Raw genomic sequence first — 405,138 nt, forward strand, 5'->3', positions numbered from 1 at the left:
AACCAGGCCGTGATTTGTTCCCGGACAGCAGCCATTACGACGTAACTGGATAGTTAGTGTGAGTTGTCGGTTTGTTGCCAGTCATTGTTTTAACGGAGAACGCATCTACGCGCAGGTATGCTGGGAGTTGGAGTCTAAACATTTTACATATTGATAGTCATCATATAAGGTGTATGAAGGTCTTGCTTACTGTGTTATCAAATGCTCACTGTCTGAACGAAGTTTCGGCCCATTTGTAACAATTAAACTACATTTTTTCTTGGTCACAGCAGTAACTCACCATTGCCATAGTTTTACCGCCGTGCAACTGGTTCCAATATTCCCACGGCATCGCTCCGTTTACCTGAAGCTGCTCCACTGCCGTGAGACTCCTAGCTAGCAGACCCGCTATCGTCTGTCCAAACGTACCCTCAGGCATCGCCTGGGGCTATTTCCGACCGGTCAGTCGGGCGCACCGTCAGGGTGCCGCCGAAAATGGGTCAGTGGCGGCGGGGACAGCTCTAGGTAGTTTCGGCGGTGCAGCTGTGTGACCGCGGCCGGCGGTCATTTCACGGTCGTTTGTATTCAGCTTCCAGCGGGCAGCGGTCGCTGGAAACTCCTGTAGGTGGGCCGCGCCTGTCTGCGCCGGGCACGGGGAGGGTCTGCTGGAACTGCAGAGCTGCATCAGGAGGCAGATGGGTCACCAGTTGATATTCTGAACTGAAGGCCGCGAGGTCAGCTTCTGGCCAATGAACGAGGTTTTGTTTCTATCTGACCTTAACCCACGGGTCTGAGTCGAGCTCTGAGGTGGCGACTGTTGCGTCAAAGTTGACGGGGCAGCGAACAGAGCATGCATTAGGAATTCAGGTCTGGGCAACGCAACAGTAGCTCTGGGTCATTACGTGAACGTGCGGGGAATCGGTGGAGAACGGCTGACAATAGACTATACAATTAGCTGAGCTTGCAATAGAGGTCCTAAGGTGGCATCGTAACCCAGTTCTGGGTAGCCGAGGTTGAGAGGAGATATGAAGGGCGTGGAACTGATTAAACTCGAATGCACATATTGCACAACTACTGTTGTGAGCACCACCGTTGTTTTTTGCATTGAATCAAAATGATCCAAATGGTAGCATTTAAACTGTTCTGATCACAAAGGCTGTTGGTATTAACTCACAGAATTGAATACCAAGATAGACTGCAGCAGCTAATAGGCATTGTATTGAGTTCGGAATCTCTTCGCAGCCAATTTAACTCGATAGTTTCAGACGCAAACGGCTGTGTTTGTTCAAGGTCAAGCGAATCGCGAACAGGCACTTTAGCCTGTCTAGCAGCGCACGAACAGCGAACATAATTGAGCGTAATGAGCCAAATCGACACCGAAGGCATGCAAATTGGCAAGGGCTAAGATGACTTTTCGATTGGTCGCCCCCAGCGATGCAGGCATCACATGCGTAGAGAGGGTCTATTTCGGTGGTTTTGCAGCCGAATTCCGCATACCGCGCAATGTTAGCTCGGTCTGTCATAAAACAGAACCTCATGCGATCCCACGTCAGCCCACATTCTTCTGCTGCCGCTCAGGGTTCTGTCGCAGCCAGCGGGGCCTACCCACATGCCACCGCCGCCGGATCCGTGCGTGCCTGCTGGTGTTAGCCTCCTGTTCCCGGCTGCAGTCTCCCGGAGACTGCAGTGCACCAATGCAGAGTAGCACCACCGGCGGAATCGGCCCGCGCCCCGCAGCGACCAGCCGCCACGGCATCCTCCCATCCCACCGGTCTGCCATGATCATTAAATGGCTTTGCGCTCATTAGCCTTCGTTGTAATGGAATTTGTGCTCTTTTTCAGCATGGTACTTACCCATCACGCTATGAGATTCACTAGAAGAGCGAGCAACGATTCCTATAATGATAACATTAGGGCACGGTACAGTGACTTACATCCACCACATCACAAGCATTCCAAGAACAATTTATTGTTGTAGCAATAATGCATATTCTTATAACGACATCTTGTGTTTTACGACTGAACTAAAAAATTAACAAAATAATTTCACAATTCTATCCTTTAATAGTTTATGTTTGCTTCAGCCACATGCACTGCTAGGCAAGCACCATCCGCACATCGGACATGGGTTGTAACATAATGCTGGCTTTTTTGTTCAAGGCACTCGCCTGTTTTTGCAAAATACAATGAAAATACATGATGGACGACTTAACTTCAGGATCCATTATAATTCACCCCGACAATCGAATGTGCTTTCATTTCTAAGCAAACCTGACGCTACCGGATGTATGCACCGCCCATGTTATCAACCTATAATCGTTTGCTTCTCTGTAGTCCGGGGAAAATCCTCCACCCCTGCCGCCTATCACCCTTTCAATCTCTCCGAACCAGTGCCGTGACCTCACGTGCCTTCCTCGCGGCTTACGGCTTCCAGTAGCGAATGCCTGTGTCCATCACCCTTCCATCGACCCCGCGGGGCATGAGGGTTGGGGTGCGCCGTACTGCTCACCGGCTCCGCCCTCTCGCTCTCTCTCTCTCTCTCTCTCTCTCTCTCTCTCTCTCTCTCTCTCTCTCTCTCTCTCTCTCTCTCTCTCTCTCTCTATCTCTCTCTCTCTCTCTCTCTCTCTCTCTCTCTCTCTCTCTCTCTCTCTCTCTCTCTCTCTCTCTCTCTCTCTCTCTCTCTCTCTCTCTCTCTCTCTCTCTCTCTCTCTCTCTCTCTCTCTCGGTCTTCCTCATCCACCTCTCACACACTCTCTCTAGTTCTCTCTATCGCTCTCTTTCTCTCTCTCTATTTCTCTCTCTCTCTCTCTCTCGCTCTCTCTCTCTCTCTCTCTCTCTCTCTCTCTCTCTCTCTCTCTCTCTCTCTCTCTCTCTCTCTCTCTCTCTACCTTTCACAGCCGCTGTGAACGGTTTTTATCCCAGCTGGCTGAAGTCTCTACCCTGCAGGCTCCCATTGCTATTCAGCCTTCCGACACGTCAAACTGACTCTACTGTGTGAAAACTGGAGGCACTATGCGGCATAAAAATTAGCAGCAGCACCGCCACGATCAACAACATCAGCAGCGGCGGCAGCGGTAGCAGTGGCATCACTGGTGACGGCGGCGGTAAGCGGGTCAATATCTGGATTTGAGACCGATCATACTTGCAAATTATGAACCTCGGCAGGCTCGGTCGAGGTCCGGCTGCGTTTTTTCAAATAACGAGGTGCGGGGAAAGGTATCGTCCAAACTAAGTTAATTCTTAGTTCTCAGCATCGCATTCAGCTGTTTTGAACATCAGTCCATGTCACTAAAGGTGATAAGTCAACGATACAACGAAGGGCTGATCATCTGACCAACGAAGAACGATCGCAGTCCATGAGACTGCGATCGTTCAAATGACGTCATCGGACTTCTGCAACGGTCGCTAGGCGATTAAAGTGCACTTACAGATGTGTCCAGCAGCAGCTTGTATCTTTAGATAGCTACCGTCAGATCCATGCAAAATGTCTCTGTGACATTGACGGATGAGACGGACTTGATTGCAGTGGACGAAAACAATGATAAATGAGCATGGACTGAAGTTGAGCTGCATCAATGTGCTTACACACTGTTTTTATTATAGTGAATGGATAGAGAGATGTCATGGTAAAGCTATTGAAGTAATATATGTCATTAAAAAACATTCGAACAATTATTTTTTAGACGCATTAAAACTAGATAAATTGGTGCGACAAAACAGCAGCAACAGAACAACAAATAAAGTACAGGCTCCACGGCACACTTTTTCGGTTTTTCGTTTCGTTTTTTCGCTTTTTCGGCTTCTGTAGACGATCAGCTTCACTTGATAACATTGGTGTAGCTCCACGGCAGCGAAACCGAAAAAACGAAATCAGCAACTCGAAAAAGCGACGCGAAAAATCGAAAAAAAAACGACTCTAAAAAGCGAAAAAAGCGACTCTAAAAAGCGGAAAAAGCGAAAAAAAACGAAGCGACTCGTCCAACCCAAAAGTTTGGATCGACAATCAGCTTTTCCAAGTAATCTTGAGCTTTTCGGCTTCAGCACGTGACGATGTGGTAATACTGATGCATGTTTCCGACGATTCACATTTCGGTAGGTACTCCTAATAGAAAGGAAGGAATGTAATCGCTCAAGTATTTCGATGTAGGCATGCACATATTATCCACGTGAAAGGATTGAATAGCGGTTAAGCATGCGAGATATATGCACGTATTTATTTCATCTTTTGTAAAACCTGTTCATCATGCATCTAGCCGCGCCCTGCTAGGGGAGCGGTGTTAGAACACCACCTGCAGTTTTTCGCTAATATCTCGAAAAAGGGGATGTTTCGCGCCACTGTTTTTGGCACACCTTATCAAGCACTTTTTTTTACACATGTTTGATGTTATGAAAATTTCAGGACCAAGGTCCAAGGTGGCTAGAGTCTAGGGAATCTAGATCCGGGCTCTAAGAGGCGCCGAATCAAACACCATCAGCGAACCACGCAAGTTCATTTGCCTGTTGATCCAGGGATCACTGTCACGAATATACACGGCCTCCAGACTCAGAGCCTGCAGCTTCTTCCTGTTCGAACATCGTGCTAAGACAGATGTGTTTTCCACCATCATGTCTCGCGCGAGCTCCATGCTGTGCCTAGCGCTGCATGTGTCGCAAAGGTGCACCGTCCTGGAGATGCATTGTGATCCACGGCTCATCGTTGTTACGGTGTGTCCAATGTAGGCACACCGTTCCTACGCCTATGCAAGTAAGTACACATGACACAATGAACCGGAATATGGCACCCGTGACCCCTTGGTATGCCCTGAGGTCATATCAGGTCGCGAAAGGTATGCACAGTTTTCGGTAATAAATTTCGATAGAGGCATGCTACTATAGAGCGATGAAAACACATTCGATGTGTTCCACTGGACGATACAAATCGACTGATATGCATCACGAACTTTCCGGCCAGGTCATGACCTAGACCAGTCCAGTTAGCTTAACCCTCGCCCGTATAGGGGGGGGGGGTCGAACGGACCCCCCCATGGTTTTTCGCGAATAACTCGCGTAAAAAGCGGCCGATCGCGACGAAACTTTCAGTACCCTCGCGTTCATCAATTTCACACCTACCCTGAAAATTTCATGACCCTGACCCAAATGACCTACTGACCTACTTTTCGACCTACTTTTCGAGACCATGTTTGGCTGGAATCGCGATTCGGCGTATGTCGGCTCGCATTAGCCGCGCGTTTGCAGTCTTTTCGTGGTTTCAAGCGTTCAAACATGTGATATGATGTTGCCCCGATGCATTAGGGTGGGTGTCAAGGTCACCTGAAGGTCAGGTCAGGTCATTGACCTTTGATTACCTCGGTTCACTTTTTCGAGTTTTACATGTTTCTATGCCAGTTTTTGGAGCTGAATTCGAATTTAGCAACCATATGAACATTTACGAAGTAGTTTTGGTGCCTTCGTAACATGTTACGAAGCTGTCAGAGGCGGTTGCCACCTACTACGAATACCCTTACTGGTTGACCTGACCTGACCTGACCCGACCTGGCCTAAATACATGAAGACATCATCTGTGATCAAAACTAACATGATATTCGTGATCAGCACCCCGAAAAAACCCATAGCAGCCACACTTTACGACGTTCTAACAAGTCCCGATTTTCCCGCCTTTGGGGTCATTGACCTGACCTGCAAGGTCAACCAATGACCTAGGACCTTAAAATTGGGTATCATCGGCTTCCTCTCGTCACAGGCAACACGCTCGTTTTTCCGCGAAGCTCTAGCTCGATCAGGGGCGAAACGGCAAGGGGGGTCCAACGGACCCCCCCCCCCCCTTATACGTTCGCGGCTGGAAAAACACCAATACGGGCGAGGGTTAAGGTTCATTCGATGCGTCTCGACCAGAGAAACACGTTTCTGATGAAGGAAAGCTCGTGCAAGTTTAGAGTCAAAAGTTATGGCGGAAAAAAAACTTTTTGCAGAATTGTATATTTTGGACGTTTATGCCCCTGCAGGATAAACGGTGGACCTTACGTCAAATCTGAGGACATGCTAGCGAAAGAACGTTAACAGAACGTTTGATTGCGCCTCTCCACGGCGCTATAGCTCCATCCATTCCTGAGCTATGGACCGATTTGTCGAATATTGTCGAAGTTTGACCTATACCTAGATATTGGCGACATTTTACCTTCGATTACCTTTGGTGACCTGCCCTTTGGCCTACACCTGACCTAAAAACGGCCGATGAGCAGTTTGTTCCTTATTTTTTAGCTCTTTCAAGTGTCACCTACGGCGTGTCGCTACGTGGCTCAGGAGCAAAGTTAGAAGGGATGTCCCCCTACCAGCAGGGCGTGGAAATCCAGGAGTCCCAGCGGGGCGCCGGTTAGTAGCTGAGCTGCTGGAAATTTAGTCAAGCCAGTTTCCTACTACAAAACAGACGAGATCTAGTTTAAGTAATTTCCATCTGTTAAAACAGACAACAAAACAGACCCCTAAAGCCCCAAGCAAAACTGCGACCAAAGCATTGCACTGGTTGCAAACAAAATAAAAAGAGCTGGCGGTTGCACAGCGCGTTCCAACTAAACAAAAATCAACGAAACTCGAAAAACTGAAGTCATGAAGCGATAAATCGAAAAAAGCGAAAAACCGACGCGAAAAAGCGATAAATCGAGCCGAAAAAGCGAAAAACCGAAAAATCAAAAACCGAAAAAGTGTCCCGTGTAGCTTGACCTTAACACATGAGGCGCATGATGCTTAATAGCAGAGTCTGCCGACAAAAGTGCATGCTATTCATCATGCACTTTCATGCAAGTACGCATTCCAATATTCGAAAGTACTTTACATGAAAAACATCTGCCGTCATACAAGACAGAAGATTTTCCGTGCTGTTGTCAGAAACGGCGGGCTCAAGTCCAGTCGCTGTGTTGTTCCGTCTTTTTCTGACGAGTCCACAATGGAGAAGCTCCATCCACCGAGGTCAACAATGAGCTATTGTAGATAGTAAATGCGCCGATCTGACGCAACATAGCTCGAACAAAAGTGTGGTCCGAGAACTGTCATGACGAAAGAAAGAAGCCACCAAGTGTAAATTTGTTGTCAAAGGTGACTCGGGCAAAAGTAACGCGAGATGAAACAAGCATACAAAGGTAATTCTTATGAAATATATAGACCCACCATTCAATAACAGTATATGTTCGCAGTGGCTTGATAACAATGCTGAAGATAGACTCACTGAAGTTACGAGTTCAGCCATTTCCATTTACGTTCGCGCCCTTGCATGCACCTCGCAGTGCAGATCAATTAATGCTGCTTGAAATTTCGTAACAACAGCTCCAGTAATTTCACGGCTCATCAAATCATCCGTACTAGGGGTCTGGGTCACCCCATGTCTGCACGATTTAGCGATAAATGTCGATTAAAAGATGCCTGTTTGCGACTGAAAAGCGATTAAAAGCAATAAAGTCAAATTGAATCGGAAGTCGAACTGCTGCCTCACTTCGGATTCAAACTGCATGAGGTAGAGTTGCATGTCGGTCCGACATTATTAACTCCTTAAAACGTGTTTTTTTACATTTTTCTTTATTGTACCTGAAAAACTGAAATATATAAAGGAGCCCAGGGGATGAAACCTGCCTGTGTCGCTCCCTGAAGATCTAACGTAACATTGCTGACAGGGATTCGGCTGTGATCAGCAGGGTTCGACAAGAGAAGCGGCAGGACCTGAAATTTGACGCCACTGCATGCAGTGAGGGGTGGCAAGCTCCTGCACTGTGAAAGACTCAGACGTCGGCAGAAAGGGGTACTATCTATGGAAGGCACTAGCTGTGAGGAACGCCGTCTGTGAGGAACGCTAGCTGTGAAAGGCCTCGGCTGTGAGGGACGCTGGTGCCGACTGTGAGAGACGACGGCTGTGAGGGACGCTAGCTGTGAGGGACAGTAGAGCTGTGAGGGACACAGGCGCCGGCTGTGAAGGGCGCCCACTGTGATAGGTTCCGGCTGTGAATGGCGCCGGCTGTGAGGGGCGCTGACTGTGAGGGGCGCAGGCGCCGACTGTGAGGGGCGCTAGCTGTGAGGGATGCAGGCGCCGACTGTGAGAGGCGCTGGCGGTGACTGATGGCGCCCGTTACGGTATACGGACGGCCATGTAGTCGGCTGTACCGCGCCCACACAGCCGCCAGCCGACGCGTGAGATGCGTGGTGACGAGCCATAAACCGTGCCAGTCGGATTGTTTACCGAGCGCCGTGCAACGCCTGCGCTCGGCCCGTCAATGGCTACGACCTGCGGCTGTTTATAGTCAGCCGCCTGTGCAGCGTCGTTTATTGCAGTTGGAACTTCAGCGGCCGGCAGACACGGCGTCGACAGAGACAGCACAGAGCACGGCCATTCCAAAATTAACTGCTCGAGAATTACGGCACGTGCTGTATGTCTTGCAACGCTGCACTGTTGCAGTCTTGGCGTCATCAATATTCAGCTCGGCGGTATTCTTTAGAAACATTGCAAAACATCGCAACAACATCCATCAGTCGCTCGGGCACGCTTCTTCTGTTTGCCAATCAACTCCATCAGAGATTTATCTCGGACGGGCGCGCACTAAGCCGCTGCGTGCGCTACGCACGGTAATCCGTCTGTTAGCCGCGGCACCGGTCAGTCAACTTTTCGACTTATGTCGGTGCCAGGCCTGAGGACGGAGGAGAGGCGACGGAAGCCTCCTCAACCATCGCCTGTCGGCTCGGGACGGCGTTCCGTCCTCCCCGGGCCTTCCAAGCGACAAGAGACGGTCTTTTTGCGGTGAGCGTTCCTAATTGAACGGCCGTGCCCGGCGCGGCGAGGAGACAAAAACGACTGGCTTCTGTGAAATCACGCTGCGCCCGTCCTGCGGCCGGGTGGCAAAAACGCTTACCCTTCCGACCGTCAGGTCCGCGGACCGCGAACGACTCTGTAGAGGTCCCCGGGTCGCAGAGGGTCATACCGCAGAGTTTGTTTCTAAAATGGTGGTGGAACTGGCAAAAAATATGACATGGTGAGCAGGGCTGCGGAGTCGATGGATTTTCGGCGACTCCGACTCCGACTCCGGCTTTCAAAAACCAGCTCCGACTCCGACTCCGACTCCAGGCAGAATTGTCGACTCCGACCGACTCCAACTCCCGACTCCGACTCCGCAGACCTAGCAGGGCTGCGGAGTCGACAGATTTTCGGTGACTCCGACTCCGACTCCAGCTCGGGTTTCTAAAATCGACTCCGACTCCGACTCCGACTCCGGTCACAACTGTCGACTCCGACCGACTCCGACTCCGACTCCGACTCCGACTCCGCAGCCCTGATGGTGAGTAACGTCCATTCAGGCTGTTGTAGTAACAACTGGTCGCACTAGTGGCTTTCTTTGGTTTGCCTTCTTTTTGTTGTAGTGATCAAGAAAAGCGCGTTGCATCCTGCCTTGCCAACTGTATGCAGCAGTCACAAGCTCTGGAAAAAAATGTCCACATTCTAGCATTTTCAAATCTCGATCCGTGCGTATAAGCTTTACTGCAAGTTGCGATTTAACTCAAATGTGAAATATTCCAGAGTACGTACAAACTTCAATTCGTCGTGGTTGACGGATAAGGAAGGTCGCACTATCGCCAAGGTTATATCGTGATTTACAAACTGTTTTCCTGTCTTGTTATTCACGTCAACTGCAGCCGAGAGTCATCCAATTCAAAAACACTTCCTGCATCGACAGAATCGTGACGGCCTGAGCTGTACCTGCAAGGTCACGTCATTAACTGGCGAGAAACATCACACTGCGTGGCAGTTGGTAATTAAAACACAGAAAATGAATGGCGCATCGGCATCCAGCCCGCTGCACTGGGCCTTCACCGCCTTTCTCCAAACGTGGCATATGAACCGGGTCACAATCAGGAGACCCGGGCAAAGGAAAACTGCACGACTTCTCTCGGCGCTGTGACGTAAGACTGTCATGATCTCCACGGTTCCAATTAACAATATCACCGACCGTTTTCACCTATCACAGCCTCTAAACACGGCAATTCATTTGCATTATGGACTCTGCTAACTGCCCTTTGCCCTGGCTCGTACACCCAATGTATTTTCTACATGTTCGGTTAGCCACGTCAACGGCTCGCGTGACCAAAAGGTGACCGGCCTTTCGTCGGGGAGATTCGGGGGTGGATAAGGTTCGATTAGGGGAGGTTCGGGGAGGGGAGGACAGCGGACACCACGTTCGCCGTCCTGTTCGGCCCGCCCCCTTCATTATACCCCCACGGAGGCTGTCTGCGGACATGACCGGCCGACTGGGGAGGGTGAAGGGGAGGGGGGGGGGCAGTAGAAAAACCGGGGTGCGCGGGCCGGCGGCGGTGCCCGGGGCGGCCGGAGGTGCCGTCCGAACAGCGGTCGTAATGCCGCCTGATTGCCGGGTGGCGGGGATGGCGGAGGGCCGAGGAGGGCCGAGGAGGGCTGAGGAGAGGTGAGGGGCGCAGTAGGACCGGCCGGCAGATCGCAGAGAGCTCTCCACGGAGCGAGGAGTGGCCGATCATAAGAGAGCCGGCTCAGACCGGAGCTCGATCGGACGTCACGCGATCTTCGATCGTTACCGAGGTTATTGACTTGCACTTGAGCTGAACTGCCTCGGCAGGCAGCGTGGTAACTCGTCCCAGTGTAGTTTCACAATAACAAATGCCCATTGTTCTGAGAAGTGCATTGTTCTGGCACGGAATATTGAAACAAATGCGTTATCCGAATCCGCTTTGGTGTTTCTACGATGCTAAAGTCAACCGCAATTTACCCTTGGCTTCTTAATGATTCGTCTCGACAAACGAAAATCATAACCAGCACTACGTCTTCGGAAACAAACCAAACTCCGTCGGTACCCAAAAACGTCCATCCAATATGGTCCGTGCTGTTCAAGCCACAAAAACCGGTTTACCTCCCTGGGACCAGCTTTATCACAGGCGTGACGGCTTATATCCGCGCTATCTTCTTGTTGGATCCGTCTGAAAGCAGCAAATGCATTATGCAGGGACAAAGCCTCTCTGCCAGGCAGACAACACATTGTGCGGTAAAGGCACGGCAAAGCCAGCTGGACATTGAACAGTAGCTTTGAAGGCCACCGGTGGATAGCACAGCCTGCCGGTTATGGAGACGAGCGCCATCTTAAGTGGCGCAGCATCGAATAACTTATTGCAAATGTAGACATTTTGAGCCGTGTCGAAATGGGGCTAGGGGTATACGGTATAGTCATTGGTCAGGGCACCCTATGTAAAAGCTTCAAATACAGTGAAGCAAACATTTTCTTCCAACACAATGCTACGACCCAACACTCTCAGCTAGAAGCCATCATCATCAGCAGTGCCTCAGCCCTCACGACCCACCCAACAACACGTGCCGAATTAACCCCCGACGCGCCCCCAGAGCCGCGCCCATAACGGCGTCCGCGGCGTGGCAGCGACTGCGGCGTGGTGCTGCGCGGTGCGGCGCGGAGTGGCGCGCGCTGCAGTCGCGGCGCATACAAATGACGCGCACCGGGCGCCGACAGCGGCTGCATATCAATAGCCGCTCGTTTAAGGTCATCCGACGGTGAGCCAAAACTGGTTTTACGCCGTTACCACAGCACTGCAGACCGGCCGGCGTGGTCACGTGGTCGGGCAGCAAGCCTGACTACACAGTCACGTGATCGGCCTGCCGGGCTAGTTTAACGATCACGTGGTCCGGCTGCTGGTTTGGATGTACGGTCACGTGATGCCGGCGTTATTTACGGTCGAGCCTGAAGGACTGGAGGCTGAGGTGCACCGAGGCGGCTTTACTCCGTCCATTGCAGCAGGAGGCCCCTGAATCGTCTTGGCACTGACACCAGATAGGGTGCTGTTGGCTGCTGCATTTGGCAGCGCTTTGGTCGCAGGTGATTGACAGTTTAATTGAAAAAGTTGCTGTTACAGGCAGGTAGATTTTCTCAGAGTCGTGCATGACGAGGCTCATCTGCCTCGAGCCGATGATGTCTTTGACCACAACATGACATGCCTTCCTTACTGCATAAGCCTTATCGCAGTACATACAGTTACATTATGACGAACATAATTTTGAATAGTGAAGCAGCCGAGAAAAATAACTAGCAGGCAGGAAAGGGTGCTGTTGGCAGCTTACTGCATATGGTGATATTTTTAGCCAAAATCTCTTGAGTAAGTTGTCATACGAAAGGTAGCTCTTATGGTGAAAAACCAGTCTTCGGATGACTCTTTTCATAAAGACCAACGCATCAAACAAACGCCTCAAACGGTTCATATTTGCTCGTAAACAAATGTCACATAGTTCAGAGACCACCCTCATACCATGCAATTGCGAATTCCGCGTGTGGTCGTATGTTGCGCAATGAACATGGCGCAACTACAAATTAGTGGCCGTAACCTTAATCGGGTCACGTCAGTTTCCATTCGTCTGGCGCGGCATAAAACGGCGTCGGTGTCCTCCTCCCAGTCATCAGAGTCTAAAGTGTCCGCCCCGGCACCACGCAGTCGGCCCGGCCCTCTTTTATACGGGCCGTATATCAAACGGGAACAAATCGCGTCATGGAGCATTGGGCGTCGCTGGTCGTGATTACGTTGTAATGGGTAATGGTGTGGTGCACGAAAGATTTCATTCACAATCTGGATCCCAACACATTTGTCCCTTTGGGTTTGTCAACGAAGTAAGTTTCCTGTTTAGAGAATATTTACTGAAAATGGCTTATTTTTAATCGTACAGCGTTGTCAGCTACAGATGCATTCATGCTGCGCTGCTCAAAACAACAAAGAATTGAAACGCACTTTTATTGAACCCCCATGCCATCGCACCGTTTAGCATGGTACGTAGCCATTGCCGATAGCACTTCCCATCGTTCAGGCATGGCTGACTCTACTAATGAGCACTGCATTTACAGTACAAAATCAAATATCTGACAAAGAAGACAATCCACAGTTTAACCCTCGCCGGCCGAGGGGGGGGGGGCGGGTGCCGCCCCCCCCCCCCGCCCATAGGGTTTTTTTTTTCGCGATAGCTCCGAACACGCTAGCGATAGAGAGCTGAAACTTAACATACCTGACCTTTGATTCAAGCCGGATCTTTTAACACCAACTGCATTTTTTGGGTCAGGTCAGGTCACTGACCTATGACGTCATGAGTGAACCTCTGCACGGTCTTCAGATGTCGCAACTTCGCAACGCCCTCACTGCCAGAGGGTCACAGGGAAATGAAACTTGCAGGATTTAGTATCCACTATGAGTCTCACAATTTGTATGTCTCGGATTTTTCCTAAAGGTCATATGAGGTCAGGTCATTTTCGTGACCTCACCATTATAAGTCAATGGGGAAAAATGAAAACTGCTATTCTGGCGCCGGGAACGATCTCCAACTATCTCAAGCACACAGAATCGTGATTTGATGCACTCCTTGCAAGGTTAGATGCGTCACTTTTGCAATGTTGACCTTGCGTGACGTCATATATGACGTCATCAAGGTCATATTAGTTTTTCGTCAGTAACTCCCGATCAAATTGAGCTAGCGAGTCGGAAAAGCCACCAATGGACTCAGGAAGACCTGCCGAATCGAATGATATGCGACATGACCTCTTTCGACCAACTTCGTGACCTGGGGGCGCTGACCGGACCGTGACCTGAGGTCAACACCCTAAGTTGACCTGACCCAAACAAAAAGTATATCATACGACGCGCCTGAGCGAGGCGATGGCGAACACACTGCTGCCAAAATCGCGGCTCTGCGGCCGTGTTTTTTTGCGAAGTTATTCACCAAACATTGAACCGTACCTTGGGGCACTTGATCTGACCTCAGAGGTCACCGGTTGACCTAGGACCTTAAGATCGGATACCAATCTCTGCGTCTCGTAACAGCGCACACGCTCGTCCTGAAAACAGGCTGGGCACCACGCCCTTATGTAAAAATAATATGCAAAAGACTTTTTAACTCAGTTACGAACGCCTCACCCCGCTGATCCCATTGAGTCATTTCACTTGAGCTTGGTGGGAAGTGTGCTTTTTAGGCTGTGTGGCAATCAACAATCAGTCTCTATTGTTTCCATAAGTGTTTTGCTGTGTTCACCAGATCTTATCTACCGATGGTATCAGTTCCGTTAATGACGGACAAACGTCATACTTCCTTTCTTCGGGAAAGGATGAGACAAACAACTCATGCAAAGTCTCATCCACTCGACAGATTTTCAACTAAAGTGGCCCACCTTTCGACGTGACCCGAGGAAAAACACGGTGAAATAATGGCCAGTGCGGCTAGCAGTGATGGACGCAGGGGCGATGGGCAGGGTGGAAAGATCCGTGACTCAGCTCCAAAGGCGCAGTCCATGAGCCAGCACCGATAGCCGCAGCCACATTGACCCATCATCTGCACCGCTTGCACAACGGCTATGGCGCGTGCGTTGAAAATCGGAGAAAAACCGCTGTAAATCTAATTGAAAGATCGCACCCCTCTGGAGTGAAAGCGCCGCCATGCAGTGAGCGCACGTGGACGAACAAATAGCCGACGCGCCTGTTGTTGAAAGAGGTTGCGAGGGTCAGACCGGTCAGACAATCATGGACAAAGCGCCCTGGTCAAAAGTCTGCGCGGGCCCCATCCTATGAACGATGGCACTAGTTCAAATGTATGGCAGCAATCATTCTTTTACGATGGGTGATTTATTCAGAATTGGAAGGCTCGACGACTGCAAATGGTTATTTATTGGAATTATTCATTTCGTGCACAATAACAAAACAAACGTTTTGTAACACTGGAAGATGGTATTTGTTCATTCTTTCGGTAGGAATGCAGGATCATTTTTATATGTCACTGCCAAAAGCATGGATTAGCTATAAGCGATATGGCCCTTTTTGTCACAATAAAGGAAAATGGGTGGATTCACTATGTAGAATGTGTGGCGTGAATGTTAAACCTTCTGACCATTTCTGTAACGGCCATGTAAGTAGCGCCATCCTCAATCGATTGCAGGAATATCGCCCGGTCCGAATAAAATCATTCACTCTCCACAGCGGAACTCCACCTTTCGACCACGGGCAATATGGTGAAACACTGCCCCGGAGGAGCCCCGCGATCAAAGCCGACTGGTCGTGATTAGTTCTGACGTCATTAATAAAACAATACCACGGACAGACACCAGCTTGTGTTCAGAGATGTGTGTTTGAACAGAGCTTGCGCAATGGCGAAGTGCCATATAGACTAATATAGAGGGTGTAACAGTGGCGGATCCAGGGGGGGGGGGGCAAAATGGGCATTTGCCCCCCCCCCAAACGGCATGCTTTTAACATTACGCCTATGGACGATGCATGGAAAGAATCGATAAATTTATATGGTTTGCCCCCCCCCCCAAAAAAAAAACTCTGAGCTGGATCCGCCTCTGGGGTGTAATTTCTAGACAGAGTGTGGGAGGTTAAAACCATACCTTTCCATCCACCCACGTAACAATTAGCGCTAATTGTGCGTAACGTAGTTCCATGATTCTGGTGTGCCTGAGCCTCGAATGCTAATGAACCTGTCCGCAGTCCAACGGCGTTTACTCGTATGAATCGCAAAGTGGCTGAGGCTAGGTCGAGGTCGACACAGCTATGATTGCATTGGACGCTGATGTAATTAGCTTCTCTGTTTGGAAACTGAATATGAGCTAAACCACTGCCTGTGTTAATCAAGGGTCATCTTCTGTGTTACCCAATGGCTATCTTGCGCTCAGGTTAACTTGTTTACATTTGAGGACATACATAGACGGTATATAAAACTTTGAGAGAAAGGATGCCATTTCCCACCCGGTTTTTTAATGATTTAAGTTCACTTGTAGGAACATACGAGTATGTATGAAAATGTCAGCATGTAAAATATTACGCAAGAATATCCGCACTTTTTCTTAGTTATTGCATGCTGAAGAAGTTTGTCTTCAGGGTGAGCCTTTGCCACGTTTCTGCAATAGCATATGTATGTATACATACATCAGACCACTGTGTCAGTCGAGCATCTGTTCATAAGAATCCAGACCCAAATCAAATTCGGCTGAACTTACTTCTCCATAGTCCAACGACTTATTCATTTTCTTAGGAACAAATTGAAAATTGGAGCTAAACGGACAGTTAAGAACGAGTAATTCCACTAAAAAGCTGTTTCTGTGGACCATGCTAGCCGAGGCGGAAGAAGCCATCGTTATGAACTCCTCCACACCGTTATTAGCTACACGTCGCCCGAGCCAAACCCCGGCTGTGACGTGTGGCGTTCTGTACAAAAACCACCCCGTGCTGCAGTTTTTCAGGCCCCGCCCCCTTGCTCGGGTAGACAGCAGCAATCAGTTGACAGATCACGGGCCAAGAACCGGTGCCATCAGCCGAGGCGGCTCTGCTGACCTGCTGACCCCCGGTCAGAAGAAATGACACGTCGCAGAGCAGGGGGCGCGACCCGCGGTGTGCTGGTGTGGGCCGGTGACAGAGTGCAGGAGAGTCGGACTAGCAGCAGTGCTCATGAGTCATCATTGGAGTGTGAACGGTAAGGAACTGGAAAGGATTTGGGCGAGCTTCCAAGTGCATTTAGGTATACCTATGCGTTTCTCCTCGAATTTTTGCACAGTAGTTATGGAATTCATTAAGTGTCATACAATTAGATTCGCTCGGTTTTGAAAAAGAAAACTATCATATCAAATCCCTCCAACACAACCTTAGAAAAAGCACCATATACTCTCCCATGTAGAAATTTCAGCCATGATAACACCCTGCACTCGGACCAGAGAGCCTGGGAGTGGGTGCGCGGTGCGCCGAACGTGGGTGAGAAATAGCGTGATTGTCGAGTGCATAGCACGTCGTCCGTTAGAGCTGACAGTGACACGCGTTGGGTCATAGCTCAACCAGGGGAAGGTCGCAGCCTTCCCGCCGCGCCGGTATACTGTGGGGCAGCCAGTCATCCCCGAGGTCAGAACGGTCTGAGTTTAGATTTGGGTTACCGGATAGGAAAGGGTTGCTTAGCTATGATAAATTGCGGCTTGTTTTGTCAGTGTGTCGTACAAATCGAAACAACTCTAAGAAAATTACCACACTGATAAGCGGCGAAACGTGTTGTTTTTACCAAGAAAACACCCACGGTATACCCCATTTTGAGGTTTACCAGTGTATGCATACCAATCGTGCCTCTGAGCGTATCGCTTATTAGTCTGATTACTAACACAGGTAGACACCTGTAAGGCACGCTCCCTTCTTTGAGCCGCCGACCCCGGTGAGGCCCCACCACTACCACCTAAACCCTTCGCCTAATTATAATCGGGCGATAGCCTGTAATTATCTGACAGCTGCTGAAATTGGAGGGCGTGGTTCGGCGAACTGCGAGTGGGCACCAGACTCCACTCCTCAGAGCAGGCTTCGCCTTTGTAGCGAAACCACTTGCTTCATACGCGTCGAACAAAAAATGTTCCGTCTTCATGTAAAACACCACCGCACACTGGCCTTGGAGCGCTGAACACAATGGGAGGCTTGAAATCGTTAATGACGCTGCCGGCTCTTTGAGAGACAGCTCTGGCTTTTTAGCTTTCACCGAAGCCACTGACGCTTGAAGCACGGCCTGACTACTGTGGTACTTGCGGTCGAATATATCTGCCCCAGTCGGCCGCTTCTCGCTATAATTTGGATCGTTTCATCCGACGTGGTGACTTTCTTGTCGACAGCTCATGAGATTCTCCCAGAAGACAGACATCACTTTGCCTTGTCTTATGAAACTCGACGGAGCTTTGCTTTTCTTGACATGAATGCCGTGACGTCCCGTGAATGTCTTGTGACAATTTTCAAACCCTTTCCAACGTGACACCTTCGCGTGCGCTACATCGCAGGGGCGTCCCACAGCCTCCCAGAAGACAACAGCAATTAGTCACTGCGCTCGGGCCACGCCTGAAAAAGCAGCACGCGCTTGTTGTTTTTATCTGCTGCAGTGGCCGTCTCGCGGAGGCCGCCCAACGGATCTGGACACGGCAGTACCACTCTGGAAGCGGGGTTCTTTTCTCGGGGCGCGCGGTGCCGACACCCCGGCTCGGCCCGACCGGCCTCCAAGCGGACCGGCTATCTGGGCCCGATCGCCACCACACCCGCAGAAGGCGTATTGTGGCCCGTTTTTCGTCGTCGGCGAGCCCCACCCTCAGCCACTCACCGCTGTCAGCAGCTCTGTGTATGAGTGAGCGGGTGGTGAGAGGTCGGGCACGCGCTGCTTACACCGGGGCTGTGAGTGGAGCTGCAAGCGCAGAATGATATGAATGCGAGCCGTGGTTTTACACAGAAAAACGCAGGCAAATCGTGCGGAAAGTGCACTGCTCGCTTGTGCTTTTATTTGTGCATGGCAACCACAATACCTTGAGAAAATATCGCTTGAGAAAAATATCAGTTTTTTCTTTCCTTCAAGCTCGTATAACAAATTTTTGGCGCCTCTGGCAATGAGAACTGTCTCAGCAGCTATGCTGCAGTCTCAGTCATCACTCTTTCGCCCCACCTCCGTCTCCGCCCCCGCACAAAACAGGCGTATGGTCTGAATTCCGTCCACGACCGCAGAGAAACCCCGACCCTGGTAAACAGACCGTGCCGCCAGTCCTGTTCCCGTGGCCGGTGGTATAATGGTCCACCCGATCGCCATTCTCCCACAGTGGTCAGACGTTGCGGTCATGTTGCCACACTTCCCATTACCGCACCAGATAGAGTCTATTCGTGATACGGTATGAATTTCACTATCGAGTACGGACGTATGTAAGTTTGACTAGCTTATGAACACCGTTTCATAGTCTTTCCCATTTCCCAATACCGAGAAAGTATTGCGACCATAGTTATGTCATCAAAACACGGTTCTTTTTTGTCGCGAAGTTATACTAGGATCGGTGTGAATCCGACATGAGCTCCATTGCGTAATTTCCTGTCGGAAGTGGTTGAGGTCATGTAAGCTTTTTTCATGGGTTGTGTCATAGTGGCTCCCACCGCAAGCCACTTCGGACATAAGAATCGATCACGCTATGGGTGAAGGCGACATTCGCATTCTATCACTAGAAACCACACGCAGAATCCGACGGAGATCGACGGACACCCTTCGACCGTGGGTGGTCCGATCCGGTCCCGTGTGGTCCCGTGTGGTCCTCACCGGAGCCAGGTGGTCTCGGTCGGTCCCAGGTGGTCTTCGGTGGCGGTCCGGAGGTGTTCTGGTGAGTCAGCCACGTGCCGTCACAGGCGGGGCGTTTGATGTCGACCCAACCTACCTCGGACGTGCCCATGGTTAAAGTATACCGGTCAATGTCGGGAAGAGGGAGGTTGGGGGCATAAAAGTAACAGGAAGAGTCGAAGATAGTTGGCTGAGTAAGATAAGAGAAGGCGAAGGTCTGTCAGTGTAGTATATCCTCGAAAAATCGATATTCATTTGGAGAGAATGTTGTGTCGTTCTTTCTTCGCATAGAATGACCATGCAGAACATCTACATGCCACTTTATTTAGCCACCATCATGCAATGACTGCCACTCAGTTGTATGTAGGGATCACAAAGTGAAACCGCTACCAGAGTGGCGTGACCCGATCCAACCCCAGCTCAGAGGTCAAGGTCAGATCTCACATGCCTCTTCCGTGACGTGCATCTTGCACAATGCGTTCACCCGGGTAAACAACAGCACCCCACACAGGCCTCGATAGACAGGCATCTGAGCCGTAGTCGAGACGACGACGCCAGATGAAGCTACGAGCACCAGTCACGGACGGGATCCAATAATTGTTTCGTCACGAACTGTTTTAGGAGGTTGTTGGTATCAAGGCGGAACATCTATAGGCCGCAGACCAATCACCGATTTCTCAGACAGTTTCTATCAAGGTTTATCGATCGCAGAATAAGAACTGTTTTACTGCGAATGACCGCAGTCATGTATCATAAAACGTTTAACGACAGAACAGCACGCCGTCTATTCAGCCCTTTCGGAAAACAAAGCCGCTCCGACGGCAGGACAGCTCTATCGTCTGTTTGTCGGCGTTCGTCCACCCTTCCCCGGCGGATGATCCCTCCGGCTCCGACAGTCTCTCTTCTCATCCGCGCGGATCATAAAACACGCCAGCCTTTCAGCCTCTGCGGCGCCGACCCAGCACCCCTTTGTGGCCGTGCTGGCGGCGACGGCATTAGCGCTTCGTCGGCACAGTGATACTCGGTGGGGTCGTGTGCGTTTGCGGACGGCGACCCGGCGCTTTTATGTCGGGGTCGTAAATCGCAGCTCTAATGCCCGGTGACCATTAGAGTCGACGGTGAGCGGGTTATCGAGACCGGCTGAGGGAATCAGTGTCGCGGGGAGAATGGAGAGCGACGGCCCGCGGCTGCGGAGCGGATCAGAGGGGATTGACACCCGCTTTTTGCCGATGTTTTTAGCGGCCACCGGCGCTGGCGCAAAGTACACAGCTCCAGCGCGGTGTCACGCTTTCCTAACGTCTCGAGCCGAGCCACCACTCGGAATAGCCGCGCCGTGAGTGGAGAACTAAGTCCACCTGACTTGAAACAGCCGCAATGACACACACATCGTGCACTCGTGAGTGCTGGCGGCACAAGATCAACACCATCTCGACAGAAGGGTCCGTCTTGGAGCGTGCGCTGAGCTGGCTGGCACCTGAGTCGCTGTCGAGTCCGCCCCGCGGCTGTGTCCGTCGTCGTCTGGCCACCGTCTCAGCGCTGCATCGTGACGCCAGCTTTGCCCGTAATCCACGGATGACTGAGCTCACTGTCAGAGCATCCAGCCAGCAAAGAGCGAGCTGAAAGGGACGGGAGTTCCGTTGAGCCGGATGGCAGGTAGGATAGATGTTCAGAACGAGTCACGATATCACGGTAAACGGACAGGTACGCGGAAGCGGAGACTGAGAGGGTGACGGAGCGAGGTGAGACGAGCACAGAAGAGAAACGACACGGAGACAGACCCAAACTGGCATAATAACTTGACGAACAAGCAACAGTACGCAACAACAGCACGCAGCAACGCTTCTTGTCGGGGTCGCTTCGATCCGTGCCCGATGACCTCTGTCGATGACCTAGCCCCTCGTTACAAGGTCGGCTGTCTCTCAGAGGCCCCCGGCCGCCGTGTAACAAGATGGGTGGTCTAGCCCGTCGTGTCACCCTCGTTCGACGCGTGAGAGTTAATGGGTCGGCCCGGGTCACATCGAAACAGGCCGTGTCAGCCGGAGGTCAGACGGAGCGGGGTGCGTCACGGACCTGTTCTTTTTTTCAGCGGAGGAGGTGGCTTGGAGACCGCGTTACTCATCAATTGGATCAGTCAGAAAGATGAATCACATAATGTTCCTTCCTGTCGTTAGTGAGGCATGATTTTAATTCTGTGGTTTCTTAGATTACAGGAATGACTTTGTCTATACAGCAGCTTCAAGCAACGGAAAACAATAGTAGCTAAATCATGTAAATTTGATTCCTTCATCAGCCGTTGCACATTACGGACCTGTTAAAAAGAGACAAATTAACAAAACTCACTCGTCAGATTCAGAAATGATCTCGAGAGAAAAAGAGTCCCAGATGTGTCACAGAAGGGGAGCTTTACATCAGTTTCACCCCAACCCCTCGAAATCCGATTCCAGTCCTAAAAAGTGACGCGCGAAATGTGATACGCATGGGATTCGACTAACGTGGGAACTAGGAAGACTAAATGAATGGGACATTCCCATGGATTTAAATCGGGAAGCGACCTTCATTATTGCGTCATTAGTGAAGTTTTTGTGCACTGGCTTAATTAGGCATAGCGGACGTACTGTTTTCCTCGGATGATTAGCGCAATCCTGACCAGCCAGCAATATGAAAATGCTCGTAGGCCGTATTCGGCTCATGAGCTTCCTATCCAAGTAAAATATCATCGCCTGCTCCCCGCTGCTGCAGTGTCAACCTTACCACCCTCCGCGCCATACCAATGACATCGTCCACTGGGTGTTCCGTCCAGAGTCTGACGTCACTGGCGCCACACAGCCCCGATGAAGCTGTCACAGAGCGCCGCGTTTGTCGCACGGGCGTCATGTCTGTCGCCAACGCGCCAGGGGCGTCTTGGCGGCGTCACGTATGACGCAATGGATGGAGGCGCTAAGCGAGCGACTGGCCGTGAAGCGACCGACTGTCGTTAGACTGAACGTTGTGTCACGGGTATGGTGACATATTGGAGCACCTATATACCGCTCCGCTGTCCGTAGACGCGGTGACGTCATGCTACAAATTGTGTCACAAATGCTGTGCCGCGTGCGCTGTGCGTGCTGTGCGCGAGGGCCGAGGTCTGCTGGTAGAACCCGGATAATACTGAAAGGAAGAGAACAATACAAAACAATGATCTAGTCAGTGGGACAAGAGACAGTTGGTTGAATCTGAGAAATAATCTATGTAGTTTATCTCCATATCTGACTAAAGTTCGTCGACAATTTAGAGTTCCGCACCTATTTATTTGTCCAAAGCCGACGACAGGCGTCCTTCAACTGCACTTAATTCTACTCCACCTGCGCATTCCATCCCACCATTCCTGACATAGCCGGGGTGGCGGGTCGGCCGAGCACGAGGCGCGTCGGTTCTCCAAATAGACCCGTCTCGGCGCAACCACCGACAGTTGGCATCTGAACACCGCCTCTCGGTGATGGTATCGGTGGACAAGTGCTCGACTCTGACCGGTACGGCGGCTACGGCACCGACAGCAAAGACGGGACACGCAGCGAAAGTGATTGGCCTGAGAGGCAGCGAGGACTGTCCAGTCCACTGTACATACTGTCTAGTAAGAGACATTCCTATGCGGTAAAAGAACGTTGCTGTAAAATTCGGTACATAAGGATCATTGTCCACTTGGGAATATAGCAGTCACTGGGCAGTTACCATGGCAATGATGCGACCGGACCTGAAACTGTCCAGATGAGTGACGCAACGACAGTACGTCATTAACTCGAAACTCGCCCTGCGTTTGGAAACGCTCATTATCCATTCAGAGTGATGAGATGATGAGTGTCAGAGATAGGTAAAGAAGCGGGGAGCAGATTCAAAAATGTCGACAGTCTTTGGACAGCATTTCACTCGGTCTTGTCCTCAAACATCCCTTTCTACATAATTGATCGTTCATTTTCTTTTGTTTTGGTAATTCGTTTCGAGCCTGTAAAATTTAGTTTCGATGGTAAAGAATGCCAAGTGAGGAACTACATGTTTCTCCATAGTTTACACGTTTCTCCAAACCTTTTTCTATAAGTTAGCTCAAATACATGAATCTACAGCATTATTTGCGTCGCTACGTATATTCTGAGTGGCATTCATATCCATGCCACTTGCCGCAGTATCTCTACGATGCGTGTCTCGCGCCTCGTTATCTTGCTGTTTAATCAATCCGAGTAGGTAAGCCCGATGTCCTCTGACACCAACAGCTATCCTACCACTTGCAGTGCAGGCTGCGTAGTCTGCGTAGCTCCGGTGTCGTATTAAGCTCGTGCAGTGCTGTTGCCAGCACCTTCAGGCTACCACATCCATGTCTAATAGACGGCTGCCGCTTCCCAGGGTCACAGGTCAGAATTACCATCCAGCACCCTATCAAACACTGCAGGCTGCACTGCACACTGGCACTGCTACTTTAGAAGTGCATTGACACTGCACTTACCATTTTACTTTGTAGGTAAGTGACGCGGATAGTATGTGTTGGATGGCTAGTAGGCGGTATGCATGGTCATTAAGATGAGACGCGACACCGAAGTGCACCGTCCCATTTGTGCATGCACCGCCTATGACGGTTCCTAATTGCGTTTGGCTGTTAGCCGTCTCTGGAATCGCTGCATCAGCCGAGCGACTGAGGTAAGTGTCTCCTGCACTTACGTGCTTCTAAGCCAAAGTCTCAGATTGTTTAATGTCTTGCATACCCCTGCCGGTTGGACAACCTTGAACGGAGACAAAAGTCGGCAGCCTTTCCGGCGGAGAACTGCAATGAGCCTGTCTATAACCTGTCTTCCTTCCTCCCATCCTTCCTTCCCCTTCCTCCCCTCTCTCTCTCTCTCTCTCTCTCTCTCTCGCTCCCTCAATCTCTCCCTCCCTCCCTCTCTCTTTCTCTCTTTCTCTTTCTTTCTTTCTCTCTCTCTCTCTATCTCTCTCTCTCTCTCCCTCCCTCCCTCCCTCTCTCTTTCTCTTTATCTCTCTCTCCCTCTCTCTCCCTCTCCCTCTCTCCCTCCCTCTCCGCCCGGGGACAGTCGTATAACCCAGCAGTCCGTCAGCCTCCGTCTCACCCCGCGGGCCACCATTGACCGCTGCGTATGCAGATCGTCCTGCTACGACCGGGTGCCGTCCCCCTCCCCCCCCCCCCTGCACGGCCCGACCGGTTCGATGGACGGACGGACCCGTACCGAGGTCACTCCGATCCGCCGGCACTCATGGCCACTCGTGAGTACCCGCCGCGCGCCCGTACGTGCCCGGGCGGCTCAACGGTGTCTAATGGCTCGGCGCGGCGGGCACGGTCTGCCGGCGGAGCGTCTACTGGCGGAGAAGCGTCCATCGCCGGCGGAGCGCCCATCGCCGGCGGACGATGCCTGTTTTATCGGCCAGCTGCGCTGTAAGAATGCCTCCTCTGGTGATCGGTCGGTGGCGAGATGCGGCCAGAAGAGGCCGGAGGCGATGGAATGGGTAGCGTGACCGGTAAATCGCTGGCGGCGCATACACCGTTAGGGCGCCGCGCAACCAGCATCACCTCACAATTGACACATATTACTAGAGTTGTTCCGCAAAAAGAATTCATTTTCATGACTAGTCGAAAGTCGCAGGGATTAAGTCGCCAGCGTCAACTGGCTATATAAGCGTAGCCGGTAGCATGTAGGCACCAGCCAGCATCAACTTGCTCGATGTGCACTGAGTATAGCCTCAGCGGGGCATGGCGTGAGGCTGTGCCAGTAGACACAACCAGGAGCAGCAGGCGATCTTGTGGTCCCCACATGGCGCCGCCGGCTGTTCGATGTTGCTGTGTGATGATTCAAGCGGAAGCGGGGTTTGCACGGACCACAGAATGCAACCTTGCGTGGTAGAGGTTTGATAAGGTGATGGTGTGACTGGTCTGTCGAAAATATGGGTAATAACAGTCTGAATCGAAGAATCCGTGAGAGTTTTCTATTTCAGCGTTCTTCGGTTTTCCTTTCCGACACTTTCTCCATGCGGTTCGCAGTATTGAAGTCTCATGATTATGGCTTCTTTGTTCAGTGTTGTGCTTCACAAGTAGCAGTAACTTCCGTTTTCCGTTTCCGATATTGTTTGTTATACCCTTGTCGGTAAACAAAACATGTGATTCTCTTTAATGTTTCGAGCTTCTGCTTCTGCTCAGACTTTTAAGTGCTGCTCATTTTCCAGCGTCCTATGGGTCATTCCAAACAAATAACGCGCATTTGGTTTCCTTTCCCGTGGCCAGTGAACTATCACTTATATATTAAAACGTGGACACATTTTGAGAAATATCGAAGCTTCAAGAGGCCAGTTGTATCATGAAACATCAGTCATGTGAAATATCTGTCATGAGAGGGATCTTTTCTGGTTCCTTTTCTGTTCCTTGCCGTCATCTGCATCCCCTTCGATGCATAATTCACAAACTCACCACGTGCCAATGCACGTCCTCATATGTCCACCCCTCACCCTTCCTCCAGCGTAACGAACCATCGTTACCTACTGCCATCACAATCTTCCGCTGAACTAAGCGCGTACTTACAAACCATACCCGTGTTCTCGCCATGCAAGACATAACCCTGATGCGACGTCGACCGATAATGGATGACCGGATGTCCTCATCAGATAGGTATATCTGTCCACATGTCCATATCAGATGTGGCGTGCAGCCTATGTCCGGCTGGCGAGGTTCGTGTGCCCAAATATGAACACGCCGTGACTGGACGTAGCCAGCATGGAAGGGTCCGACGCCGCCGGCGACTGACATTCAGGAACTAGACGGATGGTCCGTAAGCTATAGTTTGTTGGTAGTCATATCGTGCCATGGTTGGTATTTTTGTTGGGTTTGCCGCGAATTAAGCATAATTCCTTAAAGGGACTATCCCACCTTTAACATGGGGTTTGAGTTGAGATAGCCAAGTTTGCGGCGAGGTTCAGAAACCACTATCTATCTAGGTTGCAACCCCCGCGGCCTCTTGGTGTTGAAGAAATTCGTTCCCTTCATTTGAAAATGGGCCTTGTACAAGGCCCTATCTTCAACATGGAGCGACCGTTAGTGCGACGTCACCTCGTTTAGTCATTCTGATTTAAATGGGTTTGTTCGTTTAAAAATCGCTTAAAACTTGGTCTGAACTTTGTTGTGGTGCCTACAGAGTAAAAAGAATCAGATTTATGACAGTAATGTGGCCTGGGGAAGGAGGTAATTTTGGGCTGTGACGTCACATATTTGAAAGTTTGTGTTTGGAATATGGGAAGCCTAAGATGTTTAATGAAAAATAAATGCCAGAACCGTGTTCCTGGTCATCCAATCTATAAAGTCGGGCACAATTTAACTGGTTTTAACAACATTTTAGAAGGTGGGATAGTCCCTTTAATCCTTATATGTAAAGTTAAACGAAACCCCGAATGCCACCTTGGTTGATGATTAGAGACGAGCCTGATATTTAATCCATTCGTTCAGCAGTGTTCGAAACTGAATAGCACGCAGCAAGTGATGGCACGTCAGATCGAAGATATGGATTGCCACAGAGGTCTGTTTGTCTGTCAATGCATGCATTCTGGTATGTAGAAACGCATACCTACGTATTACGTATACCTTCTGCAGTCCTGAGCTTCCATTATAAATTGATGATTCCGCCTACGGGTAATAAATTGGATAAAGGATAACAAAACAACAGCCACATCTTAAAGTTATGACAGCATGTGGCAAATGTAGTCGACATTTGCACAAATTGCTTTGACACTTTTTACATTTTTACCTAAGTGAGTGGGACAACGTGAAGGATCGCCTTTACCATTGGGCGGCGGATGGTTTGCAGTAACCACGCCCGTTGAGTGTTTGACATTTTACGCACACGCAGTAAATCATTCACACAATGCCGCACATCAATTTACAGAATACGTGCCTGTCTTGCCAGAACACCGGTTCAAAATTCATCTTTATTCATGTGAAGCTCCCCGATATAAATTTAACGGCTCTTGAACGGAAGTGGCAGGGCCCCGAACGGTGGATAAGAGGAGCAGGATTGATGTTCGGCCCGCCAGAACCAGCCATCAACGCCTGTTCTGCTGAGTAATCGTACTGACGGCTGATTGGTTAATTGTCGGGCTCGCGCAAAAACCGACTGGCCTCCGCGTTGCTATCAAGTTAATTGGACACAATAATAGCGAGTCGGGTGGGAGCAGTTATATGATAAGCGCTCGGCGAGGTGTACTATAATTCTTGTTTATGCAATGAAAAGTGGCGAGCAATAGCACGCTCTAAGCGCCCAGCTTAATCAGATTTGACCGCATATTAGCTGTTTAGGGAAAATGCCTACTTAGCAGGACTTCAGGAAGTAATGGCGTTTGTCTAGATTGTGTGTCCAATTGAAGTTAGCATTAGACTCTATGATATAAGGCCGTCTGACATCAACTTAAGCAGTGTTTCTCGGAATGCGTTCAAATTGACTGGTGTGAAGGTCAGACGTCAATCGCTGCTGGCGGATACACTGGTGTATTTTCTATTAGTCAAATGGCTGTGTAATTTCAAAGTCATGACCTGCCTACGAAAATGAAATACCATTTAATTCACACTGGTATGCTTTGAGTACCGTTTGGTTTCCTGTGTTTATAACAAATATATTCACTAATCTTTTTAACACGGTCACATTAGCAGAGCGAATCGCATGAAAACGACAATTTGATGACTGAACCGATCTCAATAGCACCTTTGTCCACCTTCGAAAACGCTCCTTTTCTCTTTGCCTCTCCGGCGCGTTCTTTAGGGGGTCATTTGTCAGAGGTCTGTCACACACAATCCCGATATTGGCAGGGTGCACGTCATCGAATGAAATGGGCCGCGACCAGGCCATTTTTCCGACCTTGGAGCCCGCCGGGCCACAAATTCTGCCACTCACCCGGACTGGGATTCCTGCCACTCGTTACCCGCACCGCTTGGTTGACCAGACAGGCCGCTTCAGTCACTGATGACATGATTTTGACCGACGAAACTGACTGAAGCGTTCCGGGCGGTGCACACCTAGGCTAATATGTCTCGAGGGATCAGGGACGGAGAGAATCCCCTCTTTCCGGCCTCCCCTCCTGTCCGGATCACTCTTCAAAGCCGTGTGACGGCCACTTGTTCCCACGGGCTGGCATATTTTACGCCGCCGTGGGTTTTTGACAAACAGCTTTACCGAGCTGGTGGCTGTCCCCTGACCTCATTCGATAAATGAGGGCGATATGGAATACACACTGGCTTCCTTCTCACCGCAACCCGCTCGAAAGGCTACTCGGGCAACCCGCTCGGGTAATTAGTCTGGGATGTAGGTATTCACATGAAAACATGAAAGTATATTTTCTTCTATCTGCATTGCGTTGACATCTCTTACATACACGCATCCTGCATTTCACATGCTGCGCCTAAACTAAACAATTAGACCATGTTCAGGGACAACCGTAGCAGCATGAGCAATAATAGCATGAATATCAATAAATTCCCTGAATATTCACTCATTAATCTCACAGAGTTTCACATAGCTTGTTTTCAAATCATCCCACGTCATATACCCCACACGTTTTCGCGCGTGCAACGCACACTGCAACGTGGCCAATTTTCGGCGACGACTGTCGCCGGCGACAAGTTAGCGTCTTCGCGTGCCACCAATCTCGGCTCGCTGTCAACTCCTGAAGCCGTAGCCAGCTGCAGCCGTCGTCGAGTTATTCACGATCGGATACAGCAGCCGTCAGCGACCGGGCGACGCCAACAAAGCAGGGGATTATTGCTACCAGACAGAGTTTTCTTTTACTGGCGATAGACGGCCGAGTCGTCAGTGAGAAACGCATCCATTGTTGGAAATGGCGTGCACGAGGCACAAATGAGGGGGCTGTACAAAGGCGAAACTGAAAGTTGTGACAAATCCCTTGAGTTGAATTGACGTTGTGAATGAAAGAGGAGAGTTAAATAGCTTTTTATGCGTGAGTTAATCTCTTGTGAAAATGTAGGGATAAAAACATAAGAGCTATACCTGTAAGGAATTTCACAAGAACCCGGCTGAATAAAACGAGAACGAATTAATCCAATTCAATGCCAGCTCATCGATTAACATCAGTAGGCAAATACATCCTAGTTAGAGCCAAACTGAAAGCAGGAGCAAGCCAGTGTGTATTCCATATCGCCCTCATTTATCGAATGAGGTCAGGGGACAGCCAAAACCCTTCAATGCTGTTCTTGCGATTATCAGTTATGGAATCAGTGGTAGAAACTGATCCTGGATCAGCTTCGAAATACCCACAGCGACTACACCCTTCTTCTCGTTTTACTATTGGATGGCAGTAACGATGTTAGTTACAGAATCAGTGCGATACTTCCTTGCTGTCTTTTTTTTTAGACAGACATAGTCTTTACGATGTCACGCAGATCTTGCTATTTTTTTTTACAAGCTGAGTATTTCGCCGTTCAAGTCGTGAAATGACCCTTGTTCTGGTAAACCCATACCACCACGCCCAAACAGATCCCCATGTATGGACGGGCATCTTAACCTACACCGCCTACCAATATGGGCGGCTTCTCGTGATCCCTGCCTACAAGGTCTCCCGTCTAGGCAAGAAAGGTGCGCTATAGCGTGGTCGTCTCTCCTGTGATCCCCACTCACAAGCTCTCCCCGTGTGGGTGGCTCTCCCGCTCTCGCTCCAGTCTCCGGTGTGTGGGCGGAAAGTCCCTCTCCGTCTGTCACAAACCAGACCGGACCGCTCTCGGCATGTCCGTTCCTCAGACGACCGAGAGACAGTCTGACACTCCGGACATGGCGGTAAGCCCTCCGGACAGCGACCGAACACGGCCCGGAATTTCCGGGGCCGGTCTGAGGGGACACACACGGTGGTGTTCTGACTTCCCTTCCCTTCCATTCCCTCCCTTCCGTTCGTTCCCTCCTACCTTCCCCTCTGTATCCTCCGCGGTCTGAGTCAGCCGACAACACGCCAATTCAGCACGTCGCCTGCTCTGTTTGCCCCTGCTGAAAGTGTTGACCGAGCGTCGGGCAGCGCTCGCTCCGCCCGCTGACAGGTAAGGTCTAATTGGTTGTTCGGGATCCCAGAAGAGCAGGCCCTTCCGGTGCGCACTGTGACACACAGGGGCGAGACAGCGACAAAGGTGACGCACGAACCGGTCATCCCGTGACGCGGCGCCTTATGGTCTGTGTGTCATCTCAACTCTCCGAAGGCAGATAAAGAGACGACAGGGCTGATGTGGCAGTTAGAAATTGATTGCGTGGGACGAGTCATTTCTAAAGAGCTGTAAATGTCACATCGGCCTTTTAGCTTTAGTGACTTGGATGGAAACTCTCTTGGCAGTAAAGCCACACGAATGGAATGACTGTAGACCACGTCCGTCCCAGCCAGCGTCCTAGCTGTGGTGCAATCCTCCGTGAGGCAACTCTCCGCGTGATGAGATGCGGAGTACCGTCGCGCGCCAGCACGGGGTCTCTGCCGCTCATATTTAGCAGTGCCTAACGATCCCCGCTCTGTCAAAACCCTCCATACGGGGAATGGAGAAACGACCCTAATGGCAGCTTCATATGCAGTAAAATTGATTAGCGCCTGCTATCTTCTGTGTCGTGTACTGGCGTCACCCGGGGAGGTAATTTGCGCACCTCCGTCTTGGCTGACGCCCCGTGAGGCGTGTCACGTCACGTGACCTCATCTGGCGTCACGCAGAGGCGCGTCACATCGTCAGTGCGTCACGCCTCTGCGCGTTACAGCGCTCTAAAGTGAAATCAAACTGCTAATCCGAACCCCGGCGGAGGTCAAAAGACGCGTCGTTTAGCACGTTTGTAAATTCCTGCGCGGCGAATAAAAGTCACGGGCGTGCTACCAACCACCGCGCGAGGCTTTTCCCTCTATAGTGGGGGGGGGGGGGCGTCCATGGAGGGGGAGGCACAGGCCAGTGTGCTACCACGCCATCAATCAGTAGCGACCTTATCCAGCTGCGACCACTTTTACTTCGATATCGTAGCGACGAATAAGGCACGTCGATAATTGAACGCCAGGTCGGCTTTCCTTTTCAAAACGGGCCATTTGGTGGAGTAAGACCGTCGTCCGCAAAACACGGGAGCGTCAGACGTTTTTACGACGGCAAAAGGCGTGCGTCACCATTTGTCAGCGCACGGGCTCAAATGGTAGTATTTGTCGAATCGGTCACCTCTTGGTATCTTAATCTGAGACGTTTAGACGTCCTAATGCCCGCGGTTATACTGGCAATGATTTATACGAGGACATCAGGATACATCTCCCTGCCAATGGCTGTCAATTGTATATCCTTGGATGTCGTGTACGCCAGAGCAAACGACATTAGCCACTGATTGAGCACATCGTCTGACGCATCGCGAGGTCGACCAGCGCCTGGGGCAGTTGGGGCACACGGACTGGACACTGCAGAGTATCCGATCGTCTCGTCACATACCCAACGGCGTTAGAAGGCCAGGTGCAGACCCGCAGAGCGAGCACCACTGTCCCTGGTTGTCGGAATGCTAGAAACGGGACAAACGGAAGGGTGCGGACTGCGGGGGCGAGAGGCCTACCAGGCACACAGACAACGGCTGCCCCCTTCCCCCAGAGGGTAGAGCGAAGGGGGCAGATGGGGTGTCAGGCAGCTGTCGGCAGGTGGGGCCGGGAACGGTTTGCTACGGGTATGGGTAGGGGAAAGGTGCTGACGGCTCCATTGTGCGGGACCCCACTGCCAACCAAACGTCACGTGTGCCCAGCAGGACGCGGGAAACGGAGTCGCAGGGGGGACAGAAAGAGCAGCGGAGACTGGGGAGAGCAGAATGTGGAGGCTGCAAATGTTCTCCCCAATCTGCAGCGCAAAAGAGGATGAGAGGAAAAGCAACGGAGATGAGTTCGGGGACAGTGGCGGATCCAGGGGGGGGGGCAAAATGGGCATTTGCCCCCCCCCCCAACGGCATAATTTTAACATTACGCCTATGGACGAGGCATGGAAAGAATCGATAAATTGTTATGGTTTGTCCCCCCCCCCCAAAAAAAAAACTCTGAGCTGGATCCGCCTCTGTTCGGGGAAATCAATGACTAGCCGAGGAACTAAGAAGAGTGTACGATATGAGATGATGGAAGGATGAGGAAAGTCAGACGCAAGTCTGAAAATGTACAAAGGGCGATGAATAACCAAAAAGAGGGAAGGATGAAAAGGGAGAAATGAACAGGAGTCATTCTCTAGAGACCAAAATATGAAAACAAGAGCGAAATCAAAGCTATTGACGAAGCAAAGGAACGGGACAAGGGTAAAAGGGCGAGTGCAGCTTAACAAAGGCAATGAGTCACTGAGGGCCCCATTTACGGCGCAAAGGGTGGTGATAACCGTACTCGTATACTAAAGTTGAGCGCTGCAGGATGTCGCCGACGCTTTAGAAGGTGCAAAGTGCAGCAGAGGGCGTGCACCATTCGGTGGTCCAAGCTGTAAATGTTCACTGCCAAGTTATTGCACGATGGCAGACGAAACCTAAACCACAATCGCTGTGTTTGCATGCGACAGACCCCTGCTGACCAGAATGTAAAACGGCGAGCTGATGGCTGCTGCATTTCGTGAGCATGTATAGCAGTATAAATTACCGGGTGGCCCAGAAAAAACGTTCCCAACTTTAAGTAAGTATTTCTCAGAAAGTGATAAAGATACAATATTAAAACTTCGAATAGTCGATGCGGCACACATTTTCAGTCAATGGTGTGATTTTCATGGTGTTCGGTAAATTACTTTTTAAACGGTTTGTGTTTCAAGCATGCCATGTAAAATTTACTTTTTTGCTCCGATGTTTACTAAATAATGTGAGTGAACGGGTCACTTTCACCCCGCGGCACCGCGGCCTAGAGCCATGACTTCTACTGGCAGCTAGTCTCATTGATGGTTCGAGTCTCAGGATGACACATTCCCTCAGGCAACCACGATGGCTCTGTGCCAGCGGCATCGGAGGAAGTTTCCAGTTTTCTAACCATCTTATGGCTAAAATGCTCTCCTGGCTGACATTCCTGGGGAAAGGTAGCCTTTCAAACAGTTTTTGTCATCTGCTGGCAATGTTGTTTTTCATAAGCTATTCTGCGGTGTTCTGGCACAGGAACCAGTCTGCTTTAGTTTGTTGTCCTTATCCGGTCGATTTACTGTTTGATCTACTGAAAGGAGGGTAATCAGCAGTAGGTAATCCATGCACCGTGCCACTCCTGCTTGAAACATGATTTGGTGTTCAATGGCATCCATTTTAAATATTTGGCACATAAGTGAGCCAAAAATATTTAAAATAAGAACATACGTGTTGGTTTCATTCACGTGCTCTATTTTTTATTCTTTTTTTATAACATGGGACGTCTAACCCAATCATCACTATCGTTTGACATTGGCAAAAAAAGCTAAAACGTCTTGCTTAATTCAACTCAAGATTGCCAGCTTGAAAATGATAGTATAGTGTTATAATTTGGCATGCCAATGCGCAAAGAAATGACGCAAACTTGATGAAAATTTTGGCTTGTTATTTTTACTCGAATTTGATATATAGGCCTCCAAAGTTCGGAACGTTTTTTCTGGGCCACCCGGTATATATCATCTCACAAGTATGTCATTTTGTTTTTATGCTATTTCATTGCTAAAAACATTTAATGTTTTTAAACGTAAATAGGCATCATACACTCCATAAGAAAGATAAGATAAGACATATCTCAGCTTCAAAAACTGCAACAAAATAACGTTGCAAATACGGCTTTAATTCCACTTGATCAGACGCTAAGGTCATGACTGAACAAAGAGTAATACGCCTCGCCACCAAGTCAAGTTTGTGGATTCACAAGGCTCTGAGTAAAAATGCCGGCACGAGCCCCGGCGCTGTGACGCTGATACAATTCCTAAGTGGGCCTCCACCTCACGAGCCGCGCTCCGACACACGAGGGCACTGGGCTGGTTTTTCCTGCTTCACTGGAGTAAAAATATCACCGATAACGTGCAGAAATCCCACTGTCAACCACGGTCCACGGCGCCTTTCTGCCGGTTTCTGCCGGCCACACCGCCATCGAAATTCTAGCTTTTACGATCACCGAGAAAGTTGTGAAGTCGGCTACTCAGCCTAGTTTATTCAAACGACAACAAATCACCAATCCGAAGCGGAGAGAGACTGCCACAAAATTGGCTGTCGATCGGCAGGGCGATGTCAGCGATTGGTGGGCGGCATGAACATCACCCGAACACCAGCGCGCGTCGGTTCTGGTCGGCCACGACGAGAGAAAGTGAAATCCCGGTCCATCACGTGCGTCTGATTTAAATTGGCTCCGAGTCTGCGCAGCGCCGGCGATTGTGATCGCCGGTCGCCGCGGCACGCCACTCCTCACGGCCTCGAGTCAGGCGAGGTGGCGTCTCGGGGCCGGTGGAATCACATGGTGAACTGCGTGACGACCGACAAACAGGCGTCACAACGAGTTCAGGCTCGGTCAGAGGCGACATAACGCGTCAGGACGTCCGACCGATGACCATCGGCGGGTCATGGGTCAGATGAGGTCATCGCGGGTCACAGGGGTCGGGCGGGGTTCAACGGGGAAAGGGCGCGTCATGCAGAGACATTTGGAGACTTGCGCTGGCCGGGCTGTCTCCATCTGAAGTCGTGACGAGGTGCTTGCCGACTTCTGGCGCTGATGAGTCCAGCCGGGACAGCTGACGAACAAAAAGAATTAGAATAACTAGACTGCACGCTTGTCTTCATCTCATCTTACCAGTCCATATCTCCCATTGGGTGGCGATGAGTCGTCATGTCTTGTGGCTCATTTCACTTCATTGTCTCGTCTCTTGGCCTATTCATCCTCGCTTGGTGAATCGTTATGTCTTGTGAAATAACGCCCCCCGCGTTTGCACCTCACCATGTTTTACTTCAAATATACTGGTGCTCCTCGAATGTCCTGGAGTTCGGAAAAGCCTTCATAGCGCAGCTCCTAAATCGCTACCATGAATACGAAAACGCATTAACCTATCCATCGCGCCAGCGTTGGCTTATCACTTGCCCACCGGACTCAGCGGTCCTCCCGGAGCCTCACAGGTATCCGGCGACCCCCGGACCCTCCCAATCACGGAGCCATCCCGCGGTGTGAGAAAGAAGCCGCCGGGGTGAACTCCAGAAGCTCCCTGGGCGTGCCGTCCCTAATCGAGCATCTGGGGGAGGGGAAGGATGTGATTTTTCTTCCACAAAGAAGTCCTGCGACGGTTCACACCATCGGGGTTGAGAAACAATGCCGCGCGAGCCGTCAGACAATGCCCTGTCCGGTCCGGTGAGATACGCGAGCTCGAGGGCGCTTGGGGCGGCGTCCGGGCTGCGGGTTGATTGCCCTCGGAGTAGCGTGGAGGTAACGCTGCTAATGAAATGAGTGGCCACGCTCGCGCTCGCGCCGCCGCGCAGCATACAGCACCGCAAAGTAATCTTGCAGCACCGCGTGCTCTGTACGCCTGAAAAGGGCCCGTCAAGGGCACGATAGGCCCGGGGGTCGGAGGAGCGGCCTGTGATGGCCGGAGGCTGGATGGTGTTCCGCGGGCAGCCGCAGGTGTGTCGAATTGCGGACTGAGCAGCGAGAGCGCCGCGAGAGGTAGACTGCATGAAACGCTCATCAGATGGGTATCGCACCGATTTGCATGAGGGACCTAATGGATGAAGGTAATATCATTTCAGCTCTGCCGCCATTCGGCATGGTGCAAGGCTGGAGTGGTAGTAAGTGAAGGCTGTCGTAACTCCATTCCTTCATATGCTGAAAGCCCCGATAAAGATAACTTCAAAAACGTATTATCAAACGTTAGAAAAAGGGTTAAAACATAATGGTCAAGATGTGGTGATAAACACACCTTTCCAACAGCATAGCGTTGTATTTTGTGTCATCAGATACACGAACTAAAAGTGAAAAATGATCTAGTACATGACATAAGCCTTTTAACTGTCGTATAATCAAACATCTCCATTAGCTTTGTGTCAATGTTCCGAGTCTAGCTGGCGTCTCGGCGTCCCTCGGCTGACTTCCGTCGCTGTTCGACTCGGTGAGAACGGGACCAGAGCTCTGCTGAGAGCGTTCGACCGCAGTGTCGGCCGCCGGCCGCCTCCCTTCCGACCGGGCCCGCGCCGCTCCCACGCTCCCGATACAAAAACGGCGCGCCTGCGACAAAAACCGCGCCGCGCGCTCGCCGCCAGCTCTGTCCGACTCTCTGGAGACGACACTGGCGCAGATGTCTCCATCTCGGCGCGGCGGGCGACGACCCGACTCCTCCCCTCCCATGGTCGTCGGCGTCGGTCGTCGTGTACCATGGTTTGCATGTCTTCGACTCGCCCTTGATAGACCGCAGCTCACCGGCTGTGTCCACTAGCCACTTGAAGTGACAAGACAACTGAAACGTCAAACCTGAAACGTCAAACTTCAAACTGCAAAATTCTCGCAGTCCAACTTTGATAGACACATCACACAGCCCCTCTGAGCTGCACAAGTTCAGCTGCTGCGATGACAGTTCACTAGAGAATAGAGATTAGACTTAGTCAGCCTAAAGTGTTCAGAATCCATTCGACACCCAACAAATTTCATCTGAGGCTTCAGCAATCTTCCTGGGACATGGCGAGACGACACAACTAAGAAAGGGTTCCCAAAACAGCGCTTCACTATGCTATAACACCGGACAGTATCTTAAAAACTAACCCATCAATAACCTTCAGCTATCATATATCAAGAGCTGCAATAGTTGCATGCTACTTGTAGCAGAAAGCAGCATCATAAAATTATATGTCTGGGAAGTATTTTCCTATAAGCATTGATTTTCGAAGGCTGGAGACACGATATGACACACCCTAAACAAAACATAGCCACTCAGGGTGACATCACCGAATTTTGATTCAATGAGGTGAATTTATTGAGATGCCTACAATGCACCTGTGCTAATAATGCCCATAAAATGCGAATTATTCCCAATTCGGTGGCCATTCGCGCACGCAAGTCAGAAGCCACATGCGTCAAATGTCGGCCATTAAATGTAATGATCCCCATGTATGACACCCATCACACCAGCCATATCTGTCAAGTACGCACCCTTAAAAAGCTTCAGTGCATGTCACTACGCATACATCCAGCCCATCGTAACCTAAGAGAACACGCGCCTCGCGCATTTTTACCACTAAAAACCGGCTCGTGCACTTTCGGCGGGCGCGTCTTCATCGCGCAGTGCCGGTGCCTGTCGCAGTATACAACCGGCTTCGGCCTGGACCAACTGGTCACGTGAGGCGCCTTTTTACGGCGCGTTTTTCCCAGTAAGGCTATCGGTAATCCACCAACCTGTAGCGCATATCCTGCTCCGAGGAAAAATGATGCCGATGAAGGCGGCCCGGCATGAGGACGCGCCGGCTTTGAGCATGCAGTCGCGACCGGAGCGGCATGCACACGACGCGAGCTGGTTTGTTTCGGACGAAATGGTTTGCATGCGGTCGCCGCGGAATGCAGCTCGGTCGTAGGCGTGGGATTTTTGTGCCTCACGTGTCAGTTCGGCTGATGATATTTTTGTGAGTTTCGTAGGATTGATGGTCGCGGGAGTTTTCCAGTATTAGGTAATTGTAATTGGTTCTCATTTTAATGGTGTGAACTAGGTCAAACTCTATGATCCGGTAAGGAAGTATCTTCTTTCAACGGCGTTCCCGACTACCATCGTCGTTTTCGTTTAGAAAACTCATCAGTTTTTGTTTTTTTCGGAGCTCTTGCAATGGACATTAGTTCACTATACCAACAAATTGTGCAACAAGTGCAATCACATGATCTTAATAAGTCACAGGTCAAAAGTTGCGGTTCCCTCAGCCTTACATAAAGCTTAAAAATAAATATTTTCCATTAGGTACTTAACAAGAAAAGGCAGAAGAAATGTCACATTTCTGAAATTAATTAGAAATGTTGAGGTTAGCTCTAACCAAGCCCAAGCCCTGCAGGCAAAACGGCTTAGACAAGACTCCGTCGTCTGATCCAGCCAGCCCAGCCCAAACCAAACGCCAAATCAGCACATGTTTCGCCGACGAATGGGAGCTGTATGCCACGCTCACTCACGCTGTCCACGAGGTTCCGCGTGGTTCCGCGTGGTTCCGGGGTAGTGGCGGCTGCCAGCCGTCCCCAGGCTCTAAAAGAGACAAGCAATGTTGTGTAAATTTTCGGGCACAGGCGCACATTCCAGCGATGTGCAGCCATGTGCCAGAAAATTATTATCTCTTCTCTCTCAAAGATAGAGGAGAGAAAAAGAAAAAGAAATGCAAGAGTTAAAAAAAAAAAAAAAAAAAGAGAAAAAAAAAGACAGAGAGAGAGAGAAAAAAAAAGAAAAAAAAGAGGAAAAAAAAGTGGATACATGTATATATGTACGTGCAAATGTGAAAAAAGTGTTCTTATATTTGAATGTACGCATCAATCTTTTTCATCCAATGCACAAAGGAAGCAGCAACAGCGCGCCGGCGGGCCGGCCCGGGGGGCGGGGGCAGCAATAACCGCCGCTCGGGGATGCTGCCGGCCTCCCGGGCTGGCCCCGGACATCATCCAGGAGGAGGCGAGCCGGCCTGGGGGCGGGGGCAGCACGGACTTCAACTCGGGGGCTGCTGCCCGCCCCCGGGCTGGCTCAGAAACAAGCAAAGGATAAGCCGGGGGCCGGTCTGGGGGGCCGGGCGGCGCGGACTTCAACTCCGAGAGCGCTGCCCGCCCCCCCCCCCCGGACCGGCTTCTAACAACATCTCGAGGGGCAACGGGCCGGTCTGGGGGCCGGGCGGCGCGAGCTTCAACTCCGAGAGCGCTGCCCGTCCGCCGGACCGGCTTCTGACAGCGCTCGGAGGTCCGGGGGGGCAGGGCGTTGCTGACTTCAACTCCGAGAGCGCTGCCTGTCCCCCTGGGCCTACCTCTAACATCTGAAGAAGCAACGGGCCGATCTGGGGGGCGGGCCGGCGCAAACTTCAAACTTCAACTCCGAGAGCGCTGCCCGTCCCCCGGACCGGCATCTGCCATCACATCTGGGAGAGCAACGGGGCGGTCTGGGGGGGGGGGGGGCGGTCTGGCGCGAACTTCAACTCCGAGAGCGCCGCCCGTCCCCCGGGCCGCCCCCAAGAAAAGAAAGAAGGAAAAAAAAAAGAAGCTCAAAAAAAAAAGGAGCTCAAAAAAAAAAAGGCAAAAAAAAATGATGAAATAATTGCCCTTAAAAAAAAAATGAGTGTTTGTATATTCGTGTGTATTAACGTGTACATTTCAAAAGAGGCAAAAAAAAAAATGAAAAAAAATGAAATAAAAGCCCACAAAAAAAAAACAAAAAAAAACAAATAAAAGCCAAAAAAAAAAATATATAAAAAAACCGAAAAAAAAAATGTTCGTTTGTCACAACCGCAGATCACCCGCCGAAAAAAAAAGACATGAAGATGAAAGCGAAGATGAAGAACAAGCTGATCCACAGTTCTGGTGCGCTACGCCTAGCACGCCATGGCGGTGCCAAGCGCACCCAAGAACACAAGGAGACCCGCGACGCTCTCAGGGCGTAAATGGAGAACGCCACCCGCAACGACGCCAGCCACACCGAGCACAACCCACAAAACTCAAGCTCGGCCGACATCGCTTGTTAGCGGCAGGCCAGGTACCACAATAAAGCAAGCTCTATCACAGAGACGTCCGAGAGGCGCCGATCCGTCTCCGCCCCGGCCTGACCTGGACACGTGACAAGACAGCGTGCCGAGGAGGCGACTCACGTGTCAACGGCCACAACAGCAGTGGGAGGCGAAATGGGTCACATGACACCACGCCGAGAACGACCGGTCGCTAAAATGGGTCGCGTGTCTTGACTGGGAGTTAGTTCTTCATTTCTCTGTCGTCAGTTTGCCGAAGTTCTAGGCCCCACATGCCGGATCTGATTGCACAGAAGGCATTCCGTTCTCGTTGCAAAACGGATCATCACGTGCTCCGACAAGCCTCATGACTCATTGCCTGCCAGACAGGGAGCATCACGATCAATGAGGCGTGTCAAATGGCCAGGTACGGAACGAATCTCTACTGACGTGCACACTGAGCACTGCACAGAGCTGCCAGGCACAGTGTCTCTGGCCCAGTCACGCCACAAATCACACAGCAGATCTACTCTGGACACTACAAATCACCCAGCGGTGCCTCTCCGAACACCTCGGGTGTCTCGGAGACTTATTCCTGCAGCGGGATGACACGACACTTTGAGGAGGAGGCAGGCGACCCAGTCCACGTACGCGACGGGCGCGGCCGGCACACATTTCGTCCAGGCGCGGCAGGTGGGTGAGAAGACTCGAGCGGGCCGCCTGCCGACGTCGACAGGAGACCGACGCCCCTCCGACGGCGAGCGGGACGAGACGGGACGGGGTTCATCTTGGTCGGGTAGGACGTCAAGGGAGCTGAAGGGACGCTGAGGCTGAAGGAAGGGTGGTAAAGGAAGTGGGATCGACGCTGATGGCATGAGAGATAGTTCGCTGTTTGATAATGCTTGTCGGTATTTCGTACAAAGGCATGTACAATTCGCAGAAGCTGATCAGAAAATGATCAACTGATTCTAAGTGTTCACTGTGCTGAGTGAACTAGTCAGAAAGCCCAGGAGTCGCGATAATACAAACTAGGTCATTCACATGCAATTCACGTTTATCTAGCTCACCAACACTACACGGCATGAGTTTTAGCACGAATTCATGTGAGAATGTGCATGTCTGACAAGTTCCCCTAATAACTCTTCAGACACGGCTCCCCGCATAACAATATGGCCCAAATTAGGGCCCACCATTCATGTCAGGCAGTTGCCGAGTTAGCGCCGACTTTTTACGTCGACTTTCTCCCTCGCGGAGGTGGGATTGCAAGAAAACAAAGACCACCTTCCTCCCAGCCAGGTTCTCATCCGCACTCGGTGTCTTCCTCTTCCCTCTAACTTTCGCCCGTGTCAGCTCGTCCGGTGCATTAGTACTCCAAACGCAAAACGCCGTCGTTTCTCATTAAAATCGACTTCTGATGCTTGTTGAACATCGACCGAAGGCGTTGAGAAACAGAACATTCTGTGTTGGCCCACACGCAACGGCGCCTGGTGACATCATCAATCGTTCAGTCCACAGAAACGGAATATTTTCCGCTGATTACGGACCTAATTGGTCACCGCATGACGACATTGGCCGGCTGAAGAACATTAGTCAGAGGATATTAGCCTTGCTCATCATGCGATTGCCCAACAAACGCGGTCCAGAGACTCCTAATGACAATAGGGCCGTTTTACCTGACAAACGCCTCAACCGAACCGGGACCACCGGGCAGCTTTCGCCATTTGCATGCGTAGGCAGTGAGCAATATACCAGTGACTAATAACGTCAAGTTCGTAAAACTGTTTCTGTATAGTTTATAAGGTATGTACTTACCTGTGTAATATGTCTTAGGCTTGACTTTGTGTTAGTCGTTATGTACAAAACTAGTTCACACCATGGCATCGGCGGATGCTCCCCTCTCCTAACAACAACACCTGCCACCAACCGTTCATGGGTTCAGCGTCGTTTGACCCTCCCCTCCCTCTCCGCCACCGGCCGCCACCGCGCCGGTCGGAAGGGACTGGGGGCGAGGGGAGGGGGTTCGTCGGCGGCGACGACGGAGGGCGTTTGTCGCGTCGGAGGCGACAGCGGCCGCCGCGGGATGCGTTCCAGACCCGTTAATGAGCCGACGCCTGTCCAGCGCTAAGATGGATGAGACGCGGCTGGGCCGACCGACTGAGCCCCGACGAGCTCGCCCCCGTGGCGACGGAGCGACCGACACGCGGGGGCGACGGAGACCAAGAGAGAAACGGCGAGATGACGGAACGACGAAGACGTCGACGGTTGGGAGACTGGCGCCTGGGGGGGAATAAGGCGTCAGGAGGGGACAGTCGCGCCGTCGGATCGTCGACCCAGACGACGAGGGGACGCCGCGACGGCCACGACGCGGTGACGCGTCACAGGGGCTGCCAGACGGGGTGGGGAGCGGCAGTGGGACCGGCACCGGGGAATGCGAGGTAAAACAGAGCGATACACCCGGCGTGATGATGAATGAGGGTGTGACGGTAGGGGAGAGGGGTGGAGGACTGCGCTCTCTGGCGCCTCGTCCTCGCTCCCTCCGTCGGGACACACGAGGAGAGACAGGCTGGCGACACAAAGTTGGCGGAATGGCGAGGTTATCTCGGAGAGTGCTGGGCAAGATTGAGGCCAATGGATTTCTTGACGCACAGAAAATGAACTAACGATAAAAGTTTATCATAAGCAGGCAGAATGGAACGGGAAGTATGCATCCAATCATGGAAGGTGAGCAGATGACAGATGATGACACGAGGGCATCATGGGTAATAACCTCGAGCAGTGGAATGCTCTTCTAGAATCTCGTCACAGAGATGAGAGAGGTGCCGAAAATGACAGCTTTGGCACGTATCAACGGCGCACGGTTATTTCCGAGACCAAGTAAGACAAAGTAAATCATGCAGGTACATACTAGATGATTCATATACGAGTAGATATACATATGAGACACGTGCGCGATTCGTCCGTTACGCTTTCCCCTACCACCTAACCGCTCGTATCACGTCCCGTGTCTTCCGGGTACCAATCAAGGCATTTATATCAATTTCTTCCACAGGTGCACCTAACTGATGTCTCCAAATGTGTTTCACTTTTTCTCCAAGACGCGGCACATGGTGCCATTTTTACCCACTTAGAAAGCTCCGCGTAGCTGCGTCCATTTGTTCGGTGCCATGCCATCCGTGATTTGGGCGGCTTTTGTAAATTAAACTGACACCTCGGCAGTCCCGGCTGGCTGTGGTCGGCCGTCCTCCAACACATGTCGAGCTCGCCGCCGCTGTTGTGTTCATTTGTGCTGCGTGCGTCCAAAAGCGGCCGGCACGCCGCGGTCATTTTTTCTCGCTGAGATGGTGGTGACCAGCTGTGATGCGATATGTCCGCGGCTATCCCACTGCGCCAGATATGAGCCCGGTGCGCCATTTGTGGAGCAGATGGATGAACGAAACGTGCGATAAGAAATATGTGAGTCATTCGGTCACTTCGATAATTATTCGAATTACGCAATGATGCGTTGATCGATTGGCCAACGACACATTTGAAATATGATAGTGACGACATAAAATGGTGCTCACGTACCATTAACATCATTAGTGATGATATTTTGGATCCCATATTTAGTGATTATATTCTAAGAAGAAAAGTAGCAACGATTTTTTCGAATAAAGATAAGAACATATGCAGCCGTTAACAACACGAACAATTATGGTGTCACCATAACAAATAAACCGTTCCGCCGTGTCTAACAAACACTGAGCAGTCTGTCGGACGGCAGCCTGAACACGATCTGCAGACTGTTGTCTGCGGTGGCGGCAGCTGGTGTCTGTCTCAGACAGCTGTCTCAGCAGGCAATCCCCGTGCCTTCCGACTGTCCAGATGGTCAGGGCGCTGCACCTCACTTGAACGGAGCCGCCCCTTCTGCAGCCGGCGAGAGGCGAGACGGAATAATAATGGCACGACTGAAACGGAGACGGGCAATGCCCAGATAAGTCGAAAAGAAAGGAGACGAGCAAGTGGCCAGGAAAGTCCAGTATTGTTTGAAATAAGTGGATCCGAAATAAGAAAAAGAGTGGACGCGAAATAAATGGATCGTTAAAACTAAACCTGAAATGCATCTGCTATGATTCTCTGAAAAGGTCACACATTATCAAAAGGTTAAATGCTTTCCATTCAATGTTACGTCTATACGAGCAATACCCAATTGAATGTCCAGCTCTTTACAGCACCAATATTGGCTCGCTTCTTTTCAGGCAACTAATGGTGTGACAACAGCTCCCCTACCGCAAACACCAGACGGCAGGAAGTCTGTCGGTCGGTGCACATTTGTTAACCAGTTTCCCGGTGTCCAGCCGCCTTCCCCAGTGTTCCGCCGTCCGGTCGCTGTTTTTCTCAGCGTGTAGAGTGGGCGTCGCCCGGTTTTCTTTCCCTCTGTGTGGTCTAGCGCCCCATATATCCTCCGCTGAGCAGCCCAACAGCCGTCGCAGATCAGATGTATTGGGCGCACGGTTTGGGGACGTCGACACCACTGGACACCTGAGCGGAGCAGAAAAACTGACCGCAGCCAATGGCCACGTCCAGGCGGGCACGAGCTGCCTGCCGAGGGAGAGGGAGGGGCAGGGCGGCGCCCACCGGGCCGCTTACCCCGAAATATACGGCCGGTCACGTCTCACGCGTATGGTCGCTGCGGGGAACCCAACACCGCCCCGTGGCAGGAGGTCCGGGGGACGGGAGTGCTGGACCGATACAGGGAGGGGGGACGTGGGTCAGGGTCGGCCACACCTTTCCGAGCTGGCTGCTGGGGAGATAAACAATGTCCCAGTCAGCCCCGCACGCATATCGTGCTTACGTCTACAAGACAAGCACCCAGCTAGAACTTGGTGAATAATATTTGGATGTCTATCCTTGACGTCGTTGATCTTACTCCCCTCCTCGAATGACAACAACGCGATTGCTGATTGCATATTTTTTCAGCATGCTACTCTAAGACTTGTGCTACAATGTTGATGTGTGGATTCCCCACATGGTCAGAGGAAAAATGGACTTGTGGGCTCAACCACTGGTTCTTCTACATGATTTCAGGTGGTTCGCGTGTCTTCACGTCCGATGCTCAGAGTTATTTATTGGCAGACCGAGCTGCCGATATTTGGCAGCAACAAGCAACAAGCGAGCTTCTGCTCAGCTTTGCGGTTCATGGGATAAAAACAAACGTTGCAAAAGTCGCAAAGATAATCTCCCATGACCACAGACTACAGCCAGATTTCATTCCCTGCTACAAATGTTGATAAACAAACTTCAAAGCCGTCTTATCTTTTCGGTAATAAGAATTGAACATTCAAAATTGATCTTTGGGAGGAATTGCGCTGAACCATTCTGTTGCCCACTCCTATCAGTGAAAAAGAGTGACTACATTTTCCGTATTTGCTTTACCAAAAGAATCTATCCGTGTTACCGCGTAATCGAATGCAGCCAATTCCTCCACCCTTAGCCACCTACATATTTACCATCCCATGACACGGAGTTTCGATCTAACCCTTCCACACCCGGCACCGCTCCTGCCCTTTCATCCTCACCTCCCAGCAGCCCTCCCTGGGTGCGCCCCTGTCTGTTGGAACAATGGGCGCATGCCACAGCCGCCGGTGTTACAGGCGGGTATAGGCGCCTCAGCTCCTTCCACCAGGGATAGCCCTTCGTGCCCGGCGTGACTCGAGCAGCCGCGGCACGTGGAGTCAGCACGCTGGGTGTCTGACTGCGGCTGCCAGTGACGTGGGTCCCAGGAAAAGGTGTGGACAGGAGGAGGAGGAGAGGCGAGAGAGAGAGGGAGAGAGAGAGAGAGAGAGAGAGAGAGAGAGAGAGAGAGAGAGAGAGAGAGAGAGAAAGAGAGAGAGAAAGAGAAAGAGAAAGAGAAAGAGAAAGAGAAAGAGAGAGAGACAGCTAAGAAGAGAAGAGAGGAGGATAGAAGAAAAGATTATAAAGGAGGAGAAGAGTAGAGAGACAGACAGACAGACAGACAGACAGACAGACAGACAGACAGACAGACAGACAGGCAGGCAGACAGACAGACAGAGAGACAGACCGTCAGAAAGAGAAATGGAGGAGAGGAATGAGAATGAAGGAAAATAAGAGCGAGGGAGAGGAACGTCAGAACGGAAAATAGTCCAGCACCAAGCGGACACGGCTGCTCTCGAATAAATCGGTAGGAAAAACAAACGGCTAAATTGCCGGCCTGGCCGGGTGATATGAACGAGTAATTACTGGGCATTAACTTGGGGCGGTATTTTGTCTGCCGCCCAGCCAGCCTGTATTGTTCTTGGAGAGCGTCCGAGCTGTTTTTCTGGGCAGACGCGGAAGAGCTTGGAGTCGTTAATATCAGAGGCCGTATTGCCTCTTTCCGCCGCCCCCGCTGGGTACAAATAGATTTCCGTGTGAGACGGCCGTCTGCAGGCGAGTTGTGCGGCTGTGATGGACATGTTTTTTGAGGCGTGAATCACAGTCAAATCTGGCTGGACAGCGGCGATGTGTTTACCTCGGTGCTCGCTCGAATCGTAGCCCGCGAGGAAACGCGCGTCTGTTTTCCGCAGAGGGTGAGACTGACGCGACTCTTCAGTCAGTTGAACTCTCACCAAGCTACCTCGGCTCCGTAGAACTACCATCGCCGCCCGTCCACCGGAAATTCTGCGCGCCGTCCGTTCGCACGCGAAGGAGCCGCCCTCCCGACATCATCTCCGGAGTCGGCTCACAAGGAGGTCACGAGTTGGCGCAGTGTCCGGGCTCACGCGGCGCCCGTGGGCATTCTTGTCGACTGCGCTGCGTCTGTGTGTACCGGGCCTCGGGCGGCGCGTCGAGGATTGGTGTCGCTCACCCCGCCCTCCGCCCGGCGCCGCTCGGCCCTCCGAGCCAGCCGAGCCGGTCGGACAGCGTCCCTCGGCTCACCGGCGTCCCTCCGTCCCAGGCGCCGGTCTCCAGGTACACAGGTCCAGCCATCGTACCTGCCAGCGGCCCGGGTAGACTCGCCAAACACACCACCGCACCTCAGCGTACCCGAGCGCCGCCGCCAGACGGCGCCTAGCGAGCGGACCAAGGCGCCCGCGGGGTCGGCGGCGGCGGCGGCGGCGGCGGCGGCGGCGGCGCCGGCTCGCGCCAGTCGTGCTGCGAGGAACCTGCCGAGCGGGGTGGTGTTGTGCCGTTGCTGACGTTACTGAACCGTACTGTACGCCGTCGGAGAGGCCAGTCGAGCGGTGCTCCGACGCGGTGCTAACTGAGATTGGTGCGCTTGGTGAGGAGCTGCGGTTTTATTTCTGAGGAAGTGGTAAACTATGCTGGCGCAGTGACGCGGAGAACGAGCGAACTTCACTTCAGCGACATGTATTGGATTTGTGGATTGCTCTTAGCAGGTGAGTTGGACTTTGCCGGTCCGAAATTAATGAAATTTGTTGTTCTTCTTGTTCTTGCTCTTTTTCACTTCACATTCTGGTACATACTCGTTGTCCAAACGTCGGCCTTAAATCCACACCTAGCTCATCCCGGACGACCCTTTCCATCATCCATCTCGGCCAGTCACCTATACTTTCATCTCGCGCCTCGACTGCTCGCTGATTTTCTCCTTCTATACCCTTGCAAAAACTCGAATCGCCTTCTGATTAACCCCGACTCCCCCTGCATTGTTGCACGCCGCATGCGCGTGTGCGCGTCCCAGGTGGTGACCAGGGGTGCTGACTGGTGCGCGGTGGGGTGCCACCCGATCGGGGTGTAATTAACTCACTGAGGCGCCTCCCAGCAGGCCTGTGCACCCCTGGATTGTACCCTGCACCCGTCTGCACCCGTGTGCACCCGTGCAGATTCAGCGGTCAGGGCCCGGTCACCGTCCGACAGGCAACACGAGCCGTATTTGGTAGCGTCCGCGCCACCTGCATGAACCGTGTGCTGAGCCATGCGCCGCCGTGAGCTGAATCGAAAATGTAATCGCCCTTATATGTAAGCCCGGCAGCCCTACGGTGCAAAGTCGGCATTGAATGCATCATGGGCGCTTTGTTGGCTATTCAGACGCAATTACCTTTGTTTAGGAGCTGTGTGATTACGGTGGATAGTTAATAAGGAATATCTAAAACATTCCAGAGCAAATTACAGGATATTCAGAATCGCTGGTTTATGCGACGTCCTCGCAGTTTTAACCCATTCTGGTCTATAATATTTGGTTCATTATACAAAATAACGATAAAATTGTGTATCTCGACAATAATGGCTTGTTTATTAGGAAAGACGCATGGGAAAGGAACAGACGAAGTGTCAGTTTTTATGCAGAGTTTTCCCTGGGAGGTCGACTGACGAAATAGTTTCCCTAACGATTGGGAGCTGTCGACGCCTTTCCGGCCCCGTTTTCAGTGGCTCCGTTTCAAGTATTAATGACCGCGGCTAACGATCACGGTTTACATGAGCTAGGAAAAAGGAATTCTGAACGGCCTGGCCAGGCTAGCCCGCCGGGCGGCGAGCCGCGCAGCCCGCTCCAGATTCGGCCACTTTCCTCTCCGTTTTCGTCCACGTCGATAGCAGAAGTTGGCGCTGACCTCGGCTGGTTTTGGGCGCGTGACGCCAGCCTGAGCGTAGAAAATAGAGCCGGCATCGACACCTTTCTGGAAGCCGAGTCATCGCGGCGGCTGTCTGCCCGTCACCGTCCGATGCACGTCGCTGCCGCGCCGGGCACAGGTCAAAGCGCAGGACAATGCACAGGACACGGGAAAGCGGCAGCGGGGGCGTTCACAGGACCGAGAATGAGTCGCGGGATCGGGAGCGAGTACAGTGGACGCGACACGGAACAGTGCGCCGACGCATGACACATTTCTGTCAAGAATAGATGCGCTGACGTGTAACGTTTCGCTCCGAGCACAGCCATTTCGAGCCCAATTGACACCCCTGTCGCCTGTTTGCCATAATTTCTCAACCGCTTTCTGACCACGAACAAACATAAAGCTGTCCGTGTCTGCAGCATAAAATGTCGAAATGAGGGACGACCGTCACGTTATCTGCATGAGCACGTACGACGTCAAAGCCTGAGGCGCGCTCGGCGGCAGCACGTGAGGGAAGGGCAGGACGGTGTCCCAGATTCGCGGACGATCAGCACTCGGCTGTCCCTGGGTCCAGCTAGCCTGAGGCAAGGGTGGCCAAAACGGGTACGAAGCGCCGCCGGCGTGGGCAAAGGACCCAGTTTCGGCACCCGCGTCCCTCGGTTTTCGCCGTCTGGACGCACCCAGACCGTCCTTATCCGACGATTTACGACGTCTGGCGCCGCTTTTCGAGACAATTTACGTGCGGACGGCGGCAGTAATCTGGTAAAACACGGCCAAAACTCGACTGTGCGCGACCATTGTTCGCTTCTCACCTCACCGAGCGTCGACTACGAGCTGCCAATGGGCCGCTAACCCCACCGACTTTTGTCACGGGCTCGGCGCGCCGGCGAGCGGCGCAGGGGCGCCTTCTCGGCGGGTATTGAGGCCGAGCCGGCAGGCGCGGGGCGCGGGGAGTCGCTTTCAGGCGCTGTTCTCACCTGTCCGCAGGGTCCGCCCCTGCGACCGCGTCCAGTCATCCATCATCGCATCGCATGCAAACACGACCCGGGCCCGGGGCGGTCGGGCTGGGGCGGGTACACAGAGCTGAGGGACTGACCCGGTACAGGGCGAACAGCAGGAGACGCCAGGTGACACGGGCGACCGTGGGGACGACGGGCGAAAACAGAGAAATGGCTGGAATAGGTCATATACAACAGACCCCAACGACGGCTGGATATAACAAGTCTATTGATAACACATACCCTGACTGAGCCCAGCGCAGTTGCGCAGAATTGAAAGGGTTCAATCCGGCCCGCACTTCTATCGTGACCGACAATTATCAGCGACAAAAGGCTGTTTAAAGCGTTTGAAATGCACGCCGCTCTGGGCCCAGTCCCGTTGTGAGTTCAAGTCCGGTGATTGTCCGGCGAAAACAATGGACGGCCGATTGTGTTCCCGACGAATACATGGCTCGTGCCTCTCTCGACATGAGCATTCATCAAAAGGAATGCGCACGCTCTTAGATGGCCATAATTGAATTAGTCTGACAAAGAACGACTAAAATTGCTATGGGTGGTTGAATGAAGCAGCGTGATGTAAATCTTAAATCATGGCTGAATCTAGCTGGAAGGTGAAAGTCACTACAAATTCATATTTCATTCTGAGTAAAATTGCTTATCAATACGGTACGGCAAAAGATACTACCAACAGGTAACTAGCCAGTGCTTCACACTTGCATTTATTTGATGCATTTGTAACTGTCACATGTTACGATGGTGCCACACGATTATACGCTATTTCGCAACAATCGAGTAGAATCTAGATGCAAGATTATAGCCTCGTTTATTTTGAAGTTCAAAACATCCTATCCAGTTCTATTGTTGTTCGTAATCACCATGTTATCAAAATGGCGGCACCGGTGTGAAAAGGATATTGTAAGGACATGTAAAACTGAAATAACAGAAGAAAAGACTCGAAACTGGAGCGTATCATAACACGAGATCGAAGTCAGCTACAGAAATAGTGCTGCAATAATAGTCTGCAAAGTGTGCAGTGCTCGGGGCCTACTATAGGCGCACCATACTTACGCTCAACAGCTCTAATTCCCTCACCCTCCACCTTTCTCCCGACATCGACAAACGCCCCACAGCCGGAGATCCGCCTCGTTCCGCGTCTCTTCCGAATCGTCTCGGCAGTGGCCACGATCGGGATCCCAGGAGGGGCCGGTTAGCGTGGTTCCTCTCCCACGCCGCCACCCCAACTCCCGGAGGAAGGCGCCCGCCCGCGTGACCGCACTTCCGCCGCAGTGATGACCAACGGTCGCTAACAATGATCATCACCCCAACGGCTGCCGTCTTGCAAGGCGGCGGCCGTTGGATGTGTTTTTGAGAAGGAAGTTGGCCTTTTAATTCTATTTTGTAAGTAAGCTAATCTGAATTGGTAAGAGTCTACCCACGTGAAGCGAGACGCTGCTTTCATTGGTACCTACATAAGAAACATAATGGACACTAAAACGTTAAAACGTACCCATTGTGCTTTAACACATGAAACTAGGGACTGACAAAAACAGCAACCACTCTTGAACCCTTCCCGGTAATTCTCATTCTCCCAAAGCACTGTAAAATTTCCCTCAGAAAGTTGGTCATTTTCTGCTCCACGCTTCCAAGGAATCACGCACGTCCAGTGCCAACCAGCGAGGCGCAACTTCGCGCGTGAGAACTGCACAAGTATCGCCCAGTGGGCACAGCCCGTGAAGGCCACTTGGCTGGTACGGCTCGCCTCGAATCCTGCTGGACATAAAGACGACTTTGAAGTGCCTGTTTCAGAATATGGTCAAAGAAGGAGTTCCAAGTCTCTAGCCAGGGTCGTAGGGATCATCCAGACCGAGACGGATCGAGTTTCTGCAGAGTGCCGAGATAGCCCGGGCGGCGCACGAGCTATCCGCACGGTGCTGTCATGACCGCAGCAGGAGGCCGGGCAGGGGTGCTGCGTATGGAAAGAGGCGCGATTTAACTGATTTGCATAATGATTTAAACATGATGACGTGCAAGACGGCCGCCTGGATCAGAGTACGTCTCGGCGCTGGTGCAATATTGCAAGGGTAGCGGACTGGAGGGGATCTTACCATGTTCCTCCGTGTGTCAAGGCGAGCAGAGATGGCGAACCCCGTTCATCATCATGTGTAGAATACGCTTGTCACATCCGACCCGATGTGCGACGTGGTCTTATTCGATCCCATATGCTGATTTCATGCACCGGTATTGTACCTCTATTTCTAAACACGGTCGTTCTTACGCCAGGGTATGACTCACTGACACGAAGGAAACCACCACTCCGATGACCCGTACCCGTTTCGGCGAGGCTCGCGCGCCCGATCCGGTTACGCCTCGTCCACGGTCCTTCATTCACGCCGTGCCGGTCCCATTGCGTCGTCACTGTCTGCCCGGCGGGGTGCGAGACAGCCTATTCGTCCCCGCACCATATCGGTCACCTGGTGCAGCGTTTGGTCACGACCGGCCCCGCCCAATGAACAATGAGGGCGGTCCGTGCGGCCGACAGTTGTCTCACGACGCCTGACCGTCCTACAACTGCTGGTGATCTACTCTGATAGCCGCTGACTGGACACGGCAAGGGTGGGCATGGTACCTGTGAGTCATGTGACAATGTCCCGTAGCTTTGCCGGTCCCGTAGCTCAGTTGGTAAGAGCGTTGGACTCCGCGTGGTGAGAGCACGCGTTCCCGGTTACAACAGTCCGGGTTCGAAGCGCGACGGGCGCTTGACATTTATGGGCCCCCTGACAGGTATGGTTGCGGTTGGTGGCAGGCCGTAGCCAGGCGAAGTCAGTGAGGGGACCGGCCGTGCGCGGCTATATGCGCACGTTAAACTTTGGACTCTAAATTCTGCCATAGAACTGGAATTGCGCGATCGGAGGGTAGAGGGCAGGGTCACCGCAACAAGCTTCGCTTAGCGGTGGCTCTGTCCTTGTGAATCCTTCCTAGCAAAAGGTTCGGACTAAATTTATTAAAAAAAAAATGTCACTTGACGAGCCCACCTTTCTGCCTTATGTTCCTTGTTCATCTTTTTGAGCACGCGTCACTGCATGAAATTTGCACAATTCTCGGCAGAGATTCGATAATCCACATTAAATAATATTTCAAAGCTTCTCGATCCAAACATTTTTACGACAGGTGTACATCAATGGGCTACAAAAGCACCCAAAGGCATTTCTGAGTCCTGTTGCTGTCCCACTGTGGACCGGACGTCTGTTTCCCGGTCTGGTCCGTCCTGGTGCGCACCTGAGCGCAGCGGCGCGCTGTCGGCCCATTATTTCCGGCGCCATTAATTGTGTTTGTGGGTCCGTCCAGACAGCGCCCGGTTCCCACGCCGTCGGCAGCCTCTGTTTCGGGTAGCACTCGGCCGAGAAAACAGCAGATGTTATTGCTGTGGGCGGCTGCCGAGCCGGTGTCGGGTTCCCGGCCGGTGTGACGCGCGCTCCCTGACGGGGCCTGGCCGGAGTTTGCTGACACACGGTGAGGCAAAACACCGGCGAAAAACGGAGTGACGGGGCGAGTAAAAACAGAGGGTGAGTAGGTAGGAGGGAGGACCGTCCGAGGGAGAAGCAACGAAGGAGATGGATGGACAAAGATGAAGACCATCACAACCATTCGTAGGTTGCTAGTCCGTCCTAGTCAGACATGCAGGTGACGGACTGGCCCATGGAGATACAACAGTCACCATTCACCAGTGAAACTGGCAGGGCGGGGGCGTCCCAGTCGAGGTCGCTACACCAACACACCTGTTGCTCTCGCTGGCGCACCGTGCGCAGCCTGAGAGTGAGCGTGTTGTGCCGCTCCCAGCGCGTGGTCGGCCAGTCACGCACAGGGCGGATCGGCCCTCGGCGCCCGCCGCGTGTCGCTCGCCGGCGCTCTGGGAAAGGACGCCAGCCAATTGTCTCTGTCAGGTTCCCATGTCGGCGGCGGTGACGGACGGGACGGACGGGACGGACGGCGGGATCTGGACAGCCCGGCGCGGCTCTGGGTGACGAAGGACTGCCAGGGGACCGCTCTGGACATGTCGAGGTCAGCCATCACTCCGCTCGCTCCCAACCCCTAATGGGCGCCGGCAATCTCCGGAGACCTGACTCATTACCGGCACGGCCAATCACGGCTGAGTCAGGTGAGCTCTCTGAGCGGAGTGAGTCAGATGGCCGGCTCGTCCGCCGCGCGCGACGCACCTGCCGCAGTGCCGCCCGCAGAGCGGCCGGCGCGGCGTTCCCACGTTGGTCAGGAAGCGACCAATTTAAACTGGCCCGCGTGGCGGCGGCGGATGGCGGGGTGAGGCGGCGGAGCACCGGTGGCCTCGGCGGCCCGAGTGCCCCCGCCGACCCGCGGGCCTCCGAGCAGCTCGCTCCCACAGGAGACGCTCCCAGGCGTGTGCCCGCGGCGCTCCGCACAGCCAATTGGCAGAGGTTAGTGGTAGTTGGCGACTTGTCGGGTCGAGGGTACTGACCGCACCGCCTCGGGCATAATCCACGAGCGTGACTGAGCATAGCGGAGCCGACTGGCAGCGACAGTGGTGCAGGTGCAGTTGAGCCGACAGTGATGACCTGCGGCGTCCAGTTTTTGCGGCGGAATTCGCATAGTTGTCATGCAACTAGTGACCTGGAAAATAGCTGAAAGTATGGATTGCATCAGGCATTTTCAACAAAACAAGTTCCACTCTTACGTGGTATTTGTAAAGGCACGTCCAAAGGATTTAAAGTTTCCCTGATAGCATCACAAAAATGCTCACCAAGCTTACTTCATAACTGCCGCCCGTTTCTTCCATATCGCTGTGACAGCTGGCTAGCGTGCCTCTGCCATTGACCCTCCCTGTCCCTCTCCCCTTCTGCCGTCCCCCAAAAGAAGTCATACATTTTCCAGCGGGGCTTTGTTGACGAGTTCGCCAGTCCCCCGTCCGGAGGGTAACGGGGGTTAATGAAGCTGTCCACCGCGGCTACAAAAATAGCCCGACAAATGATTTACATCTGGCGGTCCTGCCGTTCACGTAAACAGATCACCTCTGCGCGCCCCAGGGAGCGGAGGGTCGCGGGGGACCCATTCCCGCCCGCCCCGGGACCGTCGAGTGGCGCCCGGAGGTCGTCGGCCGCCGTCGGAGATTCGTCGACTCCGACGACAAACACAGCACGCGCTCTGCGTGACACTGACGTACGCATTTCGCTCCCGTCGAGTGGCGTGCGAAGAGTGCACGGGCATCTCGCGTTTGTTTACCCTGGCGCCGACAGTGGCGGCTGCGGTTCTATTCTCGGCGCGGGTGGTCCCATTTCAACGGTCGAGCGGAAACGCAGGCCTGGAGCTGTTAGAATGAGAGACGGAGGCGATCGTTTCTAGCAGGGCTGGACGAACGGAGCTCGGGAGCCACTCAAGACGGCTACGCGGTGCTCCGGCGGCAAAAGTTAGGCTCACCAGTCACCAGTAGGGGAGATATGCCCGAAATCAGCAACGTCTTAAACACTGTCCCCATTCGCTTCAGCTCTGCGCTCTCTATGCGCTCAGCCGTTCACAAAGTGGCAGAACTCTGGCCTGTTTCTGGCCCCGTCCAACTAAATGCAGCATCAGCTCAGGTACCGAGCTGAGCATTGCAATGTACATGGTGTTGCTGCCGCTGCAAAAATATACACTTGCCAGCAACCACACTCTTGTTTCATTCATGTCGATTTTTTCGACTGAAAGCATGTAGCTACCAGATAATAAATACATGAAATGATAATTTCATCGCTCCATTGTTTGCAAATGAGACTTCTCGTGCACGTGCGCTCTGGTCGCCACGGTCACGTCCCGGTTGTGTTCTGCAAAGGCAGCCTCCACCTGGCGAACAATGAGAGAGCTGACGCCAGCAAACACTAGCCGGACAGGACATGGCCATTCTCGGCGCGGTCGTACCGGCGCCGAATCAGTCGTGCCGAGATCGTGTTCCGCCGTACTGGGCGTAGTAAACCGGCACTGGAACCATACTTGCCTTGTTTTCGGCCGTGCTCTAGCGATAGCGGCGTGCTCAAGCACCGTCTGGCCGGCCGCAGTGCCCTCCTCCGTCCCTCCCCCTCCCCCCCTCAGCCCCGTCCCACCCCGCCTCGCCCACCATCTAAATGCTAATGCCGCGCCTGTTGCCGGTCGCTGGCTATGTTGACGGCACGTCTGTGGACCGCGGGGAGCCCGGGGGTGAGGTGGCTCATTACCCGCTGCAGCAGCGGACAGAAGGTGCCCAGCCCGGTGAAAAGGGCAGAAGGATCGAGAAAAGACGGCGCTCTGGGAAAGATGCTGGCGAAAGACAGTCAGGGATATGTAGATTCCTAGCTTTGTTCCATTGCCCAGCTTGTCTTGGCGTTCGGCGTCATTCGTGTTAGGCCCGTGTTATCTGAGCGTCCACGCCTACACGTGGCCACGGCCTATGTAAGAGATTGCAAAGAGGTCATCAAGTTTAGACATTTCAGCTGGTTATGGGCACCTACACCAGGTCATCTGAGCTGTTGTTATGGTCAGAAAGCGGGAATAAACCGCCACAGCCAGGCGGCATCGAATTCGAGCCCGACTCCGGCGATTGGTTGTATACGAGATGACTGACCTCCGTCTGTGATTGAACGGTCACGCTCGCTGGCCCCTCCGGCCTTGGGAGCAATAGTCTGATGAGCGGCACAACCAGTCGGCACGGACCGCCTGTAATCGATTCAAGCCGAGAGCCTTATACGGGAGTACAAGGCCTGCAAGATGATCAGGCTTCACTGCTTGTAACGCTAAGAGGTTGTATTTGATTTTTGAGCTGTGATTGTTTGGCCAGATGGTGCATTAGGATTAATTTCTTCCATCCATTTGCCGCCAATCTTGCCGGGTAGACGATAGAGCCGGATAATCACTGACGGCTGACCTCGATGGGCAACAAGAAACCATCGCCTTTCCCCGAACGTTTTTCTATCTCCCTTCGATTTTTCAGCATTACGATTGAGTAGAAAACAAGGCAATCCCGGCGGCTAATCCGGGGTCTAAGAAGCCGCGCGCGGTCGGTGCCCACCTGGCCGATCGGGGCCCGGACTTCGACCTCAGCAGACCTGCCGGCCGACGGTCGGTCGGTCGGCGGCCGCGCCGCGGTCCTTTGAAGCCGCGCGCATCTGTCGTCGCCGGAAGTCGCTCAGCGCCGATCCCCGGTCCGGGGACCGTGTATCGGGATTAGCGGGGCCGCCGGTCCTCTCAATCCGTGCCGGCGGCGCGCTCTCACGCACCGTAATGCCATTACCGGCTCCATTTCAGCCGAATGAGTCGACTGCAGTAAATGAGAGCGGACGGTGCGCTCCCACCGGTTTATTGTGCCGGCATTGTGTCAGCCGCCGGCGCGTTTGTAGACGTGGTGAGAATGCACGACCGTTCGCTCTCAATGAGATAGTCCGATTAGGGTCTTTTCGATTGTTGTCGAACAGGAGTTAGCTGTAAATCGGATCTCAGAAAACTGTTAATGCCGTGTCTCTCCCATTGTATACAGTTATTTTTCCAGCTTATATCCTTCAGCTTATTCACTATCAACGATATCAAAGCAGCTAAGAAAATACATAACGGTGCTGATAGGCAACATGAAGATAACATTGCTAACACTTCTGAGTGCTCGGGCAATTTGCAGTACTGGGAACACAGATCTTATAATAGTGTTTCGCTGAGGCAAACATAGGGCAAATAAGTCTTCCGCCTTAGAAAACCATATTCCGTTGTATTTTGGTGCCTGTTTGTCTAAGCGCGAACAGCTACATGGTCGGAGTGAGTGCTGCCAAGTCCTTGCCTTCGTGCCAACACACAGAGAAGCTCCATAAATGTCTCAAAGTCTCACATGGCACACGAGCGGGACCACCCTATCTCCTCCTCCACCGAGCCGATCGTCATCGTTGTACGACGTTTTTATCCGTCGGAATGAGGTCGCGTCTGCACTAAGATCGCTAGCAGCCGGCGACTCATCCGCTTCCAAGTAGATTCGGAGCACCGATAGGCTTCATTATCCCGTCATTAGCTGATGGACCCGCTCTCTGAGCTCGACGAGACGATCAGACGCCAGCGGCCGACCCGGGACGAGACGAGCTCGAGGCGTTCGGCGTAGCGGGAACGGTGGCTGAAAGGCGAGCATACTGTCAGAAACTGGAGCAGACAGTTTGAAATTCTGAACGGCGCGTGTCATTAGCGAGCGCGGTTGTTTAGCTAAGCGGCAGAGAAAACGGCTGATGTATGCACTGATGGTCGGAAGCCGCAGAAAGCTACGGGCCAAGCGGAGACGGAGAATACAAAAGAGCGGAAAAGAGAGTGGGATGCCGGTGTTGGGATCGTTACTTATCTCTGGACGGAGAAGAAAGGAACGATATTTGAGAGGACACGGCGGTAGGTGGGCCATCCCTGACGGACAGTGGCTTGCACGACAGGCTGACTTTGTCCAGGGTGACACGCTGGCGTTGTCCAGTGTGACAGCCTGACGTTGTCCCGTGTGACGGGCCGACACTGCTCATTGTGACAGCTGCGCTGTGTTTGCCTCCCAGCGCCAAATTCGGCGCATCCGATGGCATCGACCAGCCCGTGTCGGCGGGCGCGCGGGCGGTGCGGGCTCCGCGCCGGCCAGCGCCATCCCACACAGAAGGCCAGCCGTGTGTTTTTGTGTCTGTCTGCTCGGCCCACCGACCGGCGCGGTGGTCGTAAATTCAGCGGCTCAACAACACCCGGCACCGGCCAGAGCCTCGTAACGGTGCTGTGCGAGCCTCAGCCGCCGCCCGGCTGCTCTCTCTCTCTCCCTCTCCCTCTTCGGACTCTCGCTCTTCATCCTGGCCGAGGGTGGCGACGACTGGGACGAGTCTCAAAACCACAGCTGTCGACAGACTCGCTGAGCAGAACTGGACAGTGGCATAGCGGTGTGTTTCCCGATCCGCCCGTCACTTCAGGCCTTCAGGGCCATCCGAGTTGAATCCGCTCCCGCCACCGACGCCGTTACCTTGACGGCAGTGAGCAGGCGGCTGTTTACAAGCCTCCGATCTGGCGGCCATCTTGGCTGCGCGGCCCTCCGCGCCCGTTCTGCAAACAGGTCGGAAGTGCGGCGGAATCCGCCTCCACCGCCGCCTCCAGCGCCGCCCCAGCCGCCGCGCGGCCAAAGCGGGTCACGTCGCCGCCGAGACCTGTAGCGCGCATGCGCGAGGTCAAGGCACTCGGACGACTCTCGGCAGCGGCGGGGCGGGTTTGGTGATCAGGCCCAGGACACACGCAGTAGGAACCAGTTGTAGGGATGACCCACGTGGCATGCCTGCAGGAGCAGCGACTCCTATGACTTTTTGATACGAGGCATGCAGCACACTTTTCTAGTCGTGTTTTGAACAATGTCATTGCTGCAAACGACAGAATGACGGGTGCTCAAGACCGCGGTATGTTGATTTTTATCCAACAGATTCAACGTAATTGGCGAGCAGATGTTTTTATGATTGCATGAGTAGCATCGCAAAAAGTTGCAATTAGTAGGCGCTGGATTGGGGAGGACGATCAAGCTATTATGTGCACGAATCAGCTACACGATGATGTGGTGCGATCGGTCGGCGTTTTCCAAAGCCTCTCCGCCTCTGCTATAATCCGCTAAAACAAGGAGCGTCGTCACGATGTGCCATGAGCACCGGACCGATCCCTGTTGCCGCTCGTGCTGTCCCTTCAGCCGCAAAGCCATCACGGATGACGCGCGTCGCCGCTGTACCGACCGCTTGCAAACCCACACTTTTTCCTCGAAAGCCGCAAAAGCCGGGCGAGAATGCCGTAATTCGGACCACATCCAGTTTTCCTGGCACGCTTTCCTCGGCTCGTCGTGGCTGGACGGGCTCGTCGCGCGGTGTCGGCGTGCCGTCCAACGAGTAGCCGACCCGGCTCGTGAGTCGGTCGCCGGAGAGCTCCTCCGCCAAACCAGCCATACAGGTGGCGGTGTGACCGACATTCGAGACCGCCACCAACCGCTCCAGCCGGTCGGAAGGAGAGATCTGCCAGGTCGCCACTTCCTCGACCGAGCGCTGCTCGAGCCGACCCGTTACCCGCACCACTCGTCTCACCCGGCGTCATCGAGTGTCGCCCGGACGTCATCCCGATCGCACCATGCCATCGACGCGTCATGGAAGTCAATCTCTGCGGCCGGCGACCGCCGGCGTCGGCGACGCTTTGTGTCTCTGGGCACCCTTTGTGGCGATCCGCTAGTCTCCCATCGTTACACGACGGGCGTCGGCACGGCAGCCACGCCGCCGCGTCACTCCCAATGAGGTCAGGTGACTTGCACTCTGCCCGCTCGGCAATTAGCACGGCGGACGCCACCGGCGCGGGAAAGCTGCTCTGTGACCACGATGCCGGCGCGGCGGGACGTTTTCGGAGGTGTGAAGGCGTTCCCGGCGCACTGGCAGTCGTGCTTGAATCGTATAAGCCGAACTGGGCTTGGATTAGCGGTGATTTCGATCACTACCCGGGCGGCGAATATAGTGGCCCGTCCTGAAAGCTCGACTGGAGACTCAGCAGCAATGGTTTAGGTACAGAAACGACGGAATAGGGACCGGGCGGGAGCGGCGGACGTGGGACCAGAGAGCAAACAATCGGCGCCGCCCGGCCGGTCGGGTCGGAGGATGTTTGCGTCCAAAGCGGTGCCAATCAGGCACCCTCGACAGCCGGTCGGCGGGGCGCGCGGCGCAAAGGTCCCTCCAACGACACCCGAGCAGCGACTCACAGTGACGGAGCTCACCTGTCGTTTCGTCTTCTCCCCTCCCGCCGTCCTTATTGGATGGAGCGGTAATTGAGGGTTTGGGTGAGACCCTAGACCATGCTATGTTCTCATGTGTGGTGTTCTCACCAGTGAAAATACACACCGGAGCATCAAAGAGGGAGGGAGAAACGGCGGCATTTCATGCCAACTCACTTAGACGCTTGCGTGCGCGAACGCAGCTTTCACTCCAGGCTTGGTATGGGCGTCGGTTAGTCTCCTCCCCTCTCATCTCGCCAGAGGTGTGATAACACTGTGCTGTCCGCCCCTTCCGGCGGCTCACAGCAGCGACTCACATTAGCTCACAGTAGCTCACGACTCACCGTGGCTCATGATTTGCCCATCTGTCCCCAAAGCCAGCCGCCAAGCTCATTCACGTTGAACCATCGATGCTATTTAACGCACGCTAATGGCTAGACGCGGTCAGTTCATTGACACCGGCGGAGCGGCGACCGGTTCGCTAACGAACCGGCCGGTCGATTCTCCTCGGTCGGCCCGTTTGGCAGCCGCCTCCAGCCGCCGCCACCGCGCTGAACCGGACGGAGTGACCCCTGACCCGGACGGAGTGACCTCTAACCCTGCGGCGACCCTCTGACCGCCGACGCCACCATCTGGCGGTTGGCGGAAATGACACGTCCGTTGGCTGATACGTGACCCCGGCACCGTCCCACCGTTGGACGACGAAGGCGGGGGGGGGGGAGGGAGGGGAGGGCGGAAGTTCACCCGTTCCCCACACCTGGCCGCGGTATCAAACTTCTGCAGCGGTGACGTGAGGTTCTGTTGTCGCTCGTGCGGACATCCGCTGGCGTAGAGTCCACAGTGTCCGCTCAGGTGTCCGCCGGGAGTCCACTCTGTGTCCGCCGGGTGTCCATCGTATCACGTTTCGCTGCCGGAAGGACTGGCCGTCCGAGGGACCCAAATGGCGGTCACTGGGGACCCATCCCGGTCGCTGCGTGCTCCTCCGACGCCCACAAACACCGATATATGGACCGGAGCTATTGTGCGGTTAATTAAAAATAACACCACTCTCCGTAGGCGGGCGTGACACGGAAGCCGGACTCGCTGAGGTGGCCCAGATACACGGGAATCCGCTCGCCGAGCGGCCAGCCCACGGGTCCTCCTGCACTCCTGTGTTACCAGCCCTGACTGTGTCTCGATCTGGTTCCGTATCGAGTGTGCCTTGATGGTGTCTCATTCATGTTTAATATCGTAAACAAACTGACGTCCGCTTTCTATTGCAGGTATGTGGATTCGGGGAGATTCGGGTCACCAAGAAAGACACGCCCAGCTGAAGGATGAGTACTCTGTCGTAAATCGAGTGTAGTAAATGTTTACAGCCAGGCAAGGTTCCTTGTTCTGTTTCCGAATGTCGTAGCTACGAAGCCTCATCTCCATAAGTGCTATCGATTCTCGGCAGCCCTGACAGTTCGTTTGCCTACGAGAGTCTACATGTGTGCCATCAGACTCTCGGTCCGTTACGCTATTAAACCCGGCTATTTTATGGGCATCTATGATGGGCCTCCAGCGTGTGTGTGCTCGGCTCGGCTCGGCTGACCCACAAGAGACCAGCGCTCGGGCCACGTGCCGCGGCTGCCCCGCGCAGCGGTGGAGACTGCAGCGCGCAGTTGGCCGCTATCACCGGAGACTGCAGAGCGGCAGCGGCCACTAACACCGGACACGTCCGCGGCGGCCGGCCGCGCGTGACCCATTACCGCGCTGTGAAACGGCGCCGCCGACACGGACCGACGCGTGTGTCATCGCGCGCGATTGCATGCGCTTTCTCGGTTAATGAGCATCGAGTGCCGTCAGTTGCGGCGTTTCGCCGAGCCATTGAGACGGAATCGATCGCAGAGAACCGCATACCATCACGTGGTGGACGATTCAGCATGAAGAGGTCTCTGGCATTAACTGAAAGAAGCGCAGAGTTCTAAAGAGTCTAACGTATTTTAATCCAGTTTCATTGGGCTATGCCCTGGTATTGAATCCTAAGAACACAATTCCTCGCACGCTCCGGCACAGCGCAAGATGTAGCGCAGAGAAAAGCTAACAATAGATTTTGAATAAGTTTGAAAATAACGGCCATCTTTCATATGCAAAAATCCACAATCACTGTTTGCGTGTCTCCGCGACAGCCGTTGCCAAACTCGGGTCTGGCCATCTTGTTTCGATCGATCATCACACGGCGTCTCCGGCCGTCGATCCGTCAGGCGGGCGCGCCCGTCGGCAGTGCCGGCGGTGGCGGCAGACGGCACCGTTCACTGCCGACCCGCCCTGCGCCTCCGCACCCCTCCCCACGCCACCGCACGTGGAGGATCGCGCTGGCCGGCCGGCCGGTCACTGACCTGGCCGGCCGTGCAGCAGCAGCGGCGGCGGCGGCCCTCCGACCGGCCGAGCGGGCCGGGCCGCCGCGGACCGACGGCGGACGGCGGCAGCGAGCTGCAGCATTCCGCTGGCCCGTCGGCCCACTAGAGACCAGAGATGGGCCGCCGGCGGATTCCGCCGCGCCACTTAGACCAACCTGGCGCGCTGCAGCGCCGGCCGATGGTACCCAATGCCGTGTCCAGTGCCAGTTGGAGCCTCATTTCAGAGCTGGAATGCTGCCCGCTGGTCGACGAGCGTTCCGAGCGAACGACGCCTGATACGGCCGCGAAACAATATCGTGTGCATCTCAAGTGGCGAGCAACGGTGCTTGGCAGACGAGGGTTAAATTGTTGAAAGAAACTAGCGCCCCGCTCCGCGGGAGCGCCCGACGATGAACTGTCACGTGCCTGTCAGATGCTGTCACACTGCCGCGCAGCTGTCACGTGGCTGTCAGGCGGTTGTCGTATGCCTCGGCACGTGCAATGTTTTTGATTGTTTGTCTGGCGGTGAGCGTTTGTTCGGAGTCAAGCTGCGGAGCGAAAAACAACGTGATACGTGACAGAGGGAGCTAAGGCGGCTTTTTCGGGCCGGCTATGATCGGCTACTTTTTATCATCGCCTGTTTTCGTCCGTCCGGCGAATGGTACTCAATCCGATGACGTTGCCGAGCCATCTATTTCTACGTTCAAAAAGTAGCCCTAGTCCACCATGCCAACTACTAAATCGTAACATCAGGTCCCTCAGCCATTTTTATACACTGCTAACGGCGTCGCTAACATACCCTGGATATCGATCGTACATATCGATGAAACATACATCGATGTAGGAGTCGCCTCCGACCACAGACCGAGCTCTGTCCTTCGTCGGTCAGCGGGTGACCGTTTCTCGGCGTCGTGCTGGTCCCATGATATATTCATGAAAAATACCCGGCAAACAATAATGTATGGGGGCCGAGTCGGCTGACAACCCTGAAGAATGTCGGGGACGCCCCCCGCCGAGCGGCTAAATACCGGCACGACGCCTGCGGGTGGCGAGCGCACTCCGTGAAAGGGGAGCCGCACCTCGCGCGCCAAACGGCAGGACGATAAGCCGCCGACAAACGACGGCCTTTGATACCGGAGACCGGAGCGCATCTTATCTCGCGCGCCGATTCACTACGAGATGCGGCAAACAGTGCGCGCGCTTCTGGCGCGAGAGAGCGCGCGCACTCGTAATCGGACCCATCTCGCGCGCTTTCTCGCCGTCTCCGCGCACCCGCGCACCTCTGGACGCGAGTCTTTGTGACGTGCCCTGCAGGAGGCGGCACGGGATGCTCACCCTCCAGCGGGCGCCAATGGAGGCCAATTTGGCGGGGAGGCTCCGGCACTGCGGTCCGCTCTCTCATCTCGGCCAGCAGGGACTCGCCGAGCGAACTGTGGGTTTTGCGGGCGTGGATCCCGGGAAAAGAGGCTTTCAGCGGCGCAGCGCAGCGACTTGGTACACAGGATCTCAGTCCCGTCCGTCCAGGAATGCCCTGTGTGCGCGAGGAGCGGAGCCGAACATCCGGCTACATTACACATTCCGACTTTTTGTCACGTCTGTCGACCGGGTCGCGTCGGTCTGCCATGTTTCGGGGCGTCGCCGGCCGGTATCTTATGAATGTTTCCCGGCTACTCCCCGTCTGTCGGGCCGCGTCGTCTGTCGCGCCGGCGGACGGCGTCGGACGACGCTGGTTTACGAGCGCCAGCAGGGGGTCGCCGGTCCGCTCCGCCGGGCGACTCCGCTTCAAGGCCAACCGGAGTCGCCGGACTGACGGATGACGTCGCCAGCTTTCCACCAATCAGGGACGCTGACGGTTCCCGCGGAGAGCGGGAGCGTCGGTCGTTGGACACACAATAACCGACACCGGGCAATGACCGTGCCTTAGTTTGATCTTCAGCCAAAGAATACCAACTCGACGCCAAATTGGCGTTTGTTTTACCTATCGAGATGTTGTTTCTCACCTCGAAAAATCGACAGTCATCCCAGTCTTGGATACCTCTCTATTAGTCTTCCAACCTTTTCTTTAATCCTCGTGACTTCAGATGCTGCATTGCAGTTTTGGCCGAGCCGCGGTTACCACCCGCTCGACAGACCACAGTCGCGCGGCGGCCGTCCACCGCCACCAGGGCCCGCCAGGCGGGCTCAGCTCGCCGCTGCAGCCGGCGCCGATTAGAACAACAGGTTTTCCAAGGCCTGCCCACTCGCCGGCCGCCACATATACGGGCCGGGCCTGGCTGGAGCGAGCCGCGCGGCGGCCGGCACCGCGGGCGCCGACCGGGACCGGTTTAAAGGTCAGCCCGGTCACCACAAGGGGAGTGTCGCGATGAGCTGTGACGCAGCGCCAGACGACCGTCCCTGGCGGCGGGCGGCAAACTCGAGCTATATGGGGAAGACTGAGACCGGTAAAGGAGAGAGGACACGACTCACGCGGGCTATATGGAGGAGACTGAGACCAATACGGGAGATTATGGAGACGCTGAACTTGGAAGACAAGGGGTTGATGGCCGTGGTAGGCAGTTTTTGTGTGGTTTTCGTTTCGTTAGCTACAACCAGATGAGGTGGAACAGCCAGGTGGTGAGGCTCTTGCGGCTATCTGCGCCCTATGGAACTACCCAAAATGACACTTTTCGTTTCCAGCTAACCAGACACACGTCAAATTGCAGCTGCTGAATAACATGCTTGCAAGGCAGTAACCGCAAACACATGATTGCAACGTGATTCATTAGAACACAAAAAGGCGTGACACTTGAGGTCGTCCAATTATTCAATTCACACATTCCTGTAGTTTATCTCACTATCACACGTGCTGCAGCTCCTGCTTGTACCGAGGAAAGTGGAACCCTGCCGAGAGAAAAACCACCGCTCGGCGTCCGCACATACTGCACAGCTTTACCTACCGACCCGCACGAGTCTCGCTGATTCATTTCCCGTTATCCTCTCTCTGGGCGGGTCCCCCATCTCCCCTCTCTCTTTCTCCTGCACAGACGAGCACCGGACGTCGGAATCTCCGCCCCAGTTGCAGAACGCCTAGCGGTATCCGCCTCGGCACAGGTCGAGCCGCCCTTGCACCGCTCTTGCGCGAATCGCTCACCTGGCGAGTTTCTCCTCCCCGTCAGCGATTCCCCGAAGCCCGACCACCGGGTCCGGCGGGCACTTCCAGTATCTCACAGGGGTACTGTGTGACGTCACGACCGCTTAGTCACGCCGCGCCGGTCGTGAGCGGACCGATGACGTCACGCACAGATCGTGAGTGGTCTTGTGACGTCATATGACCCTGACGGTTCTCGTGGGTGGATGAGTGACGAAGCCAGTGACAGGCGCCGCCCGCGACCAATGCTCGCCGTGAGGTGAGGGACTGTGGTTAGACGAGCACTCCATGAGGGACTGTGTTTAGATGAGCGCCCGGTCAGCACGGTTCGACCCGACAGACCAGCCGGCCTCAGCGACCGTTACCGTAATTACGGATGATGTATGTGTGCGAGTTGCCTGTGCTATGCTGAACACGGGTTTTTCAGACCCCAGGCGTGACCCCGCGGCGTCCACCGGCCGTTGGCGTCTGTCGTGAGTCACCATCCTTCTCTGACGCCAAGACGCACTGTCCCGCGACGGTGGCAAGGACGTGAGACAGCGGCGCCGCCATTTTCGTCTCATCCACCGACTTCCTGCCTTTGTCACCCAGGGTGGAAGCACTTGGTTGGCACTATCTACCGGCGGTTTTGTAACGCCAGACGCGCTATCAACGTCACAAACCAACGCTCTTGGGTCTTCTCTGCTGAACATAGAACAAATTTAATTGTTCCGCCAGGACATTAAGCTGTCATTTGTGTCGGTTACGCTTGGATGAGGCATATGATTTGCTGAATAGGACTACCGGTAAGGTAAAAGACAAAGCTTAAAGTGACGGGACGGAGCCCCCGAGACAAAAATACATCCGCTCGCCAACAGACGATACTGGTAATCCCTGCATTGTTCGTCGGAGAAATTCGTTCGGGACGGTAATCAAACCTCAGTCGAAAGTTGCCGTGAATGGCACGCCCGCTCCGGCTCTCACGAGCGCGGCGAAACGCTCCGGCCGCCGTCGACCTGTCACGTGACCGCAGCGCGGCGGTCACGCGATCGGGCCATTCTGTCCGGCCGATCGGGGCGCCCCCGGCCCCACCAATCTCCAATCAGTGATGGTGGACAGCGGCCCACAGCGCCGCCAGCGGCCACAGACAGACGGACCGGCCCGGCGGACAAACTCCTCGGACATACCGCGGCGTGTCCGCGGCAATCAGGACACCTCTGTGACCGCACGGACACCGCCGCCGCCGCCGGGGCCGGCACCGGTGTCACCTGAGGTCCTGAGAAACGCTACTCGACCCGTCGGGGTCAGGTGACGAACGAGGCGGCAGAAGCGGCATTCGTCATTATGTCATAATTAACATTTGATTGGTTTGGGCCGTTCTGCCGGTCACACCTGTGGGCGGAAAACAAGGCAGGGGTCAGACAAGGGTCACAAATGACCCGGCCGGCCGCAAATGGCACGCCTCGGCTGAGTCTCCAACGACTACGTCATCAAAGCCCCGCTACCAGGCTCAACCATTACGGCATATCGGGTTTTAGCGGCGACTTGACGGCAAAAAGTGGAGAGAAAGCATATCTGCAGCCATCTGCCTAATGCCAGATTACGGCCAGGCGAGTGGCGTTTCTGGGATTAGCACGGGCGGCCGCATACCTAATGCGCCACGTCACGTCGCTGAGCCGTGATGACGTCACGGCCGGTTATGGCGTCACACTCGGCTGACGTAGCGGGGCCGTATGATTCCTTCTGTCCGCCACGCGTCTCGTTCTGATCCGGTGGAACCGACCGGTCGGGCTATCGGCGAACCCGGTCCAGTCACGGGCTCACTTAGATTCGCGGCGAATTAGCTGAATGAGCCGTGAATAAGCCGGCCGCACGGCTGCGATTTGTGAGTCATTCTGTAAGCCGGTGTCGGCCAACGCGGCCAGCGCTGCCCGCGCGGATACAATGCCGGCACCTGAACTTTCTCCGCATCTCGGCGGCGCTGTTGTGTGACCGAGTTCGGCGCGCAGGAGGATGCCGGCCGGAAAGGGGCCGTCCCAATCACCTTTCCACGTGTCACGGTGGCAGCCAAGTGACGCTCCGTCTGCGCCACATTCGTCACAAAGCCGTCACGGCGGCCTTCGAGCTGGAACCAGGAGTTTGGCTATGGTCTGTGTTTGGGCTTGTGAGTGATTAGGGTCGATAAGAATGGCGAAGGCTTCCGATGCGCTCACTTAGAGACAGGCCGACGCTCGTTCCGTTAGCATTTTTGTGGTCGCTGGATTGTAGGAGTCTCACCAGCGTTTTAGAGCTGTGAAATTGGAGCCATGTTACCACATGAATATGAAAAAGCTGTAATAAACACGACCAGTTTGACTCAGCCACTCCCAGTTGACCTGACGTGACCTGTGTGTGTTCGGCAGGGGCAGCTCTGGCGCTGGGTCAGCCGGGCGATGACCGGAACGTGGACGTGATGATTGGTCAGGACGCGGTGCTGCAGTGCCGCTTCGACCCGACGCTGGCCCGCAGAGAGAACGTCTCCTTCGTCTGGAGCCACAAGAACATCCAGGAGTGGGACACGGTCGCCATCCAGGGATCCATCTTCCGCGAGAGATACAGGTCAGTTGAGAGAGAGAGAGAGAGAGAGAGAGAGAGAGAGAGAGAGAGAGAGAGAGAGAGAGAGAGAGAGAGAGAGAGAGAGGGGGGGGGGAGAGAGAGAGAGGGTGGGGGTCAGCACGGGGACGACAGGAAAGAGATTACGTGACAACTCATCAACGCAATATTTAAAAAATAAATAGCCACAGAGGACTGAGGCACACACGCGACAGTTACATAGGAATCACATGCGTGTGGAATGCGTGGAAACTGCGATAGTTTCAACAAGTAATGTCATACGAGAAACGATTATTTCCGATGTTTTACCTGCTGCGATGAAGTCGTTCATTCTGACCTTTTGGACAGCTGCGTCGCTACGTCAGCGACCCGATGAAGATCCTCATAACGGCACCCGACACTGGTAGGCCGACAAGAGTACGTGATCGATCGGCCTGAATGATAATGCGCGCGATAAAGTATGCGTTATTGTCGATTCGGCCCCGATTCGGTCTGTACAACGAACTCTGTTCGGTCGCCTCCGGCTCGATTAGCTCCCAGCGTCCGTCCATCTTTCTGTTGTGGCGGCCGCGTCTTGATTGCCTGTGTCGCACAAACATCGCCAAATATATACGCCGAACAGCACTCCGAATGCAGGCGAGGTCGAGTCGATGGCCGTGCCCGCTGTCAGAGACGGTGGTCTGTCCGCAGGGGTCGACGCGACTCGCATTACATTTCTATTTATCACCTGTCGCGTCCTCGAGGCCGTCTCTCGGTGGTGTTGGGCGCGAGGTCCGTAGTGATGAGCGTGGCGTCTGCTATCGCCGTGCATGGCGGTCAGACTCACACTGAGACCGGTTTGAACGAGACGGCCGGACAGCGCGTGGCGCTGCCTGGTACCGTCCCTGGTACGGATGGCCAGCCACGTCCGCCCTCCGATTCGCCATGTAATCCCTGGCTGGGTCGGATCTGTGGCGCCGTGATGGCGCCAGGTATAGGCAGCTGGAGAGTTGATTATTAGTTCTATGGTCGGAGTAGTTCGATGAGGAGTTAACTTTCGTCAGGCCTTATGGTTGCAGACACACAACTCGCCCATCAGCACTGATTAACCCTTCTCCCGATTACAAAAGTTTATTGGAATAGATAATAACACTAGTCTGCTGATGTCTTTGATTTCATGTATCATATTTCATAACTTCATGCCTCGGTTAACGACACCCTGGCGCCACACCGCGCTAAAAAAGCGGTGCATTGGTGACGTGAGGTGGATCAGTAGAGAGCCGCTCTGCCGTGCACGTGCCGCGTGGTACGCACGTGTGGGCACGTGCCCACGAGTTTCGGTCCTCGGCGGTCCCTTTGATCGCCGAGCACACGGCGCGGCCGGCGGTCCAGAGATACCTTGGTGTGCGGCGCCGAAGTCACCATTAGCCCAAAACCACAGCAGAGTGCTGACTGCTGAAGTCACTAGATTCACTGAGATAATGAAAGGGTCGAAAGTTCAACAGTTGAGATAGACACGACAGTTATAACGTTTAGCTGCAGCTTTGTTTTTTGTTTGTACGAATTGTAATGCACTCTGTTACGCATAACGAATTAACCAAAACAATTTACCCGGCTGCCGGTTACTTCGATTTATGTGGATTGATGAGGTTATTTTTCTGTTGTTTCCTCCATCAACAGCTTTTTAATCGAGCTGTAATGATTCGTAAACAAATTTGCCGGTGTTAATGAACCTCATAGTGCGGATATCTGCGATAGATCTGGGTCGCGGAACCCATGGTGCGGCTATGAAGGCCGCGGCGATCGGATAGTAAACTCTTCACACTCGCGTAGGATATTAGACCCCTGCCTGCGACCAGCGGGAGACTGGATCTAAATGACCGCCAAACTATCTCGTAAGATGACTGAGGTAACCAAACCACCTCAGCCGCGCTCTCCAGTTACTCAGCACCGCATAAATTTTAGCAGCGCAGCAACGTGGAGTGTGGACTGTTGTTTGTGGATGCTAGTCATGTTCCACAAAACCGAGCCGCCCACCGTTGAGTCCACATTTTTGGAGGAAGGGACGGGAGTGGCGGCGTCAGGGTCGGAGGCGCAGAGAAGAGTCGCTCCGCATTCCATTCCAGGGATGTTTGGACAGCTCAGAACGGCTCAGGATGGACGAATGCGGATCCTCGAGGGCCAGAGCTACTCCATCACTTTCCGTGCGCGAGCGGGAGAACAAACAACAATACGATTGAAATTCCCTCCCGATACCGCTTCGGTTCCAACGAGCTCCGCAGCAAAGCCCCATCTGTTGTTCTCCGACTCTGCAGCTCCTACAAAACACGTCGCTAATATTATTCCGGCGCACGGCGGGGCGGCCGACCGCGTCGCTCGGCGGAGGAACAGGCGGGCGTGCGTGATCGGGGGCTGACGCACCTCACACACACATTCCCATCGCTCACTTCGTCCGAGTGGGCCCCCGACGTCCCCGTCCAGCGCAGTCGGGCCCGCAGCGCCTCTGTTTGCGCCGGGACCGCCACCGCTCTTTGTCTCGGCGGCGCGGGAGGGGACGGTGCCGGCTCCTTATCCCAGTGGGGGACGGAGGGGAGGACGGGCCAGGGGAGGACGGAGGGCAGTCTTACCTGGCCCCCGGCCGGCCAGGCACCCCTCCTGAGCGGGCCAAATTACGGCCGCCGGCCGCCGGACCCGTATCTGATTAGCAACCACCGGTCCGCCGACCTGCGGCAAAAAGGTGCGCCCCATGTAAACTGACCGGCCGAAATTTAATGGGACGGATTCGATTCCGATACTCAGGCGTGCTTTGTGGGGGCTCAGGGGAAGTATATGCTGCTTTTTCTACAAGTAGTAAGGAGGAGATTTACTGCCATACGTGTTTAAAATACGCATGCGGGCTGAAAGCGCCACAACACTGGCGTGCAGTTTTCTTCGTGTCGGATCCATTATTCAAACTTAATCTCCACCTGTGCCAGTACCACGCTGACTGAAGAAAGCCGGCGTGCTGCGCGCAGGTGGTGCCGACTGGTGGCGGCGTCTGGAGTCAAAGAACAGTTAGTTGGCCTGGTGGCTCGCCTCGATAGCATCTCACACACACCTCAGAGACGTGGCTAGCCAGGACCGGTGCCGGCGAGCTGACCTCGCAGCGCTCGCGCGACCGCCGGTCCAGGCAGCCGGGATCGTCTGGTCCGCCGGTCTCGTCTGGTTTCCGGGACAGGACGAGCCTGGTCCGTCGGGTCTGTTCTTTGTATGCTAGTAGGATTTATTCCACACACTGGGATTTTCATTGTAAAAGGAGCCAATGTAGGCCCTTGGATACTACCAATTAAACCCTCCAAGGCCTACGAGAACAGAAGGCATCTGTCGAGTCCAGTAATTCCGCCTGCTATAAAACCACCTTGAGCAGTCGCCACGCGTTGGCGTCAGCGATCCGACAGCCCGTGCTATAGGCCTTCGACGACGGCAGACACATGCAGGGAAGCGTGGCGACCTCGGTACACGTCCATCGTATTCCGCGACAAGGCCGCACACGCCAGTGGTTCCGCGCATTCGGCGAGACAACGCCCGATGTCATTTTCTCTCGTAATGAGCAAACGGAATTTGAATACCTCACAGCTGTCACTGTGGCGTAGTGGGCTATTTCGCGGACTGACAGACGGCGTAATGAAGGCCGCTGGGTCGGCGCGCTGCGCAGAACTGCATTCCTGTGCCCGATGGTCGGGGAAATTATGCAGTTCGCCGGAGCCTGATGCCATCTCCGCGCTGCCAGTGACGAGTACCGTGAAACGCCGTTGGGAGAATGGTCTCCAGGAAGGCCACGGAACCAGGTGAACAGAGAAAACTGGTATCGATTTACAGTGCTAGGCCCGGGTGCTTGCTCTGGACACTACACGGACCTACATATACCAGTAAATGAGCCTGCGGACCTGTATTGTCTTCCGAAACCCAGCGGATTCTGGGTGACGAAAAAAGCTTCAAGTCAGTCAGTAAATACCATGACGTCATTCGAAGAACCAGGAACGTCATTCTTTTCAAGGAAATAAATATATCATGGTGGCTTGCATAGTTCGTGGTCACCAAGAACGAATCGTTAACCACGACCATCTCCCAGATGCCCGACAACGGGACGACTTTTCGTTGCCTTGGCCATTGAGCTCGGCTGCCTCCCGGCGTACCCGATGCCCTCGCGATCTATCTGCTCCATCCTCTCTGGTCCGTTCCAAGTCGATGGTTCGATAGGTAGACGGTCCTATCAGATGGGATCTCGTAGTCACCAGGACACGGGATTCGCATTAGTCCGGCGCCAGTCCCCGGTGAACCGCTTCGTCTTCTGTCCCATGGAGATGGCGTCTCACCGGCGGAGAGTTGTTTATGTCAGCGGAGAGTCGGATACGAGGATTAACTGACGCCGATTAAAACTGATTTTAGTTGGCGACATTGACAGACGTAGTTTGTAAAATTATGTAAGCGCCACAAACCAACGCACATCCTAAAAAAATGAGAGTGATGTAAAAGTGCTTTCGTCAGCGCATTGTCTGAATTCGATATATCGACCGTGTTGGTGGAATCACGTCTGTTTCCCAAATGCGGGTATTAGTCACCTGGTAGTCACCTGCGAGGTTTAGTATGCGGGTATATACATGGGGACACTTCCGTTACGTGTCACTCGGATTGGTGGATGACACGCAATTTGTAGAAACGCTTAGGAATAGCGATGATAATCAGCTCGGTGTTATAAAGGCACAGTGACCGTTAGAAACAACTATAATTTAAAAAATAAGCTAAAACATATATCAAACGAGATTTAATCAGCACACACGCCACGCCTTCACTAGACAGCTATACAAGCGTCTGTGTACTCCTTGATTTCGTCTTATGTTGCTTGCCCTGACTGCGTTTCGTTTCCCTTTTCAGTGTCGACTACCTACCCAACGAGGGCACCTACGACCTGCGCATCCGCGGAGCCACCTACGCCACCGATAACGGTCAGTTTGACTGCAAGGTGCGCCGCGCCGGCTCCGGTAACGACCTGCACACGGAGCACGTGTCTCTGACGGTGCTGCTGCCGCCCGAGCCGCCCACCATCGCCACCTCCGGCGAACCTCTGGAGGAGGGCACACCGGCGGAGCTGGAGTGCAGCTCGGTGGGCGGCAGCCCGTCCCCGGAGATCCGCTGGTACCGCCGCGGCTCCAGCAGCCCGCTGCCAGCCGACCTGCAGCCCGCCGAGGACCGCTCGCAGCCGACCGTGTCTCGTCTGACCCTGCAGCCACACCGCAAGGATGACCAGCAGTGGCTCGAGTGTGTCGTCTGGAACCGCGCCATGGCGGAGGGCGAGCGGCTCACCACCGAGACCCAGCTCGACGTTAATTGTGAGTGGACAGAGAGTTAGGCTGATAGAAAGCCGTGGTTGGATGCAGATGTGGGAAAAGGTATACGGGGAGGTGGCAGAAACCATGACTGCAACTCCGCACGTATACCTACGTAGTGGGATTTGTGCAGTCGTCAATCTGGGCATAAGTGTGCGCTACGTCTTTTCACTGACGATATAGTTTAGGATGGGAGGTTTATGGGCGGAGGTGTTCAAGGATTCCTACCAGAATGGGCATGCTTTCATAAAAGGACGGCTTACCTCAACACACTCGCATAGCATATCACATATTCAATCAAACCGATGGCTTTCAAAACGCCCACACAGTGCGTGAGACTGTGCTACATCCCCACCGATTTGCGTGAGTTCATTCCCAAGCCGAATCTCATCCAATCGTACTATCACGCTGCCACGAAACCTGCCGCCGCCCCATCGGCACACCAGCCTGATCGCGTGACTGCCAGCGGTCCGGTCTGTTCCTATCTTCCCATCAGGCGACGTGGGGGCGCCGGCGGGCCCCGTCCTACCGGCCGGAAAGACCCGTCGGCCCACCCGTCCCAGCGTCACCTAATCCAAGGATGATCTGGCCAAACAGTGCCACCGCCATGACGTTTTTGCTGTTCCGAATCGCGGCGGCTTACAGTGACGGCTGAGAGGTCACGCCCCTAGACACTGCTGTGGTGGACACCTGTCTCGCCGAACGCACACATTCGTTGTCGCTGTCCACTCGCGGAACACCGTCACGAGCGACCCTACCCCCTGCAGTTTGCACTGACCGGTGCACAGTAACGGCACTGCTGCACGCGTAGATAACCGAGTGCGGCGACCGACCGGGCGACGGTCATCTCTCCTCGCGGAGGTGGCCGTCACTCGACCCACCAGCGGGCCCCAGGTAATCCCGCCGGGTGACGTGGCACCAGGCGGTGCCTTCCTGTAACACAAGATGTCGCGATTTAAACGTCGGTCAGTGGCAATCCACTCCAGGAATGGCTGACTGCGAGTCCGTTCTACGAAAGGCTCATTTGCACACCGCACAAAGCTAGCACGACAGCGAACGCAGTGCTGCCCGTCCTGTGACGTCGACACTGCCCTGGTGACGTCACGGCGGACCTGTTTGTGGGTCAGCTTCGTCAGCCCCCGGCGCAGCCCGCAGGTCTCCTCCTCCGTCAGCCGTTAATTAATGAGCGTGACACGGTCGAACCGGCCGAGCCGCCACAAAGCCAACGTCCTGAAAGAGACCGGCACTTTGCGTTTTTGCCCGACCGGCTGCACAAAAGGCGGCTTTCGTCGCTGAAATAGATGCCCGTCGCCGTTCTGAGGCGATTGTTACGCACCATTTGTCAAAGCAGGTAACGTGTATACCGCTCGCGTTCGCATCGGTCTTTCAAGGTTAAAATCGGAACAAAAACAGCTTAACTTCATGCATTCATCCAGCATTCCACCAAGAAACACAGATTCAGTTCACACATACAAAAAAGGCACACTTGAACACCATTCATGTGTGATTAACTAGATGAATCAGCACCATACGAACCCTCCACCACTACACAGATGACGTCACAGTCAAGCTACAAAGGGTTGAACCCTTCGGAATATGTCTTCCGGTAAAGTTCTGTCGTCCCTAGCAGATAACTAACTGGCCGACCCCTTTGAAAGACATCCCTGCTAACTTTCTATCCCTTTCGACAGACTTCCCGCGCATCTCCGTCGGCTCCGACAATCCCCTGCAAGTGGAGAGCGGACACTCCATCGACCTCCAGTGCTCCGTGGACGCCAAACCAGCGGTCAGGAGCGTCCGGTGGATCCGCAACAACGCCGTCGTCGGCAACGACTACGTCCTGCCAATCAGCGAGGTCACCGTGGCTGACGCCGGCTCCTACACGTGCAGCGCAGAGAACGACGTCGGAGAGAAGAAGCAGGAGCTGCAGCTGGACGTCCTGTATGCTCCCTATGTGAGTTCGCTGCCATCCTTGCTTGTGCGGGCCAAGCGTCAGATGTGGGGAGTTGAGGCCGGTCGACATATAAAATAGTGACACCATCATTGTTTCTTGAAAACATGCCAACAGATCACAGAATCATGAAACAGTTAAACTTCTTTCACATTTTCAAGTTCATTCAGCTCTTTCGGTAAAGACTCCTAAACTGAAATGAATAAGTCATCTCTTGCAACCTTCGCCATGCTGACTGAGATTGTGTCCACCAGGTGACCGTTGAGGAGGAGCGTGAGGTGCCCGACGGCGGCAGCGTGCAGGTGGGCTGCGAGATCGACGCCAACCCGCCGGCCGACGACATCTTCTGGCTGCGAGAGGACGACCCTTCGTTCCGCCAGGACGGCTACACGCTGCGCCTCAGCCGCGTCTCTGCCGAAGACAACGGTCGCTATATGTGCGTCGCCATCAACCGCATCCAGAGCGCTGACATGCCCGAGCCCGAAGAACGCGTCGGTAACGCCACCACCAGCATCCTGATCCGGCACGCGCCCGGCCAGGCGATCATCGAGCCTGAAGATCCGATCGGCGTGGAGGGCCGCAGTTTGACGCTGACGTGCGACGCAGATCCGCCTGGCCACCCGACGCCCCGCTACCGCTGGTGGCGCGAGGACGAGCCCGAGATCCCCCTGAGCAGCGGCGCAGAGCTGATCATCGATACCGTGGAGATGCGCGACCAGGGCCGCTACGTGTGCCAGCCGGAGAACGAGCTGGGTCGCGGACTGAACGCCGTGGTCGAGGTGCGCGTGCTGCGTGCGCCCGAGTTCAACACGCGCCTGCAGGCGGAGGCCACTCAGCAACTGGACACGATTGAGTTCTCTGCTGAATGCAGCGCGCAGGGCATGCCCAAGCCGACCGTCACCTGGCTGAAGGACGGTGAGGAGATCAGCACGTCCAACGGCCTGTACGACGTCGGCATTGAGGAGACGGAGATGAACGACCGCGCCTTCACGGTCACCAGCACGCTCAACTTCCGCGGCGGGGCTCGTCTTGGCGATCGTCTGACGGCTGCCGACCGTGGCAACTACACGTGCCGCTTCGAGAACGAGGCCGACACCGCCGAGACCACCATGCTGCTCAGGATCAGACGTGAGTGCACATAGCGGGGTTTGGTAGATTGTATGGTTGGCCATAGTTAGTCACTATAAACGCTAATGATTCCCTTCCCTTTATGCTCTAAGTGGCTGGTCCAGACCACATTCTCTTCAGTTCTTAGTGATTGGTCCGGACCACATCTCCTTCAGTTATTACCCTTTCTATGTCGTTTTGGGGTTGCTAATGGCAAAAGAGCTTACCGATGTTGTAACCAGCTTATACTGTTGATAAAAGCCCGTAACATAACACTGTCCTTAGCAAAATCAACCATTCGTTCATACCAAGACAACAGAATCAACATAGTCTCAGCTGCTCTTCTAACACCTTCACCATTTGTCCACAGACGCTCCGATCGTGTACCACCAGTACAACAAGGTGGCGTTCGACATGGGCGAGTCGGCTTCAATCGCCTGTCAGATGCAGGCGTACCCCGCTCCCGTGTTCCACTGGTCTCGCGCCGGCGTACCCTTGGACGGCAGTCCGAGCGGCGACTACGAGACCAACGCTACCGAGCTGGGTAACGACGTCCACCAGTCGGTTCTGCGTCTGTCTGCCGTGCGACCCTCCGACTACGGCGAATACGTCTGCCAAGCTCGCAACGAGGAGGGTGAGCACAGCACTGCGCTTCACCTGCAGCCCAAGGGCCGTCCAGAGCCGCCTACTGACGTGCACGTGGCTGAGCTGGGCACCTCGTGGGTGCTGCTCGACTGGACGCCCGGCTTTGACGGCGGCTTCCGCCGGACGATTCACCATGTTGCGTTGGTGGACGAGCGCGACAACGACAAGGACTTTGACTGTCAGGAGGAGCGGCCGTGCAACGTCACTTCTCTGCAGCACCGTACCACATACAGACTGAGGGTGAGTATCCTGGGTGGCGGGGACAGTGAGTGCTAGAGAAGCCCTGGGGAGATGTCAATACGCACATGGGAGGATGTCCATGGTGGTAGGGTAGTCGTGGATATAGAAAGTGCGGTGCGATTAACGTAAGACTTTCTGTTAGCATTAAATTTCGAGTGTTTGGACTAACTTGGACATTGCACAGCTTATCAAAACAAAACGCATGATTGAAAGCGAGCCTTTATAACGTTGTTCAATCGACTAAGATTATCCATCTTAAGCTCGCTCATCTGCGTAGGGAATCGCCAATCGCGCGGTGACTAGCATCGCGCTGATCCCGTCACAGAATGAAACACCCGTCACGCACGACCAGCGCTGACTGGCGAACCGACGAAGCGCGGAGAGCGCAGTTAGCCGAGCCTGACTGCCGACCGGACCGGTCCCCAACGGTCGCCCGTGACACCGTCATGCTAACTTGTCATCGAATTCAATTGGTTCGCCCTGCCGGTTTGGCAGGCACGTTTTCGCGTATCTTCTGATCGATGGTTTCTCAACCGTAGGAGCCTGTAAAATCAACACGTTTCACTAAACACCCCTCGCCCTTTGCAGGTGATGGCCAACAACGACGCTGGAAGTTCTGAGTACTCCGAGCAGATGCAGTTCAGCACTCAGCTCGACATCAGCCAGCTGCCGGCACCGGAACACGTCCAGTTCGAACAGGAGGCGCGTCAGGTCGACTTCCACGTCCTTCCCTCCGACATCGAGGTGGTCGGAGCTCTGGAAGTCAGGTCAGTTGGACACTCTTGACGGCGAGAGCTTGGCTGGTCATGCGTTGAATCCAGAATTATGATTTATCAGATTGAGAAAGGGCACGATGATAGTTATCTCGAGCTCTTCGATTGCCTTCAATGACGTTGAATGTTCTGAATAATTACAGTCACATATGCAGGCCCAACACATTCACGTCAGTTTATGCAGCTTTTCCTCGATAAAATACGGTGCCGAAAGTCTAACTCCTTCACACCAGGTCAACAACATCCCAAGCAATCCGGCACACACCATCGCCGAAAACCCATGACATACCTTTTTCCGCGCCCCTAACGTGAATCATGTTCTCGACAGGACGGAGGACGGCGACTGGCGCGATGCCGATCAGGTGGTAGAGATCGACAACAACCGTGGCCTGGCCGAGCTCGATGAGCGACTTGGCGACGTGTCCGACGTCCGTGTGCGACTCTGTCCCAAGGGCAACACGACCATCTGCGGAGCACCCGTCCAGGCCGAGCATGGTGAGAGCGGAGGGAAGGAAAGGAGAGCAGGAGGCAGGAAAAAAGAAGTGGGGAAGATCAAGATATGGAAGTGAAACCTAGGAGGAAATATGAAAAGAGAGGAAAGCGACTTAACGAATAACGAAGCTAGGAAACATTTTGTTATTACGATAGAAGGTTAGCGAACAGTATCGGTTAGCCTTAAGGTCTACGCTGTTTCCTTCTTGATGCCCTCAATGTGTACTATCATTTTCTGTCAGCACCAATCCGCCTTCTAACGCGTCATCCCCTGTCGCTGTGCCCGCAGTGTCTCCCGGCTCAATCAGCGCCTCGGCCTCTGCCGGCATCAGCATCACCAGCATCATCATCGCCGTGGTGGTGGTGGTCGTGCTGCTGGTCGTCCTCGGACTCGCCGTCGTCTGCTGCTGCCGCCGCGACAAGAAGACCAAGAAGACCGCCAAGACCTTCAACGATGACGCATAGTGAGTTTAAGGGTCCAGGTGGATGTGTCTGGAGATTGATGCATGATATAAGGCTGATTGCTTAGTGGCGACTAGCTGTTAAATCTTGAGCTACTCAGTACTCAGCAAGTACTTTGAATGAAATTCATTTTGTGAGCTCTTCGAGCACGATTGCCTGGTTAGTTCGGTATTGCTGAGCCCTTGGCTTTCCCGTCACATGAGGTGATCCATCAAACCAATTTATTTAAAGCTCAGTAAAGGTCACGTCCATAGCCTCCGGAGGCGAACACTATTCGTATTTCACAATGTTGCTGTTCGATGAGACTGACATGCCCGTTTTCTCCCCCAGCAACCGTCAGAAGCTGCCGGCCTACTACCCCCCGGGTAGCGGCCCGGACAACAAGCCCGGCATGGAAACCACCGACATGGGCCGCATTGGCCAGGACCCAGCCAAGGTCATCTATGGCGCACGACCCGGCTACGACCCCGGCGCCCCGGCTGGCGGAGAGCACGGCCCGCCGGCGACCGGTCACCCGGCCAGCGGTGCCGTCAACATGGCCTACATGGAGAACAGCTACTCCAACTCCAACAACGGCGGATCAGTCAACTCGCAGGACTCGCTCTGGCAGGTCAAGGCCGGCGCCGGAGACAACCGGTCCTATGGAAACCCCGATAACCGATCATACGGCAACCCAGACAACCGCTCTTATGGAAACCCGGACAACAGGTCATACGGCAACCCGGACAACCGTTCGTACGGCAACCCCGACAACAGGTCATACGGCCAGCCGGACGGACGGCCGTACACGTACGACCCGAACACGTACGACCCGGCGCAGGCCAACTACCTCCCCGATCAGCCCCTGGGAGGGTACGGCGACTACAGCCAGTACCCGGCACAGGGCGCCTACCCGACGGACGCCACCTACCCGCCGCAGGACGAGTACGGACGCCCGTACGAGGCCGATCCGTACGGAGCCGTCGGCGGCCGCGGCCGGCCCCACCACGCAGGTGAGCTTACGGGAGGTGTGGTGGCTGTCATTAGACTGAATTATTGGGAGTTGCTGCGGTGGTTTCACTTCTTTGCAGCACTCGTCTTCTGTTGTCTTTTTTGGCTTGCCGAGCTCTCGCAATCACATCTTGGTTCTGACAACATTTTAGACTGCATCTAAGATTCAACATGCACCACAAAATCACAATCAAATAACCGGCTCATATCGATAGATGGTTGATTGCCTTTTTTCAAAGCCACCTATTTAGCTATTGTTTTGCACCTGAATAAATATGTTCCCGATAGTGGCTCCCTCTGCACCGAGTGTGAAGCTCCGTGCCTGACCCTGGCCGTGTCTCTCCGTGTTCGCAGACGGGGGCTACAGGGACGTGTCCGGTCTGCCGGATCCCTACGCCGACCAGGAGCCAGACAACAAGCCGCAAATCTCCTTCGACGAGTCCCTCGAGAGCGGCTACTCCACACCCAACTCGCGCAACCGGCGGGTGATACGGGAAATTATAGTGTGAGCGCCGCTCGCTAGGTGTCGCCAGAGAGCTCGCCGCCGTCGCGGGGCGGAGCGCCGGGCTGGCGGGCAGGGGCGCGCGTACCCACAGCTGTCGCTCATGTGACGTCTGAGCCCAGAGCGAGACGTCACCAGCCTGATCAGCGGCCCGATGCTCCGATTCGCAGTGAGGTCGGGCCGGGGCTGCAGCCCCGGTCCTCCAGCGCACTGTGATACCCCGTCCCCCATGAAAACGTCCCCCGGCCCAGCGCACAGTGGGCCAGTCATTGTGATAGTAGTTGACTGCTCAAAGCTAGCGCCCGACTCCGTTCCGGAGCCGTGGCACATTGTTGAGACGCCCGGGCAAAGTATGAGCCGTTTATAGAGTCTGTGTGGTGTGAATGGTACGTCCGGATGGAGCGAGATGAGAGAATCGCGACGACTGAATGAAAATTTGAGCGTGGGTGAGAAAAATGACCAGTGAGTGTACGCCGTACGGGCATATGAATGATTTGATTGTTAGTGTGATTGAATATTGTTAGTTAGATAGAGTGACTGAGTGTGAATAACAAATTGTTTTATGGACGTGTTTCTAGCGGAGTGTATCATATAGTACCAAATTGGCCCGGTGGGAAGAGGGCGTTTAAACATCGACTGTCTTATGGCTAATGTGTTGTACAACAACAGACAAATTGTTTGTTAGTTATGTTGCTGACCTGACCTGTGTTTGCGTTTCGTACACCCCCATCTGAGGTGTATCTGAGAGCGGCCTGTCTCCTGTGTTCCATCCATGAATCTCGTGCCTCTGATCGTCGCGCGGTGCCCCCCGTTCTGTACATAGAGCCACGTGCTCGGCGCACGTGCCGCCACGTGCCGGTGGGATCAGCTGAGTGGCGGTGTCCCATGTGCCAACCGCGGCCATCCGAATGCCTGTGATCTCAGACATTGCGCCCCTTCACACTAACGCTACGTAACAGGGCCTGCGCAGGCCGCCGCGCCGCCCCCGGCCCCCGCAGGGGTCAGGTGGGCGGGGTGGCACCGGCGCCGGCAGCGGCACTCGGCGCTACTGCCAGTCCCCCCCCCCCCCTCCGCCCGACGCCGCCGCCCGAACAAAGTGTGTGTGGTGACGACAAGATAGAGGATCAGCTGCAAACGGCCGCTCAGCTGCATTGTGAATAAATGGTATTTTAAGAAACTGTTGGTCTTTTCTCTGTTGGGGTCTCAGGAAGTCGAAGAGAGAACTTAATCTGAAACACATGGATGAGCCGAGCTGACATTTGAAAGGACGCTGATAGAAAAACGAGCTGATACATTTCGAGGTCTTGTCTTTTATCAACCGTTTTACACCACTACATACAATGACTACTCGTAAATTTATACACGAGCAAGACTACTCAGAATGCTGAGTGGCGTTCATTTTTATGCCTTACATATGCAGACACACATGATATCAACGGCATATTGCATGTCCCAGAGGCTTGACATTTGCCAAACACAATTCCGTACATGTAAGGCCACAATGTTATATGAATGTTGAGAATCTGGGAAGTATCCCAGTCCCATGGGCCCGGCATCAGGGTTTGCTTACGTCAAAGATAATGTAAAAGTCCCGTTCTGTGCTCCAACCCACGTGAATCACGCAATCATCAGCACATATTTGCTGACGTTGATAACACATTCGCGGTTACGGATATCTGCCGCAGTGTGACGGAGTCATGGTCAAGTCCGGAGCTCGGGCCACATAGGTGGACTATCGGAGTTAGCTGCAGGCACTGATAGCATGATAACGGCCCGAGGTCCATGATAACGGCCCGAGGTCCCACCATGCCGGGTTTGGCGGCCACAAACTGGCTGGCTGTACACATGTGGACGCTTCTGGATCTCTGGTGACGGGATGGCCCAGTCGGCTACCAATTTCGTGAACTTGGCCCGCTTCCTGAGAGACGAAGATAACTGACAGCAGGTGATCGAAGATCGAAGTGATTGAGCCGTGTATACGAGAGAATCAACTTGTGGAGACATGCTGTGTCGGTGTGCTGAGTGAGATACGGATTCTCCGAAATCAAACTGCGGCTATCCTGCTGCTGGATCTGTACGCGCACGGTCAACTGTGAGAACCCTCAGCGGCTAAGAAGAATCTAATAGCGGCTGTGGCCGAGGCCTTCCACCACTTCAAGTCTACAAGCTTCTTCCGTCGCACCTCATCATGGCGCTCCAGTGCAGTGAATGCGTTAGGCTGGCGTTTATGGTTCTGACCGTGATGACGACGACCTCCGGCCTTGTGCTGCTGGCTGTGGGGATCACAGCCCTCGCCAAGGACGACTGGCAGCTGATAAAGCTGCTCGACACCGCACTCTGCCCGGCCGTAGGAGGCGTGCTGACCGCTGTCGGAGGCCTGGTGACCCTCCTCGGGGTCCTGGCTGCCTGCGCCGTGAAGTTCGAGGACCGTCGCCTGCTCACCGTCTTCTTCTGGGTGACGCTGAGTCTTCTGGTGGTCTCCGGCATTGCACTGGTGGTGGGTTTCGGGGTCGGCGCGCAGACCGCCCTGCAGGACGTCCAAAGGCAGCTGTTCGCCTCCACCAAGAGGTACAACAGTGACTTTGAGACGCGCCGTCTGTGGGACGAACTACAGAAAGAGTCGCAGTGCTGCGGCGTCGAGAGCGGGTTCGACTGGTCACCCGTGATGGGCATAAACCAGGTGCCCAGCTCGTGCTGTCTCAGCCTGCCGGGCACGGGTCAGTGCACGGCCACGAAGGGCGCGTACAACGCCGGCTGTGAGCGGAAGGTATCGGAAGCGGCCGCGGCGTTCAGTGCCGTCACGGGCGCCACAAGTGCCGCAGTGGCCGTACTCCTGCTGGTCGCCATGGTAACGTCATACGCGCTTATCAAAGACTCGGAAGGTGGAAGTCAGTATTCGGTGCTCGGCTGTTCAGGATGATCAGCTTGAGATGAAAAGGAGTGACAGTGTGCCTTGTAAATTGATTGACTGTTGTGCTTTCATTTGCGTTTATGTAAGGTAAATAATCGATGCCAAGACGGCTGTTTGCTGCTTTATATACCTACCTACCTACTGAAGTACCCATGCCTATGTCAAATAAAGGCCTATGTGGACACTGGACATATTTACGCAGGCATGGCGGTTACCACCTGCTGATTAGGCACCACTTATGTTTTATTGACTGCTCTTTCCGATGTTTAGCAACACTTCCATATGAATTTCACAGCTCAATCTAATTTACCTAACACATCTGGTACAGTGCTGCCATCTGAAAACAAGCGACTTCACCCATGCGCAGCCACCTACTGGTAAGCAAAGGCGCGTTGGCGTATAGAGGAGCATTCAGTCTCTGTCCACCGCGCTGCGCGCATCCCTCGACTGTTCGGCGCCCTTCTGGCCTCTCAGCGCCAATGGACCACATAGCGTTTTCAATCACTCGGCGCCCTTCTGGGAGAATGGCGCCCCTTTTCATGGTCTCACGGCGCCCTCGTAACCGTCTGGCGCCTTTATGTCCCAACCAACTTAGCACTTCTGACTGTTCGGCGCCCTTCTGGCCTCTCCGCGGCACTGGACCATATAACGTTTTCAATCACACGGCGCCCTTATAGGAGAATGGCGCCCTTTTCATGGTCCTATGGCGCCTTCATAATCGTCTGGCGCCCCTACGTCCCCACCAACTTAGCAATACTGACTGTGCGGCGCCCCTCTGAAGTCTGAACTCTCTGCGCCCCTGGATCATAATCACAAGATTTTTAATCACCTGGCGCCCTTCTGGGAGAATGGCGCCCTCGTCATGGTCTCACGGCGCCCTCGTAACCTTCTGGCGTCCCTTCCTTACGTCCCCAACAACCCAGCACAACTGACTAATCGGTGTTAACTGGATGACGCCCCTTTTTACGCCCTTCCGGTGACTTTACACTTTTAACCGCGTATTTGCTTTGTCAGACATGTCACTTGAAGCGCCCTTCGGCCAGCAAAGTTATCAACTTCGGTGTAAATTTAGGCTCCGACATAAAGAAGATGCATTGCTCCCCACAGCGGCCTGGCGCCCCTATACAGCTGGGCACCCCCTATCATTTTAGGAAAATTACACCCCTGCCGGCCGGAGGGAGTGATTCGTGTCACCCCTTAGTGTTTTTCGTGATTGCTCGGAACACAGCTGATGTTTCATACAATTGTTCCTTGATTACAGCCGAACATTTGGCATTAACCTCAATTCTAGGTCAGGTCAGGTCAGGCAACTGACCATTGACGTCACGTGAAAATAAAAGTCGCATTGAGATGAAACTTAACGGAAGAAGGCTTACGGGTCCTTGCAACCTTACTACTTACATACATAGCTAGCTAAAATTTTTCATAAGCGTCATCCGAAATCAGGCTGGTTCTGCGACCTCCACATATAAAGTGAATTGAATAGTAGGTACTGAAACGACTTGTTTACCGATATCATAAGCTGATACTAACTAAAAAAGCTTAAAAAAACTGAAGGTTGTTGCCAATAATACCCCCCACACACACACACACACACAAACGCACACCCGGGCCAATTTCCCATAGCGACATGACTGTCATTGCAACACCCACAAGAGTGCCCACCCCGGCCCCAGCGGGCGGTCGACAGTCGGCATGCTGCTACAGTGCTACAGTCGGTGAGCAGACTGGCGGCCAGGCAGCGGTCGATTTGATAAACACAACCACCCGGCTGTGACGAAGAGTGACCTTCAGTCCACGGCAGACATTCAGGAAGTGACGGGTATTCAGCCAGCGGCAGACACTGCCAACAGTAGGCATTTAGCGAACAGACAGAAGACGCGACCATTAACAGAGCAATGATTCAAAAAAAAAAGTTGGTGAGAATATGATAAAAGATGGGCGCCATTAAATTGTAAATGCATGATGTATATTTTTATATGTATGTGTTGCACATTTCCCTAGACAAGCCTTCTTCTAAAATTCCTTTCACTGCGTCCGTCTTGAAGTGAGATAAGCTTGCTTTTACCAACTGACAAGTGATATTCGAGCACATAAATTTCCTGCTTTATAAACAGTTGCGCGCTCCCGCTGATATATAAAACTCATTTAACACATGTTGAAGAGTTAAGATAGTTATAGTGACAGCTGGCTTGTACGACTCCTCACAAAGAAAAGCGATTGCTTTCACAGCCTTATTTTTACATCAAGACACCTTATTGTTTCATAACTTAGACTCAATATCCTTAATAAGTTAAAACATTGCTAGCCTTTACAATTTTGAATGGGAGCTTCAAGCATTATGTGACCGTCGACATGATGCTCACCAAATATCATTCAGGAGGATGCTAGCTCTAACCAGCAACTGGCGGTGGGGGAGACTATGGCGGAAAGGCTCAAACAGGCTTGAAAATGAATTATCGGTCTGCTGGTGCCCGATTGACCTCAATAGCTGACCCAGGACTAAGTCCCCGTTGAATATCCCCGGATAAAGAGACAGTGACCCCGGTAAGCAGATCCGAATTAACTGAAGCTGCTGAAGCTGCATTAATGACCCCAGGGGCAATGTCAGTGTCCGGTAGGTGACCCCCGCTGCCGTGTCACAGCGCGCGGTAAGTGACCCGTGCTGCGGTGTCAGTGACCCCGGGCGGTGCCGCTGATCCCACCAGAGGACGTCACGTTACGGCAGCGTCACGCTCCGTGATGCTGCCGGCCACCGTGACTGGTGATCTCTGCAAGCATCGCCTCTGCTGCCCACGTCCGAAAGGCTCTTACACCACGCCATATATTAGAATAGTCGACCCTATCAACACAAGCACACCCGGCCGTTTCGATGCACGACTTGGCAGCGTCGTATTCGCCTCGGCTAAGACCGTGTCCGAGCGTGACTGCCGCACCCCGTCGGCCCGCCAGCGATGCACCGTCCAGTGCAAAACTCCCGATCAAGCCGCTCTTCGGCGGCGACTTGCCCGCTTTCGAACAGGGAGTAGATCATGTGGCATGGTATGGTATGGATTATGATATTATGGCGTAGGAAAATTAGCGTAGAATCAGGTGTAATCGAGGAACACATTTATTTTGCAAAACGTAACTTTCGTTCAAAATGAGTAAGGAAAATAAACTTAAAAAGTAATGCCAGGGTGACAAAAAAATAAGAAAGCTCATAGTTTCCTTATCAGAAGTGTTGCCATTCTTTAACGTTTCAAAACGAAGATATGATTGTAACGCTGTGCATTTTCGTCCGTAGTTTGACACATAACTCTGATACCTTACCTCAAAAAATATATTAACCCGCGCCGTGCTGGTGGCCTGAACTTTCCGCCGAGTGCTGGGGGGGGGGGGGGCGTTTTCACGCCCCCCCGTCTAACTCGGCTCCTGGGCCACGTAGCGACACGCGGTAAGCGGCAATCGAAAGAGCGTCAAAAATAAGGACGAAAACACTTCGGTCATTTTTTGGGTCAGGTCAAAGGTCAGGTCACCAGAGGTCACCAAAGGTAAAATGTTGACTATTTCAACATTTTGGAAACTGCCAACGGCTATCTCGGGAACCGATAGAGCTACAGCGCCGCGGAAAAGCGCATTCGATAGCCCTTTTACAGACCTTTCTGAGTAATGTTCTCAGATTTGACCTCAGGTCAACGGTTTAGCCTCCAGAGGGCAAAAACTCCAAAAATAGCCGTTTTTACGAAAAACGTTTTTTCGTCAATAACTTTTGACTCATAAGCGCCATGACATTACTTTTGCCAGCATCGTGTTCCTCTCGTCGAGACGCGTCGAATGAACTATTTGTTGACCTTGAAAGGTCATTTTGAAAATTTGACCTCAGGTCAAGGTCATGACCTGACCGAAAAGGGTCATGTTGCATATCAGTCGATCCGTATCGTCGAGCTGAACACATCTGACGTGTTTTCACCGCTCTAGCACGTCTCTATCAAAAGTTATAGCCAAAAAACTGCTGGCGACCGTTCATGACCTGAGATGACCTCAGGGGCACACAGAGGGGTCACAGGTGCATTTTTCCTATTCAGTGTGTCATGTTTACCTATGAACCGATGTTTGAGAGCGTTTTGAACGATATTCGTCCAAAAGAGGCGCATTTCAATTTTCTCCCATTGACTTATAATGGAGAGGTCGCAAAATTGACCTGACCTTAGGTCACAGATATCAAAAATCCGAGATATACATTTTATACATACTGTTACTCATATCAATCGCTGAAAGTTTCAAAGTGATCGTTCAGTCGGTGTAGCTATAGCGAGCCTTTGAACTTTTTCTGAGGTAAGGTCACTTGACGTGACCTGGTGACCTGACCTTGAACGGCCTAGGTCTGAAATTTTCACAACATGTGCGGAAATGATGTAGGAACACGTGTACCAAAAACGGCGGCGCTGCGCGCCGCCGTTTTTGAGATATTCGCGAAAAACCTGAGGGGGGGGCGTAAAAACGCCCCCCCCCCCAGCACGGCGCGGGTTAAATGTACATGTAAATGCTCGTACAATCAAATGAATCACATTTTTCCTAGGGGACTGCGTGCAAGTGCAGCAAATATACGCTTAGCAACACTGAGCAGTGAGCTGTAGTCCAAAGCGAGCGAGTTTTTCCCAGTCCGCTGCATGACCGCCCCTCCACCCTACAGGAGGAGATGATGCTGTAACCAGGATCTTGAAACCAACGGCAGTACATTTGATGTGCATACGACAGGGTTGACGCACCTGCACCACTGTGCAAGAAGACTCTGTACCTCATGAAACATCACAAGGTAGACGCGCTTGGGTGACACGTTCAGTCGGTCATATTGTCAACCGACATTCAACAGGGACCACATGAGGAAGGTACCGTTGCTAACAGACGAGGTGCCGGATGCATCCCTAGTCATACCCGCACACCAGAAGGTCGCTCTCTCTCTCTCTCTCTCTCTCTCTCTCTCTCTCTCTCTCTCTCTCTCTCTCTCTCTCTCTCTCTCTCTCTCTCGCCCCTCTTTCTCTCTCCCCTCTTTTCTCGTCTCATCTGTGCAACTGCAGAATTTAAGACATTTCCGTTGCTAGCACCACTGTTATGTCACCGAGAGAACTACAAAACGGGAAGCGGTTCGTCTCACATTGATGATTGGATGCCGATCCAGACACTCGTGCAGTGAACTGATAGAAACCTTTTTGGCCTTCTGAATGTTGAATTGTATTCCTGTCTCTCACGAACTTCACTTGCTTATGGGCAACAACAAATACTCGACAGCACGGCCCTCAAGCTCCCCCGTCAGTCGTCACCGAGTCAGCCTCCGCTTAGAAGTCACCCTCTTCCGACTCCCCGGACTCTTTTGCCTCGACGTCCGGGTGCTCGTAGGTGCCCATGAAGAGCATGGTGTGTGTCGGCTTGTAGTATATGACGTACATGAAGGGCCTGTCGCAGATGAACTGTTCCACCCGCGAAGGGTGGCCGGACCGGTTGTCCAGAAGCGCCGTGGCCGCTGCAGCCTCGGTGCCCTCCTCACTGATCTCCACGAAGGCCTTGTGCAGCGCGTTGCCCAGCGCCATGTTTCCGGACTTGGAGAAGCCGCTCAGGTCGGCGGTGGACCCATTGAAGAGCCGCTCGAAGCCGAGGTCACTGAGCACGCTGCTCAGTTCGTAGTCCTCCTCGACGCGGAACTTTGGGATGTGGATGTTCACTTCACCAGGGCTGATGAACTCGAAGGCGCCGCGCAGGATCTTCGGAGTCAGCCTGGAGATAGTGACATCCAGTGAACTGTCTGCAAACGGCAGCAGGATATACATACTGATCTGGTGGCCCAGGTACGGCAGTTCCAGCACCTGTGCCTGCAGCGGCTCCGAAGGACCGCAGTTGAACGTGCCTTCCTGCTGCATCATGCTCACCATGGAGACGTCCTCTTTGGAGGAGTGGAACGGCGCCAGCTGGGTTTCGTTCGGACGGAACTGCGACACCCAGGTGCCCTTGAAGTAGGCAGCGTTCACCAGGACCATCCGCGAGTTAGAATCCACGTACCCGGGTGGCACCAGCTCCTTGATGCAGTTGGCCGTCTGCTCCTCCACCCAGGCGTTGATGGTTTGCCGCGCCTCCTCGCTGGCCTTCCGGAAGTCAACCATCTCGATCTCGTTGTGGAAGAGCTCCTTCATGCACAGCTTCACCTTCTGCCGGCGGTCGAAGAAGAGCCGGTTTGCCACACGAAGCTCGTTTTTACCGGCGTCGTCAATCTTGTCGGACAGCTCCACATTCTGCCAGAACAGTATGAAGCGGAAGGCGCGCATGACGTCCACCTTGTTCAGGCCGGAGAGACCCATCGCCTGCGCCATCTCAGAGTGGGTGTCGCCTTCCGCGCCGAAGAACGCCAGCGTCAGCGCACTCCAGATCGAGTACGGAGAAAAGAAGAGGTTGCGACCCTGGCACTCCGGGTGCAGCTTTTGAAACAGCCGCACTGCGAAGTCGTGGGAACTACTGATGTAGACAACTTGGTTGTTAGTGACGTTGATGGCGGTGTCATCTCTGGTCATGCACTGCGCCTGACCTCCGGCCACAGCGGCCAACAACAGCAGTCCACAGAGCAGGATCTGCATCTTCGAAACAAGCGCAAGTATGCACCAGACGTCGCAGCTCACAGTTTTACACACCCAGAAGCAGAAATCGTCTACGAACACTGGCCGGCACTGCTGGCTGGCGCGCGGCGCAGAGGTCACTGGCGCGCGAGACTGGCGCCGGGCCGGCCGCACTGTTTATACCGCGGGGGCCGTCAGCAGAACGGCGTGACGTCACACACACATTTATACACACGGAGCAGCGGATAATGACGTCACTGGCCTCCCCGGGCTGTGGGTGGGTGCAGTGTGGCATTGTCCAAGCTAATTTACGGCTGCCGATACGATTTCCCTCGGCTGCTATGACCTATATGCTCCTATTTTAGTCGCCGTTTAGCAGACAGATGCGATGCAGATGATAATTAATGTCAGACTTAGTGCCACATAAGCCAGCGAAATCGTTCCGGAAGCTGGCACCTAACGAGGAGAGATTCAATACCGTATTAGCCTGTTTCGGTGAAACTGTATTACTTTCAGCCCAAATCTTCAATCAGAATATGTAGAATTGCATTATCATCAACGTCATCATCGCAATGTTTGGCGAACTACATTAATGATGTTTTCGTTTAGCAGGCGCGTACAAATATTATTCAAAAATAGTTTTATTCAGCTCATTCGCAGAACTCACAACTGAGTCACCTCTCTCCTACGCTGGAATGGGCCAAACCACCGTCAAATAACCGATCAGTCACCTTTTCCTGGCAATTGCCCGTCACAGCCGTCGGTCTGCCCGGCTCTAGGCAGCTGGAGGCCGCGGGGTTTCCACCCAGGACCGACACCGCCCGTGTTTATATACGGCTGGTAGTTGGCGCGATGCATGCCGGCGGCACTGCGGCTCGCCAATGTTTACAGCGACGCACCGGGTCGGTGCCGTCTCCGATCCTTATACCGCTGCCCGAGGAGACTAAATTGAATAACGGAGCCCACGCAACGGAAAAATGATGACGAGGTGCTTAGCTCAACACGGCATAAAAAGATACATTCAAGTTCTCTCACCAAATTTTCCATTCGGTGAAATCGCGCATCCAATACAGGTTGCTGAACATTTATAAGCACCCCTTTCCAAAAATGACACGGGTAACGGCGTATTGTTGAAGGGGGATGGTGAGTGGATCGCAAAAATTAATAGCAAAATACCGGACCTCTAGTTTGCGCCTTTGCCCTGACCTCAGAGGTCACCGGTTGTACTGAGACCTTAAAGTCGGGCTACAGTCGCTGCTTCTTGTAACAGTGCACAGCTTTTTCGAAAAGCTATAGGGCAACTAGGAGCGAAACGGCGAATGGAGTCGCATTCCCACCCTGTTCGGCCGAGGCGTATGTAAAAAAAAGATAGGTCCAACAACGATTAAAAAAACTTATATGAAATATTATCAGTTTTTTATTGCTCAACACATTCACTTGAGTTACTACCACTGCTCCTTTGAATCGCCCCTATAAGCTATACAGTTACGCACTCTTTCTTGCTGGCCAGTGCCAGACCTAACCTGATAGCTGATCACGTCAGCTGATTGTCAATGTAGTCCTGCTCCGTCATGCAGCCCTTGTCGAAGTCCTCCAGCAAACAATAGCAGCCCGGGTACAGCGTGTCATTTGACTGCGACGCCGACATCAGGCTCGTCATTTTGGCTTTCCGCTGCGACAAGAAGTGTCCGAAGTAGGCAAGAAGGAAGAGAACGAACAGCACAGGATAGCCAACCAGGTAGACCTGCTCGAAGCCAGCCGTCCTAGCCAGCCACTCGACGCGTTTTTCGGCGACACGCACGCGCAGCTGCTGCTCGGTGAGCTCTGCGCCGCTCAGTTCGGGCGTGACGTCCGACGCGTCCGCGAACTCGTCCCCCTCCTCGTCCTCGTCCTCCAGATAGAGCTGGACGCTCGGCTCGGGCGTGTTCTTGGGTCGGACGAAGTCGAGCAGCGTCTCGAGCTTGCGGCCCGGATTGGTCAGCAGCACCACGAGCCGGATGTCGAGGATCACCAGCAGCACGGAGCTGAAGCAGAAGGCCACGGTGACGAACATCCACAGGTTCAGCGCTGTCACATAGCTGACCTTTGGAACGCGCTTGGCCTCAGTCTTGGAGACAGATAAGTACATGGAGATGATTGTCAGCAAATTGGTGCAGTTGAGCAGCAGGCGGGTCCGAAGCATTGTCGGTGGAACCAGAACGCTGAGCCAGGCGATCAAAATGAAAAACACGCTTGGCAAGAATACTTGAATGATGACATACTTGAAGTTCCGTTGCATTATGATCATAATTGTTTTTTGAGGATGCTTTCCAAATTCAGAGCGCCGTAGCTTCACTGCTGTGCTTTCACAAATTCTGAGCTGGAACAGATGATGAAAGCGGAGAAATTGTTGTCGGTTTTGCGGTTTGATTCCTAACTTTCCGAACCATTCTAGATTCAGCACATCGTCAGTGAGACCCATAGTGCCAACGTGCAAATTGCACACTTGGATATCCATGGGATATGACCCATACTCAAATGGACATCCCACGCGCATAACAATGTATGTGGAATAGAACGGCTGACGCGGCGAGAACACTGCATGATAGACAGTGGGCTTGATAATTCCATTTTTGGAAACAGATCGAACATTTTCTATGACAATGTCCGGTCTCCAAAGTTCACGAAATACATGTGTTGGCAGTCTAGTAAGATGCGATTTAGGTCCCGGCATTCCGTACAGACGAGGCTCTTCCCATGACACACGATAAAACAGCGATACTTCGATCTCGCCCATCACTTCGTTGATTTCCAACATGTTGATGAATTCTAGGGACAGATACACAGATACCCTGCCATCGGGGTCATCATCTTTTGCCATTGGTGGGAACTCCCTGTGGTACGTTGTTCTGTTTAGTATATCTGTAACTAATGTACCGCACTCACTTCCAGTGAAAAGCATGATCCAAATTAGCAGTACTTGCATCGTAACAAGAGCTGAACAATGCATTAGAATCCAGACTTCAGCGTTGAATTCGGTTATAGCTTGAAATAGATAGGAAAAGCTGGTTTCTTGAATGGAACCAGGATGATACTTGTTAAAAGCACCTGTAGAATATCAAAGTGCTATATAAGTAAAATTGCACCTGTAGCCTTTTTTGAGACATGAAATCATATAGCTAAGTATGGTGTCTTCAATAAAAATATAGCTTATAAGTACATATTGAGTGACTTTTTACGATCACATGCTTCACAAGAATCACATCATAAAAAGTGATAGCTTTTGCCGTCAACCTAAGAACAATTGTTACTGGAATTGTGCTACAAAGTGCTCCTAGCGTATTTTTCCAACTTCTTTGAGTACCTGGCTTTGAATCCTTGCTTTGAATAAGCATTAGCTTGTCAATGAGATATCACAATTTTACATTGGTGTGTCACGTTCAAGTACCGCATAAAGATCTTCTGTGTAAAGGGATTTCTATGCCATGAACGTTATTTCCACGAATATGAATATTACCTTTTTCGCAGACCACCGTAAAACCCGCGAAAAAGGGCGTATGCGCCATTACGAGACGCAACTTCTGGTACCCGATAGGTATCCAGTCAGCTCGTGACCTCTGAGGTCAAGTCAAGTGCCCAAGGTACTAAATCATCAAATTTAGGTAAGGGTTGTTTGGCTTTTGTTAAATAACTTCACCGGACATGATCGAAGAGACGCGATTTTGGTACCATCATGTTGATAAATGGTCATGTTTAGGTGCGTCGAATGACATACTTTTTGCTTGGTGAGGTCAACTCACAGTGTTGACCTCAGGTCAAGATCAGGTCAAATAAAGCAATTCACAACAGCCGTTTTCACGACGGGAATAGCGGTAACCTAATAGATGCCTGTTTGGTCCTTTGATGCCTCAGGAATTTTAGTAGCTTCCTTTGATGCCTCAGGAATTTTAGGAGTTCTTTGTGGTAGGTTTTCTACCTTCCGAGTAAGTGGCCCGTTACTTTGCTGTTTTTCTACTAAATATTACGATAATTTATTTTATCTAAGGGTTTACCGCTCACGTGAACCTAAAGCGTAAGCACGTTTATGAAATTACCAATCTATATAATGCTAGTAGGTACAATGATAAGGAAATTCACTGAGCTGCCAGCTGCGGGTGACCGAGCTCTCCCAATTCCACGTTGGCTTGGCTTTGGAGCCGCAGCAGACGGCGGAAGTCAATGTCACTGCTAAGGCTGCGGCGGATTTGTTGCGCCCGGTCACCACCAGGGCGTGCGCAGCGTCGGGCTTTTTCGATTTAAGAATTTTATCGATATTGTGAGTACCCAAACCGGTTATTACGAGCCACAGACGCCAATTTGGCTATCTCAACTCAAAATTAATGTCAAGGTGGGATGGTTACTTAAACACATTTCTGAGATTGACACCAAATGGGCCATTGAGGCAGCGGGCCACCAACTGCACCCATCGATACAGTGAGTCCATCCGGACCGCCAACTATGATAGGCCAACTGAAAAAGTAAGTCGTCAAGTAATTTCGTGATTCTGCCACTGAATGAAGGTATGAGCTAGAGTTCTTGAAAAAATATCAATATCTATTGATTAGAGGAGCCGCCCGGAGTCCCATGCCACTTTTGGTATCTAAGAATCTTAACTACGTGTTACCGCAGTTAAGATTCTTCGTTATGTTTCGCTTTAATCCACCTTAAGAAGAAAGCTGCGTAGGTGGATAATTGTCACTTCAGTTGGCATTTCCTCTTCAAACCTATCAAGGACGTCGGCGGGTACTTGCGCGCTTCCCAAGGCCATCTATAGAAAGTACAGTCACTTCCCCCCCCCCCGCCGACCAATCAGAGACAGGTCCTGAGTGACGTCACCCCTGATGCTCGCAAGGGGTACCCCATTCCTTTGCAACGTAAAAATGACTAACTTCATTTGAATATTATTGATGGCACTCTACGCATACCGCTCAGCCGTTGATGTCAATGGAAAGCCCAACTAATTTTCCAGCGACAAAAAAAGCAGCAATATGCTAAGAAATGGCCGTTTTTGAAGATATAGACGATTAAAAAACCCTCTGCAGCAGCAAGAAAGCAACGTAAAAACGCATCGATCTTAATTTTTACTATGGATAAATCATTTTTCGGGAAGTTTTTAGATATGGTATAGATTTAAGTACCAACTTTATTACAATATTTTCATTACTTGAAACTTTATTTCAAAATAATATTTTCAAAAAATGGCAGATGTTGGCAAGTAGCTTTGGAGCGATTGTGGCGCACCGCGCCATTAATTGTCCTGGGACCCTCTTATGATGTCATCAAAAGTGGAGTGACATGAGCCTGGCGCTTCCTTTCAGCGTGTCAGTAAACAGCATTTGCCTTTGACTCTGCTGTTCAGAAGCCCTGCTCGCTGGGCATATTTGTCAGTCGATGTTTGAGCACTTAGCACCTGTCATTTCCCTCAACGACCATAGAGCATCTTGTCGGGCCCACTAAGGGGCTTCACGCTTGGCAAGTAGAGGCTTTTGCTAGATTACGAATACTGTGTACGCTGCCATGGATGAGTTCTTTATACGATCGATACGAAAAAGTTTGCATTCCCTTCGTGTCATAAGGCTGTTGCCGCTCAAGGTCTTTACCAATACACTCAGCGCCTCCAACGTGTTCATTTCTATTACATCAGGCCATTCCGCGAGGACGCAAAGCCTTGCAACTTTCTGATATACCATCGACCCTTGCTCAGCCTTGCTGCCCCATGCCTGAACTCTGGTGAAGCGTCTGCCTTCTCCGTGAACCGTCATGTCTTCAAAGGTAGGCGTCGCCGATTATAATCTGCCAGAGGCATGGACCGCAGACCCACTGTCGGAGGTTGATGGTGAGGCCAGAACATCTGTCGACAGAACGGCAGGGGTGTCTCGGAGCTCACCGGTGTCGGTCCGGTGCTTCCTGTGCCTTCTGCGCGTCTGCGCCCTGACCGGCGGCACCAGCGGTTGGCGCGATCTGCTTCACGTCTCATTTGCCGTAATTCTGGGCACAGCTATCGCCGCCATTGTAGTTCTGGTGAATTTTAAGGCAGGCATGAGAGAGCTCAGTCAAGAAAAGAGCCCTGTCGAAGCGCTTGCCATCAGTGCCTTCTTCGGCCTCATGTTTCTGCTGATGTGGATTAACCTGATGCTTTGCTACGTGCTCAGTCGCCGCCGCGTCGGAAGTCTTCTCTGTAGAATCGGACGCACACTGGATGAGATGTCTGACATGCCAGGCTACGAGGAGAGTGTTCAGCTGCTGCACCGCGAGGTTGCCTGGCTGATGGTGACCACTATAGTGATGACAGTTGTGACGGTTGTCGTCGCATCCTACATGACATACACATTCGACTGCACCACGACGATGAGATGCTTCGTACTGCAGACATATGCCGTCGCATTTGATGTTTTCCACGTCAGCTTCGTTCTAAATATCCTAAAGTTTGCGTACATTGGCCTTCAGGTCAACTGCGGGTTTCGGATCATCAACACATCTCTTGAAGACTTCCTGAACAAAGAGTCACTTCTGCAAGAACACAAGGTGCTTGACGGGCTGATGAGGATCCAAGATGATTTGGCGCAGCTCTTCACTGGCACCACCAAGGTCATGTCCTACGAGATCATTTCCGTCATGACCTGTGGCGCCGTGGCCAGCGTGTCCATGTGGCTCATCCTCATCATCAAGATCTCGACCAACGACCTCAGCAACATATGGCCTATGCTGATTCTCTACACATTTGGCGGCTTCATCGCAATCGTCGTTCCCAGTGAGCTGATTCATCACTTGCTGACTACGCTGGCTCGGAGCCGGGACCTGCTTCTGGTGGGCGCCCGCCGGAGTCCGCAGCTCGGCTACCAGCTCAGTGTGTTCCGGGAGACGGTCGGCCGCGACCTGGACACCTTGGGCGACCTGGGCCTGTTCCGGCTGCGCCGATCCACCATCCTGTCCGCCACGGCCACCATCGTCACCTACATCATCGTCATGGTGCAGTTCCGCTACTCCTAAGCGGTGGCGGTGTGTGACAATGACAGCCCAGCGCAACACCGATAAATCCGAACACATTCTAAGAGTTCTTTACAACAGATTAAACATGAAAATCTACAGAAGTGATGAAAAATTATGGTCTACCATCAAGCCTCAAGGTTATATTTGGGAATATCATGAAGTCACCACGCATGCATGCTTGCATAACTAGACAGCTTCTTGCTTTCATCAGAATCCGTGAATAGAAAAAGGCCCAGATGCCACTTATGGAATAGCCAAATGGAAGAATCAACCGGCAACGTCATCAGTTAACGTCCACGGGTAGCTGGCTGACAAACAACTGCTAAGGGAAGTAGCAGTAGAACAGTAACCGTAACTACGGGGTGGAACAGTAACCAAAAACCATGGTTATCTCACTGCTTACGAGTTAGAGCCATATCATCAACTACTACGATTTCATTGGCTTCTGGGACGACTGTTCTGTAACATGTGCACTACAATAACTGACTAGTGACTACCTACCAGCATCCACTGAGAAAAGCCACTCAGTTCTTGGGACTGAGCTCCACCAGTGGGTGACATCCGATAGGCGATATACAGTGTATATCGCCGACACCGTTTTGTGTGCTGTCTGTGTTGTGTTGTGTATAACAGTAGAAGACTCATATTAATGCGGTCCCTTCCCCTAATCGGCCAATAGACTCAGTTTAGTAGCTACTTAATAATTAACATTTCTATATTTTAGATGTGAGAACGTCTTTATCAATATTCAGCAACGCCATTTCTGTTGTTTAGTGTCCATTCAGTTGAAAAAAAGATTGGTAGGAAGAAGTAGTTTGTAAATGTTACATGTTTCGCGTTATTCAGTAATTCAGTTGCGGTTTTCGCGGGAAGTGTAATTGGTAATTTATTGCGACTTCTGACTTGGGCTACAGAGTACCTAACGTTAAGTTGGCAACGGAATGGAAAAGGTGGTGTCAGCGTTGGCCGTTGAACAATCAACAAATACACGATTAACGGCCACGTCCACCTGAGTTTTGCTAATGAAACGCATATTTGATCGAATCCATCTAATCTAAAAAAAGTTCTTCCAAACAAGAACGACCCCGGCCTGGATGCACTTGAACTGACCTCATACGTCACCAGTTAGCCCGGGACCTTAACAGCGGGTGTCCATTGCCACGTCTCGCAACGGCGCAAACGCTCGTTTTTTTTCCACGAACCTCCAGCGGGGCGAAACGGCGAGGGACCCCGCCGGGGCATATGTAGAAAACCAAAAGGTCCGGCGAGAATTAAGCTTGGCCACGGCCTACGCAACAATGTCTGCTAGGCACAGGCTCGGGCTTCATCGTCGTGGCACAAGTCGTCAGTCGTGGCGGAGGCAGCTGGTGGACGGCGAATGGTTCCCCACTCCCCAGCCTCCCCACACCTAATTTTCTCTGGTGGCGACATCTGTACGGTTTGGCGAGATGGGCTCCGCGCCACCTACAGCAATGTACCGTAAGTGAGGAGTGATTTCATAAACGCCACACGGTATAGCCTCTTGAGTCCCGCCAATTCGCCCATGAATGGAGAGCAACGAAACTTTTTTGGCTGAGAGCTTTGGTGCCAATAATGACCAGATTGGTGACATTTCAGCCGTGAAGGTCATCGCGCATGCGCAGTGACATGTATACTGGGATATACAAAAATACTCAAAGCCTATAAAATCTGACTGAAATGCAACCCATGAAAACTTCCATACAAACACCAAAGTGTATTTTTTCGTTTGTTTAGGGCGTAAAATGGCTAATAGTATTGACACGTTTAATTATCAACACCACTCGCCCTTAACTTCAGCTTCTTCTGCCCCTTGCCCACTGCTCTTAGGTCTTTAGTTGCCATTTCCTTTGAAGATATAGAACTTGTAGCACCTGCTGCGAATCGATAAACAGTAGAGGAAGACCTTGCAGCATTATCTGAAGCGACATCTCTAAAAAAAATCGCCGTATGGTGTGTTTTAGAGAGGTGCTTGCCTATGCCATTGTGCTTAGGGGTCGGATTCTAATTCATCGGGCGATTTATCAAACTTTGAGTGAGGATCTACGGTCATTGAGGTCGCCAACGATTCGAAGAATGTCAACGCTCAACCACAGAGCCATTTGAAGGCATAATGTTGTTTGTGAGCCCCAAAAATGGCTTTAACTAACCCAGCAACCATGTATACTACAGTATACATAACTAGTCCTAGGCACAGTCCGTTGTATACTGACGTTTACATTTCTCCGTCGTGCAGGATCCCGTTGGTCACTCGGGTGTACATTTATTTTTTCATAGGTCAATTCCTCCGAATAATTGTAGTGCTACTTCTTAAGCACGTCTCAAAATTTTCGGGCCAAGGACATTTGTATACCTTAGTATACATGAACTTTAAAACCCTCGCATGTGTGCGGCGTTTGCCAGCTTCTAATGTGTAGGGGGGGGGGGTCGGTTGGACCCCCCCCCCCTTGCCGTTTGGCCCCTGATCGAGCTAGAGCTTCGCGGAAAAAACGAGCGTGTTGCCCGTGACGAGAGGAAGCCGATGATACCCAATTTTAAGGTCCTAGGTCATTGGTTGACCTTCCAGGTCACCAGTGTCAGAAAAGTGGTTTGGGGATCTAAGTTCGCGGAACAAAATGTTTAGCTGCTCACGGAACAAAAATCATAAAGTAAGGCACTGTAGGGCCATGCGTATTGTTCTAGGTATGCTTTAAGTATACAAGATATTTGCCAGAGTCTCAGTCAGAAACAGCAGCTTCTACACATAAAATAAAGGTTCAAGGAACACAGCAGGTTGTGGCCTTACAGCCCAAGTGTTAGACTATTTATAATTAGTTAGCAAATCTGGACATGCAGGTAATGGATGATCACTGATGCTCAAAATTATTCATAATGGAAAATATACAAATTATTCTTAAAATTGTGAATGCAGTGAGAAAAATGAATGGGGTATAAAAATATACACAACATCCAGAATATGCTTTTCAAATGACACATTTTCACATGAAACAAAAACTGCTAAGTATATTGAAATACTATTTGAAATACCTTTAAGCAACATCAAAACATAGTCAAGTGGACTGGTACCTACCTACCTAGATAGTATCAGTATAAATGACCTATCCCTATACCTATCTAATGCAAGTTTGACAAATTTGACGCAAACCAGCTTGAAGCAAATAACCAACAAATAACGAATCACAAAGACACAAAAACATGCCAGCACTTAAAAAAGGTCTTGTGCAAGACAATCCCCAAAAACCATGCCACAAATGATTATAATCAATAATAGATAATTGCCCACGCGCTTGCCCAAACTGAAACGGACGCCGCGCACCTCGAGCCTTGAGAAATGGCGCGGAGGATGGATGACTCGGCGAGGGAAATTAGAGGAAAGGGATTTCCTCTTTACTGGTTTTCAATTTGATAAAAATGATTCAAATTGATGAAAACTTCAAAATAGCATATCATATTTAAAACGAATTTAAAATAAATGAATATTTGACCTCAACCTGGCTGCTTTATTTCAATTAACATACTTATAAGCAAAGGGATTTTATGCCCTAGACAAACATTACTTCATGTAAAAGTGATATCAGCATATGTCGGTATTATACCTGCAATCGGCGTTAACTGGGCAATAATTTTATGCTATGAAAAGCGCCGTCTCTCAACGATTCTAACGGTACCCAATTTTTTATAAACAAAAGTCGAGATTGCTTAAACGTTCCAAATTAAGTGAGTTGTTCCGTGACGAAACATGGTCACGGCGTTTCAATAAAACTATATGAAAACGTCCATAAAAATATAAAAATTTGACATAGAAACAATCAGAATTGAACAATCTATGATGCCATACCTAATTTGAACCGATTGCAAGCCTACTTCAACCTTTATTCTACCCCTACTTTTGTTCCGTGTCACGGAACAAGAATATGGTGAACTGAGAAATGCACTGCCATTGAAATGCCGTTATGAGGATATGGCAGCCTCACTGACCGATCGAAAGCGAGCGTTTTTGGGAAATTCGACAAATAATGCGCATCACGGTCAAAAGTAATGTTTATTTTTTTTTATATCAGTGTTTCCTGCATAAAAATCGTTTTCTGCCCAATAGTGGACGAGAAAGCAGGAAATCGGTAGTTACTGATTTGATGAAAGAATACGCAAAAGGAATGGCAGTGTATCCATAAACGTGGTGTGGATTGTGCATAGTGCAAAGACATTGTGGTGAGGCTGAGACTGAGGACTTGCCATTCAAGTCGTAGGTATTGGTATGGGTGGTTGTTCGTGATAATATTGATTTATCGTAAGAAGCATCTAACCTCATTCCGTGCACGTGACATGCAGGTGATCATGGTTGAATTGGATGGTAGATGGTAGGTATCATCCTGTCACGGGCTGATTCTCTTTCGTGAACATCTGATTCTCATTCGTAGACAAACCAGGTGAGAAATGTGATGGAAACATTTATTTATTTCACAAACACACTCAATAGCATACATTCAAGGCACGTATACTGGATTCATTCCTTCACGCTTGTTTTAAAACTTGCTGGATTGTTTGACATGGTTTGTCAATACTTCTATCCCATCTTGTAAGCACTTCAACTTTGGAAAGTAATGAATGATTGGCATTTTAACTGATCCAATTATGATGATTGCATGGTGAAATTGTGGAGCAACTGCTTCTTATCTGTTTCAATAGTACTTGCAGGATGCTTGCTTGCTGCTTTGGAGATCTGAAAACAGAACAAAGCACAATGTCAAATTTTCAATTAACATGTTTCTTTAGTAAGTTTCCCTTTCAGTCCTGTGATGCCCAGTTGCAGTTGATATTTAGTCAGTGACGGAACAAAAAAATTGATTATTAGCAGTGAAAAATCTCACAGAACAAATCTTCCAAGTTCAAAAAAATTGAGAAACCGGCCACTTTTCTGACACTGGGTCAATGACCCAAAGTCGGGAAAATCGGGACCTGTTAGCAAGTCGTAAAGTGTGGCTGCTAAAGGGGTTTTTCGGGGTGCTGATCACGAATATCGTGTTAGTTTTGATCACAGATGATGTCTTGAAGCATTTAGACCAGGTCGGGTCAGGTCAGGTCAGGTCAACCAGTAGGCGTCGTGACGGGTATTCGTAGTACGTGTCAACCGCCTCTGACAGCTTCGTAACATGTTACGAAGTCACCAAAACTGCTTCGTAAATGTTCAAATGGTTGCTAAATTCGAATTCAGCTCCAAAAACTAGCCTAGAAACATGTAAAACTCGAAAAAGTGACCCGAGGTCACCTGAGGTCACCAAAGGTCAATGACGTGACCTGACCTTCAGGTGACCTTGACACACACGGGAGTAACATCAAATCACATGTTTGAACGTTTGAAACCACGAAAAGCTTGCAAACACGCGGCTAGTGCGAGCCGACATGTACGCGAAATCGCGATTCCGGCCAAACATGGTCTCGGAAAAGAGGTCACAGGTCAAAGGTCATTTGGGTCAGGGTCATGAAATTTTCAGGGTAGGTGTAAAATTGATCAATGCGAGGGTACTGAAAGTTTCGTCGCGATTGGCCGCTTTTTACGCGAGTTATTCGCGAAAAACCATGGGGGGGTCCATCCGACCCCCCCCCCCCCTACACATGCGAGGGTTAATTCTTTCTGGAAAAGTTCCAAACACACAATTTTGTTTACAAAACCTGCAAGCAATGATCAACAACGAATGGTTATGTTAGCAAAACAACAGTTTTCGATGAGTCATACTCTTAAAAAGAAATAACAGGAAAATAATGAGGAGACGTACCTCTATGCTGCGACCGCCGAGATACCGGGAAGATAGAAGCGCTGAGGCGTCAACAAATTCAACTTGAAGATATAAATTCAGCCACCAGGTGGCGGACCATGGCATGAAGAATGCAACGCATGGCCATGAAATAGCCTAGCCATTAGTGAATTCCGTAGAGATCGACTTAAGACGATGTATACCCCAGTATACAAAAAGAACCAAGAGGATAGGGGAGACCCCCATTAATGGGAAGACTCCCATTAATAGGGCCCCCCGGAGGTATGGGCCATCGCAGTTTTGAAGAAGTGTTGCGTATTTTTACACATTTGACCGCGTAAACTGGTAGCAGCCATTCCGTTATACAACCCACGTGATTTCTGAAATCTTCCTCAGTCTTCTTTGGCAATGAGCGGTGATAAAGCGTTTTTGCCCTCTTCGAGTAAAATACGGTACATACAAAAAAAAATCCTGATGAATTTGAACCAGGCTCGTTTAATGATGCTACGCACATTTTGGCGTCCTAACCGGGAGGTTCGGGTCACCGAGATTGGGCACTTGGCCCAATCTCACCAAGTTATGTAAACTTAATTTCGGGGTACTACATTTGTAGTTATGAAGTGGGGTAGTTTGGTATTTTACCCCAGATTTAGTTTACCGCACTTGGTGAAACTGGGCCCTGGAGACGCCTCTGCGCAAGCTAGAAACTCAAAAATTTGACACAACGTGCCCAATGAATGGCAAGGAAAAGTCACCTAGAGTGGTTTTCCGTCGAGAGCAGAAAAAACTACAGGTCGAGGCCGATTCGGCCCCCGACGCCACCAGTAATAGGGTTAATGTGAGAGGGACAGCAATTTCAACTAACATTTCCCTCTCATTTAGACGACAGCCTCCCCTCCCGAGTCCCAATCTCCGTGAGGTTAGCGCTGAGCGACGACATATGCAAGCTGACAGTGTGAAGACAACAAACAAGTGCAGAGATATTGTTCTGTCAGATCACGCAGCGGGTCTTCGGCGATAGAGTGGAAAATTCAAACTTCCACCCATGCAGTTATTTCACAATGAAAATTGGTTTAAAATTATGTTCAAGCGTCTAACAGGAAGACCCCGGTTAACCCGCGACCGCCTTGGAGGGGGGAGGGGGGGGGTTGGATCCGACCCCCTCCGTTTTTTCTTGAATAACTCATTAACCGCTTACGCTATCAACTTGAAACTTGGCATACCTTCTCCCCCATCAATTTGACGTCTCCTGTGTAATTGTTAAGAAAATTTTGCCAACAAGTTTTGAGATATATCAATTTTAGTGATGTAACTACATGGCGTTTTCAGTCAAAAAGTGGTAAATGTTTTAAAAAAAAAAATCGCAAAAAATCAAGGTTTAAAGCAAATTGCAAATTAGGGACATGAATAGACGCAACTCAACGAGTTGAGTTCTTTAAAATGGTTGTCTCGGAGTTTCCATTAATTGCGTTTTTCACCCCTAAAAATTCAAAAAACTATATTTTTGGAAAACAGCTAATAAAATCCAAAATTTTGAGAATTTCCAAAAACCGGAATATATGTTATATGTTATAGAGCTCTATCAGAACATTAGATGTCCCAAATTTCAACTTTCTATCTTGATTTTTGACCCCCAAATTGTAAAAAAATAGCTCCAACTTGCATAGGGCATGGTGACGTCATAAGCATTTTCGTGAATTAGAGCCACCTCCGAACATCGCATGTGAAAACAAATGGCACCACTTGATTTCTGGGACAAAGCTCGTCTAGAAAAAATGCATTTTTTATGTCAAAAATAAAAAGTTGAAAAATGACTTTTTTCTTAGCCCTCGTTTAGTTATGTATGGTATAAACAATTTTTTATGCTTTCAATGCACAACTATCACCAGCACAGTGACTTGGGGTCACATATAACCATTACCATCGGATTCGGCGTGAAAAATAAGCCATAAAACATGTGTCGCACGCCCATGTAGCAGAAAGTGAAAACCGTGACCTTTCGTGACCTGACCTGACCTTAACTCGTATTTAGTATGACCCCTATACGCACATGATACCTTCACTAGGTCTTTGAGGTCATTTTTGGTGAGTTTTGAGCAGCAGCTATCGATTCCGCTATCCGTAAGCCTAATCATGCAAAACCCCAGAATTTGACATTTGACCTGACCTTGACCCGAAAGTTGACCTAAATCTTAAATTCTTAGGAGTGCTTTGGGAAGGTCTCGTAGAGACCTTTCGAACGCCGCCTAGCGGGGCTCGATAAGACCACTGGTTCTTGAGAAAACAGGGGGTCGGATCCGACCCCCCACCCCCCTTAGGCTGTCGTGGGTACGGAACAGTGTTCGCCATGGGCCGGGCCAGCCCAATGGGCCATGGGCTGGGCTGGGCTACGGGCTGGGCTGGGCCCTCAAATATGAAGGATCGATGGGCTGTGGATGGGCTGGGCCAAGAACTCTTAAGTGGAGTCAGGGGTTCGCAAATGAGACAAAAACGATAACTACGTAGCTTATTACTGTGCAAGACTCAAAAACGAGTTAATAAGGCACGCATGCAATGTGCATTGTGCATGCAGCTCGCAAAATATTGTTTCTTTGCTACCTTTTGGTACCAGTTGGGTGTCAATAATTTTTAACCCATTCATTTTTGACGGGCTGGGCCGGGCTGGGCTTTCACGCTTTTACCATGAATGGGCTCGAGCTGGGTCGGGCTGTGAACACATGGGCCTGGGCTGGGCTGGACTGGGATTTTGCGGCCCGTGGCGAACACTGGTACGGAAATAGCCCGGGCGGTGCCGGGTTAAACTGATGGCGGGATCGAAACATAATCTCTTTATTTTTTCGTTACTCTTTTCCACCATCGCCAGTGCAGGTAAAGTTCAGAGCACTCGTCACTTCCACAAGGTTTGGCTTCAACTTGTGACAGTCCGGAAAACACTCCAGTTTTCTGAGTTCTGACGGTGCACCTCTATGCTGCTAGGGTAGCCCGAAGATTTGTCACATGCATCCTGCAGTGCCCAGTCACCCGTGGAGGTCTTTGCCCCTCCCCATCCCTCACTCAATACCTGTGCATTCTCCTAAAACATAGCCCGTATGCAGCGAACCGCTTCCGTCCATATAGTTATGATCTTTCGAACATGTTCGAAAATAACAAAATTTAATACGTTAGTCAAGAAACCCTAGCACTTTGCTTTAATTGAAGCTCCTGTAAATCTGAACGTTTACATTTGCAACATTTCATATAGTCCTAGGGTTATGAACGGGAGTTCAATCCGAAATTCATCACCTAAAACGGTCACTGCATGTGTTTCCAAAATATAAAATGGAGAGAACAAAGTAGAACCTTCTTCAAACTGGCTCCAGCCCCACCGCAATGGCATCGTTAGCATCATACATGCATGCAACAAGGATGTGCGATGCATATTATGCATGCACGAGATCACCAGTCAACACATACATACATCAACCGGTCAGCGGGCCAGATGAACCGAGACGGGTAAGGCTGTGACCTCCCTCCATGCCACAGTGTCCCCGTTAGCTGGCACGACGTCGAGATTCCTGCGCTGAGCGAGGTGACTGGTTTGGGATGTTCGAGAAAGAAACAGAGAGAGAGAGAGAGAGAGGGAGAGAGAGAGAGAGAGAGAGAGAGAGGGGGGGGAGGGAGAGGGAGAGGGGGAGAGAGAGAGGGAGAGAGAGAGAGAGAGAGAGAGAGAGAGAGAGAGAGAGAGAGAGAGAGAGAGAGAGAGAGAGAGAGAGAGAGAGAGAGAGAGAAAGAGAGGGAGGGAGGGAGGGAGAGAGATGGAAAGGGAGGAAGGGAGAGAGGTGAAGAGAGCGAGAAAAAATAGAGCGAGAGAGGAGAGAGGGGTAGAGAAAAAAATGACCTAAGCAGCTTACAGTGTCAGTACAGGAACAGGTGACACTGCGCGGAGGCAGGCGGGTGCCAGCCGGAGAAATGTGTGACCCAGGGAGTGACTCGCCTAAATCGCCGCTGTGTGAGGGCGGGAGGAGATAGATGTCGCGTACGATGGTTATTTAATGCCTTCCGGTCTCTGTGGGGGATTGAGGAGCTCAGCAGTGAGGCCCGTCTGGCCCAGACGCAGACTTCGCAGGTGGTATACGATAATGTTCGGGCATATGCATGTGGTAATACACATAAATATACCGAGGGATCCTGAGGGTGACATGCGCGCTGATGATCAGATCATGGTAAGAGGATGATGTCGTACATACTCGTATGTATCGCAAACGCCGTTGAACAATGCTCTAAAATGTTCAAAGAGATGATCAGTTTTGTTATGAACGTTGTAAGCCGTCACGCACTGCCATGTTATGTTATGTGACGTGTGTCACGTTACAGACATATATTAACACTCATGATCTCACAGACAAATGTCGCAAATAAAACCATTGGTCAGAGAAGGTGCAAACAGATGGAATAACCCGAGCCGGTCGTTCTATCGCCACAACTGCTTCAAAACGGCTCGCCACCTACCGCGGCACGCATATCACGCTACGGCCACCGACCCTGCCCGGTGGGGTTCAGCCCGAAAACTGTCCGTAACAGCTGCTGCAGGTCGAAGAGGTAGTTGAGCCTCATCCATCATAGTTCTGGTGGCGAAATTACCGTCTCTTGGCCAAGCTGACCGTATAGTACCCGTAAGGGGGACGAGATGACCGCTTACGGGTCATGCTGTCGCACCTCGCACCTCAGGTGAATTCACTCGGTATTGGACAATACATACATGCCACATACATGTATGTACAGGGTGACACAAAAAACAGTCATCACCAAATTTCGAATAACTTCGGAAGTTTTATTCAGATCATCACCAAACTTCAGCCACTTAAGGTCACACCTATGTAGCATACATCCACCAAGTTTCAAGTCTTCACTACGAATACTTTTAGTACAGTGTGTGTTTTACTGACGCTCCACAATGTGCTCCAGGTGAGCGCCACGGCGCTGCAGGGCGTAGGCACACTTGCATCCGGCGGGCAAAGTTGTCGATAACCCGATGGCTGTGCACTTTACAGAGTGCAATGGCCTCTGGAGACAGTGCTCAGGGGGTGTGCTACCCCTGAAACGTTATTCTTATCGGGTTATCGGCAACTTTGTCCGCCGGATGCAGGTGTGCCTCTGCCTACGCCCTGCAGCGCCGGGGCGCTCACCTGGAGCACATTGTGGAGCGTCCGTAAAACACACACTGTACTAAAAGTATTCGTAGTGAAGACTTGAAACTTGGTGGATGTCTGCTACATAGGTGTGACCTAAAGTGGCCGAAGCTTGGTGATGATCTGAATAAAACTTCCGAAGTTATTCGAATTTTGGTGATGACCGCTTTTTTGTGTCACCCTGTACATGCCAATTTTCGAGTGTCTCGTCCTTATCAAAGACTCATCAATAATTGAAGGCAAAACTTAACATACAGGATTTTTAGTAAAATTTTAGCAGCCTGCATTTTCCCACATCTTGGTGTATTTTGACGTTCTAAGTCAACCATGCCCATTTCTCTACCACAGGTTCTTCACAAAGCCCATCCCGGCAGCCTTCCGTTGGATCGTGTATCGCTCTGATGTACAGGGTGACACAAAAAAAACGGTCATCACCAAATTTCGAATAACTTCTGAAGTTTTATTCAGATCATCACCAAACTTCGGCCACTTAAGGTCACACCTATGTAGCATACATCCACCAAGTTTCAAGTCTTCACTACGAATACTTTTAGTACAGTGTGTGTTTTACTGACGCTCCACAATGTGCTCCAGGTGAGCGCCACGGCGCTGCAGGGCGTAGGCACACTTGCATCCGGCGGGCAAAGTTGTCGATAACCCGATGGCTGTGCACTTTACAGAGTGCAATGGCCTCTGGAGACAGTGCTCAGGGGGTGTGCTACCCCTGAAACGTTATTCTTATCGGGTTATCGGCAACTTTGCCCGCCGGATGCAGGTGTGCCTACGCCCTGCAGCGCCGGGGCGCTCACCTGGAGCACATTGTGGAGCGTCCGTAAAACACACACTGTACTAAAAGTATTCGCAGTGAAGACTTGAAACTTGGTGGATGTCTGCTACGTAGGTGTGACCTAAAGTGGCCGAAGTTTGGTGATGATCTGAATAAAACTTCCGAAGTTATTCGAATTTTGGTGATGACCGCTTTTTTTGTGTCACCCTGTATGTGCCCCTCGGCGACCCGACCACGCACCCTCAGGGCACCTATTTCTCGCTCTGACACCGGCAGGACCACTTTCAATTACCCGGTGCGTGGCTCGATCGGCGGAGACTTTTACCGAGCCGATGGACATGCCGCTTATCTGCGGGATGGCACGCCAGGAGCAGCCCATCCGTTCTTTCCGTGTGACGTTTGGTGGCACGGCCCGAAAATGGTGCGACATGTCTCGCGGTGCAGCGATGCCTGAGGCCGTTGGAGGCAGTTTCGGCACAAAGGCGGATTTAGTGTGTGTGTCGGGGGGGGGGGGGGACACGACCGGTCGTTGGCCGGTGCTAGTTGGATTGAAGCTGAGTGATGGGGAGTCACGACACAGCATCGAAAACGACCAGTAAACCTGAAAGTTGAGTCGTTTTGTAACGGTTCCAGCAACGACTCAAGAGATAGGATGCAACTGCATCCGTCAGATATGCCTCAATAGATGCCAAGGCGTCTGTCTCACCATCGGACCATAGTCCAGACAAACGATGCCCTCGCTGAGCCGAGCCAATAGGTACTGAACCCACATGGTCTGCCGTTGAAAGGCCGGTGTATCGCCCTCACCTGAGTCCCTCCCCGTGCCGCCCGAGCAGAACCCCTCTCCAAAGATGCCCTCGGGGCCCATTGGCACCGCCTGCAGCGGAACGGAACCGAGGTAATGGTGACACGATCGAGCGAAATATGGACAGCGCCAAGGTATATGAGGGTGGGAAGAGAGACGAGAGAAAAACAGAGAGAGAGAGAGAGAGAGAGAGAGGGGGGAGAGAGAAGGGATAGGGAGGAGGGAGGAGGTAGGGAGAGGGAGAGAGAGGGAGAGAGAGGGAGAGAAAGAGAGAGAGAGAGGGAGAGAGAGAGGGAGAGAGAGAGAGAGAGAGAGAGAGAGAGAGAGAGAGAGAGAGAGAGAGAGAGAGAGAGAGAGAGAGAGAGAGAGAGAGAGAGAGAGAGAGAGAGAGAGAGAGAGAGAGATTTGGAACAATAATCGAGGACTGGTAGAGGCATTAACTGAACAAAATTGAAGCCCGTTGGAGAATAGTTTATTCAATTGCCTGCCATTACGGGCATCTGTGAGACACACAGGATAGAAAATATCGAGGGAAAGAGTAAACGATGGCGGTTAACAGAGTTAAGCTTGTGCGGATGGAACGTGTAGAGAATTCAACTGAGATGGTGGGCCAATGGTATAAATTGTACAAAATGCTTGTCTGCCCAGTGAATAGACATTGGCCTATATTCAAGCCTACACATTGATGATTATTTGTGTCTGTAAATTGGTGCATATCGTCAACTGCTACCGTAAACGACTGTTGACCGCGACCTACCGCGATAACCCGCGCTGGTGCAGTGGGATATATCGCCGATCGAGCCAGCCTCCATTGTGCCGCGGGGGTCGAGGTGGGGGACACTTTGTCTCCCCAGGACGTGGCGATGGCCCGAGGGGTAAAAACAAGTCAATAAAAATGTAAATTTGTGCCCAGAGAAAATAACCTGTCAGCGGCATCCTACCGGCCGGTGGCCGCGCCTGCGGCTGGTACCGGATCATACGGACCATTGACTCCCTTGGGTAGGAACCTAAAGGGAATTGTTGGATTTAGTAGAAAGGGGTTTCTCCACAGCATGTTTGTTTTGTACGGTAAAAACTGCACAGAAATATTTAGCAACACCAGTCAGTCATTGCCCTAACGAGTTTTGGTTCCATTAACCAGTATAACGCCTTTGGGGGCGACTAACGGAGCGAGCGAGGGGGTGAGTCTTGCACGTGCGAAATTGCGAGGGGGTACCTCCAACTGACTTGTGCACGGCACCCTACTAACTGGTCTCTAGCGATGTGCCAAATTTGGGCACAATCGGCCCAGCCGTTCTCGAGATCTGGGAGCGGCACCCTGCACGTGCGCACGTGCTAAATGGGTCCCAACTGACTCGTGCACGGCACCCTACTAACCGGTCCCTAACCGTGTACCAAATTTGAGCGCAATCGGTCCAGCCGTTCCCGAGATCTGGAAATGACCCCTGCACGTGCGCACGTGCAGCAGCACCCCAACTCTGGCACATGTATATGCAGTGCCTAGTGGGTGCCTACCTACATGCCAACTTTCAGCGCAATCGGCCAAGTAGTTACCGAGATATTGCAACAATTACAAAACTGACACCTCTTCGTTTTGCACGTGGCACGTGCATAAGGGGTCACCCACATGCATCGGGAATAGTCCAATACTTGGTAGAAGGAATGAAGCTACCCTACAAAAATTACCGCGTGTAAATCGGTCAAGTGGTTGCTGAGATATAAGCCTCGCAAAAGCGTGACCACGGCCGGCCGGCCGGCCGGCCGCTCATACTCAGAAATTTCCGTTAATCTAAGGAAAGACTACGCTCGCTTCGCTCGCTCCGTAATAAACAATTTTAATTGTCATTTCCTTAGGTAGGTATTTATCTGAACACAAATTATGCTATTTGACGCTTTGATTACAAGTTGTTTTACATTGACCTCAACCTTTCCTATCCTACCTCCTTATCCCTTTCTTTGCTGCCTTAAGGACCCGAAACTAATTAACCTCCCCCTCCACCTTCGCCGCACGCACTCCATTATAAAATGTCACCTGAGCTTCCACTAATCCGGGATCCCGCACTGGAGATCCCCAGTCCCTCTAACGGCCTTCCGCACTCACTCTAAAACCACCATTCCTTCAGCATCTCAGGCGAGCCCTTCCTAAAATCCACCGTCTTCGCTGCTGTTGCCGCACCGGCGACAAATCCAGCGCAGCTGCCGTCAGAGGCGATAGTGGCGCATTCTGTGCCCGGTGTTATCGACTGAGCGCGGCATGGAGTGGCGCGGCGCGGCGACGGGCGGCGCCGAGCCAGCGTCGATACTTTATGGGCTTCATATAATTGCTGCTGCCGCGCTGGGAGCCGGGATAAAACGTCTCCCTGCCCGGTGTGAACCGTGCATAACGGAAAACGGACGGCGTTATAGGATACCAGAGCCAACGGGGCTTAGTGGAAACCCCACGGGTGGCATGGAGGCGGACTAAAGGAGCCAGCCACAGCAATAAATGAAATCCCAGATGGTAAAGCTCAGTTTCAATTGATTCATACCGAGGCTGGCAACCGACCATTCTGTGCCTTTGTGTGCCGGAACAAAGAGAAGGGATATTAATTTCCTGAAATGTAACTGAGGAGAAATTCGTCCGGTGATCGTCCGCCTAATGAGGGTTTAAAAGCCGGCCCGGCACGTGGCCAATGCTCACCTCTGCCACTGATAAAACCACTACGGGCGTCTTCTCTCTTCCTCATTCCTGCAGCATGGCCATATCATCATGCTCCAGCCCGACATCAGGCTGATACGCCTCTGTTCTACCTTTTTTGCCGCCACCATTTACCGTTCCGGACGCTCCAGAGCTGCCATCATCTTCACCGGCAGCATCGCTCGTCCGAGAAACCACCCCGCCCAACGCCCAATGCATCCACCATAAATACCCCACCAGTCATCCTCAGGACCGCGGCTACCTCTGTACCACCTCCATCCCGCCGCCTGAGAATGTTTACCCTCATTACCGCCGGATCGGAGGCTCAATTAGGCGGCCGCCGTGCACAGCCGCTGCGTTTTGTTTATCTCCCGACGCTGTAATCTGGAAAACAATGGTTTTTAACATTCCTGTGAGTGTGTCGATGCTGCGTCGCGGGCGGGCGGGCGGTGCGGGCGGTGGTCGGGCGGTGAATGGCGGTGGTTGGTGCTGCGGCGGAACTAATCCCACGGACGGAGCCATGACCGGAGCGTGGACCACCCAGACCGAGGGTCTTTGATGCGGCGACCGAGACGGGCCGGAGCCCGGTGAACGGCCAGTGGGGTCAGCGGAGACGGCGAGGGAAAGGATGGAGAGATGATGGGAGGGAGAGAGGGAGAAAGAAAGGGGAAGGTCAAGCTTTGGCTAGATGGCGAGGGAGGGAAAGGAGGCATGCTTCCGAAGCCAAAAATAGCTACACACATAAATGTAATGGATCTAGCGGATACCAATCGATATAGCCAACACCAATTGACCTCCGGCACTCTGCAGAGCACTTGATTCCTGCTAGCACCAGCGCGGTAGCGTTCATTCTTCCACAATGGTGACTGCTTTTGGCCGTAGTTCTGTGAGGAGAACTGAGCCAATTTGTCTCGGCACCGGCCTGTAACGCGCTCAGGCCGGCGCCTGGTCGGGCCAGATCGGCCGGAAGCTGCCCCCCAAGTGTCCATTTAGCCTGTTCATTCGGCTACCGAGTCTGAACAGAGGGAGGCGATACGTCAGATGGAGGCCATTAGCAGTTCTCGCAGCGGGCCCGGCGGGACCCCAGGGACTGCAGAGTGCATGGAGACGCCAGAGTGCTCCATACGCCGCGGGACCGATGGCCTTGGAAAACGTCTCCATAAATTGCATTAGGTCCCGAGGCACATTGAGCAGTGACGGAGTGGGGACTGGTAGGTCATGTCTTTCTATTATTTTCTAAAAGTGTCATGCGTAGATCTTGGCCTTTTTATATGCAAAGGAAAACAGGAAAATTAATCTAAGTGTGTTAAAAATTGTAGCAAAATCAGATTTTGTTTTTAGTAACTTTGTCACAAAGGGACCAGTAAGGTGCAGTTTGTACTGTACAGAGAACCAGCATGACTATGCAGATACTGCAAACGTGACAATAAAAATAACTTAGGACTAGACTGTTGTATGCCTCACGTGGAACGCTACAAATGTATGGGCGCCGACGCTCTAAATGACATCAAGGGTCTCACAATCAGACCATAGCGCGCAAGAGGCACATCTTCCCCTCACCGTGAAACTGTTTCACTGTTGTACAATGCCTCTGTGCCGTCACTCCGTGAAGCCTCGGACGTCGAGTGTGAAGGTCGAAACCTCGTCCAGTGCTTAGTTCATCACCACAAGAAGGCACCGTCACGTCCTTCAGGAGACTCCCACGCTCGAATATATGCATGATAAGTGTTCGAACATCGGCAGTCATAAAACCATGGTACGGACGCCCGCAGCGATGGTCTGATGATGTATCAGTCAGGGCACTAAAGAGTCGTATCAGTATTCAAAGTCGAAGCCAACCACCAAAATACTCAGCTTGCCCTTCACTGTAGCGGCGACCTTCGCCGCAAATGACGGAATCTCGTGACTGCGCCACCGGAATCTCGTGACTGCTCCCTGATCACTCGACGTCTCCTGAGGTCTGAAGACAATGGCACGGCCGTTCCGGTCCTGTCCAGTTCGGGTGCATTCTTTTGCCAGTCTTCATGGCAACGCACGGAACAACCCGAGCTTTGGGCACTTCTTGGGTCATCCCTAGAATTACCTCACAAGTGGTAATCGAGCATTTTAAGACGTGGTAGACCCGAAAGGCGTCCTTCAGTCACAACAGCGTGAAGGAGTGGTAATCATGTCTGTGGCCAATCGTGTGTGGAGGTGGAAAAAGGAAATAAATACGTTTAAAAATCTTTAGTGAAATCATACGCACTCAATCATCACTCCATTGAAAGAAACTGGTGGGCTTGTACGTCAATGTCTTTAACGTGATTGATTTGTAAATACAAATTAATGACTGCTACCAAAATCAACTAAAAAAAAGTCAACCGTCCAGTTCTTTCCATTAATATGTCCACAAAACCTATCCCCAGCGGTCAGCAGGTCACTCACCAATACCGGTACGGCGCCGCTGGAGTTCGCTCGATGGTGGCGAGGTCGAGGGCGCGGTCACTGCCGAGTCGCACACCGGTTATTGGGTCGTGCCCTCTGGACGCGCGGAACGGAGTTGAATGAAGAGGCACCGTTACACACGGCGCAGCGTGAAATGGGCTGCCCCGGACTGAGTTCCCACGTCACTCATTCATTTATGAGAAAGGTTAACGAAGGCAAGTCAAAATGGCACAAAAATGGCGAAAGCTCTATGGAATCTTGAGAAGTACGATCATTAGCATTGAAGTCTGATTGCCATTTTCATTTCACCACAACCCATTTTAACCCGCGCCCCGTTGGGGTCTGCTGAGCAACGCGCCCCGTTGGGCGGGGGGCATTTGGCCCACCCCCCTCTAAGATCTCGAGAACAACGCAAGACCTCGGTCAAACCGATGACGTCACAGGTCAGGTCAAAGGTCGATTTTTCACCGTTTACAGGCACTTCCAGAAATGTGTTGTAAAATCGAGTAAAATACATGCCATTGAAAATCCTCGATGGGGTATTGTTCAGCAAACACATATTTTGCCATTTGAGGTCACTGATACCAGATCAGGTCACATAGGTCAGGTCACTGAGGGTCACAATATGAAAATATCATGTGATACATGTTTTATGGTCCATTTTACATGACAAATTTGATTAGGTGGGCCAGGCAGCCTTTGGGCCAGTTATGGTTATTTTCTGGTGAAGTTCAGGTCAAGGTCAGGTCAAATTAGGACACATTTTAACTAACTTGATATTTTTGCATGAAATGGGTATCGATTTAATGAAGCTCGTCACGCACGGGGAGTCCAATGGTGATCTTTGTTTTGCGCTACGTGGTCTAGAATCTAGACTCATTTTTTGCAATCTAGACTCTAGATTGCAAAAAAATGAGTTTACAAATTTGACGTCATCAATCCTGAACAGTTTTTTTCGCTATAATTTGGCCAAAAAAAGAGATATCGATCTAAAATTTAGCATGTAGATAGAAGAACGCAGGTACTATCATATATATTCCGGTTTTTCCGAAATTCGAACAACTTTTGGGATTTTTTTTTTCCTTTTTTTCGAAAACAAATCATTTTTTATTTTGGGGTGTCAAAATCACAAAATTTTGAAAATCTGTGATAGCAGTTTTGTAGCGCCGTCTATCTACACGACACGACCACATACTCTACACGATTACCTATAGAACTTTGAAATTGCTTGTTAACTGAAGCTTTTGTGAGCGTTTTAAAATTTCATGTACGAACATGACCTCAGTTTGACCTCAATAACTCCTGACCTAAGGTGACCTCAGACTTGAAATTTTGTGTGAAGGTGTCCAATTGATGCCCGGGAAGATAACGAAAATTTGGCGGCGCGCAGCTATTTAGGAAAAACCACAGGAGGGCCATATTGCACCCCCCCCCCCCGGCCCCAGCGGGGCGAGTGTAAACGAACACATGACACACAGAATAACAAAAATAACAAGCGATAAATAGACAATAAATAGACCTTAACTGATATAAAACGTGTCGAAAGCGTTTCACTCTTTCAAGCTGTCACCTAATCCTAGTAGGTATATAGCACATTTGTGTTCTAAAGTATGAAAAAGGAGAGTGGGAATAAGCCAACATTGTCCAACCACTGCACATGATTCTAAACTAAAACGGCCGGACAATGATTTACTTTAAGCATCCTTAAACGTTAAAATCTAGACACACATACAAAATAATTTCCTGAAGCAAAGATCTCACTCATAATTTCGCAGATGCTTTATCAAAAAGGTCACGTTATCAAGGATATTGTGTTCGTTGAGCTTCATGTAAGTTCAGTGGTCTTGTCCACAGCCAGTTCTTTGCAATCCACTGTCACCCTCTGCCTTCCATCTCATCCCCAACAATGAACAAACATTGAGCAAACGCTCACAGCACCGTGCCCCCACTGCACCGTGTCACCTCTGTACCTCAGCTCACACACCTCACATTCCGGTCCGCCCAGTCCGACGGCCTCGCCCCACCCCTCCCCATGCGGGCGGTGCGGGCCGGCGACGGGCGGCGGCCGCCGCAGTATGTAAGTACCCTGGCCGCCGCCGCCAGTGCCAGTCCGACCGGGCGTGCGGGAGGACGTGTCTGTGTGTGTGGTGCTGTCTGTGGTTCGGAGCGGTGCCGGCGGCTGGCTGCGCTGGCCAGCACGCCGCGACTTCACTCCGTCATGATCGCGCCCCAGACAGAGGTAAGGAGCCTCTCCAGGGGCCAAAATCCTTCCCCTTAAACCCTCACCACTGGGGGTGATCTTGTCGGCGATGGGTTATTAGCCGACGAGGAGCGGCTTAATTGGCCACGCGGGACTCTCGGTTGGCAAACACGGTACAGGGGTGCGGTAGGGGTACTGCAGGGTTACGTCGTCGGGCCTATCGTGTTGATTCACGTCGCCACAGCCGGTTCGGAGTCCATGTTGGGGCTTTGCCGACGTAGCGCGGCGGACCGCGGGACAGACTTTGGAACCGTACAGCAAGGGACAGGCGTGGGTCAAGAAGGTTGGATGGGTCCGGAGGGTCACGACGGCGGGTCGCGTTGACTAGAAGGCGGGGAAAAGAGGAGGGTTAACGGGTCAGGAGACGGGGAGGTTGATTGGGTCAGAAGGCGGCATCCTCGTGAGCGCGATGTGGTGTCCGATCAAGTTTATGCGTTTGTTGACTAGGACTTAATTGGAGGGTGTGATGCTTTTATGTCTTCATCCAGCCGATGGCATGTCGATAGGCAATAGATGCAGGCGATTGGTGAACACCAATTGGAGGGCAATGCGTTTGAGCTCACGGCGCAGGTATTGCGATCAGGCTAATGTCTCACCTGAAGAGTTATTGGTTTGTTTACCTCTTACCGAAAACAATAGCATAGCGTATCGCGAGGAAAGGTCAAAAGTGTGTCGACATGGTGCTATGTCTATGGACCGAGTCCCGTATCAAGAGTGCATGCTACGAAAATGCATTCGCCCAGCTGTGTCGTGCTCACTGACATCCCCTAACTGAGTCAGCTACTCCGCGTCTAAGACCAGTGAAAGACGTAGCAGTCTGTGATGGCATAACAGCTGGAGATCATCGTTCGCAGTAACGGCTGCTACACTGCTACAGCGACGCTTTGCTAGCGCCCGCCGCGTTTTTCGCCGTTGCCAGGCGCCGACCAGTCCATTTGGGCTCTCCGTCGCCGCCGACGGTCTGCCCCGTCGCCGCCGACGGCCTGCGGTGACTCATCCGACCCCCTCCTCCGTCCCTCCCCCAGAGCCGACAACGCGCCACCGAGCTCCCGATCGGATGCGGCTCGCTCCGCCTCACTTCCGCCGCGCTGTTCCGCTGACGGTTCCGCCCCGTTCCGCTGACGATTCCGCCACGTTTCGCCGGGCGGAGGTTTCTAAGGCGGCGTGTCTTGGGTTGGACTCTCAGAACTGGCACCATGTGCGGTAATAATGTGTCGGTGCTGGGGCGCGTCGGCTTCAAACCGGGCTAAGAACCTCAGCGGGTGCCCGGCAGGGGACAGAGAACGTCACAGCAGGGCGGCAGCGGGGCTGAGAGCCGCGCTAATACCGTCTTCAAACACTCGGGACGACAACTTCGGAGAGACTATAATGAGGGAACGTGACGTCGAATGGGAAAGAAAGCTGAAGATAACGCAGGGCAAAAGAAACGTTGGGTTCTTTTTTGTGAGCCCTGCTCCGTCCGTTAGCAAACCATTGCCGGATGCGCACCATGCATATGAAACTTTACTGCATCTATTGCGAAATTTCCATCGGCCTTCAAACATCATCTGTCCAACTCAGCCTCTCTGACAACCTCCAAACGGCTTTAGAAGCCCGTCAGTTTCCCAGCTGTCCTCAAACCTTCACAAAGCCCGCAGTTCGCCTGTCAGTCCCAGCTGGGTCGTCTGGCTTCCTGGCTTTCCGGGGCAACGGCTTCATCCAGTTCGCCGTCATTAGCCTATCGACTGACGGGCGGTGCTGCGACATCCGCAGTGGGGTCTGTACCGCACCACCACAGAGGGGAGGCGCCAGTGAGGGTAGCGGGACGTCAGCGAGCCGCTCGGTACACCTGGATGGAGGCACCGGTCGATACCGCCGCCATGTGGTAATAAACAGGGGGTGCGGTGACTGGGGACGGGGAGTCCTTCGTATGTCCGCCATCGTAACGGCTGTCGCCCCATGCTGCTGGCTTCGTCCTGGGTGTATCAAGTTCGACTGACAATGGCATACGATAGACGGTGGCCAGCGTCGCGTCGCTATACAGCGATCTCCTGGTGTCAGGAGTGGCTGACAGACACCCACCATCGACTGGTAGCGAGGATGAAATCTGACCGTCACCTCTCCGGTGTCTCCTGACTGTCGCTGCAGCGTCACCTCTGTCCAACGAACCGGTCAGCGGCTTGGCGGTTCAACGGGTTCAGCTGCACCGATCAGGAAGTGTTTGAATGTTGCAGGTTCAGATGCAGGTCAAGGGGACGGATACCCAAGTCGAACATTTTTGTCGAAAGTCAGCAGGAGACAGTGCAGTGTTAGATGAAAACATTGCAATCAGATACTCGTATAGAGTCACCAGAGTGGCGGCCACGTCAGACCAATTTTGACGTGGCTAGATCTGCTGATGTACTACGTTGCTGATTATCCACGCTACAATGCTGGATGAGTGGAATCGTATGGCGACTTAGAAATGAGTCATTGGATTAAAGTCGCCCCATGTAGTCAGACGATCCTCGGCATTGCACAATGCCGCCTGCACATGGATTAGTAGTGTATGTGGTGTGTCGGTGCAGAGGACTTTCCGGGTCAGCACAGCTCGTGCGCTGATCCGTGCTTAGGATTACTTAACCGCTTTCCCACCGGACAAGGAGAAACAGACTTAGGTACACTCGTACATAACATCATGTAAATCATCGTACCAACATGCCTAACGTCCTATTTTCACTCTGCGCCGAGCACCATGGGAGGGACATCACCGCTTCGAACACATTCCAATTTAATTCATTATTATTTCGTTCATCATCAGCTATCGCTAATTCATGAACTTTCTATATGTAAGTTGAAATGGAAACGCACGTTTCGCATTCTTTCTCCTTTCACATCTCATCGCAAGCCACCTCTCCCTGACGTCCTAGTCAGGTACTGAGCCTTCCACTGGAGCCGTCAGAGCGAGCAGCGGGCTGGGTGGGTGGTCAGACCATCACGAAGGACCACCTGGGATCCTGCTGTCGTCCTGCGGGGCCAAAAATGGAGGCGAGTTTGATCCAATAGATAGTCTCCGTTCGGTCAGTAACGCGTGCCTCGTCAAACAGCAGCCAATAATCCGGCTATGCTATCCGTGTGAGTCACGCTGGTCGATGTTGAATACCGTCCATTAAAGCAGGCCTTTTAGAGCAGAGCATTCCCGAAACGGAAACACATCAAGACCAATCACAAAGTTCTGCGAATAGCTCAGAAGCTATCAAGACACCTTTGGGTGTATTATGCACTATCTGTTACCACGAGGCGCTAGGGCTTCTTCTAACACATACAACCAAACAAAAGCTGCAATACATCCCTAATAAGGCTCCCTTATTATCATAAGACGATGAGCTGTGCACAGGCCGCATAACTATGCACAGTTTTGTGAACAGTGTGTCGATAAGAAACACATCACCTTCAACCGAGGCGTGTATGAAGTGGCACACAGACAATCCCTGAGCTCACTCTCTCCCGTGCCGATCACTGCCGCGCCGATGGGAGGGCACGGCCGGGCGGGCCGCCTCGAGGGAAATAAGTCCGCCAACCCGGCACCAGCGGACGGCGCACTTTCCCGTCGGACTACGACGCCCCGTGGTGTCATCGGTGCCGCCTCTGACAGCGTGGAGCGACCGACGCCGGCCGGCGATCGTTCCTACACCCCTCGAACGGGCGGCCATCGGGCTGGTGCGAGTCTGAAAGGGTACAAATGAGGCGGTCAGCACCTGAAGGGCACGAAATTGACGCCATAACTCAGTACGTACTTGATGGGAATACCAAGAGCGGTATTGAGCCGCTTCTTGCTCCCAACAGATCATGGTAACAAATCATGGAGCTTCACATGGCACACGATCAATCTTCGACACCCTGAGGAGCAATGTTCCTGCTGTGCCGAAGAAACAAACAAACACGGTAAGCGTCCAGCTCTCGGTAATTCCTCAGAATATGGAATCAGGAGCTCGACTCGGTCGCCGCGGGTCGATGCATGAGCCGGGTCTCCCGACGGGAGCTCCATCACTTGCCGACGGCCTCGGGCAGAGCGCTAATGCGCCTCCCGCGGACGCCTTTCAGACGGTATCGCCGCCGACGTGCAGCCGCCCCGGTTCTGTCGGCTTCTGAACAGCCGCCACGGCCCAACAAGGAGCGGCCTTCGCGGTGTCTGCGGCCGCGGCGGCGGGCGCGGTGGCTAGGAGATTCCCACGGGCACGCGGCGGATTCAGTCCAGTCCGCTCCCGTTCCAGCTGGCTTCCGGCAGCCGCAAGGTACTTTGGTGCGCTCTGCCCAGAGGCCAGCGGGAATCTCTGCAATCCCCGCGAGTGTAGCCTGCGCACCACGGGCGCGGTCAATTTGGCCGAGTCCATCTTTTCCGTTGGCGAGGCGCTCCTTTGTTCTCGTCGGGAAGGCACATGTCTGGGATTTCCGAGCCCGATCCAGGCTTCGGACACAGGAGGGGAAGCCACGCCGGTGGAGCAGAATGAGTGGTCCAGGGCTTCTAAAAAAGCAGCAGGACCTTTGAAGTAAATTGGTAGGATCCACTTTGGAAAAACGGACACTGAAATGAATTATGGTATAAGCCAACGACTTTCACTGATCCTGAAATCCCATATCATCTTCTTCCTAGATCCATACTCGCTATATCATTCTGCATCATCGTCCTAAGCCCCGGAACCACGGAGCGGCACAGCGGGAGACTCGACTGGAATGTCTGCCATGTGAGCGGCTGGGGGCCCAGCGGGCTGAGTTGTGATTGTGACTCAGACCGTTCCTCGTCGGCCACCTGGTGTGTCGGATCAGAGCGCTATTCAAACGGACAGTCGAAGGACGCGCCGCTGGGACTGTGGGTCTCCCTCTACCCTCCCCGCCGCCGAGAGGATCTGTGCTGACCTGGGCCGCCACGTCACACCGCTGGCACGCGCTGACACAGCTCAGCGTCTCCTGGTGGAGGACAATGCAGCCGACGTGCCACCGAAAGACAAACGCGTGATATGACCCCTGCAATGTCTTTCATACTATCGCTTCACGGCATGATAGTTGATTAATTGCAGATGCAGTCCATCGCCTAACTGCTGATCGTGGTTAACAATCAAAACGCAATATTGCATGCAATAATCAGCCGTTCTGGGACAGTGTTCCGTCTGAGGGTCGCCCCTTGCACCCGAGTGGTGCTGGCGGTCTGTTTCTGGGTCAGCGGACCGCCGCTGTCTGTCCCCTCGGCATGCCAGCTGTCAGCCGGTTGTCGGGGAGCTGTTTTGGTCCCGGGCGAGCTGCCCAAGCCCTCAGCTGGTGTCGTAGCCGCGCCCGCGAGCTGTCAGCTCGGCAGCTGTCAGAAGTTGTGTGTAAACAGACACGATGAAGTGGCCAGCTGCGGTGAGATAAGCTAGACGGGATGGAACAGTGGGGATTAGTTTTGTGTTAATCCCTGGGGGTGGTCGCAATGTTAGCATTGCAGTCCAATGGCGGCGGCAGAATGCCTAATGTAATGCGATGCTGTTTGCTGTTGTAAGCTCCTCGTGCTAACTGCTAAACAAAGTCCGCCGAGCCGCGGCTGGGCTTGGTAGTGGACTTGGCAGTGTGACCACGTTCCTCCGTTGCATTTTTATCGCAGGACACGACCGTCGGACATGCCTGTCGCCTTAAATATATCCACTGCACCTTCAAGGGCGGCATTACAATTTGGCGAGTGCTACATGTTTTATGCCGAATGTGCATACAATAGATGGTATTGCCTACAGAAACATCAGACAGCTCTTGCTTATCACCGGATACATTTTAAGGCGGTCGTCGCGGAGCCATGAGCTCTGTCGCAGCGCCATGCATCTGAATAGAGGATATTATCCCAAGTCCTGTCAAGAGCCATACTTTGTCCCCGAATTTCCTCGATCTCATTCCAAGTGCAGTCGTTATGCAGACGAGGTAGGGCGGTTCTGCTAAATGTCGAGCTGGGTGAGCTAGGAGCGCACCAGGCCGCTGGTTTACGACTGAATGGTCGCGAATAGCTCCGCTGTCATCCAGAGCTACCCTGCGCCATGCGGCATTCGCCCACGCGCGGTGAACTGTTTCCCAAACTGCCCGCGCGTTTGGTCGGCAACAATCTCCGAAATTGTCCATGGCCGTTCGGAATTCCCCTTATACCGCCGTAAACTTTGTGCCGGTTCACTTGGGATTCCGCGCGTGGCAACTAATTTTGTTAAAATCACCAAATGATTTCAGGAATCCCCATCTGGCGGTCGCCGCCGTGCCGGGGCCATGTCGCATATTACGCCACTGACGCTTCGCGCGGCGGCAGTGCCACTCTACGTCACAATTATAACAGCTCGGGGAATCGTGCGCAATTTCCGCTGGGAGGACTCGCGCCATTATGGGAGCGTGCGCAACTTCGGTTTCAATTTGATAGAGTTAATGAAACCTCCCAAAGTGGTATATGGCACAGTCCGACGAATTATTTTCAATGAGAGGGTACTTCTGTGGGCGACACACGTTTTTCGCATTAGCGGTAAACTAACAAAATACGAACCTTGATACGAACGGTCTCTAAAATAAAGTTCAAGGCGAAAAACCGAACGGAAAAAAGCTTAGACCATGATTTGGTATGATAATCTCTACAATACTCAATACTCATGGTCTTAACTCTCACTATTATCCCTCAAAAAACGGCCGATTAAATGCTGAACAACTCCCTACTGCGCCATGGCCTTCCTATGTGTAAATATTGGTCCGTCTCGCGGTGCAGCCAAGGTCAGCTATGCACCAGACCCGCCGCTGCACCCCGTCCGACGGGCAGGTGCCCCTGTTCCCAGCTCCGCAGCGCCGGAAGTTACCGACACATCCCGTCCCTGAGCAGCGGGGGCGAGGGAGCGGTCTCAATGATCCCGGGGGTCGGAATGCTGCCACTGCCGTCAAGGCGAGGCCGCTCACGACTTGTGGCACACCCAGTGTGTCGGATGGGGTCGGTTCGTCCCAGGATATGACGCTTTGTCGGTCGTATTTTAGATGCGATGTGGTAAATATGCAGCGAGGTGAAAATGAATTTCAAGCATAAATCGTCAGTAGTTCTCAGGTAAAGTGGAAAGATGCTAGCCGCGTCGTTCTCAATTTTGATGTAGGGCTATGGATAGAAGAGGGTCGTTATAAAGTCGTTATTACAACTGCCGCGGGCTATGTTTCACCATCCAATAGCCGGCATGAGTCCTCGACGTTTTCTCTCGACGCTAACTTTTACATACGATGGTGGTCCCATGAAAATGGCTCTACTTATTCTTGAATTGCAGATGCATCTAACTTTTGTGAAATAATGTCGCTATATATCACATGATGCACTCAGTGAGCAGAAGTAAAAGTATTTTTGCATGATACCCTCAAAGATGATATGAATAAAAGCGGATGCATTATTTTCAAGATAATCATGACTGCGTTTGCCATGCAACTGCACTGCACCAATTCCTTCCTCGGTATCTATTTATCAATTCAGTTTCATTCTATGTCAGCTCGTTGAACGCCAAGACAACAGGCACATTTCAGCCCCGGCGGCCCAAACATCAGACACAGTCGTTGCCGTCGACATGTGACCTTTGACCTTCTCTGAAGCAATGGTCACTGGGGTCACTGGGGACATTGAGAGTCTCTTCCCGAGTCGCGAAAACACGGCTTGGAAACGTAGAAGACCCTGAGTCCAGCGAGTGACCGTCCTGGCCTGGCACAACGGCACGTGAAATGGCTGCCTCGCCGTCACGGACTGGTGATCAAGCAAAGAGGACGTTGGAGAGCAGCGAGCGAGAGGGAAAGGAGGACATGCGATGAGATGGAGAGCGTCCTTTTCTGGGCCAGCGAACGGTGGAGTCTGATCATTAGTGCCGGTTCATCTAAAAGACAGTTGTAGGCATGTGTCTCAGACAAAAAAGTGCAGAATCTCACAGGAATTATTTGCATTGTCAGAGCAGGAGGCCGATGTTGCTGACAGGTGTGCATTGCAAACCATTCCAGATTTCAGTCTATAGCCTGTTTTCAGTGCTGCCCGTCATCTGACGCACCAACAAATAAACCAGCATACTGATCAGCAAACCAAAAGAGAGATCGCTCAGCATACAGACACATTGACAAGAGACAGACCGATCCTTAGACTGGCGGCCAAGGCACTCAGACAGATAAGACAACTGGGCGCACTGATTAATCCGTCTTTGCAGAGTTGTGAGCTCTGGGTGCCACCGATGTGCAGAGTTTGTCTCACGGCTGACCTCGAATCTCAGAACGCTCGATGACTCATTGCTGCTATTGTTTTGCGCCAGTGTGTCTGAAACCGTTGCTCGCTGCAGTGCGCTGATATTCTTTGAAGTTGCCGATAGTAGCCATGAGGATAAGCGAGTACTGAAGTACCAGGTCATAAAGTCGTTTCATTAATCGTTTCATTTTTCGCCTCCTTCGATCTTTTACACAAAATGTATTGCCCTAATCTCCGGGGCCATTAGTGAACCATTAACACCCCGTTACACCCCTTTCTTTAGTCCCTTTGACCCTTGTTCTCTGATCAAAGGACATCCGCTGTTGGACGACGGACAATGATGCCCATCTTTCGAAAAACGACCCGAACTTCCCCGGCCATCCCAACTTCTGGATTTGTCTCGTCTGCAGGGTTTCCGGCGCTGTCGGCGTTGACGGCCCTTGGTCCGGCAGTTGGCAGGGTGGGTGCCAACAGCCGCGACGGGCGCCTTTTTTGTTGACGCAACTCGACCAGGAAGGGCGTGGGTGCTCTCCGTCAGCCGCCCGCTCGCAGCCAGTGGCGACAGCCATTGAGATGCAGGAATTTCTGGAGAGATGCGCTTTGTGTCGGGCCGTTATTGTGGTTGCGGATTCCACACATTCTCAGAGGCACAGCCCGGTCTTCAATGAGGGTTTTGTGTCCCGGCTGGTCGTTTTCCATGTCAATGCTGGTGGTGAGGCCGGGAGCCTTGCTCAGTCAGCATCCCTGAGGAACAACGACAAAAAGTGCCGGCCTGGTGAGCGATGTCGTAGTTTTACGATACGGTGTCGTTTCGGATGATTTATATCGCGAGGTTTCACCCCCAATCTAATGGAACCCACGCGAAAACCAATAACGATTTAAGGTTGATGGCTTTTATAGATGGATAGGACTTTCTTAATAACGCAGTAATTCTCCCAGGTCGATATTATCATTTCACTCCTAGCTCTCTTTCCACTTAAATGATGAGGGTGGTTCGGCCATAATTTTGCAACTATCTCTGCGGTGATATACTGCAATAGAGGCATTTCTTCTGACAGCAACCAGCCAATTGTAGAGATTTATCGCAACTCTGGAGCTGGTCGGGGACCAAGATTGAAAGTCGTCGTTTAGGCATCGTTAAAATAACCTAAAGCGTCGGTTTGCAACGAATAATCGGTGTGCCTGCATTGCACTAAATCGTAAGCTTAATTATTCGGAATTTGGAGCGTTCATTTGATAATACATTTTCAAACTAGCACAAAACTAGCCCCACATCATCTCGCAACCCTTATTCATTTTTAGTTTCCCGTTTTAACTTTATTATTCCCGTTCTATCGGCAGTCTTCATCACGTTCCATTTTCCGGTCCCGGCTGTTCCGGATCTTTTTATCAGAGGCTCTGGCGCTCCCCTTCTCCGCGGAATTTATACAGATACTCGCTCGCTCCCTTCTCTCATTATCAAAACGCCACCGCCAACGCAACCGTCTCCGCCACCATCTTCACCGCCCCCACCAGAATATCACCAGAACCAGTTGAACCACCAGAATCAGTACCTACCTACTAGCATACCTACTAGCTATCACCACCAGTACCGGTACCACCAGCATTACCACCAGCATTACCACCACCACCACCACCACCACCACCATCAGTCGAACCACAACCGCCACCTCCGCCACAGCCTTCCTTCGTCACCACCTCCGTCCGGAAACCCCGGCGCCCAATCCTGCTCCGAGCAGTCCCATTCAGGCGAACAGCCTTCAGGGCCGGCCGCCTACGCCGGCCGATTTGTGCGCCGACGACATCCGTCGGGTCCCGCCGTCCTATAGACGGCTTTCATCCGTCCCTCGGTCCAACGTCGTCGACTATTGTTGCTGGGCAGGTCCAGAATTGATGTTGTCCCGGTCCACACCCCTGACGCAGCTCGATGCCGACTTCTGAACTACCCCAGCGGGGCACTGCGACCCTGTTCGGGGTCGGGTCGGGTCGTTACGATCCCGAGAGTCACCCTCTAACAAACGACAGCCACGAGCGTAGTTAGCCCGCGCCTGACTCTGACAGCAGTGCCGTCTTTTCGAGTCGGCCGCCCCTCCACATTCTTTCTGTGCCTGACAGACGCGCTCTCAGATGTAAGGCCCACCGCTGCTAAACGAGTCTCGTCCCCAGCTCAGAATGCTGAATACAGGTGTCTCTCTTTGCAGGAAGCTGTGAGCGAATTGACGGACTTACCAACAATGAAACATCGTTGCTAGTCTCTATGGATTCTGCGAAAATATGTTCCGTCGGTATTGGCGGCATTGACAATCGTCATGTCGCCGGTAATGACGACTGTAACGCTGTTGTCGGTACCGACACAACGCGTAGCTTTATGGAGCCATCGGTATCGATGTGGCGTTCTGTCACGCTGTCCCCGGTCAATACAACACGGGTCTCGACCAACCACAGGTCACAATATACAGGGTGGAAAGTAATTACGCGAACATACTTTTTCGTCTTCTAGTAATGAAAAAAACGGCGGTGACATAAACAATATATGTTTTACTTTATCCTTATCTAGTTGCGATGCATTGACATAGGCGTTCCGGCATGATTTACATCAGCATGTGAAGATCTGTTGGCCAAAGCTCAGTCCACACCTTATAGAGCTGTCCAGTGAGGTAATCGGTATTGGTGGCTCCTTGCAGCTTTTAGACGGTCTCCTGAGGAGTCATCTGGAGATTTTTAGTCGAATTGAGGCCCAGGCGTTTTCCAGATCAGCTTTTGTATGTCCCGAAGAAAAACAGGTTCTCACAGCACCGCACCAGTATTGCGTTTTGTTGGCCATGAAAGTAAGGATTTCACCAATCACGAAGAGCAGTTTCTTTGCGTCGGGCACAAAAGAGCGCTCAATCATTTTGCCCCTTTCGTTGCACGGTGGATTAGACAGAGACACTCGTCTTGGAGGATGTTCCACCGGTTGTATACTTTATTTTTAGTGATCTTTTTTAGCGCTACACGCAATTCTGACACCACCCGGGGGCTCGTGACCCACTGATGTGTTCCTTTGCCGGATGTTTGAAGGTTGGGACGGACGGGACATAGGACGCAACAGCAGCCCTCAGAGCAGTTGTTCTGCAGGTTTGACGGATGAAACAGTTTCACAGATGTCTCACCCAACCACAAATCCAGCTGCCTGTCCTCCTCTGTCCATCTTTGATTGTCTTTGAAAAGCTTCAATTAACAATTCTGCTGTTAATTTGTGAATTTTGGTCATCCCAAGGGTTTGTACGACTTAATTTTCGAATTTTTGCGTATTAATGTGCGAATCGTGATATCCTAGATCGGGTACCCGGCCAGAGTAAGCTATTTTGCCAGTTTTCAGGTCGACTGGCGTCGTTTTGACGCCGACATGGTGACCACCCATCCGGCGACAGAATTCGCCGAGGGGTTGCTGCCGCGGACGGCTTTGCTTTTTAAGTCCTCTCAAGTGTTATTATGTTTTAAAAAAACGTATAATTGTGCAATGCTGGTGCTGAGACCGCTACGAATCCCTTCTCCGCCATTCCAGCGAAAATAATCACAAACGCTTTCCCTGGCAGCTCCAAATTGAGCTCTTTGCCCATTTCGGTCTTGTGCAGCGTATGGTGTCTGCACCATTTTAAGTCGAGAGGTTGTTTAAGACCTTCCAGGTCATTGTTAAAAGTTAGGTCACTTTTGGTAGATGAGGCGACAACAAACACGACCAATTATGTTCCATGACAGCCCGTACTCATAAAAATGCTCCACTGACGGTCAAAATTGTAAGAAAATACATGTTCGCGTAATTACTTTCCACCCTGTACGCTGCAGTGTTGTGCGAGGGTGGCTTACGGCTTGCTCAACGAGGCTCACGAATAGAATTGCCTGGCGTCACGCTCAACTGTTTTATCGAACGCTCACAGTCAGCGATTACAGCTGAGTCGCGGTCCATTTACTGAGATCGATTAGTTAAATGGAACCATTTCGTGCGCGATTAATTTCATAGCTACGGCGTACTTCACAAACATATAGCTGCACAACACATGGCTTCGGTCAGCACTATCGCTCGATACATCCACCCCACGGTACATTGGCGACGGCGGCGACACACTGCAGCTCGGTTGAGACCCCCGGCCCCCACTCCCACCCTCGCGCGGGTCGCCGTCGGTCGCCAATTTCTCCGCGGTCCTGCCGTGGCCGGCATCAATTGCTCAGCGCCACCACCGCGGTCGGCTCATTCCGCGCCTAATTCGCCGCGGGATGACGTGCGCGGCGCGGCAGTGACGGCAAACAACGTCATCGGTCACCGCCGGATGACGCCCAGTGACGCCGGCGGCGGCGACCGTCACCAGCCGTCACCGGACTGGGTGATTGCCGCGGGGAGTGGCGACAACAAGGAACGCCAGTGACCGGACGATGCTGATGGATGGGTGGGTCAGAATACAGATTGCAGTAAATAAGCCACTAATCCAGTGCTGAAATGGATCGCCATCGTTTTTGTCCGAGCTCTGCTTCCGTGCTGGGCCTGGAACACTTTGTCATATTGCTGATTTTGTATGGCTACTGGCCAGGTCTTCCCTTTCTTTGTTGCAAAGACGTTGGTTCTTGGCCGTAAGCATTACTCTATTTCTGGTCCGCGTTAGGGTTTCCGACGGCGGAGGCACTCTCCACCATTTTCCGGTCCCAGCGCCGACACACGTTTTCAATCTCCGGGCTACTCGCCTCTTCCGCCTACCACCGTTCATTTTCCATCCGGGATGGGTCAGTTTCGGGCCCATCCCGGCTCCATCAGCCGGGGACGGGGTGCGTGTCGGTTCCGGCCAGTGTCGCCGCCGCGTCTCCTGTGGTCCTCCACTATCGGGTTTACGAGTCGCTATCGGCCCTCCCGTCTCCGTAGCGCTACCAACGCTGTCTGAAGTGGATGGCAGAGGGTCGCGTAAGGCAGTGGGCAGAGGAGGCGGGGCGGAAGACGGCTAGGCTCTCGGCAGAGGACCAGCGGAGGAGCTCAGTTCCGATCGTCGACCCTCGTCTCCGCCGACCGCTATCTGGTACCCATCAACGCTGGCGGCGAGCCCCAGACGCGCTACCGCCACTGTCGCGCCACAACCGCCGCAGCCACGTCACTGACTCGCTTCTGGGAACCAACTCCGCAGTCTCGGGAGTCCCTGGGAGGGGCTGCTATCGTCTGAGGGCCGCTCTGACTCCCAACAGAGCCCACCGAGCAGGGAAGATATGCGAAAAGTTACGCCAATTATCCGAAGTTTCTAATTTTGTATGCGTTCGTCTCTTGGTTTAATTCGTTTTTCTTTATGATTGTGCAGTTCTTCGGGGAAACTGAATATCAAAATGAAGATCAAGGCACTAGTTCTGACAGATAGTTGGATCATACGTTATGGCTGCAATAATTATTCTTTCTTGGTTTGCTGGTGGGAATGAACCTACACATTAGTCAGGCGAATCCCTTTCACTGTTTATCTATCAGAAACTGTCTTATGTCCCAGTATAGTATTTAGCGGTTGCACTAATGCCACATTGAAATAGGAGACAGAAAGCAGTAACGATGAGCTGACGAGTCTCCAGACCGGTTCTTTGGCCGGTGCCGCCCCCAGCTGTGCCCCTTCTCTGCCTTGTAACTGAGTCCTGCTACATTCCCCTTCCTATGTAGGAATCCAGCGGGTAATTGGTCGATTTGTCCGCTCGGCCGTCCGCCCCAGCCGGTCACCAGATCCCCATGTGGTCGGTGACCGGACCTGTCCGTCCCTACCCGTCCTCAGAGGGGAACGGACAGGCGATTAGCGGCTGTATCGCTTCATTTGTGTGAGCAGCTGTGGTCGGCAGCGCGGGGACGCGTGCACCGAGCTTCGACGGTGCGACTATCGCCGCTGCTCACTGGGAATGTTTGCACACCCGGCGCTGGCTCTGCCGTCAACTGCCGCCGCGTCGGCTGTTGGGAGCAAACAGGCGCGCGTTGCGTAACGTTTGCGGCATGACGGACAGCTGCGTGACGGCGGCGCCGCTGAGAGCAACTCACGTGTCATCGACTGCTCAAATGTCTGGCCTGCCGTCAGTACGGCGGAGAGGTGTACAACTAAAGGCGGCGCCGATCGGACCGGTCCCAGCAGGTGCGGGCCGGCGGCTCTGCACCGTTCATCGAGCCGCGGTAATGTCATTTGTGCCCGGTCTCCCTGGGACTGCTCGCGCACAGGCCCCGCTCGGTGGAGGCGGCACGCCGCGCCCTCCCTTCCCGTGGGTGGCTGACGGCGACGGCGACTGCATAACATCAACGGATAATGAAATCAGCCCAACTCAAATCCGCCTTTGGCCTCGTCATTGGGCGAGGTTCGCTGATGCATTGTCGTGCTCTCTGATAAATGCGCCGGCGGCGACGGCAGAAAGTCCTTGTTGGTTTAAACTCCTGGGTGCCGGAAGCACACCCATTCCTGGGCACATCGACCTCACGCCTGGCGTTTGGAAAGCGGCACAGCTGAGAGCTGGTGAAGCGTGCGCTCTCAGAGTGTAAATGAATGTGCGTGTGTCATCCCGACTTCACCCGGGCGCGCGGTTTAACTCCCGCTGCGAACCGACCCGCCCCGGCAGTCCCCAGAGACGGCGCATAAACAGTGTCCCGACTGCATAATCCTGCACCATTCGGGTAAATAGTCGCGCGCAGCTGCCGCCTGCCGCCGCCACCGCAGATAAGTCGGCCGTTAACAGATAAACCCGCTGTAATGACGCGACTCATCCCGCTGACACGGCAGCCGCAGGCGTCACCGCGCCATTCCACCTCATCGCACATATGACTGTTACAAATGTCGTGGGAGCTTTGCCAGGAAAGCCCGCAGACGAGGCGCTTAGCACCGGGCGTATTTCGAAACATTTGCTGCCTCCCTGAGCCTCTTCGATGAGTTCCAAATCCTGATGTCTTGCCGGCTAAACTATCAGCTCGTAATGTCCCAGATCCAAGTTGTCGTTCGGTAATGCTCTGAGGATTCCCGGTGCTCACACAAACTGTCCGAGGACGCAGTCGGGCTCCAGAACAAATTGACGCTTTACCGCCGCTTCAGGAACGCACACGGACGGAAAACTACCTACCTCTGGCGAGAGATTTATCGGTGGGCGGTGAACGTCGCTGCTAAATCAGCTGGGTGACAGCGTGTGGCGGGCCAGTTCAACTGCCGATTCGGTCAGTGCCAACCGGCCCGGCAACCGAACCGAAAACGGGCGCCGGTAGAGCGGCAATTCGAATGTGAACCGGAGCTGGGGATGATTACAGTTAAAGGCTGAAGATGGGTTTGGAAGGAGATACATGTAGAAAATTGATAAGAGTTTATGCAATTAGACTAAAGTCAAACTAGGGCACTAAGAGATGATGTTCACGGAAAATTCAATACATTGCAGTTCCATTGCACATCCTATGACATTGGTAACTACCGAATCATGTCACCGATGACCCCACAGTAACACAATTCTTTATAAAAAAAAATAGTCCACGTCAGTTGTCATCATGATGTTGATCAACAAGTCATCCGTTCGCATCAACTCAACGCACCTCATTCAGGAAGTGCTCTCGCAGAGCCACATCAGCGACTCGGCTCACCTGGCGCGTCCCGCAGGTGTCCCGGCGGTGTCGCCGGGTGAAGTTTACGCCTCGGGCCTGTCCCGCAGCCCGTCTCCCGCCCCGTCCGTCGGAGTGATTTGTTGTGCAGTAGCGAGTGACGAATCTGGGTCGCGCTATCCGACCTGAACGCAGCCGACGGCTTGCTGGCAGCGCGCTCCGAGCTCCTACCATCTGCACCAGATGATGGGTCAACGCGCACAGGCCCGGTCAACGCTCATCGGCCCATCTGCTCGTCTGATGACCGCTCAGATCAGTGAGAGAGCAGAGAAAGTCAGTATGTTCTGTACCATCTCACTCCCAATCAGCAGCAAATCGGTTTCTCGCGTGCCTCCGGAGACGGCGCGCTTGGGTCCGCGGCTCTGCGGAGGCCCATCTCTCTCTGTTCCTCTCCCAGCGCAGGGTCCGTTCATCCCAGACGTCGCGGCGAGAAAGGAATTCCGTGTGGCGCTTGTTTGTGCCGAGTATTTCTCCGCCGTTTGTCTCCTGGCAGCCGTAAAAAGTGTCCGGACCTGACCGGTTGGACGGGCTGGGCTCGGTGATCTCCACGTGCCGCCCGGCGCCGCGAGCCGCCACCAGCGCCCGCGGATAACCACCCACCGTCTACCGCCCACCGCCCGGCGACCACCGCTTACCACCCACCATCCACCACCACCACCCACCTCCCATCGCCCGGCGACCACCACCCACCGCCCGCAGCTCTCCGCCACCCGTCGTTCGTTCCACCGGCAGCGGCGGCAGAGTCAGACGGTCCGGCGGTATTTATTTGTTTGTCGCAGACCCCTGAGTTATTGCCCTCGTTGCCAGTCGCGCTGCCGCATGCTGCGGTTGCAGAAGCGTGCTGCTGTTTGTTCGCCTGTCGAATGGGTGCAGCGAGCTACCAGCACTGTCGGAAATCGCTTCCCAGTTGGTGGCTGGTCTGGCGCTTGTCGCTCGTTGAATCAATAGCTGCTACTGGATAATTAGCGAACAAAACGATACAGCTACATGAATAGACGAGCGACAAGTGGTCTTGTCGAAAGGGCTTAATAAGGGGAGGGGAGAGCCGGAGCGAGACACCGCTAATGAGTCGACCGTGGAATTTGGAGCACACTCATAAACAGTGTCACCCGTCAACCCCTGGGTCCGGGAAGGGAGGCGACTGGTCCAATGTTGTGGAGGCGCCGGTCGAACGCGGACATATCGATCCCCAAGGACCTCATTTGGGCCCAGATCTGTCCCTCGATACCAACAACGCGGCGACTGTGTTTGGGAATACTACATACCACCCCCGTTCGTCGTTTGGAGGCAGTTGGTGATCCATTGAACAATATCCGCTGCAGCTTTGGAGGAATGACTGCATGAACACAGTGTAGACTCTTTTATCGTTACCGGTGCGCTGCCAGAGTCCAGTTTTGCCGATTATGCAGCACTGGCTTCGAGTTATGCATCCGGTCGATTCATTTATGCACTTGACCCGGGATATTCAAAATATGACTGTCAAACCTGACAGCTGGTTTGCAGGGGGTGGGGAGCGAGGTCATATTTCACTTAAAGGGACTGTCCCACCTTAACATTAGAATTGAGTTGAGATAGCCATCTTGATGGGCGTTCTTTGAAAATCAGAGTCGTGAAAACCGTTTCTCCAGCAATTACTTCATCGCAAATAAATTTGTGTTTGATTTTGACATCTGTGCAAATAAGTGCCACAATGTATTGGTATTGGCACTTAAAACCTGTGACGTTTCCGCCTTTTCCGAAGTTTTTGTATCTGTCGACTTGTTTTTTATTGAAACCTTGAAAAATAACAACGCCTCTTGGAACAGCGCCCGGCGCCACGAGGTGGAGAATTAAATTGATGTGCCAAACTAATTCTTATAGTCTTCTAATTCTAGCAGTATTTTTATTTTTGTATTTAAATATTTAAGAGGCCGTCCTATATGTGACTGAAGAATGCAAGAGCCATGAACTTATCAATGGCAGGTGTCAAGTTCAAGTGTGCAACTCACTGAAATTAATCATAGTATCAAAATCATAAATGATTTGCTCACTGCTGTTTCAACTCCATAATCAAGACATGCTCTGAGGAGTCCACAATCTATTGATGGTGACAAATAAGGAAGAGACAATGAATGTTCACCTTTTTATTTCTGAACATCCAAGACGACTAACCTTGAGCCGTTAAACATTGATAATACCCTGTTTGCTGAAGTGTGGGTGGCCTGAGGTCGACCATGTCTAGTAAAGAACTGTTGTTTGTGTAAACACCATGCAGAGGTATTTTGAAATAAATTTTAGTGATGTAATGCATCATTCTTTGAACTGAGTTGCTGATGGCGGATGAAAGCGGAAGTGCTGCACGTTGAATCAGAAATGCTCTGTTGCGCTTTTAAGCTTATGTTAGATTTTATAGATGGCTTAGTTTTCCTGCAGATTTCATCTTAAAGCTGTCAATAGTGTTTTACCTTTGTTTCCTGGGAGCAGATCCAGCTACTAACATGAGCATCAAGCATGGGACCAGGACTGGGCCTTTGTACCACAGTCGCTGCGCTGCTTGTCAAAACCTAGGTAATGTGCTTTGTTAGGCCATGCTGTGCATTTTTTTAAACCTTTAGAGTACTTTGTGATCATTGACACACATATTGATTATTGAACCTGACAAACAGCAGCAAAATCACACCCCATCCTTACCTCTGTGCAGTGTCACCCAACAGACAACAGGGCTTCAAAACAGGCAGGTTCCGCATTCAAGTCGCTTCTTGCAACTATGTGACTAATGTTAGGACAATAGACGTGCTGCACAGGGAAGGTGTGTTCTTTGTAGCTCTTGAAAAATGAAGTCATGCCTAAAATTCAGTTTAGAATATTACAATTACAAATAACTTGGATAAAAGTTGCAAAACATGAACTCTGACTGGTCAGTTGAAATATCTTGAGTCAGTGAACCACGCCTGGGCTGGAGGTGGTCAGTTCCCTGACTTGCGCAACCTCGGGCACCTCGGGCAGGAACTGTGGGACTTGTACATGGACAAATTGAATAGACGCTAGCCTAGATTATGTCGTGGCTGCAGTCCAAGACGTGTTCACCAGTTGCCGTTGCTGCCGCTGCCTGCTGCTGCCCTGCGTGCCAGCTGGCAGCTCACTGCTGGACTGTTTGCGCGCCAGGCATCCTACTGGACGAGTGGGGTAGGTCGCAGATCTTTGAGAGTGAAATGTTTGGTCTAAATATAGCTTGAAACTCTTACAAATAATTTAATTAAAAGGCAAAATTTCAGAGGACTCCATTGGTGTCTCAGTGGTGACAATCAGAACTTGATCAGAACTGTTATCATGCTGAATGCTGAAACTGAGGATAGGGCTGAGCTGGTAGGCTAGAATCTAATATGCAGGCTTACAAGGTCCCCAGTTAATCCACAAATTTGTCAGACTTGCCTGTAGATAAATTCATGCAGATGAAATGTTTCTGGCAGATAGCCCTAAGGCAAAATGCTATTCAAACTTGATCCGCAGCTCGTTGCGTTCCACATGAGCCACTACATCAGAGTCACACAACTCTGCCAAATGTCCTGAAAGGCCACGATTTTTCCAATAAGTAGGTATATTTATTATTTTTCACAGACACAACAAAAATACAAATGCAGGTCACTACAATTCATTCTGCTTCAATTACAATTGCTGGAATGTGTTTTGCAGACTTATTATATTGAATCTTGAACAGACTATATTATCTTACTTTGCTCATGGGCCCAGGCCAGTACTGCAGAGTATGGCTCGCAGGTCGCCAAGGAGCACTGGCCTAAGTTCAAAATTTACACAAACCCTGCAAACTGAGCCAGAAAATTCACACCAAAGGGGGCTGAGAGAACACTTCGCACCCCGCTACACTAAATCTGCACCACACCAAACCAAATCCACTCCGCACCACACTTAAATCCGCACCAGACGAAGGAGTCTGCACTGACAACATCTGGACAAAATTGCCATACTTTGCAGTCTGGCTCATGGCTATATCCATTGTGATTCTTAGGTCTGATTATTGAAGTTGAGCTCACTTCCATCATCCATGTGCCCAAGACATTGTGGGCAGCATCAATAATCAAACATCACCTCACATGACCTCATTCCTAGTCCGGCTCGATGTGAGCACTGAATAGACCTAGTCTACTACAGCTCACTACAACTTCAACTTCAACAACTTCAACATCAATATCTTGCTTTTGCTTATTAGGAAGCATTCTATAATCTTTTAAAAATGATAAATAAGGCCTTGTTGATATTCTTTGCAGTTTGCGACCTTCTTCTTGACAAAGTTCAAGCTTCAATTTTCCAATTTTCATTTCAATCCTTTCCATGAACATTGAACATGTTTGTGTTACTTTGCATGTTACAATTTCCTGAGTTTTGATTTCATGCGCAATGTTTGTACTATTCGCGGCAGAAGCGTAACAAAACTTTGTGCCACCGATTTGGCAGCTAGGAAAAAAACTTTGCCCGATAAAAAAACAATCATATGACGTAATCGATCCAAAAGCTTTAAATTGGAATTTTTAAACAATTAGCCAACTATGGGCCGAATGTTTGCCAATTTCGTGTACAGGGGCCCCTAATCTATGTCTTGCAACACAAAAACAGTATATCAAAACAATTTTTTGAAGGTGGGACAGTCCCTTTAAGGTGAACAGCTTACGACCCAGCTGGAAAAACTGTGGATATCTGACAGGACAAAAGTGCAAAAAATCGCAGTATGTCATCGTTTCAAGCAGTCCTTTCAATCAGTTACATCAATGGAATCCATCGAGTAGTTCGATCCTTGAGGTGTTCCAGATACTGATGGATTTATAAAAGCGATTCGATCCATTTAAATCGGTTAAAATTCGATCTATTACGTCCAATCGATTCGTTCGATCTCTTCGCTCAAATCCGTCCATACGTCGCCTCTGGTCACGCAGCTGGGAGCCAAATTAGCCTTGGAGCTATGTTTACCTCCATCGGTCACGAAATCGCCTGGCCTCGGAAACTCTACATTCCAGCTGTCACGAAATCACCTCGGCTCGGGTGCTCGCCCGTTCGTTGTCACGGCATTGGTTCGGCTATACCTACTGCTAAGGTTACGCTATAGCCAGCAAGCTGGATCGGTACTCACCTTTCCGAAACACCCACATAACTGTGAACTGAGACATGAACTTCTTTCCACTATCGCTGTTACTGTCTCCTGTGGGGCTTTCGTTTAGCTCACGCTGACATCCCGCCCGGATTCCATCCGTCAGATCAGCCTTGCGTCGAGGTAAGGCGACCCATTCCCACACCCCGCCGAGCGCTGATACGTCGGCCGTCCCTGCGGTGAGCGGCCCCAGCCCGAGACATCAGCTCGGTCTGTAACTGAATGCCCCGTTGGTAACCAAAGCTGCCACGACTGAATGCCGCGCGTAAGTGCCGATCGTATCGGCCGGTTTCTAATCCCACCACACGGCCTCCTACTGGCTCCCCGCCGAGGGCCTGGCGGTGAGCGGAACGAGAGGTCCCCTCCCCGATCTCCCCTCCGCACATAGGGAGTGTCCCCCTTAGATGAATTTGAATGATTGTTGTTTCCAACAAATAATGAACTCTTTGACTAGTTGAGGTGAGCCTATTGGTCAAATCCAGAATCTGTCAAATGTCAAACCTGTGGAACCGCAAACAGCACAGTAGACAGGAAGGGTATGACGGGCGGGCGGATGTTTCACCGGACAGCCGTCAGTCAGCCGATGGGCACGGAAGTCCCCACCGCACTGCGTGACGAACGGGAAGCAAACGCGACCAAACACGGCGCGGCACGCCCGATGCGCCTAACGTGACGCTGTGACGCCGCACAGGGCGTGACGTGACGCAGCGCGACGTAACGGGAGCGCGAGGCAGTGGTGCGGTGATGGTGTGGAGGGGTCGGGACGGTGTGTTGTTCTTTGCGGCAGAGTGTGGCGACACTGACCGTGACGAAGCTGGTGAGAGGGCGATGACGGAATAACGTTGACGAAGTGTGTGTGTGCTTTGAGGCAGGGTGGTTTGGCATGTGGTTTGACGCGGTGCACAATAGAGGACACGTTTAACTCCGTTGCGCAGTGACGCTTCCGCTGTCTTTATCTCCACATGTGGTCTGTTGTCATTGTTCCGCGGTCATATATCACGGTTGTCCAAATTTTCTCACTGGCCCGGACACAGCACTGGAGGTGATTTAAGCCCAGGCGAGTGGCCAAAAACGGCAAGAGCCTGGACTGATGAATGAGGTCCAAATTCTGACAAAGTCGTTCCATTTGTTTTCATTTTCTGACAGTCAACAAGGGGTGTAGGTATTGAAAACACAGCGACCGTTCATTGTTCGCTGGACTGGCGAACAAAACCAGACAATGCCGTCTCATTCCTTTCGTTTTCGACCGGCTCTCGATTGTGATTTTTGCCTCTCTCCAGCTGTTCACTTCAGTTCCGCGATCACTTCCACATCCACAAGTGCCCCCGGGCGTGACCTGCTCCTTTGATGAAGACACGCCAGCCGTCGGCACCTTCTGCTTCGTATCAATAGCGCCACTTTTTGCGCCTCTCGCACACGGCGCCAATTCTGGCGCGCGTGCGGCCGCGGCAGCGCGCAGGCCAGCAACAGAAATAGATCTCCGATCGCCTCACCAGCGCATTGTCCGGATCGCTCGCCTTCCGCCGCTGCCATCACCGTCATCAGCTGCAGCGTCGGCACGTTGCAGGCCCGACACTCGGTAGTATGAATATCGACCGGCGCGAGAGTGCAACCGAAAGATACATGGGATAGCCCGCTCATCCACTTTCCATTCTCCGTTACGGAAAAGTTGCAGGAGGAAATCGAGAGTGAGTGAAGCCGAGCGGACGCCTCACCGCCACGCATGATCAACGGATCGGTGGAGGAGGACAGTTTTCATTTCCTGCGCGGGCGCGCCCCTCCGCAGGCCTCCCCGCTTGGTCCGGTATGGATCTATCGCGTGCTTGGCGGCTCTGACTTCCTTGTTCGGTAGGAGGGAGGCCGTAGAAGAGATCACGCTAGACTGTAGGGGAAGCCAAACCTGAGCCGGACGGGTGTTGGAATCCGTGGTTACATTGCCATTTGGCCAAAGCACCCAAGAGGTCACTGAGTTGAAGCTCAGTGCACTAGAGTTTGATACCTGGACCTGATAACAGTATACCTGCTTTGTGTTTCGTGTGCACCAGTCTGTTGTCTTTCTCCTTGTCCCTCCTTGGCATCTCCGCTCCCCTCTTCTAGCGCTCCCTCCCCGACATCTGGTCTTTATCTATTCTTCCCCGCATATCTCCCTCCGGCACTTCGTCATCTCCACCCGTCATCCTTCTCCGTATCTCCCCTCTTCCCCAATCTATTTCTCATTTGCCTGATTTACGCTATTTACATACGCATCACGATCTGCCCACCATAGGAGCTAATCTCGCAAGGACCTTATGATTGTGTCATTTGTGTTCATGGGCGTATCGCGCGGGGACGATACTCGCTATCGTGACATCCTCCGGCCACCGGTTGCCGGAAGACGGGGCTTGATGATGGTCCTCCGTTTCCCGTTCTCAAATGCCCTCATGCCGAATCGCTACGATCTCAGCGGTCCGCTAATTTGAATCGCCTGGACCGGTTTGAATTCCCGTGATGTTATCACGAGGCTATTCAGATTCGTTAGAGCTGGCTACGTCTCAAGATCGCTACTGGAGATTCTCACTGACAAATGGCGCCGTTCAGGATGTGCTATCAGAAAATGAGGTCTTCTGCTTCATTTCAATAGACTCTTAGTGCATAAATATATAACTAATGTACAATCAGAGGGTGGTGTCTGAATGCCTAACAAATCCTGCTTAAAATCCAATGGCACGGCCAGCACGCAGGGCTACAAGTTTTCATAGTGAGCGTCACGCTTGCATTCCGCTGCGAGATTCACACTCATGCAACTCGCTCCCGCAACTCGTTCGCGCTCACTTTCATCCAAACAGGAGGGCCAAACAGGAGGGTGGGTGAGCGAATGGAACGGAACACAGCGACTGCGTGCTAGTATCGGACAATTTCAGCCCGGCACGCGGTGGCGTGCGTTCGGGCCGTGTTTTGAACACTGTTCGTGTCCCCACTACTGCTGATTGTTCCGCTACTGTTTCGATCAGTCCTGGATCGCTGCTGACCGGGTTGTATTGTATGTTGTGCCGTTGCAGCTCCTGAACTCGCTGGCGCGCGATCTGGATCATATGCTGAACGATCTGTGCCATGACCCCGAGACAGGCCGCGCCAGCAACAACAAGAACAACAACAATCCGACCAGGTGAGTTCCTGGACGACGGTCATCTCCCATTAGCTTATATCTTTCAGGCAGGTTATTGAGGCTATAACATTTAGTTACGCAATATTTACCATTTGCATTTTATGTTTATCTTAGGCCATCTGACCAATAGGTAGACCTAAGCCATTCAAAATATGTTCACAGCGTACCAACGGAGTAAACCAAACATAGTTGACAGGGCCGAGTTCTATCTAATTTCTCAATATTTTAAACCTGAGTCCGTTTGTCCAGCTCTACCGGGCATCCGCCGGACACCACAGTGGCCCATGCATCACCCAAACGGCCGTGGCCGGCGGTATCGGTCAGGAGATCGCCGCTGACCGTGCCAAGCTCGCCCTGTCGAATCCGATCGGCGGCGCTCCCCGTTCCAGCTGCCAAGCCCCACAGTGCAGTGAGAGGGACGGACGCTTTGTGGGTCTGTCTGCCCCACTGGCATGGCTGTGAGCGTGTCACAAAGCGACCACCGAGTGTCACAAAGCCTTCACACTGACAACGAGGGAGTGTGCTCGCTGATACCGCCGTAAGCACATTGCCTTGTCAGCAGCGGCGCTAGGCAGACGCCGTTTGCAAAAGTTGTTGCGAAGTTGCTGAGCTTTAAACTGACGTATCAACCATTCCGACAGGTCCAGGAAGCTCCTATGACGAATAGCAGACCCGCAGCGGCCACTCAAAAACACTCAAACTTGTCGGATGCTCTTAGCAAAGCTGTACGGTAGAAAGGTTGCGACGGCTGCGATATATCGTGCTGTTTTCCACCCTCTTGGAAAACAAACAGATGGCAGAGGCATCCGCCGAGACGGAATCAAAGAATTCAATAGCCTTGCCGGCGTGCCGACGGCGGCACTTTCCGCCAACTCGTAACCGGTCGGGCTGGCCGGCCGACGGGCCACTTCGGAGGATGGCGGCACAAAACGCGACCGTAAACCCCGCCGGCTGCCTTCAGACGCTTCCTAAAGCCGAAGAAATAAACTCCACAGGCGGACTAAGCGCCGGCCACGCCGGAACCATGCTGGCCAATGTCGGAATGATTGCGCTTTACGGCCGGCCGTCCGCCGCTCCATTGCCGACAGTTGGTCGGAAGGCCGCGCCGGCTCCCCGGGCAATCAGCGCTGGAGTGATCAGTCAGTTGACCAGAGTCTTTCGCCGGCTTTCTGGGATATCAGTGCAGTACTGATCAGTCAGCCTGTCGACCAGAACCTTTTGTCGGCTTTCTTAGATTTCAGTGATGCACTGACTCGTCAGTGGCCACACAGTGAGGTCAGATCAGAGACACCGATTGGTGGCCTCGCTCGGCTTTAGACGCCCTCAGAGGCCATCCCAATCAGCTCAGGCGAGGAGTTAAATTTGTCCTCAGGCCTCTTTGTGTGTTCAGCTGAAACTTTGGCGCAGTGAATTTGACTCAGATGAATTGGACACGGCACTTCCTGGATTAAAGTGTAATTTGGCGAAGTCCCGGTTCACTGGAGTAAAGATTAACAATGACATTTTATCTCTGTAACTGTTGGACGTGATCGATCTTATGTACCGATATCGTGCGAAAGCGAACTACACTTGATTTAATGCACCGTAACTATTGTGTCTTAAACTGTCGAAGTGCTTACGATAACGTCAACGTAGAGGCAAAGGAACACTTTGTTGCCGAGACATGCTAGATTAAAAAAAAAATCAACAAATAGAGAACCGGCTCTCAATCCAGTCTCCATACTTATAAGAAATATACATGAGCCAAATACAAAAAAGAGAAATTTATCAAACAAACATGCCAGTCTCCAAAAAGCGAACTGTTAAACCGTCTATTTATCCGTTGTCCAATGACCATATTGAGACGTTGAGCCGTTCACAGTCTGTAGACTGTAAGTCATCTGTATATCGTCCAGCCTTTCACGTCCATAGGCCACCTCCCAACCGTCCAAATTCATTGGTCGTCCCGTCATCCGTCCATTTTCATCCATCGCCCACCGGCTCATGTGTATTTCTATTATGTTCGCTAAACGTTTATATTTACGACGTGGTTGTCGCGACCCAGGAAATGGGCATTGAATGGATATGTGTATCTATCTGCATCTGTAAATGTATCGACTATCCTCCACCGTCCAACCATCCACGATCCCGTGTCGTTCTGTCCACCGTCCAGCCGTCGAGACACGCTGACACACCGGAGGGCGGCAGCCTCCTGAATGCCGCTTCCGGTGGCCGCCGCCGGCCCGCCGGACCCGGGCCGGATCCGGTGGACAATTTACAGCGCCCGTAACGGCCGACTTTCAATGAGAGACCCGCTGGCCGCCCCGTCCCCACCCCGGCGCGAGCCGTCACGTTCCCTGCCGCTCTGAAAGCGACCAGTTCCGCCACCGCCCCCGCCCTTAACAGCCGACTGTTTTCTCCTTTCCGGCGTTGCCAGTCGTAAAGAAGGCTACAATTCGGCCGACTGTCACCGTCGCGCCGATATTAGACGCTGGACGGTCCAGTAGGATTTTTTCCGACGTGGCTCTTTTTCAGTGTGTATGGGAAGGCGAGAGGGCAGGGCAGGCGCAGACTGGATGCGCGACCAATGCCGGTAGTGACGTCATAACTCAATCTTATTTCGCCGCAGGGGTTGTGGCTCGGATGTCTGCAGAAAATTAGATCATTTCATCCCCTTTGTGCTTGTGTTGGGGCGGCGTGGCGACCGTTGCCCAGCAACGGTTTGTATATCGCAGGATCCGCATCAAATAGATGAGAGGTCGGTATTGAGGTTAGGCTGTGAGTATGTCGTCCATTCGTCTCATGATAAGCTACATAAATAGTTACAGCGGTATCTCGATAGAAATCTCCTGATATCGGTTTTCTCGTCGTCCACATTTACATCACCAGGATGGTCTTTATACTGAATGGTGTTTCACATCATTCCTAGCTTCACAAAGAATGCACGCAACCAAGTCATTTAGCGCTGATTGCAAGCATGTGTACATCCACAAACATAGCTTGCGGCTTATTTGTACTTCGTTCGCCACTTAACATTGGACGCATTTTTACTACGTGGTTCTTTTCAACTGACTGCATAAGGAATGCTCTCATCATCGCACGAAATATAGCCACATCACTTACACTCTCATCTCACTTCCAACCCATAGCATTCAAACGAAGCCGACAATGTAACCGAGTCATTTCGCGGCTGCGATCGCAGACATTTGTACAGTCGTGTACAGGTTGATGGTCCCCTACTCTTTATCCACCGGGTTCCTATGGCTCAGCATTGGCAGCAGCCGCCTGGTACCGGTAGGCTGTGCCGCATGACCCGAGAGTGAAGCGGCACAGTCTACCCACGCCGTTTGACATCGGCTCGGGTCGCCGGGTGGAGCGCTTTGTAGACCAACTGTCGTGTCAGACCAGCGCGGGGGAGGGGCTCGTCTCGGTGGTTGGCGTGGGCTGGCGAGTGGTGTGGGGCGTGTTGGTGGACCATGGGGGCTGGGCGGGTGTGTGTGGTCACTTGCTGCATTGCACATTTTGCGTCGCTTAACAATTGCATTCCTGTTTTTGCTAAGCACAATGCACGGAAGACCCAGCGAATATAATTTTCTTGTGCATTGTGCAAAACGTGATTTGGCACGGTATCGAGGCAACCATAGGTATTGTGCCACATATATGCATTTTAGGCAATACGCTTATGAAAATGGTAGATTGATCGGATTGATCCTGGATGTCAATTCGTATGCTAAATGTCGACATGTATTAAATGAACGAATGAATGAATCAATTAATCAATCGACAATCGACATGTAAATATAAAACCGTATAAATGGCTCGCAACCACTAAAATCAAACCAGATCCTAACTGGGAAAAGTAGCCGGAGCCCCGATGAGGCTCGAACCGGGACTCCACGTTGAAAGTTTTACCAATGCTCATCATCATTCCACCAAGCTAGAGCGACCGGCACCCGAAACCACAAAAACATTCATTGACTTTGCTGCCGACCTCCCGGCCCCGCCGCCCGTCAGGCCAGACTTTGCCCCGGCCGTGGCCACCATCCGGTGTAGCTCAGCGTAGGAGTGCTAGACTGTCAAACAGACCGGTTGTGAGAGGCCCGGTTCAAGACGCTTCGCGTGCTAGATGTTTATTTCTGTGTCCGAGGCTATGCGATTAGTCCACTTTTCAGAAAGATTATTTGGTGACAGGTCTGTTTTCTTTCTTTGCTGCAATTCATGAGAAGACCGTATGGACCCTTCCCTGTCCTTCCGCACCCCACTTGGGAGATGGGTGTTTGAACCCCCCTGGGTTTTGTGAATATCTCTAAAGCGAATTTTTGGAGGGTGGATTACGATCGGTTCTATGCGACAAGTGACCACACACACCCAGCCCGAGGGCGGTGTTTCACGGGCTGCTGCTACCACGCTGCTATCAAATTGCGCGAGCTGACGTCACACTTGTGGTAGTGTTGGAGCAATGGGCCTGTTGATGTCTCCATGGAAACCTAATTTGACAAGTCGTAAAATCAGCGTGCTGCTATCACCGGTGAAACAGGGCCCAGGTCCGCTCACTCCCTCCCCACATCACCCCCGCCCCACACCACACTCCAGCCCGCCTCATCCACCGAGCCGAGCCATGACGAGCCTCAGCGCCCCGGGGCGCGACCTGTCAGCGAACCGGCGGGGACGCGGGCCGGTTAGACAGGTTAGACAGGCCTGACCCTTACCCCCCCCCCTCCCCCCAGCCGGTGTAACGCAGCGTCCGGTCAAATCGCTCTACCAGGCGACCCGAGCCGGTGTCATACAGTGTGGGCAGGCTGTGCCGCTTCACTCTCGGGTCATGCGGCACAGCCTACCGGTACCAGGCGGCTGCTGCACCAATGCTGAGCCATAGGAACCCGGTGGATAAAGAGTAGGGGACCATCAACCTGTACACGACTGTACCACCACTAACACACATCAGTGCCTCTTTGTACCGCTCGGCGGCAGGGGGCATTGATAAATCACACATCGTCTCCGTTCAAATGCACAGCCGTGGTCGGCCGGTGAGATATAGGAACGCTGGCTTCATTTTGCCACCATTAGTCACAAACGCCGGCCGCCGCCGTCCAGCCTGCGGCGAGCGGAATGCATACCAAGACGCGCTGGGTCTGATCGTCCATAGCGCCCTCACAGCCCAGCTGTCGGGTGAACGGGCGGCCCGGAGTCGCGCTGCAACTAACGCCTGTAAGCCGTCGTGGTATGCCCGGCACCGCATCAATAATGCATGAGAATGGAAACGGGGGATGTTAAGTCGGAATTGCTCATTAAGGCAGAATGATCATGCCGTAACGGGTGGCCCTCGGCTTTGCCGCCCGACTTAAACACCTGCTGGTGAGCATATGTGTGAGACGGTATCGCGGGTAGCATCGGCATCGGCTGCCATCGGGTGGTCTCATAGCCCGTATAGATCAGCTGAAAAATGCAGGGACATACCGGGATGGGGAATAGCGGCGCAACGGCCGGGTCCACAGTGTGCGTGCGTGATATGATAGTGTGCTGTGAAGCAATATTTGAATCGATTTTTGTTGAGGAATAATGTCCACACTGTGCATTAGGGTTCCTACTTAACTTACTGCTGAAAATTCCGGTTTGAATACAACGTTCAATTGGTTGCATCATTAATAATTGGAAACGAAACCTATAATGCTAATTTGATGTAGCCAATGCAGATTGTTTCAAGCTTGCATGCTACAATAATTAAATAGTTTGGGGCCCGATTGAGTTGTATGACTTGGATCTCTGTAAAACAAAACAATGTCAGAATAAAGTATGAATGGTGCGGTGACCTATCTACCAGGCACACATCCCCAAGACTTCCGGTCAGCTAGCAATTACCATATTCATAGATATATCTACATATCTGGAGCGTTTCACCGGGGAACAGTGCGCCATTGATAACTATCACGGCCATTACTACGGCCTGGAACGTGGCAGAGGTCAGTGGCCCCGTTTAACATTTATCAGATGCACAGGGTGGACCCACGGCGCCGAAACAAACGACTTCACTTTTTAACTTATCACTTATGAGTAGTTGAGGCTCCTAAAGCGTGGCTTACTGTGAACGGAATATGATGTGGGCTACATACGATTTCAAGCCGGTAACGAATGTCAATTCTATCGTTTCGTAGACAGGTCCGCATGGTAGCAGCTTGGGAACTGCCATACCATAATGCTCTTTAGAAAAAGAGCACCGTGGCGGTACCTCGGAAAGAGGAGCTTTGCGATGGGTCTCCGTACAACAGGAGTATCTTGAGGTTATCCTTCCCCATCTTCAAGCCAGTATCACCATCGTTCCCAAACTCATGAACAGTGAGCAGTGAGCATTGAGCACCTGTGCCCCCCCCTCCCACTTCTTCTACCCCGGCGGACGGCTGCGGAAGCACGGTGCGGCCGCCCATTTGGCACTGCCGCCAGTCTGGCACGCGCCGCGCGCCGTGTAGCACGCCGGCGCGCCGCTTCTGTCTTCTCGCCAGCTGACAGCCGGACGACGCTTATCCAATTACAGCGCGCAGTAAGCGACTCCGCCGCGCCACAAACACGGCAACCGCGCCGTAAACGCCGCTGTCGCACTCTTACGGTGGAAAGTCGTCGATCAGTCAGAGAGGGTCACACCTGTGTCGGAACGGTTATGGGCATTTCCCAATGCGCAATAAGTACTGGGAGGTTAGAAAACAGTGCCATCGGGGGCTGATCCTAACGGTGTCGACTAAAGGTTGAAGCCGATGCACACTGAATGTTTCCTCCATGCATTCCATGCACTCCCATATTACGGTCAGCTTGCATTATTTTGCAATATTCCTGAACACGTGAGCAATTTTCAAGTTCCTGTTTCCTGGAGAGCCGTCAGCCATTCTAGTCTGCATTGTCCCCAAAATACTGACTCGAAGTCGTGTGGTATTACCATCTTCACCTTTCTGAATCACGTGACCTCTTGGCATACCTAGCCCCAGTCACGTGATCTCAATGGAGCTTCCAGTGCGGATGCTGTGCGGGGAGACGACGCCGGGGGCACCGGTGAGGTAAACACAACAGGGCTCTGTTTGCTTTGAGAAGGAGCGGCGCCACGTGGCTGCACGAGAGGGGGCGGGGCGGAGGAGAAGAGGAGGTGGGGAGGGGTGGGGAGGGGTCGGGGAGGGGCGGGGCATGTCAATGGCCCGGGGCGGTGCTCGGCAGAGGGCGAACGCAGATTGCCGAACAACGAGAGCCTGTCAGGGGCGGCGAGACAAAAACGGGCAGAGAAAGAGGGGAGATACTCCCAGGGGAGAGAGGGTGAGAGGGAATGATGACGTGCTGCGGATAATGGGAGTATAGGTATGACTGATGATCGGAGCCGGAAGGTTCCGGGCTGGCCAGAGTCGGAGTGTGAAGGTATAAACAAAGGCAAAAAGGGATACAGTTTCGCTTTGCAGAGGAAAGTATGCGGGTTATTTATTGAAACATGGTAGCGTGATGCTCAACAAATATCTAAGGTAAATATCACAAATATCACCTTTCCAAATAACTTAAATGTTGCAAGATTCTAAAAAAAAACTAATCAAGTTTGAAAATAAGGAACAGTTTAACTTGGTATCAAAAACTTTGAACGCATACAACTTGTCCATTGCGTGGTTTTCAATCTACTTTGGCCATTTGCCAAGGTCTCGGCACCGACGAATACGTGAGTAGAGGTAAAAAGGCACGCTTCCTACATCTGATCTCCTAAAGTAGCCAATGGATAGTACGATAGCTTTTAACGACTTACATGGCTCATATCGATAAAATTTGTCTCATTATTCCCCAAACCATTTATGGCACATATAATCTTATCTTGGTTATGTGATTCCTTATAAATAAAACAAATACCTGTAATACTGGTCACCTGAGGCTTCCATGGAACGAACAACGGGTGCCTAATGCCTAATGGAGTGCCCATTTTGGGTTCAAATCCAATCTGGTTTTATGTCCGGATCGGGCGTAGGTTTCAGGTTAAACATGGCGATATTTAGCAGTCGGGATGTTATCTGGTTTAGCGTATTGTTATTTAGTTGCGTCATGGTTTCATCAGTTGTTTAATTTACTCGCTCTGGAACGCCCCATGGGTGCATCACGGTTCTGGGTTGCATCAAACCGCGTCAATGGTAATGTTGGCATCTGGCGGTGCATTGTTTCACGTTTGCATGGTTATATCGATATGATGCGCACTGCACAGTGCATACAACACATGCTTGAATGGGTCCTTATTTGTCCATGATTTCCGGCAAAAAAAAAACAGCACATATGTATAGATAGTATGGTAGATTACAAATTTTGTCTCGCCAAGTTAATGAAGAAATAGGCGGTTTCTTCACGAAGCACACAACGCTGAGTGTTACGCTCCGTCAGCATTGCGTAAGACGTACTGCGGCACAGCATACCCGCAGGCGTTTGTCACTGGTGGCATCTGTTGGCAGAAACGTGAGGCTGGGGTGGCCGCAAATTAGGAGGCTCGCTAGAAAACAAGAGCGTTAAACTATTATCACTGAAGTAAAGCAAGAGTAAAGGGAAACCATCAGCTTCCAATTTCCTTCTTATGAGTTTTATATTTATTTCGCGTATGCTAGGTATATCAGATCAATGTCGCCCAGATGAACTTTCATTGTCTGGAGATCGGTAATAGTTAGGACTTAGGACCGATATTTCCGTATAAAGCTATGCATAACAGCTCTGCACATGCCTACTCAATGATCATAGTCCATCGTATCGAAACTCCTTATGGGAGTCCTTAAGTGGGATCCCACTTAACTCCTTATGGCCATCCCATCGGGACGAAAGTGGGACCGTTTGATTCGTCTCCGGCGAGGTAAACTTTTGGTGCTGGCCTCGGTTCGCTCGGTGCTTCGTGGCACATGCTATTCCGCTTCAAAGTTTCGGTGACACGAAATTTTTTGTCAAGGGTACAGGTCAACCCGAGGTACCTTATCCTCTTTCACATGCCATCCCACTGAATTCCCTACCGCATTCCACGTTCCACGGCTCCACCGTTCCACCATGTGCCAGTCAGCGGTCTCTGCTGATCTGCCGATCTCTAAGATCGACATCTCTAACAGACCGACCCCCCCCCCCCTGTGAGGGGAGTACGACCCGCTAATGACCGGGTGCCAGGCGGCAGCGGCGGCACAACGGTCTCCCGCCGCGCTGCTACCGGGAAGCCCGAGCACAGCTTCCGAGTGCCTCCGTCGTCCCATCTGTACCGCCACATTCCCGACGCATCCCGCGGTCCCTCTGCGAGAACTCCAGAGGCGGTGTCAGGGGAGGGAGGCAGGGGTGAGGACGGGGAGACAGCCACGACCGATGACGACATAGGGCGTGGGAGTTTGAGAATACTTCCGTGATGTGTAATCGCGGTTGCGCAGATTTCTCACGCCGTTGCATGCATGTGCAGCTTGTCAGTTTCTCTTCGCTCGTTAATGTCAGCTTGCATCCGCCACTGTTGGGTGGAATGCGAGCGGTCCAGGTGGACAACAGGCTGAATCAGCGACGGTGTACGTCGAACCGACATCATCGCTCTTCCGAGTCGGCGCGTTACAATTCCTCGAATTGCCGGGAGCCGCACTGAGCGGTTACTTCCCGTGCCAGTCATGATACCGGCCAGCACCACGGGGCGCCGGGACTTCAGGTCCGGCTGGGAAGGATACAACTCGTGGAACGACGCTGGGAAACTGCGGATACTCCGCAATGCGCCGACGCGTGACCAAGGCCGGGCCGTGAGGGCAAAAACCACGCCCGAGTGGGGTAGCAGCCGCTGCGGCCGGAACAACACCCCGGGGTTTCGGGCGGTCACTTCAAAGGCCGGCTGATTGGAGGCGGGCCCACTCCCTACCAGCGCTGGTCATCACAACCGGGCGCATTCCACTCGAGCTGAGTCGGCACGCAGCGATGGCCCCTAAATCTCGCGCCGTCGCAATCTCGCCCCAGGACGCTGTGAGGTGACCACGAAGCGATACTTCCTCCCAGGAAACGAGTGCTTAGTCGGCGCAGTGTCGCTAAACAAGCGACACTTGCGGCGCGCTCGCGGCGTTTACGAGCGCCGCCCTGATCGGGTGATCAGCTGGGCGTTGTGACGTCACGCTCAGGTGACGTCACGGCTCGAGTGCCGCCCTGAAGTGCTCGTGGCTGCAGTTACTCAGTGGTAGCCGGAGTGACGCGGTGGTTGGTAGCGCTGTGGCGTGGTTAGTGTGGTCAGTGGTGCATGGAACACGAAGTGTTGTTCGAGCCACATCGGAGTGCTGCTGCGGTAAAGCAACGTTCAAGGGTTCAAGGTTCAACGTTCAGCATATTCACTGCACTGGGACAGTGTTGATAGACTGGTGACGTCCTTTGCGACATGAGCGTCTGTGAAAACAAATTGTAAATTAAAACAGCATCCCTGAAGACCCCGTGCAGCTGACATTCTCCTCTGACGACGTCACGGGTGAGTTCACCTACCACGGCCGAGTTGACCTTTCTCACGGCTTCCCAGAATTCCTCACGGACGGCACATCAGTATTCCTGAGCGCCCGCCCGACGCCGTCTGTATGCCCCGGCCGCCCACTCACGCACATTTGTCGCTCACACGCACCCTGTTTGCACGCACAGTGCGTGTGTTTGTTTAGGCCACATGCCGCAGCTGACTGCGTTTTGTGGGTCAGCCGCAACATATTTCTGGTGGTGTTTTTCTGTGCGTAAATTGTGACATGTTTGGTTTGCATGCATCCAAAAGTTTCACTCTTTATACGTTCGCTCTCAGCTAAGCCGTTCTGGTGAGCATTTGTACGGTTTGATCCGGGAATCTCGGGGCAACGTCCACAAGCGGTCGACAGTAAGCGTTGACAAACGATTGACTGTTTGCTGGCGATAAGCGGTCCGCTCCCAACAGCCCCCAAGTCCATATTTGGGGGCGACTTGTGTGCGTACGACCAACGTACTAGCCGCGGGGTATGTACCGCCGGCTCGACGCGGTCGATGAACGCTCATTTAGACCGGTTCCGCCGATACGGAGTGCTCGGGGACATCTTATCTCTGGCCATTACTACCGGTCCTGATAGGCGAGCGGAACTCTCCCTCTCCGCTCCCCTGGCAACCGCTGCCTTCCGTCGCCTAGCCAAGAGTCGCCAATCTCCTCCCTTCCCTCCGCCATATCCACCCAAGCTCTTATTGAAATCGGGCCCAATTTCGGCGATTAATGCTGGCTGGCCGGCGGCCACAGTAGGTGAATGTCCGCTCGAATCGACGGCCATCTCATTTCGAAATTCCTGCCGTCTATCGGGCGTCGATATCGCTTTTCTTGCGGCCCGGCGCGGGCAACCCCGCCCACAGGCTGTCTGTGTTTCGTAGGTAAGGGCGGGTCGGGACGGGGAGGAGCGGGAGGCGACGGGGAAGGGCGACCCGAGCGGCTGGGCCGGAACGGAATGTGCCGGTCACGGCGGGTTGGGAAAGGGCAGCCGGGACGGGGTCCGCTGAGGTTCACCGTCCAGTTTGCACTACCGTGCTAAGTGGACTGCAATTTGCATACAGTGCTTTGTTTGCACTGTTACGCCAGACACGAATCAGTGCTGCATTTGACTTACAAAAGCATAAACACCGGTGGCCTTTATTGCATTGCAGACCACATTGGATTGTGTTATCAAATCATTGAACGCGGCGCCCACCAATAAAAGTCAGGTGTTCTGATAACGAACGTCACATCAGGCTTACCTCAATGACCTCCAGTGGCAGGTCCCTTGCAAATAGAAGCACAGTCGCGTCTAACAAATTGAATAATGGATGGCTGCCCCACGTCTGGCAGGCGTCTGGTGCACTTGCTATCTTTGTTGCTCAATATTGATCAACCTTTGTCCCAGGCAGTCGCTGTGTTTGCCACAGCGGGCCTGGTGCATATTCTGTAGTGCTGTTTTTTCTATGGAGTGACTGGTGACTTGAAGCGCCCGCCTCCTGCATTATACCAACGCCTTGCAGCAGACGGGTGCTCGCATTTGTGGGCGCTACATAAGCATTAAGCAAAAGCAGTAGCACAGATAACAGTAGTACTACTGTTATCTGTGGCAGTAGATATGTTTGACGGCGATCAGAGCATTTATAATCGACTCTATCAGCCCCTTCAGCGAACTGCTTTCGACTAACCCGCTCTTTTAGTGCGGTGCTGCTTGCGAAAGGTGTCACAGCAGAACCTAGTTAAAGCATGAGCGATTTACATCCCCATCTTTCGATGATGTCACGATACGGAAATTCGATGTGCCGCATGTATCAAGGAGAAGAGGTGCAATGTTGGAGTAGATTTTGCATCTCGCGTAAATCATCATGTGACCGCCCATACCCCATATGTCATACATTTGACGGTTGTGTTCCTTATCCAGGTTGTGGTAAGAGCAGCATTCGCTGAAGCCCTGGTCGTCAGTAGAAGCACGATAACGGCGGTAATCCACTGGAGAGATTGCAAAGTGACTGAAAAGTGCACCCTCGGAAACATGCTGATGTGGCCAGCAGCTTCCACAAATACCGCAGGAGTCACCATGGCTACTATTGAAGGATTCTACATCACTATGATAACGTGCTTCTCGTTCACTATCCAGTGCCAACTATATCTGTGATGGCTACCATCGTGCGACAGGCAGGTCATTGTCTCACCTGACGATGTCTTCCTGTTCCCCGAACACAAAGACAGGTACATACGGGCGGCTTACGGCAGTCTCCGCCCCCGTCTCTGGTTTCGGCGCCATTAGTTATCACGGACCCCGCTAATGATATGACGTCACTAATGATATGACACTGGTAGCATGGCGACGGTGTCGAGGGAGGGTCGAATGTCCTCAGATGTGCAGGCAAAATGAAAAATGAATAAAATGTGGGAAGATGACAACGCATTAATTAATGGTTTAGTCAAATAAACAAAACCCAGCTTTAGTTCGGGTAGATGTCTGATAATGTTTCGCTAACCGAAAAATGGTGATAATTCTCTATGTCGTGCTATAAATTATGTTCCACTGTGGGATTCAAGCTCCCCGTCCTTTATGCTACATATTTCCTTGGGATAAACATCTTTTCGTGGGAGTGGCGTTAAAAATGGTGGTGATTTTAGCTATTTGCTGATTCATGAGAACGCATATTCAGGTTTGCCCCGAAACGTCATTTATTTGCCACTTAACGTATAAATTAGTGGCGAAATAAATGAAAAGTGTCCATCAAAAGTGAAAGCCACCTTACTTTATATAGGTATAGGGAGCTAGAACTTGGCACAAGTATCAGTTCTCTCGAGTCGATTTTTAGTCACTCGAGCCTGTGCCTCATCACTCGTCACCTCCCGGCCACCATCGTGCCTTCGGTCAGTTCGCCGCCTGACCCTGACCCGGGCGGTCACGCGCGGGGTCGCTCCGCGGTGTGCTGGTCGGCCCACCTGACCTCTGCCCGGCGGGCGGCTGTGGTGTGCCCCAAAACAGTCACTCCGTCGTGACACCAGTGAGATTGCTTGCGAAAGCCGTTCGCGTGCATCAGTGGCTGGGACATAGTGCATCGACTGCAAGCCATGTCTAGTCGCCAGAAGCCCGGTGCGCCTGCCGATGGGAAGGGACAGCGGGGGCATTCCACGTCAAATCAAACACTGAAATCCGTCATCCCCTTCGATTTTTCTGAAAATTTGTAAGCAGACTGGGCATGGTTCAAAACTGAGTTACGTATAATATTTTCGAAATTTGATAACGTATCGCTGAGATATAGGTCATCGAATATAGCGAAAAATGCCACACATCCATTTTTTAAATGGCTATAACTCTGGTTCCTTTCCTGGTATCAAAATGATACTAACAGGGTCTTATAGGCGATTGATAAGGCTTTGATTTTTAATTATAAAATTAAATTGAAGTGACCTTGAAATGCATTTGACCTTCAATTAAAACAGAAAAATCTAAATAGCAAAAAACACGTCACCTTCGATTTGGGTAATTTTTACGTATTATGTCCGTCACAATGTTCCTAACCATCTGTGAAATAATTGGAGTGGGCCATTCATAACTTTCGCGGCAAACGCCGTTTTCATGCATCAACATCACGCAACCGCGCGTGACCTTGAAAGACAGAGTCAAGACATGCTTGCTTGAGTACGCTTTATGAAATGAATGATTGCTGATTAGTGATATCCCAAACTCTGCGAGAATGGAAATGCATAGTCATCGTAGTCAAGCATTCACGTTCCATAGTAAAAGTGTCTCAGGCAAACGGTATTTTGCGGTGAATTTTGAGCCGTGTGGAAATGCATCATGAAGTAAATTCAACGCAAACATTATCACGCAACGATATCTTCACGTCTTTTGATCTTCACTATACGAAAGAAGATACATTTTTTAGTATGTATGGGGAATTTCTAGTTAATCCAATAATAAATAGGTATGGCAGTTAGAGGCCTGCTAAGAGTAACATGTCGCCGGCTGAGGCGGGCTCGGCCGATGCGGGAAACGCAGCAATCACAATTTTGTGTTTACACGTTCATATTTCAATTGTTTACCAACCGATTTCCAAAATTCTTTCACCATAAGATTGCCTGTACATTTTTTAGTCTTCTCACAAAATTTGACGCGAATCGAACGTAATCAGCGGTAGGGAGCGCGATGTAAAGACGGAATCGTTCCGTTCCGTCCCGGCACAGTCTACAATTCAGGCGGCGCGTAGCGGTCGGCGCCGGCTGCCGAGTCGCCGCGTCGCTGCGGCGACAGGATGTTCACTTTACACCGCTATTACTAGAACAGTTGTGAACCGATTTTCTTATTGCTTGCACGATGAGATGTCCAATTCAATTCTTGACAGGTAGCCATAATTAATTTCGCATTAATCTTATGAGATATTGGCGAAAAACAGGAGGGGTGGGCGAAATTCGCTCTTCCCCCTCCACTGCGCGTGCTAACATACGTTTGCATATGTGCAATTTTCTTCAAAACTTATGAATGGCCCACTCTAATTTTTTCACAGGTTGTTAAGAATATGGTAGGCAATAAAATATATGAAAATGAGCCAAATCGAAGGTGACGTGTTTTTTGCTATTTCAATAAATGTGCTTAAGAACAGAGTTAAGCAAATTTCAAGGTCATATATTTAAGTAGGTGCAATTCTAAACAAATGCTTAAGAAATTACCTAAACAGTAAGGTTTATTTCATTCAAATCAAACAAGTACAACCAAAGTTATGGTCGTTCAAAAATACAAAGATGCAACATTTTGTAAAAATTTGATGCCCTATATTTAGAAGACCTGTGGTCAGAATGTGCAAAAAAACATCAATGTAATGTCCGGGGCCACACAGGAACTCGCTCACAAATTTATAATGAAATCGCTGATGGTAAGGTGCAAAACAGCCGATTTTTGTTCGATTTGACGTGGAATGCCCCAGCGGCCACGCAGCCGGTTACCGCCCCACGCCTCTGGCGGTCGGCCGGCCGCCGGCCCGGCTCGGAGCTCGCCGGCCGACCCGACGCCCACTGGGCCCGGCGGCGCCCCCAATCGCAGTGGCGCACTCAGCGGCAGCCGTGGGCAGGTGGACGTCCGGTCCATGGTCAACCGCCTAAATCGTCAGCGGAGCCCAGCCAAACGACAACGAGCGGTCAGTGCCGGTACCAGCTCGGACACATCCGCAGATGATGGAGACTGCAGTACCGACCAGCAGCTGGGTCCAATTCAGCAGTTCTTGCAGCGCGCGCTAGACAAACAGACGGCAGAGCTGACCGAGCGCTTCGAGAACACTGTGGCCGGTCTCAGGGAGGAGATCACCGGGCTCTGTCAGCGAGTCGTCGAGCTGGAGAGCCACGTCAACGACCAGGGCAACGTCATTCAGCAGTTGCACGAAGCCGTCGACTCCCGGGACAGCAGGATCCACTTTATGGAGGATGAACTGGAAGAGCTTCGACGCGAGGGGAACACTCCGTATTTAGTGCTGGACGGCCCTGGCCTCCCTGGCCTACCCCCGGAGCTAGAGGAGGAGCCCTGGAAGGAGGATGTCGCGGCTACCACCAGAGCCGTACTACAGCAGCACGTGCCATCGGTGACAGTTCATGAGGAGGACATCGTGCAATGCTACCGGACGGCGCGAGGCAAGAAAATCGTGTGCCGGTTCGCTAGATGGGGACCCGGTAGCACCCGAGACGCTATCTACGACGCTCGCACTCATCTGCAGAGAGACGGGAATGGAGCCCGACGACAGCCACAAGATCAGATCTACATCAACGAGATGCTGACCACGGGAGCACACAATGCGTTCATGAAGCTGCGTGCCGCGCGTAAGAGAGGTGAAATAAGCAGTGTGCATACCAGGCATGGCCTCATTTACGTGCGCATGATCCCACATGGTCAAAAAATATGCGTGCGGAACCGCATTCAATGCGAACGAGTGCTGCGCGGCGAGTATTGAATAGTGAGTACCGCCGACCGGCGCCGGGAGTGCTGGCGCCGCCCGTGCGCCGGCCTCCCTGCCCGTGGGGTTGGCCGAGGTCACACAGTGCTGAGTCGACGGCCGAGCGGCCGGGGCGGGTGTGCTGGGGGGTGACGTCACGCCGGGATTGCTGGGACGGGACGGTGAGACTCCGGACAGCGCAGTCTGAGGAGGTGAGCATGGGTGGGGAGGGGATCGACGGCTGCCTTTTAGAGGAAGGTCAATATGCGGTGTGTCATTTGGACTTCCCTTATGGCTGGGATGTGTTTGATAGTCCATATAGCTGGTCGCTTTCGTTTATCTCTAGATGCCAGAGTTAAACATTGTTACATTTAACACCAGAGGGTTGAGGTCAATGTCAAAAAGAAGGTCTCTGTTTAGGTTTTTCCATCGGCACTATCCGAATCATATAATAGTGCTACAAGAGTCACACAGCAGTGTGCATGATTACACTTACTGGCAAGCAGAATGGGGTAGCCCCATATATTTGTCGCACGGGCCCAGTACCCACGATGGCGGTGTGGCGGTGTTATTACCCAGATCCCTAACCTTTGATGTCACCGTGTTGCACAACGATAATGATGGCCGGCTTCTCGTCCTTGGTTTTAATCACGAGATTCTTAAATTTGCGCTGCTCGCAGTATATGCACCCACACAGGGACATAGTCAGCAGCAACTCACTTTTTTAAGTAAGATGAAACAAAGGTTAGACGTCATTTACGAGGAAGGTTACACAGAAATTTGTATGGCTGGGGATTTCAATGTCCAGCTTTCTCCCCTAGACATACAAGTAGGTCGATTTAGAAATAAAAGACCGGCGCAAACACTTAGAAGCATGTTAGAGGACTGCAGTCTGGTCGATGTTTGGCGGGAGCGGCATGCAAATACTCGACGGTATACATGGCGAAGATACAATCCGGTGCAAGGATCCCGTATAGACTATATCTTTGTATCTCAGAGCATGTCGGCTAATAGTGTAATTAGAAGGGCTGAGATCAAACCGTGTATTTACAGTGATCACAGTCTTGTTAATCTAGAAATGAGCGTGCACACGAATGATAGAGGTAGGGGCCTGTTCCGCTTCGATAACCGCCTGTTAGAAGACCTACAGTTCGTTCACGAGGCGAGGCAGGAGATTATGAAGGCTAATGGCGGCCAGGGACTCTATGAGGGAATTGTTGATCTGGGATTAAAAATAGAAATGTTACTAAGTGAGATCAGGGTGCGTAGTATGAAAATTAGTAAACATAAGGCTCAAGAAAGACGAAAAGAATATAATGCACTCATTGGCGACTTGGATAAGCTTCAACAAGAGATAGCGGAAAACCCATCAGCTGAGCGAGTAGATAGGTGCAGAGCGTTACAAGAAACCTTGGACCGAGCGGAAGAAGAAAAAGGTAAGATTGCCATGATACGATCGGGGGCTAGGTGGTTAGAAGAAGGGGAGAGGCCAACAAAATACTTTTTGAGGCTATGCGAACGTAGAAACAAAGAGAAAAGTATACATGTTTTGCAGCGAACTGACGGGGAAATTATCACAGGAAATAGAGAAATTCTTAATTATTGCAAGGATTATTTCGAAGGCTTGTATGCCACTCAAGCTTTGGCTGACGGGCCGCCCGATGTGGCCCGTTTTCTGATACCCGCAGATTTTCCCAGACTGAGCCAGGCAGATAGAAGAAAATGTGATGGCGACATAAGTAAACAGGAATGTGAAATAGCATTAAAAGGGATGATGAATAATAAAGCCCCGTCCGTCTCCGGATTCTCTAAGGAATTTTTCCTACACTTTTGGCAAGAAATGGGTGATCTCGTTGTTTTATACATCAACCAGGCTAGGGAAGAGGGTACTTTTTTCATCACCCAGCGTAGGGGAGTAATAACTCTAATCCCAAAGAAAGGCGACCCCAAGCTTATCCAGAATAAACGACCAATTTGTTTACTCGATATCATCTACAAGATAGTGGCGAAGGTTCTAGCAAATCGCACGATGTCGGTCATTCGCGACATCGTGTCGCCGGATCAGACAGGGTCAATACGCGGTAGGTATATTGGGACGAACCTCCGAACCATCGCTGATGTGATTCATTACACTAACGCGGACAAGCTAGAAGGAATAATTATGGCCCTCGATTTCCGCAATGCTTTCAATAGTGTTGAGCACGCGTTTCTGTATGAAGTTTTAAAACTGTTTAACTTCGGCGAAAATTTCATTCAATGGGTTAAACTTTTGCACAACAGAAACGAGTTAGCCGTCATCAACAACGGGTTCACCTCACCATGGTTCTCAGCAGGTAGGGGACTACAGCAGGGATGTCCAATGAGTGGGCTACTCTTCGCACTCGTGCTAGAAACTCTAGCCATTAAGATCCGTAGCGCGAACGAGGTCCGAGGTATTAATGTATCGGGCGAGATTTTCAAGTCAACTCAATACTGCGACGATATGACCTTATTTGTACAGGACCACGTATCTGCCGTTAAAGCCATTGCCTTGGTTCGGGAATTCGGCAATTTGTCTGGGCTAGAATTAAACATGAGGAAGTGTGAGTTTATGTGGGTTGGCTCAAAGAAAGACTGCGAGCAAACAATCTGTGGATGCTCACCAGTTAAAAAAACGAAAATTCTCGGTGTATGGTTTAGCGCTACCCAGAATTGTGCACCTATCAATTTTGAAGCCATCGACTCACGGGTTAAAGGCACGCTCCAAGACTGGTCACAAAGAGCACTCACCCTAAAAGGGAAAATAACGGTTGCAAAAGCCCTAGTAGTTTCTCAACTCGTGTATCACATGGTTGTCACAAGAATGGAAGAAAAGCATTTGGCCATGATACAGAGCCACATCATGAACTTTCTGTGGCGAGGACGGCCGCCCAAGGTGGCCAAATCGACGATCATCATGCCCGTCGAAAAGGGGGGATTAAATGCACCGGACCTGTTATTAACCAATAAGGCGTGCAGAATATCTTGGCTTGGTAGGATGGCAAGGCATAAGGGAGCAACGTTTGTGAAAGCATTGCAAAATAGGCTAGGGTTTAGGCTCGGCAATGTTTTAAACACAGACTTTGAAGAACGCTGGCTAATTAACAGACAGGTCCCGGATTTTTATAAAGAAATGCTACTCTGGTTTCGGAGCATACACCCAGCGAAAACTCCTGAATGCGGTAAAGCAGTTAGGCAACAGCTGTTATGGCAAAATAAGGCACTCAAAGTCAATAATAAGACTTTATTCAACAAGCAACTAGTTAGAGCGGGAATTTGTCTAATAGAAGACATCGTGGACGAGATGGGCGTCATCATAAGCTGGGAATCGTTTTTACTTCGACACGGCATCCGCATCAACCCAATAACATATATGGGATGGTGTCGAGCCATCCCGGCTAGTTGGAAACGATTAATGCGCGGCAGCTGCCAACTGTCACCCGAAGATCGAGACTCAATGCCGTCACTCTCGCTACGCGGTAAAGACATTCCGCTAAGCCTATTAAAAACTCGTGCCTTTTACGAAATCATGCGCGCAGAACGGTTACCGACAGCACAAACCAGATGGGCAGCTGAAGGTACAGATTTTGGCATGGACTGGGGAAAGGTATACGCATTGCCGTTCCAAGCTACAGCGTCGACCAGGCTGCAGAGTTTGCAATATAGAATAACGCACCGTTACTTTCCAACTAGAAGATTTTTGTTTATTCGTGGTGTAACCGAGGATCCATTTTGTGATCATTGCGGTGAAGTCGAAACATTGTCCCACCTATTCTACACCTGCTCGGCAGTCCAACCATTTTGGAGCGCTTTATTGGAAGTAGTTAACCGTAAAGTAGGGAACGAAATTTTCACCGAGAGAGACATCCTGTTCGGTGGAACGAGATTCAGGGCAGTCGTGAATTTAATATTGCTTGTCGCGAAACAGTTCATAGTATACTGCCGCCATGGAGAATGTGCACCCAATCTACGGGCGTTCCGGCCATCATTAATTAAGTCTTTTCATATGGAGAAGGTTATTGCCATTAAAATTGGAAAACTGGATGAATTCAGAGAAAGGTGGGCGCCGTTTCTACAAGACGATGCCTTATGTTTGTAGTGTGTTACTGTCCGTGATTCGTGTGCGCTGAATTCCGTGCCTGTAATAATCGTGTATAAAAGAATAGAATAAAATAAAGGAAAAAAAAATCGTGCCTTCGGTCCTGGCATGGAGACATTCCATAGCGCTAACGAACCGCCTACGGAGAACACAGCGCTGGAAGCAGCTGTTCCACCTCGCTGCTGTCCAACTGCCGATTTAGCTTCTCATGACGTCAGATTTCTCCGAACTGGGGGGAGTCTCCTCCAAACGGCAGGAGCAGCGACTGTAGATAATTGTCGTCGCAATGCAGGCGTAGGCGGCTAATTGTTCAGAGAATGTGAACAGGCGGCAGGGCGGGGGTCGAGGACGAGTGGGAAGAGAAGGGCAACGATGAATCACATGACGGTGGTAAATACACGTTGGCGCGCGAGAGACTCCCATGGTGTCTCTCAGACTCCTGACCTGCGGCAGGCACCAGATCCGACCTTCAGGTCGTTGAGGTCGTCGAGGTCACCGAGGTCAGCTGCGCAGGCGACACCCGGAAACGCAGCTCGACACTAGCGCCCACCGGTTGTTGTTCCAGCGTAGGCGAACGAGGACGGGTGATGTTTGAAATTCCGGGCCTTCCCACACAAAGCTCTTTCACGCGGCGAGACAGGGCTCCGCGCATTAACTCCCAGACCTTTGATATACGGAAATCATGCCATCTTCTAAGTCATCATGTCTGCTAACTTTGACTCTGACGACACCTTGAAGTGTACCGCCTCGACAGCTCGTATCCCCGGCCAGTCTGATGCTATTTAAAGGCTGGCTGTAATGAGCTGTTTCGGAGGACGGCGTCTGCTCGCGGCTGTAGTGACTGGTGCCTCGCGTCTTCGTGTGTGGTGAGAGGTGGTTACGGTCAGATTACGAGAGAGAGGCACGCGATGTTGGGAGACAACTCAATTGACCGACAAGAGAGGTTAGTCACCTGCGTGTGGTGCAGAACCGAGCCGCCAACAGCTTCTGTGAGTTACGATCGGTGACAACACGTAATCTACCTCGTCGCCATCTCTTTGATCTCTCAGACGACGACATTTTTACAGTGACGTTCGAAATGTAAACGCATTGAAATTCCAGTCCATGACTTGGGTTTATTACTCGACAGTCACTTGGTGCACCCGGAGGTTGATTCATCAGCAGAGTGGTTTAATTAAACTTTATCTTTGTGAGGCCGACTCAATAGCAATTTGGCTCAACTCTGACTTGTTGACTATGACTAAAACATTCCCCGGTGAATCATCGCATCTTCATGACCGCAAGGCTGTCATCGGCTACTGTCCCTTCGTTCTGCGGGACTCTCGACATTTATGGCACCCCTGCCTGCATGCAGGGTACCCTCACAGCTTCCGGAGATGACTCAGACTACTCTGGTGCATGAGTGCTTCGGCGTCCACACATTGCGACTTCGTGCGAATGATATGCGATCTCGGGTTCAAATAAACTCGCTGAAGTGTGCGTCATCGTTCCCATAACTCTCCTTTGCTCATTTATCACGGCGGCAGGCTGTCATCACGTCTGCTCTTGCTCTTATCTGTCCCATCCTCACCCACTCCGCAATGCGAGTGTTGCCAGCACCATGACGTTGATAGGTAACGCTTACCCTCAAAGTGCGTGGAGACGCACACACGCACGACCAGCTGAGCAGCGGTGTTTCCTCTGCCTGACCTTCTCGCACGCACGCGGACACTGCTGGGGGCGCCAGTTCCCACGGCCGACAGATGGGTGACGGTCGGCCGCGGACCTTTTATGACACGTCATCAGTGCCGGTCGCCCACCGGGGTGTTTGGATTCGCAGGGACTTCCGCAGACTGTAGAAGGTTCCCATCGAATGTGAGGCTGTTCTCACCGACGTGGTCTCAGCATTCTCACCGCCATTGTCTCACTTCAGTGCGAGTCGCTGGGTGTGAGAGGTGAGAGGCCTCCCACCGCGACGCATCCCGGCTCGCACTCACATTCCGCCCGCCCCCGGGTCTTCGACTCACACCAAGGCTCACACTGATGAGCCGGGAGACCGCGGACTGGTCCATTGTCCTCCCAGTCCGTGCGGGGCCATTGTGGTCGTACCCATCACCGCCCTTGTCCATTGACACTGTTCCAGCTCAGGTACTTGGTATGGTTTAGCTCGTTTTGCGCGCGACTGAACTTATTTTCCGTGGACTTTTTTGACATTCACCTCTTATACATATTCCATCTCTCCAAGAAATCATCATTTACATTGCAAAATAGACTCATGTGTTACTTTTTGTATGGTATTTGCTTTGTGAGAGTGGAGGCTCTTAGCCATCGTGGCGTCTTCACGCAACAACCCTCTGCATGACTGTAAGCCCTCTTCACTAATATTCTCCCCCTTCTCTCACGTTTCCCATTCTCACCCATCCAATCTGTGAGCTCTCATCATTTGGCCTCATAACGCCTAATGAATGCTACCATCTCTTCTGCACCAACGCGCAGCGCCGGCTGGTGACACGTGACGACCTCTCGCCCTTTCTCTTCCCGTTACAGCCCTCTCTCTCTCTCTCTCTCTCTCTCTCTCTCTCTCTCTCTCTCTCTCTCTCTCTCTCTCTCTCTCTCTCTCTCTCTCTCTCTCTCTCTCTCTCTCTCCGCGCCCGCTTTGCCTCGCTGCTAACCTCTGTCAGTGAAAGGATGTCCGATCGACGAGCTGGTCCCGACACCGCCCCGGCGCTCGCCTCAGGGCAAAAACACCGACAGTCGCGGTCAGGCCGCCCAGATCACGTGACGTTCGTGCGGTGCTGTACCGAATCACGCGGGCGGGTCACGTGACACACACTGTGACCGCCGTGTGTCACGTGACATGGATACGCTGTCATGGTGATAGTCTGTGGGCGGCTAGAGCGACATCGATCGCCACAGCTGCGTGGGTCGTGTTTTAGTGTGTCTGCTGTTCCACCTACGCCGCCCTTCGCGGGAACCACCTCTTCACCGCCCGCGCCGCCACTGCGCCGCCGCCCACAACCAAATCGCTGTGCTGTGGTAGAGTCACGTGACATCTGCCTCAGAGCACGTGACTGACCCAGGTGACACAATTGGCTGCGACACAAACAGTAGCTGACGGTGCCGACGCCGAGCCAAGCAGACTCAGAGCTACAGCTTGACCTGCAATGGGTTGTCATGGGGCGTCGGTTGGTCGTTCATAGGTTGACCTGTTGAATGTTGATAGAGTAGAGAGACCAACAACTGATTTTGAAAAGACGGGTGTGGAGAATTCAGACTAACCGAATGACTTGACTGCTTGGGTAGTGAGCTTGACGAAGGTCACAGCCACAGGTCGAATAACATGGGGCTTTTCGGATAAAAACAGCGCGAATTTAAAAAGGGAGTTTCATCACTTTCATACGATATAGATCCCTGCCTGGTATAATGAGACACTGATTAAAAACACTCCAACCATGCTACCCTGCTATTATATGCAAATCGCAATAAAAACTCTGGGAAAGAATCTTTCCGAAATACTGATAAAAGGATAGGCGCAAAGGCGCGTTCTGGCGTTGGTACGATGGAGCCTCGGTGGATCTGCGCGGTGTGGGACCGGGTGGGCGGGTCGTCACGGGCGCGGGCGTGAGTCCGTGGGCGCGGCCGAGTCACGCTTCACTCTCCCTGTAGCGGACCCGACCGAGCGCCGGTCAGTGTCTGTTCGAAACGCCAAGGCCGCCACTGGCCTCGGGTAGACTCAACCTCCAACGTTGAGTCTACCCACGGCGCAGCAGCCATCGATGGCAGACCAACTCACGAGTGACACTCGAGCCTGAGCGTCAACAGCGCATAACAGGCATCTGGGCAAATATTTACCGCGTCTCCAATCGCAGCCGAAGCACGCCCGAATCAATACCGGGCGACGCCGGCTCTTGTGAAGTTCAGGGTCGGTAGAGGGCAGGCGCTTGACCGATTTAAAAGGCTTCTTTGTTAGGAGGAGTTGAAGTCAAATAAAATTAATGATAAGTGATAGAAACCACATTGATTCGACAACCCTTGATCAATCATGGAGCGAAAAGATTATAATTTATATGTATCATGCCCCCACCTTCACCTTAGGGACATTTTCTTGCGTCGTCTATATCCTCCCACCACCTTTTGGCCTCATCTAGTCTCATCCCTCACCCCTGCGGTACCTCCTCCGCTCAGGGTCAGACCAATTCCCCTGCGTATCGACCACGCATCGTACCGGGGTGGTCCGTCCGACCTGGTACGGTCCACAGTCCAGTCACAACTGACCTGCAGGAGGTAGTCGTGGGTGACGTAGATACCAGCCGGCGCTGGAGCATTCCTACCTGTTGCTGGTAGTAGGATTGGTGAGGCGAAGCCGCTTTCAGCCTTGGAGCGCTACCCAAGGTCGGCCCGCTCTTGGTAACTGGTTCGTGCGGAAATTAAATCGTGCTGGTATTCCAGCGATCTTATCACATCATAACCAACCTCAACGAGATTTGATTATCTACCAAGAACGTGACAGTTTCCCAGTATCGTCGCCTTTCAAGTTCAACCGATGTCCTCTTCACACATTTTCATATGACCTGGAAGTTGGAACCTGGCTTCAGTCACTCTACTCCCCTTAACCTCCGCACGAGCAGACCGTCCCGGTAAGCGGCGTGCGGAGAACAATCCGACATCGATCTGTCTCCATAGGAACGGTTTGTGTACGCGTGCCGTGGTCTGGTCGTCCTAGACCGGATCTGGCGAGCCCGCACTGCCACAGTGTGTCGCGGAGAACGGGAGCGGGAGCAGTGAACAGTGTCTCCAGGTCAGGTGTGGCGCAGTGGTAGTGATTGGTGATGGTGTGGTGAACTGTTCGGAAGGATTTGTTGGTAAGCTCAGCGCGCCGATTGCCTGAATAGCTGAGGCCATAGACAGGCGTATTACCTGTATGTTGTCTTATCGTGGGAAAATCAATTGAAGCATATTCCTCGGGAGCTGTTATGTGAATATGAAACAGCAGTTTCAGTGAAACGTGGCCTTATTTCGTTTTTTTTTTGTCGGAGTTGAGTGTTCGACATCAACTCCGATCGACCTGTTTCTTCTGCTCGGAACCCGACCGCATGCAGTGTTTGCCCTCTCTAACCCAAAGCTAGTCAATGACCACTCTCACCCTGGAACATCGTCGGTCCTTCACCACCTCTGACCGGACCTCTCCCTCTCCGCAGGATGACCTCTCAAACGGAACAGCTGGCCTGCTCGCCAGAGATGACCGCCGCTCAGAAGAAACTCCTCCAACTGAACAACAACCGGAACCAGGTCAGTCCCAAGTACCGTCCGGCGTGCTCATACCGTGCGACATTACCCACACGCGCCGCGGCCGCTCGCCGCACCGCCCGCGACATTCCCCACGCACAATAGCGGTATTCTGCCGGTCGGGGCGCGTCCAATGGGCGCATTTAGTGGCCGTGTTTCCTCTGGGGCGGTGTCCATTGTCGAGGGAATACTCGGCGAGCCGCGGGGAGCCGGGGAGGTAATGTGCATCCCCGGCGCGTTACGCACACCGAGCGGTCGTCACACACCAAGGAGAGTGCCCGGGGCGTCGAGGGTGGTGCCCGGGGCGCGCCGAGGGCGTCTAGGCCGTACAGAAAGTCGCGACGCCCGCTGCTGCCAGCCACAATGCGCTAATGTGGTGGGATGAACGGTGAATTGCCCCATGTTCTGTAACGTCAACACTAATGGAATATTTACTTCAACTAAAGAGTATAATTTTCATTTACTTATTTTGTATTCATCTACGTATAACTTGATAAGATACAATTTAGTAGTGACTGATTAGCCTACATAGTAAACGACGAATTGTAAAATATTCATATCGCTTTGAATATAAACTGTTGAGAACATCCCACCCATTTCGTTTACTTATTTTGGCACAGGCCATAAGGCCACAAAGCAAACAAACCATCAGTCACTTTCAATCTGAGTAGATGTTTAAATTCCTGCTTGTCACAACAAATAAACATATATCCATAACATTATCACTTCTCCACATTTGTCACATATTTCCTCGATTTCAATATAAGCTGCATCCATTTTGGCCAAATGTCATGTGCTGGGGCCGCAAAAGACTGTTGAATTTAGACTCCTGACGCAGTGAGCGGACCCGACTGAAATGTATAGCCTTGAACTTTTGCCGCTCCCGTCATTTGTACAAAATCTGTCCTGGCCACCGCGCCTGCCTGTGGTGGGTCTTTGATCTCGACAACCTGACGCGCCCTTGATTTAAAACACCTGTTTATGACACGGCCACCCCCACTGACACCAACGGGCTGGCATCATGCGAGTGACTTTAGAACGATACGAGCGTAAGTCACGTCTTGTGCCTGGCAACATATGCGCAACACGATCGGGCGTGATAACCTCGGATTTAAAAGTGGTCAAAACACCCTGTTACATTCATAGCTCGAAGTTTTTTTATAGCTCGAATAGAGCATCCGCCTTTGAGATTCGATTTATTCGTCTGTTGCGTTACGCATTAGGCAGCAGGTGACCTGATTTTCCGAGCCAGGCCCCAGCCTCACGGCGTGTTTGAACATTACATGTAGCGAGGGCGGGCGACTTGTTTTCCCATCCTGCTCTCACGGGATATCCGCTCCGGCCAGACCGGGTTCTGGGTCAAGGCACACGGGCCTGTGCAAACTCTCTCAGAGCTAGCCGCACTTCACATGGCGGGTTTGCCATCTCTTCAAGACGTCATCCTGAGGCTCAGATTCATGCATTTAATGACGCTCATGTTCTCTTCACCTTTCTCTACTGAGACAAAAAGACAAAGGCGACCCTTGTCCAACCCTTGCCCACCTTTATTTCCGTCATGTAATCAAACAGTCGACAATATCACGACATCAGTGTCGGTCGGCTACTTCATGACGTCACCTAAAACACATGTGTCGGCAAGGCATTCGAAATGTTTGTCGCTGGTGCCGCTAATAACGGTAAATTCCTTTGTTTGATCACCTTTCCGGGTGTGTCCAACTGTTTGCTCCACGATTTCCTTGTTTACGTCACGTCATTTACATTCTTGCATTCAGCACGACACCATTTGTCCATCCAATTACCTCAGATAGGTACAAGAGCACGGAGTAATGCAAATGACCTATGGAAAAGGATGTGCCGTCGAAATGTTGAAGAAAAAAAAACGTTTAATACAAAATCCATTTGTAATGCACCTTCACTTGCTTCAATATCTTCGGTAAATGTCAAACAAACTCGCTACACGAAATCATACAGTATACACCATTCCTCGAAAGAACCCTCTCGCCGACCGTGGTTAACTTTTGAAGGACCTGCCAAGAGCCAACTTACAACTCGTCTGCCGTCTGGCGCGATGAGCGATCAATGATTCACTGGCCCAAGGCGGCCGCTGTGACCTTCCCCGTCGCGTCGCCGCCTCCCCATGGGTCACCCCGGTGCCGCCCACCTTGCCACTCGTGCGTTGGTGGGCTCCTGTCGTCTAGAGCTCTATCACGCCAACCCCAGACGAGCCACCTTTCCAAATGTCGCACCTGCCCAACCGGTTTGAGACAGTGCATCATCCGCGGTGGACTGCGGATTTCTCGAGTGAGTCGTCCAGCCCGGTTGGACGGGCTTTGTTGATTGATGCGAGGGGGCGCGGGAGAGGGTGGTTTGCAGGCGTGGATTTGAAAGGCTGGACGGGAGGTAATGTTATTGCATGACTTTAATGGAGTTTGTTGCGGAAGTCAGCGTAGGTCAGCTTTAGAGAACTTCGGCAGTTTGTGGAATGGGCTGTTTGAAATGGGCGTGCTCCGTCTTGTGGGACCCAAATCTCATAGTCATCAGTCTCCCTGTGCCATGCGCTGATTGCAGAGATTTCAACAACTTTGTCTTGTGGCCTCTCCACATTAGTTAGCAGTGTCCTGATGTGCATTTGGTCTGAAGTTCTGAACAGTGAACACATTAGCAGCTCTGTTGCCCAGGGTTGCGCAGAAAGCATACATCTGATCTCTCCTTCTCCAGTGCCACCCTGTGACATGACCTTTGACCTCTGACCCCACAGGAGGACAGTGCCATGTCGTCGTCGTGCAGTGAGCTGGAGCCCTGTCCGCCGGCTGAGATGAGCATCACGGAGCGGCTAATCCACTCTCAGCCCGTGTGGTTCCTGCCCGGCATCCACCGGGCAGGTGCCGAGCATCTGCTGCAGGGAAAACCGCCCGGGGTACGTACTGAACAGACTAGCGTGGCTGCAGGGTGAATTACTGCATCTTTTGTGGAAGAAAGTTCCCGTGGTCAGTGGTGTGTGTCTCGCGGATGGTTAAGTGTCTGTGTGTGCTGATAGCATATTTCTTTGGCCAACAGCATGAGGGCACAAAGCATACATGCAGCGACCACGGCAACACTACAACATCCCTAGAACAGACAATCGTGAGGACCACTTTTGGTTATCATAGTGCAGCCCACTTTCTATATTTAGATTGTTTTCTGAGGAATTTTCGCGTGCCTCATAAATCAATCATCTCGCTTGCAAGAATGTTACTGCTTCCGTCGCAGTACTGATAAGAAAGGCCAAAGATGCTTCATTACTGTAATGGGCAGCAGCTGGTGCACACGTGCCGCTTTTTCGTCCCATCCGCTCTCCGATATCGGTCTCAACAACTCTCAATCACTCGCCGTGAGGCCTCTGAATGTTGTGCACGTGCAACGTCGTTTGCATGCAACTGCTTTTACCGATGACCAGTCGACAAATGATGGTTGTTTTTGCGAGCTGGAATGGCAACAGCCACCCATCAACGTTATAACGCCGTCATGCTAAAGAGGTCCCGCCCAAAGCATCAAATCAAGGCCCTCCCATTTCCAATCCAAGTACCCCTTCTCCCCTCTCCCTCTGCTCTGTCGGTGTTTCAATCTCCATCCTTCTAACTCTGCAATTCTCTCTTCAGTACATTTGCAACTTCTCTCTTTTTCATTCCAGTTCATTTCCCTTTTACACTATCTCTTTTCCCTTCTCTGCTTCCCTTCCCTCCTACTTTCTGAGACCGAGTTTCTAACCTTCTTCAGCTCTAATTCTTCCCTTCTTCAGATGCTGTATCCATGCATAACTCGACGACGTATGTGAGCAATGCCAGCCACGTATCTGCGATATAAAAATATCGCCTGCAGTGTCGATTCTCTCTTATCCCTCATCGCTCTTTCCATGCCTCTCCCTCTCTCCCACTCTCACGCGTCACCTCATTCTAACAGACCCGGCCGCGAATAAATCCTCTAATTAGCGCTCACCGCCACCTCATTATCACCGACAGCCCGGTGCGGCGAAGAGTCCGACCCCCTCATCCCGAACCAAATGATCCCCCGGCCCCCTCCGTGGTCGTTTTTGTCTCGTCTCTGGCCCAGATCATCGCCCGAGGCCGCTTACGACACAGACGGTTTCGTTTCGTGGTCGGACAGTTTGTCAACAGGCAGACGTTCTTATGGTTCTTCTCGATAAAATCGGAGGAGGGTATAGCGTTTGACGACGGCTGCGGAGGTCACATGTCTAGCACAAAAAGGGACATCGTATGCATCGCATTCATGGGGAGTGCTTGGCATAATGAATGCAAAGAATACGTAATACGCCGTCAATATATATTTAGCCATCCAGTTCCCTTCCTACTAGGCAATAGCTTAGTATTGCGTTAATCACAAATGCACATTATCCTAACGACGCACTGCCATGGATAAGGGACGATCGTTAGTTCCTTGAACATTTACTCTACAAATTACAATTTCTCAATCCTTTGTTATGCACTCCGATGTGCGGACAAGTAACAACGCAAAAATAGTCGCATTAGCGCCACTTACATGGAGCCCAGTGTGTAATCCTCATAGCACAGCCAGCCACTCTCGCACTATCAGTCACCGCATGATGCAAGAGGATAAGCTCAGTCTATCGTCTGTATGGCGTTGTCACAAGATAACACACCGTTCCTCGACTATGTGACGTCACATTGCACATATGACGTCACACTTTTCAGCTGAGATGACGTAGCGCGATATCATCGTCTTCCCATTTAGGCGCTGACCGGGAGCCACCGCGCCGTCAAGTGCCTATCGTGCCTGCATCGGCTCTGCACCGCGGTGCTTCAACCGTGGTTCCGCTCAGGGTACTGAGTCACCGGGCTACCGTCCCTTCCTGTCCAGTCACCTGGGCCCTGATCGTGCCGCTCTTCAAGGAAGACTGAGCCCCTCCGGTGTGCAGGGCCGCGGTAGAGACAGCCGCGGACGGTGCACAAAACCGCCCGTCATGCTACGCCCCCTTGCTGTCCTGTTGTCCGACATATCAGCCGGTTCCGGACAGACTCGATGACAGTCACGCAGGATTTCCTCCTAATCAGACGCAGCGAAGAGGGGTTGGTCGTTAGATTGCGATGATGGGTGACGCCTATGCAGTAAAATTGGTGATTTAACTTCGACTGACCTTCGATTGAGCTTCGATTGAGCCTTCCAGTAATTATTTGCCACGCTTGCAGCCGTGTCCACTGTCCAGTGTTCACTCCATATAACATAAAAGTTAGACTGATTTAGATTGGGTGATATTAGAAACGAGTGCAGCTTCTGGCTATTTAATTGTCACGCCCATGAGTAGTTTTTAACACAACTGTGACGACATAGTAAGTGAGCTGATTAAGCCTAATGACATGATGCGGTCTCGGTAAAACAGACTGGGCTTATCTGGACTGGCGCCTGAGTATGTACGTGTTACGACGCATGTTTTCCGGGAATATGGATGATACGGTCAGCAATGACCCAGGAATAATAGCGTTTTGCTGTCACAGGATATAGTAAATTAAGGTTAATCAGCTGGGGATTTCTGGCAAGCACAAAGCGATAAGGGTTGATTTGGCAGCGTAAAAGTGAACACTTGTGACTTATATCAATTATCACTAGGACAATCTCCTTTTCACGTATTTCAAACAAAAGCAGCCATTAACTAGCCCAGCCTACATAAATCCTCTAAACATTTGCTTCATTGCAGTGTTTAATACGCAAAGCGTTCCTAGAAGGAAGAGCATGAGTTCGGACCTGTCGGCATCCACCGCCCTCTCATACCGGGCTCTCAATTTCGATCCAGTTTCCTCGTCGTGTCGTGACCGAGCACCGTGAGAGCTCGTGACTGCCTTTACCGCTCCGCCACGTCCCTGCACGTCCAAGTCCGACGTCACGTTCGGTCACGTCCCACCCGCCTAGCATGCCTGCTGACGGAAGTGGCCGCCACAAGGCGGACGTTTTTCTGACCGGCCGAGTCTGCCGCGCGGTTTTGTGCCGGCCGATCCACCGCCAATGGACTTCCCTTGCCGACTTCCCATGCGACGGCTGTGATACGTTGAAAGTCGGTCTTGGGAGGCGGCAAACTTGGCGTCAAATGGCGTGAATTGTCAGCGCGTGGGACTGCGTGGGACGCGACATGACAGCTCTAAAACCCGCCCCGGGCTGTTTCTCACGGTATTTAGGGAATCTGGCCATTAGTGGTGTGATCTAAACGCGATCGGATCCCAAATAGTCGACTTGTATTACGCCTATTATATCGCACATACCAATACTAATAGCATCAGCATATTCGTGTAGGCAATTGGAAGGTGGCTGCACTTGGGTTCTATATTTGCTCGATAGGGACTGACTTCTGTAGGCGTATATGGTATCGGTTCTTATATACGCATGTTAACACTTGAAATGTGTCGCCTGTGTCTGACAATGAAGGAGTTTTCTAAATAAGGTAACAGGAAAGTCTCCTACACTTTGAAGTTTGAACTATTGATATCAATTATTAGAATGACGTAACTTATCAGGCTTGCCCTAACCGTTTGCTTCCCTGAACGGACTCGACGTCAAAGCGATAAGATACCTGCGAGTCTAGCAGGCAAAAATCAGACGATACATTTGAATCTATTTTCTACCAACGCATTTCAAGCTAATCCAAGCGGAAAGCCATTCTACATATTGACTACCTACTACATGATTAATGATCATATCAATGATTATGCATCTAACCGACGTTTAACGCGTTATTAGAATATGTGCTTGTCGTCGTCCACACTCAAAGCCTATGTGACTTGGTGATACATCCCTAAATTGCCCAGCCTACTGATGCTCTTCCATCTCCTTCCAGACGTTCATTGTCCGCGAGTCGAGTAACACAGCCTCGATGGCGCTGTCGGTGCGCCTGCCGGCTGGCAAGGGGCCGCACGTGGAGCACTTCCTCATCGAGAAACAGGACGGCAAGCTGAGCCTCGAGTCGTCCGACAACCGCTTCAGTGACATCTGCAGCCTGGTGGCCTGCTACAGCTCCCGATGGTAGGTCCATGGGGAAGGGATAGTGGGAGACCAGGGTGGAAGGTCGAAGAAAAATGGCAGAGGGGGAGAAAAGGAGTTGGAGAAGGGGGTGATGAACAAGGTGACAATAGCAAGTGGGTAGAGAATAGCGAGGGGACATAATCAGAAGCGCTGGGGTGCGAACCGAGATGTTTTTCAGACACCTGAGTGGTTCGAGGGGAGTCTGAAGGGTGCTTGGGGCGGTTTGGGGAGCGGGATTCAACCACTTAGCAGCGAAGGGAACGGGGGAAGAAGGGCCTTCTTTCCAGATCCCTGCATGGCTGACGACGCTGAAGAGTCTGACGGCGTCAAATCAATTGCGATTGTTTGGTGAAGGGCGCATCTGAGGGTGGGGAATGAGACTGGGGTGTCAGGTCCAGCCGCTGCGGTTTGCCGATGGGTGACAGACCACTGAGCTCTGGGAAGGAGTGGGCGCTGACAAACGACAGCGTCTATACAGGGTGGCGCCGATAAATGAAGACAATATGTGCTCCACACAAAACATCAATTTTTTTGGCAAAAGTCAGTACTTTGGATGAAAGTTTGGAACTGGGGTGACTGATGGCGACCTGTCGAGCACACTTCACTCGATGAATCCCCCTCCGCGTCGATGACGGCCTCGATGCGCGGCCTGAACCGGGCGTTGGCCTTGGTCAGCATGGTCTTGTCCATCTTGACCATCATCTGCTTGATGGCTGACTTCAGAGAGTCAATATTGTTAAGTGGGTGTTTGTTAGTGTCCCTCTCGACTACGCCCCAGACGTTTTAGTCGAGCGGGTTCAGGTCCGGGGATTTTGGCGGCCAGAACTCGGGCGTGATGTGGCTGTGCAGGTTGGCGCTCATCCACTCCTGCGTCACCCTGGCCTTGTGGGCGGTTACAGAGTCTTGTTGGAACACATAGGGCCTTCCTCAGCCACTCGGTCGATCCAGGGCTTCACGACGTCACCGTCATCGACGGTGACGTCGACGTCGGGTCATCGTCGACGATGTTCTCGACTTTGGCAATGAAATCGTCGTCTCTGACGGCATCAGATCGTCGGGGATGTTTCTTCCGCTTTGCCACAGACGGGACGTCGCCCACAGACTCATCCAAGCTCCGCTTGACTTTATAATCATGGCTTCTGTCGACCTTGAGGAAGTTGGCGACCTCGGATGCCTAGCTGCCGGCGTGAAGCGCCACAATGACCGCGTGCCTTTTCATTTCTTCCGTTATTATCTTTAGCTGCAACGTTCCCTTTTGCTATGGACAACAATTTACATAAAGCATGGAACATGAATGCAAAAAAAATTATTGCTCTTCACAAAACAGTTTCCTCGTAACACAGGTTTGACATTTGTGGTTATTTACCGGCGCCACCCTGTACAAACCGCCCGCTGATGACGGGACGGGGGCGGCTTCGGACGCCAACTGGGGAAATTTAATTAGCCGGCGTAATGACTCGGAAGCCAGAGGAGAGAGGACGGACAAATTAATGATGGCTGCGAGATACCGCCTATCTCCCGCACCGCGGGGTTTGATTAACAAACCCACCCCCAGCGAGGGTTATAAAGTACTGCGAAATGCATTAGCGTATTTGATAAACGGTTGGATTTATGACAATTCCTGAATTAAATTTAGCCAGAATGGATACGAGACGGACTACGTATGGTAGAGAAGAGTAAACAAATATCATTTAAGATGCCCATTGTATTGACTTTTGATGCATGGCAAGTTCACTGTGTTGCTACGGCGATTGCAGCGCTGACTAGAATTTGAGCAGCACGCCGTGTCACTGTGCTGAAATATGACTCGCTGAGACACCAGCGCGCCCTGATACTCTGACTGGCATGAGGGGTCCCGGCTATTTTATTCGTCCCGATAACATTATCTTCCGGCTGTAAATCTTACCCGGGCTTGTCTCCGTGGCCCAGCGCCGTTTTCCGTCAAGCTGATGCATGCCTACTGTCTTTAGGTCTTCTGGCGTCAATCGCGTGGATAAACGTTATACCAGTTACCGCAATATGTAGATTGTATGTAGACGTCACATGATCCCTTTGGCGACATGAGTTGTGCCTTAGACGTGTCGCCGGGATGTCGTCAACTATTTGTGTGGAAATCCAGACTAGCGTCAGATACAATGCGAAACACACAAAGCAGAGCTCAGTGGCGACGGCGGAGACGCGTAGGGTGCGCGATCGGCATACTAATCTGGCATCTCGACGGTCGTCCGTGTTCCGTTTGAAATGGGACGAGCCGGCCAGGCGGGCCAGAGGGACTGAGTGGATTGAAGTGAGGGTGCCGCGAGCAGCGGTGTGTGGGGTGCTCGCTCTTTTACAGCGGCCTCTCCGGCACGAACAAAGAAATCAGGATTATCGCACGTACCAAGGTGCAAAGTTTAGTATCCCGGAGAGCGGAGACGGGAAAAGTTTGGTTTGGTAATCGTTGGAAATGGATCCGTTGCGCTCGTAGATGCCGGGGCATGTCGAAAATAAGCCGAGATGGGGGGAGATGATGCCACCCCATCCATCGATAAAAGATCCGTCTGTGTCAGGTTGTTTACCAACACGGGCTTCAACTTACGCCTCTCTAAAGCATCGCGCCCATTACACCGGTCTAACGCGCTGCACCGTACCGTCGAGACGAGACAGGCCCAAATGGCGTCATCACTTGTCTTCACCACGCGTCAGACACTCCTATTACATGTCGCACCTCGTGTCGACGCCTAAACAGCGCGTACAAATGTGTAACGTTTTTCACACCACATCCTTTGGTCCCACCACGACATTGATACAACGTTTTTCAGTCCGAAAAAGCTGCCGACATGGGCTGCACAAAAGACCTGATGTCTCGTGCCGGCACCGGTCGTCTGTCTCGCCGCAGAGCGATGGGCGATGCTCTGAGAGCGGCACTCGGTGCTCTCTGGGTCCCGTCGCACCGCGCGGGTGACGGATGGGGTGCTGAGTCGACCCCGTCGGCCCGCGGCGGCGCCCCGCCGGTGACGAAATGCCTCCAAAATCGAATCGCGCCTCCATCGCGACGGGAAGAGATGATTCAGCGAAACATGGCGGCGGCTGCCAGAGGGCGCCGAAACAATCATAGGATCGCCGCTCTTTGTGAGCGTCTGTTTTCGTTACCGTGACGATGTTGGTTTTGGCGGGGAGACGTGTGACAGTTGGAACGCACGGAGCACGCCCTAGCGCCCGGATCGAGTCTCGGGGACACACACATTTTACATAGAAGGTGCCTTCTTTGTTTGAAAGTACGAGGACTAGGCTGCCTGCCTTCGTATTGCTGATTCATCTACATCTTCTCTTGCTGAATTGTATTTTCTAGATAAACAATTGGTATTGCCGGTAGCAATACTTACCGAAGCTTTAAACGCTTATTTCGTCGAGATCAACGTGCTCAAATTGCGTGAGGCGTGTTACCTTGTCAGACCTGAGCAAACAAAAAAAAACTGAATGCCTCCCTATGGTTCAATGACTGCTCTCGGTCGGCATCCAACAACAGCGCCGATCGAAGTTCGGCGGCCCACCCCTGGTCCCGTGGCGGCATTTCATCCTCATCATTGCCCGGAGATGAGAGCCCCGTGGGAACCCAGAGGTGGCGAAATTGTCGGCACATCACACAGTAAACGCATTAGAGGCCGGGGCAACAGCCACTTACTGCGGCTAACTAAGCCAATCATGGCGCGAGACTGCAGGAGACGTCTAAAGAAGAGCACCACGAGATTATCCATCCGGAAAGTTGGCAGTAGTAAGTTTCGAACGACTGCTCCGGACGCAATTATCCCTTGTTAAAAGAGTATATTCGCTCGCTTCTGCCTTTTTACCATGGCTCCACCCACTCTCCAGCGAATATTTTCATGCTGATCCCCTCTGGACTTTTCTTCGGAGGTCAACGTTTTCTGGTTTGTCCTGAACTGTTTGTTGGAGGCCGTGTAACTAAGGCGTCGAAAGGGGCGATTCGAGTGCCAAATGAACCGGTTCTGGTGCGACTCTCGCACTGAAACGACCTCTGTCGCAGGATATGAAGTGAAAACAGTCGCTGTATTGTTTTGTTTTGGTGGAGAGGTCCCTTGAATTACATGTTGTCGCACTTGCCTGGTCGACTGCAACTATTCCACAGCACCAGTGCAGTTTGAACTCAATTTTTTAGCAATTCATGCTCGGGCTGAGGCAAAGCCTAAGCTTTTGAAGACACTCTAAGTCTCGCTATTTTTTGTGTTCAAAACAACGGCGCCGCCCATTTTTCTCTCTTTTTGTCTCCTCAGCCGTCATTTTGCCACGTTCCCACCACATGCTGTCTCCCTCTGGTGTGGCGTGTGTCGATAACCTGCTTATGAGGTATTCATTGACATAACAACCCTGAGAGACCCGAGTCGCTCAGAGGCGCTACATGCAACAGATCGCATCACGTATGACATTTCCCGGACGATCCCGCGGGTCCCTGCCGGCCGACGCACACTCGTCGCTCTGCAGACGCTCGGCAGAGTCCCTCAGGGTACAGGAACTGACGTTGCCCGGAGGACCTCATTACCGCCACGGCTCGTGTCCGTGACATGTGCGTCGTCTTTGAGCGGATGTTTTGGTTTCCGGCGTCACGGGCACGCGGTGCGTGCGTGAAATGCGCTGCCGCTGGCACGTGCGGAGCCGTTTCCTGTCCTGATGACGAAAAGGTCGCGGAGTTCACCAAGCGCTCTTTTCAATGAAAGACCGCATTAACCCTAGAACGCCTAGGGGGGGGGGGGTTGTATCAACCCCCCCCCCTGAGGTTTTTTCGAAGTGCACGCTAAACGGCTTGTCGTAGCGGGCTGAAATTTTCAATACCCTCTGGGGCAACCTTTGCGCATCTTTTGCCGAAAAAAAATTGATCGGGTCATGTCAGGTCACGGAGTTATGACGTCATAAGAGGTACAGCCTCCGGCCGGATTTTCACAAACTGAGTGCCAACGCCCGAGGTTTCCTGCCGGTGGTACGGACATCGGTTGATGGATCGTGATGAAACTTCCCATGCATGTTGGGGCAAGTATTGGCTATCATATGGTATAAGAAATTTGACCGGGTCAGGTCAGGTCACGGAGCTATGACGTCACAAGAGGAACAGCGTCCGGTACTATTTTTGAAAAGCGCCCGAACCACTATTTTGCTAATTCTTGTCACCTCAATGGGAATATGCAGCAATATTAGCTTCTATAGGGAGCAAATGGACCTCCCAAATCAAAAAATACAATCATATTTCAAAAATTTAAATTTTGATTTTTCGAATTTCTGCCGCCGACTGTGACCTTGCCGACTTCCGGCGCTCCCAACGCGCCATTTTTAGAGCTAGGGAAACGAAATACATACCAAACGATAGAGAATTGATCAAGGAACACGATAGTGAAGGTTTTAAGTCGATATCTCCCACCGTTTTGCCGTAATCGCCGCCGAAAGTTGAAAAAAGTCTATTTTTCCGAAAATTTGACCTTTGACCGGTCAAAAGTAGGTCAAATGTTGACCTAGGACCAAAAAATATACCACCAATCGCGAGATCTCGTTGAGAGCAATCCTTTGGTTTTTTCCGCTAAGCTCTACGACCTTCCGTTTCGAAACGCCAGGGGGGGGGGTCGTAACAACCCCCCCCCCCCTGGTCGTTCGTGTTATGAGAAATGGCCTGGTCGTGCGAGGGTTAAATTTGCGCCGAAGATTCTGTGTTGATCCCATATAGCCGATCCACTCATTCAGGGGTAACGTCGAGTTTCTTGGTGACATGCTGAGTTCTGCAGACCTCTCAGTGTAAGAATGTCAGTTCCACGACAGTATTGGTGCCGTGTTGTGACCAGACTGAAGAATGGGGAGAGGAATGGGAAGGAAGTGGCGACTGTTGTGGTAGTCCGACTGCACGGATCGATCGAACAGACAGGACAATAGCCGTTCGGACAGTCGCACGGCAGGACAAGTGCCGACCGAGACGGTAAACATGCCACCTCCTGTGACTGGAGCAGCTGACGGAGACGGTGCATTCGTGAGACGCATTCGGGCCGTGAATACAGAGGAATGCTCTTGCAAACACCCAACGTTCTATGGTGCTTGTGGAGAGCATTCGGATGCAGAACGTCGACCAATCACGAAGATACTCGCCTCCTAAACAAACGCGCTTTTTCAAATTAAAGTCACCATTCCGACATCATCGGTTACCAGTCACATGGTGTCTTCGCTGTCCTCTGCCTCTGTCATCCACGTGAGAGCCCCTGTCGTCGCAGCCAATGGCTCTTCTTCTGCCATCACGGTAATAACCGCGACTACGATACGGTAGACAGGAAGGCAGCCGTGCGCAGCGCCGGTCGCGCGAGGCGGCGCCGCTTCCTGACAGAGGGACAGGGGCTAGCGCTGGCGCTGTTCCATTGAAGTCGCACTGCGTCCGGCGGTTCGCACAGCTCGTGTGACGGCTGGTATGTTTCCGCATGTGACAGTTTTATGTCCGCTGACTGTGAGAGATATCTATGTATATCTTTTGACGGTCTGAGGCGTCGTGACAGCCTCATGACAGGTCGTTTGGTGACACTGACAGCTTCATGACACACCGCTGGGTAGCACAGTGGTCTGGAAATATACTAGGTGGGGAGCAGGTCATCGGTGAGCAACGGTGGCTTTGGATATCAAAATGTTGTCTGTTGGCACTGGAATAAGTCAGAATTACGAGCAGTCAGAAACCAGCAGTCATGCAAAGTTTACCATGATTTACCCACAGCTTATCACGACAACCCACTCAGTAATAAAAACTCAATACTCTACGGATATTTCTCCAAAATTCCATTAATCATCACTTCAGATCACTGTCTACCAAATCTTCAATCGTCCATTCTTTCTTTATCGGGACCATTTTCGTCCGACCTCAGCGCATGGCCGGCCGCGCTCAGTGCCATTGTTGGGACCGCTACCATAATGAGAGGCGCACAAAAACGTCGGCCGTTACCACTGGCAGCGGCTGCGGAGGCGGCGGAGGCGGGGCGCTCTCTTGCCACACTCGCCCCGTCCGACAATGACCCGACATCGGACCTTCCTTCACGGTCTGACGGCGTGAGTGGCCCCGGCGGGTCAGCCACCAAAAACCGCGACCGGGTCACCAAAACTGCCGGCCGGGTCACCAAATTTCCTCGCCAGGTCACCAAAAGCCCAGACGGGTCAGCACCGTGCGCCGGTGTGGCCGTCGGTGCTCATTAGGTGGAACGTTAGCTGACCCCAGCCGCTCCCCGGCCCACTTCCGCCGCGCGTGGTACTGAGATAATACACGGTAAGGCACTCGGAGGGCGTGGCAAGGCGAGCCGCGCGTGAGGCTGGGTTCATTCCTGAAAGTAAGCACCGGGAGAATTTCCAGGTGCGGGACTGAGGAGGGAAGATGGCATGCAGGACGTGACGATGACGATGGTCTCCCAGTGTATAGCTTCCTTTACCATGTCCCAGACATCGTTAGCGACAGTACAGGACGACACGGCCTCTTGCCGCTCCATCGACAGCTGCTATCACCGTATGCCATTGCAATTGCAGGAGGCGCGTCTATCTGAAGGATCCGTGTCTCGCACATCTGCCGTTACAGTGCAGCTGCCGGTAATTGTGCGGGTCAGAGCCAGGAGACCTGAACTTGTAACACCTGGCCCTCTTCAACACAGGACAGCGTATTTCTTTGTCCGAAAGAATATTCAACCGTGCAGAGCTGAGAGCTCTCAGAAGCACTAAAACTTTTAGCAGGAACTGCATGCATGGTTATGTTGTTACGAAAGCCAGCATGTTAATTTACTAGAGGTTATATGCACATAGCGCGTGATTCGAATGCAACAGAGAGACAGAGAGACAGAGAGACAACGACCGCGTGCGAGGAGCACGGTGGAGTGGAGCACGTTAAGTGCACGTGCGACACGTGCGGCAGGATCTTTGACCACCGTCCACCTTGGCATGCTCCCGTGGCCGTATGCACCATATGTCCGTTACATGGTCCACGACTGATGGCATCTCTATACGCTCCGGCCAGCCTCGCAGCGTGCAGGTATGCCCAAGGTATACGCGTGCCTTGTCTGCAGCAGAGCGCAATACGGTCTCGGTGATACGGGCTGCGGGCTGCGGGTGTTCACTGTATATGCCGCCAGCGATGAGTGAGGAGCAGTTGGCACTTATTCGAGAAGAAACGCCGGTAAGCAGGGCGTTCCAAAGCTGTTCATTGTTGGAAACATATGTGCTGAAATTCGGGTAATATTCTTTGGTATATAAAGCTGTCGTTAACGAGAATTAAAACAAAGAAGTTGAAGCCAAAGTCAGCACGGTTACTCTCGTCTATTTTCACTTACAGGGCGCCGAATGTTGCCCCTTTCCTTAGCGCCATTATGCATGACAGATGGCCATCCCGAAATTGAAGCACGATATCTTGAAGCGCCTCTCTTGGGCCTGGACCTCCCATGGCCGTGTCCGCGGCCGGCTGCCACTGAAACACGGCAAACTTTACTCACCACGGGACTCAGGCTGCCAAGTCACTGGGCAAGAGGCCTAATTATCTGACCACAAAACTTACCGGCTCGGGCACCTCTTTTGGGACAGTTCGCTAAATTAGATACTGTCTCTGTTTCAAGTTGCAGGCAGCAGCAGAAAGGTGTATTAATTAAACAGTCTCACGACCTGTGGCTGCGAAGGCACGGGGTTGGACGGGCGAAGGCACGGGGTTGGACGGAGAATCGGGGCAGCGGGGTGGTGGAGTGCTGACTAGCAAATGGACAGGAAATGACTTGGTATGTTGTGACCCGGGACTGGAATCAGATTCCGCCGTAAGGGCACTGTCACTGAGACCACGTATCACTCCAACTCAGCCGTTTTCGATCGGCATGGAGTAGCAGATGGACGGCGAACAGGTCCGGATGAATGACTGGATAAGATCTGAAAGACCGACACTCTTCGAAGAGACTAAGAGGTTCCAAGTGAAACGGTGTAATTAAATAAAAGGCTTGATGATGCGACACATTCCACCGCTTGTAGTCATCTTCTCTATGACGTGATGCTAGTTACCTATACTTGTCCCTCGGTATCCAATCATTTTATTTGAGTCGCCATCGACTGAGCGTCTCTTACTGAGCAGGGAGGGACAACGTTCAACGGCACCAAAAAAGGAACTACCGTGTTATCGCCATTTCACGCCCAGTGTGAGCCCCGTGATCAAGTGATCATTTCGGGACGTTAATCCGCACCCTTCAGACTAGTTGCCATAAAATTTGTTGTCGCACGCTTTTGGTAGGCATCCCTTTATTCAGCTTCAGCCGTCGCGGTGGGCGGGGCGCCGACGGTCCTAGCCCGTCACCACTGAGGTCGGTCGGAGGTCACTGGACGCGCCCCGGGGCGGTCACGTGACGCAGACATGTTGACAGTCAGCTGTTTGTCGTGATGACGTGGCATTACACATCAGCACGCCAGCAGTGTCTGTTTGTCGCCGTTATGTGGTCTACTACCATTACTCAAACCAGGGGCGGTCGCAGACTTGGAGTTTGGGGGGGGCCAACTTGTCAAAGGGGCCCCTGCGCTGACCCGGGGGGCCCGGTGCTAGCTTAACCCGGCCGGGCCCGGGGGGTAATCCCAACCACCGCAGCCCGGGGGGGCGTTTTTCGCCCCCCCCCCTGTCTAACTCCGTAAATAAGGGAGCTACGGAAACAAAAGCGATACCAAACGAAAGGTCCTTACGAGACGATTCTAAAGCACCTAAAATTTTTGACCTCAGGTCAATTTTCAAGGTCAGAGGTCAAGGTCAAAGGCAAAAACCGGCACATGTGTAGTGATCTCAAAATAAGCCTTCTAGAGGACGGCAGGCTGCATCAAACCGGCAAAATTGGGTGTCAAACGAAAGAAGAGAATCTGAGGATTCCGAAACTGTGCTCAAAATCAAAGGTCAAGGTCAAGGTCATGCTCAAAATTGACCTCAAACTTGGCACTTTTTCGCACATCTTGCGTGCTAACTTCCAAGATGTTTTGAAATGTTTTGAGGCTTATCAGTTCCCTATTTGTGGTTCATCTTACGATACAGGGCTGCTCAAAGGTCAAGGTCACAGAAGAGTATCCCTGCTAGAGGCTATTTCACTAATTCAAGTTAGTAATAATAAATAAGACAATTTTGCCATCCGGAAGCTCTAAATGAAGGCTTAGAGGAAAATAGATGCCAGATTCGTGATCAGCGGATACAAATCCATCATAAACGACCTTTCATGTGTCAAGGTCAACCAGAGGTCATTCGAGGTCACATGAGGTCAACATAAAATTTGACCTTTTCCGAACAAAATATATATCATTCGACGCGGCTTGACAAGGCGAATGCGATGGTACCACTGCCGTAGCTCTAGGACCATTTTTGTCGAAGTTATTTGCGAAAAACTAAAACCACATTTCGGGGTCGTTGACCTGACCTCTGACCTCAGGTCACCAAAACTATTTTTCTATTTTTCTCTAGGTCAAACGCTACACAACCGTGCTCGTAATTTGTCTTTATCTCTAAAACTCTATTTTTAGCAGCTATTTGAAGTTTGCGTCTGTGACGCCGAAGTTTGCCGTGCAGGGGTCTAGAAAAATGGACCTTCTGACGTCATCAAGGGGGCTAGGTCCAAATTTTTTACTTCAGAAGATGTCAAATTGATGGGAGAAAAGGTACTGAAAGTTTCGCTTTCCTATCCCTAAGCGTTCGGGAGCTATCGCAAATATTCGCCAGGGGGGGGCGAAAAACGCCCCCCCCCCGGGCCCGCGAGGGTTAAAGGGGCCCACGGACGTAGTGCACGGGTGCAGAAATCCAGGCCATGGCCGGTGAAGCGGGGGGGGGGGTAGTGAGCGACACCCGAGAGGAGGCTCATTGCGAAATGCGAGCTTTGAGGGTGTACCATGTCGAAAAGGTACCGATAAGTACATTTTGAAACATTGATATTGTCAATAATTCACGCAACTGTGAATGGACTACCGCAAAAGTAAAGGCGGCGCGGCTAACTTTGCCATTTTCTAAGATCATCGTGCTAAAACTTTTGACAGTGGGTCATCGGTATCTGTTCACTGTTCAATCACATGTGTTCCGTTTCATCTTTTTTTGTTTTTACTTGAACACAAATGTAAGTTTTGAAGGCCATTACAGTAGCCAATACTTCGGAAGATGGATAGTGGGCCAAATATCCTAAATTTGTCGTGCTGCATGGAAAGTAGTGTTGCTGAGAAAAGGGGTTTTGTTCCAGATTACTGTGGATGCAGAATACATTGTCTGCACCCACTGCAGAATTATTGTTGGTGCAACTGCGCCCACTGCACCCATGGTTCCTACACTTATGGACCCATCGATAGCGCTTCGGTGATACCTATCGCCTAGAGGCTGCAATGGGGCCCTTAGAGTACGGTGTCAGACCCCCCAGAGGCCGGCGTTGGACCCAAGGGTCAGCGAAGGGCCTCAAATGCCCCAGGTAGGGCCCCAGAGGCTGATGTGGGCCTTCAGAGGCAAGTGCGTGACGCCCAAAGGTAAGGCTTGAGCCCCCCCCCCCCAGAGAACATAATAGGGCCATCAAAGGCCGGTGTGGGACCTTTAGAGGCTGGTTTGGGCCCATAGGGGCCAGTTTAGGGCCATCAGAGACCAGTACAGGGCCTGCAAAGGGCAGTTTGAGACCATCAGAGACCGAATTGGGCACTCAAAGGCTAACGTGGGTCCTTACAGGCCAGCATGGAGCCCTCAGAGGTTACCGTGGGGCTCTAAAAGACCGACATGGGCCGGCGTTGGACCCCAGAGGCCAGTAGAGGGCCGTCAAAGGCCAAGATGGGCCCTCAGAGACCGATGCGGGCCCTTAGAGGCCGGCATCGGGTCTTCAGAATCCAGTGTGGGGGGCCCTCAGAGGCTAATGTGAGCCCTTACAGGCCAGCATGGGGCCCTCAAAGGTCAGAATAGGACCCTAAAAGACCGGCATGGGCCGGTGTTGGACCCCAGAGGCCAGCGGAGGGTCCTCAAAGGCCAAGATGGGCCCTCAGACGCCGATGCGGGCCCTGAGCGGCCGGCATCGGGTCTTCAGAAGCCCGTGCGGGCCCTCAGAGACTAAGGTGGGTCCTTACAGGCCAGCACGGGCCCTCAGAGGTCAGCGTGGGGCCCTAAAAGACTGGCATTGGCCGGTGTTGGACCCCAGAGGCCAGCAGAGGGCCCTCAAAAGCCAAGATGGGCCCTCAGAGGATGATGCGGGCCCTTAGATGCCGGCATCGGGCCTTCAGAATACAGTGCGGGGCCCACAAAGGCTAATGTGTGTCCTTACAGACCAGCATGGGGCCCTCAGAGGTCAGTGTGGGGCCCTAAAAGACCGGCATGGGCCGGCGTTGAACCCCAGAGGCCAGCGGAGGGCCCTCAAAGGCCAAGCCATGGGCCCTCAGACGCTGATGCGGGCCCTGAGCGGCCGGCATTGGGTCTTCAGAATCCAGTGCGGGGCCCTCAGAGGCTAATGTGGGTCCTTACAGGCCAGCCAGCATGGGGCCCTCAGAGGTCAGTGTGGGGCCCTAAAAGGCCGGCATGGGCCGGCGTTGGACACCAGAGACCAGCGGAGGGCCCTCAAAGGCCAATATGGGCCCCCAGAGGCCGATGCGGGCTCTTAGAGGCCGGCATCGGGTCTTCAGAATCCAGTGCGGGGCCCTCAGAGACACTTAAAGTCTAGTCTTGGGACTCGAGAGACAGAAATGAGGCCACCAGAGGCCGGTGTGAGGCTCTCAGACGCCGGTTGGGCCCTTGAGGCCGGTTTAGGGGCCCTCAAAGGCCAGTGGAGGGCCCTCAGAGGTCAATGTGGGTCCTCAGCGGTCAATGTGGACGCTTGACCGCCACTGAAGGGCCCTCAGAGGTCAGTGTAGGACCCTCAAAGACTGGTATGGGAGCTGTTAATAGCTGGCGTGGGTTTCTCGAGCCTCGTGACAATCGAATACGGGCCAGGGCCCCATACGGTACGGCCATGGGGGCCCATCGGTTGTTTGGGGGGGCCAAATGATATGATGGCCCCCCCCCTGATTTGGCTTTGGGGGGGCCATGGCCCTGATGGCCCCCCCCCCCCTGCGACCGCCACTGACTCAAACCGGGTGATGCGGCATATGCACGTGATTCCGTGCAATGTGATGCTCCACACAGTGCCCGCCACCTCTAGAGAGATGCTCTGGTCACGCTCTATTATGCGAGCATACTGATGGACAATGCGACACGAATGAAATAGGTACTTCCCCATTCTGGGCTTGCCCGGTATTCGCGCGCAAAAAAACACAACGAATAAATACCCAACTTTCAACATTCAGTCGTGAAAAATATACCTACCTATCGACTTGGTCGTCAGTCAGTCAGTCTCATTTTTAAATATGTCAAGTCAGCCTGTCAGCCTGCCGGCCTCTCACGGTCACCTTCATACAGTGTCAGAGTGTCGCTCTGTTCCCAATTTATCAGTCGGTCACGGTCACTAACCGTCGCACGGTCTTCTCGCTGAGAAAGCTGGAACATAGAGGGTGGAGTGCAAGAGACAACTCTCCTCTGTGCCATTGAAAGACAGTCGATCTCCTACCATCACCGTCATAAACTGTCGTTCCCGTCCACCACCGACGAATCTGACGCGCTCTGTGCCACTGCGCCGGGCGTGGCGCGGAGCGACAGAAGTGGCGCAGGGCGCGGTGCGCCGCTGCACGCCTCTGCTGCGCCGATAAACTGCGGTGCGCTCCACCCAGAGTCCAAGGAACTGGGCCTGAGCCGTCCCATCTGCCGTCGTCGGGGCTCTGACTCACGTCTGCCCCGAGCGGCGGTCCGTCTGGCTAGCCGCCGGTGCGCCCACTAATCCTCTCCGCCCTCATACCGCGATCTCTGATCGGCCGCACCTCTCAGCGAGCTACCGGCACGTGCTCAGAGCTCAGCCCGACCTTGCTGCACGTCCCCTCCCTCCCCAGCATACCGTGCACCGGAGCCATCCCGCCTGCAGCCCGCCACATGACGGGCTATCTCAGTCGCCGCTCGTCTCACGAAAGGACTCTTTGGCTTGGCTCGCTCAGCTCGACCTGGCTTGATCGGTCCGACTTGGCTCGACGGCACCTCACCACTGTATGTGCGGTGCAGGGAAGGGGGCGGCGGCGGCGGCGGTGGCGGGCGGGCGGACCGGTCAGGACGCGGGCGGGGGCGGGGGCGAGGGCGGGCTCTCGTGAGTAACCGGCGCGGTCTCTGACGCCCATCTCTGGCCCTGTTCCAGTGACGAGCTGCCCGTACAGCTGCGGCTCCCCGACAGTCTCCAGAAGGCCGAGAGTCGCCACCAGCTCCTGTCGCGCGCACTCCTCGGACAAGGTGAGATCCTACTGGTGTGGGCGGGTCGGGGACGGGTGTGTGGGAGCATCCTCTGCTGTAGTGTGGTAAATGGTGATACGAGAATGGTAGACCAGTGAGTTTAGTGAGTGAGCTACCCTTATGATGTAGGTAACTGCAGTTGTGCGAACAAAGAAAGGGTGCAGCCGCAGGGAGTTCATGTGTGTGACAACCATTTGGCACCGTGTCATCCATTGCGCAATGCGGGAGAATGTGTACTGTCTGCCACCGTAGGCGGCCAGATGGACGATAAAACAGTCCGTTCCCGCAACGCCAGGTTATACAGAATCGTCTCCCACCTTTGTGACGTCACTTGCAATGACATCACTCGATGTGACGCTTCCAACCGTGACGTAACGCAGCCTCCTGTGACGGTGCTTTGTGCCAAAAACGACGCTACTGACGCATCTTCATTGTAACGGGTGACAGACGTCAGGGACTAACAAATTCACCACCATCACTCCCGTGAAATACTGTCATGATGACGTCACCTCCCCGTAGCGTCACAGTGCGGCAGATGCCGCGGAGGGCTCCCTCCCTTGCCGTCCGTGCACCAACTGACAGGTGTTGGCAGCACCACTGCCTCAGGCGATCATTCTCAGCAGAACGAGCGGGTACCACCTGCTCGGGACGCTCTGGGACGGACCGCGCGCTACCTGGGTGGTCCGCGGTCAAACCCGTCCGAATTGGTGCTTGGTATTCTGACTGCTTAGCCAAAATGGAAGTGAAAAAATGTGAGATAGAAAAGGAGAAAAGGAGTTAGGGTGAAATAAGACTTGTTAGGTATTAAGTTGTGGAAGTTTGCGTGACATTCAAAATGTTGTTCGTCGTTCGAGGTTGTTTCTCTAAGGCTGCGTTGTTCAAGAGGGCATATTGGGCATTGGTCAACCTCTTCAAACTATGCGCCAGGGCCTGGCCACGGGGCCTCCCTGATCCAACAGCTGAAGTGTTGTCACGCGACTTAACGCAGTGTGCCGAGTGCTTTCATATGAAAAGACTCCACGACAAGTGGTTAATCAGGCAGTAAGCGGTTTAACATAAGTGGTTCGGCCTCGCTAGGCTAATTCTGAGAAGTTTTGTGGAGTGCCTAAGTGGGAGTAGAGTAGAGTTCAGCGAACGGGCGAAGCGTGGAGGGCGGGTGCTTTAGATAAATAATGCGATATTCTAATACCAGGGTCTATAAAAGTGATTGGGCTTTCCGTATCGCCGTTCACCGATATTATGCGCCGTGCAATGATTTGTGCATAACTCCCTCCCTCTCTCGACAGAATTCTGGCAGTCACGTCTCGCCAACTGCTCACAAGGTGGCAGCACTGGAGCCAGCGGCAGCACCCAGTCCTCCACTGCGAGCAGCAGTCTGAACAAGGTCGGCGGCAGCCAGTCCAGTCTGGGCAGTCTGTGCAGTCCGCCGGGCGCGCCTCCTCCACCCCACACCGAGACTCTCACCAGTCAGTCGAGCCTGGGCAGCTCCAGCGGTCCTCCGCCCTCCGACTCGCCGCTGACCACGTTCGGACGGCGGCTGTCGTCAGGCCGCCCCGGCGAGGGCCGCGCCAGTCCGGCCACGCCCGCGCCGCTGGGCGCCATCACGGAGCGTCCGGCGGAGGGCGCGCGCCGGCCGGCGGTGCATCCGCGGCCCGCGCCGCCCACCAGTCTGCAGCTGCAGCCGGCGGCGGCGCGGCTTCACTCACCAGCACTGGTGGGACGCGTGGCCAGTCCGGTGGGAGGAGAGCCAGCCGGCCGGGCGGTGCCGCCGCGGCCGCCGCCACGCTGGTGTAAGCCGTCGCTCACGCCCCCAGCTGCGCTGAACGGGTTCTGTGCCGGGGCAATCACAAACGGAAACGGTTTCGGCGCAGTTAGGAGCGAGGTGAGCGCGCTCCGGGGCAGCGCAGCTTCCGGCAGACAGGTGCGTAGCGCGTCCAACACACCAGTGCGAGAGCTGGCACCGACGCCAGGCAGCGCGCCGTGGCGCCAGACCGCGTCTCCCGCCACCACGCCGGCCTCGTGCGATGACGATGTGCTGCTTCCGGGCGGCGCGCCGCGCGCCAGCCGCCGGCGTGGCCGTAAGAAACGCTCCACGCACTACCAGGAGGCGGACATCCTGGAGCTACCCGTCGGAATCTGTCGCAGCTCGGTGGCCGACAAAATCTCTGACTATGAGGACATCTGGGCGTCGCCGCCGCGAGAGATCCCTGAGAGCACGTTCAAACCTCGCACGGCAGCTCGCTCGATGAACGATCTCAGTGAGGCGGCGAGGGAGCCGGCCGTGGTGCCGCCGGTGTCTGGCGACCGCACCGGTCTCCGACTGGAGCTGACCCCTGCACGTACCGCCTGCCCGGAGCTGCGCTCGCCCCGCTCCAGCGGTGCCAACAGCAGTCCGTTCTACGCGATACCAGCGGACGCGGTGCGGCCTGCTTCTGCCATCTGCAGTGAGACGGTCAGCTCACCGGCCGACGGGGTTGTGCAGCGGCGAGCGCCGTTCGACCGGACGGCAGCGCACCGCCACTCGGAGCCCAACATCCGCTGGGAGCCGCCCGGTCGGTCCCGACGGCCCGGCGCCGCGCGACTCGAGACCATCGACTCCAGTGACGAGCTGCCGCCTCTCTCCAGTAGCGTGGACAACCTGGCGTCGGCGCCGCGCCGTCTGCGTGCCGGATCTCGCTCACACAGCTCGCACGGCCTGGGTGAGGCGGCACGGCGTGTCAAGGCCGTCCCGCCACCTCGGGTTCAGTCGCCGCGTCGGCCCCGGCAGCGGCGCGCCGCGCGCGGCTGGCGGCTCGACGCTGAATGGGCATTCGTCGGCGCTGATAACGAGGGTTTCGAGGCAGACACGGAAGCCGAAGCCGACGAGGGTGCTGTCCAGCTGCGCAGGCCGCCGGTCGAGCCTCGCGACGCGTCGCACCGTCTCTCCGAGTCGACTGAGTCAGAGGCAGCAGGTCCGCCGACTCTCTCTAAGGAGGAGGAGAGCCGCATCGTGCAGGCCTACATCCGGCAGAGCCTGCCGCAGATAGCGGGACCTATCCTTCCCTCCAGCCTCCCCGTGCCGGAAGCGTCCATCTCAGCATCCGACTACGACAACGTCCGTCCTCTGAGCTCCCCGCCGCCTCCGGCACCCGCTCCGCCTCCCCCCGGAATCGGAGTGAGTCCTCCACTGACCGACATCACAGAGACCTCCAAATGGGAGTCCATCATGCGCCTGATGCAGGACCAGCTGCGGCTGCGCACGGGGCAGTTCGAGCCGGAGACGGCCGAGGAACGGCCCTTCACCGACTCGGAGTCGTTCGTGCACGTGCAGCAGGAGGCGCCGCCTGCGGAGGATGACACGGCCACCTCCGATGCGACGGTGGCTCGACCGGAGGCACAGCGGCTCGCCCGGCCACGCGCGCCGCAGGAGTCCCTCTACTGTGAGTAAAAGTGATATGAAGTTTGAGGTACTGTTGATGGATCTATAAGGACCTAGCATGTCATCAGTTACTAGTGAGCTTTAGTAGGTAATTGAAATTCAACGAAATTCCACAAGCTTTTTAACTAAATAAATTGTTTTTAATCTACCTTCATTCTCTTAGAAAAGGCACTATCTATTTGTTCACAGAAATAACGACTAATTAAATTAAAGGGCTTCATATGGACACTGAATATCACACGCATGCTTGTTAGCTTCAGACCAGAAACATCGTGTCCTGCATCCCCTTCCGTGACCGCTTTTCCGAACTTTTCTCATTAGCTCGGTCTGCTCAGGCTGGATAATGAACCAAGAAGTTTTATCAAAAATGTGGGCTTTCAGAGTCATTAGTGCTGAGTAGTCTCCTGGGCGACTCGGCGAGCCGTAATTAATTTAAAGTCGTTTGTGGCTACGGCGCCCGTACATGCATATTAAGCAGACCACTTTCGAGCTCGCTATAAAGTTGATTTAGGGAAGAGGAAGTCCTTTGAACGCTCATAACCATCTAAGCAACACTTTCATAGAATACTAAATTACGTTTACGCATTACGAAAACTTGACATATGGCCCAACACCTATAATCCGGATAAACTGCCCTCCTCCTCTGGCAGCGCTATTCCGAAAGACCTCTCAGCCCTTTTCATCCCGACTGACCTCTCAGCCTCTCGGCCACTCTCCATCTGACCTCTCCTCCCCTCCGACAGCGCCGTCATGTCTGACCTGCCCCTCCCCATCCCCCAGCTGACTCCTACCCTCCTTCTGACCTGCTCACTCCTTCCCGCACAGCGCCACCAAGTGTGACCTCCCTCCGTCTGAACCTCCCACCCTCTCCGCGGCAGCGTCCGTCTGATCTCACCCCCGGCTGAACTCGCGTCCCCCTTCTTACAGCGCTGCCCCGTCTGACCTGTCCCTCTCAGCAGCTGACCTTCGTGCCTCCCCCACTGACTTCCCGTCCCTTCGCACAGCGCCGCCCCGTCTGACCTCGATCGGGCTGACCTCCTGTCCCCTCCCACAGCGCCGCCCCGTCTGACCTGACCTCGTGTTCCGACAGCGCCGCCCCGTCTGACCTCGCTGACCTCCCGTTCCCCTCTTACAGCGCCGCCCCGTCTGACCTCACTCCGGCTACACCGGAGGAGCCAGCAGTCGGGCGCGGCCATCCGCGAGTACGTCCTTCAGCTGGCCACCTCCGAGACATCCAACACGTTCGCGCTCAACGTGCAGAAATTCCTTCAGGTGAGGAAATGGAAAGGAAGCCAGAAGTTTAGGTATCAACTATTTAAATTCCAACTGTTCTCATATGTCAAATGTTTATATTCCTGTAAACGTCGTCATCAAATGAGTTTGCACATGTGATGATTCATCAGTATTCGATAACTAATTTCCTCACTTGGCGAGCTTAATTTTGAGCTAACCGTCTACTCATTCTCTCAGTTCAGAAATGCATATCTTCTATTCATTGCTTACGAAGCATCCACACGGAGGAGCTCAAACAATTGTCTGACCTTCATACGTCCATCCGTCACAGTGCACCCGAGAAGCGTCCGAGACCGAGCCTCATGTGGTGATGAGGAACACTCGCCAGTTCGTCAACGGCATGAAGAACTACCTGGTCAAACACGGCGAGGGCAACTTCCACCAGATCGTTGACAGCGAGCGGGACAAGGTGAGGCCGGGACAGTGGCAATGCGATGATTGCCCAGTTGAGGCCCATTTAGATTATATCGTATTTGGCCTGTCCTGTGGCGGGCCCCGAGTGTGAATTAGCGCAACGCTACACGCTGGATATCCCAGAAATTGTAATGCCGGTGTGCTGTTGTTGGCTCGGATCGGATATTCGGCGCACCTAAACTTTCGCCGTTTCGATCTACTTCACAATCGTGTCTTCCATTTCAGCTGGCGTCTACTGCCTTCCTGAACCTGGACGTCATCCTGGAGGGGGTGTTGGAGGAGCTGCTGGTCCGGCCTCTGTACGACCACTTCAAGCACCTGACGGCCGAGGCCGGGCGGCGCAGTGGCGCCATCCAGCGGCTGACTGAGAACCTCGAGTTGACGCGCGGCCGCCCGGCGGCGTCACTGGGCGCCAAGCCGGAGCGGCCGCCGCCGACAGGAGCGGCCCTGGAGGCGATACGGGCCACCATGGAGAGACTGCAGGAGGCGGTCAGCCCGCTGGACAAGCTGGAGAACCTGCTGGCCGTGGTGTCGGATGTGTTCGCCGCCGCTGGCGCCAAGGACGAGTCGCTGCCAGCGGACGAGCTGCTCCCACTGCTCATCTACACAATGGCCCAGTGTAACTGCGCCAGCATAGAGGTAGGCAAATGGGTGGTCCTGTAGCTCCACTTGGGTAGATCGAGGTGGGCGAGTAGTACGGCAGTTAAGCCAATTATCAGTAAGAGCAGTATTTAAGTGGTTGGGTAGGTATTACTGTCCAGCCCATAGCCCCGCCCGGCCCATTGCCCGTTAGACTGGCCTGGGTAATGACGAAAACTGTCCCGCAACTATTGCAGTCTGAGTCATCCGTCGACGGGATAATTGTTATGGTAGAGTTTTGGGAGAAAAAGTCTCCCCCTCACACATACGTGTCCAAAACTTACACGAGAGAAAAATATGCGGTTCTCGGAAAATTCGACCGTTCCTTCCCCTCCCCCCTCCCCTATTGTACCCGAGTGTCCGATGTTGACTATGGTATTCGTAAGTCGTAACTGGTCTGGGCACCACATTTAACATAAATGGCGCTATGTTAACCGTCCACACCACAGTGGACGGCGCCCGTGCCTAGATTCTGGCCGCCTCCCATTTAGGCATTGGTTAAGATTTTAAATTTTCAATTACGTCAGACGGATAAGCGCATGCTTAGAAGAAAAACTGAAATGGGTACGTCACCGATGCTTTCCACCGAGCTGGAGCTTCTTCGTGATTCCGAGTTCCGACATCCACACAGCGGCAGATGTGTGAAAAGGCCTCCGGTATGATCCTGGTGTGGCCTGGGCACATCTCGGTGCCATGCCGCCCCCTCGTCAGTCGTCGCCGATATAAAGCACTTTTGTCTTTCACTTTTTCATCGACAAATCCGAATAACGAAAGGTCAACTATATGTACACAGCACTACTCTCATCATGATCACGATTCAAAACACATTTCACATACCACCAGTCACAGATCATGTCCGCACTGATCAGCACGCCCAACACGCTCGTTACTCGATACACAACTGACCGCGCGGCCCACGCATTTCTGCTTGCCGGGCGTAAAAGTCGAGCGTTTTGATTGGTGGAATTGGAGACTGTGTCGTATTGCGTCTCGGACGGTGCGACCGGCGCGGCGGCTGCCGGGCGGGGAGGTGGAGGGGGGGGGGGGGGGGGTTAGAGGGGAGGGGGCTGTTGAGGAAGGAGGTGGCGATGAGCGGGTCAGATGACATGCATCTGTCGGTAGCTATCTTAACACACAAGATAACCGTAACGGTAACTATGCAATTGACAAATGGATAATGGATGGAGCTATACACAACGCATGTTCGCGTTGTCTTGAACTGCCCATCAAGCGAAACGTGAATAAATTGAGACGTTCTTATCCACGAATAATCCAAGAGAACCCTGAATACCAGCCAAGGCTGCTGGTAAGCAGTGAGCACCCACTAAATTAATGCCGTCTGAAATATCACAACTATGACACGGTTTTGTTGTTTTCCCGGCAGTTTGAGGCCGACTACATGTGGGGTCTGCTGCACCCGATGCTGCTAAACGGTGAGGCCGGCTACTACCTGACCATGCTGTCCTCGGCCGTGCACGTGCTGAAGAACCTGCCGCACTACCTGGACGATCGGTCCCGCGAGTCCACCCGCAGCCTGTCACACGTGAGTGATGCAGCGGTTGTTGGAATCAAGTGTATGGTAGGTGCAACGGTCTTTGCCGGGCGTGGACTCGGGGATTTCGGGGGTGGACCAAGGAGGACATGGTGACCAGGTGATGCCTGCTTTTCGGGCTCAGCTCTGGCAGTGAGTCTACGAGTTGAGGTTGACCTGACATGTGACCTGACCCGAAATGTGACCTGACCTGATGTGTGACTATTTTCCCGCCAGTGTTCCGGCTAAGTCTCTGTCAGTGAATCCGTGACATGACCTGTGATCTCTCGGCTCTCTCCCGCAGTGTTCCGGCTCAGTGTGTGACAGTGACCGTGCGACCTGACCCGTGACCCCTCTACCAGTTCCCGGGCTCAATCTCTGGCAGTGGAACTTGTGACAAGCTCCCCGGCAGCGATCGGGCTTAGTCTCTGACAGTGACCCTGTGACCTGACCTCTGACCCCTCCCCCTCAGTGTTCCGGTTCAGTCTCTGGCAGTGACCCTCCCCTCCCCCTCAGTGTTCGGGGGCTCAGTCCCCGGCTCAGCCCCGTGAGTCCGTGACCTGACCTGTCACCCCTCTCTCCCCCAGTGTTCCGGTTCAGTCTCTGGCAGTGAGCCCGTTGACGGTCTGTTGCGAGTGGTCATTCCGGACGAGCAGCAGGGTACCATCATCAGCCGCACGCTGCCGGCACGACCCACCACCTCTGCTAGGGAGGTGTGCAGGATGCTGGGGAACAAACTACGCATTACCAGCCCCACCGACTACGGCCTCTTCAAACTCATCGACGGCTGTGGTGAGTCGCGAACAAGACAGGGTCGGAAGGGGGTCTTCTGAGGGTTGGATGGAGGGGAAGAAATATCTGTTGGATGGCAGATGAGATGGAGGGATCCATTCCATCTATCGAGGAATGTCGAAAGTCGCGTGTCGACCGCCCAGATACACGCGTATTGCGTCTGTGCGATTCGGGGTCGGTAACTTGCTTTCGTTTGTATGTGTATTTATTACATATATAATATAATACATAATACGTTTGTATTATATATTATATTATTTATGTGCATTATTAAGAAAGAAGTACTTCAACAAACATGTATAAGCAGCATGAGTTTTCAGATCACAGGTGTGTCCCAAAGAGATCGATACCGTTTTCCGGGAGCTGACAGATATCTCTTCCCATTTTCCACAGAAACACTGCTGGGGGACCTCGACTGTCCTCAGCATATCAAACAAGAGCTGACCGCTCGAGGCACGCACTGTATGCTCGCCTACAAACGACTCGAGGCCAAGATCGCCTGGCCCACCGCCCAGCTCTGAGCGCGTGACGTCATCGGACCAAACGTAGCTGTATGTGATGTCACAGAAACGAGGAATAACGCGACGTGAGTCCGTTGATAATGCCGGTCGTGCAGCTGAAAATTGGTGAAAAAAGATAACGGATGTGAGGTGACATATCCTTTGCTGATTTTGAAAGTGACGTCACGATATCGTTCTACACATGGCGTTACAGTATCTCTTCTGACCCAGACCAGACATAATGAATAATGATGTCATGTCAGCTCAGCTCACAGTGTGACCCACGAGTGACGTCACAATGTACGCAATAGGTGCTCACTGCCCGTGCTGCCAACTGGATTGAAACAACGTCACAGGAATTCAGTCTGCTGGTGTGGTGTGCTCGATGTGACGTCACATGTCTCAGCGTGAGCGATTGGCACTTCGCGGCAACTCTTTTTGTACTCAGTTTTACACGGGGCTAATGCTGGAGCCTTGCGTTGCGTCTGTGTAGATGTGATGTGTGAACGTTTATGCTGGGTGTGTTTCGGTGTAGTGTGCTGGTGCATCCGTCTGCGGCCGCGGTGCACAATGCCACCGTACGCCCCTATGACGTCACCAGAAGAGGCTGATGGTGCTGCCAAACTCAGCGATGTGCAATGAATGTGACTGGACTGCGAGGGCGCGAGCGTTTGGTTACATTTGGAATAATCTAGTCAACTAGCTCCCATGGATCGCTTTTCTACTTTGTTAACTGCAATACATCTCTGTCGAAAAAGGCTGCGTTATTGCATCACGAAAGCTCGTTGGAGCAATGTTGGACATAACGCTAAACCGGAGCATAAATAACCTACGCATGAGTACAGGCTGGACTAGGCTATGTGGAGTTATTCTGAGAAGTTCACGATGAAAGAAAACGCACCAGTTTATTGTCCCATACTGCATTCCATTCATCGCATATACCTTCACACCCTGGCACACATTCTAACCACCACACTACATGAGACAACATCCACACATATCCAGAAAGCAAGCTTTTCTGGCTGCGCCGTGTTTCGCTGCATCAGCGAAACACGAGACAAAGGAAGCACAAGGGGATGAAGCTTCGGCGCCCTTGTTGGTGACGACTGACGTTAATCGTGGAGGATATCCGATACAAACTAAAAGGAATACAGCGAAATTCAGACACACCTAAATCAAAGACTGCAGAATTTCGACCAGCATTGATAATTTCAACAGACACATAACCGAGACATGAAGCAATGCAAAGTTGAAGCACGGTTAAAATAGTACTAAACGTCAGATTGTTTATATCTAATGCTAGCAACTTGGGTTCACCAAAACAAGCATCGCAGGTAAAAGCAAGCATAACACAAAAAGTGATATGCAAGCCCTCACCAAATTGTTTTGGTAACCTAACATACTGCATTCAAGAAACAACCTTTGATACGTGTTTTCCTGGCATTTCACTGTCACGAAACAAACAAAGCTAAAACAAAGCCACTTGGCGCGACAAAATGGATTGCAAGTGTTTCCGTGCATCTCAACATCTCGATCGCAAAGCCAAAGTTCAGCAGCGACGTGCGCGAACGAGCAAATCTCACGCCAGCCACACAGCACAGATATCAGCGAAAATCTGGGCTAAGCACAGAACACCCAAATCAGACAGCGGACAAAGATGAAATCATTGAAATGAAATGGCTTCTTCCTAAACAAAGCGTAAAATATGTCACGACGAGATCTGCTTCGGACCACTTTGCGTCATGGACGTGGCGATGTCTTTGTCTTGCGAAGCACATCTATCTCCAGTTCCACAAGCCGCTACAACAAGCAGTATTTTGATGTCACGCGTTGCGTTCAGAGGGCTCTCGCGTAAAGCCAACACTATCAGCGCACAGCAGTCCGCCATTCGACCACGCTGAAACTGTTTGCCAGCGCTTCTCTCCCGCCTTTCTCAATGGGCTGTGGTGGGACGCGCATCGGTGGTGAATTCTTTTGACACACTCACGCCGGCCTAGACCGCCGAGTCCTTCGGGTCTGCGGCCTCCGAGCCAGTCACGGCCACGTCAGGAGGAGGCTCGCTGGAACAGAAATGGCAGTTTGTAAGCTTCATATCAGACTAGATAAAACGGTCGTAGTAAATCGCGAAGTGGTTAAGTGCGGATAGGATACCGTTTCATTAACGATAAGGGGTTACTTCCAGGTACTTTTTCGTTTTCTTTTTCATAACTACATTGCACAATTGATTGGATACCGTTCCATTAACGATAAGGGGTTAGTTCCAGGTCCTTTTTCGTGTTCTTTCTTATAACTACATTGTAGCTATACGAAAAATTTACATCAGATTGATACCTCGCAATGTGTATATTCAATATTCCGTTACAAAAGCAAAGACAGCTGAGAATTGAGCACTCAGGTATTCGGTACATTCAAATTATCAACATGGTCCACTAACCTGGTTGTTTCTGAGGTAGCATTGGTCCCATTCCCTGCGCTCTGGTCCTGAAGTGGCTGCTTCTCACTGAAACATGCATGACAAGATAATGAGTGTTGGTACACGACATTCAAAGGATTTCCAATGAAGGAAAGCAAACAGACCGTCGAAGATACGCTCAAGGCATATCTGCGGTTTCAATTTTAGCGCATGAAACCATGTAGCACGATAGCCATCGAAATCCCCGATATCCTCTTAAATAAAACGATAGCTCCGGTAAAAAAAAAAAAACATCCTAGCGAATTCACCCGCAGACATAAATCAGTTACTGAATAGCGCACACGTTTCAAGGGCTAGGCACACATGTTAAGTCGAACGCCTTCCATCCTGTTTGGTCCCACCATCCCTACCCACCCCTTCCCGCAGCATCCCTCGACCCTCACCTGGCAGCATCCGCATGTTCCAGTGTCTGGGAGCGCTGTGCTCCCTTTGCTTTTCCGCAGAGGGAGTGCAGCATGCCCCGGCTGCTGACGGCCCAGCAGGTCAGGTCGACCAGCAGCAGCAGCACCAGCAGCACGCCGACCACCACCCCGACCACAGCAGCCGAGGCCAGGGCCGGCGGGTCGTCCTCGGAGCCGCCGCCCGCCTCCACGATATTCTCCGGTTTGCTCAGCTCGGGGTCCGAGTCTGACATCGCGGGGAAATGGGTCAGCGGAGGGGGGGGGGGGGGCATGGGGTACACTGACCATTAGGGAAGAAGTGCAGGACAGCTACAAACCATTGCATATGCAGTTCTAACAAGGGGCACAAGCATGACAAACGAGACAGAGAACTATAGCAGCCAGATAAAGTGAATAACTACGCAACCACTTGGACATTCATAGACGAAACTAATGTAAAAGACGACCAGAGCAAAATCATAGAAAAGGCAAGCGATTCAAACTAATAGAAAATACGAATAGAGTCAATGCGTGAAAATACCTAACGCCTCGACCACATCGAGGTAACGTACATAATCTTATGTAAACGAGTACATTTATCTACCCGTAACAAGGTTACTATACTTATTCACGGGTAAACCAACAGCAATGACTTCCCGCTTCATAACATCCAACTGGGAAGACCTAAATCCTAATCCACTGTTGGACTGCGGGTCCTTATTTCATTTATTGCATGCCGTGCGCTGTGATATTCCCTCATTTCCCAACATAGGCCCCGCTTCTCACTGCATCCCAATCCCAGCGAGGCAGCGAGCGCGCTAAACTACGACAGAGAGCAAAGTACCAAGAGACGAGCAACAGACCCAGAGCCCCGCCACAGCGCACGACTCATTAGTGGTTAGTCTACTCCGGGGCCGACCGGTATTTACCTTCGCTGAAGGAGAGAGTATTAGACTAGCTGCTGCGCTGCCGTGCGCCGGCCACCGCCGACGGTCAGTCGAGAGAGAGAGAGACTACTTGTAGCTACGGTCGGGACCGCTCGGTCCCGCGACATACGTGTATTGTTCGGCACATAGGCGGACATCACAAAACGGCGTACGGACGCACGACGCTGGCCGCATCGGCCGAACACAGGCGCTCACACAGACGGAGGCGGAACGAGCACAGAGGCGGGGACAGGCGGGGGCGAAAGGCGTAAAGAGGCGGAGACAGGCTGAGGCGAAAGGCGGAGAGAGACAGAGATAGACGGAGGCGAAAGGCGACGAGACACAGAACAGCAAGGGGAAATCCGCGTAGACTGGGTTGGGTCTATTGTGGGTTTAGATTGGGTCTATCTGAGGGTTGAGTCCATCTGTCCGGTATAAGAGAAAAGTTGAAGGGAGGGAGATGGGGGAGGGAGAAAAAAAAGAAGACAGAAAAAGAGTTGTGGGTTTAGTCTTATGGGTGATAAACGAGCACACAGACGGTACCAGCAGATAAAGCTATCCATAAAAAGTTATCCACTATCCAATAAGAAACTCTTACAGAGGAGAGAACCGACGGACAAACAGGCAGACACACACCGGACCACAAAACACAGGAGCGGAGGAGCCGGAGTGGCCTGGACGCACAGGTAAATACACCACATCACACGGCAGCTGGCAGGGACAGCGGGTGGTCCGGTTAACCGCCACACCCAGTGTTAATTAATACTCCGTGGCGGTGTTACGACCTCAGAACCCAGAAACCGAGGTACCGCCGCCGGCAGCGAGCGAGCAGAGGTCAGAGAGGCCGCCCCGGACAGCTGCTGCGGAGAGGTCGGTCAGCGGGCACACCGGCCTGTTAGTGGGACCCGCCGCTGCACCGGAGAGGTCACCCGAGGTCACCCGAGGTCAACCGCCGCCCGCCACACACAACTCACACCCGGCAGCGTATAATAATCATCACACCGAACTCAGTCCGTTCCGGCGCGGCGCGAGCGCGCCCGCCCTCCACCCCGAGATCCTGCCGTGTTCCACCGGACCGGGCGGCCCCCACGGGAGGCCGGCCCCTAATTCGGTTTGGCATGGAATGTGGCTATCGGGCGCGGTCTCGGCCCTGACTGGCGGCTGCTTTCAGCCGCTCTACCGAGCCATCACGTGCCGCCCGACCCTGCCACGTGCACCCACACGTGCTGGGACACGAGCCCGCACCGAGCCCGCGGCGCGAGCCTGCATGCCCCGTCATTGAAGCCCCGCCCGGCATGCGCGCCTACTGGTCTCCACTGCACCAACACAGGCACACTGCGCAGCGCGCTCAGCCCGCGACACTAGCGCCGCCCCGCGGCCGGCCGACTAATCACGGCCTCCGGGCGGCCGCCGCGGTCGGCGCTAGCAGCAGCAGCATCAGCCAGGTACCGAGGGTGGGCGCGGCGGTCGCTCCGGCGTTAGGTGGGGCTCCCTCGCTGCCGCTCGCCTGCGCATCTGTAGGGCGGCGAGAGCGGACCGTCACGAACGGCTGTCACGGGAAGAAGGTGAAATCCGAGCTGGCTCGATGACTGGGATGAAGCTACGGAACTAGGAAAACGAGGACTACGTCTGGAACCACTGGAGTCTGGAAGAGCAGGAATTGGCGGCTGACTAAACTAAAACCAGAGTAAAACGAGGAACAAGTTGTCGAAAAGAAGGCAGTGGCAGGATCATGGTTTCAGCCAAAAGAACGCAAGGAGCAAGCGCACTTGGATCAAAATGCAACGCAACGGACAAACAAAAGCATAGCGAGCGCCGTGAGGTCAAAACAAGGCAGGACGATTCATTGAGATCAACTCAGGAGAATGGACCAGGAAGGATGTGATCTCGTCCTCATGGAAGGCTGTTCTAGCTACTGATAAATAACGGTAGAAGGATATTCATGGGAGGCCGAGATCGACAGCGATCGATTCCAGATGACAAGGCCCGATGAAACCAAACCGAAATAAGGTCTGCTTGGTAGAAGGAAGTGAAAGAAAGTCATTACAAACATACTAGGGAAGGATTCGGATACGCTTCTCGGAACACGATAAGGAGAGCGAGGGTGCAGATTTTTCGAAGCGAACCTTCGTGGACTGATGTAGTACTTGGAACGGACTTCGAGTGGACGAAATGGGCAAACCCACGGAAAGTGGCGGCATCGGCTCATGCGACAAGGTGGACAGGTGGACGATGTGGGCGAGGTGGAAGTCATATGTGTGGAAAAAGATGAACAGACGAACAGACGATCACAAATGCACGCATATCAGCAAAGCTTAAATCACCCCAAACAGGCTCAGACAAACAAAAGCCCCGATCAGGTGAAGTGGTCTTGCCTGCACAATGCCTCCCACCTCAGAGTGTTCGGCATGACGCGCAGTGAGGTGTCACCTGAGTCCAAGGTCCAGTGCCTCAAGTCTGGTCTCACGAATCGGGTGATACCAGTGACCAAACCTCGGGGCCAATTAGTCGCAGCTACATGCTGATGCCGAATGCTTGCATGCCAAGCGGGCGCTGTGCCTATGAGACTCAGACGACAAGACTCAGGCTTGGTACCCCATGACTAGACTCAGGGACGTCTTCTCCCTGACTTAGCTGACTAGCACGCGGCTATGTGGCGCCCTACTCTCTCCCCCACCCGCAGAACCCTTCCTCAGTGACCCGCCCCCTACCGACCCCATCCTTACCAGGCCGACGACCCCAAACAAAAGCTGACCTTGCCCGGGCGCCGTTCGCACGATGATGCTGGCCGGCGCGCCCAGTCCTATCTTGTTGTGCGCTCGCAGCTCGACACGGTAGTGCGTTCCGGCGCTGAGCTTCTCCATCGTGTAGGCGTTGTTACCCGGGAAGTCGACGTAGGCCTTGTGCTCGGAGGAGACGGATCGCCACTGGCCAGTCTTTGTGCTCATCACCTGACGGTGTAAAGGGGCGCTCAGTCAAAACGATGCGGGATAGCAGAAGTTCTAACTATGATACAGAATTACAAGCGTGTACGCATGCGAATGGCCGCAATGATCACTGTCGTTCACGTGATTTTAACCATGCCTTAACACACACATTGACACACAATTTTTGACGTAACACACAATGTTGCGACTTAATAGAACATTCACCGAAGCATTGGTCCAGTATCTTACATGACCATCAGCAACGAAGCGTCATGATTTTGACAATAAACCGAAGATTGTCTAAATAAATCCAGATACTAGACTTTGAACCCATCACCATCGATCCCAACAGCCTCCACGTAACCATACCTCATAGTAGGTGACCTCGAAGTTGTTGATTTTCTCTCCGTTGTTGGCGCCCGCCTGCCACTGGACGGAGAACGAGTGCGGCGAGCTCGAGTTGACCACGGGCACCTCTCGCGGAGACAGACCGTCGCCCTCGGCAGGGGTGAGAGTGGAGTCCGGCACTGGTGGGAGAGGAGGGGTGGTGAGTCAGAGGGGTGAGAATCGAGGGAGGGAGGAATGGGAGGAAAGAGACACCGATAAATAAAATAAGCTGTAAGGTGAAAACAACTATGGCTCGTTGCTGTGATCACGGTGACTATAAATAACAATCGGTTGTGATAACACTGCGGTTCGTACATATTAATGAATAATGAATATGACATACGTTATGGTGAATTAAACGTTGAGACAAATGGGAAAGGTAGCACAATACTATATATCAGCTATCACAGCTCATTATCTGCATTCTTCATCATAATCATCCGCCGGCTCTAGGACTAAGCACATTCTCCCAGCGCCCCAACATTGTCACAACATCTCCCCCTCTCGGACCCTGTTCCGTCTCCCTCTTGCTTATCACTTGACACTTACACAGGATACGCGGCGCCTCGGGTACGTCAATCTTTGGCATCACCATCGGCTGCTCTGCCGACCACTCGCTCAAGCCGACATCATTCTTTGTGGCGAACCTGGCGAAACAGGTAGGCATGGTGGTCAGAGAATGGTAAAACAGGGACGAGCAACGAGACGAAAAGGAGACAGCCGTCAATGAGGCGACTTGGAGCTGAGGATAAATGTACTAGGATTAGGAACTAAGTTAAAAAGACAGCTGGCAAAACATGATTTAGAATGTTTTGCAGCGCTCCTAGCTCGTTTTATTTGATTCATGGTGTTTTTCACCTTCTAAGTCGTGTTTGTTTCTGGATAAATGCTGACCCGGCACTTTGCCGATAATCCTAATAAGCCGACACACCTATGTAGAAGCATTCATACATATATTACACCTAGAACTTAGGAGTATTCATATGTTAGGATTTTCGGTGCAGTAAACGGTGCAGTTCATTCTAGCTCCTAGCCTGAGGCTTACCAACTACCGGACTGGTGTAAATACACGTCACAATCGAAAACAGCTCTAAAACAGACTAAAACGGAGTGCAGGCTTTTCGTGTTCAGCCGATAAGCAAACGTTCGCGCATAAATCACATAGTATGCGGAACGCCGCTGCTGAGTTTATTCAGCGACTTACTGCCAATGGAACAGAGTGCAAACACAGGGGTGCTAAGCTCGTGTGCCGTTTTCGTGTCGTTAAAATAACAGAACCATGTAATTTGGCTCGCTAAACCAGCTGCAAACCAGTAGTGGAGTGATGGATGTTGTGAGGAAAGTAAAACAACGCAATGGCATGAAACAACCGATCATTTGCTTTCCTTGGAATAAAATCAACAGCACGCGAGCATAAATGGGACAAGCAGAGAATTTGATCCACGTGCACCCATCACAACAATTAGAAGCAGAAATGCAGTAAGAATGGGAGAAAAATAAATCAATTTAATACTGAAGGCAGCTCGAAAGCAATACCCACATAATTTCAACTTGTCATGCCTACCAAAACACATTCAACGCCTTTGTCTTCTTGAAGTTTGAACGCCACTAATCCCTTCGATGTGCCGTTCTTTCCACTTCCCAACACACTCCTCCGCTGTTTCTTCCATCCCATTCCATCCCATCCCATCCCATCCCATCCCATCCCTTCCTCCTCCCATTCTTCCCTCTTCGCTCGCTCTCTCACCTGAACACATATGCTCGCTCCGGTCTGAGTCCCGACACCACATAAGTAGTGCCCACCGGCCATTGTAGCTCCTCCTTAGCATCCCACGAGTCGCCCTGCTGCTTATACTGCACCGCATACGAGATAAGCGGTAGGCCTCCGTCGTTCGCCGGCCCATTCATGTCGAATGTCACGGTGGTGGCGGTGACTTCATGGAATCGTACGTCGGTCAAAGGACTGGGCACGGTGGCCTCGAACAGCTCGATGTCCAGCATGTTGTCGCCGAGCAGGTTGGACGCCTTGCACGTGAACGTGCCGAAGTAGGTGGTGTCCACCGGGATCACCTGTAGGAGAAAATTGTGTTGGTACATTACCAACACAATTTCATACACAAGTAAAAACAACAACGGGAAAATGAGGCAAGAATTATACAAAATACACAATCGCAAATGCTACATTTCACGTTGCATATCATCTGCACGGCTAGGCTCACCAGTAGTTATCTCCATAACCTTGTCTCGATTCTACCGTCTCACCTTAACCGTCCCCAAAAAAGTTAAAAACACCTTTCTCGCTTATCGTCCTCCCTTCCTTTCCTAGCTCTCCTCCCCCTCCCACTCTTCCGTCTCCCCACCACCGACCTGTAGCACAGACGTCGGTCCGTTGCCGATCTGCTGAATGTTCTTATCCAGATCGCCGTCAGGTCCCAGGCGACGCCGCTTGAACTCCCAAGTAATTGTGGCGTTCGGGATCGACTCGGCCACGCATGTCAGGTTCACAGGGTTGTTGTGCCACGAGAATATCTCGTGCATGGGCGACTTGTCAAAGTCTGGTTTGAACTGGGTTGTTATGTGGCCGTTCTTCAGCAGTTCGCCACCCTTGTTGATGGCGATGCACTCGTACAAGCCGTCATCGGCACGTTTCAGGTCAGTGATGGTGAGAGTGCCGATCTGAGGGAGGGAAGGGGAGGTCACATGAGGTCAGGGAGGTCAAATGAAGTCAGGGAAGGTGAAATGAGGGCGTTGGGACTAGAGAAGACTCGTCTTAGCAATGCACTGTGATACTTATTAATCTCCCCAGCATAAACATGCACTTTTCTGTTGGATGCCGCCTGAGCACACTACTTCAACTTCACCCCACTTTGAATGTGAAGTTTCACTGATTTTCAGCACGACCCCACCAAACCCTTACCAAACAGACTCTCGCCCTAACCTGACCCTGTATTGACTCTTCCTTTACCTACACCAACCCCGCCTCGAAGCCGTCCCTTACCCCCCAACTGACCCCAGCATCAGCCCGTGTTTGCTCCAACTTGACATCACCAGCCTTCATTTGAACCATCAAACTCTTCCTGAACCCAACTTGACCCTGCATTGACCCTGCCTCACCCTAACCAACTCCACCCTGACCTCAGTTTAACCCCTGACTTCATCCTGACCCCCTGTCTCACCCCTACTGACCCTATAGCCGTCCTCCACCCGTTGGCTCAGCTGTATACGATCATCATCTGGCGCAGTGCCCTCCTCGAATCGATCATCACGGCCCAGCTTCCTGAATTTGACCTCGGGCAGCGGCGAACCGGCCACCTTACACTCGAGCCGAGCTGTCTCTCCCTCGTTCACTGTGATGTTCTCGTATCTGTGAGAAAGACGGGGCAGGTTAGATAGAGGGAAAGAGTTGGGGAGGGGGAGGAGCGGGGAGAGAAAGAGTCTGAGAGTGAGAGAGAGAGAGAGAGAGAGAGAGGAGAGAGAGAGAGAGAGAGAGAGAGAGAGAGAGAGAGAGAGAGAGAGAGAGAGAGAGAGAGAGAGAGAGAGAGTGAGGGAGGGAGGGCGAGGGAGAGTTGTAGACACAGGAGAGGTTAGGAGGCAGAGGTGTAAACTGTAGATAACTAGATGCGAATATGTGGATACTGGATAGTAAGAAATATCAAGTGACGCGGTGGAGAGAGTATAATGGATACGGGCTTCAAATACTTTATTCCTACGATTTGAGTGAGTTTTGGTTTACGAATAATGCTTCTTTTAATAATAATGCAGCTTATTATTATTGTAGAAACTTAAAATTATTAAATTGTAGAAACAATTTAATACACTGAAAACAAGTTGAAAGAACGTTATGCAAAAGCATCTTAAAATATTCCACACTTAGGTTTTTTGGGTATTACGGTAAACTGGCTTAGAGGCGAAGCAGAACGTCTGGTTCATGAAGAACACACACAGTGTTTCACATAGACCGAAGACACGTGCTGCTTCTTCGCGTGCAATCTTAGTGGCCCCAGGGGGGCTTCAACTCGACCAACACCGGTTCTTCTTCGTTCTCCCTAGTCACGTGATATTACGTCACACCAAGCGCGCGAAAGATAAACCCTTTGAAGGTTTTGCACGAACTAGCATCGGGTTTAAGAAGAAGGGGTTGTAGTTTAATCAGTGTAATGGCTTTCATCAAGACCACGCCCGCGGTACCACGTTCTAGCGTCCACCGGAAGCGATCGCCATTTTTCGATCGCGTTGGATCACGCTTTGTGCAGTGACGAGCGGCTGGTGCAAGATTGGGTGAATGGCAAGTAATCAAATATTGAAGAACTGAAATAAGGTTAATTTTTTGCTTGTCAAGTGTTGTGTATTATTTATATTACTTGTGATTGACCATAATAAGCAATATCACAACGCTCTTCAAATGCATGGATGAATGCATTGGATGAAGACAATTCATATGCAAGACCAATCAATGCAGTAAGTATTTACATGTTGTATAAATGCCCCATAGCTTAAATTATGCATGTGGTATTTAGACAAATCTCCCAAATGAAGATAAACCAGGAATAGAATCAGCTTGCCATTTTGGGGTCAATTGATTTAGGTATAAATTTGGCTGAGTTTAATAAACATATGTTCGTGCTGATTAGTGCAATATTTTATCTATACTACACTTTATATGTCAAGTGCATTATTTTATTTTTGGAGTAGGCTCATGGTCTCTGAAGTCAATCTAAGTTTCTTTACTCCCTGCCTGTTGAATAACGCATCCGCCCGACTCTTCATTCTATAGGGGACGAGGCCATCTCCGCTCTGATTGAGGCCCTGGAGTCTGAGGGGAGCGTCCTGGCGCGCGCCGCGCGGGGACGTCGACATCGTCGAAAACGCTGGCTTGAGGCTGGTGGTGGAAGGAGAAACTGTATATGTGATTTGGGAGAATGCGATATCGCCACCCGGCTGCTGACATGGGCGATAGCGCAAACATACAGTGTTTGTGAAAACATCCACTTGCTAAAGCTAAAAATGTGTTCATATTTGGCTCCTGGAGTTCTTTGGCTTGGATGTGTAAGGCAAGTGACGCGGCCGAATGGAAAGCGTTCCTGCAGGCTGATTGCGGGCTGATCGCAGACTGAATGCGGGCTGGTTGCGGGCTGATCGCATGGGCTGGTTGCGGGCTGGTTGTTCCTGACTGGAGACTTGCAGGCTGATTGCTCAGAGTAAAGAGGAAGGTAATACATTTTAAGGTGTATCAAGTACTGTGTTTGCGCAGCAGATGTGACGGCGCAGGTCGATAGCCATGCATGGGAGGTTCAATAGACGAATGAACGGGGATTTTGCGGTATTGCAATAAGTTATGTTGTTCATTCACATTTTAATCGAAGTGCCGCAGAACCCGACTGCCAGAACAACGATGAATTCTGCTCACATGTTCAGCCAAGCATTTTGCATTCAACAGCGAACTCGCTCATACGATGTACTACGAACGTCTCCTTGGCTCGGTGTTTCATCTGTGCGAATTATTACCCCTTTTCCCCGACCACTACCGGAATACTACGACCCCCATTATCCTGAGCCCATCCGTCTGGCGAACGCTACCTCCTATGGCGAGCGAGCTACTTCACTGGCCATTTAGGAGACCGACATCGGCCGGCAGGACATCAAAACTTGAGGCCGAGCTGCTCGGTCGAGCGGAGTTCAAACTCGACTTCGCTCTGAGATGGCAGCTAAATGAGGAGCCCGGCCGATTGTCTGAGAGGGACTTTTCCGTAGGAGCCATGGGACCCAGTAGAACACCATAGACGGAGGTCAGGCAGGGTGAATCCGAGAGGCTTCACTGGTCATTGGTTCTATGGATTCATCAAAAATGCTTCAAAGTAGTTTAAAAAAAAAACTCATTTTAGATCATTAGCAACAGGAATAAAATTACTTTCTAACACGAACCAGACAACCGCGCACGAAGGTATATGACTTTTGAGGAACAACTTACGTGCATACTGGCTTACAGACACTTGAATTTATTCGAGCACATTTCGTGACTGCGCCTCCTAGTCCTAATACAGTCTTCGACGGTCGACCGACTATAGAAATCTGACCGACACAATGAATGGCATATGGAGCGTGTCAGCACACTGAACCGAAATCTTACTGAGCAGATTGGATGGTCACGCAGTACCAATAGAGCCGAAGACAATGTCTCGAAGGATACAGCTAGGTCGTATCCATGCCGTTTTCCCAGTATTACATGCATTGGCACGGATTCTGGAGCTTTTGCAATGCGCTGGCGCAGCCTCTTGCGTGAGACTACATGCTGAAAGTCAGGCGTGTCTTTTGTATGCAGAGAATCTGGTGATAATGACGACTGAATTGAGCGACACGAATCGGTTTGTATTCTTCGGTCCTAGGCCAATGAGGTGACAAACTAATCCAGTTTGTGAGATAGCCACTGACTCAGTTACAGCAATAGCCATATTATGACCCCACTATCAAACGCTGAAACATAGTAAAACCCCTTCCTAATTCCGCTAAATACCACTGCCAGCTACCCATGAGCTTATCACTTTCGATAGCCGATGTGCCAATTTAATTTCAAATTAATCTGAGCCTATCGTGGTTCGCCAGCATGGTTCAATGATGAGCCTGGCCAAACCACTGACAGGTCGGGGCTGAACGGCAGTCGGCCTGGGTGACAGACTGATGGAAGGACTGTCATGCGTGACTGGTTGAAAAATGAGCTCAGGGCTGACATTTTAGAGAGTTAAGCGTTGTGAGGAAAATCATCATGATGATTATATAATCTGAATAAAATGACAAAATAGCAAAAATCCGGGGGTTGAAATAGCAAAATCCATTAGGGGTTGACAAAGATCTGTGATCGAATATACCCGAATTTTTGCTATTTAGTAATTTTATTCAGATTATATGGAGGATTCGGTCCATTAAATATGTCCAGGGCTGACAGTCAGTGCCTCGCTCAGGATCAGCATACGCCATACACGCTGAGGATAGGATGGTAGAACGGTCCTATACAAGAACGTCAAAATGCGTAAAGCTCATCGGACATCATTCATTAGGTCTCTTAGCCTGGTCAGGCTCGGGTCTCTCTCTCTCTCTCTCTCTCTCTCTCTCTCTCTCTCTCTCTCTCTCTCTCTCTCTCTCTCTCTCTCTCTCTCTCTCTCTCTCTCTCTCTTCTCTCTCTCTCTTCTCTCTCTCTCTCTCTCTCTCTCTCTCTCTCTCTCTCTCTCTCTCTCTCTCTCTCTCTCTCTGTCTCTGTCTCTGTCTCTGTCTCTGTCTCTGTCTCTGTCTCTCTCTCTCTCTCTCTCTCTCTCCTCTCTCTCTCTCTCTCTCTCTCTCTCTCTCTCTCTCTCTCTCTCTCTCTCTCTCTCTCTCTCTCTCTCTCTCTCTCTCTCTCTCTCTCTCTCTCTCTCTCTCTCTCTCTCTCTCTCCTTCATCAGGGTTTGATCCACCGTTCGTCAAGGGCACATAAGTACCGAATCATAACACGACCATTACATAACGAGAGGGACAGACCTGTCACGTCAGAGACAAATCAGTCCAATACCCAGACGCCAATATGACGTACCAACTCCGGTCAATCCCCGTGGTTTGGCGCCAGTGGGATGGGCTATATCAAACAGCAAACAAGCTCAATTGACAGCACGATCCTACGTGACATCACCATGTATGTTTAGCTAATCCATGAGGGGAGTTACATCTCTCCCTCAAATGTACACCAATGCTTATATTCCTGGGACTGACGGAAATAAAGTCAATGTACTATGTATACGAGCCCCATTCCTAAGTAAGACCGCCAAGTAAGAATTTCCAAGTCAATCCAATTGACCAATCAACAACAGCCAATCAAAGTCCTAAGTAAGAACCAGATCAATCCAATTGACCTGAAAACCACCAGCTATATGTAATCGGTATGAATTATTGAATACTAAACTTCTACAACACTTCTACGACACTTCTACCGCACTTCTACACCCACTTCTCTCCCCTTCTCACCTGATAATTTCCGGTTTGACGATAATAACCACATTGACAGTAGTCTCCACCTTTCCCAGCGCATTCTCCGCCATACAGCGGTACTCTCCGCCCATATCCCTCCTGGCAGGGTCGAAGTTGAGCGTGCCATCCTTAGGGTCCACGCTCAGACCGTCAACATTATCGGCCTCGGCGTTCTCGGGGTTAACCCAGGTAAGTGTGGGCAGGGGTTTGCCGGCTGTTCGGCACGGGATGCTACCCTGTTCCTTCTCGGTGACCTCAAATGTAGCGCCCTCGGCCGGCTCCAGAATCTGGGGTAGAGAGTGTACCTGGAGGGAGAGAGGGGGTCAGATATGGGTCAGAGAGGGGGTCAGATATGGGTCAGAGAGGGGGTCAGAGATGGGTTAGAGGGTGAGAGGAGAGCTCAAGAGAGGGATTGCCAGAAAACGGAGGACACATCGATCATGAGAGCCATGTCAATCGAGGGAGGCATCAAGTAACAACAATAGGGAGACACTTATGTGACGACAGTTGTAATCACTGCACCACATATAAATCGGGTTGAAGACATATGTAGAATTGACGATGTAGCATCGTTAACGAAAAATGGAGTAAAATGGTCTATGCGCAGAAGGGCGCAGGATAATCATATGACAAAGTCACGACCTACAGACCCAGATGGGAGAAATACAGGGAAAATGTAGGCATATAAAACACTAATAGGCGGGCAGCGTTGAGTTTCAAATATCTAATTGTGTTCAACACATCCGGATATCATATTCATTTGATGACGCACGATCTGTGAGCGTAAGATAACGCCAACAAATTACAAATTAAAGCATTTACTATCAACATCAGGTGTGCCAAAAGTCACATAAATTAGCTCCATCCGTCATACTATCTGCGTCTCACTTGTCGCTCGTGAACCAATTAAATGCTATCCAGCCGCAGATGTAAAAGGTGGTCAGACGGTCCCATCCACGCACCAATCCATAATATCGTGTCGGTATGACGGATCAAAGCCCAAATTGGAAGATCAAATGCGGCGACAAGCCTTCGGTGGGCGTCAGCCACTAGTTCGAAGCACGGTTGCCTCTGAAGTCTGACGGCTCCCAGGCTGCTCCTGTCGTCAATGTTACGCCCGACTGCCGAACTGACATGTTCATGAGATAGAGGCATGATCAAAGACTGATAGTGATGTGGAAGGTTTCAGAAGTGTAAGCGATTGAGTGTTCAAAGGTTGTGCAGGATTAAGCATTTGAATCAAAAGGTGTGGTAAGAGTAACAAAAATGGCACGCAGGCTCCTGAGCTTTCACAACTGCTTAAAAACTTCACACAAAAGATATGACGACAAAAAATAAAAGTTTAAGTTAAAAGCCTACTCACTTTTCATAACCCTTACAACATGAGTGCTGAAAACGGCCGATAAAACAATATTGCCTTCCAGTATTCTGCATTACGCATGCCTTTCATCTCTAAACCACACTCGCGTCTAGTTCCATCACTGCCAGGCGTCACATGTTCCAGCCATCCCGATGTCACCTACACGGCTTGGCGACCAGTCTCCCGTAACCGACTTCTGGGCCTCGTTTCATAAAGCTCTGCCGTAACTTACACCTTTCCGTAATTCACACCCTTTCAAACTACGGAGCGCAAATAAATCCGTTTCACAAAGCCACAACTGGAATTGTTTACACCTCCGTAACTAAGCACATTTGCGTAGTTACCGTAATTTATCAAGCGTCCTACAAATTACAATTTCATGTCAACACTTATTTTTTACGAGAATTTATAAAACAATTATGTTGAATTTAAATCTTAAAAATTATTTATGAAAAAAACAAAATTGATATCGATGACCATCCTTTATTAAAACAATATATTAAAAACAGCAGAAAGCCAGCTAAGCAGAAGTGCCTAACTACGAAAGTGGCGCGGCGCGGCGAATAAACAAAATTCCGATAGTGGCCACAAAAAGCGACTGGTACAGAAGATTTGCAGTTTCTTTTTCTCATTTTGGCTGTTCTTTCTTCCTCACCGGGCTCAACATTATAAAATATATTAAAAATTAGCTTCGAATCTTCACATTAATTCAAAATCACGCAACATTTTTGTGCGTAGTTTACACCACTGATATCAAGAGCTTGATAAAATATTTAGCGTTAATTACGTCGTTTTATGAAACCCAAATGGCATCAATTGGTCCGGAATCGAGCATTTGCCGTAAATGAAGCTCCGTACTTTCGATGGCGTGAATTACTCCGGTCTCCGGCTTTATGAAACCGAATTGGCATCAAATACGCCAAATCTGGCATAATTGACGGAACGCCGTAAGTAATTCCTTTTATGAAACGAGGCCCAGCTGTCTGTTTTCCGCAGCTGTCGGATGCGACTCTGAGTGGTCATTTGTCACAGAAACAGACCCAGTAAGTGGTCGGACGGCTGTCGCCCAAACGCGTGTTTAAAGTTGTCGCCACAACACTCTGCGGAGCGGGACATTTGGCAGCCGGGACAGATGGTCGCGAGGGTATAGCAATGACGCCATTTGGAGCACCACTGTTGCTCCAACAGTGGTGCTCCAGTACCGGTACCGGTGTAGGTACCGGACAGCATGGAGTAACGTTGCAAATCCCGGTAGGTAGGTAGATAAGTAAGTAGGTAGGTAACATCTAGCCAAGATTTAGATGCTGCCATAGCCAGCCATGGTTTAGGAATCTATGGAGGGCAATGGATTGACAAGAGTCCGGAGTAGGTACGCACCTCGACCTGAATGCGCCTTTCAGCCAGTTCGCCCTCGTCGGGCACCTTAGCACGGCAGATGTAAGTGCCGTCGTCCTCAGAAGATATGTCCTGGATCACCAGGCCGTCCTGCTCAACCACGAACCTGTGTGAAGGTCAGGTCAGGTTAGAGGTCAGCTCAGGGTAGGGGTATGGTCAGGTCAGAGGTCGGATCGAGACAGATATGAAATAACTAGCGGTCAGCAAATATGTCGGTTCATAGTCCAAAACATTTGAGTTAAAAGAACTAGGGCCAAGGCAATGGCTAACGCTCTTCCAATCAGAAATCAATCCATGAACCGGTGCCCGGAGGCCAGCCTCGACCACATCTGCCGATTACATACACCTCCCATATCGACCCCAATTTGGACATCGTCCACCGCGTCCACTCACCGTCCACCCGACGAGATGGTCTTGTCGTCTTTGATCCACTCCACAACGGCCACCGGGTTGGCACGCACCACGCACTTGATCTTGGCCGTGGTGCCCTGCTGCGGGTTCTGCTGCTCGGGCGCGTCCTCAAATCGAATGCTCACTGTGGAGAGACGACAAGTGAGTTAGAATGACGGTCAGCTGAGCTGTGAAGTGGAGGAGACGGGTTCGATTCCCCTTCTCCGTTTCGAATAAAGGCAGCTTATTGTGTGCAAAAGCAAAACATGGGAAAGGAAATACTGAAAAATTAGCGATGGAAAAAGGATGACATACAGGGTGGGGCAGACAGATTTACCTGTTTGTTTTCAGTCCATAACTCAAAAAGTTATGAACGGATTTTGATAAAATTTTGCATGCAGCTTCCCAACTGACTCATGTATCAACATTAAGATCGTTTTTGCATTTCGTAATATTTGTTGGTGAGCTATGGCGAAGATGACTAAGAGAGCCCAAATTGCGTCGCTAAAGTAGGTTGGCCATAGCTCCTGAAGCGTTGCCAAACAGCTCGGTGTTGCCGTAAAAACTGTTTGCAGTGTAATTAAATGACTTAAAGGTAGTGTGCCACCTTTGAAAGATTTCCCATTTTATTTTTCCTAGGATAAGAAGCTTCTGTTTTTACCTAATATCGCAAAAAAAAAATCATAAATGAGCCTGGAATAGTGCTTTTTTCGCCTAAAAGTTTTTCGGTTTTTAGATATGTATAACAACTGTAGTGGGCTCACCTGCAAACAGGCGTCGGGCAACAATCGCGAATGCGGCGCACTTGTGACAATAAGCAAAGGTCATTATAGTGTTACGACCATACGACGTACGGGAATGAGTTATCAGCTGTCTAATCGTAGGCAACACAATGTCGAGCCTTAAACTGTAAGCCCGTATTGTATTGTTTCTTTTATTTGGCTGTCGAACATTATTTATGGTTTGAATTATGATTTTATGTAAAATAATTGATATGAAAAAGCCGTCTTATAAGTTATGACCCCATTTCACCACACGCAAGTGGCAGAAATGACAATGATCAGCTGACGCATTTTTCTTGGCCGAAGTCAGAGCGCGCGGCCCGACGCACCACGCGTATTTGGAAATTCCGACCACGACGAGCATCAGAAGCCACCTAACAGGCGTGTTCGAAACCGCAGGAGATGATGATGAACGGGTTTATCGAAACTTGATTGGATGAGCATATCGGTAATAGCGATTTCAGTGTGTGCATTTATTGTTCATAGTGGTGTGAAATGTGGTTGGGGTACGACCGACAACCCGTCGGGGCGAATTTCGCACTGGGGTACTCAAAATTTGAAGAATTTAAGACGTTTCCATGAGTTTTGAAGGTATGGATAAGTTCTAAAAATCCGGTTCTCCTTATCTGGGCCATTAACTCCATACGGTCCAAGAAAGCTGGCACACTACCTTTAAAAAGACAGGGCTGGTGTCGAAGAAGTCCATGCCAGGCAGAATAAGAGATATCTGCTTTAAAAAGCTGGTTGATATCGTGCACAAGAAGGTGTTTCAAGTTCTAGGCGAAGCATGCGCAAACTGCCAAGAGAACTCGATGTTTCGCCCAGAACCGCCAGAAGAATCATAAATGACGGCTTGGGCTTCATGTCATACACGGTGAAACATCTGCACCTAATTTCGGCGGCTTCCAGGGAAAAGCGGCTACACAGGACCCAAAAGACATTGGAGGAGATCAGGAGCGCCGGTAACAAGGCATTCTTCTGGTCCAATGACAACATGTTCATGCTTGAGCCCCAGAGACACTCCCAAAACGTCAGAATTTTGGCAGATGGTTCATCCAGCATTGATCCTGCTATTCGCACCATTTTTCGTCGCCAGAAGCCTGCTGGTGTCATGTCTTGGCTGCCGTCGCATCCGACGGCTCAAAAGGATCCTTGGTCTTCATCAAGGAGGCTGTAAAAGTTAATTTACATGTTTAAGTCCATCTGCTGGAGGAACATGTTTTGCATTGGGTCACTCAGTCGTTCCGAGACGGTTGCGTCTTCGTCCAGGACGGTGCGCCGCCGCAAACGGCCAACATCGCTCAACCGTGGTGGAAGACCCACATGCCTGGGTTCTGGGACAAAGACATTCGGCCATTATCAAGTCCAGACCTGAACCCGATGGACTTCGCAACCTGGACCATCTTGGAGAGGAGGGTGTGTGCAGCAGCACACAGCAGAATCGCCGCCCTGAAGCTGGCCCTTGAGACGGCACCGTCGAATCTTGGCGGGAACACCGTGCGGCGCTCGTGCCCCTCCGCAGAGGAACGTTTCGAGGCAGTGGTGAAGGTCAAAGGTGACTATATTGAGTCATAATGCCGTCGCTGAGAAGTGTATATGTTACTGCATATATGTGCCAGAAATCAATTTGATATCTTTGTTCAGGGCCGAAATATTTAAGAAAATCAAGAGGTAAATCTTTCTGCCCCACCCTGTACTTAGTCAAATGCATAATCCAGCGATGTTTTTTTTTTCTAAAATAGACAACATAAAACCTCTGCAGCCGAGACCACAGCGAGCGCGGGCGGGATCATCTGACCAGGATAAAGGTAAAAAAGGCTGGATAAAGACATCCAGCTCGCAGTACCACCCGTCCGCTTCTCATCCGGCGCGGGATCACGTACACCGCTCTATATCCCGCTCGGGATCACCCACTCAGCGCCATACGCAGCTGCTCGGTGCAACCGCTCTCTGATCTGGATGCCGTTCCAGGGAACCCGGCGCCATTGTGCTGCTCATTATCTGCAGGGCGTGCGGCGCCTGAGGGTCCGACGGACAATGCGCGCCCGCCCGGCAGACGCCACCCGGGCGCTCGTCGTTAGCGACGAGGCGCGCGTCGTTTGCGACGGGGTGGTGCCGACGGCGGCGACGAGCCGTGCCGCCTCACCCAGACAGACGGAGGATAAGGCACGGTCGGTCGCCGCCGCCGCGGCGGCGGATTAAGGTGACCTCTGGCGGGTCTCGGTAATTAGACTCAGTGTTAATATCGAGTGGAATTTCGGCTTAATTGTGATTTGAGGAAATTCGAAAATAGGAGCTACTACTGAAAGCTGAGATCACATTTTTTTTTCATAGTAAAATATTGTTATGAATAGCAGATCTTGCATGACCTTTCGTCTATTCGTTACACCATTAGGTGCACATAAGTGCACTTGTGTTCAACCGATTTGCTATATAAACGACATTTTGACGGCGATCGGCCCCATGAAACTAATTGGTAGTGCCAACGCGTCACCCGTCAGTTCAAGACCGAGTCTGACACAATCAGGAGTGGATAGCATGAGCCACGCGCCTAAATCAGAAGCCCGGCTGCTGGGCTGCCGGGATGGGAAGGACCCTATTTCTAATAGCCTCCGTATTTCAAATAGTCGGCTAGCGTGACACACTTGCGCGTGCGTGCCGCCCCCGATCGATTCAAATTAACTAGCCCATATTTCAAACATAGATCGCCCCAGATTTCCGAAAAGAGGCTAGGATACAGGACCAGAGGCATCTCGCATGGAAGCGCCAAACACTGGGGCATGTAAATTGTGCAAAAAGACACGGAACTAACATATAATTGTCGGATAGCGTCTTTGCGCCAGACAGCACTTGGTAAACATCCATCACTGACTTATACAAAACGTGGACAAACAAACTCCACAAAACGTCTGTTCCATCCGTTAAAAGACACACGCAAGCTTTTAGTCCCCACGCACGACACGCGTGAGCAGGCTATGACTTTAAAGGAAGAACGCGAAAGCAGTTTCGTGACGAAACTGCTTGCAGCGTGCCACCCTTCGAGTCAGCCCAGCCACCGAATGCAGTGACAGAGAAAATTGGTAGAGTGGGTCTTTTGCAGTGACTGCAACCATGCAAGATAACAATGAAGCAATTCAGTATGTCTATTTTACAGAAATACATATGTGGATTGTGGGTAGGCAGCTGTTTCAATTACCCTGGACTGGACGGACACTATATCCATCAGCCTGCCTTTACGGCAAAATCTAAGGGCAAAGTTGGTCTCGAATCTGTCCACCAACCCACGCCATTGACCGTTGACACGAATGACGTCATCATTCCCTCTCGTGATTCTGCCGCTGACGTCACCGGCGTCAACTTCGACGCGATTCAGCACCGGCAGCGAGCACTCCTCTGTTGACGAGCCCCACCCACTCAACCCACGTCCGGCTGTCTCGCGGTCTCACCCACGCAGCCCTGACTGGAAAACTGCCTGCCCTGCACTCACAGGAACCCTGACAAGAAAACTGCCTGCCCTGCACACACAGGATCTTTTCCCAATGAGGCGGTGACAGCCCGGCGCTGTATGAGGGCGGCAGCGGGGGCGGGGGCGGGCTGCGCGTGCAGGAATCCACTCTCGTGTCTGACACGGTCAGCCGGCGTCACCCGAGCAAGACGAACGACTGACACCGGAGCTGGTGGCTGAGGCCGGCCGTGCCGGGACGCCGGGCACACAGAGCGACAAGAAACGGTAGCACGGAGCTCCTCAGAGCTCGGAGCTCATACAACCCCACTGGAGGCACTGCGGGCAAGCTGAATTTGTATCGTGGAAGATCGCAGACGAAATGCAACAACGGAGAAAACAGAGAACGGTTTCATTGACTGACCGTCGCGTCGCAAAGGCCCAAGCACAGAACGGATTAGTCTCCTTCTTCATTCTACTTTTTTTGGATTGTGTCGATCAGGCAAATCATACAATAAAATCAAACTTTAACACTCCTGAAAATAGTTGCAGACCAACATGCCAGATGTATCTCGTCATATGAAGCAGTGTTCCCTCTTCCCTCTCAACTCCGCCTGCCACCCATTCTGTTGCTGGCAAACAAACACCAATGAGAGCCGCCGCTGCTCTTATAGATCGCTGACCTCCCTGTAGTGTATCGAGTACCTAGTGCATCGGGTGTCCGAGGCTCGGCATCGGGCCCCCGGTAATACGAGTGTGAGGCGGCCGCACCCTGCTCGGCTCCAGTCAGAGCCAGCAGTCGAGAGGCTCCGCCCGGCCGCACAGCACGACAGTGCCTTAGTGTTTTGCACCGCGAGTTTGTGAGAATACATCGGAATCCGGAGACGGCGGTGAACACTACAGCTGGCGACGAGGATGAGATCCTGAATACTACCGACGATGAACGTCGAGGGGGTGTCGCCGCCAACTCCGTTCCTGGCGAGACCAGGAAAACCAGCACTGCCCTGGAGTGACTGGATTTTCAGTTTCCACAACTACCTGACTGCCCTGGGAGGTGAGGCCTACAGCACGGAGAGGAAGACGGCTCTCCTTCTGCACTGTGTCGGCGCCGAGGCGCAACGGGTGTACCGTACCCTACCGGTCCAGCCGAGGAGAGAAGACGAAGACGAGTTCCATGCGGCTGAGCGGCAGCTCGCCGAGTTTTATGAACCTCAGGTCAACGTGATCGCGGAGCGGTTCTTCTTCCGGCAGCGACGGCAAGAGTCGCACGAGCCGACGGCCGACTACGTGGCGGCGCTGCGCCGCCTGGCAGTAAACTGCTCGTTTGGACAAATGACAGACGCAATGATACGTGACCAAGTCGTGGAAGCAACAGTGCATCCGATTCTCCGCGAGCGTTTTCTGCAGGATAAGGGCCTGACCCTGGACCGCGTTCTGGAGATCGCCGAGGCATTCGAGCGATCCCGACGCGAGGCGACCGCCATGGCCGGGCCGGCGCGGCCCGCCGCCGACGGAGCGCAGTCACTGCATCAGATATCTGACGCTCGTCAGCGCCGCGGGCGCCGGCCCTGGCGACCCGCCCGGCGGCAAGACGACCGCCGCCCCGCCCCTGCCCAGTTGCAAGCCGACCGTCGCCCCGGACCTGCCCAGCTGCAACCGGACACGTGCCCCAGCTGCGGTCGGCGCCAGCACAATGAGCGCGGTCGGTGTCCCGCTACCGGTGCCAGGTGCAGGCAGTGTGGGCGGACGGGTCACTTTGCCGTGGTCTGCTGGTCTGGTGAACGGAACGACGACAGAAGGTGTCACGAGCTGACTGTTCTCTGCTGCGCCGTACCAAATACTGATAAGATGATGTGCGAAGTACAGATGGAGGTACCAGGTATCACGCAGACCGTGAATCTGCAAGTTGACACGGGTGCCACGGTGTCCGCTTTAGGACTCGGCATCGCCAGACGTCTCTTCAAAGGCAGTCGTCTCAATAGAACGTCTGCTCGTCTGTTCGGTTTTGGTCGACACCAGCTTCAAGTGCTTGGCACGCTGCCAGCGCTGGTGACCTACCGTGGACGGCGAGCCAACACAGAGTTCTTCATCATAGATTCCGACGGTGAAGAAGCCGTCATGGGACTGGACCTGCTGAAGCAGTTGGACGTAAACCTGCACCCCGCGAGTGGGGCAATCGATCCGCTGGCGGTCACTGGGAGCGCAGAAGTCCCGGAACCGCCACCGTCTCAGCCCGACCCTGGCGAGATATGCTCACTGACAATGGTCCGTGGCCACCCCGAAGAAGCGGACCTGCATGAAGACAGCTCCGCTGAAGAAAAGGTGATCGCTCTTCTGACAGATGAAGAGAGCGTGCTGACCGAGCAAGACGTCCGCACCGCGTCAGCTGCTGATCCTGAGCTGCAGCAGCTGCGTCATCAGATCAAGCGCGGCTGGCCGAGCAGCGCCAAGGCCTGCCCGGTTGAAGTCCAGCCGTACTTCAAGATGAGACACGAGTTGTGGGTGCGCAACGACGACGTCATCCTGAGAGGAGCCCAACAAGTTGTTGTGCCCGTTCAGCTCCGCCGCAGATACCTGGAGCTGGCGCACAGCGCGCACGACGGAATCGTCCGCATGAAACAGGCGCTGCGGAATCTGGCGTGGTGGCCCGGCATCAACCGTGAGGTGGAGGAGCTGTGCCGAAGTTGCGAGCGCTGCCAGCACAGCGACGCAGTCCTCTCCCAGCGCGCACGCCCTGCGCCCATGCAGCCAGTCGACCTGCCGGACCGCGCCTGGTCGAAACTGGGAATGGATATCGTTGGTCTAATCAACGGAGCACCAGCGACTGCCCGTTACGCCATCACTCTGATTGACTACAGAAGCAAATGGGCGGAAGTCTGCCTGACGTCATCGACTGAGACTGAAGACGTCATCAAGTTCTTGTCAACTGTGTGGGCCAAAGAGGGCTATCCCGACGAGATCGTGACGGACAATGGGCCCCAGTTCACGAGCAGGGAGTTCACTGCGTATCTGGCCGCCCGAGGGGTGAAGCACACCAAATCGTCCGTCTACTGGCCTAGAGGCAACTCCGCCGTAGAGCGCTTCAACAAAACGTTCAAGTCGTGGATCACAGACTGTCCACCAGCAGCGTTCATTGACGAGGTACGCAAGAGCCTGGCGGTGTATCGAGCCACCCCACACACGACAACTGGGAAGTCACCGTCAGAGCTCCTGCATGGACGACAGATGAGGCTGAACCTGCCTGTCATTCAGCCGTCAACACCAGGAGCCGACAGTGTGGCGTCTCGAGTTCGACGCCGACAGCAGTCCAACAAGAGGTCCTACGACCGCCGCCGTGGCGTGACGACGCCGCGCATCACTGAGGGCGACTACGTCTGCGTGAGACGGCAGGGACACCGCTCGAAGACGTCCTGTCGGTTCACGTCTCCGGTGCGAGTCACTGGGCGCGTCGGTCCCGCAACGTACCGTCTGGCTGACGGCCGGACCTGGAACGCCGCCCATCTGGCCCGTCTCCCATACGCGCCGGCGTCTCCCTCCGCATCTCCCCCCGCTGGGCCCGGCGAGACCACGTCGACCGCCACGACTTCCGAGGCCGACGCCGCTGGCCCGCTGACCGCGCTCGCCGCTGCTTCTCGCCCGTCGACCGAGACAGCTTGCGAGCCGTCGCCGGACGCCGCCGATGTGAGCGTGCAGCGTCCCAGGCGAAGCGACCGTGTCTGTAGACGACCGGACTACTACGTGTCGCAGTGATGCTGTTCCTTTTTTTGCGAGAGGGGGGAATGTGTAGTGTATCGAGTACCTAGTGCATCGGGTGTCCGAGGCTCGGCATCGGGCCCCCGGTAATACGAGTGTGAGGCGGCCGCACCCTGCTCGGCTCCAGTCAGAGCCAGCAGTCGAGAGGCTCCGCCCGGCCGCACAGCACGACAGTGCCTTAGTGTTTTGCACCGCGAGTTTGTGAGAATACATCGGAATCCGGAGACGGCGGTGAACACTACACTCCCGACGCCCTCTGCTGACCTCTGACCCCGACCCGGGCGGTCTCGACGGCCACTGGGTCAACATGGGCTGGCCGTCTCCAAAGACTGGAGACGGACGGCCAGCAAATAGAACGACCACGGGCGGGGGCGGGCAGACGACCGCGACCCGGTGTAACGACGGAGGCCAGAAGACAGACGCGCCTCAGAGCACACAGTGCGGCACATGACATAAAAAGAGCTGCGGCGGAAGCGGGATAAGGGTGGATATTGCCTTATCATGTTTAGGCAATATCCACCCTAAACATCTGCCAGTTTAGACATGGCAGATGCCATGTCTTAACTGATACTGAGACTGATCTAAGTAATAAACACGATAGGGTGAGCAAGGGCGGGCTGCCATTGTTCAGTATGAAATGGCTTCTCTGCTTGAAGGAGTCAGCCCATGAAAACATCACTTTGACCCACCCTACAGAAGCCTAGCGGGTGCCGGATGCCACATATCCTGGTTGCGCTAGCTCAGCAGAAACGCTCAGTGCGCATAATAGAGGTGTCAGTCTGATAAATTATGTCATCAGAATAAAAACCGGACCAGCAGGAGCCGCTGGTGACGTAAACACACACGAAAACAGAACACCCGACACCGCAGAGATCGCTGTCAAGCCGTCCACTTTCTCTTAGTTTTTGTTCATGTCGACAGGCAGCTGGTCCACAGCCGACCCGGAGGTGTGTGGCAAGTGTGTCTTTCGTACAATCCTAGCAAGACGAGTGTCGTACAAATAAAAGACGGCAATATCGGTTTTAACCCTCGCCCATGTAGGGGGGGGTTTGGTGCAACCCCCCCCCCCTGAGGCTTTTCGGAAATAGTGCAAAAACGGCGGCGCGCAGCGCCGCCAAATTTGGGTACCTTATGGGGCAAACCTTGAGCATCTTTTGATTAAAAAAAATTGACCGGGTCATGTCAGGTCACGGAGTTATGACGTCACAAAGGGAACAGCCTCCGGCCGGATTTTCACAAACTGAGTGCCAACGCCCGAGGTTTCCTGCCGGTGGTACGGTCATCGGTTGATGGATCGTGATGAAACTTCCCATGCATATTGGGGCAAGTATTGGCTATCATATGGTATAAGAAACTTGACCGGGTCAGGTCAGGTCACGGAGCTATGACGTCACAAGAGGAACAGCGTCCGGTACTATTTTTGAAAAGCGCCCGAACCACTATTTTGCTAATTCTTGTCACCTCAATGGGAATATGCAGCAATATTAGCTTCTATAGGGAGCAAATGGACCTCCGAAATCCAAAAATACAATCAGATTTCAAAAATTTAAATTTTGATTTTTCGAATTTCTGCCGCCGACTGTGACCTTGCCGACGTCCGGCGCTCCCAACGCGCCATTTTTAGAGCTAGGGAAACGAAATACATACCAAACGATAGAGAATTGATCAAGGAACACGATAGTGAAGGTTTCAAGTCGATATCTCCCACCGTTTTGCCGCAATCGCCGCGGAAATTTGAAAAAAGTCTATTTTCCGAAAATTTGACCTTTGACCGGTCAAAAGTAGGTCAAATGTTGACCTAGGACCAAAAAATATACCACCAATCGCGAGATCTCGGCGAGAGCAATCCGTTGGTCTTTTCCGCTAAGCTCTACGACGCTCCGTTTTCAAACGCCAAGGGGGGGTTGCACCAACCCCCCCCCCCCTGCATGGGCGAAGGTGGCAGATCGCCGTTTACGGGCGAGGGTTAATATGAACCTTGATTAACCAGACCAGCCAAGCTACGGCCGAGGTTTTATGATTGAAGTCACGTATTGAAAGCCAGTGTAAGCTGAGTGGTGCAATTTACATCTGAAAAGATTGCAATTGAATGGCAAATAAATTGCCATCTTCCGAAATAACAATGCATGTAAAGGAGTTTTACCGACAAACCAACCATGTGAACAAACCAATTCAACCGATCAAAGTCAATTCATGTGAGAAGTTGGTGAAGCAGGGCTCGTTCATCACTTGCATGCTGCCATTGCCAACCGCGTAACAACATCGAGCCCTTCCCACACCCGATCCTTCCAGTCCCCATGCCTGCCTTTCACCTCCCCTCCTTCACCGTCACGGTTTACAAATCTGCCCCACCCCACCCCACCGCTGTGCCACCATGCATATGCACGGCCGACCAGTGGCGGATCCAGGGGGGGGGGGAATGGGCATTTGCCCCCCCCCCCCAAACAGCATATTTTTAACATTACGCCTATGGACGATGCATGGAAAGAATCGATAAATTGTTATGGTTTGCCCCCCCCCCCAAAAAAAAAACTCTGAGCTGGATCCGCCTCTGCGGCCGACACCCCTGTGGCGTTGGTGGCGGCGGCGGTCAGTGTATAAAACCGTGGCGGCAGTGCATTGGTGGCCCTCACCGCACCCACTCCCAACGACCGGAAGTGGCGAGGGAGCCGCGGTGGCGGCGGTGGTAACGGCAGTGGCAACATACGAGCCGCAGACACGCACGACCACGATGGGATCCATGATCCCACGGTTTAGTCGAGCTTAACCTGTGGGCTGAAGGGCTGATGACACTTGATAATTAATTAGTGAAGCGACACAGATATCCGTGATTTCACTATTGACACTTCAGTATGTATTTATCTTACATCTCAGGCGCCAATTTACTGCCGATTGATCTTTACTCAATACTCAATCTTCCCTCTATGCATAATCAGGCTATGCATAACACATACACTGATCGAGCCGCTCGTTAGCTGACCCCTCGGGGCACCTCCACTCGCCCACCACCCCATCCTGATCTGGGACTCCGCCCCGAGGCGTCTGCTGACCTCAGCCCCCCCCCCCCCCACACCCCCAGCCCCTCTCCTCCCCCTCGGCGCCGTCGTGTCGCCAGGGAACGAGGCTGTGGTCCTGTGACGTCACTAAGGGTACCACTGACGTCACAGTGTCATCAGCTGATCGTCCGATCAATGCTGCTCTCTCAGCTGGGTGACCTCTGCAGGAGAGGACGCCGTGTGGGCGCACTGTAGGTACTGATGACGCGGTCATAATGCGAAAATACCTGTGTAAATGGTGGTATTTGGTAAGTATTTGGCATTAGTTGGTCAAAGCCGCTGAGAGCATTCATGCGAAATACTTAATCGAATGGGAAGAAGTCTGGGAGCTCACGTTTCGGACTAAGGTGTAACCAGTGAAGAAACCATCTTGTTTAACAGCTATTGCGGCAGAATACATAAATTCACAACCTAGCGTCGTCACCTTGCAGCATATTTACAATCCTTCATTCTTTGCACGTATCGGTAGTCGACGCCCTTCCGATCGACCGTGGACCGATTCAGTCAGCACAGATTGGCACCGCCCGGGGCTGAATGGCGCCGTTATTCTGGGAAGTGGATTAGGGCAAATTGCCGATATCTCAGCCCCGGGCGCGAGACGCCCTAAGCGCGGTGGATTCAGTTCAGACAATGCTGCTCATTTCCGCCCGAGCCGCTACTGAATGGAGTCAACCAATGAGTCCGAAACGGTTTCCGTGTTCTATGGTGACTATATTCGGCAGCGGGCCAGAGCAGAGAACGAGATTCATGTCGGAGGAAGGAATATTTCTTCGTCTGAACTGAGATTGACGGTGTAAAACATAGAAACCGATGAAAAATGTAGACGCACGAGCTGAGCTTAGACGAACATTCGATAAACTTTAAAGCACAAAATACCACAGTATTTACGGAACACCTTTCTAGCGTAACGAGATCAGACTTGGAGCGGAGCTGGGACAGCCAGGTTAGTGCCGCAACGGTCTGGGGCGTGGTGGGAACGGACGTCATGTGGAACTGGGATGCGGCCTGCTCAGTGCTCGGTCTGGTGTTGCCGGGAGTGGGTCGCCGGGACTGCGCTGGCGACGTGGTGCACCAATTAATAGCGGCGCTGGGACAGCCTGGTCGCTGTCTCCATGGGGACCAGCAGTGCGTGGGCGTGAGCTGGAAAAGCTCTAGGTCGCTGTGGGCCAGCAGTGAGATGGGCCAGAGCTGGAAAAGCTCTGTCTGTGTCGCTGTGGACCAGCGGTGAGATGGGTCAGGGCTGGAAAAGCTCTGTCTGTGTCGCTGCGCCAGCATTGACAGGCCACCCACCGACAGCCGACAGACACATCCGTCCCGCCATCCGGTCATATCCTGGCCGACATCTGGCTGCCAGCCGCCTGGCGATGGTCTGCCAATGGTCTACCAATGGTCTGTCGATGGTCCGTCAATGGTCCGAGCCATGGGGGAGCCTCCCAATCACCCCCAGGCTGCCATCAGTCCATATCCGCCGCAGAGCTCACAGAATCCAATGGGCCATATCGGTGCATGGGGTAAGCCGAACGTCTCACCCATGCAGGTAACTACGTTGGAGGCGAAGACTTTGAATGATAATTGTGATCATATTCGTCAGGTCTCATCAGTTTCCCATGAAAACTACATTCGAATGTCTGTGTATTACCATGTTACCCCTACTTGCTACCGTAGAAATACAGCTGCAAGTTTCAAAAATCATCGACGATCGCGCACACATCCAACGTCATAGCTCTACGTGGAGAGCAAAACAACATCTCCTCCAGGCATCAAGTCGCTTCAACCAGCGTCAGGCGTTCTCAGATTTCGTGCTGCGCCCCAGATCCGTCGCCTGATTGGCGGCTCGATCGTCAGCGCTCGCACACGGCCGCCACCTCTGAACACACACCAGTGGCGGTAATGACGCCCGCGCGGCAATCACGGCGTCCGAATCGAACCGGATTGGATCGGGTGTCGACACGGCGGGCGCCAGACACTGATGATCGCAGTCGTGTGTAATATGGGCTGGGTGGGCGTCTCACGAGGGAGATACGGGAGACAACGGAATGGAAGGCAGAAGGGAGCAATGGAAGCGGAATAGGGAGATTTATGTTCGCGGACAGGGCGCTGAGTGTCATCAGAGCTGTTGGTGGCGATGATCTTTTCACTGTGCAAAATCTGCACGTTGGGGTCGCACTATGAATGCGATTAGCAAAATTGAGCAGAATCTCGATTTGACTATTGATTGATAAAACGAACGCTTGATGTGGGCTTCGCACTTAGTTTATTGGCGAAGTTGTCAATGGCTAGAAAAGTGTCCGCTGCCCAATACATCCTGACAGATTCAGAGCACGCTGACCGAGCCAACTTTGTCCAAACTCCCTGCGGCAATTCAATGCAGCCAAGAAGTGCTGGCGACTACAGCATGGCAGTTCCGCCTGACAGTCCGTCCTCTGAGACCAACTAACATTCTACGTCCCGCGAGACCAGCCACTGATCCCGAGATCTGCCAGCATTCTCCGTCCCCCGAGACCAGTCACTGATCTCCGTTCCCGAGACCTGTCAGCGTTCTCAGGCCGTGGGCAGCCTACAGCAACAGTCAGACGAGCTGTTGTTTCAGGTCCGGGCCCTCGGGCGGCGGAGATCTCAATTATGCACACATTACGAGCGGCAAATGCTCCGACCCACCGACCGACCCGGCTGCAGTTCCGGCAGAAAGTCCCCTCCCCTGTCCTGTCTGGCAGAGGGAGGTTGGTGTTCACTGCGTCCCTAGAGACGGTCGATATGACATCCCGCCAGGTCAGCAACAGATAAACTGGCGGCTTACTGCAGGCTAGTTCAGAGTTTAGTGTGACATCTCGCAATAACAACGCTTATTGGTGGCAGAGGGAAAAGCTGAAATGATAAAGGTTTGTCGAATTCGACTTGCTGACGACACAAAAAAAAAAGAGGAGCATGTACCGTAAATTTGGTAAGGAACTGGCTGGGACCTTCTAAAACAGAGATAATCGCAGAACAATTTTGAATAAAGAACTCTCCAGAAGCTCTCTCCAGGGCTCAATCTTATAAACACCGTGGAATGGATATGGCAGCACTGGCTTAAGTTCAGCTGCAGAAAACGGCTATTAAATGCAAAATGGTTTTTACGCATTTCAGTCCATCGAATGTTGACAGTCCAAAGAATCATTTTGTCGATTCGGATAACCGTTTGTCGGCACTGGTATCACTGTCAATGTTACCAAATGCCGTGAATAGAATAGTACGGCATTTTTTAAGAGGGCCCTGATGTTCACACAGCACCGTTCCCTTGATGTTCTGGATTCATGGCATATCAAACATCACACAAAATTAAAGCGTATCAACTCAACTGAATTATGAATAAGGTAAAAACTTATTCAACAGTTAAGTTGGGTATAATTATACCCATTATGAAAAGGTCATTTATAATTGAATCAGAATTCATTCTCGAAAATGGCAAACGTATAATCTAAGTTTCCTTGTCACATTATTATAGCCACAGAGCCCGATGAAAACGTAATTATCACCACGTCGTCCTCCGGCTGGCCTTGAATTATCATAATCCTCATCTACTTAATGAATTTAAAATGAGATAAACCTCATTTCCCGAAAACACAGCGAGAGAAACGACCTCCTCTGACTGACACAGTAGGTATTGTAACGCTAACGTCACTTCATGCTTCATAATGTTGACCAGTAAACCCGTCACTTCTTCCAGCCGAGTTTGGACGAAACGTCTAACACACACGCTGGTTATATTGACAGCCAGGTGCTCAGCTCACACCCGGCAATTGACGACGGCCTTGACGGAGATCTGCACTCAAACACCTGCTTCAGGGACGATACATCACGCGCCACAGAGTGCAGATGAAGTCACACGATCACGAGCATAAGGATAACAGACCGTGACTGAGGCAACGTGCATTTGTGATTCGTGATGGGTGCTGTTGACGTATGTTTTTCATCGGCACCCAAGAGACCTTGCCTTGAGTTGTCCGAAGAAGACTACAAATCTTTGGTCTGGGCTCAATATCATAAGCAACAAGTAGGCAGTAAACGTGTGGGGTTAATTTAATGTTCACAATGAAATACTGCCTACTAAATAAGAACTTGTTTAAGGGCTTAGGGGCCGATCAAACGATTGCAAATACAGTAGCAACTGAAATAAGATGGTCGGCATCAACCGCGGTTTATATTCAAGTCACAATGTGTTCAATATACTGTTTTTTAACGGGGAATATTTGTTTCTGGTCCCTAAAAAGCTGTTTCTGGCACCTAATTGCTGATCAGCCCCAAAATGCTTACTCGACCCTAATATCTGAATCTGGCACCTAATTGCTTCCACACAGCCTTAAGTTGCCAGATCATCTAGTTGAACTCCGTATTTGCTGTTTGCTGATTCAGCACCAAAACCAAAACATCCAGCACCTATTTTATTCCACGTTTGCCTACCTAATTCGCGTAATCTTCCTGATTTTATGTATCCTAACAAACATGAACGTTGCATTCGGTGATGTCAAGTGCCATTTTCGCCAGTGGAGAAAATGATTAATGCCATTTCTAGCCAAAAGAGAATCACTAGCCAGCTATGGTGCAGCATAGCAAGACGCTCCCTATGTAGAGATTAGCCCGCTATGTAGAGATTATTGCACCCTCAGCCATTTTAACGTGAAAAGTTTGGATCCGTCACTTCCAGCCAGGCTCTCAGGTCATAAACTGGAGTAAAGCAAAATGTCAACTCTGAACAGACATGCCACGCAACCGGCCCTCTTTTCAATAGCTTTCTGCAATCATCGTCTGACTCCATCTCGATCAAACGCAGCATCCGGTTTCTACAGGGGCGTTTGACTGACCGGCCACACAATAACCAAAAACAAAATCAAAGCTTCATGCACACATAAGTAAGAAACGGATGAAAAAGGCACAACCACGGCACAACTCTCCGCGGCAAACAACGGACAATGTCCCACGCAAGATCTCGCGTTTCTTCAGCGGCCTTGAACGGAATGAAAACATTACATTTCTTTTTTGGAGCTATTTGATGACGTCAAAAAATGCAATACCCGTTTTAATGGTGAAAATCGAGACAATTACTCACAAAAATGTTTCCCTTTAAGCATTACAAATAAATACTTTTAAATATTAAAATGACATTGTTTTTTTCGAACAATTCAATATTATTTGCTTACTTAAACGTCATATACAATGCTGAGATCACTACGGGGCTGTCTTAGAGTGTAGCTGCACTGGCAACCTTTAGGCTAGACTCCAGGGGTCATTATACCAGAACAACATGATTCTACCAGCCAGTAGTTCATTTTTCTACTAGATTGGTGCTACGCTCAGCATTTAGGTGCCAGATTCAGAGAAAAGAGTAAGGCGCACCGATGAATAGGTGCCAGAAACAGCTAATTAAGGTCATTTTCCATGATTGGTGCTGGTATCCACCAAATAGGTGCTAAGGACCAATTTTGGGGCGAGTCAGCTTTTAGGTGCCAGAAATAGCTTTTCTGGGACGCAATTAAATGGCGTCCTTTTTTAACCTGTCGCTGTCATCTTGTCGCGTACCCTCAGCTAGATCATAACACCCGTTACGCTAATCTATTATTTTCTAGGAACAAGCATGCATCACAGCAGTCGACCGTTCCACAAAATAAAACCGACAGACGAAAACAAATCAATACAATACAGGCTCTGTAATAATAACCAAGGGTGCAGGCAATGTCGGTTATTACGGCCTATTGGCATGATAAATGTGACACAATGTACCGAGTATTAAACGTTCCGTCAAGGACCACCTTACTGTTATTAATGAGTCCTACTTATAGATTTAGTCTCGCACTGGAGTCGTAGAGGGAGGGTGGTGTGCCGTTACATGCACCCTTGTTCACTACCGACAGGTAGCCGTGTGTTATTACGCATGCAGAAGTGGTATATGATAAAATTGTAACGCTATTCGGATTGATTTAGGCTGCACTTACGACGAAAACGGTGGTGATAACTCTAGAAGTTACTGAGCTGGGTGCCCCGAGTGCTCGCGTGTCGAGACCGATTCACCCGATTCACCCGATTTACATGTGCATTGTGCACCTCGACTATTCGGGAAAACAGTAGCGAGGGAGGAGCACCACCACGGCATTGTCCGCCGTTCCCCTGGACAACTTCCCGATCGCTCACTGCGCCCGTGGAATCGAAACACTCAGCCTCATGCAGTGTGCCAGGCGGCACGAAAGGCCCTGCGGCACAGCCTACCTTCAGGCGCATCGCCAGTGACATCTAGCGGTGGAAGTGTAAGCATCCGTAGTTCCCCGCCAAACGACCCAGCCAGTAGCCGGGTAATTGACAATTGTATATACCTACCGTACTAAATTTACAGCTGAAAGGTATGCCGGTGTCACAAACATCTTGAACTTCAAAAGTAACCGCACCGGTATAATATTTTTATTATTCCAGAATTATGATGCCTTTTCTTAGTTCGGCGCATCAGAAGACATGATGTGTGCTGAGAGCCGGTTGCATTATTCATAATTGCTCTTCAGGTCTGTGCGTTTTCACTGGACAAATATGAGGACCTCAAACCTGAATGAAAACCCGCAATATATAAAACCTATATAACGATACAATAATATATATATGCCTTCCGATGGTAGTTATGGTTCTTATGGTTTTGCCGATATTTTTCCTACGACATGTTCCTACCTCTTATTCGACATTGAAAACCAAGCTGTTCCATGAATACCTAATGCATAATCAAACTTGCAAGGCACTTACGATATCATAATTCATATTATTATTTATCTGATTTTGACCCTAGCCTCCCTCATTTGGCAGTCCTCCTAGATGGCGCAAGCATCCACCGCATCGGTGGCTAACGGTTCGCAGCCTCCGGGCGCTCTCTATAATTGGCTGGCTTATCACAGCACTTTATGACGTCATAGGATCATTTGGCCAGAGCTGGTGAAGTGCCTCAAGGGCCGGGTCGGGCATTGGATTAGAATTACGTGAGCAATACCTGCCACACTAACAGTGAAAGCTCGGGCGATTCGGCCGCCGCTGCGTTCAGTGAACGTGCCTTTCGATGTGAAATTAATAAATAAATAAATGCAGGAGCACATTGCAGTAGCCATCAAATTTCCCAATCATAAAGAGGTACTTGGCGGTGAGCATCGAAAATAGCCGGACAAAAAAAAAACTAATAATAACAACCAATGAGCGATCTAACATAATTTTAAAAACATTCCAATGACTCGATTTTCTCAGAGACATTGTAAGGATGAAACAACATGATCATACGTGCGGCCAATGAGGAGATTGAATTATGCTAAGCATCTTGATTAATGACCTTACCCTCGTAGTTTGAAAAAAAAAGTTAGATCAAAACACTTGTTTATTAATAATTTCGAGCACAGCTCTTCATCAGAATACAAAGCTAAAAAATGAATCATATTAAAAAAATTAATATGATCCTCGCACAAGCACTGAGAAACTTAAAGAATATGCTAAGCATCGTTGCAAAAACTTACTCGGGACCATGCTTGCAGCATTTTAGGATATCAAGAACCAAAACCAGAGCCAAAGCAGTAAAGGACAAACGTTTTGTACCACTAAGTACATACAAGTCTCATCCCTGCTCGACGTTATCCTCTTCAAAGCGATACCACATCACTGCTTTCCATTCTAAGAGAAAATTAATCGTCCATAAGCTAACCAAATTCTGACAGAGGCAGCCGCAGGAATCCAAAGACCTAGCACGGTAATAGAGCCTTAGGAAGCGTATAATGAACCATCACAACTCGACCGTTAGGACCTCGGCATTCCATCGCTCATCGAAATATTACTTATTAGCTGACAGCTGTTACGGGTCACCACACCCGCTGTATGACAAGCGTGCCAAATGGAATTGCCACGAGAAACGCCGGCATCCATTGGATAGCAGAGTCAAAGTTTCTAACATTTAGCAATGCCCCACACGTAGCGAATTTCCACAAGCCCGTATTCGGTAGGAACAGCATTCTCATTCAGGTGGTGGTCTGAAATCCATACGTAGCGGCCATGTTCCTGACAGTTACAAGATCAATTGCGCGCACTACGCATGCATATTTGCCTAGCACATGGTGTTCATCCAGAGCTCGGCATGTCGACAGCCTCACTGAGATGTCGACTGCTGAGGTCGACAGCTCCAAATGCCGAGCCCCCACGGTGAGTTCATCTCACGCCTGTCATGTTTCTGTCGGTCTGTCAGCGACTCTGTCACGCACAGCTCCCACGCAGTGATTGTCTTGTCTGTCATCCGCACCCATATCGCACGCATGATCTCACTCATCGGAATATCCACTAGTGCTCGAGCGCAACAGCTAGTGGAACAACCACCAGGCCACCCAATGCGTGTGTCAGCGTTCGTCTATTTACGACCGCGACATCGTAACCCTTCCAGCCAGCAGACAGCTGTTTAGAATTGCGCGTCGTTTCGCAACGGAAAATGTAGCGTAGCGACAGGACGAAGCTATAATTCATTGGAAGAGAAACGGACGGTCGATGCGAGCCCGTCCAGAGGAAATGAACAACTCCGACCCCACAGACCATTCGTCGACTCCGGTGACCACTGAGTAGACTTAGAGCGGCAGTCTGAGTAGACTTAGAGCGGCAGCAAAGGGTCGACCATGGCGAAAAAGATAGGAGCAATATGGAGAAAGAGGGAGGAAAGACAATAAAGTGGATAGCGAGATGGATGTAAAGAGAGAAGGGGAGAAATGGAGAGATTCTGAAGAAGAAGGAGAGGGACGAAGACGGAGAAGGCGAGAGCGAGAGCGAAAATGATAGAGCGAAAGTGAAAGACGAGAGAGAGAGAGAGAGAGAGAGAGAGAGAGAGAGAGAGAGAGAGAGAGAGAGAGAGAGAGAGAGAGAGAGAGAGAGAGAGAGAGAGAGAGAGAGAGAGAGAGAGAGAGAACCGGCGCAGTGTCCGTTACTGCTGTGGTAAATATGCAGATGGCGTTGGTTCCCAGCTCAATGAGCGACCCTGGCGGACGCGCCGTCATGCTGTCCAAGGCTCGTAACCCGCGCCCCTTGGTCGTAACCTGGCAGCTGCAGGCTGCGGCTTTGATACATGTGTGCTGCGGCGTGACGGTCTCTGTATAGGGAACCGGTCAGGGCAGCCAGGGGTTAGACAAGCGACTGTAACGTCACCACAACCTTAGCCGGAGCTCAACTAACTACTGCGAATTTCTCACCTTCTCTTCTCGTCCCAGTCAAAACGTTGTCTTCTTCGTCCGAGCCTCCTTCATGCCATCTCCTTGGCTGAACCCACCAAAGCTCCTGCTTTTCCCCTGAAGTCCCAGCAACCACCTTCCTCTATCATCGGTCTTCGCTCAAACTACTGTTCTGCAGTGTTGACTTTTCAAGGCATCATGCTTTTCATCGCTTTTGTCACACATTCAGCCAGCCCCCACCAGCCATTTTAGTCTAGCATCGCCGCGGTCAGCGTCGCACCCACCCTATCTTCCTATCAACTGCACTCCCCTGCGACTGCCGTCAACAAATGATTCAGGCGGACCACAGCCAAAGTGCAGACGGGATTTATAACTCGTTTGCACGATGGCGGCAGCGCAGCACTGACTCGTTATACACAGCAACTGCTGGCGCAGGCATCGGAAAACTGGTGCTCAGTTCCCCCTAAACACGGCTGTAGAATCCGGGCTGCGGTTGCCCGGCTCTCGGGCTAGCCACAACAATGATGAGCTGGGACAAAACCTTGTTCAATGGGAGATTAGGACAAACGGCGGCAGAAACCGAAATCGAAAGTAACCAGTTCGTTATCTGTGTGAAATCTCCTGCTGGTTTCATTATCTGCAGCAGCAAATAACTATCACGTCCGCCGAGCAGTCCACATGGCGGTCACGAGCTTCCCAGCGAAGTAGATAAACGTTGGAAGCGTGACGACCGATTACTGAAACTGCAAATTTATGGTTTAGCAAACAGTGCACCGGGCTGACGGTTATTGACCCGTTTCTTCCCACACCAATCGAAGCTTTTGCTCCCTGATTTCCTCGTACTATTAATTTGACGCTTGAAGCGTGAGGGTCAAGACTGGCTAAACGGTCACGTGGTTCTCGTTTTATCGCCGTGGCCATCTTGCCGCACATATCACGTGACCTTCGTCTTTCACTGCCGCTCATGAGAGCACAGTGAAATTAACAGAACAACTATTGGTCAAGAATGACGGATCATTGCATTTCTTCAATGCCGTCAAAAGAAATGCAATGATCCATGCATTGCAGAGTAAAATGCTAAGACGGCCACTTTAGGATTTGCATGTGGCCAGACTCGCCACCATCGCAAGGTCATGACCGAAGAAGGCCAAAGGTGCGATAAAAGAGGCGAGAAGCGATAAACCACGATGTCTGGTGTACCAAGCCCGACCAGCCTATGCTCCCAGACGAATGGGGTTCACAAACCACAACCGACACGGCTCACAGCCTGCCAAGTTCACCGTCACAGTTGCCACTGTATGGAATCCCAATGAGCACCACAAACCCAGCTAAGTGTGAGCCCAAACCGAGTACTGAGCAAGTAACCACACCATTTTGGCAAAACCGGATATATGCTACCGCCTTTAGACGGCATCAAATAGCGCCGAACACTACGGAACAGCCATGGCTAACACCAAGAGGCAGCGTCCGTGACAAGGACAGCATGTTAGCAAGACAGACATGATCAATGGCCAGTGCGAGATGCATAGGCGGCGGAACGGGGGGGGGGGGGGGCACCGGGGCACCGTGCCCCCTTGATTTTGCGATTCTAGCATTAGCCCTATGGGCGTTTTATGGAAAGAATGGGACCAAAAGTCGGCAGTGCCCCCCCCCCTTAATTGAAGGTTTTCCGCCGCTACTGGCGAGATGCCAGTGGATTTTTTATTTGTGCTGAGGAGGCATACCATCGATGTTTATGGGTGGGGTGCTCGTCCCCATATTGTATGGTAAAAGGGTGGCCGTCATCGTGGGTATGTAAGCTGCATTTGGTTGCACTGCACAAATGTCAGCGCATGCTTTCTGAATTCTTTACAGTTCAAAACAGGTGGATTTGCAAAAGTTTTACAACAAAGTGTCTCAAACAACACCACAGTATGGCCCCACCTCTGAAACACGTTTAGCCACATCTCTTCGATCAGGTATCGGTACTCACTGTAGACGACGAGCTCGAAGGCCTTAGTGACCTCCTGGTTGGTGGCGTAGCGCGCCTTGCACGTGTAAATGCCCGAGTCCTGCTCCTGTATCGGCGATATGAACAGCTCGCGGCCGTTGCTTGGCACAAACTGGCCCGTGTATATTCTGTCGGAGCGCCACACACACAGGTCAGTGCAGGTTACAGAGGTCAGCCGACACAGGTTAGTGCAGGTCACAGAGGTCAGCCGACAAAGGTCAATGCGGGTCACACAGGTCAACCATCGCAGGCTAATTCAGTCACTTGGAACATGTCACCAGGTCACAGTTCAACTGGTGCAGGTCACCATGTCACTGAGGACAGCAATGATGAATAGCCCGATGTAGAAGGACTTAAACGAAGCACGTTGAATGACGCAGGTCACGGGGTCAGAGAGGTCTATTGACATACGTTCATAAGGTCAGAGGTCAAAGGACCGTTCAATAGATTGAACCAGGTCAAACATCCACTGAATGCAGGATACAAATGGAAAAAAGTGCATGTTGATGAACTTATTCGAAAGAGAAGGCTGCCCAATTTAAATCAAGATGGCATTTAGCACTAAATACTTATGTTTACAAATTGAATACTTTCTAGATAGAGCAGCTACTTTTTTATTATTGAACATATCTGCTAGCTGCGAATATAGAACCATGGAAGCGGATACGGCAACATAACTAATCCGAAACATAAAATAAAGCAAAAATGCAGCAGATGAGGAGGCCAGAAGAGCTGCAGCTGAATTATTAATATTGTTTCATAATTTATGACGCCAACTAGTTACATATATTTTTGAATAAAGTATAGGACCTAGATAGCAAAGGCTATGAAAATTATTCAGTGATTCCTAAATTGTCAATCGGACAACAAACCATATCAGATAAAGCTTATGCACTGGCAAAGTACATACATGAAATTATTAAAGAAACAACCTACGACGACAAATTGTACAAACAACATCAACTACGTCTCTGTAGAATTGCATCAAACGAATTTCGATATACACCGAACCAAAATGTCTGAGCTCTACAAACGACCCTCAGGATGCATTCCCAGGACTCGATGCCGGCTAACATCACATCAAAATGCATCAAATCAAAGCAATCTAATTGGCAATCAGCGAAAGCCAGTCCGATTCATATTGGACCAACGCAAACATTGGTACTGGACGAGTGCATGCTGTCACAATCCATCATTCTGTGCGCGATGAATCACTGAGGTCAACGGGCGCTCGGCTGAACGTCGGGCCTTACGCTACAGATGGGATGCATTGGTCGGGCATTACAGATGGGATGCATTGATATGTAGGTCAGTAACGGGAGCCAGATGGCCCTACAGCTAAGTACAGCAGCACCTATTCAAGTTCACGTATTGGTCTTTTTTATATCGCCGTAAATAATTATCACAGCAAAAACAACACCACAATATCCACATGTGTCGCATCCATCCATTGTAATACAAGGCAGATCACAGAACATGACGCAGAATATCCACAAAACGAGAACCGGACAATAACCAGCAAAGATAAGCCATCACCTCCCACCATTTGACAAACCATCACCACTCTACATACGACAAACAAACACAAACATAAACACAAATATGTACAACACGGAGAGGCCTGCACGGAGACGCCCGACACCTGCGGCCCCGCCGCCGCCGCCGCTGGAGTCACGACCCCGCGACCCCGCGGTCAGGCAGACAGCTGACCCCTGCAACCATCAGCGTGGCTCCGCCCTCGCACCAGGCAGCGGAGCAGAGTGGTAAGCCGGACACAGGCGACCTGTGCCCGACCAAGCTGAGTGCGGCCCAGAGGCGCTGCAGCTGCTGTGAATTCTCGTGGAATGATGACGTTTTCGATGATACCTACTGGCTACTACCTTACATGAAAATTGGAATATTTTGCGAAATTTATCAAATAATCTTCCCGTAACATGTTCCCATAAATGTCAAAGAAGATTTTTAACATATATTATATAATGTCTTTACAAAAAATCACCTAAAAGTCAAGCAATGGGGACAAACAAGCGTAGGCCAGAAAAAAGGTTAGCGTAGTGGTTGTCTGGCCCTCATCGGTGTCAACTGTCAACTCTACATATTTCCACACCACCTCCTCTGGTGTGATGGTGACTGGCCGCGTCGTATATGTATACAGTGGCGTCACTTGTGCCGCACAAACCAGCCAACATCGTATGTCAGACGACGACGCCTGCGTGAAACCAAACATGACGACAAAAAAGAGCAATTAAACTTCGCAAAACGTACATCTGTTCAGATTGTCTATTTGTAAATCCAAAGCTACGAGACATCATTGCTCCTTTTTTCATTTGATTATACATAAACGGAATAAAACAATACACAAAATCATGAAATGCCTCAGACTTGCCACCCACGAACAGCTGATTTATGAATCGAAGGCGAGCTGGTGGCCCAAGTAATCGGCATGGTTCTGCTGCATGGATATGTGTTCAATTACACAAAGTGTAACGTTTCAATAGCATTGTGTCTAACAGAAAACTGCATGTTGCCTATCACATGTATGTAAAAGACGTAAATGTTTTATAGCTTCATTCTAGATAGAAGTGCGTGTAAGTACCTTCAGATATGTGTTCAAATTAAGTGCTGGTTTTCACTGAACTTGAAATGAAGCGATACAAAATCGACATAGAGCAAACTTGGTTTAGATAAAAAAGAGAATATTTAGCCACTGTAGATGCCGAGTCGTTGTTCTCTTATGCGGGCCCAGTAGTCGGCATGTAATTCGGTGCATAATTCAAATACGTCTTTTATCTTAAACAAAGTAACGAAGGGACGCATTAGCAAAGAGCACGCAAATGACCGGTGGTACCTTGAAAAGTTCATAAGCCCTTGCACATAATTGAAATAATAAGCGAAACCATCTACCTTAGCGGCGTAATATAAAGATACGACATTGTCAGAGAACATTATCATCGATGCATCAGATCACTATCTACACCACTTACATAATCTACTTAGAGTGCATGCTCAACAGCAAGTCTGCTTACAAACCGGCCTTGTCCCAGGCCTTGCCGGTTATTTTGGCTGTGGTCAACTGCAGTCAAAATAAACGCCTGAGGCCAGGAAGGAAAGCTTCTTGACGGAAGCAGGCCCCTGACCTTAGGCCACCAGTAACCAATGTTGTTCAAAAGGTCAGAGGCAGCCACCTGGCGTCGACCCTGGGTCGACCACGATATCTCCGACACTATTCACACTTCGGTCCGGAGCAAGCTTTTCTGCAGCGACGAGCAGGCTAAACAAGATACCAGACGACCATACACATCACTGAGGCATATAGCCAGTCCTGGAGCAAAGCCAGCAACGCAAGCCGCCAAGCTGGGACAGAGGTGATCCAGCTGCTGACGTGTGAAGAAAGAAAGGCTACGATTGTATCCTTCTTTTCTTTGCAATGGTTGCAGTTTTCAAATGGTGGCAAGGATTTCACAGACTGGCGAATATTGAATTTAAATCACAATTCCTGGATAAAATAAATGAAATGAAAATTCGTTTTCAAGTAAAAATAAGCAAGAACAGACATTTATATGTGGGGTTCTAAGACAGCTGATGCCTGAAATCTTTCGATCATGGTACAAAAAGTTTCTCTTTGGATAGCGAAGTCAGCAGTTGGTTCACCTCATTCCTTGATTCATGCCATCGAGCGCTGCACACACAGCGGCGAGCTACACACGTACAGAGGCGGTAGCGGTGTGACAAAATTACCTGGGCGTCGGCTGGTCGGTACTGCACGGGGACACGACAGGAGGAGAAAGAAAAAAGAGGGCAGACGTCAGTTATTGTTGGCGAAGTCTGAGCGGCGCGGGGCAGACCGCCAGTGCCACGCACAGGATAGCAACTCATGGCTTAGCGAGGCTGAGAGCAACTTAGGGAAAATTAGCAAAACGCGCAGCCGCATGGCGGACAGCGGTGCGGACACAATTCTTTGTGGCCAACCAGGGCGCTAGTGTCTGAATTCAAACAGGTAACGAAAACAAAGAATAAAAAAGTGAGGCCAGTGGCGTAGCGAGAAAAGTGAAAGGCAGTTACGAGATAGACTATTACCTTTCCCGCGACTCGGCCGGCACTTCAATGTTCTCCGGGTTGAGCCAGATGATGTCATCGATGAGATCCTCGAAGCCGGCTGCGGCCCGACATGTGAAGAATCCCTGCTTGCCGAGGTCGCGACGAATCTTGGCCTGCGATGGCAGGATTTCCAGTTTGACTTGCTCCTCCTGGGCAAGTGCAGCTGAAATGAGAGGAGAAAAGGTCAGGTAACAGCGAGAAACTCTGAGCAAGCTACGAGAGGGATATACTGGGCAAGCTTATAAGAGTAACACCCAGTCACTTTTACGAATAGCAGGCTCGTAAACACGCGATTTCAACATTCCACGGTTTCAACTCAACCGCCACCAGCAAGATGGATATCATAAGCGTGATTAAAGCCGACACTAAAAATGCACCCACCAGGGAGTGACACCTCACACTTTCCGTCGACGGTCTAATTAACCGCCTTCTGTCACCAGGGCGGCGCCCCTCACTGTCGTTAACACCGCCAACATCGGTGTACGTACATCCTGTGGGGTACGCTATACCACCCCGCTGCCGACAGGACAGCATCCCCTCCGACACCCGGGGTGTCACCACCCCTGTCGACAGGGACCGCTGCGTCACCACCCCTGTCGGAGGCGATGAGCGAAGCCGTCATCGACATGTCGGGAGGCCGATGATAGCGGCGGCATCGCGCTGGGGAGCACGAACATGGCCGCGTCATGTCCAGGGAATCTGAACGGACCGCAGGGCGACGAGAACGAGGTTCAGTTCAGTTCAGTTCAGTATATTTTGGTGACTAAGAACAAGAAACATCGGGAGATAATAATCGCGGATCGGCGCCGGAGGTCTGGGAGTGCCGAGTGCCACACCACTTGGCAGGTCAAGTCACTACTTGGGCAGCGACGCGAAGCCCGGTGGCGACACATTTGCCATTCCATTTATCATGGCATTTGCCAGAGTCATGTGGCTTCCGCATACAAATAGTTGGTCAGGTTTGTCAAAACTTAGCCCTTGCCAAAATAATGCATATTTTTTAGCACTCCAAACTTAACATTCGACCAAATTGTGTATTTGGTGAACTGGAGTAATGCAGCGATAACTTCAACATTCAACAAGGACGGATTCAGGCAGACAAATGAGGGGACAAGACATCAACATTTATTTTATAGGTGACCCTCAGTAGCACAAACAGTAAACACCGCATGCCTTGGATGCATCGTCGTCCAAACAACTTGGGAGAACACCGAAGAACATCTGCATTCCACCAAGATGGGTCCATCGGTAGACATTCTACGTAAAGGTTAACTCGTTCACCTGATACCGCTCTCAATTCTCGAACGTCCGTGGGCCATTGGCAGACCGCTACCGGACGGCCTGACCCCTCTTATCGACAGTTACTGGCGCCATTGATGACATTGGTAGCCGTTAATGGTACTGCCAGCACGCTAATGGTCGTCAGTCACATAAACCGGTGATCAGGGCTGATCCCAGCCGGGAGAGCCAAGGGGATGTCATCAACCAGGAAGGGTGCTAGGGAGATAAGCATACACCTGCCGACCTTTCGCTGTGTCTGAAATTGGGTTTAAGAGATCGATTCTCTCCAGGTAAGGGGAACTCGGAAATGGAACAGCGCACGTCATGTTGGTACCTACACTGTAAAAAATATTGACGAGCTATGTGTCAAAACAAGGGTCTTGAAACAGTCACCAGGTTGCCAATGCTTCCGGTATCTACCACTTGACTACATAGTTACCGCTTAGTTAGCTTATAGGCTGAGAACTATCCAGATCGTTATGATCCGGTATTGTAATGATACCCTAGCCCTAGGTGTACCTTTGTTTTGAAGTGCTGAATTAACTATCAAGGTTGTTTGACGTTTGTTTTCGCCTCAATCCGAAACGAGGAAGACCCTCATCAAATTATTAGGTGAAAGCCAGCTTCAGGATGATCAAAATACTAGGGGTAGTTTTGTCATAGTAATCTGTAAAGGGTGAGGAACAAGCCGTAGCAATGCACTCGTCACTAAACCAGCCTGAGATTATTCGCCAGGTAGCTGCTGCGTTTCCCTACTTGCTGAATCATGTTTGCAACTTTCCATTTCCAGACACTTTTTACGGCAAATAAATTGTTGGGTTATTTGGAAGGTGAATGACAATTTTATTTCTATAAGTCAATACATTTGTATTTCCGATTGCCCTAAAACTTTTTTTTAATCGTTTGCGGTAGGTTTTTGTTGTTCGCAAGAAAGTTGCGCACCTGTGAATCCTTCACTTAATGCGTTCCCGGCTTCCCGGTGCCAGTTGCGCTGTGCCGTGCCGCGTTCGGTCGGGGTGCGCGAGTCTGTGAAGTGCGAGTGTTTATCACTGGGCAAACCTGTATCGTTTCCATTTGTGCAGTGTCTAGTTATGAAGAATTGCTTGCCGATATATGACCTGCAGTGATCGACGTTCTGATTCAATAACTTGCCATAAGCCATTATTCTCAACCAAGTCGCGCAGAGACGTTTGCAAAGTTGTCGAGGGGGGGGGGACAAGAGCGATTTTAAATGAATTGCTCTCCATGCAGTGCAATAGGAATTAGGTTTAATTTTTCGAAAGTTGTGGAGCCGCCCCCGGTGTCCGGCCTGGCCAACTCTCTCAAGAACCGACAGCTAACGGAACACTGAAGTTTCACTACGACGATTTCCGCCAAAGTTATGAAGAAAAGGCAAGTGCAAGAAGTACAAAACTTCTCTTGGTAATCAAAACTTAGGTTTGGCAAATTCTAAACCCTAAGTCACTACAACTGTGGATATAAATAAGCTGGTTATTGACGGCCAAGCTCTGGCCAATCTGAGGTTCAGACCTATCATCAAGTTCATGAGGCAGCTGCGGTTGGGCGGCTCACGGGCTCCACTGCATATAGGCTCAGACAGGTACTCTACAAAATGTCTTCTGTGTTCTTAGGTTCAGATCTATCGATAGGTATGTGCATGCTTCTGATTCGATTGATAACTGTAAACGGGCGCTGGAAGTGAAAGGTTCGCTTGATATACGAAAGGTGCATTGCAAGAAAGCACATTATTTCAGAAATACACTTTCATTTTATTTTGAGCGTTTTTGGAATGGGCCGGATGAATTCTTCATCAAACTGGTAAGGGATTTCGTTTGAAGACCACCGATATTTAATAATATGATGGTCTTCAAACGAATTCGCTGGCAAATTCGATGACTGGATTGGGCGGCGTAGGATCTGCTGGTCATCTGACTATGGGTTGATTAGGGCCTAGTTGGGCCCCTAGTTTTGACCTAGTTTGAGCTTCATTCGTTAAGTAGGAACAAGACGATGCTTCTTTTGAACATCGTCACTAAACAAGCCGCCCTCGTTTTGACATTGTTTTTCGTTATTATTGTTACTAGGTACTTTGTTATCATACACAGCATTAACGAGGACCTGCTTCCAAAACAAGGCAGAAACGCTCCAGCTATTTTTGGGACGTGGTAAAAACTAACCGACACCTGGTAACTGTCATCTGACGAACACAAAACAAGCCAGGGGCTCGCAGCGTGTGTCAAAAGTAGGATGCAAAACTAGTCTGTACCCCCGACATTTAGCGTTGAGAATCATTTGACGAGGGGCTAGTCAATATTTTTTACAGTGTACTGCATTTTTAATCGGGCGGCCCAAACGCGATAGCGGAGGCGGAGCTCAGTTCGTCAGAGCCATCGCGGGCCTTGTTTGTATTTCATGTCACTTCGAAATTAACACAACATTAATTAATGGTGTTTTGTTGTTATCCGAAATCCATTAGCAGAGAGCTCGCATGTCCATTAACCATGAGTATGACATTAATTCCAAAATGACAAGAACATTGTATCATGCAAAGTACTATCCAGCTTCAAAAATGAGAAAAACTGCAATGGTTATGTCGAGATTTTTGCGAAAGTACAGCATGCTACGTACAGCATGCGCCATTTTATCTACAGCCTTCTGTCAACTACCAAACAATCACCACACCATAACGAGAAGCTACTACCTTCTCAGCTACTTCGTCAGCTACCATACAATCACCATACCCAGCTGAAAGACGATGCCAAGTAGGGGACTCATTTCTGCAGGAATGATGTAGCTTGGATGCTTCCCTAAGCTTCGCGGATCAGCAGACTTTGCACAGAAACTCAAGAACGACGTTACGCCCAGCTGCTTTAGCAGTGTTTATCCCGCATGACGTCAGGTCGCGAATGAAGACATTGCCGAAGTTTTCTAAATAATGACGATGTACAGCATTTCAAAGTTCCTCGACTTGGTAGACTTTCTATGACCGCAGAAGTTCCGAGGCGTTCCCGGCTGATCACAGGCGAGGCTGAGCCAACTGAATGCAAAGCTGCCCTCTTCGTTGACTTGTCGCCCCGAGGGTCGTGAGGCCGTCTCTATTCCACCGAAACTGCCTTCGTTCTTCACCCCAGTCACGTGGGGATTTCGGCACTTCACTGGTGAGTGACAATCATTCAAAGGTCGCCAAAACCGTACAACGTATAACGCGTCACACAGTATCTGATCTGGCACTGCTACTTCGATGTCACACGGCTCTCCGGTCAACAGCACGACTTATCCCCGATCAAGCATACGCACCAGTTCGGGATTAGAAACACTTCAAGCACATGTCTACTGTCAACCGGAATCCACTGCCTGGGCTGAGCTGCTCAAGACCACTGGAGGTCACCACGTGGTCCTCGAGTCAATCGACACTGGATCGATTAACCACTCTCTGTCGAACCAGCAGACGAACGAAAACGCGAACGAATTCACGAAAGAAATCACAAACGTCTTCTCCCCTCAGACAGCCACGTCCCAGCGGCTCAGATCAATCAAATCCGCTTCAGATTTCGCTCGACGCCGTCGACTCGCCCGCAATCCCATCGACGACGCAATGCACTCTCGGTGACGAGCGGCGGGCTCACGCACGCCCTGGGGACCGGTCGTGCCATCGACGGTCGACGCGAGACTGTGGCCGCGGGTGCGGCGTATCGCTGGCGACGCCGAGACGCCTCATTAGTCTTCTGGCCTGACCTCGACATAACCCAATCAGAGGGCAATTTCGGCCGCCACCCGGGCGCCATATGGCACGCAGCTCGGTCAGAGTAACAATCACACCACAACGACTCCGCTCTCTTTCCTCCTTTGGCGAGAAGCAGTGACCCTCTTTCTTTCTCTTTCCCTGCCTCTATAAGAAGCCGTGACTCGCCCTCCTCTCTTCTTCGGAGAGATACTTGCTTCCTTCAGCGAGAAAATGTATGTGGACATGGTCAGAACCACTAACATTGAGAGGGTATGTGAGCGAGAGATGAGAAAAACGGAAGGACGTGGCCATGGCCGAGAAGACAATTACAGGAATAGAAATAATGCAATAAAGGAGAAGGAGAAAGAGAAAGAGGGGAAGGAAAGAGGGAGAGTGAGTGTCAGCAAGGTCAAGGGTCAGAAATGTCAGAATGGAGAGAGAGGAACTGTCCTAGTTCGAGGATCGTTTGACGCAGAAAGTCTTACAGATCCTTGGGCCACTTTGAAAACATTATGCATGCCAAAGACATAAAAGGGCCATGAAAATACAATAGTTTCTTGAGCAACTTTGTTTATGCTCCGATAAATCGAAAAGGTTTACTGGTCAATGGCCCCATTTGTATCATAAAAAGCTAAAAATAGCACAGCAGATACGTCTCTCTATCGAAACAAACCTCTCTGCAGCCATTGTGATGAAATATTATATCAGTAGGTACTGTTGCAGAGCAGTCGTTGATGATAACGGCTTTTTTTGTGCTGTTTTAGAGTCATATCACTTGTCATATCACTTGCCGGGCCTCAGTCGCTGTTGGCATGCACGGTATAGGTACCTACTGACTGGCGACAACTATCAACCAGCGGCACACAGGGACCCAAATAAGCTAGGGGATGGCATGGGAAAGTTTCCAGTCGGCGCTCAGTGCACGTTCGATAGAAACGGCCGGATGGTCAGGTCGTTGAAAGCGCCAGACATAATTATAGGCAAACATCCGTTATGATATGGCGCACGTAATGGCTTATTGCATTTCTTCATGCACGCAAGTCATCGTGCAATCATGACGCATCGACTAAACGAGGCTAAATGGCATTTACCCTACAGTGGACATGGACCACTTGCTGTTCATATAGTAGAAAATCACCTACTATAGGTTCAGGTCCGCTGACAACATGCGAACACCGACGTCTCTTTTGCTTTCTCTGGGCGTTCGATACAATTCGGACTTATCCCATTTAACGTTCCTAAATGTCATTTCGCCTACGTCACTAAGTGTGATGCAGATGAGACAGCCATCACAAAGCGTTTCATCCGGCATCCTTTTGTTACACCGCCCGGTGAATTTCGAGCATGTAGCATGTCACCCCCACAAACAACCTTTGGTCGACACCGTGCCGGCGATCAACTGACGCCAATGACGCATTTATGACGTCATTTATGACGAAAGGGGTGACCCCGCGCGGCCCTGGTGCGGCCGCACCAGGCGGCGCCGCGGGGTCATATCAATCCGATCGGTCGGTGGTTCTTCCGGCGACAACAGCCGCCATCCGGCCGGCGCGGCATTGTGGGGTCGTCATCGGACCGGGCGCCGACGTTCCGACCGGTACGGACGCGTGAGTCATTAGCACAGCCACAGCTACCGACACTAGCTCAGCCACAGTCCTAGCTACAGCCACAGCCACTGTAACCGGCACCAGCGCTTCAGTTACCAGTGCAGTCACATTCTCAGCCAGTCACAGCCACCTGACATCATCACCGGCACAGTCACAAGTCACACAACATCAATGTTCTTTGCAGACCGAACCGTCCGTCAAAACCACCACCACCCACACAATACAGTCAACCTTGAGATCAAGGAACCACTGGGATGCTGGAATAGTTGCATAATGCATGAGGTTTCCTCGCCGTGCATCAAAGTGGGTAGTTTTATATTCATGGTGTGAACAAAAGCAGCGTCTCTCAAAGGAGCATCTCGATAATTACAGCATCAGCTAGAGAGGCGCCGCATCAGTGCTTGAGAAAAGATCCTTCAGTTAATAACTAATGAAATAACTGGCATGGCAACAAATTAATCTAAAGAGCACATATGGCGGGAAGGATATTCGGGCGAAATAGCATTACGGACATCGCATTTATTGCAAGAGCGAGGCAGCCCTAAGCGCAGGGAGAGGCCGGGGGGGGGGGATTGCTGGAATGGGTCAGATCGGAGGCGCCTGCAGTGGTCGACACAGGACCGCTGCTGCCGCGTCCGACCGTTCCCGACCAATTCCGTGGTCGGGGGCAAATGGAACGCGAATCCCCAACAATCCCGTGGATACGGAACGCTTATTGGAAATCAGCATCACATCACTGTGAACGTTAGTCTGGGAAACATTTGAGCAGCTTTGTGGGGAGACGGAAGCGTACAAGAATCGTTTCCTGGTTCACATTTCATCTTCGTGCTCGCATTCCATTACACTGGGTGGTCTGAGAGTACAGAAAACTGTGATCGGTTTGAGTCTATGAGCGAGCGAGCATTTCTAGCCAATGTCCTATGAGCACAGTCGATCCCCATTGTGTGAGGGCTTGTTCGTTCCGCAAAAGTTTCATTCGTTCTTTGCATGAAGCCTTCTTCACTATGGTATGCCTCCAACATCAAACCATTTCAGCTACGCTCAATACCGTACTCCCCATGCACAGTAAAGACTGAACCCGTTTTCCACCACAGGCTGTGCCACCTCCACGCATGATCCCACCCACCCACACTACGCCGTGCTCTCTCCCCGAGCTGTGCTCTGGCTACGTCCCAGGCGGTGCTCTCCCCACAATAATCTCACTACGCCCCAGGCCGTGCTCTCCCCACAATAATCTCACTACGCCCCAGGCCGTGCTTCCCCACAATAATCTCACTACGCCCCGGGCCGTGCTCTCCCCACAATGATCTCACTACGCCCCGAGCCGTGCTCTGGCTACGTCCCGGGTCGTGCTGATCGGTGACGGCGGATCGTGACCGGGTACGTGACCGGCCTTCGGACCAGCTCTGTCAGTCCCATAGTGCTGAACTGGTAGCGGTGTCCCGCCAGAGCGGAACACGGGGCGATATATTGCACCAGAGCGGAGTTTTGGATGCAGAGGGACGCATGGAGTGTTATTGTTTTAGGTATCTGCACAAAGTGGGCGTGTTGGTCTTAGTTATTTGAAGTCCAGTGGCCCCGAAATTCGGATGGGATGGTCCGATTTAGAAGGCGAAAAATGATGGTTATTCTCTACTTTTCGCAACCCTTCCAATCGCACAAGCTCACTTCCAATTTTGAATTACACCAAGGACTTTGGAATGCGTAAGACGACAAACCAACCCCTGGACTCTCTTGTTGTCAGTCGTGGTCCCCTGTATCGCCATTGACCATCCAGTATCTTGATGTTGGACCTATTCAGATAAACCTATGGGATGGTGGCGCGTTCGTGTCAAACGGGGTCAGCTGGGTCTATCAGGAGCGGCGGCTACGCTCTGGTTCCGGTACCACCTCGCCCTTCCCTCCGTCACAATGGGGAGTGACACGACAGAAAGCCAGCTGGGGCAGATTGTCCGCCTCGATAGCCACTAATTGGCAGAGGTCCACAGAGCCTGCCGTCCGCGGCCCCGACCCCGTGAGATACAAACAGAATATGGACATACAAACATCCTCTCTGCACTCGGCATACCGTTCGTATACAGTGTTCAACTAGAAACAGGCTGGGATACGCATTATCGTCAATCGAGCATGTGCCGTGCTTGCCACAAATCATATTGATTTGCTTTTCATCGCCAAGACACTTCATACCAGTGCACGTGGCTTTATCCAATGGACCATGGGCATTCAGTGGGAAGACGGTATGAATGAACACGTCGTATTCCGTAGAGTCGAAAACAAGCGCTGACAGAAGCGCGATAACCATTTATCATCCTTTCATACGGTTGCATTTCCTCCGTGTTGGTTCACTATCAAATAGATCGACAAGTCATTTCTGTGGACCATCTGCCACTGTGACGCGTCCCTAAACGTCCATCAATCGCTAATCATCACCATTCAGCACGAGCGTTTATCATTAATTACCCGGTCACACGTGCGCTGTCCCCTTTCCCTGCTGACGAGGATCGCTACTTCCTCTTTCCACCATCACTTCCCCATTGTTTTTCGAGCGACAGCGCTAACGAAACGTCAACGCGCATAGAAAGCACCACTGACGAGGTTGTCACGAGCCACCCGGCCGAAAAGCGAGCGTTGGCGCCACGTAAAAAGCGCGCCAAACGGCGTCGCCTAAAAAGCGACCGCATCGCCGGAGGCGCAGCGACAAAGTGGGCAGCCTTTCGGCGTCCGTTTATTCGATCAGTCTTGGTCGCTGTTTTTGTCGACCGAACCCAGGTGGAAGCCGATAAAAAGGGTAGGGCGGCGGTCAGTGGACCAGGCGGAGAGCCGACCCACGTGTTCTGTGGTGAACGAGGAGACGAGACCACGTGGGCGGCGGACCGGAGGGACCGGGCGACAATGACTGACACGCGGGTGGTCTATCGTTGGTGTCAGAGGCAAACAGGATGGGGAGAGGTATTGATGTATAGAAACGCCCTGCGTTGGATGCCTTGTTTTGTCAGGTAATGTGAGTGCGGAGGGGTGAGTCACGCACATAATAAAGGAATTCCAGCACCAGATCAATACTGTGTGACTGTGCGTCGAGCCGACGCATCGACAGGCACAATTAGCAAAGAACGGCTGAGCGCAAAAACACTACCGCAGCAATACCACAGTCAACCATTCTAGACCGAAAGGGATGTCCCGAAGGACCCCAAAGGTGGCACAAGACATGGAGATCACAGCACAGCAGGATTCCTGGAATATATAGCTCTTCCACACGAGGCCTTGGGTTCGGCTACGCCATCAGTCGGCGTTGGTCCTGAGCAAACAGCGTCGCGCCCCAGTGCCGGCGATACTGGGAACCGGCTGGAAACTGAGCCTCTCCACGTTGCACGCCGAAAAGCACTCAGAGCAGTCCGGTCTGGAAGACAGCGGGGTCGGGAGGAGAGTCCTCACATGGAGACTCATGGTCCACTGATGCTCGGAGCGGGGGACTCGGGACTTGCACCATGGCAGACCGACCCTGTCCGACCGTCAGCGGTCGTGTAGCGTCCTCTGCAACCGCCTGCAAGGGGAAGGTGGGAGGTAGGGGAGAGGAGGGGGTACTCCCACGGGGCCGATCCGGGCAGCAGGTACCGTGGGAATTGGCCGGCCGGCCCGAGGTCGCTCGTTTATACATCTGACCAAACGACCGCTGCAAATCGGACCCGTTCGGAGGGCAGTGGAACTGCGCTGGTCGACAGCGTGGCAGCCACGCTGGGTAATGGGATAACGGGCAGTTGGCAGTTGCATGGTGAACTACAGAGAATCCAGCTTCAATTCAGTTGTTCGTAGAGGTGAACATACAGCAGTTAAAAATTGTGCATTGTGGTCGTCTGTTAGCAGCATAGTATATGATTACTGTTTCTTACAAAACTAGGGCACGACCCGATCGAACGCGTCATCCTTCAACGATGTTATATTAAATATGGGCAAGAACAGCATTGGCCATTGGGTATCTGGAAGGTTGCAAAACAGATAGCAAAGCTCTAGTGAGCACAAGGCTATTAAAATCGCATTCTGCGCACAAATGCTCTCCAGGTTGTTGTCAAAGAAAAAAGCAATGTCTGCAAACGCATCAAAGGGGCGGCATCATTGCAACCGCATTCCTCCTAACATTTAAGGACGACACTGATGCGAACAATGTGGCAGTTATTAGCGTGCAGGTGGTTTCGCATTCACGCGCGTACGTTGAAATAGAACAAATGTTTCAGACCATTGTTTGCGCGGGAGAATCGCAGAAAATTGCGCGCGATTCGGCGTCGAGTGCACGCTGACCTCAGTATCCATCCATCAATATCCAGCCGGAAGTAGCAGATTGCCAGCCGTTTTCATGGGGGAAACACTCCAAAGCTTCCCAACGCCAAACACTGACGTCACCGACTAATGGAGTCAATGATAACAGAAAGAAGATTACCATAGCCTGAATTAAGTGCATTAGAATAGCACACAACTGACACTAATCTAAAGAAAAATAACCACCACTGCTACCTATACCGAACTAGCGTCAAGCAGTGAGGACTGGTAGATAATGCTTGCAAGTACGTACTTAGCAAAGGAGGTATAGAGTAAAGGTGTAAAGAGGAGTTAGCTCAACGCCCAACAACCCTATGGCTATCAGTTTAGGCTCCTTCAAAATTAACTATAAAAAACTCTTGCGCCACAAGTGACTTAGCTAAGACACGAAGAGACCAGCCGTGAAACAATGTTGGATAAGGCGGCTGAACACCACCTGACCGCAACACAGTAATCTAATCAAAAGAGAGAGGCCAAAATGACCGGTTTCCCAGAGCATAATAGCCCCTAGTGATTGACATTTCATCAAACTAGCGGGAATGACTTTCAAAAATGAATATTGGCTCTCCCATGGTCGACATGATTTGAACCAAGCCGGAAGAGCCATTCCGTTAAAAATTGTGTTAGCCTAAAAATGCAAGTTCAGATAGTGGATAGTTGATTTCAGACTATATGGAATGACTAAGGAAAGTGTTCTTGTATCAACGACCCAAAGAACTTATGTAAGTTAAGCAGTAAAACAGTTGCGGTTGGCATCGTCAAAAAGGGACAATCGGCTCTGGTGAAATTCTGTTGAACAGGCCCGTCATCAGATAACTCAGATCAGGGCCTAAGCCACTGAGCCCATAAATCCCCAAGCAGCCAAGGTCGCTATGAATCGCACGTCAACACCGCACACCCAATCGTCTGCCAACATCAAGGCCCAATCCATCGACACCCATCTCCCTGTCAAATACTAGTTTATCATACGCAAAATATCCACTCTTCTACGTTTCATCGGGGGGGGGGGGGTATATAGACCTGTACTGTAGCGGAAACAGTTGGAGGAAACGGGCTGACCATTGGTCAGCACAGCTGAAAGGCGTCTCACGACGGCAGCCGGGCCTCTCACGAGGGCAGCTCGACTTCCTGCCAGATCGTATCGATCGTTCGGCAGCCGAGGTTATCGCCAGTCGCTATCTGCTGGCGCTGGGAACGAACTGTCTACAATGTAGGCGTTCGACAATGCCGACCACAGCCCGCACAAAACTCCGTCAGCGGGAAAAACTTCAACAGGGCCGCATTCTGCTAACGTGATTGAAACTCCCTGCACACAGGTTTGCTGTACAAGTTATCAGCAGAGTCCAGCAAAGAACTCAGACAGACAAGTTAGAGTCACGAGGGTTGAATACAGAACGTTCAATATTGATATGTGCTGTCCCCGAGTAATTGCTTCAAAAGGGTTTGGCTCACAATGGTGTGTCGTCACACTGATCTATAAAGCTAACTTATGGAAACTGGAGTATCTTTGACGCTTGACAAGTCAGTCAGTAATTTAAAACTAATTCCCTCTAATTTCATGAAACTGAGAGCATTTATCGACGCCTACAAAGCCCCAAGATACCGTTCTTCTTGCCGCGGCCCGCTGGTTTCACGACACCGTCGCTTCACGTCTGACTGCGTTCAGACTTCAGCAAATCACCGTCCATCGGACTCGCCCATACATCACGCCTGAGACTGGTGCCCATTCACAGCGCTCCATTCATGGGAATGTTGGCTGTTCGTCCGACGGTTAGCCACCGCATATTCAGCCGGCTCTGGCGGTCAGCCTTCCCTCTGCCATCAGCCTCTGCCTTTAAGTGTGAGGTTTCCGATAATCTGTAACATCTTCCGCTGTTAGAGTGTTCCATATTGGGCCCAGGCCTGTGGCGTGAACAGCTTCCTCTGGCTCTGACAGATAGCTACTGCCGCGCTCTACAAGACCGGGTATCGCCACTGATTGTAGCAATGTGGCCTATGCCACTTCTGGCTGTGACCTACAGCATGTTCACTGTACCTACTAGTGTCCTCTCTGGTTCTTATGTCTAGCCTACGACGTGAGCAGCTGCATCTAGCTGTAAGATATAAGCATGCACCACATCTGGCTTTGATCTGTAGCACGACAGCTATTGATCACGGTCGTTAGCCATGCCAGCGAGCCAGTATTTCTGTCTCGTCAGCCAGACAACCATCGACCGACTCGCCATTGCCCCTAGGAGTTGCCGACACACATATCCAGCGCCGACAAAAAAGCTCACTCATACAGGCGGCGCTATAAAAAACTCGGCCGCTGGCTGGCATCGATCCGACGCTGGTACGACACAGTGACGGCAGCATTAGTTGGCCAGCAGCGGCCGCGGCACGTCTCCTGTAACAGGTCACGCCCTGCGACAGAATGAGCTGCGCCAGCGTCAAGGCTGCTCAGTCCTCGGCGCTCGTTACCAACCCTAATTCCGCTTGGACAGCAGGCATTGATCGACAAGATGATATGGGTACTTTCAGCTCTGTGCGAGGAAATGCTCTTATGAATGCACTTGTGAGCGCTGGTGTTAGTTGTCAGAGAAATGTTTGGAAAAACAAAAACACCCAGGACTCAGAAAGAAGACAATTTATCACCGAGTTAGTAGTTACAAAATGCATTCGTTAGGTGAAAATTATCAGGTTCACATATTTCATTGACCAAGAACGCATCTGCCAACGGTAGAAAAATATGGAAAAATTTCAGCCGAGCAGGACAGCTTCAACCAAATTGTGAATGCGTATTGTGTAACAAGCAAGCCAAGACCTGACTTGCTGCGAAGTACATACAAGACATTGGATGTGCCGTCTGCGCAAAAGATGCCAGTGAATCTAATCATCCAGCTCACCGAGCTATATGATGAATTGATGAGGCATCAGTTTGGAGGCAATATTTGACAGAAATAGCGGTGGGGATGATGTTTACATAATTTGGCTCACTAGCCCATGTTTACAAATAAAAAATCACTCCATGATTTCATGTAAAATGTTTCGAAAAACTGGGTGGGGTTTCACATAAATTGATACAATGAGTTCGACACCAAGCTCCCATCAAATAGATACGAAAACTCTAGCTGCCCGAACTAGCATCAGCGCCAATTTCTCGTGAGGTCGGCGGGGTCGCCGCTCTGACGGGGTCAGAGGTCAGACGCCGGAGGTCAGAGGTCGGCAGCACGGCGTTCATGGCCGGGCAATTAGAGACGCCCCGCAGCGAGCAGAGCGGGAGGCGACCAACTTTGGAACGGCCGCGCCGACACATCGAATAACTCGCTCAGACACGGCTAGAACAGAACCAGCTTCACAAAGCCCAACCGGGGCGCCGTCCTGTTTTTCGAGGGTTCGAAGAGGCACCGCCTTTGGCTGGTAAGTGGCACTGGCCGACACATTACCAAAGCACAAGGACGTACCCCAGCATTCTTGACGCTCGTTTTTCGCAATGCCACGCGACGCGTCAGATGAGTATCGGGCGTTGTTTGTGACGGTGCCGGCTTCTACTGCAGCTCTGCACAGACCGGCCACTTGTTTGCGCCGCTGCGCCGGTCACGCGTGCTGCGTACTTAGTGCCCAAGTGCACGCTGAGCGGATAGATCGGCGAGAAAAAAGCGTCGACATCCACCTGTCTGCCTCTCGGAGCTACTCAGGACAGATGGCTAAGCCTGGACAAGCCTGAAGCGCACACCGCACCTTTCATCGCAGCAAAGCGCACAAATATATCATCAACGCAAGTGGGCCCAATGCCTAGTTTACATAAAGCTCCAAAATTGGAAATCCAGAAACTGCATATCCATCACATGACCCCGCCCCCTGGTTGACATCCCAACGCAGAACCCTCTCAGTACAGAACCCATTGTCTGTCTCTGTCCCTGCAGCATTCCTGCCACTCCCTCCGCAGCTGGCTAGTGTGATATCCCTGCTGTCCTCAGGCTCCAAGTCTGTTCCGGTGTCAGCATCCCTCCATATTCGGGGGTCTCAGTTCCGAGCGATCCATTGCGGGCGGTGAAGCGGTCGACAGGCCAACACGGTCGGGAGCTGAGTCTGAATGGCCGCCTCCGCCCCCGCCCCCGCCCGGAGTAGAGTGAGTGGTCGTCATCTACACGGCGGCAGTGACGACACGACGGCACGACTAGCGCGGCGGTCCAACAAAGGGCGACGTACTCTGGCTGGAACAGTTGAGAGATAGGCAAGGAGATTTGACGTGGAGTGACTAGACTCCTTCCCTTAAGATTCTCATTGCGGAATACTTGTGGCTGTCGCTCGATTATCAACGTAAAACGTGCCGCTCACGTAGGCATGCGTTCGTTGTTCAGTCACATGCTTCCAGTCAGTGCTGCCGCGGTTGCCTCCACTGTTTCAACGCGCTTATCACTTTTTCAACATCAGCCTGAGGAACAAATACCTAACTACAACATCTTCAATAGACATAAATGACAAATAGGAATATAAACATAGAATAGTTATACAAAATCAATATATTCTGCTCATATATGGCCATGAACATGGCCCATTGCAAATGAAACAAATAACCATATTTTATCCGAATTACAACACCAACTCACAAATTACTCAGAGCAGTCCTGTCAGACACATCATCCACATTGCCCAATTCAGCATAAATGTTTGAATGATCACGATTCCGTTGGGAATGATGGGATCCCGCGGCAGTAGCAATGAACCGGAACAATTTCCATCCAGTTCTGAGAAGGTTGTTCATCACGGACACTTTGATGTGCCTGGTATCCTAGTCGTCTCATACGCCGACAGCTATGTAAACCCGGCGAAACGCCGTCGAAGGAGCTCTAACGTACGACACGGAAAGTCCTTTGCCTCCCGAATTGACGTGATGAAGGCGCGCTGTTCGGATCAGCAATCATGCTGCCTGGTGGTTATCTTTAGAGCGTGAGGATGAATTATTCATGTTAACCGAACGCCAGGACTCGCTGGCTTAAATCTAGTTCAATGCCTTTAATATTTTTCTATATTTAAAACGTTTGGTTTAGAACTATAAGTCCCAGAACGTTTCAAGACGCGGTCTTTACGTGCGTCTTGAGACGTTCTCCAACAACCATCATGCAATTTGTTACGATAGGCAGAAACTATCCTCCAGAAGCTGCTCATGTCACACACAGCCCGACAACAGCACATCTGTGTGCCGCCCGAGGCGGTTGTGTCAGCGCCGCCGGCGTCGTCGGGGCGACCTAACGGCGCCGGAGGGCACATGTGCCGCTAAAACCCCGCACCGACGGCGCCACAGCCGGGTGGTCCGGCGCTGACTCATCCTCTGCAGCTGCGTGACACTCGGTACTGGGTACTACCCTCCCGGAGAGGGATGGGTAGTGGGTACTACCCCCAGGAGGGTACCGGCTGGGGATGGGCGGGGGTATAAGTTGGGAGGGGTCGAGCACCCTCGAGGTGCCCCCGGCGCGCTGACGGGACCAACTCACGCGACGGGGTACGACCCGCACTAATGCGCTAATTACTTAGCGACTGGATGGTCAGTTGAGCTGACCACACGAACCGTCACCACGATTTTACCTAACTCAGTGCAGCCACCATGTGGCAGGCCTGATGGGCTCGCCACTTTTCAGGTGTGTAATTTTGGTGCGAATGAAAAATGAACCTTGTCGAGAGCCGTTTGCGTCGGTGCCCAAATCAAGCAAATTAAAGATGATATACGGTACGAAATATGGTCCTATCAAGGAAATATAACGCACATTGAAGTAGACTATCATCAATTTTGTTAACAACTTCGATATGACATAATGACATGTCACTGACCTGAGCAACAACAGAGCCAGCGCCTAGGTCGTAAAACAGCTCTTTATGGGGCCATCACCATCAGCCTCTATAGCCAACCCAATTATTCCCTTGCCATGCACTTATTAATAAACATGAGCCATAACCAGCTTCTAATATAAAAAAAAGGTAGACAAGAAGTCCCACAAGTGATAAACTTGAAAAGACCTCCGGGCTCCAATATCATATTTTTCCTTTGGTCTCAAGGAGCAGGCCTATGAATATCCGAAGCCAAATACCACTGGTGGCGGAGGATTCCCCTGCCGTGCTCACAGTTTACATACCACCCAGGGCAGTCCATGCGTCACAAGGCTTCAACACCCAGCCATGCAGGAAGTGACTCCGGCCAATAGCGCGGCACAAACGCCGCACCGCGTCACGGATGACGCACGGACGCAACCAGTGCCGCACGCCCTGCCGCCTATGCTGCGGAAATCGGTCTGTGGTATGAGTAGGATTGCAGAATGAGGAATGCAGGAACGATAAGTGAGCAGCGAGCATTCGAAGGAAGCAAGGTGACGATGATTTGACTTCAATCAATGTTTGATTTGTTGGTAGGTGGGTGTCATGAATCACTCCATCGTCATCACTTCTGAGTTGGCATAAATGCTCTTTAATTATTTCAGTCGTCATATTTGTAGGTGGGAAGAGAGCTTCACGCTCCTTTCACAATGTATGTTGCATATTACAACTACAAGGATTACCCTCGACCTTCACGGATGCAGTAAAAAAGGAATGCAGCGTGCAATGCGGGTATCAGATGACCGCGAAAAATAGAGGGTCTGTTTCCGAACAACCACAAAAAAAGCCGTTTCGTAGTGCTTCTCTTGCCAAGCGTACCAAAGCCACAACATTTCCCGTGTTTTTGTAGCATCCACCAGCCCAGGCACGTCCAGCGCTGCACCCTACCACCGTCCGGTCAAGGTCTCGAGGTCACGGAGCTCCTCCAGCCGCGCCTGGACTCCGTTATGCACCCATCAAAACGTCCTGTGTCGCCACACAAGCCGTCAGACCCTCCGGCACAAACACAGGACACATTCGGATGTTTTGGTGCCGTCCCGCTGTCTCCGAGAGAGACAGGACCGTGTCTGGCAATGAGTGGTGGCTGCATTTGATGTGCGGGACGCTGGGGATGTCGCGAGGGTCATAGGGGTCACGAGGGTCACAGGGATCACAAGGCTCGGTTATAGGGGATGTTCCTTCCTGCTTCAGATGGCCTTGTGCAACCGCAACAACAAAATATTTATGTAGTAAAAATATGCTGGGAAATACAGATAAGCTACCACAAAGTTTCAGAGATATTAGTAAAACTTGTCAACAAGCCTCGATCACTTTGTCAGATCACCCTTCAGGCCATTAGCGTATGTTTCGACGAACATCATCTACCGACACCAAAGAAAAGGAAGTATACCTACATAGTTCCCACATCTTTCGCACCTCCCTCCCATCTACATACACCACTGACCACACACCCCGAGACGCTCCATGATGAGGTCCGTCGTCATAGGTCATGGCCTCAGTCCATCACCACGACCCCCGACGTCTGCGCAGCTGGCGGTGCCTCCAGATGAGATCAGCGGCTGTTGTCGCGCCGCAGCACGTTACCTCACGGTCTGTCCGTCACGGTTACCGTCGGCCACTCACGGAGTTATTACTGACGGGGACGGCCGAGGGAACGGCGAGATGGAGATAGAGGTCGTATTCCGGAGGACTGAATGTGGAGTGATACAGGGAAGAGGGATGGGAAGAGAGAGTGAAGAAAAAAGGGAAAGTGAATGAAAAACAAAGGTGGAAAGATATCTAAAGCAAGCATACCGTAAGCTGTATTCGCTAAAAAAATATTGTGCTTGTCAGTATCGGTAAAAAATGAAGATAATATGCCACAGTGATGTGCATTGACTGCTTTGACAAGGCATAGGTACACGATCTTTAAAAAAAAAACTATACCAAGTGCAATTTATAAACTGAGCAACAGCAAAATTAGTCAAACCATAGACCTCTACATAAACAGAAACATACAGCACGCCCAACACACGTGCAGGTCAAATCTAATTCAAGGTTAGACCCGTTTATCATTGCAGTAGCGATACATGAAGTGCAATGTAAATGTCACTGCAGGCTTACGGCGGATAACAGAAGCTTTACAATGGGCCACGTAAAATTGTTACGCAATGCTATGATCCAAGGCGTCGTATAAGAGGATCAAAACACGATCAGCACACTGCGCCACTCGCTGCAGTGCAGCGACCTCATGCCGTATCAAGCCACCAAGTGTCATCACAAACTCACGGCATTCCTCATTCCATGATCGAGTCCCTGCAGCGTCCTGAGCCCATAGGACCTTCTAGTCTCCTGGCCGACTCAATTTAACTTTGGCCCGGACCTGACGCCCCAGGATGAAGCACCGATGAGCCTCCTGGTAAACTCTGTTAGCTCATCGACGGGATGGTTTTGATACACCACTGTTTATAACGGCGAATCCGTTCGTGTGATGTTTATCGCCGAGTACTGCGAGGGCCACCGCGGAGAAACGGAAGATTTGAATACAGTTTGGTTTCAGATGACTTGGCCGTTAGTTGAATATCTAGCCAAGTGCAATTCAGGAAAACTAAAACAACTGTAGCCCGGTCAAGTCTGCACCGTAGCTGTTGTCATGCCACCCGACGCCACGCACTTTGTATGTGGATCGCTCTTAAATGTAAATACAATACAATACAATACATGTGCACTGTGCGCTGTGTAGGCTATGGAGACGGGGTCGGTGCTTTCAGATTCAAGGATGATTATCACCGACTCCTAAGGCTAAAAGAGAACCATCATCCGCGTTCCTTCAAAGACTTCCTTAGTCCATACATGAATCCAGGGACGGCGCCACGGATTTTGCCTTGCGGGGGCAGGTTTTCAGAAAAAGGGCCCAAACAAGATGGGGGCCCAAACTTTCCGAAATATCGTCAATACCGTCAATACTATGCAAGCCTTTATTTGTACCTTGACCTACCATTCCCACCACCGTTGCCTTCTACACAATAACTTTTGTGTTAAAAGACACACTCTTAACCCTCGCCCGTATTGGTGTTTTTCTAGCCACGAACGTATGGGCGGGAGTCCGTTGCCCCTCTTGCCGTTTCGCCCCTGATCAAGCTAGACCTTCGCAGAAAAAAACGAGCGTGCTGCCCGTGACGAAAGGAAGCCGATGATACCCAATTTTAAGGTCCTTGGTCATCGGGTAACCTTCCAGGTCAGGCCAATGACCCAAAAGTCGGGAAAATCGGGACATGTTAGAACTTCGTAAAGGATGGCTGCTATGGTTTTTTTCGAGGTTATGATCACGAATATCATGTAAGTGATGAACCTAGACGATATCTTCATGCATTTAGGCCAGGTCGGGTCAGGTCAAGTCAGGTCAACCAGTAAGGGGTTTGCCGCGTATTCGTAGTAGGTGGCAACCGCCTCTGACAGCTTCGTAACATGTTACGAAAGCACCAAAATTACTTCGTAAATGTTCAAATGGCTGCTAAATTTGAATTCAGCTCCAAAAACTAGCCTATAAACATGTAAAACTCGAACAAAGTGAACCGAGGTCATCAAAGGTCAATGAGCTGACCTGACCTTCCGGTGACCTTGTCACCCACCCTAATTCATGGAAGCAGCATCATATCCCATGTTTGAACGCTTGAAACCACGAAAAGACTGCAAACGCGCGGCTCATGCGAGCCGACATACGCTGAATCGCGATTCCGGCCAAACATGGTCTAAAAAAGTAGGTCACAGGTCAAAGTTCATTAGGGTCAGGGTCATTAAATCTTTAGGATAGGTGTAAAATTGATCAACGCGAAGGTATTGAAAGTTCCGTCTCGATCAGCCGCTCTTTACGCGAGTTATTCGCGAAAAACCGAGGGGGTCCGTTCGACAACAGGCAAGACATTGTTCGTGTGGTAACATGAATAGGTAACTGTATTTAGGACCTTGTAGGTAACCTTTTTTGTTGGAAGCTGTTTACTATCCTGACCAACGAATTCCACGTAAACAACCTGAATCAGCCTGAGCAGCCAAAATTCTGAACAAAAGCGTGTTTTCAATACTCGAGTTTATCATGCCCCGCCTCCCGGCTGGAAAGTGACTCGGACGGACAGAGTGGCTCAAACAGGAGCTCGGCTCGACAGGGCCGGCCCAAAAACACCGTTACACACATGACACAGGAGCGGCGCCTGGGGTAATGCGATTAGGTTGACCTTAAGGCCCTCGCATGAGTGGTATGGGCCCTCTCAAGTATGGTACGGTTGACCCCGAAGGTTGACCGGCGGCCAGGGTTTAGTGCGGCGTACTCGCGGGCGATTTCGATATCATAGGGACCCTATGAGGCCTAGTTTCTATGTTCCCCCGAGACTGGATATGGGCCCTCTGAGGTCTTGAATGGGCATTCAGAGACCTGTTACGCCCCATTAGGCCTAGTATGGACATTCTGAAGCCTGGCATAGGCACTTTGTGGCCTGGTCCCCATTAAGTCTATTATGAACCTTCTAAGGCCTAGTAGAGGCCTCAGAGACCTGGCTTGGCCCCTTGAGACCTGATATGGTCCTTCTGAAGCCTAGTTGGGGCCCCTGAGGTCTGGTATGGGCCTTCTGAATTTCGGTAGATCCTCAGTTTGGCATGGCCATTGGAGCCCGGTAAAGGCCCTTTTTTGACTGGTAGGGACCCTCAGAGGCTTGATATGGGTCTTTTTATACTACTAGGGGGCTCCTGAGGCCTGCTATGTACCCTCTCAGACATTCTAAGGACCTTACCAGACCTTTTAATGGCCCTCTCAGTACTGCTGCACTCTGCAGGCCCTCGCATGAGTGGTATGGACCCTCTCAGGTATGGTGCGGGCCCTCCCATGTTATTGCAACAGTCCTCTCAGTACTGCTGGGGGCCCTTCCATGATTGTCATTGACTGACATAACCCTCAGTAATATGTCAAGGTACGGGCCCTCACATTACTTGCGATGGCCCCTCAGTACTGTTATGGGCCCTCTCTGTACTGATATGGGCCCTGTCACGGCTGGTATGGGCCCTCTCAGGCATTTTACAGGCTCTCGCACTCCTTCCAAGGGCCATCTGAGCACCGCTGCGGGCCCTGTCATGACTGGTATGGGCCCTCCCCTTCTCAGACATAATATGGTACTTACTTCCCAGACCTTGCCTGGGCCCTTTCAATATTGAATGGGCCCTCTCAGACGTGGCATGGGCCCTCTTTGGCCCGGGCCCTTTCTACAGCCTGGGAAGATAGGACAGGGCCACAATCACCCAAGATACAAAATAAATGATTTTCTTTCACTTTTTTGTGCTTAATTGGGCCCTTTTCCAAAAACATGGGCCAAAGCCCGTAAGTTTTATCTTGGCGGCGGCACCTTGAGAAGGCCCCTTTTGGCTTAATTCCCCACTCCTGAAGTCATTTCTACAGCTCTGCCCAGAAGTCTTCTTTCTGCACAGTCAGAGAGTATTCCGCCCATACCTGACCTGCTGGCTGAAAGAGGGCCCCAGTGTTCAGAGTTGGGGGGGCGGCTGCCCCCTCTGCCCCCCCCTGTGGCGCCGTCCCTGCATGAATCATATCAGATCCACGGGTCTAAATGAGTCCCAGTCGCTCTGGCCCGCCCCTCATCACTTCTAACAAATGATTGTGGGCCCAGAGCACATCCCTGAGGCACACCACACAATTGATGCTACAGACAAGAAAGGGTGGTGTCGGACCCACTTCACAACCCAGGGAGCGTCGCTCGGGTACAAGACCGTATGGACTACCTACCATGGCGTTGGGAAGGTGTGACCGATTTACCACCCGGGGTCACGATGTCACGATGTCACGGGTCACGACGAACTACAAAGAACCGTTATTCCGAGCCACCCACTAGAAATGGCCCTCCTGAACAATGCCACGTCCAATTCAGCTGAAGGATGGCCAAGCGATAAATTAGTCTCAGACCGACACACAATAAACCGAAGCGTCCTACGGGGCAGTAAACCGCCACCAATGAATGGGAAAACGTGGTCTCGAAGTTTATTTTCATTTGGTGCCCACTGCCCAGTTAGACAAAGTTTGTTGGATTACATGTTTCGGAATTTGAAAGCTTAAACTTCGTTGTCACCAGCACTTCCCAAACCCAGCCGCCTAATCGAATTTATCGTCCTGAAGCAGACTTCCAGAGTTTGAAAATGTTAAAGCGTTCCTTTGAATTTCTTTTGGATCTCAGCACAAGTTCCACTGTGGATGTGTGTGGGCTCCCGCCTTAAACTCTTTTTTTGTAAACAAAAATTAAGTTTCTTCGGTATGTCTAGGAGCACTCTCCATTCTCCAATATTCTCCAAAAGTTTATCCAATGGTCTGTGAAACCATTGCTTAGTTTAGAAAATGACAGCATCCTTCACGAACATTATGAGCGCGGAGGAAACACTTCTATATAGTAAATGAGAGAGGCACTGGCTAAATATGGGCTTACCATGACCGGGCACAATTATTTATGCATAATTATACCGAAAATCAATACTGTTTTTACAGGAAGCTATATGATAAACAACATGAAGTAGCTGACGAGTAAACATCATTTTATACGAAGAGCTAATTTACACCTTTTTACCTAAGCCTAGTGACCGATATCTGAATAAAATAAAAAGTCACAAATTTAAAAACAACGCCGAGGACAGCCTCCAGACAGCAGCACACTCAGTTGGCATGCAGCCTTCGACACGAAAAAGCGACCTGACCCAGCCAGAAGTCGTGTTGTGCCAGCTGGGCTCACCAGACCACCGACATGTCACAAATATTGTGCAAACGGCGGCTCAAAACAAGTGCGAGAGGCTCTGCGCTGGATCACAGTACCGACCGAATGTCAGAAGGGTGTTCATTCGGCCAGGGAGAGAGCGAGAAAGAGAGAGAGAGAGATAGAGAGAGAGAAAAAAAGAGACAGAAAGAAAAAGAAGAGAGAGAGAGAGAGAGAGAGAGAGAGAGAGAGAGAGAGAGAGAGAGAGAGAGAGAGAGAGAGAGAGAGAGAGAGAGAGAGAGAGAGAGAGTAACAGACAAACAGACAAGCAGAGAGATACGGCCTGACGGAGTGATGCCCGTCGGTCGGGTCAACAGGAACTTTTCATACATCTGTTCGTCCATCACCCAATAGCATCACAGACGCAGACATCTGAGCAAACGCCGCTCGTGTGGCGTCATGGTGTTAGTTTGGGGTCAGACGTTAGCGACAGCGATAAAAAAGAGACAGAACCAGATAAAGGGTGCCGACCAAGGCGTACCGACGCTAGGCCAATGTTATGTCAGTGGCTGGCACGAGCCAGACTTCGGGAACATAAATAGCGAAAAAAAAGTGAGATCACATTTCCGTCTATATTATATAATACATACCCGTCTAGTATGAATCTTACATTGAAAACAAATAATAGCACAAGAGCAAATACAACTGATTGCTGAATATATGAAGCTTCTGCGGAGCATCTCGGGAAAAATATTGCATGAGTGAAGAGCATCTTAAAAGAAGCAATGTTAATATATTTGTCGTCTCATAGACCAATACACGTACATATGTGTACAGGTCTGTGCTATGATCATCTCATTATTCACGACCCCCTAGCGCGGCAGCACTGTCGTTATAATGAGGCCATTTCGGAGCTTCATTATTCATAAATTCTGCAGCGGCTTGTCTGCCGTGATGCTTGTGTTTCGTCATAATAAACAAACTGGCATGACTGTGCATACAAACATGCCGTTCTACTAACTAGCCTAACCGAAAAACATTATCATTTTGTTCGATAAGTTGAGGGTTGAAGGGAAGCAAAAGAAATGACAATTCAGGTAATAGATGTTTTTCGTTTTCATGGCTCATTTTTACTTTCAATTTGGGATATATAAAGCGATGCATATTGGTTCACAAGGAGCGTTCAAGCGATATTACACTCCTATTGGCTTCTCCCGCAACAACAAAAAAAAAACGACAAAGTTCAAGCATGTCCGACTTCAGGATCCCACACGGACCGAGCACAGTGGAAGACGAGGGAGGGGTATTGCGGCAGCGCGCAGACGGCCATCGCGACCGGAGCAGACGGAGCCAGCGATCTGGATACCCCGACCGTTTCCCGCACGAACGGCGCTGGACGAGGACCACATCATTAGCTGACCATAACCTCTCCAACTGAATGGAATGCAGCCTGCGGTCAAAGGAAACCATCAGCGGCGGCTCGGTCAGTGAAGTCTTGAAGTTCGGCCACCGCCCACGGGTACAAAAAGGAAAGGCGCAGAGCGATTCACGATCCCCAAGCGAATCCCGAACGAACCCCGCAAGGACAACGCCACACACTGGGTGCCTGCACTAGCTGCACATAACTAACACCCTCCTCAGGTCGATCGACGGACCGCCCCCGAACTGGCGTCACGCAGGCAGCACCGGGTCCGCCCTATATTCGCAGCAGACGCACATACTAACCGCCCGCACCTCGGCTGGGCCCGACGCGCGAGCGGCGCCTGCCGGGAAGGGCAGGCGAGGCACGGAGGGGGTGCACCTAATCGTGCCGGCGCCAACCCCGGACTTGTCTGGGTGGTGAGCTACCAGCCCAAGACGCTTCGGCGAACGAACATCACTCTGCAAAACATCTCCAAGATATATCCAGGCGGTGTATCGTGGTCGCTCTCATCAAACAACCACACGGGGTGGGCGTGGGGACGTGCTTCAGCAGGGGTCACTGGTCGGGAAATGTTAGCTGCATGGCCAGTGCCACGCCCCAGGACTCCAGGCGACACTCGTGAGCCGGTCGGCGCCGGGCGGTCGCGACAGCACGCGTCCGGCGTGACAAACGCTTCGGTCACGCCTCGGCTGCCTGGTGTCACAGCGAGTTGGAGGGCGGAGTCGCGTGTCGACGGGAGCGGGGAGGAGAGGGTAGGGTGGCTCCTGTAGTGACCCCACTCCGGTGCTGTCTGTGACAGCGTACAGGGTTCATCGCTTCCGTGAACTGAAGTCACGGAAAGTGACGAATTAGGCGGTGTCACGCTGGTGGTCACGTACATACGTAGATAGGTAGGTACGTGATGCGATGGTGACATAAAAGGACGGTTTATGGACGGAGGTGGACATGGACACACCGCGCCGGTCTCTCATACTACGAGCCAAGGGTTGGGAAGGTCAAACAGGTCACGATGGGGAGGTGATGGTGATGATATAACGTTTACGTCGATGAATTATCATGTCAAAGACGCCAAATGCTGCGAGTGAGCGGCCATTGTCATTTTGATGGGTGGCAGAGAATGCAGAAAACTTAGCCGAGAATGACGAATAGTTTTGAAACTTACATTTCGAAACAAACACTGACGAAACTTTACGGAACAAAACCTCGGTGGATGCTCTAAGTTCATAATAATTGCATCATCGAAGTCCTCAGTAAAATCTTCCTTTACCACATCCTAGTTTGCAGCACGCAGCAAGTGGACGCCATCCAATCCGAACTTCACACTGAATTCAGAGCCACCCCGCACTGTTTACCGAATTCGGGCCACCACCCGGCTGCGAATCTGACAATAGCAAGGCGCGTGGATTTGGTTCACAAATCACCGCTCTGGAGCGTGGAGACCAGTCTGATTTTGTCTGCATTTCGCGTACGGCCGTGCAGCGGCACGCTCTATCGACGGACGGACGCCTATGCCAATACAGAAACGAGGAAGACGCGTTGCGTTACCGAATAAACCAAACCCGGTGAGCAGACAAGTCATTTCGCGCCCTCGCCTTGGAGATAGCGTCCTGGTGAAATTTTAGTATCCAAGTAAATCAGAAAAGCTACAGACCAATGCTTGGAAGGTCGATACCCAACCCAACGGCCACCGAGCACCATAGGTGTCAATCAGAAAGTTAAACATTCTCAGCTCTAATCTGATGACATGTTAAACAAAGATTTCATAGTACTGACAGGTCTGAAATTATGCCTAGATATTAATTCAGCATCAGGAGGGTGCGGCAAAACGGAACAGTAAACGGATCTCAAGAATGACATCGATTTCTTTAAACTGAAACAGCAATAAGACGTTGGAATAAGGATGAAATGTAGCCTTACTTACAAATCACAGAAAAACGGAACAAAAGGCACATTTTTTCATAACGAATAACGACAAGCAATACTTAGTAGATACATCCTACGACAAAAAAAAAATTAATCAACTTGTCAATCATTTCCTGTCGAGCAGCACAACCAAAAAAAAATCTGATAATACAGCCAGGGAGCGCCACGTCTGCTCCCCTTCCCTTACACCCCTGGACAAACAACAGAAGCCAAACGGATTTATGCCCGACAACCGGATAACGGGCCGCAGGGTGCCAATAACTGGGACCCCACCACAGCGGACTCCCCTCTCTGATTTGATTATGCAGCAGAATATACAACACGGACGGGTGAGAAAACGCCGCGGGCCACAGAAGGCAGGAGCCAGGCCCCTCCCTGTCCAACGGCCAGCCACGAAGGCCACAGACGACCACAACCACCGCCAGTCGCAGTCAAAGTCAGCTGTAAGCACCGCCAGTCATTCACAGTCAGCTTCAGCTACTTGACGAATGGACAATGAAAAAAGGCAAGAAAAATGGAATGTCGGCAGCAAAAGCTACCTGTAAAATATTAGCGAAACCAATACCCACAGGCTTTTGCAGACCATTCTGGTATTTTCTGGTATTCAGCAGCATGATCACTGAGTTCGGCCTTCAGGATGTCGTTAGTACGCTTCACGCACCAAGTGTAATGCGACCCCAATGAAGCATGACGCACAAGCGCAGATCGCAAACCTTGAAAGGTCGACAGGTATCATCAGTTTTCCCGAACGCGCCCTGCGGCAAATCAGCATCGCCCGTCACCGGGGCAACGCCCGGACGCGCCGTCTCGCTCGCCGGAATCATTAGCAAACGATCGCCTGGTCACCTCGCCGAGCGCACGCACCTCGCGAGCGCACGCACCTTGAGTTTGGTTCATTAGTCTGAGAGCGTCACTAGCGCGCTCGAATCGCTTCCAGTGCAGGAGTATCCGCCCACTTGACTTCCAGTTCCTGCTTTTCTCCTTCTTTGAACTCTAAACGCCACCCTCCCACTGCGCTCTACCGCCAGCCTCATGTATGTATCTCCCTCCTGCATCTGGCCCACTATCTCTACATCACCTGGCCTGTATCTCCTCACTATCTCCACATCACTATTTACAGAGGCCTCCGTAGACGCCCGCCGGCACATTCCTCCTAGAGTCAGCAGCCGAGGCCGCTGCTTTACAGCTCCTGGATCGCCGCAGGACAAAGGTGCGGTCCAGTCAGACGTCTCGTCGTTCCTTCGCCATCGTCCCGTCGCTACTGTTTCATCACCGCTTCGCCAGCCTTTCACCAACGCTTCGCCGCCATGAACTTCGCGGTGGAGCACGTTATGTCGGCAGCGCGGCAGATGCTACATGGAGGAGGGACGGCATTGCATGTGTGCCATAGACCGGCCAGCGCTCTAGCGTCGCGGGTCAACTCATAGGTCGCGAGTCGGGATGTTCAGAGGGTCGTTACGGGTCAACGGGTCGCCGTTGGCTACGTGCAGCTCGAGGAGCTATTCGCATCCGACACGACGGCGTGGGGCTGATAAAAGGAGGCGGGCGGGAGGGCTGCGCGCCGCACCGGCACACCTGAGTGTAGCACTGTAGCGTCCTTCCCCTGCAGCTGTACCGATGACGAGGCAGTTCGCGGCTCGCAGCGGACGGACCGGCGTGAACAGTCGAAATATTCGAAAAAGGTCGCCTAGCAACATGGCAGACGGTACAGTCGGTCGAACGGGTCGGGTCTGGGACTGACGGGTCGGATTGAGTGGAGTGGTCTGAGCGGATGTCACGAACTCTCCCGCCAGCGTCCGATTGGCGGCGTGCAGGACGACCATCAAGTCGTCAGTCAGCCGGTCACCCTGATCGACAGCTTCACCAAATCAACACACGAAAAAGCCAAAGCCACCGTCGAAATATGTTTCCGGCTTCTCGTGGCTAGCCAGGAGTCGCGCGCGTAGCTTTAACATGAAAGCCACTTGTGGATTGCCGGTCCTTTCAGCTCCAGCCATCTAGCCTCGGGCACGGCTGCGGCTGACACTCGCTCGGGGTCGCGGCGGGAGGTGCCGGTTCGCCCCCACCCGCCGCCCTGTCGCCGGGGTCGCTATTGATCCCACACTAGTCTGGATCACAGCCAGCGGCGCCGCCGGGGCAATCGAGGCGGCGTTATTACCCTGCCCGCCAGCACTTGATCGCATTCAGCGGCGCATTCACGTGGAGGCGATCCGCGCCACGCCTGATCAATCCGCGACGAGTGCTCGGAACAGGGAGACGAGTGTAACCGGAGAGAGGGCGAGAGCAGGGAGAGAGGGGAAGGTAGGCAGGGAGAGAGGATGTGAGGGGACAGGACCACCCCTCCGATCACGCAGCGGTTAATCATGCGCTATCAACCGCATACAGATTACACACAGCCGCCCACCCCCGCTGGCTTAGAGCGGCAGCTGATCCATCAAACAGAACAGCTATATCAGAGCGAGCCCCGGTATCAGCTGAGGGGGCACATACGACCACTCGCACCGCCCAGCAGCTGTGACCGAGCGTAAAATGGTAGAACGGCCCGCCGGGGCTTATCACGAGCGCGACAAAGCCGCCAGACGGGTACAGCGATACGGTAAACAGCACGCCACGGTGCACGTCAGACGGTATCGCGGGAGAAGCAGCTGCACGGGTCGTTACGCGACGCTCCTCAGGTGGCCACTTCTCCCCGGGTTGGCGTGGCGAGAGGGGCTAGGTCAACCTGATAGGTAGGATCGGCAGGAATGGCTGGGTCAGCGGGCAGGTCAGGTCGGTTAGAGAAGCCAGGTGTAAGTCAAGTATTCCAGTGAGTTTCGCCAGGTGAGTGTCCCGTGTCCGCACAGAGCAGCCAATGCGAGTGTCCACCGTCCGGCGGTGTCCCGTGGGGTGGCAGGTGAGGGGACGGGTGTCCATCCAGCTGCCCCAACGTTCCACAGCACCCCTTACAACCCGCCCGACCGTCCATCTGCCACCTTGTTTGTCCGACCGTTGCAGCGGACAAAGGACGGCAAATAGTGTGGCTTTTGTGTTGACGGAGAACGGGACGCCACAGCCGGCAAAAAAAAGAGGAACAACGGCAAAAATGGGACCCAATAATGAAAATGGCTATCGTTTGACGCCTATTCAATTAGACAACACGACACTAATCATAGTGCCTTTTCCGGGCTCCATTGATTAACTTCAGGGTAGGATTACAAAAAAAGGTACGGATGATGAACACGTTCGCCGTTTTTTTCGTTTTTTTTTTTTCAATACACATTACATTTGAACGAAAACGTGCACTAAACATACATCTGACTTTCATTGCATCAGCACTTAAAACTCCCACGATGCACTTTTACCCGGTTCCAGTGACCTCGACACCCAGGCCACGACCCATCACACTCCGAGGCGGCGCCAACAACACATCACACCCCTGAGATCCCGTCGGAGGCCAGATCACGTCCCGCGGCAGTGGACGGGTCAGGTCACGCCCTGAGGCAATGTCTGTGCTGCGCGCCTGTCTGCCGGGACAGGAAATCGACCGGCGACCTTCCGCGAGCTGCCGCAGCCCGTATCCCGGCCCGGGGGGATGCGGGCGGACGCCACGCCTGGTGACCCCATTCAGCCTCGGGGCATCGCGGTGGTAACAAATGAGGACAGAGGTGAGGATGGTACGGAGAAATTATATTCAATTTAGAGAGAGAGAGAGAGAGAGAGAGAGAGAGAGAGAGAGAGAGAGAGAGAGAGAGAGAGAGAGAGAGAGAGAGAGAGAGAGAGAGAGAGAGAGAGAGAGGGAGGGAGGGAGGGAGCGGAGAACCAAGCACAGCATAGTGGACAGCGCCTACCCGAATCATGGAATTATAACTTAATTTTTGGACGCCTGACTGGAAGTCCACAGTTCTAGCATAGCACTACATTTCAGGAGTTACCAACTACCAAGTCGTAGCGTGGCAATAACTAGCACAAAACTACATCAAGGAGACCGAAAAAAAAGACCGCATGGAGGATTTCAGCACTGAAACAAAATGAAATAAGCTTATAAATATTCTCACATTCAATGTAATGATTTCCGCAGACAAACTTTGTCACATGGAACAGAATCCGTTTGATGAATGATGTGGACAGAAACCGAACATAAACATTAAACAGTCCTCAGCTGGACAGCTGATTCCTAGAAACAATCAAATCAGGACGTTTGCAGCAAACGTATTTACAGTTCGATTGAGTTTGGCAAACTATTGGTCTGAAATCTTGGAACGGCAGTAGGCGACGCTTCTAACAACGGAGGAATTCGAGACAAGTGGGATAGATGCGGCGCAAAGATTCAAGCAGGAAAGTCATCAGAACGGCTTTTAATAGCACTAGCTCAATAGCAGACAGTTGTCAAGAAAATTGTGCATATAAAGATTTGCCCAACACTATCACAACGTCCGCAGGAGCCCGGCAAAAGGCCTTCAGAATTCAGATTCTTCGAGAACCTTATACCGGGCCTGCAAACTGCAGAGTGGGAAGATCGCAGTATTTAAAAAAAAAAAAACTCGTTTCATTTGTAATAACGTTAGATTTGCAATAACAAGCCTAAGGAATTTGTATATGGGTCCCATATTTCATTCTGCCTGAATCAGTTTGAGAACCAAGAGTTTATGTCGCTCTCGTTAAAGCTTGCTGACGAAGTTCACGATCGCTGCTCAGACCCTAGCAATGGCCTCAGGCATGGTTTCATATCATAACCACCGGACACATATTGGATTGATAGCAGAGTTTATACCGGACCTATATCAGCCCTCCCGGACAGAAGTCATCTCAACTCCTGCGTCATGACTGTGCCATGAATTCCAGAGCTGAATGTTGAGCCGAAACAGCAGCCGAAAAATGGAGCTTACGGATGTTAGCAAATACAATTCTTATACAGAGTGGAAGTTTTTTTTTTTGTAAATGTGCGCGCGAAGATTTAGCAAGGTAAGATATATCTAGCATAATTCGAAAGCAGGGTTGTGCTTGACTCATGAGTCGAGTCAAAAATTTGACTCAACTCTGACTCAAATGAGTCAGATTTGAGTCGAGTCGGATAGACATTGAGTTGAGTCAAACATTTAGGAACATGAGTCAGCTGACTCAACTTTCCAGAAACAAGCTTTTCATTCCCCCACCCCCGCTTCCCTGACCCTGTTGCCGGACTTTTTCACCCCCCTCCCCCGCTCAACAGCTTTTTTTATCTGAGTCAATTTTGAGTCAACTCACTTGACTCAACAAAAAATTTGAGTCAAGTTTGAGTCGACTCATATTTTCATTGAGCCGCTTGAGTCATGAGTCGAGTCAAGGGAAAAAATCATCTCCTTGTTTGAGTCAGAGTTGAGTCAGGGCTTTCTGAGGTTGAATGATGAGTCGAGTCGGCAAATTTTTTTGAGTCGAGCACAACCCTGTTCGAAAGCTTATTTCGAATTATTTGTGTAAAAGCAAGCTATTTCTTGTCGTGTCCATTGTCCACGTCCAGCCTAAAACCCCACAGCTAAGTCATGGAAATTTAGGCTCTGACTAAAAATAATAAGCATCAAAAATATAAGCAAATTGCCATGCAGCCTCTCGCTGGGTCCTCTACCGAACAACTCCTTTAATTCCAGTCGCAAGCAATGACTGCCATCTTGTCTCATGAACGTCAAAATGGCGCCTGCACGGCGCTCGTCAAGGATGCCATATCGCCAATGGATATGAGCCGGTCGGCCGGCCGAACGGGGCTGGATGCCACACGGAGGGCACTGAAGAGGGAGCGGCGGATTAGACCGAAGGTCGCTCGGTCGTGGCATGCCCAGGGCGGGGTCGGACTGCTGGCTCGATGGTCTCTCCCATCGCTAACACGGGGAGTGGAGCGAGGCAGCGAGATGGCGGGAGGAAGGAATGGAATGAGCATGAGATGTAGGATGAGATGGGATTGGAAGCTCCAGCTAACTACCGGTCTGACCGCGTTGTCTGGTCGGATGCAAGTTGATTTGATCGTAACAGGGAAATGAAGGGCGGCAATGGCGTTTGTTCCATGCCTGTTCACACGGTGTTCAGTTAACGATAGACTTACTCCAAACTACATACAACGGTTTTGCAGCTATTCTCCTGTCTGTCAACTGTTACAGATGACTTAAATAATGTTGCATCAGTATGAATACATGGGTCCTGGGATATTTGAATAACACGCACATGGGACCATCGATGGTGTGGGTGAACGCCGCTGAGTAGCGGCGTTCAGCTTCATCAATCTATTAGATAACCCCACTCACTTCGCTCAGCATTGCGACGTCTCACCTAACCAGCGCTGTTTCATCTCACCCCTTATAGCACCGCATTGGATGTCATCTCTCAACCCGTCGCCCCTGATCCATCCACAGGAAGCCATGGTCAGATCACTCTCCACACACAAAAACCATGCCCGCAGACGCCAACCCATCGCCGGCGCCATCCGCCGGCCAGACTCACAAAAAAACTGACAGATGACGGGCAGTCATCAGACGCGATTCGCCACCGGAATCCGGGCACAGAGGAACTCAGATGACCTCACAGGACCTGAATGACGCAATCGAGCGTCCTTCGGTGCCGTTCCATGACAACAGCAGAGCAGAGGGAGCAGAGAGCAGAGCAGAGAGAGCAGAGCAGAAATCCAACGGGGTCCGCCGGTAGCGTCCACCTAGATTGCCTCAGGCAGCAGGATCAGGACAAATCTACCGGAGCCTCGGCTTGGACGGACCATTTCCCATGCTACAAAATGACCCGTCGTCAGAACTTCTGTGGAGAGGTTCGTCAGCACGACTGAGCTGTCGCAAGAAGTGTGATTTACAGAAGAACCAAGGATGGCGCCTTCTTGGTAATTCGATCCTTTGCATGGTAGGCCTGCGGTAATATGAGCTTGTTTCCACTTTAGGAGAAACAAATATTAAGTAGTTAACAAAGGTCATTTTCCCCACTTCATGATAAAATCATGAGATAATATCGTAGAAGCGTATGATAAATAATAGAATTGAGTCCTTTTGGATAATATGCAATGTGTCGCCGTGGGCTATTTCTATGCATAAAACCTTGTAGGCATAACAGACACCTAACTTAGAAGACTCTTCTCGACTGCTAACAAACACTCGATGCCTCTGGTTACGCCCTTTGCAGCTCAAACATGCTTACAGACAACTGCACAAGTGCATACTCGGTTTCATTTGCATTCCCGTTTCCTGTTCAGATAGCGGTATAACGGGAGCTGTCACACAACTTTTCCGAGACGTTCCCGCACGGTCCAAACCCTGCACATGCTCGGGTCAACGGCCACCACGCCCTCGGCACGACAGCTTCGCCAAAACATGGCGCATGGACCTGAGTGTCCCAAAATTGTATTCTGGCTTGGCCGTCAGAGGGGAAAATCCCTTGAAAAAAGGGTATGGAATGGGAAATCGTGAGTGGAAAAAGGATCAATACCATAGCTTCATATGCGCGGTACAATGTAGGATGTATAACGACCATCCACGCAGGTTTTTTCTTCCTCAGTAAAATTGGGAGTGGAAAATCGCTCTTTGAGACACTGGGACCTGATAAAGTTAGATTTCGGTAGCAAAATCAGCAACGGCATGAAATATTACACCCAACTCTTCGCAGCATGTCGCCTGCTGTTTTGCAGTTCCAGCCTGTCGCCTGCTGATTTTGCAGCGGAAAATTCTAGCATTCGATTTAGAATGCATAAAATCTATCAAAAGGGGTTTTATAAGCTCAGTGTTCAAAACAAGATCACTAAAAAGTCATGACTCTGGGGCAGCTGGTTCAATGGAGAACTGCATTCCAGAGCAGCAGGCTCGTTCTTCACTGCTCCAGCCCGCTCGCTCCAGGCAGCCAGGCCAGTGCCCTCCTGTCTCTTATCGCCTGTTGACACCGCCTATCGTCTAGCCAGCCGCGTCCAGTGCACACAGCTGTCCAGATTAGATAAACCCCAACCGCTAATGAATCCCCACTGCACTTTGGGGGTCGTGGAACCCCCAAGTGGCGCTCAAAGTACACTTCGGCTGAAGGTTCGAGTGCTACCGATCCAGCAATATATGGGCGAGCGAGTCACCGAAATGCGATTTGGGTATAAATGCATAAGTGCCAGGTATGCAAGACAGAACGCGAGGTCCCTCAGCGTAGAATATGCAAACGTATCCAAAAGAGTAAAATAGGAGCCTAACGCGTCTTTAAACGCTGGCCTCGAGAAAATCGCATCCCTTACAGCAACCCACGTGGCCTATCACCGTGACCCCCACGTGCGCATGGTCTACTGGCGATCAGCTCGGGTCGGTGCCGGTGGCTCATTGTGCGTCTAACGGGCCATACTTCCGTCCTCCCCTGTACACTGGTACGACGGAGCCGGGGTGTGGGAACACGGTCCCACAGTCGGGCGACCCGAGCGGCCTCGGCTTGGGATACGGTCCAATGGGCACGGTAGCGCCCGACGAACTACCGACAGGGGATGATGAGAACGTGGAAAGCGTGGTAATAGCTGGTTATCACCAAGCCGAATGAAAATTTGGATAAAATGGTTGGATTAAAATTGTAAAGATGAGGCACGGACCACGGGTCTCCAAAGTAAGTGGACACATGCCTTTCGGTTGTCCGTTCTAAGTTCGCAAAATGGCGTTCATTAATGTCGCATTAGTGGCTCATATAAGTCGCATTAGCGGTCAACAATCGCAGTTACCTCAGCATGCCTGAGGTCAATCAGAGAGTCGGAGCTAGACGAGAGCTGTACTTACTAGTCGCGCCTGCTGGGCTCACCGCAGGCACCTCTGGGAATGGACATACCTGGAAGCAGAGAACATCGAGATCAGACACATTCCAACAGGGTGGCAAAGGGTCCAGCTGTAGTCTAACGGAGCAGGAGGAGAATATAATACGCACATGTCGGCTGAGGATTTGATCATTGAGCTAGGGAGATAATCTCAGCATAGAGAGGTCGGGCGGGGGATGAATGTTGAACACAACAATTGAGAACATTTGTCAGAAATATGTAGTTAGTGAAATGTTTATAAATTGTTCTGGAGCTGCTGCCCAGTGAGCATCACGAGGATGCTCCAACGGTTCGCTCAGGAAATCTTGAAAATGTGCAACCACTTGTTCAATATCAGTCATCTCTGAAATCTTATGGTTTCCGTAATCCGTTCATCCGCAAGAATTACATCATCTTATCTGGAAGGGCACGATCGTTGTCTTCTAAACGAAGAACATGATAATCCAGCCTGGGTATGATTTATTGTCCCACTTACCCGCCCCCGCAAAAAGTAATTTTGCGGAACATCTTACCCACTAATTCACAGTGATGGATTAGAATGAAATCAGAGTTCGTTATTAGGAACGTTTGTATCGGTTAAGCCGTGGTCTTCTCGCGGTTGTAAGTTGGATTGAAATAGATAAAGTAATTCGCAATTAATCGCAAACTCGCATTAACGTATAATAGCTTCCCATAGAATAGCCGTACGCCGTCTTGTATCCAGTCAAGGTTAAAAGACAGTTTTGCTTTCAGGTTAATCTACTCCGGTAGCATCGTACCATTACACTGTCCTATGTTTAACTCCAGAAACATATCAATAAAAATCGTGCGTTTAATTCATTATCTTATACACAATTTTCAACTTAACGTCACATTATTTGAAGTATAAGTTTATGACATCAATTTCAGCAATTTACAGTTTTGAGTTGACACACAGTTTGGGCATGACAACCGGATCGATCCCGAGCCACCGTCATCCAAAGAGCCGGGGCTCTGAGCATTGTTAAAGAGCTCCGGCTATCAGAAACTCAGACCCCAGTCTACGGAGTGGGACGGCTAGGGGCGGTGCTCTTCAAACGTCCGAGGCAGGAAACGGAACTGACTAGCAGTTCCGGAGCGGTCGGAACAAACAGAACCCCGATACCACTGTGACCGGGTGGACCGATACCATGGGTCTGTTCCAGTCGCACTTCCTAACCCCTGAACTCCTCCAAGATTGCTTCCCTGTTCCAGTGGCAGCTCTAGCCCCTACAAAGCCAAGGAGGGCCTTGCTCCAACCTCCTCTATCTTGCTCTTGGAGAAGTTTAGAGGTGTTAGGAAGTGCGACTGGAACAGACCCATAGTGACGCTCCGTCGACCCGACCATCCCAGGGCTCGTAAACGGAGGTGTGCGTCGTCCCTTCCACTGGGGAGGGGGACGGAGGGGACAAAAACACCTGGCCGGACGACCACGTGTTGTGACGAAATGAGCCCCCCCCCCCCACACACACACACACACCTCAGTTCAAGTGACGCCAGTCGACACCTGGGTTAACGGCGCCAACAATGATACCAGTATCGTACAAAGAGATTGGGCTTAGGAAAGGTTGGTCAATGTCATGACGGCGTCACCACGTGTCTGATAGACGGAATACGTCATGCGTGCTGCGTATGAGATTGTCAATTTCTGCTAAATTCGAGCACTGTCAGAAGCAAAGGACTCGCTTGGCCACAAACGTCACTCGCAACAATTGTCCGTCACCTAGTCCACTGTGGACCGAGAGATACTCTCTCAGTATCGGTCACCCTGGAGCGGGTGCACGCGTCCTCCCCTCGCCGGACCATCGTGGGACACTGGCTGAACCACGTGGTCGGTTGGCATTATCGGTCAGACATCGCTGCGGTTCTACACAGAGGAATAACGTCGACCATGCTCCGCTTTAGAATCGGTTAATGCATGGAAAGACATTGACAAATTTGACAGTTGAAAAACTATTTCCCTTTCACACCGGCTCGGACCACCAGTAGATATTGATATGTTACGTCTACGTCGAACTGTTTACTACGATTGCTACGTCAGGTGGCATAACAAAAGTTCATCTTTCGACGATTATGGATTATCAAGCATCAGCGGTTGTCAAACAATTATCAGGATCATAATAAACACAATGACAGCTAAACCAGCAAAAATGAAGCGGCATGAGTCCCACAGTTCGCTATCTTCGACCAATCGCAAAGCACTCAAGAAAAAAGTTAGCGTGGTACGGTACACCGCAGGAACAAACACAGCTCTCCGTACTACCAACATCTTCCAATGCCGACCACCGGTACCTAGCCAAAACGTTGATACCTCTGTCCATCGGCACGTGACCATTTCCCCTCCTGTTCCTCTCCCCCGCCTGCAGCGGCATGACCAACAGCGTCCCTCAGCCCACGTCGGACGGCCTCCGTGATAACGGTGTTCATCCATCATCGAATCTCGCGGCCCCGGCGACGGCGCGGTGGGACGTCAGGCGGTTCGGCTGCAGCTGACTGGACTGCGAAGCTCTGCAGAAAGCCTCAGATGTGCCGTGGCGCGCAAAGATGGGTGTTTAGAAGCTACCATAGAAGCTACAAAAGACCCGTGGAGGTGAGCACGACGGATGACTTCGGCTGCCTAGCGCTCGAAGGAAGTACCTAAGAACGGCAAGTCTAGCGATCAAACCTTCGATATAATCTTGGATATAACGTCCGAAGATAAGCCAGGGATTAGAAGAAGACGATTTTCTTATAAGACTGTGTTTTGAGGTCTGAGATAAGCTGATGGATTTACTCATCGATCGGCTGACCGAAGTATGCGTCATCCGTTCTCCTCACAAGGAAGTGTCGACCGCTGTCCCCTCTCAATAATGAGTCAGTGTCTCCCAACAAGCCGCCTTATGACTCACCCACATCAGTGAAGACCATCCCATAGACATGTCAAGACAGAGTGGACATCTGACTCACAGGGTCGCCACGGGAGAGGACCCATGTCAGACGTCAGTGGCTAACGGGTCGCTGTATCGACCCGACCAACCCCCAGGCACTGGCAGAGGTCGTGAGTCAGCTGACCCATCCCGATCAGTCAGCAGCCCCCGCTCGCATCAGTGGGCGCCGACCGTCCGGTCAAGCCCCGAGGCTATCAGAGCTAATGGACGACGATGGGCACCGTCGTCGTGCCGATCAAGATATTCATGGATGCAAGCTTCTATGGCTGTTGGCGAGGTTCTAAGAAACATGGATATTGAAAATTGAGCACATACCGGGTGGCCCAGAAAAAACGTTCCGAACTTTGGAGGCCTATATATCAAATTCGAGTACAAATAACGAGCCAAAATTTCCATCAAGTTTGCGTCATTTCTTTGCTCATTGGTATGCCAAATTATAACACTATACCATCATTTTTCAGCTGGGAATCTTGAGTTGAATTAAGCAAGACGTTTTTGCTTTTTTTGCCGACGTCAAACGATAGTGATGATAGGGTTAGACGTCCCATGTTATAAAAAAAAAATAGAGCACGTGAATGAAACCAACACGTATGTTCTTATTCTAAATTTTTTTTTGTCACACTTATGTGCCAAATATTCAAATACTGAGCCAAAATGGTGTTCATGGATGCCATTCGTTTCAACACCAAATCATGTTTCGAGCAGGAGTGGCACGGTGCATGGATTACTGCTGATTACCCTTCTTTCAGTAGATCAAACAGTAAATCGACCGGATAAGGAAAACAAACTAAAGCAGCCTGGTCCCTGTGCTAGAAAGACCACAGAATAGCTTATGAAAAACAACATTGCCAGCAGATGACAAAAAAAAAACTGGTTGAAAAGCTACCTTTTCCCAGGAATGTCAGCCAGGAAAGCATTTGAGCCACAAGATTGTTAGAAAACTGGGAACTTCTTCCGATGCCTCTGGCACAGAGCCATCGTGGTTGCCTGAGGGAATGTGTCATCCTGAGACCCGAACCATCAATGAGACTAGCTGCCAGTAGAAGTCATGGCTCTAGGCCGCGGTGCCGCGGGGTGAAAGTGACCCGTTCACTCACATTTTTTAGTAAGCATCGGAGCAAAAAAGTAATTTTTACATGGCATGCTTGAAACACGAACTGTTTAAAAAGTAATTTACCGAACACCATGAAAATCGCACCATTTACTGAAAATGCGTGCCGCATTGACTATTCGAAGCTTCAATGTTGTATCTTAATTGCTTTCTGAGAAATATTGATTTAAAGTTGGGAACGTTTTTTCTGGGCCACCCGGTATAATGATGCAAATGGCTGAATAGCGTGTCATGCATTATGAGAGTGGCGTTCACCTTTCGTCTCACGTAAATATTTTCCTTTATTAAATAAGCAAGTATTGTTTTCGCGATGTTGAAAGCAGCCACTGCAGCACCGATGCATAAGGGGTGGGTGCGGTTGCTACATTTAATATTCCACATTACTGCTTTGAGGCACATTCAGCAACTCCCAAACTTTTCGCCGGACGATGCTGTTCACAATTCTCAACTTTTATGACGACCTCCTCCGCACTTGTTTCGAGCGTCCAGAACCAAAGTTGGTTAAACGAGCCGGCCGTTGCAGCTACAACGTGCAATGTTTTCCTGTTAGTTTCTCACTCAAATAAGGTCTTAGATCAGACCGTCTCACCGCACCCTGTCGGTTCGTGTTCTCCATGCAGATTTGCAGTCTTCCACATCCCTGACGAAATGGTTATACCATGTGGAGGAGAGGTCGTAAACAAAACACCTCCGGCAACGGCCCAGCCGCCATAGGCCATGTTTATGAGCCGTTTGCACGGGCAACCTGAATTCTGATTGATAATCGGTCGTTTTAGAGTTCTCCCTATGCCCTAATTCGGGCTGCGCTGCCGGCTGAACACTTGCTACATAAATATCGACAAGTGTGCAGGTAAGGCAGTAGTTGCGATGGCACGTCCACAGCAGCAGTAGAGCATTGTCTGGCGGTGAACAGCCGAGTCGGCAATGCCTCCTATATCGACTCTCACACCAATTAAGGCTGTAATCTGGGAGCGGTATGACGTGCTACAGGGTCGGTGACGAATTTATGATCCTGCAGGAACCCTTAGTCGACATGGCCTTCAGCTTAAGCTGCAGAACTAAGGTGCGCCTCGGTCACGGTTGAGTCAGAGTTTCTCTCGACAAAGCTGACCGTCTCGTCTGACCAAACCACGAACTCATGCTCTTGAAAACACAATTGGTTGGCGGTTGAACGAACTAATACCCCATCATAAGCCGCACCGCAACGGGTTACACCAACAACCATAAAGCGCGGGGAGCATGGCCTGACGACCTCCCACGTTCCGCTCCAACGCCGAGAGGGGAAGGGACGCAGCAGCCTTTGTTCCGGCGTCCCGTCTCCGCTGGGGCGCCTCCTGACGCCCCTGCTGGCCGGCCGACCCTGTTCCGGTCCGGGGCCCGTCTGATTGCCCCCAATGAGCGACGCGACGCCGCACCCGCTCCGAGAGATGAGAGCGCGTCCGTCAGCCCCTCAGTGTGTGTAAACAGGCCTCGAGAGGCGGGAGTTGGGTGACGGCCTATTCTGCCGTTTGTTCACCCACTCCTCCGGCCGACAGGAGTGCGCACCAGGATGCAACATCACGTCCCTAAGGGCCTGGAGATTACAGCGCGAATTGTGGGATTCGGTCAGTGGAAAGATGTGCGTCTTTGATAATTCTAATTGCAACATCAAAAGTTAACCAGCACCATCTGATATCATGAATGCACGACATCAACATGCCTATATCAATGGTCGCTCCTTCAACACAATGAATGTTAAACCTCGCCCGTAAACGGCGATCTGCCACCTTCGCCCATGCAGGGTGGGGGGGGGGGGGTTGGTGCGACCCCCCCCCTTGGCGTTTGAAAACGGAGCGTCGTAGAGCTTAGCGGAAAAGACCAACGGATTGCTCTCGCCGAGATCTCGCGATTGGTGGTATATTTTTTGGTCCTAGGTCAACATTTGACCTACTTTTGACCGGTCAAAGGTCAAATTTTCGGAAAAATAGACTTTTTCAAATTTTCCGCGGCGATTGCGGCAAAACGTTGGGAGATATCGACTTGAAACCTTCACTATCGTGTTCCTTGATCAATTCTCTATCGTTTGGTATGTATTTCGTTTCCCTAGCTCTAAAAATGGCGCGTTGGGAGCGCCGGAAGTCGGCAAGGTCACAGTCGGCGGCAGAAATTCGAAAAATCAAAATTTAAATTTTTGAAATCTGATTGTATTCTTGGATTTGGGATGTCCATTTGCTCCCTATAGAAGCTAATATTGCTGCATATTCCCATTGAGGTGACAAGAATTAGCAAAATAGTGGTTCGGGCGCTTTTCAAAAATAGTACCGGACGCTGTTCCTCTTGTGACGTCATAGCTCCGTGACCTGACCTGACCCGGTCAAGTTTCTTATACCATATAATAGCCAATACTTGCCCCAACATGCATGGGAAGTTTCATCACGATCCATCAACCGATGTCCGTACCACCGGCAGGAAACCTCGGGCGTTGGCACTCAGTTTGTGAAAATCCGGCCGGAGGCTGTTCCCTTTGTGACGTCATAACTCCGTGACCTGACATGACCCGGTCAAAATGTTTTTATCAAAAGATGCGCAAGGTTTGCCCCATAAGGTACCCAAAATTTGGCGGCGCTGCGCGCTGCCGTTTTTGCACTATTTCCGAAAAACCTCAGGGGGGGGGGTTGCACCACCCCCCCCCCCCTACATGGGCGAGGGTTAAAAGGCATTATAGACGTACTATGCCGATATTCAACCGTGGACCTCTGTGTACAAGTATGTACAGCGAGGTCTATCATTTTAGCATGTTGGTTAATGGGAAAACTCAAGCGTGTCTGCAATGTCATCCTCATCATCCCCCTTTATATAACGAGCTCCTATCTACGCGATGCCCACATGCGTGTCACCGTACCCCCACACGATGGTGCGAATGCCACCAATGCATGCTGATGAGCGGAGAACGAGACGACAAATCGGCCATCTGTCCTCCCCCTGGGGTCGTTAGCCGCCACTCGGAAAACATTAGTCTCCATGATCTCGCGGAGTCCGACCGTCGGTACTTCCCTGAGAACGGACGAACTCCAAAGTTCACGAGGGACTGGGAATGGTCTACAAGCGCGTGAATTCGACGAAACCCACGCATTAACTCAAATTGTGGCTGATAACCAATATCCCTTGAAGCCATGTTGTAGCGGAATGCACAATGCGCCGGCGTTTTGGGTCATATGTACATCGTCATACAGATCATACAGATCGTCCCAGTGCGACCGCCGTATGTCAAAGCTCGAAACGAAGCTTCGCGTAGGCTGTGAAATGGCGAGTCCCATCCACGAAAGTGGTTTCGTCCCATTGATCGTGTCATGGAAAAGTTCCTCGACGATCTACCCTAAAGTTCAGACCAACTGCTGAAGTGAATGCACTTTCCAGTTTCCCGACCTATAAGGTTCAATATACCCGACTCAGTACCTGGGTCGATGCATGCGACATTGTTTCCAAAATTGGAACTTTTTTGCGGCACATAAAAGCAAGAAAGAAGCAATATCTCTCGTAGTTTTACAGCCTAAAATGTTTGATTTTCGTTCGTTATTCACTTTTAAACTTTTCAATCAATCATTTTATCTCAAAGCACATATTTTATTTCGTTCACTTATGCTCCTATCTTGTCATGACCTTCCCTATCCTTATACCCTTGCCTCTTCTGGCGTCCTATCCTTGTCCGTCCCTGGGTTCATCCTCGCCTGGCCTGGGGTCAGGTCGTGGAGAAAGCAGGTTGATGGCCGCAGGTTACGAGCACGTTCCGGCCGCCCAGGGTCACGCTGTGCCAGGATAGCGTCTCGTTATGGATGGACCTCGGCCTATCTGCCTTTCCATGCGAAGGCACTGCCCGGAACGAGAAACAATTAGCCGTGGAACAGGGGCGCCGAACGAGGCTGCACACAACAAAACCCCGCATCGGCCCAGCGCGTGGCAGCAGCATGGCGCCAGGCGCGTGCTGACCTTTCGGGAGGCGAAACTGTGACGAACAATGCTATGGAGAACAAAAAGACATAATCAAAGCTGCAACACGAAGCTAAAGGGATAAGAGCCCGAAATTCACGTCAAGCTGGGTACCAAATTCGCAGAAGGACGCAGCTGGGGAGTGGGGAGGCATGAAATAATTGTTCAAGCCAAACGGAGGAAGCTGGAGGTTTGAATTGGGAAAAATCCTGTCATATGCTTAAAATGCAAGGAATACTGGAACATATGTTCAAATAGCAGCCCGAATCGCGCAAGGCATAAAAATGCTGTGAGTCATGTGTTTCGGAGCTCCTACCATTTAATCTTTCTTTTCATATCGCGATCTGAGGAGGTAGGTACTCCATCGCCTCACGACCTATCGGCCGATCACAACCGTACCAATTGTCTTCAGATAGCCGACGATCCATCAACTTAATGTGCACAGATCACAGACATACTGGGCGAACCGTGACCAAGGGAAGACAAGGGGCGGTTGAAGATACTGCATCACCAATCACCATAGCTGTAGGTGGGAGGGGAGGGGAGCTTGTGTATGTGTAGGTCAGCCATGCTACAGCGACGGACCAGCAAGAGGAAGCAGGGTGACCTGGCAGCGGCTGGTAAGAAATAAGAATACCTCGCACCAGAACAATGCTCAGGAGGCAGCAGCCAGCAATGAACCTCACTCATGCAGGTCAGTTGTCACTGGTCATTGTGCAAGTTGAACCGAAATCCGAGCCACACCAGATCAGATTTGCAGTAGCCTCTGACGGTCTGACGGTCTGACGGTCTGGGTCTGGGTCTGACGGTCAGCCCCGCACAGACATCGAGACGGACCGGCGACTGGCATCTCCTCTCCCCGGGCACCGCCACCACAGGAGGCGCGAGATGAGACTCGAGATGCCCGCCGCGTGGCTGTCGGCCGCCCGCCGAGAGCCGAGGTGATATTTCAAGACTGGAGGGTCTAATTCGAAACGCGAGACCAACAAAAGAGCCCATAGATAAGCTTGGGTAGGATACGCTTAGCTAGACGCCCTGAGACTTTGCTGGGCATGGGTGTGCACTTGCAGAGATGCATCCTCCCGAATTTTGCGCGCACAGGTCCCTGCATTCCCGTCAGCACCGTAAGCTGCAGGGGAGTGCACGCCCGAATGAAAGACACTTGAGAGCCCACTTTGAGGAACAATGCCGGTACATGATCGTGCAATCTGATGCTGCCCCGCCCCCGTCTCTAACCTCGCGCCGCCGCAACTGATGTTGGACCAGACACCCAGCCGTTCCTCGCCTCAGTGTGGATATGCGATGTCTGGTATCAAAACAGCCAACAATTACAGAAGCCGAACAAATACCTTAGACCAGAATCTGATTTCCGAGTCAAATGTCAGGCCTCAGCGTAAACATTCGTGACATTTATCAACAGGGAATGAGACTTGAGATATTTAGACGCCCCTAATTTCGCCCGGAAATTGCCAGCTATTTACAACATGGGACCAAGCGCGGACGAATTTCGGTGCAATCTCGGAAACTTTCGTTTCCAGTCAATTCTCCACAGCTGTTCCCTGGCCACCGGCAGACACCCACTTCTCCCGACGCCCACGACTTCTGCCGGCAGAGATAAACGAGGAAAATGGAACTGAGCTGAAAATCCTGCAGTCGTGTCCGCGAGTTAGGCGGACACTAACGGGTTGCGGCACGGAGAAGGAAATTTCACATTAGACAGCATGCACCAGCTTGCTATGATAAAGCAACAGATCACAATCACAGAAAAACTCAAAATATGAAAATGGCGAAATTTCATCTGATAATGTAAACAGCTGATCACGCTTGCTGCTAGCGATAAGTCAAGGCCACCTCTCTTTACAAACATGACCGCCAGAAAAACCTGTTTACCACCTTGCCACTGACCGAATGTCGGACCCACCGTGAGGAAACTGGCCTAAAGCGGTCGCGTGCAATAAACAGCCTTTCCTCAACCCTCCGGCGACCGGTACAGCACAGACAACGGCTTACAAGCCAGTATCTACTTAATGGAGCATTAGCAGAGCTAAGCGACACCTGATGTTGAGGAATGGCATGGGTCTACTTTTGCTGAACAAACCTCCAGAAGTGTGCAAACTTGAGCTTGACACTTAGCTGCATGCAGGGCGTTAACAATCACGAAACGCCCAAATGGTTCTTAGCGTGAGTGCAGATTTTGCAGCATGATTGACCGGATCTCAAATGTACTACGAATTACAAAGTTGGTAAGTACGTCACGATCGTCTGAATATATCTACAAAGTGATACAATCTATATTATAAATTATAATTATGTATAATTTATATTTGCAGCTTTGCTTATCGTACTTTCCGCGAGGTTCAAGGTGTGCCAAACTCAGAAATCTGATAAATTCTGTCCATTGGACAGCACTGGGAAGCTATTTATTTACCTAACTACTTCATGCTTCATACAGGCAGAATCCACACTTGTCCAACCAACAGCCTGAACCCGTCAGGTTTATGTTGGTAAGCATTAGTCCGCAGCCGTGATCTCCGCGAGCCGCAGCTCCGGTCACGGCTGTTCTCAGAACAGCACCCTTTATGACGTCATATGCCGGTACATGTGGCAGTAAAACGTGCAGCAGCCGACTGAAAACGGCTCGGCACGGCGGCCGGTACCGGTCGTGATTTCGGCATGACTCGATCCTTTGTGCAGACTGAGCATTTCCGCCATTGTGGAAGGAATGCAGGGAGACCGGAGAACGACATCACCCACATGACGAATATGATGTGATGTCCAGATAAATGTTTGATAGCATGATTGATGACTCAGCTGAGTCATGTTATCGGAGATATGTCGATCTTTAGATCATTTTCAATTTTGATTACGTCATAGAATCAAAGCAACCAAAGATAGAAGGTACCACCTTGGCCATGGAGGCTATCTGGAGAATACGTCTAAAGCTGACTGCCGATCGAAAAAAGACACCAAACCACGCCTACAAATGCATGGCGTAAGGCAACTTATCCATTAGATATCCCTTGCCCGGTCCGTCCAATAAACGGGCAAGCAGCCCCTTCGCTTACACAAGGGTTTGAAGGCCGAGCCGAGAGGAGAGAGTGAGTCGATCCAGCCAGTAACTGATCGGGCTGCCGACGGGAATTGATTCAAGTCATGGACGAAAGTTGGGCAACGCTAACCAAACGACAACTCTATCAGCCATAAATCTTTTAGACCGCTGATCTGAACTCGTCGATACCATTCCTGAAATAAGAGCAATTTGGACTACAAGAGGCCGGAGCCACAAAGCCTCGGATAAGATCAAATGACAATGTACTTACAGCTGACCTGAGACTTGCACATAAATAAGCGCTAAAAGGTCAACCAATAAAATAAACAAGGAACATTAAAATGAAAACATGGCACATGAGCAAATCAAAAACAAAAGGAGCATTCATTGCAGGACTGAACGACTGATGTTATGCTCATACTCGTACGTAATTACTAGCGTTACGGCTTTGAGCTGAAGGAGTGCAATGAAAAACGTTTAGTTCAGAAGAAGTACATATGATCTCGTTCGTTAGCACAACCCGTTCTCCTGCCTCCCAATCACAACGAGTTCCTCCGGCACAGTAGCTCAATCAATTGAGCAGCGTCCTCCCGGCGGCGACCACCCAGTTTAGATCACACGGCGGTCCGGCGCCCGCGTATAGAAACACAACACCACCACGGGCTCACTGTTTGTGTTCGGTCCATTCATTAGCGGGGCCAACATGTTGACTCAGCGGATCGTCGACAGACGATCGGCTCCCGCTCCTCGGCCGCCCGGCTGGACCGCCGAGGGATTGATAGAATTGGGGACTCGAGGGACGGAGACACACCCGTAACGGGACACAGCGCCAGTGCTGTGCTGTCGTGATGGGAGTCGCCGGGGACGAACACGATATTCGAATCCGCCCTTTTCCCGAATAACGGGCATGATTTGCAAAGTGAGAATCGGGTTACAACAGTGGTATATCATGCAGAAGAAGGCAGAGAATCCAGTGGTATCAATATGATTTCGAAAGCTCTAACCGGCCTAACCGACCAGCATTCGTTAATTGTTTCATTTTGATTGGAATAATTTGATCACCATCACCAGACATTGAAACCGAACGGTCGCAAATTATCTCCAAACTTCAACGCTAACACATACATACGCCAAGAAGATAGGATGCTGGCACGTCTCTACAGATGCACAGACCTTTCAAACAAAGCTGGCAGCAGGCGGCTATTGCATCAGCAACGCCTTCCTTTTTCTCGACCAGGGTATCAGAAACAGACGGCAGAAACGCCGCCCGCTAGTGCATCTTCTCGTTCCGTCTCTACACATTAGCGCGGATGAGTTCCAGAGAGGCGGCGGAGGGCCTCAGCGGCTCGCTCTGCACGAGCAGCGAGCCGTTTTAATTTGTCTGCGCCCACCCAGCCCCCCCCCACTCCCAGCCCTACCCCTCTTGCATCGAACCGAGGAAACGTCAAGGCGCGGAGATGTAATTGAAATAAGACAGAGGCGCGGAGAAAAGGAGAAAATAAAAGAGCAAACAGGCTGAGTGAGAAAACAACAGCAATGTAAATAAACATTTCTATTTATCAGAGGCACACTTATTTTTCGATGTGATATCAGCTGCCAATAAGATGGCACATAAGTCTGACTGGAATTATTTAATGCACCAGTGAAATATGAGGAAGCAATTTGAGCCACAAGAACATACATCAAAACCTACTCAGCAGTCGATCAGTTATGGACACATTAGTCAAAACGTCAGGAAATCCAGCATAAATCATTGCAAATGGAGAACAAGACAGGCCTTATTTATGTGATCCTTTGGACGGCTAGTTCAGAGAATCACGCCTCGACACTGGCCACTACTTTCCACACCATGACGCTCCGTGGAAACCAAGCAGCAAGTGTCCTCAGCGACACGATAACTCCGTAACGGAGGGAGGCTCCAGTGCATGAGCTATCGCGCGTTAGGAGCGGGACGACTGGCCCCCAATACAGTGAGGAGGGATGAAGGGTGGGTTCGAGGGAGGCGAGCGATCCTAGACTGGGGGAAGGTGTGGCCTGCCAATGCAGCCCATGTGCGGTGGCATGGGTGTATGAAGGCGGTAGCCCCGCACAGTAAAAGCAGGGTTCCCGACCACTAAGCAGGGTTCCCGGCTCGTAGCACAGTTGGTCGGGACAACTGGCTCGCAGAACGACCCATCCATTGTCTCGCCGAGCGGAGTCGCCAATTGTGGCGGGGACATCCCATGGATGGAGCGGCCCAGACCGGTCTTGTTGCATGACAACTAGTGGTCCGTATGGGTTCGGAGTTCCGAAAGGTCACTTTCGGTTTATGGCTCACCGCCATTAGGAGTTCGCGGGTGTGGTTATTGCCATTCCATTGTGTTCCATTGTGTCTCATCAAATATGCAGATTCCTTCGTAATAAACCACTAATTTTACGGCTTACAGCTACGAAACATGCAACAGAGACTAAAACAATGTAATACATATGTAACGCAGTGGATATATCATGGAATGGAATTAACATTGAGCATGGCCTTTAAATAGCCACAGTTGAACGAACCTTTGCCTCTACAAATCACAATGGTCGTCTTGAGTTTCTGCCTGACCTTCGCCTTCCCTAAATAAGAAAAAAAAAAACTTCAAAAATTCCTTCATCGTATTCACCCTCGCCTCGGCACCGGACACGACGCGCATTCCTCTCTGATCCCGCCTTCGCTCAGACACCCGACGCTCAGACGCTCTTTGCCTTCGCTCAGCCTCTCTGGGAGTCCCTGTGAGATCCGCCGCCGCGCCGCGTGCGTCCGACAGCCGTCGACCCGACCCGGGGCTGTGGATCGGCCGCCGTGCCGCCGGGTCAGAGCGGACCGACAGCGGCCGTCTGCCGCCGGCCCTCCCAGCAGGAGTCGGTAATTGCCTGGGGTCGCCCCTCCCCCTCCCTCCCTCCGCCCGCTCACAGGGCAGGTATGCGGCGGACGGGCAAGGTCACGAAACCAACGTATGACCCCAGGCGGCGGAGGGAAGCCTCGCAACGGACAGTGGTCTGGTAACACTGGGGAGGGGGAAGGGGCAGAAATGGGCGGGGGCACGGGGCGCTTAGTAAAAATGTGTGGTCACATGAAGGCCATATATGGGCTACATTCGCCATAATGTCAAAACATTGGACAGACAAGCAGCTACAAGTAAGACTTCAGATTCGCCAAATTAGAATATGAAAAAGGCAAAAGCATCGGCTGATATTATCCGCAGATAATATAATTTCGTTCGGTACTAAGATGGGTGGTCGATAAAACTAGAAAATGCAAACACCTCAAGAAAATCCTTAATTGTTCGTAAAAGCGAGCACCCTTCCAGTCCACCAGACAGTTCTCAGGGTACCTACGCCGATATCCCCCCCCCCCCCCAGAACAAGGGGGCGGAGCGGAGGGGGACGGTCCCCTACGACAAATCCACCGACGTCGGCCTGCAATAGAGCGGTAAATGGCGCGAAACGGCGCCGTCTGGCGCGGGATGCCGGCTGGCCATTCGCGATAAACGGGGTCCGGCGCCAAGCCCGTGGTCCTCACGTTATTTGTTCCCGCTGATTGCAGAGAATTGCCGACAGAATTCTCAACGTACAAGCTGATGTTATTTTTGTAGGAAAATTGGTACAGTTAAAAAAGTTTGCGGACAAGGATTAGCGAAAAGCTAACCATGTAAAATTACATTGCAAACTATTGCAAAACAAAATCGCAATTGCAAACCTTTCCAGCTATATCGTCCAGTGCATTCAACGGACAACGCCATGAGGCCCAAACCATCCAAAGCCACCATTCACGTGCTGCCGAAAGCTGGTAGTGGCGGCGCGTTGGCCTGTTCCCTTCCTTTCCTTTTAGAAGGGACATAGGCAATGCTCAGAAGTTCGCCCAGGACAGATCGCCTCAGTACGTTTCTATCTCTGAGTTGACTGTCGGGGACCTCTGGGTTTTGCTGTACCACCTTGGGATGACCTGAGGCAAAAGAAGCGAGCAACAGCAAACACACAGGGGAGAGTTCTGGTGCCGGAATAAAAGGAAGAAAGGGAGAGGGAGAGGAAGAAAAGAGGAAGAGAAAGATCAGAAAGTGAAAGAAAGAGAAGGGAAAAAGAGAATGATAGATAAAGAAAGACAAAGCGAAAGATATGACTAAGAAAGAGAAAGAGAACGAAAAATCTAAAGAGGATATAGAAAGAAAAAAGGGAATGTTAAGAAATAGGTTAAGGGTCTGGGTATAGGAGGCAGGAGCGGGCCATCCATGCAACAGGAGCGGGAAAAAGAGAAAATGTAGGAATAAGGATTCTTCCTTATTATTCACTCCACGTGAATAGAGCAAGATGTAGTGATGAATAAACGTGGAAAGAAATGCCCCACATGGATATTCTTACGTTCTAGATATCGTGCGTGGCAAGCTAGAACGTGTGAATCGTGTGAATGAAGCCACGGCCGATGCCGATCCCATCCCACAAGCAAGACACGCCCAACGAGTCGCCTACATACGATCGGGCTGTTTGAAGACCAAGGCGGACGATATTGAGGACTCACGAGATGAGGAGGCACCGCATCGATTTGGATTCTCCATCGGTGCGGGATTTACTGCCTTGCTGCGGGAGCCTCGGTGAAATCCCGGCGAGGGCGCGGTCCCCATTCTAATGAAGTGGGCATTTTGTAGCGTTGACACTGGCTGCTGTTTTGACGGGCTCGGTCGAAGCCACAACACCGTCAACTTTCGGAGCAGACGCCGTGATAAGACAGGCGCAGACGGAGAGCGAGTTTGGTTTGAAAGGATTTGGATTCGATCAGACGGGGACAGTCCATGCTACTTAGGCATTTGGTGACGGTCTGTCCATGCTACTTAGGCATTTGGTCTGAGAGCCGAGAGGGGGCAATTATAATCAAGCGAGCACTTTAAGTTCACCTATTAAAATCAAATAAAAATGTGACACGGATTAAATGAGGATCGGAATTGCCTTATCCGCCGCAGGCCTCTTGAGGGTATAATTAGTACGGAAATGATGTAACGATCGGCTCGGAATTTTTAAAAAATTAGCCATGAATACCACCGAATCGTCAACAGAAAAGAGAAAAAGTGTACCTACCTACCTACAGAATAACCACAACATGAACAGTGAGTGATAATTATTGGTAAAAGCCCTGGATATCGTTTCAAAAAGCAATGCCAAACTCTGTATCGTTAAAAATAAATGTACCTAACGGACAAAATAGGTCAGGATGAGCACTGAGTAGTAGCACAGCACAGTGGACGGGCGACAAAATGGTACCAAATTCAGATTCATAATTGAATCTTTCCTACGGGGACCGTCCAATTTCACTTATCGGGCACTCGTAAGGCATTGATGCAATACCATGGACTCGAACCACGTGAAAGGATCTATCCTGCAGTGACCATATCTGATCAATCATCTTTTTGGAGTCCGCGACATGGTATGACGGATCCCGATGTTGAGGAAATGCATATACCTAATGAAATAGATACCAGGCGGCCCATTTGAAACGACACCCGTGGCAGTTCAGAACAAGATTGGTTTAAGCGAATCGACCGCGAAAACATGTTTACTCCGAAACCGCTTCAACTTTCAAGCACACAATAAACGTGTCACCGCGACCTTGATGAATGACGCATCGCATCCATATCCCATAACCATGCAGTGAAGTTTCAGTTGGAAATAAGCACTACCGATGAAATACGTTGAAGCTCATTTCTTATCCCAAGACCCATGACCTATCACCTAAGCCCCCCTATCATCACTAATCACTATCGCTGGCCAGTCGGTGAGTAGGCAATCACGTGCTAGTGCATGCACCCGACACAGCCCGCTGTAGATAGACACTTAGCGTCACTCACCTGTGGCTATCGCAGCGATAAAACACAACACCCCGCGCGATCGCATGGTGTCCTCGGAGTGCTGTCTTCAGCTACCAACAGGTTAGCATCAATACGGTGGTAACTTCCAGTCTCGTTCCTATGTATCACAGCCGTTCACAGCGTCACTCACCGCCCCGTCCACTTTCAGCACCGCGCGACGCACACACTGCACGAGCCCCACCGTAGCGCCGAGCGGCGACCGGTACCTGGAGAGGCGCCTCCGGGCATTCGGCCGCTCACCAATAGCTTGCGACATCTAGCGGGAAGACAGCAAAGCTGTAGTATCAAGGCATTCGGGATGAAGAGGGCGCGTTAGGGACAGGTGCCCAGGTGCGCTCATTTTTTATGAACTGCTATGGCTATTTTTCTCGCATCGAAAACAGTCATAAGTATATTTGAGAAAACCGATAATCCTTGTCAGAAATCCGCGCATAAGGCAGCGGATTAGCAGAGAGGAGGCGGTAAACTCAAAGACGAAACGCTGCTGGCCAGGACCTAACTTGAGGTTATGAATTAGGTCAATCGGGTCATTCCACGGCGGTCAACTAAGGGGTCAAGTAACTGGAGAGGGTTTTTATAGCGCTTCCCTGAATATGTTCTCTGACCAGCGACAGTTCGTTTTTTCAACTTTCAGGGGTTGTGGAAAATGTAACAATTGGTTCTGAGTTCCAAAGGAAAATGCAGCAAATGCCCTCTGTATCGCTATCTTTCGTTATACCACAGATTTATCGGTATTAACTGCCTCGGACATAGCCATCGATCATCATCCTCCAACCCAACTCCAATCCTTGCTCCAACCCTTCAACATATTGATGATTGCGCCAGGTTGCGCCAAAATTGCGCCAGCTTCCGACGTTACTTATTGTGTTTATAGTCGTAGCATTTTATGTTCTTTAATTTGATGACGTCATAGGACCAAACATTTCGTCTGACTTGCTCCAATGAATTTTAGGCGTACGGCTACCTGACGAATGAATTTGATTGAATTCAAATGACGATATAGAACTTATTTTGCATAACTTTTAAAAATAACCTTTTTTATTTCATGCTTGATTTTTTAGGCGGAGTGGCAAATGTTTACAAATTTTGTTTACTGTGTATTATTCAAGGTTCTGAGCCGCGTTCTTCGGTTGTTTCGTGGTTTATTTACTAGTTATCTAATTACTGACATAGCAGACTGCGAACATAGGAGGTACGTGAAAGATAGGCAGCTTTTTGTCTAAAGTAAAAAAAAATCAAATCAGAGTACTGAGTAGCTAGTCCATAGATATGTCAAGTTGCTCATGTTATTCATTTTTAGTTTTGTATTTACGTGTAATTTGATAAAGCCTAATGCAATTTCATGTTTTTTGGGGAATTCAGAAGATTTACAGGTATTGGCAATACTGCTATGCTTATGTATTTTGCCTTATAAGATGAATTGCCGATGTGAAAGAAGTAGGTACCTTTAATCTTTTTAGTTTGCTAAAAATGTGTTTTTTGTTTCAATTAACTGTTTTTAAGGATAACTGATTTCCTCTGAGATAAGCGAGAAATGAATAGTAATTCTTAAACTCACTCTTGCATAAGTTGGTTAATGTCAATTTTCACCATATTTCTGTCAGGTGCTGCAATTCGCAATGCCATCACCAGCACTTAGTGACCATGAGGTTAGCAGCACGAGCTCTCCGGGTGTGACTGCGGCAGCTGCAGACTCAGTAACTGATGGTGGCGGTGATGCTCTGCCGCACAGTACGAGTGCAGATAGCCAGGTCAGCACCATCCAGGGTTGCAGTGGGTTGGGTCCAGTTCGTAATTTGATCTGGTTTGGTCATGATCACTTTGGAGCCAGGACGTGGACACTATGCTTAAACCATGACAGAGGAAATAGAATTATGCCTACACCCTTGGTCAGCCATTTTGAAGCTTCAATAAAATTTGTTTATTGTTTATTTGTATTATGTATATTGTGTAATGTAGGTGGAAATAAATCATTGTTCATCAAGATGCTTCATTTGCATGATATTTTAGTGGGTTCTGTTTTCCCTACTCAAAAGGCCATCAGTGTTTGTGATTGTCTCGAGTGGCCTTTCTTTTCTGTATCTCGATAGCATCTTACCTCGCTTATCTTTCTAACAGCTGTCTGACCAATTCCCACTGCAGGAGGACGGCTCTGCGGACGAGGGGGACGCGGACGACTGCATCTACCCGGCGGCCGGCTATGAGTACCTGGACCACCCCGCCGACGTGCAGATCCACGCCTGGGGCACTTCGCTGACGGAGGCCTACGAGCAGGCGGCGCTGGCCATGTTCGGCTACATGACAGACCTCGACACTGTGGAGGCGTGTGACACGCAGGAGGTCACCGCCCAGGGTCACGACCTCGAGTCGCTGCTCTTCCACTTCTTGGACGAGTTCCTGTTCATGTTCTCGGCGGAGCCGTTCTTCGTCGCCAGCCACGTGGAAATTGTCGAGTTTGACCGGGTGCAGTTCCGGATACGTGCCCGGGGCTACGGAGAGTCGTTTGACCTTGACAAACACCCTCAGGGCACCGAGGTCAAGGCAATCACGTACTCGAACCTGCAGGTCCATGATCATGAAGACCAACACGAGGTGTTTGTCATTGTGGACATTTAGTGTTGGTTGTAGTGGGGTGGGAGGGTGGGATGGATTGCGAGGATGTGCGGTTTGCAAATGGCAGTTGGTGCGATGTGGATCGGATGGTTTTCGTACAGAGTATGTGGTAAGGTGTGCCTGAGACATGTCTCCATTGTCGTTTGCCTTTTGAGTGAAATGAGTTGTTGACACTTTGACCGAGGCTCCTTGTTTTGTCGTGGCCATGACATGGTGTATCCGCTTTGCTTTGCTTTGCCTGGAGATGGTTGCGAGTCCTGTCACTTGATGTCTGATATTAGTTTCGCTTGTATTATTAGGGCGGTTGGTACTTTGTTCAGGACAACTATATGAACAGTTAATTTTTCATCTTGGAAGAGCTGTTCCCAAATTATTGTAAGCTAGGTTGATTTCTCTGCTAACAAACTTTACCTGGAAGTTGTGCTATATATTTAACTGAAGTGGAGAAGCACTTGAAACGTGAGCCCTAAAATTGAACATCGACTTGTGAATCATGAGTTACGACTTATTTATGTTTATATGTGATTAAATGCCTATCCACAAATGGATGTGGAGTTCAAATACACGTTGACATTTTATCGTTCCTTAGCTTTCTTCATTTCGTCTTTGTCCTTCATGAGCAGTGAAGGCAGTGATCTGGTATTTGATCGGTCACCATCCATCGGTCCCATAACTTATCGGGACCCGCCAACGATCCAACGCTTCTCAGTTCGATAGAGGGATGGAGGGTTTTGGTGTCCCTGCACAAGCACATTTCTGAACGCGACCTGAGATCGTTCTCAGGTCGCGAGAACACGGAAGTTTTCTCCGTGTCGGCTGTTGCGAGGCGTCCGAGCGGCGAGTTGGTGACGGCGAGTTCGAGACCTATAGAGTGTGCATACACTGCTCGCTTTCAACTGTATCAATGTACCTTATCAAAGCCACCATGATACCAGGGGCCATGATACAGTGGATCCGGTTAGACCCTGGTGGCCCGTGTCATGTCAACGTCTACCTGCGAACGTTTAGCTTTGGCTATGTTCTGGTTTAAAATCATGTCATTGAAACGGGGGCTACACTCCAATGGATATGGGCCATAGGGTCGTAGTGTGTCAAGAAGTCATCTTTTCTTTGTCATGGTCGGGTCTGAAACCGACCATTCAGCCATTCGAATTAAGTAGTATAGATTTAAGGTTATTTGGCGTGTTCGCCACTGTACTGGGAGCAAGGTAGGTATATAAAAAACCTACTGGGGTCTCTCGGTCTCGCCAGCTCTCGAGTCTAGTGCATTTATCATTGGTCGAATGATCGGATATTTCCATGCTGCTTTCAATAATAATTGCACTAGCTCTCGAATCTATTTAGTGCATTTATCATTGGTCGAATGATCGGATATATCCATGCTGTTTTCAATAATCCGTTAGATTTATTATTATTTGATCAATATTATTCATAAACTAAATAACATGTTCAGTTGCAGATCTGTTTATTTTATCTTTAACCACTTCTTATGCTAATCAGGCAAAAAATGAAGCCTGCATTTACGCTCAGATTCTAACAATTTTTATTTACCTACCTCTTCCTGATATCCTTGTGCGTCATTAATGTAATTAGCACGCCACAAACACAACGAAGAGGATTTCATAAGTTCAATGTTCTTTTTAGCTTGCTACTAGCACTGTTCACCGTGATCTAACACACTGATTGGTTTGTTTTTCCGCCTCTTGCGAGTGCATGCTAACTTTTAGCCTAGTACCGAACACACCGCAAAAGAATCTGTAAGAAAGAAGCGGGCGTGTGTTGAAAGTGGTTGAAAGTTGGTTGAAAGCGTTACAAGACGTGGGGCTTGGCGTGGGGTACCTAATATTGTTTATGTGTGGAGTGTTTCACAATTTTGTTTTGGTCATTTATTGTTCCTGAGCATTTGGCTTGGGTTTTCATTTTTATTACTATATTTTGAGTCCCGCGTGCAAGTTGAAGTCAGTACTGGGTATTGGTAAATGGTAAGTCTGGCGTCCCACGACCCATGAAAAAATTCCACAAGAAGTATTCTAGTGGAACCACAAGAATGCAGCTATGGGGACGCCAGACTTATTAATACCCAGTACTGTATAGGTACATCAGTAGATTTGCTGCCTCATTCCAATTTATTACGTAGTTACCTACCCAATTATTTCAGGAGGTGGAATTTGGAAAGTTCCTTAAAAGGTTCTTTGAATTCGGAATTTTTATTTTGCTTCCTGGACCCTGGTTCCCCTAGCCGGTAGCCCTGACCCAGTCTGCAAACTATGGCAATTTCGACGAGATCTCATTGGTGCGGGCTTGTTCGGCTGTTGCGGATTCAGTGCTGTGCGGATTTTGGCTGGGTGCAGTGTCAATTTAGCGTAGTGCAGTGCGGAATTGGCTTAGCGACGGACATGACAGACCAGATGAGATAGATTAGGAAAATTGAAGAAAAAGCGGTAAATATTTACTTTAGGTCCGCAATATTATTTTAACAAGAAAAAATGCACATTCTTACACTATTTGATGTCCTGAATTCAGATATGATGCTTAAATGCATCAAAAATGTAAAATAGGATACTTAAACCCCAGCACATTACACCGCACTGCTGCACAATACACACTGAAGAAAGCACGCTTCCGCGACAAAAACGAAACATACAACGCTGCCCTATAAAAGAAAAAATGATGCAGATATTCATTAGTTTTCGACTTTATGAAAATGACGTCATAATACCAAAGCACAAGAAAAACGGTGAATAAAAAAGAGAAAATATTTAGCAAAGGTAATAGAGCATGAGAAAATGATCAGAACATAACCAAACCTTACCTAACCTGACCTACTGATGTTTGCCTACTGGGGGAAAAGGAAAAAGTGACTTGCATGAATAGATTGCAAGCAATGGTAAGTCAAATATTTTTAGGTTAAGTGGTTATGCATCAGGCTTCAGGCCTTCGGCCTGAAGCCAGATACACAACCACTTAACCTAAAAATATTTGACTTACCATTGCCTGTAATCTCTCCTAAGGCATTGCCTTCGGCACTGCACCGCTCCGCCTCGATTATTTTGACGTCACTTTCCTTACAATTTATTATCATCCGTAATTTCGCTCAACCTTGATTGGACCATTTGTAGCGGGTGCGCCGCGCAGACACGTGGAGTTCCGGTCGGAGGTGGGGCCGTTGGTGGTGATACTGGTGATACTAGTGTACTGGTGCTTTTAAATTGGTTTCTAGAAAGAATAAGTATCAGAAATGAAATCAGGAGGTCTTAGAGTATCGTGTGAATGACTTTTATTTACCCCTCTGTTTTGCGGACCTAAAGTAAATAAATACCGAAAAAGCTTTGTTAGAGCTTTGACATGTAATTCAGTGTGCAGTGCTGGTGGTCCCATCAATCAAGTGGGTCGCCCGCAAGTTCGCAGTCTTCCCACTGTTACAGCACGAAACGCACCGCTCGGCTCTGTGAGGCGCCGGCGGTAGAGTGAGAGATGAGCAGGGCAATGGGATTATGGGAGGGATTCGATATGTGCACGGCCGATAGCGGGGCTACATCACTGCTACACCGCTTCTTGCGAACGATTTATCGGATATGTTTGACACAGCTAATAAGTTGCATCAAAAGAATCTGACGTTGTTGCCATTCCGCAGCATTCGTAAACGAGATGCGCTTGGCTCATGTGAGAATTTGGCATTGTCCCTCGGTGGTTAGGCGAAATGCACATGGCTGATGGCACTGTCAGCCCTTGAGGACCACCACTTTGCCGCGGCTAAGTGGTCAAATCCGCCGTGAATGACTTGCCGATCAGATTTATTGTAGGATACAACTGTCGACCCAACGAAAGACACCGAAATGCATGCATGAGATGAGATGATTCCACATTTAGCTGTTCATCTTGATCTGTTGATAGTTTCCCTACGCTTAATTTGTGATTCATGTTATCTATGGTGGTGTTCACAATAAATTTAATCGGGGGAAATTACCAGTTATTTTCGATGCAATCTGTGTAATAACTGCCACTGGAGAAATAAAGGTTGAACCCTAACCAGTAATCATCCTGGCATAGGAAAGCAGCAATGCCTCACCTAATGCCTAATATTACTTCTAGTACTGTGCCAAAAAAGTCCACTGTGCCTGTACTCATAGATCTAATGAACAGGATGTGATCCCCACGTAGATATGTTCGGAGCTCTTTTGAAATGCACTGTGTTTTTAATTTTTGTGATGCTTTTCACTTCTTCATGTGGTGCCACCATTGCACAGCTCATGTACGGCCTTTTTACCAGTCGTTGACTGTCATCCGTGGTCAAATAAACCTTTATGTATGTATGTAATATTACTTCTAATATTTCAAAATGTCAGCTTACCGTTAGAATAGAGAACTTACAGTTAGAGACGTACAGTTACTTACAGTTAGAGAACTATCAAAAATTCAAAAGACTCAGTTTCATAGGCTTCCAGTTGAAAATGTCATAAGGCATGTAATGGTGGTTTTTTCATTTCATTTAGTTTACACACAAATAAGCTTATTTGCCCTAGCTCAGGAATAGTATCGAATATCGATTGCATTTTTTTTCATTTTTAACATGTTCCATGACTTTATCATGCACCACAGTCTACATAAAGACACGATGCTGGTAAAGATAAGTTCATGCAAGCTCTAAGTCAAAAGTTATTGCGGAAAAACTGTTTTAGCAAAAAACGTTTATTTTGGCTGTTTTTGCCCCCTGCAGGCTAAAGCGTGTTGAAGGAGCTATTGAATACGCTTTTCCACGGCGCTGTAGCCCTATCCGTTGCTAAGCTGTGCGCCATGTTTCATGTTTAGCTAAGGTAAACATGATGTTCCTTTCATTTGAAGATGCGTGTGTCTGTCATGTGTATTTTGTCATGTGTATTTTAACCCTCGATCGTATAGGAGAGGGTCAAACGGACCCCCACCCCTTCGGTTTTTTCGCGAATAACGGGTAAAAATCGGCCGATCGCGACGAAACTTTCAATACCCTCGCTTTGATCAATTTTACACCTAACCCTTAAAATTTCATGACCCTGACCCAAGAAACCTTTCACCTGTGACCTACTTTTCGAGAGCATGTTTGGCCGGAATCGCGATTCGGCGTATGTCGGCTCGCATTAGCCGCGCGTTTGCAGTCTTTTGGTGGTTTTAAGCGTTGAAACATGTAATATGATGTTGCTGCGATGCAATAGGGACAGGGTGGTTGTCAAGGTCACCTGAAGGTCAGGTCAGGTCGTTGACCTGTGATGACCTCGGCTCACTTTTTCGAGTTTTACATGTTTTAGGTCGGTTTTCGAGCTGAATTCGAATTTAGCAGCCATTTGAATATTAACGAAGTAGTTTTAGTGCCTTCGTAACATGCTACGAAGCTGTTGGAAGTGGTTGACACCTACTACGAATACCCGGCAGGACCCCTACTGGTTGACCTGACCTGACCCGACCTGGCCAAAATGCATATAGGCATCTTTGATCAAAACTAACATGATATTCGTGATCGGCACCCCGAAAACACTCATAGCAGCCACACTTTACGTCGTTCTAACAAGTCCCGATTTTCCAGACTTTTCGGTTATTGACCTGACCTGGAAGGGCAACCAATGACCTAGAACCTTAAAATTGTGTATCATCGGTTTCCTCTTGTCACGGGCAATCCTCTCATTTTTTTCCGCGAAGCTCTAGCTCGATCAGGGGTGAAACGGCACGTTATACGTTCGCAGCTGGCAAAACATCAATATCGAATAGCAATGTGGGATTTTTTTTCAGTCAATACTTTCAGTTAATATGTTGGAAAAGATGCCTGACAATCAGCATACATTCACAGGGACCTTCTGAGTGGCTTGTCCTTGGGTTAATATCTGCTGGGATCCAGGCAGCGCTCAGTGTCAGAGCGCCGCACCTGTCAGCCGACCGCCGCTGTGCCCTGGTGGCGCCATGTGGCCGCCGGTGTACGCACACCACCACTCGTCGCGGTGCCGGCCGCCCACCAAGCCACTGGCGCCGCTCCAGTGGACCTATGAAATGCGCCGCGAGATGCAGGAAATCCTGCCGGGACTCTACCTCGGACCGTACAGCTCTGCCAGCCGGAATCAGGTGAGGTTCTGCGGTGCATCCTTGTGCTACCGGGGCTGATCGTTAGTGTGGGTGCAAATTTTACCTTATATTTAGTTGTTCATGACAAAAAAACGACCTCAGTTTTCAACTGATTTTTTTTTTTATAAGTTTATTTGTTGTGAACAGTGGCGCCTCAAATTGTTTGCTCACAGCAACTCTCTCAACACTTAAATGGTTTCCTTGTGCCTATATCATCTGATTTGCGTATCGTCACATGCATATCATTGTACATATGATATATCATAAATAACATGAATTCATGATTTAATGATGAAACATGATTCATGTTATCTATGGATATATCATATGATATACATGTATCATATGATCATACACCTATTCTCTTGAACGCCCAGATGCTCTCGACTCGACGTAATTTCACTAAATTTAGCCCAGCCCGACAACTGCGCACCGTTACCACGCTCAGTGCGGCCCAAACACCGCTGACAGCTCTCTTGCATCCACAGTTGGAGCGTCTCCAGCAGACGGGCATCACACACATCGTCTGTGTCAGACGGAGCGTGGAGGCGCACCTGATTCGGCCCAACTTTCCCAACCAGTTCCAGTGAGTGGGTGTGGGAGGCGGGAGTGGGGAGGGAGGCGGGTGCTGCGTATCAATGGGATATTGGGATGTAATGGGATATTGGGATATTGTGGTCTCAACCAGGTGTGTGACAATGTTTGAAGCAGGTAGGTACAGTAGGTCTACAAAATAAGTCCTCTCCGTATGCGGGCAGGTGGCGCCCGAGTAGCGCTCAGGCGCTAACTGCTCACTGTGACCCGCATACGACGGGGACTTATTTTGTAGACCTACTGTACTCTAGGCTGATTGGGTGGAGCGAGAAAATGAATGAAAAACGCATTCCGCCCCTCTTACATGGAACGGAGCCTTATGATGCTCTTCTGGCCAAATGCCTGTGTTGGTGTGTGCTGATATTTCATAGGTCCAGTTAATGCTCCCTCTTGGTCAGCTATCTTCAGTTTCGAGTGAAACCAATGGCTCGGGAGCTCCACATTTTCCTTCCCATCTATAGCCAGGTTTATATAGCTGAATAAGACTAGCGTCATTAACCACATCCCTCTCCATTCAGGTACCTGGAGGTGGAGCTGGCCGAGTCGCCCGAACTGTGGGTCCTCTCGCACGTTCCGCGCGTCACCGCCTTCCTTGACGACGCACTGTGCTCCGGCGGACGGGTGCTGGTGCACGGCAACCTGGGCGTCTCGCTCTCCGCTGCACTCATTGTGGCTTACGTGATGCGCCGTCTCTCGCTCAATCTCTCGTGAGTAGGGAGGTGTGGTGGGGGAGGTGGGTCAGGGCGAAAGGGATTGTCGCAGCTATGCTGGGCTGGTGTACGCTCGTTTCCTTCTCCATGGGGGTAATGCTATAAAACGGGCAGTGCGATATTAAAAGATTTATACGCTACACTGTAAAGATTGAAGGTCGGTTATCAATGTCGATGTATGTACCTTGTGTATGTATGCATTATCATTACATTTTTTATATTACCTTAATTGCGCACTTATGATTTAGGTGATACGGCCGAGACAAAATAGCTCACTCGTTTTTCCAACCTGGGGCACATCCTCTTTCTAATTATTGGAGTGTTATTATTATCTGCTTTTTTGGTGCTTGATTCGCGCTGATAGCGTGACTTTCCTTATTGTAATATGTATCATCCACTTTCACCTCCTCTTCGTCCACCTGCGGCGCTTCTGACATTCTGTCTGACCTCCTCTCCCCCCTCCGCCGGCAGGTCCCCTGACCTCTCCCCTTCCGTCCGGCAGACAGACCCTCTGACCTCCCTCTCCACCGACAGGCCCCCTGACCTCCCCCTCCGCCGTCCGCCGACAGGTCCCCTGACCTCCCCCTCCGTCCACCGACAGACCCCCTGACCTCCCGCTCCACCGGCAGACCTCTGACCTCCCCTTCCACCGACAGGTCCCCTGACCTCCCCATGTCCACCGGCAGCGCTGCCAGCGGGGTGGTGACGGCACGCCGCGACTGCGTCCGGCTCAGTCCCGACTTAGTGCGTCAACTGCACGAGTACGAGCCCATCTGCCGGGCTGAGAAGGCCTTCCTGGCCGGCCACGGCAGCAGCGGACGATGCCGCGCCAAACGCACCTGCGACCAGCTGGACGACGAGCCTGAGCCCATGGACATGACGTCCGCGTGAGCTAAGTGGCGCGTGAGCTACGTGCGCGTGAGCTACGGGAGTGTGAGCTGTTACCGCGCTCGTGCGTTGTGGCTGGCGTTGGCGCGGCGTGGCACGCACACAACGCGATTGGTAGGCTGTAGAGTTGCTGCTCGCGCTTCGGCCGAAGCCGGGGTTACCTTTTTGTACAGGTAGGTTTTCATAGGGTCTGTGGAAGGGTTTTCACATGATGTGGGGAGGGATTTTGTAGGTTTCGGAGCTGGGGTGGCGAGCTAGGTTTCGCAGAGGCTCTGACTCTTTGGGACGGATAATGTCGATGTCGGCATGCAGCGTCTGGCCCCGGCGTGCTGCAGGGCAGCAGGGGACGTTCGCTGAGGGTACGGCAGACTGTGTCGGTGCGGTGGAGCTTCCTGAGGGGACGGGCGTGGCGTAGGGCGTTCTTGGGTGTTTCTACACGCTACGGCAGCAGGACTGCCGACTGCTACGCTTGCCGAAGACTGGATCGCGATGGCGCGAATGCCACCTACATCTCGCTCCCCGTCCGGCAGCGGTGGACTGTCGGTGCTGGCCCAGGGGGCGCCAACCGGAGCCGCCACTGTGCTTCCGCTGCTAACAGCCCGAACTGTAGGCAGAAGTAACGCATTCATCACGCAGTGGTGTCCGCTGAGCTGACTTTGAGTGCACACAGACGTGGACACCTGTGCTCCACCAGTAGCAGAGCCGCTTTCACTGCCGAAATGCCGTCCAGACGGTGTGGGACGCTGTCCGGACGTCCCTGCAAGTCCGTAGTGGGGGGATTCTAGGGGTCCTGACCCCGGGGGCTTGGGTTAGGACTCATGCGAGTCTGGGACCCCAGCGCGGTCAGCGGGTTTAGCGAAAGCCGTCACCCTTTAGCCCTAGAAGTTTGAAAGGGAATGGTGGCTGGGTGGCTGCTCCGTTTGGTGCAGAGCACACCGATTAGTTTGCTTTCATGGTGTAGAATGCCGCCTCGGCTGTTTGCGACTGCATTACCATACCTTCTCACCATTGTTTTCACATTTTGTACCTTGTTCGATAGTTTTCCCCATTTCTCGACGTTTTGTCATATTCTTTGCGTAGTGTGTTGCGTTGTTTTACATCCCTTGCGTTACACGTAAAAGCCCATTTGGCTTAGTTTAGCTGTTAATTTTCACCGTTTATCGTTTTGTACGCCACACTTCCACAAGAGCATCTTTAGATCTGATTTGTGGTTTGAGTTGACCACGTTGTATCTCGATAAGTTTTGCGACTGTACGCTGTCTCTAGCTCAGATATCATGCACATTTTCATGTTTCGCTCACCATTATCCGTAGCTGTTGATTCGCACCGTTGATCGGTTTTGCACCATCCAAAGTACCCACATTACGTAGTTACCCCACGGCAGGTATTGGCTGTACAACTCTTGTGGTCGGTCCGGGACTTTGTGTGCGTCTTGTCTCCCGATGAGACGGGTTATTTATTTGCGTGGTGCGTCTCTCAGGTCGGGAGTTAGGGTGAGTGGTCTGCCGCTTTTGTCAAAACGAGTGGGAGTGTTTGAGCTATGGAGGGTACGTCCTGGATGGGTGTGTCTGTAAAGAGCTCTTGTACATTTGGTGAGTGTGTGGGCTAGCCAGTTTCAGCGTGACGACTTTCAGAGTTTGTATTTTTCTACTCGTGCGTTGCGTAATACACACAATGACGACCCGTTTTATTGGCGTCTCGTCTGAAGCGTACTCTTGTGAAGTTCACTGTGAAGTACACATATGCCATTCTCGATAGATGCAATCGTCAACACCCGTGATCGGCGATGGCTATACACATACTGCATCCCACTGGGTTCCTAGTTATTCCATTCCCACACTCCCATTTTTAATGCCCCAATTGCTCAGCTTCGGGGTGACATTGCGGGAAGTGATGGACGTTGCTCGAAAGTGCGGTGGGCGCCGATGACCACTGTAGTCCGGGCGCCCAAAAACCCCAATTCATCATCATCGAAAGTGCGACAAAATTAGCCAAAGAATTTTGTCGTACTTTCGTTGGTTGTGACTTGTGTTGGATGCGATAAAAAGTTAGTAACGTCGCGAAAACGTTACGGTCGTTACGAAGGGACGACGCTTGCCTTTTGGTGCGGCTCGCCGATTTAACGTCAGTTTTTTTCCCGTTTCTGTGATGTTTTTTTTCCTTGCAGCTGCTCCCTCTGCATCGTTTGTCCTCCCCTATCGACCTCGTCAGAAGGGGAAGGGAGATTGAACCCCATCCGGGCCCGACATTATTGCAATCGGCGTTGATTTCGCTTGATTTCAATTCCGGACGCGTCTTCCTGGTGATAAAGGTACGCTACTGGAGCTCAGGACGCTGCTTTTCTGGGAGGGGTGGCGATGAACGTCGTAAACCGAATGCCTGGGCGAGAAATGGAAATTCTGAGAGCGACCCTCACTGGTTCGAAGTCTGGTCGTCTTCTTGATGTGGGGGAGGGGGGGAGTGATACGCTCAGTGATGCCGTTTAGAGGAGAGCTGAGAAGGTTCGGTTGGAGTTCGGGTGGGCGAGCACGGGATAGCACCGACTGACAGCGCGTTTAAAGAGGCAATATTTTAATTTACTGGTAGTGCTGTGATGTATCCAATATGATTGGTGAGGAGATGCTAGATAAAAAACTGCCAAGCGCAAAATTAGGTAGTTTGCACTTGTCTTGTGGGTGCATTGTGTAAACTTGTGATGAAAACAAAGCGATGTTTTTTAGTTATTTTATATTGCACAGCACATCGATAGAAATGCTTCGGTGGCGGTCTGTGCCTTCCTCGAGCACAGTCCATACCTGATACAGAACACACATCGCTTCAGACCCGACGTAACCATTACATTTATCAGTCGCCCAATCGAGCAGTAATCTTGGCCCAGCGGCCAACCCACACTCTGTTTACAACTCACTTCAATCATTCCAATGCTACACCCCCCGTTACTATCATAGGAGATCCCACAATCGTACACTGATATGCCTTTCACGATCTGTCTCGACTGCTAAACCTACGTACTTCCCTGGCTGGCGATAATGTTCAGTTTTCAGTTCACTCATTACCGCCAAACGGTCAGCTGATCTCAGATTGTCAGAAACGTTTGACGTTCGACGAAGCTCGCTAGCACAAGCATTACAGCATTGGCCGTCAATGAGTTTGCATACATTTACAACATCAACATGTATACATCTACGGGCTGTGCTGATCCGTACACCCGTTGTCGGGGGAATGGAGCGATTCGCCGGAGCCGACATCTATTGGCGACCTTGATAACTTGCAGTTTTCTGTGTCGTCCGGAGCACAGATGAAGGTTTGTGTCGTCTCGGACGGGTTGTTCTTGGCATCAGAGTTGCTTGATATCGGCGGCTTGCTGATTGAAAGTTTATGCTGCAACACCAAATAAGTCTTACGTTACCAACCATTTGGTGATAGCCCTATATACGGCCTTGGGTGATAGCCTAGGTAGATGATACCTAAGCATACGTGTTTTGCGATACCTATTTAAGGCAATATTCGGCTTACTTCGTGGAAGGTAAAGGCAAGGCAAATAGGAAGCCGGATTGTTTTACATCTACATTTACCGAGGATGATCTTTCAACTCAGTTATTAACTTATTACTTTCTGCCATGACCGTAACCTAACACCTGCAAGTGACTTATCTCATTATGACGTCACCTGTGATGACGTCACGTCACTGCTGACGTCACTCTCGGCGTTGTGTCGCGGTGCGTCGTTCAGCTCTGTCTCGGCGTACAGTGACGAGCCGCTGTCGCTCGCGCTGCCGGCATCATCACTCGAGGCGCGACGCGACAGGCAAACGCCGAGCGTCGCGAGCGTGGCGCCATCTTTTGCGCCGGCCGGGAACGAGTGAGCGACGCGGTCGGCAGCAGGTGGCGCCAGTGGGTGCGGTGGCTGGAACTGGGCGCTTCGTACCGGCGCGCTGCGAGTCATCAGGTCAGGCAGGATGGTGAAATCGCTGCTGGAGCTGTCATAACTCGAGTCTGGAACACAGAAGTTAGCGCTTACGTGGCAACCATTTACGTACAAAATTAATGCTAACGCAAACTTCTAGCGTGACGATGGCAGACGAAAATGTAACGTTATGCATAGACTTCGCAGTGTTGCTACATTCCTCCAGCTTTTAAGAACCTTGCTCACCGTTCCGTGCTTCTATCCTCAGGAAACTGAAATCCTTCTCCCCAACGCCACAACCCCCTCCGGGCTGGACAGGCAACTTTATCTCATGCGGGCTGCTCCCTTGGAGCGGCACCGCTGCTCCCGAGGGAGCGCACCCCGTAGCCGGGTGCAGAGAGTGCTTGGGGGGCTGGTCGGCCTGTCCATTTGGACGGGCTCAGCCCCGGCGACTCTCTAGGGTGCCTGCCCAGACCAATGTCTCCCCCTAATTCCTATCATCCTCCCGGCTCTGAAATGGTCTTGTCAGACCGAAAGGGCCTAACCCAACAAAACAAAAAACAAAAACAAAAAGAACCTTGCTAAGCATTTCGTGATAGCCCAGAGTTTTGTTACCTACCCGGGGGTAGCGGCGGGGGTCGATAGTCACACTCGTAACAGCAGCACTCCTGATACGTGCCGCCGCTCAGCTGCGGCGAGTGTGGCACGCGACCGCGGCGATCGTGTCGCAGTCGCAGCGAGGGACGGCTGGCGCGGGATGACATCGAAGGGCCGCTGGTACCGTCCGACGAGAGTGACCGACCGGCCTGAGAATCGGCGCAGGACGCGTCATTCAGATGGGGCATAGACATTTATATGTTGTATTTATGTTCACATTGCAACTAGTTATTTATCGGTCCTTTCAATGCCTGAATGTGAAACTTTTGCACAAACGCTTACAACATGGAGTTGCCCGTCCTTCGTCTACCTACTGGTATTCTATTCATTTAGACCTCGTTCATAACGTGCATAACTATATCAATGTTTCTGCAATGCTAGTTATATCGTATCGTCCAGGGGCGGATCCAGAAAATCTCCAAGGGAGGGGCCATTAGAAACCAGGAGGCCCCCCCCCCCATAATCCCACCTGTTGGAGGCCCCATCTTCCCACTTGTTGGGCCCCCCCCAAAAAAAAACTGCGTCTATTGAGCTTATCTAGCTGTTCAGGCAACATCTCAACATCTGTGCAGGCTTGGAGGCCCTCTGTGCAGGCTAGGAGGCCCTGTAAAAGTGGTCATCTCTGTGAGTATAAGAGACCTCCAAGTTATGAAAAGCTTTACCAATCTTCTAACAAAGAAGTCTTCTCAGCTAGTCTTCTAAGAAATAACTAAGTGGGTAGGTTAAAAAAAAAACTCATCGGATTTCGGCCACTTTATTTTCAGGAGGCCCCCTTTTCAGCTTTTTAACTTTTTAACTTTTTATTTTATGTAGGAAGTATCATTAGAATATATGACCTTCTCCTCGGAAAATGACCAAATGAATGAAAATGATTATTTATTGATGAATTGATGATGTTTCGGTCACAGACCTTCGTCTAAATCGAATTCGTTAAATCGTACAAGGCAAAAGTAGCGAGTGAAATGCGCAACAATTGTCGACTGCCTGTAAAAAGTGAAAAATTCAAAATTTGTTTGTCTCGTGGTCGTCATGCAGGGCTAACATCACATTTCGAGGTTCGCATCGCTTTCGATCGTAAAAACGTATCAATATCAAATCGTACAACAATATCGAACAACAAAACATCAACAAAACATCTGATCATACACCCTAAAGATATCATGCACTTAAAAAGCAAAAATATAGCTACGCTCTAAAAGGTACACATGAGCAGAAGTTCGGTACAAACAGATTGGCAAAAGCATATTCATCTAAATACATGCTTGCTGGCAAGAGGGCGAAGCGCCGGCAAGACGGTGCAGCGCCTAGACCAGTGGTCGGCAGGCCCTCCGGGGTCGTGCCCCCTTTTCGGGCGCCAGGCAGGGCCATTACCCCCACCCTACCAGACACCATTGCATACACAACCGAGCTCACTGAAATGTCATACCTTTCCGTGACTCTTTGGGTATTTCGGGTATTATTATGTAAAAACGTCGGATCACGACACAATTTTACCCTCGAGCCGATCATTTTTTTATCTGCCATAAAACATGTCATACATTGACAGAAATAACTGTTGACTTGTTAGGCAGTTGTTTCTTGAGATCATGGAAGGTCATAAAATTTCAATTCTAGAAGGTACAGCGGGTACTGATCTACTACACAATTGTCATTGACCCTTTGAAAGTCTTAAGTCACCCAATGGCCAAGGAAGTTAACCGTCACCCGTATTGGTGTTTTGCCAGCCGCTAATTTATGGGGGGAGAAATTCGTTGGACCCCTATTTGTCGTTCGGCCCCTGATCAAGCATGAGCTTCGCGGAAAAAACGAGCGTGTTGCCCCTGACGAGAGGAAGCTGATGATACGCGATTTAAAGGTCCTAGGTCATTGATTGACCTTCCAGGTTGGCTCAATGACCCAAAAAGTCGGAGAATCGAGACCTGTCAGAACTTCGTAAAGTGAGGATGTTGTGGAGTTTGTCGGGGTACTGATCACGAATTTTATCTAAGTTTTGATCACAGATGTCTTCGTGCATTTAGGCCAGTTCGGGTCAGGTCAGGTCAACCAATAGGCGTCCTGTCGGGTATTCATAGTAGGCATCAACAACCACTGACAGCTTCGTAACATGTTACGAAGGCACCAAAATTACATGGTATATGTTCAAATGGTTGCGAAATTCTAGCTACAATGTATGAAATTGATAAACCTGTACTGAAAATATCATCGCGATCGGCCGCTTTTTGCGCGAGTTATTCGCGAAAACCCGAGGAAAAGGGGGTCCCCTATAAGTGCGAAGGTTAAAATTGGGTCGCAGCGTTTTCCTATCGTCACGGGTAGCACGTTCATTTTTCTACCGCAAAGCTCCAGTTCATATTTCAGAGGCCGAGAGGCTGGGGTCCGACCGGCCCCTCCCCGTTTACGTTAGCTGTTATGAAAACGCCAATAGAGGGGCGACGGTTAGCGTTCGATCTTTGAACCCTGAGACCAAACAGGCGTGATGTCTGTCCCATCAAGGGAGACATTAATTCTAAGATAAGGCTTTCTCAGAGGCCCCCATTACCCCCCGCCGAGGGGCTCCATTACCCCCAAAGGGGGCATGCCCCACCATTTGCCGACCCCTGGCCTAGACCCACAGCGGGCCTCGTGATGGATAGGTCAGGCGGCTGGCGGGGGGGGGGGGGGGGCGCGGCCGTCGCCGAGCAAAAGGTGTGCGTCATATATAGGTACACTGTACAACGTACATACATATAATGAGGTACACATACATGCACATACATGGTGAAATATCAAAAAACCAGTAAAATATATATAACATACACATCAAATCTAAAAATACAAAAATACAAAAATACAAAAAAGTCACACTACTCGCATGATAGGCCATGACGATCCCTGAATATTCAATGTCGGTGTCTCGCTCCTAATGAGTATGCTTTCAGCAATTTTCCTGTCTGGATGATCCTGGGCTCTGTAAGGCATGGACTCCCCCACGTAAGTGGCATCTTTTCCCTCGCTTTTGCATATGCTACATTGAATTTTGTAAACAACATTCTTTTGTGTGCAATCTCCTTTGAAGTCAGACATGCACAAGTGACATCTCTGGCCCCCTGGACATTTGGGTTTGCATATGGCTGATTTTGTTAGGGCGTTTTTTAGTTTGTTTTCGTTTTTCCATGCTATATGTACGCGTAGGTTTGACTTTCTCACGATAGATTTGATTTTCCGTGATAGTTGCTCGTCAATGAACGGCAACGTTAAAACCCGTCTATCTCGTCCGTCCCTTTCTTGCAGGGGCGTCGCCGACGGGGGGGTCGGGGGGGTCGTGACCCCCCCACTCTTGAAAACTGGGGGTGTCGACCCCCCCACTTTTTGCGATGCTGAGTATGCTTTTTTAGCTTTTATGTCAGTGAAGCAGGCGTCAGCAACACCAACAAATACATCAGATTCAAAATCGCTTCAAGAGCTCCCTAAAGCCAATTAGCCAATTACCTAAAGGTCAATTAGCTGTGGGCGGGGAACACCAGCACAACAATGTTGTGCTTGTGGATTGGACGCGCCAAAACTGCCCCGAGCGTTCGTCTGATCGTTTAAAAAAAAATGGTCGCAGTCGATTCGTCGGATCAGTACCTAACTACAAAACTACAAACTAGCCTCAGCCCCATGGCTACCGTCACAACTAGCTGTACAGTGCACATGTAGGGGAAAGGGAGTCATATGGAACCGTCTCGGGCTTTCGCAAAGAAGTCGCGCAAAAAGGAGCCGATTGCAACAAAACTTCCGGTGCGCTCGAGTTAATCACCTACTTAAAATAAATCGATATCCCTGATTCAAATAAAGATGACCTTAGTTCACTTTTTCATAACGTGCTTTTAATTGATAGGGTAGTTTTTGGAGCTGATTTTGAACTTAGCGCCCATCTGAACATTAAAGAAGTAGTTGTGTTGCTTATTCATATAACATGCTAGGAAGCAATCGGTGGTGGTCATCCACTATTAGGTACTGGTCGTTCTGACCTGACCTGATCTACCCCAAATGCATGGAGTCATCATCTTCGTTCAAAACTAAGATAACATTCGTAATCAGAACCTCGAAAAACCATCACAACTTACATTCGTTAAGTTCTAGCAGGTCCCGAGTTTCTCTACTTATTGGCGATGACCTGAGTCCTGAGATGACCCGAAAACTTGTAAATGGGTACCATCGGCTTTCTCTCGTCACGGGCAGCATGCTCTTTTTTCTGCAAACCTGTAGATCGATCAGGGGTCGAAAGCATGCCTCAGCGTTAGTTTAGTATACGTTAAATACGTTAGCGACTGGGAAACCACCAATAGAAGGGCTACAGTGAAGCAGAAAACTATTCGATAGCTCTTTTAACGCTCTTTCGCTAGCTTCGCGTTAGATTTCATCTCAGGTCTATGTTTGGCCCATAAGAAGGCAAACAGCTAACTGGACAGATTCTGCCTAAACATCTGCTTTGCAATAACTTTCGATTCCGTGAATTTGTATGGTATGTACATATGTTGTCTTGTCACCACCGTCTTGATCTCTTTGAGACGCGTCACATGAGTTAAAATTTGACCATTCAGAATTAACGTTAAAACGACCTCAGGTCAACGTTATGTCCTGATCGAAAAAGGACCTCCTGCTGCATATGAATGGATTCGTGTTGTTGAGCTGAACAGTGAACACCTTCCAGGTGCTGTCATCGCTCTACCGCGTCTTCGTCAAAAGTTGTAGAAAAAAATGCTGGTGGCCATCGATGGACATTTCCACTAATGACCTTTCGAGTCATCACTCGCCATAAGTTGCACCCTGTCCCTGGCAATGAATGAGTTGATTTGTCATGGCTCCAAAGATATTTTGCGTTTCTGACGAACTTTTTCAAAGCAGGAGGCATTCGTGCTTTTTCTAATTTCTCATTATTTTCTAATGATGAGGTCACGTATTTGACCTGCCTTCAGATCATAGATGTAAATCCTCAGTTAGAATCATGAATTGCTGACACGTATAACCCCATACATTAGGTACCTATACAGTGTACCAAATTTCGAAGTTATGGGAGAAAAGCTACAAGAATGGCGAGAGGGGAAACTCAGGAAAGTTTTTATAGAGGTATACCGTATAACTGAACTTGACATGGCGACCTGACCTTAAGTGACCAGTGATAATTTTTACGCAAGTGATGTAGGTAGGTATACCTACCTAATAGGTTATACCAAATTTGGCGGCGCTGCGCGCCGATTTGTTACACACGCACACACACACATACGCACGCACAAAACTGGGAAGTGTGGCAAAAAAACACCCCTACCCATCGGGTGAAGACTAGAAACCCGACCCTCCCCACTCAAAAATCCGTGGCGACGCCCCTGCTTTCTTGTTTCCCCCTCCGCTCTTGTTCCGTGGCTCTCTACCCCTTCTTGACCTTGACCGTTCTACCTCTCTGAGAAGTCTCCTTAACAGTTTCGGAGGATATCCGTTCTCTAAAAGTAACTGCCAGATCTTGTTGACGCTTCTGATTTCTTTTTCCTTGCTGGAAGAGTTGTTAAATGCCCTATGAAACATGTTTCGAATAATGTTATGCTTAGTACTTTGAGGATGTGCCGATGAGGAGTGCAGAATGATACCAGAATTTGTTGGCTTGATGAAAAGTTCTGTTTCCAGCGTTGTTTTTGCACCACGGGTCTCTACGGTTACGTAGGTGTCCAAGAAGGGCACCCCCACTCCATGACTACTGTGCTCCATAGTAAAGGATATGTTAGGATGTTGGTTGTTGAGGAACGCTAAAAAATCGTCCAATGTCTGCTGTCCGTGGTTCCAGATTCCCGCATAATCATCTACATATATACCGGGCTAGGAACGCTGGTTTCAAAGGGGAGTTCGCAAGGGCTTTGGTTTCAAAACGATCGAGGAATAAAATGGCCAGAGGCGGAGCGCAGGGGTTCCCCATAGCGAAGCCTACTTTTTGTCGGAAGTAGTCATTGTTGAAGGAGAAGACGTTGTCTCCAAGGCTCTGTTCCAGCAGGCGGGAAATGTCATCTTTTGTCAACCCAAATGTGTCGATCTCATCTCCATGCTCGTCTAGTTTTTCTCTTACTGCGTCTATGGCCTAATTTATCGGTATACTGCCATATAGGTTAACAACATCAATCGAGAAGAAAATGCTTTCCGCCTTGGGTTCGTTATCCTTTAAATTTGTGGACAATTTCTCAAGAAAATCCTTTGTGTCCCACAGGTGTGTAGGAACGAACTCGAGGAGCTGTTTTAAAATACGCTCCAGCAGGCAAGATGTCTTTTCGGTGGGACCACCACATGCTGAGACGACTGGCCTGAGGGGCACTGACGGTTTGTGGTCCTTAGGCAGTCCATAAAAAACGGGCGTCCTACTGTGTCCCGGCGTCAATTCCTTGATAGTCTGGTCTGGGAGTTTACCTCTAGCTACATTGAGAAGCGTTTGCTTAGCTCTAGCCTCTACTTGGGGGACGGGATTCTTGTTAAGCATGTCATAGTTGTTTCGATCATCCAATATGTTTAAAGCCTGCTGGAGCGTATTTTAAAACAGCTCCTCGAGTTCGTTCCTACACACCTGTGGGACACAAAGGATGTTCTTGAGAAATTGTCCACAAATTTAAAGGATAACGAACCCAAGGCGGAAAGCATTTTCTTCTCGATTGATGTTGTTAACCTATATGGCAGTATACCGATAAATGAGGCCATAGACGCAGTAAGAGAAAAACTAGACGAGCATGGAGATGAGATCGACACATTTGGGTTGACAAAAGATGACATTTCCCGCCTGCTGGAACAGAGCCTTGGAGACAACGTCTTCTCCTTCAACAATGACTACTTCCGACAAAAAGTAGGCATCGCTATGGGGAACCCCTGCGCTCCGCCTCTGGCCATTTTATTCCTCGATCGTTTTGAAACCAAAGCCCTTGCGAACTCCCCTTTGAAACCAGCGTTCCTAGCCCGGTATATAGATGATTATGCGGGAATCTGGAACCACGGACAGCAGGCATTGGACGATTTTTTAGCGTTCCTCAACAACCAACATCCTAACATATCCTTTACTATGGAGCACAGTAGTCATGGAGTGGGGGTGCCCTTCTTGGACACCTACGTAACCGTAGAGACCCGTGGTGCAAAAACAACGCTGGAAACAGAACTTTTCATCAAGCCAACAAATTCTGGTATCATTCTGCACTCCTCATCGGCACATCCTCAAAGTACTAAGCATAACATTATTCGAAACATGTTTCATAGGGCATTTAACAACTCTTCCAGCAAGGAAAAAGAAATCAGAAGCGTCAACAAGATCTGGCAGTTACTTTTAGAGAACGGATATCCTCCGAAACTGTTAAGGAGACTTCTCAGAGAGGTAGAACAGTCAAGGTCAAGAAGGGGTAGAGAGCCACGGAACAAGAGCGGAGGGGGAAACAAGAAAGGGACGGACGAGATAGACGGGTTTTTAACGTTGCCGTTCATTGACGAGCAACTATCACGGAAAATCAAATCTATCGTGAGAAAGTCAAACCTACGCGTACATATAGCATGGAAAAACGAAAACAAACTAAAAAACGCCCTAACAAAATCAGCCATATGCAAACCCAAATGTCCAGGGGGCCAGAGATGTCACTTGTGCATGTCTGACTTCAAAGGAGATTGCACACAAAAGAATGTTGTTTACAAAATTCAATGTAGCATATGCAAAAGCGAGGGAAAAGATGCCACTTACGTGGGGGAGTCCATGCGTCCAGTCCGTCTACGATATAATGAACACCGACGTGACGCTATCAATAGAACCCCCAACACTCCATTCGGTGACCACTTTCTGAAGGAGCACGTTTCACTGACTGATACGGGTTCAGATGTCTTACATCTTAGAATACTTTACAGAGCCCAGGATCATCCAGACAGGAAAATTGCTGAAAGCATACTCATTAGGAGCGAGACACCGACATTGAATATTCAGGGATCGTCATGGCCTATCATGCGAGTAGTGTGACTTTTTTGTATTTTTGTATTTTTGTATTTTTAGATTTGATGTGTATGTTATATATATTTTACTGGTTTTTTTGATATTTCACCATGTATGTGCATTTATGTGTACCTCATTATATGTATGTACGTTGTACAGTGTACCTATATATGACGCACACCTTTTGCTCGGCGACGGCCGCGCCCCCCCCCCCCCCCCGCCAGCCGCCTGACCTATCCATCACGAGGCCCGCTGTGGGTCTAGGCGCTGCACCGTCTTGCCGGCGCTTCGCCCTCTTGCCAGCAAGCATGTATTTAGATGAATATGCTTTTGCCAATCTGTTTGTACCGAACTTCTGCTCATGTGTACCTTTTAGAGCGTAGCTATATTTTTGCTTTTTAAGTGCATGATATCTTTAGGGTGTATGATCAGATGTTTTGTTGATGTTTTGTTGTTCGATATTGTTGTACGATTTGATATTGATACGTTTTTACGATCGAAAGCGATGCGAACCTCGAAATGTGATGTTAGCCCTGCATGACGACCACGAGACAAACAAATTTTGAATTTTTCACTTTCTACAGGCAGTCGACAATTGTTGCGCATTTCACTCGCTACTTTTGCCTTGTACGATTTAACGAATTCGATTTAGACGAAGGTCTGTGACCGAAATATCATCAATTCATCAATAAATAATCATTTTCATTCATTTGGTCATTTTCCGAGGAGAAGGTCATATATTCTAATGATACTTCCTACATTTATCATGCTCCTCGCAGCAGCTCTCAACGATATACGAAACTTTTTATTTTATTTTTGAAAAAAAATCGACCAAGGGGGGGGCATGGCCCCCATGCCCCCCCTTGTATCCGCGCCTGGTATCGTCTAACGTCTATTTTACCGTCTATCTTCTCACCCGTGGTCGAAGACTCCGCACTCTTCTCGTCAGTCGCTCCAGTTCTGACTCCGTCTCGGACTCCAGGCCCGAGGTCATGACCTGACCCGAGGTCATCAACTCCACCGACTCCCTGCCCCGCGAAGGAGCCCGCCTAACTCGCCGAACTTCTTTAGAACTTGGACCGGACGAGGAGGGCAGCTCGTTCACATAGATATGACACTCTTGTCCCAACTTGGTCTGCGCCGCCTCTGGTCCGCCTTCTGCGAGTCCCTCTAGGCTCACATCGCCCAGCTGATCATGTGGCTTGCTGTGTAGCTCATCGCGCCTTTCACGGGACTGAGCTGACCTCTGCGCGTTGCCGAGACTCGTCAGGAACAGGTCGTCCCTCAACCATAGGGTGTTCCGTGTCAGGACGTCGGGCCGTGGCTCTCGAGCGATCACCGGTAGCTTGACGTCAGCGTACATGGCTGTCGAGAGAGAAGGGATGCGGGATTTGTTTGTTTGTCGTTTATTCATGATTATGGGCATAGACAATGGAAGGAATACAGTTGAATAAAGTTAAAGGAATAACGTTCAGACGGTCTGTGATTGCAAATGATCTGATGATCTTTTCATCTCATTACGATTAGATGGTTTATCATCTGATTTCGTAAATAAGTGACGAACTTCATATTTGGTTCCCGGGCGATTTCGACGTGGTGGCCGATAACTAAACGGTTTACCCACGAGCCTCGCGCGTCGGACGCTGTCTGAATTAGACTCTCTTGTCGGATGACTTATGACACAATCACATTCACGATTTTCAATGGAACGCCTAGGTGCATATGAGAATATCAAAACTTTCCCATCCGGATCTGAAGTCGCCGTTCCGCCCAAATACTGGCACATGCCGTTCGAAGGCTGATGGGTCGATAAAGCCTGATGTGATCGAACGCTCCAGATGGGGCCATCATATGAGAACTGATTGGGAATCGGAACACGCGCACATTCGCTAGCGGATAGATCAACTATGATGCGCCTCATTTCAGCTTTTTAGCTTGGTGATAAAATAGAGGAAATCCGTCCATGAATATTCGATGAAGGTGGCGTCTCGCGGTAGTTTGAAAGCCAGGGATTGAATTTTGATTTTTGGACGGTCTTGATGTAAAGGATTTGCGCAATTTTAGACGCTACAGATCTAAAGAAAATGTCGAAGTAGAACCCTCATAATTGACGTTAAGAGCCAGAGGTGATAAATAGGTTCACAATCTTCACCCTATAAATTTTATCGTTTTAGGTTTCATCGCAATTCTTTGTAAAGCATTACTCACTGGCGGCCATGTCAAGGCGTTGCTGTTTCGCTCTGAGCCGGCGACAGTGCAGGGTAAGCAGCGCTGCCCCCAGGGCCGCCAGGCACAGGGCGCCGAGGGCAGCCACCAGCGCTGCAGGGGGCGCCGACCCGCCGCCGGGCGGCCCGCCGAACGGCACGGCGGCAGTGGCCGGCGGCGGCGCGCTGGTCGGCCACCCCTGCACCGGGCCGACCCAGGCCGAGTACGGGCCGACGCCCGCGGCGGTGAACGCGGCCACGCGCACCCGCAGGTCAGGCCGGCCGGCCAGCCGCGCAAACGGTGCGCTGGTGTTGAACAACCTCTGCTGCGGCCGGCCCGAGGTAGGGTCCGCTGAGAGCACCAGCACGCTGTAGCCGCGCACCACTCCGTTGGTGTCGCTGTCTGCCAGCCCCGACCAGGTGATCAGGGTGCTGTCACCGTCAGTTGATAGTTGGAGGTCGTTCGGAGCTGCCGAGGGCGCTGCAAGAAGACGGACTGCGATCAGATCGTGACAGATATTTGTAGCTGGATAACATATGCCGTCAAATTATCGTGAACACATGGAGTTTAACGTGACGAGAAGGAGAAATAAACTCCGAAAGTTGACTTATAGCCAACGAGATTACTCTCATCGCTCAGGCCATCAGTTCTCCTCTAACTCGCCGGCTTACAAATGGCGTACTTTACTAGGGTCATGTACCCAGTCTGGCCCTGTGGCATGACCTTAAATCCAGCCGGACCGTCATTCTCAATGCCTCTCCAACGCCTCTGGCCTTTCATCTCTTTGATTCATCTCTTTGACTAAGCCCGCCATTCCTACAATCCGTTCCCTGGCCCGTCCCGCGGCCGAGTTGCCAATCCTACAATTCGTTCCGTGTCCCGTCCCGCGGCCGAGTTGCCATTCCTGCAATCCGTTCCTGGCCGGTGGCGCGGCGGAGCTGCCATTGCCACCGTCTGTTCCCCCTGACCGGGCCGTGGCTCCACGGGTAGCCGGCCGTGCGCCGCGGCTGACGGTCTCAGTGATCTACACGGTGCCAGTCGGCCTGAGCCGGGGCTCACGGCACAATGGATGGCGCGTCCGAGCCACCGGCAACGTCAGAAGCCAGCGGGCGGGGTTGGATGGCGGCGGCACAAGTTTGTTCGGTCGGCGCCTAAATGGCGTCGCTTAGTGTGCACAGCACGCGGCGGGACCACTTTGCGGGATAGCTATGTCAAGTAACAGTGTTGCACTAAGTGTTTCATGATGAAAATGCAACTTGGCTCCGATAGCAAAACAATTCGAAACAGTAGGTATTGCCGTTGTGTCGTCAGTATAACCATTTCATTTTTAAATCAAAACCTGGCACATCACTATTTTGACAATATCCCGCAGGTTTCTAGTGTCTTTAAATTGATGTCTAAGAGCGAGTCGCAGAACTACGTCTCGTACTATGCATTTCGGTATTGTTTTTCATAATTAGACATTAGACCACCAAATTATTGCATCAACCAGGCCAAAATAACGCATGCCGCTTGGCTCAATATCTCAGAAAATTACAATTACCAGTGGCGTAAACAGCTGGCGGCTGTCATTCGCAGATTGGGGCATTTTTTCTACGCACTACAATACCATATTCCCAGCTCTCGGGAGTCGGGCCCCGTCTCGCCGCCCTACCCTCTAAACGTCTACAAGCAGCAGCGCGGCGCGGCGGTCAGTGGCGCGTGGGGCCGACATAACGCAGACACACTGCCGCCCCGACTGACGCGCGCCGCGAAAACATGGCTGCATCGTGTCCCAGCGGTGTCGTCAGGGGTGGCCGGTCGAGGGGGGAGAGTCGGACCATCATAGAGCGTTGGTCGCCGCGCCGCGCCGGACTGCCGGTGGGTGCGTTACACACTAATCGGATAAGATAGCTATGGATAATAAATGATGAGGGAGAGTGGATAGTGGTGTACCGCTGCAGGAGGGATCTCCGGCACATTGTTGCTCACTTATGGTAAGAAAATGGAACTCTGATAGATGTGGAATGAGGGTCTAAAGGAATTGCTTTTTATACTCAATGTAAGATATTAATTTGACTGTTACACCGACAGTTAGGCCGAGGCCGACTTCATCAAGTAGCGAGGGTGAAGCGTCTGATGTGCTTACCGGTCTCTGGCATCTGCACGTGCTGTAGGTTGCTCAGACGACCCTCGAGGCCCTGCCGAAAAGGCACGAGGAACACCTCATAGGCCTGGCCGGCGCTCAGGCGAGTCAGCACGTAGCTATCTGCTCCCCCGTTCAGCACCGGAACACGCTGCAGGACGGGTCCCGGCCGGCCGGGCAGCACCGGAGCGCCGCGAACCACTCGGCCCGGCGCCCCGATCCCGTCCCCGCCGCGTCCGGCCGCCGAGCCAGATATCAGGCAGATGTAGAAACCGTCCACCGGACTGGTGTTGGAGACCTGGGATGAAAAGAGCCACGGGTTATTGCCAAAATTGCCCAAATGGTGTACCTAGTGCGAGCTTGGCACTCATGATGCTTTGGTACGTCCTGTGGAATGCATATACATAGCTAAAACGAGGCCATTTTAATTAGTACAGGCATTGGCATAGTGGAAGGAAAAGTTTTTGCTAACTTGATTCTGACAGCTTTTTTGACAGCAAGATGTAACCAAGATTTTCACGGGTGGTGTGTACTGTGTAAGAAAGAGCTGGAGACAAGAGTTGGGAGATTGATACAGAGGAAAGCTATCGTTGTCTCCTGGCCCCAGAAATATCTAACCCACCTTCCAGGTGATGCGCACGGAGTCGGGTCTGACAACCTGCAGCTCTGCCAGGTGGACCAGGTCACGGTCAAGGTCGGAGCGTGACGTCACCTCTGGCGTGGGCGCTCCCCGTCTGCGCGGCGGTCGCTCTGAGTCGGCCAGAAGGACCCGGCCGGTGACCGAACCAGCTGCGTTTGTGGCGCCGCACACCCACCAGCCGAGGTCATCGGCGGTCACCGGCGCGATATATAGCTCGTGCTGCACAGAAGTCGACAGGCGACCCCGCTCCTGGCAGATAAAAATTGTGAGTTGGGAAATTTGGCAAGAGTAATGAATGATGGATAATGCTAACATCTTAGGAAAGCGTTTTATCTTTCATAATAAGGTGGAAAGTTTGTATTTCGATGCGCATATCTGTATCAGTTCGATAGAAAGAAATTCATTTTATGCGCAAAATTTCCGGAATGCAACGCCTCACCTGGTCGGCCAGAAGAGGTTCGAACTCTGTCTCTCTCCACCAGATGGCACGAGGAGTCGGCTGACCTCGCACGTGACACTGTACCGCCATATGTCCTCCGACAGTGGCAACTGCCTCAGACGGCATGTCGATGGTTGGAGCCTCTATGGGAGAGAAACATGTGTTGAGAGAAAAAGTATGTTGGTAAACGGATGATAAATGACAAATGGGCAGGATCATCGATTTCCCGTATTTGTTGTTCTTCTGGCATCTTGCACGAAAACATAAACGATCATCAGCCAATCTACCGTATTCAAACAGAAATACGGACAAAAACAACGTTACCATGACCCAGCAACCACACTGATCTTATTGACCGTGTCCAAGACTCACAAAGATCCCATAAGATTCGACAATATTCGACCGACCGTACCCTGTATGGTGACCGTGACGTTGGCAGTGACCCGACCCACGCCGTTCTCCGCCTCACAGATGTAGAGACCGGCGTCCGAACCTCGCAGGTGGTCAATCCGCATACTGTTCTCCTGACAAAAACACACATGGCTGGTGATTACTAGGTACTGATTTTCTCGAAACTAATATGATTTATTTTTGCAAACGTCAACACACCTTTCTTTTCTTTTCTTTTAGGGTGGTTGGCAATGTTTCGAAAACTTGCGTGTACATCAGCCGATGTCAATTCTTAACAATATCCTAACTTGCCGCCGAGCGTAGGTCGACTAGCCGGAAGTGTCTCGGATATTGGGAAACTCTTGATTCAGATTAGCGATTGACTTTCACCCATAGCACTCCGTGGGGACGGACCGGCCCGCATTATCGACCGGTGCATCGGAAACTCTCCGTCTCAAGTTTGACAATACCCGTTTGGAGTGCCAAAACTTGGTGATGACACAATATTGCAGTATACACTTATACTGTATACAGACACATCTCTGCTTTAGTTAGAAGGGCTTCACAGTGGCGGCGGAACACCCTCAATGAAGGGGGGGGGGGCACTGCCGACTTTTGGTCCTAATGCCAAAATCAAAGAGGGCACGGTGCCCCGGTGCCCTCCCCGTTCCGCCGCCTATGGGGCTTCATCATTACTCATTTTAAATTGAAACAAATACTAGGCTTTGTGACGTCAAAAATATAATGGTGACAAGAGGACTATGTTTTGCCCCTTTCAATGCATTCTGTAAAGTGTCTAAAGGTAAAAAGGAAATATCAGCACTGGTGATCTCAGCAACGTCATAGCAGTTAATGCCGTAGCATCAGTGCGTTATTCCGGTGAGCTTGAATGTGAAGCATTTTGGTGGACATATCATGCTTTTGTGCTCATAGCTGATAGCCATCTTGCTTTTGTGCTCAATGGGCAATGGCTCATTAGCAACAGAGGTTGTGCCATTTTTACTGATGAAGCCAAGTTTGAAATTACACATATAAACATGCCAATGCATTGAAATGTCGAGTACGAGCGCTCAGCCTGATAAAATCGAAAGCATGTGCGCCGTCCATATCAACCACCCTTACGCATAGGCTGTCCCGCCCAACGCCGGTGCGCTGCGGCACAGCCTATCTCTCAGTGAAACTGGCATGCCACATTAGCCGGGCCGCTGCGCCTGTCTCGGTCGCTGCACCCGACCAGCCGGCACCTACCTCCGTGTAGTGGAGTCGACCGACGGGCAGGGCCCCGTCGAGCCGTCGCCAGTGGACACGAGGCCGGGGCACGCCGGATACGTCACAGACCAGTACCAGCGAGCCGCCGGCCAGGCCCCGCGACGACTCGGGACGACGCACGAAGAACGGCTGCACTGGAACCGGACGGCGGGTGGGGGAATAACATTCCATCAGAACTCCGGCAGTGTTACCAATTGAGATTCGACAGGGTAATGGAAATTTACAAAGCGCAAATTACACAGCTTTGGGTTTTCTGGCTGCTGTGCTGAGATAGTTTATGTAAAGGAAATGCACCATGCAATACTTATTTTACACATACAAAAGCAGCCTTCATTCTCCGGATGGAGAATACGGTCGTCGAATGTATTTGATTTGTACATTTTGATTACATGCTTCATCACGCTAATTATTACCAGTCAGGGAATTGAAATTCACTTAGCGACTAGGACATCCTTCTCCACCAAATCTCTAAAACTTTTAGCATGGATAGTTCCGTAATGGGTCAGGAAAATGCAAAAGAATGAGCCATCTCACGGCAAAATATTCTCCGAGTGCATCCCCACGACGGGCTAAGTTAAACCATTCGGTGCATCTGTGACGCGCAAAACGGTCGTTTCTTTGCAAACTTGACCGTTCGGCTTGAATAGTTAATGAGATGTCGTCGACTGGTTCTGGATAGTACAGAGGCGGTATGCAACTTCTGGCGTTAGCTGAGCTGCAACTAGCTGGGCTGAGCAACCGGAGAGAGCTATGGCACATACACACGGTACACGGTGCAAGCAGCGCACGCGTGGGTGGGAAGGTATATGACCCAGAGGGAATGGGTTACAGGGAAAGAAAGTTTCGTGTGTGAGGCCATTTAAAGCTGTTTGTCTATAGATACCCAACTCTAACTTACAGTCTAACTCTACCGACCGTCACCACGAATCACGTAACACCTCCACGTACCGAGAACGGTGAGCACGGCCTCTCTCGAGCGGCGTGCTCCCAGGACGTTCTCGGCGAGGCAGACGTAGCGTCCCGAGTCAGAAGGTCGGCTGCTGAGGATGTACAAAGTGGAACCCCTCTGCTGCACTCTGAGGCAGAGAGAGGGTGTGAAATAGATACAGAGAGATAGAGAGAGAGAGAGATAGAGAGAGAGAGAGAGAGAGAGAGGGAGAGAGAGAGAGATAGAGAGAGAGAGAGAAAGAAGGAAAGAAGGAAAGAAAGAAAGAAAGCAAGAAAGAAGGAAAGAAAGAAAGAAAGAGAAAGCAAGAAAGAAAAAACAAGAAAAAAAGAAGAAAATGTGAATTACATATAGATAAGATAATAGATATAGATAGTTAATATATAGATAGACCAGATATACATAGATAGAGATGATAATAACAGAAAGGTGAGGGATCTATTTAAATACTACTCATACATATTGACTACATAATTATCAAGTAAATAGCCATCCTCTCTCACCGAAACTTACCTCTCTCCAGTCAGTAGCGGCAGGTCATCCTTGATCCAGGTGACCTTGACCTCCGGATGACCTCTGGGCGGGTCACATTTGAGCAGCGCCGTGCCACCCTGCTCCACTCGAGTGTCGACCGGCTCCTCTCGGAAGGTGTCTCTCAGCACTGTCAATGAAACGTGCACTTAGACGGAATAGTGAAAGGGGAGGAGTGGGATTTGTTGCATGTCTTGTATATGCATGTGCGCTTATATGCAAATATGCATAGTTTAACTCGACACAAAATAACGATTTCAGCACAAGCACTAAGTGTCCAAAGCTCAGAGAATTTCTTGCCATTTTAATGGCTAGCATTTACAGCTTGCAAACAACAATAGCTGTCACTTAAAGGGACCCTCCCACCTTCAAAAAAGTTTATGAATTGGCATGAAAGTGATGTCGCTCGGTTCAGAAAGAGCGAAAACGAATATCTACCAAATTTCACCGAAAAATATTCAACGGTTTTCAAGATATTAGACTTTTACTTTTGCTTACTTTTTTTTTGGGATCTCCACTGTTTCTAGCGACTTTATTTTAGAAGTGCGGCGTTTGCGGCAGATGTTGCGCGCAAATAGCATATACCACCGCGTGCTACAAAACGTTTTAGTCAAACATTTAAAAATCGTTAGATATTTGTGCTGACGTCACACATTCAGAGGGGTATCCCTAAGCATTAGCCGCTCTGAATCAAAATGCTGCAATTTTGAAATTCAATATTTCCGATTTAAGGCATTTCTCGATGTTGTGAATGCCGAAACCGGTAATTGTGAGCCAGGGACCCCATTTTGGCTATCTCAACTCAAATCTAATGTTAAGGTGGGAGGGTCCCTTTAAGCGCAAAGCTCATTGCGTTTTTATGTGCGTGTCAATAATAACATAAACGATGTCCCTTGACTTACTAGCGACGACAAGCGTTGCGTTTTGGCTCTCGGCCGATCCAGCGTCGTTCTCGGCCCGGCATTGATACACCCCTGCATCCCTCTCTTTAGCCGAGAGGAAGAACAGACTGCCCGGGGGCAGTGTGAGCCGGTCCGGACGGCTGGGGTCCACCGGCTCGCCATCTTGGAGCCAGAAGATGCGCGGCGGGGGCCGGCCGATCGCGCGACAGTTGAGGGTGACCGGCTGACCCCGGGCCACCACGCCGCTCACAGGTTGTTCAACCAGAACAGGGCGCTGCAGCCGGTCTGAGGAGGAGGAGGGTGAGGTGGCAGGTCAGGAGAGAGAGAGGGAGAGAGAGAACGAGAGCGAGACAGACAGACAGTCAGAGAAGGAGAGAGAGAGAGAGAGAGAGAGAGAGAGAGAGAGAGAGAGAGAGAGAGAGAGAGAGAGAGAGAGAGAGAGAGAGAGAGAGAGAGAGAGAGAGAGAGAGAGAGAGAGAGAAAGAGAAAGAGAGAGACAGAGAAGAACGCATGCCGGAAGGCATGCGTTCTTCCGGCAGTTGGCACACAAAGCGACATAGATTCACTTTATCAATTCAGGTTTGCAAAGACATTTATTTCTTATGCTATCAAAACATACCAACCCTATGTATTCTTCCATCCATCCTTGCATATTCCGCAGAAGAATGGTAATCGTATTACGAGAGATGTTCATCTCGCAAAACAAAACCGGTCCGAAGACGGTTGGTGCACGTAAACTCGCGCGCGCGGTGCTGGTGCAGTGACCAGTGGGCGCTGGGAGGTCGGAAAAGTGAGATACTTAAACGGAGTCTCTGGAAGGCAAGGTAGGTGAGTGTTCGGCTGGAGGTTGCCTTCGATTGATTGACACAATCGACTATTTAGCGACCATTTGCTTCTTTCAACCTAGCCTGAATACCATGTGAATGGTGATGTGGTGTCAGTTGTAGCGTGATTGAGACAGCCTTTCATAGGTTTTCATATCGTTGATTGTGTATGCGTGTTCTGTTCGTTTGCATGAAATCAAATTTTAATTTTATAACCTCCGTTGGACAAATATCAATTAATTAAAAACTATCAATGTAATGTTCCCAAGGTGACGAGCACCATTTCCTTTTTCAGCGGCTCATTGCAGCATAGATGATCGCCTTTTCTGGGCTGTCGCGGGACCTAATATAGCGTGACCTGGGGCGACTTGAAGTCCGACATCAAGCGCCTAACAGCATCATGTCACAACTGATCCCGAGAGCCGTGTTGGCGATGCTGGCTGTGCTGCCAATACTCGTCATCTCACACCAGAAGAAAGGCAACGAGCCGACCGTCATGATCGTGCTGCCGGTGCGCAACAAGGAGGCCTACCTGCCGTACACTCTGTCGCAGCTGAGCTTGCTCGACTACCCCAAGGAGCGGCTGTCGCTGTGGGTGGCCAGTGACCACAACCAGGACCGGTCGGCCGAGATCCTGCTGACCTGGCTGGAGCGGTACGGCCCTCTCTACTCGTCTGTGAAGGCGGCCGTCAACACTAGCTCCCCGCCGCTGCGGCCGGACGAACACAGCGCCGTGCACATGTCGCCCGGTCGACTCCGCGCCGTGGCTGATATGAAGCAAGAGGCGCTGCAGACGGCGCGCCAGCTCAGCATAGACCTGATCTGGTTCTTGGATGCCGATGTCGTCCTACACGACAGCACCGTCCTCCACCAGCTGCTCAACACGCAGAAGCCACTGGTGGCACCAATGCTGCGCTCTGTAGGACAACACTCGACCTTTTGTGAGGACGTGACAGATGGCTTTTCCTGCGTTGAGAGTGAGAGGTTCTCTGAGATCTACTCCCGCCAGAAGCGTGGCTGTTTCGCAGTGCCTTTGATCCACTCCTGTGTGCTGGTGGACCTTCGTGACCCCCGCACGGCTGGACTCACGTTCAGCTCAGATAGGTGCGGGACACGGCCAGAACGGGAGGCGCTCGACGATGCCGTCACGCTGGCGCTCTCAGCGCGTGATGCTGGTCTACAGATGACCGTGTGCAATCAGGAGGACTTCGGCCAGTTGCCGGTGCCGCTGACACCAACACAAGAGCCGAAAGACGAGCGACGCAACATGGTTAACATGAAGTTGAAGGCGCTGTTGGACTGGGGGCTGCCTCCAGTAGTGCCTCTCATGCGTCTTTTCCTGCCACACCTGCCCTCCAAAAGTCGACTGGGCTTCGATCGGATCTACGTCATCGGCCTGCAGCGACGTCCGGAGCGCTGGCGACGGCACAGCGCCTGCTTCGACGAGCTGGGCATCGAGGCGGTTCATGTACAGGCGGTGGACGGCCGCAAACTGACCGACGACATGCTGGAAAAGTACAACGTATCGACGCCCCGCAACAATGACTGGGGTGTTCGTCTCAACAAAGGCGAGATCGGCTGCTTTCTGAGCCACTACGGCGTGTGGCAGGATGTTGTTGACAGCGGTTTGGAGCGTGTTCTGGTGCTGGAGAATGACGCCCACCCGACAGCCGAGTTTCCCGAGCGCCTACAGCAGCTGGTGGCAGAGGCTGACCGACTCCGACCTCAGTGGGACTTCATCTATCTCTTCCGAGAGTTGCCTAGGAATGACGAGCCAGTGGAAGGCGCCGAACAGCTCATCAAACCGGGCTTCTGCTACTCGGCAATGGCCTATGTTCTGAGCAGGAAAGGAGCGGAGACACTGCTTCGAGACCGACCCCTGGAGAATATGCTCTGTGTGGATGACTACATCCCTCTGATGGCAGGCAACGCGCCTCACTCTAGGTGGATTGGCAGGTTCCCCAGTGCCGGTACGCTGAGGACATTCGCATCCAGGGATTACTTCATTCACCCAGCGAAAGTTCGCGGAGAGCCAGGATACAATAGTGATACGACGGAAGTGGACGGCGTGGTGGGCGCCCGGAGCTGTGCCGCCGAGGGGAATATGGATTCAGACTGTTATCGTCCGAATATGTAGATAGCTGCAAACAATGTTGAGTGCCCGGCTTTAGGAAATCATACTTACCATTATATTTGAGATAGCGATACTAACGACCTAGCGCAACTATGAGCCCTGCACGTGTGCACAGCGCAAGTGTGATGAGATCATACTTTCTTACGTGGGTCATGCTGTTAGCTAAATGCTGAAGATGTAACTGAAGTTCGTGCGCAATTGGCCAGGCCGTAATTGAGATAAATGGCCCCCTACAAAATTAATAGGTACTTCTTTATTTTGTACTTACGTAGCAGTGCATTGAGGGTCACCCACATGCATCGAGAGTAGTCCGATACGGGATGGAATGGAAGGAATGAAGCTCACGTTGATGATTCTACACCGATTACGAGTAATGACTAATGAGTGCCCAATTTGCTGAGCTCGGCATGTGCGCTCGCTTTCAGGATGTGCAGAATGGTGTGGGAATGGGATGCTACGATTATGAAGGAGACGGACCGTTCAATCGAACGTGCTATTGGTCTAAGAAGTAGGGTTGGGAAGATTCCACGTTTGTGTCATGTCGACGGTATGCATGTACTGGAAATATGTACTGTAGTCAAATTGGCGTGCAATACATACAAACAAAATGTGCAGAGCATTACAGTATGGAATAAAAACCATGACATAAATGCCTTTTACTTTCTCGGTCATAGCCAACCTAAATCATCCTTCACTGTAAAAAATGTTACAAGCCCATTCTATTATTAGCAGTGGGTTAACCCTCGTCGGCACAGGCCATTTCGTAAAGTGTGGCTGCTATGGGGTTTTCCGGTGTGTTGATCACGAATATCGTGTTAGTTTTGATCAGAGATGATGTCTTTAAGCATTTAGACCAGGTCGGGTCAGGTCAGGTCAGGTCAACCGGTGGGGGTCGTGACGGTTATTTGTAATACGTATTAACCACTTCTGACAGCTTCGTAACATGTTACGAAGGCACCAAAACTACTTCGTAAATGTTCAAATGGTTGCTAAATTCGAAATCAGCTCCAAAAACTAGCCTAGAAACATGTAAAACTCGAAAAAGTGAACCGAGGTCACCCGAGGTCACCAAAGGTCAATGACCTGACCTGACCTTCAGGTGACCTTGACATCCACCCTAATGCATGGGAGCAACATCAAATCACATGTTTGAACGTTTGAAACCACGAAAAGCTTGCAAACGCGCGGCTAATGCGAGCCGACATACGCCGAATCGCGATTCCGGCCAAATATGGTCTCGGAAAGTAGATCACAGGTCAAAGGTCATTTGGGTCAGGGTCATGGAATTTCCAGGGTAGGTGTAAAATTGATCAATGCGAGGGTACAAAAAGTTTCATTGCGATCGGCCTCTTTTTACGCGAGTTATTCGCGAAAAACCTTATGGTGGGTTGCATCAACCCCCCCCCCCCGTGAGAGCGAGGGTTAAGGCCGCCGTCCACTGGTTAGGCGCTTATTTTGCGCGTAATCGTCCAGTGCCTAGTACGCGCTGAAAAGCTCAAGCATTTCAAGTCGTCAGGAGAAGTAAAATAATCTTGAGTCGTCAGTGCATGATTCGGCGCCTAACAGTCATCGCATAATCAGCTGAATGCGATTCATTGCGCCTGCGGCGCTGAGCCGCGTTCGGCGCGCAGCCGATAGACTCCAATTCGTTGATATATCGGTCGATACCAGCGACGGTGTCAAGCAAAATTTAAAACGACCTCTTTACAGCTCTTATTGTATAGTTTCAACACTCAAAATAATATAAAAACGTTGTTAAAATAAAACGGACACAATTAAAACACATATTACTCGGTGTGACATAGCTCTAGCCCGAGGAAGACAACCATGCTTCATTATCAGGGCGGGCAATGAGGCTTATTTATGTATTTCGCCCACCAACTAATAGGACTAAAGAACCACAATGCAATCATTTCGAAATTTGCCAAGACGGGCACCTTTTTTATCACTTGCTGCTATGAGGTTCTGAACAAAGCTGTTTTCGTTGTGGGGTAAATTGAAAGAAAAATCGCGGTAAACTTTGATAATATTACCAGTGCATAGTACATGCTCAGCTTGCAAACGAGACGTGTATACATGTATTGATTGATGCTCGTATGCATCCGCGCGTCAGCGCGTACGTCCGCGCAATAGCTAGTGATATGTCATCAACAAGGCGCGTGTCTGAAATGAGGATTGCACGATTGCTTCTTTAATAATGCTGTCTTTCCACGGACCACCTCTGCCTCCAAGAACAAACTACATGAATGGATAATTTATAAGCATGCATTGTTTGTCTTCTTGATACATAAAGCGTAAATACACAGCTATCACATATATTTCACTACAGCTATGGTTATCAGTATGCTGTTCAAAAATAACTACAGATTCGGACGATAACAGTCTGAATCCATATTCCCCTCGGCGGCACAGCTCCGGGCGCCCACCACGCCGTCCACTTCCGTCGTGTCACTGTTGTATCCTCGCTCTCCGCGAACTTTCGCTGGGTGAATGAGGTGGTCCCTGGATGCGAATGTCCTCAGCGTACCGGCACTGGGAAACCTGCCAATCCACCTAGAGTGAGGCACATTGCCCGCCATCAGAGGGATGTAGTCGTCCACACAGAGCATATTCTCCAGGGGTCGGTCTCGAAGCAGTGTCTCCGCTCCTTTCCTGCTCAGAACATAGGCCATTGCCGAGTAGCAGAAGCCCGGTTTGATGAGCTGTTCGGCGCCTTCCACTGGCTCGTCGTTTCTAGGCAACTCTCGGAAGAGATAGATGAAGTCCCACTGAGGTCGGAGTCGGTCAGCCTCTGCCACCAGCTGCTGTAGGCGCTCGGGAAACTCGGCCGTCGGGTGGGCGTCATTCTCCAGAACCAGAACACGCTCCAAACCGCTGTCAAAAACATCCTGCCACACGCCGTAGTGGCTCAGAAAGCAGCCGATCTCGCCTTTGTTGAGACGAACACGCCGTTCATTGTTACGTGGCGAAGAGATGTTGTACTTTTCCAGCATGTCGTCGGTCAGTTTGCGGCCGTCCACCGCGTGTACATGAGCCGCCTCGATGCCGATCTCGTCAAAGCAGGCGTTGTGCCGGCTCCAGCGCTCCGGACGTCGCTGCAGGCCGATGACGTAGATCCGATCGAAACCCAGTCGACTTTTGGAGGGCAGGTTTGGCAGGAAAAGACGCATTAGGGGCACTATTGGAAGCGGCCCCCAGTCCAACAGCGCCTTCAACTTCATGTTAACCATGTTGCGTCGCTCGTCTTTCGGCTCTTGTGTTGGTGTCAGCGGCGCCGGCACCTGGCCGAAGTCCTCCTGATTGCACACGGTCATCTGCAAACCAGCATCACGCGCTGAGAGCGCCAGCGTGACGGCATCGTCGAGCGTCTCCCGTTCTGGCCGTGTCCCGCACCTATCTGAGCTGAACGTGAGTCCAGCCGTGCGGGGGTCACAGAGGTCCACCAGCACACAGGAGCGGATCAAAGGCACTGCGAAACAGCCACGCTGCTGGCGGGAGTAGATCTCAGAAAACCTCTCACTCTCAAAACAGAAAAAATCATCTGTCACGTCCTCACAAAAGTTCGAGTGTTTTCCTACAGAACGCAGCATTGGTGCCACCAGTGGCTTCTGCGTGTTGAGCAGCTGGCGGAGGACGGTGCTGTCGTGTAGGACGACATCGGCATCCAAGAACCAGATCAGGTCTATGCTGAGCTGGCGCGCCGTCTGCAGCGCCTCTTGCTTCATATCAGCCACGGCGCGGAGTCGACCGGGCGACATGTGCACTGCGCTGCGTTCGTCCGGCCGCAGTGGCGGGGAGCTAGTGTTGACGGCCGCCTTCACAGACGAGTAGAGAGGGCCGTACCGCTCCAGCCAGGTCAGCAGGATCTCGGCCGACCGGTCCTGGTTGTGGTCACTGGCCACCCACAGCGACAGCCGCTCCTTGGGGTAGTCGAGCAGGCTGAGCTGCGACAGAGTGTACGGCAGGTAGGCCTCCTTGTTGCGCACCGGCAGCACGATCATGACGGTCGGCTCGTTGCCTTTCTTCTGGTGTGAGATGACGAGTATTGGCAGCACAGCCAGCATCGCAAACACGGCTCTCGGGATCAGTTGTGACATGATGCTGTTAGGCTCTTGATGCCGAGATTGAAGTCGTTTTAGGTCACCTCATGGAATGGTTGGAGATGACTCATCAACCCAATGATCCACTGAAAAAATAGCATTCTTAGTTAACATTTATGTTCTTTCAGTAACATTTCGGACACTTTAAATAATTTTAAAATGATGGGCGTACATGCGAACATTTTCAACTTGAGGCTCGAATTCATACAAACGAACAATCACACAGGCATGCAAAGTACAAACGCAACGACATAACAACGTAAATTCCATATTAGTCGTGCTTCTTCTAATACCACATCGCCATTCCTATAACATTCAGCTCAAGCTGTGGTACACAAATAGCTGATTGGCCGCCAATGGATAAATGGCTAAGCGACAAAGAATGAAGAGCTGACAATGAATAGAAATTTAATCCCAGCTGGACGCTTACCTTGGCGGTCAGAGCCGTCTGTTAGAGGTCTCTTCCCTTCCCGGCCTCCCAGCACCCACTGGTCACCGACGCCGAGCCCGCATCCTCACGCACACAAAGTCTGTTGAACTCTACGTGAAAACACGGGGCCAGTTTACCCTGATCAATATCTTCGGCCGGTAGATGACGTCCTTACAGGCTACCCTTCAGCGGTAGGGACGAAGGGACATACCACGGTGATCTCGATGTGATTTGAGCCCGAAGTATGAGTAGGTGTGCCTAAATGCTAATTATGTTTACTCTTTTCTGACCTGTGACTTCACCAGTGACCCCAAGGTCAGCAAAAATATATTCGAATCGACAGTTTTTCCCAGCCACCAGACACCATTTAATATTTATTCACTTTCGATGACAACACAAAAGCAAATATTCTAAATAGCCAGACGTTTCAGCCTCAGGGTGCCTTCGTCAGTGACAATATCGAGATGATTAATTTATTAATGTATTAGTATCTCGATATTGTCACTGACGAAGGCACCCTGAGGCCGAATCGTCTGGCTATTTAGAATATTTGCTTTTGTGTTGTCATCGAAAGTGAATAAATATCACAATGTCTGACACGATACATACACCATTTAAAGTTTGAAAATCGAGCCAGTAGTTTAGGGTGGAGGAGAGAGGCTCTCAAGAGCCGCCATCATTCGCCCTATAAGCATACCCCAGTTATGCCCGGGTTAATAATGATTGTCCTTTAACGTTGATTGACTGATATTTGATACATTAACCCTCACCCGTTTTGGTGTTTTGCTAGCCGTGAACGTATATCATGTTAGTCCGTTGGACCTCCCCCCTTGCCGTTTGGCCCCTGATCGAGCTAGAGCTTCGCAGAAAAAAAACGAGCGTGTTACCCGTGACGAGAGGAGGCCATTGACACCCAATTTTAAGGTCCTAGGTCATTGGTTGACCTTCCAGGTCAGGTCAATGACCCAAAAGTCGGGAAAATCGGGACCTATTAGAACGTCGTAAAGTGTGGCTGCTGTGGAGTTTTTCGGGGTGCTGATCACAAATGGCATGTTCGTTTTGATCACAGATGATGTCTTCATGCATTTAGGCCAGGTTGGGTCAGGTCAGGTCAGGCCAACCAGTAGGGGTCCTGCCAGGTATTCGTAACGTGTCAACTGTCAACCACTTCTGACCGCTTCATAACAAGTTACGAAGGCAGCAAAACTACTTCATAAATGTTCAAATTGTTGCTAAATTCGAATTCAGCTCCAAAGACAAGCCTAGAAACATATGAAACTCGAAAAAGTGAACCGAGGTCATCAAAAGTCAGTGACCTGACCTGACCAGTGTTCGCCACGGGCCGCAAAATCCCAGTCCAGCCCAGCCCAAGCCCATGGGTTAACAGCCCGGTCCAGCCCGAGCCCATTCATGGTAAAAGCGTCAAAGCCCAGCCCGGCCCAGCCCGTCAAAAATGAATGGTTTAAAAATTATTGACACCACACAGGTACCCATAGGAAGCAAAGAAACAATGCTTTGCGAGCAGCATGCACAATGCACATTACATGCGTGCTTTATTAACTCGTTTTTTAGTCTTGCACAGTAATAAGCTATGTAGTTATAATTTTTGTCTTAGTTGCGAACCCCTGACTCCACTTTACAGTTCTTGGCCCAGCCCATCCACAGCCCATCGATCCTTCATATATGAGGGCCCAGCCCAGCCCGTAGCCCAGCCCAGCCCATGGCCCATTGGGCTGGCCCGGCGCATGGCGAACACTGGACCTGACCCCAACATCATATCAAACGTTTGAACGCTTGAAACCACGAAAAGACTGCAAATGCGCGGCTAATGCGAGCCGACATACGCTAAATCGCGACTCCAGCCATGATATGGTCTCGAGAAATAGGTCGCAGGTCAAAGGTCATTTGGGTCAGGGTCATGAAATTTTCAGGGTAGGTGTAAAATTGACAAACTCGAAGTTGAGAGTATGAAAGATTCGTCACAATCGGCCGCTTTTTACGCGAGTTATTTGCGAAAAACCGAGGGGGATTGCAAGGGGGATCCGGTCGACCTCCCCCCCCCCCTATTGGGGCGAGGGTTAATGAAAGAAAACAATGTCATTGATATTCTTTTTCATAGCGTGCAGTGTGCAGTGGACGCACTTTCAATATGAGCACAAACTCGAGAAATTTGACGTTTAATTGCAGATATTAAAATGCTGGCCACCAAGTCTGCTGACGTATTTGACGATTCGAGCGCCCAACTCATAGACAGGCTTGAGTTGAGCATCAGTCTTCTACAGCAAGCTTAAAACTTATCCAGCCAGGCTTCTGGTCCCAGAAGTGAGTCGAACTGACCAAAACGCCGACAGCGATTTCACCCGAAATAGTGGCAGCTCGTGTGACTATGATGATGTTCACTGACAGATTCAGTCCAGGGAGTTGAGTGTTAGAAGTTCATGTCCCTGCAGCAGAGGTGCTCAAATGAACAGACTATTTATCCTCCGTGTTACCGGCTTGCACGACATATGAGCCACCCAGTTTGATTCAGGTTCCAGCATCCTCAACAATTTTCATATGAACCACCTCGACTGCTACAAGCTTCCCACACACGATATGAACTACTATACATCAACTAATCCAACATCCCCAATCAGCTTAACTCCATCTTTTCCGAATATTTCCCCGAACGCGCCTGGCGGGCCTCCCGGAGAGGCACCAGAAACCGGTTTGGCATTACCCGAACCGACCCCCGAGCTAAAACCTCTTCAAAGTTGTTCTGCAGTCTGCACGCCCGAGTGGGCTGGCTCGGGGCTGATAAAGGGACTGGGTCGGGTCCGGTTTTGCTGGACTAAAATATCCAGCCACACATAAACGGCTGGACTTGTCTGTTGGCCCCAAGATATCGCGATCTTGGACCGACGCTAAGCGACAAGCAGGCTTAGGTGTACGTACGTTTGTTATCATCTATCTGCTTAACTGGCTAGGACAAACATATACAAGTCTGCGCGAGCTGCAGGTGTTTCAAATTCATTTGGTGAATTAGTTGTTGGCGACGAAACCTGTCCACGATTCGGCGCGGGCCCGACGGCGCACGATCGGCTCATGTCGCTGATCATAATCATGTTTACCCAGCCCCTGCCCTCGCGGTACTGTGCATCACTGTCCGAGGCCTAAGGCTCGGGAGTCGGACCTTTCACCCGTCCCGTGGGCCTGCGGCTATGCGCATATCCTAGAGCCGGGCAGGATGATTAATTGATTAAACGTCTCACTTAATGGCAGCTGCGGTGAGGTCCAGCCACCTCTCCTCTACGTGGTAGGTATGGCTCGATCGGAGTATAAAGAAAATCTGATAAGCACATTTGGATGTTCTTATCAAACGGCCAGCTCAACATACAGTCACTGAAACCGAAGCTCCTGTCACTGAGGCATGACATTGCCGAGCACGGATATGACCTGGTAATTCTGAATGAGACTTGGATGAAGCCTGCGACACACAACAGGCTGATTCCGATCCCCGGCTACCAAGTGTGCCGGCGTGACCGTCCCGATGGCAAGGGCTACGGTGGAGTTGCCACGGCGATTAGAGCTCCGCTGGAGGCAACCACCGTGGAAACACCTGACCCGCCTGTTGCCGGTACACGGCTGGAGACCCTCTGGGTCCAGGTCCGTGCCGGCCCGGCCCGTGTCATGGTGTGCGCGGTATATCGGCCACCGATCCAGACCCAGGCCAGAGTGACAGCCGACCTGGCGGAGCTGGAGCAGCAGCTCCAGTACATTCTCACTCGGCACAGTGGTCCAATTGTGATCGCCGGGGACATAAACATCAATATGAAGACGGACAGCGCGGCGGCGGAGCAGTTCCGGCAGCTGCTGCGCGGCTACTCCCTGCAGCAGCACACCACCGAGCCGACGTTCCGCGCGTCTGGCTCCATCATCGACGTCATAATCACCAACCAGAGCGTCGACCGGGCAGGTGTTGTCCACTGTGATTACAGTCCCCATAACTGGTCGCGAGTGTTGCTGTCCGTGTCGGACCAGAGGCCACAGCCCTGCACCATTGCCACCAGGTGCTGGTCCAGGTTTGACGCGGACGAGGCCAATCGCCAGCTGACGGAGGTGGACTGGACTCCAGTGTATGCGAGTGACAGCCCGGAGGAGCAGTGGGACTACCTACTCGCAGTGACACGACCCATTCTGGACAGACTGCTCCCGGAGAGACGTGTCAGGGTGCGGAACCCGGTCGCCCCGCCAGTCACTGATGCCACCAAGGAGCTCATGGCACAGCGGCGGGCTGCACTCCGGGACGGTCACATCGACACCTACAAGCAGCTGAACCGCCAGGTCCGGTCGGCGATACGGCGCGACACGCGCGAGGAGCTGGAGCGGCGCGTGGACCGGGCCGGGCCGAGCGGTTTGTGGCGCAGCGTGCAGCCCATAGTGGCTCCGAAGCGGAGCGACAGATCCACCCCCGCCGCCGACGCCGACGAACTAAACCGGTTCTTTGTGGAGGTGGGCCCGAGGACCGCTCGACAGGTGACAGCGGCCGGCCCGGAGCTGCCGACCCGCCTGCCGCGCGTCTCCACTGGGGCTTTCCAGGTCACCCCGATATGCCCGGACGACCTGCGCCGAGTGGTGGGGAGAATGCGGAGCAGTAAGGTGTGCGGTGCTGACGGACTTTGCGTGCATTTTATAAAACAGTGTCTGCCGTCGCTGTGCCATATTTTAACGCACATTGTCAACTCGAGCCTCGTGTCACATCATGTTCCTCGCGCTTGGAAACTGACGCTCGTACATCCGATTCAGAAATCGACTAAATCTACCGACATTTCAAACTACCGACCGATTTCTATTTTACCGACTATCGCCAAGATCACCGAACGTGTTGTGTACGAACAGCTTTTTTACTACTTCTCATCACATCACCTGTTTTCTTCTAGTCAGCATGGTTTTAGGCCGAACCATAGTACAGATACCGCGCTCCTTACCGTCACCGACTCAGTTTTTACCGCGATGGATCATGGCAAAGTTGCTCTTATCTCATTACTCGACCTGTCAAAGTGTTTCGATGTTATTCCGCATGACCGTCTGCTGAACAAGTTGTGTTTATACGGCGTTGACACACGGTGGTTCGAGAGCTATTTAAGCGACCACTACCAGCAGGTCTGTGTGCAGATGTCCGTCGGCTCTCGGTGCACCTCTCGACCGCTCCCCAATGCCATCGGTACCTACCAGGGGTCAGCGCTTGGGCCACTGTTGTACTCCGTGTATGCAAATGACTTGCCTCTTTACGCTGACAACGACGCGGATATTGTGCAATACGCCGATGACACTCAGGTTCTGGTCACTGGGGGCCCGGCGACATTGGCTCCTTAGTAGTCACTATGGAGAACGTTCTTGTTAAACTAGGTCATTGGTTCAGCAAAAATGGTTTGAAAGTCAACGCAGAAAAAAAACTCAGCTCATCTTAACCGGATCCAGGCAAAACATTAAGCGGCTTCCACCTGTCAACATCAGTTTCATGGGCGCCACTGTCGCCGGCTCCCCCACTGTGCGGAACCTGGGTGTCGTGTTTGATCAGAGCCTGACGTTCTCGGCCCACATTGATGACGTTGTACGCCGCTGCACCGGCACACTGTGTGGCCTCGCTCACAGCCGGCACTGCCTGCCACAGTCCTGCATGGTCCGACTGGTCGAGGGACTCGTTGTCTCGCTGATACGCTACTGTATTACTGTGTATGGGTCTGCGAACAAGACTCAGCTTGGCCGCCTTCAGCGAGTCCTCAACTTCTGTGCGCGTGTTATCTCCGGCCGGAGGAAATTCGACCACATTAGCGACGTGTTGCGACAGCTAGAATGGTTTACCGCTGATAACTTGTATCTGTACCATGGCTTGACGCTGCTAAACAAGATCCTGCGCACATCCGAGCCAGAGGCACTCTCGAGTGGTCTCATCACTCGACAGGATGTCACCCGCCGATCCACGCGACAGTCAGACCATCTCGTGACGCCCCAGATTTTATCAGAGTCTGGGAGGCGGAGGTTTTTATACTCTCACGTGACAGCGTTCAATAGACTCCCACCAGCGATGCGTGATATGCAGCACTCTCTTTTTAAGAAAGAGCTGCGTGAGTGGCTTCTGAGGAGTCAGAATGACGGCTGATCAGACTCGCTGACGTTATTTTATACTATATCTGACGCCGTTCACTCACTCGTATGCATGCATGTGTGTTTTTATGTACCCACCTCTTGCACCTGCACCGACTGTACCTTCTTGACTCGAGGCTATGAATAGCCATTGTATGATGGAATGCCTCACGACGTGAAATAAATAAATAAATAAACAAACGCGAACATTTATATCCCGCGCACCGACGGGGGGGGGGCGGATATCCGCCCCCCCCTGAGGTTTTTCGCGAATAGCGGGAAAACCGCGGCGCGTAGCGCCGCGAAATTTGGTATGACTATTCCCTTATCAATTTTACACATGGTGTGCAAGTTTGAACCTCCTACCTTTCAAGGTCAGGTCACCAGGTCACTTTGAATGACCCAACCTCAAGTCACTTTTTTGCAACTTTGTCACCGTGCCAGAGCTATAGTAGATGTCGGAGGCCTTTGAAAGTCGCAGGATGTTATTAGGTCATTAGTAGCTACAATTTGTATATCTCGGAATTTTGATATCGGTGACCTAAGGTCAGGTCAATTTCGCGACCTCCCCATTATAAGTCAATGGGGGAAAAATCAACTCCCTGTTTTTACCACTAAAACGGGTCGGAATGGCCCCATATACCATACATGACTTCATATACGATCAACCTTCACTACCTTGAGGTCTGTTTTGCTGTTGGGCAGCTGTGAGGTCATGTGACGTCATCAAAGGTCACCAAAGGTTTTTGGCCAATAACTCCGTACAGGAACAAGATACAGACGCGTGGATGGTCTCATTGTGTTCAGCTCGTCAAGACGCATCGAATGATATACATGATGACCTCGAGGTCACGTGACCTGAGGTCAACCTTTGAACTTGACCTTTCGAGGTCAACATATATATCATTCGATGCGGATTGACGAGAGGATCACGATGATGCCCTTAGTTTGTTCCTATCTTGACTAATTCGAAAGTTATTCGAGAAAAACTCTCCATATTTAGCGCCGCCATTTTGACTTTTTCGACCCCTGTGACGTCATCTTTGACCTGACCTGAAAATGACCTTAGTAAAAATTGTAGATCTTGACCGTGCGTATCCGATGCCGTTTACCGCTTGTCGCTATCTTGCTTCGTTCTCGAGATCTCAGGGGGGGGCGGTCATCCGCCCCCCCCCCCCGTCGGTACTAAGTTGGCGCAGACCCCCGTCGGTGCGCGGGATATACCTATGTATGGTCAGTGTGCCGATCTTATTTCGCTCTCATCCTCTCTCTCTCCCTCCCTCTCTCTCACTCTCTCTTTCTCTCTCTGTCCCTCCCTCTCTCCCTGTCTCTCTCTCCCTGTCTCTTTTCCCTCTAGCTCTCTCTCTCTTTCTCTCTCTCTCTCTCTCTTTCTCTCTCTCTCTCTCTCTCTCTCTCTCTCTCTCTCTCTCTCTCTCTCTCTCTCTCTCTTCCTCCCTCTTTAGCGCTCTGTCTCTCTGTCTCTCTCTCTGTCTCTCTCTCCCTTTCTCCCTCTCTCTCTCTCCCTGTCTCTCTGTCTCCCTCTCTATCTCTCTCTCTCTCTCCCTCTCTCTCTCTATATCTCTCTCTTTACCTCTTTCTCCGATTTATCTGATATTTTATTGCGATTGGGTTCGTGAGAGAGCCGTTTGCTTTCTGCAGATTGCCTTCAGCCACCTCAGAATCACGGTCTAGTTTACTGCCGACTTTCCGTTTCATTTTGAGCTAGGAAATAAGTGGAATATCTAATCAAGGCTCTTGCGATTAAACAGCAGGTGAATCTCATTATTTAAAGGAAGTCCCATGCTGTTAGTGGTTATTCATGATCAGTGAAAGTCCCACATAATGGAGCTGGAAACAGATTTGGATGGAACTAAAAAATGAAAGTGAAAACTCGGTCTAACTTTTAAATATCACCAGCAACAGGGTTAATTGTTCGCCATAACCTACATCCGATCTTAACATGGTTATTTTCAATTGAAACCGCAGGGGTTGAAAATTGAAATATATCTCAATCATTTTCACATTTTGCATGAAATTTAGTTGGACGCTACGACGACTGAAACATTTCACGACACAACCCATGCATTTCCATACTGGCCGAATAAATCCGGTCGAGACGGCAGCGAGCGGCGGTCAAATGTCACCGGCTCGCTACTTCTCGACACTGTCGCTACGGTGCTGCCACCGTCGTCATGGGACCACAAGACCCTCCTACAAGCTGGCCTGGTCTCTCAGACTTGGGCGTGGTCCTAAGCCGCTGACAATGCGCCTCCCTCCGCTGAGCGTCATATGCTGCTGACGTCGTCTGGACCGGGTGAGACGCCGTCACTCTCGTCACTCGGCGGGTTCGATGACGCCCGATGATCCGGTTAGATGACGTGGTAATGAGCCGATGACGCCGAATTGGATGACTGCTGGGGGAGCGATTGGGCGCCGAGCGGCAGCAATGACCTCGCGGTATCGAACGATCGGCGTCGCTGCGGGCGGACATTTGCCACCGCTTTCCGAGCTCAACTCGGCGTGCTCAACCAGAATGGTGTCCGACCCGACACTCTCCACCTCTGCACTCTCGCCACTCTGCCCGAACAGCCTGAGGGCTTGCCAGCAGGTTTGTTACTACCCAGTTCAAATCTTGCAGCTCATGATCGGTTCTTCTTGTTTCAGTCTGCTGATGGCCTAAGCCACAGTCCTAAGCTTATTCAAACATTTACTGAATGGAGTGAGTTCTACCATGGGTGATATAGTGCTATCCATACTATCTCATACCATCTCATCCATGCTTCTACTTAGTTGAACAATTTATTTGAACTGAGCCGACTCGCATAATTTTTAGCGGTCATGCATGTCGACCGTCTGTTCTGCCGGAGGTCAAAAGCAGGCACGTGCCACGGACCCCGTGTTCCGGCCGACTCGGAAACAAGTGCTCCGGACGTCGACGTCAGACAAACATTGCGAGAAGATGAAAGGGGTGTGGTAATCGCGCTGAGGCATGCCTTTTTCATCTGACTTTCCTCTGGAGTTGCAAGAGACATGTAAAATGGCAGACAAAATTTATCTGTCAGAACCATAATAGTTTTCAGAACACTTCTTCCGAACAGTTATTCCCATTTGATGAGAGATTAAACAGCTAATCCATACGATTACGCTCCAGCAATACAGAGATTCTTCGCAGTGCATTTTCCAGCATTTAACTTCATCGACAGCAGTTTGAAGTTCTAACCAGCAACCAGTCGTAGATTTTAGAACCTGCATCATTGCCCTGAGCGAAAATTGGCGTGCCATTTCAGCTGCCACCCTCGAGTCTCTCGCCCTGCGCCGAGTGGAATCTCCCTCCCCTGAGGGTTGGAGTGGAGTCCCCTCTCTGACGCGGGAGTTGCCCTCCCAGGACGGTCGTTCCCCTGCAGCGGCCGTTCTCGACTAACGAGCGTACCGCCCCTGATGGTGATGCGCCCGTCGCGTGAGCGTCTCGAAACGCACTGGCACACGGGCAGAGAACCGTTTGTGACGATTGTTGGGGAATGGGAGGGAAGGGAGGGGAAGAGGGGTAGGGGTGAACCGGTTGCTGGACTAGGTACAGGAGGGTATACACTACACAGTGCCACTCCGGAGTCCCTTTGGACCGGGTTGATTCTGATTTTGACTATGCTGAAAAAGAGCAACAGAAAAAACAACGTTCTCCAGCACGCATTAGGAAGATTGGGACGGATAGCAAGGATTTGCAATATGATGGAGGGGCGCTGTTTCAGCGTTATACCTACGTGTAAGAATAATTTGCAAACGAAGCAATGCTTTACTTGTTAAGTAGTGATGAAGAGGGAGGTTTACGGCTGGATTTTTTTTAGGAATGGTGCTCTCTTAGTTCAACATTTAAAACAAGACTGAGTGTCTTTAGGGAGAAGCATCAGGGTAGAAAAGTACACCTCGTTAAAGTTGGCTTGGGAGTGAGGCAACACATCGAAACTGCTTGGACTTTTCCAAAGTTTCTCCTAACTGAATTTGGTTCGCTTTTATGAGATAGCAGGGTAAAAAGTTTGGAGATTATTTGATGTATTGCGTCGTGGCCTAACAACACGAAATAACTGCCAGCTTACGTTTAACAATAGCATATTTTGCGGCAATGCTGATAAATCTTTCTTTCAATAGAAATTACTGCAAGGATCGTCATACCAGTCTCATCACTGTCTCCATGTTGAAGTTACATAAAATGATAAAACCATTTCATAACATTGGTTATAAGCCATTATATTTTGCGCACTGCCTCTCCACTAATTTAACGCCTAATGCCTATCATTGAATTTAGTGGCAAATGTGTTTTGTTGCTATCCAAGGGACGCCAATTCATCAAATGCCAGCACAGCCATTGCATCTGAAACTCCCAATTTCCATGGCCATCCAATTTAATTACCGTTGACATCGTCACTGTTTACCATCGTGAACCATTCTGGCGAATTGGCGTTCTGCCAGGGCGCATCGTCCATTAGCGCTGCAGAACGGCTGCCAGAGGGGTAGTGGTACTGATCAGACATTTGACCGCTGAAAGTCAGGCGGCTGTCACATTACCGTGCACCGCATGTGCAGGAAATGGAGGACGGGACCTTCAGAGCTGAAATGCTGAGAGGAGAACCGTGTGGTATGGTATGTTGGCAATTGGATGAACGGTCAGACAGGCGAGACAGCTGGATGCATTTCGCCGCAATTACGTGTGATTCGCTGAAATAAATTAAAGGGACACGTTTTGTTGAATGAATTTCAAAACGATATGCTATCAATGAAGGAAAAATCAGGATGCGATGCATATCAGCTCCGTTCAGAAATTTATGCAAAATCGATTTTACCATTACCGCCATCGTTTTTACACAAAAGTTTGGTAGACATAACTATTATCACTAATGCCTACAACTGAACGTTCTAAGAGAAGTCTTATGGAGCCGATCAAGCAGGAAAATAATCTGCTCCTCGTTCCGCGATGTCAGCCATCCACAATCGGCTTAACCCCGTCTAGCGAATAGACCAAGAGCTCACCAATAACGACACTGGCTCTGTTGTCGGAACAGCTGACGAAGCAGCCAATCCCCTATCGCCTCCCAGCTATGAGATGAATGGCTGAACAGGAATGTCTGTGTAGCCTTTTAATAAGTCTCGGACCCATGGACATTCTTCCAGGTTTCACGGCATATTTGAGAGGCTGGTATCAAACGCTTGCCTCAGATAGCCATTCCGTAGAAAAACAAGCTTTGTGATTGCGCTTTTAGAGGAGAGGTCGGTGCCGCTAAGTGTTCAAACTCACTATCGTCAGCGATTGAATGCAAAATGTCCCTGACTTCTGCTAAGATAGTGAAGTTGTGACACGCAAATCAACATGAATCACGGGGAATATTCACAACTACATGGTATCAGTGTTTCACCATTATAAGGCGCGAGGCATACACAATTTTGCAATCACTTACATCACTTTTTCTAGTTTCTACTAAAGACTGAAACTATATCTGGTATCTTCTATCTGGTTTTTCGGCGCGGTCCTCCTCCCTCTCATTTACAGCTGATCCGATTATCTACGACAGGGACAGACCGTGCCGATGGGGCGGCCGCGCACCTGCGTTGCAATATTGATGACACACCCCCTCCCTCGGCAGCTGACCACTGCGGCGCATTCTGACGCTGCGCCGGGATCGCCGCGGGCAGCGCCAATATCGCGCCACGATTGTCTTAGAGGTGATTTATGGAGAGGTTGGAAGCGGGCGCCGTTCCGACAGCCGGCAGAGGATTGGGAGAGATCAGTTCGTGTCAATCGTTGGGCGGTGAGATGTTGATCGTGGCCGGAGGGAGCTTACATTGTGGTTTGTGTGTTTAGATGGACGGATTCGAAGTGTTATCGACGACCGGGAAATGGAACTGCGGGATGTGAATTGAAGAATGCAGGGCAGCGAGGCTACGACTAAGGAAAGATGTGCTGAGGATACGCAAGATATGATGGCTTTTGTGGAAACGGCTTGCCTGATCAGAAAGTTAGAAAAGTGGAGTTATTATTCACGTATTGAAAAGTCAGCCAATTATAAAATTAACAAAAGAAGTGCAACAGTCCAAGCATACTGCGCAATAGCTTCTATAGCCCCGACTGTCAGTAACGCCCAGACGAGTTCAGATCCATGCCAGAGTTGGGAGGCTCGCCGTCGCCTGCCGCCACTCTCTCAGCTCGTTGGAACGGACAGATGTCACGCCGGGGACTGAGTGGAGCTCTGTTCTGACGGCCCTGACACACCCCTCGGGGCCAAACATCCTCCGTGGCCTCATGCATGCAGAACGGCCGTCCGTCTGAACAGCTACTCCGAAATAGGGCACAGGAAACTACTACGAACATGCCGACAGGTAGAGTTATAAAGCGCGACGTGTCAGACGTGCTAGAGCCACTGATGATGCTCGTGAGTTTTAGTTTACTACTTCTGAACCTATTTCATTCTCCGTGATTCACCGTGATAGGGTTGGACGGGCAGGCGGCCTTACGGTAAATATTTCAGCAGACTGGACGTGGGAGACTCTTGGTACCGTCACGGGCGAGCTCGCGGCCCTGCTGGGTAGGTTGTTACCAAGAAACCAGCGGCTCGCCGCCAGTTTGATTGGTTGGCTGGTTCAATCTGCTGGTCGGGGCCCCCGGGGCCCTCTGGGTCTCCGGGGGCCCGCAGCACGCCGGTGGCTATAAACTGCGCCCGAGTCCATCATCGACATCTCGAAACGATACTGTGGAACTGCTGTGCGTTGAACGGTGAATAGCTTTTCTTTTGCATTTGCAGAAGCTCTATCCACAAAACTAAGAATAATACTGCTTTATGAAAGAAATTCTAACGAAAACCACTTTGCCATCAATTTGCAGCTTTGTATTTTAGCGTCCCTTCATTGTGTCTTGAAATATGGATTCCCAGCGCTTCTAAGCGCACATTCTCTATTCCGTGAGATCCCTGTGCTTTAGTGGAGCACTGTGCCACACTCGCCTTTGAACTTTTCTCTCTCAGCATCACATGGCCCCATATGTCCTCGACTGAACAGACCAGCTCTTCGTCCCTGTCGCTCCGACTCAGTGCAGCACTGGATTATGTAAGCCCGAGACACACCGTTGGCTATACCAGGAGCCGGCTGTCTATGGGGAGAGGGGGACTGCACCGTGCCACGCTATGCTCCCACCGCTGGGTACCTGCTCCCACAGCGGGACGCCTATCTCCGCCACCGTTAATCTTATCTCTGGCCGACACGAGCGGGCTCCGTGGAGGGTCGGTCCCAGGTGATTGGTGTCAGTGTGCGCGCGCATATGAGAGCGGTGGTCTGTCCCGTGTCCCCGTGTCCCGTGTCCCCGTGTCCCGTCCCGTGTCCCGTCCTATCTGTGGCTCTTTCATCACGCTGATATGCAGGGAAGGATGGACGATCACAGGCATTCAGTGGGTTGAATAAGGACCAAAACGGCTTCCTGCAAGTAAAGAATTTGATTTGTAAAACAGGTAATTAAGCCACAATAATGCGACAATTCTAGCGTATTATGGTGACCAAATGGCGTTCGATCGAAAGTAAATGTGTAGTGGAAGGTGCGGTAAGGCGGTATTGGTTTAAAGCGGACCACCAGCCTTCCCGGCTGAACCACTGCTGCTAGGTTCTGCACTATGCTGTAACTACTGTTGCTTTCCTTCGCATTCTCACTAATGACCACCTTAGGCTCATTGAGCTAGGTCGCAAGGATTTTGATCTATTGTGAAAAATGTAGTTTTTATCGCACTGATCTAATGTAAGAAGCTTAGGAATGATGTCGAAAAACGCAGTTATTTCTTCAATTATTTGCAAAAACATCAGGAGGTTAACCCTCGCCGTCTGGGGGGGATGCCGCCCCCCATAGGTTTTTTTTCGTGATAGCTCCGAACACGCTGGCGATAGAAAGCTGAAATTTGGCATACCTGACCTTTGGTTCAAGCCGGATCTTTTGACACCAACCGCATTATCGGGTCTGGTCAGGTCACTGACCAATGACGTCATAAGTGAACCTCTACACGGTCTTCAGATGTCGCAACTTCGCAACGCCCTCACTGCCAGAGGAGCTTTCATAGGGGAAATGAAACTTGCAGGATCTAGTATCCATTACGTGTCTCATGTCTTGTATATCTCGGATTTTTCCTTAAGGTCATATGAGGTCAGGTCATTTTCGTGACCTCACCATTATAAGTCAATGGGGAAAAATGAAAACTGCTATCCTGGCGCCTGGAACGATCTCCAGCTATCTCAAGTACACAGAATCGTGATTTCATGCACTCCTTGCAAGGTTACATGCGTCAATTTTGCAATGTTGACCTAGCGTGACGTCATTTATGACGTCATTAGGGTCATATTAGTTTTTCGTCAATATCTTCCGATCAAATTGAGCTAGCGAGTCGGGAAAGCCAGTGCCACCAATGGACTTAGGAAGACCTGCCGAATCGAATGATATGCAATATGACCTACTTCGACCAATTTCGTGACCTGGGGGCGCTGACCTGACCGTGACCTGAGGTCAACACCCTAAGTTGACCTGACCTAAACATTAAGTATAGCAATCGACGCGCCTGAGCAAGGCAAACACGATGCTGCCAAAATCGCGGCTCTGCGGCCGTTTTTTTGTGAAGTTATTCACCAAAAACGGAACCGTACCTTGGGGCACTTGACCTGACCTCAGAGGTTATCGGTTGACCTGGGACCTTAAAATTGGGTATCAATCTCTGCGTCTCGTAACGGCGCACACGCTCGTTTTTTCCGCGACGCGCTAGCTCCACCAGGGGCGAAATGGCGAGGGGGGTCGTACCCGCCCCGCCCCCCCTCGGTCGGCGCGTATGTAGAAAACCAATAGGTCCGGCGAGGGCTAAGGCTATTATAGTCTGGTAATATATTGGTGATACTGAGGCATTCAGTGATACGGATATGGTCACTTGACCAATTAATTTTTCCATGGCAGCCTACGTCAAACACCCGTTCTCTAGACAAGTGAACCTGACGAGAATGAGATGTAACAAGCACATCTTCCGAGATCGAGACGGTCGCACATATCTTTCAAATCATTAGCAGGAAACAGCCGCGTCTGTCGGAATTTCGGGCTGCCAGATAAGCATGCTGACAAGTGGTTTACTGATGTCTGAAAATAACTACCCTTATCGTCCGTTTAACTACAACTTACCTGGAGCTTCCGTGGCAGACGACAGTCTCATACACCAGAGCAGAGTTCCTATGACGGTCAGGAGACCGATCCATGTCATAATTCAGTCGCTGGCTGTTCGCGTGATGCCTCTGAATTCTTCAGGCCAACATTTAAACCATAAAGCGCTCAAAACCAGCTGAACGTGAGAGACAACGAGATAGCACAGTTACAAAAATTGGGATCTTCCTCAGCGAGCATCGTTAGTTTCACTCTGCTGCTCTCTCAAAGTCCTCGGAATATCACTTTACTTATTCTAACCTGCACTTCATAGTTCATCGTTCCTCACTTCCCGACTAGCTCACACTTCTCATATCTCTCCCCTTCATCTCTTCCTCGCGTCCTGCCCACGTGACCCGCCCGGGCCGCGCCCGTCCGTGTCACGTGCTGCCCCACCCGACTCCGCCGCCGGCTCTGGTGTCTGCCGCCGCGGCCGAGTCGCTCTCGACGAGATGCGCATGCGGTCCGAACCCCGCCCCGGAACACAGTCACACAGACACCGACGGCGCCGGTCCGTGGAGGTGAAAACCGGGGGAGAATATGAAGGGATTAGGAGGATTTGGTTTCACACATGTCTTCGCCGTTCCATTACATTTGTGGTACCAATGCCTTCAAGCTTGAATTGCATATTAGCGTGGGTCTTTTTGACACATTTATCCAAATCTAGTAGGTATACACTGCAACCTAATCAATTGTTAACATGTGGGCCTTGGTCATGTTATTAAATGCAAACATATTTCATCTACTTATTTTCTCCTGGATTCTTATCGAATGCCGTTTGCAATATGTCCATTTCGGTATTGGCTGCTAAATTTTCATCTCTAACAATCAGCGATCAAAGCCAGTGCAGAGGCAGGTCCTGATTAGTGATACGGCCAACAAGGACAGATTGTCAACAAACTCCAGGCCTGAGAGGGCTGGGGATGGCAGATGCGCGCATGTTCGTGGGTCATGTGGGTTGAAAGGCGGACTGCCGACCGCCGACTCACGGATGCGGTTGTGGGTTTGTGATTCTATTTACGAGAAGACAAGCGACTCGTTTTATTGACCTAAATAGGTAATGGATAATAACAGAAACTGGTTGTGAGGATACGAAAAATGGTTGCGATTGCAGATAGTCAGTCGGTGTCCTGCAATTACTATCAATGCTAAGACAGCCAGAGCCTTTCTCTGATTTGCCATATCCACGATCAGTTGTGCTGAAGTTCTGTGAGCAATGCAAATTTCTTTTGCACTGTGTAAATATTTTGAGCATTGGGGAATTCTCTGTGAGCTGACCAGATTTTCTCCATGCAAGTTCTGGACGTTTTCGGCCGTCACCGTTGGCGGTTTTACCGACCACTAACGGACGGGAAAACCAGCCATTTCAACCGGTCAAACTGCGGCCATCTGGCAGGCGCGGGTCATTGCGAGCCTCCCATCCGATAATCGATCGAATGGCACCACTCTGTGTCTGTGAGATCTTGGGGTCAGCGAGAGGTCACCACAGGTTCACTCTTTAGCAGCGGTTGCTGCAACGAGACCTGTGGGCTGTGACCTGAGAGGTCAGCACTGCTACATGAGGAGGGAAGGAGACCTGTGAGCTCAATGATGCTTTCGTGTGATTTGTGACCTATGAGGTCCCGCTGGCACTGGTGGGGGGACCTTTGTCCTGTGAGGCTAACACAATAACACATACCCTTGCCCGTGTGTGAGAATCTCGGGATCAGCCTGACGTTTTGGGAGCGACAGCTACTGCCGGCGGCGACAGTGATTCCGCCTGAGAGGTAGACTGTTCCGCAGCACATCTAGGCACGCCGCACATCCAAGCCGTGCTGGGTCACCGGGAGGACGCTTTTAATTTCTCCTGTTACTCCGCGGTTTCTTCTGCTAGCGACGTGGTAAGTCTTCCAATGCCTAACGTCTTACAGAGGCAGCGAACAATTTTAAATAACATTGTTTTTTCATATCTTTGGCTGCGAAACCTAGTGAATGCTGATGTACAAATCATGAAACTGAAAGATGACAAGCCCCGTGCAGCAACGCTATTGTGCATGACAAACATAACCCTATCATCTTAGGTATGTCATAGCTAAGAGCCGATGAACCTTTTGTGTACTCTCCGCCTGTTCTCTTGTATGTACATACCTATAACGTCCGCCTCTCATGCAATGTCTGTGGATATTGGAAGACATCATGTCCGTTCTGAACGTGTGTTAACAACTAAACAATCATATTAAATGGTTGGAAATCACAATTCCTAAAAGACGTGTATCTTTTGTGTTGTGTGTCGCATCGCCACATTATTAATCATCCATAAAACAAAATGCATTTTTGAGTCTTTATTGGACAAGCAAACGAAATCAAACGAAAGCCGCAATTTTTTTTCTTGAAGTCAAAAGGCCAACACATACCTACAATTTCTTCACAAAAGTCAAAAGCGGTCGAACACGCTGACCCCACTCCTCCCCCCCTCCCTGCGCCCTGGTGTTGTGGGCTGAGGTCGGCCGTCAGCCATGGCGGCGCGATGCTGGTCCTCGGTCCTCCGATGACGTCAGCACTGCGCTGCCTCTGCTGGCGCCTCCCGAGCGGCAGAACATGCCGCTGGTGCCGGACTTCAGGCAGCCGTGATGGTCGGTGGCCGCCCCCGTCCACAGTTCAGCTAGACTTCTGCCAAAAAAAAAGAAGAAGAAAGAAACATAAACGATTGCTCGGTATGGCAGTTGATCGTTGCTCGGTGCGCCATGAAATATTGAACTTTTTTTTAGAATGTATTTCTGGTCAATGTAAACTCATAGGTATGAATGCATATTGTATAGCATGAAAAGATGACGGACGCTGATTGAAAGTGATTTCGATCTGATCATTTTCCGAAACTTACAAGAGAAAGGATGAGATGCTGTTAAGGCCAGCAAAACGTCAAAGTCTGATTGACTTTAATCTACATAAGTAGCACGTCGAATCCATCTATTTACTTCAATCCCATGATTGATCTTGATGATTCAAGAGCACGAAAACAAAAGTAAAAAATGAAGAAAAAGCATTGCTGGCGGCCAATTGCATCGATTAACTTGTTCAGCGCCTTTTTATTGAAAACAGAGGGCAAGAAATCTGGTGTAGCATCGATGGTATCGATAAGGTAGCAATCCAGAACCAGACCGGTCTGACAGTATTTAAACTGTTTTAATCTTAAATTGTGGATAAACACTATGTATACATGCAGTCTCAATACAAACGTGGCTTAGATGTGGCGTTTTAGATATGAAACAGAGTGCCTAACAGGGATATTGCAGGGAAAAGTTATGTCGCCCCAAATTGCGAGACGCGAATTTAATTAAAGTTCGTTATAGACTAGAGAGACAGCAGAACAAACAGACAATAGACCAAATGTCAGGAAAGTTTACTTACTGTCCATGTCAGAATGCTGGCTTGCAATCGATCTTCTGGCCGAGCAAAAACAAAACAAAGAACTGCCGAACTAATAACCCCCCCTCCCCGAACGTTTACAAATAATGCTGTACGGTCGTTCGGCTGCACCTTATATACCGTGGGCCAGTCTCCCGCGTCCTTACCCTCCCCTTCCCGCCTCCCTGATAACGCGTCCTGCTGCCATTGGCGGAGAAGTAGTGCAGCAGTGTGCATTGCACATTGCACAATGCTCACATGCAGATAAAAATCCAGCCATCCAAAACAGAGCAAATCAAATAACATTATTTGGTTAAATTCGTATATTGAAACATGTTTTCTTTCGCATGTATTTCAGTTTTGTTTCTCAGTTTCATTTTCTGTTTCAGCATGCTTTTTAGTTCAGTTTGCATGTATTTCAGTTCATCGCGTGTTGACGTTTCTAATCGTTTGTGAAATTCAGATATTCATTTGCTGACGCCGCTAGTATTATGCATGTTACCGAATGCCGTGAATATGAAAGCACCTACGATACTTTGTGAGATTGCACCTAACAATGCAGGCGCAACATTAACCCGCGCCCCGTAGGGCTACCGGCGGACCCTATACCACCCGTGGGGGGGGGGGGGGGGGCGTTTCGACCCTCTAAGATCTCGGAAATTTACCGGCCGATTTTCAAAATTCAAGCGTCGTTCGATAGCCCCACCAAGGAACTACCTTGTGATCAAATTTCATTTACCTAGGTCAAACCGATGACGTCACAGGTCAGGTCAAAGGTCGGATTTTCACCATTCACAGGCATTTCAAGAAATGTGTTGTGAAATCGAGTTATTGGTAAGTTATTGAAAACTATCGATGGTACATTGTTCGTCAAACACATACTTCGCTATCTGAGGTCACTGATACCAGGTCAGGTCACAGAGGTCAGGTCACTGAGGGGTCACAATATGAAAGTGTCGTGTAATACATGTTTATGGTCCATTTTACATGACACATGCGATTATGTGGGTCAGGCAGCCTTTGGGGTCAGTTTAGGTCACATCTTGGTGAAGGTCAGGTCAAGGTCAGGTCAAATTAGGTCAAATTTCAAAGTTGATATTTTTGCATAAAATGGGTATCGATTCGATGCAGCTTGTCACGGGGAGTCCAATGGTGGTCTTTGTTTTGGCCTACGGGGTCTAGAATTGATAAACATTGAGTTTAAAAATTTGACGTCATCATTTTTGAACAGTTTTTTTTCGCTATAACTTGGCCAAAAACGAGATATCGATCTGAAATTTGTTATGTAGATAGAAGAAGGTAGGAACTATCACAAATATTCCGTTTTTTTTTCGAAACTCGTGTTACAATTGACCCCAGTTCCCATATTTAGAATCATAGTTGCCATAGCCCGTAAGTAACTATATATGTATAGCTAGACGTAGGAGCATGTCCAAACCCACCCGGGCCTTGAATGAGCTCCGTCAATATTAAGCCCATATTGATCTAAGCAAATTCGAACTAAAGCCACGTAGTTTATGTATATGTTACAGGCCGTATGAAAACTCAGTCCGTTTGCAAACGGCCTGGCCCGATTCAGGCCGTTTGCAAACGGCCTGGACAGCCCAGTCAGTATGCAAACGGACGGAAAAGTCAGGCCGTTTGAATACGGGCTGAAATTCCAGGCTGCATGCAAACCGCCTGAAATTTCAGGCCGTTTGCAAACCGTCTAGGCCGTATGACAACTTCCCAGACACCAGGCCGTTTGCAAACGGTCTAGGCATTTTGAAAACAATCTGGTCTGCATAAAGTTACAGCTGGACAATGTTGAGTTTGTTGAAGCACGACCGTTTCATGACATTACATGGCACCATGAAATCCTGAGGTGCATTCGGCATCCGGAAAAATATTGTCACTCGGATATTCTCCGTCGGAAAATTATTGTTGAGCGCCTATCTTCAGCATGTCTCGTTATCGCGATACCGTTCGTGATCCGCGATGATTCTCGCTAGTTCCGGAAAATTCTCCCTGATTTTCCCGATGACGAGTGCGGGCCTGCAGTCACTGCAGGGCTGCGGAGTCGATGGATTTTCGGCGACTCCGACTCCGACTCCGACTCCGGCTTTCAAAAACCAGCTCCGACACCGACTCCGACTCCGGGCAGAATTGTCGACTCCGACCGACTCCAACTCCCGACTCCGACTCCGCAGACCTAGCAGGGCTGCGGAGTCGACAGATTTTCGGTGACTCCGACTCCGACTCCGACTCCGGTCACAACTGTCGACTCCGACCGACTCCGACTCCGACTCCGACTCCGACTCCGCAGCCCTGCTGGTCAGGAAGAGATTAGCAGAACTGAGACCCGGCCCGTATAGCGTCCGGTCGACCCGGGCTTCTCCCGGACTTCAAAGTTTCGCCTTCCACCGCAATGGTCAAGCATTGCCGGCGTACGCCACCGGCCAGTCGCAGGCGGTCGACCGGGCGCGGTGACGACTCTTACGTGAACCAGTGGCGCGGGAACTTCTTCCAGACTGGGGGGGGGGAGGGGGCTGAACCATAATAGAGATCAACCTAGGGTACCCACAAATCTAGTTTTCTCACCGGTTTTAGGCCACTTATTTTTGTTACTTATACTTTTATTTTCAGGCCTTGGCCTTTTCAACAAAAAAAAAAACGATAATATTTGCAAAAAAGTCAGGTATTCCGTCTCAGCTGAGTGAAGAAACTACCGTTTTGGCAACCTGGAATAAAGGTTTAAATCTGCCAAATGAGTTGCCGAGCCAGTGAAAGAGGTGGATGTTTCACTTACATGCTTTCTTCCTTTGTGACCCACAACCCCAAATTTGGGGAGGACAAGCTGCCCCAACGGTTCCTGACCTCATGAAAAGTTGTGGGGCACCGCCCCCACGGCCCCAGAGCTGTGGGAGCAAGCTTCCCCCACTGCCCCCTCCCCCGGTTCCCGCGCCTATGTATGAATCTATGAAATTATGCTGGTAGATTTCCGATTTCGACTCCTCCAGCTGGGGGAGGGGGGGGGGGGGCTCAAATACATTACGAGCCCCCCCCCCCAGCCGAAAAGTTGGAGGGGCTCAGCCCCCGCTAGCCCCCCCCCCCCCGGTTCCCGCGCCACTTATGTGAACTCTGATGTCCATTGCGCGCTCCGGCGTTTTATGCCGCAAAATAATCGGTGAGTCTTGTAGTGATACGTTTTACCAGACCTCACCAGTAGTGGCTTCACCAGGCTCCATCAACTGGATGGCCGTACACAGGCGGACCGTGAACTTGTACGAGTATAATTAGTATTATTGTCGAAAAACGGCCGGGCCGAGCATCAGCACAGTAAGAAAATGTTCGACGTACCTATGTATGTAGACGAGTCATTCGGCATGGAATGCGCAAGCATTCACATGTATGCAACCTGATCATCGACCAACCTGGATCCATTAAGTTCAATCTTCAGAGGCTGTTGTACTTCGCCAGACCGTTTGAAAACTGACTAGGCCGTTTTCAAACTGTCTAGGCCGTTTCAAACTGCCTAGGCCGTTTTCATACGGCCTGATATTTCAGGCGGTTTGCAAACCGCCGGCTTTTTCAGGCCGTTTTCAAACGGCCTGACTGGGCCAGGCCGTTTGCAAACGGACTGGGTTTTCATACGGTCTGTAACATATAGATAAGTAATGTTTCTCATTTACCTTTGGAATGGATTAAAGGTTCATTCAAGTATTTTTACATACTCCGATATCCAAATTTTGAACTAAACTCGCACTGAAACAGGGTTAGAATAAGTCATCAAGAGTGTAGGATTAGCATGGGCTATTTTTTTATTCATACCAGTAGTAGAATAATCGGGAACGGTGAGTGTCTGTTTACCAGCAAATAGCAATAGATCCACGATTCACCAGCAAAAGCTTCACGACTATTACTCTGTTGCTGGGTTGACGAATGTCGCTATTTTTGGGTGACCTTGACTACGGCTCCAATTCCGACTCCTTCCATAATCCATCGCTTTACCTACAAGCCCGTATCATGGGTAACAAATAATGTTGCACCACATTACAGACATCTCAGACTGTTTAATGTATGTATGTTGCCTCACGTGTTTTGTCGTCCTAACATTCTTTTGCTCATTCAAAAAGTTTCCGTTGCCTGCTCTCGCTGTCGCTTCCGCTGAGGATCCTTCGGCACTTCAAGCTCCGCTCCTGATGCTCTCTCTCTCTCTCTCTCTCTCTCTCTCTCTCTCTCTCTCTCTCTCTCTCTCTCTCTCTCTCTCTCTCTCTCTCTCTCTCTCTCTCTCTCCCCCTCTCTCTCTCTCTCACTCTCTCTCCATTTCTCTCTCTCTTCTCTCTATTTCTTTCTCTCCTTTCTCTCCTCGCTTTCTCTCTTTCTCTCTTTCTCTCTCCCTCTCCACCCTCTCTTTTTCCATATGTGATTTCGACGAACATTTTCAAAGAACAAGGTAATTCCCCGTGAATTTCTTCACCCTGTTGATACCCATTTTTGTCAGGATGTGGCGAGCGAGGACAGCACGTGCAGGGATGCTTGCCGCCCTGACCAGGAAGGGTCGGCGCGTCGACATCCGCACTGTCACGGTCGACATGAGTTCATGTGCACGTGCACCGACGGCGGTCACGAGATCGGCCACAGAGGACAGAGGAAGGGGAGAGGATGATAGCACACTCTGCAGTGAGGGTGCCGGGGGGGGGGTGAGGGGGTGACGACAGGGTTGAGTTGGGCATTTTGTATTGCATCATGCATATTTTGTTGCGTAGAAGCTATAATAGCTGAAATATGATCAGAACGGTACAAGCCCTTTCATGTCGACGGAGCATAGCACTGGGCGTGGTATGCACCTGCTAAATTTAACCCTCGCGTCGCCCGTATGGGGAGGAGGTCGAACGGCCTTCCCTCAGTTTTTCGCGAATAACTCGCGTAACATGCATGAGTCTGATCGCGACGAAACTTTCAGTACCCTCGAGTGGATCAATTTTACATCTACTCAAAAAAGTTGATGACCCTGGCCCAATAAATGACCTTTGATCTACGACCTACTTTTCGAGACCATGTTTGGCCGGAATCGCGATTCGGCATATGTCGGCTCGCTTTAGCCGCGCGTTTGCAGTCTTTTCGTGGTTTCAAGCGTTCAAACATGTGATGTGATGTTGCCCCGATGCATTAGGGTAGTTGTCAAGGTCACCTGAAGGTCAGGTCAGGTCACTGATCTTTGATGACCTCGGCTCACTTTTTCAAGTTTTCCATATTTCTAGGTTAGTTTTTGGAGCTGAATTCGAATTTAGCAACCATTTGAACATTTACAAAGTAGTTTTTGGCGCCTTCCTAACATGTTACGAAGCTATCAGAGGCGGTTGACACGTACTACGAATACCCGTCACTGGCTGACCTGACCTGACCTGACCCGACCTGGCCTAAATGCTTAAAGACATCATCTGTGATCAAAACTAACACGATATTCGTGACCAGCACCCCGAACACCCCCATGGCAGCCAAACTTCATACGAATTACGACGATCCAACGCGTCCCGATTTTCCCGACTTTTGGGTCATTGACTTGACCTGGAAGGTCAACCGATGACCTAGGACCTTAACCCTCGCCCTGGCAGGGCATTTTTCATAACACGGCCTGGCAGGGGGGGGGGGGTCCATGCGACCCCCCCCTCGCGATTGGCTCCTATGGCACCTAGAAACACCAAAATTGGTAGGTAGGTGGGCCCCCTGGAGTTCTCGCCCCTGTGCAAATTTGGTTGCTCTAGGTCAATATTTAGGGGGGTTTTGGGGGGTATAAATGTAAAAATTTCGCTAAAAACAGGCCAAAAGTTTTTCGCTTATAACTTTTTATCTAACTAAGTTAGAGTAAAAAGAAAAGCACCAGTGAACTCAGCACGTCAAGGCGCGTCGAATGATATACTTTTTAGCTTGTTTAAGTGTACTTAAAGTTTTTTCTTAAATTTTAAGTAAATTCAAATTAATAAATTAAGTTCAAGTTAACCAAATTGCATCATATCGCATATCATTCGATTCGGCTGATCACCAGCAACACAATGATACCATTTTTGAAGCTCTAGCGTCATTATGTGCCAAGTTATTGGCAAAAACGTCATTTGACCTCAGTTGACCTCATTTGACCTGACCCATGGATAAGTACACCAAACAAAGAAGCACCAAGTGACCTGCTGTTAAGTACTACGGTTTCAAAGCACAAAAGTGATAGAACGAAGCGGATATCTCCAGTATTTTCCGAATTTATATTTTCCCATAGGCTTAACATTACGACGTAATGACCTCTAACTGACCTCAGGTCAATGACCTCGAAAAACCCGAACTATATGTAATACAACTCGGTGAACTTAGCACATCCTGAAAGTTTGAAGGAAATCAGTCAAAAACTGTGAGTTGGACAGGTGCAAAAAGAAAATTGAAATTTGACCATGACCTTGTACCGGTTTTTCTAACCTGGTGACCTGACCCAAGGTCACCCGGACCTGAAATTTTCAGGTCATATGTAAAAAGGTTGCCCCATAGGCTGTGCCAAATTTGGCGGCGCTGCGCGCCGCCGTTTTTACGCTATCTTCGAAAAACCTTAGGGGGGGGGGGTCGCATCGACCCCCCCCCCTGCCAGGGCGAGGGTTAACCCGCGCCCCGCTGGGCTGTTGCTATTCAGCCATGTACGCGCCCTGCTGGAGAGGGGGAGGGGCAGATTCTGCCCCCCCCTGTCTAACTTCCGAGCCGATGGTCGTAGAAAGACAGGGAAAACGGCAATCGAAAGCTCTCAACAAGGCGGATCTTAAGAGCCAGTTTTTTATTGCTTAAGTAGGTCAGAGGTCAGGTCAAGGTCAGGGTAAGGGTACAAAATGCAAGTTTCTACAGTGCCGGTGCAATGCAAGCCTTGCACCGTAGTTGCCGAAGAACGGAGTGAGACTGATTGCCAAAACGTGTTCTTAGGCTACTAAGACAATATTCGTTGCATACAATATCATGCAAAGGTCAAGGTCAAGGTCACGTCAGGCCACCAAAAACGAAATATAGAAAGAGCATGTGCGACACATGTTTTATGGGTCATTTTATTTATAGAATTCAATAGGCACACTCAATAAGTGATATGGACCACATCTGGATGAATTTCAGGTCGAGGTTAGGTGAAGGTCAGGTCAAGTGATGTCAAATTTTGAAGTTGGTTGTTAAGACCTAAAAAGGTGTCTATCTGATGCAGTTTTTCACGGGGAATCGAATGGTGCTATTTTTGTTTCCGCAAGAGGTCTAGAATGAAAAAAACATTTTTTTTTCAAAAAAATGCATGTCGTGACGTCATACAATTTTAAGTACCTAGTTACCTACCTAACTAACTCCCACATTTTTGAACCGATTCTTCTAAAAATTGGTATGTAGGGGAAGGTGGGGTAAGACGGACCAGCTAAGGTTTGAGGCCGCATATCTTGCTACACTGCTCTCGTAATTCATATTATTTATAGTCTTCGGAATGCTCGATCCTTCCTCTGTTGATATGTGTAAAGACTAAATTTCAAATTAAAGACATCTAGGTGGTGGATGCTCTTAACCCTCGCCGGACCTATTGGTTTTCTACATACGCGCCGGCCGAGGGGGGGGGGCGGGTACGACCCCCCCTCGCCGTTTCGCCCCTGGTGGAGCTAGCGCGTCGCGGAAAAAACGAGCGTGTGCGCCGTTACGAGACGCAGAGATTGGTACCCGATTTTAAGGTCCTAGGTCAACCGGTGACCTCTGAGGTCAGGTCAAGTGCCCCAAGGTACAGTTCAGTTTTTGGTGAATAACTTCGCAAAAAATGGCCGCAGAGCCGCGATTTTGGCGGCATCGTGTTCGCCTCGCTCAGGCGCGTCGAATGATATACTTTTTGTTCGGGTCAGGTCAACTTGGGGTGTTGACCTCAGGTCAAGGTCAGGTCAGCACCCTAAGGTCACGAAGTTGGTCGAAAGGGGTCATGTCGCATATCATTCGATTCGGCAGGTCTTCCTGACTCCATTGGTGGCTTTCCCGACTCGCTAGCTCAATTTGATCAAGAGTTATTGACGAAAAACTAATATGACCTTGATGACGTCATAAATGACGTCACGCAAGGTCAACATTGCAAAAGTGACGCATCTAACCTTGCAAGGAGTGCATCAAATCACGATTCTGTGTGCTTGAGATAGTTGGAGATCGTTCCCGGCGCCAGAATAGCAGTTTGAATTTTTCCCCATTGACTTATAATGGTGAGGTCACGAAAATGACCTGACCTCATATGACCTTTAGGAAAAATCCGAGATATACAAGTTGTGAGACTCATAATGGATACTAGATCCTGCAAGTTTCATTTCCCTGTGACATCTCCTCTGGCAGTGAGGGCGTTGCGAAGTTGTGACATCTGAAGACCGTGCAGAGGTTCACTTATGACGTCATAGGTCAGTGACCTGACCTGACCCAAAAATGCGGTTGGTGTCAAAAGATGCGGCTTGGATCAAAGGTCAGGTATGCCAAGTTTCAGCTCTCTATCGCCAGCGTGTTCGGAGCTATCGCGAAAAAACCCTATGGGGGGGGCGGCACCCGCCCCCCCCCCCCTCGGCCGGCGAGGGTTAAAGAGGGACATGTCAAAAACTCAGACAAGAAAAAACGTGGGGTAAGACGGACCACCCAGCAGTGCCTGCTATCCGTTCATGTGTGTTACACTTCTGCTCTGTACTCTTGTAAGAAAAAGTAACCAGAATGGTAAAATAACAAAATGAGCCTTTATTCTTTACTCATGTGTGATGGAAGTGCAGCTAAAAGCTGGGAACATGTGTGTTGATTGTCGTTTGGCATGAATGCATGCTAACTGAGCACTTGCATGCATGGCTCACATGCAACAAAGACTCCTTCCTGAAAAATTAGCTTACTTAAACTTGTGTCAATGTTTTGGAAAAGAACTTTCCATATGCAAGGTACAATGGACCACCAAAGGGTAAGATGGACCACAGTGGTCCGTCTTGCCCCAAATCTAAATTCTGTCATTACCATGACGTATATGTCAAATAGCCCAACATTGCAAAACCTTGCCTTTGCTAAAGTGTGACTATAAATAAGTTTATAACTTTGTTCTTCACAGTTAACCCTAGAACGCCTAGGGGGGGGGGGGGGTTGTATCAACCCCCCCCCCTGAGGTTTTTTCGAAGTGCACGCTAAACGGCTTGTCGTAGCGGGCTGAAATTTTCAATACCTTATGGGGCAACCTTTGCGCATCTTTTGCCGAAAAAAAATTGATCGGGTCATGTCAGGTCACGGAGTTATGACGTCATAAGAGGTACAGCCTCCGGCCGGATTTTCACAAACTGAGTGCCAACGCCCGAGGTTTCCTGCCGGTGGTACGGACATCGGTTGATGGATCGTGATGAAACTTCCCATGCATGTTGGGGCAAGTATTGGCTATCATATGGTATAAGAAATTTGACCGGGTCAGGTCAGGTCACGGAGCTATGACGTCACAAGAGGAACAGCGTCCGGTACTATTTTTGAAAAGCGCCCGAACCACTATTTTGCTAATTCTTGTCACCTCAATGGGAATATGCAGCAATATTAGCTTCTATAGGGAGCAAATGGACCTCCCAAATCAAAAAATACAATCAGATTTCAAAAATTTAAATTTTGATTTTTCGAATTTCTGCCGCCGACTGTGACCTTGCCGACTTCCGGCGCTCCCAACGCGCCATTTTTAGAGCTAGGGAAACGAAATACATACCAAACGATAGAGAATTGATCAAGGAACACGATAGTGAAGGTTTCAAGTCGATATCTCCCACCGTTTTGCCGCCATCGCCGCCGAAAGTTGAAAAAAGTCTATTTTTCCGAAAATTTGACCTTTGACCGGTCAAAAGTAGGTCAAATGTTGACCTAGGACCAAAAAATATACCACCAATCGCGAGATCTCGTTGAGAGCAATCCGTTGGTTTTTTCCGCTAAGCTCTACGACCTTCCGTTTCGAAACGCCAGGGGGGGGGTCGTAACAACCCCCCCCCCCCCTGGTCGTTCGTGTTATGAGAAATGGCCTGGTCGTGCGAGGGTTAAGTGCAAAATAGAAACTAATCATGCAAGAAAGGCGCCGTAATTGAATCACCCGTAGACCTCTTATATTAGATCGGTTTGACGAAAAACAACATTTTTCCCAATAACTCAAAAGCTATGCATCCTAGCAGCATGAGCTCAAGGTGGCCATTGTTACGAAGGAAGACAAACATAGTGAGTGCATAAAGCAGTACCTAGATACCAGCAGCGGTTCAGCCGGGAGGGCTGGTGGTCCGTCTTGCCCCGCTGGGCCGTCTTACCCCACCTTCCCCTACCTAGGTGCACATAGACCACTTCTCTGATATATATATATATATACAGGGTGGGATGGACAAATTGAGACACATTGTGTTTATCAATTCAAATGCAGTTTGCCGGTTAACCAAAAAACAATCAGTCAGAAATATATTTATTTCGTGACACTGGCATCGTTGTAGAGCATTCTCACTCGATAAACCCTCCCTCTGCCGCCACCATCCTCTCCAGCCGGCTCCTGAACCTGCCGCACGCGCGCTTCACGACAGCTCGGCCCATGGCCGCCATCGTCTCCTCGATGGTCCGCTTCAGAGCCTCCCTGGAGGGGTGGGGGCTCTTGTTGGAGACCCTCTCAACTTCGCCCCAGACAAAGTAGTCCAGGGGGTTGAGGTCCGGAGAGTTGGGGGGCCAGAACTCCTTGGTCCACGTCAGGTGCATGTTCTGCCGGCACCACTCCTGCGTCTTCTTTGCTGCGTGTGCGGGTGCTGAGTCTTGCTGGAAGACATATCCAGCTCCTCTCGTGACTTCCTTGATCCAGGGCAGGATCAAGGAAGTCACGAGACTTCCTTGATCCTGAGAGACTTCCTCTCGTGACTTCCTCCTCGATCAGAGCCTGGAGTTGCTGCAGAAACGCCGGCGTTCTCTTCTTCCCAGGCCCTGATTTACGCTTTTTACGCTCGGGAGTCACCTCTCCTTCATCCTCGCCATCTCCACCGCCCTCCTGCGCCCGCACACGCTTGGCAATGCGGTACACCGTGCTCCGTGGGACACGCAGGAACTCGCTGATCTCCGCCGGGCTCCTCCCTGCGCGCAGCGCCTGGAGCACGGCGGCTCGGCGATCGTACTCGGCTCCGCGACCAGACATGATTTGACCTGACCTTGGGTTATATATATATATATATATATATATATATATATATATATATATATATATATATATATATATATATATATATATATATATATATATATATATATTCCTTTTTTATACACTCAAAATTTGGATTTTATCATTATTTTCCCAAAAACTCAGTTTCTGAAGAAAAAATGGGCCAAAATCCAGGATTTTCAAACAACCGAGTTAGCCATTTGATAGACAAAGTAGAATCACGTTAACCTTTTTGTTACGTCTTGTTTCCTTTAGAAATGAAGATGTTAGTGGCGTTTGAAGTTTTGCCGTTTTGAGGCGAAAATGGCGTGACAATGACATGACGTCATTTAAACGTCATTTTCTCAAAAACTTCCGACGGATTTCGCTCAAATTTTCAGGGAACGTGTTAAATTGATGTATGACAAGGTACTGAAAGTTTGACGTCGCTGGTGTGACGCTTTTAGAAGTTGTTGGCGAAAAACGGGAGAGGCAGTTTCTGCCCCCCCCCCCCCCCAGCGGGGCACGGGTTAAAATTGGGTATCATCGACATCCTCGTCTCGTAACGAGCAACACGCTCGTTTTTTTCCCGCGAAGCTCTAGCTCGAATGATCAGGAGCCAAACACGGGGGTCGTACCAACCCAACCCTTCCCTCCCCCTTGTGCCGTCGAAGGAAGCAAAATGGCCGACTGGCGAGGGTAAATGGTCTCCTGGTGGACTGTGACCTGTTTCTCGAGACCATGTCAGGCCGGAATCGAATTGTGGCACGCGTGTGTAGGGATCAGTGCATATTTCTTGTTTAGCGTAGGGTTTTTGGAACTGATTTCGAATTTAGCGCCCACGGCCCATTCGAACATTTCATAGGCGTAGGAACAGGGGGGGCCGGGGGGGCCATGGCCCCCCCACTTTCGGAGGTGGGGGGGCCAGCAATGTTAACTGGCCCCCCCCCACTTTTTGCTGACTTAAGTGTCTGTCTGTACCTAACCTACCACCTGGTAACTTGATAACTATTCAGCTTGCCCTTTAATGAGGATTCCTTTTTGTTTTTACAGCGTTATTGACCGCAATTTCCTTCACTCAATGAAGGAAACCATATCAGAGACAAGACTGTGAGTCCTGGTGACAGCATTTTGTTGAATACGAGGCGCGGGACAGCGAGCACTAAAAAGGTATAGGCAATACTAAGACAATACTAGCACGGTGCAGGAGAATGCGTATACAAACGACCAACGCTTGACCTTATCTGCTTGGGGTCGGCATAGTTCGTCAAAGGCGTACTAGCTGGGGGCCAGGGTGACCGTGCCTCAGCCTCGGTTCAAACAGGCTGGGGGCCAGCAATGTCTGTTTCTGTCCCTCCCCCTTCCACTTTCAGTGCAGTGGCGGTCGCAGAGGGGGATCAGGGCCATGCCCTTCCCCCCTCCAAAGGCTAATCAGGGGGCCGTCATATCATTTGGCCCCCCAAACAACCAATGGGCTCCCATGGGCGTATGGGGCTCTGGCCCTTATTCGATTGTCACGAGACTCAAGAATCCCACGCTAGCTATTAACAGCTCCCAAACCAGTCTTTGAGGGTCCTACACTGATCTCGGAGGGCCCTTCAGTGGCGGTCAAGCGCCCACATTGACCGCTGAGAACCCACATTGACCTCATTTGAGGGCCCCTAAACCGGCCTCAAGGGCCCAGCCGGCGTCTGAGGGCCTCACACCGGCCTCTGGTGGCCTCATTTCTGTCTCTGGGGTCCCAAGACTAGCCTTTAGGTGCCTTTGAGGGCCCCGCACTGAATTCTGAAGACCCGATGCCGGCCTCTAAGGGTCCGCATCGGCCTCTGAGGGTCCACCTTGGCCTGAGGGGTCCAACGCCGGCCCATGCCGGTCTTTTAGGGCCCCACACTGACCTCTAAGGGCCCATGCTGACCTGTAAGGACCCACATTAGCCTATGAGGCCTTGCACGGGATTCTGAAGACCTGATGCCGGCCCCTGAGGCCCATCTTGGTTTTTGAGGGCCTTCTGCTGGTTTCTGGGTTCCAACACCGGCCCATGCCGGTATTTTAGGGTCCCACATTGACCTCTAAGGGCCCCGCACTGGATTCCGGAGATCCGATGCCCGTCTCCAAGGGTCCGCATCGGCCTCTGAGGGCTCACCTTGGCCTATGAGGGCCCTCCGCTGGTCTCTAGGTTCCAAGTCCCGCCCATGCCGGTCTGTTACGGCCCCACACTGACCTCTAAGGGCCCATGCTGGCCTGTAAGGACACGCATTAGTCTCTGAGGGCCTTGCACTGGATTCTGAAGACCCGATGCTGGCCTCTGAGGCCCATCTTGGTTTTTGAGGGTCTTCTGCTGGCCTCTGGGGTCCAACACCGGCCCATGCCGGCATTTTAGGGTCCCACACTGACCTCTGAGGGCCCATACTGGCCTGTAAGGACCCACATTAGCCTCTGATGGCCCAAGTCGGCATCTTAAGGTCTCATCCTGCCCTTTGCAGGCCCTGTACTGGTCTCTGAGGGCCTTAACCCTCGCCGGCCGGGGGGGGGGGGCGGGTGCCGCCCCTCCATAGGTTTTTTTTCGCGATAGCTCCGAACACGCCGGCGATAGAGAGCTGAAGCTTGGCATACCTGACCTTTGAATCAAACGGGATCTTTTGACACCAACCGCATTTTCGGGTCAGATCAGGTCACTGAGCCATGTGGTCATAAGTGAACCTCTGCACGGTCTTCAGATGTCGCATCTTCGCAACGCCCTCACTGCCAGAGGAGATTTCACAGGGAAATGAACCTTGGAGGATCTAGTATCCAATAGGAGTCTCTCAACTTGTATGATGTATATCTCGGATTTTTCCTAAAGTTCATATGAGGTCATGTCATTTTCGTGACCTCACCATTAGGTATACCTAAGTCAATGGGGATGAACTGAAAACTTTTTCTGGCGCCGGGAACGATCGATCTCCAACTATCTCAAGCACACCGAATCGTGATTTCATGCACTCCTTGCAAGGTTCGATGCGTCACTTTTGCAATATTGACCTTGCGCGACGTCATTTATGAAGTTATAAGGGTCTTATTAGTTTTTCGTCAATAACTAGGTACCGATCAAATTGAGCTAGCGAGTCGGGAAAGCCACCTATGGACTCAAGAAGACCTGCTGAATCGAATGATATGCGACATGACCTCCTTCGACCAATTTCGTGACCTGGGGACGCCGACCTGACCGTGACCCGAGGTCAACACCCTAAGTTTACCTCACCCAAACAAAAAGTATATCATTCGACGCGCCTGAGAGAGGCGAACACGATGCTGGCAAAATCGCGGCTCTGCGGCCATTTTTTGCGAAGTTATTCACCAAAAACGGAACCGTGCCTTGAGGCACTTGACCTGACCTCAGAGGTCACCGGTTTTTGTTTGTTTTGTTGGGTTAGGCCCTTTCGGTCCAATGAGACCATTTCAGAGCCGGAAGGATGATAGGATATGGGGGGAGACATTGGTCTGGCAGGCACCCTAGTGAGTCGCCGGGGCTGAGCCCGTCCAGAGGACAGGCCACCCAGCCCCAAGGCACTCACTGCACCCGGCTACGGGGTGCGCTCCCTCGGGAGCAGCGGTGCCGCTCCAAGGGAGCAGCCCGCATGAGATAAAGTTGCCTGTCCAGCCCGGAGGGGGTTGCGGTGTGGAGGAGAAGGATTTCAGTATCCTGAGGATAGAAGCACGGAACGGTGTCAGAGGTCACCGGTTGACCTAGGACCATAAAATCGGGTATCGATCTCTGCGTCTCGTAACGGCGCACACGCTCGTTTTACCGCGACGCGCTAGCTCCACCTGGGGCGAAACGGCGAGGGGGTCGTACCCGCCCCCCGCCCCCTCGGCCAGCGCGTATGTAGAAAACCTATAGGACCGGGCCGTGGAGGGTTAAACTGGCCTCTGAAGACCCAGACCGTCTAAAAGTCCCACACCGGCCTCTGATAAGTGATAGTCAGTCAGCCCAGTTGCAGTGGTCGCTGATATAAAACCTCTTAAAAACGTTATAGGCCTGGCTGAGCCTAGCTGGGCCGTTCATGCTGATTTTTATAGGTATATTGAAAAGACTCGCTTTGCACGTTTCACGCTTGCTCGTAATGAAAAAGTTGCTGGATGCCTCTGGAATTTGCATGGGTGCCAACGGCTGCGGAGGACAGGGAAACGCGTCCATCAGTTTGAGTTTATGGACGGGAGACTCCCTGAAATTTCAACCAATTTTTTTCTTTTTTTGTCTCGATTTTTTTTTACCTCTGAGCATGTTTGCGAAAACAAAGTGGCCGAAATCCGAGGAGAAATCGGATTTTGGGGGTAGGTTAGGTTTTGGACCTCTGGGACCCTGGCCCCCCCACTTTCGAAAACGTTCCTACGCCTATGGAACATTTGGTGCCTTCCTAACATGCTAGGTAGGATGAAGCTGTCAACTTAGTGGTTGACACCGGTTGACACCAGCTATGGATAGCCGGTAGGAGAGTATTATTTATTCATACGATTTCAATCATCCATGGGTGTTAATATTTTCTAACGTACCTAACAAAGAAAACACGCTACTGATAGTGGAATTTAGATACCAAATCAGCGCCATTACAATGCTGCCAAATCACCGCCATTGCACATTTTCGTGATTCGGGCGTCGCCATTTTGTTCACACTCCAACGTTGAAATAAATTATCAACTTCAATTTAAGTACGCATGGCACTCTCGTTTTTGAAATCTCGCATTTTGATTGGTCATATTTGAATCAAGATCTATAACAATACCCTAATAACCAATGAAAGTCGTCCATTTTGATGACGTCATGAAACCAAACAAGGGCTAAAATCCATAGAGCTGGCCGGCCGCCGGCGCTCTTTCTTTGCGGCGTGTCGTTTGTTGCCTGCGTTGGCGTCCGAATTGCTTGTGAAGCAATTTTAACTTATTGAACGAATCTTACTACAAGCAGGTGAGTTTTTCCAATTTTCACACGCGCTTTGCTTATTCAATGGATATTGCATCTTTTATAGTCTTCATGGGACAAGTTATTAGCATGCGCTGGTTTTGCCGCTTTGAAGAGAAATTTGCGGATGCGTGGAGGTGGACTCAGTCTATCGTCTGGAAGAAGATGGGCCCCTCTTGCACGGAAACTAATCCTGAATTCGCAGTCTCCTTGGGCGAATATGTCTATAAACTTGGCTTTGTATTTAGATTGAGATTCATATTTGATATTGATGGTCTGTGGACATAGGCGGCGGAACGGGGAGGGCACCAGGGCACCGTGCCCCCCTTTGATTTTGGCATTATAACATTAGCCCTATGGGCGTTGCATGGAAAGAATGGGACCAAAAGTCTGCAGTGCCCCCCTTATTTGAAGGTGTTTCGCAGCTACTGTCTGCAGACCATTTAGAATCACATAATCGATTTTGACTAAGTCTCTGTCATCTGTGCAAGAGGGGCCTACCTTCTTCCAGACGATTCACCTCTTCACTTTCTACTCGCAAGTGGAATATGAAAAGTCGCTACTTCTGAAGATGAAGGAGAACCCAAAGCTACTACATGCTCACCTCCGCAGCAAGAAGAAGTTCCGCTCCTCATTAGGACCAATTCGACTTCCTGACAGCACCACAACTGACAGTCCAATTGAGATGGCAGAATGTTTTGCCAAAGCTTTCGCCAGTGTGTATCGACCTGAAGTGCCGTCACACCCAGCACCTCACCAACAGTGTGATGGAGCACTTGAATCCGTCGATTTCGACTCTGCAGAGGTGAAGAAGGTGCTGATGGATCTCGACGTGAATTCTGCTATGGGCCCAGACGGTCTTCATCCCCGTTTTCTGAAAGAGTGTGCAGCTCACCTGGCTCGCCCTCTATCCAGGATATTTCATCTCTCACTGGAAGAAGGATCACTCCCCTCACTCTGGAAGCTATCGATCGTGGTACCAATCTTCAAGAAGGGGTCTCACGTCGATCCTTTGAACTACCGGCCGATCTGTTTGCCATCAGTCCCCGCAAAATGCCTGGAAAGACTGATCTCTAATGGTTTGAACATCTTCCTCAATGAAAACAACATCTTCATCGATCACCAATTTGGTTTTCGACCAGGGATGTCTACGGAGGACCAGCTTCTGTCCACTTACGAGTATATATCAAGTGAGATCGACAAAGGGAAAATAGTTGATCTTATCCTCTTTGACTTTGCAAAAGCATTCGACGTTGTCTGTCACCATATTCTGCTAGACAAGCTTGGGCACATAGGCATCGGGGGAGACCTTCTAAGGTGGCTCAAAGAATTTCTATGTGACAGATCGATGCAAGTGGTCGTCAAAGATGCGTACAGCGCACCAAGATACGTCAAAAGTGGTGTACCCCAAGGGTCAGTCCTCGGCCCAGTTCTTTTTCTAATATATATTAACCACATCGCGACAAACCTTAAATGTCACTACAAGATATTCGCAGACGATCTCAAAATATACACATGCATTGATAGTTCGAACATCGGCCGTGACACTGCAAGTCTGCAATCTGATATCAACCTTCTCCACGCAACCGCCAAGTCATGGGGATTACACATGAATTCAAAGAAGTGTGTCACTCTTCGTTTCAAGAGACGCTCACACATCTTGGATAGACCCAGCTATACCCTCGATGGACGTCAACTTCCCGATTCAGTCGCCCAGGTTGATCTTGGAATCCTCGTTGACGACCAACTGAAGTTCCATGAACACAGCAGAACAGTGACAAGGAAAGCCGGCGGCGTAGCCCACAACCTCCTGAAAGGCACAGTATGTAGAGAACCTGAATTTATGATACACATACTTAAAACGCACATCAGGCCTATTCTGGAATATGCGTCGCCTGTCTGGAACACTGGATATGTCCAGGACAGGAAAAGGCTGGAATCAGTGCAAAGGCTATGGACCCGCCAGATAAAGGGACTTGAAGGCAAAGAGTATGGGGACAGGCTACGAACGCTCGACCTTTACTCCATAAAGGGACGACTACTGAGGGCTGACCTGATCAAATGCTGGAAAATCTTCAACGGAAACTGTCCAATACAACCTGCAGATCTATGGGATATCTCCCGTGACACTCGTACAAGAGGTCATCCGTTCAAAATCCGAGTGAGCCGCAGTCAAGTTGACGCCAGAGCCCGCTTCTTCTCCCAGCGTGTCGTCCAAGACTGGAACTCCCTGCCGACCTGGGTGGTCACATCCAAGACACTGAAGGAGTTCAAGTCTGCCTTGGAAACCTGTCTCGGAAGTCGACTATTTGATTATCTCCAGTAGCTGAAAAAGAAACACACCCAATCAATCCTGCCTGTCCCTGGTAGGCGCCCCCTCTTATCAAGCAAGAGTGGGGTTATACGCGCCAGGGACTCCCATCCCCGCCCTTGTTCCTAATTCCCTCCCCAAATCCTCACTATCTTGTCTATCCATTCTGATTCATCTCATTCTCCATATGTTACTCACTTCATCGCACATCTTAGTCAACACTTCTTTTGTTGTTGCAAATTGCACAAAGACTACCTCCACCAGCAACAACTACACCCAAGCAGACGTACCATTCCAACCCTTAACAATTGCACAGTCCAGTTCTGAATGTCCTGCTTATCTATTGTCCGGGTTGGCACGTCTCTCTTCGACACGGTTTCCTGTCTAATAACCCTACCACCATCTGGGCAATGAGCAAGGAAACCTAACAGGATTGAGCAAGTTGATAAGTGTATCTTGTGTTCGGTGACTGATGAAATGCACATTATTGCTTATACAGGTATAATTACATGACATCATTGAAATGTTCAGGTTCCTTCAGGATATTGATGACCTTGGTCCAGGGCCTTGTCTAAGAGATTTTCACGGCACTGGCGGGCCAGAGAATCAAGGAGCCAAACCTAGGGTGCCCCCAAATCCTGATTTCTCACCAGATTTAGTTCACTTATTTTTTATCATAGCCCTGAAACCTGATGGACTTTTTAAACCTAAGAAAAAATACTACCTAGCCCATGCCTTTGCATTAGTTCATAACCTCCTCACATTGCCCCACCAGACAGTAATAATCGTACAAAGATTGAAATCTTAGTTTTTGGACCCGCTACACCTTTTCTTTGTAATTTGGTCATTTTTATCATTTCATACTCTCATGAATGCCTTACTATTAATCATAGTTCAAAGTTTACAACTTATTTCCAGTTAACCTGTAAGAATCTTGCTCCTGTTATGGCTATTGCCTATTAGAGAGCAATCACTTATTTCTATGCGCTTCTGCTCCTCTGGTTCGTGCAAGGTAGAGTTAGAATGTTGAAATCAAATATTTTCTGAGAATAAGCGAGTGAAATGGACAGTTGATGCCCTCAAATGACCTGAACATTGACCTTATCTCAGCAATTTATGACAAGCGAATTCGAGAACGAGCAGCAAAGGCAGTCTTCTTTATACAAGTATACATAGGTACCATCTTTTTTTGCAGAGGGGTCAAGGCAAAAGTGGGCCCTGAAATGGGATTGGGACCATGCACAGTGCTTGTGCTTACTCCCAAAGTTGAGGAGCCCACTCTGATCTCTGTCATGCAAGTCAGCCTCTGTACTCTGTAGTCTGTTGTCCAACTGATAGCTGAGGCCTCTTGCCAGCCTTTGAGAGCCCCACATAGGCTCCTGACGGAGAAGAGCCGCACTAGCCTTTTTGGGTATCACGCCAACCTCTGAGAGCCTATGCCAGCATGTAAGGACCCTACAGGACCTTGCACCACTCTCTGACGACCCTACACATGGTATCTGAGGTGCCATCCCACGTGATTAGATTATTGAGTGTCCCAAACCACCAGTTCTTTGGGCCTTTGCCGGCTGGCGGGCCTCCCGTGGGCCTAATGCTGAGGGACTGCCCTTGCATATATTTTTCCCGAACCACATCGGTTTCTAATGGGCCCGCCGGCTTATGAGCGTCAGGTTCCTAGCTCTGATGGTCAATGCCAGCTTCTGGAGTTCTGGAATCTGGACCCACGTTGGCCTCTGGTAGGCCACACTAGTCTTTCCTGTCCCCAGAGACAGACCACCAAGCTGAGCTTACGATCACCCAGAATGGGAGCCTGCTTCATTACGGTTAGGAGCTACTCTCGCCGCACACCGGTGACCGTCCAGCCAGAAGTTCAACGTCGCGTAGTGAGGACGACGATAGGTAGAAACAACAGATTGAGGCCCCGAGGACAGTAACAACAGATCTATACCTATGTAAAGAAGAATTTGTGGGACAGGAGTTAAGTCGCCTGAAAACCCGTAATGTAACGTGTTGCTGAGCGAAAAAAAATGGTAAAAATCAGGTCAACAAAATTAACACGTGAAAACATTCTCAGGTAATCGGGTATATCACTGTGCTCATATTGCACCCATATTTCGTTTACGCATTTTTTTTTTATGCGCGCTGACACCTTGCAATAAAAATTTGTTTGTCTTTTCTCTTTTGTCGGGTCCCCAGGTCCCAGTAGTGACATTTTTACCCTGATGGAGGGGGGGGGGGGTGGTGACTGCGGGGGTTTGGCCCCCCGTTAACATGTTAGACGAGGCCCTGCGGCTTGGTCACCACCAGACTGGTTTAGGTTTAGGTTTAATCGGATGTGCTGGGGTAGACTAGGTGACTATTTGGTGCCCACATGAGTTACAAGGTAGGTACTAGGTATACTGGTCACTGGACTGATGAATCTAAGGTATAGTGTCGTTTGCACCATGAATTGGTCTAGCCAGTTATCGAAAATGTTAGTGCTGTTTGTCAGTACAACATCTTCTGGTAGTTTATTCCAATCATGGGGTATATGATTTGAGAAGAACTTTGCCCTTTCATTAAATTTCAATCTTTTGACTTTCAGCTTCTTGCTGTGGCCCACAGCTCTGTAAAGCGTGGGCTTGTCAGGCCATAGTCACTAGCATACCTATAACATTTTAGTTTTTTGTGACGTCATCGTGCAAATAATGCCTTTTTTCTGAGGAAATATCTTTAAAGGAATTATCAGGGTTTGAAATGGAAGGAAATCAGCATAAGTTGCCTATTAGTAAACCCTGCAGACTCTGCTGATTTCTACCATGTACATAGCATGCACAATGGTGCTATATTTTGCAAGTTATAGCAGTTTGAAAATCGGCAAAATTGTACTTACTCCCGCAAAACAAGTACTTGGGCGGCCAAGTTGGCCCATCACTAAAAGGTAAACAAAGAGCGGCCTTGAGAAATATCGCAAGACTGACGATTTCCACAAGATGTCTGTGCTTTGCATTGGGTTGTGATGTACGATGCACTTTCTTGTGAAGAATTCGAAAAATGGAAACAGTTTGAAGATTTGCTCTTCATAAAGCAGCAAGCTTTTGGAACTCGTAACTCCAACATTGCCTACCTACCACAAAATAAATGCGCTGGCATCATTGGTGAAACAGGGCCCCAAAATCTCGTCGAAACCTGCCACGTTTTGCAGTCTGGGATCACCAGATTGGAAAAGTTCATATGCTACTCTGGATGCCCTGAAGACTCTAGTGCGTTATAATTGGGGTAAACGATTTTGCACTGAAATTTTGGCATGATTGGCACAGAAAGTTGTGGCTGTTTTGTGTCGAGTTTTTACCTTTTTAACATTCAAACACATATATGAAACTTTGGGAACGCAGCGTCCAAGACCGCCTTTGTGGATCCGCCAGTGCCTCTTGACAGCACTCTGCCCTTCTGCCGGCAGAATGTCTGGAGACCACAGCTCTGACGAGGGATACGTTGTCCGCGCCCGCGGCCTGCCCTGGTCCGCCACAGAGGAGGATGTCATGAAATTCTTTGGTGAGTCAATCTCTGGTAACACATCTCTAGTCATGAGGCGGAGTCCCAGGATAAGGTGCACTGCTTTGGAAAAGTGATTCTAGCTAATGTTAGGTTGTAATCGACCACCCTATGTTTTATCTCGTCATGTAACACATCTCTCCGCTGTCCGTTACAGACAACGTGAACATCAAGGGCGGCACTGCTGGCATCCAGCTGACGCTATCACGCGAGGGCCGACCCAGTGGCGAGTGCTACGTCGAGCTCTGCTCCGAGGCCGACCTGGATGCCGCGCTCAAGAAACACAACAACAACATGGGACACCGCTATGTGGAAGGTAACGGCTTTAGGATATGCGTTGGGTTGGTGAGAGGACTCAATCACTAGTTCTAGAAGATGGTGACTTCTATCATGCTAACTCCAATGATACTGAAATTTTTGGCTTAGAATGATTGTGATTCGCGTCCTATACCCACGACATACACCCACCCGGAGCGAATTTGCGTGGGTGTATGTCGGCTATATCTGTATGGCATTATTGTCCAGTTTTGCTGCTACTTCGGCATAGTGGCGCCTGCTAACGGCGTATGATGTCCGGCGAATATTTCCTACGTTTACCCTATGCATTATGCAGCTAACGCCTTTCTTCCCCGCCTTTGCAGTGTTCCGCTCCAAAAAGTCTGAGATGGACTGGGTAGTGCGCCGCTCGGGCGCCGCGGCTGCCTCGCCGGCCGATGAGGGCTGCGTCCGTCTGCGCGGTCTGCCCTACAGCTGCAGCAAAGAGGAGATCGCCAACTTCTTCTCCGGTGAGCTGGGCTCCATGGGACAGGAGCGGGTGGTGAGCCCAGGCGGGCGTGTGTGAGCGTTAGGGAGACTCCCGGCACCGAATGGATATTACAGTCAGTCACCATTACGCTGGTGGAGAAAAAGTCGCATTTTTAACATCATAGGGCATCATAAGGCACAGCTTTGGGCACAAGTCGCTTCATTTCTTTAGGATTTAGGAGGTGCCTGGGACAAAGGCTGTTGCTAAGGCCTAATATCATAAACATTTTGAGACTTCTTGCAGTTTTATGATGGGTAGCGAAGATGACGCCCATGAGATTGGTTGGGATTATCCCATTATAGCTACACGATTCATTCGGGCAAACATGACGTCAAACTTAAAGAATACCTTAAGCCTTCACGGCAATTTTCACGGTCTACCAGGGTTCAGTATTATAAGCGTGTGGTGTTGTCCCCTTCCCGTCCTGACCAGACCCGTTCTCCAGTTGTGGTACCTGAGTGTGAGTGTGCGTACCTGTCTGTGAGAGTGAGTGAGTGCACGGGCCGGCCGGGGTGGCAGGCGCGCGTGCGCCGGGGCGGGCCGGCGAGTGACGCGCCCATCTGTCTGTTTCTGGGTCTGCAGGGTTGGAGGTGGTTCCCAACGGGATTACCATCCCCCTGGACGTGCAGGGCCGGTCGTCGGGGGAGGCCTACGTCCAGTTTGTGGACAAGGACGTGGCTGAGCGGGCCATGGAGAAAAATAAGGAGAAAATCGGACACAGGTGGGGGCAGAGCTGAGCGCGCGCGGGTGAGGTGAGGGTGGCGGTGACTCAGGTGGTTACAGGAGACAGAGCGGCGCAGAAGACAGAGCGCGGGAGAGGTGAGGGTGGCGCCGCGCCGGAAGGAGAAAGCAGGGAGAGGTGAGGGAGACGGCTGGATCGGCGCTTCGCTACCGGTGGATGGGTGGCACCCAACGCTCGGGAGAGGTGAGGGATTTAAACGTGTTATAATGTAGTTTATTGAATTCGGAATATGTTATTTGGATATGGAAGCCTGAGATGGGCGAAATTTTGCCCCACATTGCAGTTTAAACTTAAAGTGAAGCCCACTGGAGTCCAAATCTTACGGAAGCTTAAGTAGCCGAGTGTTGCTGGCATTTAACTACCACATACCATTATCTTGAGGGATGAAACAAAAATTTTATCGTACTATTTTAGATCATTAAAATGACTGTTCTTCGTTGCCTGTCGTAGGACACGTTAGGCAACTTGATACTGAAGTCAACCTGTTGGTTGACAAATGCTTCGTATCGACTAGTTACGATGCACTGGCGTGATTTTAGTGGAGTCTGGAAACTTCCGCACTCTCAGTCGACATTTATTAAAGGCAAACAGGTTGACAATTTTTATTTGTGTTATCTGAATGTGGTGGGTCGAAACTATTATGAACTATAATGGATAAGAGATGCGCTGACGCTGATTAAAGAACTTACGCTAGCCCAGTGCATTTTAAGACGTTAGCGATACGATTTTGCGAGTCTTGGGTTCAACTCGAATGCTCGATATTACGGCAATGCTGTTGTTGAGGGCGATTCTCGCTACATATTAACCTGCTCTAATGGGTTAAAGGGAGATAATGACCTTTTTCCACAAAATCTGAGTTAGGACCATTTTCTGACAAAACACAACAAGTTATAATGTAAATTAAAACCATTTTGCTCAATTCGGTACCTTGCCGCAAATATCTCAACTTGAAGTCACGTTAGCGGGGAGCGCTGAAAATGACCGTTGAATAAGTACTTACATCACTTTTTGGTACTTGCATGTAATTTTGTAAAATGAGCGTATTCCTTACATTTGATCTTCATCACATCTAGTTAGTTAATGGTCGTCTATAGTGCCTTCAAAAGATATTCATGGTTTGGGGGTGGTTTATGTCTAAATTTACGGAACTATTTTTCCTGTTCATCATCTGACGCCATATGCTGCTATTTTAGTAGCAACGACTCAATTTTGAATCGGTCCCGCCGACTGCACAATAAAAGAAGATAGATACAACACTTTTGCGGCATCACTGAAAAACTTATGCAGTACTGTTATCAAAATTCTCATAACACCGTTCGACAAACCTGAAGTCTTTTTGAAATAAATATGCTTGTATTTTTCGCTTCAGGCTCTGACGCCAAAATAATGAATTTCGTAGTCGCAATCGCAAGATTTGGCTGCGTTTCTGGCGCATGCCGTTCATTTTTGCCGCATGCCGCATGCCGAAACAAAGAAGAGTAGGCACTATGTACCCCCGAATTAGAACCGTTGTTTGGTCTAACTTTGGGCCGTGTGGGTAACTTTGTTCCACGAGGAAAAAAATGTCTAAATTTTAATCAGCTTAATACCTATGCGCGAGAAATGGCATTTTTGGGCCGGAACCAATGAAGTAGTCAATGATAAACCCAGGGACACAAAAAAATACGTAATCATGTCGATTTTGGATTTTCTAGATTTTTTTTGGTGAAGCTCCTTTTTTCACCCAATATTGAGGTTTAGGTAGGTCCCTGTACAGGGCTCAGATGCTACCAGCTGAATCGATTTTTGCAATTTGCCTGAATAGGACATCATGTGAACTTTGCATTCGACTATTGGTAATTTATTTTCCTCAAACATTTTTTTAAAATTTGGGGGTGGTCAATGTTTATACATATTTTTTTGCTGTTAATTCAATAACTTTGGGCCACCCGCAGGAAGGGTAAATCCAGGGGTTATTTAAAGTTCCGACACCATATGATGAAGAGGGTCGTCGTGTCGTTCGTTGTGTTCCGTGCCTTTTATTGTGTGTGGTTCGTCGCGTCGTTGGTTGTGCGTAAATGTCCCAGCGGGATACGTAAGCGACCTACAGTCATGATGGTGTGCATCATCCCGTGACTATGTTTGTACAATGTACAAGTTTGCTGTTCCTTTTTTAAAAGCCCCTAAGTGGACCAATGTATCCATAACGACCGCTAACATTGATACTTTTGGCTTTTCCATTGTTTTATTGATGCATTTATTCATATGGTACAAAGTTATTTTTGTGCGGGTAACATTGTGCCACTCTAATTTCAAAAAAATAAATTATATGTCATTATCCAAAAAAATTAAGAGTGACTATAGGTGACCAGCATGGATGTCACTGCCTTACTGCACAATTTCCTGAACATTTAAAGGAAGGGTGCCACCTTTTGGACACAACGCAGTTTTTACAAGATTAGCCTCACATGAACCTAAAAACCGGCTTCACTTACCTATGCTCGAGACGGTCAGCATTGAATCCGCACGTGAAGTTATCATTTGCGAGTTTTGCTGCCAGCATTCGGGCAGGCAAAAATCTTCAGCACTATTTCCTCGTCGTGTTAAGGGTATTTTATAAAACATGAAATCAGCAAAGGTATGTATAAAAGTTATACTTTTGAAGCATGTTTTATCATTTTGAAAGGGTATATTTTTTCTTTATGGTATACACTTAAGTTTTAAAATTTTAATTGGGAAGTTTTTCTAGTAAGTTGCATGAAGGGTGAAGGGTTCCATAGATCTCTTAAGCATTGTAAAGGAAAAACCTTTACTCGACTTATTTGATGTTCTTTAACTGTTGGCAAATATGGCCAACAGTTACCTACTTGGTTACCTACAACTTAGTTCAAATCATGTTATCTTCTTCCTTTTTATTTGTTCATCTTTTTGTCTCAGTTGCGCCATCAATGCAAATGGCAGAATGATATGTTGCCATGACAACAGGATATGCCAGCCGTCCTAGCTGCCACATCAAACGACCTTGAGTTGTAGTGGTGATATAAACAACGATCTTTTTTTTGGCCAATGTATTAAATGCAATGTTTCGGTTTTTTGTATATTGTGGACGCGCTAACCACGTCTAAAAATTCAAATAAGTAAAATAGATTCATAGAACAAAAATTTCGGAAGGTGGCACCCTTCCTTTAACAAAATAATTTGGAAGTAATGCGAAGAAAAGTCAAAAACTGGTATAAAGTTAAGCCAAACAACGGAATCTAATTAATTCTAAACCGAATTAACTCTGATTCAAATTAGAATCCTTACAACCAAGCAACGACAGGGCGATAACATAAACAAAAACCCAAGCGTCGCTGTTTGAAACAAAAGCGCCATATACTGCGACTTTTTTATAGAGAAGGACAACGCATTTCGGTGGGTGTTACAAGTACTGCAAGTACTGCTTCTTTTTTGCCAAAATAAAAACCTTTTTCACATACGAAAATGTGCTAGGAAATTTTCATATTTTATAGAAACTACAGTAGAAATAGTATAGATGTCGAGTAATTTTTATTTAAGAAAAAAGAAAGCTCATTATCTCCCTTTAAGTTTTGCGTTAGCAAAGCACCTAAACACGTGACTGCTATAACTTGGTTGACGTAATGTCTGACGCTTCGATAATTGATGATGTGGAAAGGTGTCGGCGCTCATATTTGAATGCTTCCCGCTTATTCGTGCTTCTTCCGTTTATTGGTCATTTATGGCAAAGTGGGTATTCACTTGTGCATTTTGCAGGTTGAAACAATTACCTTTTGATTTATTATGTTGAAACGAAAACTTAATTGAAAAATTTAAGCTAAAACTAACCTATTAAGCGACATTTCTAAACCAAATGACGAATGCACAGCAATGAAAAACAAATTATCGATTTTTTACTATCATCAAACATTTTTTTAGATGAGCCACATTCTGTGGAGCTGCAAATTTAGCTACTTAGTATGAACTGATCTTTAACGAGGGTCATATTTTTGTTTTTGAATTATTTGAGTATAATTGTGTGAAGAGTTAAGACCCTTTCTTCGTACTATATTGAAGGCGTAGTGACTGTGTCCCCACCCCACCCCCTCCTTGTGCTGATGCTGCGTGTAGACTGTATGTATAGGCAGGCTCACCACACTGGAAGGGAGCCGGGAGCGGCCATCGGCTGGGTCGGCGGGGACGGCTCAGGGAGGTCGTCAAACAACGGGAGGTCAACATACCACCGGGGAGGTCAACAAAACAACGGGAGGTCAACAACGCACCGGGGAGGTCAACAAATCACCGGGGAGGCCAGCGAATCACCGGGAGGTCAACAGGTCTTCAGTTTCAGCGATGGAGCTTATCCTGCTCTGAGCCTTGCTCAGGCCTGCCTGAATGTTGTGCTGACCTAACGCTTCTTGATGCATTTTTTTCAGGTGGACTACTGTAAGAAATGGTTGTGTTTTCGTGCTCGATTGTTACTAGTCTTGTCGGCTGTTTTTGTTTGTTTCTGCTCTTGACCCATGGGAATCTGGCCTGTTTATTTCTTCCGCGCACATTTGATTATCACCGGGTCATATATTTTGGCTCCTTTCACTGATCACTTATTCTGGTCAAGAAATCTCGAGTTAGTTTACACGTTTCTAAAAGTTCCCACTTATGAGCTCGATTTCAGTGTAGTGACATTTAATTATCGCTGTGGATTTAAACATGCTATGTTGTATTGCCACTGATGGGTTTGTTTCATGATGCATTCTGAAAGTTTATGCTCTCTATCGTCCTTACTTCCCTTTCCCTTCGCACACTTCTCAAATCCGAATGCTAGTGTCTGGTCAAAGACATGGAACAATTACCAGCCTATATTGCACAAGCTTATCAGCTACATTTTAGTTCGTTTTCACCGTTTTGCCGGCGGTATTTGGCATTTGCTATTATCTATTTTTATTTTAGCTGTTATATTTTCCTGAAATTCTGTGGCAATGTACTGAAAGTTAACCCGCGCCCGGCTGGGGGTCCTGGATTTCCACGCCCTGCTGGGGGGGGGGGGGGTGTTTGAACACCCCCCCCCCTTGTAACTCGGCTCCTGGGCCACGTAGCGATACGCGGAAGGCGGCGTTCGAAAGAGCGTCAAAAATAATGACGAAATCACTTCGGTCAATTTTTTGGTCAGGTCAAAGGTCAGGTCACCAGAGGTCATTGAAGGCAAAATTTCGCCGATTTCTAGGTCGAATGTCGAAAATTTCCAAGAAGCCAACGCATAACTCGGGAACCAATAGAGCTACAGCGCCGCGGAAAAGCGCATTCGATAGCCCTATTAACGCGCTTTCTGAGTAACACTCTCAGATTTGACCTAACGTCAAAGGTTTTGCCTGCAGGGGGCAAAAACTGCAAAAATAGCCGATTTTTTGGAAACAGTTTTTCTGCAATAACTTTTGACCCAAGCCTTGTACGAGCTTACTTTCACCGGCATCGTGTTCCTCTCGTCAAGACGCATCGAATGAACTATAACTTGACCTTGAAAGGTCAACTTGAAAATTTGACCTCAGGTCAAGGTCATGACCTGACCGGAAAGGGTCATGTTGCATATCAGTCGATCCGTATCGTCGAGCTGAACACATCTAAGGCGTTTTCATCGCTCTAGCATGCCTCTATCAAAAGTTATTTGCGAAAAACTGTTAGATACCATTCGTGACCAAAGATGACCTCAGGGCATAAACAAGGGTCACGGACACCATTTTCATGTTCAGTGTGTCTAAACCACTTGTAATTCGGTGTTTGGGAGTGTTTATAATGTCTTTCGTCCAAAAGAGGCGCATTTCAATTTTCTCCCATTGACTTATAATGGGGAGGTCGCAAAATTGGCCTGGCCTTAGGTCATCGATATCAAAATTCTGAGATATACATTTTGTACATGCTATTGCTCTTAGCAATCGCTGAAAGTTTTAAAGCGATCGGTCACTCGGTGTAGCTATGACAGACATTGAAACATTTTATGAGGTGAGGTCACTTCAAGTGACCTGGTGACCTGACCTTGAATGACCTTGGTCTGAAATTTTTACAACATGTGTAGAATTGATGTATGATAAGGTGTACCAAAAACGGCGGCGCTCCGCGCCGCCGTTTTTGAGATATTCGCGAAAAACCACAAGGGGGGTGTTCACGCAGGATTGGAGCTTCAATAACAGGCGCTGGTGAGGCACAGAATTAAACGCCTTACTAAAGTCCAGGAACACCCCCCCCCCCCAGCAGGGCGCGGGTTAAGATATGCATTATGCACCTTTTCATATTTAGATGCTGCCGGTTGGCATAATTCGGCTGAGCAGAAACGACTGCGAATATTGTTTGCACTTATTTTTTGACATGTTGGTGCAGAGTAGGGGAGAGTGGGGTAATTTGGCCGTTTTTTTTTTTTAGAAAACGATGTAACTAAAAATCAACAGCACATTTCTGCATTTTCTCAACGCTGACAGGTGTGGCATACATTTTACTTTCTTGGACAGTAAACTTGAAATGATAGAGTAACTACTTATATTGAAATTGTGACGTATTACAAAGGTCTGCAAAGCGGCCAAATTGCCCCACTAGCAGGGTTATTTGGCCGGGGGTGTGGGGCAATTTGGCCGGTGTTAGTTTGAGGCCATGATTTTTGTTATAGGCGAGTCAGCTTCACATTCAGCAATGACGCGTGTCCTACGACGCATTTGAAGGATTTTGGAGGTTGACTCAGCCGTCACAGGGGTCGAAAATAGTCAAAATAGCGGCTCTAGATGCGATGACAGTTTTTTACGAATAACTTTTGAAGTAATCAAGCTAGGCCAAAACTAAAAGTACCATCGTAATTCTCTCGTCATTCCGCATCGAAACATGTACGTGTTGACCTCGAGAGGTCAAGGTCAAAGGTTGGCTTCAGGTCACGTTACCTCAGGTCGCTTGACCTGAAGGTTACGTGAGTTCAAGGTCATCATGTATATCATTCGATGCGCCTTGACGAGCTGAATACAATGATACCATTTGCGCGGCTGTATCTTTTTTCTGTAAGTATTTATTAGCAAAAAAGCGTTAAGTAACCTTTGATGACGTCACATGCCCTTACAGCTGTCCAGTAGGAAATATGGCATCAAGGTAGTCAAAGTTGGTCATGAATTATGTCCTTTATGGTATAATTGACCATGACAACTCGGCCGTCCCAGCATAGTGACTCTGAGCGCACCGGCCAAGTTGCCCCGCTAGTCCCGGCCAAATAACCCCACATTGCCATTCTGAAAATTTTTGTCTATAAAGTCGTCATGGCTGTACAGAACTAGATGAAATTGCTCTTGGAACCGCTGAACACCCTCAAAAATGGCGCTATAATGTTGGAATTCGTGTACGGCCCAAATACTACATGTTATACAAATTTTAAGACGGAAGTAAAAGTTACCATTTTCTAACGAAATTCACCTTTTATTAATTTTGAATAAAAGTAAGAGGGGGAAAGTTTTGACATTTGTTCTCGAGTTAGTTCTGCCGACGACAAATGACTAGAGCCTAAAGTTATTTCATTCACTTTTATCAGCTTTCGTACAAGTGGGGGCGGCCAATTTACACCACCGGCCAAATTACCCCACTCTCCCCTACTTTGACCTGTATATTGCAACTTATTCTTGAACTAGACTATCCACACAATACTGCAAAATTTCGTTCCTACAACTTTGTCCTGGAAGTTCAATCCTACAAAAGTGCGTGATCCTTTTTTGCCCTTTTTCTTGAGTGTTTTGTTTCCGAAAATGAATGTGTGCTGTTCCATGAGTATTGTGCCCGTTTCTACCCATCCAGTTATGACCTCTTTATCCTCGGTCGTGCTTTTTAATGTTCTTGCTTCTCGTATCCTTACCAAGAGTGACTTCAGTCCCTCAGTAAAAGTATCATTATCATTCTTTATCTTCCTGATCTTATCCCCAATAACATTCTTTCATTACACCAATGGTACTTTTTCATGTCCATCCAACTTCACCCTATCTCAGAGCAGCATTCTGTCCTGACCAGTTCTGTCATTCCATTCATTTCGCCTCCCCTCCCCCCTCTCCCTATAAACGGCGTCATCTATAGCGAGTCCTACCGGCCGGCAGGTACATTGAGATCTTCCGGAGCAGTCTGAATGAGATCCGCGCCGCACAGGGCGCCGGTAAGGTGCGCCCGCTATCGGCCCGGCCCACTCCGTACGACCGCGCCGACCGCTGGGGTGGCGGCGGACGCTTCGGAGGCCGCGGAGGTCGCAGAGGTAAGGGCTCTGGAAATGTGAGCGGTGTGTGGGATAAGGAAGGTGGCACCGATTAGCGTGGAGAGAGTTTGGTAACACACCTGACCTCTAACATTTTGTTCGTTTGCTGTTCAAAGTCCTGTTATGGGAAAATTACTTTACATTATTTCATTTTACAATATAAGTGTCATTGATGCAATGTCATAAAATGCCCAACACGAGTCATTTTTTTTTTCATTCACTTAGCAGCACGCCGCCTGATCATTTCTCTCCCATTAATCTTTTTTCTGTATATCCTCTGACAATTCACCGGTCCCACCTCGCAGGCTTCCAGTCTGACTACGACGAGTACTACGGCGACGCCAGCACGGGCACCTGGGGCGCCACGGGCGCGGCCAGCGGCGGCATGGGCCGCGGCTCCGGCGGCGGCGGCGGCGGCATGAAGAACATGGGCGGCAAGGGCTGGCAGAGCATGACTGGCCACACGGTGCACATGCGCGGCCTGCCGTTCCGCAGCACAGAGTCGGACATCATCGACGTGAGTGAGACGCAATGTGTGCTGGTGTGTATGTACTGTCAACTGTGTAATCAACGTAATGTGTTAGTGGTCAGGTTGTTGAAGTGACTGCTGTCTTGGCTATCTTAATTCACCATTCAATGTGCAATTCATGTAACTGACTTATGTCTCGACTCTCAAATCTGATTTTAAGGATCTTACCTGTTTTCGATGTGTTTGTACCTGATCTGTGCCAACTGTCTATTTCTGTGTAACGTCTAATATGTATCTGACTTATGTCCAGCCTGCTATCTCACATGTGTTCTCAATGTCTATGTGTCTGACCTGTTTCTCAGATCGGTATCTGCTCTATCTGACCCAAATCTGGCTGGTGTTTTCACGTCCCCGGCAGTTTTTCCGTCCGCTGAACCCTGTGCACGTGCACATGCTGTTTGACGACTCTGGCCGCCCGTCCGGCCAGGCTAACGTGGACTTCTCCACTCACGACGAGGCCGTCAAGGCCATGGCTAAGGTCTGTATGAGCGCCGCCGTTTGGGGAAAACATGAGATGGCGATTCGTGAGGGAGAGCATTGATAGCGCTTATGACGTGGTCCTGCTTATTATATGCAGCAAACATATTTGCCTACCTGATGCATTTGCGTGGTCGATATAGTCGGTATTGTTTCTTTTTGTTTGATGCTGCCTGGTTAATTAGCGTTTTCCACGCGTAAGTGGTACATGGGCTCAGCTTTTTACACCACAGCTTGACCGCTAACCGCCCCCGTCTCCCTCCCTCTCCATACTCTAATCACGCACAGGACAAGTCGCACATGGCTCACCGGTACATCGAGCTGTTCCTGAACAGCACGCCGGCCGGAGGGTACGGCGGTTACGGCGCCATGGCCGGCGCCGGAGCCGGGGCCGGACAGGCCGCCGGAGGTCTGGGCCGGGCCGGGTTTAACGGCGGCCAGTGGGGCGACGCTCAGCAGGGCGGGTACACGGACGCCGCCTACGGAGGTGAGTGGCAGGGTGAGTGAACTGCGGTGGGTATACGGACTTCCACGGAGGAAGGTGAGTTACTCGGTGGATGCGATCATGCGGGGATGGTGCTTACTGTTTATCAAGGCCGGGGGAGGTCGGAGGGGGGGGGATGTCCTTACTGCTTACTTTCGTATAAGGACAGCTGCATAATATGACAGGTGAGTGACTTGGGGTGTGTACATTGGCGTCGCAAGTGACTATGCTACTTGGACAACGCCTTTAGAGGAAGGTGAGTGACTAAGATAAGTTTCATGTATGGATTTAATGCTAAATGATGATTCAGATGAGGTGACTTACATTTGATATCCGTCTTGCAATATTTCCTTTACGTGCAATCCCAGCTCCATTGACGTGCCTGCCCCTCACCATGCACAGTGTCTGATCGTCCGCCCTCTCGCCATCAGGTGGATTCGGCGCCGGCGGGTACGGCGCCATGGGAGGCTTCAACGGCAGCTCCCAGATGGCCGGCAACAGCTACAGCGGCACCTTCATGTAGACGCCCCTGGGCCGTGGCCGCTGCCGGTTCGACCGCCGGCTGACATTCAGCCCAGCGAGGCGCCCCCGGCCGGCCAGCGCGACCTGCGCCGCCGGCGCCCCGACCTCCCCATTGTCAGCATTGTCATTCTGTCTCATCGCTCGCGCGCGCGCACGTCTGTTCGCCGCGTAATACAGTTGTGCGCGGAGAAATGAACTGGTTTGGAGAGGAGGGGCTACCTGTGAGAATCTAGGGAGGGACAGTGGGGATTCGGGGGAGGGATGCTATTGGTGACATGATGGACACGTATGAAATGTGGAGTTCGATGTTCCAAAGGTATGCTGATGTAGGTCTCATTTTGATGAGCAAGCCACTCAGAAAGTGAGATCCCGGCGGCAACGGGCTACGATTTACGGAAGCCCGTTACGGTACTGATCAAGCGATCGGGGATGGATAATAAATTACGGACGAATTTCTCTGTCATGTTGACATGTCAGCATTGCTCTTCTGCAGTACCCGGTCACAATAAAAATGCGTACCAGTAATTGGTATTCTTATGGGTGGGCGAGCATGTTTCATTTGCTATTTTATTTCCTTTTGTACTCCTACGCACGTTTGCAGGGGCCTTTACTCTGGATCGGGACGTGTATTTAAAAATGCAGGCAATAACTGCAAATTCGATTCTGTGGGTAGGGAATCAGGGATGTCGGGATGGGGTCATGGAGATAAGTTCGTCACTCGCCGAAATCTAAAAAAAAAGCAATGCGCGATATGCTGAGCGTCACAGTTGGTCACAGTCGACATGTCATGGTCTTAGTGAGTCTGTCGAATCATAAACGTCCGTTTGCTACAGTAGCAACCGTGTTAGGCAAGTAATTGTGTGCAGTAACTGATCGTGTTTAGCGATAAGCAGGTACACTTTATTAAATAATGGTAGCAGGATGCGCCCAGCGCTGGCCGGAGAGGACTGGATATCCTTTTGTCGTAGGGCTGCACTCCTATGGTGCCATTGAGCACCAAACATGCTGAACGCTCCCATAAAGGTATCTCAGACTAGCGTTGGTTCCTGAGAGACTGTTGTTGACCCAAGACGAAATGGAAGCCTCGCGCGGGAACAACGCTCGGAGATGGGGTTGAGGGTATTTCAGGATAGACGCTGAAAAGTGGGACCCTGCAAGCAGAACCCTGGGCTCGAGCAAATGGATCTGCACCACTGGGTCGGATGCTGTCGATCCTGTCGGAGCTTTGGCTTACTGTTGGGACTTGCAAAGGAGAGACTTGGATCGGCCCTGTAGACTTTATCATTATCTCCCCCTGACCTATGCTTTACGCTACATGACAAGTGGCAAGACCCTCAATAGTCTATACCAAGTGGTAGACTGAGAAGACTCCCAGCCTTTTAAGTTTTACCGTCTACCACCCGGGCCACTGTCAACTATAAATGTAATTAAACTGAACTATGCATCGTAGTTCAGGTGAATAGCTCCGCCATTTTAGTGCACGCGTGGTGGGTAGCGTGCGCCCCTGGGCTTGGAGCTATAGCTCTTTACCGCGAGCCCCTGCGACTTGATGAGTGCCTAGTTAGAGCGACAATAATACTTCACGCGAAATGCGCATCCACTTCAGTTGGCCACTTTCAATAGGTCTCTCAAGCATTGCAAGATGGTCAACGGGTCAATATTACACGTTTCGAGCTTTGTATGGTGTATATTACAAACAACGTGCATAATCTACGAACATCTCGTACGAATGACAACTCTCGGCAAAAATAATGCACAACACAATCACATGATGGAAGCGGGATGCAATGCCACAATGAACTAGACTAAACGACTGGTTCGGACTGGTGCAGTGTGGTACTCTGTAGTTTACACAACTGCCGCCAGTCGCCGCCACCCGCGCACCGTCGAGCCGTCCGCACTGTAGTGTCGCCCGCCTCCGCTGGCGGCGCCACCGTCGCCGCAGGCACCCATGGCACTTTTCCACAGACACCGGATCAGAAAGAACACGGCAGTTGCTGTCGTCTGAGTGAAAGGAAACGGCCGATGCAACCGCCAGGCCACAAAAAAGGAAACGAACAATACCACCAAAAACACAGCACATCGGACTTAGCTCCAAAACGGCCCCAAAGTCAACCCTGGTAGTGAAATTATCCCTACGAAATGAAACTATGCTTTCCGGATAACAGAAACATCAAACAAGGCAAACCTTCTATAAAAAGTGTTTCAAGAAAAGAACCCAGATCCCGATCAGCTACCATTAATACCCAAACACTCCCTGAGCCCCGCCCCGGCCCAGCTATGGCCAGCAGCCGATTCCTCCCAAACTGAACGGGTTAATGGACCACTGACGCCACTCTGGGCCGGAGCGGTCCAGCTCTCCTCTAACTCAGGCGGTGATCCATCCGGCAGTGACCAGGAACGAGAGGATCTGTTTGCGGTGGTGCTTGTCGAGGCCTGTGAGCGCGCGGGGTCGGACCGGATCGCCACGACACCGCATCAGCTGATCGCTGAGCAGACCCGTCTTTAGCGCCACGTAGTTGGCAGGCCGCAGACGGAGGCGGGCGCACAGCTGGTGGAGAGGGAAGGGGAGGGTCAGTGGGCTGTCGTTCGTCGTGATAATTTTAACTGCGGTGAGCTATAGGCACATTGAATTAGCGAGACGAATCATAAGACGATTAAATTTAGATACAAGAAATTAACCAATGGAGTGGAAACAATAAAAGGCAAAATAAGCATAACAGGTTTAGCGAATGCTTTCAAATTAGGATTTCGAACGAAAAATGATGAAAATGCATGACTCAATTCCCACAGCCCAAAATATCGACCTGGCGGATTCGTGAACACCGCACAAAATACATCGGTGGTGCTGATCCGCCCCCGTCAAACCTCCACCTCCTTCCAACCCCGCCGCCATATCTCACCCGTTTCTCGGCTTTGCTGAGCATGTGGTATCCGGCGGACTCGTTCAGCGGCTCAGGCTCGGCGGTGTACGGCGGCGGCGACGGCGGCGACGGGGGCAGCTCATCAGCGGCCGCCGGACCGGCCGCGGACTGGCTGAGACTGCTGCTGCTGCTGTCGCTTGTCGAGAAGCTCCCGCTGAGCGAGGATGAAGCGCCAGTAGCGAGAGTTTCGCTCTTTCTTTCGGGAGAAGCGCAGCTTTTTCTTGCGCTTTGTGGCCTGCAGATGAGAACAAGACAGAGGTTAGCAAGACCGGCGGACGATTCAATACAGTGATGTAAACTGATCGCCAACATCTTACGCATAACGCTTTAAAAATGACGAAATCCATGAAGCGACGGAACACTGGAAGACTCTGGAACACGCTATGACAATTTCTTTTCCTATCTCGGCTCGCACTTCCACTGCCGAGCTCGTCATACAGTCTCGTCTGCGCGCAACTTAGAAACTTAACCACTACCTACTGGATTATGGGTCAAGACTCTTTTACCTAAGTGCGCAGCTACATATATCTTGGGCGGATGCATCATTACGCGTTTTAGGTCCATTGCTACCAGAATTTATCCAATCGCCCATCAGGTGATCGCTAGGGTCAGCGGTTTTTAAGGCCCTCTCTGCACGCGTGGGTTACTGCACCTCGGGCTCTGTATGTGCCTGTGTGTGTGTTGCAGTGAAATCACTCACCCGAGCAGAGGCGCCTGCGCCTGCCGGGAATCTGGATCGTGTGCCTACGAACAGAGACAGGGAGTCCGGCGTCAGATTAACCAGACAGCCCGGCAAAACCGCCAGCGATATGTGACTGCCCGGCCGACTCCGTGACCGTCCTAACGCATCCCGTGACCGCCCAGCTTCGCTTCCTCTCCGTATCCCTCTAATCAGAAACAGACTGCCGAGCAGCTATCAGCTAGTGGTGACGCGAAACTATGCTGCGTGTGCGTGTTTGCCAATACGGCCTATGCACTAGGATATCCACGGCATATTTTGTGTAGCCCGTACTGTAGTAGCAGCACGTACTATGTCGCCAAAGTTCCCTGAGATGTTCCAGTTGCACGTTATTTCAGCTAATGTATGTTTTAGCTGATCCTATACTAAAATGTAAAACTAGCACATAAAACTAGCCGAAATAAGTCGAGAGCGTTCGTACCAAATATGTGTGTTCCGTAAGCTTGTGAAAGTCATTAAAACGGTATCGACCGGATCAAAATAGCACGCAATATTGCAGACGACACTATCGCCAGATTCATTCGGCAAGCTTCATCAGACACGTTCAAAACAATTCGGACCGATCCCACCCAACGAAAACAAACGTTCGAAACAAATATCTGGGTCTGAGCCGAGAATTACAAACAAGGAGACGGAAAACCCTGGTTCGAAATAGACCAATAACTATGGTAATTATCTGTCCTTGTAAGTAGATTCAATGCGCTGTCAATATGATACAGATTATGCGGGAAGGTTGGAAAATAAGTAACTTTCTGTAAGTCGGAAAATCGAGCTATAATCACTCCAAATAGGCCTCTAAGCCCGTGCTCTATTTTAAAATCTACCAATTTCTTGCCTGTATTTGAGCCCACATTTAATGAGTCTGCATTTCGTAGAAAAGGAAGGAAACATTACTCAATCAAAAGTTTGAAGAGTTAGGTCTTTGGATGCGTTTGTTTTAAAGGCAGATGTGATTTATTGTTCCACAGACTCTTCAGCGGTAGTCAACGCTAAGTCCAAGATAAGCTCTGCCAACTACGACAACTGATTTTGTTTTTAACAAATAAATAAAACTAAAAACGGTGTGGAGGCAAAAATGACAATGGCGATCATTACCAACAGCCCAACAGCTGCTGACCACCCCTCCCAGTCCACCTCCCGGTACACCATCATCCGCACCTTTTTGTCCTCGCCTCCGTTTTCGGCGTTGCGCCTGGCCCTGGCGCGCTCAAACTCCACGCAGTCGGCGATCTTGGTGATACCGTTCCGCCGGTACCTGCCGAGGACAGACACAAGAGGTTCAACACACGCAGTGGCATGCTCTTGTTCAACGTCTGCGGACCGGCCGATACGGCATAACTGTGATGCTAGTCAATTGATAGATTTAACCGCATTCTGTTGAAGATAACGGAAAGCTGGCAGCTGACATATGTATGAGTACTGTCTTATCAAGTGGTATGAAGTAAAGCTGGAAGGATTTACTCGTGACTTCATCACAAAGGCTATAAGGGTGAAACGAGACTCGCTTTCCGACCATGACTGACACTCCATGGGCTGAGCTTCTTCTCACCTCATCAGCTCTTTGATCCTGTACACCAGGTCCTTCTCCGCCTGCAGGTTGTCATGAAACTGCTGGTACTCGCTCCTGGTCAGGAACTGGCCGAGAGTGCGCAGCCGGTCGGCCAGCGTGCGGCCTTTGTCCTTCCTGCGGCGGGGCATGCGCGCGCCTCCCGGCACCTGAAGCAGCGCCTCCTTCTTCAGCTCCTCGAAGAACGCCGCCGGTAGCTGGTAGTCGCGCACCACGCGCTTCCGCCGCGCGCGCTCCCGCTGCCGCTGCACGTACATGTCGACGTGCGCCAACTTCAGCGCTGTGGGAGACGCCGGAGAGGTGGTCAGACAAAAGCGAGTGGGCAGACGTCATGAAACTATGCATATGTTGATGAGTAGATATGCAGAGACTCCGTTTGGATGTTCCGGCTCACCTAAAAATTGTCCCAGCTCATGGTAAATTATATCGGCCACAGGGGAGCACTGCCGCTTCAACCCTATTGGCCGTAGTGTCTAACGGTGGCGGCCATATTGCGCAGACCAGGAACCGGCTGCCGCCTGTGTTGAGGAATAGGGAATTCGGGACCTCGATTTACGTTTGCGGCCGCCGCATCCGTTACGTTCAAGTTACGTCGATACGGAACCCGGCATCTTACGCAGAATTGAGTGGGGAACACGATCGTATCTTCAGAATTCCTCAACTTCACTCGCCGGACCTACATTTGCCCCGGCTGAGGGGGTTGATTGAACCCACCTCGCAAATGCGCCGCTAATTAAACTAGAATTAAGCGGTAAAGTGGTCGTATGCGGCAAAGTATAATGCAGAGTGACTGGTAGGAACCCGCTGTAAAGGTCTCAGGTCAACCGGTGACCTCTGAGGTCAGGCCAAGTGATCTAAGGCACGGGTTCGGTTTTTGGTAAATAACTTCGCCAAAAATGGCCGTAGAGCCGCGATTTTGGCACCATCGTGTTCAGCTAGCTCAGGCGCATCGAGTGACATACTTTTTGTTCGGGTCAGGTCAACTTAGGGTGTTGACCTCAGGTCAAGGTCAGGTCAGCACCCCCAGGTCACGAAGTTAGTCGAAAGAGGTCATGTCGCATATCATTCGATTCGGCAGGTCTTCCTGAGTCCATTGGTGGCTTTCCCGAATCGCTAGCTCAATTTGATCGGGAGTTATTGAAGAAAAATTGTGACTTTTGTGACGTCACAAATGACGTCACGCAAGGCCAACAATGCAAATATGAAGCACAGAATCTTGCAAGGAGTGCATGAAATCATGATTCTATATGCTTGAGATAGTTATAGATCATTCTCGGCGCCAAAATAGCAATTTTCATATTTCCCCATTGACTTATAAGGGTTTAACGTATTAGTTTCTTGTATCTGAGGATTTTTTAGGATTTCATCTTGTTCTCCATTCAATTCTGCGTAAGATGCCGGGTTCCGTGTCCACATAGCTTGAACGTAACGGATGCAGCGACCGTAAACGTAAATCGAGGTCCCGAATTCCCTATTCCCCAACACAGGCGGCGGCCGCTTTCTGGTCTGCGCAACATGGCGGCACCGTTGGACACTATCTGGCGGCCGATGCGCCTTCCACATTATATAGTTCAGTGATATCGGCTCAAGGGAAAGCGAGCAAATAGGCAATCCAGTCGTTGCGAATAGGAAAGTGCATCATTACACAATATTTCTATAATGCCCCAAGCTATGTAGTGGTCTGAATATCAGACCGTTCAAAATTAACAAGCTGTACCATGACATATAGAGACCGATGTGACTTACCGACATCAACGTCCTCGTCCTCGACACTGCCGATGTTCAGCTGGGAGACCAGCGTCTCACAGGTGTTGTCGTACTCCTGGGAAACAGGACAGCGATAATTAGCCAGGTGCTTGTAGCACGCAACAGTCAAGCGCTTTCAAAATGTATGTCTGCACTTGTCCAAATACATCATTCACCCGACGCCCTCCTACGACAAATTATCCCGTTTAAAATTGTCTCCACGCCACTACATTCCCTTACGACCAGTTCAAAAGCGTCACCACCTCATTCCCTGACCCATCCATAATCGTTACTATCCCATCATCACCGCCCGTTCAAAATCACCTCCACTCCATCCTCTCACCCGTTCAAAGTCGTCCCTGAGCGGCATGTATCCGAGCTGTACGGCCTGTTCCGGCTCCAGCTGTAGCGGCGCCATGCCCGGTGCCATGGTCAGACTGGGGGAGAGCGGGCCGGCGCCATCAGCCGCCGTGTGGTCCACGGCCACGGGCATCCGTTCCAGCTCGGAGATGGGCGGCATCGTCTGTCGGCCGATCACGCCGTTCACGAAGTAGGTGACGAACTTCTCCTGGGCCTCTACCGGGGGAAAGGGGCGGGGGTGTCAGTGGACAGTGGCGAGGGTACAGCGAGATGAGAGGTTCGTGTAGTGTTGTAGCCCATGGTCGTTGCTGAATCGCTGAATTCATGTATGACTGCCTAAATGACATTGAAATCTCCCGTCCAACATATCAATGTCCAACCGCACCTCCATCTTTCATTCCCCCGCCTCGCGATTGTGGCCATCGCTATGTGCTCACCATCCGGTGTGCGTCGCTCGATGTGTTTGGCAATGTCCACCCAGTTGCCGTAGCCATACTGTTCGATGGCGTCAAGAAGCCGCACGTCCTCCTTGGCCGTCCATGAGCTCTCGCCGTTGAACACGGTAAAGTTGCCCGGGTCCTGTAGTACACATCAGTGAGAGATAGATGGGAAGGGTACTGGATACACTGGAACAGCTCAAGGCTCGGTCTGCTGTCAACAGGCGGAGGTGGAATGATTTACTTATGACCACATTAATCCTCAAGTTATTGGGGTCCCAAGTTAGATGTAAGTTGGCAAAATTGCATCTTTGTAAAACAAAAACTAATTGATCATTTTGTTGTCGGCACCAGGTTGATACACTTGCCAGATTGCATCATAAACCTTATGCAAGTAAGCATTTTATAATAAACAAATATGAAATAACTACCATAAATGCCAGTGGAAAAATGGTGCTTTTGATACACAAACTTACCATGAATTGGTAGCTGTGGTTGTTCTTGTGCTTGCCAATTTCGGCCCCACATGCGAAACACTGAAAATGAAATATTTACATTTGAAACAGGCTGCTGCAATTAGAAAGAAGAATCACATCAAACACTTTCTTTGTAACAGAAATCAATAAAACACATCTTTTTCATTCCTGTGAACTCAGAACCATGAAACATGAAAAGTGCAGAGCTTGTTTAAATTAATTCTCTGCCTGTCAGTCTTTATGATTATCACTAGGTTCTTGATTTGTTAGGCACTTCTGGATTTTTGTGTACCACCCAATTGTGAAAAACAACCATACAATGCAATGTTGCAACCACTTATGGCTGCAATAGTTTTCCAACCATGTGTAACATTTGTTAGGTCCTCTAAGCACAAGAAGAGCAAACTAAAAGCATTTATAGATACATTATAAGTTATAAATGTTGTCAACAGAAACTATGAAATATTGTTGGCTTTTTGGTGCGAATGAAGTTATTCCTGATAACATACTTAATAGCCCAGCTAATAAATCAACCTTCATTTATTTTTCAGGGTGTAGAAAATGCCTTTGAAGTATGTTTCATCAATCTCAATCTTACAGAAGCTAGAGCCTCAATAAGCAAATGACCTCTCTAATTTACACCAGAAAGTTTATGAAACATCTCACCAACTATTCAAGAACTATTTAGGCTAGAAAAAAGAAACCCAAATTATGTACAGAACTGATTAAATGATTAATATTGGTACATTATACATATAACATACATAAAGGAGCAGGACATTTTCTACCTATTGGCCAACTTTTCTTTACCTGCAAGCATAGATCAAAATCTTCACATTCAACACATTTTATCCTCAAGCCATTGATGTTTTCCTGGCAGTAGTTGCAGTGGAACCTTCCAAATGTGTCTGCTGAAAACAGCGCAAATATCAGCCCAAGGTAGTAGGTATGCTCGTCATACATGCTCTAACAACAGGGCAATTTGACAATATCAGACAAGCAATGATCACAATAAAACCATCCAAAGATTATCAAAGCATTTCAAATGTAGCATATCAAAATAAAACAAGGCAAATTGTAATATCACAAAAATGCTATCAAACATCAACTCACAACTGTTAAAGGAAATAGTTCACTTTTTAACATGGGTTTTGAACTGGAATAGCAGTTCCGTAGCCTGGGCTGAGACGAGCATAAATCAGGAGCTTTTACAGCCCAACGATCACCCTAGGCAAAGATATTCTATTTCTCGTCCCGAAAAAGATGTCTTGCGTTGAGGATGTGTGCCTTGCATATATTCCAATCCAGTATGAAAAGAGCATGGGTACCGAAAATTCCAGAAACTAGAGAAATTATCTACGAGAACTCTACTGAGAAATTCTCGTACTGATCAATAAGGACATTCAGCAGCAGCAGATCGCCCAAATGCCGGTGGCCGCGATAATTTCTCTAGTTTCTGAAGAATTTTCGGAACCCATGCTCTTTTCATACCTACTGGATCGCCTGTGCCTTACAGAAACTGAAAAGTTCTTCTTATATCAAAATATAGAAAATAATCTTTTGTTATAAATAGGTTTTATTTTCTTTGCTGATCATTTTGAACATAAAAAATCATAAATCCATTGCAAAAAAAATAATTTCGTAAAAGTGAACTATTTCCTTTAACACTATTGGTAATATAAGCAAAGATTTAAAGACTGAAGGTCTAATCATGCTGTTAGTAGTTCAACATTTAAAGAAAGATGTCTGTTGCAAATATTTCAGCTATTGATAAATCCAAAGCCTGAGCTGAAAACCTCAATTTATCCTTAAAGTATGGCAATCGTAACTAGAAAATATGCGGGGCAAGCAATAAATGAACGCATTTATAACCCAGTATGACACGCTAACAATTTTCATGTAATATAAATATAACATGCTTCATGGTATGCATTACGAAGCAATGTTAATATTTCCTTCAATAATATTTTATATACATTTAAATTCAGTTATTAAAGTTATAAAAGTAACGCGGCAAATGTGGCGCGGTGCCCAATTGCCTTCAGTTTTATTCCCAACTTACCAGCCATTATTCGATGCAACTAAAACTTGAGTTCAAGTAACAGAGATAGCGCAGGAGCATCACACAACCATGTAACAATTATCATCTGTCGACCTCACAAATAAAAACAAATGAGCCAGCCGCGGCAAAAATTATCAACGCGGCGCCATTTTGCGTCTGTAGATCAACATCCCCAGCAGACTACTGCTGTCAATTTAGCAGCACTTTGATTATCCAACTACAGTTTGATATTCAGGGTGCGCCGATTTCGCCCAAACCTACCCCAGGGACCAAGTCTGTCACGCTGAGCACGAATCTGGTGTCAGAAATCCGCTATTCTCAACCGATCACACAAATTTACCGTTTTTCAGTTCGTCCATCTACAGATTGACAAACTCCAGGGGCCCTCGATTTCGCCCAAAAATGGGTCTACGGGACCAAGTCTGACACGCTGAGCACGAATCTGGAGTCAGAAATCCGCTATTCTCAACCGATCACCCAAATTTACCGTTTGTGAGTTCGTCCATCTACAGATTGACAAACTCCAGGGGCCATCGATTTTGCCGAAAAATGGGTCTACGGGACCAAGCCTGACACGCTGAGCACGAATCTGGTGTCAGAAATCCGCTATTCTCAACCGATCACCCAAATTTACCGTTTTTGAGTTCGTCCATCTACAGATTGACAAACTCCAGGTGCCATCGATTTCGCCCATAAATGGATCTAGGGGACCAAGTGTGACACGCTGAGCACGAATCTGGTGTTAGAAATCCGCTATTCTCAACCGATCACCCAAATTTACCGTTTTTGAGTTCGTCCATCTACAGATTGACAAACTCCAGGGGCCATCGATTTCGCCCAAAAATGGGTCTAGGGGACCAAGTCTGACACGCTGAGCACGAATCTGGTGTCAGAAATCCGCTATTTTCAACTGATCACCCAAATTTACCGTTTTTGAGTTCGTCCATCTACAGATTGACAAACTCCAGGGGCCATCGATTTCGCCCAAAAATGGGACTAGGGGACCAAGTATGACACGCTGAGCACGAATCTGGTGTCAGAAATCCGCTATTCTCAACCGATCACCCAAATTTACCGTTTTTGAGTTCGTCCATCTACAGATTGACAAACTCCAGGTGCCATCGATTTCGCCCAAAAATGGATCTAGGGGACCAAGTGTGACACGCTGAGCACGAATCTGGTGTTAGAAATCCGCTATTCTCAACCGATCACCCAAATTTACCGTTTTTGAGTTCGTCCATCTACAGATTGACAAACTCCAGGGGCCATCGATTTGGCCCAAAAATGGGTCTAGGGGACCAAGTCTGACACGCTGAACACGAATCTGGTGTCAGAAATCCGCTATTCTCGACCGATCACCCAAATTTACCGTTTTTGAGTTCGTCCATCTACAGATTGACAAACTCCAGGGGCCATCGATTTCGCCCAAAAATGGGTCTAGGGGACCAAGTGTGACACGCTGAGCACGAATCTGGTGTCAGAAATCCGCTATTCTGAACCGATCACCCAAATTTACCGTTTTTGAGTTCGTCCATCTACAGATTGATTGAGATTGAGAATAGCGGATTTCTGACACCAGATTCGTGCTCAGCGTGTCAGACTTGGTCCCCTAGACCCATTTTTGGGCCAAATCGATGGCCCCTGGAGTTTGTCAATCTGTAGATGGACGAACTCAAAAACGGTAAATTTGGGTGATCGGTTGAGAATAGCGGATTTCTGACACCAGATTCGTGCTCAGCGTGTCATACTTGGTCCCCTAGTCCCATTTTTGGGCGAAATCGATGGCCCCTGGAGTTTGTCAATCTGTAGATGGACGAACTCAAAAACGGCAAATTTGGGTGATCGGTTGAGAAAAACGGATTTCTGACACCAGATTCGTCCTCAGCGTGTCACACTTGGTCCCCAAGACCCATTTTTGGGCCAAATCGATGGCCCCTGGAGTTTGCCAATCTGTAGATGGACGAACTGAAAAACGGTAAATTTGGGTGATCGGTTGAGAATAGCGGATTTCTGACACCAGATTCGTGCTCAGCGTGTCAGACTTGGTCCCCTAGACTCGTTTTTGGGCAAATTTGATGGCCCCTGGAGTTTGTCAATCTGTAGATGGACGAACTCAAAAACGGCAAATTTGGGTGATCGGTTGAGAAAAACGGATTTCTGACACCAGATTCGTCCTCAGCGTGTCACACTTGGTCCCCAAGACCCATTTTTGGGCCAAATCGATGGCCCCTGGAGTTTGCCAATCTGTAGATGGACGAACTGAAAAACGGTAAATTTGGGTGATCGGTTGAGAATAGCGGATTTCTGACACCAGATTCGTGCTCAGCGTGTCATACTTGGTCCCCTAGTCCCATTTTTGGGCGAAATCGATGGCCCCTGGAGTTTGTCAATCTGTAGATGGACGAACTCAAAAACGGCAAATTTGGGTGATCGGTTGAGAAAAACGGATTTCTGACACCAGATTCGTCCTCAGCGTGTCACACTTGGTCCCCAAGACCCATTTTTGGGCCAAATCGATGGCCCCTGGAGTTTGCCAATCTGTAGATGGACGAACTGAAAAACGGTAAATTTGGGTGATCGGTTGAGAATAGCGGATTTCTGACACCAGATTCGTGCTCAGCGTGTCAGACTTGGTCCCCTAGACTCGTTTTTGGGCAAATTTGATGGCCCCTGGAGTTTGTCAATCTGTAGATGGACGAACTCAAAAACGGCAAATTTGGGTGATCGGTTGAGAAAAACGGATTTCTGACACCAGATTCGTCCTCAGCGTGTCACACTTGGTCCCCAAGACCCATTTTTGGGCCAAATCGATGGCCCCTGGAGTTTGCCAATCTGTAGATGGACGAACTGAAAAACGGTAAATTTGGGTGATCGGTTGAGAATAGCGGATTTCTGACACCAGATTCGTGCTCAGCGTGTCAGACTTGGTCCCCTAGACTCGTTTTTGGGCAAAATCGATGGCCCCTGGAGTTTGTCAATCTGTAGATGGACGAACTCAAAAACGGTAAATTTGGGTGATCAGTTGAAAATAGCGGATTTCTGACACCAGATCCGTGCTCAGCGTGTCAGACTTGGTCCCCTAGACCCATTTTTGGGCGAAATCGATGGCCCCTGGAGATTGTCAATCTGTAGATGGACGAACTCAAAAACGGTAAATTTGGGTGATCGGTTGAGAATAGCGGATTTCTGACACCAGCTTCGTGCTCAGCGTGTCAGACTTGGTCCCCTAGACTCGTTTTTGGGCAAAATCGATGGCCCCTAGAGTTTGTCAATCTGTAGATGGACGAACTGAAAAACGGTAAATTTGGGTGATCGGTTGAGAATAGCGGATTTCTGACACCAGATTCGTGCTCAGCGTGTCAGACTTGGTCCCCTAGACCCATTTTTAGGCCAAATGGATGGCCCCTGGAGTTTGTCAATCTGTAGATGGACGAACTCAAAAACGGTAAATTTGGGTGATCGGTTGAGAAAAGCGGATTTCTGACACAAGATTCGTGCTCAGCGTGTCACACTTGGTCCCCTAGACCCATTTTTGGGCCAAATTGATGGCCCCTGGAGTTTGTCAATCTGTAGATGGACGAACTCAAAAACGGTAAAATTGGGTGATCAGTTAAGAATAGCGGATTTCTGACACCAGATTCGTGCTCAGCGTGTCAGACTTGGTCCCCTAGACCCATTTTTGGGCCAAATCGATGGCCCCTGGAGTTTGTCAATCTGTAGATGGACGAACTCAAAAACGGTAAATTTGGGTGATCGGTTGAGAATAGCGGATTTCTGACACCAGATTCGTGCTCAGCGTGTCAGACTTGGTCCCTGGGGCAAGTTTGGGCGAAATCGACGCACCCTGAATATCAAACTGTAGTTGGATAATCAAAGTGCTGCTAAATTGACAGCAGTCCCCAGCAGTCATGTTTAGTGAAAATCTTACGTCATCAATATTTGCTACAGTAATTTTTTTATTACAATTTACGAGTAGTGAAAGATTTTTCCTGATTTTGGTCGATACTATATAGATTGAAAAACTAATGAAAAATAAAGCTCCATAATATAATTACTTTTGGATGAAAAATATTTCCTTTTATGTCCCAGAATGTGAAAAACCAATGACGTAATACATAATATTGTTAGGAATAAAATGCACGTCGTCATGTAGTGCGGTACAGCATAGCAACAGGCGCTAACTACTAGCGTCATCTATTGACAACACTCGAAGTAGGTAGCGCAGCATTGGGATTTGGGAGCTAGCCTGGGGCCTGCAATATTCCACATCCTAAATGTAAATGGGGATTCAAACAGAGATAGCGTTTGTGTGATGTTTTACCTTATCTGTAGGTTGCACTGAAAATGAGAAGCGCTTCAGGACAGGGAGACGGGAGTTGGAACTCGGAGGTTCAGTCGCAGGGAAGATGGAGGCAACGCGGCCACTCGGGGCAAAGCGGCCGCCTCGAGTTCCAGTCGTTCATAGGTGACGTCAGCTCCAGGTGTCGCCTTTTTGGCTGCCAATTATAGCTCACTTCGGGGTCGTTCGAATGAGCCACTTTGGGTTTCCGGTCCGTCGCCATTGTTTCGTGACATACGGAAAAGCATCAGTAGCGGCGGAACACCTTCAATTAACCCTCGCCCCGCTGGGGGGGGGGGGCAATTTGGCCCCCAGTGGTTTTTCCTGAATAACAAGAAAACGGCGGCGCGCAGCGCCGCCAAATTTTAAGTACCTTACCGGGCACCAATTTGACAACTTTACACAAAATTTCAAGTCTTAGGTCACCTTAGGTCAGGAGTTATTGAGGTCAAACTGAGGTCATGTTCGAGCAAAAATGAGCAAAAAAAAACATGAAATCTTGAAACGCTCACAAAGGCTACAGTTATCAAGCAATTTCAAAAAAAAATATGTGGTCATGTAGACAGAAGGCGGCGCTACAAAACTGCTGTCTCGGATTTTCAAAATTTAGGGATTTCGACCCCCAAAAATTAAAAAAGATGATTTTTAGAAAAGCGCAAAAAATCCCAACATTTTTTTCTCAGAATTTCGAAAACCGGAATATCTGTGATAGTCTCTGTGTTCTTCTATATATATATATACCAAATTTTAGATTTATACCTCCTTTTTTGGCCAAGTTATAGCGAAAAAAAAACTTCAAAATTGATTACGTCAAATTTTTTAACTCAATTTTTAGCAATTCTAGACCACGTAGCGCAACACAAAGACCACCATTGAACTCCCCGTGACGAGCTACATCGAATCGATACCCATTTTATGCAAAAATATCATTTTTAAAATTTGACCTGACCTTGATCTGACCTTGACCTGACCTTGACCTGACCTTGACCTGACCTTGACCTGACCTTGACCTGACCTTGACCTGACCTTGACCTGACCTTGACCTGACCTTGACCTGACCTTCACCAGAACATAACTGACCCCAAAGGCTGCCTGACCCACATAATCGTATTTGGCATATAAAATGGACCATAAAACATGCATCACATGCTATTGTCATATTGTGACCCTCAGTGACCTGACCTCTGTGACCTGACCTGGTATCAGTGACCTCAAATAGCAAAATATGTGTTTGATGAGCATTAACCCATCGATGATTTTCAATGAAATGCATATTTGACGGGCTGGGCCGGGCTGAGCTTTGACACTTTTATCATGAATGGGTTCGGGCTGGGCCGGACTGTGAACCCATGGGCCTGGGCTGGACTGGAGTGGGATTTTGCGGCCCATGGCGAACACTTGTGGCTGCCGCTTTGCCCCGGTCTCCCCTACCTTTATGATTTGAGTCAGGGGCCTCAGTACTCTAATCCAACTATCGCTGACGTGCTGCCTAATAAATTTGTAAGAACTTTGTTATCTAACCCGGCTGGAAATCAAAAGTCCAATATCTTATCTAAAAAAAAACACAGATTCAGACTGCCGAGTTTCCCAGCGCTTTTATAATTTCTTCTTCATCTTTTGCAGACGTTTTCTCATATACCTACCTACGGAAGGTCAAATGGCACATTTCTCGTGCCATCCCGCTGGCTTCCATCGGAAGCGTCGCCGGCTTGACGGTGTAACTTCCACCAGATCAGATATCCTGCGGACACGGGCGTCACCCGAGTTTGTTCGGCAGCACGGTGTTACCATGACAATACCTAGCCGCTCGATCTGCGCGACGCAGACACGGAACATTGCACAGGGTGAGGAAGCTGACTTTCAGAGGTCAGGCCAGCCGGAGGGGCGAGGGAGGGGTACCTATGTGGCCAATGGCGATATAGGTACCCTACGGACCATGGCCACTCGGTCCGCGTTTGGACCTCACCAGACCTATTGGTCTTTTACCTACGCCTAGGCCTTAGGGGGTGGGGCGACAAATGCACATAACTTTCCGAACCCCTCGACGCTTTACCCGTAAAGATTCAAAAGAGCCTCGCGAAAAAGTGCTCTTTTGCTCAAAGCGTAGAAACTGGTACAAACAATTATGATTTCAGGTCAATCAATGACGTCTTATAGGTGAACTATCAGGTGAAGTACTGAAATGCCGGATTCTTTTGGTAAATGATTTTGACAAAAAAATCGTTGCTAAAAATTTCGACAAAGCTGCGTTTACGAGTACGTATAACGTCCATGGTTGTAGACTGATGCGCACGTTGTTTGGGGAAAGCCATCTTTGGTGATGGTCTAAGGTCGAGGTAAGGCAAAAGTCGGTCTGAATGTTGGTGCCGAGCTGTTGTGCTGCACATTTATAAGTGCCTAAATTGGTCGTGCCGTATCTTGTGTATCATGAAATTTGACAGTGCATTTGCTGTCTGCCAATGCCTTCGCTTGACTCGCCACCTCAATTCCGTCAAACTGATAAATTCAAATTATTAATTTCATTCATGAAGTCATGCAAGGTCAAAGGCAGAATAAGCATCGACTGTATGGTATAATGATGAGGTTGCCGAGATTTCATGACAGTATCTTTTATGTTCATACGTTGCAGTCCTATGTTTCGTCCCAATGCGCGGTGTTTAGGTACAAGTTTACTCCTCGTTGAGAGTACACATTAACTGGCTGTAAAATAATGCACTTATAAAGCTTTTGTGCTAATTATTATAATCATCGGACCCTGAGTGATCCAACAATAGCTAAAACAAGCCAGTTGCTTTTAGTTTTCTAAATCTTGATAATCACTTCAAAGTGTCTCATGTCCAACTTGCGCAATTATTTTAAGAATGGTTTCTTTTTACCTTCTAGACATTGTCGAGTGCGGAGGGACAACCTTATGTAACTATCTGTCTGACATGTACAAAGTTTGTAAGTAGATTCGACTGGTTACAAACTCGTTAGGAGTGTCCAGCACATAGTGGACCTTATGGATATCTCCTGCTTAGGTAATATGTGTCATATTTTTTGCACAGTATGTAAGTAAAACAGACGGCATTTGTATTACAGAAATGAGAAAATTCGATTAAGTATTCGATAAACAACAGCAATGGATACAACCAATTCAAATGCACCACTCATTACGTATGTGAATGGCATAGTTCCGGTAACCGCGTGACCCACACACACCACGAAATCAACACTCGTTCGTAACCGCCTTCTCTCACGCAATCCGACCACCGATTCGTGTCCCCTGCCACTCACCCCTCCCCTATCCTCCCCTCACACATACACACCCAAGCACTCGTGATTCATGATGCAACACGGCCACCTACATCCTTCACACCGCGTCGCGTGTCGCGTGCGTGCGGTGCGAGCGCGCGTCGAGCGGCGTCTCGGGCGACGCGTCGGCAGCGGCAGCGGCGGCGGCGGCGTCGATAGGCATGTGTCGGGTGAGGCGCGGCGCCGAGCGAGCGGGGGTGGCGGGGGAGGTGGCGCTCCGGCTCCAGTGACGGTGTGCCCAGCGCACGGTGAGGCCGCCGGCCGGCCCGGTGGCGCCCGTGCAGACAGTGCAGGGCGACGGGACGCGGTCGGGAGGACCATGTGACGCGCCCGGAGGCCGTGGGATCCACCGGGAGGTGAACCAGGTGAGGACGGTCGGCGCGCAGCGAGACTCGGCGCAGGCAGGTGTCGCGGAATCATGGCGGAGTCAGCGGCACGCTCCAGGGGAGCGGTCGCGGGGATGGACGGCGACTGACGGTCTCTATAGAGAGTCCTTTGGTGTATATGAGATGATTGATGTTACGAGCTGCCTATCTTATGACTTATACCTCACATGGCATGTCTC

General features: G+C 50.7%; 12 protein-coding genes and 1 long non-coding RNA gene across 35 annotated transcripts; 6 read left to right on the plus strand and 7 right to left on the minus strand.

Annotated features, from left to right (window-relative positions):
• Positions 1–46,839: 46,839 nt before the first annotated feature.
• Positions 46,840–81,756, plus strand: LOC122363696 (hemicentin-2-like). The gene is made up of 11 exons (XM_043333234.1): positions 46,840–47,093; positions 67,883–68,078; positions 72,966–73,420; positions 75,109–75,371; positions 75,623–76,496; positions 76,846–77,360; positions 77,949–78,127; positions 78,462–78,628; positions 78,915–79,089; positions 79,418–80,079; positions 80,432–81,756. Exons 1-11 carry the CDS (start codon positions 47,063–47,065, stop codon positions 80,584–80,586), a joined length of 3,672 nt encoding a protein of 1,223 aa, XP_043189169.1. The 5' UTR covers positions 46,840–47,062; the 3' UTR covers positions 80,587–81,756.
• A 582-nt stretch (positions 81,757–82,338) lies between these two features.
• On the plus strand, positions 82,339–83,674 carry LOC122363694 (tetraspanin-9-like). Its single transcript, XM_043333230.1, has one exon. The coding sequence runs from the start codon at positions 82,768–82,770 to the stop codon at positions 83,497–83,499; it is 732 nt and encodes a 243-aa protein (XP_043189165.1). The 5' UTR covers positions 82,339–82,767; the 3' UTR covers positions 83,500–83,674.
• Positions 83,675–88,808: 5,134 nt separating this feature from the next.
• Positions 88,809–90,095, minus strand: LOC122363703 (leukocyte elastase inhibitor-like). Its single transcript, XM_043333244.1, has one exon. The coding sequence runs from the start codon at positions 90,093–90,095 to the stop codon at positions 88,809–88,811; it is 1,287 nt and encodes a 428-aa protein (XP_043189179.1).
• Positions 90,096–91,468: 1,373 nt separating this feature from the next.
• Positions 91,469–93,440, minus strand: LOC122363698 (glycine receptor subunit alpha-1-like). The gene is made up of 2 exons (XM_043333238.1): positions 93,000–93,440; positions 91,469–92,433 (listed from the first exon to the last, which is right to left on the minus strand). The coding sequence occupies exon 2, from the start codon at positions 92,359–92,361 to the stop codon at positions 91,609–91,611; it is 753 nt and encodes a 250-aa protein (XP_043189173.1). The 5' UTR covers positions 92,362–92,433; positions 93,000–93,440; the 3' UTR covers positions 91,469–91,608.
• Positions 93,441–116,821: 23,381 nt separating this feature from the next.
• LOC122363697 (protein sprint-like) lies at positions 116,822–197,508 on the plus strand. Of its 3 annotated transcripts, XM_043333236.1 has the most exons (14): positions 116,822–116,953; positions 140,971–141,077; positions 166,740–166,830; positions 169,586–169,744; positions 173,669–173,853; positions 188,073–188,164; positions 189,451–191,583; positions 192,673–192,687; positions 192,733–192,854; positions 193,147–193,284; positions 193,515–193,928; positions 195,313–195,471; positions 196,047–196,251; positions 196,645–197,508. In XM_043333236.1, exons 1-14 carry the CDS (start codon positions 116,933–116,935, stop codon positions 196,770–196,772), a joined length of 3,969 nt encoding a protein of 1,322 aa, XP_043189171.1. In that variant the 5' UTR covers positions 116,822–116,932; the 3' UTR covers positions 196,773–197,508. The 3 variants fall into 3 exon arrangements, with proteins under 3 accessions (XP_043189171.1, XP_043189170.1, XP_043189172.1); XM_043333235.1 differs by lacking the exon at positions 192,673–192,687 and having other exon boundaries at positions 192,718–192,854; XM_043333237.1 differs by lacking the exons at positions 116,822–116,953; positions 140,971–141,077; positions 192,673–192,687 and adding an exon at positions 157,132–157,657 and having other exon boundaries at positions 192,718–192,854.
• A 129-nt stretch (positions 197,509–197,637) lies between these two features.
• Positions 197,638–294,662, minus strand: LOC122363691 (fasciclin-2-like). 7 transcript variants are annotated; one of them, XM_043333208.1, is made up of 18 exons: positions 294,629–294,662; positions 293,810–294,086; positions 241,276–241,459; positions 240,937–240,957; positions 237,181–237,326; positions 214,985–215,126; positions 214,574–214,697; positions 211,834–212,141; positions 207,031–207,208; positions 206,212–206,520; positions 205,592–205,914; positions 204,394–204,491; positions 203,827–203,984; positions 203,286–203,481; positions 201,980–202,045; positions 199,608–199,851; positions 199,186–199,251; positions 197,638–198,811 (listed from the first exon to the last, which is right to left on the minus strand). In XM_043333208.1, exons 2-18 carry the CDS (start codon positions 293,853–293,855, stop codon positions 198,745–198,747), a joined length of 2,676 nt encoding a protein of 891 aa, XP_043189143.1. In that variant the 5' UTR covers positions 293,856–294,086; positions 294,629–294,662; the 3' UTR covers positions 197,638–198,744. The 7 variants fall into 7 exon arrangements, with proteins under 7 accessions (XP_043189143.1, XP_043189144.1, XP_043189147.1 ...); XM_043333209.1 differs by lacking the exon at positions 240,937–240,957 and having other exon boundaries at positions 294,629–294,648; XM_043333212.1 differs by lacking the exon at positions 201,980–202,045 and having other exon boundaries at positions 294,629–294,648.
• Positions 294,151–297,023, plus strand: LOC122363692 (protein archease-like). Of its 3 annotated transcripts, none has more exons than XM_043333217.1 (3): positions 294,151–294,160; positions 295,435–295,581; positions 295,973–297,023. In XM_043333217.1, exons 2-3 carry the CDS (start codon positions 295,450–295,452, stop codon positions 296,444–296,446), a joined length of 606 nt encoding a protein of 201 aa, XP_043189152.1. In that variant the 5' UTR covers positions 294,151–294,160; positions 295,435–295,449; the 3' UTR covers positions 296,447–297,023. The 3 variants fall into 3 exon arrangements, with proteins under 3 accessions (XP_043189152.1, XP_043189151.1, XP_043189153.1); XM_043333216.1 differs by lacking the exon at positions 294,151–294,160 and adding an exon at positions 294,878–295,022; XM_043333218.1 differs by lacking the exon at positions 294,151–294,160 and adding an exon at positions 295,260–295,267.
• Positions 297,024–298,200: 1,177 nt separating this feature from the next.
• Positions 298,201–306,410, plus strand: LOC122363693 (serine/threonine/tyrosine-interacting protein-like). Of its 9 annotated transcripts, none has more exons than XM_043333223.1 (5): positions 298,201–298,425; positions 302,262–302,530; positions 303,019–303,116; positions 303,643–303,831; positions 304,521–306,410. In XM_043333223.1, the coding sequence occupies exons 2-5, from the start codon at positions 302,372–302,374 to the stop codon at positions 304,723–304,725; spliced, it is 651 nt and encodes a 216-aa protein (XP_043189158.1). In that variant the 5' UTR covers positions 298,201–298,425; positions 302,262–302,371; the 3' UTR covers positions 304,726–306,410. The 9 variants fall into 9 exon arrangements, with proteins under 9 accessions (XP_043189158.1, XP_043189164.1, XP_043189154.1 ...); XM_043333229.1 differs by having other exon boundaries at positions 298,201–298,238; XM_043333219.1 differs by having other exon boundaries at positions 298,222–298,278.
• Positions 306,411–307,439: 1,029 nt separating this feature from the next.
• Positions 307,440–349,918, minus strand: LOC122363700 (protein sidekick-2-like). Its single transcript, XM_043333242.1, has 14 exons — positions 349,485–349,918; positions 326,690–326,974; positions 325,770–325,917; positions 325,259–325,386; positions 324,290–324,444; positions 323,064–323,175; positions 322,652–322,794; positions 322,195–322,461; positions 321,576–321,870; positions 319,451–319,927; positions 318,159–318,607; positions 309,248–309,434; positions 308,392–308,717; positions 307,440–308,103 (listed from the first exon to the last, which is right to left on the minus strand). Exons 1-14 carry the CDS (start codon positions 349,561–349,563, stop codon positions 307,906–307,908), a joined length of 3,249 nt encoding a protein of 1,082 aa, XP_043189177.1. The 5' UTR covers positions 349,564–349,918; the 3' UTR covers positions 307,440–307,905.
• On the minus strand, positions 331,774–334,230 carry LOC122363701 (glycosyltransferase 25 family member-like). Its single transcript, XM_043333243.1, has 2 exons — positions 334,178–334,230; positions 331,774–333,833 (listed from the first exon to the last, which is right to left on the minus strand). Exon 2 carries the CDS (start codon positions 333,742–333,744, stop codon positions 332,008–332,010), a length of 1,737 nt encoding a protein of 578 aa, XP_043189178.1. The 5' UTR covers positions 333,745–333,833; positions 334,178–334,230; the 3' UTR covers positions 331,774–332,007.
• Positions 349,919–351,810: 1,892 nt separating the features above from the next.
• Positions 351,811–353,058, minus strand: LOC122363702. Its single transcript, XR_006253412.1, has 2 exons — positions 352,890–353,058; positions 351,811–352,151 (listed from the first exon to the last, which is right to left on the minus strand). It is a non-coding gene; the product is annotated as an uncharacterized LOC122363702 (long non-coding RNA).
• Positions 353,059–368,882: 15,824 nt separating this feature from the next.
• LOC122363695 (heterogeneous nuclear ribonucleoprotein H2-like) lies at positions 368,883–386,821 on the plus strand. Of its 2 annotated transcripts, none has more exons than XM_043333232.1 (10): positions 368,883–368,995; positions 374,740–374,834; positions 374,992–375,150; positions 375,476–375,619; positions 376,222–376,360; positions 384,466–384,617; positions 384,923–385,134; positions 385,505–385,624; positions 385,912–386,122; positions 386,539–386,821. In XM_043333232.1, exons 2-10 carry the CDS (start codon positions 374,741–374,743, stop codon positions 386,628–386,630), a joined length of 1,323 nt encoding a protein of 440 aa, XP_043189167.1. In that variant the 5' UTR covers positions 368,883–368,995; position 374,740; the 3' UTR covers positions 386,631–386,821. The 2 variants fall into 2 exon arrangements, with proteins under 2 accessions (XP_043189167.1, XP_043189168.1); XM_043333233.1 differs by having other exon boundaries at positions 385,912–386,110.
• A 1,481-nt stretch (positions 386,822–388,302) lies between these two features.
• Positions 388,303–397,178, minus strand: LOC122363699 (transcriptional adapter 2B-like). Of its 4 annotated transcripts, none has more exons than XM_043333241.1 (11): positions 396,941–397,158; positions 395,689–395,786; positions 394,879–394,938; positions 394,403–394,544; positions 393,949–394,181; positions 393,606–393,681; positions 391,842–392,139; positions 391,451–391,547; positions 390,254–390,297; positions 389,533–389,788; positions 388,303–389,180 (listed from the first exon to the last, which is right to left on the minus strand). In XM_043333241.1, exons 1-11 carry the CDS (start codon positions 396,945–396,947, stop codon positions 388,998–389,000), a joined length of 1,494 nt encoding a protein of 497 aa, XP_043189176.1. In that variant the 5' UTR covers positions 396,948–397,158; the 3' UTR covers positions 388,303–388,997. The 4 variants fall into 4 exon arrangements, 2 of the variants coding, with proteins under 2 accessions (XP_043189176.1, XP_043189174.1); XM_043333239.1 differs by having other exon boundaries at positions 395,689–395,789; positions 396,941–397,133; XR_006253410.1 differs by lacking the exon at positions 390,254–390,297 and having other exon boundaries at positions 395,689–395,789; positions 396,941–397,178.
• Positions 397,179–405,138: the final 7,960 nt, after the last annotated feature.

The sequence above is a fragment of the Amphibalanus amphitrite genome, unplaced genomic scaffold (assembly GCF_019059575.1).
Source record: "Amphibalanus amphitrite isolate SeventyFive unplaced genomic scaffold, NRLGWU_Aamphi_draft 000635F_arrow, whole genome shotgun sequence".
NCBI lineage: Eukaryota > Metazoa > Arthropoda > Thecostraca > Balanomorpha > Balanidae > Amphibalanus > Amphibalanus amphitrite.

Bases quoted from the DNA above. Each gene is read 5' to 3' on its own strand.
- LOC122363696 (XM_043333234.1), top strand. From the start codon at position 47,063: ATGTATTGGATTTGTGGATTGCTCTTAGCAG. The intron at 68,079-72,965 runs GTCAGTTGAGAG...TTCCCTTTTCAG, and splicing joins ATCTTCCGCGAGAGATACAG to TGTCGACTACCTACCCAACG. The intron at 76,497-76,845 runs GTGAGTGCACAT...ATTTGTCCACAG, and splicing joins CATGCTGCTCAGGATCAGAC to ACGCTCCGATCGTGTACCAC.
- LOC122363694 (XM_043333230.1), top strand. From the start codon at position 82,768: ATGGCGCTCCAGTGCAGTGAATGCGTTAGGCTGGCGTTTATGGTTCTG.
- LOC122363703 (XM_043333244.1), bottom strand. From the start codon at position 90,095: ATGCAGATCCTGCTCTGTGGACTGCTGTTGTTGGCCGCTGTGGCCGGA.
- LOC122363698 (XM_043333238.1), bottom strand. From the start codon at position 92,361: ATGATCATAATGCAACGGAACTTCAAGTATGTCATCATTCAAGTATTC.
- LOC122363697 (XM_043333236.1), top strand. From the start codon at position 116,933: ATGATCGCGCCCCAGACAGAG. The intron at 141,078-166,739 runs GTGAGTTCCTGG...CCCTCTCCGCAG, and splicing joins AACAACAACAATCCGACCAG to GATGACCTCTCAAACGGAAC. The intron at 193,929-195,312 runs GTAGGCAAATGG...TTTTCCCGGCAG, and splicing joins GTAACTGCGCCAGCATAGAG to TTTGAGGCCGACTACATGTG.
- LOC122363691 (XM_043333208.1), bottom strand. From the start codon at position 293,855: ATGCGATCGCGCGGGGTGTTGTGTTTTATCGCTGCGATAGCCACAG. The intron at 214,698-214,984 runs GTGAGTGGACGC...ACCTTCACACAG, and splicing joins ACCATCTCGTCGGGTGGACG to GTTCGTGGTTGAGCAGGACG. The intron at 199,252-199,607 runs GTGAGGGTCGAG...TGCATGTTTCAG, and splicing joins GAACATGCGGATGCTGCCAG to TGAGAAGCAGCCACTTCAGG.
- LOC122363692 (XM_043333217.1), top strand. From the start codon at position 295,450: ATGCCATCACCAGCACTTAGTGACCATGAGGTTAGCAGCACGAGCTCT. The intron at 295,582-295,972 runs GTCAGCACCATC...TTCCCACTGCAG, and splicing joins GTACGAGTGCAGATAGCCAG to GAGGACGGCTCTGCGGACGA.
- LOC122363693 (XM_043333223.1), top strand. From the start codon at position 302,372: ATGTGGCCGCCGGTGTACGCACACCACCACTCGTCGCGGTGCCGGCCG. The intron at 303,117-303,642 runs GTGAGTGGGTGT...CTCTCCATTCAG, and splicing joins AACTTTCCCAACCAGTTCCA to GTACCTGGAGGTGGAGCTGG. The intron at 303,832-304,520 runs GTGAGTAGGGAG...GTCCACCGGCAG, and splicing joins CGTCTCTCGCTCAATCTCTC to CGCTGCCAGCGGGGTGGTGA.
- LOC122363701 (XM_043333243.1), bottom strand. From the start codon at position 333,744: ATGTCACAACTGATCCCGAGAGCCGTGTTTGCGATGCTGGCTGTGCTG.
- LOC122363700 (XM_043333242.1), bottom strand. From the start codon at position 349,563: ATGACATGGATCGGTCTCCTGACCGTCATAGGAACTCTGCTCTGGTGT. The intron at 325,387-325,769 runs GTAAGTTTCGGT...TCTCTGCCTCAG, and splicing joins CCGCTACTGACTGGAGAGAG to AGTGCAGCAGAGGGGTTCCA. The intron at 319,928-321,575 runs GTAAGCACATCA...GTCTTCTTGCAG, and splicing joins CGTGCAGATGCCAGAGACCG to CGCCCTCGGCAGCTCCGAAC.
- LOC122363695 (XM_043333232.1), top strand. From the start codon at position 374,741: ATGTCTGGAGACCACAGCTCTGACGAGGGATACGTTGTCCGCGCCCGC. The intron at 375,620-376,221 runs GTGAGCTGGGCT...CTGGGTCTGCAG, and splicing joins GATCGCCAACTTCTTCTCCG to GGTTGGAGGTGGTTCCCAAC. The intron at 376,361-384,465 runs GTGGGGGCAGAG...ACCGGCCGGCAG, and splicing joins AAGGAGAAAATCGGACACAG to GTACATTGAGATCTTCCGGA.
- LOC122363699 (XM_043333239.1), bottom strand. The intron at 394,545-394,878 runs GTAAGTTTGTGT...TGTGTACTACAG, and splicing joins ACCACAGCTACCAATTCATG to GACCCGGGCAACTTTACCGT. The intron at 390,298-391,450 runs GTGCGGATGATG...CTCTGTTCGTAG, and splicing joins ACGGAGGCGAGGACAAAAAG to GCACACGATCCAGATTCCCG.